Raw genomic sequence first — 565,903 nt, 5'->3', positions numbered from 1 at the left:
CGGTTCCTATTTGAAATGGTTTTCATTACCTCCCTAGGCAATGCAGGGGATCTGCACACATCGACCATCCTTCACATCATCTTCAGGTTGTGAGGGAGGGAATTAGGAAGACTTCTCCTGGCCCATTCGGTTCTTGCTGGGACATATTTGCCACCAGCCACCGCTTTGCAGCATTGAGAAAACCGGACCAGGGATGTTTTCCCAGTGGATTTTGTTCCCTTCAGTTTGCTGCTATGAAATGCAGCACTTTGTATCAGAGATTCAGAGATGTGGCTCCAAAGAGCACCAAAATTTCATCATTTTCTGCTCCCTAGTGGTATTTATGTTGGTGGGATCCCCATGGCAGCATCACAGGCAGGGGATCTGCCACAATACGTGAAGGACCTTCAAGACCATCACCAGATTTTGTCTGAAATTGTCCAAATTGTTTCCCAAATTAGGTGGGAAGCCAGCAGACAGACAGACATCCTGCACACCACCACAAGCAAGACTGAGGGGGAGAATCCTGCAAGATCCCTGATGGACCAGAGAAGGAAGCCACAGAGGTGACAAATTTTATTTAAATTATCCGTGTCTAGCGGGGCTCCGAGCATTGCCTGCGTCCTGAAGACACAATTAAAAATACAAGCCTGAGCAAAGGAGCAGATGGACAGCAGTTGTTTTGCTGTCTGCCTGCACCTGCCAAATGAGCTTTCCTCCCCGAGCCGCAGCGGTTTCCAAGTGCTCTTGAAAGCAGAAGGAGTTGGCAAGCTGGCTGCTGCCTCCTCGCACTGTAGACACAATGAAGCTGGATTTTGGGAGCAGCCTTGGGGAAGACCATTGGAGCTGCATTTGCTCATTGGTGGGGCTGGATGCTGGGGGGAAAAAGGATTTGAGATGTGGAAGAAGAGGTGCCTTGAAGACCTGAACCTACAAGCCCTCTCACATAACAGCATTGAGGCATGGAGGCCAATTCCCACTGTGGTATTCAAGCCTCCTTGCATTTGCACCGGGGAGAATTTGGCAGATCTGAGACTATTTATTCTCCTACGGGCTCAATTTGCTCATCCCCAGAGGCCTTGGCTTCCCCACCTGTAAAAAAACAAGGTCCCAAACCGTCAAGGTCTATTTCTGCAGACATTTCCATGCAAACCCTGGGCCTGCTGAAGCCGGTTTTGTTATCAGCTTAATAGGGCTAAGACTTCAATTCATCCTTGCAATAAACTAGAGAAATGTTGTTGGTCTTGCGTTTTCTAATCAAATAAGATTTTTTTTCCTCACAGAGGAGGCTGTTCGCTAGCCCTGAGATAGCCACCTGGCCTCAGCATGTGGAATTACAGATACTGCCAGCACCTATTAACTGTACAAATCTTTGCATTGATAACTAAGGGAGAGATTTGTGTCTTAAAATGAGAAATACTCTCCCCAACAGCAAAATTGAGCCCGTGGATCAACCCAAATCAGAGTCCGCCGAGGAAGTAAATAAGGCAATTGGCATTAATTGGTGTCTCTGGCATTTTAGCAGCCTGCCAGGAACACTTGGCCAGAGGGATGGAGCTTCTCCCTTGCCCTTGGGGGGCTCCTGGCCAAGGTCGAGCCATTTTGGCAAGTTATTGGGGAATATTTGCGGAGTTTCCTCTGTGGCACGTTCTGGCACCTTCAAGGAAATAAATCAAAAATCTACTCGCAGGGCTAAATGTGCTTTAAAAAACAGCCTCTTGCTTTTGCATACCAATTGGCTAATAAGCCACAAACTGGATTTTCTCAGATTAATTCCCATATACTTCATTTACTTGCTGCTTTTTATCCAGCAGCCTTCTATCCCCAGGCAGGTACTGGCAGCCATGGGCAGGATTTCTCTAAACGCGACTGCTCCTGGGGGCATCATTATGCCATATCCTTCCTAACACCCCAAAAAGTCAACACCTTGTGCATGATCTTTTGGGTTTGTACCCAACATAATACTCAACCTAGATGTCCACCATGTGTTTTTAAAGGAGTAGCTGCTTTGCTGCTTTTATTTGCATAGGTGTACTCCAGACCCCACTTCTTGGGGTGCCCCTGGGTAAGCCGCACAAGCTGGTAGGGAGCTGGGAATGTCTCATAGTCTGAGCTCTTGTGACCAAGCCATCAAATCCACCTAAACTATTCCTGACAGCTGCTTGTCTAAACTATTCTTAGATGGAGAGTCGACAGCCTCCCCAGGTAACTGTTTGCTCATCAAAGCTGAGCTGTGCTGGTACTCTCTTCCTAATGTGCCCTGGAGGAAATTATAAGACATCACTAAAACTTCATAGGTGTTTAATCTTCATTATGAAGGAGTCCCAAACTGCTGGATGGGTAACGGTTGGGTCTCAAGATATGGCTTTGCCGGTCCTGGGAGATTTAGGCTGTTCCACAATGGCCTGTCTCCCCCAGGCATGTGGCTAGGGCAAAATCTCATCCGCTCAGCTTTTGTTAAAAAGGCAATACATTTTTAGGTCTAATAGTTGCAGAAAAAAAGGCCTGGGGACACCTACCTCATTCCTAAAACCTTAGAAAGCAAATAAACCCAATCTTGCAATCCTCTGCTTAGTCTTAGGGTCACCCAGCACTGGGCACTTCCCAGAAAGAAATAAGGAGCCTGACCAAGCATCCCTTTGCCGTTCAGAAAGGGAACCCAAATGAATTTGAAAATTCTTGAATTTCCCTCGGTATTTCTGAGTGACCCAGCAGGATGTAAAGAAACCTCTGAGCTCTGGAGCAAATGAAGATTCGCCCTCTCATTTGCCTCTTGCTGGCTGGGTTTGTTCGGTTTTGCAAAACCAAAGCTTATTTGCCACGAAATGAAAAGAAAGTGTCTCTTGGGAGACTGGAAGGGCTCCAGAGAAGAGCTGCTGCCATGAGAAAAGCTTTGTAAGCTGACCCATGTGGGATGAGGTTAAGGGAAGTGAGCAGGGACAGCCCCGAGCAGGAGATTGCTCATTCCTGCTCCAGGCTGTGGCTATAAATAAAGACCAGGATCTAAGAAAAAAAAAAAGGAAGAATGACTTGGTTTATTCTCCTTCGTCAATGAGAGAGGACAGCTTTAAAGAGACACAAGAACAATATAGAAAATAACAAGCCTGGTTTCCTAGAAATTAAAGCTGAGCTAAAAGCAGACCTGCCAGCTCAGCCAGATTGGCTGATGGGGGGTACCACGATCTGCTGAAACTCGCTTTTATACCTGAGCCCTTCATGTCATTTGGGCCTGTGCAAAATAGAGCAAAAAAAAAATGCTTTCTGCCTAAATTTTCTCTCTTCTGCCCATTTCCAAGGAGAGCTGCTGGGCTTGACTACGAAATGCGAAGAAAGACGAGGCTGCAAAGAAAAAATGAGTCGGATCAGAAATGTTATGGCCTTTCTGGGTCCTTGCCAGTTTTTTTCCCCGCCGGCAGTATGTTTCTGGCTTGAGCATTGCCAGAGGGCAGAAGGGGTCGGATACAGCCCCGGCCACATCGGGCTCCAGCATCTGTAATGAGCCACCTCTGAAGCTGGGGGCAGAGCAGCCTGCTGCCGTCCCGGCATTAATCAGATGAAATGGGAAGGTATTAAGGCAAATGCTTTTTAGTGCCACATTTTGTTACATCTCACAAGCTGACTGCTGCCATGGCGCTTTGTACTCCCTCCCGAATCGGCATGAGAAAAGCCTAATGGCTTTCATGGTGAAGACATGTTATGAGACTCCACATGCTCACTCTGGTGCTTGGGTTTTAAAGGGATTTCTAAGGAAAGGTCTGAGGGTCTCTGTGTCATCTCAGAGATATGAGTGACTCACGGGACATTCATCCTTCCTATCATGCAAGGACTGTGCCCCCCTTGGCTCTCAGCTCTGCCCTTCTCCTGCCTTGCATTTCTTGATAGTCCCTATACCTTCCTCCTGCTGCAGCCCCGTGATGCTGCTGTACATTTGACAGCTGCCAAAGACCTTGTCCCGCTGCTGTTGAAGACATTACAGATCTTACCGAAGCCTGGCATGGATTGCTAACACCTTTCAGCAACCTGGAAACCCCTTTGGTGATCACAGCATCTGTCACTGCAGATGCCAGTAGGGATGTTCCCGGCGGGGTGCTGCGGACCCGCAGAGGTGGGATGAGCATCAAAGGATGCAGGTGTCCCCGTCTGCCCCCAGGTCCATCCTTGAAGGTCAGAGAGGAGCACACATGGAGAGGATCTGAGGGTGTCACCTGGCAAATGCTCTGGTCACTGAGGAGGGCACAGCAAACAGACAGCAACAAATCTCATCTCCCATCCTCGTTCCTACTTTATGAATGAGGAAAGCAAAAGAAGCAGCCAAAATTATCCTTTTCTTTATCCAAAGTGGCTGACATTTGAGTGTTTTGCTCAAAAAAAGCCCAGCAACTGCCCTCCTCATTCAGGGAGCTGCTGCTACGTTTTGTAGGCTCTTTGAGTGCGTTGCTTGTAAATTCTTGTACCTTTCTGGGAAAAGGTGCATTTTTCTTTTCTCATGACAAGTTGAAGGTTTTTCCTCCTTTAATAGAAGCTGAAGGTTTCTCGTGTTTTGTTGCATTAACTGGATTATAGGAAGAGGAGAAAGTATGTTTAAAGTTCCAGGTAGATGTCCAAGAAAAATCAAAAGAGTCCAGTGAATGGAAACTCAAACAGCTCAGCTTGCCTCTTTCCCCTGTAAAGCAATCAGGTTCAGCAAAGGTGAAGTAACTTTGTTCCTTTTTTTAAAAACAATTGTCTTGATCCAAGCAAAGCAGCCACAAGAATCCTTAATTGTCACGTGCTGTCAGTAATGAACCCAGCCCCATAGCATGGGTCATTGCCTGTGGGGAGAAAACAAATATTTCGGGGGTGCTTGCACCCTGTCCTCCTTTCCAGCATAAATCTGACTGAATTGGTTCATTTTTAGGGGCAATGGGTTCATTTAGAGCTGCTGATGAGCCAACACTGGCTTTGCAATCATTGTCAGTGAGCACGACCAGTTCACTAAGAGCCTGGGCATCTCTTGTTACCAGCCAAAAATAGGGATGCAAGTTGGGAATTAAAGAGCTGGAGCTTCAGTAATTGGGTCTTAAGCAGGAGGTGGGATGTGGAAGAGAGGTGTTAGGCCAGTCTGGAGACACATCAGTCCTCTGCAGACATCCAGTGTGAAACATATGGGTTACGTGCATCGCCCCGGGTGCTGGCTGGCACCTACTTACCACACCTTCTTCTCCTTAAAAAGGAGGCTGTGACACCTGCCTGCTGCCTGGATGTGACACTGCCTGTTTTTTTTCCAGCAGGGAATCCTCTCCTAGCTTCTTTCTCACCTCTCCATGTGTGTGGTTTTTTTTTTTTCCCCCACTCTCCCTGGGGTTTTTAGGAGATAAGCAAGCAGATGAGAGAAAGAAATCAGTATGTTGCCTTCTTGATGCATTTCCAAGTGTGGCATTTCAAGGCTCAGGCACTCTGGGGATCTGTCAGAGGCACCTTCACTCTCATCATTAAACAGTCACTTTGCCTATAGCTCTTTCTAAGTCAAGTGTCCCGTAACCTTTGAGGTCAAGTGCTACACAGTGGTTTGCATATGGCTCAAGTTTAAGGCTTTGTGCTAATGTGGGACTACGGGGCCAGAAGATTTCTGTCTTGCTGAATTTCCCACTTTAAAATTAAATAAAACATTCTGGATCTGATAAATGCCACGGCCTCTCCATCACTGGCAGATGGACAGACAGCATATTGCTGGCATGCAGGCTGCCAGTTGTGTTAGGGATGCCTCAGCAGGCATTTCTCCTCTTCTTCCAACAGCCACTCTCTTCCCATATGCATTTATAAAGTGAGATGAAAATAGTTTTGTGATGTATTAGACCCCATGAATAATGCACTCACAAAATGCCTCGGTGCAACCAAGCATGTTTCATCCCATCAATATGATAAATGCAGGTACAGTTGTTTTAATTGTTGAGATCATGTTATAGTGAAAACACATCTCTGCTTAGCCTGGGGGAACATTAACATTGCCCTGATCTTGACAAACCAGTTCATTCACACACCACCGTTCAGCTGCCTTTAGCCGAAGAGCTGGGAGCAGCGAGCGTGGGTTGGGTCCAGCAAAGGGTGAAGGCATCTGCAGCTTAGGTCCTTGCTGTTTCAGCCAAAAGTCTACAAAGCAGAAACTAAAATTGAGAGCTGGGCACTGCCCTGTGCCCCAACCCATCCATAAGCTTATGAGTGATCCCAAACCTCAGCGAGATGCTCAGAGCTGGTGTAATTTGTAACACTTGAGTATAGGGTTTGTCTAGAAATATGGTTTAAAGGATGTCTATCATATTCTTCATGCCACCTCCAAGATCACACGTACAGTTTGGCTCTCCCCATTCCTGCTGGAGCAACACAGGGGGGCTCACCCGCATCTCTGCCCCCCATCCTGGCTGATATGGTGGGCATCAGCCCTTCAGTTTGGACCCGCAAAATCCCTGCAGGGCAAAGGGCCACGCTGGGTGTATGGCAGGAGCCGTGGCAGCTCTGCTTCCCACGCCGCTTTATTTTGGCTTTTTGGCGGCCAAAACGGGGCGCAGGCCAGAGGCAGGAGTAAAATATCTCTGTAATAAACTGAAACATTTGGCTCTTTGAGCTGATGCCAGCTTTTATAACAATTTCCATCTTAAGCCGGCTCAATACATATTTAATGAAATCTTCTATAAAACCTTTAACAGCCCTCAATTCATTTCAAGTGCTAAATGAGTCAGCAGTTTGAAATGATGAGCAGGATTCAGACTCCTCTGTCGTTACTTAAGGAGAAGAAGTGATTCTTTTTTAATGCTTTTTCCTCTAAATAACATTTCTTTTTCTTTTTTTTTTTCCTTTTTTTCTTGTTGCTGGCATGATGCTGCTCAATAGAGGTGAGGGCAGGCACAGAGCCACAGATCCCCCAACACTGGTACCATCCTTCTGGTCCTTGCAGACAGACCTTGACAGCCCAGACTGATGTATCGGACTGTCCCTTATCCAATCTCTTGGTCGGGTCAGCTCCAGATAGGATTTGCCTCTCCCTGCCTCAGTTTCCCCATTTGCTTAGCACTACCGACCTGCTGCAAGGCATTTTTGAGAGTTCTGGAGGGAGATCCCAGCTCTCAGTGCAGCCTGAACACCTATGGTATGAGATGTGAAAGCATTCGGGAGGGGAACATCTCATCTACCAAGCGTAGCCCACTTGAGGAGCAATCACCTGCGCTGTTATTCCCATTTTCCCTTGGTATCAGACAGCAAAATCCCCTAAAGAGTTCAAGTCACAAAGAAAAGCAGATACCAGCTGTGTAATCACCGCTATATGGTACCTGCTCATTTGAATAATGAAATGGCATCTTTGTTAAAGGCAAGGAGACTTCCAAGTTGTCTTGTTCTGCAGCTCACCTATAAAAGCCAAGCAAGCTTTGCAAAACATTTCAATTCTCTTGATCACTGTAATTACTGGATGGGATCCAGCGCTGCTCTCTGGCTCACGCGTGCCAGCAGGTTAGACAGAAGGGGTGTGGGCAAAGGCTTTAAAATAAAGTGAATCATGCTAGCTTTTTTTTTTTTTGAAGGCCTTTATTTTGCATTATATTGATTTTTCTCTTATTCCAGCAGCTCACCGCAATGCAAAGAAACTACCTGCCGGCATGGGGATGTGTCAGGTCATTTTTGGTTGGGGTGAGCTGAGGTTGCAGATACATGTCACCGGCTGTGGAGCCAGGAATCTCCATAGGGAAAAAGTGCCCTTAAATATTGCTTTTAAGTTTCAGTGAGTGGGTGATGGTGGCACACAGCCTAATGTGGCCTAGACCGCCGTCAACTGCTGGCTCTGCCACAGGACCGCGTGGCTGGGGTCGACTCACCTAAAGCAATTTGATGGCAGATTTTCTAGCACCCCCATGGCTACAGTCATTCAGCATTTCCAATTAACTTTTGCATTTAAATGGTCTGCATTCTGCTGAATTTGTATCAGATGCACGACGGGCGGCCGTCCCTTCTAGTTTTATTCTGGTGCCGCTGGGAACTGTCAGGCCTGGTAGCAGCTTTCTGGGCAGGTTTGTGCAAGGTCTATGGTTGGGGGGGGTCTATAGGGAGGTAAAGTGGGCAAATTAAGCGTGGCTTGGGGAAGCTGAACTGAGGAGACAGCTTGGACCCTGGTATCTGTTCATCCTAAGTGCCAGGTGAGGTAGGAATCTGTCTGGTGGGCCAGCATCCCTTGGGTACAACTCAAGTTTTGAGTGGCCATGGTATGGTATAGCCAGAAAAAGACAGAAAATCCACTTGCCGCCCTCAAGTGCTTGAAGTATTTTCCTCCAGGTATACCCTGAGTGAGTGATATTTCTAGCTGAGATGAGGAGGTATTCCTGTTAACATGCTAGACCCAGGTGAGATTGTCTCTGAAACCTGCTGTACACCTTTAATAACCGCTATTGAAAAAGGCTGAAGTGGTCCTGGAACAGCTGCTAAAACGAGCAACTTCATTGACCTTGAAAAGGAAGAGCAATCTCAGAAGAGGGAAGGAGCAGAGCAAGGCTCCTTCAGCCTACCTAAGCAAAGACTGAGAGGGGACCTGGCCATTCTCTATAAATATGTCAGAGAAGAAAACACGAGGGGAGGGAATAATGGCTGAAGTTAAAGGCCATCATTGAACAACAGCTAAATTTAGACTGGGAGACAAAGGAAAGATTCTAACCGGCAAAGCAATTTGGTTCAGAACGAGCCAAACTCCTTCAAAGACTAAATTTGATTAGTTGGCAAATGGGATGACTTGAGGCCAGACCTAACCCGGCAGCTGGGCTGGTGGTGGCTGCAGATAGCTCTTGATCAAGGGCAAGCACTGGGAGATGACCAGGAGTCATAGGAGCCCACAACATGGGTTGCAAAGTACCCCAAAGAGAAAACAGGGGAACAACCCAAAATACAATGGGAAATCTCTCAATCCAGATTGCTTTGTTTTTAATAGCTAAATTTTTAGCAGATGTTTCACAAGTGCATGCTGCTAATGAGAGCCGAAGATGCTAAACGCAGGGGCTGTGCTTTAAATTGTTAATCCCGCTCCAAATCCATCAACGAGGAGCGCATCTGCCAAAACCAGTTGACTCCCAGCTGATCCCATCTATCTTTCATGCGACTCTAGTGAAGGCAGCCTCGGTGGCCACCGTGCCAGGATGGGACGTGTCACTTCTCAGCCTGCGGGAGAGCCGGTGAGGAGTTTGTTAAACAAAAGCCATCGCAAGCTGTTATCTTCTACACACATCACCCAGATTAAATGGCACTTAATGGAATAATGAACCACGGGGAGAAACATACAAGGAAACGTCATTAAATCTTGTTAAAAATGAATAAAATTCTGAATCAATTCCCATTAGTGAATGCACTGATATTTCACATATCTTTAGGAGTTTTATTATGCATTCATGCATAATCTGATATAATGATGGCTTTTTTCCCCCAAAGTCCTTTCTTCCTAATAAAAATGAGCAGGACGAAGGACCCAGTACTTTACTCTCTCAAGCTTTTTTTTTTTTTAAGCATTATATGAAATATTTAAGCAATGTCTTTTGCTTCTCATGGTCATGCCCTTATTGTGCCAAGTCAAATTAGTTAAGTATACAAATGAGAGTAAACAAAGGTGACAGATAAATGAAACACATGGTTACCAAAGTGTCAGAGACCCCCTCTGTGTATGGTCCACCCATAGGTTCCTGGATGGGCTCCTCATATGTAACCCTGTGAGAAGTTGAGAGGAAGAAGCTCCAAGCTTTGAACAAACAAGTTCTGCAAAGGACCAGATATGTTTGCCTCCCTCCCCCTTCTTTTCCTCTTTCCCTATCTTGTACACTTTCCGCTCTCATTTAAACACTGAGTGTACACTAAGTGTAGCCAAGCAAACAGTGGAGAACAAATTCCCTTGAATATTCATATTTAATAATATTTGGAAAACACCAGCATGTAGAAGTTTCTGCAAGATTTGGGCCTCATGCTAAGAGCTGGAAGAGCACAGCGCAGGCACTATATCAGCTTTGAGCGTGGTTAGTGTCTCCCAGGCAAGATGCAAAAGCTGGATGTGATAAGCCAACAGAAACCTAGAAGAACGTGGACTGCAAATTCATCGGTGTAAAGACCAGATATACAAGTTTGTGGAGCGCGCAGCATTTTTGCACTGTGAGCTTAACAAAGATCTTGAATTGCCTTAAATCCAAAGTCTACAAGAAATTTTAATGCATATTTTTCCCCCATTTGGAGCCCCAGTTGTGGGACATGGCCATCTTCTGCAAGATATTGGACAAGCTCGTAAGAAAAGGTGCCAGAGATAAAAAAAAAAACCAAAAACACAATAAGTAGATATACGCAGACAGATGGAAGAGCAAAAAGTAGCAAGGAGGCAATATTGGTCAGCATGTTAAACAGGAGTCAAGGCATGATAGACAGGGAGACACCAGCTGCTTAGCTGTTGTCAGGATTTTAATAATAATAACAGGCTTGTTTTGCATAAACTAGCTGTGTGCATAATTCATAGATGTAATAAGCTGATCATTAGGAGAAGTCTCAGCTCACCTCCTAGCTGCATGTGGTCAGATTGAGGTATTCGGTCTGGATCATGGCAGAGGAGAGCCATTAAGGAGGCATATGAAAGAGGATAATTTATTCTAATTCGAAAGACAGCTTCAGCTTGACCCTTTTGTGTTCACTCACCTTGAACAGAGCCAGTTGAGCTTCGCTAGCATAAAGTCTCCCCGAAAACAAACTTTTCCTTCAAATCTTACCCACTGGAAGCATTTCAAAACCTCTCCTTGATCGCAAAATTCCCAGTTTGCATTGGGCTGGTTAGGTTTTAGCAGACATGCCCCGTTGCTTTGAATCCAAGCTTGGCTTGGTTTATAACCAGCCGCAGCCCAAATTGCAAATGAAGGGTCCCAGCTTTGCAAAATCCAAGTGCTGCACTTGAAACGGTGGGCAAGGCAGCTGCAATAATTGTTGGTCTATCGGCAGCCGCGCTGGGAGAAGCTTCAGAGAGCCAGGGGATCTTTAGCAAAGGCGTGACAAGAGCTGAATGTAAATTAGAAATGTTCAGATACAAATTAAACAGCAAGGGTAATTAAGCCCTGGCTCAGCTAACTGAAGCCTTCACTACTTCAAGGTGCTGAATCAAGGCCCTGAGTTTTCCTAAAAGTTGGTTTTTGTGGGTAGTTTATTAGACTCAGAGCAGCACTCAACAGAGGAAAACCTTTTGGACGTCAAACTAGAGGATTTTCTTTCCTTCTGGCCTTAAAACTGTGACTTTCTGACCTCCTGGTTGCATATTTATGGTGCAGAAACATCAAAAGGCCACGGCTGGGTCAGCGGGAATTGTGCAACTGTGAATTGTAGATTCCATAATCACATTTTTTACTTGAATTGATCCGCAGACCATGAAGAAATTTGCAAACATTTTCAAACGAGGAATATGGCGGGGACTTCTTCAGTCTGCTTGCAGGCAATTTGCAAACAGAAAACCCTGGCAACATTGGTTGAATACGTAATTAATGCCGTGATTTATGTGCCCGGCTATAATTTCTCCCAGCCCCCTACTCCATGCTAAACAATTTGGGAAAAGAACGACTTGTTTGCCTCATGCTTCATTTTGCTGGTACAGCTCCCTCTAATCCTGTGGTCTGAGATACCCATGTGTGGAAAGGACATCTTTTTCCAGGGGAAATAAAAGGGGGAAATGGTTTGCATTCCTGGTGGATATGGGCAGAGAGAGCAGCTTGTCCTCCCAGTGAGACTTTTAGTGTATTCCCCTTTTTCCCTCCCACAGACAGTGGATAAACTTGATCAACAACTCTGAGTGGCAGAAGATGCAAATTGATGTGTATGTCGTATGGATGGAGCAGGTATTTCTAGCAGTGCATGAAAATAGCGGTATTTGCATCGCAGATGAGCTTCCAAGCTCCGTTCTCCTCCAACACTTCAACACCTCCCTGAAACCCTACAGAAACACCTACATTTAAACCACTAAATCCCCAAACCCCTTTTCTCCTTATCTTTTGGGTTCAGACAGGGAGTATAGGTGCTTGGTGATGCTCAGGATAGCAGGGAGGAGGCACATTGGGGAAATAAGGACAGATCTGCCTCTTTCCCAAAATGTTTGGAGGAACCCAATGCATGCCTGAAGATCTGAGCAGGACTATTGGTTTTCCATCAAGCCAAAGGTGCCTGCAATACCCCAAGATTATTCTCACAAAGTCTTTAGTAGAGGGTTTGGAGCTCGGTGTCTGCAGTTCTGGCCCATGTCTCCTTCCCTGGGTATGTCCCTGAGAAAATTGAGACCAATCTCATAATGTCTGGCTGGAGCTGCTTGAGGAAAAGTGAACTTTTCTCATTTTTCAGTGGAAAAAACACGTTTCTGAAGAAAGGGGAGGAGGGAGAAAGGAGAAGAGCCTGGTTTTTTCCCCAGCCACTTCTTTCTGCCAGTGCTGGAGTATGATTGATAGAAAGAGATCCAGTCTTGATACTAAAACATCAAGTAACGGAGAGCCTACCACAGCTCCTGATAAGACTGTACTTAGCCAGTCATTTAATGCAAGTGTATCCATTCTTCTTCTACCTTAAAATGGGGACAATTACAGTTCCTATTTCTTGCAGACTTGTTGTGAGCCTGAAGTTATTAAGGTCTGTAAAACATCTCAGAGCCATTATTTTGCTTTTCTACCACCAGAAAGCGTCCTGCTCTTTATAGCACAGCAAATGGCATTGTCTCCAAAGCATCCCTTGTATTTAGGTGAAAACAGAGAAGTCCAGCCACAAAGGGCCAGCACAGCCAAGCCAACGTATGTTGACTGGCGTGTCATGATTTTACATAATATTCCAGAAATCCTTTGTTCTGCACAGGCCTTTTCATAAGACAGTCCCAAATGGCTTAATTTCTGGGTTTTCAGAGGCAAAACGGGCTCTTTGCAGTTGCAGACATAGTCCTCTCCCGGAGGTCACCGATGCCATTGGTTTTCAGTGGACCATCTGAGGTGGAAAGTCATCTCCAGCTTCATTTTACAGCCTGGGAAACTGCACTGGTGAGACGTGCTTTCTCATCATGGCTCCATCCCCATCACGGCCCCATCTTTGTTGAACGTGTAACTAAAATAAGCCAATCCAGGGAATGTAAATCCCTGTGATGAATCTCAGCCAGTTAACAAAAAAACAGCAGGCACGCCCAAAATTCTGCAACCCCCCCCCCAAAATAAAACTGTTTGATAGTGAAATAAATCCCTGGGGGCATGTTAGCTGCTCAAAAGTTTGTGGGGGAAATCCTGGGATGATGCAATTTGTCTGTCAAATGAGAGTGAAAAGGAATAAATATCTCGAGAGCGAAAACTATTATCCTTTCAGAAGATGACACCAGAGCTGTGATTTACTCCATGCGTGGGTGCTGAGCCCCGACAGCTGGATGGAGGTGAGATAATCCTGAGAAATACCTTTAAAAGAAAAAAAAAATCCCAATAAAGCACTATCTCTGCTTTGGAGCTATCGCTCCGTAATCGTGGGATGCTGGTGATCTTTCATGAATAACTTTTGCTGCTCCCCAGCAAGAAATATTCATAAAGAGAGAGAAGAGAAGGCGAAACATCCCTAACACCCCCAGGCTGCATCCTCATGATGCTGAGGGATGATCTGCTTGGGTTTTCTTCATTGGGCCCAAAGTGGGTGTTTCAAAGCACAACACTCCTTGGCCAAGATTCCAAGGGCCTGATGGACATCAGTGACTCTGGAAGCATCGTTTCAGTCCTCTGTGCCTCAGTTTCCCTCTTTGAAAATGCAGGATTTTTTTTTTTTTTTAACTTTAAAAAAATTGCTCATTTTTTAGGATTGGCGAACATGGGGGAGTGGAAAGCAGCTGGCTGGGTGGCACGGGCAGGGTACGGCTTGGGGCTCGGCCGGTGGCAAACCTCCTCCCTCCCCTGCTTTAGCAGCTCACCATGTATTTGCTGTATGTTTAATTATGCATCATTTCCTGTTCTCATTAGAGACCTTCAAACAGCCTTGAAAATATCCTCATTCAGGGCTTATTTTGTCCTCGTTAAATTTTTATCTCAGCTAAAGGAGGAAGATAATGGCATTAAACCCTACGCAGAAGCACGTGAATGAGAGACGGGAAAGATCTCAGGAGCCATTATCTATCCACCCACCCTGGCCGTGCAAAGACCCCCCTTTGGCTTTGTGGCAAAATCACAATGGTTTTAACCCATTTGAAAAGCCAAGATGCTGCATGAAAACAGCATTTCCAAGCCATAGGCCAGCACCTCTGTTCATTAAAACTCTTGGGGAGGACTTTAAAGGAGAAAGGGAATTTTTTATTATTTACATTTTTTATTATCCTCATTGCCCTTTGAGCCTTCCCCCCCCCCCAGGCTGCTCTCTTTTGCTTGTAATCTCTGCACTTTTGGGGCTTGAGCAAACCAATTAGTGGCTGTGAGTTAGCCTGGGCCATTTGAAGGCTCTTTGCTCGTCTCCTGCAGCCGGTTGGGCTCTGCCATGGGCTGCCCTTCCCCTCTCTGCTCCTCCTCCCCAAATCCTCCCTCCAGAGAGAGGCAAGGAAAGGGGAACCACAATGACTTTGCCACTGATTGGCCTGGAAAACCAAAGGAAAACGTGGAAAACATGCTTTCGGGATGCATTTCAACCTTAGTTATATCAAGAAAGTTTCCCTGGTCCCCTCCATCCTTGCCCTGCTCTGTCCCTTCTCCTTGCACTCCTTATCACCTCTGCTCCTTAAAAAAAAGAAGATTGAGGCTCCCTATGGCTAAATTCATAACTGTTTGCCTGCAATTTCCCCCACGGGAAGATTATTAGCAGCAACTTAGTGTCTGATGGATGGCTGTGTTACTGAGGCTCTGTTTTGCATCGAGGCTTCTGAAGATACATCATTTAAATTCACGTGGGCAGGAGTGTATTAAATAAATGCCGAGAAAAATACTTATTACAGTGGGGAAATTGGACTGCAGCTTTGTATGTATGCATATTTATAGTGATTTAATAATCAATTATTGCATTGGCAGTCAATATGCGCCTTATTAAATCTTTGCAGGAAGTTGTCTTGAGAACTTTCATTTCAAAAGGTGATTTTAATTCTCTTCTGTAATTGTTCTTTTGTTTCTCTGTTGGCCACCCATGAGCCGTACCACCTAGGTACAATGTACCCTAGATGGACTGTGGTGAGGAGGCTTGTGGTTGCGTGTTAATGGAGTCGTGAATTGATTTTATTTTCTGGTCTTTATTCACTTCCCTCCCCCCTCCCCCAAACTTTTTTTTTTCCTCTCGTAAGGGATAATTCATTTCATGATTGCAAATAGATCACTGTAAACTCAGCGTAATGGAGCAGTAATTACCTAAGAAGTGATGGATTTGAGTGGATTTTGTAGGCTAAACGATCTGAGATGTACTGTACGAAGTAGGAGCAACTATTTTGAAGCTGATCAATGAAATGCTGCGAGTTTTCTGCTCATTCCTCTTATAACCAGCTGCCAGCTTAACCTTTAAGGGGGAGTCGAAGCTCCCCAGGTCTCCCTCACAGTGCATTTTATTAAACACCTTTGAAAAGAGAGCCATCTGAGAGAGTAACTCAGCAAACATTGCACTTTATATTGCTGGAGTATCTGCAAACCCATCATTTCCAGGACATCATTTAATCCGGTATTTATTGGTTAGGTCCCTCTTTCCCAGGCAGGTAAGGGGCATCTCGGCAAGGCAAGGGTCATATCTTGCCCTGGCGGATTTGGGCATGGCTTAGGTTGTAAACATGGCAGAAAAGTGCCTTTTTTGGGAGCAGTTTGCAAACTTTTGGTGTGATGGAATGGGATTCCTGTGTTATTGCAGGGATGCAGCGGTGTAGAGCATCCCTGTGCACCCCGGGGCAGAGGAAAGCAGGCCTGTGACCCCCAAAATTCAGGGATACAGTCAGGCCATCTGGCAAACGATTGCTTTTAGGAGAAGCCACTAGTGGGAGCCGTGGTCCCACACAACCCCCAGCAGACCGTGTCCAAGGCCAGAAATGGTCCTGTGTCCCCTGCCTGAGCTTTCACCTACCTTATGAGTTTGGCGATGCCTTTCCTGTTGCTCCTGGCAGCCCTCTGCTTGCGTTCAAATTTGGGCTTTCTGGGAGGAGAAATGGACGAGCGTGGGAATGCTGGGTGGATGGAGAGGTCCCCTCTGCCCTTCCCACCGCAATGGAGATGCCCATGGCACCAACGGGGAGCACTTTCATAGAATCATAGAATCATAGAATATCTTGAGTTGGAAGGCACCCATAAGGATCATCGAGTTCAACTGGGACTCAGCTGGGAAGTTCTTCCCGGCCCCTGGGAAGACTTAGAATCATTAAGTTTGGAAAAGACCTCTAAGATCATCAAGTCCAACCGCCAACCCAACACCACCATGCCCACATTCCTATCTGGCCCTGGAATAAGGACAAAGTTTTCTACTCCCGGGTAGTTGGTTGGGAAATGGAGGGAGATGCAAGACACAGCCAAGGCTAGGAATAGATCTTCATTCGCTTCTAGGATGGAAAGAGCTTTCAGGAGCATCCCTGAACGACTCTATCAAACCATCTCCTTAGCAGTCTTGGTTTAGCAACAACCATTCTCCTCCTCTCCTCTTCCAGCTAAAATGCATCTTTCCTATTGCTTCTCCTCCTGGGGAACTGTCTCGTTGCCTGAAATAACTGCTTTTTATGGGCACATTTTGGGGGTTCATGGCTCACTTACTGCCCAAACACAAGTAACCTGTCACAGCTTAGGGACACAGCACAAGAAACCTGCCGGGATGAGGAACCAGAAAGGGTGGCGACGCACAGCACTGTGTTCAGGATGCCTCTGCTTCCAGATCAGTGCATCCAAATCACAGCTGAACAAGCAGCTTCACGTTGTTTGTTCAGACCTTACTGACTGGCCTTGAGGAGAAAATGATATCTTATTAGGGACTCTAATAATGTTCCAGATCATCCTCCGTACAGAGCAGATCTGAAGGATTAGCAAAACAAATGAAGTAATGACTTTTCTGTGAAATTAAAATTTTGTAAGATAATCCAAAGAGGAAATAGAAATTTTATTTCAATTATGCATTAAACTTTCTCAGCTCATTTTAGGTCAGGGTTTTAACTGCAGGGGAAATTTATAACAGTGTTGGGCCAGAATAGACTCAAACCCTGCAGCCTGCTCCCGGATCATGCTGTCACACTGATGCACTCCTGTGCACCACCCGGCGTGCTCGCAAACATGCACGACAGCCCCTAAACCTGTCCTTTCCCAATTAAAATCCAGGCTGTAAAGCGTGAGCATGCTGCACGGGTGAGATATTTTGTCCTATGTAATAACTGCATGAATAATTGAAATTCCTTGCATTGCTCATAGCTGAGGACTCCTGGACAGATAAGCAGTTAACAGATGGACTATCCTTTTTCCTTACTGCATCAGAGACCAGAGCAGTATTGGGAAGGACTTGTGCTTAAATTGGGACAAGGGTTTATTTCTGATTTGATTTTGAAAGGTACCACTTTGTGCTTGAACTAGCTGAACTCGTGGCAGTGTTATCAGCCCAAAATGGGTTACTGGGGAGAAAACCATCCTGGCAGGTACATTTCGCGTTTTAAACAAGATTTATTTATTTCGTTAAAACAGAATTCAATCAACACCTTCGCTTTTTCCCATAAAGAGGAGAAGGATGCGTCACGCCACGACAGTCCTGAGGACCTGTAGGTATGAACAGGGCAAGTCTCTACCACCACGTCCACAAGCAATTGCTTTCCAGAGCTCCCTCATAAAGGCATTGGGATCCTGCTCTAAAATGGGGGTGAAGTGAGTTTCTGGAGCCGCCCTCAGGGGACAGTTGTTACAAAGCCACACTTGCTGTCACTGAAAGGTTAATCGCCGTGAAAGATTTGACCAGGGAGAAACCTTCGACAGAGATTTTATTCCACATCCTAGTAGCTCTTAGGATCTACTAATGTCCAGGAAGGAAAATAAATAAATAAATAAAAATCAGGTAATTCATTAGCAGCCATAATCTAGTGTGTGTCACATCTGGTTAGGCACCACAGTATGTATCATATGCCTCAAAAGCAAGGAAATGAGAGGTTAACACATTTCCTTGGTTTTGTGAGCTGTCTACAGACCGCGCTCTTATCTTAATTGATACAGCATCAGCCTTTCTCTGCACGCCTCCGACAACAAGCCCAGCTTTTTGTCCTCTCGAGTTATTAAAGGCTCCACTCTGGGTGATAGAAATAACAGACGGGCTTGCTGAGGATGTGGTTCTCTTGGTGCAAAGCCCAAAATCTCCTTTTTTCCTAGCTTCTCGGGGCACAGGAGACTTTTAATTCTTCTTCCAGTATTTGAACGCTTTGCTGTTGGGCTCTGCAGCAGAGGGTAGGATCCAACCCCATTCCCACCCTGTATGCTGAGAAAAAAACTGCAAAATCAGCCAGTTTCCCATACCAGATGGGAACATATCCTGGCCATCTGGAAGCAGGTGGCCGTGGGCAGGTAGCATATGAAGCTCACAAAATGTTTCTGTGAAATATCATGGTTTCAGCATTTTTTTTCCCACCCTGGAGAGAAAAAAAAAAAAACAACCCACACAATCAGTATCACTGGGACATACCCAAGGAGCTGAGGCTCACACCCAGCTGATCACACAGATATCTGGCTGTGGGAAGAGGAAGAAGAGGGGATGGTACCCTTCATTGGAAGCCTCCATCAGGATATGATGGCAAGGAACCAGCTTTTCCATTGGGGCTGGATATGGCTTTTTGCACCTGAATTTAACCACTAGCTCCTAAAATACCATGTATAGGCTATGTCCATCTCCTCCATGAGGTACAGCGAAGTCCCTCAGGACAAGTGTTGAGATCATTCCTCACCAAATAATTGAGTTTCCAGCACTTTAGCCGCCAATACCAGCTTTCTCCCAAAGCTCTTCATGCCTCCAAGAATAAAATCAGTTCCTCCTTTATTTGTGTTTATTCTTTAGATATTGCCAGTGGGGTGGCAAGGATTTGGGACCCAAATCTGCTGAAGTGAGGTGGTGTTTATTTTGTTTCTCTGCTCTTCCCCACCGAAGGGCACTTTCTAGCCTGTGGACTGACAGCTGTGTCACCTGCACGGCAGCGTAACTGGGTTTGCAGACAAAGGAGACCGACAGCTTGGTAACGATAGCAAAGTAAATAAATAAAAGTCTGGGTCTGTGTGCTGATAAATCTATTACCATCTGATTTAGAGATGGGGGCGAAAAGGGGGGGAAAAACAGAAAAAATATTCTTTTTCAGCAATAAAGCTTGAAAAGCACAGCTGCAAATCCTCGGGGCACAGCCATGTCCCCTCGCTGCCACGATAGAAAGAGGAGTCGGAGCCCCAGATTATTTGCAGCTTTAAGAGGACACTTCCTATCCCTCTACGTGGGAGGATGTAAAGGGAAATTCTCCCCAGGCTGACACAGATGAGCATTTGGTGACACCCAGGAGTTGACGTGTGGCAAACAGCACATGGTGAAGACGCTGAGTCAGGGAGGAGTATGGTGGTGCTTCGTTTGTTCAGCATCCAGGTCCCATAGGATCCCACACAAGCAGCTTTGGGTTTCATGTCCTAGGCCAATGAACTCAGGTAAATCAGAATATATATAGGAATAAAAAAAATACACATAGGATTTGAAAAAAAAAAAAAGAAAAAAGAAGGATTTCCATCAGCCATGATCTGAGCATAGGACATCCAGCATGGCAGCACCGGGGACAAGCCTGTCTCCGACGGGGAACAGCATTAGCAGCATTTACCAGAACTACATCCCAAAATAGTCTCATTACTCCTCAATATGCCATGTCAGCACCCGGCAGTGAAAATAGTCCACGCTGATGCCTTCAGACTTCAGCAGGGCCATAATGGGAAACAAATTGCGCGAGACTCCCGGGCGATGGAGTGATGGCAATCTGCATTTGTGCTCTCAAGCGAGCCAGGCTTCAGCTGGGAATTCAATAAATACTGGTAGAGTTAATTCTCCAAGAGCCTTTCTTTGGTGATGGACAAGATTGACAGCTGTCAATGGAGCTGACGGCTTGCCATGCTTCATCCCTGGCAGAAATGGAGATGAAGAAGGGGAGCTGATGGCTCTTGAAAGTCTAGGGGAGCAAAAATCAGTGTAAGGGATGGCCAGCCCTGGAGCAGCCCAGGGAAGGAAGCAATTCCCTATGGATTTTTACACATCAGGAGGCATGCAAGTCTTTTAAATTCTCCCAAAAGGGGGAAAAACCCCACAAAAACTAAAAAACCACTACAGATGGTGCACACTTGAGTTATTCCAACAGGCAGCCCTGTGTGCTGACCTGCTTTTCCCCACACATTTCTTTTTTGTCTGTGGCATAAACAGAAGTTCAAGCTGTCTGGGAGATGTCAGGAGTGATTCATAGGCTGGCTTCTTGAATCACGAAGCTGTTTTAAGAAGTCCTTACATATCTCTACCTACTTTGGTGGATGGTTTTTATTCACCTTGTTCTTCCCAACCGCTTTGTGGTCCTCGTTTCCAAGCTTATTCCTGACGAAGACACCAACCCTGCTTTTTAATAAAAGCTGGGACTCCGATATGACTCTGGGATCAAGGGGTTTAAGGCAAAACGCACCAATTTTCACATTACTTAGACCCCAAGAACCAGCAGTTCTTCAGCTCAGGGCTTTTCCCACCTGAAGTTGATTAAAGTGAAAACTGGAGAGCTGGAAATGAGCCGTAAGAAACGCTGGTCTGAACTTTTTGCAGGAGTAAAAGGGGAAAGTGGCAATGAATTGCTATTATGCACATCATGTAGTCCCTGAAAGTGCTGCTGAGTGTAGTCATACATTCATATAGAGTCAGCCAGGAGTCCATTTTTACATCGCTACGGACAGGGAGATGGATATATGGACTATTATATGTTCCCAGCTGGAGAAGAGTGGCTTTAGCTTTATGTCCAGAACACCCTGGCATTGCTGCAGGCTTTGGGGTGGCTCCTCCTCCTTTTTTTCTCTCTTATCACCTCTTGCTTTCATGGGTTGGTATCAGGCAGCGTAGCCACCATTAATTCCTGCCTCCTCGACCATCATCACCCTTCCAGGGATGCAGGGATTTGGGAAAAGAGCCCGAATCCTGCAGCGATGTTCTTAGCGGTCATACACCAGCCCCTGTATCTCCAAGCCACTCTGAAAAGTATCTATAGCACCAAATCCAGATTTCCTCCTCCCCTTAAGTGCTGTGGCTCTGGGCAAGTTTTGACCTCATGTTTTCTTCTGGGGAGTGGGATTTTTTTGGTTTTCAGGATGCTGTCAACAAGATCTTGCCTCATTTTAGCTTAAAAAACACCTTTTCTGGCCGTGGCAGCCCCTCGCCCTGCAGAGCAATGCTGTCGTTTGTGAATATTTGCACTGAACACAGTGTAACCATTTGCTTTTTACATAAAGGCAAAGCTTTTTCAGAGGAGAAGTATTTAATTTTAATTAGTGGCCAAGATTGCTCTTTCTCATCTTCTGCCTCTGTAATCCTTCCCTTAAATTAAAATGAAATTTTTGTAATTGGAAATTAGAAAAATTATTACAGATTCACATGAAATAGCAGCCTGTATTTGAAGCCCAAGTCACTGCGCATCCCTTTTAGAAGAAAACTGGGATACAGGTGGCTTCCCCTATCCCCTCTGCCTTTTGGTGCTGGGTCTGGACACCTCCCTGCACCTCTGGGTTAAAACACATGATGCTTAATTGAGTTATCTAAACTCTTCTCCCCTTTCCACCGGGGTGGACTTCTCCTGCGGTTTTGAACCGAAACAAATTGCCTCTTTTCCTAGTTAGACCTCCCCAGGGCAAAGCTCTGCAGCAAATTAGGTATTAACATCTGTACAGCTCTGTTATCCACCACGCCAATCACAGCTCCATAATTGCCCACAATGTCTTCCCTGAAGGATGCCTGCTTGTATGTTTAATAAAACAACCAAACCGGGTCTCAAATTTCCTTGCTTGTATGAAAAATTCATTGCTGCAGTTCCCAGCAAGTGTCGATCCGTCATATACCTGCCATCGGCTGCGAGGAGGAATTCTGAGCCTAAGGAGATGCCGGCAGTGCGACGGTGTTGAGTGGCTCCTCTCCCAGCGCATCCCTAGACACGCACGTCAGGGATGCAAGGGGGAAACTGAGGCAGGGAAATGAGAAGCAGACGGAGGATTTGGGGTGAAAAACCCAGGGAAAGGAGTTTCCTTCATTGCAGTATCGGATTGGTGCACATTGACTTCAGATATTCACCAAGTCCAGAAGTGAGTTTTAACTCACCCCTATGCAGAGGCTGCAGCACCGACTGGGGCTTTCCAAACTCCTCGGCAACTTGAGCACTGCCAGCAAGCGACTGGAAGCTCGTCTGCTAAAATATGCACCCAAAAATGTAGCGTAAATTGTATATTTGATTGTAAAAATTGCAGTTCATGCTGTGTTGCTTAGTGACATAAATCATCCGGTGGTAGGGCAGAATACTAATGCTCGACTTCTGTAAGGAGCTGACACGGAGCAGCCTAGGTAAGGATTTATCTACCAACCAAATGTTGTTCCCAGGAGAGCGGCACAAGCAATTCTGCATAACAAACACATTCCTCGGCTGCGGGATATACTAATGGACGCAAACCAGGGGAAAATATATCCGCCTGCTTCTTCATGACAAACTATCTGGAAGAGGCTGGTGCAGAGGAGAGGAGGAGGGCAAGTTTTCCACCTGAGTTTGCCATGCTGATAGAGAAATAAAAGTGCTTGAACGCACACAGGCAGAGCGGTGTTGATCTGTCATCATTACCGGCCAAAATCTGAAATGAAGGGGAAGATTCATAGGAAAGTTTTGCTTCTATTTGGTAACATTACGGAGCTTTCTTTCAGAAGTGGGTTTTGCAGGTTGAGCATCACGAGCGCCAGTTTTTGGGGGGAAACTGAGGCACGGGAAGGAAAGGTCCCATAGCAAGCACAGGGTGGCTTTGAATGTGGATGAGCATCCAGGAGATGATGCACAGAGCTGCATTCCTCCCATTTTCAGGGCTTGGCGATTGCCCATCTGGTTTTACCATCCCTTTCAGCTCTTCAAACTACTTACTGTCCCACATCAGCACCTGCCTTCAGATGGGATGAAGGCACCCTGAGTCCCATGCCGGGCTCTGGCAGCTCCCAAAGGATACAGAAATCCCTGGGGATGCATCCAGCGCTAGGTGCTCTACATAAAGGCATTGGGCTCTTTGAAATCACCCTCTCCCATCTCTGAAGCTGAGAAGACAGCTGGCAAGTTGGGAGGAGAGACATGTTTAATAGTAATTAGAGATGTTAATAATTGAACAGGAGATGAACCGGGGCGCAGGGAGATTAAAGCTGAGATTTGCCAAAGGGGTTTAGATGCATGAGCCCAATTAAAAAGAACAAGAGGAATTAGACTAAATTGAGGCCGAGTTCCCAAATCCCTTAAGCCTTGGCAATAGACGGAGGGAGAAACGAGCTCTGTCCGTTCTCTGCTATGTCCCAGCGCTGGATCGGGCCCTTTGCAGCTCCCACAATGGTCACGGCGGCATCGATCCACGGCACAAAAGCAATCAGCCGAGCTCAGCAGGACCATACCCACGATTGCCTATGGTGACCGATGGTCACCCGGGACTGGGGGGATGCTCCCGGCTCCCCAGGTGATGTTCGTCTCAGCACGTGCAGTCAGCAGAGTTACCTGCTCCTCCTGCCAAGCCGCATCCCTGCAAAGCCTCCCTGGGCACAGCATCTCCGCAGCCCCTTCTTCCCAACAAGCTCTTATCTTCCTGTAGCTGCTTCCTCGGGCGTTGCAAATACCACAATCCCTTTTTTCCCAAAATGCTCCGGAGGGGAAACTGGGCATTTAATTTCCAAATAAACCCCTTGGATTTATTTTTTTTTTTTCCCCTGCTGCTGCCAGAGCAGTTGTAATAATAATAATTAATCATAAGCAAAGCTTGCTCTTTTGAATGGGACAATATTAATACTAGTTGGCAAGCTATATCATGCTTTACAGACATTAACTAATTAATCCTCAGAATAACAGAAGGTGCTTTTTAACACCCAAATTGCGATGAGCGGGGCAACATCCCTGGGATAAAACCCTTCCTTCCTACCCAAAAAGAGATGGTTTGGGTTTGGGGGCTGCAGGCGATGCTCAGGAGCTTCCCGGGGGGGACCAACATCACCTTGTGTTGTGGGTTGGACATGCTTAAAATAAAATAAATAAAATCATATAACGCCCAGGTCAAAAAGCAGAGGGGAGCAGGAGGCTTGGAGCCCAACGCCCCTATTTTCGAGGGGGTACCTTTCCACCATGGATCTGCTCCTTTAATGATTAATAGTTTATTCCACTTTTCCCCTCTTCCTTCTAATTTACTGACTTGTTCGGGTTTTGGTTTTTTTCTCTCTCAGCTAGAACAATGGGAGGGTTTTGAAGCTGGAGATGTAATAACGCCAGAGTCTTCAGTTTTCCCGTTATGATTCCTCATTATAAAGTTATTTCCCCATGATTTGAAATATAAATGATGCCTTTGATGTCTGCATTTTTTAAATTGCTCTTTTTAATTTTCTCCTTTTAATTTTTTCCCAACAAGATGCTCTTCCCCCCCTCCCAACCACCAACACCGCTTAACTCAACCCCACTGCTCCGATGCGGCTTTGTAAACACGGCTTGGGCAGAATAAATAAAATGCCTCGAATTGCAAGATTTTGCTTTGAACAAATGGGATAATTGGGGCAGCTGGAAAAAAAAAAAGAAAAAAGAAACAGCCTTGAATGCGATTTCTTTTTTTTTTTTTTTTTTTTTAAAGGAGGGGGAAATAAAGCCCAAGCCTCCCTGCTTTTGAGCTTTTATCAATAAATAAGAGGCAGCAAGCCCATCTGAGCGAGGAGCACTGTCAGATGTCCCTCCGAGCTGTGTCCCCACTGTCATCTCCAGCTCCTTTTCCCCTCCAGTTTGCAGCAGTGGGGCGGGACGGGGGGCTGCAATGTGTTAGCAGCAGGGAAGTGCACGCTATAGATAAGCCCCTGCCAATTTCGCTCTAAACTTAATTAAAAGCCAGAGACTCCTGATGCTGGGGTGATGCCAGCTCCCGCTATTATTTCCTACGCCTGCAAATATTATAGCCTTTGCTTGCGCATTGCCCATAGGGCAGCAGGGACATATAGAAGAAGGTATGTGGGTATATAGGGAAAGCATTTTCCCACCAGCATCCCTGGGCAGATGAGAGCCCCATATCCGATAAAGCTTTTTCTTGGCAAAGCTGATATTTGCAGGCAGGAGGGAGCCCACGAGCGCCAGGCTCTGCTTGCCGGATGCTGGCGATAAAGACCCCGTTGCTATGAGTTTAATTAAAAATTATTGTTTCGTTTGCATGGCGGGGGCCCACCCCCTTGCAGCTGGATCCGTGGGAGCAGGTTCAGCGGGGTGTGCGTTATCCGTAACAGTGATTAATAAAGCATAGGAGAGAGGGCGGCACCTTTGGGAGCAAATTGGGAAGAGGGGAGAGGAAAATTGATGCCAGCCTAGGCTGGCAGCATCCCTCGGGATCGCTGGGGAGATGGAAAATGCTTCCTGAACAGCGGGATCGGACTTCTGCCAAGGCAGATAAGTCAAGGGGAAAGCGCCGCTCTATTATTTTTTTTATTTCTTTGGTTTAACATTTCCCTCACCTGATCCTTCAGCTGAATTTCCAGAGGTGATGTGTCTCATTGGCACTGAGCATGCCAGGAAAGCAGAGAGATTAATGCCATCCCAGCTACACAGCCCTGCACCGGGTTTGTCTGAGGCATGCTGGAAGGAAACATCTTCCTAAAAAATTAATATCAAGTCGGGGGATTCCTCTACCCTCTAGTATACTCAAAAACTGTGGCCAGTTGGGGATTAAAACTGGTATCTGGCCACCATGAGAAGCAGCTCCCAGGGCAGGGAGCAAGCCCAGTTCACCAGCTGGTTAAACAGGTTGGCAGAAGGCAGCTTGGGAACAGAGAATAACCCCTGAAACACTTAAAAACGCCTGGAAACTCCCAAATCCAGGGCAATTTGGTCCCATCTCATGCAAAGCCTGGCATCGTCCTCTCGGCAATAGGGACTGAGCATCCCTGCAAGACTGTAAATCCCCGGGACGTGACAAACATCCTGGATAACTCGCCTGGCATCGCGGCACACAAATACCTTGAAACAAGCTGCAAATTAAGATGAGAGTAGATGAGATTGGATTTAAAATCTATATTATACTTGTTTTTAACAGACCTCTAAGCTGGACATATTATTATTTTATAAAAATAGGATATTAAAAAGAGAATCAGGCTCAGATGAAAAATTTAACAGGGAGTGCGATTTAAGTTTTCATCTTCTAACGATGTCCAGAGAATGGATGTCTTCCTGAAAAGGACAAACCACGAATTAAAGTGATAGTCAGATGATAAAAGCCTTCACTTAAAATATATATTTCTTCCCCATGTTATTAATAACATGCAAGATTAATATTTTAAACTGGATGAATTTTAAAAAATGTCATTTCCAAGCCAGATTGAAGGCTTTTTGCTGAGATTACAGCGTCAGGGGGGGAGGACCCCTCCCTATATTCATTGCAAGACCTCTAATGTATATTTTATAGATGTTAAATATAAATATCACTTTCCTCGCCCTCCTCATCCTCACCACATTTTCTTGTGTCTATTTGCACTTTGGAGCCAACGCTAGCCTGGGTACTTCCAAAGGAGGCAGGGATTTGCTCTGGGAAAGCCGAAAAAAGCCCTTTTTGCCAGCAAAAATGCCAACCTTAATGGATGTTACACTTTTAAAGGGCATGGGAGCATCTCAGTGCTGGGTCCTCGTGCACCGGAGCAGGAGGGAGAAGTCCATAACTCACTGCCAGGCCCGGAATGCATAATTTATCCCTTGCAATTCTCCATCAATTGGTTATTAAAAGTGCCCTCCCTGTGATGGGCTGTATTAAGTATGTACAAGGGAAGAGATTAATCTAGTTCCCAAGGTAACTAACTCCCAGTTATGGTCCATAGGGAAAACTTTGCTTACTTTGCCACAAAAGATTGGTTATTTGGCCCATTTGGGGGTCAAAAATTAGTATTTTGGTGCAAAGCAGAGCAGCATCCCTGTGCATAACCTCCACAAAGGTCCCTGCGTCCTCGTGGGCTCTCCAACAACCGTGGGAGCGTAAATATAATCATATATTAAAAAATAAGGTTGAAGGCTGGATCTGCTGGCATCCAGGGCATCATTTTTGCAAAGCTCGAATAGGCAAAGAGTCATTTCCCTTGACGGCCTGTCAATGAGGCACAAAGAGCATCCCAGCATCACTGAGCTAAACAAAATGGAAATAATTAAGAAAAAAAATAATTTCCTGGAGCAAAGCACCCTCCAAGCAGCCATTCTCTCCCTACTAAATGCCGAGGATCGGAGCTCGGGGTCTCGTTGTGATAATGACCATGAGCTGATGGAGAAACTCCCCAGGGCAGAAGAAAAGATCTGGGAGAATAAAACTGCTTGTGCTGGAAAATATTCAGCTATAGGAGGCTGCAATGCTGGGGGTAGCTGGGGATGGTTTTATCGAGGTGAAGGTGCCCTGAGCCGTGTGGGAAGGAGATAGGGGAGTTAAATTGCCTCGTTCCAATCTCTGGGTGATTGTGTGCCAGCAGCTTGTGTGGTTTTTTTCTTCCTGATGCAGATATATGGACATAATCCACCCTCTCTTGCTCAGTAACACTCTTTATCCTGTGAGGTCCGAGTTTGCACAGCAGCTGGTGCTCTCAGCTGCATTTTTCGGAGGGTGAAGCTGAGGGAAGAGGTTGAAGCAGTTGCCCTTTATTTACAGCAATAAAAAAAAAGTATTTAAAAATCCATCATAAATAATGAAGACAATTAAAAAGCCCAGAGCAAATGGTCTTGCTATGTCCAAACTCCACTGTTTCCCTATGGAAAGCTATATCCAACAGCCCCAGGTCTAAAAGCTCTGGGTTTCCCCATCCTTGCCTCCCATGGGGTTTATTCCTTTGCAAAATTGTGGCATGTTCTTCTCATTTTCAGGCATTTTTGGCCTCCAGCAATTTTATTACCCCCATTTCCTCATGCTCAGCAACACACACCCAGGACCTGTGACTCCGCATCTCATTGCCCTACTTCTCCTTATTGGGCTTCATCTGCAAACTAGGAGAACCTTGTACCATAATAATGGTACCATAATAATGTACCAGTGCCATAATCCCTCTGAAAAAATAAAGAGGAAAAAAGCCAACAAAACTAATAAAATGGGAGTGTTGGTGCACATGGGCCCAAACAGTGAGAGATGATGCTCTTTGGAAATAAAGGAAGAGGAGTGGCTCTGGACACATAAACGTCTAAGTGGGGATGTTTAAATAATTCAGGCAGAGGAATGAATAAAAAGAAAAAGCTTGGCCAAAGATGGGAACGGCTCAGGAGGCAGCAGATCCAGGCACAGCCAAAGCAGAGGAAGGCTAGACTGGCCTGAACCCGGCGTCTGGGAGGGAACGGGTTGGATCCTGCACATCTCTGGATGCTTTCCTCCACCTTGTAGGGACGTTATCAATAGATGGCACTCCAGATCTGCTCCTTCCTCCTATTGCAAATCCTCTGTCGATGGTGGAGAGGTGATGGCTCGACTCGGGGGCACCTTTTGGAGCAAAGAGGTGCTCCAATGGCCTCGCAGCCCTCCTTGTGTAGCTTGGAAAAGCAAAGCCACGTGCTTGAACGTATTTTGGGTGTCCAGGCACGACGAGGACTCATTTAAAAATAGAATAAAAATTGCTAAAGACTTTACAAGCTCTATTCTGATGTTGGGATAGTCCGACATTCCCATCTCCAGTGCTCCCAGTGCCGGCGAAGGGATCAAAAACCCAGGGAGAGAAGGAGTGCAAAAACCCCCCTAACCACCTCCACCAAATTGCTTTTACTTAACAGTTTAGGTCAGCTTCAAGTAGGTCACAAGGATGTGTGTATCTTCAGAATAAAGTCTTTAATCGGCTGATGGATATGAAAAAATAAATTACAGTGGCAAAATGTAATAAACGTTAAAGGGAAAATGATGAGGGTAATATAACTACATTGATTTAACTAGGATGATATAGAGGAATTGTCTGGTTTATAGGTCTTTAGATGTCTATTAGTGGCTCTGTATTAAGGAATAGGGCTGTTCTCTTGATATACTTAAGAGCTGTCAGTAATTCCTATTTCACAGTCCACTGCTTCAATTCAGAAAGTGCGGTGCAGCCCCAGCGACCCCATCCCGGGCTTGCTGGAGGGTGACCGCCTGCCAAAGGTTTCCTTTTCAAGCCGGCGGCGAGCTAAGCAGCCAGATTATTCAAACCCACGCCACGGCGAAGAGGAGCTGGCGGTCCCCTCCCTGGGGACTGCAGTGGCATTTGTTTTAATAACTTCTTCGTTATGCCCCCGCTCTTCCTCCACTGTAGGAACACTTGGCTTGTGTTGGGGGAGAAGACCCCCAAGGCTTCAATCTGCAGGGTCCAAATGATCTTTTTCCCATGGTTAGGGTTATATCTGCATTTTCAGACCTTTAAATGCTTTTTGCATCTACCTCTGTGTGCCTAATTTCACCCGAGGGGTGGGAAATCAGTCCTGCTCTTGCTGCTCTCCCTTTCCTCCTGCTAACGAACATTTCAGCCCAACTCCCAGGGTGGCGGCAAGGCCACCCTTAATGAAAATATAGAAATATTTTTCCGAAGCAGAGATGGAGGCAGGGACTTGGGAGCAAATTCACCCCCCTGGCCCTGCCTGACCCACTGCCAGCAGGTGGGTTGGTCCTCAGCCAGCTCCAGCAAAGCCTCTGGCTATCCATTGACCTGCAAAGGATGTTTGTAATTTGGAAAGTATGTTTGTAATTGAGAAAAAGAAATCCTGCTTGAATTTCCTGGATAGAAGAGGTAATGCCTAACCACGGCAGCCCAGGACCAGAGAGATATTTGATGATTTCCCCTTTTCCACTTAATTCCTGACACCCACCAAAGTGAGGAACATCCCAGCCCCGCAGCCTCCACCATGGCTAAAACCAGAAAATCAAGCTAGCCCAAATAAAAACATTCAATACCATTCTTCAACGTGAAAAAGGACAGATCGGCACAGTTCTCTTCCCAACCTGCTCATCACAGAGAAATAATAACACTCCTTAATTAGACCTGCAGGGTCTATGTCCCTGTTCAGGTGAGGCTGGGATGCAGCTGGCGGCAGTGGCTTTTCCTGAGTTTTTCCTCCCGGGAGAGCTCATGCGGGAGCAGATGAGCACCGCGGTGCCACCGGCCACCTTCTTCTCCACTTGCTGCCCTGCCAAAAATGATGGTTTTATTGAAATTGAAATTTTCTAGTGGGAAAAAGCAATTTTCCACTGGGAAAAGGCAAAAGAGTGGGAGGACAGCAAGGTTGCAGACAGCCAACGTAGCCAGGGGAGGAAGAGCAGAGGAGTTTTTGGGAATGTTGCATCTTCATCCCACCTTAAAGAAGGCAATCAGCTCTGAGTTTTTTGCAAAATAATTGCAAAAAATTTGCAATAATTGTTTTTCCTCCGGGGTTGGTAGCTGTAGATGTCGTGTGGCTCCTACCAGCCCTGGGATGCTCCTACCATCCTCCTGTTGGGATACATTTCCATGATGTTTAGCATCCCCCTGGGGAGCAAATTGCATGTCATGATAGAGCACATTTCGGCTGGATACAATAGGATTCATCCCTCTGACAATGGAGCAGGAGGGATAGCACAGACCTCTACACCAAAACCCATATGAAACACTGAATAGAAAAGAGATAGGATGGTTTTGATCCCAAAACTGCCTTTTCCTGCTTCTTAGCAAGAAAGAAACATTTCAAAAAGTATCAGAAACATGACAGAAAGTTGTTTTTCTTGACATTTCATAACATTTTCACCTGCAGGATTTTGGTTGCTTTCTTTTTTTTTTTATGGCTTACAAGTAAAAGAGGTTTTTATCGAAAATCTGTTTTTCAGGAACAAGAAAATCGATACAAATATTTCAGTTCAAGCCTTTGTTAAAGAACTAGGAAAAGGTCCCCCTGTGCAAAAAAGAAAGCCTAAATGTCTTGTTTGGATTATCCACCGAACTTTTAAATGTCTCATTACGCGAGACAAATCCCGCACTTAACGCAGAATTTTTTTGCATAAAGGTTTGTAAAAATCCCGGTGCCATCATAAGCAATTCATAAACCAAATCAAAAAAGGCTAAAATCATCGAATAACTGGTTTGCAATGATTTATTTTGCCAATTCCAGCCATAACCGAATTCCTGAGGCTTCAATAATCTCTTTAGCACTGTCAGATTGGGGTCTGCATGTGACAGTTTTATCCATTGCCATTCCCCTCCCTTCTTTTTTAGCATTAAACAAAAAATAGGGATGTGATGCAATTGATCTGGCATTTTTCTGAGCATCTCCTGCCCTCCAAGTGTCAATGTTTCACCTTTGGGAAGGGTTCCAGAGAGCGAGTAGCAATCTGCATCCCAGCACATGTATCGGACTCCTTGGGAGCCGTTACAGTGATGCAGAGATGCACTTTGCTTCAGTAAATCCAGCAGTCATTTAAACCCCCTGAGCACATATATATCTAATTTTCACCATCCCTTAATCCAAGCCAGGGTGCTGAAGGACAAAGTTGATTTCTGTATTTTTAATATATTAATCTCAGCTGCTCTTTGCTTTCTCTTCCCAGGGATTTTCACCTCTACTTCCTTTTTTTCCCCCTTTTTTTCTGCACATATTCCAGCAGATCCAGGATTTGTTTGATATTGCTCCTACCATATCAAAGCATTCAACGCGTACAGATTTCAGTGAATTGTGAAGGAAAGCGAGAGATGTTTTTATCTCTCTGCCTCTTCTCTGAATCGCCTGGAGCCCGGACTTCTCTCTGTCTCAGCCACGTGATGTGGCTGCAGCCCCAAGCCAAGTCGAGGGAGGAGGCTGGTGTGATGGGTAAAGCATCAGTGCACACCTCATGAGATGGGGCCAAGCCTTTGCTCCAGCACAGCTTTTCTGTATAACCTTTAAAAGGGCAGACAGGCTTGGAGCTGTGCTTCTCCAAGGAGGTGGAAAGCTCCTGGTGCTTGCATCTCACCCATGGTGCTTGCATCTTACTCCTGACACTTGCATCTTGCTCCTGGTGCTTGCATCTTGACCCTGGCACTTGCATCTCACACCTGATACTTGTATCTCCCTCCTGTTGCTTGCATCTCCCCCCTGCTGCTTGCGTCTCCCTCTTGGTGCTTGCATCTCAACCCTGGTGCTTACATCTCACTATTGGCGTTTGCATCTCACTATTGGCGTTTGCATCTCATTCCTGACACTTGCATCTTGCTCCTGGTGCTTGTATCTTGCTCCTGGTGCTTGCATCTCATGCTTGATACTTGCATCTCCCCCCTGGTTCTTGCATCTCCCCCCTGCTGCTTGCATTTTGCCCCTATCATGGTGGGCACAGCCAGGTTCAGCAGGCAGAGAGCTGTCCCGAGCCCTTGATCCCAAACTCCACCACCCATGAGGTGGACAACACAAAGGGTTTGTAGCCTCCCCGTAGGAAGGGCCATGTAACACGAGATACATTGGGTTTTGTTCCTCCATCTGACCCTATGACACGCTAGGGCTTCCTCAGCGACCACGCAATGAATAGCTGGAAGGGCCTTAGATGGGCCAGGCACTGGGGGGGTCGGAACAGGCAGGATCTGTCCCAGCACCCCCAGGGTGAGGGAAGAGGCCAGGAGGGAAGAGAAGCAAAGTCACCCTGCTTCCAGGGGTGGCTTTTAGGTGAACACCTATAATTTAAAACATGGTTTTGCTTTACTAAAATGAGAAGTCTTTGCCTGTCAACCCATAATACGGATTAAAACCACAGACGGAGAATGATGCGGCTGAAGGTTTCCACTCCCCAAGTGCTCTGAATCTTAATGAGGGGGTGGCTTAAGTCACCCCAAAACCCCCCACTCAATGTCCCCCACGTGCAGCGGTCCCACCACCTGCACTATGGCTCTCACCTCACTTTGTATTTCCATCGTGGCTCTATCAAGTGGGACAATACAACACCCAATATATAATAACATTTATTGCTGCAGCTACAGGGAGAAAGAGCATTTCTTGAGCGCTATAGGAGCCATATGGGGGTAGCACATATATATCTCCATAAGGGTTTTTCCAAGATCTCTGCAGGAGAGCAAGCTGAGAAATTAGGAACAAAAAAAAATGGGGGAGAAAAAGAAACTCCCCCAAACCCTTTGGCACCAAAGACCTAGGTGGAACATAACATCTTGAGAACAAAATACATACAGTGTGGAGAGAAATAGCAATGTGTAATGGACAATATATATAGGCAGAAAGAAAATCGTCAGCATCAAGCTGTTCTTGTGAAATATTTGTCAACGCTAATGTCCCATTTCTCAACCTGAAAAAATAACCAATCCACCATCAAGTGATGCTTCATGTTCAAAAACTTCTGGTCCAGGCTCCCAGGATGCAAGTGCTGGGATTTCGGGTCGGACACATGCCAGGGAATCGCTCTCAGCCCCAAGCTGGAAATGGAGCCCGTTTTTCTCTGCTAGCTAGGACAAAAGTCCCCTGCCTCACTCTGCTTTCTGCCAGTTTACCCGTCACCCCAATTAAAGGGCATCCAGCGGATGAGAAAACCTCCCCGGCGTTAATCACGGCGGTAACAACCTGCAGCTGCCGGAGCAGCATAATAAGGTCACATCCAGGCAGCAGAGTAACCCACTCCTCCTGTCACCTCTTGTCAGCCCTTTCTCCCCAAATGCCCTTTAATTAAGGGTCGCTAAAGACTTTCACTGCTTGGAAATGATCCCGAGCCCGGGTTTATATCTGCAGCAGAAAGAATGGGCATGGATTCTTGCAGTGAGGAGAAGGAGCGAGGGGCTAAAGATGATGTTCCATTAATGGACATTAATGGACATTAAAATGAAAATAAACCCCCCTGGGCTCCCCCATCAGCTCTGTGTCCTTTTGGCACTGCTTGCCTTTGGATAAATAAAATATCAGTCTCAGCCCTGTATATGGAGCCGGGAGAGGCAGAGCCACTGCCAGGGTCATTTCCCAGCCCTCCCCTTCCCTGTGTGCTCAGTTGTTTCCCAGATGCTGACTAATCCATTTGTTATTAGTTAATAACGAGTGATGCCCATTAACGGCGGGGACCACGTCTTCCTCTGCTTTGTGCTGCGCCAAATACACTGCCGGCACGCGATGAATAAAGAAGGCTGTAAGGAGGCAGCTCACGGGTCTGCATGGGACAGGGATGCGTCTGCCCTCCTGTCCTGATTTTAGGGACCTGTCCAGGTCTCCTCCTCTCTACATGCACCTTCATGTGTCGCGTCATGGTCAAAGCCACTGCACAGCTGTCACGGAGGTGGCCAAAGCCTTTGGGAAATTGGGATTCCCGCTCTCCTTGGCTGAGAAATATATGGAGCTGTTGAGAGCAGCGTTGTATTGGAAGGGGATGAAATCGTGGTGGTGGCTTCCTACCTCAGTGAAGCATAGGGAAGCACCACTGACCTCATTAGTGGGTGATGGAGGTGAGGGAGGGCACGGGATGTCTCATTATGGGGCATTTTGGCCACTAAGCAGCTGCCTGTAATAAAACCTCTGCACATCACAATGCTCCTGCGTGGGAAAGGAGATGTGCCATCTCGTGGGACATACCTTTCCTTTCAGGGCTTTTAGACCTGGTGACCAATTCCAACCTGATTTCCAAAGACACATATCAGTCTCAAAAATATATTTCATTAAGAAGGAAATGGAGAAGATCCTACAGTGCCTGTGTGGAGAGGAAGGCTACATTGCAAGCCCAACCTTTACTAGACACTAGAGACTCTCCACCAGAAGGAGGTGCAAGCACCTTGGTCCCAGGGGAGCTCTTAGAGGGGCTCAAGCCTCCTTAAACAACCATAAACCCAAGTAAATCCAAAACGTAGGGACTCTGTGGGTATCAAAACCGGTGAGCGATGACCAGAGGCTCACAGCTGGTTGCTCCCAGGGGCCACATGCTGGGAGAGGCATTTTGGGGCTGACAGCATCTAAGGGGGGGAATACTCATGTCCAGGAGCTCCACGGGCTCATCAGGCATCAGCAGGAGCTGCCTGCCTTAAAGCGGCTGGAAAATTGAGTGAGCTCGACAGAGAGACACGTCTGCAGCTGAACATCTCAGGCCCCTTCTAACTGCCAAGCTGCTAGTGAAACAGATGGCTCCAGGTTAAATGTGAATTGCAAACCTAAAAAATAAAAATGGTGTTTGTGCCCTTCCCTGCACCTTTATGATATATAAAGATACAGAAAGCGGTTTTATTTCCTTCCGAGAAAAAGTGTTGGGTTGTTGGGTTTTTTTTATTGGGTTTGGGTTTTTTTTTCCTTGCATTAGGGAAAGCAAGGCAGGTTTTTGCCTGCTGTGAGCTGGGGGAGCTCAGCTGCTTTTTGGGGGTGTTTCAGCTCTGGGAAGGGGGAAAGCTTAGGAAAAAACCGAAGTTGCAATGCAATTAATTGCATGAAACATGGAAACAATACACACTGGGGACTCCAGGGTCCCTTGCCTATTTTACAGACACGCAAAGACTTTCAGAAGAGCAAGAGAAAGACAGGAGGAGCTAACAAGCCCAAACCGGGACCGGAGCAGGGAAGAGCCGTATGCATCTCGCAGAGAGCTCCACAAAGTCAGTTTGTAGATAGGCGGCCGTAAGGGCCCTTTCCTCCTTCAGCCGCAGATTATGGCGTAATTAAGGTGGCATGTCAGCATAATTACCTCTCCCAGCCATGGAGCTTGTCCCTGGCTCCACTTTATTCTCCTGGAGTGGAATTAGCCAGGATCTGTGCAGGGCTGTGTTTTTATTCAGGCTGGCTTCAAATATGCCAGCAGAGAGGTAAAAAACTTCCTTTCAGACCTGCTTTCCCCTTCTTTCTCAGCTTCAGGGGCAGATTTATTCCCTGTGACAGTCACTCACTCAACACCATATCCCAATAACAGCCCACTCAATGGCTTTAAATACAGGTGGGACAATTAAACAGAAAAATAAGATCATGGTTGCTACGTACAAGGGGGCATTTAAATATCTTTTGTTAATGTAACGATCGCTATTCAGACAGACAAAAGAGAGTATGCGTCTTTTTGGAAAATAAATCTTGCACTGCTTTTTTTTTTTTTTTCCCCCATGTAGCGAGAAAAATATATTATTCATATTGAGACAAGGACCAGCTGAAGGATTTGCAGCTGAGGCTGCGGCTGGAGCAGCAGGAGATGTGCCTGGCAGGTTCGGAGCGAGGTGCCGGCTGGGAATGCTGCAAGAGAAAATCAGCATCGTTGCAAGCAAAGAGGCAAAACCCATCCTGGCTTCACCCAAAGTGGCAATTTCCTCTTGCAACCGGTGAAAGCAAGCATTTTTGGTTTGGTTTTGTCAATTAATTAAACTTCTGGTTTGCCTTTTAAAGAAAAGGAAAAGGGAGAAAAAAAAGCTTCTTAGGAGCTTTTGAAAATATCGCAGCAAAATATTTTGGCACTTCTGAAACAAAGCCTTTTACTTCAGAGATACCAGGATGAAACATCTCAGCATTTTTCAAAGGTTTTCTGCTCTTTAATTCTTTTTTAACCTGCAATTATTCATCTCATTAACATAATCCTGAATTCACACTGCTCTGGTCCTCCTCAAACATCATTTCCAGCAGATGCACAAACTGATCAAAAAAACCACCTTTGCAGTGTATTGACTTAAGGCCATAATTTCACCCATATTCACACCTTATTTCTAACTCCTAATTCTCTGATCAGTAAATACATCTATCAACCGGTGGTGAGCAATGCAGCCCCATGAGAAACCCATCTTGGGTTCCCAAAATGCCCAGGAGAGGTTTCAGGTGCCTCCAGGCAGCTTCCAGCCCAGGGAAGGATGGGGCTGAGGTGGGAATGCACACTCCTCTACAATGCTATAAATATAAATATGGGTGCGTGGCGCTTCGTTTATTGAGATAAATTCGAGGATGTTCTGCTGGCTTTATATAACACAAAGGCAAAGTGTGTTTACTTCTATCTGTCGCTGATATAAATATATATAGATATGGTCCATCTTGCACATCCTCATCACTATATATGCATTCCTATAAACTGTGCATCCCTCAAATGTCTTTACGCCCCAGATGAATGTCTATACCCACAGCTGGGTGCATTCCTTCCAACATCATATTCATATCCCTTTGCACTTGGATGTGCCTGTGGAAAGATAAGCCTGTCTCAAGAAACTTGTGGGTCTCCATAAATCTCCATTTCTAGGTGCGTGGAAAGGCAGGTTTGTGCATGCACACACCCAAATCCAGGAGCTTAATAAAATGCTGCAGGCAGAAAGGGTCTGGGTGACATTTCTCTCCTCCTCAGTTGGTCAAAGCCACTTTGCTGTCAGTGTAATTCCCTGGATTTCATGAGAAATGCACTGAAGAAGCCCTCCCAGTGCGGGCAAGAGTCTTGCAGTGCAAAAAGAGTGATGCAAGCTGGGTGCCACTGGTATAGCGATGGGGCATTTGGAGATAGCACGGGGCGATGCTCAGCCCTGCCTGGCGGTGTGGGAGTTGCAGTGGGGTAGGCAGGTCACCGGGAGGGGCTTTTGTGGTGTGGGTTTGTGCTCACGCCTCTTCTTTCTTGACTGTTGTGGTGTTAAATAGCATAATGGGTCACCTTGCGCTATTTATGGGTCTCACCTGGGTCCTTTGGGATCGCCCTGCCCCAGGCCCTGGTACCCGAGGCGTTAGGGGAGAGAGGATGCGACAACTCAGTGCCCATTATGAAATAAGCTTAAGGCATCTCGTTAGCTGAAGGGCTGGATTCTCATTTACACACCAGCCTTTCCAGGCTACGCAGCGAGGGCTGCAAATGCAGCTCCCAGAGCCCTTTTATGTTCAGAGCAGCTCAAGTGTAAATGAGAATCAGGCCCTCCAGTGCCATTTCTTTTCTTCCAAAGAGAAAAAATCTCCTTGACTACAGGGAGTGAAGTGGGTCAAGATGGTTTGGGGTTGACTTAAATCTCCTTGACGCCGCGTTGGGCAATGGCTGTCCTTCACTTAAGAGTGGAAATGTTTAAATTCCTTTCCGAGGCAAGGGTCAGTTTGCAAACCAAGGCGCAGCATCCGTGGAAGAAAGAAGATACTTGCCCCATCACGCCGGTATTAGAGCAAAGGGGCTTTCCCCATTTCCCTCTGAGCAGAGGTCTCCGAGGAGGAGCAGATGAGCAGGCGATGGTCAAGGTCAAGGAACTCTTCTGGACTTCACTCAACGAGAAATGACATTGCAAAGACATGCCCAGCAGACAGCAGGTTTCGCTGCAATAATCTTCCCGAATTTTGTGCTCCATTGCTTCAAAAGAGGACACAGTGTTTTGAGCGCAGTGAAATAAATCTGGGTGCACTGGTAGCTGCACAGGCTCTGTCTCCTGCCGTCAGGGATGAAAAGGTTTCTAGGAACCACAGTGGTGAAAAGGGGATGGACCCATCCATAAATACCTGGGGATGGTATTAATTAGTGCAAAAAAGAGGGGGAGGAAAGAGTGATTTGGCTGTGATACACACAAAGATGTTCATCTTCTATGGAGTGGGTAATGAGGCTGTACCAAATTAATATCTGGGGCTGGAATGTGTTCAGACGAGGTGACAAGGATGTGTCGATGCCTGGGAATGAGGATTTCAGAGATGGGGCTGTCAAGACTCCCCAGGATCTTCAGAAACTATTGGCGAGGTCACTCTGACCCTACTGATGACAGTAATGAGGACACCTCCTCCTACGGAGGGTGCCCGTTCCCCTCCCAGCCATGTCCCCGCCGCAGCTCCTGGCACTGGCACGGCCCCTTGGTGACTCCAGACACCTGCTCTGGGACTGGGGACACCAAAGCAGCCTGTCCCCACCATCCCTGCTCCCGCCACTCCGTGCTGACGGAGCAATGGGATGAGACGACGGAGCAATGGGATGAGACGTGCTTGCTGATTCATTGCCTCTCCCGGCGACATCGAACAACCCTCTTAGGAGCTTCCCTTAGCACTTAATCAGAGAAGAGTTTGTCTGTGGCATCTTAAGGACTTCTCAGGTGAGACACATCCTTCCCTGAATAAAAAAGCAAGCTAAAGTACAGGTGGAGGAAGGACAAGATTTTTTTTTTTGACACGGCAACTCTTAACATCTGATTGCAGCCTATTCCTATGACGGATGCACAGAGAGGTGATGCCCGCTTTGGTGCACAGCCTATTTACTATCTTTTCACGGTTGTCATTTCACTGAAGCCTGAGCAGCCTCCAGCCTCATGGAATGATCCTTGCAAGGTGAGACAGGGTCCTCTTCACTACAGGGACTGCGTAGGGAGCAGTTAAGTGACTCAGCAGGGGTTGAAATGGATCTAACTCTGATTTCCCAACAGAAATCACCCTAATTACTAGCCTAAATCAGCACGGAAGAGCTCTGACCTCCATATTCTTCCTTTACAGCAAGGAGAAGATGCTGGAGGAATCTGAAATTCAGATTCCTCCCTTTTGAATCACGTCTGCTGCTATCGCTTGTGTTACAGCAACTTGCAGAGCCCGGTGGAACCGGCATTCCGTGTGCTGGATGCTACGCACATCCAGACCTTCAGTTATTATCATTGCTATTGTTATGGAATAAATAATTCCTTAAGCTTCTCCCCTTCATTGCAAATTGTCCATGAAACACTTGCAATCTCTGCAGAGAGACACCCCGGTTGACAGACTAAATCAGATCAGTAATCAATCCAGATCCCATCTCCCGCTACCTGGTATGAGTTATTTGTACCAGAAGGTGTTGAAGGAAAAGGCAAGAATCTCTGCAGGAGAAAAAACAAATGTGTAGGAAAGGTTTCTTCCGCTTAGATCTGAACTAGAAAGATCTGGAGCTTTCTCATATAGGTTATTTAGCCAATGATATTTATTCTTTTATTTCTAGATATTTGAGGTCAGTTATACCTGATGTCTGCAGCAACCAGACCTTGGGTCAAGGAGTTTCACTGGTTACCAACACAAAATTGATAAGGAGCACAGGGCAGGTAGAGCCAGCAAGGATGGAGCAGGAAGGCAGCTCCTTAGGTTACTCCTAAACTTGGTCAAAAACTATTTGGAGTCATAATTGTGCAAAACCCATATTTTAATGGCTTGCAAAATTTGTCCTGAATAAAGCTCTACACCTATCTGACAGGGTATGGCCCGTATGCCCCATTTGGCACGTTGGTTGGGGCATCGAGAAGTGAAAATTGGCCTTCAGTCAACAAAAGCCCCACATCTTTTAATTGCTTTGGGTTTTCCTTGAAATTTAGGTCCTCTTGCCCATATCTTCTAATAAAAGCCCTGGGTTTTCCCTGCCATGGATAAATGGCCCTGGGGAGCAGAGCAGCCCCAGGTCCCTGCACTGTTCCGTGCCAGGGTCGATACCGAGTCGCTGTCTCTAGTAATTGGACTCCTCGTAGAGACAGGCAAAGCTGTGGGCTCGAAACTGCACTTGCACCTTCTCCTAGGATTTTTTTTGTCTCAAAATCTACCCATTTGGAACAATCAGATGTTTTTGCAGAGGCTGATGATAGGGAGAGGGCAGTGCGTGTTGCACACTTGCAGCCCTCCTTTACTTATTCATTTGCACCAGAAAATGATGTTTTCTTCATTTGCAGGTGAAGATTCAAGGCTTTATTTTGTACAATGGTTTTTCCTAGTGTATTTTGTCCCATTCCCCTGATGCTTTGCTTGGCAGAGAAGCCAGTGCTGCCTGGGCTAGCAGCCCCCACCTTCTTGCTACTCCAAAAGGCAGTCAACTGTAGAGAGAGAAGATGGGAGGATGGATTTTATTTTATACCATTTTAATAAAGCAACAGGGAAGGAGTTGGATGCTTCATGACATATAGCAAAATCCAAACAAGCTTGAAGCTGTCCCTCCGCTCTGGCCTCGATTTCACATTTGTTTCTATACACGACTGAGCACGAAAGCATCAGCAAAGGCTTAGAAAAGCCCTTTCACCGCAAAAAAAAAAAAAGTGGTTCAAAAATGGTGGAGAGAGATCAAGCACCTACTGTCTTCTCGCTGGAGAACCAGAGGCACTCCTGGATGGGTTTGATCCCTGCTCAGAAGAGAGATTTCCACCCTCTGGATCCGTGCTCCCTCCCGCCGCCTTCCCCACTCCAGCACTTCCCCGAGGATTGTGTCTAAATGGGATTTAAACTCCCCCATCCTTATCGCAGACTAGTGACAGCTGACCGAAGCCTAAGGCTTATTCTTCCTCACTCTTGAAAAAACATGTATACATATATATATATATATCTCCTTTTTTCCACCTGCTGTAGCATCAACTTTATCCTCTCCCATTTGCACTTTCTCATTCTTCCAGGTTTTTTGCATTGCTTGGCGAGGGGCATACGTGTTTTATAATACTGCAGTGGTGTTGCAACCCGGTTAGCAGGAATAAACCTCGCAGGTATCACCTCTGGATTTAGCCCAGGGCTTTGCAGGGGGAGAATTTAGCAATCCCAGGGTCAGGGCGCAGCCACCGTGAAGTTGTATACGAGTACTTACAGGGGACACATATTTCTCGCTATGTAAGAGATTATATCCGAACAGTGGGATACAGCCTATAAAAGGAAAAACTCTTGACTTGCCCCATGCAGCACTTACCCAGCTGTAAAAGAAATCCCTCTCTTCTCTTCTCTCCGCTGGTAATTAAAATCACCAGCTTTGTGTTTCAAAGACCATCCTTGGGAAGGCTCAGGCTGTGCCCTGCGAGGGGTCGGGGTGACAGGGGATTTTGACATGCTCAAACATCAGAGCGATGCTTCGTACGCTTATCCTTGCACCCAGGCGAAAGCCCTGGCAGCTTCATCCCTTCTCCAGCCTCTTCCCTTTGCAAAACTCCCACCCACAGAGGGTGGGTGAGTGTGTTTAAATCCCCTTAATGTGATAAAACTGGGGTGCAGAACCTGAATTAGCGTTCCCAGTGTTGTTCAGTAGGAGCTTTGGGTTTATTTTGGCCGCATCATTTCCAGAACAAAACCTTCTCAGTCTACATGGGGGAAAAAGAAAAAGCCTTTTTGGAATGTCAGAGCCACCATTCGAGCAAGAAATGCAGAAACAGATACAGATCCCCATGAAGACCAGACCGGGGGCATCTCCTGCTGGGTGCCTCTGCCCTCACCTCCCCGGGCAGCAGCTTCTGAGCTGCCCAAAACAAGCAAGCGGAGGCAATCTGCTTTCCAGGGGAAAAGCAATTGCAAGGATTTTGCTCTGTTTCAGGGTGTATCTCCTCCAAAACACCAGGTTTAACAGCTTTGGCTCTTGCCATTCCCATCACAGCCGTGACCAGCTATTTCTCAGCAGTGTAATCTCATGGCCAGAGCGCTGGGCTCCTGGCTGGGTGCCTGGGTCCTTCCCTGCGTGGTGGCTTCCCCCCCCCACACCCCTGCAAATCACTTCCCTCCTCTGCCCCACAGCATCCCCCCAGCCCTTTCTCAGTTTAGGTAAATACAGATACAGATAGAGATGGTATGGATGTGGATGATATGGACATGGACATGGACATGCATGATAAGGATATAGATATAGATTTTATGGCTATGCATATATATAGAAGTATAGATAGAGATTATATGGATATAGATTATATGGCTATGAGTAAGGATATAGATATAGATTTTATGGATATGCATAGATATACAGGTATAGGTATAGGTAGAGATTATGTGGATATAGATAGAGATTATATGGCTGTGGATGTGAATGATATGGATGTAGCTACAGATGCAGATACAGATATAGATGATATGGGTGTGGATATGGATGATATGGATATGGACATAGATGATAAGAATATAGATATTGATATCAATCTAGATGAATATGAATATAGCTATTGATATAGATGTTATTGATGTGAATATGAATGTGGATGTGGATATGGATATAGATATAGACAGGATTAGGTGTAACTATAGGTATAGATAAAGATAAAGATGAAGATAAAGATGAAGATAAAAGATAGAGCATATATCTATATATAGATAAAGATAATGATACAGACACAGATATATAGGTATAGATATACATATAGATCCAGACACAATGCTATGAGAAAAGCAGGTTATTTGGGGGCATTAGCACAGAGTTTGGGCCACTTAGACCCTGCTCAGTACTACGCAGGGAAAAAACATCACCCGCAAGCTGAGAGGTAAAGAAGAGGGGAGAGAAGTTGAGCCGTCCCACTTGAAGCTCCTGCAAAAGCCCCTGCTGGGACAAAAAGCATTTGTTACATTAATCGGCACTGGAGATAGCGCCAAACAAATGAAAGTTATTAAAGGAAGGGAGACGGATGGAGCTCAAGGCGTCTGTTTGTTTTGCCAGCGCCAAATTCGTTTCCAGAAAAAGCCCTTATCAATTCCCAGGGAATAGTTTGCCCTGTCAGTGCTGAGCGGGTGTTAATGTTCTTTACGGCTCTGTTAGAGCTGGTGCAGTGACACCAATCTAAATAAGGGAGGAAGGAAGGCTTAATCAGCCTGTCACTGACCAGTTATTAACATTTTAGAACAAGGGCATTAAAGGAGAAAATTCTGAGAGGTCAATTTGTACTTCAGGAGAGAAGCCAAAAAGATAAGGAGGAAAAACTAGGAAGAGGAAAGCGACGTCCACCCCGATGCCGGCCATGAGACGGGGGTAGATTCACTTGCCATCGGGGTACCCCAAAAATGCGGAGGACCTGAGATTGTGATGGACGGGCATGGAACCCCAGAGGAAGGTGTTTCCCCCCGGTGAGGGTTTCCAGCTGAAGTCAAGCTTTCCACCCATGTCCTTGGCAGTGGTCCCCCCCCCACTCTCACTTGCGGTCTCTGCACCCCAGAGGCAGCTGCAATTCAGCAGGGCCGTGTGCGATTGCTCTGCAAAGCCCTGTGGGATGAAAGCTGTGTGTTTAGATATGGTTTATCCCTTCCAACCCCTGATGATAATCCGGGATTAGTCCTTCTAGTATATGATTACGTTTTGCCCACTCTCTTTGAAACGACACTGTTCTGGCCCTTTTCCCCGCAGCTTGTCCCACCAACCCTTAGGAAAACTGTTTGCCAGGCTCTGATTAAACCCTGCTTTCAGCAGAGTCCCACCAGGATCCCAAATGACTTGACGTGCATCTCCCTCACGGTCTGCACTGAACCTCCTTCTCTGCTCCTCGCTCCGCTGCAGAGCTCAGCACCCTCCAGCCTCAAAACACCCATCACCTCTAATGTCCCCATAGGGACCACACAGGGACCAGGCACAGAAGTGCATATATTCATCTCCCATAATAAATAAGCAGCTTTGCCTGTGCCGATGGCTTCTGGCCATCGCTCCCCCAGGCAGCTGGATCTATAGAGAAACATCAGCCAGGCTCCATTCAGGAGGACGATATCAGCCGGGAAGTCAGCACCGCTGTTCCCCATTAGGTTTATTCGCTCTGTGTGTTGCTGGGTCATTAAAGGAGCTGTGTGATAGCTGTCTGGCTGTTTGCAGGAGCAGCGGAGCAGCAGGAGAGACAGCAGCCGTCCCTCAAATCATTTCTCCAGGGGGAATGAAAAGAGAGAGAAATAAAAAATTAAAAAAATAAAATAAAATCTGCAGCGGAGGGGTCAGGAGGGCCAACTTTTCTAATGTTTTGTTTTGGTTTGGTTTTTTAAGAGAGAAGATTTGTTTGGGTTTGTTTTCAAGCTCATTATTCACAGGGAACCTGACTCCGAGGTGTCTGGACTCTGGAAGCGCTTGGGATGCTCTTTAGGATGGCAGTGCCTCTGGTGGTAAATGTAGGTCCTGCCAAAATAAACAGGGGAAGGGACTTTTGGCTGGGGTTGAGTGCTTTGAGATGTAGCACTTGCCTTCAGCCCCCAGTTCTGTTATATAGGCCAATTTCTTGCCCAGAACAGACCTTCACCGATGTGAATTGGGGGGGTCTAAAGGGCAAAAGGATGCACCCAGGGCCAGGCTGTGAATCACAAATACTCACCATATTCTGGCCCCTGGGATAGCAGCTTGTCCTCCTCATTTATCCTGCTTTTCTGCCTCCCAGATGGGGTACACACAGCTAGGAGCCCCCTCAAGTCCTGCCATGAGGTTTTAATCTGTGGCTCATGCCATTTTGCCAGCAGATATCCCTCTTTTCCCCCTCTCCTTATCCCAGATGCCCAGAAAAGAAAGATAAAAAGAAGGACCAAGTCCCAGGGTGGATTGAGCTACCTTTGCAGACCTGCTGCCAACACCCAGGTAGCTGACGATCCCCAGCCAGCATCCATTACCCCGCGCCGACACAGTAATTATTGCCCAGCCTGTAATAACTGACTCAGCACCACTAATAAATGAAAAAAAGCCCTTATGTCCCGGGGTGTGCAAAGGAGAGCAGTTAATTGTGATGGATTTTTCCACTGCGAAGGCGGCCGCAGCATCCATTCCCTCTGGTCCAAGGCTTGGCTTAGCCCTGATATCCCTAGTCGGGGTTTGGGGAGCAAATGAGGATGCTAAGTCCATAGTAATTCATTGGAGGGGGGAAAAAGTAACGCTGAGCCTCTAGTCCTGGTCCTCGCTTCTCTGATGGCCCCTCTTGCAAGATTTGAATCCATGAAAGATGGTTTTAATACCCGGTGTGCCACAGGGATATTTGTTTGGTGACAGCTTGCGTTAAAGTCAACCAGCCTGAATCCACCCCATAAATAAACTGATGCTGAAAGTTGGGCTTGCCACAATGCACATGGGAGGGGAGCAGGGGAGATGGATGGATTTTATTATTGCCATTATAGCTATTATTATTATTATTATTATTGTTATTGTTATTGTTATTTATTTGGCAAATGAAAGGAAAAGCAATTCTTTCTTCTGGTCCAAAGGCCCAATTGCCAGGGCTGGCTTGCAATGACAGAGCGCCGCGAAGCAGCACAATAATGGCAAATTATAAATCACTGCCTTTTGTATCTGATTGAACACTACAAGTCAGGGACTTACCCTCCAGCACCTTCCCATAAACGGGGTGACGTACAGAAGGAAAACAGACACCATAACTGACCCCCAAACCTATCAGAGGTGGTGGGGCCACGTGTTCCTGTGATGCCCTGACTGCCCCCCAACACGTGTGGGGCAGAGGAGCCGGGGTTGCCTGTGATGAGCCGACCCAACGAGCAATGCAAAGTGTTGAATTTGGCTTCCCTTTCCTCATTAGAGCTGATTATACTAATTGACATGTTTGTTTGGGGTTGGATATATTTTGTTGTCCTTTTTTTTTTCCCACTTTTTTATATTTTGGAGCTAGAACAACATGGTTGTTGCCAACCAGTTCTAAGAGCTGGTACTTTCCAGAGGAGATCCCAGACTTACAGGGACTGGCCACCTCCTCCTGCAAAGCAGGGCTGGAAGCAGCAGAGCCTTTTATACCAAAGGCACCACATCTTTGCACCTTTTCAGTATGCTACTTCTTTTGCAAAGTGCCCCGAGCCTGTTTTAAAAGGATTAGCTGCCTCCTAGAGATTCAGCCATGGCTTTCCATGAGAAAATTTGTTTGCATGCCGCAGTTTCCCCTAAGGAATTGCAGGTCTTGCTCTCACTCCGCTATTAGATTTAGTTAATCTCTATAAAGTAGAGATGTAGGGATGCTGGAAGGTGGGGAAATACGGGATATGGTACCCAGAGCAGCCAAGAGATGCTTCTCCCATCCCTTGGATGCAGGCTCCTCTGGGATGCAGCACCTTAGCCAATGCACAGCTGCCAAATAGCTCAGGTTTTTCAGCCACTGCAGCAGCGAGACACTGGCGTTCACACACTTTAGTCCCTTAAAACTAAAATAAATGATCCCCTTGGATTAAACAGGGCCACAGCTGTGAAGTTCATTTGAAAGCTATTGCCGTTGGGAGCGTTGAACTGCCCCCAGCCTGCCGGGGTGCGTCAGGGAGAGCCACATTACCTCCTCAATCAGCATTAAATTCCTGATCAGCCTGGCTGATTTTTGAAGATCTCCCATCTAAAGGTCGAGCAAATCATCCACTGTGGAGGCAGAGAGAAGGAACAGCAGGGAAGCGGGCGCCAGCACGGCGGGAGCAAGAGACGTTGCTGCTGGCTGTGGACCATACTGGGCTCTCTGTTTCGGGAGCTGGTTCCTGATGCTGCCTGAGCCCACGGACCGAAAGGAGCAAGCAAAACCCTGTGGCATCTCCAAACCCAACAAATCCAGAGTTTTCTCAAGAAAACAAAATCTCTCTGAAAAGGGGGTGATGCTGAGTCACAGGAACATTGCACTGTCCAGAGCAAAAAGCCTTTGTTAAGTGGAATCTCTTTTCTGTGTAACTTGTGTATGAAATTTTAGGGGAAATAGGGCTTATTTTCATCCAAAAGCCAAAACCTGAAACCATCCAGTAGAGAAGAAGTGGGAGCACAGCCCTGCATCAGCCAGACTCAGTTCTCCCTCTGCCTCCTCCTCCCCTGGGAGCATCCTACTTCCAGCCCCACATCCCCTCTCCCTGCATCGGGTACCTGAAAGGCAACCGGACCCCCAATAACCACAGCACATAACAAACCAGCCACCAACCTGTCGCCTTCTTCCCTCATCCTCTCGATCACCGTTAAAAAATCACAGCAATTCATTTCAGCATCCCTGTTTCTACCAGGCGGACGTGTGATAAGGCGCCTGGCCCGTTAGCAGATTAGTTATATTGTGCCGCAAGGCACCCGGTGAAACCATCAACGAGGCACTTAGAGAATTAGGACCTCGCATTTAATCGCTTTGGCTTGAGTGTTATTAAATTCCCCTGAGTTCAGCAACTTTGTAGCCTGGCTCAGGTTTTTTTTTTTTTTTCAAGGCTCAGAGCAAAGCTTTGAGCTGTATTTGGGGTGGTCAAACCCAGCATTTCTTCCTGTGCTTCATCCATACTCCATCCCTGTGCTCCAAAGGAAGGCCAAGACTGAGCAGCTTCATTTAAAAACCAGAGGAAAAAAACAGAGCAAGAGCACAGACTAGAAGAATATTAATATTTAATCACAGCAGGCCAGAGGTTGCCGAGGCAATCGCTGTTAAATGTTATTGAAACAAAGCATTCATATTCCCACCGTAGGGGTAGTTTAGAAGAGCTCCTTCCTCCAGTCTCCGCTCACAATTGGTGCCACGAGTAAATCTTCCCATTTTCACCATGGAGGGGAGGGAAGAGATCCCCAGATAAAAGGGCGGTTCAAAGCCCCTTTTTGCAGCAGCCCTTTCCCTCTGCATGAGCGAAGGCTTCGAGGACACCTGGATTTCCAGCAAGAAGCAACAAATATGCTGGGGAAAAAGCAACAGCCCCATACCTTGGGGATATACCTTTACATACCTGCCTGTCACAGTGGGTTAGTACGTACCGGAGATGTACAGCAGCGGAGTGTGCAGCCCTCTTGCTGTCATTGTCCACCTCTTGATGAACCAAGAAAGGCTTTCTCCATCCAGCTGTCCTGCCAAATACTCCCTCCACATTCTCTCTTCACTGTTTCTCTATTCAATAACAGATCATCTTAAAAAAAAATTAAATTATTGAAGTGGTCCATGGCTCTGCTGGTGTTTCACTCCTCCATTGGTTTTCGGTGGCAACCTGTCCATGCTTCCTGAACCTTGGGCCTTAGAAAGCCCTAAGGAGATGTTCTGGAAGGAGCTTCAAGCATTGGCACCGTATCTCAAACCCATGCTGCTCTAAATCTTGCAAGGGGTTAAGCCTTGGGCAGCAGCTCCTCGCCACCTGGTTTGACATGTCATTAGCAGATTTGATATCTCACTTTCGTCAAAGCGGGATTTCTTCCCTGAGAATTAATTCTAATTTTTTGCCTGCACACAAATCATTAGCCTGGCTCTCCAAATGAAGTGCTAACGTTTCCTGTCACCTTCTGCTCCTCACTCCCTGCAATTCCTTAAAGCTGCTGCAATCAAGACCATGAAAAGCTAATCAATTAGGCCCCAATGTATCAAGAGCTCATGAGCCACTGTGAAGAACCCAACACATCATTACCGAGCTTGTGAAATTTCTGCCTAAAGAGCAGATGTGTGGAAAGCAAAAGCATGCTGTGGCCCAAGGTCCTTTTTCTTCACCACTACCTTCATCTCAGTGCCCCGGCTGTGTCAAGTCATCTCTAACTTTTCAAGAGCTTCATGACTGGGAGAGGACACTTGTCTTCTCCCTGTTGGCAAAGGGAGATATTAGGTAGAGGCCGGATCTTCCATTATAGACATGTTGAGAGGCTAGTTAAGCCTCAGATGATTTCATCATCCCTATGTGGCTTTTTTTTTCCTTTGGAAAATCTCTTTGTAGGGGACTGAAGAAGGTTTTCTTCCCCCTTTTCGACTGAAACCCCCACAATCCTACAAAACACACCCCCACACCAAAAAAATCTCCCCTCCAAACAGCTCTGCTCCAAACTGCCAGCCTCAGCCAACCCTTCCCCTAAAGTTAGACCCAAGCATTTGCATCAAAACACAAAATACAGAGCTTGCCTGCCCTCAGATTTTAGAACAGAACAGTTGTCTCCATGGAAACCCACACTTTTGATTTTTTTCCTTTTTTTTTCCTTTTTTTTTTTTTTCAGTTTAGAAACCAGAGCATCAAGGCATGGAGCAATCCAAAGGGTGAGGTAAGAGTGTCCATTTTAGACACCAGCATTGCGGGAGGGATGCATCTCATTTTTCTGGAGAAGAGCTGTTTGCACAAGATATATCTCCGTGCTTTTTCGGAGCAGAAGACCTAAGTTTGGTTAAAGAAGAGGTTTTTTCCATAATATATTGGGTGTGGGCTCCCAGAACATGAATCATGGCTGGGCAGTCTGGTGCATGCCTGAAATCCAGCTCTGTGCCTCCAGACTGATTCCTTTTTGCTTGAATTGCCTTGAAGAGAGGCCAGCTTCACTCCTGAGGGTGGACATCATGAGCCTGCTGAAGAAGGTGTCTTCATGCCCTCAGAGACACTCTTAAGGCAAATCTCCCCATGGACTTGGGCAGAAGTGAAGCCATCATGCCTACAGGAACGAAGACAAGATTCCACCTTCCCAAATATTTTTAATTTCCAGAGCTAAATATCTTTCCAAAGGGCAAAATCCAAATTTCACATCCAAACCACCTCAGATGCTGGAGCAAGGTGCTGACAAATAAGCTGTGGCTGGCCTCACTCAGCACCCTCTGATACCAGCACCCTTTCTCAAGGTCGTTCATCTCATCCAGCATCTCATGTCTTCCTCAAAGCATTTGGCACTGGCCAACTCTTGGGAAAAGGCTACCATCTGGTGATGAAAAGTAGGGTTTTAGTAGTAAATACGCTCATGGTGATGCGCCTCTTTGGGTGAAAATAGGAGTTATCGCTTCTGTGCACCCTCTAGGTCATTATTAAGGATGCCCCAGTGTCTGGCAGCTTTTGAGGCTTTATCTGGTGCTCTCAGCCAGTAATTTCCTTCCATAGCACATACAAGATGCTTTCTCTACCCTCAGGACCCTGTTTTTCAGGGATGCCATCTCAGCTGCATACAACTTTAATATACATACACACATGTCTGGCTTCTAAAGCCCATGTTGTTTTGTAGGATAAAAGCTGCTGGATATTAATACCATTATCAATAGGTTTTGAATATTGCTGGGCTTCCTAATTACGCCTGATGACATGCTGAATGAAAGAAGTGAAGCTTAAGGTCAACCACAGAAAAAATTAGCAGCGGCTTCTGCCTCTTAAGGGGACAGATGGAAACCACAAAATGGGTCTACAATTTTTGCCAGGCAGCCCAACCTCTCTGCGCTGTGCTTGGACCAGAGCTTCACAGCTCTGCTCCACCTTGCACAAAATGTTCTGGAGCGAGACTCCTCATTTCTCTGATTTAAGAAGTTTGCCATGGCCCTTTCCTGGCAAGTAATATTTACAGGTGAAAATGCAGGGTGATATTTAGAGGTAAGTGGTATTTATAAGTACATACGCAGGAAAATGTTTACAGGCAAGATACTCATGGGTAATTATAGATCAATACTTCAAAGCAGAGTAAATAGAGAGGTAAAGGACCTTTGCTGGTGTGTTACAAATAAATATTTAGATATAACAGATGCACATAAGTACATGTACGCTATATAGAAGAGATAAAGATTAGAATTTAGATGGAGCCCTTTTATAGGGAGGCGAGGCTGTACCATTAGCAACACATCCATAACTCAGCAACGTAAGAGCATCCGAGCAACACTATCAGATCAGCCCCACGGTCCATCAAACCTGGCGTCGGGTTTCCAAAAGCAGCTCCTAGCAGAGATGTAAGTAAAGAATTGAGGGTCACAGAAGTCTTTTTTTCTAAGGAGCCCCGATGCCTCCCCATCCCACTGCCCCTGCACAAAACCTGGGACCAGAGCAGCGTTATGCCTTTCCAGCTCCCTCCGACTTGCCGCATCTAAATCTCCCTTGCTGATCACGCGGCGGCTCGTGTTTGACAAAGTTCAGCCAAGCAACGAGCAGCCTGGAAGGCCCTGAGATCCCGTAGAAATCCCCATCCAATTTATCAAGTCAAAAATTCAGCCGGGTGGGAGCTAACTGGGATGAAGCTCTGATCAAGGCAAGAGATTACGGCGGAGCCAGTTACACAAATCACAGCTCTGACTCAGGGCAGGGAGGGGAACGGCAGGGTGAAGGGGAGCTTTTCCAGAGCTGGGCATAGCTGGAGATAAGAGCCTGTTGTTGGTAAATAAAAATGCTGGGGAATCGCATGTCTGATCAGTGTCCGCTCCCATCAGACTTGCAGAAGCTGGCAGCATTATTTCCAGGCTTTTCACCGAGAATACTAAGGGCATTTGGAAAGGCAAGAACAAAGCTACAACTTTATTTGAGAGCAAAACAAAAGCAAACAAATGCATACCCAGAAGACCACCAAGAGTTGAAAGAGAGTGATAGACTATTCAGCCACCATCTGAAGCGGCTCTTGGGCAGCTCATGACTGTTAAAAAGTTTCCCAAGGAGCAAATGCTTTTGTTTGTTTGTTTGTTTGTTTGCAGTGAGGAAACAAAGTGAAAGGATTGCTGATGCCTTTAGTAGTAAATGAAGACAAATATCCCCCAGCCACAAAGATTGCTGGAATGGGAAAAACACTAGTCGCATCATTTTGGAAAGTGTCTGAGCTATGCTTTTGGGGTCCTCAGGCTTATTTTCCAAAGATGGGCTCTTGCACCCCAAATCCCAGGGGGACCTGACACAAGCTTCAGCTCTCGGCATTGCAGGTTGGGTACTGGCATGTGTCCCCTTGAGATACACCACTTCTTGCTCCAAAGATGTCAAGAGCCTCAGAGATCCCTGATGGTTTCACAACCTCTATATTTTGGAAAAAAACGCAGTTTCTCACTTAACTTTGGTCTGTCTCTGCCTTCAAACTATTTGTTCCCATTCTGCCTTTCTCTGAGGGCTTAAAGAGCCCTTTAGGATCTGGTATTTTCTCCCTGTGAAGCTACTTAGACATGGTAATCAAGTCACCTCTCTGTCTCCTTTTTAATAAATTAAGCAGATGGAGCACTTTAAAGCATTTTTTTGCCAGCCCTTGAATTATTTTTTGTGGCTCTTTCTCAGCCCTGGCTTTCCATCCATGGTGCTTTACTGGCAGAGCTCAACGAGGGCACGGCCACCACATCTCCCCATCCCCATCCCCTTGGTGTCCGCTCCCCAGGTATCAGGGTCGGAAAGCTGTGATCAGCCTCAGTGAGGTTTTATAGTTTCAAACCTCTTGCCAGTCAGATACGTTAGACAATCCAGCTCATTAAATGAAAAGAAAGACTTTAAATTTACTGCCTCCATCAATGTATAAAGGCCTCGGCTTCCTGACAGCCGCTGCCCAACCGGCATTATAACGTAATAGCTTTTTTCTTTTTTTCAAAAGCAAGAGATAATAATTAAAGATTGGATTATGAGCTAGCCCAGCATCACAAAAAAGACACAACTTTATCATATTACACAGCATCAGAATTAATTAGAAGCACATTAATCTATAATCTAGGAAAATATTGCAGGATCTCTGGCCTCAATATAACATCCCCCACATGCTGACTGACAGCCTGCCCCTTTGAAAGTCTCCCTGCATCATTCCTGCAAAGAAACCTTTGCAAAACTCTGTGTAATCAATGTTGCTTTCATTAGTAAGAGCTTCCAGACGCTCTGGCAGACAGCTCCCACGATGCCTGCTGCGGATTGCTTTTGTGTGCGCAACTTGGTGCTTTGAGAGAGTTGTTTTAACAGCATGAGTGAGTCAGGTCCTACTCCTGGTCCGCTGGCAAATCATCACTTAAAACGCTTAGGAGCATAGACGAAGGTGCCTAAACTCACATTCATCACTCAATGCCTTTGGGATTGGGGATGGAGAGAGCTGAGCAGGGTGGAAATGCGGGTGGGAGAGCCCAGGCTGGATGGATTGGTAGATGCAGCCGAGATTTTCCAATGGTTTGCTCCTTTCTGCTTTGCTTAACCAAGCCACAGCAGGGGTGAAGCGGCTTTGACGTGGCACTGATGATGCTACCCACTTCACTCCATGTTGGTCAGGATTTGGGGACTCTGCTGAAGCTCCAGCCCTTGCGTTTATTTGATTTTCTAGACCCATCTCTTGGTTGCTGCCATTCCCCCATGGACCACTGAGCAGCGGTCTCATCCATGAGTGAGACCTGCATCCCCCAAATCCCAGATGTGAGTCCATGTGCCTCCTCTCCAGGAGAGATGAAGATGAATACGCTGACTGGGAGGTGCCTGAGGACCACAGTGCTACCTGTATTTAATTTCAACAGGCGGTTATCGGAGCAGCATAGACATCCTGAAACAAGTCTTGAAGTGTTACACAGTGCAGCAAATCAAGAACAGCAGCATCACCATAATTATAGCAACACCCTCTCTCATTTTTAAAACAAGCCCTTCATTTGAGCAACCTGGAAAACTTTGCATTGGGCACAGGAGGGCTTGGGGTTGGGGGGATTTTGACCTTTAAGGAGGAACCTGGCCTCCAGTTGCTCTGAATGAAGCTGTCCAGCTTGCAATAGCAGCACCCCAAACTCCCCATGCCTTCAGGCAACATCATCTCTCCCTATTTCAGGCTTCACTTACAAAGCTGAATTCCCTTTGGGATCATGATCTATAGGGTCCTGTAGGGTCACCAGAATTCAGGACCCACTGACCAGTACTTACATTTCTCACAATAACCTGGAAAAAGCAAGGAAATGATGGTTGCTCAACATCTTTCATGGGATGCCTTGGGATAATTGGCTTTTCTGACCCGATCCAAATATTTACGTTATTCAAGTGAAAAGGGGCTCAAGAGAAAACCAAAGGAACCAGCCTGGGAAGGTACGATCCCTGGGTGATGAAATGGGAGATGTTATTCAGCAAAGAGAAGCGCAAGGTAATGCAATGTGGGAAGACTGCTTAAACTATTCATGCACTGCAGTGGTTTCTGAATTAATTGTAGCCTGGCAGGAAAACACCCAGGCATCCCGCTGGATAACCTGATGGAAGGATCTGCCGTTAGCCAAGCAGCAATTAGGAGGGGAAACAAGTCATTAAGCTGCATTAAGACAGGGATGGAAGGTTTTAATGCCATGATATTGGTCAGCTGGGCAAATCTGGGGGGAGTTGACTCTTTCCCTGTTCATCTTTGGGACAACCTGCCCCAGGACACCTGGGGGACTGTGGTCCCCATTGTGCTGAGGTGGGATTACCCATGGTCTGATGCAGACAGGCTCGGTGCCTGCCAAAAACCGAGGATAAATCGGAGGTCCTGCAGGCTCATTGCTGCCATCGAGACAGATGAGGCTGCTCGGAGCCAGGCTCCAACACAGCACATCAGCTCCTGTAACTTTATGGAGTCAGTGAGACTCCCTCCACCTCCCTGAGCTGAGGACAGGTACAGGAGATTGAAAAGACTTAAATTTGTGTCTGCAATTTGGGTATCGCATTTCTTAAACCACAGGGATCAATTCGTTATATCTCGGGGAGATCAGTGCGAATGTACACACATAAATACATATGAGAATCTATGCATGTATATGGTTCCCCCTCCCTGATTTAAAATATCCTGTCAGCCTCCTCTTGATCCTAATTGCTGCTACACATTGAGTTTATATCACAGACATAAATATATATTTATAATCTCCAGGACATTGTTCTTGCCAGCTGATAAATTCAAAGATACATAGATCACCCTTTGGGTGTCACCTACTGTCACTTGACCTTTACGAAAGAATAAACTGCAGCCGTTTCTTCGCTTCATTTTGCACGTGCTGATGTTATGCCCCTGCAGTATTTGAGCACATGGTAGGTCTTGCCCACAGTTCATATCCTTTGGGGTGCCAGTGAGCGGGTGGGGACCCCAAGTGTAGCAGGGCTTAGTGGCGAAGTGCTGCTGGAAAAGCATTTCAAAGGGTGGGAGAAACATGTGGAGAACGATGCTACTTCTGCACAGCATCCTTGACAGCTCTCTCAAAGAGGGTTTGCAGGACTCAAGGTGAGAAAATCCCTCTTGATTTCCTCCAGCATCCCTTGGGGCAGTTATCCATCCCATCCCATTCCAATTCATAGATTCCTTCCTTACTGTCCTTCTTTCTAGATCCCTGATGACCTTTTTATCGTGCAAATGCTGCCCTGGGTGGAGGGGACTCTGATTTTCAGGAGGAAGAGGACAGCAGATGCTCATCCATCCCCTTCATTTCCTTGGAGCAAAGAAGGCGAGGATAGAAAAACTGGTGCATGAAGCAATGTGGTGTTTGCTGCAGCAGAAGGGCAGAAGCTGCAGGTCAAGGTCTCACCCAGCACAAATCAGCCCAGTTCGTAGCAGGATCCATCCTCCACTTCTCAGCTGTGTCTTGGAGGAGATCAATAGCAGAGAAACAGGAGGCCAGTTTACCAATACAGTCTGGATGCAAAAGCCGAAGGCGACCTAAATATTGACCGTGATGCTCACGAAGCATTGAGAAACTGCAGCTTTACGGACCCCAGCGGCTGCTAAGTCCCAGCCCTCCCTGGCTGGAAAATGCAGTAATTAGGGAGCTGGTGAACTCCAGTTCTGAATTTTGTTCTGTTTAATGAGCCTGTGTATGTGTGTGCGACTGTGTTCACACACTTCTCCCTGTAATTGCTCTTCAATCGCCCCGAACACTGCACCAACGCAGCCTTCAAAGCATGCCATCGGTTCGGGATGAGCTGGATTCGGTCCAGGATGAGCTGATGGGCAGCGGTGGAGCAGCAGCAGCTGGATCCAATTTGGATGGAGACACATTTTGGGTTGCATCTAACTCTCCCGGGTCCCATAGCAACACCTCTCCCTGCATATTTGTCACTAAAACAATATATTGGCTCAAATGGCAAAGCTCAAAAGTCAGCTAGCTCCCATGCAAGCAGCTGTTTGAAGGGATCTACCTAATTCAAGGCTATTTTAAACTCATAGGTGTCCACCCAGCGAGGGAAGAGCTGCAGCCTTTCTCATGCTGTGTCCCTGCTCCATCTCTGCTGTATTTTCTTCCCAACAACGATGGCAAACCAGATCTGGTGTGAATGGGGGTTAGCTCCCTGCAGAGCTTTGCCAACTTCTGCCAGCTGGTGGTTTGGCCCGTGTTAGATTTAATAATCTCTTTTGTCCATCAGATTTTATGACTAATTATTATTACAAAAACCCCACACACAAGATATAAAATGCAGCTGAATGAGAGTGATTTGATTTGTGACTCTTTTCAATTCACTAAATATAGTGAATTTTTTTACGGCCCCTCCTTAAAAGACAAGCAAATCCCCAGAGGAAGGGGGAAAAGTGTTTAAAACACAAATAAATAGGCTGTCTATTGGAGATTATGGCTTCAAAGGGGAGCAAAGAGCCATGGGAGCCATCTGCCCAGTGGCCGCCTGCCTTGCTACTAGCCCCCACAACCCCTTTGCCAACAATAAGGGATCTCAGAGAAAAGCTGAGCTTAATCAAAGCCGTCCTACCAGCCCTAAATATTGTTTCCCCCCTTGCAGAGATGTTTTCTCCATCATTTACTCCTTGCTTCATCCCTGAGTCCATCAGAAGGCGATGTAAAGCTCCTCTCCTCCTTATGTGCATGCAACAGGTGCTGCAGCCTTTTGAGGCTACGCTGGGATAAAAGTGCCCAAGGCAAGAGATGATACCTTGGCTGCTCCAGCAATTTTCTTGCCACCCTCTTAAGGTCCATTTGGGGTTTTACAACCGCCAAACTGCATCTTTTGGAGTAAGGATCGAGTCTCCAAGGGCAGGGAGGGCAGGGGATGGGGGTGCCCAACACGCAGATGATGCAGGAGGGTGGGGATGAACAGGGATTTGCAGGGTTGCTCCCATGGAGGAAAAGCTCTTGTTGGGTTCTGGTGACTTCTCTGGAAAAAACAAAGAAAACAATGAAAAAAATCTGCAGCTTGCATCTGTTCAGGAGAGATGGGTTTGTCTTTATTGGGTGAGCTCGTTAAAGATCCTGGTGAGGGGAGAAATCCTGACATGAGTGATTGGAAACTCAGGTGATGGAAGAGCGAAAGGAAAACAGGTTTTTTTTTTCACTCTCCCCTGCTGAAGACAGCAGGAATTAGGGAAGGATTGACTTAGCACTATCCATCAGGAAAAGACTTTCCATCAAAAAGTGAGCAAGAAAAATAGCACCTGGGAAAAAGCAAGAAGCCTGCAAGGAGAGCAGTCCGGCTCAGCGCTGCAAACTCTCCTTGGAGGTCGGCAAAGTCTTTTTGGGGAAGGACTCGCTGGCGTGGGAGAGGGGGACGCTGTACTTGCACGGCTGGAGCAGTGCCCTGGGCAAGGCAAGGGGGGAAGGCAATAAGAAATTAAGCATTATAAAAAGAGTTGAAACAGGTGGGGGGTGTGTGAAAGAAATGGGGACCCCCTGGAGTGTTTTGGGAAGAGAAATGTTCTTCATGTGGGATTAAAGGCAGGGGATGTCAGAGCTGCGCCGGAGGGGGGGCCAGGCTGTGAACGGGGGGGATATGTCTCATTCAGTGGCTCTTTGAAGATTTGTCTGGTCACTAAGAGCTTGGAAAATGATGCTGTTGGCTCCGTGGGTCTGCTTTGGCCCCCGGAACAAGCATCTTGGGAGATTGCAATGGAAATATCCTCATTTTAGCTCAAGGCTGGGGTCCGGCTGCCCCGTGGCACAGTGGTGCAGAGAAAGCCTTAAACACGAGGGGGTTCCAACCACCTACTTTTGAAAAATCCTGTCTCAGGTGCTCCGCAAAGGATGGAACTGGAATGGTTTGGGGTGAGGAAAGCTGCAGCACGGTAGAATCTACTGCAAAGAGCTGACACGGCCCAGTGGGGACGGATTTTTCCCAGGGTCCCAGAGGAGACCTTGCAGAATTTGCTGCAAGCCAGGAAAGCATAGAAAAGTTGATGGAGTGAGGCTGAATTGGAAGGCAAGGATATGCCCTGCAAGGACAATGAGGTTTGTTACCAACCCTTTCCATCGCTCTCCTGGTTTGTTCCGTGCTTTCTCTGGTTTAATCAGTTCCTGGTACTAATTGGCTTTGCTACCACCCAGCTGCACAGCTGGGAAGACACTCAAAGGGTCCCCTGGAAGGACACAGCTCAACCGCATCCAGCTCCAACATTTCACCCAGTTTGGGTCCTGTCACAATTCTCACAAAACCAGCCATAGCATTTGCATTATGCAAATTTGGCATATGCAGATCAGCCCTTCTGAAAATAATATGCAATCAGGCAATTAACAACTGCCTTGTCTTTACCTTATAGGTAGTCTCAATTCCTGCAACTCTTAATTTTGGATTGCCTGGCTCTGCAAGCTTAATAATGACATTTTAACTCCCTGGTAGCCATTTTAAGATGGATTTTCTCTTTATTTTCCTGCCCCAAGCCCACCAGTTGCCTCTCCCTCTGCTCGCCAGTGGAGGGGAGGATGGCAGAGGGATGTTTTTCTCACAGCAGATACTACAGCCATAAATTTCACTTATATCCAGTAAAACACAGGCATCCAATTAAACCCATAATTCTATAAACCTGCCAGCAATCAACCACACTTTTAAAAATCAAGACCGACAGGTACTTCAAATCAATACATCCAGGTAACAACTTGCAGTTTGTAGGATCTTCTGACACTGCATCTTTTGCAGCTCCATCACTGAAAGAACAAATATTCCAGGCTGTGGGTTGTTTTTGTGGCTTTTTCCCTCTTTGAGCTTCACCAGAGAAGATTCCTGAATGGCGACTGGTGATCAGGGATTGGGATTGAGGGAAATCAGGAGGAGTTTGGGTCTGTTGTAAAAATTCACAGCCAAAGCCTGATACAGCATCACATCCCGTGTTATAAGACATCACCGTTCCCTGACTTATTTCCCTTGGAGATGTCGGGGGGACTGATGGCTTGGGATAGATTGTTATTATCCAGATTTTTTTCCAGAGGGAAAAAAAAAGAGGTTTTAATTTATGACCTGCTTTCCGATAACAGCTAAGGGCTCTGCCAAATTTGGAAACCTTTTCTATCTGGCGCAGTACAGAGCCATTGGCAACATGAAGGGACAGGGCAGGTGATTGATGCTAAGGAGCATCATTGCCACTCATCACCCCACCGGCAGCAGTGGGAAGAGAGGAGTCGCCGGTTTTGTGGCCATTCATCAGGTCACCATAGATAAATTGCTGGCTTTCTCCTCTGTTTTCTGGGAGATTTCACCCCGAAGAAGCCCAACTTGCAGCGTCTGGATGGTGGTGCCTCTTTGCGGCTCTGCAGGCCCACAGCTGCTTGTGAGGAGAACAGGAAAATGAAAAAGCAAAAGGTTTTTGTAATATCCAGGCATTTGGGCTACCACCACCAAATTAATATGGTTCAGAAAACCCAGAGGGTTGAGTAGTATGGCACCAGTGTTCATCTCCCACCCCATCCACAGGTCCCAGCTTTTAGGGAGGAAAATGTCTTGTGGATGAGACAATGCATTGAGTGCCTCTTTGGCTGTGTCTCTATACGATGCACCTTGAACTTGCTCGAAATAGCTTAGAAATGGTGTTTCATCTTCATTTCTGAGGTCGCCTCAGTGAGACTGGCAGGCAGTGTAATTCCCGTATTCCACCTGCCTATGGCTATGTTATATTATGTGTCGTTCAGTGTTAAAAATGGTTGGTTTTGCCAGATAGGAATCATGGAGGTCAGGAAAATGAGAGTCTGATGGACTTTTACATCTCACATGCTCCCAGGAGCTCCACCTGAGCCAGCTCAAAACCCTGCTGAAGCCACAAACAAGCTTTCCAGCAACACCAATATCCTTGCTGGGAGCTTAAAGGCCACGCGTGCAGCAGCAGGGAAGTATTTTAAGCATATTTAAGAGTGCTTTAAACAGTTTTACTGGGACTATTTTGTTTGTATCCCTTCATCTGTAAAACCAGGCACTTCCATCATCAGAGTCCAAATGCGATAAACATGGTGGTAGCCATAAAAAAACCTTTCAGGCTGACCTGGAATAGCTTTTCTAGACCTCAGAAAGTGGATGTTCAGACTTACAGCTTGCCAGGAGCAAGCTGCTTAACCATACAAGGAACCAGCACGTGCTCCAGCCCAATGGATGGCACACTCCTTTTTTTTTTTAGTTCTTTCCAGCAATAAACCATAAGCTTGAAATTAATGACCACTTCATGGAGAGAAAATGTAGCCATTGACCTGGGACTGAACTTCAGCCATTCGAGGCAAAGCATTTGCTACTGTTCAAATGTTCATTTTCAGGAGTCGTGGAACAAAACCTTGATCTTCTGAATACAAAATGTTTCTAACGCCATCACGCTGTTTCATCTCTCATCCTCGAAAGTTCATTTTGTGCGGAATGTCTGACATATTTTCACTAATTTAATACCTAAAAGCAGCCAAAGAAGTCTCTGGTGCAAATTTCCCATGTGGCTACAGCTCCAGACTATTATTAAGTCAGTGGAATAATGATCCAAATGACACCCAAGTCGAGGATCCCAGGATCTGCATCCCAAGACCCATGATCTCAGCATCTCTCTGGTTATAGAAAAAGCCATTTTCTCTTTTCACAGGTTAATGGTACCTGGTCAAAGCATCAGCCCAGTGCAGAGTGCACGGGAACTTACTCTCATATTCATCCCAGGTCCCAGGTGAGCGAGTGGCAGAAACCCACCTCCCATACACCCCTATAAAATACCACATTCATGATAGACATTGTGAAGAGGATCTGTCTCATCTGCTGTGTTTAATCAGCTGCAGACCTGGAATTAAGGGGAAAAATTATAAATCTGTCATCTAAGGAGTCCTGTTTCCTCTTCTGGCTAATAGGATTTTCAAAAATGTTTTAAATCAAAATCCCAGAGTTTGTTGTTGGTTTTTAAATGAGGCTGAGCCTTTCTAGTGCGGCTTTTTTTTCATCTTTCTGCCAACTGTTGACTCCAAGTCAGAGTCCCAAACCTCTTTAGGGGTCATAGGCAGCTCCGAGGCAGATTGCTCAGAAAAAGTAGGGTTTTGGCATCATAAAAATGATTCATTTTCAATCTCAGTGCCCAGGGCTGCGTGGAAAGAATCTCGTGGGCTGGAGAGGCAGTTTTAGAGCAGTGGGTTTTGGTGACACTACTGAGCCGCTCCCATCAGTCCCAGGGGATGCACCTGGTAAAAAGAAGGAATGCTGAAAAATTGGCAGGAGTGCAAAGAAAGGCCCAGAAATAACCCAAGGGCCAGGGAAAATGCCTTACAGTGGGAGACTTAAAGAGCTTCACCTCTTTATCTTATGAAGAAGAAGAATGAGAATGACTTGATTACAGCACACAAGCACCTTCTTAGGGAGGAAACACCAGAAACGGCAAAACCTCTTTAATCCATCAACCAAAGGCACGACAAGAAGCAAAATCTGGAAGCAGAAGTCAAATCCATTCAAATTAAAAATTAGGCACTGGCTTTATTTATTTATTTATTTATTGATTTATTTATTTTTTATTTTTTCCATCAGCATGAACAATTAACCATTAAAACAAACCACCAGCAAAAACAGTGCATGCTGCTCCAGTGTCACAGCAGTCGGTCCAGGCTTGGTGGAGATCAGCAAAGGCAGAATACTGGGGTTTATCGCACTGGATTTGGGGGTGTTGTGCTACGGCGGCTGGGACTCGCATCCTCTGCAAAGCAGAGGAGGACTGCAGATATTTCCAAGCCCTGCCCAACTCCTCCACCCTTGGAGCCCTCTGCTAGACAGTAAAGTTTGCCACTTCCCAGCCCCTTGCTCTCATCACAGCCCGCAGATGCATCTGATCCACACTGCAGATAATGATAGAAAATTACAGTGTAATAAGATAATGGGATTTATTTATAGAATTTGCTTTCCAATCACGCCCACATGATATATGTATCCACACACACACGCACGCACACACGCACACACACACACAGAGCACTTTCTATGTATATATATTAGCATAAGTGGTTGGCTTTGTGGAAGCAAAATGCCACCTGGGGGATGTCGAGATGTTCCCAAGTGGTTCAATACCAGTGAGAAGGGTGCTGGCACATCACAAATAGTCCTCTCATCATCATAACAATGACACCATATTTCCATGACACTTTTCTCTCAAAGCACTTGAAAAAAAAAAGAGGAAAAAAAATATAAAATAAATGTAAACTGCTACACGAACCCCAGTGTATGCGGAGATGAGAATTGAAATGCAATGGCAGACTTAACCGGAGACAAATCCCGTCTCCAATAGAAACAAGCCAAGGGATATTTAAGGAGGCAGCATGTAATTAGCTGGGGATGGTCAGCACAGCAGGACTCTTAACGAGTTTTCTCCCCTCAGGGCCCTGTTAAGTTTAAGAGTACTGAGGTGCAGCAGGTCAGTAGGTCTCCAAATCCCAAACTGGCATGAAGAAGCCCAGCAAGAGCAAACTGAGGGTGATGAAGAACCACAATAACTAAATTGAGGGTGCAGTGGGTGTTGGGTTTCCCAGCCCACACTTGACCATCACAGGACTGTTAAAGCTTCGGGATTCACAGCCTTGAAAAATTCATCCTCCTGCCATGAGGCCACTGAATTTTATTATTTCTTTCCTAATTCCTACAGCAATCTGCATCCCGAAATCCAGCTACAGGGTAGAGGACAGGAGCTGTTAATCAAAAGGTGAACGGGCCAATCACCCCCTGCAAAATAATCCTGTGCCCTAACGAAGCACCAGCCATGGACTTGGGGACATTTGCAGGCAAAATGACAGCAGAGTTGCTGAATCTCCTCATCTTCGGGTTGCTGCTGCTCTGAGCATCCCCATCACACTGCTCACCAAGAGCCCAGCCTGCTGCCAGGGGCCACCAACAGCCAGGGGCCACCTGGTACTACCTCTTGGGGTGAAACACCAACTTTTTTCAGAGAAAAGACATTTTCAGCACCTGCGGCCTTATCAGCAAATGAGTTTTTCCCGTACGCTTCACTAAGACATCTATGCACCACAACAGGATTATACCTGCCCATCCGTGGTGTCTGATTAACCAGGGGCAGGCACAGGGGTCAGGTGGCAGGCGAGCATCCTTCCTCAGCATCCCAGCCCACGTGTTAAACCCGGCCCCACCAGGCACGGGGAGGAGATGGCAGGCAGCTCTCCCCTTGTCTACAGAGAGGTGCAATTATTTTCCGAGGGCTGCTGAGCATCTCCACCAAGCCAAGTTCTCTGGGGAAGATCAAAGCCAACCTCTGATCAACAGAGCTGAGCAAGGTCCCTTCACGGTACGGGAGAACAGGGAGGAGAGAAAAAAATATAAAGAAAAAGGCGATGGCTGGGAGCAACGGGAAATTTTCCATTATTGGGACTGGATAAACCCTAAACAACCCCAACTGTAGTTAATGTCTCATGTTTAAAGACTCCATCACGGCATGACTGGGCTTTTGCAGCCCACCAAGGGGCAGCTTTATGCCGATGGCTTTGGGTGGGCAATGTAGGGTTGGCCGTACCCTGCCAAGCTTGGCCACCCCCTTGTCCTCCAGTAGCCGTAGCCCATCTCAGCTCAGCTCTGGCAGTGCGGCAACTGAGGCTCCGAGGGCTTTTTTGGGAAATGCAAAGGACCAAAAGGACCCAGATCACCTTTTATAGATGCTGTTGCCTCCAGCAGAAAAGCTGAAGCGAACTCCAGCGCTTTGCTCCTCCTTTGATTTTGGCACTTTTAACCAGAGAGGAGAGAAAGACCCCCACACCAGACCCCAACCCTGCAGACGCCAGAGCTGAGGTGGATCCTCGAGGATGTCCAGCCATCACATCCCTTCCTACCAACCACCCAGCAGCAAATAACTCATCAACGACACCGATTTTGGGGCTCTTTCCAGGCTACGGGGAAGGGAGGGGAGAAGATGCTGGACTGGCAGAGGTTCCCTCTTCCTTAAAATTTAGTTGTGCTCTATATTCAAATGGCAGTTTAATGAGCCTTTCCCTATTTCCAGCAACTTTATCACATCATTAAAGCATAGAAATGAATAATACATCTAGCGGTTGGAGTAAGCTGAACTCCAGACCCGATGCAGCTTCAAACAGAGGAGGGAAGAGAGGCGGCTGGAGGACGGGGTGCTGGGTGAGGGTGGTAGCCATGCTGGGGAGAGGATAGAGTTATTTCGGCTCTGATGTGCCAAACAGCACACAGGGGTATCTGTGGTCCTTCCCAGCAAGCCAAACTCCTGCCATTTTAACTCAGTGATGAACAGTAGCTGCTCTTACCCAAAGCATCCCTCCTCCCTTCCTCTTTGGCCTGCAGAAATAAAGGAATACATTTTTTTTATTATTATTTTAATATTATTTTTAATTATCGCTTCCAGCAAATTCATCCTCAGACATTCCGCAGTGGGCAAGGGGCTGAGCCAAAAGCAGATGCAGGCTCCATGTATGCCTCTATCCCCAGCCCGCCTCCATCTCTTCCCATCCTTAAAAATGAGGCAAATTGGGTAAAAAGACCTGATCCAGGTCGCATCACACCTTACCAAACACTGGGTCATGTCTTGGCCAAATCATCCCACTGCCAAAGAAGAACATTTGTTACATCTGCACGGATGGATGGGCAGATGGAGGTTTTGCTGTTCTTGGAGGCAGGATCTTACCCCCAGGCACCCAGGGGTGTCCTGCCCCCACGGTGGCCTCAACATGGGCTCAGCACCCCAGGCAAAGAAAATGATCATCTCATTTATTAAAATGAAAGCTCATTTAAAACAGGAGAAGGCAGCAAAAAAAAAGAAAGCAAGAGGCCAAAATAAACCATCTTTGGTTCAGGACGTGAGCATATTCCCCCCAAGGGAAAAATAATTAACTAATGCTGGAAAGACTCACAGATTTTGGTTTTTGGGGCTTTATTATGAATAAATTGTACTCATCAAAACTGGTCTTTATATGGTGTTTTTTTCCCCCATTGTTTGTGGGCATTGATTTATTTTTCTCTTATTCTTTCTGATTGTTATATTTTGGATGGTGCTTACTGATGTGAAAAAAGCCATCTTGTGTTGCTGATAAGTCTGGAGATAACTGCAGAGGTCAAGGAATGGATGGGGAAAGAGAAGAGAGGAGGGAAAAAAAGTTTCAGCATCTCCAGCTCCATCCTCACTCACCCCCAAACCTGCAGAAAAATAGCATTGAGTGGCCCAGAATGGTTAATTAGATGGATTTCCCCCAGGGCCAGACCAGAGGAAGAAAGGAAGGAAACGATTTAACTGTATTTCCTCGTTATCTGATCTCAGTCATTTTAATTTGTGCTCTCTTTGAGGCTTCTTCTTTTTTTTTTTTTTTTTTTCTGTGTTCATCTTCTCCTGTCGTGTGTGTGTTCAGCTGAGTAATGGATGACATTGCAAGAAAATGGGAGGTTTTTCTTGTCTGGCCCAATAACCACTTCCAAGGTCACACATGATGGAGGGAGACTGTGCTTTCAAGGTGAGGCAGAAAGGAGGAAAGAAACCCTTCTCTTATCAAATTTTAATAAAATAAATTCACCACCATATTCCCATCATGAGCCAAGAACAGCCTCATCCTTACCCATTTTTTTCCCCTTCAACAGTGGTAAAACTGGTCCTAAGCAACCACCCAAGGGAACTGAAAAAGTAATTGCTCAGTAAGAGAGATCAGTCTTTAAGGAGAGGTCGAAGAGAATTGCATCGGAGACCCAGGGATGCAAGGGGCATACAAGGTGGCCGAGAAATAGCTGAACCCAGAAGCAGTGACTCCCTAAAGCTGGAGGAAGGCTCCTTACTTGATTTGAGGGGATTTTCTCATAGCATTTCAAGGAAGCAATTTGCTAAAATAGTTATTAATTATGCCTGCCTTTGTTTGAGCAATTAAGGGGCCGTTTTGCTTATGGGAGAGCCCAGATGGAGCCTGAACGAGGTCAAAGCAAAGCCAAGCCACCTTAAACTTAATTGTAAAAGCAGTTTGATGCTCTGAATTTGTCCTCTGGAGCAGCATTTAGTTGCAAGACCAAGGGAAAGGTCTCTGCATCCTAAACTGTTCAGGGAAGCAGAAATAAGGATGCTAACAAACCTTTCGATCACGGAAACAGTGCAATGGCAGGAGCTCCCCAGGAGGAACTGCAGCCCGCAAAAGCCTTGCAGGCGTGAGGACAACATTACAGTGCCAATCCAGAGTGAAAGGGAGCCCTGCAGCTCTAATTAAAAGGGCCGCTGTAGCTAATGATCTGCCCAGTGTTAATTAACTTCAAAACATGGCGGCTCAATATGCTTTCTGCTCCGCTGCTGGGTTTGCTGTTGTTCGTGCATGCAAGTGCCTTCTCCAGGCTCCTCCTCGGGTCAGCATTTTTTCCGAGCCATCCCCAGGATGATCTCCCAAGCAGGGATAACTAAATCTTTACAAACCTCTGAGATCTCTCCTTCTCCTCTCTCTTTTTTTTTTTTCTTTCCTTTTTTAATTTGCCCAATTCTAGTTCCAAGTCTCAGAAATTGGTGACTTATAATAGAAGTGTCTTCTCAGCCATATTTATAGCATCACACCAGCGTGACGCTCACATAAAGTTCAGGTAGCACGGTAAATTAAATTTAGCTCAGGGAGGCAATGAAGACTCAGCCATGTCCTTCGGGAGCAGATTTTCCCCACTTTCCCCCCAAGCTGGCTACGAATCTGAGCACTGAACCTCCCACGTGCTGCTTTGATGGGGGTGATTTTGGATGCGGGATGGGATATAGTCTTTGCATCCCGGATTTGTATTGAAAATCAGGGTTCCACACTGGTGTCAGGTGGAGAAACCATCAGCTTTAAGTATCAGGTTTGGGTTTTTTTTTTTAAAATTTGATTGCCTGTCATAGGTGAAGGGCTATTGCACAAGGGAGAAAAAGGTTTCCCAACCCAAAAAACTGACCTGTGGGGTTTTCATCCTTTGCTATATTGGTCCAATCCCATCCCACCTCCTCCTCCTGAGAGAAATACAGTATTATGGAAGCGTGACTGGCAGCCCGCCTTTGCCATCTGCTCTGGCCCCTCATTACAGATTCACAACAAACATATGTGACAATTAGATCCGTAAAAACATCTCGTGTATCATATGCAACTGAAACACAGGCATATGCTCTCTGCCCAATAAATCCCACGTCTGAGCTGGGTTTGCTCCTGAAGAAGACACCGATGAAGAGGGATGAGATGTTCTCCTCACCTACTCTCGTGCATCAGAGGGAAGGTTTGGAAGAGAAGTCCTGTTCTGCTAGAGGAGAAGGGAAATAAATGATGGTGCGTGAGGATGCTTGGAGGTACCTTGGGCTTTACAAGGGGCTGAACCCTTTCGGTGGCTAATTGCCTAAGGCCAAAAAGCACAGACTGAGCTTCATAAGCCAAAAACTGCATGGAGGCTCGTCTCAGATGGGCGCCCTGAGGTTTGCACAAGGTCTCTGTGTCTCCTCTGTTGAAGAAGCACATCTGTGCAGGCGCCGCTGGTTGCATGAGTGACTGATTATGATGATAACCGCTCTCAGTAGCCGTAATTGAATTGCTGCTTGACAAGGAGCGGCTCAGAGGGAGGACAGCCAGAATAAGTTACTGACTCCTCAGAAGCCCCTGTAGACAGGCAGCGTTGACTCCAGGAGCACCGCTGCTTCATTGGTGGGACATGCCCAAGGAGCAGAACATCAGCCTGTGTGGCTGGAGACCTTTGTCATTTCAAACCCCTTGCAATCCACCAGAAAATGGTCATGGATGAGGCAAAAATCATCCTCGGAGCCTGGAAAGCCACCTATCAATTCTCCAAGTTCCATCTGCTCTTCAGCCTTTGGAAGAAGTCACTCCCTGTCGTCTCATGATGCTCAATAAATTCCTGAGACCTGGAGAAATCCACCTTTTTCCCACATTTCCTCTGCCAGACCTATTCCTGCTCTCTGCAAAATTAAAAGCTCTCCTTACCTTCTCGTTTGCTTTCCCTGTAATAAGTAGGAAGGGGAGAGACCCCCACAGCACAGGTAGCAGCATGCCTGTAAATAGCCCCTTGTGTTTCCCCAAACTGCCATTTCATTAGTATCACCTGGCTTTGTTGTAGCAATAAATTGAGTGTGCAGTGTCTGCACATCAGCTTCTTTCAAGCGCTTTGATAAAGGAGGCCTCCGATACCTTTTTTTTTTAGTTCCCTTCTGCCGCAGAAAAGGGATGTGCTGCGAGGTTGCAACGCCAGAGGAAAGCGATGCTGCGGTGCTGGAAGGCTTTGGGTAGTTAGTTTTCATTTAAAAGTTTAAATCATCACTTCCCTGGAAGATGTTCCTGGTGTGAATCCAAAACAGAGGCTTTGCTGGGAATCCTGGTTGTCAGCAGCTCACTGGAAGGAGAAACGGCTGCTCCAGCCAGGCTGGAGAAATGCTGGAAATCCCAAGCCAATGGGTAAGTACATAGGGACATCAGTATTTGAGGAAGAGATTTCCTTCTGTCCTGAAGATGAAAACATGGAAGACTGAATCCAATTGGTCATCCGCAATCTCAATCTCTATGGAAATAGAGACAAGCTGAGTTTTAATTTAATGAAGGCGCAAGGCTTAAGGATGAAAATAAAAGGGAAGCCTTGAGAAAAGCCCCTCAAGGGTTGGGAGACATCAACAGGGAGCTGGGACGGTTGGGACTGCTGCAAGGGAAGTGTTGGGCTCTTACGAGGTGTGAGGGGTGTACAGGGATTTGCAATTTCAGGCTTGCCACTAATGCTGGGGAGACCCTCTGTGGAGGAAAAAGAAGATGCCTTAATGCAAGAGCCCTCCGCTTGCCTCTGACCCAGCCCAGATTTATCCATGCACCAAATTAAGCACATTAGCAACCCTGCAAGTAGTTAGAAATATTTGGGAAATGCCAGAAGATGGGTGGAGGATGCATTTTGGGTTGAGGGAACAGGGAGTCTGTCAAGACATACCCAGAGGGCAGTTTTGAACAGCATTGCATAGAAAGCAAGAGATGTTGATGGGAAACAAGTGGCGTGAAGCATTATCCTTCCCCAGTGCACAAGACTTTTGGCAGGACATATGAAGTGCAGAGATGATTTTGTTTTCACCCTGTATCGCTTTCCCTCCCAGCCCTCTGTGTGCTTGCCAGGGAAGGGGAAAAAAGCACTTTTTTTGGAAATTGCACCATACCTCACATCACAGTGGCCAGGTAATGGCTGCGGGTAAGTGATGGGCTTGGCCTTGCTGGTTGGGCAACGGAGGGTGGGAAGCAGCAGGAATCATGACGATGCTGCTCCCCAGAGTCCCCAGATTAATAAAATAACCCAAATTGCTGGAAGCAAGTAACCCTGAGAAGCTTTTCCCACACACATGCTCTCCCCCAGGGCTTCATGCTCCTTCGTTGTCAGTTATTGAAACTTTCGATCACAACCCAAAGCTGATAGGTCTCCACTCAAAATCACCCGGGGCTATAGACGGAGGAGGAAAATTCATCTTTTCAACCAGAACTTGTTGATACTGCTTGTTTGATTTTTTTTCTCTTTTCACTATCCCAAACTAGAAAAGAACCCCCAAAATTTAAATCATTTACTATTTAGGTTTTCTTATGGAAAATCAAGGACTTTTTTTTTTAGAAAAGCCTCTCTTTTTTTTTTACTGTTGAATTAAAAGTCCTCTGCTGGAAAAAAGTTTCAATTCCCTGTGCAATGTGGGCATTAACACTATTATTTTTCCCTATGAAAGGGGAAACTGAAGCAAAGGGATGTTTCTCCCCCACCGTTTGCAGGGGTTGAAGAGCCCACGCTGTACCAAGAGCTGCACCTTCCCAGCACAGTGAGAAACAGACAGTGCTAAAGAGGTTTCAAAGCAACTCAAAACACTCCTTTTTCAGGGTATAATATCTCCATAGCACCAAGAGGAGCCATGGATATGTGAATTAAACACTGGACAATATTGTGCCCAACCAACTGCTTCTCCCTGGGCATCATGTGCCGAAATAAGGGCAAGGCTCCAAAAATTCTCTCCCCATCTATATCTCCCCACCACCCCTCTTCCACCCCTCCTTTCCTCTCCCTTTCACCATCCCTCAGACCTCAGCAAATGCCACTGCTAAATATTACCCAAGGAAAAGGCTGAAGAAGGAAAAACAAAGTCACTGGACTCCGAGACAGATCATGGAAACAGAGGAGATAAATCCTGAGAATATAGGCTGCACGGGGAGAAAAAGACAAATACTGAAATAAATATGAAAAGAAGACAAGTTTGGGCTACAGGGAGCGGGTGAGCCAGAGAGACAGAGGCAGTTGCACTAAAATAGACGAGGTTTCCTGGAGACAAAGGTAAAATTGGGAAAAGTGAGATCTAAACTGAAGCGGGGATAAATCACAAGGGCAGCAACATCTGAAAATTATTGGGAATGAAGCCTTCCCAGTAAGTGAGACATCCTCTGCAAGATGGAACTGCTGCGAGCAACAAATACAGCTACAGTGACAAAGCCAAAGCCAGGGTGGGGTAGGCAAATTTGTTGGGTGACCCTGACTCTTCTGCTTCTCCTAAAGGGGTTTCTGCAGCCATGTCCCCAGGTGCTTTGGGCTTTAGGAAGCTGCTCCTGCTCAGCTTTAGCAATGACTGCCCCAAAATGCAAGATTTGGGGGAGGAATACGATATGGGGAGCAGGTATTTTTGCACCAGGAGCTGTGTCTCCAAAAGATCAGAAGCTCTTAATTTCCAAAAAAAGCCCCATTTTTTTCAGGAAAATTTGCTTAGGCTGCAGCTGCCTTCTCTGGAGCAGGGTTCAACCCTGCAGATGGAGTCAACCCTTTTTGTCAAAGGTTTTTAGCAGAAATATTTCTTTCTACAGCTTCTTCCCAAGAAAAAACCCGGTTGCTAAATTGCCCCCAAAGCCACTAAATCCTCCACGGAGGGACCAGCGCTAGACCACAAGCGAGTGCTGCGGTGGGACCTCTTCAGCCCCGTGACTCCTGAAGACCAGCAGTAGTTTTACCCTCAGGCTCCTCTCTTGCTCCTTATCTAGATGACACCACGCAGATAAATAACAGTGGTAATCCTAAATTGAGATCACAACATGCTTTGCACTTCTGTGTTTCACTGCGAGCAAGGAAGCTCTCCCCAGGCTGTAGGAAGGCAGCATGGGATTATTTTTTTTCCTTCGTGCCAGGCAAAGCTGTGACATAAAGCCTACAGCTTGTTACATGCTTTTTTTCCCACATCTCCCCCACTTTGCTTTGGCAAGAAACTGAGTTTTCAGCTGGGAAGAGCATGTGCCATGCCAAACACACCCCCAAATTTCCACCAGGAAAGCAGAAATCTGCACACCAACACACGAAAACTTGGCAGCTCTCTTTTATTGGGGGAGAGGTATTAAAAAGCCAATGGTTTTTGTAGAGGAAGCATGGAAATTCATGGGATTTTGAAAGTGGATTTGAAGTTGATCTAGATGGGGACAGCAGGGTCCCCTGAGGTAGGGCTTGCTGTCCCCAGGGGCTTGGGGACAAACTCATGGTTGGTGTGTCCCCCCTAGGCAGCATCAAGGCTGCCCAATACTGCGGTTTCCCAGACCCCCAAAGATTTTCCCAGGGAATTTGCTCTGGAGCCAAGTGCAGAGAGGAAAATGCATGAGCCAAAAGACAGAGGAGGCACAAAAGCTGGTGTCAAAGCTCAGCTTAGCTCACGTATCCATCCAGCAGGTCCCACTGATGTGTCCTTGTGTTTGCACATCCAACACCTGCTTCCTTGTGCCAGGCTTTTTATATGCCCATGTTCCCCCTGCGCTCGCTGCTCTCCCGGCCTTTCCCCTCTCTTCCTTTCTCTGATTTATGTAATTTGAAGTCCTGGTTGGGAGCTGATATTATGACACGTCCAGACTTCAAAATAAACCTCCCTCTTGATACCAGGTTATTTTATTGGGTGCATCAAGGCTGAAAACAACCTCATTCATCTTAAGAAATGTATTTTCCCATTTGCTGTATAAATACATACATGTTTCCTTGCATTATTCACCTAGGCACGGCAGATAGATGAGCAGCAACAACGGCACCACATTTTTATTTCTCATTCTGTAACAGAAAAGGCACCAGGGAGGTTTGTGGCAGGAGCTCAGCGGTGCAGAAAAATCAGCTGGGGCAAAGGATGGGAGAAAATTGAACGGGGAGGAGATATCCCACTCCCAGTCAAAGTCATCTGGGGATGGGGACAAGGTCTGGTCTTCAGGCTCCTTGTCGAGGTCAGAGAGATGGCCTGGAAACACAGGAATTAGAGGTGGAGAAAAAGCCAAAGGACAGATGAAAAATAAGACAAGGAGGAAAAAAAAAATAGGCAAAGAAGAAGAGATGACAAGAAAGAGGAAAAAAATGAATAATTGAAAGTCTGTAATAAACACAGTGTAGACACACAGAAAAAATGCCTATGTGAAAATGTAATTACTGGCTGTATCAATAACATCAGTGCACAAGACCGGCTGCACTGGGGTTATGACCAAAACAAGCCATAAGTCTTGTGAACGCTCAATTCAGATGCGCCTTAGAAATCATCCGTGTTAAAGTCCAGGCATCTTAATTCCCCCACACCTCCATGGTGATTTAATGAAATAAGAAAAGGGAAACTCAGCCTTTCTTTACATCAGTTATGAGGCTCATAAAGGACTCTGAACCCTAATGGGTTTTAGCCACGGTTCCACTGGTCCTGTAGAGACTGGGTTAGGGCAAAGATGCCTATGGCCAACAGTCTACGCCAACGGCCCCCATGGTCATCAGCCCCAATGGTCAACAACCCCAAAAGCCAAAAGCACCGATGGCCAACAGCCCCAGTGGCCAATAGGCCAGGGTTTGCCAACATGGCCTGGGGACACTCTTTGTCAGTACTCATGAAAGCTGATTTCAAGTCATGCCTTGCCCTCATGAAGCAGAATGTGCACTAAAAGAGTTAAAACTCCACTTCCTTTTGAGCCCAAGATGACCTGAAACCTACATCTGTTATTCTTAAATCACTGCTGGGGATATGCAGTGGATTTCTCTTAATTGGACATCATTGTTGCCTGTAATGAGTCCAAAATAAGACTCTCTTTCTCTTCATTAACTTCCTGCATGAATGTGGACTTTCATTTCAATGCACCAACAATCCTCACTTACCAGCGGCTGCAGTGCTACAATGGGATACTGGTTTCTTAATCGCATCCTGAGTAACGGGATAGGAAAATCAAATTATTTATCCCTAGAAACTTTGACCTGCACTGCTTCAGCCTTGTGCAGCCTGGGGGCCTCGCGGGCCCTGCAAATTCATCACCTTCTGGTAACTCAACCCAGAGTGCAGGTGTCCTGTGGTGGTCCTGCTTCATTTAGTCTCACCCATACCTAGACTCAACTGGGAGAAACTCAGAGCCAGGAGGGCACCTGTGCTCGTCCACCCTGTCTCCTTGCACACCATAACCTGTTGCAATGCTGCTCCTTCCTCACGCACCAGCCCCGCTTGTCCCCAGAAGCGCTGATAAACCCAATAGAGATGCAGATTTAATGTTATCGGGAGATGCAGGGCATGTTTAGCAGGAACTTGAAGGATCATAGCAAGAGGCCTGGATGTAATCCAGGCTGCAGCGGATAAGGAACTGAAAAGCTGCTGCTGCTTCTTCTTCTTTTCCTTTTTCTTTTTTTTTCTTTTTTTTTTTTTTCATTGGTTCAAGATTGCAGAGAGGCTGAGAGAGAAGAAAGGGAAATACAGGGACCTAGTGATAACGGGTGATGGACGTGACGCCGTATCCTCACTGAGAATACCAGAGATTGTAAAGCATTGAGAAATCAAACTGACAAGTGGGAACACAGGCTCAGCATAAGAAACGCCGGCTTGTTCAGAGCTCCTGCAGGCCTGGAGAGCTTTTCGCTTCTCCTCACGATGGATTAAGTGGATGTTGGCGATAGATAATTTTGAACTCCTTCTGCAATGTGTTCTGGCTTGTCATATCCTCGTGAAGGCCTGGAGCCAGAGACACAAGCATCCAGCATGATGCTTGCAGACATGAAACTCCTCAAACAAGGTGGAGGGATTGGGAAAAGCCATATCCTGCAAGGCTGGTGACAACGGGGAGCCTTTTTATACCTGGCCAGCCTCAACTGTGGCTTCCCGGGACGGGTGAGCAACCAGGTCATGATTCCAGCTGGTTTGGTGGCAGGAAAGGATGTTGGCCTTGGCCAAAGAGTGGCTCAAAATTCAGTAGATTCCCCAAGAACCCATGGAGTTGTTAACCTCATCAGTCTTGGAGGGTTTTAGCAATTTTGGGCAGGTTTGAGAAGAGAAGTAACCCTGAACCTCAGGTTGCTCAACCCCGGGGGAGCAGCAGTAGGTTGCAATACAGCCAAAAAGTGCTCCCTCTCTGCTGCACTCACCGTGGCTCACCCTCTTTGCCTCAGTTTCCCTCCCATCCCAAGTAAAAATCATTCCTACATCCTGGGGTAACAGAGTGGGGGAAGCTGAACTTCAGGAGGAGAAAAGAGAGGTAAATCCCAACATCAGCACAAAAAAAGAGGAAAAAACCTCCCGGCATCAGGCAGGTGCAATGGGGCCCTGGGTGAAAAACATCCTAATAACAAAAAATATAAAAATGCAATCCTCCTTCCTAATTATTTTGCAGTCCCATGTGTGCAGCACCAGCTCGGCTCCAATCCTTGCTCCCCGGGAATTTTTTTTTTAAGCCTTTCATACCTCCCCCTTTCCCTGTATCGCTTTTCTCTGCACGGGCTGAGCCGCTTTCTGTTGTTGAGCGCAGCAGAAGGAGCTGCTCCGAAAGGGCAGGGATGCTCGGCGTGTAGATCAGAGCTGGAGGCTCCTTTGAAAATCCCCAGGGCAAAGGAGCAGGGCCAAAACAGGACGCACTGGCTGAGCCGCCATCCGCTTAAAATTGGCCGAGAAATCTAGCAGCTTTGATGAAAAATGCCTTCCTTTGCCTTTGACACTCCTGTCCAAACAGCGTTAGGTGTCGAGCTGATAGCACGGCTTTCACCTGAGGTAGCGGCAAGAAAAAACATGCCCAGATAGATATTCTGTCCTCTGCTGAACTGGGAGCAATGATAGGGTATGTGGAAGTTTTAATTTATAGGTTCAAAGGCAGTGGATGCTGGAAAGTGTCTATAACCCAAATGAGAAATAAAGATTGCGACATGAAAGCCCCGTCAGCATAAGTAGCAAGCGCTCGCCCAGGCACGAGCTAAATATTCCTGGGCCAGAAAACCAGGGTTGCAGTGAAAATAAAAAGATTTATAGAAATTCCTCACTGTGCACATCCATATACACATACATGACTTTATGTCAAAACCCTTGGGATTTCAGAGCACCAATGGCTTTTGGGGTGTTTGTGCATCAGTGATGAGCATGTTTTTTGGTTTTAGCTGTTTTCTGCCCATTTTCTCCACTGCTTGTAAGAAATTGGTTCAAACCCCATAAGCGTAGAGTTGAAATATCTTTGAATTTTGATTAATAATGAGATCTCCATATGGGATGCATAATAATCCAATCCCTGCGTGTGCCACCCAGTCAGATATAGGTCAGCCTGCGATACTGATCTCCAATAAACCCTTGAGCACTGGGAGAGATCCAGAAAGCCAAAAGAAAACAAATGTTGTGCCAATATGTAGGAAGGATAAACAAGATGACCTGTGTAATTACAGCCTTGTCGGCTTGACATTGATTTTGGGCAAAATAATGGGATGTCTGGTACGGGACTTGTTTAATAAGGAATTAAAGGGAATAACATAAAGGATGCCAATCAACAAGGATTTATGGAAAATAAATCTTGCCCAACTAAGTTGATATCTTTTTTTGATGAGGTTATAAATTTGGGCTGATAAAGGTGACGTTGTCAGCATAATGTACTTGGGCTCCTGCAAGGTTGGGTCCCGTGTGACATCTTGATTAAGAAACTGGGAAGGTAGGAAATCACCGTGGCAGAAATTAGATGAATTAAAAACTGGCTGGTTGACAAGTTTCAAAAGGCACCTCTTGAAGTGGGAAGCAACAGGGTCTTCTCAGCTCCCCGCTGCCTGCAAGGGCTGGCTTGCTGCTATTTGACATTTTTATCAATGACCTGGAAGAAAACATCACATCACCCCTGATAAAGTTTGCAGCTGACACAAAGATCAGGGCAATGGCACAGGAAGAAAAGGAAAGGGCATCGATACAAGATGCATCTTAATAAAGCCATTCGGCCAGTGCCGAAGAAGTAAGACTCTTCCCTTGGCAGCAGGGATGGGAGATGGGGCTGATAGGTGGATGGACAAGATTTGGAGGATGAAATGAAATGCTTTTCAGGCTGAAAAGCATCTTTTCAGGCTTTTTGATATGAAAAGCTAGAAACTCCAGGGTATTTTGGAGCAAATCTGTTTTGGTTCTCCCCTGGGTAAGCAATGCAACACCCATGCTCTGTGTGCACCAGGTGCATGCTGCTCTGCTCCCTCAACTTCAGCTCATTCCTCACCCATTTTGCAGGATTTCAAGGACTTGCAGCACTTAGACGTTATTGCAAATCCCACAAGGCACCTGGCTGAACCTTTTGGCTTCAAACTATATTAAAAACGTGGCCTGAAGTGACTTGCCTGAGCCCAGGCACTGCGGGACTGATGCTGCTCAGCAGATCTCCGCATTGGGTGGGCTTTAGGCAACGTGCAGCCAAGCTCAGCGCTCCCTCCCTGCTCTCCAGCTCCCATCCTTTTTCCCAGGATTGTGTCTTTCCCCCCAGAAAAAACCCTCTTGCAAGCCCCGCGTAGCTGCAGCTGCTGTGATTTTGAAGCTGCCTTCTGTGATTTCTCCCAACGCCAAACACACGCGACACTTCAGGGCTCTCTGTAGCGAGCACTTTATTCCTTCCAGAGTGGCTTTTTTCGGCTTCTGCAATCCAATGCCCAAGAATAATGGACAGGCTTCAGCCGAGGGAATTTAATTCTGCTCCCACTCCTTTTAGATCAGAGCCTGTGTCAGTGGGGTGCTCTTACAACAAGAGACTTTATTACAGCTTATCCAACACTTGGCAAATTCTCAATCTGGAGAACTGGTTTGTACTACAGAGATTGCTGCTCTGTGTTGCATGCTAATAGAGATCTATAGCTGCACCTTGTATCTATAGGAGAAGGGGCGGTTTTAAAGCCTTTGGTAGTGAAAAAGCACACTGGAAAACTTTGTGGAGGTTTGGGGTTGGTTTGAAATGGAAGACCTGCATCAGACACGGTGGTCTAGCTGGAATGATTGGGCTGAATAACTCCTTTTCATCCAGCTGTTGCCACCCATGAGAAAAAGAAAAAGGCAATTGCACCAGAGATGTATGAAATTCCTCAGGGTTGGCTTCTGGTCCCAGGTCCGTGGAGCATCATCAGACGCTGTGCTGGACCCACATTCAGGGATAAACCTCCCCCTCTTTTTATTTTCTCCTTTTCTTTTTCTGGTATGAGCATTGCATTCACCTGCAGAAAAGCCCTGGGAACAACCTGACCTGCAGAAAAATGACCCACCTAACAAAACAGCTGGCAGCAGCCCTCAAATCCAACCTCCCGCACTTCTTTTTCCTCTAATTTATAGTTTATATTTCCCTGCTGGGGCCAGGCAGAGGGAATGAAACCCAGGAATTCTGTTTCCTGGGCTCCTGCCTTGCTAAAATAGAGCATCTTCTCTTCCTCTGCCCTGAGCAAGCATCAGACTCCCTTTAACTTCAGCAAATGCTCCCCAGGCCCGGCTGGCGAGGTAACTTGAGGATGCATGGCTTGTCACTGCAGATGACACATGCCTCTCTCTCAGGATGTGGTATAATGAGCTTCTTCGTGGTGTCCCAAGGCAGAAATGTATTTATGGCACAAGGGGAGATTTATATAGTTTTTCTTTAAAATCTGTCAGCTAATAATAGCCGCGGCTGGGGCTGGGTTGAGCTGGGCTCGCACACAGGTATAAATCAGGGGTGCGCTCTCAAGCCATACCATCATTTTCTCCCATTTGGAGACCAAGGAGATAACGTCGCGTGCAAAGTTTTGCACCAAAGAGAGAAGGGTAAGAAAATATTCCAGCTGGGTTGCCAAGATGTGATATCTTATATATATCCCAGTGCTCCCCTTGTGCTTCCCTGCCAGGGCATCCAGCCCCAAACCACCTGGATCACCGGAACCTTCTTGTAGATGTGATATTGCTTCCCAAGGCAGGGATACCTCAGCAAGGAGAGTGATTCATTTTTACCCTACCAAGCGACCTATATATCTTCGGCCTCAACCAGCAAGAGAAGTTGCTAAAACGCCTTTCGTTGTCCCCTGGCATCGCACAGCCTTGAATAGTACAAATGCCCTAAAGACAATTTTTTTCCAAACAAAATAAATGCATATTATTTTTTTTTTTGTCCATGGGGGTCTGAATAAAATAGCTAACAGGTTCCAGAGGGATGTATCCTGTTAATTCCACTCATGATAAAGGTCTTTTAAAATGCCACTGTTGCCTGAAGAGCTGATGAGTTTCCAGGTTTGCTGATTTGCGGACCGTAGGCCAGGCTCCCACCGGAGCCCATTAGATGGCCTATAGATAGGCAGCTGGATGCACAGACACAATATGCATATATGCCAGTCAAAAGTTGAAAAGCATTACTAAGCGATCCCATGCATTGCCCATCTCCTACAACAAGGCCGAGGGGGGGGGACAGGTTTCTGAAAACCACAGCAGATTAGCTCCTGGTTTTTTTCTCTTCATGCCACATTAATTATTTTAGAGCGGAGCTCAAAGTATGATGCTGGGGAGGAGGAACAGGGGGATGAACAGGCTCTGCATGTTTCTTCATGTCATCACCTTGCCATGATGCATCTTGCCGCGTCTTGCCCTTCACTCATTGCACCCAAAACCTCACGCAACCCACACCGCAGGGGTCAATATTTTATTCCCTGCCTGGTTCACGCCACATATTTGTGCAAGTCCATCTTGAGGGGTTCCCATTTTAATGTCATCATGTCCACCTCATTTCTGCTCCAGGCTGCTTTATTTCTTCCTGCCAGGCCAGCCTGAGCTCGGTGGTGGACTGTGTAATTCAATAGGCTTGCAGATCTGTCTCGGGTCAATTTTAATTCTATTTAAAGGACAGTCGATAGAGCCATCTCTGGGGTTTTCTGAGACGGAATTTCATATTGTGTTTAATAAGCGCTGAATGCACCGGCCTGGGGAGAAAGCATTTCAGCGTCGATGAGACATAAAGGATGGGAAGGGAAGTGCTTTGCAACCTTTCTCCTTTGCTATTTTAGGCTTTGTGAGACCCCTGTGAGCTGGCTTAGAAAGGGGCCAGGGAGGAGATGGCTCCTGGTGTGATTTTTTAGAAGCACTCATGAGCCACAGTGCAATGCCCTGCCCTCCTGATGCTCATGGAGGCACAAATCGGCACCTTCTTGAGCATCGCCAGCCAAAAGCCCACCTTGATGCCAGACTTACACCACTGTGACCCTGTCCTTGGGGTCCAGGGGAGGTGACATGCGGCAAAAAGGAAATAACCCGAAAAGCGTGAGATCTGAGTACCACCGCATGACCATTACAACCTGCTCTACCTCCCCATTTGTCATAAAATAGAGGGTAATGTCCCAGAGAAGAGCTGGATATTAATAAAGAAAGAGGGCTTTCAACGCTGCTGCTTATCTAAAACGTTCCCTTAAGTGCAGGACAAGATGTTCGAGCACTAAGACACAGTTTTTATGCAACTTAATAAAAGGGAAAAATGATATCACCGCTGGAAAAAACAAAACGCATGCAGGGGAATTGGATTGCATCGCTTTACACTCAGATCAATCCCGAGATAGCATTGCACAAGCAAAGGGTCAGTTATCAGGGCTTTCTCCCACTGCTTATGCTCACACACTCAAGGAAAGCTTTGCTTGGGCATTTTTGGGGGGACAAACCCCATCACCCCAAATGGAAATATTTTCCCATTGGACAAAGCAGGAAAAAAATATGCCAGACCCACCCAATAAACCTGCTACTGTAAGATATTATCAGTGATGCATTTAATGAGCATCCAGATGATAAATGTGGGTCTATACCAAGGAACAAATCCACTCACCTCATATCAAGGCGATGGCAAACCAGGGGTTAAAATGGCCCTCTGGATTTTGCAGTGCGATGGTGGTGACCCTATGGCCGCTTTCACGTTTTTTCGGCACGTCGCGGGGTTCGCTCCCATTGCGGGGAGCATCCAGCCGACTGCCGCGGCTCCAAATGAAATCGTCCGTTCCCTGCTGGAGATAATTAACGTATATCAGAGAGGAATTTAGCTGGAGTGGCTATTTCAGTAACTTGCAGCGTTCTCCCCCAGTTTGGGTTTGTTTTTGAAATTGCACATAAAGTGCAACTGCGGCACATTTACTTTTCTATTATGCCTACGAAATTAAGTTAGATGGCCCTAATAATAGCATTGCCTTTAAAATAACGTTGTGTTTAAAGAACAAACTCTCCAATGTCGCCGGCACAGCATATTTGTCTTGTGCTTAATTTCCACTTGCTGTTGTATTATTAGACATTAACATGATAGTTTTGTTTAATCTCTGGCTCCGTCGCCCATGGCTGACTCCAAACCGATCGCTCGCCCCTGTTGATGAAAGTCCTAATTCATCCTTGTTAGTGCAATTAGGAGGAAATTGGATAACGGTGCCACTTCTCACAAAAGGTCTGGGAGAGAGTGAGTCTCTCCCTTGAGAGGTGAAGCCAGCAGCGAGCTCTTGGCTGCAGGAGGATTAGTCGGCTCCTGGGAAGATGAGGGGGACAAATGAATTGAGACTTTGTGAAGTTTTGAAGGGAGATTTGATGGATTTTGTTGCTCTTTTCCCAGCATGGAGGTGGTAGGAGTCCATCCCCGAAACCCAGCAAAGGTCACCATCATTTTGAGGTTGTTTTGAGTACACCTACACGAAGGACGAAAGAAATGTGAAAATAATGGGATTATTTTTTCCAAAAAATAAGTCCTCAAAAGCTTTCAGAAAAGTGGCTGTGGTTTTTTTGCAGCGTTTGCTCTCTGTGGGCATCTTTCTCCCAACCATGAACATGAGCACAGAAATGAGATGAAATGCTCTTCAGTCGCTGCACCGAAAATAATGTGTGTGTTTGTAGAGTGGTTCCCCCAGCCTCTGCACCTCCCGGCATGATTGCTTTAATTCTTATCTCCTTTCAGCCAAGCTTTTCTGAGTTCAGTTCACATCCCCACATCCAGAACCACGTGCAGACCCAGAGAGTGCTTTAGGTCTTGCTTCCCATCCCGGTCAACATGGGACCTGCAGCAAAGTCCACCCAAAAAACGTGTGGGATCATCAAATCTCGGGAATTTGTTGCTCCTCCACAAAAATTAGGCACACAGTCCCAGGTGCTTGGGATACCAACCCTATAAAACAGATTTTTTGTATAAAATGAGGGAATTCAGGGCAACTAAGGAGGAGTCATTGTGGCTCTCACCCCACCGGGGTACTTGCCTTCTTGTGTCTCAGAAAGCGAATTAAGCTAAACCAGACAAATGAGCTTTTATTGCTTAATGAAATCCATTCCTCATGGGTACAACTAGAAAAGGTACAAAGGTTTTCATACCAGAGGAGATTAAATAACTCAGGTTTCTTACCTTGGAAAAGAGGCTGCCAAAGGAGGATTTGATGGAGGTTTACAAAACGTGGATGGCGCAGAGAGGGCAAAATGGAAATCCTCATTTCTGCAAGTGACTTAAGATTGAAGTGGCACTGGATAAAAACAGCAAGGAGCAGGTTTAAAGAAAATAATTGGTTCAACTGTGGAACTCATTTCCAAAGGATTTTGTGGAAATCCAAATTATAGATGGGGTGAAAGCAAAAGATTAGACAAAACTGGGGGAAACGATCCATTCCAGTATTAAATGCATAGGTGCAGATGCAATCATGGCAGGAGGATTATTTATTTAGGAGTATTTATAGGAGTACTTTATTCAGAATAGTGTTGTATGTACATTCTCCAATTTTTCTGCCATTGCTTGTGATCCCTAAGGCCAGATCTGGTCCCTCTGACAGACCCACAGAGGAATACGTATCAAGAGCCCAAGGATCCAAAAAAAAATGTGGATGATTAAACCCAGAGATGCCAAAAGCAGGACCCAGATGATCCAAAATTGTTCAGGACTGTTAAGAGTGTCGTTATCCAAATATCCCTCTCCCCAAAAAATAGATAATTCCTGGTAGGATTGGGACATCTCCCAGGCTCCACACTGGCTATATCGCTTCTTTGCAATCTTTGGGGTTTTGGCACCACCCTTTCATTTTCATGGCTTGTCCCACACCCATCACGATGGCACTGGGCGCTGGGATACCCGCCTGGCCAGCCAAAAAAAGCAGCCCATCCCCCATGGGATTTACAGATGTGCCCAGCTGGAGGAGATAGCCGATACCATTGACTCTCAATTCAGTTCCCACCACAGCAAGCTGGGAAAAAAAAAGCAGTAGAAACAATAGACTGGAATTTGCGTAGACACTCCCCTCCACTCCACTTCCAACTATTCTCAGCTTTTGTATAAATCAGGGTTTATTCATACTTTCAGGTGGGCTCATTATTTGTGCAAACAACTGCAACAATAACTCCGCAAACCCTCAGCTGCTCTCGACCTCCAAGTACTCCTTGTTTTTTTGCTGGCGTTTCAGTCTTCTTCCAGGGAGAGGAAACAACACGTGCTTTCAGCAGCCACAAATGTGTCCGCTCGGCTGCCCCAGAGGTGGTTGAAGAGCATGGAGAAACCACTCGTGGAGGAGAGGTCCTCATGGCACAATCATGGTGGGGATGCAAAGCTTGCGAGAGCAATTCTGGCCATTGAATGGTCATCTCTAAGCAACCGTGTGGCAAAATCACTCAGAAATAAAACCCTCCGCTCGGCTTGCGGCAGGGGGTTAAAATTTGCAGCCCCGCTCATTCGAGGTGCAAGCGTGCTCCTGGTGCCATGCCATCCACCACTCAAAAATGGGGCAGCTGCTGCTCACCCTGAAGGGTTTGCCATGTGTGCTGGACCTCGAAATGATGATTTTTTTGGCTTCTTCTGAAACTTTTTCAGAGAGGAAGGGCAGAAGGCAATGCAAAATGAAGAGCAAAGAGCTGAAACTCATGTTTTCACAGGGCACAAACCCTTATTTCCCAGGGGGTTACCAACTAGCACATAGCAGGATGGGAGCAATTTTGTCACGAGGGATTGTTGGGTCCGGATACCCCTTTTGGGGGATGTTTTTTTAATTTTTCAGCAAGGCTTTCCTTGCACAGATCACAGCATGCTTGGTGAAACATTAGCATGCAGCTCGTTTTTGATGGGCCTGGGGAAAATAGGCTTGGACAGTGAAGGGTGGAAGGGAAAGACTTGTGAATAAATGTCTTGTTGTCACAGTCCTATTAACCTCCTCTCAGTCTAATCCTGTCCTTAATTGACTTTATTCTGATTATATTCTCGATACGCCTGTATCAGCCTGGGAAGGTGGGGTAGGAGGAGGCAATGAGTGATGTAAAGGATACAGAGAGAGCTAGAGGAGAGCAAAACAGAGAGGAGCAGCAAGACACATGCACACGTGTGCATGCACGTCTTCTTTTCATAACAGCAAATGGAAGGAAAAGGAAGTTCAAACTTCCCAGAAAGGGATAAAAAAAAGAAAACTCCACCAAAACAAATCACAAGCTACTGTTTAAATAATTAAGAGGCTTTAAATTGCCCGTTTAGTACAGACAAAATTACCATCTGCAGGTAAGGGGGAGATGAAGCTTGATACCTAATCAACCATCTTCTTGGTAAAGCAACATCACCCCATCTGTCTGCAATCAGCGGCGGAGCAGAGGCTGCGATTCCTTGAAGTGGCTCTCCGTGAGGGTTCGGTAATTGTCTTGGCGGAAAGTAAGAGTTCCCCCTAGTGCAGAGCGATAAATCAGGGATAATAATAACTCTTTCCAAAATAATCCTCAGGCAGAAACAAAATCCAGCGGAGAAGGTGGTATGGAGTCAAAACGTGGCACCTGGATCCGAGGGTTAGTTAGTTCTATAAATACACCGAGCCTTTCCTGTGCCTCTGCTGTTGCCACGATATATTGTTATTAGCAGTACTCAGCTATAAGGCTTTAGATTTTTGTAATCTATTTGTTTCCTGACTCCTCATGCCATGATGCTTCTTCCACCATCACCCCGAATCTCAGGTCTTGCACCGCTGGTGCTAAAACCCCATTACCTTGCTGCGTGTAAAGAGGATGGGGATACCCCAGGGTTGGTATTGGGGGGCTCCAAGCTCCTTTTGCGAAGAAGAGGCTGGACGCAGTCAACTTCAAAGGGTCCTTGAACTCCAGCATCTTTTCCAGCAAGGCTGGGTTTAAAGCCAAAGACCCCGGGATGGGTTTGAGGTTTTGTCTCACCACTGCAGCCCAGGGGCAACACGAGCTGAGCCGCGAGATGCCGTGAGATCTGAGATTTGCAAATATAAATGCGGATTTGCAAATGAGCATTTTACCCCAAAACTCTTGGGGAGCAAACCTTCCCTGATGGCACTGTGCAGATGCAATGGGTCCCACCGGACCTTTGGGTCGCATATTCCACCCGCTCGTATTTCCACCCACTCTTTCCATCCACTGGAAGCAAACGCTCAGCAAACCCTATCTGTGGGCCAGCAAAATGTGGGAAATCTGTTAAGCCACCCAACACCTGGATGAGGAGAAAGCCAGCAAGCATGAAAAAAAATCCCCAGACTACATAGTTTTTTTGTATTTACTTATTCATTCCCTTATTGGTTCTGATTTTATTTCTTTTTGGAAAAAAAAAAAGGTGCTTGTAGGGTTATTTGAATGTTTTGAAGCGATTCTATTTACTCAGGAGCTGATAGGATTGATTTACAGCAACGTGATGAATGCAGAGAGGAGAAAAAAGATAACGGAGCAGAGCAGCAGTGTTTGATTTCAGGGCTGGCTTTGCAGTGAATGTTAATGCCAGGAGCAACTTCAGGCCATGGTCATCTGAAAATGAAGGGCTGGGAATTGTTTCGGTGAAACTGGGATAAGAAGTGAGGAAAAAAAAAAGCATCGCGCTGTCCAAGAGACTTTTTGTGACAATGTCTTGGGGAAAAATAATCCAGTTTTAGTGCTTTACAGATTTTCTTCAAGGTGGTGGGGGGATCTTTTCTCTTATATTTTTATTTTTCATGCTTTTTCTTTAAGAAGCAATGGAGTAAGGGAAGAAAACATCAGAGAACTGAGTTTTTATTTGAAAAGAAATACAAACCAAAGGAAAACACAAACATTCAATTCGGAAGTTGTTCATTTTATATGGTGAAAAGTTGCAAACAAGCCTAAACTGCTATTTTGGGGGGCTAGTTTGCTTTCCAGAACACGTATAGAGCATTTTCTGGGAACCAGATCTACTTGAAAAACCTCTGTTGGGGTCTCTAGATTTCAAACTTCCCATCCTGAGCTCCCAGGTTAGACCGCCCAGTATATAAACCAAAATTCCCAACAGCAACCTCTCTGCAACAGCAAACCTCATCCCAGACCTACGCAGTGTCCTCAGATTGCTCTGATTTGGAAACTTTCCTGCAGCCTTAAATATTGTCTTCACGAAAATATATTATGACTTGCTATTCTGTGACCTTTAGGAAAGGAAAGAAAAAGGCAAAATCCTACTGTCATGAGCAACGCAAAACAATGCTCACGAACCAGCGCAGGGCACTGGCTTTGCTGCTCCTCTTACAGCGATGTTATTTCCTACAGAGGTTTATTTGGATCCCCAAGACCTCAAAACTCCCCAGATTTTCCCCAGTTTCTGTGTCATTACACAATTCAATCATTACTCATCTGCAATATTCCAAATGGAAACCTCAAACTTCATATTCGTGCCTTGATTCACCTATTTTTCATTCTTCTGCGGAAAAAGCAATGGTTTCTTATTGGAGATGGTGGATTAAAGGGGATATGGCAGGGATATCGCTCGGGCCATCGTGTCTTCTCCATCGTGGCCACGTGTTCCAGCTGCGTTACAGCTTCAGCATATGATTTTCCAAGCACGAAGCACACAATGTTTTGGGAGACCAAGCTGGGCACGCTGGAGCAAATGAGCAATTTGCAAACACCCGGGAGGCTGAAATTTGTTGGCTGCAAATGTACAAAACACCCGAGTTGCACAGACGGGGTGATTCATGAGGAGCTCCACATTACGTGAGTCATCTGGGCAATATTCGCCGCTGGTTGGAAATGAAGCCAATGGAGTTGGAATAGTTTATAAGGAAAAAATAAGTTGATGGCAGCACCAGGCACTTTCTGTCGGCCAAGGTAAATGTGCAAGAAGAGGGAATAGAAACGCAAGCGCTGCAATGTGAGTGGGGATGTTATGCAGCCACTGCCGTGGCCACAGCCATGCCGGGAGGACCGGGGAGTTTTGGGGTGCAAGGCAAGGGGAGCACAGCATAGCATGGGAAGGCAATGGATTTTAGCACAGAGCTGCGGAGCATCCTCCTACTCAAAAGCACAAGGGATTTATAAGGCACGTCTCTGCAGGTGCTCTTTCTCTGAGGTCTCCTCCAGCAGAGACATTAGGATGAGCCGTTTGGGGTGATTAACCCCAACCCCAGGCTGATGGAGGTGCCTAATCCCAGGTGGATGGATTCTCCCAAATTTGCCTTTGAACGCGTTGGTGTGTGCACACGTGTGTGCAAGTCCTAGCCACATCCCCCTGCTTAGCCTTTGGGTTTGGGTTTTTTTTTTTATGAGCCTTGGGTTTTGAAAGAGGCTGGCAGAGTCAAAGGAAGAAATGATCAAACCCAGAGGCTCCTGCCTCTTGTCTCCTCTGCTCTGCCCCTTTTGCAGCGCTGTGGAGGAGCCCTGCTTTTAAACAAAAGCTAAACACTGTCAGTGGGAGAGCAAAGCAGGATCTCTCTGAAATGCAAATGCCTTTTTGAGAGCAGCCAGCTTTGAAAACAGGGATCCTGCTGACTCATGTTTAGGAATTGGGGGAGAGAGCCTGCTCCTTCACCCTATCCATCTTCCTCTCCTCTTTAGCACTGTCTCATGCCAGGCATGCATATATAATCCCTATATAGGCCAAGTAGACTACATGGATGAAGTGGTGTCAGTGGGGCGAGGATCTACAGCCCAGATATAGTATTTTCCCTGCCAAGCCACCAGCTGCTCTTCCAAAAAAGCAGGGTCAGCGCAATGCCAGCGCGGCGGAGGATTTAGCAATGGGGCAGCATGGATTTAAGCCTCAATACACCAGGTGGATTTTGGGGGAGCAGCTCTTCAAATGCCTTTCTTCTCCTTTCTCACCTGCAACGTCTTCATTTTACCTTCCCGTTTGCTCCTCCTGGTCATTTCCCAGGTCTGCATCATTTCAGCTCGTTTTAGGTGCATTAGTGTCAAGTCTGCACCCAGTGCTGAGATCCAAGAAGGCAGAGAGCTTCAGGCTGTGGGGTCTCGTGCTATTTCCATTTAACAGCGGATCCCGCATGCTTATGGGATTGAAGGAGCAGGACGCTGGCCTGTGTTTTTACAGAAAGGTGAGGGACAAGGGCAGGAAGAAGGTGGGAGAAGCACAAAAAGGAGGAGGTGTAGACCCCTTCCCGTAGGGCAATAAGTTTCTCCATTGCACGGTGGCGAGGATGAGCATGCAAGGCTGACACCGGGATGCTGCAAAGCTGCCGAGCTTGCAAAGGGCAGAAGCCAAATCACTGGGTATTTCTGCATTTCTTTTTGCTTTTAAATCTCCCTTATTATTTTCAAAAGCAGACTGTCAACTTTGGCTGCTTAGACCTGATTTCCCACGACATTGCCAGCCCCGTGCCTGTCCTTTGAGGGGGCAGGAGGGTCCATATCGAGCTGCATCACCATGAGCCAACACATCTGCAGATGTTTGCAGATGATCTGCCTGTTTCTGGGTGTGCACTTGAGCCTGAGAGGCTAAAAACACAGGTCCCTATTCTCCCCCCAAAAAAACTTTGCAGCATCGCTCTATCTACTCCTTATTATTATAAACCCATAAACACCTGCAGGGTGTCTCTGATCTGATGCAAAAGTCTCTTTTCCTGAGTGATGGGGAGCTGACAGCAGAGTTGTACAAAGTCATAGGCTCCTGACACCTGCCCGCAGACACCGCTCAGACTCGTGTGGGGTGAGATGCCCCCGAGACCCGAATTAGTGTCATTGGGCAAGTGATCCACATCTCCGCCCGGCCCCCAGATTAGCACCCTGGGATCTGAGCTGCTCGTAGGTGGGGTATCTGAAATCAAAACATGTAATAATAAGCAGAGCAATAATGGAAATACCACGGCTTGCAGCAGTGTCGAGCTCCAGGGGCGTAACGGAAATTCAGACTTTTTTTTCTAATGCGCTTCTGCTCTAATAACTGCTTTTTTTTCCCCTCATCGCTTTTCATCTGAAAACACTGGTGTGCTGCACCAGCAGCAGCTGATCAAGACTTCACACGTCCTGCTCATTATCCCCTGTTGCACACAAGGGGAAACGAGAAGGATTTACAGCACCCAATTTTGTAGAAGTGTTGCCCAAAGTGAAATACCCAGCCGTGTCTACTCTAGGAAAGCCACAGCTGTGCTGGGTCTAAGGCTGGGAGAGGAAAGACTTTATAGGGACAGATAAAATCTTTTATTAGACCAACTGATCTAGCTGGAGGAAGCAGACAGGTTTTAGGTGCGCAGACCCGTCTTTGGGTCTCAGGTTGTCTGCAGGCAGCTCCAGAACTCGTGCAACACCTTCCCCAGCTTGCTTCCATTGTCCTAAACCCCAGAGGTGCAGGAGATGAACTAACACCAGCAGCACGGCCACCTTGAAAAGCCTCCAAGCTCCAACACCGACAAAGTCCAAAATCCTGCTTAAATCCTTCTTATTTTGGGTCTCTGGCACACCGAAAAATCTCCGTCATGTGTCTTTTGTCATTTTCCCCTGTATCCCAACCCATTTTCCCTTGCTATGGAAACCCACCTTGCAGAAAACGATGCTGAAGGGCAGGTAACAGGGGGAGAATTCAATTTGGGTACAGGAGCCACAGGCAATGAAAGCCATAGGAAAATGGTGAGGGTAGTAATTACAGCAGAGCACGGGAGAGTGCAAACTCATGGAATCAGATGCTGGCCAGGATCAGCATTGCTGGGGGTGATACCCATCATCTCGTGTCCTTGGGGGGCCGTGGATGATGAAGAGTGTGCACAAGGGAGATGCAGAAGGCTGAAATCACGTTCTTGAATCCTCAGTGCCGCTGCAGTGCTTTCATGCATTTTTGCACTTCCATCCCTTCCATCCCTGCCAATTGCCACCCCAAAACGCCCCAGCCCTGCCCCAGGTCTCCACTGGCCACTGCACCCAGCCACACGGCCACGGCATCAGAAATAAAGCACGGGCTGCCCGGCTTGATTTAATCTTTCCCTTCTCCTCTCCTTGTCTCATATATTAATTCCACTGAGGAACAGCCCCTTGCCCCCCAAATTATTTCTAACTGCATAAGGCATATTGATAAGATTTCTTTTTTTTTTTTTTTTTAAATAATAAAAAGGGTTGATCCTGCTGGTAATTTATAGTAATTGTAGTTACCTGATAATAATTTCTAGCAATTAAGGACAATACTAATTCACTCATTTACTGAGTAATGTCTTGTCTTTATTTATGGGGGCTGTGCGGGAGTATAAATATCTTACTTACTGTGTTGGCTAATGAAAATTTACTAAGTAGCTTTTTTTTAAAATGTTTATTCATTTTAAGCTATTCTTAGTAATCACGTGTGAATAAGGAGTAATTGCTTGACTTTGGGATGGTAATTAGAAAGTACTAAGTCATTGTTTTCTTCTTGCAAGCGGATGGTTTGTTTAAGTGTGCATCTGCTCTCCCAGCATTAATTCAACCTGCCAGCCCCTCATCCTTTGCCTAAGCACCCGTGGCCGCATCCTGCTCTCTCTGAACAGGACTTTTTCAGGACTGACGGGCTGGATCAGCCCCGGGGTCGTACAGAGCATGGGTCGAGGTGTCCAAGAGGGTGCTGAATTGCTCGACCGCTGTCGTCTCGGTGGCTTTGCTCTGGCAGTAGAGGGGATCCATCAGCATGCAGGGCAGGATTTGCGTCTGCTAATCAGAGCCGGATCCAGGGAAACAACTTTCAATAAAAGAATCCCATTACAAAGCAACCGGCTGTGAAATACTGTACCTGTGTTGCACCCTGCAAACGTTCAGCATCTTCTTTCCCTGCCAAGGAGGTGGGAGCTTCTCCTAAATGTGGAGATGGTGAAGTAAGAGGCAGGGAATGAAAAAAAAATGGGAAGTGCTATTGATATTCATGTGCAGGACTGCTGGTCTGGGGAGCCTGCACCACTCCATCCTCCCTGGATGGGAGGCATGCTTATGAAAATGAAACAAGAAATGGCCTCAAGTTGCACCAGGGGAGGTTTAGACTGGATATTTGAAAAAATTTCTTTACTGAAAGGGTTGTCAGGCATTGGAACAGGCTGCCCAGGGAAGTGGTGGAGTCACCATCCCTGGAGGTGTTCAAAAAACACGTACATGTGGCTCTTCAGGACGTGGTTTAGTGGGTTTAGTGGGCATGGTAGTGTTGGGTTGATGGTTGGACTCGATCTTAAAGGTCTTTTCCAACCTATACGATTCTATGAGTCTATGAAAACTTAGGGAGAAAGTCATTTTTTTCCCCGAAGACCCCCAAAGCGGCCAGAAAATACATGTCCCTTCACGTTAGCCACAGGACTGGCACATTACAGCCTTGCCAAGCCAAATCATGGCTCAACACCTGCAAATATCTGGAGACAGCCCACCATTTGGACTGCATCTCCAACCAAAGCCCAAGCCAGAGGGAAACAAGGCCAATTGATGTGAATTCAGGGCTAATGCACACTGTGCCTCGGTTTCCCCATTTGCAAACTGGAGTTAATTGTTCTGCTCTCCTTTGTGAAGAGCACTGGGACCTCCTGGGGAAGGACTGGGCTCCCACATCAGGTCGCTGTGTGGGATGTTGGGCAACGCAGCATCGTTTCAAGGTGGTTGCAGACATGCAGCAGTGGATATGATCTTTAAAAGCACCAAGCGATTTTTAAGTGCCTCTCTGAGAACATTTACAGGGCCCTGATTTACTGAGCGCTCAGAGCCACCTGTTCTTGCTGGAAAACAGACCTTGAGATGCAGTCAAACATCTACAAATACAAGCTTTGCACTGTCTTAATCTCTGCCTTTCTCAGTTTTCCCGTATTTAAAATGGAGCTAACCTGGCTCCCCTGGACACATTCCCAAACACCGCAGCTGCTGTGCTATCTGCACCAGCCTGCAAAAATGGCAAGAACCCATAAAAATGGACCATCCTTCCCCATTTCATCCCGATGCGATAGCAGAGAGAAGGAGAAGAACCCCAGTGCCTACAGGTGCTGGGAATACCAAAAAGCGGGAGAAAGCCCCAGGGGGGGCTCATCAAAAAGGCATCTCGTGTCCCAGGGCAGACGATAAGAAATTGGATGTTGCAGATGACCTGCAGGTTCATCCATCAGGTAAAGAGGGTTATGTATGGTATTGGTATATATACCATAACTATACCATACCTACATGTATCATATGTCCCTGGCATCCAGGGAGGCAAAGGAAGAGTCAAAACACCACTGAGAGCATTTAAGGGTCTTAATCATCTCCTTATCATCATACCAAGGTTCAGCAGCCTTGTGCAACATCTCCCAGGCCAACATCTCATAGGGACCATTTGCATTTTCACATCCCCATCCCTTTCCAAACATTCCTTTCCTTCTGCACCGCTCCCAGGGATTTTGCTTTGCTTTGAGCCGTGCTGCGGCTGCAAACAGCCCCGCAATCGTAGCGGCGTGAGCTGCAAAGGCCAGAGGGTTTCTGCGCCTTTCTGAAAAGGCAAAGCATCGCTGGGGATTTCCAAAGCAGCGACCAGGAGAGGACAAAGGAGACGACGTGGCTGGTGCTGTCTCCAAGATATTTCACTGCAAAATTGCCATGGGATTGCCCTTTGCAAAACAAAAATGCCCTCTACACCCCGCTTTTACACCCCTCTCGCTGGGTCTGATGCTCTGTGGGTGCAAAGGACCTGGTGCAAGAGGAAGAGGCAGATCCAGGGCACCCGGATAAATCCCTGCAGGGCTCACATCCAGCCCGCCTCTTTCCCAGAGATAAAAAGAAAGCGCCGTTCCTCCAAGGCACGGACACCGGGCTAATCTCTTCATACGCCGGGTCTGTCACCGTGTCATGGAAAGCGAAGATGGGTGAGGGAGGGAGGCAGAAGCGCTGGGGCTGTAAGCATCCCAAACCGTTGCTTGAGGAGGGAGCAGCGACTTGTGTTTATTTTGCGCGGGGAACTGGAAACCATTTTTCCACCTCGGAGTGGCAAAAGAATCCTGCAGAAGGGCCCTGGGGTTTGGGCATACCATTTAGGTGCTTTCAGATACATCCTAAGGTGTGATGTGGCTCTGACCGGTCTTGTGATGGGGATCTGGGAGGACAAGGAAGAGCCTTGTAAAATTGCAGATGCTGGAGGAAAATCACTCGAGGAGCCAGAAAAAAGGAAGCTGTAACAACATATAAGCAGCTTCAGAGGGAGAAAATACTGGGCAGGGAAAAGGAAGCAAACTGCTGCTGCAAGGTGTTAGTGCTAGACAAATTCCTATCAGATATTTCTAATGGGGAGGATGATTAACCCTGCAAATAAATTATCGAGTCAAATAGGAAATGCTCCACCTCTTGAAGTTTATGGATAAAAACTGGTTGCCTTTTGGGAGGCTTTAATCCAGCCCAAAGCACTAGGGTCCCAAAAGCAGCCCCTCGGGGATGGTCTCTGGCCAAGAGCCGGGAGAGCCAGGCTGGTGTTCCCATCGGATCTCATGAGCACTGCGAGTACTTATAAAACCTGCCAGTCCATATAAAATGATTGCTCACCTCTGCCCTGGGAAATGACTGACCCATCCTGCCCTCTTCAGAAGGAACAGCTATGAGACACTAAGTAATTGCCAGATGCCAAACGGGGTTTTTTTTCCCCAGTAATAAAAGAGGATTTAAATGTTCAGGCCAAATTAAAGACCTCGTCAAGTTTGCTGTTGGTCCAGCAGCACCATGTAACGATGGCTCTTATTTTAACAACCTCAGAAGATGGGGTCTGTCAGCTTTCTTCTGGCAAGGAAACTTGCATTTTTTTTTTTTTTTTAATTTTTCTTCTCTTCCAAGCCTGGAAGTGTTGTCTTTAATCTTATTCCCAATTCCTGGGCTCTATTATATTAATATCTCTTTATTTCTGCTGCATGTTTGATGGCAACCTTGGGATGATCAGAGCCCCCTTTTCGGGCAACTGGGGGGGGACAATGTCACGGGGCAGGGGTGGCAAGTGGGTTGCTATTTCTGCTTAATGACTTCCAGTTCAAATTACCTACAAAGCGTCCTAATTATCCAGGTGCCATTTTAATCATCAGGGTGGCGGGGGGAGGACGGGGCAGGCTGACAGCTGCAGGTTGCCTCTGCTGAAGTGCTGCGGGGTGGAAGAAGGGATGCAAACCAGCAAGTACCTGAAGGAAGGTGGAGAAAGGCGGGGGGGAAATCACTGTGCAGTGCTGGGTTATACCCTTACCTATACCCTTAGGTACCCAAATGGCAGCACAGCGGCCGGGGCAAGCAGTGAGAGCTGCCCAACATCCCACTCCCATTCTGCATCCACATGACTCAATGCATAAGAGATGCTCCCAAATAGCCATTATCCCTCCAAATTAGGGTCTTCGGTACCTGTTGCCTCACCAAAGAAAAGAATATAGGTTTTTTAACTGGCCAATATATGACTGCCATTTAGCAAATTTGGGATTTATCACTCCCCTTCCCACCCCCGTACTCACAACCCATTGGTAATAAATGAAGCAGGTAGGTCCTAACCCAGAAAATCAGTTCCCCCACCCTAGAAATGGGTTTGCTATTTAACCCCGACCAGCCAGGAAGGAAAAAAAACAACAAAACTGAGAAAAGAGGAGGCTTTGCTGCTCCAGACTCCATCTCAGGAGGAATTCGGAGCGTTTCCCATCAAACACAGCCCTGCAGGGACCGCTCCAGGTGTGCAACGGGAGCTGCTTCGCCTGGTGCAGCCGTGGGGAGGGCTCCCCGGGGACCCCAAGGTAGCACTTCGAGCAAAGCTTGCAGCCCCTTCCCTCACAAAAAAGCCTTCCAAATATGCGGTTTTGGTCTGTGGTGCGGCAAACGGGAGGGATATTTTGGGAGAGGTCTTGTTCTCCTGTCACCTTTCTTCTTCTTGCCTCCTGCCGCTGCTTCACTTTTTTGATCTCTCTTCTCTCCCTTCCCCTTCATGTCTCTCCTTCAGAGGCGAGATGCTGTTCCTTTCTCCCCCCACCACATGCACATCCCGGTGCCAAAATCCAGGAGGTGCGTGGCAGTGTGGACCGTCCTCCCTGGGGCTTTGAAAACCATAAAATCTCTGGGATGCCTGTAGCAAGAAGGCCAAATATGCAGTGCATCCAACCCTCCCCAGCACCCTCTGAATCCATTCACCCAGCCCCAAAATCTTTTGACATAATTATTGCCATGGTTGCTTCCAAGTGGTTTGCAAAGCGGTTGGAAAGCCAACTGGTCGCCCGATGCAAAGGCATGAATTATTCCAACATTCGCACCGCTTGCCGGCAGCCCAGCTCTTGCAGCCCACAAAAGCAATTGCAGAGTTGCAGTCACAGGGTATTGCTGGGTTGCAATAATAGTGCGATAAAAAATAATAGTTATTGGGTTGCCAAAATAACATTGATTGGGTTTGGTAATATTGCAGGGTTGCAATAATTGCTTATTATTGGGTTGCAATAATACTGGGTTGTGATAATGAACACTAAGAGAGAAATGCACACCGAAAAGGTGCATGGTTCCCATTCCCTTTGCACCCCCATCACAATTCAGGTGAAGACAGAGGCAGAAGGCGTGAGGCCCCATCCCGGTGCTGAGAGCATCCTCCAAGAGAAACAGCAACCAGGGTCTCGTCAAGCATCAGCAGAGCCCCAGTGCCCCCCAGGTGCGGGCGCACGCGCGGTGCCGTAGCAGGGTACGTCCTTCAAGGAGCTGAGCTGTTTACTGGAGAAGTAATGAGATAATCAAAGAGTCATTTAGACTCCTCTGGAGGTGGAAAAGTGCCTCCAGTAGATTTTCCTTGCTGCTGCCCTGCATGGACCAGGACCAGGGAGATGAGGTGCATCGCCCTGTGCAGGGATTGCAGTTTATTTTCCATCCTCAGAGTAAAAAGGCAAGCCGATGGTATTTTGGCCATACCCTTATGCCCCATATGCCCTTTTCCCTGCTGTATTTCCCTACATGAAATAACCCACCCAGGCTGCACAAGCAGAGCAATGCAAAGCACTGGGGAAACCAAGGCACAGAGAGGGGAGAGGTTTCACCCAGCAGCCGAGCTAGAATAAAACCCCACATCTCTCGGATCTTGTTTGCAGGCTGTAGCCTCCTCACCACCCTACCACTGACCTTCTTCCATCTCATGTTTTCCAAGAGTCAGCCAAGTCCCTGGTCCCTGGCTAACGCCCGCAGCCCCTGCCAGCCTGGTTTCCCTATTCAGGGGGCTGGCAACAAATATCTCCATGCACATATGGCATCCCGACTCCTTTGAGCACATTTTTAGGGCAAACTTCTCATCCCACTGCTCACTCGACTGAAAATAGAAAGCTGAATTTGGGATGAAATGCATAGCTGTTGGCTGGGGAAGCAGCAGGCAGTTAAAAAAGAGGGCCTGCCAGGAATATTTTATACCAAAAAAAAAAAAAGGCAAGAAAAAAAGGACTTTTTTTTTTAAGAGAAAGAGGAGGAAAAGTTGTTTATGGTTTGGACTTGCTAGGATCATTTTGGAAAAGCTGAAATGCTGCTGGCTGCCGCTGAATGGAAGAGGGGTGCAGCGTGCTTTTCCAGCTGCAGCTCCTCGCCGAGCCCAGGTGAGGAGCCCAAGCTGATGCTTGGTGGGGAAATGCAGGGGGATGTAGAGAAAAGGGGGGATTTGGGACAGCGGCGGGTGATGTAAAGAGATATTACATCCGTGTGGATTAAGCAGAGGCAGTGCCATGGTTTCACCTCGCCAGAACATTGAACGTTCAGCCCATCTCCTTTCCAAGACACATCTTCTACCTGGGCTTCCCCAGCTCGTCATGGCTTTGGTGGCCGGTGACTTCAGAAGACGGGATGTCCCCCTTTGGGGACATCTTTTCCCAACTGGGGACATGCTGGAGTGAGTTATACATGAGTCACTACATCAGCTGAGCACTTAGAGAGTATATTTAATACAAAATATGGAAATTCCCATTTGCATGGAGGATTTCGTGATATTTGTCAATGTTTCAATTGGATTCACAGCAAAAGCTGGGAATTTTCCGACGCTGCGAAAGGAACGTCTGCCAAAAAAAATTCATTTACGCTTGAGCAAAACTTTGCATTTCCTCCAAACTTGGCCCTTCTCATACATTTTAAATGTGGCAGTAAAGACTCTTCAGGATGAAAACAAAGACGACGGCAAACTAGACCTTGCCAAAGAGCATTGGGAAGCCGTCCACCCGGCTTTGGGGGCCGGGTGTCATCCAGACTTGAGCAGAGATGTCCCTGGAAGAGAAGGTCATCCAACCTGCAGGTCTGACATTGCGATGTTGTGATGTTGTCCCAAGTCTTGTAGCTCCTGGGACCCTTCAGGGTGATTTGTACAGCCCCGAGCACCCGGATGGGCACGATGGTGTTCTCCCAACGTGCACATTAATCTGTAATAACCCCAGCTTGGTACCCAGCCTCATCAAAGCCAGCGCTGCAAGCAGAGCTGGGCCGGTGCTTTCTTCAAGCAGCAAAGAAAAGAGCTAAGGAAGGGGAAAGAAATGCTCTGAAAAAAAAGCCATTTGTCCCCTCGGCTTTATTCCGGCAGCAGAGCCGGAGCAGCTTGTAGCTCCAGAGAACTTTTAATAGAAATCTTCAGAATGAAATGGGCTACAGCTGTTTGCCTTGATAAATATATTTTATGCTACATGCCTCAGCCGCCATCTGTTTGCTGATACGAGCATTTCTTCTCTGCAGCAGCTGAAGAGAAGTCATCAAAGGGAATAGCAGGAGATGGGTTTCGTTGCAGGTAGAGGGGAAGAGGTGAAGTGGCCCGTGCAATGGAGTTATTCTGGCGGCTTAATGTGGCGAAGCTGTTACAAGAACAAGAGGGAAGACGGCGGGTGGGCTGGGAGTTGGGGGGAGCTGGCGTTTTCAGGGGGAACCTGGTCATTCTGCTGGTGTTTTCCGAGGGGAAATGCTCTGTGTAATACCGTGGGCCAAGGGCCAGGCTTCTCAAAGGTATTTAGGTGTTTAGAGATGCGGGTAGCAGCCTAGGAGGAGTTGCAGAAGTTTTGGTGCTTAATAATCATTAAAAACTACCACGCTGCATCGGGAAGTCCCACGAGGTTGTTTTATGCTCCTAAATAAAAGAATTGGTCTGACTTGAGCTCCTTCCCTTGTCTCTCTCCATCCCCACCCAGGAAAAATCCCCTTCTACAAAAGTACTTGAAGAACCACCCTCACAAACCACCTGCACTGGTGTAAAAGCCCCGTGAGCATCATGTCTCCTGCTGTTTCGCTCTTGCCCTCTGAGCATCATTTTTCCGGCAGAGACATCCAACTCTGCCTGCTTTAGAGGGACAAACTGTGACCCAGTGGGGAAATCATTCCAGGTCGATGTACAACCTCGCCGCAACAGAAAACCCACCGCCACCCCTGATAACGTTGGTTTAACAGCTATTTGTGCTCGCAGTTAAAACCCCTGCCTTGCTGCTCTTGCAAAAACTTTGCCGGAGCAAATCGCACTGATCCCCCCTCGCTGTTACCCATTCTGCAATAAAACCTCGTGCGAGCAGCAGGACGTGGGAACATTTGCGCAAGCGTCCTGGAGATGTCCGCAGGCATCCTGCTTGAAAATACTCAATGATTCAGAGATATTCAGGCCCCTGGGACCATTCGGGGAGGTGGCCTGACCTCCAGACGGGACCGAAGTTGTCGGAGTCGGGTTTTGTTTTGCTATTTCCCCTGCTCTCCCATTAACATCCAGCCGTGGCACCACTACACTTAGCCTAGGTATGTAATAGCTGGTTGTCACTGGCACTCGCATGCCTAGGTGACAGGTGCCCTAGCCAGAACATGGGTTATCATTATGATTATTGCTATCATTGCTATGATTATCATATTATTTTATACTGCCTAGTTGGCTCAGCCAAGGTCAGGCCTGCAGGAGGTGCTATAGAAACGTATAGAAAAAGGGAGACCCGTGTCCAGGGGGACTTTAATTAGGGAGCCAGGTAGACAGGCAGGCGGGCAGAGGTGAGGTGCCCTGGCTGGGTAGGAGAAGGGGAGCAGTAGGTCAGGTTTAACTGGGTTGTGCCAAATTCTGTCAGAAGTCAACATCACCCGCAGTCAGACGGGTGATGTTGGCAAGAAAACGTGGGTGCGAGCGCTGTCTGCAAGTGGAGATGCTATGGGTGACTCGGGGACGTGGGCCTGGAGGACCCCAGGGTTCAGATTTAAGCGCAATTATGGTCTCTTTATTACATTTATTCCTGGAAAACAGTGTCCTTCCCCTTAGCCTGTGCTCTAGCTTGCCTCAGTGCTGCTCGCAAGCTGTGTGCGTGGCTCAGCACAGCCCGGCTGCGGGTTCAGGAGGAGCCGTGCTGCCTTGGGTGGGAAGATGCTGCCAGCCCAGACCACCAAAAAGGATCCCCCTGGTAGAAAATCCCCCTTTCCTAATGGACTCTGGGGAGTGGGATGCTATTCCTTCTCCCCGTGGATTTTGGGCCAAAAATCTCCACAACTTGCCTATAATGCCCCATCACTCACAGGCACAGAGCAAGCCCTGGGATGGAGGGGGGCTGAGCGGTGCTGGCTCAGGGGACCCACACTGGGACATGGTCCCGCCTCGATGTTCCCAGTGCTGGTGCACACCAGGGCATGGGGAGCAGAGCAGTAGATAGCTGGTGACCCATTAAGTCCATCTGTCCATGTTCATGCCCTCAGCAGCCCCCCAGCAGCTCCCCATCCTGCCCCTGCCCTCCCTGTCCTGCAGCCCCCCCTGTACCGAGTGATGCTGGCCCCAATTTTTGGGATGACCATGAACTGGTACAAGGAAAGAGGACCTCAGAGGCAGCCTTGGACTGGCTGTCCTCAGCAGGGCTCTGATCAAAGCCTGTGGGAAAAGTCCCTCGGCACCAACGGGGTCTGGATCAGGCCCTACCCAGGGCCCAAGCAATTTGTGCCTGTCCTTTGCCATGTCTGCAAAATGCTCCCTTTGTCCTGCATCTCTTTCTCCCTCTCCCCAGTCCTCCTATTCTTCCACCCAGAAAGCTTCGAGCTCGGAGCACTTCAAAATTCAAGGGGATTCAATACAACGCAGCAGGTTTGGGTTGTTTTTTTTTTTATTTTACTCCTCCTCCCTCATCTCTGGCATCTTTCATACAAAGTGTCTCCAAGCACTTTGCTGGGGGAAATAAAGGCTGAGTAAAGCCCTTTTGCAGAGCCAAGCATCCCGGCGGTTCAGAAAAATGCCGTGAAGCAGAAAGCAAGCAAGGAAGGCAGCTATTTCAGAGCACGGGCTCCCAAACCAGGGCTGGAAAAACCTGGGGGTACTGTGGGAAAGGAGCTCCCCTTCCCTTTAGCATCACCCAGCACTGTGTCCGCTCTCCCTGGATCTTAAGTCACCCATTTGCCTGGATCTCCTCGACCCCCTCCCTGCCTCCATCCCTCAGGTCACACTGAGAACTAGGGCTAAAAGGGATGATTTGATCTTCCAGCATCCCACGTATTGGTCCCCAACCGATGGACCACCCCAGCATCTCAGTGCTGCCCATCCACACGCTGCTGCCGCTGCATTTCGACCGACCCGGGAGCTTCTGCTGGCGGGAGGTTGTGGATTTAGGTGCTTTTATGTCAGCGCACGCTTATTCCTGTGAGTGATTCCTTTCAGCAACGCCAGGCACTGAATCACTGGTCTGTGATCCTGTAAAATTAACATGCCCCGCTATAAATAACCACTCTCTAATGGGCTGTCATTCGACGGCTTTTGGAAAGGCTCAGCTCGTGTGAGCAAAAGTTTTAATGACTGTAATTGAAATTAGACGAAACCCATCAATGTTGGGCTTTCTCTGACCCATGCTAGGACAAAATCTATCATGCACTAGGGAAAAATTACCCATCCTGGGACATGCCAGGCATGACGAAGCCTGTCTAACTCCGTGAACAGGCTCTGGAGGTGCAGCCAGCGGCTGTTTTGGGCATGGAGTGCACTCAGCATTTTCCCCTTCTCATTCAGTTCCCTGTGGGGTTGCAGTGGGGAGGGACATGGCAGAGGAGCCGGTGGGTCTGGGATGCACCGATGTCCAGGGACATGTTGCAGGATGCTCAGGGCCAGACCAAAAGCTTGATTTTTAAGAGGAAACACAAATTATTGTGGCTGCAGGTAAACCAAAGGGTTCATTTCGCACTTAGCCCCAGCAAACCCAGCAACAGCACCTTCCGCAGGGTGTCTGCATTCATCCAATTTCCAAGGGGTGCATTTCGGCAGGAGCTGCCGAGGCCACGCCATGCCGACCCACGCTGCCGCCGTTCAGCGATCACGGCTCAGATACGATTCATCTTGCACGGCAGCTCGGTGTTTTGTTGTCTTGTTTCTTCTCCTCCCATACAGACCCCAAAGGCATCCGGGCTCCCTGGGGCTGCAAACCCCACGCGTCCACCCCCAGCCCACATCGTACCCCCGGGAACAACCGCCAGCCCCCGGGGATGGGATAATAAGTCCCCCCATGCATCGCACGTGCTGCTCGCACGGAACAAAACATCTCCTCTCCCAGGATAAGGGGGTGGCATGGGGCAAATTAAGAGATGCCAAAGTGCCCCAGAAGCGCTGGTTTGCCCTCGCAGCTAGCGTGCCTTGGGATATGCAAGGATGCTGCTAATGAGATGGCCGGGAAGGGCTGGGGGGAGGGATTGCTCTGGGCTTTGGCTTTGCTCCTAAGGGCCAGAGAAGAGGAAAAGACAAGAAAATTGACTGGTTTGTTTGTTGGGGTGGTTTTTTTGTCCTAATAGGCCCCAGCAATTTACAGGCACGCAGAGATACACAGAGCGATGCTTACCTTTCATTACCGGGGGAAGGAGGCTGAAGGCATGGCAGGGAGGCAAAGGGGGAGATCCTCGGAGCACGATCGGAGTGATTGCTACGGGACTTTTGCAGCAAAAGAACCTGGAAAACATTAACTAAATCACCTGGCAAGGCGCCTGTCTGTTCTTGGGGAAACTGAGGCACGGGATGTTACGGCTTATAGCCCTACAGCCCAAAAGCACAGGTGGAGGTGACTTTCTGGGGAAGCAATGCTTTGTAGCCTGGCCCCAAAAGCTTGTTATTTAAGAAGAAATACAAGATATTGTGGCTCCAGGTAAAAGAAAGATTTCGTTTTGCACGTGGCCTCAGCAAACCGAGCAACAGCATCTTCTGCAAGGTGTTTGCATCAGCAAGCAGAGCATCGAAATGGCCATTTCATCCAGGCAAAGAGGGAGACGGGTGAGATGGAGATGAAATGGCTCAGCCATCAGCTTCAATCCAGGCGTTTGATGCTCTTCTCCACAGTCGCCTTCAATTTATTCACTGTTTATAAATCTTTCCAGCTCGCAGGAACGAAATTCAGGTTTTTGTGTATTTACTAATTGAGGAGATGGATGGTTGGGTTTGGTTTTTTTTTTCCTGTTAAACTTCTTCTGGCAAGCAATATACGTTTTATGACAAAGATTTTTACTCCAGTTGGGCAGTTTTAACTGTTTTTAAACTTGCTATTAATGTTTTTCACTGAAAAAATTAGATGTTAAAACGAGGGCAAACGTTTCCAAAAGTCACAAGGAAACACAAAACCTCAAATTAGAAAAAAAAGTAGCTCACAGCTATGGGAGTGAACTGTTGGGTTGGTCTGCAATAAAATATCATTTGAATTTAGCAGTTGCAGAGGAATTTTAAAAGGATTGGTTAACATTGCCCATCAGAGATAATGTTTTTATTTCAAAATTGCCAGCAAACCCAAAAAATTTCATTTTCCTCTCTCTCTATTTGTAAGTGAACATTCACTGGGATATTTGATAGCTGTAATTTACTCTTCAAGCTCTGTAATTAGCCACCTCAATCAAATGGCATCATTTCTATCTTTGCTGGAAGAATAAACTATTCCGCTGCAAAACAAACGCCTTTTCCTCGACTTGAGCGAATCCCAGGGACAGGCTGAAATTTTGCAGCCAACTTTTGCTTTCAGCCGATGCTCGCGCTCGTCACAGGTTTTGAAAGCTTTCCGGGGCGGGGGGGGAGGGAAGCAAAGATGGGGCTGAATATTGACTCACGGCTCTTGCTCATCCCTCTGTAACAGCAACCAGCTCAGAGAGGTGGGAGGAAGGATTTGACTATATGTTGGTGAATGTTTTTTTTCCTCTGTACTGCAGATTTTGGGGATTCATGGCATGGGAGAAGAAGGGGAAGGAGCTGCAGGGTTACCCAGAGGTTTTCCTTTTTACACCTGAAAGCACTAAAAGCAGTGCAGAACAATCTTTTTTTACAGTATTTTTTTTTTTTTCCTATTTTTCAGCAGATAAAATGACCCTTATTTCCAACAAAGAAATAATTTCCCAAGAAGGTCAGGAACTGGAAATCTCCAGCGTCCCATTTACCTCCCCTTCGCTGGGCCTGGAGTTGGCTTTTATATCTGGGCGTAAAACCCTGCTCAGCCCAATTTCTCTGCTCATCTCATTTTAAATTTTAGGATGTAGCTAGACTTAGGTATAGGCATTGTAATCTGGGCACATTATTTACCAGTAACGCTTATCTGAAGCCAGTCTCTCAGGAGATTCACTGGGTGGCTGGGAGCTGCAAGCTGGAGTTACAGCCTCCGCGCAGTAAAATAGAAGGAAAAGAGGGAAATTGCCTTATAAAAACCAGAAGGACTTTTGGCTTTCTTTTTTTTTTTTCTGGAGCTCTTAAATTCAAGGCTGGCTTTCGAGGCTGCTCAGTCCTTGTCTTGTTCCTGGCAGACTTGAGAGACAGAACTTTTCTTCCCTATTCTTCTTAGCTTAACAATCTCTTGTTAACATAATAAGATTAATTCTTGTGCTGCAGTCAGGAAGCCACACTTTCTCCAAGACCTAAATAATATTGTTCCCTTGCCACATTTATAAGGTAGTGTGGGTTTTTTTTCTTTTTTTTTTCCCTTTGCATTGAAAAAAAGAAAAGGAAATCTTGTAATCTTGAGATAAATATAATGGTGCGGAAGCTTCCCATTCTCCTCCAATCTGATTGCAGTGGCAGCAAAAGGACATGGGCCTAATTAAAGTGCCAATCAAGCAAAAATGGGATTCATTGTTTTTATACAAATGCTCCATTTAACCCTTTGCGGCCCATTCATCGTTTCATACATGCACCGTTCTTTTCCTCAGCAAAAAAGTCCAAGCCAAGGTTTCATAAAGAGCTTGTGGGATGAAAAATCCCCCAAAAGGATGTTCAAAGCCACGTAACTGGTGAAGAGGACAGGGTCTGTCTGTGTCCAGCAGTCTCATCACATACTTCCCTTCCCATTTTTCTACAGCCAGCTCCTCTCCTGCAGACCACGGGAGGAGCTGTAGAGCTCTCTCCTTTTCCTCCAAGGTCCCTGCTGAGCTGGAAAGTTTTATGGGACCTGGAAAAAGTCAGGATCAGATGGTAATTCTTAGCAAGCACTAATGCGCTCCAGCGTTTATCGTGTTCAGACATGTGAATAACACCCTAATCCAGAGGTTTCATAGTTTTTGAGACAATCTGCCCAGATCTGAGTATCGCCAAGCACCTAAGGGTGAGTGACGGAGGGTGAAATCTGGCCCCAATTCTCCTGTAACACACCCCAGCTCGACAGAGAGACGATTCCCAAACACATCTGGGCAGTGAAATAGGAACGGAGTTTTCTTAAAGGTTCGCTGGCGCTCCCTGTATCTGTCCTGATCAAAGAGGACTCACATGGGGGCAATTATCTCTTCACCCCAGTAAATACCTCGTGGGGCTTCACCCCAAGATTTGGAAGCCATCCCTCTTCACTATCAACTTCTCCCCAGTGTCCCATAAACCCCCTACCTCCAGAGATGGGCCGAGATGCATCCAGCCCATCCACGCACAAAATCGCAGCAGGTTCAACTCGGCTATTTTAACCTTGCATCGCAGGGACCGCTGACATAAAAGCAGACAACCAGCTGAATGCAAAGCACGACATTAAAATAACTTAGCATTAAAAGACCTGCATGAAAGGCTGCATCAAAGCATCCAGGGGCTGGTTGCAGGACTTGATCTTGATTAAGTTAGGAAGGCCTAACGAGAAACCAGTCGGCGATGGTGTTTGCCCATCTTTGCGACTTTAATCCACCTCCATCGCGGCGGTGCCCGGTGCAATGCAACCGGCTCTCGCTGCAACGGCACGTGGCTATGAGCACCGAGCAGGGTGGCTATGTGAAACCGCGGGAGGAATTGGGGAAGGGGTATTCGATGAGGACTTGCGTTATTAACTAGACACGCTCTTCCAGCCTCAGGGGCATTGCTTGGCAGCAGCGGTGCGTGGCGGAGAGGTCCCGATTGCTTCCCTGCTCCTGCCTGCTGCTTGACATCCAGCTTCAGCCTTCCTTTGGGGCTGGTCCCTTAGAAAAGGGGATGCCAGGTTGGCATACCTGAAACCAAAATGGCATCAAAGCGCTTTTATTTTTCATCTTTAACCCTCGAAGCCCCCGTGCCTTTCTCCCCACTGCCCGTGGCTGTTTCCAGGCCCTGCCTATCTCTGCCCGTATTGCTCCCAGACCTGCTGCACAAGAGCTTTATCAAGTGCCACAAGCTGAGATTTTTTGGCGGCTGTCCATACAGCCGGGAGAAAAAGGAGACGAGGAGAAAAAAAAGAGCTCAGGCACTCCCCCCCCCCCCAATCTGCTTCCCTGGCCTCTGCCTGGGTTGTTTTCAAAGAGGGTCTGGTGGGAGATGGGGAAAGGGACTGGCACTTTTTACTTGGGGTTGCATTGAAAACCGAGGCAGTGTTGAGAGCTGGAATGCTGCAAATCCCCCTCGTGTCCTGGGTGGAGGGGCAGGCATAGCTTTTTGAAGGCAGCTGCCTTCACTTTCGCATGGGAAAGCAGCGGCGGCCATGCCTACCTGTTGCCAAATGAAAAGGTCTCCTTGTGTTTTGCAAAAAGCATCCCAGGAAGGTGGTGACCACCTGGAAGAGATCAGCCTCCTGCCCCATGCCCCTGGCTTGCTGGTGGGAAAAAGAGAGTCCCCAAAGTCTCCCCAACATCTCCGAGGCACCTCAACCAGCTTCGTTGCATCCCACCATCTCCAAGGATGGCCCTTGGCATCTCCACGATACCTCTCGGCCCCAAACCTGCAGCGAGGTCCCTCAGTGTGCGACAAGGGCTGTGCGTCGCTCCTATTATTTGGAGGAACAACTGCTCCCTCCTCCATCCCACCATCTGAATAATTTTGCTTTCCAACTAGGAGACAGCTCATGCTTTGAAGCTTTTGTCTTGCAAACAGGCAAGAAAGACGAGCAGCGCTTCGCAAAGGGGGAAACTGAGGCACCGTGGGATGAATTTCCCTAAGGCCATGGGGAAAGCTCTGCAGCAAGAGCAGGGAAAGCCTCTGAGTCCCAGCTCCGTGTTTTTACAGCAGGACTCTGTACAGCTTTCACTTGTCATACATATTTTTAAATGACAAGGAAAAGATTTTATAAACCAGGGAAACGTGTGATTATTTTCCTCTCTCTCCCTCTCTCTCTTCCAGGTGCTTGCCTTAGCTTTGTAACACACAAGAATGAAATCCATCTGAGTTGCTGTTGTCCTGCTGTTTAAAACTCCATTTTCTGTCAATATTGCTTCATTTTTATCAAGTTGCTTACATGTTTTATATTATTCTCTTTTTTTTTCCCATTTTGCTGCAGCATTTCAGAACATTTTGTTTCTTGCACTTCTCGGTAAATAGCCTGGAAGTAAGAGAGTCAAAGGCACACGGAAAGTATTTGCTTTCATTGTTGTGATGTTTCATATCTATTGCACTTGTCAATGTGGAATACCAAAAAAAAAAAGGGAAAAAAAAGGGGGAAAAAAAAAGAGAAAGATGCCTGGTTTATCCCCCTTCACTTTCAGAAGCAAGGGAGAGGTTTATCATCTGGTCTTCCCAGCTTCTAGCATTGCTCTTTCCTATTAGATATTGCATAGGGCAGGCGTGCAAACCCCAGATTACATGGGGAGACGCAGTTGTGGTCCCACCAAAGTCAAGGGCTGGAAGCAGGGTGATGCAAAGGGACCCAACGTGGGGTGCCCACCTGCAAACACCAACCTCTCCCACAGACAAGGGTGGGTCTGCTTCACATCAGCTTAATATTCCTCCCCAAAGGCCATTTCACCCAGCACCGTGATTTTATCAGCTTTTTAATTGGAATGATTCATTTCCTTCCACAAAGCACGGCAGATTTAAATGAGATACCCGAGAAGAGCATTTAATAATCAGTTTGCACTTGATTTTGTCTCCTGTAATAACACGGTTGTGCAGGTAAAGGAAAAATAGTCTTGGAGGACCATGCTCAGAGCTGCAGCCCTCTTTCAGCACCAGCAAGCCAAAATTATGTCAGAAACCTGATTTTTTTTACATGCATAGTACAACTGCCTAGTCCTCTAAATCAAATTTGACTACCAATGTAGTCAAAACTGCAGAGGTAATCAGTTAATAAAACTTCGCACTTACATGCTACTTTCATTCAAGGATTTAAAGCCCTTTGCAAAGGTCAGTATTACAATGATGAGAATTTTCCAGCTGAAATGTTTTCACTGGGAAGGAGAAAAAAAATGAAGAATATTCTCTTTTCCTGGAAGTTCAAAAACTCTGCTGGTTTTAATGCAGGCGAGAAATAATATTCTTTGTGGGGAAAAAAAAAAAAACAAAGAAGAAACTGCCATGAAAATGTTAATGGTGTTTTGAAGCTTCACAGAGAAGTCTTACTTGTGTAGCAGCCTTAATACACATTAGTACCCCTAGTCTGCAAGCAAACAACATTTTGCAGAATAAACTAAAACACAACAGGGAAAGTCTCCGAATTATTTAGAAATCTAATTCCCACTGAAATCAGGCATTGAGCACTTTATTCAATATGCATTTAAATCAGTGCTGCTGCCAGACGAAATACACCACCTGTAACCTCTCCCCAGTCCTGCCTTGCAGGGCAGCCACAGAAATCTCTTTGTGGCCGTAGCCACTGCCAAAATCCCTCCAAGGGTCGGAGCTGAAGTGACTTGCCCGAGGCAAGCTGGTGGCAGAGGCAAAATACGGTCCAGGAGTGCCACCGTCCCTTTTAGCCCCGGCAGAAAAAGCAGGGATATGATAATTACAAGCAAATGTCCCCACTTTTGCACTTTTCTCACGCCAATCGGTTGACAGGTACGCAAGCAGGCAGGGATGGGAAAACCAGCATGCGTGGATAAAATCAAATAAGCTTTACTTCCTAAGGGATGCAAGCTAAAAATAAATAAAAAAAAAAACCCTCTTCATTTCCAGGGTGCCTACCCCTCCGCAGAGAGCAAAAGCATGCCCGCACCAGGCTGAGACGCTCGTGTTTCAAGCGATAAATCTCAGTCCACTGCCACTCCTAAGTTAGGTTTAACCCACCTAGCATCGGTTTAACTTGTTAGCACAAGTGCCCTGCAGAGAGTTATCCCCCCCCAGTTTAGCTAAACCAACGCAGGTAGCCACAAAGCCAAGCTCCCACCAAGGCAAGCGGGAGCTCGCAGAAGCTCCCAGCGCAGCACGGATTGCTGTGGCAGCCCCCTTTGAAGTTCACCTTTCAGCGCAGCAGTAAGTAATTAGAGTCCAGAGCCGTAATTACTTTCTAATGCTCGCTTTTCTAATTGCGCTCAGCTGCCCCCCTACCCGCCCCTTCGGACTCGGAGATGGAGGCGAGGGAGTCTCTGGCCTCAGTGGCTGCGCAAAGCGTGGCGGTAAGAAACGCTTTTTTTTTTTTTTTTGTCGTTATTTTGGGGCCCCTCTGCTCTGTCCCCCAAACTCTCGCTGGACAAAAAGGAAATTAAAAAAAAAAAAGCAACCCCAAAAGCTCAAAAAATGGTAAATAAAGGAAAGGCCTCTTCTCAAGCCCTCGTGCAGGGGCCGACTCCCTCATCGCCCCCCCCCCCCCCAAACTTTATTTCGGTTTTGGGTTTTTTTGGGGGGGGGGGGGAGGAGAATCTGTTTGTGGCTTTTCCCCCTCCCGGCTCCGGAGGGTATTTGGGGGGGGGGGGGGGGAGAAGGAGCCGCTGCCCCCCCCTCGGGGGGGGTGTCAGGCTGCAACTGGGGTGCACTGGACGACCCCCCCCAGGACCTGCGTGAGGCCGGCAGCTGTGAGGATATTAACTTATCCCCGGGGGGGGGGGGTGTGTTACATTTTGGACCCCCCCTCCCCAGACAGGACCTCGGGGTGAGGGTCCGGCTGCGGCTGCTTCCCCCCCCCCCCCCCCCCCCCCCGGTGCATCCTATCCCGGTGTGGGCAAGGCTGAGCCATCCCCCGGCTGCGCGTAAGTTACTCCCCCTTTAACCATCACTTTCCTCCCCCCCCCCCCCCTCCTCAAAAAGCCAGGCTGCGCCGGCGAGGCTCGCTCCGCCAGTCAAGGCAGCGCTGCCGGGGGAGGAGCTGGGGGGGGGGGGGGGGGGGAGGCGGCGGTGATGGAGCCGGGCGAGCGGAGCCGGCGGGCGGCGGCGGCCTGAAGCCCCCCGCCGGCAGTGGCAACGGAGCTCCCCCCCCCCCCCCCCCCAAACCCCCAGCGCCGAGCCCACCCTGAGGAATGAGCGCTTTCCAGGCAGACCTCCTCCTCCTCCTCCTCGGGTGCTTCCTCCTCAGCCACGGTAGGACCCCCGGCGCCCCGCACTTAGTTTCCGAGCGGGGCGGACGGGAGGAATTGGGGGGGGTGTCCCCGGGGTGGGTGTGCTTTTTGCTCCTTGCACAAGGGGGAAAGAAAAAAAAAAAAAAGGTGGGGGGGGAAGAGAGGGAGGATTGCAGAGTTTTTCATGCATCTCTGGCGAGGCAGCTTGCCTTTCTTTTAACAAAAAAAAAAGGGAAAATCTTTAGCATGTAAATGAGTTCTTTCTGCTCCAGCTCCGTTAATTAGACTGTGTTTGTGTGTAAACACGGCTTTGCTCAGCAACAGCCACCCCCCCCCCCCTCCGTCGCCGCCCGGTCCTTTCGCCGGTACCGGGGAGGCGATGGATGGTTAATTTCGGTGGGGAGGGAAGAAGCCTCTTCGGTTGGCGGCAGAGGCTGGCTCCAGCCCGGGGAGAGCCCCGCTGGCTGCGCGGAGGAGCCTGCGGTTGCAGAGCCCGGGTAGGGAGCGATTTGCTCCTGGGGGGGGGTGTGAAGAGTTGCTTTGAATGCAGCCAGCCGATGGGAGGTGGGGAGCCACTGCGGTGGTTGGGGGGGGGGGGGGGCACAACCGGATCCCATTTCCCCGGGAGCCGGGGCGGGAGCGTGCGAATCCGGAGGAATTTGCCCTGCAACTTTGCTACTTGCTTGCCCCCCCCCCCCCCCCCCCCCGGCCAATAAAAAAATAAAGAGGGATTTGGGGGGCGGGGGGGGCGTTTTGGGAAGCTGTATTTGATGTGCTGCCGTGTGCCTGGTCCCTGGACTATCTGTCACCTGTGGAGGACGCTGAGCTACAGCCAGACCCAAGCTTCGCCTATCTGCTGCTCATCCCCTTGCAACGCCGGTGTCAAATACCATCTGTGTCACGCCGCCGTGGTCCCGAAGCCAGCTTTTGTGAGGGTAGGGCTTGGGGTTGCTCTAAAAAAAAAAAAAAAAAAAAAAAAAGGGAAAAAAACCCCAACCCAAACCCACGCAGCTAGTCCATCTGTTGATTAAATGAAGGATAAAACTTTTGGAGAGAGTAGTGCTTCTCAACGGGCAGCTGGTTTTTTGCTCAGCCAGACATTTATTGCTGAACATCCCCCCCATACGCTGCGTTTCCCCCTATTCCCCAAGCAGGAGAGGTGGCTGCGCTTCTGGTTGTCCCTACCTCTTCTTTTCCTGGGCTCGGATGTGATGTCGGGCTCCCACGCTGCCCTCCGTTCCCCTTTTCTCTTTCCCTCTCTCTGCTTGTACTAATATTCCTTCAGGGAGAAAGCTGTGTTTGCATTCGCCTTTGCTTCTGCACAAAAGAAACCCACTGTGTCTTCTGTGTAGATTTCTGGCTGAACAAATTTGAACTCTCCCTGGTACAGCAGGGCAGCAGCGGGTCCGGGGATGTCGGCAATCTGGAAGCTCATCCTGGCCTTCTCGTATCTCTCCCAGCTCCCACGAATCTCTCAACTCCCTACGGGTCAAATGGCAGTTTGCTAGCAGAGCTGAGTAAGTTTGTGTCTGGGATCCAGTGGGCGTTTGTTTTGTTGGGGTTTCCCCCCCCCCCTTGCAGCCATTACTTTTAATAAGGGCTGATGCACTTTTTAATAGTGGTTGTGTTCGAAAGCTGCCGTGACTCCTCGGCTCTGCTTCATGTAGCCTGAGCTCAGTTGATTTGTCTCCCCTGTCTGTACAGTCAGGAGTGTCCATCTGGTACCTTGCTTATTCATGCCAGGTTACGAGGCAGAGAGATAGTGTCTTGCAGAGCGTTTTCGGCTGTTTTCTCCAGTCGCATGAACCGAATGCATTTCTATGGAGTTAATGCTCATGGTATACGAGAAAGGGGCTGTCGGCAGCATCGTGGCTTTCCCCTTTGGGGTGAAACCATGCAAAGGATCCCTAATGGGATTTCACGCAAAGGATTCCTTAAACTGCATGGTACTTTGGGGGAGGAATGGCCTTGGATGTAGGAACTGAAGCTTATTTTCTAGCATACGTTGTGTTTGCCTCTCCTCGGGCAGCTGCTGCGGTGGTTCTGGTGGGTCCAGATGCGGCGGCATTTGCTTTCCTTGGGCAAAGGTGCTCCTAAAGACTGGCGGGCCACGGGGGTGAGATGTTCAGCGTGCACCCAGAGGGCAGTCGTGCCTCACTGGAGGGAGTTGGTGGGCCAAAACTCACTTGGAGGAACAACTAAAATCACTCGACGCTGCCCGTCAGGAGTTTCAGTGACTCCTTTTGGTGGGCAAGGAGCAGGCAGAGCTGCGTTTGCTTGCCTGCGGCACCAAAGTGGCTTGAAAGGATTTGCCATAATAAGGCAGGCAGGACTTAAATTCCCCTGAGCCAAGGGCAGCAGGGATGGGAGGATCACCTCTGCTGAAAACCTTGCTTGTGATCTGTGGCTGGGATACTAGTTTAAAAAAAAAAAAAAAAAAAAAAGCTCCCTTTGTGTAAGCCTCACCGAAAAGGCATTTTTCATCACCGGATCTGTGCACCTATGCCCTTGGGTTTGTGCTTCGTGGGTCCTGTGCCTCCTTGTGGCATGCTGGCATCCTGCTGTTTCTGCAAACTGTGCAGGCTGAAACTTGGGCACCCAGCTGAGCTTGCAGGAGGAAGGTGCTTGTTGCTCCCTGTCTGGGGCCGCGCTGCACCTGGGTGCACGCAGGCATGGCTCAGCCTAAGAGGAGAATCTCTTTCGCAGCTGACTTCTGTGCTTCTCTTGAGGTGATCTAGGAAGAACAAATTGCCTTCCCTTGAGCATCCTCTGGCTTTCACCCTTGCAAATGGTCTGAAAAAGCCTGCGTTTTCTCTTTCTGAAAGTCGATGGGTCAGCGTTTCCTATACAGGGCTGTTTTCCCCCTGGAATTGCTCGCTGCCCACTCCCCCACCCCCTTCCCTGGACCACAGCTTTGGTGGAAAGGGAGATAAAGTCACAGTACAATTTGCCTCCTGTGGAGACTAGATATGTGGTGCCCCTTGGTGGGAAGAAATTGATGCCGCCATGAAACTAGCTGCCTTTGCTTCTGCCTGGTGAACAGCTTACCCCTCCCTCCTCTGCTCCAAACTGGGTGAGGCTGGAAGCAACTGGGGAAAGTCCCTCAGCTGCGCAAAGTGGGGGCTGTGGGAAGGAGTACCACTGAAGATGTACTTGCAACCGCCTCCTCCTCTTACTGGCCTGTACTGTAACAACCTAGCTGAATTTGGCAGGATCTGAAATTTACCTCGGATGGGAAGATTTCTGCCTGTCTGGGTCTCTCTTTCCAAAAGCATGTTTGCTTTCCCTCAGGGTGATGAATACCAAGTTCTCCGGGTGTTGCAGGGTATGTTTTTCTCCTTCACAGTTCACTTGGTTCCTCCCTGGAAGCAAATGCTTTGCAGTCTTCCATCAGAGGGGCCTGTTATTAGCAGCAATGGCTCAACTTCCCAGTGGCTTGTCATCAGCCCCCAGGTGGAGAAGGGAAGGAAATTATGCTTATGAGAGAAACCAGGCCAATTCTACCTACCACCACTGCTTAGGACCAGAGAATGAGGATTTTGGCATCTCGGGTGGGTGACAGGGAGCAAAAATGCAAGCTTACAGAGTGCTGGGAGGTGTGCGTACAAGGGCTGGTGACTTTGCTCCTCTCTGCAGCCCACTGGGTGCAAGGTGCGCTTGTGGGTTGCTGTGTGTGGCAACCATGAGCCTGCTAATGAGAAGCCTGGAAGTCTGTGGTTGTGATCCCTTTTAAAATTTAATTCCTCCTGCCGTGCAGAGAGCAGGGTAGCGTTGCGAGAGAAGTGTGTTGGGCTGTTTCCTAAACCCATCAGGTGAATATCAGCACTGGGGAGCTGTTTGGGAAGTGCAATGAGGGCATACGGTGCTGCAAAATGAGCAAGTGCTAATGGGCTTTAAAAATTAAGCCAAGGAAGAGTGCTAGTGGCACAAGAAGTTGCAACTGAAAATGGTGGAGTAGAAGACAGTAGTTTTTGGGGAAGGTGCTTTGTGAAGATGGGAGGTGCTGCTGGTGGGAAGGTGCGGGTTTGGCAGGGGCACAGGAGTTCTCGACGGGGCTGCATGGAAGGGAAACCGAAGTAAGCCTTGAGTTAGAGCTGGTGTTGTCCAGTCTGCGCTATCCTGGAGGAAGAGTGCAGCATTGCTGCCTCCGACATCTGTTTTAACACAACTTGGATTTTTGCATGCTTTCCCATCTTCAGGCTGTACCTCCTGCAGCGAGATTTGCGTGAGGACCACAGATGGCTTTGCTCAAATTGGCTTTCTTGCAAGGCTTCAGTTATTTGAAGAGAACGAGGGGGGGGTGGGCTGCGGTTTTGTTCAGGTGCCCCTTGCCAGAGGGAGGAAAGCGAGGAGAAACACCTGCCCTGATGCTAACGCTGCATCCCGACCGGCGTCCCCCCTTCCAAGGTTAGGCAGAGGTCCCTGGGCAGTTTATGCACAGCACATCTCGGGCAGATGTCGATTACTTCTGTGCTTTCCTGTTGTTTTAGGGGACACCAACTGGAGTAGAAACGTGCACAGAAATCCCTGACAGGTTACCAGCGCTGTGTGCTACCAGCTCCTAGTCTCTCTGTAGTTGGACTGTATATGTTGGAATAAAAAGGCTCGATGCTCTTCTTCCTTTTGTAGCCGTAAATAAAGGGGAGAGGCCGATGTGCCCCTTAGGTCGTGAATTGGCTGAGGATCAAGGTCTTTGAATAAACTGTTTTCCTACAAGCAGTCTGTGATGGAGAGTGTGCCTCCCTTCAAGCCTCCGATTTAATGATCGGTTTTGCAAGTTTGTGTGGTTGCTCCTAGCTTTCAGCTCCTCAGCGTGCCTGAGGTGCAGTGCTGGGTGGAGGGGACTTTCTGAAAATGCTGCTGGAGAATTGGCTTAACATTACTTCCTGGATCCTTCCAGTAGGATTAAACAGCTTTTTTTTTTTTTCTTTTATTTATTTTAAAGACCAGCAAATTTATAACAACAGTTGATGAAGGCCCTAATTTAGCTTCCTTTCAGGAGCAAGACAAGTCTTTCCTTTGACTTCATGGGGAGCTACCTCTGGCCAAAGAGAGCAAGCCATGGTGACCGTGTACAAGCTTATTTTATAAATCAATAGGTAGTGAAACAAATTGGTTGTAAATCAGTATCTTGTTTGCTGAGATTTAAGGCAGTTGGTGGAGCTGTGAGTTTTTAAGGCGGTCTGCCCTGCCTTCGGGGCTGGCAATTGTCCCAGCTCTTGCAGGGTGTGTGTGAATCCATCGCCTGCAGTATTAATTTCAAACGTGCCAGGAAACGTGCGGGATTTCTTTTCTCTTGGCTGGGAAGAAATGAAGTTTAAAACCCATGCTACTCTTTCCAGGCAAGGGTTGAATAGCGGGATCCTGATGCTACTCAAAACTTGGGGGTTTCTGTTCCTGTACTTCGCTGTACCTCAGGGCAGGTCTATACTCCAAACTACTCGAAGGGGGAAGAGGAAAATATTCATTTCCGAACTGCGCATTGTGGTAGGGCAGAGCAAATGCTGGGTTCTGGTCTTGCAAACTGTGGCCTAACAGATGTCCTGGTTCAATATCCCTTTTGAGTATAGTTGAGACTGTTTATTCATTGCCTCGCTTGGCAAGACCCATGCTCAAGTGTTTGCCTTTCCCTGGTGGCAGCGGCAGACTCGAAAGTGGAGCAGAAGGAGCTGTAGGTCACTTGGCTGTTACGTGGCTCTTCCTTTTACCGAGTTGCTTTAAACAGTTTAAAAATCTAAATGTGCTTTCCTGTGTGTGTAGCTCTTAGCGATGGGCTCTGGGCGTCCTGCCTCTTTCAATGTCACATGCTATGTAAGTAGGAGGTGGAACACTTGCATTGTTAAATTCAGATGCTAACTTCGGGATGAGATCTTGTCTTAATGTGTTCATTCAACGCCCCCGCTTGCAACGCAAGCTTTTGGTCTGTTGCATTTTGGGCTCTCATGGTGGAGCAGGATGTAATTGTTTTTTGAGGGCTTTGCCATAACTGCTGCTCATTAACCATTGATGCAAGCAGGTCAGACTTTCAGCTAGGATAATAGATGCTTTCTTTTGTTTCCACTTACTTTGTGTTTGGTGGAATTGCAGCGCTGGTTTGATATGTGTGTGGTCAGATGGTGGCTAATTCACCTCTTAAGTGCTAGTGAATTTATGTTCTTGGGTCTGTTGTTGCCATTTTCAATATGGCATGTGGCAAAGCCTTGTCGGGTACACCCTGCCCGGGTGTGCCAGGGTCTGGTTGGATGCTGCAGCACCTAAAGGCTGAAAATTTCAGGAGCCTTTTGGGTGAGCAACCCTGTCTTTGTGGGAGGGGAAATACAGAAAATATTCGATAATGGGGTTTTTTTTCAGAAGCCCGCTGCCCAGCAGGATGCGTGCCGCAGGCTAGAGGAGCCTTGCTAATTATGGATGAAATATGCACTGATAGTAGAAGGGATGAACTGTCTCAAACTTCCTCTTGGATGAAGGATCAAAGCTTTGTGCTGTGGGTCCAATATTACTTTATTTTCCTCCAAGCAGGGAGTGAGTCGGAGAAGCCATCGGCTTTGGAGTCCCACCTTGTGTTTTGGGCAGGTATTCACTCGTTAACTTAATATTGCCTAACTCATTGAAAGATCAGAAATTAAGGGCCTGAATCCTTCTCAGGTTTCCGCCCCGCCCCCTCCACTAGCACAAATGAGTATTCAAGCTGTATGCTGCCAGTCAGTAAATGTCAATATTGGATAAGTGTTTCCTTTATATCACTGCAATTTAGCATAAGCTGCTTGGAAACAAATGTCTTCCATAAGCATGAGGTGTCTCAGTAAGTACACAGTCAACATTACTATGAGGATTAAATAAATGTCAACCCCACTTGTATGCTCAGCATAGAGTTAAGACAGCTGAACTTGCATAATGGCCAGCATGGCAGTAACAACAGGAGGGATTTTGCAAGTCTCCATGGAGAGTGTGGGATGGAAGGAGCCGCTTTGGTTGGAGGTACCTGGATCCTAAGGGGATGTGGAGATGGGGTGCAGAAGCAACTTACAGCAGGGGGTAGCTGATGGTACAGGGTGCAAAGGGATACACGGATCTTCCTTCCAGACTAACAGGTCTGCTCTTTCTCTGGCACTGGCTGGCAACCCAAAGATGAAAACTTGATTCGACCAATGTTGGCTTGAGCAGCTGGAGTTGCTGGCTCAGGACGAGCACCCTTCTGCAGATCTGTCCAGGCCACCAGTGCTCGGATGGATCTGCCTCTGCCTTTTCCAGTGCAAACTGAGAGTTGCTTGGCTGCAATTGGTGAGGCCAAGGGGCGAGGCTTGGCCATCACCTCCTTTGTGGTGAGGATCATTTTGTGCTTTGAGAACTGTGTGAGCTTTGAGCTTGCCTACAGCTCGAGGCTTCCCAAAGCCATGGAGATGCAGGCCATCGTGAAAGAGTGACGCTGGTGCATCCTGGCAAGGCTTACGCATGTGAAGGTGGATGAAGGGAGATGGTCACCTTTGGCTGCTCTGCCTTCAGCTGTGTGAATGAGAGTTTCTTTCTGCCAAACAGACAAGGGTATCTGGCTTCTGTAAAGGGACTGAATCCAGCCAGCACATCGAGGTGTTGCTCAGTTGTCAGCAGAGGCTTGAATCCTTTCCTCAAGCTGTGTCTTCAGGAAAACCCTGTTCTTGACCATCCCTCGCTTGCATCTTCACCAGTCAACCTGAGATGTCACTGGATGCTGTCTTGGTCGGTCCCTGGCAAGGTCTGCCAGCAAGGAGAGAAAATCTGGGAGCGTGATGGGGGGCTGAGCTGGATGTGTTTCCACTCCCAGTGATGCAAAACTGCTTCTTTCTCCCCAGCTGGCAAGTAGCTGACTGTAGCCACTTGTTCCCAGCTGCACAAAAATAACTGTAGACAAAATCATTAGCAGTCAGATGAGCCTTATTAGCTCCTCTAATGCTTGTCTCTGCCTCTGGTCTGTGTGGACTTGTTACCCCGCAGAGTGCGTATTTTAATGACTGTCCATTGCTGTTCCAGGTGACTTGAGCAGAGCATCCCAGTCGTGTCCTAGCAGGCCCGGCGAGCAGTCAGAGGTTTTTGCAGCTCGTTCGCAGAGCGGAGCCTAACTGTGGCTCTCGCCTCGTTAGGCTGCGCATTTACGGTGCTGAAGAAACAGCTTGCGGACATGTGGGGTGTCTTAATAATTCAGACTAGAGGAAGGGAGCACCGGGGGTCCACGGGGGAAGGAATACCCGAGTATTTTGAATCTCGAACCAGGTCACCTGGCAGAGCTAATGCAGTTTTTAGCCTCGCTTTTTCGGTTCAGCCTGGCGGTGGCAGCAGCAGTGCTTGCATGGAGCCGAGCTGCCAGCGTCGGGCTCCGTCGGAGAGGCTCAAGGCGACCTGCTCGGTTCCAGATGCTGAGAGCACCAAGCCTGAGGTTTGGGGTTCAGCAGCCAAGATCGTTCCCCCTCCTGTGCTGCAGAGAGCTTGCTTGAGGGTTGGGGTGGGGAGAAGAATTGGGGGCCTTCTGAAGTTCCCACACCTTCTCCTGAGGAGCAGTGGTCATCACCCCGTTGCGTGGTTGGATGCATCTCCAGGCAACGGGGCAAATCTCGAGGTGACCCTGCCAGGGAGCACATAGCAGTGGTGCAAATGCCATGGGCTTGCTCAAAAAGCAGAAAGGGCGAGGGTGTAGGAGGGGAATGTGGGGCTGTGTCTGACCCACTGCTTCTTGTTCCCCCCCCCCCCGGTGATAAACGTACATAAGTTTGGCAGCGCTGTGCATGGAGGTGATGAACCCCTTGCGCATCCTTGCGGGGCATGGGGTAACCTGCAGCAGCAGGGAATGGATGCCATTGCTGGTCAGTGATGCCTTCCTGGGTTGTTTCTTGCTCTCTCCCACAAGCTGATCCCCGGAGTGTGATTTAACACTTCTCTCTTTTCCTTCTGGCTGTGTCTTTAAGAAGCTGGGAGTGACAGCCCCCCCCCCCCCCCCCCCCCCGCCCGCAAGTGCTGAAGAAACAGAACCAACAGATGCTAAAATTAGGCGCAGCTGTTTGCAGTGTTTTGTCCTCCCGATCACAGAGTCTGACACTGTCTATGCATATGCCTCATCTTGTCCAGAGAATGAAAAGGTTTAAGACATCAAAGCTTTGAGTGGCTGTAAATCAACACCTTCTGTCTAAGCTGAAGCTTGACTTACTAGTAGATTTCTTGTGATTTCCTTTATTTGCACTTATAATAATGGAAATTGCCAGGTAACCTCAAGACAGGCACCTTCTTTCTATACTTGGGAGACAATACTGCTGGTTTTCCCTTACTTACGAGCTTCCCCACCAGAGACCAAGGGGAGCATCTCCAGCCCTGCTGTCCCTCAGCCTTTATGTGCCTAAACCCAGTTCTTACATGCAGCTTAACCTCTGCAGTCCAGCTCAGTCTCTGCATGCCTGAAGTTGTCCTGATCCAGCACCACACCCTGGATATTGTGATCTGCTCTTGCTTTGGTGAGATGGAAGATTTACTGAGTGCTTTTACTTGGTTAGTATGCAGGCTTTGCATTCATAGTTTGGTCATTGGGGTGGGGGTTGTCCCCCGTGGCTGTTCTTCCCCCACTGTCTGGGCTGTGTTTGCTCCTGACAGTGAATATAGGAGGCTTTTTAAAAGATTATGACTGTCCCTGTTGCCTGCCACCCCTTGGAAAATGTTCATTCCCCTTCACTTGGGTTGCAGCGTAGGGGCTCGGTGTCAATGATGCGGAGATGTACAATTTGGAAAGGGCAGAGGGGGGAACTTCATGGGAGAGCAGAAGTGCCTTTTGCTGTCAAGCCCTAAACAGTGTAAACGCTGCCTCCTGACAGATCTACAATGATAGCAGCAGCAGTGCTGTTGGGCTGGATGTTAGCTGGGGTCTTGCATAGTGTTGTCTGAGGGATATTTTTTTTTTTTTATTTTGCCTCTTGCACGAGTGTCTATCTCCTGCGGCAGGAACAGTTTCTGAAGATTCCTCTTGCTCCGGTCATGCTTAAAATGATAATATTGGTTTAAGATAGACATTTGCGATAAACTAGGAAACACGTCACCCTTTGAAATCTTCAAAGCTCTATTCCATCATATGGGCTGGCTAGAAAGGCAACTGCCAGGGCATGCGGATTGCCACGCTTCAGATGCTAACCTCCTCCTAAGGTTGCGTTTTCTTTTCAAGAGCTCACACCTCTCGCCTTCCTCCCCTTCTTCTCTGGGAGGTGCTGACTGCATCAAGGTGGTATCTGCTACACTTGTTCAGCATCTCTATGCAGCTTCTTGTGTGCTACCTGTGATCTCCCAAATTTGCCTTTTTTTATCCTTTCTGTGATGGATGCAAACCAGAAGGGGGAAGTGCTGACCAGGCAAAGTAGGTTTTTCCTGGGAGTGAGTAGGGAGGGGCAGGAAGAGAGGGGGGAAGAGTGAAACATCTCTTCTCAAGAAAGAGAAAAGGACAATATGCAATTGCCAAATGGCTGATGTCCCTTGATGACATCTTTACAGTGATGGTTGTAGCAAACTTTTCATCCAGCACACTGATGTTTTTTTTTCTGCAGCAGGTGGGTGTCTCTCCATGGTTTGGCTTTCTCCCAAGCATACACAGAAATCTGTGTAGTGCTCTTAACCTGTGCAAGTTGCTGCTGACTGGAGCAGATCAGAGTTGCTGTCGAGTGGAGGCACCTTGTTCAAAATCAGGAAGAAAAGTTGAACTTTTGAAACTTGTTGTGGAGCAGGAAACATCCGAGAGTTATGGATTAGAAACTTTGAAGTGGACTTGCCAAAATACCATATTTTGATACTTGCAATTTTAACATTGAGTTCGGGAAGGGGTTTTTTGTGCACAAAGGATGGCGAGTACCACTGTCCTTGGTGGATGAAGGGATGCTGGGAAGCTGTTGTAGAAACTATTTGACTGTTGATTGCCAGTCACCCTTCTCTGGGGTTTGGAAATGAGGTGCAGGTCTCTTCTTGCCTTTGGCCTGGCCAATGAACTCACCATGATGGCTCTCGCAGCGTGCCGATTTGTCAGAGTATATTTAATTCTAAACCAGTGTTAACCTGATCTCTGTGTCCGTAAAGCATCTTGTGGTAGGTTCAATACAATTAACGTTTTATTGGCTAACACACAGTTTATTTCTCTTGGTCTGGTTGCATGCTTTTATTACCCATTCTGCTGTACGCCATGAGGACATTGTGTGCCAGCATATGTCTTACTTGCTCTTCTCTGAAAGCACCCTTAAAATCAGCTCATAATTACTGGAAAATATGGAAAGATTATAAAGGTGCCAATGATATTCATCTGGTCCTGGTGCATTGAGCAGGTAAAGAAAGGACCTAAGAGGCAATTGAAGAGATTGATAGGCAGTAATGGGTATGATAGTAATTTTTGTCCTGTGTTTTTAATAAAGTGATTGACGACAAACACAGCTGGAGCCCCCGTGCGGAGACCAAGAGATGCAGTTAAATTAGAGAGGCTTCTTAACTTAATGAGGCCATGTAATAAAAATGAGGCATAATGAACAAAGTATAATAGTACTATTATGCTTACGAGTGCTCTAGCTGAGGGCTGAGCAGGCAGTGCCTGGATGTGCTTGGGGGATGGTTTCATTTGTAAGGTTTTGGGCAAGTCTCAGCTCTGGGTTTTATTCACTTTCTGTAACCTTGGGGAATTCCATGCGAGCGTCCTTGCTACACAGATGAAATTGCGAGGGGGTCAGGTTTGTGTGACACGAAGGTAAAGCAATGGGATTTTTCAACAGCCTGGAGGCAGGTTGTGCAGGGAATTGATGGGCAGGCTGTGAGAGGTTGGCCAGGGCTGCAGCAGGTTTGCGCGCCAGCACCTTCATTTGGAGACTCAGTGCTGAGGCTTGCGTTAGCTGGATTGGGGCCATTTTGAGGGTGGAGGTGGGAAGTGGATTAGTGTCTGCAGAACAGTTATGTCTCTGCTGCTGTTAAATGTAGTTAAACTTGAGCGACTTCTAATCTAATAATGAAAGGAAGAGAAATAAGTGTTCTCAGTGATGCATGCCCCTCACGGTAAGTACTAATTGAAAAGAGATATTTGCTTTAAAATGAAAATGTAATATGATAAATGGTGGGTTGAGAATTTTGTGCACGTAGGAGGGAGAAGTGAACGCACGCAGCCTCCCGTCTGCTCTGCCCAAGCTTTGTGTCCAACTAGGAGCAGGATCTCCCGTGCCGTGGGACTGGTGGGCCAGGAAGCCTGGTGAAAGGATGTGGGGCTTGTGTTAGAGCCGAGCTCAGAGCCTTACTTTGCTAAAATCGGGTGCATTGGGATTCTCTTCATCTGACCTTGGTCTGCAAAGGACCTTCCAAGCTGGGCTTCCTCTTTTTTCTCCCATACCTTGCAGACCTTTCCCAGCCAAAGCTCCGTGGGAAGGAGAGGTTAAGCCTTTTAAGACTGGGGAAGCATCACCTCCCTTGTCACTAAGATGATGGGGCTGGACAGTGGTGGTGACCCTCTTCCCGATGGTCTCTGCTGCTAGAGACCCACCTTGCTGCCCTGAACTGGCTGTCCTGGCCTGTAGCCCTGGCTTGGTAGGTGAAGTGGCCGGTGCTGGAGAGATGCTGGCCAATGCTGCCCTTTGGGGGCTGCTGCAGGAGTGTCTGGTCCCCTCGGGCCAATCTGAATGGGTGCTGATCCCTTGGGGAGACCCTTGGCCAGGAGTGCTGAGGCTATAGCACCTCTTGCCTCTTGGCCTCGGTTTGTCCACCCTTCTCCTGTCCCCTGCAACCTGTCTCAAACGAGTCATTGCTCCAGCAGCTGAAGCCAGAGTCACAGTGCTTTTAAAAGTAGTTTGTAGGCAAAGCTCAGTGCTGCATGACTGGTGACCATTAAAGGATGGTCCATGACAAAAGCCCCCCCCAGCACTGTAATCTTCGGAGGGAAGCAGCCTGGCCCTAATCCCTTTGTGCAGAGTTCCTGCTTGTTTCTTCGTATGGGTGCATTTGTATAATTTGCATTCTGCACTCTGATCGTATGCATAGAATTCAAATTGAAATGGGGGCTTGAATAGATTTGCATGCTAATGAGGTGGTGGCTTTATTTATTTATTTGGAGCCCTCTCAAGCAGGCAGCAGTCTGCTGGAAAGCAACTCGTGCAGCTCTGTTGGTGACGGAGCTTTCTGGCAGCACGAGGATCCTTGCTTTTTCCCCCGAGACCCACTTGCCCTCTGTGCATAAGCGGTTGAAGCTGGTGATCTCTGCTCCGGCAGCTCTTGGCTCAGTCCTTCTGAACTCTTGTGGAGGCAACTATCTGTGGAGATCAAAGGATAGTTTCAGCCCACCTTAACTAACCAGAGATGCCTCTTTAAGGTTATACTGGTGCTAACTGGGTCTGGGTATGGACTTGCCACATGGTGAAGTGGAAATGCTACTGTGTTAGAGGTGGTTATAGCCAGCGTGAGCCGCTTGGTGCTGAACGCAGTGGTCTGTTAATAATCAGAGCATGCCCCTGTTCTCTCCTTGACTTTGCGGTAGTGCTCAGGGTGAGCGTGGGTACCTGCTGTCCACGGCTACCTGCGTTCCTCATCAGACCACGACCCTTCCCTTCGTGATGGGGGTGTTATTTCTGGCGTCTTCGAGCGGCTGACCTTGGATGTTGCATATGGGCTTTGGCTGTGATGCCCATCAATCCCGCTCTGCCGCAGTGTGTAGTGCTGCTGAGGCCAGCTTCCTTTGGTGCTGCTGTGGTCCACCCATGCTGTTTTCCCTCGATGGGAGCCTTTCAGCCTCTTTCAAAGTCAGCAATAGAGAAGAAAGTTTGGAAATGTTGAGAAACATCAGAGAAGGGGAAGCCGGTTCCCAAAACGCCACGCCATTACTGGGGAGGAAAAAAAGACACCAAAGCCCAGGTGCTTCATTGAATTGCAGTACCGTGTCCCTTTGCATTCTCACTCCCTGCCCCATGTCTACAGCAGATATACCCGGCGTATAGCTTAATGCTCAGTCTTTCCATGCCAGCTCTCCCTCCCCAGATGACTTCCGAGTTCATTGCTGGCATGCTGAAAAACGGCCAAGCAAGGGCTTCTGAAATGGCAGCAGGAATTGGGTCACATCACGCTGCCCCGGGAGAGCGAGTTTCTCTCAGAGCAGACTGGCTTCCAGTTATTATTTTACAGGGGATGTTAGAGGTTGATAAGGGAGCTGTTCTGACTGCCAGTGGGGCTTATTTGGGGCTTATTGTATGCTCCAGTTTATATTTTAATATAGTCAAAGGTGACTTACAACTTTAATATTAATTTTAAAACTGATTGCTTGGGGTTTTTTTTATCTATGCAAAACCAGATTAATCTCAGCCTTCCTTGATCCTGCTGGTAGCTTTTCTTTCCCTGGCTGGAGACACATGTGGTCTGTGTTGCACCAACAAAAGACGAGAAGGAAGATGTTTGCGTGGTGATAAGTAATTGTCACGGGGTCTGCTTTTCTTCCAGAGAAATCTCTGCTCTACGAGCTCGACAATGGCATCAGTGGGAGCTCTTGCTTTTGTACACAGTTCTCTGCCTCGGCTTGCGGAGTGGGGCGTTGCTGAACAATGTCTGGCTTTGTGCTTCCCATAGAAACCTCATTTTTTGTTGTGTTTCTCCCCCGTTTTGCAGGCTCTCCATAATACTTCTCCTTCCTCGCTGCTTTGTGCCACTGGCGTTATAATTTCTCGCGCGCTCGCCGTACTGCTTGCAAGATGTTTTGTGCCTGAGGCAACGATATTTCATGGGGTGAGGTGGTGGCCTTGTGGCAGGGGCAGTGGGGTGGGCCATGGGGAGCTGACGTTGAATCGTTGTCCTGCTTCTGGCTCCTTGAGCATCCTTGGGCAGTCGTGCTAGGCTGGAGGATCCAACAGCTGCCGGAGCTTGGCGATGCTTCTGCCTCTGGGCGCCTAATTCACGGTGTTTCAAGCCACCGTTAATGCCAGGCATTTGCCTGATGCTTTGAGTAAATGTTATGCCTTTTAAGACGGCCAAAGTTGGGTACCCAAAACTGAGTTGCTTTTGGCAAAATTCAGCATTAATGCTAGGCTGCTGGATTGCCGTTGGAAGGGGATGCTGGTGCTCTCTGACGCTTTTATAGGTAATAATCCCAAATCTTGTGGTTTACGTGAATCCCCTTGACTTAGCTCCAGGACACTTGGTGGCTGGTTGTGTTGCTGTAGATGCTTTGGGTCTAGAGCAGCCTTGCTGGTGCTGCCAGTCTGTGGAGCATCAGTGGGTGGTTGGTCTTTGTAAGCAGAAGAAAAGGATCAGAGTCGTGGCTCTGGAGACCTGTGGTTGTGAACGTTCATGTCTTGAGCATCGGTCAGCCTGTATACCAGTGGCACTTGTTAAATTTACCCTCAAATAATGAGTTTACAGTGTGCTGTACTGGGACTACTCTGTGTACCTCAGTGAATGATTGCTAGAATCAAATGTTCTGTAACCAGGCTTTAGTTTTTTTTCTAGTTTGTGTGTGGGATAGCATTTTACTGACAGTCCATGTTCTCCAAAATACCTCCCAAATGCTGCCCATAGCTTTTCTCATCCTAGCCTTATGACTAAGTGCTTATCAGAGCTTGTTATTCCATGTACAGTGCAACTTGCTGTATATGAATATGTTGGATTGATGGGCTGAGGGCTGGGAATTGAATAAGCTGAGTGAACCTGGCAGTGGCAGATGAGGGGAATTGAGGCACAGAAGTCTGCAGCAGAGATCAATGCTGCTTGGTGTCACAACTTGGGAGGGAAAATAGGAGGGTTTGAATGCTAGAGCTACCCCATGTCTGTCTCTTCCCCATGTTGTATTTCAGCCTGGGATGGGAAACCATCAGGTATTGTGTTGGCTCAGAAGCCAAACAAATGATCTTAAGACAGTGACGAGACCAAAGAGCTGTTAAAGGCAAGACTTAACACCGTGCAAGCGAATGCCAAACAGCAGCCACATAAATCCCATTTGTTTTACATTTCAGAGCTTAATGAGACAGAAATCGCATGGCAATTGTCATATGTGAAGGCAGAGATTGCTAGTTTGCATTTAACTAAAGCAACTGCCGTATGTGGCACCAGCGCCTGAAACTAAGCTGTGATACCCGCTTGCTGCATTGGTGCCGTGATGGGGAATGTACCTTGTGTAGCTGCAAGCTGCTGATTGCCCCGAAACTCAACTCCAGTTGTGTGTGTATACAAACCCCCTGGCAGCCACATCAGGTTGTCTTGTAGTCTTGGAGGTCACCAGCCTTACACCTTCTCCAAAGTAGTCAAGTATCTCATTCTTCATGTAAAGAATCAAGGCATGCAGTATTCAAGGCCAGGAGCCCATTTTTTGGCATGATTTCTCTAGGATATGGGTATTAAAAACCTGTGGGATGTCTTCTGGAGTAATTTGTAGGAGGTTGTAAGGAGCATCGCTCTGGGACAGCTGAATACTTGTGGGTCCAGGAGTAGGTTGAAGCCCTGATGTCTGAGCCATCCTGCACCAATACAAGCTATTCAAACTATTTCCAAAGCTCTGTGTGCCACCGACTTCTCTGAATATTGCTCTCGGTGGTTACAATGGTACCTTACGAGACCGCGGCAATACTTAGCAGCTACAGCTTCGCACCGTGGTTGGGAGGTAATATTATGCCTGCTTTTCCTAAAGCAGTTGTTATTTTTAGTAGGAGTGGTTTGGCTGCCTTAGACACCTACTCGTGGTAGCCCTGGTTTGAAAAATGTCATGTTAAAGTTACCTAGGTAGCACCTTTAGCACAAACGTGTGCCTTGCCCACCAAGGGGTGGAAACACTTCTGGGAATCATCTCAAACCTGTGTAAACCATCAAGCTTTCCTCCATTTTTTCAGTGTAAACCTATATCTATTTAAGATTAGTTGAACAATAGAAAGATACTAATGTCAAAATTATTATCTTGGGTAACTTGCTTCATCTCTGCCTTAGCTTTCCAGATAATGTTCATAAATTGCTGAAGCAGTTTTTTAATATTAACATAAGCTACAGTCTTTTTGACAACTGTTATAGAATGGGCTGTGTATGGAGCTCTGAAATTGATTTTTTTTTTTTTTTTCTTTTTCCCCTTGTCTGTCTGAACTGAAAAACTGCGGAAGAAATGCGATATTGGGTTAACCGAAAACAAGAGTGAAAATATTTGTTTCAGGTCAAATAAAACATTTCATCTGATATGATATGTTCTTTGTTCAGACTTAAAAAACCTTTTTTAAAGTAAATTAACTTCAGAGATGTCTTGGGGGAAAAAAAAGTCTAAACGTTTCATGTAGAGGGGAAAATGTCTAAATAAAACACTTTCACTTTTGACACCCGCTCCCCCCTCTTTCAGTCCGAACAATTGAATGGGTTTGATGGGAATTCATGAATAGCGTCAGTTGACCCACATCTGTATGTTGGAAGTATTATGCCAAAGATGCAGGGGGAAGAGCTAATGAGTCATTTATCTAATGGGTATCTCGGTAGGTGAGAGAAGTACTGAAATTATATATTTGAAGGAATAATGGGACCCTAGTTAGATGACTAAATCTTATTCTTAATCATCCTGGGGGCGATGAAGAGGGGAAATTGTGAGTTGGATCATCCTGATGCGATAAGTTGTGGGTGAATAGTATTTTGCAGCTAGCCTAGAGCTTTTGGCAGGGGGGGAGAGGGGGAACCAAAACTAAGCTGACAGTCCCTGCTGCATGCATCGCAACAAATCCAGCTGGGTCATCCCTGGCATTGGACCCGAGACTTGCGTGGTCTTTTCTCATCAAGAGAGGGCTCCTTGATGGTGCGATTCAGTGACACACTGGGTCACTGAATCCACTCCCTGCTGTTGATCATGTTTCATCATCAATTCCCTCAAAACGTTATTAAGTGCCTCCTAGTCCTAGAGGCACTCTAGCATTTGGCTTCCTGATGAATCTTTACTAGGAAATTTGAGACCTTCTCAATGTGATGAGAAACCCCCCAGGCCCTTTGTTGCTACTGTAAAGCACTTGGAGAAAATCCTCCTGAGACCTACAGCCTGCTGCTCTGGTGTCTTAAAGGTGAAGTGAGCAAAGGCTTGCTTGGAAAATAATGCAAGTAGGACCTCTGTACAGGTCCAACTCTTGTCCTGAACAAGCGATGTTTCTCTGGGCACGTAGGTTTGGCTGCATCGCTTCCAAGTTTGCGCCTGGGGCGCTGGGAGGGGTGCTATCTGTTTTAGTGGAGTAATTGAGCAATTGCATTGTCCTGGACATAGCAACTAATGATTTTTTCTGTATGATAATGTGTCTTCATTACTCTAGGGAAATCATTTGCTCCTGTGAAGACAGGCTTCTCATTCCTGGGTTAAGGGGGAAGAGACTAATGGCTTAATTAAAAGGTTGGAGAGAAAAATCTGTCTTAACCCTTTTTTTTCTTTTGTATTTAAAGAGTACTGCGGGTAGGAAGATTACACACGAAGGCATGCCATAGCCCAGCCGCATCTAGTGGAGCTATTTGGTACCATTGCATCAAATGAGGGACACAAACGTCAGGTCTTCAATCTGTCACCCATGTCTTCTGTAAGCCATCTGCCCACTGGAATAGGCTGGCGTAGGCATGCGCTGCGTTTCTTTGTGGCAAATGCTGAGATTTATTCTGTGTGAAAGGGGAACGTTATTTAAATCTGCGCATTTTGCAGGATGTGAAAGCAGCTCCATGTAATATACAGCCTTCCTTTCCACTGGGACTGCTCTATTAACATCTTTCATTTGTGTAGTCGGATGCTTTGCAGTGCCTTTTAGCGGTGATAATCCAGCAAAGACCTCTAGTGTTGTTCACACTGCAATATTTATGGAGCCAGCCTTCCCTTTAATTTCCGTGCTGGGTTTGGCCATATGCAGAGATATAATACAAACAGCAGCTTTAGTCACACAATAGTTCAGGCTTTTCCCTTGGTGGGATGTAGGGCTTTTCAGTGACTTATTTGGAGCTGATTGGGTATCCTTTTGGAAAAGGAATAGAAAGGTTTGAGTGTGTCTTGACAGCGATTGTGCTCTCCCAGGCTGCCTCCAAAGACACATAGCAGTGGAAAGCCCTTTATTGGGAACAGACGAATGACTTTAATCAGAGTCAACAGGACCAATGGGTCAACCGCTGGGATTTTTAGGGCGGAGGGGACCCACTTGTATGTATCCTTCCACCCAAGCCTTTGAACAAAGAGGTGTCGGTGCAAGGCACCTATCTCTTTGTGAATGAGAAAAGCCATCCTGCACATGAGCAGTGCTCTACCTTCTTTACAAGCCAAACTTTCTGGGTGATGCAGAGGAGAAAGGAGCCCTTCTCAGGTGGCTCACGCTTGTCGTGGTTTAACCCCAGCCAGCAACTAAACACCACGCAGCCGCCCACTCACTCCCCCCCACCCAGTGGGATGGGGGAGAAAATCGGGAAAAGAAGCAAAACCCGTGGGTTGAGATAAGAATGGTTTAATAGAACAGAAAAGAAGAAACTAATAATGATAATGATAACACTAATAAAATGACAACAGCAATAATGAAAGGATTGGAATGTACAAATGATGCGCAGTGCAATTGCTCACCACCCGCCGACCGACACCCAGCCAGTCCCCGAGCGGTGAATCCCTGCCCCCCCCCACTTCCCCGTTCCTATACTGGATGGGACGTCACATGGTATGGAATACACCGTTGGCCAGTTTGGGTCAGGTGCCCTGGCTGTGTCCTGTGCCAACTTCTTGTGCCCCTCCAGCTTTCTCACTGGCTGGGCATGAGAAGCTGAAAAATCCTTGACATTAGTCTAAACACTACTGAGCAACAACTGAAAACATCAGTGTTACCAATATTCTTCGCTCTGAACTCAAAACATAGCACTGTACCAGCTACTAGGAAGACAGTTAACTCTATCCCAGCTGAAACCAGGACAACGCTTATGAGTGTTTCTGTGCCGGGGCATGGATGCCAATAGTTTTCTTATACATGAGCCTATGGGATGCTTGAGGCAGCTCAGGTCCCATGGAACTGGCCTTATACCTGCTGGATTTCACATACGTGCCTTCATGACTGCTGTACGTGGTGCCTTTGCCTGCTCTGCCTGCAGTGCCTCCCTCCACGCTGTGCTCTCCCAAACCAGAGGGGAGAGCGCTTCTTCCTCTGCCAGGGAGGAGCAGAAGAGAACCCGGCAGCAGTCAACGTGATGGACGCATCCAAGCCGGTGCTCTTGAGGTTGGTGCTTTGGCTCATTTAGGTGCTCAGCTTGGCACGGAGGCGTCAGAGCACCCGCCATGCACGTGCATCTCTATCTGCAGCTCCGATTCCCCAGTTTCTTTCTCTTCATTTTGCACAATTAAATATTAAAGCCAGTAAACACTTTAGTTCGTCTGCACAGCACTGTCTGCCCAATTATCTTCCTGCAGGGCTGTCATATTGTGCCAGTTGCTTCCCTGGGTGCTGGCAGCCTTTAGCCTATATGCCAGTCATCGCTACGAGGGAAACCCCTGCTCCGCAAACCTCTCTTCCCACTTCTGTCTGCAGCTCTTCACTGCCTTGGGATTACCTTGGTGTAAGATATCCCAAGGCAGTACCGGACTGCCTGAGTCTTTTCAAACTGCCAGAAAGAGCTGTTTGTTCTTCTAAAGCTGTTTTGCGGGTATTGACAAGGGAATAAAGGGAGAGTTTAGGTGATGATTTCCTAGAAACCTGTAAACGTAGGTCAGACCTGTTGTACTGCAGGGTGCAGAAGAGGTTCTTTGCTCCCCGGAGCTACAGGATGGCACTTCTGCAGTTTGGTCCCAGCAGGCTTCGGTGCTTTGTGTGGGTCTGCAGCACCTTAGAAATCCTTGCTGCCTCCCAGAAGCAGAGAGTGTGGTTGAAGGTGGGATTTTGCTGCTTCCAAAATACTGGAGTTAAGGCACTGGCTTCTCAACTTTAGAAATGCGGTGTTGAATCTCTCCTCAGCCCCCATCCCAATATTGAGGATGCCCTCCTGGTAACTTAAACCCCTTTTTGTATTTTTATACAGCCAATGAGATTTTGCTGACAAATGAAGGGAAATTGCTGCAACCGGCGCTCCCAGCCTCAGTCAAGCAGAGCTGTCTTGGTTTTCATTTTTTGTCTTGCTTTTCAGGGCCTTGATATTCAGTGGAGTCCATTTCCAAGAGGGATGGGACGGCATGATTTTGCTGTGGTTTCAAAAGACATTTTAAGTGCTTGAACTCCTGCCATCACTGAGTTACATGCCTGAATCTGGCCTTCACTGTTCAGGTTGAATTTCTTGCTATGATTTTCAAGGTAGTCTGTATTAGCAGCTTGTCCTCTGCCAGACAGATCAGTGTTAACAGCCAGTAGGGTTTCTCTTTTCATTCACTCAGCTGTGATGTGCTGTCCCAGACCTTGCCATCTGAGATGGTCAGTGTGAATATCAGCATAATAGCGAGGAGTCCCTGGCTTGCTCCTGGGCTGTGATAATCAGCATGTGTAGAGTTTTGCCCCAGACCAAAATTCAGATAGGAATTTTTTCTTGTCTCCATTAAAACTTACTACCCATTGGGACTGCTATCGACTAGGCTCTCTCGTCAGTCAGTGTTTCCTTCCTGGATCGATAAATCTTGGTATTGATTTCAAAATAAGTTGGTATCTTAGAAGCACAGTGATGCTGGCTCCAGCAGGCAGCTCAGGGCTCTGCTGCTATTTGAGATCCGAGTCTCAGTTGCCCGCAGGTTATATCTGCGGGTTGCCGCTTCCATAGTCAGCTGTAGGATTTTCGTGTCTGTATCTCAACCAACCTCACCTTCCAGAGATGAGACTTGGAATTACTTTAGCTGAAGGCAACGGTCCTTTTGCGTGGCTGTATTTTGCCATCTCACAGGTCAAGGACTCTCATTTACCTATAGTGCCTGTCACCTATGGTGTGATCCCATCCCTGCATGGCACCAGTTTGCAGTGCTGGCTGCTGGAGGTAACCCCAGTGGCACAGTGCTGCAGATCTGCCTGCCAGGGGATGCCACGTGCCAGGGTGCAAACTGCAGGCTCCTCGGGGCGAGGAAGGAAAACTGCTCCTTCGGTCTTCTGTGAATCTTTCATGGCACGTTACAGCTGTACAAACAGCTTCAGGGCTCCCAAGGTAGGAGTCTTTTGGAAAACTGAGACCTTAGTGCTATGTTCTTTTTTGTCTTACTGTAATACTACTCTGACTGTAGCCGTCCTCAGTTATTTCTTTTTCCCCCGATGTCTTGCAGGGCAGAAGCTGTTCCTCTCTGAGCAGTGCATGGTGGTGTTCTCAGCTGCCTCTGTTTTTTTAGAGCTGTTGAGTTGACCAGCAGCTCTGGCCATCCTTGTCCCTTTTGCATCCTTTTCTCCCCAGCACCTTGCTTTCCAGCCCAAGGAGACCTCCTGGAAAGCCAGCTAATAATGCATGAATCTCTCTAGGCTTGATGAACTTGTCCTTGTGGTGGCTTTTGTCCTATATGAGATGTTTCATAAGAAGCTTTACTATTTTATACCAGCACCAGATCTTCCAGGCTTAGCTGGCTTAGAAGCAGCTGAGGCATCAGGCAGGATCCCTTATGAAATCTGTTGGGAGTAATGAACCACAGATGACTCTGTTTTCTGAATCGATATTGAGCTGCTGTTTCTACAAAGCTGCCAGCCACACGAATGTGAGGTTAGCAATGGAAGAGTGCTTTCACTGGGGAGTCGGGAAAGCTGTTGGTCCTATCAAATGTCTGTGCTTTCCACCCAAGAGGCTTCTGTAATTCTGTCTTGGGTGAAGTGTCTGTTCCTGTCTTCTCCCTTGTTCCTTCCAGATACTGTGAGGTTTAGGGCAGTTCGTGCTTGCAGAGCACTTGTGTAAAGCATGCTTTGAAAAGTGCAAAGTATTTATTATTATTTGTATAGCAGCCCCTGACCTGCCATGAAGAAGCAGCCCTTCGGCTCTGCTGAGTAAATATACCTTCATTAAAAAAACCCTCTGCCTGTACTGCATTGAACCACTTCTGTCTCACGTTCATCTGCTTTTTCATGTGTAAAAGTCTTAGGAGTATTTGACTTTAATGAATTTTGAGCATGCAAAGTGGCTGCTTGGACCAATGCAGTGCAGCATCTTGACCCTGACAGCGCTGGTGACAGATATGAATAGCATCCGGGTGGACTGCTGAGAAATGATTTGCTTAAGGAGTACCTCTGCACCCAGTTTAGAAGTTGCTTTATGGCTGGAAACCTGCAGGCTTCTGTCAAAGCCCAAGTATCAGTTCAGGGTGGCGTGGGGGTGATTTCCAGCTTGGTTTGCTGGAAAGGTGCGTGGGTTGGGGCAGTCGCAGAGCTCCTCGTTGAAAATGCTGCTAGCTCTAGCCCCACTTCTGGGGCATTACACCCACACTTAAAAGCTACTTTAGTCCTGCTAGTGCAAAGCTGTTTGGATTGCAAATGGGATGCCAAGGTTTTAGATGCTTTCAGTGGCCCATAAAATCTTCTTGAGCTTTACATGACGTTAAAGCTTGAAGAGTCACTATTTAAAGCCGAGTGTTTTCACAAGTGCTTGAGGTTGGCTTAGTGCTGCTCTTGTTGCTGTTGATTCAAGTCTAGTTCAAACAAACTTTGTTCAACACTGAGCACTCTGAAAATGTTCCCCCCTTCTCCCCCCCCACCTGCCCAGAGGAAGGCAGGCAGATAGCTGTATTAGAAGAGTATTTGGGAGGCTCTGGGTCTTGCTTTATAACATAGCAGGCTATGGCTATTTTCAGTCTGACTGCTAGAGATGTGGAGGACAGAAAGCATTGGCCATGATCCTTCAGCTTCCTGGCCTTGGCAGATATGGTAAATCAGATGGTAGGCAATACTGTGTGTTAAAGGGAGGGGTTACTTCTGCTTTATATTTCATTGATCAGCGTACAGGTTCAAGCGGGAAGCTGCTTTATCTTCAGCATCTTTCTTAAAAAAAAAAGTTGCACAGCTCAACAGATTTCCTTGATAAATTCCTGGAGCGAACCCTCATCCTTCCCTCTTGTCATCTGACAAATGAGGGTTTTGTCTAGCATTCCTTATTGACTTATTTGCTTTTAATATGACTGTGTCGCAGAGAACGACAGGCAGCATGAGCATCTTGCTTGTAACTTTGGGGTCTTATTTTTAATTTAGGAACTGGGGTGCTTTCTTGGGGTTCTTAATAGTGCTGGTTTCGTTCCAGGCTTTGGTGCAGATTAAAAACTCAATTTACAAGAGGTACTCACTTGTTTTCCTCATTAGTCAACTCTTGGTGCCTACTGTCACACTTCTGCACCCTGACTTGTGCACATGCTACTGCTTACCTTTCCTCCCCTCTGTTCAAGTGTTTTATAAATGTGAAAGCCAGATTAGGACCATGTGGATTGTGTTCATAGCTGTCATAGATGGAGGGTCTTGTGAAGCTTCCCAAAACCCCAAGAATATGCCAGGGATAGAGAATAAATGGATGCTGCAGTGTCACTGCTGAATAAAACTGCAAAAGCATCATGCATCCCATCTACATTTTCCTTCCCATGCAGCCTGTTGGTCAGCAGTAGTCTTGAGGGCTGTGCAGCTACACATGCCAGTTCTTGGTTCTTCTACCCAAAATGGGATGCCATGAAGGATTTGTGCTTCTGCTGGCTTTTTCATTAATCTGCCAAAGATGGGATTTGCCCAAACACTTAAGAGCTGAAGTTCGGCTGGCTTGCAATAGGATTAGAGCTCCGTAAGAGGCGAGGATTTTAAAAAGCTGGTGTTACTATCACCTCTGTCTTGGAGCCAGCAGTCTGGGTGTCTGTTGGAGTAATTTGGATGTAGATCCATTTTCCTTTTATTTTCCCTTTTGGTGTCCTAGTGTCTTTCATACTGAACCACCTTTAAGACAAGATCACTTCATTTGTTCATATGGAGCATGGCAGCTGTCATCCTAACATCCTGCCACATCTCTCACCAGTTTATGACGGGTGGAGAAGAAATAAAACCCAGGAGGATTATAAGCAGGCAAAATGCAATTACTTAGGGAGAAATCCACTAGGATTCTCCTGAATGCCATGTCTTAAAGGGACTTCTGGGGCTTCTTAGCTGTCTGGAAGCTTTGGGACCTGCTAAGACTGTGCTTTGAGAAAAGTAGTCTTAAGTCGTCCACAGCACAGGGGAGGGAGAAGCTTGCTGGGTTGGAGGTGATGTTGGGAGCGTTCTTTGTTTGGGCATGAAGTTCAGACCCTGATATTTGGGGCAGCACGTATTGCCACGATGCAGCCTTTGGTGGCTTTCTACACTGTGGGAACGCTGTTGAGCACATGCATGAGTGTGTAGCCTGCCTGACTCTTAACTCACTCTGTGTGGGGGGGGTTTGACCCACTAGAGAATTGCATACCTTCCAGGGTAAGGAAGGGATGGGCTGTGCCTTTGTTCCACCCTGTGCTAGCACTTCTGCACGTGGCATGCAACGGCTGGTGGCCACGCAGGGTCCGGTGACTGCAAAGTAGGGGGCTGGAATAGAGGTGTAAATCAGGATCAGCCTTTCTTGTTAGAGAAACCCTCAAAAGGTGCAATTTCCTCTGGGCAAACAACTAGCTACTGTGTGGGACAGTTGAAAGAAGAACTGAATGGAGTGGTGGACCAACTTTCTCCAAGAGCATCCTTTTCAGATGCCTGCTTCACCGTCCAGTCTCCTTCCAGGACTTTCCCTAGCATTTTGCCTGGTTGCTAACCGTATTGCTTTTCCGTCTTCCTCCTGTTTGAGCGACGCTCCCTCCCGCAAGTCCCAGCACCATATGTCATTAAAATGCTTAGACATGTGGAAAAGGCCTTGACAGAGATTCAAGGAGACAAGGGAGATGCGGACGAGCGGAGACTTTGTCAGATGGAATGATTCTGACATTAGCGACGCTAACCTGAAGAGAAAGATACGGCTATAGGAGGGGGATGAATGGGTAGGGGGACGTGAATTGACAGAGGCATGGAGATGGGCACCGTGGGTGAGGGAGACTGAGACAGAGAAGAGGTGGAGGAAAAACTGGAGCAATTTCCAGTAGCAAATGAAGTGAAAAGCAGTGGTGGAGATGGAGGACTTGAGCATTGTCTCAGTTTCACAGTGCAGGGCAGTCTGTGACCCTGCCTTCCCGTAAGTTTGGGAGTGTTTAGGTCTGACACCAGCAGAGCAGGCTTCCCCCTCCCCCCCCCCCCCCATCCTTTGGCATGCCAAGAGCTTGTTTGGGAGCCTTTCTTCCCTGACTGTCCTCCTACAACCCTGTGAGTAAAGCTGTTAGCTAGCTCTAGCCTCCACCCATAACAGGTGAAGGTGGAAAAATAACCCTGTGAGCGTCTTGGGGGTGGAGAAAGCTTTTTACCTTTGTTCTCTCTTGGGTGAGTCCGTCTCCTTCTGTCACCTGCTGCTGTTTGCCCACTGCAGTGGTAGGGTGCAGGATTCCCCCTGCTATCTGCTGTTTGCATGGACTGTCCTTAAAAAGACAAGACAGCGCTGTTTTGCTGGTTGTTTATAATGTTTTGAAGATATTTTTTCGCCTGCAGAGAACACCTCTGAATTGCTTTGTGATCCTGTAAAGAAAACAAATGAAACCAAGCCTACCCTGCTCCCATTGATAGGAGGAATTCAAGCATCCACGTAGGTGGCAAGCGTGGATGTACGGCCCTGTGTATTTGATATTCAGGGCAGGAAGCTGGTGGGGAAAACCCAGCAAAGAATTCTTTATATTGTTAATGCAAATATGCCTATGGTTCAGAAAAACCAAACAAATGAAACACTTGGAGCTGGGGAGGGGAGAAAAAAGCAATTCCCAAACTACGTGCAACCTGCAACAGAAACACGGCTTCTGTTGTTTAAACAGGCTTGGCTAGAAAGTGCCAGGAGGAATACCATCTGCAGTGTGGAAGGGAACAAAGGATCTGACTCCAGGTAATGCGAGTCATTACTGAGCCAGGGAAGGCAACTGTATTGTGGGGAACGCTCCTGCATATCCCTCCTCACTGTCCCCATGCTGCGTGCTTGGGAGAGGCTATTTTTATTTATTTACAAAGAGCCAGAGGCCAGGAGTCTCCACCCAGCATGGGTTAGCCCCAGCTGCGGCTCCCATGCCCTTTGTGGAAGGACTGGGAGGCTGCTCACCATGTCCCTCACTGGAAAACTTTCTTTTAAAATTACCTACTTGGAGAACGTTACGATGTCCTCTTGGGTGGCTGAATTACAGCGTGGCTGAAGATGGGGCATTTCCACTGGTTCCCAAATGGCATAGTAGTCTCGTGCCCTTATTTTCTTGAGGTTTTTACTGTGTTCCTTGAGGGATGTAGTGATCTGCCTTTAAATGTAAGGGCAGATATTTGCTTCTGGGCAGGCGATGCTTTTATAGAGAGGCAGGGCAAAGACAGCTTATATGGTTTTCTCTGGTACCTGGACATGATTAACTTCAGTTTACCAGAACTTTATAGGGTGTCCCTAATTTCTGGTCTGGTGGCTGGTTTTTTGGGTGTGTATCTCCTCCTCCTTGTCTTTCAGCACAGTGGTATTTCCTTAAATAAGTCACACGACAGACAGCCCGTTATTTTTCTGCAAGTAGCCTATATAGAACAAACTTTGTACTCTTAAGTACGAAGAGAAGCGTTCTTAGGGGAGACGAGCTCAATTTGTTTAACACTGTAATTCACTGTTAGAAATCTCTCTTTTGTCACAGACAGAGTCACTGGCTGCGTCAGCCTTTGATCTCAGCGGCTGATCTTCTGTGTGTAAGAAATTTCAGTAACACTTTAAATTATGTGTCTAAGATACCCATTACCAACATGTTGCGCTTAGATTTAGGAAGACTGTCGAGCAGTAGATAAATACTAGATGAGGCGCTTTTAAAAATAGTTTGGTTTATTATATCAGTATTTTTCTCCACGAGATGCTCTTAGGAACTCGGAAACTGCATTTCCTCTCCTGCCATTTTAAAAAATGCTCCACAAGCATGAGTTTATGGTACTCTACCTAATTTGATAGATGTTGATAAATAGCATGTCTTATAACTAGTGGCTTTGGGGCTAAGTATGCTTTGTGGTTGGATTCAGGTTTGCTTCTTGCTCTGTAATTAATTCCTTAGGTGACCTTGAGCATATTGCTTCAGATCTGTCTCATTTTACTGCATTATCTAGAAATGAAGTCCCTCCATTTATAGAGGAAAGTCTAAATGAAATCTCTGGCGGCAGCTGGGAGGTCACCTGGCTGTGTGCAATGGGTTGCAAAATGGGGTTGCATTTCACCCTCTGGTAATGCGTTGCAGTCTGTTGTGTTACATTGGAGTTAAATCTAGCCTTTTGCACTGGTCTGTCAGGCTTCTGCGCTAAGGAGATTCACCTTGTTGCTTTTACACAGTTTCAGGTCCCTGTGCTTCACTTAACAGGATTGTCTGTCCAGGAGACAGCTCGGGGAAAATTTAAAGATGTGCTTTCTGCCTCCTGTGTTCTGGCTGTTGCCTACGTAGGAAAATCTATGGGAGAAAATCTCACAGGGTGCAGCAGGGAGTGCTTAGGAAACACGCACCAAGACTTTTAAATCTCTTCTGGAAGCGTCCACCTGAGTGCCAGCCGTGTTTTAAAATCAAGCTTGAGACTGAGAGGTTTGAACTCCTCTTCAGTGCACCGCGAAAGCTGCAGAAGAGGTGGACCATCAAGATTATGAAGTAATATAGCTGTTTGAGGCAGTGAATGAGTACCCCTAGGGCTGGGAGAGGCTGTGGCCAGTTTGGCAAGGCACAGTGCCCCGACTCAGAGCTGTTTGGGGACTTGCTTTGGACTTGCTAGCAGCTCCCCTCTCCCCAGTGCCCCAGACCTCGAGCTTTTGGGTCTGGTTCCTGCCGATGAGTTGAGATAGCAAGTGGCAACAGGCAATGCTGCGGGAGCAGCTGCTGCTCCTGAAGCCTTTCCTTCTGCATCCGTGTCTCCAGCCATCCCACCCCTCTGTGCGTGGTGGTTGAACTGCAGCAGCAGAAGGGACTGGTCTCCGCTTCTTGACAAGAGAACGCCAATGTTTTCCAGGGCTAACAGCCTGTAGCTGTTCCTAATAGCATAATTCCCAAGCTGGTGTTCTCTTTTGAAATCCTATGAATGGGACGGGAAGGGTCAAATTTGGAGCTTTTAGCTACTTGACCTCCCACTTTTGTTTTAAACAGACTGTGCTTGTGTTTTGTTAGTGGTCAAGTGCAAGGGAGAGTGTTACGAGGCGGCATGCCGGAGTGTGTGCCTGCACCACTGATATCTCGCAAACAGATTTGTAGTCCCAGAGATGCTGGCTGCTGTTGTTTAACAGGTGACTAAGTCATCTCTGAATATATTGGCTTCAGTACAATGAAGTAAATTTATAAAAAGGTGGGTTGTTTTGTTAAAGATGAACTTGTGCTCTGAGCGTATTATATTTTTTTTTATCAGAGGTAGGTTGTACGCTCCTGTAGGCAGAGAGACATATGTAGAAGGGAAAAAAGATTTTCCGCAGGTAGGCGTTAAAAGCAAAGACACATTGATTGTTGGAAGCAGTGAGGTCTGGCTGGCCACCTACCTGCCAGGGGCCTGTGGTTTTCCACCAGTTTTTGCCTTCCGCATTGAACTTTCCCCTTTTGCAGCATGGGCGTAGCAAAGCTCGCTTCCCTTTGAAGTGCTCAGAGAGCTTCAGGGTTGGAGGGTGGGAGTGAAGTAGATGCAGGCATCTCTTCCTATGGATCATTACTTGGCTTGTCTGGAAACGCATCAAGGGGGGATGCAGACCAGACCTTAAGACCTGGGAGCTGGTTATGGGCTGCGATGTGCATACCGGTGGCCAGAATACCTGTAAGCATGGTTGCTCTTTAAAGTTCATTATGGACTTATTGCTATTCCTTGTAACTAACGTAGGGGAATAGCTGCTGGAGCTAGTAATATATCCGAGATAGTGAACTTTTTTTTTTAAGTGCAGCTGCTGTACTGTGTCAAGACAGTGCTGCACAGTGCAGGTTAGCAGAGGTCCCTGTGAGGCTTTGTAATGAAACACAGAACCTTTTACCCTTAGCCAAAGCTTCTGTAAATTGCAAACGGGGATTAAAATGGTAGCAAGAGCCCAGGGCCCTGCTCCTCATGGTGCAAGACACATGCTGAATTTTGCTGAAGCTGAAGTGAAAAAAACATGGCTAAGAAAACAAGTGTTATGGGGCAAGGGGGCAAGTCTAATGAAACTAACTGTGACCGCATTCCCTAAATTAAATCCAGAGCAGTTGGTTTGCAGAGAACTCCCTGGACCGGGTTACTTTTTTATTCTTATTTAATAAAGCAGTCATGTAGTATCCAAAAGAATTGCAGAAATGGAGAATCGTTGGGAGGGGGGAGTGCAGGAGGAGGAGATCAAAATGGGTTTGTCAGTGCAAAAATCGCATAGTGCACGACAGAGAGACAGGGAGAAGCAGATCGCGTGGGGGAAAATGAGACTGAGAAACAGCGAAGGTGTCAAAGCAGGTTTGTCGCTGATGGAGCCAACTGGAAGTGAAAGTGTCACGGAGAACTAGAGGCAGATCAAGACTGTCAGGGAGATTTAATTTGTCTGAGGACTGAAAACACTCACAGCCCCATTGTGATTGGAGTGGACAGCAGGGAGAAGCAGGTGCCTGTGGATGCTGGAGATGGTGGAGGTACCCAATGAAGTGCCCAGCTTGGGAAGATCTTGTGCAGCACCACCGCTATGGTGCCAGGCGTGATGTCCAAGGGGAGTGTGAATGGTTGTGCCCTCCGGATAGCTTGAGGGTCTTTCAGTATAGTTGCCACCTGAACGCGTGATTGAAGTCTCCAAAAAATAATCTCCTCTTGAACTGAGTAGGGTTTGGGGGTATTGGTGGCGTGTGAGGGACTGGTGGCCATCTCCATCTGGAGTTTGACTAGGTGGTGGAGGGGGAGCACTGTGCCCCACCACAGGGTTGCCCTCCTCCCTGCCTCCGCTTGCTGGCAAATTCCCTTTTAATATTCCTCCCAGATCCTTTTAATATGACAGTCAGGGGATGCTGCTGTGCTTTACTGCTGCCACGTTAATGAAAAGGCCATTGTAACTGAGCTTTTTGCGACTTGAAGATGGATTTCCTCTTAAGGCGAGTAAAATGAGCCATCCTCATCCCGTGCGTAGATAAGAAATGGTGAAAGATGGCTGGGGCTGGAGCATATTTTGCTGGGCGGCTGCCATTCTTCTGCCTGACGACTTGTTGTTTAAAATTCCAAAGACAGCCCCTTCTTGTCAAGCGGTGGTATGGATCGTGCAGGTAGGGCTTTTTGAGAGTCCAGGGCACCAAGGACCTCATTGAAGACGGGGAGGAGAAAACCCTCTCTGCTGCTGGGGATCCAAAGAAGGTCTCTTTCTGATGCCACGGATACTGAAATCTGTGGCCGTGATTGCGTTGTCTTCCCTGGTCTTCCTGCAGGCAGGGCTGCTACACCTGCTCCCAATGGCACCGAATTAGGAGATTAAGCCTTGCAGGCTGAGGAGGACTGCAAGCAGCGGCAGGGTGGACTTCTGCTTCCCTTCCCAATGCATTGCCAGGGATTGTAAATACTGCAGAGGAGACGCTGGTGCCAGAGCGTGTCTCGGCGTGGTGCTGGGGAGTGCTGGGTTGCTGCCATCCACATCAGCTATAAAGCCACAGCTGTAATCACACATGCTAATTACAGCTCTCATGCCTCTTTCCACCTGGATCTAGGTGCTGGGGCAGCTCTCTGACCAGATTTTATGGCAGTTTTTCCTCTCTGCCTTTTCCAATATGGTTTTCTTGTCTTCTGGCTTTTCCAGCATGTGTCTGAAGTGTCCCAGACCACTGGGCACATAATACTCGATGGGGATCTTTAGGTGGTATTTTGCAGCAGAAGCAAAAAAAGAAACAGCTAGCTACTGTGTGCAACAGTGCACTCCTTCCCTTTTAATACCATGGAGAGGAGCTTCAAAAAGATGCAGGGCAATGATGCTGAGGCAGCATTTAAGCAAATGAAGGGTCAGTCGAGGAAGACTCTGAATATTACGCATTTCCCAGGTTTCAGTGTAAGGTGGCAAGTTTGGGGTCACAGTGCAATCGAATACAGGGCAGAGACTCTCGAAGTAGTTAAAGCAGCGTTGAGTCCAACAGAGCTGTGCCTGCCAAGAGTTTGGCCCCTTACTACGGAATTTGATGCATCTTTTTCATTTTTGCACATTTCTACTGCAGAAAAGCTGTGCTAAAAAAATAGGGAGGGGAAAAGTTTCCTATCTGCTTTAAATGAAAATAAATCCAGAGCAGAGAAGGCCTTTTGTAAGGTCTGCTGAGTTAATGGATTCATAATGACTTTTAAAGCTTCACTTGGGTAAGAAATACTGTTCATTTCATAATTGCATATAAATATACTTTCTCATAATCCAGGACAGCATAGCAAAAGGAAATCTACTGGCTTAATTATAAATCTTTTTATTAGCTGGAACCCCGCTGGAATAAAAAAAAAAAGCCACATTGTTTTTATCTATGAGGAAAAGCGTGGGGAAAGGGGGGGGGGGTGTCTTGGAAATGAGTTATGAGGAATTAAACAGGAAAGAAAACAACTCTGAGTGCTGAGGACTGTAGAGTAGCAATGCCGCTACCGAGGGCTTTTGTGAGCACTTCTCTCTGTATCGATCTGCGGGCATTCAGCATGCCTACCCTGGGTTTCCCGGGTGTTTGGAGCTAGCACAGATCAATTCAATATCCAGTCAGTGGCTTCTCAAACATGTATTTTTTATCACTTTGACCTACTATGACCCGAGCTGAAGCAGATTTGTCTCCTTAGCTCCGGTCCACCTTGCTGGCCCAGGCAGATTTTTTTCTTTTAAAGCTGGGTCCTGAGGGCTGGAGGAGAAAGCTTGGGTGGAGGAGTATCTGGGACCCTGTGCAGCAGTTTGTGTAGCTGGGGAAGAAAACAGATGCCTGCAGTGATGTGCTTTGGTTGGAAGCAGGGTGCCGTATGTGTGCTGCGTATGGGGCTGACCGTGAGCCGGGGGATGCCGGGGCTGGCTGGGATCAGTTGCTTACTCTGGGAAGTAGTAAAGATGAAGTTCCAGTTGCTTGGGCATTTGCCACCAGTGCAGAGCTTTGGAATCAGAAACCATCTCCGCATGCCCGCCGTTCTTGCGTGCTGGCTGTTTGAGGCTGAAGGATTGGGCTGCTGTGCCCACGCACGCAGCCCATCCATCATGCCCTGCTACCCTGTTCCAGGGGAACACGGCACCCAAATGTTGCTTTTAAAAACAAAAAGGAAACTTAATTAGGCGCTTAAAGGTTGAGCAGCCCGTTTGCACCTGATGGAGACGAACGAGACTACCTCCGTGCCCGGGAAACCTGGCACTCTTCTCCTGCTCCTGGGTGGCTGCTTGCAATTATGGGCTGGCTGCAAACCCCTGGCAGTGCCAGCCACCCGCCTGCCGATTCCTCGGTTTGTTGGGCCGGCGTGGCCGTGCTGGGCCTGGCATCCACCCGCTTGACGAATGTGGTGGGAGCAGTCCCTGGGCATCTCTATAAATCCCCCTCACCGCGCTCGCGCAGCCCTGGCATCCCACTGCTCTCCTCCAAAGAGGCTTCTCGCGACCCGGGGGACTTGCAGCTACGATGGGGTTTCAGGCAGCCTTTTCGTGGACTGAGCAGGCGACTCTTTACTGCCTGCCCGTGGGCTGGTACACGGTGGGTTTTTCTCATGCACCTCATAGGCAGGCATTTCTCTGGTTTGAAGGACCACGAGCAAATCACACCGAGTCTTTGGCTGGAGGAAGGGCTGGAGCTGTATGAAAATCCACCCAAGTGCATTCAGCTTGGTGACTGGCTGTATTTCCCTCTAACAGCCCTAAGGTTTTTCTCCTCCCAGGCGTGTCCAGTCCTTCCTTGAACCTTCACAAACTTTGCAGCCGGTGTCCCATAAGTTCCTCAGTTCGGTCATGCCTTGGTACACGTTTCCTCTTGTATCAGCTGTATAAGGCTTGGTTTTCTCCTTGCAAAATATGAAATTCCCATCTAGACTGGCCAGCTTATGACTCCTGACTATTCTTTCCCTCCTTTGACTGCATTTGGGGAGAACATGTCTATGACAACTTTAATCTGCACAACCAAAGGGAAGCACGAGAGTCTCCTCTAGTCCTCCTCGTCTTGCTCCTCCCCTGATTTTGGGTGCTGGCATCCTCTGCGTTGTGTCTAAGGAGAAATACAACTGGAAAGTTTGAAATCTGAGGGGCTAGAAGTAATTTCAGCTGAAAGAATATGTAAAACTCTCCCTCTGTCTGGGTTAACCCAGTTCTTCAGGAGCATTTAAAATACCAGGATGGCTGGGCAAATAATTTCCATTTGTTTTGCCTTGTGTGTTGAGAGATCTGATGTTAATTTGTTCCTTCTGAGGGGAACCCAGGAATGTCTTACCCAAGCTAAGTCATCAACAGTTTTGGCTAGGTCTTCCCTGGGTCCTGTATGTATTGATGGAGGTGGGAGGGAAAGAGGAAGCTACAGCAAAACCACAGAATTAAAGCAAAGCAGACAGGACAGTAATTTGCTTTTGTTTTTTTCTTTTTTTTTTTTTTTTCATGTTTTGAAAAGGAAATGGGGGGCAGGGGAAATCTCCTCTCCCACCCTTTGCTCTAGACCATGGAATTAAATCTATAACTATTAGAGAAACACTTCGACCCAGACATCTCTCTTTCTCTCCGTTCTTTCTCTGTATTCAAAAGCCTCCGAAGTGTCAGCATGTTTCCATGCAGGCGAGATGTGCATAGCATCTAAACAACATAATGTCAGTGTGGTAGAGAAAATTCCTACTGAGGGCCCTGCAGGTCAAAGCAAGCTAATGTATGATGCCCTCCCTTGCACTATTGAGCGTGAGTTGTGCTGATAAGACTCTGTATGCTCTGTCTATTAAATCTTGTCTACTATATAAGCAGTGCAGGCGTGGAGTTATTCATTTATTTTTCCTGCTTTCCTCCTCCCCCCTCAAATTGTCATTCTCAAGCAGGGGGGACCTGCTCGGCCACAGGAACTGGTGGTAGCCATCCTATTTGCTTTTATTTTATTTTTATTCTTTTTTTTTTTTTTTCACTCTGGGTGACACTCGTAACTTGTGTCTGGTTGCTTTATGTGCTGCTGTGACTTAGCTCTAGGGCCTGTCCTCACGTAGCGCTGTGCTGTTCCTCTCTTCCCTGCTGTCGCGGGTGCGAGGCGAGTGCTGGATCCCCTTTGGCTCCTTTGGAAAGTGGCCACGGTAAGTGGCTGATATTTCACCACTGTCTGAAGCTTTTGATGTGGAAGATATTTTGGGAGAGGTCTGGTTGGCTGTGGAGCTGCTGCCCCTTTCCCCATTTTGCAAGGATCGTCCTGTGCCAACAGGGTACCCAGTGGCTGTTTTTCACGTTGTTGCTGCTCAGGACAGGCATTTTGGTGCCGTTTCCCCATCTTCTGAGTCTTTTTTTCTTATCCCAGCCTTGGGGCTACCTGGTCTAGTGACAAATGCACCCTCTCCTCTGGATTGCAACAGAAATGCTTTCAGCTCCAGTACAAGCCCGGTTGCAAAAGGCTGGCTCATTAACCACATTTGCACCAGCTTGCTCAGCAAGGAGGGAGAGAGGTCAAACTGTGAAAGCTGCTAAAGTGGGGCTTTTGTAGGAAACTGTTGGAGCCTCTTAGAAAAGAGGCCCCGGGGACTCATTATCTGTTGCTGATGTTGCAGGGAGCGAGTTGGCTGTGGGTCCGCTTTTAAATGTAAACAGGCGCGCAAGTGGAGCGTTGTGCAACTCGCCAAGAGCGTGGGGTGCTCTGGGAGCAGAAAGGTTGGTGGCCACAGGGAACTTGCAGGCTTTTGGGTGGGAAAGGTTAAGAGCAGGAGAAGAGGGACCTCTTTTTCATATTTCCATATTAAGGACCTGCTGTTCCCTGGGCAAAAGAGGAGGATGACTGTGCTGGTGAGAGACTTCCACTGCTTGCGCTGTGGGGATAAGGACGTGTCTTAGTGGAGTGATGGTCATGGAACAAGAGCAAAAGAAACAGGGGAAGGCAGCCAGATAGACATCTTTTAATCTTTCACATTAACTGAGTCTTTTTGCCCGTGGATTTGGGGAAAGCAGCTGGCTCCTGTAGAGCCAGGCTGGTGAATGAAAAAAGGGATGATGGGAGATCTCTGATGCTGAGAGTGGATAATGCGTGTCGGGGAGAGTGTTGGGGTGGGGATGAGCAGTGTGGGGGAAATTGCCGACATCTGCTGTCACACTCAGCCTTCACGCTGATCCCTCCTCGAATCTGACAATCTGCTCCCCCTAATCCTTAAATCCCACTGATCTGCTGCAGCTGCCTGCCCTAACACTTCATCTCAGCGCAGCCTGCCCGAGCGGTGCTGGCTGGTGGGTTGTCTCTCTGCAGTAGGGTGAGGGAGGCAGCTGCTTTGCATGATACAGCCTAAATGAGACACTGGCCTTGTTGTCAAACGCTGATGACTTTCCCCACCTGGCATAGACATGAATTAATCAAACGAGCATCAGATGCTGTGAGGAGTAATTCCCAATGGCTGCCTGAAAGACGGTGGGGTTCAGCTGGTTTTAGGGTGGGGAGTAGTCAGCCTGCAAATCCAGCCTTCTGAGTGTGTTTCTCTGGTCTCCCTCTAGTAACCACAAAATATAGTAGTCAAAATACAGGGAAGCCTTTTTGCTGTGGGGCTGGTGGTCCAGACACTGTGCTAGGGCTCGACCTGTGCTCTTCTGCAGGTCTTGACCCAGGTTTATGTCGCTGCACCTTTGCCTTCTCAATTACGATATGGCTATTGGTGATGTGCCTTTTTTAGTGGGCAGTGCTGCTTTCTCCTTTGGGAAATGGCAGTCTCTCGGAATCCAAACTTTGCACAGAGACAAAGAGTTTGCAGGCAGCATTTGTCCTTCTGCACAGGGGCATGCGGGGGGGATGCTGGAGGCTTGTCTTCATGTCCTGCATCAGGCTGAGCAGGAGAATAAGGCAGGTTTCTTGCTTGGTAGAAGAATGCCATTACCTGGAGGAAAGAGGCATATCTGTGGTTGCTGCAAGGCTGTTTCCATCCTAAGGAACACACACGTGTAACTTCTTGTAAGGTTATAAGCCTTTTTGTTTTCAAATGCACATGTGCCAGTCTGTGGCTTGCTTAGGTTCCTTGAGACAGTACTTGGAAGCCACCAAGCAAATTATAGGCTGATGCAGCAGTGCCCAGTGATGAGCTGATTATGCATGTATTTCCCAGTCCCCCTTCTTAAGGAAACGAGAGATCTTTTGGGAAGAGGGAAAAAAAACCTCAACTGTCTTTCCACTGAAACTTGTTGGCATGCAAAATGCGCCGAGATGCCACCCGTCATGTCTTTAGCACCTTGTCAGCGATCGAGACCGCATAGCCAACTGAACTGGCTATTACAAAATATCTTATCAGCCATTTTTTACATTAAATCCAGGTTTCTTGAGTGTGATTTTTTTTTTTCCTAAGATTTTCTCCCCCTCTGTCCTCCCAAAATTAGCTGACTTTGCAGTGCTTGACACACACACAAAAAAAGCGATTGGAAAAATGAAGTGCAGGGAGGCCTCTTTTAAACCTTTCATGACTGCTGGAAACATGTCCCTGTGCCAAAGAAAGATGGCTGCGCTGTCTCTGGGAGTGAAACTAATGTTCCTTCCCATTGCTTGTGGACATGTTTATGGTGTTTTAGGCTGGCAGCAATTCTGCTGTTGGGGAAGCATGAGGGTGTAGCCTGTCTCGTCCCCTATAAAGGTGTGATCTGGCATCAGTAGAAACCTTTGTGTGCTCCGGGAGTTATATTGATCCTGTCCAGTACAACAAGCAAAGTGCTCCTGAATTGCATTGGCTTGCCAGATGGAGCAAAGCAGGGTTTGCTTTTCTTGGGGCCACATCCTAGCTGTTTGCTGGCATTCTCGTGCATGTGCAGTATGATTTATTGCTGTGGCAAGAGCTGGGAAAAACTCACCCCGGAGCTGATGGTCATTAACTCAGGACATCCTGCACCACAGGTGTCCCGTAGATCCTTGGCTAGCAGGCTGACATCTAGGGATGTGTCACTAATTACTCTAATTACTGTTGCCCAGGACTGCCAAGGTCATCTCTCAGTTGTAGTTCCAGGCTTTGCTGTTCAGGCACAGCCCTGCCAGTTTAGTGGGAGTGATTTAAATGACACTCAAAGACTGCAGGCAGTCAGATGGGATGGGGAGGGAGAGGAAAAAATATGGTCCATGTGTTGCAGAACTGTGCTACTGTAATGCCAAAATTTGGCACTTGCATAATGATGCTCCTTTGGTCTCCAACAGCTTTCGTGGGAAGGAATAGAGGAACTAAAGAAACTTTAGAGCTGAGGCTGACCATCCTCCTGCTTGCTGTTGGGGTGGCTGTGCCATGCCCCCCAGCCCATGGATAGCCAGGCAGTCAGAGCCAGAAATAACTCAGAAATAACAAAAGCCCTGGCTGGCTTCCCAGCCTTGGAGCCAAAGGAAAGATGTCCCCGAGGTGGGCAGCAGGAGCTCAGCAACAAAAATCGCATTAAGCGCCGAAGATGGATGCTTACCTTTTGTAACCTTGTACCTCGCCTGCTCAAAACATTGGTCAAGACTGAGCCGGCAGCATTGGAGCCTGGGTTGCAGGGTTCAGCTTGCAGATGGGAAAGCGGCGAGCGACCGGCTCTGCCCAGCGTGAGCTTGCTGGCTGGGAGCGCTTGCACGGCACGCTGCCTTGTGCTCGCTGCTCGGAGGTGACTGAGGAATAGATGACTCTCGTAGTTTTTGAGGGCAGGGAAAAAACAGCGTTGACACCAGAATCTTTCCTGATTTTGGCTGTCTGGCTTAAATAAATCATGTTTACAGACATTACCTTGTCTGTACTTCTCTGCTCTGCTTTGGCTGTGTAGCAGCCAGGCCATAGGTTCTTGCCAAGTCTGGGGAGATCTGAGTCAGTCTTGGTTACGAGGAGTTGTGTGGAGTGGGATTATCTCATCCCTGCCAGTACTTCTCATACAGCTGAAAAGGGGAAAAGGCAAGAGGTACCTTTTCCTCTCTCCTTCTTGCCAACAAAAATTGAGGCTCCTTCTTGCTCTGTTGTAGCTGAATTGGCGTAAGCCTTTCTTTTTGTTTAGGTAACCTTCTCTTATTTTAAACATATACCCAGCAAGCCGGATTCATTACTTATTAATTTACAAAGTGGTAAATTTCAAAGCTGTCATAATGCTGAAGTCATGTTCGCTTTAGTTATTCTGCATAATTAATTACAAAGTAATAATTTGTACATCATGATATTTTCATTCCAACATGAAAGTGAACGACTCGGAGCCGTTACAGCCTCGGGCACAAAAGAGGGAAGAAGGAGGCTTACAGACGTGCTTGCGCTGAGGGGAATCTCAATTCAGCCTCGCCGGCTGCTGTGTTTTGGGGGAGGCTCTCCTTCCTTCTCATTGGGGTGACCTCCTTTTCCGTGCTCGCTTTTGTGCCTGGAGGTAGCTCTCTGGAAAAGGCCAGCATCGCTGTGGGCAGAAGGAGTGAGGGTTCGCATTTCCCAAACCTTCTCTTGCACCTTGCTGGCACAGCTGGTTTGTACAACCTTTGCTGTTTAACCTGGTGCTGATAAGGAGTAGCTGTGCCTTGTGGAGAGCTTTTCGGTCCTCTCTTCAGGGTGGTGCTGGGCTGAAGGGGCCGAACCTGCTCAGATGGTGGCCCAGCACCTTGTAGTAATTCTGCTGTGATATGAACCCCTGAGACCCTCTAGAGACAGTGCTACGTGCTGGCAAAGGAGAGCAGGGCAAGTGATGGAGGGGGGCGAGCATGTTGCAGAGCACCGTCATTTTATCCAGGATGCTGAAAAATAAATGTTGATTTGGGTGGGAAGAAATGCCAGTGTCAGAGGAGCTCCACAGGGAACAAACCCCATGATTTTATTGATTTGTTCTTTTGGTGCTCTTTTTGTTTATAAACAAAAGGAGAAATGGATTCTGTCTGAAACTGCCTAAGACCTCAGCCCTGAGATGCTGAATGCATGTATATAAACACGTCTCCAGGGACAGAGCGAGAGCTATTTCGCCTTTGTACAAAACTACACTGAAGCAGAGGTTTACGTGCAATACTTCTGTTAGCTGACTCTGAGGGTGCTCTTAGCCTTCCTTTCTCCCAATATTGCTTTGGAGGCGGTTGATCACATTTCCAAACTTTTCAGCTGTGAGAATTAAAAACTTTTAAATGACAGCTGAGAGGACTGGACTTGCCTGACCTATGGAGCTTGGGCTTTGGATAAAACTTCAAGAGATCCTAGCAAAACTCCCGGTAAGCTCAGTGGCATTGATTTCACTCCAGACATAATGAGCCTTAGCAGCTCTGTCAGTTGCACATCTTTGATCTCCATTTTACTACTAGTTTCCTTATCTCTCAGAAAAGCTCTGACTTTTGGTTCCCTGTCAGTGGATTCCTCTGATTTTTAGGTATTCCCAAGACAAGCACACCGGTTTCTGAATTGTATCTCTCCTACCCCTCAAGGAGACTTCTGTTGTTGGTCCCCGACCAGTTCCCCCTTTGCAGGCCTGGATATTTTCACACTTCCCCATGTTGGTGCTGTTGGTGGGTGAGGTCCCAGAGATGAAGTCACCTCAACAGCTTGGCCGCATGAGGCTCTGAAGCCCTTTCAGGCAACATTGAAGAGAGAACGTGCAAAAGAGGTCTTGTACAACGTGCGTAATAAAAAATCCCTTGACCCTGGGCGCACACCACTGGCAAAACTTGAACGTGCAACTATAGAAAACACCAATGCAGCTCAAGGGCAGTCTGTGCTTGCATTTAATTGCTCGGCAAGCAGCGATGCGTGGATTGCTTTGGACTTGAACCTTCACGTCGGAAGCAGGCTTCAGTCTGATGTCGCTGTCTCACCAGCCAGATCTTCAGTGGACGACAGGTCACTCATGTTTTATTGCATGTGTCTGCCATGTGCCTGGTGGAAGCCCTCCCCTGCAGAGGGGAGCCTCCGAAGGAAAGGGTAAGATTGTAAATCTCCCACAGCTGAATTCAGTCCTCTGGTGTTAGAACTGGCTCCGTCGGGAGTGTCACTTACCAATCCTATCGCAGAAAAAAATATTCCTTCTGACAAGTCTAATTCATTAATTGTGGCTGATGATGCCACGTGCAATTGCAACAGCAAGTGGTGAAGGGGATGTTAACAGCGAACGTTGCGAGGATTTCTCAACCACCGTGCACTTCATGTCCTTCAATGTAGCCAGTTTTGACATCCCATTAGCGGCAAATTGCATTCCTACCCATACAGTAAAGGCTTTTCAACCCTCTGGAAACAGGACTGCAATTTTTATGAAGTCTGCCTATGTTTATTTCGTGAGAAAACAAAAACAAGATATTGAAAGCAAACAGCTTTCAAAAATTGAGTGGTGTAATGGTAAACTTGTAATTTGGGAATGGCTGTTATATTTACCATTGCGAAGATCAATCTATAGCTTTTGTGAGCTGGTTATTTTGCCCAGTCTGGAGAACTTATTTTAATCACTGGAAGCTAATCTCATTTCCAGGCCTGAAAATGGTCCCAAACATTGAAATTATATGTTAATATACAGAGATTGACAAAAGGAAGCTGGTTGTATCGACTTGGAATTAATGAAGCAATTCAGCGATGAACAATAATGCTGGCAGGAGGTGTTAAGGAGAATTGTTGCAGTTGTTAAATTTTGGCACCGAGAGGCCTCATTGCTCTGAGGAGACGGTCAGATCACAGCAAAATGAAAATTACTTAGGAACTTCAGACTTCTTTAGCTAGCCTGAGTCATTTTACAAGGAGTACAGGAGGAAACAGGAGAATGCTGGTGGAGGGACTCCTATTTATCTACAAGTGCTTTACTGCATTGATGAGGGAAGAGTCCTGTCTGCATTTATACGGAACAGTAGCAATAACATGTTCCTTGTTTAGGTTGGGCTGTACCCTGCTGCGGGCTGCAATGGTTAGCTAAATCTTACTCTGCGTTACAGCAAAGACAACTCCTGGGCAGAACGGTGCTGGCAGTTATTCATTGTTTGCAGCTATGGATTTGCACATCCTGGGATAAGGCGCTTGCAAAGCAAAGGTGTCTGTTTATCAGCTGGTTGCAGGTCAGGTGTGTAACCATGCACAGACAGCATCAAGACCCCGCACAATTTTGCAGGGTGGCTGAAAACTTCCCTTTTGCTGTGGATTTTCCCTTGTTGTGGGATGCTTGTTAGCCCAAGTTGGTTTGGGGCTTCTTGCACACAATAGGCAGGCTGTTTTCTAGTTTTGGCTTGATGCAAAGTGGTGCATGTCTAGTTTCGGCTACCGACAGCATGAAAGTGTTTCTTCTTCCCCAGGATCAAATTTGTAAACAGCTGTGATGCTTGGTGGTCAGCAGTGCGAGGGCTTGGAAGTGCCTGAACCAGGCTTTGATTCTTTGACCGGCGATCAAGATCAGCCAAGAGACACAAAGTGTAAAGCTTCATGTCAGTAGAAAAGGAAAATTTGTTAAGAAATAGAGTTTCTGTTCTTTTGAATAAAATTCTCAAGTAAGGCTACAGAAAGATGCCAAGATGTGTTGCTGCTGTTAACATCTCAAGTCTTTGAACTCATACATGCAATACTTGAGAGACCAATTTGAAGAAACTGAATTCAAGGCACAGCAAAAATGCTTTAGAAGCTGCTTACTGACAGCGATAAACATGTGAAACAGTGAAGTAGTTGCCCAGCGGATTTTGAAGTAGCTGCTAGTGAAACTGTTCCTTCAAGGAAGCCATAGTTGAAAGTTGAAGCATGTTTACCAATTATTGACTTGTTGATTGATGGCTTAGTAAGACGAATGAGACTTCAAAACATCAACACCAGTTTCCTTACAGATGAGGGAGAGTCTGCACACTGCTGCAAAAGCAGAGCAGGACCATCAATGGGAGACGCGGTCCTCTCTCATTCTCAGCACCATGGCTGGAAAACACGTCTTGTTTGTGAACATGCATCTTCCTAAGCATCTCGGGAGCAGAGGAATTGATGTCCGTGTCCAGGCTTTTTGCTCATCAGTCTTCAACTTCAAATGGGATTTCCCGTTCCCTGGCATTAATGCATGCTTCAAGGCTTTTCTTGTCTGGTAGCAAACTGCATGTGCTACTTCTGTGCATGTTTAGGCTGTCTGAAGTTCCCCCTCCACCCCCCTTTTTTTTTTTTTTTTCCCCTCTTTTCTTTACAGGAGGAAGGCTAGGACTGTTTCTGTATCCCGCTGGTAGTTAGTTTTTCCTGGAGCACTAAGTGTTAGTGATAGACCTTTTTTAAGGTAAAATGCAGAGCTCTTTGAAGTTACAGCCTTTTCTGTTTTGGTAGCTGGTTGAGGGTCCCAGAGAGAAGGGGGATCTGTTTTGGTTGGGTAATAAATATAGGTGGTTTATTTTCACCAAAGCAAAGTGAAGTTTCATGTCTTGAGTATACCGCAAACAAAATGTTTTGGTTTGTTTTGTTTTTTCCAGTCTCAAAGTAACTAAAAAATGTGGACAACTTTTTTTTTTTTTTCCTTGCAATGAAAAGTAAAAATGCTGAATGCTGATGGTTGAACGTACTTCCATTTCATGAGCTGAAAATTATGTTCTCAAAATGTAGCTCAGATTTGCAAAATTAACTTCAAGCCCCTTCTCTGCCTTTTTTTATTTGCCAACCCCCCTCAAAAACCTGAGCTCTATGTAAATGTCAGTTTGGGGCAGCACTGCTTTGAATTTCAGGCTGGAGCAAATTCAAAACCTCCATGTGAAAGTCTCTATCAGGGTCTTGATACCCTCCTTTATCACCGTGCTACGCCTGTGGATCTCACAAATGTCTCTGCATTCCCTTGATACAAGGTAGGATTATCGTGTTTTTAATGATGGAAAATAATTTGTCTGAGGTCCTAGAATTAATCTGTGACTCAGGTAGGACTTCAGTTCAGGGCAGCTATGTTCGAGCCTTGGGTTTTAACCACAAGACCATCCTTATCTCCTAAGAATTAAGCTAACTTGGGATCAGAGATGTAATGTGGGTTTAAGGTCTTCTATAAGGTGTGATTTGTGGTCTAAGGTTCGAGATGGCACTGAAACCTTCAGCTAAGGCTTGTTCCTTAGTACTGGTGTGTTTTCTGGGTGTCACAGGGTCTGTGGCCAAGAGCAGCATGTCTGCTCCTTGAAAAATTGATGTTCTGTACTTTGTTCACTTTAATATCTGAAAACTCAGCAGCCAGGAGATTTGGATGTCACCAAGATAAAATGCTACATTGGGTGCAGATCCATGCTACTGTAGATGTTCTACAAAGTGCAGATATACTGCCTGTGAGATGGATGGCTTGCATTGTTTTATTACAATAATGAGTATTTCTGGTCCTAACAGGCTATCCATTCAGAGGATATGGCAATGCCCTGTGAAAGACAAGCTGGTAATGAGTTAAGGCTACGTCAGCACATTGGAGCCCGTGAAGAGGGGGGAAATACGCTCTTAAAGCCAGCCCCAATCTTGGGTGCATAAAACCAGCCCCACAGCTTGCTGGTATCAGGAGCAGTAGTCCAACAGTTTCTTACCCTGTGTGCCAGTGAAATACGGTGCCTCTTGGATCACTTCTAATAGATTTCTGTTAACTCAAAACCCTTTGCCAGATCAGAGGCAGAGGGCTCAGGTCTCACTGGCTGCCTGGAGTTTAATCCTGTCCCTATTAGTCCTCAGGTGGGTTCTGTCGTCTCTTAATTCAGACCCTCTTAGCTGGCAGGGCTGCTGGCATTGGGTTTCTGCTGAGATCTCTGCAATGGTGAAGACGAGCTTGTTGCATCTGTGCTGGCTCCATGGCCCATCTGCAGATTGCTGCAAAGGCAGGACCGCGTGTTCTGGCAGGGCTGCCCAAGTGCCGGCATCTCCGGGGAACCATCAGTTGGTCTGTGCTTAAATCCGTGAACGGCATTTCCATCTCTGATGGCACTTGATAGACTTAGCGTGGCCGTGCAAGTGCAAAGCAACGCGGTTCACGTTGGATCTGTTGTCGTACTCCTCGGGTTGGGTGCTAACAGACCTCCTTCTGGTGATGGTCGCGTTTGCTCGTTATCAGGGCTGGCTGTGCACGTGCATCAGCTTTTGGCTGGGGAGCTCTTGAGGATTACAAGGCTTCATTTATGAGGAAAGAGTTTGTATCTCATGTCTACCATCAAATTGGAAATGGCCTTTTATATATATATATATATATATTTATTTTTTTTTTAAACTAAAAAAAAATAAGTGCCATTAAGGAAAAGGAAGAAGAGTCTTGGAAAACTCCAGGGGCTGACAGGATTAGAAATGGGTACAGGTATACAATAAGAAGCAATAAGAGTCCAAGGTAAGGACAGAGACTGCTACAGCCAGGATGTTTTTATTTGCAGTGCCTGTTTGAAAGTGATGAAACAGGGAGGGAGGAAACACATTGTTTATTTTTTCTTCTCTACAGAAGTTTGCGTGTTTAATAACAGTGAGGCACTGAAATACTTTAGCCAAACCCCGAAGTGTTGATGTTCTCAGGGCATGTCCGTGTGGTTTTGGAGCTGCACGTCTTCTGTACATCTTGTATTGTACGTGGAGGGAGTGTCATGTGGTTTTGGAGTAGAGACCGTTTCCATAGCAGTCTCTATTTCAGGGTCAGATGTTGTGCTGGCCTCCAAAAATCTCCTTTGCTGTCCAATCTGCTAGCTCGTAAATCAGTCCTGAGAGAGGCTTTGTTCCCTGTGCCCCCACAGCCCCAGCAGAAGATAGCCAGTATCAGCCTTTTTTGCTCTTTTACTGTGATATTCAGTACCCCATTCTCTGAGCCTTTTCTTGCCTTTATTTTCAAGTACGTAGGCACGATATTGGGCAAGTGTCTTAGGTTGCCTAAAGGTAAGATGTAGTGGATGGGAGGTAAAGCTCCTAAAAAGGAGTCCTGGGGATAAAATAGAGCAGCTTATCAAAATATCTCGCTCCCTGGCTAAATAGTTCAGGATTTTGCTACCTCTTTGACAAAACAAAGTCCAGCTTGTCACTGTTTTCATTCTGACGATTCTTTTTTTGGTGAAAAAAGCCAATCCCTTTCTTTAGTGAAAAGCCGGCTTTTCAGTCAAAGCCCAGTTTTCAGCAGAAAATGGTAGGAAATTGATCATTCCTATCGAAAACCTGCCTCTGCAACTTTCTGTCACCGAGGCTCAAATGCATGCGAAGCAGCAGTTGCCCTTCTGTGCTCCCTCAGCTGCTCCAGTGAGATCTTGTGTGCTTCAGGCAGGCACATCAACAGCCGAGCGTAATTCATGTCTTTGCAGCGAAGGATGATAAATGCCCCCAGTGTCCAGCTGTAATAACTTTGGGTGTTGCTCGGAGTGGTCTTCTGCTGTCAGAAGGGGGAATAGGGTTTGGGCTGGGTGGGGGCGAGGAACTCTTAATTATTTGTCAGATAAGAATCCAATCTTCTCTACTCACTGCTTAATTAGGCTGTCCAGAAGCTGGGATTGAAGACTTTGTGTTATTGGCTGAAGAAAAATAAAGATGGTTTAACATGACTTCATCAAGCAACCTTCAACAGCATCTGTTATACTGCCCCAAATCCTGTGTGTGTTTTGAACCCCTGGCCCTGAAGCATGGCAGTGAGTTAGTATTTAGAGATTTCTCCCGGACATTTATTCTGAGCGCTCAAGTTGATGGCTGTGAACTTGACTGCTGGGGATGCTTTTTCTGTGTCTGGCTTAATCGGTTTGATAGACTGTCCATCACTTATTTTTATTTATTTGTATTTAGGAGAGGAGAAGTTTATTGCATGGACTCTGTTGGACAGCTGTATGTGGTGGCAGAAAACAGCATCTGGCTTGGACCTTGCAGGCTTGCAGCAGCCTAAAATAAACCAAGGGGTGTTTAGTATGCGGGGGGGGCATATGAAGCAAAGCAAAAAGGGCAAGGTGTTTTCCCGTCCCAGCCCAGGCACTGCTGTATGTTCAATATGGGTCATGCTAAGCAGGAAATTTCGTCTGTGTTTAGAGGGGTTTCTGGAGAAGACATTTTGCGGGCAAAGGCAAAGACCTAGTGACTTGTCCCCCAAGAGCTGAGGCTTGGAAAGCATTCTCTTGGCTTGAGGTTTAGCTGAAGTTTATACCATCTCAAGTGAAACCAAGCCTTCTGCTGCAGGCAAACAACCCTCAAGTGCAAAAATGCCTGATGGTCGTGCGGTGGGATGGCATCCTGGGGTGGGCACGTGATGGATTTATTCTGCTGTTTCCAAGTGGCTGTTGTTCACATAAAGCCTTTTATCGTGAATGCCAAGGGGTTGGGTTTTTTATATATTGGATTTTTGGAACAGGATATCCATAAATGGTTAAGTTAGAGTGGAGTGAACTGGTGGTTTTCTCTTTTGTGGTGATTTGCAGGCTACAGGCAGGGCAAGAGGAGAAAAGCCTCTTCTGTAGCATGGTAACAATAAATAGGAAGCAAGCGTCTAAAGATGTTCAGCATGTTATTGTGCTCCTTAAAATACATATGCCTTGAAGTCTGCCAGGCGTTTTGTTCTACAAAGCATATGGTTTAACAGATAAAATGATACCTGACCTGGAGACCTGAACTGACAACTTTGGAGACGAACAAAAACCAGGATGGCTCCATCTGTCAGGCCTGTTTCATCTCCATGCTGCTTACTGACATTTATGCGTTTGCATCAGGAAATTGCTTCAGTGCCCCTTTCTCTCCCTTCCCCAGAAGTCAGTCAGCATCCATCCTCATGTGTCTTGGCTCGGTGCATGTGTTCAACTCCAGGCTTCTGGCCACGACCTCTTCTTTGAAGGGCTTTGCCATCTCTGTGGCTTGCCGCTTTAGCAGTTGCTTGCTGAGGGAATGGGTTGGTTGCTGGATTCAGTCTGAAGCTTTGAGCAGGATCTCTTCTCGATCTTTCTTGGGGTCCGGAGCTTGCCACAAGTATTCGCAAGTCAAGTTAGCTTCATCTGCATTTTAATGCCAAAGAGTAATTCATAGATGTCATTCTAGTGGCATATTCCTTTGGATAACAGCTTTGGGTGCTAGCCTTCATGCTCCGCTTCCATTTCAGTTTGGTGTGTGTGTGTTTTTCAAAGCCAAGATCCCCTCTCAGCTTTCTGGCAGTGTTTTGTTTGATAGGACTACCTGGCCATATGCTCATAGAGTATATACCCTAGCAATTGCCTGTAATACCTCCCGCCTCACGCAAGAGTTGTATCCCTTGCAGAGGTGCTTGCTGGATTAACTACTTATATCACTGTTGAATTCAGAGGCTGAATGGTGGTTTAGAAAGCCCACCTGGCCTCTTCGTGCAAACAGTAGTCATTCATCAACCTCGGCATGGTCACTGCATTCAGGCCTTGATTGCAGTAGGAGTAGTAGTGTCCAAAATTGGGTAGTGCCCAAAATTGTTTATCTGCCCTCATTCCCTTGGGAGAGAGCAGTGCTCCATGGGACCAGGCTTCATGCATCCACAGAAGCTTGGGTAGTAAGAGCGGCTTTACCTCTGGAGAAGGAGACTGGAAGATAGGAGGATGGGATTGGAGGAGTCCCACATACAAGTGTATACACAGGCACGTGCTTTCTAGGTGGGGGTGTAGCTGGGGATGGGTAGCAAGGGGTGGGTGCTGCCAGCTCTGTGAGGCTTTGGGTGATGAACTTTTCCCGTGTTGCCTCCTAGAATAAACTTTGACTTCCTCCTCCTTGTCTAATTATTCTCTCAATATCCCTAATCTCCCCGTGTACGTTCAGTGGTAGAAGAGATGATGGCTTAGGAGAGGGGGATTATTTCTGTTCTTACCAGCAACTATATACCCGTGTAGTTATTTAAAGCTGAAACTAAAAAGCCAGTAGCATCTGAGAACAGAAGCTCTGCTAAGAAGTTTTAAGCAAACATTATTAGATATGACCTCTTATTTATGAAAGACTTTGCAAAGGAAAGTCTGTTACCCTCTTACTGCCTCAGTGAAAGACCTATTTTCCCAGTTGTAATATCCCTGCCAGCAATCAGTCTGATTAGAGTTTAGGAGGATGCAGTAAATACACGAAAGCTCAATTTAATCAACGGCACAGAAGCAAATAATAATAAGTTGGGGCCTTTGGCCATAAAAATGCAGACGTTTACCTTGAATGTTGACTTAAACCATTTCAATTTTGTGCTAAATGAGGCTTGAAATGTATCACCCAATGTACGCTGTCCAACCAATAAAAATTGCCTTAAATATCGTACTTTCCTGCTGGCAGCGTGCTATAGAAGTTAAACATTTCTTTCTTTGTTGGGACTTCCTGGAAGCAATACAATAACCATGGTTTTTTGTTTGTTTATTTTGGGATCTTGGAGCAAACTGTGAATATTCACTGATGCTGTGGAGGCTTTCTGCCTCCTGGACTCTTTCACCTGCTTTCACTTGGACTGTATGGCAGAGTAGAGCTTTGGTGTCTTTCTGCTCCAATGTATCTAAGCCTGCAATTTTAGGTTGAAGGAGCAAGAAACGATGAAGGAGTACAGATAGATAAAGCAAAGCCACAGAAATCTTCATCTCTTCACTTTGCTGAGCTTCCTGATTCATTAGCAGGCCTGATTATCCAGTTCCTCGGCTTTAATCTCTAATTAAACACCACTGCAGACGGTGTGTTTGTGCCAAGCTGAACATAAGTGGCCTCTTCTTAATAAAGTGTAACTATGATCTCTGTACTGTTAACCAGAAAAATGGGAGAGCCTGAAGTTCTCAGGGAATGATAATTGCCAAGGGCACTTGCTTCCTCCCCTGCCCACCCTTAAATGCACAGCAGATGACCATTAGGCTTTCAGTATCTTTTAAATGGTAAATCCTTAAATCAAAAGCATATTTGAAAAAAAAAAAAAAAAAAAAAAAAGCAGAGGCCTCTGTGTGTGACCATCAGGCAGCAAGGTGGTAATTAATCTGTCTGGAGAAAGAGTCCAGGAGCTGGAGGTGTTATCTTTTGTTTTCAGCTCTCGGTATTTCCTCTGCAGGCTTTCTGTGGGTCCGAAGGATGCTTGAGCAGGTGCTAATTCCTGGCTGCACTGAAATGTTTTGTGATCTTGATAGTGGGTTAAAGATGCTCAGTGCTGCTTGAATTTCTGTTCTGGTTTTGGGTCAAGCCTGGGTTCGGGTGGTCCGTGTGGGAAAATTGTTTGGGGGAAGAAATGAGGGTATGGGTTTAGGGTGGAGTAACTGCTGTATGTTACGTTATTCTACTGGTTTGGCAGCAAACAGCTTTGAAATGGGTTAGGCAGGATCACACCATCTCTGGAAGGGCAGTAACACCTCAACGGCTCAAACTGATTGCAAAAGCACAGCTGATTACACCTCACCCATATGGGCATACAGGCATTTTCTTTAACCTCTTCTAGCACACTGCCTAAAATAAGAACAACAACTTCTTTACAGAAAAAGCACGAAGGGGACAAAGGTTTGCAGCTGGTATGCTGATGCTTATGCGTGACACAGGACTAAAACAATGCTATTTTTTTGTTTAAAAAACCGTGGGATTAGCTAGAAAGATTTTTGACCAAAACTTTCAAGCCCGTGGTTTAGCGACGCTGAGGGACGTGGATAAGGATGCATGTGCAGGTCGAAGGCTGCATCCATATCGAGTAGCGTTTGGAAAGCTCTATGCTGTGTACAGCTATGCCTGCCTATCCCTGTTGGCTGTTTCACTTGTGCTTACTAGCTCTTCCCTCTTAAATACCCTTTTGAGAATCTGTAAAGTTGGGCTCGGGCAGGGGGACAGGAGCAGACTCCTGAATCCCTCAGGGCAAGGGCCAGGAGGTCTAGGTGGAGAAAGGGGGATTGCAACTGCAGAGCAAAGGGACAGAGGGTATTTTCTTCCTCTTGACTGGGAACCTGCTCCTTTAAAGTCACGGGGGACTTTTCTTTCTCCACACCCCTGGAGCAGTGGTTCAGCTGTGGAGGCTGCAGCAAATTCCCTGTGTCCACAGAGGTTGATGCCAAATCAGCGGACATCGTTCTGGTGCTCTGTGGCAGGGGGACGAGGCTCCAGGTCCAGCCTTTTGCTGCCTCTGTGGCAAAATGTGGCACTTGCTCTTCAGGGCTTGGATGGGGAAGGGTGATGCTCTCATTTTTTTTGCAGCCTAGTTCCCAGGTATGCTCTGTAGAAGTGCCAATACCTGCAGCCTAAGGGGCCACCTGAGCCTGTGCCCCCCAAATTTAGATGAGTCTGTGTGAGGTGAGATCACCCTGCCCCTTTGACCGCAGTATGGTACCTCTCAGGCGTTGAGTTTCATAAGGGGTGGGCTTTTTTTAAGTAGACACGTGAGCAAACTCAAGCTCCCCACTGAGCACCACCTTTTTTTTTTTTTTTTTTTTTTTTTTTCCCCAGAGCAGATGTGAAGATCGTGCTTTTGTCAGCTTTCCTTCTGCTCAAAAAAGGGAAGAAGAATTTGAAAAGAATATTAAATTCAGGAAGGGTGCACAGAAGGGATGGGAGCAAGTTTTTCTATCGTACATCAGAGCCGTGTGTCCCACATTCCCCTCCTCGAGGCGGATCCTTTGCCTTGGTTTCTCTTCTTTACCTTTTTCTTTTCTTCTGTCATGACTCCTGGAATAATTAGTTCCTAGCAACTGTGCGTGTATGGTTTTAAAGGCATCTTTTATATTAGCAGCATGGGTTCCCTTTGCCACAGCTCTCTGCAGTGGCTCATCCCCTTGAAGATATGCAATCAATACTTCTCCTGAACCCACTGATATACTTGGCCAACACTTAAATATCATTACAGGAAAGATTTCAACAAGATCACTGCACATTATACTTTAAAGTTTGACTTTAAAAGAATGTCTGGGCTTTGCTAAAAGGCATTAGTAATGGGATTCTCTATCTTTGAGCTTAATTTATTCTGAAGAGAAAAAGTCTGTTATCTTAAATCTTTTTCCCCTTTTCCTCCTCTTACAAAAAAGAAAAAAGGAAAAAGCAGGCCTCTGAAGTCCAGTACTTATGGCAAAATCATTGTTTAATTACTTACTCTTTTAACGCTTTGGAGGAAGGTGAGGTAAGGGGGAGGCGGCAGCCAGCTGCATTTTGGCGTCATGTCTCCTGTTTCTCCACAAAAAATGCTGGTGTTGATATATTTTTCCAACCCCTCCTTCTCTTGACCTGCTTTGCTTCAGGATTAGCAAGTTGTGGGCTCATCTTCAGTGAGAAAACTAGAGCCGTTCATGTTATGCAGTGCCATAGCTTTGCTGTGGGTGTGCCCTGACTAAGCCAGAAGAACGGATAGCAAAATCCTGGGTTTTCTCAGTTGTTAGCCAACAACTGCAGGACTGGGGAACCTCCGTCTGAAAGACTTCCTTGCGATAGACAAACCCTCTTTTGCAGAGTTCTCGTTAGCTATGCCAAAAATCAGACCAGAGGTGAGTACTTGTCCATGGATGTATCTTATGTGCAGAGACTGTTGGGAACAGCTGTTGGGGTTCTTGAGGACTTGATTTCCATCAGTACTACCAGAGCAGAGAGCCTCTGAACCTCCCGTTATTAACGCTCAGCCGGTGCATCCAAAGCCTACGTTGTGCTTGTGGTTCAAAATTGAGCAAAAAGCCTTGTCTTGGGTTTAATTCTGCCTGAGGATAGATCTTGCCTTGGATTAAAGCATACAGAACCCTTGGATTAGGCCAGAAACAGAACCCAAGCTCAGCTTTCAGCAGCAGCAGGTTTTTTGTGGGACTGAGGAGCACAAAACCCAGAAAAGCTTTTTTTTTTCAATTCGGAGCAAAATGTGGTTCCCCAGAGTGCTGGGATGCGAGCCTTCACTCATGTTAGTGTACTCAACTGCAAAATCTGTGGGGTGCTGGAGGAGACAAGAGCAGAGGCTTTGCCTGAGGGCTGTGGGAAGTGTATTAACTCCAGATGTCCTGCATCTTGGGCTGTGACTTTCCCATTTCACTTGAATTGGTTTCTGCTCTCTGGGGCCCTTCTCGGTGGAGGCAGGACTCTCTATCCCTTAGAGCTATAGCTGCTGGTGCCTGAGTTATCATATGAGCTAAGGATCAATTATACATTAGAGACCTGGTAATGATGAGAATTAAATGAGGTTTTGCTGAAGTGTGCCGTGCTTCTGTTCACCTTCAAATAGAAACTGCTCCGAAGAGCACCAACATCTGCACAAATAATCTGTCTTCTGGAAAACACATTGATCTCCTGTTTATATATGGGAGTGCTCCCCTGTTGTCTCTCTTAGGACAATGAGCTTTGCATGCAAGAATGCAGATATGATGGTTTTCCAAAGGACCCTGCCTGCTGTATGCATGTCACCTCTAGGTCCCAGTTACGGGGAGCATGGAAGCGGCAGGGTCCTGTGCCCAGGGCTCAGCCTCCTTCTAGGCTGTCAAGGCTTTGCCATGTAGCGGTGTGGAACATCTATCTGGATACGTATGGATGCTCCAGCAGCTCCTTCACAGATCTGTAGGGCGTTGCCACCTTTTGCCAAAGGTGCAATGGTTTGAGCACCTTTCATGTTGGTGTTCATCTGTTGTTCCTTCTTTCTCCAACACGTGGGTTACGTCAACCAAGCTGGCTTTGGCATTTTTCTTGTCCTAGGCCTGGATGGTTTTAAATGAGGCTATAACTTTGGCCATAACCCAAGGGTGTGTTGAGTCGTTCCAGGTTTCTCGCACTTTGGATGTTTTCTCGTGGTTTTGGTCTTAAGCATGACTTAGACCTAGGTCCCCTGACCTAAACAAGTGTCACTGGGCATCTGTAGCATAACCTTTAATTTGTGCAACTTGTATAGTTTGATGTAGAGTCCTCACGACAATCTAGTCCAGTGGTTAAAGCAGCGTCAGGTACTTTTCTTCTGCTATTTGAATCCCTTTGACTCAGTTTCTCCCTACAGTAAAGCTGTATTAATGATGCTTACCTATTTTAAAGCAGTTCTGAAGGTTAATTTATTTTTTCCAAAGCACTTAGCAAACATTAAGTGTTACATAAATCTCAAGTATTATTATCCACGAGATGCATTGATTTGCAGAGTGTGGTCATATTGTCTGGGTTTCTTTTTTCCTTTAAAAATTTCAATCCATTAGAAAGAGGAAAAAAAACCCCAACCCATAGCTCTTATACAAAACCAAATAGTTACATAAACAAAGAGCACAAAATGTCTAATCAATGATAAGGCAAATGGGGCCAATTGCATATCAGTTCCAGCTTCCAATTACGGTTCGCACGGACTGCACTGGAGAGTCAGGGCTTGCTAGGATTGCTGCTGCTGTGCACGAGTGTGGTGACAAGCTTGCAGTGCCAGTGCTGGGTGGCAGCTCACCAGCCGTGCATTGCGGTATGACATTTTCCCCGCTTTTTTTCCTTATTTCTATGCACCGTATGCTGCTCTGTGCTGCGTCCAGTTGCCCTTGGTTATTAAAAGGAGTGGCTCGTGTCATTAGGAAAAATCAAATTCTTCCAGGAGAAAGCAGTATTATTTACATACCTATGCCACTGTTATCTCTCTCGGGAGAGAGGGCAATACAGACCGGCATTTTTGGGGGTACTGAATGCAGCCACAGGGAATAAATCATGAGGGACCAGCGGTGAAGAGCAGGGTTGCTCCTACAGCTCCTTGATGATGCTGTAATTTATCCTATCAGGAACAGCAGGACAGGAGAGAGAACTGAATGCTTTCTGTTAGGGTGGGGGAACTGACAGAAACGGTGGGGTTTTATTTTTTTGGCTGAATGGCAACGTAATGGCAAGTGTCGTGGGTTTTTTCCATTTTTACTTGGAAAGCTAAGATGGAGTAAGCAGAGACTATCTGTTTTTTAGCGTCTTTAAAGCCATGAAAGGCGTACCCTCCCCAGCTCCAAATCAATCATAACTCTCTTAGACTCATTGATTTACAGACAGCATGAAACCACCTGCTCCCTACATCCCCAGGTTATTTTCTTTTTGTGAGAAATTCTGAATTTTGCATTAGTGTGAGGTAGTAAGAGGCAGGACAGTTGTAAGCAGGGGCTGAGCCGAGCAAGTTGCACCTACCTTGACCTGCTCCTGCGGCTTGCAGAGCCCCGCTCTGGTGTACCCAACTCCTCACTGCTCATGTCTGGGCTGAGACCAAGCAAACTTGTTTCATGCAAGCCTGTAAAATCATAAGCTTTTGAGTCAATAAGATGGGAGTTGCCGATACTGGGGGAACCAGCTCTTGCCGGTGGTCTCTAGTCTGGTGTTGATGGTTCGAGTGTTGGGTCTTCCTTGGGGCAGAGTCATGCCAGCTCCTCCGTAATCCTCTTGGCCTGCTTATTTTCACTGGAGAAAGGGGATGTGTGGTGGTTGCACCAGGTTCTTGGGCTTCTTCGTCCTGGCTTCTCTCGTGTGTGGTAAGCACTTGAGTTTTGCCATGGTGCACCGGTTTCTGAGACATGGAAAAGCAAAGAACCTATTGCTTTTCAGCAAGGCAAAAAGCAAGGGGATTTTTAATTTTGTTTGCTACTGGATGGGATTCATGTTTGCAGAAGTGCTTTGACATTCTAGGCAGATGGACCCAACAGAAGTGCAAAGCGCCGCTGTTCTCCAATGACAAGATGTGAAAACTGAAGATGCACTTGTAACAAACTTCCCCCAAATCTGAAGTGTGCTGCGGGTTTCAAAGCTGGTCCACTCGGCGCCTCTGCTCTTCAGAAGAGTGGTCCTTCTGAGGCAGTAGATTACAGCAGTAAATGTGTACCGCTGAATGGGATCTCTCTCCTGCAGTACACGCTTTCATTGTCCCAACCACATTTTGGTATTTGCCATAAGCCATGCGCTCTTATGAAAAACCATTTGCAAGATAAGTAAAGGAAAATGTAATCCCTGAGTGGAATGAAGGGTGCTTTGAAATGAATGGGGGATAATCCTTTTGTTGTCTGTTACAAATGCACTTTATTTCTGCATTATCTGAGCATGAGAATAGACTGTTCGCTCAGCCAACAAATCCACTGCAGCACCCTCTCCCCAATGCGTCAAACCCAAGTGGCAGGCGGCAGAGCAGGCTCTGAACTTCTTTAGGTTGGCGGCTTGCAAAAAGATTTCTTTCAAATTTCAAAATCCTGCTGGCGTGATTATTTTGGTGCTTGGAAATGCGGAGTCTTGGCTTAAGTCATGCTAAAAGACATAGGCTGAGATTTACAAAGCGGCCTGAGGGATTTAGCTGTCTACCTGCCCTTGATTTTCTATCAAGATGGGTAGGAAAATCTGCCTAAATTGCTTTTAATATCACAAAGCCCAATCTCTGCCCTGGGGAGCTTGTAGTTGGGGTAGAAGAATTTCTTCCTTCTGTTTTCGGTACGTTTTCCTTTGTCTTGTTGGCAAATTTCTCATAGCAAGTTCAAGCCCGTTGACTTACGCAAAGAGATGCTTCCAGCTTTTGCAGAGCATGGACATTTTGACCTGCGTGGCCAGCAGCCAGGCGTAATCTATCCGGCCACACCAGCAGAAAGTAAAGCTCAGAGCTTAAAGACTAAATGCTGCCTGGTCTTGAACGGTAGCAGCTATTTTCAGCTAATGTTAAAGTCCTTTAGTTACTGCAGGCATTGATTCTTGGGGCCTATAAAATGAGTCACAGCATGGCTTCTCCTTGGTTGGTTTTTTTTGTTTTTTGTTTTTTTTTTAAGTGAGTAACCTAAGTTCAGTAGATATGTCATGACATATATTTGTTCACTCTGATTTTACTGCCTGCCATACCCAGCCTCCAGCCAGCAATTCAAAACTTCCTTATACTCTCCCTCCTTCCTTGTTTGATGCATAGTTTCCCACTGTGTTTCCTTGGTGTGTCGAAGACAGGATGCAGGCTTGTTTTGGTTTTGCTCGAGCGAAGTCCTTGGAAGTGAGGACTGTCCTGGGTTGAATGGTGTTGCCCAGCTTGCAGCCTGGGCAGTGTCTTTTCCCAGGTAAATTGCCAGCAGCAATGCTCGATGCTCCGAAGCATGAGATATAATGGGGTCCCATCAGAGCCTGGCTGTGCAAGGACCATTGTGGTTTTCCCTAATCAACAGGTCCAAGCCTGGAGCTCCCAGCGGTCCCACAGCCTTTAACATGGGTGGTATCAGTCTTGGAATAATCCAGTTGCTTTTAGTAAAACAATTATAGCTGGTAGAATTCGTCTTTGCAGGCGTAGTAATTAGGGGAGAATAGGAAATTAATTAAAAAGCTAATTATAAAGCCCATGAATGTTGTTTTTGACTCTTTAAATGAATTTACTTTTGCTAAATGCCACCTTTTCTGATTTGTTCAGCTCTGGTGGTGGTAGTAGGTGGGGAAACTGAGAGAAACAAAACATCGGTTCCTGACGCAGCGTGGTGCTGTACCATCTTCTAAGGAGATTATGCCATATATGATCGAAAGACACAGGAACAGCAGTAAGCTGACTGTAAGCCTGTTGTCTTCCAGCTTTTTCCATTACGAAGCACAAAGGAAATTCAAGTTTTCTGCCTCCTGGAGTCTCATGCCATTCTAATCTAAAGCTAATCCCTTCAAACAAGCATGCCGTCTGCCCTTGGAGCAGGTTTGTCATGGGGTCTTGCTTTCTTGGGACCTACAAAGCACTGCAATTAATCTGGGTGTTTAGGTGGCTTCTTTTAGACCACGTTGCGCTCGGCAGCAATTTAAACCAAGTGTCCACTGGTAAATGGTAAAAACTACCCAGGGAAAACATGTGATGTTCCCATGCATAGCAAATGTATTCATTAGCATCAAAGCTATTACGCAGAATACCAAAATGACCTTGCAGTCATTAGAAGCTAGGTATGTTATGACTTAAGTTTAGAGGGACTTGCATTACAATGTAAAATCTAATTAGTGTTACCTCTACTAATTGCTACATATTGCTGAGGTATATAAAAATAAATGCATGATTGATACCAGGTACCATCAATGCTAAGGCTAGACCCCATCTTTAAACAGGAAGAGAAATTTACTGCGATAATGAGTAGCAGTAATTTAGTTACCTTCTTTGGCACCTTGTTAATGCATCTCTTGTTGTCTGCCTGAATGTAAAGAAGGTTTTTGTATGTGGGTTGTGACCATAGGGTTCGCCAGTGCCCTTCGTAAGGTTGAATCAGACTGCTGGAGTCTGTGGGTAGAAACAGCGGAGGGAGCCGGTGGGGAAGTATTAGCAGTAATTGGGGGTGGTGGATTTGCCAAAAAGCTGGTCCAAGTGCCTCACACGAGGCTGCGGCCATGGATTTGAGGTCAAAGCCTTCACCTGTGTCGTCAACATTAAGTAAAGGGAAACGCTGACGTTTTTATCCCCAAGTCCCTGTGTGTCCTCTCCCCGAAGCTAAAACTTTTGTTCTTGGGGATGAAGATCTTGGTATGAAGTCGTTATGAATAAGCTAAGAATAAGTGATGGGTTGACCAGGAAATAATTTCTGTGGGAGGCTGTGCTCCGTGTAGGCAATGGCTGTATTTTCATGTATACAGGTAATCAATTACTCTTTTAATAAAGAGCACAATTTTGTCTTCAACCTGCCTTGCTGGTGAATGGTACGTGTAAAGTAAGGCAAGCTTGGAGTTAGGCGAACAGACCCAACAGTAAAGGTGTGAGAAGTAGAGTTGGTGTGACCGGGATAGCGCCTTTATGCACCAGTAGTTTTGTTTCTGCCGTAACTGCAAGTAAAGGGGTGGATGGGGGTCTAACATCGAGGGGAGCAACTGTGAATATGTTGGAAACAAAACAGCAGCCAAGAACATCTGCAGATGCAAAAGCTTTCTGTTGGAAATGGCTGTGCACACCTGAATTGCTGACTTCTGAACACTTTTGCTTCTCAGCTTCACAACACTTTTGTTTCCCAGCTGCTTTGGTGGGTTTTTTTAGGTTTTTTGTTTGTGGTTTTTTTTTTTTTGCAATAACCGGGTTAAGAAAAATTGAACTGCTGATAATTAAAACGAAATCTTTGTTCCATGTGGTATCTAGTCCTAGGAAGTCGTCATCAGAGCCAGACAGGGATATTTTGATATTCTAGACTTTTTTTTTGATATCTGGAGGGAAGTTACAAAGCAGGGAAGGACGGCAGGCCTAGCAGTTTTATAATTGCTCTTTCTAATGTGCAGTATCATGGGATGCCTCTTAGATGTCTCCACGGTGGCTTCTGTGTGCTTCAAACACGTGTGCTGTTAAATGCAGAAACCAGCTACTGAATTAATGAATGTGGCTTCAAAGGACCCTCCCCCCCCTTTCCCAAGCTGGAGATCTGAAGGCGATCTCGAAGTGAGTGACATGCCTTTGAAAATTATGCAGCGCAAACAATAAACCTCATTAAATAAAGTCAGCAAAAGCAGCACAGAAACCCAGCGTGGAGAACGGACACGGGGGGACTGACGTGGGGCTTCCTAAGCAGGTCCAAGGCAGGCGGTAGCAAAAAAAGTGTGTGTGTGTGCGCGCTGCATGGGGAGCTGGGAGCAGAGCAGAGGGCATCTGAGTGCCCATCACCATCAGGTTGTAGCATTCCCTCCAAGGAGCTTTTGGATGCAGAAGTCAAGCAGAAGGAGCCTGGGTAGGATGCCAGCGAGTCCGACGTTGCAGGCTGACTCTGGCATGGGCAGCTCTGCCAGCGGAGGGGTTTGGGTGGGTTTCTCGTCTCCCGTCTATTGAGAAGAGTTGGGCAATGCAAGGTGGAGCTGCTTTTCCTGCTCCTCCTTCACATTGGTGGTGGTGTGGGGAGGGTTTTTCTACGCAGGATGAAATTAGTGCCTTGACAGGCTGCGGTGTCATTTATGCCTGAATGTCTGTTGAAGTCTGGTCCACCTCTAATGTGAAGAGCGCTTAGCTCCACCACCACCATCTCCAAAGAGGACCCGCCCTCCAGTTGGGCATGGGGCCAGCTTGGCCACCCTGATACTTTGCCCGTTCTGAAATTAAGATTAATGAGTTCTTCCATCTGATACTTGTTTGAGATTTGCCGTTTGGGTTCATTTGAAGCTAATTTTATTCTCCGTGTCGCTGGCAATTTATGCAGTAAATGCAATTATTGGAGATGAACGCCCGCCACAGCTGAAGGCTAGAAGTGCCACTTCCTTGGATGCACGAGGAGCGGAGAGCTAGGGAATTGAGGCGGGGGGGAGGGAAAAAGAATATTAGAAAAATAATCTTTCCCCACAATTCTCTGAGCTGATACGCACACCTTCATAAAAAAGTAATTTAATTTTCCCAGTGCAGCACGAAAAGGAGATCTAATTATCCACTTCTAAATTGCTTTCTTAATTTTTCAAAACATGTCTTTTTGTTTATGCCTTTCCCTGAGCCCTGCTTAGAGGCTGCTGTGGAGCTCACCTCCATATGGAGGTCAGCGATAAAGCCACCTGGAAACGTACTTTCTCATGATAGCAGGTGTCGGAACTTGTAATGCTCCACGTGGGTCTTTTGTCCACAGTAACGGTGCTTCTCCGCAGACGACGTCCTCCACGCAACGGTGCAAAAGGCAGGGCCACACTGGTAATTTGGGAAGCAGCCCCAGAGCTTGGCTGGGGATGTGCATCGAACTCACATGGATTATTTTCTTGAGGTTTGCGGGAGTTTTGCTGCCTCGAAGCTCTGCGCTTTTGCTGGTTTCTGCATTTCTGGGTCTCGCTCGGAAGTGTTTGTGCGTCCTCGTGGTCTGTTGTGCATCAGTATCAGAGACTGTAATCCTCTGTAATGAAATTTCTGGCGTCTCCTAGAGATTCCCGCAGGCGCTGCCTTTTAGGCTGTTTATTTACCTTGTACCTGGACAATACTTTCCACCGAGTCCCCAAAGGCCTGTGCTTCTGCAGGAAGCTGTTGTAAAAATCATCAGCTGGTGTTAGAGCAAAGAGAATTGTTTGGGGAAAAAAAAAAAAAACCACCTTGGTTTTGATCATATTGCATAGTGTCCCTCTCCTGTATTCTTCACATGGATTTCCCTAAAGTTCAGCTAATAGGCATGCCTTCTGAATTTAAAATGATGTACACACACCCCTTCTCTAATATTTATAGGATAAATGCTAAGCTGTACTTCAGTGATTATCATGAGTTTCTGAAAAACAGATTTCAGATGTTGGAGATGATGTGACACCTTCAATTATTTACCAGTAACTGTTTTCAAACTGCTGGCTACAATTTGTCAGTGTTAAGGTATTCAGAGGCTCACAAAACAGTTCAGACGTTTGTTGTCCATGTTTTGAACTTCTTTTGCATTGTATCCTGCTGTTAAACTCTCCCTCTATGTGTTCCCCTGTGTTGTTGGGACTAGGCAATAGGTTTTGCACAGGAAGCCACAGGAGTGCTTGGTGGGGTTTTTTTGGTTATTTTGGTTTGGTTTTGTTTTTTTTTTTATTCCCTGTTTGTCTCACTGGTCCTGGTGTGTTTTAATTTTTTTTTTTACGCCCCCCCCCCCCCTTTTTTTTTTCCCCCCAATTTTAGTGGCAGCAAACCAGAGCTTTTTAGGTTGGCTTGCATCTTACCAGTTTGGATGTGGCTGGTTGCAATAGGGGATGCACAGCTATAGGGTCAGAATTGGTCCCCACCATCTCCAGCTGGATGCATGCTGGTCAAGGACTACATGGGACTGAGCTGTCGGCTGCTCGTGAAGCTTGCCTGCAGAGCTTGCCTGTTCAATAATGCTCTAATTAACTACTGCAAACTTCAGAGGACCCAGCTAACTGTAATTGAGACATCAACAGAGGCTGCAATGAAGTTAGATGTGCATACTAATTACTGAATTATCTAACACCTGCTTTTGAGAGCAGCATCAAAATATAAATACATTTTGCATTGTAAGGCCCTTGCTATAAGGAATGCACGATCTTGTGCGAGCGAGAGATGAAGTGCCTTGTCAGACAGATCTTAGATTCTTTTTAGTGTCTGCAGCTTCCTAGAGGCGGCTGCAAGACCTCATTTGACAAATCTCTATCCTTTATTTTTAGTCAGGGTATTGAGGCTGTCATGTTGCAGGCTCAACCTGCAAGGAGCCAATTAAGCAGTATTCCAAACATTAAATCAGATCCTCCCAAGGTGGTGGTGAAGATGATGATGATGACGTACTTCCTAAGGCCCCGGTGAATTATTTTGGCACTGCAAGTTTCATGTCAGTGTCCAAATGACGCTCAATTTGCTGCCAGCTCTCAAAGCCTCTTGAAGGAGGGGGGGGGGGGGGAGTAAAAAACCCTAGGATTCATTTTTTAGCTGCTAAAGTGACAAATATAAAGGTTAAATATCCCAGACATTAGTGCAGTGGACTACTGAAGGTCCATTGCCGATCATTCTTGGCACGGGGAGGAGAAACAAGTGAGGGGAGAGAAAAAGCTGGGGGGTTTTGTGTTTTGTTTTTTTTTTTTTTCCTTATTCCATTCCACTTTTTTTAATACTGATCTAAGGTGCGATTTCCACATCATCAGCTCAATCAGCCATCACCATCAGGCCTCTGAAGGCAATAATTTTCTGCTAAGCAATTTTGTCACTGTGCTGGAAGGAAAATAAAACCAACGTTTCGGTGCTTTGTCCAGCCTGGAATCAGTATGTGGCACGGTTCACCATCTCCCCCTCAACAAGTGGGTATTCACTTTTTTCCCCTCTGCTGAGGATTAAGCCATTTATCACAGAAAAGACTTGAGTTTTGCTATTTCCTCCCCGGCTCCACCACCCCCCCCACCCCCACCGCCCTTTTTTTGAGTATCATATTTTCTCAAGTGTTATAAGACTCGTTGGCTGTTTTCATGGTTTCAGGTAGCGTTGATTAGGTTTGTTACAGAGCTGGTTGCATACTTTGCTGTTGACGACTAACTATTCCATCCCTCCCGAAAAGCAGGACCTCTCGTGAAGCCTCCTGCTCTTGAAACGATGCTTTTAGTCATCGTTGTGATGCCCAAAGCCTTGAAATCCAAAACTCTAGGATGTATTTGAGCCAAAGCCAGGTAGGTGAGCGGCTTGGCAGGGTGAATTTTTTTTCTTTCACAGCTGTGTGTTTGCAGAGAAAATAACCTCTTCTTTGGAGTCTCATCCTAAACAAGATGTTGCTGACCTCTCGGAAAGACAGAGATGACTTGCCTATGGCTGCCTTGTCCCAACGACTGACTGACTCTCGCTTCTGATCAAATGGCCTCACGTGGATCCACACGAGGCGTCTCTGGTATTTAGGAGAAGGGGGTTGTTAGAAATTCCTCTCTTGCTCCTCTTATCAGAAGCAAACCTGGGATTATTGACTGCTTGTGATGCTAAACTTCCCATACACTGGCCTCAGCCTACTGCTTACTTTGAAAATCTTTTTGTAACCGCAGTTGCCAAGCAACTGTCAGCTGTATTTCTAAGATGCTTACCGCCTTCAAGATGTTGGGACCCAAATGCTGCCGTGACGCTCTCCAAGATTACCGTTGTCCCCAGGCAGTGGGCTTTGTGAAGGCCAGGTAGTGTTCTTCCAATTTTGTCCTGCTCTCCGCTGGCTTTATTAGCTTGCTTTCACAAAGCTCTCTGTCCACTTACCCCATTGATTATCTTGCTGGTTAGGCTCCAAGGGGGTGCCTGGCTCTCCCCATTTGTCCTTCCAGCATGTGCTTTCGTACCTGGTGTGGTCCTGAGTGTGTGAAAGCTGGAGATCCAGGTGTTGCCCCTTGTAACTAGTAAAAAAAGCATTCTAGTTGTCATGGTTTTTTTTCTTCGTACGGAAGATAACCCCTGTATTTTTGGTAGAAGCTAAGAGCAGAATTTTTTAAAAAAAAAAGCAAAGCTTGGGTATATTGTGTCTTGGAGTTGGTGCCTGCAGTGCCTCACAGACGAGGTTGCTGTTGCCTCTTGATGTGCTGTAGGCTCTTCAGCCAGGCTCCAGCACTCGCACGGGAAAGGAGGTGCTCCAGGTTGTTTTTGCAGCAGCAGAAGCTCGGTAACATCTCTCATGGTCTGCGCAGAATGAGAGGGCCAAGGGGAAATTAGAAGCCCATCAAACTTTGCCTACAGAAGTGCTCATTAACGGACTCCCTCTGTACATGGATATGTATAGGTTATTTCATTTTAGTGCCAGCCTATTCCATTTGGGTTAATAAAAGAAATATCCGTTCTATTAGGTGCATTACAGTGACAAAGCACCAAGGGAGAGGGAAGCTGCGTGCTTGTCAGCCGCCTGAGTATCGGGCTGTCAGTTGTGCCATCAAGCTTTCCTGCTTATTTGCAATTTTATTTTCAGATGTGATTGACATCTGGAGGCTCTGACATTCTCGGCACAAACATACAGCCTGTTATTATGCTTGCATTAACATTTTGATAAACACACAGTGCAGCATTGAAAAAGTAATTACATGTCATCACATCTCTGCCTCATCAAAGAAAACTTTGCTGTGTAATTGCTCCAAGATTTACCCAGGTACAATGTGCTGCTTCCAGTAAAGGCTCCTTTCTATTGAAGAGTTTACATTTACCTTTTAAGATGCACAATATCTTTTCCCTATGGGGCTTTCTTGGGCTAAAATAAACTTGGTGATATAATTTAGCTTTCCATAAATATGCTTGGATATTAGAGTGCGGTATTCTTTGCATATAATATTTATTTAATGCTTGACGTAAATATGCTGCGTATTATATGGGCTAAGCTATCAAGGTAAGTTTTTGACGATTGGGAGAAATAGCGCATTGTTGCATTGGTTTCTGCATTAGCAGAAGAGCCCTTTTGTACTTATATTTATATCGGTACTTCTCACAATGACATCTAATCTTACAATAAAGTGAGCCTAGCTGAAGCGCCTCACTGCAGATTCTAAAATATTGGCTATTTCCTTGCTTGTAAAGGACTTTTCTGATATGTCTCTGAAAGAGGTATTATATGGAAGAATACAAATAATTTCAAGGGTTGTTTTTTTTTCCCCCTTTCCTTCAGAGCCAGGTAAGGAAGAGAAATCTCATTGATGTTCAGTCAATAAATCTGGCAAGATAGATACTGAAAGACCTGAATGAAAGGTAGAAGGAAAAAAAACACTACACAACGATAAAACAGGTGAAAGTGGTCAATCGGACAATTGCTAGCCATGGAGTGTTTTCAGGTTATTTTATTGAAGACGCTATGTGCTGGCCAAATCAGATTGCTCCTTGCTGGGTAGCCTGGATAATACGAGCCTCTTTCTACTGCTGGCTGATGGGATTTTATTCCCTTTGCTCAAGTAGTGCTTGTCTGGACTCCAGGATTACAAGTTTCAAGTTGTGTTCTTGGTTCTGGTGGGGTAATGTACTTAACCCTGATATTTCCTACCAGCAGGCCACGTGTTGAACATATTGTCTGTGCGTTTTAATTCTTACATTGCAAGCTTGCTTCGTTGTCTGTGGCTTGCTGGGGCGATGTGGAGGCTTGTGCGTCGCAAAGTGGTTGGTCTACTGCTTCTTCTGGAGTAGAGAATAATTCTCAGGGTTGTTCGTGAGAGGAGTTTATGAGCAAATCCTTTGAGATGCCATTTCCCTCTTACTGTGGCAGTAAAGAGAGTGAGTGAGGAATGGCCTTAACAGTCATTTCTTCCCATCTTCTCTTCTCTGCCTTTCATCAGGGCTTCTGTTTTCAAGGGAAAATGTCCCCCTTCCTGCTGCAGAAACAAATTTTCTCTGCTTTCTTCTGGAGGTGTAAGGGAAATGATGTCTAAAGCTTTTCCTCCTTGGCCTGCCTCCAAGGGGGTCTGAGCCCATCACTGCCATGTAGGACGGGAATTGTGCCAACCTCATAGCTGCTACCACCTGAGCACATTGGCTTTTCCCAAAAAACAATTCCCTTTTTTTTTTTTTTTTCCCTGGGACTGGTGCCGGCTCTGTCAGAGGTGCCTGACCATACTGAAGCAAACCAGCACCTCCTGGGGTTGGGATCCCCCAAAACCCCTGCCCTCCAGGAGGGATCCTTTCTCCAGGAGGTGCCAGCAAGTAGTGGATGGCAAGAGGTGCGTGGGCTGCTGCTTGGGAGCAGCTCGTGGCACGCTCCAGGCAGCACTGCTGCCACGCGTATTGGCCGGGGAGATCAGCATCGCTGACCTTGCTGGGAGGATGACTGTTATAATAAGAAGCATTAAAGATGGACAGAATGGCATGCGTTTCCAAGTGTGTTTAATGGTTTAATAATGCGATGTTAGTGTCTATTAATCCTCTAAGGAGATTGGTATTAGCTCAGCTTTAGCACTAGACTGAATAAATACGCTAACAGGATGCACCCAGGCTTGCGCCTGGAACATCTGTATCCAACATCTGTATTATTATGATTATAGGCTTGTGGCCTATATACAGTATCTATGAAATTAGATCTGGTATTATACGTTTAGAGCAGCCGGGATAGGTTAATTCCCTCGACTTGCTGCCAATGACAGCCGGCAAGGCTGGAGGAGCAACCCTGGGCGATGCTCAGGGACTCTGTCTTGCCGTGGGGAGGTGTGGGGCAGCCCTGGATTGGTCCTGTGGGTTTTGCGGCGGCTGGTGGGGAGAGAGCAGGCGCTGAGCTGTGTCTGTCGAAGGCCAAAAACTCTCTGGGCAAGTGAAGTTAAGCAATTCCGGCGCAGAGGGGTCTTTCTGGCGTTGCATTTAACCTTCTGCTTTCTTGCCTTTTGTGGGGAACCGCTCTCTGGATTTTAATCTTTGCCATCCCGATGGATGCTGCGAGCAAACAGCCAGGCTTCTTTGTCCAGAAGCTTCAAAGTGTCATCCCCCTAACGTGCAGCTTCGTAGCCGTGAAGAGCTAAGGGATTTGGGCGGTATCACACCCTGGCTGTGGTCTTCCAAGGGTCTTTCAGCAGGAAGGCATCTACACCTATGTATGAACACCGAAGCAGGGAAGTCCCATGTGCTGTCCTGCCCTATCATGGTTTATTGCGTTACTTATCTCAAGGACCCATTGCAAGTGGCTCACGATTCCTATTCATCTTCTCAGCCCTTACTTACCCATTTACTTTCAGAACATTTACATTTAAATGTGTGTTTCTGCAGAAGCTTTACAGGAAAGCAACATTGGACCAAAAAAAAAAAAAAGTTTAAAATACATTTTTCATGCTCTTTCATACTCTATTGATTTTGGTTTTCTCATTTTTTCTTATAAAGAGAAGGTTTTCTAATACATTTTTCAGAAATAAAGGAGTCAGCAGTTCTACCCTCCTAAAGCAATAGTTATTCACCTAGATTATAAACAGAATTTGTGAGGGAGGGCTATTTATATAAATTTCCTTTTTCAATAACATGAATATTGTAAAAAAGCAGGCAGCTCGCAGAGCACGGTTCCCAAGCGGAGAGTTCAGTTGCCGAGTTTCTCCCTTGCCTGGACCGCTGGTGATGGGCAATGCGCTTTGCTTTTCCCACATGTGAGAGCTGGCAAGGAGGGAGCTGGGAGACACTTGCCACTTCCTGTACAAGCACCTTGTAGGTAAAAATCAGTTTCCTCTTGTCACGAGGCAAGACGTTTTTGTCAGCGCTGGATTGCTGCAGTTTGACATCGTTGACGGCCAAAATTCCAGTTCTCAGTTTGAAATGGCTGTTTTCAAATGCTGTTTGTGCTGGCCTTTTTGAAGAACGGGGCAGGGGGGGGGGGATAAAAAGAAGACATGCAGCATGTCAAAATTATTGAGAAGAATTGCTGTTGCCGTCACCGACTTGTTTGTCTAATCTTCCAGATTTTTTTTTGGTTGGGGACTATTTCTGAAATGTTGACAGGATCAGGGTGGTGGGTTTTTTGGGTTTGGTGTTTTTTTTTTGCATTTGTGAGCACGATTATTTTTGATACCTCAAAAAAAAAAATCATAAAACCTCTCTCTAGCTGTATTTTGATGTAGGCGGCCATGTATCTTGGTTAAGCTCCTGGAGTTTGCAAGAAGCTGCCAATGATAGTCAATAATATGCCCTTTTATATAAAATCCACCTGCTCGGTTTGGTGGAAAAGAAATGGGACCACGTATACTAAATGACAAACTTTGGCTCAGAGGCTTAGCTCTTTTTTGTTGTTTGTTTGGCTCTGTGAAATTTGAGCCAAGTGGCTGTCAAGTCTCAGTCAGAGAAGGGAGGACTGTCTTGCTCTTATGCTCCCACCTCAGGCACTTGCAACTGCAGAGGTTTGGGCAAATAGCACAAATTTAGAAATTAACTCTCTTGTTCTGTGTTTTTTCTCATTTCCCCGCTGCTGCTGTTATTAATATTAATTACTATTAATAATAATATTGCTGCTATTGTTATTATTACTATTTTTGCTTGCTATGTGCCTCTGGAATGTCATCCCTCTTCCTTGCTCTGAATCTCTGCAGTCTCTCCCTATTTACTGCAGATGAGCTCTGGCTTCTTGCTTAGGGTTATTTCCTCCTCCCGCACTTTTGTGGACCAAAATGTCCTTGCTGGCTGCAGGAACCTCCCCCTTCTATTTATCCTTGTTCTTTGTAATCTCGTACAATGTAGCTTAATCAACCCACTGGTGCTCTGCTGAATCCTGTCTGGGAGACACAAAAGAATTAAAGCAATCGGGTGTTGAAAAGCTTTTGCCCTGCCACTGCAGTTGGCTCCGTGAGAGCAACCCTTGTTGTTCTGAGTGCTGCTGGGATGGAGCAAGCTGCCCTTGCTGGGTAAGAGCACTGACCTGGGCAGAGGGGCTCTGCCAGCCTGTGTTCCTGTATTTCAGATTTCTAGCCCCGAAAATGTGCCCGCCAAGCGGTGGCCCGCTGTCAACTGGAGCTCCTGCAGCCCACCAAACTCTCCTCGCCGCGCAGAGGAGCATCTCTCTGCCCCAGTGTGTGCGGAGGACTGGCAGAGAAGGCTGGTGCTGCTTCTGGGCTAGTGCACCTCAGGTGTTTTAGAGATAGCGTTGCTTAAGACAGCCCTCCAGAGATGCTGCTGCTGCATGCACCACTTTCCATCTGTCACTGGGGGAACTATTGGTTTAATTTAATTTCCATCTCCCCTTCCTTCCCTCTTGGTGCGTATCTCAAAGCCTACCATGCTTTATAATAACTTGTAGTGAAGGGCGTGGAGTTGCCCCGTGGGAATATCGCTTTCCTACGTCCCATTGGATTCATTAATAACAACATTATGTTATGATGTTTTCCCCGTGTATTATTCTATAGATCATTTTTATTATGTAGATACAAACCCTTTGATATTGTAATTGTGAAGTACACGTTATGAAGACAAATGTGTTTGGCTTAATGAGAATGGATTGCCAATAAAAGCTGAAATAGAGGAAAGCGTATTTTTTTTTTCTTTAGCGTTAACCCTCATAGAAAGTGCTGTCAGACTGAGCATTCAGCAGAAAAGACCCTCAGATGCAAAGAGTATTTTTAGTCTGTTGATAAAGCATTGTCTTCCAGAGTGTCGTAATTATCTGATAAAAAAGGAAAAAACAAAACAAAAACCACCTTGGATAGCTGTAAGGCTGAGAAAATTGGTAAAAGGATGAAGCGTAGCATGGTGTGCACAGCAGAGGTGGAGCTGAACTGCTCCTGGTAACCTGCAGGGTAGGAAGTCCTTTTGGAGAAACTCATGGGTACCCCACCAGAAGTGCAGGCAACTGCAAGCTGCATTTGCAGCTCTGTCTAGAGAAGGCAGACGATAACCCTAGTTAGGGTTAGAGGGATGTGCTGGAAACCAGCAAGCTCGGAGAGCCCGAAGCATGGTCCTGCCACCTCCTCGCGCCAGGGCTGCTGTCTCTCTGCTCTTGTTGCCAATGATTTTAGAGGTGGGTGCAGATAAGGGGAAAATATACTGCTGTCATGCTGCTTATTTGCTTTGTCCCCAGTGCTGGCTAGCTTTATGGGACTCCCCCTGTGGTGCCAGGAGGTATATTGCCTTCCCAAGCCCATAGAGAGGAGAAATGCAGTGCTGCTTATCCCATAGAAACATTTTTCAATGGTGCACGGACCTGTATTGAACCGCCACGCAGTGGGGAGGGGAGCATCCCTATTCCTCCTGTTTTGCAGATGGAAATGGAAACTCCCCCTGTGTTAAATAAAGTAAGGACCCAGGATTTCAGAACGTGAAAGGCCTTGCCTAGGTATGGCTTGCACAATGCAGGCGAGAAATCATCCTGCGGCCAGCTGGAGACAGAGGGATCCAGGGATCTCAGCATCCCGAGCTGGGATCAGCATGCTTTCCTCTCCCTCCATTCCTGAATTCGCTAGGTAAGGGCTGTTCGCTCAGAGAAAGAAGGTATGCACAAATGCACGTGTCCGGACACAGGCACGCCTCCCTGAACATGCATCTCCAAGACAGTCTCTGCTAACCTGTGGCTGCCAAAGTGAGATAACTCGGTGATACCAGCCAAGGGATTCGCTGGCGAGCTAACAGATGGAAGGAGCCCTCTCCCCATCTGACGCGAGCACAGATTTAATCAGCTCACGCTTTCCTTTTCCACCTGGCATAGATGCTGGGAAATGTATCTTGATTTGCGTCCTCCCAGCTCTCCCCATAGACTCTTGACATCTTTGTTTTTTTGCGACTTAACAGCAGTGGTTGCAACCGAGCACTTTGCCACCTGTCGCAGGGACGAGCCCGGTCCCTCCCTGGCTGTTGCGAGCTGTTTTGTGTTTCAAGCTCTGCCGGACGGTGGGGAGCAAGATGGGGATAAAAAAGGATGGTGAAGAGAGCTGGTCCCGTGTTGGGGCTGTTGGCTTTTTATGTTGGGTGCGTGGTCTTTTTTCCATGCTCCTGGTCTTTTTTCCCAGCTTTGGAGAAACATTTAGGCTCAACTTTGTTCCAGATACTGGTAAAAGCGGGGCTGTTTCATGCTTGTGGGTGTCGCTGTTGCTTGCAAGTTTTTTGATGTTTAGTCTTGCGTTCTTGAAACCCACCTCTTGGAATTGGTTACTGAATGTAAACCTCTTTTCAGTAAGAGAACAGAAGCAAAAAAAAAAAAAAAAAATCAACCCCAGGTGCCCTCCAGCACTACATTAAAGCTTAAAAACGTGGGTTTTTTTCCTTTTCTTTAAGATGGGAAAATGAATAAAAGCCCCAGCAAAGGAGTTTTGTTGTACAGGAAGAAAGACTCCTTCAAAGCTGTTGGCTACTTACTTGAATAGATCTCAGCAAGGGTCTGTGAGAAGTCTCTATTGTATGGATGGGGAAACTGAGGCATAAAAGCAAGTTGATTGAGGAGGAGAGAAGGCAAGTTTCATCTGCTGTATACAGTAGCCTTTACACACACTATCTTCCTGTTAGGAAGTAGATTAGACTAGTTCATGTTGCCTGTACTGAATAAAATGCTAAGGAAAAAAAAAAAAAACCACAACCAACATGAAAAGCGTGGAGGGGGAAAAGTCACTCCCTGACTGTGATATCTGAGGTATTTGTGCATCTCAGCAGAGCTGTCAGAGTTAAATCCCAAACACAACCATTGGAGGCAAGTAAATTGAGAAGTGAAAAGTATTTTATTAGTATTCTGGTATTGATTTCTTAATGGCTTTTCTTCCTGGAAACCAGGAAAATATTTACTCTGCTTGTAAGTTGCTTGGGGCAGGGGCTGTATGTGGAGCGGCAGAGGTCTGGTGTGCGATGACGTGAAGGTGTCTGAGCCTGAGCCCCAACCTGCCAATGGAAAGGACATGTCCAAAGAAGAAAGTATAGCAACTTTTGCAAGGTTGGGTTCAGTTTCCATCTTCTGTATGCTCATTCTCCCTTGCACTTTTCTATTATTTTAAGCTTTTGGTGCAGCAAGGGAAGAAAAAGAAAAAAAGAAAGTCACTTTTCACTTGCAAATGATTATATAAAACACATCACTGCTGTAATGTAAGGTGAGGTATCTGGGATAATAAGAAAAACCTGCGAGGAGGCTCATCAGTTTGCTTTGCCTACCCATAGTCAGTAGGAAGGTGATGCATTAGATATTGGTCTGTTTGGTCTTGGTTGATACACTGAGCAACCGAGTTGCCTGGAAAGCTAAATACCTTGTTTGGTCTGCTCTTGACTTCTTATTCTTTTCTTTCTCCACCTAATTTTTTTTTTTTTTTTCGGGACTCTGTTATATGAATATCCTTGGCTTAATTTGCATTGCATTAGAGTAAAACACTTTAAATTTCTCCACAGCAGAAGTAAATCTGACAGACTTTATGAAGCCATTATACCTGCAGGTATTTTATACTTTTAAAATACATTCTTGTCAAGCTATCTTAATTATATTATTATATGTACTTTTGAACTCGGATCCACTCTTGGGTGATATATTACGCTTCTGACAGTGCAGTCCTAAAAAGCTACAATTTATATCAAAGCTCCGTAGCTGAACAAAGATGTATCTATTATGGATTCAGGGGAATTTATTAATTTACTGTTTTGGAACACTTATTCATTGACAAAGCTTGCTGGCTTTAAATTTCTAGCGGGCGATTATTATGTGCAGCGTTTACGTGGCTTTTGGGGCTGTCAGGTTTGCAATTGAGAATACTGGAGAGCAGCTGTAGGTAGTGAGCGCTGTAGGCTTTGCTTGGCTTTTACCCGGGGTTAAAGTTTACAGCATTATCTCACTCCTGCGCACGTGTTCACATTACGATCCACTTAGGGTCCTTGCCAGCGCTCTTGAGAGGACCTGCTCTGGCAAAAACATCTTCAGCAAGTACTTAAGCAAAGCTGTTTGGTGCTCGAAATCGATGGGAGTTAAGAACGTGCAAGTTAAGTACTTTGCTGAATCACAAACCTTGTTTGCAAGAGTGATTTTGCTCACAGAAGTCTGTCCCGTTGGCTGGAGTTGTTTATTTGGGTGTCCCAAGGATTGGGCATCGGGAGGGAACACGGAGATGCCCGTGGAGTTACTTATCCCCGTGACCATGGGCAAAGACCTTGCTCTTCCCAGGTGTATTGGCTTTGTGTGGCAAGGTTTTGGTAGCGGGGGGGGTTACAGGGGTGGCTTCTGTAAGAAGCTGCTGGAAGCTTCCCCTGTGTTTGAGAGAGCCCATACCAGCCGGCTCTAAGATGGACCCGCCGCCGGCCGAGGCCGAGCCCATCAGCGACAGTGGTAATGCCTCTGTGATAACATTTTTAAGAAGGAAAAAAACGTTGGGACAGACGGTAATCGGCAGCCGGAGAGAGGAGTGAGAACATGTGAGAGAAACAACCCTGCGGACACCAAGGTCAGTGAAGAAGGAGGTGGAGGAGATGCTCCAGGCGCCGGAGCAGAGATTCCCCTGCAGCCCGTGGGGAAGACCATGGTGAGGCAGGCTGTCCCCCTGCAGTCCACGGAGGTCCACGGTGGAGCAGATATCCACCTGCAGCCCGGGGAGGACCCCACGCCGGAGCAGGTGGGTTCCCGAAGGAGGCTGTGACCCCGTGGGAACCCCGCGCTGGAGCAGGCTCCTGGCAGGACCTGCGGACCTGTGGAGAGAGGAGCCCACGGAGCAGGTTTTCTGGCAGGACTTGTGACCCCGTGGGGGACCCACGCTGGAGCAGTCTGTGCCTGAAGGACTGCACACCGTGGAAAGGACCCATGCTGGAGCAGTTCGTGAAGAACTGCAGCCCGTGGGAAGGACCCACATTGGAGAAGTTTGTGGAGGACTGTCTCCTGTGGGTGGGACCCCACGCTGGAGCAGGGGAAGAGTGTGATGAGTCCTCCCCCTGAGGAGGATGAAGCGGCAGAAAATAACGTGTGATGAACTGACCGTAAACCCCATCCCCGTCCCCCTGTGCCGCTGGGGAGTTGGTAGAGAATCCGGGAGTGAAGTTGTGCCCGGGAAGAAGGGAGGGGTGGAGGGAAGGTGTTCTGAGATTTGGTTTTATTTCTCATTACCCTACTCCGGTTGATTTGTAATAAATTGAGATAATTTTCCCCAAACTGAGTTTGTTTTGCCCGTGACGGTAATTGGTGAGTGATCTCTCCTGTCCTTATCTCGACCCACAAGCTCTTTGTTATATTTTTTCTCCCCTGTCCAGCTGAGGAGGAGGGGGAGTGATAGAATGGCTTTGGTGGGCACCTGGCGTCCAGCCAGGGTTAACCCATCACACCAGGCCTCGGTTTTATCACCCAAAAAAGAGGTTGGTAGTAACTGTTTATCAATTAGCGATTTCCCTGTGGAGGGAGTTGCACGTTACTCCAAACGCTTGATGAATGGTTTTGCTGCAAAGAGAAGCCACGCGCTCATCTTGAATACCGTTAGCTGGCAAAATAGTCCACGGACGTGCAAGAGCCCTTGTTGATGTCTGCAAAAAGCAGGGCCGGTGACCTGGAGAGGCGAAGGTCCTCTCCGTCCTTCCTCTTCAAACTCTTCGCCGACTCCATGCTGAAGCCAAGGTTTAGCGCTGGCAACAGAAGCATCTCTTTGGGCAACCCCCGGTCTTTTTCCCTCCTATGTAACAGCGAGAGACGTATGGATCGGTAACAGTTCATACGCTCATTAAATTGCCGTCAACTTTTGTGGTTGATCGGTGTCGATAGATGGGAGGTCGTTAGCTAAACTGGCAGCTAGGTGAGGGAAACATCTGCCTCCCTTGTCCGCATTGGCACGAAAGGGTCTCGGCAGCTCTAGAAGAGCTGGTGGTGGAGATGCAATGAGCTGGGAGTTTTTTTCCGTGAACCACCTCCTCCCACGACTGTTTTCTTCCTGCCTCTCCTCGGATTAAGAAGGCGAAGAGAATTGGAAGAGCAACACTAGACTTTCTATTCTGAGCTAGCAATCACCAAAATCCATTCAGAAAGTTTAATTACTGCAAGTAAAACTTGTAAATACTGCCATGGCATAAAGCACAGTCGAGCAGGCAGTTTTCTCCTCTGCCTTCTGAGAACTCAGATGATTTTTGGGTTTTTTGTTCCCTATTGTTGCTTTAAAGTTTGGAATAGCACTGATTTTTTTTTTTTTTTTTTTTTCTCTTCAAACCCTGCTCTTCCCTCCGAAAACGTGTTCCAGCCAGGCTCATTGAAAATGTCTTGCTATTGTCAGAAAAATCAGTTTGACTGCTTCATCTTGTAAAACTTTCAAAGCTAAAAATTAACTGACATTTCCAAGTGAAATGTCATTTTGCTCCAAATAAATAAATAAATAAATCAAATGTTTTGACATTTTTAAAGCACTTTTCCCTTGTAAAAGGGAAAGAAGTTCTCTAAATGAAAATTGTGTCAAAACTGACTTTTTTTTTCTCAGGGAAATTTTGACTTTTATGGATTTCTTTCTGTGAGAAGAAATTCAATGGCTCACCCATGAGGTCTGGCTGGCCCCAGGAGTGACTGGCGGTGGGATCCTGTGGGGATCCAACCAGCATGACAAGGAACTGCAGAAAGTCTTGGCTGGTCAACACCACCGAATGGTTATGCATCCCTGGCTGCATATGTATATTTCTTTTTTTATTTTTTAAAAATATCTAATTTGTGCTGGCTTGGCTGCTCCTTTGGAAGCCTTGAGACAAATTTGCAAAGCAGTTGAGCAACACCGTGTCCCAGGCCACAGCATCCCCGGGAAGCATCTCAGCTCTTCCACGGGACTGTAGAAAACTGAAGATGTCTGATGTTTGGGTCAGCTTTGGAAACAGCAGCTCTTTCCCCTCGTTTTGTTTGGTCTTGTTATGTGGCTGTTGAGGATAAAGAACAGCATCTGAGCTAAAAGCTGGTCTCAACACCGGCTTGCCTAGTTTTCACCCCAAGAGCAGTGCTGGGATGCATGCAAGTGTGGGTTTAGCTTGCATTCACCCAGTCTCGCTGGATTTAAGACAGCCCACTTAGAGCTGTACGGGTTTTGGTTTGTTTTTGGTTTTGTTTTTTTTTTACTATTTTTACATCGATTGATGTACTACCTGCCTTCAGTGAAAGTGGCATGCCTTGCTGAGTAAAGCAGATCTAAGTGTATTAATTCAGACACGTTGCATGACTCAAGGGGCTCTGGGAAGCGCAGGTTTAAGGAGGGTGGGCAGAGCTCTCCAAAAACACCAAAGTCTCCGTGGTGGGATCCTCAGCCGTGGGTTAGGAGGGCTGCGGCAGAGGAGCTGCTCCCTTTCGCCTGCGGCGGGGCAGGTCGGTCGTGGTAGCTCAGGGCAGGGAGATGCCTTTCAGAAATTGAGAATAAACACATCTCTAGCTGTTTCTCTTGCTTTTGTGTTAGGGAGTTAAACTGACATTGGTAAATCACTGCAGTATGTTGTGAATGATGTATGAAAGGGGAAGGGGAAAAAAAAAAATCCCTTTGCAATGCAGGGAAATGTTCTGTGTTGGGGGAAATTTCTTGCAGGCATTTCCTGTAATGACAGGGCAGGGAAAGCTCTGGGACCAGAAACCTTTGACTCTAAAGGGGCGAAAAAGAAATCCCCCTCTCATTTTATTTCCATCTTGATTTTTTTAAATATCTTATTTCCCTGCAAACTGTCCTCTCCAAATATTCATGGGCCCTCCCCAACCCATACTTGGGTCAGCCGGACCTTTCAGACACAACCAGTGGTTTCACTCCCTGGTTTTTTTGTTTGTTTGTTGGGGGGTTTTTTGGTTTTTTGGTTTTGTTTTTTTTTTTGCAAGGCCATGTAGTTCCCATGCCTGTAACGCCTTCCCTGCAGAGGGGAATTGTGAACAACCATGGTGGAGAAGAGTAGTAGTCATGTATTTAAATTACAGTGGGGGAGATTTAGCCTGAGCATCTGGAAAATCCTTTCTCAGTGAGGAGAGCGAAGCCCTGGGACAGATTATGTGGGGAGGATGTGAGCCCTCCATCCCTGGAGGGTTTTAGGGCAGTTTAGACACACATCAGCTGTTTTTATGGGAGGCACAGTTCCTCCTGCTCCTGGAGAAGTACGGAATAAGAAAAGTGGCTTGAGAGGACCCAGTGGGATCATGTAACCCATCTGTCTTGCTTTAAGTCCTGAGTTAGGCAACACCGGACTGGGCTTTATCAAGGATCAGAGACCATCAGAGGTCTCATCTGCAGAAGGAGGTTTCTGTGGCTGGCGGAGATGCTCGTGTGGGATGCTGGTGAAAGGGTGCCCAACCATTTTGCCAGGCAGGTGCTGTTATTTCTTGCGTGAGTCCCAACTAGTGCCTGTGAAAGTCCCTCCGCTGCTTTTTTAAGGACAACTGTTGAGGATGGACCCTTGTGCGACGCAGTAACAGCAGCGAGCTAATCCTGAGACTAGGCTGGCTGATGCTTGTGTCTTGTGTGAATTGCAGCTCGGTGTATAAAGTCTTCGTATCTCCATGCACTTTTAATTGACAGCAACAGTCTCTCTTGTTTCCTATCTTCTTGTGTTGTTGCCTTTCTACAAGCTTGGCGGTTCGTGCCTCGGACTGACTGCTTGCCAGCAGCAGGTGAACTGTTTTCCCCATGCAATCTATACCTGCCGCGGGTGTCAGCACTGGCAGTTGTCCTCCCTCTTGTAACTTCGTTATGCAAAAAGTGACCCTCTGGGCTGCTCTTGAGGTCCGTTTAAGATACAGGCTGCCCAGTAAATTGCAGACCAAAATCTAGGTGGGTGATGTTGCAAACTGCTAATTTTGGGTGCTGGCATCCTTGGTTTAGGAATAGACAACCGGTTTCTGCCTCTGGCTTTCATCTCCCATCCTCTCGTGTCTGTCTGTGTCCTCCTTCCAGCAGCGACCAGCTGTGGGCTGGCCGGTGCCTGTGTTTCAGGGCAGCCATCAGCAACCCTTTAGCAGTTGCTTCAGAAAAAAAGGAAAGGCCTTTGAATATTCCTTGGCCGGGATTCAGATTATCTGAGATTGGCCAAAGTGCTGAAGCCCAGACACAGCCTCAGGCCCGCGGTGAAAACCTGCTATTTTGGGAGGCGAATGAATGCAAGGGGCTATTGGTTATCTGTCAGTGCAGGCGAGCCGGTAAATGAGAGGTAGTCAATGACATAAGAGATGTCAGGTTTTATTTCCAGTAAGAGCCGGTGAAGCTGGGAAAATTGCTCATTAATGCTTTATTGATATTCATGTTACTATTGAAGAAGTCTGGGGTGGGAGGTGGAGGGGGGGGCCGTGCCCATGTTAATGGGGCCAGGCTGAAAATAGGTTCTTTTATGCCTGGGCAAAGGGTATGCACTGACCGCAGGAGGTTTGACTATGTCAGTCTCTCTAAATAGAGAATAGATCAGTTCTGTGGCTGAGCCGAAAGCTTTGGAGGAAAAAACTAATAACGCAGGTCAAACTGTGCCAGAAGCATTGGAGTACTCTTTTTTTTTTTTCTTTTTTTTTCCCCCACAAAGCAAAATTTAAAGCAGATTGTTGTAAAACTATGCAAAACGTTCATCTGTGGGTTTTGGGACTATTTAACCCTCATGTTTGCTTTAGCATTCTGTTTTTAGAGTAATTTGAATTTAAAATGTTCTATCAAAAGGAATTTATTTCTAAAATGTCAAATTACTTTATTTCAGAAGTGCTGATGCTAAAATGTTTGGATTTTAAAAAACAAAGCAAACTCCATTAGTCGTTTGGTGGTGTTGACATTCACAAATATTTTTCTGTCTCAAACTCCTTATACCATGCATACCTGTATATCCTGCCCAGTTTTGTAGCTAGGCTGAGCGCTGCAGCTCTGCAGGGAAAGACCCCAAACCAAGCGATGCCCAGCACGGTCGCAGCTCCTGGGGCTCGCTGGAAATCTGATTTGCTGTGCCTGGTTCTCATCCCCTGCACACCTTTCTTCCCAGTGTGCTTCTGTAGTGCCCTTTGTGTCAGGGATGAGAAATAAAGCAAGTTATGCGTGTTTGGGAGCGTAGCGTTTTCTTTACGATTGCACGGGATTAGGATAAAACCCTTCCTGCCTCAGTTTACTTGTGCACTAAAGCAGGAGCCATGGTGCCTTTCCCTGCTATAAATAATGTGAAGTCTTCAAGCTAGGCTGCCAAAATCATTTCCCAACCCCTTCCCAGTTTGCTCTGGTTTTGCAGAAAGCCATGTGCCTCACTTGAGCAGGGAATTCGTGCGGGAGCCTCACTGGAGGGAAAGCCAGCACCGCTCTGCATCTGCGCTGTGCTTGGCCAGAGCAAACCTGCAATAACTCAATAATTGAGATAGTTTAGAAGGTAAAATACCTCCCGGTATCATGTTTAATAAAGCTCTGCTTCTCATCTGTCATCACGCAGCCTAATTTCCTGGTCTGCAGATCAGCAGGGAGGCAGCCGATTGACGAAGCATACCCATCTCGGAGGTCCGCCGTGCATAATTCCCCTGTTTTCTGGAGGTCTCGCTTTTGTTGTTGTTGTTCTTTTTGCTATTCCCATGTGCGTTCATGTGCACAGGGAGTGTTTGATCGGGGTAGGATTTGTGGAAGGGCAGGACGTAACGTCCCAAAGGCTGGGCTTGACCCAAGACTCCTTGCTGAACCATGAACCGCTCCTTTTGGATGTTATTTTAAGCTCACTATGTTCCCTGGTTTTCTGCGTTCAGTCTGATCCTCCTGTCTGTTGGGACTTTGTCTTAACGGAGCATTGGGCATCCCACGGTTGTTAAGAAGCTTATCCTTGTTGTTCCTGGCATATGAAGGCAGAATCATTCTTCTTGCCTTATAGGTAGAGAAAATTTTCCCTGGTGACATCCCCTACCAGTCTGCTTTCCTGAGGCAGGAAGGTTTTCCATTAAAGCTGTGCTTCCAGGAGCATTTGCTGGTAAAGGGCTGGGTATTCCCTTTTCACAAGACATCTGGTGGGGCGCCCAGCAAGATGGAAAGCTGCTTGCAAATACATTTCCCCCCCCCCCCCAATATGAAGAGAGAGGACATATTACTGTTGAATAGGTGTTGGGATGAGGAAGGTGGCTCTAGTCGGTGTTCCAGCACTGCTGCTCCTAGACCTAAGCAGAGCTTAAGGCCATGGAAGCAATAACACACAGGGTATGGCTCTCCATCGTTTTATGGTCCTTTTCATCACCAGAAGGTTGGTTTGGTTGGAAGTTGATTAAACTTGCAGGGAAAGATAGTGATTTATGCCAAACCAGTCCTCCCAGCCACTTAGTAACCACAGTGTGAATTAAGGCTGATTAAAATCGAGGGGAGGCTCCCTTCTGCCTTGTGTAGGTTTTTTGGATCAGGCTGTTGGGAGCATCCCTCTCTGCTTCTGCTTCATCGGGTCCCTGGCTGCCAGACAGTGATGGGAGAGGAGGGCATGGGCCAAAACACAGGAGCGTGGCAGTTATTATTCTAAATGAAAAGCATCTCTTCTCATCAAAGCTGAAAATTATGGTCTGCAGACAACTCTGATGGTGGTTCATGGAATCAATAAAACCCCAGTTTGTTTTGAAAGCCAAGTTGCCGATATGCCAAAATACCTATTTTGCAAATTGCTTAATTTACATTTGAAAAGATCAAACCTTATTTCTTCTGAAAGCCAAGAGGTGGGGTGGGGGATGCAACATGTACACAGCAATTTAAATCTCCTTTTTGTTATCCTGCAAGATACATAATTTGATTGAAATTCATAGCAGTTGAGAAACTTTCTTTTTTTTTTTTTTTTTTTTTTTTTTAAAACAACAATGCAGGGAAGCGGATGATCTAAGTTATCGGGGAGTTTTTACTAATTCTGAAGCCATAGCTAATTTTTCGAAGCAACGTTTCTAGTTAAGCAGGGTGTCTTCATTTGCAGCGTCTGTCTTTTGGAGGCGTGATGGTCATCTGTACTCTTGGGGATGCTCATTACTTCTGTCTCAAGTTCTTTACTCTTTCCTAGAAACTTTGTTGACATTGGAAATGTAGGATATAAAAGCCTGTCTTATGAGCAGCAGAGATGCATGCTGACAGGAGCGCTGCGACATGAAATCATTAAGACCTGCTTGGTGGATATGAGGTGGAGCTGCAGGCTTGGATGGGGACCCGAAATGCTGAGCCTGTTGATTGTTGAGGAGTTTGCTCCCTAGCTGAGCGTGCAGACAGGCGTGAGCAATGCGGTTGGCATCTGGAGCCTATTTTAGCCCCACCGTGGGATATGTAGAGCTGAGCATCCTATCAGCCCCTGTAACATGTCAATAAAATTTACTTGAATTAGCTGCTAACTTGCTCAGAAAGGGGGAAGAAATGTAGTGGGTCAAAGAAATGGTCTGAAGAAAATAGCCCTGGAGTCCCCCTTTGGTAGTGTTTCCTTAAGCACTGAACTCCTTGCGCGGCTCTGGTAAATGCTTCGTTACCGCAGGATTGATTTTGGCAGCGCTTGCTGTACTGTTTCGATGGGTGGCTTGGTAAGGGTGAGGGCTGGTCCTGAAGATGTTTAGGAAGTCTGCTAAACAAAACCTGCTGCACCTCTGCTCCTCCACAGAAACCTGGAAATGTGCCTTCCCTCCTTAGGTTGCATGGGAATTTACCTACTAGTTGCGTGCTCCCTCCGGATAGATGCCAGTGGCATGCACGCACCCTTCTGCCCTGTGCCTCCCCACCCAGGGACTTTTCTTTTTTTTTTTATAACCAGCCTCCCTACGCGCTTGAAAAATAAAGATGTATGACTCCTACTTGAGGAGAATAGATTGTTGTTTTCGATTGCTATTCATCTATTATTTTAGAAAGTAAAATGAATAAAACTTATGCAGGTCACAGACATTAAAGAGCGTTTTTATATCAGTTTGGGAGCGCTTGTCAGCTTTGATTTATTAAGTCAAGTTCCCAGACTGGCTACTAGTGTGTGTTGTCAGTCTCTTGATAATGGATAGACCTCACAGCTGAGTGCTCTGTGATTAGACTTCTCAACTATATATTTTTAAATAAAGGCATAGCTTTCTTGGGTTTGCTCATTTCCCTCTCTTAGGCAATTTCATTCATCTTCTCTTGCCCTCCCTCCCTCTGCTGTAAATTTGTTTTTGTTGGAAGCTATGAAGAAGGTAAATGGGACACATCTTTAAGGGTTTTTTTTTTTTTTGTTCCCCCCCCCCCCCCCCAAGCTTGCTCCCAACTTAGCTTGATTGATTAAATGTCACGGGGGGACAAAACTGGATAAGCAGAAGCTATCTAAACAGTTTTCCAGAGAGACCCATTGCACACGCTGCTCTGCCACGCGCTGCTCTGTTACTACGGCTGCATCAGCATTTTTACTATCAAACTGCTCTTCCTTTGGGCTCAGGGATGGAAATTACCAGAGCTGCACGGCGAGGTGGCTGATAGAGCCCGCGACCTCTCCGAAGAGAGCATGGGCTGAACAAACCCACCGCTACCAGCCCTGGAACCTCCTCTGTAAGGTTGCTGAGAGTTAATGGGGTATCCGAAGCCTTGCATGCCTGATGAGGAATGACACGCAGGAAAGTTCAGAGGCATGGCTGTATCTCTGCTAACAATAACTATTTGTTTTCCCTTTGGAGGATGGACTTGCGCTGCCAGGCTGAGCTCAAATCCTACTGCTTGCTTGCAGGAGCCTCTCGTAGGGTATCTCAGCAGCTGCTCGGTCACAAAGGGCAGGGGATTTGCAGTTCTTGTTCTGAGCTGCTGTTACCAGGCACGTGCTGTGATCTTCTCATAGGGACGGCAGCAAATGAATACTGAAGAGGAGTATCCTGGGCTAAAATCCCCAGCTAGAACTTTAATTATGCTTTCATAAAGAACTGAGCTGGAACGAGGATGAGATTGTTTCCCCAGGGGCTGAAGGAGCACTGGGACTAATTCGTTAGCATGGAATTGAAATAGCGCAGGTGGGAGGCCACCAAGTACCTTTGGTAAATTAGTCTTGCAGGTCCTTCAGGAAGGGCAAAACTCAATGACTTCCCCAGGATGCAGGGCTGAGACAGCAGCCTCTGGTTTTGTTATCCAGCACCTTAGCCTCAGACCAAAACCGATCCATGTAACTCGTGAAAATGCAGAATGCACTGGAAAGAAAAAAAAATACATCCAATTGCACCAATTTCATAAGCCTTTTTGCTCTCGTATGACTCTGAAAATTGCTTTTGATTTAAAGGTTAAGATCTGACAAGCCAACAGACCTTAAAGAAAGATCTTTTCTTCTCCCTCCTCTTTTCCTCCCAGTTTCTTTCAAAACTTGAAAGATGAGAACATCTGTATGGGAACGTCTGTATGAGGAGGGCAGGAAGCATTTCATTCGGGAATCGCTTTCTGCTGCCCCTCCGCTGCTGTTTCAGGACACAGTGGTTGCACAAGAACTTGGTTTCCCCAGTCCGTATCGGTCTCTGCTCCGTCCCACAGCAAGATCCCTGCCGGTTGGTAAGGGGATGCATGACCCCATGGGTGAAGGGTAGGTGGGATGAGGAAGAGGAATGTGAAGAAAGGACAGTGCAGGGCTTGAAGTCATGGTTTTGGAAGGGCAAGCGATGTGCCTGTGGTTATTTGATGTGATGGTTTACTTGCAGGGTGCTGGTCCCATCTCTGGAGCTGGGGTATGCTTGTAGCAATGTCTTTTGCAGTTCATTAAGGCTTTGTGTTGCTGTCTCTCAGCCTGAAATGGCATTATTTGCTTTGCAGTTCCAGTGCTACTGCCATTATCTCCTAATAACACATGCGTTAATTATTAAGCCAGCTTGCTTATTCTACACCTTTAAACAATAACCCTGCTGTACGTGCTTGCTTAATGTATGCAACCCCAGTGTGTTTTCAAATGGCTCATTAGGGCCGTATTTAGCTTGTCCCTACTGACTGTTGTTTCTTAAACTGCCACAGTGACAGGCAGGTGGGAGTGTCATGGGCAAATAAATGCTGGAGGCTCACATGTTAGAGGGGTGCCTGCTGTTGGGAAAGGTGGGTTTGCCTTTTGGGAGGGGGATTGGCTACCAGACCCTCCACAGGTGCAAAGTGAAGGGTCTCCACTCATATGGGGTGGCAGGCTGGGGCCTTGATGTCAGTAGAACTAGTGGGGAAGCACCCACCAAGTCCCATTGGCATGCCTCAACCTTGGCATTGGTGGAAGAATCTCCTCTTTCAGCCCTTGGCATCAGCAGCTCGTTCCATTATGCCCACCTTTGGCTCAACGAGGAGGTCCCTGGCCAGGTGCATCAGCGATGGTGCTTGCTGGTGAGAGATGGTGAGGTGTTTTAGGTTGGAGATGGGCCGAAGTCTCCTAGAGCTATTTCACGCATGCCTGAGGGCCAACAGCTTCAGCCCTTAATTGCTGTAGACCCAACATGAATGCAGGTAAACCTCCATGTCCTACAGCAGAATCTGCCTAACCAGGTCCTTTATGCTTTTTTCTTTTTTCCCCCTCCCTTCCCAAATAAAATTGGCTACACTTTCTCCAAGGAACCAGGTAAAAACCTGGAGCATTTCTCCCTTTGTCATTTCCCGAGAATGTGTAAAATAATATTCTCCTCTTTCCCAGTGCCAGGTTCGTGGCTCAGTGGTGGTTCTCGAGCCAGCTGAAGGTTGCAAGTTGGTTTTTGTGCTCCGCGTGCCCATCTCCATCCTTTGAGCCCTATGGGGACTTCGTGGGCTATCGGGAGGAGTTAAGACTTCCAGGTTAAAGACAGCAAGGGAACACAGACACGTGCTAGAAGATGTTAGTAAATGAAAGCTGCTGTCTGGACCCCCAGCCCTCTTGTTTCCCACACAACTCCTGCTGGAGCACCAGATGGGGTTTAATCAGGACCGCCGCAGTGCCGAAGGGATATTATTAAGAGACGTCTAGTTCTGGATGAGAGAAGATTATCCGGGGTTTATTTCCAGCTGATAACACTCTGCCCTTCCATAACACCTTTTATCTGAGGATCTGGGAGCTCTTTACAGACTTCAGTTAATTAAGCCTCACATTGCCCCCTGGTGTCATGGGTGAGACCAGGGCTAAGCATCCGCAGAGGAGCAATTAGGAGGGATCCCGCTCTGACAGGGAGATAAGATAGATGATCTCCAGGCTTTTCTTTGCTATCTTATTTGCATGTTTATCTCCCCTGTGCAGTTGAGAAAAGTGAACCCAGAGGTTGCACCACCTGCCCAAAGTCCTCATTCAACACCACACCAGGCTAAAAACTCTTGGGAGCCCCTTTTCCAGCCCCACAACGTGCTGGATGCAGAAATACATCAGTGATGCACGATGCTGACTCTGCCCTCAAAGTCTCCCTCTTCTCCTTTCCCAACGTTGGTTTTCCACTGGGCTCTGTGCCCCGGCTCTGCTCCAGTTTCCTTCCAAACCCTATCTCAAAGTCTTCCTTTAGTAGAAAATGACAACAAAAAAACCCCGCGCAGGCCTCCAGAAAAAGAGCTTTTGCTGCCTCTCCCTGCAAGGCCAGATTTCTCAATAGTGATTTCCCCTGAGAGTAGCTGGGCCTGAGGTTTCCTTCCCCTCCTCTTTTCTTTTCTTTACTTTCCCCTAACTAAAAATCAGGAAGCTCTAAAATCCTCTTTGAAGTAACACTGTATGAAGAGGATTTATCCTTGTCCACTTAAATATTCATGACAGCTTGCATTTCTGTTCAAAAAGACACTTGTTTATTTAGATAAGATTTAATTTATTCATAATTTACCTAAATTTGCAGGAACGTGCATGTACATTTTAGCTTATAAGCAGCATAATACATAAAACATTATTGAGGCATGCAAATTACACAAATACAGCATTTGAAACTGCCTGCTTGTTTTAGGCAGATAACTAATTTCTTATCCTGAGTAGAGACACAAACACAATTGCATGGGCTTGTTGCCTGGGATTCAGCGACTCTGAATTATGCTTCCCTTAATGGAAGAGGCACAGCTTTTTAGCAGGGCCATGGCAAAGCCCGTTTTTCTTGGAGCGTGAACCGTAGTAATGCCGAAGCCCTTTGCCGGCAGTCTTTTTGCAGTCCTCTCCCTGGGGGCTCGATTCGGGTTTGCTGAAGTCTCTAAGTTACTGTTTGTTTCCCCGGGATGGAGTTAGGATTTGTAGCGGGGCATCGTCTCACCAGTGCCGGGGGTGGTGGGGGCTGACGGAGCGAGCAGACATCCCTGCTCCATACCATCGATCTGGCAGCGTGGGATCTGTTCTTGCTGTGCGTTGACCTCGTTCAGGTGAACGGTGGAGTTGCCCCTAATTAACCTCTGCATCCCTCAGGGCGATAACGGCCACTTGTTGCTTTCCTTAGGGCAGCCTCGTAGCCCCAAAATAGCCCATTTTCCACTTGCTTCCAGATAATAATTGCAAAAATTAGCATCTGCAGAATGTGCTAGGCCATGGAAACCGGGTTTGGCTTCCTCCCAAAGCTTGAACACCACGTGCCGTAAGGACAGCAGCACAAGGGCTGAGGGCTGGAGACGTAGCAGGGTTTTTTGGGCTATGCATTTGGCAGCTGGGCAACAAGCACTGACTTAGCACCATGAGGGCTCTGAGCACTGTTAAAAATTGTTTCTAACAGGCCCCAGTCAGGAGGTGGATGCTTGCAGTTGTATCTATGAAATCTAGGGTATGCGCATATGAAACTTGTAGAAGGAGACATCTGAAGGACTCGAATATTGTGCAAATCTCTCTGCATACGGCTGCATTACCCCACAACCTGTTACTAAGATTGCCTGCCACTTCCCATAAGATTCTGCTTTCCCTTGCCTGTAACCATGCCAAGCTGTGACTGTTTGGGCTGAAACTTCCATGACCAGATGTCCTCTCCGGGCTCACAGGCTTTGTTTGTTCTGCAGGGAGGGGTGGACGAGGAGGAGCAGAGCTGTTTGATGCTTCGGGTTTTTCGTAGCTGAAATCACAGCCGACTTTTTTGATCATTTCCAAGATTGAGGCTAATGGGGAAAACACATCTTCCCTGGTTTTGCCCGCTGCAGAAATGACCTATGAGTAGCTTCAGAGCCTGAGCACTTCAGGACAGGGACTGGTGCTTTTGGCGGGGTCATGAAAATGCTTTTTTAACCTTGGAAAACCCCTTCTACCTCGGAAAAAAATCTCTTCCCTGCATTAGGCGTGGTGTCGAGCGTGTGGTGCGCTGCAGGTTGATAGGTGGGATAGAAACTGGCTGGATCTGCCTGGGAAATCCTCCCACGAGGAGGAAGATCGTACTGGCCATGTCCCGTGTGTCCCTTGTCCTCGCAGCCTTAACGCTGCCAAGTCAACAGGAGCAGGGTCTCTTTTTTTCCATGGTATCTGCTGGGTCGTGCAGCAAGGAGGAGGAGGTGGCTATGTCTGAATGCAGTCTGCATTTGCATTATAAGAGACTTTAATTACAGAGGCTTAATTATGTGATCACAGCATATTTGTTTTTTCCGCAGGACCGTGCCCTCACAGCGTGCACAGGGTGGACAGTATTCACTTAATGAGTTGCTTGCGCTCAGGTGCTGCAGCAATGAGCACGATAGGAAAGCCCCGGAGAAAACTAATACCCTGTCTCAGAGTAACGTGCAGCAAAATAAGTCTTGGGGCCACCCATAGAGCAGCAAGGGGAAATCGCAATATTAAATGCTTCCTTATTAAAGGAGCTCTGCCTATTGTGTGCTCTAGATCCTGAAATGAAATGGTGTAACAAGTATGCATAGGGAGGGCTTTAGTAGTCTTAACTTTGGCAATGCTTAATATAGTACGAATGATCACGTTACCTGACCGCGATCTTTCAATTTATGCGTCTATGTCTGTATGGAGGTTTGTATAGGGGGATCAGAGGTATTCTTTACATAGGATTAATCACCATATTGTCCTTTTTTCACTTGGCCTTGGCTGGCATTCATGCACAGACAGTATTTTTTGGTGGGAATATTGTGATGGAGCTGGCAGACTCAAAAGAGTTTTGTTATCAGGTGGGGCCTGTTGGAGCTGCAGAAATGCAAAGAAATTATGTATGTGGTGCTAGGCTATTGGTAATGCCATACAGGTGAAGAAAAGCACACTTCAAAAATGAGCACTGGAGAAGAAGTTGGCTTTACCCGTGATTTTGGAGGGAGCGGAGATGAGGGAGTGTGTGCGTAGGAGCATGTGTATGGAGGAGAATCTCTGAATAAAAACTTCAGGTTTCAAATCGTTTCACTTAAATAGCTCATAATTGCGTGCGTTTGAATGACACGACGCTTGCACTGCGCAGAACGGGGGAAATGCAGTGTTTTGGTATGCGTGCACACACATTAATAGTGTGGAGAGCTGAATATTTACTAACTATCACCGAGCATGGTGTATCGGAAAAGAATAAGCTATTGATCGGAGTTTAAAATAAATAAATAAATTAAAATCTCCCCTCCCCGCCACCTGTAGATGTATTAGGGAGAAAATATTGAACGGGGCTCTCCTGGCTCCCATGCAATTGATGCAATTTATTTTCAATTTGTCAAACGTGGCATTGGAGCAGCAATTGTTTTTGGTGATTTATTAGGAATTTTCTAACCAGGGCACTCTGTCATTGGAGTTACTTCACTTGTGTCCTAGTAGATTTTTGTCTTTCTGCAAGCTCAAGCTGTGAACCCAAGAAGGTGAGTTTTTCTTTTTCTTTCTTTCTTTCTTTTTTTTTTTTTTTAAAGCAAAAGGGAAAACCAAAAGAAACTAAGCCAAAAAGGGAAATGGGGAAAAAGTAGCAGAATTGACATATTTTAAACACGATGACAGGATCAGCTGTTTAAATTGCCTCTGTGAATTGATTTAAAACATGTTGGTAGGCATCTCTATTTCATTAACTGTCTTTCTCCTTCATTTCAGTCACTGGAGTCATTGTCTCTTATTACCTTCTAGGCTCATGATATCTATCCACATGGTTATTTTAGTTATTACTATCTGTATACAGAAAATATAAGAGGCAATTTTGGGACAGAAGCAGCTTGGGAGGGATATGGGTATAGTGAAATAAATAATTTGAATTCTGTATGACACCCATGATATAAAGCCATCAGGATTACGATAGCATTAGTGCTAGGTGTGCATTTTGGTCAGAACCTGTGGGAAAAGTGTATGGGTTTGTGGTATCAAATCTGGACCCGGTAATGAAGCGTTTTCCCACCTTGAATAACCAATAATGACCCCAAAACAAATTTTCTCCTGTGAATTAGGTGGTCCAATGTGCGCATGGTATTTTTCAACCCTTCTGACTGCTGTGGCATCAGGAGTTCGGTGAGTGTGAAGTGTATTTTCACTTACCTCCCACTCTGAGATAGAGCTTGGGGAGCAGGAGCATCCTATCTGTGTCCTCAGGCACATTAATGATCTTGTCCCTCCAATACACGGGGAATATTGATGCTCCCCTTAAGTAACAGGTATGGTGTGAAAAGGTGTATGCGATGCACGTAGAGGCTGCTGAGTGTTATGGGGCGCACCCTGTGAAGGTTTGCCTGCTAGGACTAGCTGGGGAAAAAAAAAAAGAGGGAAGCTTTTTGGGATGTCTTTCCCAAAGCTCAATAGCCCAGAATTGAGACATTTCCATCACTTTTTTGCAGACCGAAAAAACCCAGAGAGTTCCAGATTATTTTCACAGTTTCAAAAATACTGTAGCTTACAATATTTTTTTCCAGCACTCTGCAGAGTCATTAGCTTGCTTACAGCACTTACAAGAAAAATGTGGTGCTTGGGAGACTTAGCTTCTGTTTGCTGTCTTTACCACCAACTAATTGGTTGCATAACGAGCAAATATTTTTCCTCTGTTCCTCAATTTCCCAGCTTTTTGGTTGGATAGCGAGCAAATATTTTTCCTCTGTTCCTCAATTTCCCAGCTTTTTGGTTGGATAGCGAGCAAATATTTTTCCTCTGTTCCTCAATTTCCCAGCTTTTTGACTTGCAAGTAGGAAGAGAAAAAGCTGCTAGTGGTTGGCAGATAGCAAAGGAAAGGGTGTTGCGGCGAGGCAACCAGAGTCACGCTCGAGATGCGATTGCAGCTCTTGCTTCCCGCAGTTGCTCGTGCTGCCCCCTCGTTTCGTGCCTCTTCTTTGCGTTTGCATCCTATAGGCCTGGTCTTACCCATCATATGGACCTTCAAAGCAGGTGCCCGGTGGGGAAGGGAAGGGGTGAAGCTCTGCAGGAGCGGCTTTGGAGCTGCGCGGTGTGACCGATGGTTACTGTTTGGAAACGGTCAGAACAAAGCATCCAGGAGACTTGATTAGAGCACTCGAATGATCCTATTATCAGAGTAACTGCGGTGGGAAGAGACAGCTCCTGGCTGCACCTACAAGCATTACCTTGATTTAAAGGCAGTGTTTGTGGCTTAAACTCTGAATTTCCTGGTTTGGCTTGGTTTAATTCAGACCCGAACAAAGCACGCTTGGTGTATTGCAAGAGGATGCTATTCACGCAGCTCCCTGTTAAAAAGTGATGTTGCTCCACACGCGCGGGCACAATGAAATACACCAGTGGTCTTAATAAAGCATGTTGTAAAAGCACCGGCTTATTGAAAGCGTGGACATCCTGAGCGCCAGGAGGAGAATAGAGAGCTGACCCAACAAGCGAGAGCCGACCTCTTCGAGGAATTGATCCGTTGCACGGGGATGCTTTTGCTGTAAACAGCAAAGCTTCCTGAAAGGGTGACTGTGGACACGAGTTGCAAAGCACTCCTCCAGACTGAAACCTTTACCCGAGCCGTGGGGCCTGGGAAAGGTGGCTTTTCGCTTGGCTCTTTGCTAATGACACAGCACCCAGACCCAGCGCCTAGGAGCATCTGGTGCCAGGGTTTTAACCTGTCCTCTCCGGCTGCTGAAGTGAACCCACCCCAAAGCAAAGCCCAGTCCTCCCGGCTGCCTGCGAGCATTGCTTTAGCTCCCTCCCGCCTTTTAGTACGTTAATTCACTACATGTGTCCAGGCCAGAAATACAAGGACAGCTTGGCAGGAGGTTCGGCGTGAGAGCAGCAGCTTGGTACCGTCTTACGTGCCCCTCACTTGTGGTTTTGGAAACGGCAGAGGGAGTGCGTTCTGTTGCTAGCTTTTTCCCCGCTATCTCGATACAGTTGCTTGATATATTTGGGATGGTCTTGTTTATCCTTTGGTAACTCCTCTTTGTCTCTGTATGAAGGGAATACCTAGCTTTTCGAGCCTGCAGGCCCGCTCTGAAGCTGCAGGACCGCAGAGGTCATTCTGCTTGGAGAGGCAGCTGCGGTTGCTCCTCACTCGCGTGCAGGATTCTCTCCGACTTCATTCCTTCATTCCTTCATTCCTAGGTAACACCTAGTTACCTCTGCCTCCGCCACTAATGGCAGCAGTCGTGAACCCATCGCCCCACCACCTGTTAAAGGGCTGCAGGAGAAGCCCCTCGCGTTAATTGTGAATGCATCCCTCTTGGGGTCGAATTTCTGAGGCCCGTCGCTTAGAAATGTTAATGCTATTTACTGTAGCATGTGCCGGAAAATGGCATTTCTCAACATCTGTTTTCATGAAAAATTACCAAAGCCTTTTTTTGCACGCAGCTTTCGGTAACGATGCCACCTTGTACTTACTGGGTGGCAGGATGGGAGGTGGCAATCTCCAGCCCAAACAAAGCGAACCCAAAAATTTTATTAATGAAGATTTGCAGCTGTTCCTGGGACTTGGCAACTGCCTGCAAAAGCTGGTGACAGGATTCATCTTGTGAAACGTACCTGTGATAAATATCAAGTGGGAGTGATTAGCGAGAGGTGGTTAATTCATGAGCGGGTTTTGCGTGTTGGCTGGGGAATAATTTGGTTTCCGGAGGCAGCAGAATGTATTATTTTTCTTCTCTCTCCCCTAACCTCCTAAAGATGCTGCAAGCCTGAGTTCGTAAAGCAGCAACTGTTGCAGCTACTCACCTTGTTTACGAGGCAAGGTTGATCAGCCTGGAAAGGAGAAGGACCTGGTGAAGCCTGAAAAGCTGGGATGTGCTTAGGGAGGAGAGGGAAGGGTTAAAACCAGGCAGGTCATTTTTGCAGGTGAAGGCAGCAGTGATAGTTGTGGCAGATAATCATCCTGCTCCATCTGGGCTGAAAAATTTGCTAATTGAGGCAGGACTGACTTCCTGTGGGAGAGGTAGCCTCCCTGTTTTCGGGGCATTAACTGCCCGTTATTGCAAGGGTCAGGGGCAGGTGTCCCTTTGGAGATGCTCCTTGCCTCATCCTAAGACTGGTTTAGCTGAAATAGTGTCAGCTGTTTTCCTCCTATTTTCATCCATCCCTGGCACTTTCCATCTCCACCTTGTTACAGGCTTGGCAGGGGAAAGAGGTGGGGGGAAGAGAATAGGAAAGAAATCTTTCATTTCCATTTCCAAAGCTGCGTTTCAGCTCCCGAAGAGCAGGCGCGCAGAATTGATGCTCACGGAGCCACCTCTGACAGCTCGACGCTGGGGGAAAACCTGTGCTTCCATTTCCAGCCCTGTCCCCTGCGGGCAGAGCGAGCCAAGCTGAAGAGTTCACGGGGATCAGCGGGGAGAAGGAAAACAATTTGATCAAGGGGCCCTGGAGTCAGGCACATGGAGAGATTGGTCTGGTGGGGTTTTTCAGCTTTAATCAGTGTCAAGTTGATTTTATTTTTAGAGAAGTAATGATATTAAAAATAAAAGGAGGGGGAGTGAGTAAAGCACCTACAGGTGTATGGGGCGGGGCAGAACCCCCATCAGCTATTCAGCTGGTCCTTCCTAAAAAGCTCCAAGCTTTTTAGAGCTAATCATATTAGATGTGCGTGATGTGTGGGGTTGCAGGTGCAATATTTTACCTCGCATAGCCACGTGTACCTAATGCATTAGCAGTATTCGTCTGTTTTGTAGCATGTGGGGTGGGGTATCGTTTTATGCCATGAGCAGTGTGGCTTTGGGGGGGAGGGGGGAAATCCCTGGGAAAGCTGCTTCGCTATGTCAAGACATTGGGACTGGACTCGCTGGCGGCAGCAGGGCGGACGGTGGTGATGGTCCCATCAGCCCTCAGCCCTCTCTGCTAAGCTGCCAGGGAGGACAGCAATTAGAGTCAGTTACGGTGCTCTCGAGGAGCTGCCTCTGTGTCCTGTCGCTGCCCGTGGCCAGTATTAGGTATTTATAAGAAAGATGGAAGAAAAATCCTGCAGCAGGCAGATATGAGGGTCATCTACCCTCCAGACAGGTCCTGTCCTAACTCTTAATTGCTAGAAACTGCTTTAAGACCCGAAGCCTGAAGTTTTTATTGTCTGTCCCAAACTGCTCCTCCCTTTTAGCATCAACTGCCCTCACTCACCCTCGTCACCCATATAAACCTTTGATTCTTTCCAAAACCGTCCAAAGTCATGTTCTTGCTGACACACACAGAGATAGAAGCGAGCTGGTGTTTTGGGGAGAGGCATCCCCTTTTTAGCGGCAGCAAATGGAGACTGTCTCCAAACATGTCCCTTGGGTTTTCAAGATGTTTTTCATCTGTGCAGAGAAAGTAAGGAAAACCTGTGGGTGGCAGACTGTTGCCTGGAGAAGTACTGCTCTCTTTATCTGCTTTCACTCAGCCCCAAATTATTCCCTGTTAATGATGGTCATATACATATATATATATGACCATCATATATTTAAAAAAAAAATTTTTTTTTTAAATATTTTTTTTTAGTGATCTGAATTGCCCCAGCAAAGCTAATCTAAAATCAGTGTTGAGGGAGGATGAAAGTTCACTTCTTTCTGTGCCAAAGAACATGAAAACGAGGGTTTTCAAACTTCTCTGGCGTTTTCTTTTTCTTCCAAGAGAAAGGTAGTAGGAAAACAACAAAATAAGGCTTCCAGCCTGGACTCCAGCTGCCAAGAGAATTATTAGGCTTTTTTTGAGCCTAGTCTCAGGAAGAGCTTTTTTACATCCCAAGCCAGGAAGGTGAGATGAAACACTGATGCTTGATGGTGCGTAGGCAGGCCTGTCTTTTAATGTGCAGCTGCAGCCAGCAGCGAAGAGGTCAAGTCATACGATGCCGTCTTCTTTCCCAGCCTCGCGTCAGGCAAAACAATGAATTTTCATAATTTTACTCCAAGTGCGAAAAGCGCCTTTGTTGCAGAGATCGCGCTGTTCTTGCAAAGACAATGAGTCTGTGCAGCATAATTGTGACCCTGTGCTGGCAGAAATGCCGGAGTGGTTTAATGAAGAATCCTAAGCAGGGGGAAAAAAAAAACCCCACACTCGTGTTTGCTCGCAAGCCTGCAGAGGTGAGCTGTTCCTCTTGATAGAAGAATGGGTAAAAATTGGCCCATACAGCTCTTATCCTACCTCAATTAATCAAGATAATGGTCCACTTGCAATGAGCCACTTTTACCTTGCTACCTCCTGTGACCTCTTTGAATTTCATGGCATCGGTGGTAATGCAATGATGCGAGTCCCATGCCCGGAAAGCCCAGGTCTTTGCTGAAAAACAGGAGAGAGCGACCACGGCCACGGCATCATGGTCCTCCTGGCCTGTTGATGGTGGTGGTGTGCAAGTAGAGGCTCCTGAGTGGAGCCGCAGGTGACTTAGCCTGATCTTAGCAATCAACAGCTTATTCATCCCAGCTTCGAGTGTCATGCTCTAGTAACCAGGCAGTTCTTGTTGCTCATCTAGAAATCCCAATCGAATGCCTTCATTATCACACAGCAGTGTTTCCTTTGTGGATAACAAGTCATACTGCGAGCATTAATGTAGCGTCGTATGGATCTGTGTTGTGGGATTTTTGTAAGCTCTGATTGAAGCTTTTCCTGTGATTAGGGTATTTATTCAGGTGTGAGAGGGGGAGTCTCTGTTGTCTAGTATGATCTGAGTTTGCAGTACATCTCCAAGGGGTGATTATAGGGGCATACCTTACAATGTCAAGTTAATAAGTTGCATGCATGAGACCTCTGTTTTCCTTTATCCCATCTTGTGTCTGACACTGGCGTTGCCATTGTCTTACTGCATGCGAAACGGTAATCTAGACATCGCCTGGGATTTTAGCAGCTGTCTAAAGGGGGTTGTGGTTGGAGCATCATCCTATTTGCAGGGTGTAGACATCTTCCTGCAGAGGTGGGCATGCAGATGCACCACAGGATGGCGAAAGGCATGAGTTCAGCTTCTTGTCTGCCCAGGAACGAGAAAGCAGTCTGGGGACATGAGAAACGGTCTTTTCTTGTTGTATGGAAGAAACAGGACATCAGCTGGGGCAAGGGCTTCACGTCCAGCAGCTGCAGGAGTTGAGAGGCAAAGTTGCTCCGTCCTATCTGAAAACCCTGATGCTTTCATTCCTTGAGGAGATCAGTTGTGCTTCCTTAATTGGGATGAATGTGTAATTGGGGGAGAGGCTGGCGGGACAATCTATCAATTCTACCAATGCAAAATGATAGGAAGTGGCATCCTCCCACTGTCTGGCAGGCTCCCAGCCTCCTCCACTGCACACCTCATTATCCCCTTTGCTTCATCTGGATAGCGTTCATCCTTATTGATGGCGGAGTGATATAAAGTTTCTGCAGTGTTATTTGATTATTACCTACCCACTCCTTGTTCCTTCTGGAATAGCAATGGGGCATATTTCCAAGACTTCATGGGTTGCTAGATCTGGGCTGACGGTTGCAAGATGAGGGAGAAGTATGTCCATACTTAGGGTCCTGCTGGGTATGCGTAGTATTTAAAATTCAGCTTTTCCATCAGTGTTTCTGGCCAGACTTCTGTTTTCCTGGCTCCAGGAGAAGTTTTAGCTGTGACACCAGCAGGAGGAGGGTGCTCGGTCCTGCCAGGGAGTCGCAGAGCTGAGTTGTGGGTTAGACGGAAAGCTGGGGGGTATAATAAAATGGGCAAAGCTTGGTGTTACAGTACAAATATGTGTGTCCAGGCCAGACAATAAAGTAGTTAAATTATCCTGCGGGTTGCGGGCAGTGTGGGCTATAAAACCTGCTCCTTCTCACCTACCTCTTAGTGAGCCTGGTGCAGCATCTGAGAGGCAGTCCCTGACCCTGTGAGATGTCCTTGTGGATCTTCTTTCTTGCACCTTGCACCTGACTTTCTCACTTTCTTCATCATCAGGCACTTCAGACGCTCGCCATTAGTATTAGCCACATGGGCTGCATTTTGTCAAATGCTCCCAGTCCGTTTGCGAGGTGCATGCCAATTGCAGCTCGCTTGTCCACCAAGTCAAGTAATCTCTTCAAAGACTTCTAACGAGTTAATAAGGATTGATCTGCTTTTCATGAGATCATGTTGACTGTTCTTAATGAACCTGGGCATTTTCAAGCCTTTCCTTCCCCTTAAAAATTAGCCTCCAAATAAATACTCTTCTTCCAGTCGATGGGCAGCTGATTCTTTTTACATATCCCCAGCATGCATTAAGATTTTGATTGAAGGAGGCACCCCTCCAGCTTTTGTGATGGTCACGTGTGTTGGTTTTGGAGGGGGGTTTAAGTTAAGCAAAAGCTTACACTTGGTCCTGAATAAAGATGGATTTAATTACAACTAACTGTCTCATTGAGTGATGGCTTGAGAAGGTAGGTTCAGGCCTGATTTTTCTGAAAGATATATAAGATTTAGTTGCTAGCCATCTGAAAACAGCCAGATCTTAATTTTCTTTTGAAGAGGCTAAGCCTGGAGTAATACAAATAAGGGCAGGAAGAGCATTTCAATAGGAGCCCTCAGAGCAATGAAATTAGTGATTTTCCCCACAAAAACCCCCCATTGCTGTTAGCAACTTAGATAATCCACCCTACTCACTGTAACAATGACAGGAAAGAGATGTCAGAGTGATGGGGTCTTCGGGAGTTTACTGGTGCTTCTCGTATAAATGTCCAACTACTTGCACTCTCCGTTCCCTGTCTTACCCGTTTTAAGGGAAATCCGTAAGACTGAAGTCCTGCTTTGTCATTGCTTCCCCTGTTTGTTAAATCCCTTGTGCGCATGTTACCATCTGGTCCCTAATGCTTTGTGTCAGTTTTAAGTTCCCCTAAGCCTTCACTGACCATTTCTTGTGTTATCTGCACACTCCCTAATTCCTCTTCTCCTCTCCCTGGGGATCTGATCCCTGACTTAGGCAAATCCTCTTCCTCTTCATTTGCGAACACAGATGCAAAAGTAAATATTGTAAGTGTCAGTGTCAGCTTCTTATTCTCTCCTGCCTCCAATTTCCCTGTGTCACTCTTATCTGCACTGTATCCACTTATCTCCTGTGTGTATATAATGGTCTTTTCCTTTACTGTTTTTGTAAAAGCCATGAGATTCTCCGTTGTTAACTGTCTTTGCTCCTTTAATTATATACTTGTGTGTTTACCTTCCTGAGTCCATGTCCCCTACTTCTAACACATCCCTACTTCTAAGCAGGTGAGTTTCTTTTGTACGCCACTTTGATTAAAGATAGGAACGTACCCAAATCCCGTGTTTTGAAAACTCAGAACCTTGGGCTGTTTGAAGCTGAACCTGAATTCTGCGTCGAGCCAACATTTTTGTCTCTGCTTTGAATGCTGCTGTGACTCTTCGGGCGGTGCACGTGCGAGCTATAGAATATAATGCCATCACAGCCCTCGTAGTGATGCGCTGTGTGAAATCAAGAGTGTTTTTTATGTCTGAGTGTCTTGATTTTCCTGTCTGTGAGACAGTATTTCCTACAAAGAGAAGAGGAAAGAGTTGCGCAGGTGGAAGCTGCTGCTGCAGAGGGCAGCCACTGGCCGAAGTGGGAGCTGAGCTGCCTTTTCTGTTGTGATTTTTTTTTTTTTTGTGGATGCAGGAGTATTTGGGGAGAGACCGTACCTATGGGGCACGTGTAGTTTAAGCCAGAACATGAACAGCAAACCCCCAAAATCTTTTGAAGCATCTTGCTCCTTGGAGAGCTGCAGCCCTGGTGGATGGTCCATGCTTTGTGGTAACATCTGATCCACCCCAAGGCTCGTGATTTGTGGTCTGATCATCGCTGATGTTATAACTTGGTTATGAATTGATTTTTTTACCTGCAAATGCCACACAATAGTGTTTATTACATAACCATTCCCATCAAGAAAATGTCTTGCTGTATGATGTACAGCAATACTAAATGTTGGCGTAGCATAAGGGCTCTGCTTTTTGCAAGATGCAGCAGTTTGTAATTCCAAGATCAATATGATGATGTGTTTTCTGAATTTTAATGGATAAACTACATTGGTGTTTGTTGTTTAACTGCTTTCTGATTTTTTAACAAGTGGCTCTAGTGATAATTACCAAAATTCTGTAGTCGCAGGAGGAGAGGAGAGGGCGGGGGGGAAACCTGGATCCCTCATAACTGTCCAACTGGGCAATTATCTCCATACTGTATGTGCTGCTTTTCTATAAATGTTGAAATTCAGTAATTACCACTAGAGCCAGCCGTGACATTTCGAAAGCAGATACATAACAAATAGGGATGCCATGGAGTCATTAAAATTCAGATATCAAAACAGCTCTCCCTATTCTTCTTTGCATGAATCCATCTCTTTGTTTCATGAGGAATTCAGTTGCCAATTAAATACCTTTTCTTTTCTTTTTCTTCTTTTTTTTTTCCCCCTTTTTTCCCTTTTACAAATGAATTCTAATCTCCATGAAAGGAGCTGAACTGACAGTCAGTGCATTAGGAAAAAACATGGGTGAGTTTAGTCCTTCCTAAGGAACCCAAGCAGCACCTCCCCTCCCCGGCTTTGGAAATTGTATTTGTATTGAAAATTTAGGGGGGAAGGATGTTTTTCCCAGCAATTCCCCTTTTCCCCTTCCGGCACCATTTTTCTTTCTCATCCTGTAAGGGAAAACATCTCTTAAGGTTGCTAATAACTTTGGGAAATCTTTTTTGCCTGTCCCACCAGGGCTTTGGTTTCATCGCCAACAGGAATAGCTCAATTATTTTCCAAACTGTTATTCACGCTGCAGTCTCATAGCAATCTCTGGCATCTGGCAGTTGTTTTGTGGGTTGATTTTTTTCGTTTGTTTGGGTTTTTTGTATGTGTGGGGGGGGGGGTGGTTTTTTTTTTTAACAATGTTGTCTTGTTTACGGGTTTGACTCTTGGAAGACAGGATTTGATGCCTCCCAATCAGTCTCTAATGAAACGGAGGGATTGACAGCGTAGAATTGATCCTTCCTTTGTAATCCTGCAACAGCGAGACATGTTTGTTTCTGAATCTGTCAGTGGGTTGTATGTAAACCAGGTGTAATGAGGAACCCGTGAGCTGAAAACAAGGAGAACAGTGGTTTCATAAACCTCGCAAGGAGAAAAACCTGTAGGGTTTCTACACCTCCTCTCTTCCCATACCCGAGTGCTGCTCGTATATTTTTCTGTGAATGTCTTTTAGAGACAGCGGGATGAATTTGTTCTGAGAGGGGCTGATGTACATGGAGGTAATCCTGATCCGTAAGCATGGGTAAGCACCATGAGCCTAAATACTGATAGTGAAGGGGCTTGGAGAGGTCCGTGCTCCTAAAAACCCACGGCTTTTGTTTTTTATGGCTTTAGTCCACACTCTTTCTGTAGCTTGCCAGTAGCAAAGGTCTCCTCACCTCTTGGACAACACCCTGACCTCTCTATTTCAGGCAGATTATTTATTGCATCCTTCCTCTAAAAATAATTCTGCTGAGACTGAAAGATTTCATTTTGCACTGCACTAAAGAAGGAGCTGCATTAGGGTGTACAATTTTAAGAGGCCTCGAGTCCATCCTTTGGTTATCCAGTAAAGGACAGCTTCGTTTACTCCTCCATCAGCTCCTCTCTGGGAGTAAAGCCTTCAATGAGGCCCACTCAAGGAGAGCTTGTCTAAGGTTTATTCTCGAGCCTGATGCATATGTGTTAAGGTGAATAGGAATTATATTCACTTCAAGGAGAGATGAGGCCCTTGTGTTGACTACATTATCATTTATACTAACAAAAAGAGCTTAAAATGTTAGCATATTCTTTTGAAAACAGAGCTTTGCATCCTATTAAGAGGAAGGAAACACAACCCGCGGCGCATTATATTTCCAAGTGCCTGTCAAGAAGCGCTTACGGCTGTCGCCTGCTTACTGAGCATCCAGCTATAGGAATAAATTGGGAATTGCTACCCGTGCGCTGATCCCCTAACCAAGAGGCAGGAGACGCCGTTCGGTTAAAATCCAGCCAAACACAAGTCTTGGATCTGCGTTGGACAGAAACTCAGGAAACTGGGGGTTTGAGAGCTGCAAAAGTTTGCCTGTGTGGAAGGCGTGAGTAGAAACGCATCTTCCAGCTTAGTTTCGGAGGGTGGGTGGGGGAATTTGGATGAGATTCCCCCAGCTTGCAGCACTGTGGGTTTTGGCATGGTGATTTCTAGCCCAGTTGGAATAGAGAAGAAAACCAAACTTAATTTAAGTACTCTGATTTGGGAAAAGCACTTAAACATCAAGATTGCATCCTGCTGGTATCAGAAGGTTGGTTTAGGTGCAAGGGAATAAGCGGAAAGTCTTCAGTTCCAGGTGGATAAAAGCTTGCAATATATAGCACGTGGCTGTCTTGCAGGTATGTTACGTGCTAACCTGGCCATGGGGGTGGTGCCTCCCGTTCCCTAAAGCTGCTCTTCCATCCCCTGAGGAAGGCAGTAAGTTCCACCTGCATCAGTGCAAACAGAGTCTTTGTTTTAAGGAAAGAAGAGAGAAAACCCTAGATCCCAGACAGAAAAACTCAAAAAGCCTTTCCCCAAGCAGGGCTTTCGGAGATAAGCTGCTGCTTGGCAGTTTGCTAAGTTGAACTTTTAGCACCACCGGTAAGTCTTTCTAGAACCAAAATCCACCTTGAGGGGAGGAAGCAAGATTGTCAAACGGGCTGCATACAGGAGGTGCAGTGTTGCTTCATCAGGCTGCTGAGTCTGATGCTTTGAGTCTTTTATGACTGCGTCCTCCGGTTTGGAAGGAAATCACTCGTGTACCCTTCACACTCGTTGCCGTCTCTGCTGAGTTGCACAAGGAGGACGCATGCAGCTCCCGTACCAAACCAAGCTTGGTTTTGGGGTGAGAGTGGATGTTTTCCTTTGGGCAGGGGCTCAGCCCAGCATCTTCAAAGAGCAGCTTTCCTGAGCTGGAAAACCAGAGGCAGTTGTTAAAAGACAACATTTTTATTTCTGTAAAGGCCCCACAGCTAAACGTGTGTACGTGACTGCCTGCTGGTGAGCGTGTCTGTAAGTTGAGAACTTCAGCTGCTGTAAAGCATTGCAGATTTGCTTCAGCCAACAGAGTAGGGCTTCTTTACTGGGCAAAGCAGTGGTCATGGACACACGCTTCCAGAGCTCCATCATGCATGAGCTGCGGGAGGTTAGGCAAGAAATGACATCAGGCGGGCTTTGCTAACAGGCTGGATGCGTCTTTGTTGGCATCTGTGTTATCTCAGTGCACGTCCGTACACGCTGACACGTGTTGCATCTGTCTCTGTGAGTGTGAGCAGGTGAAATGAAGATGTCTTGCCGTCCTTTCTCATCAACAGTGGTGCATTTAAGATCCCACTGATAGGCAGAGCACTGTTCCCTTCCCTGTCCACTTTGATTAATTTGGTGCCTCACTTCTGGAGTCTGTGAATTTGTCTTGGTTTTGCTCTTCCCCTTGACGCAGAAGTTTCTCCCCCTTCTTTTAAGCACCGTTCTGCTACAAAGCCCTACCCTATCTAGGCTGGCCTGACACGGTGAGACCAGCAGGAGATGATGTGCTAAGTCCCTGTGCATTACAGAGCACAAAATCCAGCCGCGAATCCTCTTTACAAGACTCCAGAAACCGCTGCTAACAGCAATGCATCGGCCAGAGAACTGGCAAAAGCGCTGCAGCTGTCAGGCACTTCAAACCCGGCGATATCAGGAGGGCTTTGGGCTTGCACAAAGTACTTTCAGCTTTAACACAGAGGAGGGAATAAAAGCTCAGCAACAGCGAAGTCCATTGGAAAGGTTTCTTGTGTGTGCAGTAAGATAATAGATGGTAATGAGGACAGCACCGAGGTGCTGTAAGTTACAAGAACTTATCACTGCTCTCTGCTGTTGCAGCATGTTCCCAGGATTCGGTCTCGCCAAAGCAGCGTGAATAGATTTATTTTGTATTGTTAGACTGTCAAGCCACTGCAGAGCACCAACTTCCAAATGATAACTTCTCCAGTGTGCAGAAGTTGTGAATTACATGCTTTCAGTCCCTGGCAATCAAACGGGGTGGGTTGACAGCTGCTCTGCAGAAACCTTCCTCCCACTCCCTTTCTGTGCTTGCCACGTATGGTCAGCGGCTTGGCATTAGCTCCCTCCTACCAAACCCGATGGGGCTGTTATTAAGAATTATATCAATTTATTTCCAGCAGCAGAGTGTGCCAGAGCAACCGAGCACGTAATCAAGGAGAAGAAGGAAACGCTTTCTTACCGATCCCAATGTGATGTTAGCTGGACAAGTTTGACTTGGTTGGGTTGGTCTGGAAGGAGTTGGGTTTGAAGAAGGGGAGGTGGCCCGGGCCAAGGGAATGTGTTGTGGTGAGACACCTCCTTTCCTTGCCTGGTGGATCAATGTCTCTCTTCTGGGACTTCGGTCGCTGTTGCTGTCCCTGCGATGGAGATTTGAGTTTATAGGTGTTGGGGGTGACTTCAGTGTGGAAACTGTCTAGCTCCGTCCGCCAGAGCCAGGCCATGCGGAGCTGGAAGAGGTATGGTTGCGGGTGGTGTTTAATAGTGTCGTTGTCCATAGCTGTAGGTGACACCATGAAAGCGTACCCATCGAAGGGGTAACCTGCAGCAGGCTGGGTAGTTCAGCCTTTACGCAAGCTATGTGGGCACGGGGATAACTCCTGCAAGAGCAGGAGCTCCTCTTGGATGTGGAATAAAAGGGAAGGATTGAGAATTGGAGCCACAGAGATGAAACACATAAGGAGACTGGGAGGAGAGCCCAGGCTTTTGTATAATTGTTCTTGAGCTTTCATTTAGTTCTGAAAAGGTAAAAATACTGGCTGGTCCTTGGTGTTCACGACTGAGTTGCCTTTTTTCCCCTTTCCTTTGGCTCTTCTGAATATCTACAGGAGTTTATTTCTTCTAGTGGTGGGTGTTGCACACATAGGTCTGGTCTGCGTGCCTTTTTCTGGATTAATACAATTATTGGGTAGGAGTATAACTTCACAGAAACCAGTACTGCACTGCCGCCTACCTCGTGGTACGGAGGTACAGGCATTGGCTCATGAATGCAGAGCACTGTGCAATAGCATTTGGGCTGGAAAGTATTGCTGTTGTTTTTTTAATATTCCAGTAGAGTTTGAGACTGTATCAAGAAACTTCTTTGAAAAGGAAATAAACCCATAAATTATAGCATAGTCTTTGCAGAAAGGCAAAAGGAATACAAGATTGTTTAAACATATTATTTGCTGACCTTGACAGTTTACTTGTAATGTTATTTAAGCATTTGGTTTTGCAGGGCGGTGTTCTTATTTATTTATTTAATAAGCTGCCAGCTTACAAATTGCAAAACTTTTGCAGTTCCTCTTATCTTCTGCAGAACCACTGAGATGGCAAAATATATTCTCTGTCTCAACAATTCAGTCTATATTTGCATGAGGAAATTGGAAAGCAAGTTGTTTTTCTTCGTTTGCATGACAATATCCAGAGCGCAATACAATTCACCATTTAATTTGTGATAGTTAGTGTGTGAGAAGAATGGGCCCAGCAGTTTGGCTCAGTTTTGTTGCTGATGTCGTCGTCGTTGTAATTAAAATTGATTTATAAGTAAAGGCAAAGAAATCTAAACTACCTGTTTATTCAGCATATTGTCGACCTGCGGAGCACAATGGTTGGGGATGCCGAGTTCAGATCTCCTACCGGAGAGAGACGCTGGAGGAGTTTTGCTGAATTAAGTTGTCAGGGTTGAGCTTCTAATCAGTCAAATATTTCCAAGTGGGCGATGGTGGAAAATATCAGAGTAGGCAGCAACAACAGCAGCAGCTGGACCTCCACCGGCTTTGCGGGACCAGATTGCAGGAGCATGAACAAGGAGTCCATTGGGACATCCTTCCCAGGATGCACGCACAGGTTTTATAGCATAAAACTTAGTACCAGGAGTGACTTAATCCTTGACTTGTTGCATAAATTGGGCTACAGCAGTACATCTCTCCTGATAACAGCTCAGGGCAGTTAATAAGCACTTGATTGGATTGGGGAATCCCTCACATGCAAGGAAAACATCTGAAATAAAGCTCTGAGGTAAGGCATCCCTTGCAGTGTGTTAGTATTTTCTGTCATGCTGGTATTACTGAAGATGGTTTAATGTTTCAGGTGGGGTCTAAAAGTGTGAGCTATGATGCTTGTACTCCCAGGTTTGGGTTTTTTTAGTCAATGGAGAGAAGCAGGCAACCTCAGCGGATGATTTGTCTCAGCTGAAAATAGGCATTTGAGGAGACTTGCCTGCTAAAAGTGCTCATTTCTCTCTTTTGACTGTAAGAAAAATCTCAGGTGACTGATTCATTCTTCAGTGTCTGACTTGAGATATCTGTCCTGCTTGCTTCAAACAACTTTGAAGCTTTCGGTGTTTTCTGAGTATTTTAAAAGGAATTGAATTTCCTGGCTTTCGCTGTACATCACTAGCTTAATCCTTGAGCTGGAAGCAATCTGTTTCAAGCGAGACAGCGCGATCGTAATTATGAAGCTGTTGAGACAACAAGAAGTGTTTTGGACAACTGGTTTGGTCACGAAGGAGTTTTGAAAGGCAGATTTAGGCTGATGCCAAATAGGCTTTGAAAATCCCACTATTTACTCTTCAGAATATGCAGGAGCAGAGATTTTATGAGTAATCCCTGTACTTCTTCAGCACAAAGAAATATTAACATTAGATAGCAATCATCTGACTTTGTAAAAGAATAAATAAGGCTAGAAAGATTGAATGGTTGGAGAAAACTGTGTAGCAAATGAAAATCCGTTTTGCCTGCCCTCTACAAGCATGGGCCAAGGTTGGAAAAAGGCTGAAGTATTGGTCTTTTTTAAATACGGGTCACTGGGGAGGAGCTAGAGGAAATATGTGTACACATCCTTAATGACTGTAGTTACCCTGAGTGTGGTTTTTTTCCTTGTGTTCAAGTGCTAGGGGTGTCATAGATGGAAAGTTATATTTTGGGGAGTGAAGCTTATGATGTGAAAGAGAGAACACAGAGCAACCTAAGAATAAAACGCTCTTTCAGTGCTGCTTCAGAGATGCTGTTGAGGCTCATAAAAAATACTAATAATCTGTGATAAGAGGTTCCCCTAAAAGAAGGGATTTCTCCAACCCTAGTGCAGCTACTACCAGCAGGATACAAAGCGACCCCAAGACATCTATTTTATGTTTCCATTAAAAAGCAGCCTGTAAAGATGTCAGAAGCATCAGGAGGTTGTGGCCACCTCCTCCCCTCCATCCTACAGAAAGGAGCTGGAGCTGGGGGATGCTGCCCATCAGACCCTGCTCAAAAAGGGGAGCTCCCAGTGGAGAAAAGGTAGCGAAAAAGCCAAAAGTTTTTTGCATATCTGTATGTAGCAAGCAATGTTTGCCATTTATGATATTTCAGGGGAGACCTGACTTTATAAAGCATTCATGAGCTTGGCCTCCCAGTATGCATTTTTTTTTTCCCCTGGTTATTAGGAAATATTCAAATATTGCAAACAAATGTCAGTCTGTAGAATATTCATGAAGTCTCCTGTTCAACTCAGTCCCCCAAGTCGCTGCTGGCTGGAATACATCAAGCTAATGCTGATTGCGTACATTTTAGGGTTGAATAAAGATATTCCACTAAATAAGTGCAGAACTCTTTTTCTAGTTTTGAGACTCTGGGAATTGAAACGGCTCAGACGAGTCCCAGTGTCAGAGAGCTACTAGCAGATGTTGCTTTTCTATGTTCTTGACCGTCTCTTGATATCAAGGGTGAAACTCATCTCTTCTAACTCTGGCCATCTTAAATTCCTGTCAAAATGTTTTATCTGGGCTCCTCTCTTCAGTCAAGAACAGCAATTAGATCCTGAAACACGACAAAGCGCCAACATTTTGCAACGTTGTGAAAACATCGTTTAAAAACCAAACCAAACAAAAAAAAAACCCTCGCCCAAACAAACTACTTTGGATTAGTTACATTCTTTCATTTCAACATATGCAAACCATGCTAAAATGATTCTTGCTTACTTTTGAAATAACAGCTCATTTCAAAAGAAAACAGGGAAAGTTTCTGGTACAAAATTGCCAGAAGAGGATGTGCCACCACTTTGAAAATTACTTTGTAAATGCTTTCTATTTTGGTCAAGCTGGAAACAGTTTTGCAAATAAAATAAGTGCTTCAGGCAAAATAACATTAGGTGGTGGGGAATCATTTGGACCAAAGAAGAAAAAGGTAAAGTTTAGCGCTTGGCCTACCCCCATTTTTCTTCCTGCTTCTGAGTTTGGATAATAGACAACAGAGGTGAGAGAAAGGGACAGCTTGATCCCAGGAGAGCAAAATTAGGAAGGTGGGTGTTTTAGTCTGGTCATCAAAGATGTAAGAAAACCCAGTAGATGGAAGGTGAAGCTTCCAAACAAATTCAGGCTAGAAAATAAGCAATACCTTTAATAGGGAGGCTAATTAGTACTCGGCACAATGCGCCAGGGGTTATCGTAGATTCTTTGTTATTGGCAAAGTTTCAGTGGAAACCAGATGTTTTGCTAACATCCCGGTATTGTAGTTCAAGCAGGCTTTAACATGGGGAAGCCCTCGTGTGCTGCTAAGGCCAGAGGTCAAAATAGCTGATCACAGGGGTCCTGCAAACCTCAAAAATCAGTGGATCCAGTCTCAGGTAGTTTGTGGACGCTGCTGCAACGCAGGTTTATAATAAGAGAGCGTTGCAATATCTTTCTGTAGCAGCCACTTGCTTTTTAGTAACCATCTTTAGCATGCAAGCCGCAGGGAGAAATAATTACATTTAATAGAAACGGTGGGTTCCCAATGAAGATGTACGGTGCCTGTACACAGCGTGCTCCTAATGAACAGAAATGTCAGGCCAAAATAATAGATGAGAAGGATTATATTCTCTGAGGTGTATTGTATTATTACCCTGCCTTTTTGTTAGGTTGTCTGGAGATACTGCGCTACAGCTAGAGGCAGGTGTTGGCCAGGAAAGACCAATGAGTTGATTGAAAAGAAGGGAATCCCACACTGCCTTTAATAGATGCTAATTAAAGGGTTTAATCTAGATTTGTTTGCTGAGCATCCCGAAGAGGCACCAGGAGTGGCTGGGAGGGGAAGATGCCTTTGTTTGGCCACCACGATTCCTGAGTGGAGATGGGGAGAGCAAGCTCTCCTGGGGCTGGTGTGAAACCTTCAGATGGTGGGAAGGCAGAGCCGGTCTACCTCGTCATACAGCCCAGCTCCCCTTTTTATTGCCTTGGTGTCCCTCAGCTGTGGGAGCTCGCTGGAGCCTGCAGTGGGACCGTGGGAGGCTCTGTGCTTTCTGCCAGGCAGCTCTTCGCGGTACCTGTGTTTCCTCCTGCTGCCCCAGCTCATGATACTCAAGTGCTTCACGTAATCTTCAGCTTGTGACCCTGTCTTGCTGAATTTTCATGAGATGCTTTGCAGGCTGCTGTTCTTCAGCCAGTGCAACTACTCAGAATAAAACGCAGGAGACCTTAAACCTTGCTCCTAATTTTTCACTCCTTGTTAAAATTGCTGCATAAGGGTATTTGAAGAAGTCATTGCCCCCTGTGGATATTATCACTTAATCTTTTTTCCTCTTAATAGAAGCTAGGCATGAAAGTCGCTAGCTGAAAACAACCGTGTCCTGTGCTGCTGGTGTCTCACAACAGTATTTTTTTAAGATCATAGCTCATAACCACAGGGAGAGGTCTCTGTGGAGGGAGTGAGAAGTAACTTTCTGTTTATAGCCATTTACCTTCGGCTGTAATGTATTTAAGAAGGAAAATTGCCACTTACACTTGCAAAGCAAATTGGCTTGTGTTCAGTAATAGCTTTCTAGCGTCTGTCTAGGAAAGGTCATCCTGGAGACTTCTGCATGCTGCAGAACTTACTCTGGATGGCCAGGAGGGAAATCAGGTGGCCCCAAGCTGTAATTTCTTCCATATAGGAAGACCTCAGCACAATTATACTCAGGTTTGCCGGGTTTCTCCATCATCATTGCGTCCTGGCTGGGATGCAGATTTGTCCTTGGTGTCTTCTTCTCGGAGCAGGAGCCCCCCAACATGAGAACCCCCGACTTGTGTCAGACGGAGACCCGGTGGACTGCCTTTTTCCCTTCCCTCCATCACCTCCCACTTTGCAGATGCATCAGCCTGCCGTGTCCTGCTGCAAAAACGGCCCATGTTCCATTTTAATGTTGTTAGCCATCGCCTTGGCAACAAATATAGATGTTGTGTTTGCAGTAGCACCGTTTCAGAGGTCCCTGAGGAGTCTTTACCCTTGAGTGCATTTAGTTGATAGCGAAACCAAAGCGAACGTAAAACAAGCAGGTTGGAAAAGAGGCAGTGGCCTTTTTTGCTCCAGTCAGGCTCCAGAGTGCAAATTATCAGGTCAGGTAATGTAGCTGACTGTCATCCTGTGTGTAAATCTCACCCACTTATCTGTCCTCGCAACTGTAAAGCAAGCAGCGTTACCAGCTAGTAAAAGCCACTGTCGTGGCAAAGCTGGCAAAACCATTATCTTAATAACTTAATCAAATAGCAGCAACAGTAATAATACAACTTTGTGTTTGTTTGTAAGTATTCTCACCTTTATCAAGGCATCAATTTTGGGGAGCAGCAGGAGATAGGAGAACAGGTTTTGTTTTCAGTGCATGAAGCAAAACCATCGCAGATAATTGTGGTTTGGACTGTGGGCACCCGGCCTCCAAATGCGATCCAGAAATTGCTGCTAGCTGCCAAGGCGCCTGGTGCAGTGATGTTGAGCACCTTGGAAAGGAGACTAAAACATCTCTGAGAGCCATAAGGCGAGGACAAGAGGGTGGTGAAGGGTGCTCAGAAAGAGACTCTGGCAGATATAATCTTGAGAATGGGGACCAAGTCACGATGGCAGTGGCAAGAGCTCAGATTTAAAAGGAGTGCTTGTGTTAACCACATTAACTGGGCAGAAGAAACTTGCTTCCAGTGGTCCAGCAATTCATCTCTACCTTGGGAGAGAGCAGTCTGCTTGTATTTCTCACTTGTCTTAATGATGCTTTGCATCTTCCCAGTCCCTTGCTGAGTTTTCCTCTTGTCCTGCGCCATCTACTTAAACCAGGTGAAGCAAATACTGGCACTACCTTTTATTTCCATAGTTTCCCTTGCAGCGATACCCTGATTTCATCTGTTCACCTCAGCCCAAACGACAGCCAAAGTGCATTTCCCAAGGCGTGTGCCAGCAGACCATGGGATGGCACTCTGCTTTAGATGTCTTCTTCCATCAATTCATCATTCGCAGCGCAATAAAAAGATCTCTCTGGTCCTCTGGAGCCCATTGCATTGTTAAACCTGAGCATGATCAGGCCTGTGCAGCCAAAGGCTGGAAAGGGGAGCTTCGTGGATGGTCCGTGCAAAGCATCGAGAAAATGCCCTTGTCGTCGGCCGGAGGAACGAGTTTCAAGCCAAAGGTTCGCTAATGGACCCTGCTAAAAAGATGCCTGGGGCTCATTATAGTGGAAGTAAAACTTGAAGGTCAAAGTGGCATGGAGTGATGTTTTCGGGCTTAAGAAAGAAAAGAAGAAATAAAATGTATTGGAATTGTCTTTTGTCCATTTTGAGATTCTGGGCACGGCAGGCTCAGAGGGCAAACTTCTCATAGGAGACATGTTTCTGATACTCCACCACAGCTGAATCTTAATCGAGGTGATGTTTGTTCCCCCTGGCAGATCTTCCCCATCTGTATTATATTTTTCAAACAAACATCCTAATGAAATTTTTCCATTTATTTCAGGTAAACTTTCTTTTTTGCTGTCTTGTGGTCTGTGCTGTGTTTTTGTTGTGAGAAGAGCGCTGCCTTACCCCTTCTAATGGGGCACAGGGATAAGAAACTTGTGCTGGGGTGGGAAGAGGTGGGGTATATTTTATTTTCTTTAGCTGCAGAGAGACTGGTCACTTTCCTTCACCCAGCCTCTTTTTATGTCTTCCATTGTTGTGGTGGTGGGTTTTTTTCTTATTTCTTTTTCCCCCCTTAACACTGAGTCTCATCATCCCTTGTCAAGTTTGCTTGAGATTCACCAGGGAATTCAAAAGTACTTACGAGACACTGATTGATGGACCAACAAGGCTGTCAAAACAGCTTAAGAAAATGAGGCTAAAACTAAAGATAATAATTAGTGAAATCGATAAGAAGGAAAGGGGCTGGAAAGCTTTCTAGCTGCAAGACCTAGTAGGAATCATAAAGGCAATCCGGCACCTGAAGTAGAGACTGTTAGAAAATGAGCTGAGAGGTATTCTGCTGAAAACTTTGAGGCAGACAAAGTTTGACATGGTTTTCATCATATGCCAAATACTTTGGGAGGCGGGGGGAAAAGGCAGAATATTCCCCGAGAAAACACTTTGATTGATGTACCTTGAGGGTTGTCATTCAAACGTACCATACCTTTGTTTTCCTCTGTAAACGGGTCTTCGCTGCTGGCTTCTCTCTTCTGCAATGCACAGGCTGTCAGTGCTATTAGGAAAGTAAAGCAGAGGGTAAGGGAGCCCCAGATCACCCAGGGATTTGTGAAGTGGCATGTGAGACTGACAGGTACGTTCCTGAGGACGGTTAAAAGGAAAGGTGGTTTTATGTCAGACATTTTTTCCACCAATTGGTTATGTTCTGATCAAGGGATGAAGGAATATAAGATAGCCAAAGGCAATACAGGTTGTTACATCCACTGCAAGCTGATGAATCTGAGGTTTGTAAAGACCTGGGGAGCCTGCAGCAGGTCCGAGTGGTGCCTCTTCCAGCGAATTTCTTTCTTGACCGGCTGAACGTCTCCTGCTACATGTGGATGGATAGCAAAAGGCTGCATCTGTCTCATAGATCTTTAAGGTTAAAAGAAACCTAGCATATGGTGCATGGCCCAAGGGGTGTGAAGTAAGGACTGTTTTAAGCAAAGACAGAGGTGAACTGGCAGAGCTAAGGTAAACACATGTAGGAGTAAGGAAGGAATAGCTGGGGACAGTGTAGGAAGACGCCAGAACGAGGAGAGCCCTGGTTTGGGGCTTGGATGCACAGGCAGGGGTCTGCACAGGTTGCTTTGGCATTGCTTTTCCCCTGCGGCACTGATTAATTATTTTGGTTTCTGTGAGCGCCAGATGCAAATACCAAATTCTTGGCAAAGTTTTGTAGGAGGAGCTCCTCCTGCCCTCGTGGTGCTGCATGACTCTCTCTGGTGATGGGCACATTAAAGTAGGTAATGAGCATGATGGAGTGCCTTTACACTTGACACCCGTGTTTATAAATATGCATCTACATGCAGAGGAATTGTCTCAAGCTGGTCAAAACACAATTATTTCATTTTCCTTCCCATTCAGGATTGTTGTTGTTTAGGAATAAATTGCTGCTGCTGCTGCTGATTTACAAGGGCAGGAACGACGGCATGAAATGGGCTCAGTGAAGTGATTTTGAATTTCCACTGCAATTACTCTTCTCTTCAACCATATGATTCCCTTTTTCTTGCATGCACCAGCCAGGTCCCGATTTTGTTTTGCTCGCTGCTGTGTGCTGCTGCCCTGGGAGGTTTGCCTGCCCTTACTGTGCAGCGAGCCCCGGGGCTAAGCATGCAGCAACAAACCCGAAGTGCTAAATTGCACTTTAATAAAGGAAGCTGGCAGAGAAGGTACGTCCCAAAATCCCACTGCACCGGTACCAAGTGATGTTGATGCTCTGGCTTCATTGGTGAAATCAAGAGTTAAGACCCTGGATTTGTGTATACCTGCATTGTATATACCTACTAACTACTGGGGAAATTCCTTCTCAATTTGTCTGCCATTACACTCTGGCTAAGGTCTTCTGGCTCCAGACTGAACTCCTCAACAAGTCCACGTGCTCCTCTTGGGTGATCCTCTGAGGAGGCTTGTTATGTTCAGGCAGATGGGTGAGACTGCGTGTGTTACTATTAAAGCTCTTCATGGCCCAAAGGGCAACCTAGTTATTCAAAAGGGGCTGTAGGCTTGGTAGAAGTTCATGTCCTGGGGTCTTTTGTGGTCTTCTCTAGCTCATTCAGCTTCCCCAGCGTCACAGCTGTAAATGGGCTAAAACTCATAGAATGTTTTGGGTTGGAAGAGACCTTAAAGATCATCTAGTTCCAACCCCCCTGCCATGGGCAGGGACACCTTCCACTAGACCAGGTTGCTCAAAGCCCTATCCAACCTGGCCTTGAACGCTTCCAGGGATGAGGCATCCACAACCCCTCTGGGCAACCCGTTCCAGTGCCTCACCACCCTCACGGTAAAGAATTTCTTCCTAATATTTACTGTAAGTTTACCCTCTTTCAATTTAAAACCGTTACCCCTTGTCCTATCACTACACTCCCCGATAAAGAGTTCCCTCCCCATCTTTCCTGTAGGCTCCCGTGTTCAGGCTAGCAGTGGGGGATACTCTCATGGGTACATACATTACTCAGAGTGAAGGGGCAATTTAAGTGAGCAGAGAAATAATTTGGAGGAATTCAGCTTTCTCTGCCGTTTCTTGGCTTAGTTTGGTGCTGGAGGAGAAGCGTGCAAGCATGACCTTTAAGCTGCGTGTGTCCCTTTACATCACTTAACCCTCCTTAAGTCTTTCCTTCTCCTTTATCGATGTCTGCAGGAGCTCTGTATCCCGAAGCCACCCTCCTGACCCTTCCAGGGCGCTGGGATTTTTGGATGGCGTTACTAATTCAGGGCTATTTTCCCCATCTTGCATTGTTTTATGAATGGTATGTGCCGGGGGCTCCAAAGTTATTAACAAAAATCTGAGCTCTGATAACGTAGTGCTAGTACAAAACCACGCCAGCTACGCTGAGCTCTAAATAGTGTAATAAATGTGAACATCTTGGGTAATGGGATTTATTATTGGCAGCATGAATAGGAAAATAATAAAACAATATAATGATTATGCAAGAAAAATGAGGGTTTTTATTATTATTCATACTTCGAAGCTTGTTTACAAGGCAGGAATGAGGTCAGACTCCTAAACAGAGCCACTGATGCCAGATCCTCAACTTTGTGCATATCAGGAGATGTAATCCCCTTTCCCCCAAGTTCATTTGCATGGGGAATTAGGCTCCCCAGTTTCATTATCACTAATAGACTTTGCTTGTTTCTAACTGGCGCAGTGTATTGGAGTGCCGAATTGATAACTGAAGCTGCACAGCTTGACGGGCAAGTCATTTTTCCATGCCTGGCAAAGGGAGCGATGGTGTTTGGAAGTGGAATTCGTTGGTTTAGCTCGGTAGGGCAGAAGCTTAGGCTCCGAGATGGGGTTTGGTGGGGCTGGGGAGGAGAGCGCCGCAGGTAGAAAACGAGGGGTATCCAAAATGCTTTAGCGCTTGAAATTATTTTGCTGAGAGGGAAACTGAGGCAGAAAGGGTTGATGCAGCCAATTCGGGATGGGGCTGTTGGCAGGACCTCGGGCTCCATTCAAGGATGGTCCATCAGGATGCACAGCCTGGCATGGGTGTTAGTAGGGCACCGCTGTTGACACTGGCACCCCCACCACCCCCTTTTTCTTTCCCCACCACTTAGCCAATTTCCTAAGATCCTCCTGTTTTCCCAGGGATAAACGAACCCATTGCCTTTCCTCTGTAGTGCATGGTGCATCCTGCAACTTCCCAAAAATGGCTTCATCTGTCTTTTTATTTTGCATTCCACTTCTTGCCCAACACGGCAACATTTAACGGAGGCAGGGCTAAGCAACACTTACTTTCCTCTTTATTTTGCATCAGCCCGGGTGCACTCAAGACCAATTGGATTTTCCATTACTGTGGCAGGTTACGATCCTTTGGTTACTTTTCCTGTAATTTTCATGTTTGCCTTTTAATATTTCTTATGAGATAGAAAGCTTCGGATAAGAGGTGGTAAGCTTTTGCTCAGCATGTTACAGAGGAACTACTTGAATTTGAATGAGGTGTGAGGAGGGTTGAGAGATACCGGGGCTGGCGTCTGCTCTAAGGATGTACAGATGAAGCGAGGTGATGGAGCTGAGCACAGGGAGGCTGTAGCACATGAAGCAGCATCTACAAAAGAATTTCTTAAGGCCCAGCAGTGCTAAATCTCTGCACCTTTATAATGACAACTTCTGTTACCATCAACATCTCCCATGTTTTTCGGTGAAGTAATTCTTTTAGATGCCTTGTATATAGACAGATTTTTATAGAGATGTATTTTTTATTTATATAAAAATAGATATCTATATCTATTGTCAGCTGGTATTAGAAAGAGCATAAAGCACATCTCTGGCTTCTGCATGTTCAGCTCAGTTAGGATCACACAGCAGGTATGAGAACAGAAATCAGCCATCCCCACCATTTCCCCTTCATGGGGAGGACTTTGAATGGCTGTGGGATACTGCTGGGTTCTATGGGATTTCAGGGAGTTCTAGTTCCTGGATGCTTTGGTAGAGAACACGTGTAACTGAGCATTTATCGCACTTTACTTTCCTGCATATGGCAAAAAAAAAAGCAAAAGCACTCTGGGCTTTTTTCTCAAATAACTTTTGCTGGAGACTGCCAGCTTCCTTGCCTGCATCCCTCTGGAAAACACGGGCTTGCGGAACTCCTTTTTGTCAGAAAGTTAGATAATGCCAATTATCTTACTTAGATGTCATTAAATGCTGCCAATGACACTCAGCTAAACTCACCTCCTGTGGTGTTTCACAGGTGGTGGCAGAGAGCATCATTTCACTTGGCTGGAGAGACCAAGCCACAGAGGGATACGAAGTTGGTCTGCAGGAAATCTCTGCCGTGGGACCCAGATATTGCATTTAGATGTAGTTGCTTTCATTAGCTCCCTACTTTATAGCACTCATCTTTTTCCCCTGCCAGAAAGTCTCAAATGTGCTGAGGAATATTCAGGCCTCTTTTGGCAAGCATCAGAGATAAGTGGATAATAAAACACACCTTGAAAATATTCTCCATCCTATTATTAGCCACTTTCTTATTATACTTGCAAAGAAAAAAAAATTCAGTTATAAAGCAGTACGCTTTTCTACATTGTCAGTCCATCGTGTCCAGACGCTTGCAAAGAAAGTCTTTCAATAATATTCTCACTATTGTTTGTTGATTGGCTCCATTAATCAGTTGTTCATAGCCTCAGCTACGTATTTCCATAAGCGTGAGCCTTTTAAATCCCCCTCCCTCCCCACAGCCTCCTTTTATGCTCCCATGAAACTTTGAAAACGCCTAAACCACTGCTTCAGCAGGAATGAGAGGAGACAGATCTGCAAAGATACCTGCTCTCCTTTTAGAGAGAACAAAAGCTCCCTGGAATAGCAGCTGTTATTTACTCATCTCTCATCAGCAGATTTGACCTAATTTTGGTCTCCTCTAGCCTTTGTTTCAAACACCTGGTTGCGGCATCGCCAGCAGATCCGACTCCTTTACAGTGGCTGGTTTTATTTGATGGGGGAGGCAGGGGGGAGACAGGCAGCTCCCGTAAAAGCTGAGCTGCTGTGATTGCCGCGCGGCTGCCTGTTGGACCGAGTGAGCGTTGCAGAACAGACCCCACCACCCGACCGATTTAGCTTTTGGGACCCCCCCCACGAGGCTTTCTTTAGTATGTCGGTATGCATGTTACGACAGGTTATATTATAACAAGTTATAATGTTATAACAGGTATGTTATAACTTGTTATATGTGGCATGCGGCTGACCATCTGGTTAATGGTGACTGCGTCAGCTTTTGCTGTCTCATCAAGCTCAGTTTGTTTCAGGTGACAGCACCTTGCTGGCCACCTGCTCCTAAAAATACACCCAGACTGCTTTCTCTAGTGAGCCCGGCTAACGTAAGAGCCGAGTGCCTGCTGATGGGCACCCGAGTTGCTTTTGCATCAGCTCACGTGGTAGGAGCTACTACTACTTTACCTCGGAAGCTGCCCAGCTCTCTCCAGCACTGCCCGAATGAATGCAGCTACAGATTTGTTATGGCTTTCCATTTAAAATAGCCTACAGCCCTCCTGTGCTGGCGAGGAGGCAGCCAGGAAGGGAGATGCACTGATGAGAAATGCAGGGCCCCTAAATTCATTTTTCAAAGATGGCAAGCAAAGCCGGTGATTTATCTGCTGTCGCTCCAGTCCGAGCAAACCTTCCCCACCAGGTGAGCGACGTAGGAAGGGTAGCTCACCAAACACGAAATGCAACGGAGCCCTGTCAAGCTTCCTCACCTAGAGATGACTTTTATTTTGAGCCCCGAAAGTAATTAACAGCACTGACTTGAAAAAACAGTAATGAACCTCTCTCCCACACAGTCTCTCGGGTCTGTTAGCCAACTTTCCTACCTGTTTGCCTCACGCGTTCCCCGTGAGTTTTCATGCTGGTAGGTCCCTCTGTCATCTCTGATTTATTGCCTTCAGAGTGGGACCTTCATCCCCAGGGCTCAGCAGCTATGAACTGACTTTTGAGAGACCTTTGGTGTCATTGGGAAAGACCCACTATCTGGTGCAGCGTTACAATTTTTGGAAGTATTGGGTCCCGTTGGACTCCCTTGAGGCTTCCATCCAGCCTTAAGGCAGTCTTCTCTGGGGGTGGCTGGTCACAAATGTTTCTGGCAGACGTTTCAGCTATTTTAGCAGAGTTGCGTGCCATGGAAGCCACCTCTCCCTTCATCTGTTTGGGAACTATGCGATATTATAGCCAGTACCGCCAGGCAATAAATGCGCTTCACCTCTCATTTATGTGGGTCAGCGAGCAGCCCTACATGCCCTCAACCATGATATGGGATCAACCTGGGAAAGCAGGAAAGCTGGGGTGAGATCTGCAGTCTGTGCAGAGAGGAGGCACTTTCCTCTCAAATCAGAGGTTTTGGGCGGTTACGAAGCCTGGTAAGCATCACACCGCTTGTGAGGCTTAAAAAAGGAGGTTTACAGAAAGGAAGGGGAATGTAGCAGAAACAAAACAATGTCTTGTTACGATGCACATATAGAACGGAGAGGGACTAAAAGGTCCACAGCATGCGCACGCACTTAAATCCTGTGGTGCAGAGAAGTCCAGCCTTCTTAGAGGCTTAATTCTGCTTTAATCTTGTTAGATCTGCAGAGGTTGTGCTAATGGCACACACAGCACGTTGTATGTCCTTCTCTCCCCATAGTCCCTCCAGCAGCACTGAAGCTTTTTGCAAGCCATCCTCAGGCACGATGTGTAAGGGAGGTGAGCCACATCTGGGTGGAGGTTAGCACGTTTATTGCACAGCATTTCTGTCCAGCGGTGGCAAGAAGGGAAGGTTTAAGGTGTGATTATGCTCTTGGCTAGTTGTAATGTTGAATTATGGGGGGATACAGGGTGTCTGGAGGTCGTAGGCAACGTACTGGACTTTTAATATTAAAGGTCTTCTTCAGTTGGTCACCTGTGCTGGAATTAAGGTCTGACACCCAGTGCCTGGGTTCTCCAGGTTGGTGTCTCCTGATGGCTTCATTTTCTTAAAGCAATGCAGATAGACCAGCTGAGTATGTAGCTGGACAATAAATGAATAGCTAGCGCACACCCAAATAAAACTAGGGGTCTTTGCTCCCACACCGTTACCGTTTTCTACTACGGATGCAAAGAGCCTGTGCCACCTCCCAGGTCACTCTTTGTGTACGTGTGCAGAGATTGCTCTTCCTCAGATCGGATGGGAGCAGCACGAGCCAGGACTGCAGTCTTCGCTGGGTCATCCCTGGTCAACAGCTTAGCTGGGAAATCAATCAGAGAACTCAAGATGCTGTCAAATAGGGCTGGTAATTGTCTATCTCTGTTATACCTGACAAATAATGGGAATTTTTATACATACGTGGTTGGGTTTTTTCAACCAAAAATGGGAAAGTAATCATCTGCCTGCGTATGGTTTGAAGGAGCCTCTTCCAGAAGATTGGAGGTGGTGGCCATGGGCTCTGGTCAAATTTTAGATTATTTTAACTGCATTGCTTTTCCCTAAATCCCTTTTTTTTTGGCAGTTTCAGATGGCTGAGTTGTTCTTGACCTCCTGCCTTGAATTCTCATGGTTTGTTACTGTTCATCGCTAAAGAGCCGCTGTGCTCTATACCAGAATCAATGCAGTTCAGGACTAGGTAAATGAATCCTGTAGACAGTCGATTACAAGCACTTCAGGACCCTTCTGAGTGTAAAGAAGTTATATAAATGCAAGCAGTTATCTTGTCATTTAGATAGTGAGATGAACAGGCTATTTAGAAGTACCCAATAGGTATGGATAGTTATTGCTATTGAAAACCTTCCACCTGATGCTTGGTTTAATTATCAAAATTATTTCAGAAACAAGTTCCCAAAGACCTCCTTTCTTCCTTCTCAATGGCAGCACAACCTGGAATTGGGCTGTGCCGTTACAGCTGAATGCCAGAAATCTTACTATTCAGTATCGTTACAACATCTGCTGAGAGGGCAACCTGGTGGCACCTATGGGAGGAACAGCCACGTGTACACCATATTTGCCCAGGTTTAAGGAAATTATAGTTATGAGACCTGATTCTCTCTGCTTTCCCCTTTTCTTGTTGCATTGAGTGCAAAGCCTGCACTGCAACTTGGGTTTCCAAAGCTGATTTGGGGTCTTTATTACCCCACTCAGTCAAACACCTTGGACAACCCTGCAATTTCTCATTACCTTTAACATAATGAAGCATGTGAGGTAGCTGCTAATTTATTAACATTCAGATCACTTTTATTAATGCTCTTAATACACCGGTGATAGGGCTAGGACTCTGGGAGAGGGGATTGTTTGTAGATAAAAGAAAGGCGATATTTTACTCTGAAAAGAAACACAAAACACTGCGAGACTCGTGATAAATCATGTGCTCAACATCACCGCGGCTGTGATTGAAATTAATGGGAGTTGCAAGGCAAAATTCCCCATCATCTCTTGCAAATCTCAACTGGAGTTTGCGTTCTCAACTGCCAGCTTCATGCATTTGCTGTGTTGAGCCCATGATCGTGTGCTCATTCTTCATGTAAAAAGGGCCCTCCAGCAGGCTGTAAACTTTATGACGTGATGGAACAAACTGGAGCTAAAACGTAAGCTTTTTGTCATCACCAAACACAGCCACTTCGGGGGCTTGGCAGGGACGATCGGCTGCAAAAGGGAAGGAAAGAAAAAGCAGCGAGGTCTTCAATCACTTACAAAATATGCAGAGCAGCAGAGTCGGTTTGGAGCGAGGCAATAACCTCAGAGTTGCTCTCCTGACTCTAATAACCCAAATGTTCAAGGCACTGGGTTGTATCTCATCAGAAACGGAGCTCCTCCAGCAGCACAGCATGTTCACTGCTGTGCTGGTGCGCTGGAGTCAGTAAAGGTCCTTAACGAAGCATTATTTCATGCAGCACTGCTTGCAGAATCTCCTGGTTGCATATGAGACAACACAGCATATATCTAGTCGGAGGATTTTTTTTTTTCTCCTCTTTTTCCTCTTTTTCTGTTGGGTGGTTGTTTTTGGTTTTTTTTTTTCTTTTAGGAAGGTACCTTCTTTGCAGGTAACAAATTGATCACAGGTGGCAAACCGCTAGATCCTGCCATGTCTATGGCTGCTGTAAAAAATTTAAGACGTCAAGTTGTGTGAAACCGTCTGTAATGAAACATCCTCACCGTTACCTGCAAGGAAGGCGATGCAGGAAGCTTTTTCTGTCTTGCACACATGCACACTCCCTTTTTTTGGATTATCCCACAGCATCATTGGGGGTTTTAAGACCTCTTTGATTGCACCTTTCAGAACATAGCTTCTGCTCAGATTCTTAAAACCTGAAGCTGGCATCAGTGCTCTTACCTGAAGAAGCACCAGCCCTCAAAAGCCATGGAGATGTGTGAAGCAGCATCATATTTTTCCATGGGCTTTTGAAGCCCTTCTAAGCCAGGTGGTACCGACAGACAAGGGCACGGCCAAGCAAAAAGGGCTACAAATAGAGCAAGGAGAAGTCATCAGTGGAGAGGGACGTAGGGTCTCAGCATGCATCTGGTCTGCTCAGTTTCTGTTATCGAAAGCAGTTTGGAGGGGAACTGGTTTTCTCTTTTCTGAGATTTCTTTTCACAGCTCTCTCTTCCGTAAGCGCACCCCGTCTGTATATGCAGTATAGATGGTTGAATAAACTGTGGCATATAGGATTAGGATTTTTTCCCCCCATAATAATGGTTGAGCTCATAGCAGATTTTGTTCTTTTTTGGTTTTTTTTTCCCCTCTCCCACAGAAAATAAGTTGGTTTTTTTAGCATGGGCTTTTCAGCAGACACTGTCTATTTTCAATCAACCATTTAGGCGTATCAAAGAAAAAACATATTGCTAATTTTGGCCAAAATTTGATGGCTTGTATTTGAACCAAGCATTCCTTGCTCTTGAGACCTACCAGCTTGCAGTGAAACATTTGCAGAAAAAAAATGTCGATGTAGTGAAATCCTCGGCACCTCCATCGCTTTTTGCTGAGCTTTCTTGTGGAAGCAGATTTCCCAACTAACTGTAAACATTTGTTCCTGTTGCCCGTTCATGAATTATCCAGTGCTATTCCAGTGCCTCGTGGCAGAGCTCAGTCAGTGAATAGGCACTGTCATGAAACACTCCAGAACTGTAATTAATAGCTCAACCTGCAGAAAGAGCTTAAATTTAGAGCTGCAAACTCTTGTGTGCTCCTCCGATGCTCTGCCTGGAGCACGGACTTTGCCTCCTCCACCGTGTCTGCTGGGGGACCTGTGCCATGCAGCTTTGCTTTTCTTCCCAGGCGGGATACAGATGAACATTTGCGTCAGCTCACAGCCAGAAGATAGCAAGGATTTCTATTCAAATTCAAGGAATACAAGGAATTTGTGAGAGGAGCAGCCAGGGAATGTGATTGAAGTGCTTCCAGGGCAGAAGTTTAGGAGGGTCAGGGAATATGATACAGCCTTTTGCCTTGGTCTTTTGGGAAAACAAACTGTTTTTCCTAAAAGCTGGAAAGGGGACACACTGGGAAGTGCCTGTTGGCTCATCAAACGCAGCTTTGTTTAGTCGGAGTCGTGGCATAACTCCCGCTGCCTGGTGCAGGTTGCTCGCTGAGCATCTTGACCTCTGCCAGCCAGCCACCTCCTTCCAGCCCTAGCACAGCCCCTCCTGCGCCTTCGCTCCTGCCAGAATCTTTACAGAGTGACGAGCTGCACAGGGACCTTGCGAAATGCCCCTCACAGACCCCAGTTTGAGGATGAGACCAGTTGGTCAAGCGCACGGGGCTGCACCTTTGGAGGTCAGGGCCGTGCCTCGGCGTGGGAGAGCGTGCGCTTAATTCAACCAGAGCTGTCATTGCCGGAGCAGCGTCGGCAGGTCAGCGTGATGGCACCAGAGCTGCTAACACATTGTCTGCTGTGGTTTCCCACTGTTTGCGGCTATCCCACGAGCAGGCGGGATGGAAAAGAGCCTAGGAGAGGGGCAGGGGATGTTGAGGAGGGACAGGCAGAGGAAGATTTTGGCATTTCTCTGAGCTGGCAGCGTCCCATTCCATGCAATGTAGAGGCAGGACATCCCTCTCCTTCCCTCTCGCAGAGGATTTTCCTGCATCTCTTAACCGATGGTTCTCGTAATACCCCGTCTGCAGTGTCTCAGCAGCACTGTACCTCCTTCTGGCTCTGTCTTTTGCATTGTGATGGCTTGGCTGCTAGCAGCCAAGGAGGTAAAAATGCACATTGTTTTTTCTTGGGGGGGTGGCACCTAGACACCAGAGACCCATTACACAGAAGAGTATAATAAATCCCAGCTCTGGGGAGCTTTCTGTAGCACACCTGGTTTGCTGTCCCCTCCTCATCCTTTGCACTGGCCCCGTCCCCATTATCTGCTCATCATAAATTGCCCAGAAAACATATGGGTGGGGAAATAATTCTTCCACCAGGCCAGTTGAGAAAAACAGCTATAATGAAAAACAATGATGCATTGGGTTTCTAGCGTTTGTCTTTATTCCCTGTCAGGCTGCTGAAGAACAGGCCAATTAATCTGTTACAGGCGGGAGTTAGTTTTAATATTGTGTAGAAAGTCAACCGGGCTGTTCGGCTGCTTTTTCCACCATCTGGCTTGGTCCTCCTGCCCTCTTGCCTTCGTTAGTGTGAGACAGTAAAGAAAATTAGAGTATAGCCCACTGAAGGCAGCTGTATGGGAAGGTTTTTTTAAAAAGACAAGAAAGTAAATAACAGTGACCTGGCAATTACTGGAGCATTGTTTATGCCAGTGCTAAGTGCAGAAGCCAGAAACCTGTTAAACTGTAGGAACGTGGAAACCTATTGTAAAGAAGATTAAAATCAGCTAGCCTTTGAAATAGGAGTTTGGCTTTATTTAAAGGTGATGCACACAGGATTGTTTCTTCCTTACTGTTGCTTTTAACTCTCCCTTCTATAGCATCACATGTAGTTTACATGGAGGGAAAGGGATGCTTGATCTGTGGAGGGACATACCCAGATAATTAGCTTAAAATAACCTTCTCTTCCTGCAACCTCAGGTTGGAATACACTGAACTGAATAATATTACTCAGTTTTACAAAGCAATTCATTAATGGGCGAACACAGGGTGGTGGTAGCTTCTGGTGGCCGGGAGAGGTGGACCGAGGAGCAGGCATATAGGTTGTGTCTGCTTGTTAAATTTCCTTCAACTGTGGGAGCGGGAGGTGAATCTTGGAAAATAATGAAGCGGAATTTATTCTGATTTAAGTACCTTTTTAATGCTTAAATGCATGAATTATCTTCCCGTTAATTGGAGGATTTGAAATATCAGTGAGCATACGCACAGCCTTACCTCGTTTTTTCCCTGGGAAAGATTAGAGGCAGAAAGTCCCTTGCAGGGAGATGGAGGGATGCGGGGATGGATGCGGCCAGTGATGCCACGGAGGTCAGCTGGAAATGGCGAGGGCTGCGGCATAGTGCCTGGTCCGGGAGGTGCAGACATCGTGATGGGCAGCAGTGCTCATGCTCTCAGCCTCCCCGGCATCTCTCCACCAGCCCTGGCTGACCTCTGCGGCTGGGGACATGCCTTGGAAAAGTCAACCTTTCCTCCAGGGGCTGCAGATATGGTGAGGTGGGTGAGCAGGAGACCTGGCTGTCTTCTGCAAGCTCTGCGGCTTGAAATGACAGCTTCAGCAACGTAAATACAACCAAAGCTCATCTGCAGATTTAAGGGGGCTCATTTCCAAGAGGGAAACCAAGGTTTGTCTAACCCTTATGTTACCTTTGTGTAGAAACCCTTTTATTCAGGCTCCTGCTAAGGTTTTATTGCTTTGTCTGCTGGGGAGGAAAGGAAGACCTCGGTTCCTCCCTTTGCATCCTCCTTGCAAATCTCTGCTCCTCCTGCTTGCTGGAAGGAGACGATTCCCATGGCCAGAGCTGATGATTTTCCTCTGTTCCCTGTCCTGTGGATGTGTGGCACTACTGGCTCCCCCTGATCTGGGGACAATCCAGGAACATTTCCCCATCCGCTCTGCTTTCATCACTTGATGATTCTGTTCAGTGGCTGCAGCAAAAATCAGAGCCCTAATCTTTAGTAGCTCATTTGATTTTACTGGAGTCAGGGCCAGATTTTAATCTTTGTTGTAAGGGTGTAAATCCTTAGCTGGCTTCAGCAGAGTCGATCCAGGCTTTATAATAGCATGAGCGAGATAAGAGTCCTCTGCCATCCCTTCCTCCACCTGTGCACCCAAGCCCTTAGAGAGCCTGAGTCGATATATACTCCCACCCTCATAAATCTGTATATGAACTTGACCAGTATTCCCCTAGGGTAATGCAAATCAATATGCCTCCCCCCCCTTTCCTTTTAACAGGACTGTTTCAGGAAAATATAAATCTAAGTATTAACTTGAGCTGCCAGCCCAGAGGGTGTCATAAAATCAGGGAGAACAGTCCTGGCATGCCCTGTTAGCCGGGAGCGCTCCCCAAAAGACATGGGGAGGCTGAGGTCCGAGTGGGGGAAACAGCTGGCAGTGGTGTTAAGGCTCTGCCGGAGCTGGGTGTTTGCATATGTACCTACTGCTGCTGAAGCTGGCAGGAGCCTTAGTTAAAATGCTGATTTAACCAGCGCGAGGGATGCTCTAGACCAGCTCTTTCCTGCGCAGCTCCAAAGCCTGCAGGAGACAGATGCCTCTGGGATATGGATGTGTCAGGGGAGAGGTGTGGGGTAGGATAACACCCCTACGCGTGGTGGCCTTGGAAGGGGAGATGCACCCAACGTGTTGGTGCTGGTGTGCTGGAGCCCGGAGGAGGCACAGCATGATGCTCATGGGAGCACCTGGTACCTCCTGGGAGAGAGGCATCCACCAGCCAGGCAGATCTTTGGCTTTGCATCGAGATGGTCAATATTAATTTACCATCCTGGCTCCGCTGGAGGTCCCAGCGCAAAAAGCCTTAAGGTAAGAGCTGATGCCTGCTATAGGCAGCTCATGACCTGCAAGGAGCAGAGAGAGGGGAAGAGACCGTTGACACCAAAGGTTTCCATCGGTGGTCCTTCCAGTGAACAGTTGCTGTCATAAAAACCATAATAGCTCCTATCAGCTCAATTAGCGAGTGCTGCCATCCGTATTTGGAGTTAATAGTACAGCGGGAATTAGCACAGCCGAGGAGGGCACTGAAAAGTACATTTGTTTGTTTATTAAAGAAGCCATTTCTCCCTGCTTTCACGTGGATTAGTAGCTGAGCAAAGACCTTGAAAGGTTAAGTGCTTGCATCCCGGTTCATATTTTCTTGCTGTTTAAAAAAAATACCCAATTCATTCAAGTCGCAGCTTTTTCTGCAGCTAAAGCAGTTTCCCGGAAGAAGTTGTCACACGGGCTCACAGTTATGTAAATGTGATAGTTATTTCTGACACCAGTAAATAATAGTTCTGTATGCACTGACACTGTTTTCTTACCTTATCATGCTAGGTCTCGAGCCGTGATTTAGATGTTTGCAACTTATTAGCATTTTTTGGACTGTGGCAAGCAATTTGTACGGTGCGTTTCAATCTTATTTTATGCACACGAAAGGGGAAAAAAGTGATTAGCGCTCTTTGGAAAGAAATGTCTGCTAAATTGCTGTTCTGATCAAGGTAAATCAAGCCATCCGGTATAATGATCTGGTGTCATCTGCAAGCCAATCATGCCCAAAGCTACTCCACATTCACAGGAAAATTAAGACCTTGTGGTTTTTGTTTGTTGGGTGTGTTTTTTCGTTCCCCTTCTGCTATGGAAAGATCTGTTTCCTGTGAAATACGTTACCCTGAACCAGGGAAAATAGGATCTATCCTCTTTCATCAGGAGATTTCAACGCATGTTAGGGTGCTGTTACAAGGCTTGGGAGAAAAGTATCGTGTCTGTGCCATGTTCAGATTAAATATAATCCTGGACAGATAAGCTTTGCTCGGTAACACCTGGCATAGGAGGGGTACAGGTGTGAAGAACCATGAAGCCTCTGCCATTTATTTGCTCTCTTTGCCATGCTGTCTTGCCAGTGGATGCTCTTTTATGCCAAGTTTTCCACGGTTGCACATGGTGGTGGTTTGACTGAGCAGCAAGCTCATCACCGAGTCCATCTGCCTGCTCCGAGGCCAGGACTTTTACACTTTTGTCACCCCTGACATAGGTTTGTCTGAGCTGTATTTAACGGCCTGCAGTAATGGAGACTCTGCAAAACTGCCTTTTTTTTTTTTTTTCCCCAGGAAGTTTTTTTCTAATGTCTTTCCTAACTTTTTCTTGCTGCAATTTAAGCTCATTATTTTTTCTCCTATCTGCTGCGGACACGGACAGTAGCTTTCCTCCCTCCTGCCACTGGCTTTTTATGTGCTGGAAGATTATTCCTGTGGCTCTCCCCAGCCATCTCTTCTGCAGACAAAACAGCCCCCATTTGCTCGCTTAGTCCTTTTGGTGGTGTTTCCTCCTCCTCCAGGCGTTGTCACTGCTGTCACCTGGACACTCATCCCCGTCTCCTTTCATGTGCAGTGTTGCAAACCAGGCTGCTGCTTTATCAGAGCTGAGCAGAGTGCAAGGATTGCTTTGAGTCTCTTACAGGTTACTTGGCTGTGTGCAAAGAAAAAGCAAAGTCTTCATGGCAGGGGAAGATACACTTAATCTATTTCCAGCTTGCGCTGGAATGCATCACGTGCACAGGAGATGGTCGTGAGATTATGCAGGCGTTGCACTGGGAAAGACCTCTTGGGGCACATCCAGTCCTCTTCTCTCACAAGCAACCACATCTCACGGTTGAGTTTGCATACTTACCAATGTTTGGACTACAGCTAATTAAATTCTAGCATCACCAGGCAGTACTCTCGAGATGCTCTTCCACCACTTCACCCTTCTCACAGTTCAAACACTCTTACAGTTTCCAGCCAAAATTCATGCATGTGGCAGGATAAATCCAGCCGGGGCTAGCTCACAAGCCCCGTTTCTTTGCTGAAATTAAAGGACAGTGTGATGGTCATCAAGCATGAGGACTTCTGTGTCCTGTGTCTATACGATCATGCCGATAGACGGGAATGTAAAATTGACTTGCAGCTCTGACCTGGGCTCCTCTCCAGCTGGAAAGGAGGAGCTTGGTGGCGATTGTTTGAGATGAGAGTTATTCGTGTAACCTGGCTGTCCTGTGAAGTTCAGCTCCCGTTCTCTGTCTCCCTTCAAAGCACCCCCCACCAGCTTTTTTGTTCATGTTTAGAGCCGCCTTGCTCTGACCTCGCGGCAGTTCGCTTAGCCGGCAGCCGAGCTGCCTATTGAAATCGCTACCCTCCGTGCCTCGGGTGCTTGCATGCCCAGCACCCTTTTTGTAATTATCTCCAATCTGACTGCTCATTTCCACCAGAACTTTAAACATTGTTCCTTTTTATGTAGCACGGCTTTTTAATTTCCCTCCCTAACAGAAGCGATTGTTTATGTTGTAAATGCCACATTAGTCCCTGTGAAATGGAGATGGAATTGATTTTCATTTCAGAGATTTCACAGCTTGCCCCAGAACTTTTCTGCTTGATTGCCGGTGCTCAGAGAGGCATGGGGCTCGGAGAGAGTCAGAAACGGCGTGTGCAATGTGGTATACACAAATACGAGAGTCTTACTTGAAACGTAGATCCCCCTGCTTTGCTTGCCTGTAATTTGACAGCCATCTCAAAGAGTTTGCATCTTCAAGTCTGCCATCCTGCTCGCCTTTGCAAGAGGTGGTTCAATCCGGGGCTCTCGCTGAGCTTTCGGGACTTGTTATCCCACCAGCGGCCAAGTCAAGAGGTCAAGGAGTTGCCTGGTGATTTCTTTGTTCTTGAGGTTGGATCAACCTCTCCCTTCCCAGCTGTGTCTTGCTGCAACCTGTGAAAATTAGGGTGAGGTGAGCCCAAGTCAGCCCATCCACATGACAACTAGTTCTGGGTGATGCTCAGACTGCGGTTTTGCTTGGCCTGTACCAAGCCCTCGGTCCTGGTTGTTCTATCTTCTAAGTGGGTAAATCTGAAGGAGGGTAAGTCTTTTTTCGTGGTGGTGTGATGGAAACTCATGTTTCCTTCCAGCCTAGCTCACCTGTGCTTGCAGGGTAAGGACCAGCTTTGAGGAAAAAGAAGCTGTCTTGTGGTCTCCTTCCTGCTAGGCATCGTACGAACATACCGTCCTAGGCATCGTACACATGGGATCATCAGTCCCCGTCATTTAGCTCGTGTCACCAAGGCTTGTGAAGACAGCTTGGAAGATCCTTGGGGAGGTGGAAGTCATCCATGTAGGGAGCAGAAGGAGAGCTACCTGATTTATGGGGCTGCAAAGACACGTTTCCCTCTTGTGTATCAGCCGGAGCAGCGGGAGTTGTGCGAGGTCGTGGGTGTTTTCTGGTGAGCTGGTCCCCATGCTGCATGGAAGCTCCTCTCTGCTGCCGTAGCTCTTTCTCCTAATGAAGCACTCATGTTTAATCACTCTGAGCCCATGTATCAAAGGCAGACTCGTTCTGTGAAGGGAACGCATGTGCCCTCAGCGATATCACAGTGAATCATTTGCGAGCAACCCAAAGGCTGAAATATGTTTGCATCAACATTTCTCAAAGAATGCTACATAAAGAATCAGTTCATAAATAACTAGGCTTGAGCGTGGAAAGTTCATAAACATCAGAGCCTGTTGAACTATTTGCTGCCAATAATTCACTATTGTAGGGTTTTATAGAGGGCAAGGGGGGGGGGGAAATGCAGAATTCTCCTCCCTATTACCTTATAAATGAATTAAAAGAGGTTGGAGAATAATCCGTTCTTTTCCCAAAATGTATTTTTGGAGCAGACTTCCTCAATTCCTGTGCAAATACGAGCTCCCCTCTAGGCGATGGAGCAGGATACAGCTATGTGGATGCAGAAGGGAGACAGAGGAGAATTGCGAGTAAGTGGCACGAAGACAATTTGCTTGGACCGGGGAGGAAGATGCGCTCTGACAAGGATAGATGGAATGAGGTTGTTGCCAGAGAAAATCTCGAGGAATTGCGAGCCAAGTTGGGGGGGAGCCTTGGATGCAGCGAGCATGCAAATCTCCTTGTGTTTTTTGGTTTTGAAGCAGTAGAAGAGTGCAGGGGGGGACCACAAAAATCCAAAGAAGCTTTGTCAAGTCTGACATTCCTTTTGCATCCAAAAGTGGGTATTGATTTTCCACCCGTGACTGCTATAAATGAGAATTTCTGTGTCGCGGCTAAGGCCTGCGCTAGTTGTGTTTCTTATTTCTTTAAATATGATTACCTGCACTTCATGGTTTCATGGTTAAAATCGTAATGAACTTTGCCAGCAGAGTCAGTCCATCGTCCCGGGCGCGTTTGTGTGCGTGATCAAATGAATTCTCTCGCCGGTTACTCACAGCTCTATCTCCAGGCTACAGGTTTATTGACTTACCGCTAATTTTCTTGTCAGGATAATTCTTCCAATCAAGATTTAAAACAAACTGGGAGGTTACTAAAGTGCTGGAGATTCCAGTCCTAATGCTTTTTGATTTGATTAAGATACCTCTAAGCATGGGTATTTATTTTAGGGGGGCAGGAGAGGGAAGTGGACAGGGGTGTGTGTACTTGATTTTGGTTTGGTGCAAAGCTTTTCTTGGAGGGACTGGGTTGTTTGTTTAGAGCAAATCCCTTCTTCCATGCCAACATCTGCTGCTCTGTATTTGCTCACAGGGGAAACTAAAAAAAAAAAAAAAAAAAGAAGAAAAAGAAAGAAATAGATTATTCCCACTGCATCAACCTACAGGCGTCTGCTGGCTGCAATTTTCTTCAATTTCTTGCCGTGAAAAGCAAGACCGTTCATTTTCTAAGTGCTGCTTTTGTGTGTGACCTATATTTTGAAAACTGATGGGGTCACCACCTCCCTCCTCCCAACCTGTTGAACCAAAGAGTGTTTGAGATCTGTCCTAGATTGTATTTATCTCTAAGATTATTTAAAAAGCAAGGTAGATATTACTAATAAGACAGTGTTCTTCTGGTGGTTTTTGATTCCCCACCCCCTCCCCTTTACTCTCCTTTGGAAATGAAAATCCTAGCCTGGCTCCACCTGACCAAGAAAGTGCTTTCCTTCATGTCTCTGTCCTTCAAAGCTGATTTAGAAAGCACGTAATCTTTCTCCATTCATCATCTTCTGACCCTTTTTTTATTTTTTTCCCCTGTTGGTTGCTATTAGGCTGGCTGGCAAGTTTAAGAAGATGTCATAGCTTGTCAGGTAGTTTTGAAGACATCATATTTTTGCATATGGATACACACAATTTCAGCACTCGAGTTGTTTAATGACACATCTCATTCCCGTTTGATTGGAGGTTGAAACCAGTGCAGACAGAGCCAGATGAGATACGGCAGTCCAGATTCATCCATGTTCAGCACTTCTTTTGGTCTTTATCGAGTTTGGGGTCTTTTTTCCCCATTGGAAGTTCCGGCCCCTCCGCCCCCCTTTTTTTTTTCTTCCCCTTTAATCTCACTTTCTATTAAAAGTCTTCCCAGAGCTAATGTAATAAATTTAGATCCAAAGCCAGATGCATAGCAAAACTTTTGGCAGAGAATACTCTATCAGAAGACATTGCAAATGAAATATGCTTTCCCTTGGGGATTATTCTACAGTTTAATTTAATTTGATATTTCAAATTAAATTAATTCAAATGGTTATGCAGTTTCCAGGGAAAACAGACTTCATTTATGATGTTCTGCCACCAAATTGTTTTGCTCCTATCATATATCTTATATTGTTAACCAGGAATGATAAGTAGTGACAATGTAGGATTTTTTTGTGCCCTTTGTTTCACAATACCCATCCTAAAGGGAATGGAAACATTTCCTTGTGCAGGGGCTTCTCTGTGTGGTTAGTCCAACATTTCCACTGAAACCTTTTTTTTTGGCTGAAAATTAGATTTTCATCAAAATGTGATTTTAAAAAAAAGTGTTTGTTTTGTGAAGGTTTTGTTTTTATGGAACTCCTACTTCTTGCTGTTTTTCAATTTGCAGATGAGAAAATAGTGATGCTTTGTTTGGGACTGAGATTTTGATACACCAGGCTTTATAGCACAGAGAGGGCAGACATCAGGAAATAAAACAGTCTGAGCTGGTTTGCTGGCTTATTCTTTTGGTTTGGGATTCTCAGTTTTTCAGCAAGAAGTAATTTTTTTTTTTTTTTTCAAGGGCACAGTTGGGAAAATTTCTGCATTTTCCAACTAGATACAGCTTCAGCCATGTGCAGAATTTAGGTGGTTGCATTGCATTTGGAGGGGTCCATTGCCTTTCATCCTTAATCTGCAGGAGGGAACTTGCCAAAAAAAACCACAAACCCAAAACCTGAATAGTTCTGCTTCTGGTGTGCCCCCCATTGCATGGGATTACTGATGTTGTAACAGCCCTAAAACAACTGCTTCCCAAGACCTGTGTGGACTCCCATGGGATTTCTTTATCATCATCTTATACCGCTTTTGAAGTGACTGATTTATTTAACATGGCTTTTCTCCACAGGCTCTTATTATCCAGAGTCATCAAGGAACTTGCACCAAACTCTGAAGTACATTAAGACAAGGTAATTCAGGGAAGTGTTTGCATCTAGAAATATATGTAAGCACTTTCCTATCTGCTGGCCTGTAGAAAAGCCATTATTCTCGACAGGGGGAAAAAATATTGGTAATATCACAAGAGGCTTTGGAAGAGAACATAAAGCTAGTTTCATTTTCCAGTCAACTGAGATCTAATATTTCCTATACAAGATGTTTCGATGTTTTAGAAAAAGGAGCGATGTTTATTTGTCTAAAGCGACACACACGCAAAAGTTCTATATTGTGCTTGTGGCTTTTTTCCATTATAAATGGTTTTGCAGGGAGAGATCTCTTTCTCATCCATCATGGCCAGTAGATTAGAGAAATATAAATATCATCTAAAGAGAATGGACCCGAGTCTACTAACGAATGCATGGGAGAAAAATAAGAAATGTAGCATCCCTCCTGATGGGGAAGGCTGAGTGCTGAGTCAGAGATAGCCTTGTTGTCTCCCCGACTTCTGGGGATTTATTTGCTTAGACTATCCTGGGATAAAGGTCCCAGTGTGATATTCTCAGACGTGTGTTTTGGGCCAGTCCAAAACCATTTCATTGAAGCAGTCTGTCATCAGCAAAGGAAGATTGGTCAAAACAATTCCACCCCCACCCCTGGAAGTGGATTGGGTCTTTTCAGAATATTTTTCAAGTCCAGCAAGGATTTGTTCCAGAATAACATGTAGCCCTAAAGCACTCTGGGGGGAGCGTGAGATTTAGATGCCCCCATAGTCTTATTCACAGCCAGGAGCCTGGCAGCCAGGCTGATGCTGCAAGCTTTTGCCTTTTGAGCCATGGCTGTTCCCCAACCAGTTTTAGGTGTGATGGGAGGCAAGTCTTTGCCCCGGAGAGCTCATAGGTGGACAGACCATATGCGTGATGGGGACAGAACAAGCAGTTACAGGGCCAGGGCTTGGAGTAAGGGTTGAACCTCCCCCATCCATTTTGCAGGCTCATCCCCATCGCTGGGAGCGTTGGCACGTCTGGTTGCGCTTTAAAGGTTTTAAGTGTCGGGATTTTCTTTTTTTTTTTTTTTTGACTCCTCTTTTCTTTTTTTTTATTATTATTTGAGAGCAATTTCCTCCTCGGCGCTTCCCCGGCAGCGAGGAAGGCAGCCAGGAATTCTTAACCTTGAAGCTTCAGTGCTTCGGTTTGATCGTGTGCTGCCAGTGGTTTTAGTGCGGAAACCCCGCTAGAGCTAAAGTGGCTCTTTGGAGGCAATCAGGGAAGCAAACCCCAGTTGAATTAGCGCAAGGTTTAATGGGGTACGGAGCATGCCTCAGCGCCTGATACTCCATCGCGTCTCGCCGCTGCTGCTCCTCACACGGAGACCAAACCCGCCTCCCAGCACAGATTTTGCTCTTCTCATCTCAGTGATTGACCTTGCAATCCATCTCCCCTCCCTCTAAAAACTCTCCGTCCCCCAAAATGCACCCGGGAGGCTGAGCACATCGTCACCGGCACGACAGCCTGAGCATGTGCGGGGGGAGAGGACTGGGCAGCCACGGAAAGCCTTGGTGATGGGCAATGGTTGCCGTCTTTTGGCTTGGTTTCTTCTCCTTGCGAGCCTTTTCTCTGGCAACGAGGTGCTGTGTGGACCTGTGGTCTCACGGGCCGTGTTTGCAGGGTCAAGCCTTAGGAAAGTAATTGCTGTAAGAGGTCCCCGTTACCCGGCGCTCCTGCTGTGAGCAGATGTGCCCATCACCTGTTCTGCTGCTGCGCGTCAGAAAAAACAGGTGCTGGAAATTAAAAAGTGCAAGTGACTGCAGGAAGATGCCCTTCTTCAGCCAGCCTTTATCCTGCAACCCCTTCGTTCTCTTTTACCCCTCTTCAGAAAGTTTCTCAGGACGCGGTATGCTCTCCGACACCCCTACTTCTATTTTTTAATTTTTTTTCTGCAGTGGCGTTCTGTCTCTCAGCAAAGTCATCGTGTCAAAAAAGAGATTGCTTGAGCCCGATTCTGCTTTTGGCTGGTTTGTTTTTCCCGTGTGCCTGAGTAGCATCTGCAAGAAGCCTGTGGCGAGGGGCTGGGGCCCTCCCCGGGTCACCGTGCCGGCGCGGCGGTGAGCAGCAATCTTGGAAGAGCTGATGCTTGTGAGCAGAGAGGAACAGATGAGGGGGTTGTGTTTGGGGGTTTATAGATGGGAAATTGAGTCACAGGCTGCCGGAGGTTTCCTCAAGGTCATACAGACTTGCTGGCTGGACTCAAGGCAAGGGGAGATAGCAGTTGTCTGTAAATACCTGCAGAAAAACTGTGTTATGGGCTGGGTTTCCTAGGGATGCGCATCTCTGTTCCAGGGGGTGGACTGGAGTAGGTGTCCCTGGGGAACAGCCATTTGGGTAAGGATATTGCTGCCTGATCCCGTGGTCCAAGCAGCCCACGGTGCCTTTCTTGTGTCTCAGTTGTGGTACAGACTTTCCCTCCTCCCTCTTGGGGTGAATTTTGTCACGTGTTGTTGGGGGTGCCTGCTTTGCTTCAGAACAAGCTCTTTGCCACCGAGGTTAATGACCGCTGAAGGAAAATCCTTCAGCTGAGGGTGATGAAGACTATTTGTCCTGAGCATCTTTGGGTGAGGTGAAGCCAAGAGGAGAGGCACTTGTGCACACCCAAGTCCTCAGAGACAGTTGAGCTGCTGCGTGGGTGGCTGTGGGGACTGGTGTCTCACATGTGGCATGAAACCCTGCCCCAAGTGGAGCGTGGTCCCGCCACCCTGACCTCAGGAGCATCGTCTCTTTTTGCTTAAAATACGTCAGTGCAGCTAAAACCTGTGATCTAGGAGGCCGTTTCAGCGTGGCTTCAAAAGCCCTTTTGGCGTGAGGCTGCTCACCTTAAGATAGTTTAGGGCTTTATTGATGGAATAACCTTTGGGGACCAAGTCTCGGCTTTCACAGAAACGAGGGAGAAGTTGTTGCTTAAATAACCCCCTGGGGACTGGAACTGGTGGTGACCCAGAAACAGTTTTTTTTTTTAATTGCTTCCCATAACTTCCCCAGGCTAAAGCTGTCTCCAGTAAAGGAAAACCAGGTTGTTACTGGGGGACTAAGCAAATTAGCAGACGAGGGCAAAAGCTTAATAGAGTCGAGCATCCAGGAGGCAGGAGCTGTGACAGCTGAACAGCACTTGTGCCCATCTCTTTTCTTTTGCTTTTAATGTCCCACTGATCTGAAGCCCCTTTCCCAAATAATGCATTTATTGTTTAATTTTTCATACCATTGTTTCGGTAACTCAGGGTAGAAACAGATGTTGGCTCTTCCCTGGATGGCAATTCCAGTTTCAGCTGATGTGATGCTCAGTTGAAGCCAAACTGATTTCCCCATCCACTGAAGGATGTTGTCAGGAGGTTTATTATTCTCTATCATTTTAGCCACCATGTGGTTGCTCGCTGGCCAGGCAGGTATCTCCCAGCCCAGGTACCTGCTAATGCTGGGAAGTGTTGGAGGTAGGAGTGAGAGGGGATAAATAGGCTCTTATTTACTTGTCACTTGACCTAAGTAGAGACCGCCACCATCTCTAATTATTGCAGGGTTGAATTTGGGGTTGCATTGAATTTTGGGGCATCCATCTGTCCATTAGCCTCTGTGCCAAGACCTTCATTCTTGTTTTGTGGGAGCTGCTCATCGTCCGTGGGAGGTACCAACTCCCAGTCTGACCCTTCCAGTAGCTTGGCCAGCAGAAAGGGGTTTGTTCACTTGTTTTGCTAATTGAATTTTGCACCGAAGGGCGCTGTTTCGGCTCCACATAACTGCCCCCGTGGCCAAAACCGGGAGCGTGGAGTCGACCCCGGGCCATCAGTACTAAAAGCACAAGCCGTAGCTTGGTGGGCTCCAGGAGAAACCTTGTCATATCCTATCAGTATGAGCCCTCACACTCTCCTGAGCACCAGCCATGAGCAGAAAACGTGACAAATGCAGTAGTAGCACAGATGTAGAGAATAAACAAGCCTTTGCCCACATTATTGGATTGCTAATGAGGAGAGACTTCGTCAACTGCCCAGCCATCTAATTTCTCTTGGCTAGTATTACAGACGGTCAGGAACCGCATGAGGCACGACATTTTCCGGCACAGAATGGTTCAGGGCGAGAGGCAATTCCAATGGGAAAACGGCCAATTCTCCCTTTCCCTCCCGACTTTGGTATTGGAAATTTCCGTTGAACCACACGTTTTCTGGTGAAAGACAAAAGTACAATCCTGACTGCTTGTCTCGATCGAGCTCCCGAATTTCCCAGCATCTCCCATGGCTGCAGCGCTGTGTTCCTCCAGCAGCGTGCCAAGCCTCCGTGGGATGGGAAGTGGGAGAGACTAAATCCTCACCCTGCAGTCCTCATTTCAAGCACCTCACGATCAAGACCAGAGCATTTGGTTTGGTTTTTTTTTTCCAGTGACCTCACCTCCGTCTAAGCGGAGTTGTCTTGGAGTTCAGCCACAGAGCTGAATTCGCAGCTGCCCCTTCCAAAACTCGGAACAACAGCTCCATCCCCCTGCCAGGAGTTTTCCTTCTCCCTCCACCACCTTGCAAAATCAGAGGTGTCCCATTCTACAAACTGGCCGCAGCCCCCGCGGCTTTGCACGTGCTCCTGGCACCGGTTGTGTTGCACGGATATCTATTGCTTGCCCAGCGGTGTCTCGACTCACAAACTAATTAAAGTTCGTGTCACACCGGGAAGATGTAAAATGCTCTCTGAGTGCTAGATGTTATTATTTTAAGCTTCTCTTCTTTTTCCTGAGGCACAGCAACTCCCCGAATCCCAGCTGGCACACCACATCCAGCCACAAAACACCACTAATTGGGTGTTTCTCCTGTTGACCTCATTTCTCAAGCAGACTTTGGCTGGGTTTATTTCCGTGGGTTTTTTATTTTTTTTGCCAAGAGGGCTCAGAAACTAGATAAACAGAAACCAGCCACGTGATGAGTGTTACGGCCAATCCTTGGTCATACCTGTCCTCAAGACCCTGCCCAGTTTCAAGGTATGATTATGCTGCTCTTGCCCCGTTGTCATCCATTTGACACATCCCAAGGAAATAAGGGGTAGAGGGAGATCGGAAGGAAGGGATCAAGGGTGGAGTGATGTTTTTGGAAGAGGTTTCATTTAGAAGAGGTCTCAGACGGGCAGAACCTAGACTTGTGCTCCTTCCCATCAGCAAGGCATTATCAGGTCTGCTATCCTTAAGATGTTTTACTGCAGCAAGATTTGGATACTGAAGGGCATCTTTCCTTGCTGATTCCCCTTCAAAAGATAAGGTGACTTGTGCTATTAACGGTATAAAGCTCAGCCAGTCTCTCCTGGTACAACTCCCGCTGCCTGATGAACACGCCAAGTTCATTAGAGCCAGCTTTGTTCAAGTCTCCCCGACCTGGTTTGCCTCCCAAAGAATCCAGTAGCATCCCATTAATTCCTTAATTGCCTGACGTTATTGGGAAGGTGCCTCCTCCAGGAAAGGCTCGGTGTCACCTTGCAGAGGTGGCAGGTGGAAACCTCTCCCTGGTGTTCTTGAGGTGGCTCCTTTTCTTCCTTTGCACTGGTATTTGTGAAAACATATTTTATTCTGTACCTCAGATTCTGCCCCATCTGCCTTTCCTGGCATTAATCCATTGTGCTGTTTCCCCTGTACCGTTCATTACCTCCTTAAAATTGAATGCAGAGCGAAAACACAGTTAGATGCTGCTTTGGTTAAATAATACTTTGAAAAAAACAGAACAATGGCTTTAAAAATAAGGAGAGAGTGAAGATCGCACGGTTTGAACTAATGATGGAAATTACCTCAGGTTAAGTTGGATTTTAAATGAGAGGTTTGGGGGGATTTTATTTTTTTCTTTTCTTTCTAGTGAATTATGACAAATATAGAGGCCTGCTGGATGGATGATTAGATTTTTTTTCTCTCCCATCCGCACTGAAAAATGAAATATTTCTGTAATATTAAATCTGTCAAATTGATCAAAGTGCGGTGTCAAAAAATGTTGTAAGCGCTTCTTCTCATCCAATCCCCTCAGCGACTGCAAACCAGAGACCTTTTCATATCCCTTTCTGGAGGCGGCTGGAGGTTACCTCTACCAAAAGAGCCTGTGCAAGAAATGAGTCTGCATTTCTCCATCTAATTCCCGTGGTAGGGACTTACAAAGGGCTGCAGATTTGGCACATGAAACTAAAACATGCGGTCCTCAGCTTTGTGGTTTTGTCTCTACGTATGTCCGTAATCTGTCCTAATACCGTCTTTTCCCTCCTGCCTAACGGTGGGGTTAGGACTAGGCTGTTTACGGTCAGAAAAGGGGGTCATAAGGGGAAGTTTTTACTTCTCTGCTTCAGCTTTGTGAGTAAATGCTGGGAGATTTATTGGCATTTCCCCTCCTCTTATGTTTTTCTTTCCCTTGCTTGCTTTCACTGGAGAACAAGAAAGCCAAACAAACCAGAAACCCCAAATATTTGGTAATTGTTTGAGGAAGCTAACACAGAGTGTATCCAAACATTTGGAGAGGTGGTGATCTGGGGCATTGCACGGCAGGATAAATGCAAAGCGTGTCCAGAAAAGAAAGATTTTTTGCAAAAGCTGTCAATGAGGAGAAGCTGAGGGAGTTGGGGGTTACTAAGTCTGGAGAATAAGGCATGGTCTTCATCAAGGAAAGAGGTTGTTATAGATAAGATGCTGAACAGTTGTCTTCCATTCAGAGCAGTGAACAGATGAGAACAAATCAGCTTGGTTTCAGCAAGAAAGCTGAAAGAGGAATCAAAAAAACCCACCTGCTGCCGGGGTGCTGGATGGAGCGTGGGAACAGGTAATTTGGGGTGTTATGGACTCTCCTTCGTCGGCAGCTTTGTGAGGCACAGGTTAAACAACTATCTGTCGAGGTTGCTTACGTGTACTTGACGGTGTCTCTGGGGAGGTGTGGGATAGAGAGTGACCCGACGTCCCTTTTATTTCTATAAAGCTGCATTCGCAAGCACGCGCCACCTACTTCTATCGCTATTAGTTCTGCTGCGCCGTTCGACATGAAACTCCGGTTGTCTTCAAAGAAAAACACTGGGAAATAAAAGGACACAGCTTTTGCATATGCTTGCGTATCAGGGAAACGTGCTTGCTCGCTCTAGGAGGATATATTTATTTCTGTGGCTGCATGGAGATGTGCTCTGAACTTGCACAAAATGTGGAAAAAGCAGCAAGTTTTGCTTCCATCTCTCGATGAATAGGCAGTGCTTTCTATGTGCAAAGCAAGGAGTGAAAGGCTCCTGTTCTCTTACTGAGTACTTTTAGTGCTTTGTGCCTCAGTGTCCCCCAGCTTCTTCTGTACGCGCATTTGAGATCAAAAGATGAAAACCTCCGTTCTCCCAGACATTGATTACTTTGCTTTAGGAGCTCTTTGTGCTATCGACTAACCCTCGCAAGGGAAAATAAGCATTTTCCTTAGTTACACAAATGGAGAAACAGGTGTAAAAGAGATGAAGTCATTTTTCAGAAAGTCACCAACAGAAATGAGAGAAAGTTAGAGCCCTCCTTCCCTGGCACAGCCTCTGGTGAGTCTCTATATGCTCTGGTTAACCCAGAGGAGGGTCTCAAACAACCCTACAGAAATGCGGCAAAGAGATGGATTGCTGCAACTCTGCTGCTTACCAAATTAGAAACAATTTAAGGATTTAAGGATTAAGTACCATTAATTACTGCCCAACAAATGCTGAACTACAATGGAGCGCTTGTGGAAATGGAGAGAGAAGTTCTGCGTGAATACTAAATGGCTTCATTAATGCTCGGTGCAATTTCATTGAGTGATAAATTAATTTGCTTGATGCTCCAAGAATTACTGAGTGGGACTGTGGGCACACGTGATGAAGGGAGAGCGGGAGCCCAGCTTCCCCCTGCCTGTGCAGAGCCAGTCATGCAGGTGTGAGACACTCCCGGGCAAGGTAAGGGCAACCCTTGAGAAAAGAAAAAATGAGGAAATTAGTTTACTGAGTGAGGAAAAACCCAAAAAGCTGCTCTGCCCTCATCTGGAAAACACTAGAAAGTTTGGAGGTCAGGATGAGCGTGGGGGAGGGTCAAGGCCATTATCCTCCTCTTGCATCTGGAGATGATGCTACGCCCTCCTGCTGTTCTGCTGCCGATGGTGGGCCAGTTGGACATCAGCCCTGATTTGCTGTAATGTTCCTTGTATTTCTGTTCCCTCCTTCCTTTCCCCTGCAGCCGTAACCATGGGGCTGAATAGACCTTTCCAGCCCATTAATCTCCTTTGGCTCCGTGGCTCTTGCTAGGTGGTCCTCCCATCAAGTACCAGGATGAGCAAGCTTGGACTTTGCATCCTCTTTATCTAATGCTTATGGTGAGCTCTCGCAAGGCTTGGAGCACCCCAGGTGCGTTGGCTTTGCTCCGAGGGCACGTTTACCTGGGCCTGGAGAAAGACTTCGTGCTTCCAAAGTCTGGGGAAGCCACGTCTGGCGTGGCAGCCCAGCAAAGCAGTGACAGCTTGAAACTGGAGCCTGCTTCCCCGGCGGCGATTTCCCCCAGAAGCAGTGGAGAAGGAGGAGGGAGAAGCATCCAGCCAGGATGTCTTATGGTGAGTAATTTCAGTTTCTCCTCTGGCTGTCGTGGCATGACAGCTGCCTGGGCAGAGCCTCGCCGCCTCCCTTTAGTACATGTTACTTGGAGTTCAGCATCGGTTTTCTGTCCCTCAAGACTTTTTAGCCTTCCGTTGCGTTGCAGTGTTATTGATTGCTCACCCGGCCGTGGCCTGGAGGCTGTATTAGGTGTGAACAAAGCGCTGGCCCCAACAGGCTCACAATCCAGGGCAGGACGCTCGGAGGTTCGTTTCGCCATTGGTCTTTTTTTAGCCCTTTTCTGTGTTGCCCTTTGGCTGTCTCCTGTGCCTTGCGCTGTGCCTCGCTGTTCCCGAGCAAATTTGCGGTGACTGTAGAGGTCGGGTGGTTTCATGGCTCAGCACGGGTCCCTTTTTTGCCCCATGGTTTAGGGTCCCTCAGCTTGTTTGGTTTGCAGTCTCGCTGCTGAAGGCAAAGAGTGGGAAAAGGCAGAGCGAGACTTTGTTCCCTTCACGCCAAGGGGAGGTTTAACAGTGAGGGCCTGTGTTTCTGCCCCAAGGACAACACCATGGCTCTCCACCTCCCCCTGCATCTTTCCTCTCCCAACCCCTGCCAGATAGCGCATCTTGAGGGCACCAGGGCTTATCTCTTGCTATCATGAGACATCACGACCCTTGCCTTGATGCAGCCAAATGAGCCTTCAAGATATAATCCCAATATGCCAGATCTGCTTTGGCTGAGAGTGATGGGCATCCAGCATGCCTACGTGGAGGAATGCAGGTGGATGTGGAGACTTCTGTCTGCTCTCCAGGACAAGCAGGTTTCCTCTGCTACGTTAGCGTGGTGCTCTGCCTGAGCACACTTAATGGTCCTACGTGGCCTCTGGTCCAGCCCTGGCTCGTAGCTGGGCGGCTCAAAAATGAGACGAATGGAGATACTCGCATCCCCCCGCACCTGCCTGTGAAGACGTGTCCTAGATTGGCCATTAAAGAACAGAGAAAGAATATCTAATTAACAACCCTAATGCTAGCAACATGCAGAACCCAGACCAAAGTTTTCCTAGCGTAATGAGCTGATAAAAAAGCAGCCAGAGGGAGACATCGTCAGCTTTATTGGGCTGGCAAACCCAGGCAATATAGCTGCACATTCTTGAGTGCCATCTTCTGGCACCTTGTATGTGAACTAGTTGCATGTCTGTGTGGCTGGAGCAATCTGGTAACGCAGAGCTGCTGCCAGGCACAAGGAGCAAAGCAGATTTCCTGCGTTTTCCAATGCATCCTTGAAAGATGCATGGGGAGCAGAGGCTTTTTTTTTTTTTTTTTTTTTTTTGCATCCTACCTACCACCCCTTTGGCTGTTGAGTACCTGCCTTTGCCAGCACGAGGAGCCACATGTTTGCCAGTCAGCCTCTGCATGTAGTTGGTATCGGCTCCCCGTGCCAGCTTGGGAAGCATCTGTTTATTGGTTTATTCATCCCCTCTGCAATCACCATGGGAGGGTAAACGCAGCGACATGCCACATCTCGTTTACAGCCGGCCCCTGAAAAGTTAGAAGTGCAAGTTGTGGGGTGGGGAGGAGGCGGGGGAAGATGTGGAGTCATGCACACTGGGGACAGAAAGGGGAGTTGGGGAAATGTATAAAATATTAAACGACATCGTGGCAAGACACAGACGGGGTAGAACAATAATTAAAGTAAACAGCACATCAAAAGCCTGGCTAAAACTCGCATTTAAATTGCAAGTCAATGCAGAAACAGCTCATGTAGCCATGTATAAATGTGTTTCCAGGAACCTTTTAAGAATATTAATGATGATGGAAGCAGAACAGCAATGATTCAGGCTTTATGGTATGTGACAATCCAAGAGGCCACCAGACTTGTGCTTGGCTGTCGGCATAAGGAAGCTGATGAGAGCTTGGATCTTGCCAGAAGAGCAGGTTTCTTTCCAGGGAGACTTCAGGAGAGAGAAATCCTGAAGTGAGCAAGGAAGGAGCCTCTTCTCTTGCCAGGGATGTGCAGGGTTTTCCTTCAGCCCTGCGGCGGGACTGCACCCCTATAAATTAGGTGGCAGGAGCTTCCATGATTTTATTCCCTACAGCCAATCCCGGGTTGTATCCTGCTGTCTGCTTCCCTAGGCTTTGCCTTAATTAGTTTTAAATGACCCAGGTCAGGTTCTCATGCGTTCTTGCTTGGGACCCGCCAGCACATGTCACCATCAGCGCCGCTTTCTCGATCTTCCCTTTGCTTGCAGCTGCCCGTTGCTCCTGGTGATGCCGGCTGCTCCATTTCTAGTCCGGAGCACGCTCGCTCCCCACGTGTAATCACCATGCCTAGCGCCCGAATATAGCAGAAGACCCATCGCATAATTGGAAAACTCAGGTCAGGACTGAGGCCGTGCAAAACAAGCTGAGCAGCAGCATCGTGGGTGCCTCGCTTCTTCCCCGAGACGGGAGATGACACAGCACCTTCCCTCCCTGGCTCTGCTCGCTGTCAGCAGAACAGCGCAGCACGGTTTGAATTAAGGGCCAGAAATCAGTGTCAGATTTGTCTTGACTCCAGCGCTGAACACCTTTGGGCTACAGAGCAAATCTCTTAATTATTCCCCGTGCCCTTTGCCCTCGCCTCTGCAAGGACTACAACAGCTCTGTCCTTGGGGAGGACGAATTCTCCTTAGTCCTAATAATACCATGATTTACAGAGGATTTCCCCGACTAGCCTCGAGGGCACGGTGTTACCTAATAGAAGCAATTAAAAAGCATTGGGAAGTGACCCCCTCAAAGTTCAGGCAGCTACAGATGAAATAGGGGAATTAGGAGGCAGACTGCACAGGAGTGTGCCGTTGCCTTCACCCCGCGCCGCAGCGGGTACCTGTGGTCGGAGCAGGGCGTCCTGACGGGCGCCGGGAAGGGGATGCAGCATGAGGGCCTGAACAGGAAAATTGCAGAAAAAAATTTTTTCACTTGACTGTGTATTTTCATAAGAGGCTTTTTGGATATTTCAAGCTTGGGACATCCTTCCTGGGAGACTGCATGAAGGTTTAACCTCCCACAAGGTTCAATTTTCCAGAAGTTTAAGTTTCTCCAGACTTTCCAGTTGTCTCCTAGCAGTAGCAGACTCTTGCATCTTTCTGCGCTGCAGCTCCTAAGCTGCTGTTTAAAGCAAAGCATTAACCCCTGCTTTGTATACGGGGAAACTGAGGCACGGCATGGGGGGAACAAGTCTAAAGGGGACAGCGCCCAAGCCCGGGGTCTCCCAGGCTAGGCAGGGAGTCCTGCTGCTTTCTAAGCAGGCAAGAAACACCCTGGGCAGCAGCACTGGCAGCAGGGGTGAGCCTCACCATGGCTTTACCAGTGAAATATCTGTATTGCTGCTCCTTCCCAGGGCAGTCGAGAGCAACCAGGAAACAGAGACCTCCATCTCCAGCGCCGGGTGGACGGCCCTAACGATTTCCAAGCGCAATTGCCTTCAAAATATTCCAGTCGTTCCCGGGCAATTTGCAGCCTTGGCAGCCTGATGATATTTTGTCCCTGTTGAAGTGATGACGGCCGCACTGGAGTCGAGGGCCGCCAAGGCAAGGTCTGACCTTCTTCTCGGGAGGGTCTGGGGACACCAGCCACGACCAGCCACGTAGAGCAACCCAACTTCAAGGGAGGTTGGTCCCATCTCCCAAGGACAAGTGTTACCTGGACCAAAGACCTCTCCCCATTGCCGCACATTTACTCCCAGCAAGAGCAGCGTTTTCAGATGTAACTGGGATCTTCAGCAATGGGCTGGACCCACTCACAAGCTATCCCGAAATATCACTGGTGCAGATGTTTGGGAGGGGGGCTGCAGACCTGCTCCCTCTCCCACTTCAGCTGGAGGGGCAGAGGCTTGAGCCTGATTGCTCGGGGCTTTTTGGGGTGACCCACGCTTTGTAGCAGTCAGGAAATTGGGAGAGCAAATTCTTACTTTCTTAGGCAAACTCCTTGCCCCTCAATAGAGAAAAGCTTAATTTTATGTTGGAAAAGACTAGCTCTAAACATATTCAATTTTTTTTGGTGCCTAGGTGAAAATTCAAATACCGCATGAAGCCCTTTCTCAAAGTGATTGTAGGCTTAGCAAGGACAGGATTTCCCTTTTTTCCTCCTTACAAATAGTGGCTGAAAGCCTCCTATCAGGATTTTCCCAGCATGCAGATGTTGTTTTGACCTAGATGCTTAAGTATTAGTTTACTGCTGAAGTTTTGCATTTAGAGGTCTTAAGAGTTTGTATCGTGGGCTGTCTGGAAAGCTCCGAAAGGGAAAAAAATACTGAGGGCAGCTCACGAGTTACGAAGGAAAACCGATTTGACGTTATTATGCCTCCGTTTATTGGCAGCCCACAATGAGATGTAAAGAAATGTCAAAAAATCCCATGTGCACGTTGGTTTGGTTCAGGAAAAAATTGCTGTTTGCCTCTGCCTGGAGGCTACGAGTCACTCTGCTAAGGCAGAAGGCACTAAAATGACCCCTTTGTTTTTCTTATGATCACTTCTGATAGCGCGCTCTGCCAGAGATATCATATCTTTGATCTCTCAGTGCTGATGTTAAGTCTCTCTTGAGTTCAGTAGCATCTCCTTGAGATTAATACTTCATGGCATTCTCAGCACCAAGCTGTCCTAACCCATACATCACAAGATGTCACGCTTCGCACTCGCCTCCTGCTTCAATGACTTCACGCTGGCACAATAAATAACCCTTGGCCAGCTCCGCTCTCCCCTGTTCATTGTGTACAGAGAGTTTAACGAGGAACGCGGAAACTCTCTGGAAGTGAGGAGGGAAGGGATGCTCCCGCGGCCGGAGCGGGCACGACGATGTCCCTGCTTCCCTCTCCGGAGGGAGGATGCTGCTGAGATTTTGCGAGGGTTATTCCTCTTCCTTCTCCCGGGCAGAGGGAGGGAAGATGCGCAGCGGTTTCTCTGCAACGCCTTATAGGGAGTGACAAACCGGTGTACCCCTAGGGTACCCATCTGCCAGCTACCTCGTTTCACATCTCGTCCGTTAGGCGAACGAGTTCGGAAAATCACTTTGTGCTTTGGCTTTTACTTTGGCGCCTGCTTCTTCGCTTGCTTCCTTCTTTTGCAAGGGCTGGGCGAGCAGACCGGGCTCCTTTTGCAGGACGGGCTAGGTGTAAAAACACCTTCCCTCTTCTTTTGTGGGATGAGTGAAGCAGGCTGTCAAGCCACGGTGCTGCAATCCTGCAAGAGGACCGCAAAATTCGGATGGGGCTTACTTTCAGAGCCCTCTGAAACCCTCGGCATCACCCTGACCCAGTGGGCTGCTACTGGGTGCAAAGCCCCCACCTTGCCTAGGAGAAAAAGGGAATTTTAAGGGAGCTTAAAACATTACGTCCATCAGAGGTTGGGTTTCTGCAGGCCAACATCCATGCTCATCGATCACTGTTTAATCTTGAAATGTCCGATGTTGAGCAGGTACCAGCAACGCAGAGCAGCGTTCAGGCTACTGTGGCCTTGATGCTCTCGCGATTGAAACAAGGTCACGTCCGTGCTGCAGCCAGGGAGCAATGGAAGTCCTAGTCTTGGAGATGCCTGAATATGAGGTTTGGGAGATGTACCCAGGGGATGCAATCTGCTGTTGTCTGTGCGGTTTGGAGCGAAGAGGGCTTTGCAAGGTTTTTTTTTTTTCATTAGTCTGGGGTCCATCGCTTATATCTTGAGCGTGTATGTGTTTTTGCTGGTGCTGCTGAAGTGTAGCGTGCCATTCAGGGACAGGAGAGGCGAGCCTTGTACAGCATTGCAAAACACCTTGGGCTTCACATCTTCTACCTCAGTGGCACTCTGCAAACTCCAAGGGAAGAAAGGTCCCCCATTAACTCGCACCCACCCGGCCTCCCTCCTTTCCCTCGGTGCATTCGGCGAGGGGGAAATGAACCTGAAGGACTTAACCAAGCGTTGCATTAACGCTCTTGCCTGGGAGCGCTGCGGGCGCGCTGTGGCATTGCACCGCGTCTGATGTGCTGCCCCGTGCGACGCAATGCGCCGACCGTCCTTGAGTCCCCAGCCCGAGAAAGGGTTTGGTGTCTGTCCTGGTTTCAGCTGGGATAGAGTTAACTGTCTTCCTAGTAGCTGGTACAGTGCTATGTTTTGAGTTCAGTATGTGAAGAATGTTGATAACACTGATGTTTTCAGTTGTTGCTCAGTAGTGTTTAGACTAATGTCAAGGATTTTTCAGCTTCTCATGCCCAGCCAGTGAGAAAGCTGGAGGGGCACAAGAAGTTGGCACAGGACACAGCCAGGGCACCTGACCCAAACTGGCCAACGGTGTATTCCATACCATGTGACGTCCCATCCAGTTTAGGAACGGGGAAGTGGGGGGGGGGGCAGGGATTCACCGCTCGGGGACTGGCTGGGTGTCGGTCGGCGGGTGGTGAGCAATTGCACTGTGCATCATTTGTACATTCCAATCCTTTCATTATTGCTGTTGTCATTTTATTAGTGTTATCATTATCATTATTAGTTTCTTCTTTTCTGTTCTATTAAACCGTTCTTATCTCAACCCACGGGTTTTGCTTCTTTTCCCGATTTTCTCCCCCATCCCACTGAGTGGGGGGGAGTGAGTGAGCGGCTGCGTGGTGTTTAGTTGCTGGCTGGGGTTAAACCACGACAGTGTCATTTTTGCACGGCATGGGATTATGGAGGAAAAAAATCCTACCTCTCCCTCGCTGCTGATTTTACGGAGATAATTGAAAGGAAGAAGTTAAACTCTCAGGGGAAGAAGTGAAAACCCCAGCGCTAGACAGTGCTAAAATGAGGTGTGCTGCGGTCTTGTGACCCTCCTGTTTGCAGGCAGATGGGCTGTGCGTCCCCTCCCGCTGTTCAGGGTCCCTCCAAGGTGCCAGTCGCAGCTTCCCTATTGACAAAGGGTTTGTTTCCTCTCGTTTCTGCTGTAATGTCATCTTTTAAAGCACATTTAAGGCTCGGAGAACCACCTGCTCGGAGCCAAAAGGTACCTGACCCAAAGAGCACCCACTAAATAGATTCAAGAAGGGATGCTTTCCCAAAAGAAGAGGTGAGGAGGGCACGCTGCAAGGCTTTTTCTCCAAAAAAAGGGCTCTGTGGGGTGAGTTCAATTTAATACCGGCTGGATTTGGGCATTTCTGCATCGAAGTCCGGGTGCAAAGCGGACTGTGCTGAATCTCTGCTGCTCTGCCTAATACTAACCCACAAATACCCTTGTGCTGATAAACCTGCCTCTAATGAGAGCGTGATGCTAATGGGGTCCAGCAGGCTTGGGAGTGCAGGTACAGCGTGTGCCTCACGGGCTGGGTGGCTGGTAACGAGAAGGGACGATGCAATTAGAGAAATCCCCTTCTTTTCTTTTTTTCCACCGGCCTCTGGGAAAAAGGGTTTCAATTTTTTAAGTTCTGTCACAACAGGTTAGAGTATTAGCAATCATGGTTCACTGCCATCCGTATTTGTTCCATTTATGGCATTTATGATGGTTATCCACATTAATTATTTCGCTGCTAAAGTCCTTTCTAATTTCAGAACACTGTTATTTCTAAGAAAGATGGATATTAAATATGCCACACATCAGCACGGGGTGGCATTACACCATGCTATTAAGTTCTGATGCGAAGGCTCGGCAAAAAATAACTTCGCTATTTGTAATCACCGTGAAGTGTTTTAGTGTTGCAGCTTGGAATTAGAAATAAAGATGATGACAGGAACTGATTTCTTATTAGGATGTGGTGCAGGAGTTTACATAAATCAGGAAGGAAATAACAAGGTAACCCTTGGCTGGCCAAATCCACGTGGGTACCTGTTGGCCGGAGTCTGGTGGGGAATGGGCTGGGTAGAAAGTCTTTGAGGGCATCTCCACCCAGCACCGAGGTCCTTTATCTGCCCGGGTAGGAGGTGAGACCCTGGTTGGGTGGAGTGAACCATCACTCCAGGAAGGATGGAAAGACCCATCAACCCCAAGGAAGGAGCTGAAGCCCCCGGGTGTTTTGGGGCTGGCGTGTGATGATGCCAGAGAAAGACGTGGCAGTGCTTTTCCTTGGGCAGAAGCAGCCTTTCACATGCACATGGGGCTGTAGTTTGCGTGCACAACCCTTTTGCCCTCCCTATCGTTGCTTTTAGGTAGGTTAGGCTTTCGGGCACTACCCCCCTTTCTAATGCAAGGGTGAAGCCCCGGGGCTTGCTGTAGACCATCCTGCAAGGGTCATACGCTCCTGGGAAAGCAAAGGAGAGGGGATTTTCACCCATGAGAAGGAAACGGATTCCCCCATCACCCCTGTGTCAGATGCAACCTGTAGCTAGCATTAAACATCCAAGTTCTGCAGCAGCAGGCTGCGTTGCATGATCTTGCCGGAGCAGCCCTTTAAATATGGCTCGATCCACAAAGTGACCCTCTGTTATCCTGCCAGGGAGGGAGCAAGGAGGCAGTGCACCCACAATTTTGGCAGTGGTGTTGAAGCCTGGGCGAATTTGGCTTCAGCCAAACAAGGTATAGAGTTAAAAGTGATTGTCAAAGCACCTGGGAAGAGGGAAAAGGAACTGCACGAGTAACAGCTTTGCAGGTTACTAGAGGTTGTAGCAACAGCTGAGGATGGGGTTAGGGAGCAATTTGCCCTGCGTTGAGCCTAAGGAAAATTGTTTGTGAGTTTCAGCAAATCAGTCAAAAGAAAAAAAGGAAGAGTTTGAGATCAAATGCGACGTTTGCTCAACTCCTGGATGAAATGTTCCCTCTTAGCAACAAGTGTTTGTGTACAGGTTTTGCTAAGACTGAGGGATAATTTGAAATGAAAAGTAAACTAAAGGGGCAAAAAGCCCCCCTGTTATTTTTTCTTCAAGTGTCAAAAGAAATCTCTCTTAATTCATTAGGGGGTTGGTTTGTTTGTTTTTGGCTGCTGTGGTTTTAGTTCCTCAAGCCCTGGAAAATTTGGCAAGGCTACAATGAGGCATTCTAGCATCTCCAGAGCTGTCTGTGCCTCGGAGAGGTGCTGCAGAGTGCAAAAATTTCAGCTGCATCCACTCAGGCATCTTGGCTCCCAAGGGGTGCTTCAAACCATCCTTCTGCCCTGAGTTTAGCAGCAGTAGTGGGTGCTCAGTGGCTCGTGGACCAAGATGTTGAATGCAAGTCTTTCCACTGCAGAGAGGTCCTCGAGTCCCGCTCTGCTTCGTGTCTCAGCTCCCAAGCAGCTTGTGCTCAATACAGAAGGATACACCAACCTTTCTCAACTCTTATTGTCTATTAATTAAATGCTGATTAATTATTAAAAGGGTATTTATTGAGATTTAACAAGTCTGCAGCTAAAAAAGAAGAAAAAAACCTGGTGGTGACAGGTGTTACACTCCAGTAATGAGGTTCTTAATAATCAATTGGCATTTGTTTGACTTAGAATAACATTCTTATTAAATCTAAATCAACTCTTTACTTGAGACACTTAATTACATGTGGGTTATTTTTTCTTCCCGCCGCCTTTCCTCGGCGTGGTGGGAGTTCCCAGCCCGCGTCTCCAGGCATAGACGGGGGAGGCTGTGCCTTAATAAATATGAAAGGTGATGGTTATTCACCGAGAGCGCCACTTAAGGAACGATTTCCCCGAGCTCCTATCCACGCTCATGCTAACGGGAGCTTTAAGGGCTCATTCGCTTTTCATTAGGAAAGCTGGCACACTGGGGAGAGCTATTTGGCTGGTACCAGCCCCTTGTCCATCCCAGGGTAGCCGCCGCCACCGAGCAGCCTCCTCCCCTGAGTTAGGGAGGGAATTACCCACCTCACCTTTCACTTGATTATCTATTAGAAATCACATTTAGCATCGGGAAAAGTTGCTAGCGCGGTGCTGGAAACCCACAGGAGGGAAAAAATAAAAATCCCTCCAAGCATCTGCGTGACCATGGTACCCTGTGGACAAGAAAGAGCTTTGCAAAAAGCTGCGGCAATTGCTCTGGCTGAAGTTTTGTGTTGCTGATGCGAAGGCAAAAGGCTCCCTCCTCCATTATCCAGACAGTTCGGTTCCTCCAGGGTCAGCGTCGTCTTTTAAAACGTCATCGTTGGGTGCATTTTCGCCTTGCAAGGAAATGGGAGGCCGGGCAGGGGAGCAACTGCTGGCTTTAATCGAAATTTAATTACTTTGCCTTTTAATGCGGCTTTTAAAAAGGAAACAAGGATCCCAACCGGGTGCTCTTTTAGCACAAACAACAACAGGGAAAAAAAAGAAAAAGTAACTGACAGCCACAAACAATCTATGCTATTAGAGGATCATTATTCTGATATTATTTATTTCAGACTTTTTGATACTCTCCAATGCTTGACTTCACAGACTCATTTAGTTCCTTTCAAAAGCAAGGCAGTACTGCAATTTGCCAGGAGAAAATGTGATAAACATTATCAAGGGGGGAAGGAAAATACCCAGCGACTGTAGGGATAAAATATATAAATTTACAGGCTGGGTAGACACGTGGGCGTGTGGAGAGTGTCGTTCACGGCTTCAGAGCCACAGGACAGGGCACATCACCCCGGGGCAGAGGATCCAGAGGTTCAAGTGATGGTCATTTCAGCTGCCTCTCAAACTTCAGAGCACTTCCCTGCGTCTTGCCTGGGAAGACGGTGGCGGGCATGAATATTTTCCTCCATCTCCTGTGGTGTATTTGCAATTGTGAAACCCTAGTATCGGCGGGAGGTGGTCTGAGGCTCCCTTCGAGAAGTGCTGGCCGCAGAGCGAGTGAGGCAGGGTTGCTCTCAGGTGCTGCCAAGGGGGAAGAAATGCTGCGATCCCAATATCTCCATCCCAAGGGAAAATATTACCTTTACCCTGGTGTGAAATACGCTTTATTTCCCCCATGCCCAACTCTGTGTACTAAGGTGATGTGTTATTACTGTTTACACAAGGACCACTCCAGGAGGCTGAAAACATACACGTGTAATTTATATCTCAGAGGCTGTTTTGCTTTGCACAAGCAACATCGCAGAGCTGCGCAGTGCGATGCTCAAGTGCATCAAGGCAGCGATAGGTTAATGGGCCCCCTCCGACCCTGGCGAGAAAGTCGAGAGGTAGATGATGCTTTGTGAGGTTATCCAAAAATAAGAGCTGGGGTCTGTCCCAGCTTCACGGGAGCGCAAATCCTGGGGAGGAATAAGCTGTTGTCTCTAAAAAGAGTCTTGAGCATCCCTGAAACTTTGGGAGCTCCTGGGCGTTGCTGCCAGAAAGAGTTAGATCACAGTATCATTAGATCACTAGGCTCTGCCTGGGTTATTATTGATAGTCAGTGAGAGGCTGTTGCATCCAATTAGTTGCATGGATTAAGAGAATCCCTTCTGAAGTTTGCTATCCCGGGAAAAAAAAAAAAAGAAAAAAGCTTGAATAAACTGGTTTGGATGAAAAGAAAGCCCTCAAAAAGCCCAGTCACAGGGGACACTGTCAAGTCATTGTGTCAATGCAGGCTTGATGAGAGTGCAGTCACCTTCGAGGGTAAAATGAGCGTATTCTGGAAAGTTTCAGTCGAAGCAAAGTTGGTAAAAATGGCATTTTCTTCTAGTCCTGTTCTTTTTCTGGACATTTTCAAACCGATTTATTGCCATTCTTTCTTCGCCACTGGCAACGCAGCAGCCAGAATATTATTGCATTGATTTAGCTAAGTCAGTTTGGGGAAAAAAAAAAAGAAACCAGATTTTGGCGCACACCTATCGATTGCGGAGCCCCAGAGGTAGATGCTCCTGCCCCATGGGAAGATGTGCTGCTTCGGTACCACTGCTCAGTTTCTGCTTGCCAAAACCTCGGCACGGATTTGAAGCAATCTACCCCTCTTCATCACCCCACTGTTGGCAGGTTTGCCCTGACGGCTCAGGCTAATAGCGGGTTTTGGGCACAGCCTCATTTCTAGGGAAATTTGCCTTTCCTAAGCTCATTTTTCCTTCTTTTTTCCCCGAGATGCTGGCATATTGCAACATGACATCTTGGTGTTTGGGGTGGATAGGCGGACGGATAGCTTTTGAAATGCCTCATCCAGAAATTCCTCTTGAAAGGGAGTCTAAAAAAAAAAACCCCACCACAAATCATGCAATTCCTTTATCGTCAAAAGGACCATGATATTGAAAAATGAGCCTTGATGTTGCAAAATGATTGAAATGCGTGGTGATAATTTAACTATAGCTACCTTGTTCAAACAGCCCTTTTATGCTCGGTGCAGTGTGGGTTTATATATACGTATGTATTTTTCTTTTTTTTTTTTTTTTTTGCAAAAAAGACACCCTGACACAGGCTGCCACTTTCAAAGGCTCTTTCGGGATGAATGTGGCCTTTGTTGGGTTATCTCTAACCATGGTAGACCTGAACCCTCTCTGCTGGGATTCGTCTGAAGTTTGTGGGTTGCAAAGCTGCGTCGAGCCCCGCGATTTCCCACCTCGCCTGGGTTTCCCACGAGAAGGGGGCTGGAGGCAACCCCATGATGCGAAACCTCCCCAGTTAGAGCATCCTCACCTGCTTGTCATTGGAAGGGGGCAGAAGAAGGGGGGGAAAATAAACCAAACCATGCCGTACCTGCAAAATAACCCTCCTGGACTCTCTGCCTTACACCTATAAAGCGCCAGCACTCCCATGTGTGTTTTTATCTCGGCTCACCCAACAGCCAGTGGCGCGTAGCTGTTGTAGAGCAGCCAAATTTACTGGGAACAAATTAAAAAAGGAGGATTTCCTAAAGAAAAAAAAACCCAACCCTAAAACAACAGCAAACCGCTAAAAACAAACCAGCCCCTCCACCCCTCCTGCCTCGGCACCGTAACGGAGCTCATAGCCATTATATGACTTTTTTTTAATAGAGTCTTACCCGGCCTGGGAGAGGGATTTGCTCTCCCCAGAGCCTTGTCTTCGGGATGTGTGTCAGAAGCATCCTTAAATCTTCAAAAAAACCCCACCCCTTGTCTGGCTGCGAGGATGAGAGCCCGGCTGCCATAAGGAGCTGTAAAAAACCTGCTGATAGACAGATGGAGCGGTGTAATTATACGCGGGGAGGGGTGGGGGGGGGAAGCACTCGCTGAAATTATTAGTGTGGGCAGACAATTAGAGGCTTTTCCAGAAGATTACCCTCTCCCTCCCATCTGCGCTCCATGGAGGAGTTTTTACGCTGGCGATGCTGTTTCCATCCTCAGCCATTTGCTGGTTTGCCCAAATTACGGCTTCGCGTTTGTTCGGACTTTACCAGCATCACTAAAACATCCCCGTGTTTTTAGGAGGAGGGCAAGATGGGGCTTTTGCAGGGGTTTTGCTGGGGATGCAGAGCTCTCCCCCCATGGGTGGGGGTACCCAGGGGTGCATCAGGGGGGGTTCCTGGGAAATCAGCCCTCGGGAGGTTGATTTGGGGTGAGGTTTGGTGATTTCTGGGTTTCTGCAGCTTGCCAGGGACGTTTTCAAGCGTGTTTGCCGGCAGCGGGGAGGGCAGGCGGCTCCCAAGGCCAGCAGCAAATGGAATGGCTAATTGCAACCCAATTTCAACCAAAATCATTATTTTCATGTTGATAGGGTTTTTATTTTCAATATTTGATGCGCTGAGGAGTTAAACAGGAATTATTTTGGATGGTTCACACCTCCTCCCCCCCCCTTTTTTTTTTTAAACCAAGTTAGCACATTTCCTTTTGGTGTTGAGGGGTTATTTCTCAACAGTTTATTTTTCACGTTACAGTCGCTTCATTTTGAAAACATTGCCACTGGCCATTCGTTGAGTTTTCTGAATTAGGAAAAAAAAAAAAAATCCAAAAACAGAGTACTCTGATGATTCATGAAGTCCTGCGTCAGCTTTTCTTTCCCTTGGAAAGAAGATGATAAATTGGGTGAAAGCTTTCACCCAGCTCCTGTGCTAACGCTGGAGATGGTGGTTGTGGTGAGCACGAGCCAGTCTGAACCCATAACCAAATATTTCCTAAGGTACCGCATTCTCCTTTCTCTCTCCCTGGCTCCTTACCAAACTCACGGCAAGGTGGGGTGGCAGCACCTTTAGAACGAAAACCACTTTTGACACACGCCTGGGTTTGGGGTTGTATGTATATACGTTCATTTTCCCTCTTGCTGTATCTTAAAAGCCCTGTCAAAATCCTTTGCTTCAAACCCAGCCAGACTTTAAGAGGCGACCTGAAGACTGAGGACTCCTTTCTGGCCCATAAATACGTATACATGGGGAGATACAGAAATAAAATAAGAGTTCAGTAAACCTCGTGGTCTAAGTTGACATCAAAATACATGGGCTGCAAACAAGATATGGAAAATGAGAGCAATAAGTAAGACGTGGGAAGGGAATTAATCATTTACGAACATCACTTGATGATGTTGGCTGTGGGTGGAGGCTGTTTGCAAGGTAGGGGCAACCTTTTACCCTTCACAGTGAGCTGCTGCTGCTGCAAGGGACCCTTGTGTCTCTTTTGCTCCTTCCTTTATGGAACAGAGGAACCAAAATGCCACTTTTCAGGGTAGCTTTTGCTGTACGGAGGTGCTCGGGCTCCCGGAGGTCAGAGTGTCTCTGCCCGGTTGCGTAGCGGCACCAAAAATTGACGTCTCTCCGTCGCATCCTCCGTTTTGTTCTCCGCCTTCTTGGTCGGGAAATTCCTGTGCGAGTTGCTGCCTGCAAAACCCCGTCGCTCTGCCCCTCGCCGTGGGGGATGCCCTAGGCATCACGGGGCTGGCGGTGGAAGGAGCACCGGGGCTTTAACCAACCCCGTCTCCCAAGGTGGTTTTCTAAAGTGCTGCCGCTGTTTGCAGTTAACGGCCATTTTTCTGCATTTGCTCACCTTACCTACCAAAGGGACGGGAGGGATGTGTGGGAAAACATGGCAGACGGAGCCCTCGGCGCTTTGCTGTCAGGCCCCGGGTTGCAAAGGCAAGGTGGGTGGCCATGCTGATGCCTAGCAGCGAGGGGCACCTCCAGCAGCGGCTCAGCCTCCCAAAACCTCTCCCATCCTCCCCTGGCCTGATTCAACAGGGCAATTACATGCGTTGGCATCATTTTGAGGCCGCGACGCGCACGCGCTGGTACAGCTGACATTCCGGGGCCAGCAGCACGGACGCAGGCAGCTCTCCGGCATTGCAAAGCGGTTCGTATCTCCTCTTCTCGCAACAGCCATCCTCCAAGCGAGCGGAGAAACGGCCATCCAGATCTTATTTTAGATGAGGCTTGTTTTGGCGTGATGCGCTCTGGCACCGTTCAGGGAACGTGGGAGGGTGCATTTGTTTATTTGCTGTACGCGGTAGACCGCGGCGCCCGCTGCCGTGCGCCGGGAAGGAGATGCTCGCGCACCAACCCCGATGCTCTTTAAGCGGTCCTCGATGGAAGCACGATGGAAGCACGCTTCGGAGGCTGCAACGGGGGATTTAGCGGCGCTTCCCGGCTCTCCCGCCCCTCTTCTCGCCGTCGGGAGCCCTGGCAGGAATTCTCCCGGCAGCGATCTCCTCTCACCTCCCTGCTTCAGCCTCCTGGTGCCAACGCTGCCGGCAGCTCTGGGAGCGTCGTGGCGCTCGTCCCCCCATCCCTCGTTCCCCCCCCTGGCCGCTTACGTTTTCACGTCTTTCTTTCGGGGCTGGATTACAACCTCTCTCTGCAATTTAATTGCAATTAGATGCATGAATGGTGCTGCCAGATAAGGCTAGAGAGGCAATCAAAGATGCGTTCACCCCGCTGATCGTTTCAACCACAGTTTATTTATATTTTTTTCTCCAGTTTATTTTTTTTCTTCTCCTTTCCATTTTTTTTCCCACCCTGGTTGGCTCGCTTGTTCTCATTTCCCCCAATTCCACCTTAAGTGAGCTGTTGACAGCAGGAGAAAGATCCCCACAGTGTTGCTACTTCCAGTCAGATAAACCCACGAGGCTCTTTGTTTTTCTGAATATATTTCCCCACCCTTGCCCCTGGTTCCATTCCATCCTCTTTTTTCCCCATTTTCCTCATTCCACCTGAGCGTTGCCAACCTTCAGCAGTCGATACCCTTTATGTCATGTCACATTAGAAGTGGGAAAAGGAGAATTTATTGAAAGTCTTTAAATGGGGAGAGGAGTTTTCTCTGAGAAAGAAAAAGTGCCACTCGCAGCCCGAGTTTGGAAGACGTTTGACAAGGCATCTCAGAAGGCGGAGAGAGGGGTATGAAACGATCTCTCCCCGCTCCCCTAATTTACAGCTGTGACAATACAATGCCATTAGTGCGCATCCATCTTTGTGTATAAGGGGGAAAAAAAATCAAAATAATAATAAAAAAAATCGTTGCGTGCCTTTCAGCATTGACCAGCCTGAGGAGACAGGAGTTATTCTTAAGAAAGTCATGTATCTTCTTTACTTTGGCATCAACATAAATAAAATTATTTATCTCTCAAATTTAAATGCTCTGCACCTTTAGCAGGCAATAAATTCTTCTCTCCTGTCCCTTTATGTATTTATTTCTCACTCCATCCTTCACTGCTGAATATGAAACCGCAGCTTCCCTCCCCGCTCAGGGCAGGGGGAGGACCCCGAAGTTTTCTCCATCCTTCCCATGTGCATTAGCCTCGGGGAAGGATGAGCGATGCCAGAGCGATGCGCCGTCCTTCCCCACATCCAACCTTGCTTTTCCCTACCACCGTGAGCCCCGCCGGGGCTGACAGGGCTGTTCGCTTCCCCGTGCGATGGGTCAGCCCTGGTATTTCATCACTTGGGTATTAATTGCTGCTCGGGATGGCAGCTGATGGTGCGTGATGCCCAGGCTGGGGTGAGGAGGAGGAACCCTACTGATGCTGTGGATGCTCCTGGTCTGCCGTCAGCACTTTTCTCTTGCCTGATGTCTTTAATCAAAAGGGTTGTTGGCATGCCAGGGTTGACAGCGGAGAGGCATGGGAAGCCAGGAACACACACAAAAAGAGACAGACCTTGTAAACATTGCATCCCGTCGTGCTTTCTGCTTCTCTCTCAACTTGGTGCTTTATCTGACGCAATCAACTTCTGCTTCACTTTGCTTTCCCTCCTGGATTTAAAATGGAAATAAAATAGTGATAATAATCATCATCTTGCAAATCAACGTGTATTCTTGCAATGGCGAAATCATAAAGATTTTAATAGCAACCTTGGTATTACTGTCTGTCTTGCGTAGCGCTGTGAATTACGATGGCTATTACGTGCCTGGTGCCCGAGAGGCGTCGTGGTCAGTGCTGCAGCTGGGAGGTGAGATGGCAGGACGGGCTCCCTGCTTGGATCTGCAAGACCTTGGGCAATGTCAAGCGACTCTAGGGGGGACGTACAACCTGGGGTCTTCTGGACATCATGAAGGGGCAGCACAGGGATAGCTGAGATAACCCCTAACCCAAGCTTACTGCGTGCAACGTGGCTAGTTACTCTTTGGACCTGACTTTGCGCCGCAGGCTGATGCCAACTGTTGTGCAGGAGCTCTTTGTAGACTTGGCCATCAAGCCCTTGGCTGGGTCTACAGTGCTGCCGGCAAAAGAGGTGGTGGAGGGCTCAGAAAGCTGGATGGGGAGCTGTGCAGGCACTGCAGGGAGGCGTTGGAGGAGTGCCAAGGGTGCCCAGTCGTATTTTGGGGGCAGAAGGTCCAAGATGCTGCTTCAAGGTGCGACAAGGTGAAGTGGTTTCCACGGGAACTGCCCAGGAACAGCTCAGGTCTGCACCAAGAGCGGGCAAGCAGGGTCCCCATATGGGGCATCCCATCAGCATCCCCCTGGTTTTTAGCGAGCAAAATAAATCCAGCTGGCAACCCCACATATTCCCCAGAAGAAACTTTAAGCAGAAAAATCTTAGTCGCAGGACGTCTTTTGGTGGGAAGATTTTTGCTATTACCATGGGAAATCTAAAGGGGTTTAGGATGAGCGGTTTTGTCTCAGGACCACATGTAGAAATGCAATAGGAAACAGTCCCCTCACCTCGACTTACTGTTTTTAATTTAGAGTCCATGTTTTTCAAAGCCTTCTCTCTCTTCCCCCAACCAAAAATAACCTAGCAGCAATGACATTTTAACAGGAAATTAAATGAAAATATTTGTTTTGAATTGACATTTTGACTTGAAATGTTGATTTGTTCTGGATTTTTAAGCCAGAGAGAAGCAATGCGCTGTTGTTGCAAATGAGAAAAAATGATATTGTCTTGAAAAATAGCCATAGACTCTTGGGACATGGCGGGGACAAAGAGGGGACGCTTTGCTCCTGGGGAGACCCAAGGTCTCTGCATCAGCTCTATGGGGAGGGACACAGGAGCCCGCCACTCAGCTTCTGCAAATGAGGAGTTACCTTTGCACCTTATTAAAAGCAAGCAAAAAAAGGGCAATTTTCTGTTTTCATGAGAAAGCCAGAAATTTTCACAAGACGGGGAGAGGGGGAGTCAATTTTTCCCGTCAGCCGTTCTTTGCCGTCGTTAGGAGGATGATACTGTAGATGCGTTGAGGTTTCACCTTCTTTAAATATCACTGATATTTATTTTCATTACTCGCTCTTAATTGTAATGAAGCTGAAGTCTCCTCTGTGCCCTGGTGGGGAATTTATCCCAAAAAGCATCTAGAAACGTTCAGTTTCTTGGTCTGCAAACATCCTTTCATCTCTCCAGCATCCCATCTGTCTGTCTAGCTGCTCCTCCACCGCTTCCTTCCTCTTCCTTGTGATCACAGCCACCGAGACCTGTTAAATGAACATTTTCACAAAATCTTCGTTTGCATTTCAAACAAGACAAAGGCACAGAAACCCACAGGAACGGAGAAAAAAAAATAAAATGCCAACCTTGCTTTCCCAGTTCCTCCCCATTTCTCACATCTGAAGAGATTATTAAACTTCTCTAAGGGTAAAAATCTCAACCCTTCCCCACGTGCTTCCAATGGAAATAATTTCCCTTGGATGGTCTCTTCCCCCCAGCCTCTTTTGGTATGGCTTGGGTGGGTTTTTTTGATGTTACGATGAATTTGTGCGATGTTGCCCTCTAATGGCTGATCAACAGGAAAGCTATGAGACCTGCCCAGGAAATTTTTCTTTATTATTCTCTGGGAGAAATGGGGGGGGGGGGGGTTGAGATAAGGGGTCAGGGGGGTTTGCTCAGTACCCAACAGGGGTGAATGAGAAATGCATGCTAAGCTCTTGTAATGTTGCCTCTCCGAACCCCTTGTCGTTCATCCTTCTATGCCCTAAATAGCAATAACCAAAATTACGTCTTTGGGAAGGCATTTTTCCCCCCGCAAAAGCCCTTTCTCGGCTGCCTCCACCCTGCAGGATATGCCTTGAGGACCTCAGCAGATGGCTTCCCAGCATCTCAGCCCCGCAGACGGGAGCTCCTCCAGTCATTTACTTTTTGAACGAGTGAAAACATTTTGACTTGAACTTTCATACATAATGATGAGGGTTAGTTACCAAAATCCACACATTTTCTTTAGTCGTTTTCATTTACTACTGTTTTAAATTATTTCACAGCCTTGCAAATCTCCTTCTGACAGCCGGAGCCCAGGCAGGGAAAGCAAGAGAGAAAAAAAAAAAACAAACCCTACTGAGTGTTCATTTTTCACATAATATATTCCAATCCTGTTAGGTCGTGCTGGTGAAGGTAATATTTCTGGCATTCATTTAATGAAATTGACAGTGATGAATGGTTAATTATACAAATTACATTCTTATTAAATCCCCTGGAATCACTGCCTTAGAAAGTCTTAGCTATGGACTTCTCGCGCTATATACATGGTTTTTTTAGGAGCATCTTTACTGCTGGCTGCTGCAAAACCGTCTTCCAAAAAACCTTGAAAAGCATTAAAAATCCCCTAGTTAAGTCAATTACTGCAGATAAGTTAATCTTAATGGGATGCTTAAACCCCTGTCCTCGCGTAAGTTTACTTTTCATTCCTCTCTCTCAGCTCTGGAGGCGCTGGAGAGAAAAGTTTTTCGGCGATTGTTGTGACAAATGGGTTAAGAGTGGATAAGTAGGGCTGGATGCAAAATTTCCATCAAAACTGGTTTTCGGCAGAATTTTCTCCCTGAGCTTGCGCAAATAATTCCCTTTTTGGGGTGGGGGGCAGCAGGATGCCTGTGTCGTCCCCCCCATCCCCGGATCAGTTGCTCGGTGGGGATGTAATGCCCGGGGGAAGCATGGTCTGGTTTTAGCGTGGTGACGAACTCCCCGCCGTGGCTTGACTCCTCTGTAATGGGGGGTCAGAAAAAACCCAGCAATGGACAAACCTCATTTTCTAAGCAGGGCTGTCGGGAAGGGAAAGCGCTGCACGGCGCCTTGTAGCACCAGCCTTTAACCTCTGCTTATTCCCGAGGCATTAAACCCTTCTCCCAACCATGCCAGGTCCTCCTGGTGCAACCACATTGCAGTAGTTTTAATTGCACAGCGTGGGATGAACTGGCAGACATTAGCCAGGCCGTGTACGCTCAGGGAATAAATGTAATAAATAGACTATTAAGTTAAGCAAGTTTTCAGCTTCAGCAGTGAAAGTGCCCATCTATCTTGCGTGGCTTTCTGCATGCTTCATTACCGCATGTAACCACACTGAAAAAATATGCTTTACCCTTTATAATTAGATGATAAGTTCCCTAAGATATACGTTAGTGCTGCCAACCACCTGACACTCTGCAGCAGCGCAGAGTTGCCCGCTTCCAGCAGCTTCTAATGAAATTTATTACCGAGCCTCATATTAGACTAAGTTAACATCACTTAATCTTCTTACTTGACAGAGTTATGTACGAGGCGCTCCAGGATATATTGGCCGGGATTTAGGGACTGTGAAGGGAATGAGCTGTGCCAAGGGGGTAGAGCTGGGTGCAAGGAGGGTTGAGGGCTCCGGGAGGTGATGCTGCAGGATCGGGCTGCCCTTATTTCCCCATCCCCTGATTTCTGCTGATACCCCAAAGGGACAGAGCATCTTCTGCAGCTTCCCTTCATTTTCTTTAACTGAACAGCAGGACGGTTTTGCCTTGCTTAATACAGATAACAGCAGCAGTTAATAATTAAGAAATGAGCCGTGACCTCTTCGAGGAGGGAGGAGAGCGTGCAGCATTACTTGACACAGGCAGAGTGTCACCAAAAATCAAAAATACTTTCCTCTAATGATGTAGGCTGCAGAAAAGTGTCCGCTGGGTCCAAAAATTGTCACCACATCACCATCCGGTCGTAGCATCTCTGTGCCATGGTCCTGGTGTGGTCCTAAGCACTCCAACTCTTTCAGCCATGGAAAAAGTGGGTTTGTTTCCTTCCAAATTTTTCTTCTAGTTTTCGAGGGAGACTGGAGATGCACAGAGGTTGCAGGGCGTTTTCACAAATGAACAACTTGTTTGGCTTTGGATTGGGGGCTTCATCCATCTCCCCCCGCCTTCTCCCCAGCTTCTTTGTCTCAATAGCAAAATGTTGAACCCCCTGGTACCTGCTGGAGCCTTGAATAAGCCAAAGGCAGGAGAAATGATAGAGCTGCTGTCGCGTCTCCCTCTTTTTACTCAATAAGCTTCATAATCTCTGTATAACTACCTATATCACAAAAAGACAGGAGGAGCAGGGGGAACTTTATGAGCTGGTTAGACCAGGCAACTCCATCACCAGCTGTGACTATTATTATAAAATATTCTGGAAGTTAACTCAATAAAAAAACTAATAATGAGAGGAACCATCTCTGCCTTTGTTTATAGCTTCTTTAAGTGTATAAATGAGCATGAGGTGATTAATGAGGGTGATCTGAGAGAGGAAGATTTGCATGCGCAGTGCTTGAATTATTTCCTTATTGCATGTGCTTCCTGGTCCCTCTGTTTATTGTGCTGCTCGACGCTATTTAATACAGAATGACTAAAGTTATGAGATCCTATTTATTCCACCTGACATTGTCCCCTCTGCCAGCTCAGCCCCTGGGACAGATAGCACATGCACAATGAATTCAGAAAATATATTAAAAAGCAATTATAAACTCCCTGCCTTCAGTGTCCTGGCCTTATTCTTCACAGCACTCCCTGAGAATTAGCATAATGTCTACAGGCTCTCATGGAGTTATCAAAACACAATGAGTCTCTATCTTATTTTCAAGGGCTGATGGATTTAGGAGTTAAAGGTTGCCAAAGGTGCGTTTGTATACGCCTGCTCGGCGCCCTGGTAAATGGTGCTGGTGCCAGTAGCACGTTTCCCCTGCCACCAGCCACCCCAGGAGATGGTGGCAGCCTAAATTTTGCCAGCTCAGCACATGTTTCTTGCATTAAGCAATGTCCTTTGCTCTTCCCACCATGGTGGCTCTGATATTAGAATTTCATTATGTTCCTGGGCTGCTTTCCCCACCGTTTTCTGGTTTATAGACTTCTAAAAGCCTCTCTGAGGGACAGGAAAGACGTCGGAGCGAGCCATTCTTATATGATGGGTAATTTTTCTTGCCCCTCAGGCATTGCAGGGTAAGATCCCATTGACTGCGAGCTGGGTTTCATCATTTCTCCTCTCTCACTCTTTCTCCAAAGCTCTTAAACCAGATATTGGATGTGTTCTCAGCCAGGAGGGTGATGGTGTGGCAGTGGGAGCATCCTGCATACCCGGGACCGGTGGGCTGCCACGCCGAGGCACGAACCCACCCAGTCAAACGCCATTTATGCTGGTCAGCCCTGCAAGGGTGACAGCCATCAAATGGCCAGGCAGGGGAAAAAAGCACAATTTAGGAGCTTTTTGAAATTGCAACAGTGCCTCGCGTAGTTTAAGTGTAATTTGGGGTTAAAAGGATGGTGAAACTGGGGTATTTCACCACTTTGTAACCGGAGAAAACTGGCAAAGCCACAACAAAATCAAATGCAATTTTGCCAGGTTGCACTGGAAAAAACTTCTCACCTGGATATCACACTGTTTTATTATTTATGTCTTCTCTTATGCATAATAATACATATATATGTTGCAAATCCGAGGTAGCGTTGAACTAGCTGGCACTGTGCGTCTCCATCTAATTATATACAGTCTTTTGGGTTTCATTCCAGCTCCGCCATAATTCTCTCCCGCAAACCTCGCACAGGATTTTAACTCACTCCCGGCACAAAACGCTTCATCTCTGTTAAAAGTGAGGGTACGCGCAAATATATTAGCATTTCAGAAAGTACTTGAAGGCTTTCATAGCCTGTCTTTACCCAGAAACTGTTTATCAAGCATCTTAATACAGACCAATTTGTATACCTCAAAAATACATTTATTCTGTAAATTGTTTATAGAAAAGCAACAGAAGGAAATGGGCTTTGCTGCCATTGAATTCATTAGTAGCAGACTGCCTGATTGCTTTTATTCCTTTTAACCTCCTGTTGTATATTTTATTCAGTTGGGATATTTTATATGCCTCGGCGCTGTGCTGTGCTGGACGGATTCTGCACTGGGGGTTTCAGGGGCATCCGGGGGAGTTAAATCAGCCCCAAATGGAGAGGAATCAGATGGCGTTGCTGCTTTTTACCCCACATGCTGGTTTTGTTCGAATAGGTAAGAGAAGATAGCGACAAATTAAATTATCTTGTTTATCTCATCTCGGGCTGCTCTGAGCGGTCGCAGAAGAAACTACGGTCCCCCCAAGGCTTTCCACGTAAGGTGCTGATTGCCTTAAAACGTAGGGCTCGAGGGCTGTCAATCGCCTCTCTTGGTGATGGAATTAGGGTTTCTAGGAGTGACTTTTCTGCTTTTTGCTATGGGGAAACACATCTCAGGAAACATTAGAGCCCCATGCAAGCGCCAGCTGACGAGCACCACTGTTTTATTGCAGTCTTTCCCTTCTGCAAAGCACCGCTGCATCCCCGACCTGCCCTGGGTTGTTTGCCGGTGTGGTTCGCTGCACGAACGCTTGTGGCCGACGCTGCGGTGGGGATGAGCCGGGGAGGGGTGGCAGGACCCTTTCTTGGTGATGGAGGTTTTGTATCGCCGTAGGTTTGCCTCGTGGAGCACTCCTAAAATCCCTTAATCCTGCCTAGCTGCTCCGGCTTTCGTTGCTGCTTCAGAAGAGGGGGGGAAAAGCCCTGAGAAAAAACTTCCAGAAGAATTAATTAGACCAAACTCGTGTCTCCTTGCATCAGCCAGATAGGGCCATTGCCGGAGCAGACGTCGGTGCTGAAGTTGCAGGCGCTTGTGAAGGAGCAGAGCTGCGAGGCGCAGCTTTCCAAGGCTGCGACGTGCTCATCTAAATTGCCCTAAACAACCGGGTCATTAATGGAAAACTTATGGAAGAAATGAAGCCGCTGTTTGATTTCACTGCAGGCTGGCTGTGGGGTTTGCTGAGTATCCTCAGCCCTCTTAATCCCCACCCCATCACCTTGTCTTGCACGCACACATACCCAAAGTGGCACTTGCGGAATATCTTTGAGCAGAAATCCTGTCTTTTTACCTACTTATGTTGGACATGGCTGGATGCCTTGCCCATCTCTGCCCAAAGTCACCCAATCCTGGTCTTAAATTTTGTGGTCACCTTCTCTCCAGAGCAGTCGCCTTGCAAGCGCAAGCAGCCTTTCCTGGCGAGTGGTTCGAGACCTAAATGCTGCTCTTGGCTACCAGTGCTCAGTGTTTATAGGATGCATACTATTTATACGTGCTTATATGTCGCATACTGTTAAACTGCACTGAGTAGTTTGTAATAGGGTTTGCCTGCTGGTTAGGATGCCCTTACCTCCAGGGCATAAGAAGTCAAGGCTCCCCATAACTTTGTTGGTCTAAGTCCCTGGAGTCTTATTCTGCTGTCTTCTATTGGGGAGTCTAAGGAAGAGATGAGAGTAACTGAGTTTCTGGGCCAGAAATAAGCCTGAAACCCCCTTTTTTGTGATTCTGTAGGAATCCTGGTCCCACAAAAGACTAAGTACAGGGTCCGCTTTGACTCGGGAGGTCCATCCCTGCTGTGTGCTGGAGCATCTCTGTTCTCGCTTCATGCCTCCTCCGTGCCACGCCAGATGGCTTCCCCTGTGTGAAACCTGCATCGCTTACCCCACGCCGCTGGGCTCGTGGTTTTTTCTGTCGTAGACAGGCGTGCTCATTTTGATCACGCCAATGTGCGTCTTTCATCACAGGCAGCAACGCCTACCTATGCCGTGCGTGCAAAGGAAGAGTTTTAAGAGGAGATCGATGGCTTTGAGTCTGGGAGTCAAAGGGAGGCTTTCACCTCCGGGGGCTCCCAAGCGAAGCACCTGGAAAGTTGATCAATCAATTACTTGCATTTCCCCCCCCGCCCTTCACTGTACACTTCTCTTTCATTTTCTCCTCCTCCGAGGCATTTGGCTTGGGCTTTAGAGCGTGAATAAATAAAATACGTACATTCAGCTCCAAAGCATTTTGTGCATAGTGTTGAAGGGATGCAATGCATCCCTCAGTACCTGACAATTTCCCAATGCAAAGGAGCAGAGAGAGCGCTGGGATGAGATCACTCCCTCCCAAAGGTCAGCAATGCTGTGAAAGTAATCTTTCTCTCCAAAACATCCAAGGGACCCTCAGCAGAGGAGATCGGGGTCACGACAGCAGTGCGACTCTCCCGAGCTGCTTCCCTCGGCTGCAGAAACGCAGTCCTTCCTTGAAACAGGAGCTGTTTCCCCATGCTCTCGGTGGCCCTTTTAGCCTCTTTCTGCAACGCGCTCGTCTTTTGCTGCCGTGGCTTCAGGTTTGATGGAGGAGAAATGGCACGGGGAGAGGATGCATTCTCACCAGGTAGGAAGCAGCCGGGAGCCACATTCACGGGGAGGATATTGGCTCCAGGTGGACGTCACTGATGCAAATTTAATTTAACAGAGCTCGTGTGTTTTCCCGATCACACAGACTTCCATATGCACTTTCATATAGAGCCCCAAATACCAAGTCCTCTGCACGCACACAGCTGTGCGCATCCGCCGCTATCCCTGCCCACATCCTTCGTGAGGGGGGTCCATAGCTCCAGGCTTGGGTATGATCTTTTGCAACATCTTTACGTCCTTCCAAAAAACACAAGTGGAGAAGGCAGCAGGGAAAGGCGGGAGGAAGCGGCTAGGACCGGCTGGCTTCAAAAAGAAGAGGAGGGGTAGAAGGGGAGCAGGATGACTGGGGTGAGGTGGAGGGGTGGCATTTCTCAGCGCTCAAAGTTTGCATGAAAATAAACAAAACGTTTGCCAGACCGTGAGTCTCCAGTGAACCGAGGCATTTAGCACTTTGGCAGGACTCATTTGGAAGCCTCCGTGTGACCCACTTTGGAGAGCAGTAGCCAGCAGGAGTTTTTTTCCCCCCTTTGAATAGAAGTAAATGGGAGAAGGAAAATAAAAAGAGAGAAAAGAGGGAACCTTGCTTGGGAGGGAGTTTTGACACAGGGAAAGAATATCTCCCTGAAAGGGACTAATCCTCTTTTTTTCCCTCCCTTCTATCAAAAAGCCTCCTCATCCCTGCCAAAACTGCACCACTCCGAAGGGGGATACGGGCAGGGTGTTTGCACCTGCCTGTTGGTTTGTTGTTCTGCCTCCATCCATCCATCCTGCACTTTGGCTAGCAAAAATGCAGATTTTCTTCTCCTCCTTCCTCTTTCAAATCCTGAAATGTTCCGGGGGGGGTGGCTGGGGCATTTGCTGGGGGCGAGCAGGGGAGTCTGGGTGCAAATAAACACCTTATTTCATGCATCCCTGTGTGTAGGGCAAGGCATCCTATGATTTCACAATCCTACCCAGCAGTGGAAGAGCTGAAAGATGTAGGCATGGTGGGTTTTTTTCTTCTATACCCCCTTTTCTTTGCTCTTTGTATGCTGGGGGCGGAGGGGAGACTCGGCAAAGAAAAAGGGTGGATCCACCCTAAAGCTGCGGCCTTGTTTTCCATCGGGGAGAGACAAAACTTTCTGCTGAGCTCGACTTCAAAGACAAGCATCGAGGCTTAAGATATTCATTTTAGTAATTCATGTACAGCTGCATTTGTTAGGGGCTTCACAATGTTTTATCCACTTGTCACGATTAGACATTATTATTATTACTGAAAACAGAGATGGCTGAGAGATAATAATTCTTTATGAACCTCCCGTCACAATTAATGTAGGCTCCATACTTGCCCATTTACTGAGTTTTAAGCTAATCATTCCTTATATGTGTTTCAAGCCTTTAGTGAAGTACAAATAATTTGAACTAATTAGCTTATTAAAAGAAGGGAATGAAAACAAATGGCACATGAATGAATTGTGGGATTTCATATGGAATTAATATCTCACTAATACATGTTGATTTGGTAAATTCATTATGCATTCATAATCAGACCTGATGAATCACCTAGCTAATTCAGGAGTAATTAGGCATGAACTACTGACACTTACTTTAAAGTGTGACCAAACTAGTTGGCTTTATCCTAAGGATTCAGTTATGGTCTCTGAGGCACGGGGAAGCACTATTGTATGCCTTGTAAAGTCGGCCAGTGTTAAACAGGGCTGCGGCGAGACCCGCTATGATTTATGACTGTGCTTAAGGAGATCAGAAGTGAGGGCGTCCACGCTTCCAGCCCGGCAGGATGCTGACGGGCCATCACGCCCTGGCCTTGGGAATAGCAGCCTTGCGAGGCGGCTCACACCGGGAGATCCCTCATAGGAGATATCTGTGGACCCCCTCCCAGAATTAACGAGTGTCATTGCTACCCTTGTGACTGGCTAATTTTTCACCGCTTGGCAGCTCAAGTGCGTTAGTAATTCTCGTAATTATTTATTTTTGTATTACCATAATGGCTCGCGCAGCACAGCATCCTCCTTGTCCAGCATCCTGCTGAATGAGGCACTGATGCAGAAGTAAAGCAGCCGACTGGCCCAAATAGCCTCTAAGAGAAGATGCAGGGGGATGCAGGCACACAGGGAAACACGAGGATTGAAAGAAGCAACGTGGGGGGGGGAATAGTCCCAGCCAGCCAGCAGGTTTTGGAGGTGTTGAGGCATAAGGGAGAGCAGGGGGTGGGAGGGATGGACGAAAGCGCCAAGGTGTGTGTTCAAGGGTGTAAGAGGAGGATGGTGGGAAGCGCGGTACTGGCTGGCGTAAGGGACGGGAGGAACTGGGCGCGCGTCGCAAGGGGGGCAGAGAGCGGTGAGACGGTGATCTTTGCAGTAGGATTCAGGCCGGAGGCGAGCAAGGTGAGTTTGCATTTGCAAAGGTCAGAGGGAAGGACGTTGCGGTAACAAGGGACGGAAGGCTCAGAGCCTGGATGAGTGCTTGAGCTGGGTGGGTGGAGGAGAAGGAAGGGGAGGATGATGCAGAACGGCTTTGGGGGAAGAGGACCAGGATGAAGCTGACGCCTGGGTTGCAGCGCGGTGCCGTTGTGCATGTGGGTAGAGAAATGGCCCAAACAAGCTGTGCAGCAGCCAGGTTGGACTTGACCTGATGGCGAGGCATCTCCGAGCCCCCAGCAGCTGGGGCTTCTCCTCGCCCAGATGGGAAGGTACCCACTGCTCCCTCCGCGCACCAGATATCTTCCCATCTCTAAACTGAACCTCTGCTGCAGATCTGTGACTCATCTGCCTCCAGGTACTGAATTTGTGTTTGCAGATAAGATTATCCAGGGATTAATTGTAGAGGGAGAAGAGAAATGTAGATTAGTCATCCCTAGAGAATAGACATAGATCAACAGCATTTAGAATTACCTTTGGGTGTTTAACAGCCACGGATCACCAGAGTACCTGAACACCTACCATGTAAAATCAACAGTCTCGTTAATTATGAAAAATAATTCATGTCACACCAGTCTAAACCCACTAAAATCTCTGCATTCGTTCCAGACGTGGCTATATTGCTCCTGCGCTTGCCCCGGGGCCAGGGGCCAGCAGACTGTCTTTTTTTTCCATTTCTTCCCACGCCTTCTCCAAAAAGCCGGGGTGGGGAGGTCTGGGTGGCAGCCAATGCCTCTCCAGCGTATTTCTGTGGTGCAATCCTCCCTTTGCAGTAACCGCTGCTGCTGAGAGCACCAGTGGCTTTCAGAGCCAGCAATACTCCCCGGGGAGCCGTCTTTGATACCTTCACCGATGCATTTACCTGCAGCCACCTTCCTTCTGTGCACAGAGCTGCCTCCGGTCCTGCTGCCGTGAGAGAGGCTGGATTTGCCCCCGCAAATGGGTGTATGTCGGCGGGTGCTGGCTGATACTCAGCGCCTAGAGATGGACCAGAGCTCCGCACCTCCAACAATTCATCCCTGTGTTAATGCATAACAAAATTCAGGGACCAGGCTACATAAATTGAGAGCTTTGGTTACGCTTTCCAGAGCACGTGCGTGACAATGCAATCTTTCCTTACCATGTGCTGACCGGCCTCAGAGAAGGAAAACAAAGTGAGAAATCGTATTCTGTGCATGCCGAGAGCTCGAGCTTGCTGCTTGGATCCACCAAGCAGTAGGGCTGGGACCGGCTCCGCTCTTCCCTAGGTACTTGCGATGCTGTGTGCAGATCCAAAGTGCAGTGCAATCACAAAGAATAAACAGTAGCAATTACTTAATACTTCATGGTGATGGAGTATTGAAAATTAGCACCGGAGTTAAGCACTAATAAGACGCATAACATTCCGTAAGCCTGCAAAATTTTATATAGTAGAATCAAGAGTAAATAAAATTACAATTTAAACAAAGGCAGATAATTTAATTATCTTGTAGGCACAGTACTAAAATTTGGAGTGATTGGCTAATCAATACGCTATTACAAAATGCAACAATGCAACCCGCCTGCGAGGTTGTAGGAAATGGGTACTTGGGGCTGACAGAGTGAGTTGCTGGGTTTGGGTAGTTGGAGCTGACAGCGCCGGTCCCTGGGCAGGTCGCTCTGGCAGGGCTGTCTGGAGGAGCATCATTAGCATCTAAATGGTATTTGTTGCAGCAGAGATGAACCAAACTCCATAAGGTCGGAGTTGCAGAAGGAAGTAACGTTAGGTGCTTTCACTGTTCCCTTCGTGCGGTTTTTTTGACTCTCAGCTTTTCACTGCTTTGTCATTTAAATTGGACTTGCTGGAAATGAGTAAGATGAGGGAAACGGGCACTGCTATAAAAGCAGTGAAGGAACTGCCACCTACAAATACATGTATAAAACCCTTCCCCAGCGCAGCAACTGGGACTCAATGCAGAAGCCCATGCAGCCCTTGTCTATCCATGCAAAACTGCCCAGAAAGGTCTAAAGCCGACCTTCACGATCAAAACTTTTGCAAGATATTTGCAGCTCTCAAGTCTGTCCCCTGCCTTGGGTGGCCTTCCAGATTAGGGGACAAGCCATGTTTTTTCTAGCTGTTTCTTTGTCTCAGGCCTTGAGGTCTGTTCTCCATCTGTGTCATCTTCCAGGGATGACAAGGAAGCGCCACTTTTCAAGGCTATCTGAGCTCACAACCCTTTTACCTTTTGCACCCAGAGATTTCAACCCCTGAAGCTCCCAAATACCCCTCTCTATATGAGATAAACAGATACGCAGGACAGCGTTGTTCCCTCCCAGGGACGCATCTCCCCCGTTAGCAATTTGCACGAGCGCTTTGCTGGCCGGATCTTCAGCTGGCAGGAGCTGGCATCGCCGTGCCGGTGGTGGGGAGCCCACGCCAAATTACACCACCTGAGGATTTGGCCGCTGCACGCAGCTGACTGAGATTTGTGGCGAGGAATATTCTGCTGCATCCAGCGTGAAATGCCCTCCTTTGGTTCCACACCGATGCCAATCTTCTAAGGGAAAGCAGATCTTCTTTCCAGCCCATTGTATTTCGCTAATTTAATTCCATTCTGTATGTCAAATCACATTATATATTCACACCGATGGAAGATCTATTTTTTTCTTTATTAATATTAAGTCATTTATTTGTCATTTTTTAACGAAATTGAAAAGGAATCAAAACCTCATTTTCTGGAAAAGCGGCGTTCTTGGCGTGCGTGCGCGACTGCAGCTGTCTCTCTGTGTGCCGCCTTGGATTTTTCTGCAATTTTTTTCTCCCATTTCCAAAAGCCGGCTTTTGCACGTAACTCCCCTAGCCCCTGCCAGGCCCCCGCGGGACTTCACGTAGCAAAACCCCCTCCTCCATGGGGCATGAGCCCCGATTCGGAGGGACCAGCCAGGAGTGCGCTGGGCAGCTGGGGTGCACGTGTTGCTTTCTGATGCCAGCCCCGGCGCGGGTGGCAGGGCATCCTCTCCTCCCGTGCCATGGAGGTCTTTAGCAATGAGGGCTGATGCTAGGATGCCAAGCAGAGTGGTTAGCAGAGGGCGTTTGTGTTGTCCCATGAAAATCGGGTTGCTCCCTCCTGCAGCTCTGCCGCAGGCGACTATGGCACTTGGTGCTGGTGCAGCAGCAAGATGCAAGTCCCACCTCTCACAAGGATGTGAGATCCTACCATTTATTTTGTAACTTGTCCCCCTAGGCATTACACTCCAGGCTGCAGGGAGAGGGTTCGGAGCAAGCGATGGGAGCCCGGGGATCCTTCCAGCCTCTGCAGCGCTGAGCTCTTCTTGCACGTGGTCAGGATTGTCCCTGGGATTCAGTTAACGGGAGCAGGAGATGGCCTGGGTATGCAACGAGGTGGTGGGCTCTGCATTTGGAAATAACACTGTTTGAAATGTGTTGTGGTCCAGCAAGGCTTGAGTTACGGGGAGTATAGTGCACTCCTCATACTTGTTATACTGAGAGGAGCCCAAGACGCTCAGTACGGAAAATATCCTCCAGTGACCTTGGTGGGAAGCAGATGACTTCTCTAGCTGCTGTAAAACAATTTTAATGGTGCTTTGCGGAGAAGATTATGATTTGAGCCACCGAACAACTGAGAAACTCTCGGATTTTGTGGAAGACTATTTTCCTGTAAAAGCCCTTTGATCGGCAGCTGGGGAAATGGAGTGAGAAGTGGTAGGGGCCATCTGAAGTGCATGGGAGCTAGAGCTGGGAGCGTTATCCCTCTGGCTGCCTGCCCGCTGCTTTGTCGCCCTTTGCCCAAGCAGCATTGTTCCCAACATCTCTGGTTTTCTCCTACCTTTGCAACTGAACTTAAACAGGTCATCAGTTTGGGGGGTTTTTTTGAAGCGTGATTATTCCACACCGTGGCCGGGGGAGCTCATCATGTTGTACAAGGCGCTGAGCTCCTCTTTCTACTCTGGCATCTGAGAGCTGCATGATTTGGGGTTTTTTTCCTTTATGTTTTGAAGCTCTTTGAGGACAGGTTCTTTGGAGAATCAAATCGCTTGAAAAAACTTTGTTCAGCTCAGGCTGCCGTGGACCCGAACTGTGGATTTGTCACTTATCCTCCACAGTGAGCTTTGATGGAGTTAAGCACATAAACCAGAATTAAGGCGGGTGTGGAAGGGACATGACTGCCCTGTCCGTGCAGGTTCATATAGCACGGTGGCCAGCCATAAAGAGGTTGGATGAGTTTATGGCATCTGTGGCTAATGAAGCATATATCTGCATTGCAGTAATTGCAGTGAGGGGTGGAGATATCAGAGGTGGCTTTGCAGGGAGCGGTAGCAGAGCTGAAGCAGAAGGAGGGACCATCATGGGGACACTTGCTGTGCTGCGTAGGTTGAGTCTCTTGGACCCGAGCTGGTCGAATGCCAGCACCGATAGTTCTGTAGCCCTGCAGCAATTGGCTTCACAGCGAGTGCAGGTTTGGTCAAGGCTGTCACTCACGAGTCCCCGTGTGGCTTCATGGCAGCAGACATGGTCAGTTGTGCGCTTCTCCATCTCACGTTGACTCAAAGATGCTCAGCTTGTGCACGATCCCAGAGGCCTTGCGCTCAGCTCCCCTGAAAGCTCGATAGACCTTTGTGATCCCCAAGGCTCGCTTCCCTCTTGCAAGACTGATAGCGCCAGCAAGGTGCAGCCGTTCCCCATGTCCTTCCCTCTCCACTGGTTTTTCTCCAGCTTTCCTGCTTGCTTGTGGACCAGCCCAGCAGCTGTGCCTGCCGGTAAGGCACCACGACTTGTTGTCTTGTTCCTGGAGCTCAGTTGACCAGCCAGAGCAAGGATGCTCCAAAACAGTGCAGTTTACCTGAGCTGCAAGAAAAGCCGGGATTTCTTGCAAAAACAAATGTTTTTTAGAAGACAGAGGAAAAAAACCAATCCCACAGTTGTTTTCCTGCTGTATCAACATAACCTGATAGAAACCCATTGCTTTGATGAGGTCTGCGTGTTTCCTTGCTGGTTTATGGTATCATATGATTATAAAGTTGAAACAATAAAAGCAAATCAAAGCCCTTTGATATCATGAAAATGAAATGTTTGGGGTTTGGCTAAAATGAAATATATTGCTGAAGCTGCATTGAAGTGCTTGGATTTTAAGGATTGTCTTGTGGTGCTTTCTGAAAAAAAGCTTTACATTAAATTTAGGTAAATTTTAATACAAACCATCATTTCAAACAAGAAAAAAAATCCTAATGTGTTGCTTTGAGAAAGCAGAGACAAAACCTTCCTAATTTTCCCATAGAAAAAGAGTGAGTATTTCCAATTAGAAGTGTTTCAAGCTGGTTGTCAACAATTTGGGGGCATTATCTGACTCTTCAGTTTTCAGCAAATGAGGTTTCTGATTGGAAGGAACTTGCCCATCTGTAGGAGAGTGTCCTATATAAGGGACTAATAATGTTGGCATGAATAATTCATTGATCTTTATTACATAGAAAGGTATGTGTGGAGTGTGATGCACACGGTTTCATCAAAGAAAAGCCTATTCAGTTAAAAAATAATCAGTTTTACTACAGATTTTTAGAGTGCTTGCATTAGACTCTGTCTTTGTGGATTAACTCCTGTCCAGCAAATCAGCCTCCAAACTCGATTTTTGTTTGTCTCTACCCGATCTGTAGGGAGATTATTAATATCATGTAACATTCAGTTAATAGGTCAGATGTGAGACCTTATTACAGATCTAGGATAAATTGCCTCTCCGGTAGCATATAGCTTGACCTTCACGGACTTCAGAGTTCAATATTCAGCCTTCATACATTCAGCCTTAATTACTGTGTGCATGGGCATTAGCGCCGCCACAAAAGGTCCAAGTTCATTTAGCCAGGACCCTGCTTCGCATCATCGTTTTGCACGCTGCCGCGCTGGGGAAGGACACGGCAAAGTCCTTTTCAGGGAGCAAGTTTAGACTCGGGGTCTTGTTCATGTCTAGTTCCTCTTTTAATTGTTTTTCACCCAGAAGCCGGACCTGGGGTCTGTGGGATTGCGGGGGTACGGTACCTTGCTGCCTTGTTGACCTGGGTTTGGGGGATGCATTTGCAGGGTCTTGGCGCAGGAGCAGGTCCTCACCTCTGCAGAGCGGCAGTTGCACAAGAAAACTGCAAAGGCAGAGCTGGTTTCCCCGAAAAGCCCGGCGACGCTGGGGGAACGTGGGGGATTTGCACAGGAGGGCTCTCGGGCTTCTCCTTCTCTTAGGAGCAGCCGGCATTCGTTGTGGTGGTGGCTCTAATTGAGGATGGATGAGAATGGGGGTGGTTGTTGGGCAAGAAGCATGGGTATGGAGACAGATTTGATGATCCAACCTGTCCCTTCCCTGGTCCAGCAGGGCGAATGGAGGGCGGTTGGCGGGTGGCCCCCAAGGAAAAGCTGCAGAGGGTCCTCGGAGAGACCTTCCCTGGAAATACACCTTTTAGTTTTACTAAATTCTACTCGTTTTGCCAGGGGAAAGTCAATGGCCTTCATTATGAGTCAGAGCAGGTGACATAATTCTCCTTCTGCGCCTTCGAATCTATGAACACACGAACTTAATATTAGCAACACAGATACAAATAGCATTTTAACGCAGTATTTATCACTGTGCTTTCTCAGAAGAAAATCTATCAAAGCTTTAAATCTAAAACTCTCCCATTCTTCTCGAGCAACAAGATCAATTCATTAATATTTGGAAAGCTCGCACTGTTATTAATCATCTGTTATTATTTTATTTATGTACCTCTTAGTAAGAAAAAGCGGACGAACCAAGGCTGGTCTCACTGACTGCATTTTTTAACTTGGGAGAAGGGGGGGGAGAGGGATGGAAACAATTTTATTGCTTGAAAAAACGTCCTTTGTGCTTGCGTTCTGCATGGCAGAGGTAATAAAAGATGCTGCAAGTCATCTAAAGGCTGAGAAAGGTAGCAGGTTAATTGTCTTATCATTATGAATTCACTTCGTATTTGTGGTCACAGTACAGATCATAATGAATTTATTTAGTATTCATGCGGACGTCGCAGCTCCTTCCTTCCATAGGTGGTGTGTTGCAATATAATAAACACCTGTATCACCAGAGCGGCATTTCGGAAGGTGGTCTTAGTCCGGGCTGGAGTGGACAGACCAGAGAAGTTATTAAACTGTCTTGCCAAACAGCTAGGCAGAGAGGTCAACCCCCTAAATGAGTTTAGCTCCTTCCCTGGGTCTGTCTCATAAGAGTACCCACGGCTCGAAAATAAGTTTGTAATTGACTGATCCAGACAGATGAGTTTGGGAAGAGGTGATTGATGTCAGCAATATATTTGAACGCAATCAGCCTGGCCGAGAATACTAATTCTACAGCCTTTAGCAGCACAGACCTGCTGCTGCTCAAACACACTTTGGGTAAGTAGATCAGGTTGCTGGTGTCCAACCCCAACTATCACTCTGGACTTCTACTTTTTTATCTCTCGTGAAGCGGTGCCGGATCAGGAGTTGCAAAGTCTGCTGTGTTTTATTGGCACTAAGCCGCGGTTTGCTCTTAAGGTCTAGATGCCCCTGAGCTTTTCAGCAGGCACCTTTAAGCTCACGAGTAGTTGAGCTGATCTTGGGAGGCGTAATCCACCCCAAAATGTCAGGAACGTGCGAGGACTGTGCTAAATCAGGCCAGATGCAGGACCGGGAAGTTAAGCACATGCTGGGAAGCTGGAGGCAGTGGGGCCTGCAAGCTTAAGGGAATTAGACAGACTTGTGCAGAATAACAGCCTTCTGCACGCTTCGGTCATGGGAAGCCTTTTGCTAAGCTGCACGCTTAAATGGCAGAGAGACAAACTTCAGGATTATCACCGAGGTCGTTACCGGTAGCAGGACATGGACTGTCGATGCCTTCCATGACATGGGGTTGCGAGCAGTGACCTCTTGGTCACCAGGGCTGCCACCCTTGCTGGGTCACAGCATCTTCACCAGGCTGGGGAAAGGTCTGGGAAATCGAGGTGGGCCAACTAAAGCAAAGCCTCCTGCTCCCTGGGGGCTGGAAAGGGGTGAATGGCAATGGTAGGATGGATAAACGGGAAAATCCATGTTTTGCCACTCTTGTGCTTTTCATAACCACAGCAATAACTCAGACAAAATCACGGTTTAGTTACTGGGCTGCAAGACCAAAATTAAGTGCTGGTGATTCTTCACCTTGAGGAGCAGTGTAAAGGAGCCTTTTCCCTTTATATTTTCTGGATAATTAGATTAATGGTGCACTCTGTGTGAGTTTTAATGTATGAAGGCTATGTTAGATCGCTGTAATTCGTTGCTTTACCAGCTAAAGTGCTCAGAGCCTGGGATGTCTGTGGGTAAGTTCAGGGCTATAGCCTGTCTCCCTTGAATAAAGTGGCAAAGGTCTCTATATAGTGATTGCTAGAAGATGCATAGTTGCCACAGGCAACGCCTACATGAGCTCCCTCAGCAGAACAAAGCCCACACAGCTAAAAAATCTTGGCCGAGAGGGTTTATTGCCCCATGATGCAGCGCGGTGGCACGGTGACAAAACACACTCAGGTGGCACCTTTTGGGGTTCAGTGTGGACCCTGAGATGGGGGCATTGCTTAAGGGCTTAATCTTGCTTTTCTTCTTTTAAAAAACTAAGCGGTAAAGCCTCTGGCATGGAGTGGGGATTTTCAGAGTTAACCCCTCACTTCCCATTCAAACTGATGCTAAACCCTTTGCCCTGTTTGGGAAATGTCTGCCTCTGACTGCGTCCAGTCCTAATGCCAACCAGTGCCTGCAGAGGCACTTACTGGATGTCGGAGTTACTAGAAAGCTGGTATGTAGAGAAGGCACATCTGAAGATTTACAAAGCACCACTTTTATTTTTCTTTTTCCCTTCCCTATAAATAGAGGCAGCTGATAATTGGCATCCACTCAAGCCAGGAGTCAGCACAGATTTGTTCTGCGTAGCAGGATGCCAACGGCCGGGGATCTTCACCAGTTGCCATCTGCAGGGGCAAACTCCTCAGTGCTGTTCGGGTCTCTGTGGTAGCTCAAAGCAGAGTTAATTTTTGGATAGTTTCCCACTTACGGCCGATGGAAACAATGAAGGCGTTTCCCCCGGACCTTATGTTGCTTGGAAACAACTTATTTCTCTGCATCGTCTTGCAAGACGCACAGGAGCAGCAGAAAACAGGGGCGGCTCCGCAGGGATGATTGCAGGGGGTCGAGGTACAGGGGGGTAGGGTTCCCCTTCCCTTCCCCAGCCTGTTGCGTTTGCAAAGTTGCATCTCGCCTCTCCCTCACCAAGCGCCCCGGCTGACATGCCCGAGTGATGAGCGGTGTCGCGCTGAGCTGCCTTCATCTGTCCACAGCCTGAAAACGCCGGTTTTATGGCTCCGTTGCCCATGGTAATGGCCTCGCTGAGCAGCATCAATCGGTGCAACGGCTGTCAGGGGAGATGAGCATTTTTATTTCTTTATCAACTACTTCATTGCTAACCTTCGGCTGACACGGGATCTTTGAATCGTGCGTGTGGGTAATGCCTGTATCGCTGTTGTCTTGTTTCTTCTCCCATCTGTGAGTCCTACCTTCGGGCTTGGGGTTGGGATCTCCCTGGGACAACAGGCGCAAGCTGTCGGGCATTATTAGCGACGTGACCGGCTGTCCCAGGCACGCACTTTTCCATCAGCGATGTGTTTCATCGGTGACCTGACCTTTCCAGGGGATAATTACCGATCCAGATGCCGGTGGCATTTTTCTTCCCCTACTCTCTTGGTCCTCCCCAGCTCGGCAGCCAGGACAGGTCCCTTCTGCCTGTCCTGCCCGCTCCGAGTTCTCAAATGCTCTGCAATGTTTGCAGTCCCTCCAAGCCTGTCTCCACCTAAAGGGGCTGGTGCTACCTTCATCTCTGCACCTCTTTAACTCTTCACTCTTTACGCCTTGTCTTCGTCGCTGGCAGGATATGAAAAAGCCACAGAAATCGAATCCCATTTAAAGGCATCCACCAAGAGAGGATTATTTTTTTTTTTTAATCCTCCTTCCCCTTCTCTCCTCCTTGAAATGAAGTTTCTTACACTGCTCATTAGATGATAAGTGAATAGAGAAAAACCTTTGAGCGAAGGTAATTCCTGGCGTGCGGAAGAGGGCTGTGGTGCTGGCTGCACATTTATGAATGCAAACGAGTCCAGGCGTCCTGTGGGGATGCTTTGTCAGTCCTTTTATCTCCAAAACCAAAGTTCAAACCGACTTCCTGAGTCAAGAACCATAAAATTATTCTGCTGAAAGAATTCTCAAATGCCATCTGTGGAGGGGGGGGAGACCTTCATTTATCAGCCTCTCAACTGGTCTGTGCATGCGCAGGGGAAATGAAAGAGCCCCTCATTATCAGGGTCCTATTCAGCTTCGTGCTGCTCTCCTATAATTGATGGAATATATTATGCTCCAACAGGGAAGGTCCTGGTGACTCAAATGGAAATCCGTAATAATAATAATAACCCAGTGTACTTCTGTAGCCCATTTCATCTCCAGATCTCAAAGTACTTTTGAGACAATTAACCAAGACCCACAGAAATCCTTGCGAAACCGGGAAGCCTTTAACACAAAATTTGCCTTTACTGCAAATCAAATGTGAGTTGTAACTTGAGGGTTGTCCCTTCATCTGGGCACCGTCGACACCCCAAGTCCATGTAGCGTGGGAGCACGTGTTACTCTGATAGATTGGTGTGTTTGTGCATATAGGCTGAAATTGAAGTGGTATGTATTAGGTGCCAACACAACCATTGACATGGGCTAAAGCTGGCCAAGTGCCTGTCCACGCTTGTCTGGGGTATTCTGAGGAGTGTTTCCAGGATCTGCCATTAAAGAATTGCAGAAGTGTAGGATTGGGGCACTTGCGTGTGATTTTGGAGCAGTTAATCTCTGGGCTCACCCTGGAGCACCATCCCTGTGCACAGGGCTGAGTTTCCTTTAGGGTACAGGCAACCCCAAAAGCAGTCGAACATGCTGCATTGGAGATAGACCCTTTATACGGGTTGCAGATTTCGGCTGGGATGGGTAAAGCAGTGTAAAAACACACGCACAGAAATGCTAAAACCCAGATAAATAAAACAGAGGACCACGCAGCGGGGAAGCGACACCAGAGAAGGAAAAATACAACTAGTGCGACTGCCAACACATCTGTCCCAGTTACTTCCCACCAAGGAGAAACAACACCACCACATTGCCGACGCCTTCCTCGTTACAAGCTACTCTGCCAACTATTGTGAACGTCCAGGAGGTTTGGATTTAATTGCGGCACCAATTAATAGTCCGATTTACAGGCAGTTTGCTAGCTTTTTTTTTTTTTTTTTTAGGTTTTAAATTTCATCACTTTTTTAGTAGCTCTTCCTGCAGAGATAAATTGCTGCAGTGGTGTTGGGGACCACAATAGCTGTTTGTGCTGTATTTCTGATGCCTATTTAGCTGAGTACCAGAGTGGCAAAGACATCTTTGCCCACACGGTTCAGTTGTGATCTAAATCCCACTGGTATCGATGCAATGCTCAAGCCCAGCTCCTCAATACGGCTCACCTGGAGCAGATGGAAACCTTCTGGGGGCTGAAAGGAGAGCTCGGGCTCTGTTCCCTTTTAATCTTTGGTTATTTGTATTGCCAAGCAGGATGCGGCCGGGGTAGGGGATTGGGCAATCCAAGACGAAGCTGAGAGGTCCACGTTGCTTCGATAGCTACGTGCCAACGTGGAGCAAGAACTGGAGCATGCTCCTCTTCCCGTCCAACCCTCCCTCCAGCCAGTCCCTTCCACCATCTCCCAGCACTGCCTAAAGGTGGAGGGCCCTATTTAATTAAGTAATGAGAATCGAATATGATTGCTACAAGCATCGGCTAATTAAAAGGAGGGAAACTGCAAATGAGAAGTGCCGTGAATTCAGTAAAAATCAATCAAATTAGAGTGTCTCATCATCCCTTCAAATGGGCCTGATCTTCTCCCTCCTTTTCACTGCTTAACCCTTTGTACCACCAGATTTTGCTTGTGTTAGGGGAGGATGCTGAAGAGACACGCAAAGGGGGAGAAAGTGGCATTTGGCACTCCAGAGGCACGTGGCCAACCTGGTGCTTTAATCTTCTTATGAGCGTGGCTGGCCCCGTGTTTTCCTTTCCTCTCTGCAGGTACTTGCCTGACTACTGGCAGGGCCCTTCTTCCTTTAAATCTTCACCAAAGAGTACAATGGCAGCACCCACCAGAAGAGGAGGAAGAAAAATCCCACTTAATAAAAGAGAATATTAAAGCTGAGCTTTTTGTACAGCAATGGGCCTCAGATTGAGAAATCCCCTCGGTTGGCAGGGGGAAGAGCAAAGGAGAGGGAAGGAGATAAAAAGGCATCAGAGTTTTAATTAAAAAGCCGCATCCCGCTTTCGGTTGCGGCTTGTTTCCGGATCCCCTCATTAGGCTTCACCCTTTAAACGCTTGTTATCGAAGATGTACAAATTCCATTGGCTCGATGCATGCGTTTGCTTGAAAAAGCCCTGTTTGTCTGCGGGTTGGGGTCCCTGTGCAGGAGGGACAGCGGCTGCTCGCTGGGCCGGCAGCAGAAGGAAGAAGCAGAAATCGTCTCAGGGGAGCATCCCAAACCCAGTGATTTTCTTCCATTGGTTTTGCTGCCAAGCTGGCTAATGGCCTTTGAAACTGCCACAATGCACGCTCCGGCGAGGCAATCTCCATGTGGGGTTGCTTGTGAGCTTGCGTGAGGCAGAAAGGTAAAACAAGGTGCGCGATCATTAAATGCTTGTTTGTTGGAGAAAGCTAATTTGGCTACCCGATTCTTGCTAGGGCATGTCAGGGACTGCAGCTCCCATCACACGTTGCTCTGACCCGGTGGAAGGGAGTATTTACAGCAGAGCTTTAGGGCTGCTTAGTTTTGGCTGAGCCCGTGAGCATTTTGCAGTGAATATCCTTGTCCGTGCTCCCGGCATTGCGAGGAGATCCGTGCCCGATCCCTGCAAACTGCGGCAGAGCGGGGTTTGCCCAGTGCCACGGTCCCAAAACCCTCTTCTTAGGAGAAGTGCCATGGGACCTTTCACAGCCACCGGTCTGTGCCTTAGTTTCAATTAAAGTGCTAATGATCCCTTCCAAATTGGGCTGCACAGAAACGTGCTGTTTTCACACCAAGGATACCAGATGCACGTTAGGATCCAGAATAAAAAGATGGTCTATAATGTGTGTAAAAAAGCCCTCATTCCCTGCATTTCCCCCTTTTTGGCTGCTTTTTGCAGGGGTCTGGCTGTGATGCTGGGCTGGGGAGGGGTACGTGACAGCTCGAGCCCGGCTGCGTACAACTGCGGTCTCCAGCAGCGTTAAATGTTTAATCCTGAGAAGAGCCGAGAGGCCAGGACACCTGGGTTTGATGCTCGCGCTTGCCAAGCTGTCTTGCCTAATAATTAGCAGAGCGGCAGGAGTCAGGGTGCACAAGTTCGGTTCCTGAATGCGTCAAGCCTGTTTCTTTTCGTGCCTGATGGTGGGGACCGAAAACTCATAGCCTCCGAGGCAGCAGGTGACCTTGAGCCAGATTCCTCCTCCCATCTTGGAGAAGCTTTCTCCATCCCTTGTGCAGGACTGCTGGGGGACCTAAACTCGTTTCTGTTTGCCAAGTGCTCGACCGCCTCTACTCTGAGAGCGCGTTGCCCTGAAGCCCAGCTGCCGAAGGAGCGCAGGATGCGGTTTTCATCTCGTTGCAAGATGAGGATGAGATGGCAAAACTTGCTTTCCTCTTTCCACCCAGCCCTCGTGCTAGGAGCCCAGGTGGCCGCCGGCATCAAAGCCACCATCACCTTACCATCCGGAATTTAGGACCATGCTCTGTCCTTTTTTCTCCTTAAATAAAATCTTCAATATAGCGACTTGCCACCTAACCAGGCGGCCCCGGTCCCTCTGCTGGGTCCCAGTGGCAGCTGCTGGAAGCGTGTTACTGCAGCCAACTGCCGGACCTGACAAGATGCGTTAATTAGGATGTGATGTACCACAATATGACACATCTAAAGCACAGCAGAATTGGCAGCGTCAGTCACAGCAGAGAGAGGGGGGCATGCACGCCGCTTTTAATTAAAGGGAAGCGTGCGCTGACAGCAAGGTGTCAGTGCCAGAGCCGGGGCCCCGCTTGCTCCGGCGAGGGTCTGGCTTGTTCAAAGTCTGAGGCTGTTGTCCCCAGGCTGGTCCAGAGGGACCTTCCCTGCCTGGGAGCAAACTCAGACATCAGGTTTGTGCCTTCCATCTTTCCTGAAGGAAGGACAAAGCCAGGACACCGGCTTATAGGGCGACTCTGCCATCACCCAGTCATGGGTATCTCATTTAGGTCCAGTGTCTCTTGAGGTGGGAGGGTTTGGCTTATAGCAGTGCCACTCACATTCCTCTGCCTTCACCCAGGCAGTGCTTTCGGCTGTCCTTGGATCCACTGCCTTCATAGGAACCTGTGCTGAGGTGGAGGCTTGGGTGACCTGGACGTGCCCCAGGGAGAAAACATGGGTTGCAGACCCAACCGTGCATCTACTCGCAGCTCTTGCCACCTGCCTGGTACCTCTCTGGCCATGCAGGGCGACCCCAATGTCACCCCTGGACCTTAGGGGTCAGGTCCCGCTTGGCAGGGTGGATGCCATCTACCCAAGCTGTGAGCGTCTTACAGGGAGTGAAGAGCTGAGGCGGGAGAGCTGCAAGGACCGCTCACTGCTCCATGCTACGTGGTTTTGGGTAGGTCATCTTGTTACTCACAACCTCATCAAAATTAATGGGGCTAGTAAAGCTTTTGGGGTGACTTAAGTAACATCTTCAGTAGTTTATTTTTGCAGAAGACTACTGCCTTAGCCTTGGACATGGGGCCCCTTTGCCTGTTCAAGCCAGGTTGTTTCTGGCTTTACACCAGAAACATCATCTTTGGTGTAACTGTACCCAAGTAAACTAGGGAAGAATCTGGCTCTTTTTTGTTGCAGCTATGAAACCCTGGGTCTGGTCCTGACACAATATTTGTCTCCTTGACTCCTGGTAGCAATGTGCTTCTGAATCGATGGAAGTTATTTCCCAGTATGCCCCGGACTGTACACACGGGCCCAGTTAGACAGGTGAATGGTATAGCTTGTATGTTGTTGTTGTACTATAATTGTCATTGCTGTACAAGGAGCTTCAGATGCATCTCAAGTGGAAATAATAACCCTAGTTTTATAGGAATGTAGAAATATATACCCTGGCCTAATTCCATACAAGAGCAGAGCCGCCTCCCCCACCTACCACGTATGTGATTGCTTTTTCCAGCTCCAGGGGAGCTTTTCTTGAACAAATGATACATATTCCCATTTCCGTGCAACAGGCTTCAGGGAAAAGGCAAAAGAAAGAGCTGGGTTTTCATGAGTCATCAGTGGAGCCTCTCCAGGAGAAATCTCTCCAAGGTGTAGCGCTTGGCATGTCACCACGTGCCTAGTGTTGGCTCTGCAGAGCCATGAGACCCCTAGAAGGTGTAGTCAAGAAAGGGACCTAGTTCTCAGTGTCATCCATGTTTATATGGAAGTAAAGACCCCCAAAGTGACCAGCGCCATTCCTTGGGTCAGAAACTGTGCACGTGCACGTGAAAACACAGACTCAGCCTTACAGAGTTAATGATCCTTATAGAAAACACTGTCTCAGGCAGTTTGGAGATGCTTCCCCGGTGAGATTCCTGGTTAAAAGCATGTGTTGGATCCACGTTTGGAAGAGCCAAGGGGGAGGTTTCTCCTGGAGAGCCTGTCCCATGCTTTACCGCAAGCCCTGTTCATCTTGACTCAATGCCCCCACCCTGCTCGGTGGCGTGTGGATCTCTGGGATCTACTTCCTGTGCATTGCCCTTGGATTTCCCCAATCCCTTGGATTTCTTCCCAAAATGCAAGGTGGTGTCCGGGGCTTTGAACCTGGTGTGTCCTTGCCGCATCCCTTGCTGGACCTCAATGGATTGATTACACCTTCTGGTCTTCATGCAGGCTTGTGTCCGTCACCGACTGGAATACTTAACCTGGCTTCGGTGTCAGCTCTCTCCTCCATCCCACTTCTCACCTTGTCCTTTGCCCAACCATGGTCTCTTCCACGTCCTCCCTACGTCTCCGCCGCAGGATTCATGGACCATCTTCCATCAAACAAAAGCAGAGGATGGTGGTAGCTTGGGCTTCCTTCTTTCATTGCCAATAGATTTTAAAATAAAAAATAAAGGACCCTTGTGATTTGGGCTAGGAAATAAAATGTTGGGGGGAGAGAGAAAAAGTATTTCTCAACATAATGAAAACACAAATGGACAAGATAATTATCTTCATAAGGGCTTGGATCCATGACAATACATCTCATTTTATAAAGCCCATTAGAGTTGGAATTTTATGCAAAACGCTAAAAGAAATCTAAAAATATAAGGCAATAGAGTCAAAGCAATGGGGATTATTAAAGGGGGGGAGTGTTATATTGGAGGCAATAAACCCTGGAAGAACCAGGAAAACAATGTTCTAGTAAAACCATAACAAATGACTGTGGTTTAATCACTTGGTAAATAACTAAGATATTTCTGCAGGTTTTATAGTGTCACTAAAAAAAAAACCCAAACCCTTGTACATTAAAGATTCAGCCAAGATGATTTTTCTGGAGACAGAATCGCAGAATAGTGTCATTTTAGCAATTTACTTTTTTAAATAATAGTATATTATTTTCTGCATGGATCCACTTTTTCAACCTCTCTCGTGCTTTTAAGATATCATTTACTATTAGTTGGTTTTTTTCCCTATCCCCACTCAGCATACTCTTGAGTCTTTGAACACACAAAATTATATTATTCCGAGCAATCTTCCCCACCACAGCAAAAAGCAAACACTTAGGGAAACTCCTGGAGGGTCTCAATTTTAATAATGATCTTTCATGTGCTTGGACCCTAATTGCAAGATATTATATGGGTGGTTTATGAAATATAAGCACATTTTGTATGACTTTCTCTTTACCTATTAAGTAGCTGGAATCAAAAGAGTGGCTGTTCTTCCTCCTCCTCCCCCCCACTCCCCCCCCAAGTTATGGTGCATTATATTAAAATGAAGTGCTTTAATTTAATATCCTTTCCTTTCTTCTGAATCGCTCCCATGCAGCTGAATGAAACCCAGCTCTCAATTTAATTTTTAAGAAGGTGGGTTAAGTGCGGGGAGGAGATGCCCAAGTCACGTGCCTGCCCCTATCATCATCAGCGTGCCGATACCAGTCCTGGGCAAAAACTACCTGTCCACAGCAGCAAACGCCTCGCTCATGATCTCACGAGCTTTATCCAGTCCTTGTTGCCGCAGTGCCGAAGGTGGGGACCTGATGTGAGCCCTCCCCGGCAGAGGGGGACATCCACCCCCTGCGGTGACGGGTGCTGCCCGACGCTGGGGTGCATGAGCTGATGTGGGGCTTTTGCCTTTGAACATCTCCTTTCCCTTCCCGTGGCACTGACGTCTTTAGGAGCTAACCTTCATGCTGGAGTCTCTTTAATTCCTCTGTAATATTTCCTCAGCCTTCAGCACTCAAGCCTTTGCAAGGAGAGCTGTGATCAAAAGCCCCCCGCCGCATTTTCTAAACAGCCTATTAATGCAGTAAAACTGTGATGGGGCATCGCTGTAAGAAACTCAAAGCTCTGTTCATCAGGAAAACCAGCCACGCGTTTTACTCCCTCTTACTCATTCAACGTCCCGCAGTGAGCAGACCCCTGTGCCGTGCGTGGTTTTAATCCTCCAGGCGACGTCGGTGCTCTCGGGACATGCACGCCACCTCCGTCAGCGTGAATGGGAGTTGCGATAGCGGAGCTTCTGCAATGGAGATTGATAAATCAGCCAGCAGGTCACTCTGAGTCCTCTTGCAAAGCAAACAGGGTGGTTATTTGGTGTAGACCAAGCAGCTTTTTGCTGCAAACACCTCTTCCTGTTTATTATTAAGCGTGGAGCTAAACGTACCAACATACAGTGCTGCTTTGCTCCACCAACTACCACCGTGACAGGGCTTTGCCAAGATCGGTGCTGGGGGAGGCTGAATTTAAGACCCAACATATGTGTGCATCAGACCCAAGTCTGATGTGGCTCGTATGTGGCCCCAGGGAAATTTGCATCAGGCTAGAGGTGTAATTGCAAAAGCTTTGAGTGTTTCCACACCTAAATTCCTCCCGTGCGTTCAGTTTAGCTAGAGGAGCCCTTGCTGCGTTGCCTTTTTTGGGGGAGAGCATTGCTCTGAGCCGCGAAACATCTCTCTGTCCTGCTCCAGAGCTGGCTGCACTTCCATGGTGCTCAAGCAACGCAATGTCAACTCTGCAAAGAAAGCTGTAGCCCATTTGCTGCCGAGATTCAGCTTGTGAGTATCTGTGCTATTAAAAAGAGCTTGTTTGCCTAGAAGTGGCATGATAGAGGGAGATTTATGAATACTCCAGGCCTTGTGGTTTTGGCATCCTCCTTAAATATTAATTCCGCTGCGGGCAGCTGTTAATATTGTCGGGTGCTGGGACCCAGGGTGACCTTGTAGATGGGAGCAGGCACAGAGGTGGCATTAGAGCAGGGACTTGCTGGGCTTCTCCGTGTGAACCCACTTCTGTCACATCCCATCAGTAAAATGAGGCATTTGGGCCAATGTTTTGGTCTGTTCCCAAGGGTCACACCTCCAGGAGATGGGGTCAACCTGCATCTTCCCATCGGTGGACCCACCTTTCCCCATCGGGAAAAGCCCCATCACCCCATAGCTGCCATCATCTGAAAATCCCCAGAACTGTGTAAATAAAAGGGATAAGCATCGTCTTGAAAAGTTTCGGTCTCCTGCAGTTGCAGAGAGAAGGCTTTAAAATATGATCCCTTAAAAGCTCAAGGCTCAGAAGGGAAATAGAAAGAAAACACTAAAATTTACTTGTTTCAAAAGTGCCCATGTTGTTGTTTTGGGGTTTTTTTTTAAACTGGTCCCATGAGGTGGAGGCATAAATCATGGTTTTATTTGAACGCCTGGGTTGGGAAATGCATCTCTCTCTTTCTCCTTGGAGCCAGAGAGCAATGGATACTTAAAGCTTGTAAAGTCCCTTAAATGTACTTGTCCAGCTAACATAGTGCTGCTCATAGAGTCCACATCCAAGCAGCCCTTGCAGGAGTCCAGCCGTTGCCTAAATTCCCATCGTTTTCTCTTTTCTCGGAGCAGCTTGACACCCTCGGTGCCAGCCCCTCCATTTCCAGCAGCAGGACACGCTCTGTTTCCTGCATGGATCTTATTCTGGAAAAAGAACTCTGCCGTAAATCAAAAGCCGAAAGCAATTCATAAAAACAAATTTAAAGTCCTGAACACAGGGCTTTTAAAAAAAATTTAAAAATCAAACCTACTAGGTTTACTCCCTAGCCGGCAGGGAAGGGAAATAAATATATAAAGGCTTGAATTAAAATTCCAGGGAAGTCATCCAAAATAAATATGCAATATTTTCCTGCAAAAGACCATAATATTATTTTTATTTTTCACTCCCAATATGATCAGACTACTTTACATTTTAATAAATGCATAGTTTTGAAGGGGAAAATAGTATTGCTTTGATATGGCAAAGATTATTTGATCAAATAACGTATTAGAACTTTTCAGGACTGCATTACAGTGGGAAAATGTTTGTTTCTTTGCAGTATTCGTCTGTCTAATAGGCAATGATTGCAAACAAATAATTATACACTGGAACAAATGGGGAAAAAATAAGGTTATCTGGCATGGAACAGCACAAAAAAAATCCAGTAAGATAACAATAAGGGAGTAATGTATAGCTAAGTGTTTTGGAGATAATTGCATATCAATTGGCTGATTGCAGAGCGGGTTGAAAAATTAAGACAGCTGATTGTGTGGCAGAGGAGGTCTCCATCCTCTCGCTCGCATGACAAAAACATCACCTGCCACGTCCTGCTGGGTGGCTTTTCCTCTGAAGCAGCTTGAAATCCGCAGGAGGAGTTCCTGATTGCAGCAGTGGCCTCTGTGCCAAATTGTCCCCCGTGGTCCCACTCTCTACTTAGGAGCCAGGGTGCAGTGATGCGGAGAGGATGGGTATTTTGTGTGTTTTGGGTATTTCATGTCATCCTCTAGCCGTCGAGTTCCCGGGGATGCTCAGCTGGGGAGCGCCTTGATTTATCTCGTCAAACATATGAAGCAAGAAGATAGCCAAAATGGTGGCGAGCATCCCTTGGAGATGCCTTGGCTGAACTCTTTGGCCACCGCTGAGGGTCATGGGCAGGTAAAGGCTGCAGGTTCTTAATGAATATCACGTGTAATGAATCTCTGCTGCTTTAGTGAAGAGTGAAAAAACAAAAATAATTATTGTAATTGCTCTTTGCCTGCTTTTCCGAAGCGTGCCCAGCTAGTTACGAGCGCCGGGCTCGGTGTGAACCCAGCTCTTGTAAATAGCTGATGAAACTGCCAGGTTTACAGCTCCTCGAGGGCAGCCAGGGAAGGGGAAACGGCTGGGATGGAGTCCCAAAATCGTTAAAATCACATGCACTGAAATATATAGAGGCAAGATCTAGATAATAACTGGCATTCAGCTGGGCAGCCCAGTGGGTGAGGAGGTCACCCCAGGTGGGCTGCAGGGCTGTCCCTCCCGATGGAAACTGTCGGGGATCACCGAGAGCAGATTATTTTTCATTGCTTCCTCTCCCCGATTGCATCGCTGAAGGCCTGAGGGCAGGGGATGGGTCCTCTTCCCTTTGTGCCATCTTTGTGCGTGCAGCTGGCTCGGAGGAAGCGTCACGAGCACCAGGGACGACTCGACGCTGCTGTTTTTTGCTGCCGATGGTCGTGTGTGTGCATGCGGGGCTGTGCGCGAGATCAAGGCTCCTTCTGGCTGGGAACGGGAGGAAAAGCAACCCAGCAAGCGCTACAGCAGATGCCTGGGCTCCTTCTCATCACCAGGCAGAGGTGCAAAGAGCTGGACGAAGATGAAAGTGGGAACAGCGTTGCTGATTTTAATGAGCTCACCCACGGGTTGATAGCCACGAGCCAGTAGGAAGACGTGCCTATACTTTGGGGGGAAGGAGAGAAAAAACCCATGTGCTTTTAAAGGTCCGATTCCCCCACTTCTTGCTGGTCCTGCATGGAAATACATCAGGTCTCCTCACAGGGTAGCGTGGAAATGGCATTGGTGGGTTTGACTACACTGATTTTAGACTCTCCCCAGCAAACCTGGTGCGTCCTCATGGACTTTACTACTAGGCTGAGATTTATCCCACCTAAATTTTGCTGCCCATCTATCATAGGTAGGATGTGTCACCTGGCAGAGGTACTGGTGTGTCTGTGTTGAGGAGAAAGAGCCTGGACAAGCCCATCAGATGTAGGCAGCCACCTATTCAGCAGCTAAATTATATGGAGTGAAACGGATCCACAGCGTACTTATTCTGCCACCCGATGCTCGTCTTTCCCACCGTATATCCCCCTTTTCACACGCCGTGTGTGAACAGCCCTTTCCTGCACGGCACAGAGCAATTCTCGCTTTCCCTTTGCAGCCTGCCTTCCATAATCCACTTAAAATTTGCAGCTTTTTTCTTTTTTGTAAGCCTCCCTTTAAACTCTTGATGTAGCTCTTTTTCCATCTGTTTCTGCCTATGCATCTTTTCTGTGCTCTGCCTAATGACTTACTCTTGCTAGGAAGAGACTGTATATTAATATTATCATTATAATTCTTCTTTCCACCACTTCAGATCTTGTGAGGAATGTAATTGCTAAAGCAGATTTTAAGTTACATCATGATAACCGAGCAAGTTACAGGGGAGGTTAGACTATCACTTTGCTCAGTAGTTTAAATTTCTCTTCAGTGTTGCTTTCTGAAGGACCCCAATTGCACAGTGAAGGCAAATCCCACACTAGCGAATTCATTATTAACATTGTTGTTACTGACATTATTAAGTTAGTGCCTGGCAGTCCCAATTATGGGCTGAGAGCCTGTTGTGCTAAGGGCTTGTCTCCCATATAACTCCTCTTCCATCAGTTGCAGGTCCTTTATCTTTGGCTAATTCTGCACCCCAGAATTTCTCTCTTCCTTCAGTCCACGTGTTCCCAGGGAGAGTATTTTCCTCTGCCTATTGCTCTTTCCTCAGAGGATGAAGTTCCCGTGCAGATAATGCATCCCGAGATCTTTATTCCATTGCGATGGAGTTAATAGTCTCCGTGGGTTTAATACCTGCCTAAAATTAATCTTCATTTTGCGCTAGGGTGAGGAAACCAAGGGAAGCGCCTTCCCTTTCACCCTCGGAGGGGGTTCCCACAGGTTCACAGTTAATGGGACATGAACGAGGCAGAACACACAGTGCAGGGCTTTGCACCATCCCAGCCTTCAGCGTGAGCTTCTCTGATGCCTACTCTCTCTGTACCTGCCATAGCAGGGCTCCCATCTTCCCAGGGGCCACGGTCACAGTGGGAGCACGTGTAAATAATAGGTGTAATCATACTGTCAGTGGACTTGGTGATTACTCTGTAGAGGCTGGGGTTAATTTGGAAACAGCCAGGAAGGAAGGATGCTCTCCTCTGCCCATCTCATGGTTTACCTCCAGGCTGCTAATGTATCTGCCCCCTCAGCTGCCTTTACACTAACAAGCTTCCCCGAAGCTGACAGGGTCAGCTCTGTCGGAGAGCTAAGCCTGCCCAGCGCTGCCTGCCGAAAAACCCCACGTTAGGTAGATTGATGGCCCAGGAGCGCGCTGTACTTATTAAGTGGAACAGACTATTTTCGTTAAGAGACACTGACATTATTAAGGCCAGTTAAATGTCTCCCAGAGATGGTGTGCGTGCCCAGTGTGCGCTCGGTACAGCGTGTTCTCCAGCTTGGCTGGGACACCCGAAATTCATCCATCAGCCCTCGACTAGTTCCTGCCCGTTATCCCTCAGCTGCTGAGTTTCATTTGGACAGTCCTCCTCTCTTCCTCCTCTAATGCAGTTCCAGGGACTCAGGTGGATTGAGAGCCGGGGACTGAGAGACTTTCATTATTCACATTGCGTGCACCTGAAAATTGCATTGCCTGCTGGCTTCCAAATTGAGTACATTAAATACAATGCATTAAACCTCCGAAATATGGAAATATCCAGGGAGGGCCTCAGATTTAAGACATTACCCAGCGGAGTCCCAATTTTAGAGACTAGCGAGTTCAGTTAATAGATGGGCGCATTGTTGGTGCGGAGCCAGGGAGGAGAGGGGGGAAGCTGGCTGCAGTGGGGTGGAAGGAGGCGAGCCAGATGGGGTCCCGGTCAAAGAGGAGATGCTGCGTGGGATCCTGGCAAAGAGGAAGAGTCGGGCTGGATTAAAATGCGGCAAAAACCAGGCTTTATCCCCTGCCTGGCCGTACGTTCTGTCGGCTTTTGTGTCGGGCATCACCTGTGATGTTAGATGTTGCTGAGAGCGGGCTGAGGGGGTCCGAGCTGTGCAGAGTCCTCGGCTAACCCTGTGCATCAGAGCTGGTGGTGAGATGCTGGGCTGGGCGTGCAAAAGACCCACTTTTTCCCCCCTGTTCTGCTTGGGCACCGCATTAAGTTCATACGTGGCTTATTCACTCCTCGTGAAAAGTGGAGCTTGTTACTCTGCACGCAGCAAGGTTTCTCTGGCTGTGGGGTGCTCAGGGAGTGCTAAACACTGTCCCTTTGGCCCTTCTCGGTGCCTATGAAAGGGCTTCACCATCACTGAGCAATTAAATTTTGACAATGCGAAGTGGTTGCTGATTTGTAGGTGGGGAAACTGAGGCAGAGCAAGGAAAATAACTCCTCGTACAAGGTCAGGAGCCTCTGTAGCAGAGCACAGAGCAAAACCCAGGCGTCTTGCGTTCCGCATATGGAAATCAGGTTGGGCTTTATAGCCACCACTCATCTGACCCAGTTATCTCAGCATTATTCACTCTGTTACTTTTAATGACATGCCGGTATCTCCCTGAAACACATATTTTTTCATTAAAGACAGCAAAAACGAAGTAGGAGCGCTGCCATTCAGATAAGATGTTCAAACTGCCTTTGGATTTATGTAGCCCATTTCACCGCTCACTTGTGATGGATCTCTCCATGCCTCACAAGCTTCACGAATGGATTTCACAACCGCCATGCACGCAGACCCACGTGCAGACCCTTGGAAAGGTTTCCCACACTGCAGCTTTCTCCAGACCACATTGTACAACAGCGCAGCCGTGCAGGTCAGGAAATGAATAAGGTGAAAATACCGAGTTTCAACTGGGAATTTAATTAACCGGGATTTGATTTAGATAGTGGATTTCCACTTCTGTGATTAGAAAAGCCCTGCGGGGTCTTCAGTGACCAATAGTGATCGAGACTTTGATTTAAGATTTCATCTTGAGAGAGGAGCCCTTGATAATTTAGCAACCCTTAGCAAGAGGCACGTGCGGCTCTGAAGAGGACAGCAGTTTCCAGCAGCAGAGAGGGGCTCCCCATAAAAAAATAATGGCTAACCTCTGTCTTGTTGGCAAAACCTGGCTGCCTCTTGCTTGACCTCCACCACAGGGCCCCTCAGCGCCACCTCCCACTCCCCCACGCCGCCCTGGGCTCCCACATTAATTGAATAGTATATTTTAACGCCAGGCCTGGCAGCTTGCTCTAAGTGATTGTAAACAGGGAGCCTTACATAAAAGGATACACTGCAAACATAAAATTTTATGGCTTAATACTAGCAATTAGAGGGGGACACGGGTACGTTTTGGAGCAAAGGTTCCTGCTCCCTCTTTAGAGGGTCTTCTTTATTTGCCCGGCATTTCAGGATGCCTTCCCCTCCCTCGGCAGAGTTATCCCTGCCTCTTTGCATGCCTGGATCCGGCCCCGGGGATGCCCGGGGCAGCGCAGGTGGCGGCGGCCGGACGCACCTGGCTGCAAGGGAAGGCGAGCCCGGCGCTCGGCGGCTGCTGGGAGCTTGGCAGGAGGAGGCGAGCGGCAGCAGATGCAGACTGTCAAACGGAGCAGATGCCTCATTAGCCACAGCACCGTGCGGCAAGAGCCCAGCAACAGCCCAGCTGTGCGGAGGGGGCGGCCGGCAGTCCTTGTTCGTGAAATGAAGTTGTTGAGCCGCTGGCTCTTGCTCGCCCCTCTCTGCTTCTCCCCGTAGCCTTCTCCTCCCTTCCCCACACCACTTTCCTCGGCTTGTGCGACAGCTCCTTCCGCCCTTCCTCCCCATTCCCATCGCATCCCTGTTGCAACTGTCCCGATATACCCCCCGAGCACCATCCCTTGTTGCATAGATGGGGAGACGCGAGAAGAAGAGAGGTGGGACCTAAATAGTGATAAATTCCTGCCAGCACCCAACAAAGTGGGTCCCCACGGGAAGGGAAGCAGCTTTTCGGGAGCGGTGTTGGGCGGCCAGTGGGGTTTGGCACTGAGCATGTCGTCTCTGACCTTATTTCACCGCGAGCTGGATACTCGAGTGAAAGCCATCGCTCGTCGGCTTAAACAAAGTGTAGTACAAGACAATTCAATTAACTGCGAGCGGAAGTCAATAGCGCGGCGCGGTTTGTGTGGTGCTTCCTGAGCCAGGGGAAATCAAACCGCTGCGCTGGCGCCTGTCGGCCAAGGGCTGCGGTCCTGGTGTGGGAGAAAGGGATGCTGGAGAGAAAACCGTCTCCTGGAGCATGCCCGGCAGTGAAGAGCCAGGCTTGCCTGCGAAGGGATGCTGGAGCCTGGGTTTCTCCGTAGCCGCCTGCACCCCAGGTCATCTCCTGGGATAAAACAGAGGAAAGGGGAAGATCTAGATGATGCTACTAATGAAGGGAGAACCAGGTGGAGGGTCAAAACCGTATTTGTGATGAAGATAGGTAGGAGGGACAGTGGCAGTGGGATTTTCTGGAGAAACAGCTCCTTATTTCCAGACGGCAGGCCTGGGACAGATCCTATACTGATACTATCCATCGGGACCTCGCAGTCTTGGCAGCTGGCATTGCTCTCCGTTTCTGCTCATTAGTTCCCGCCAGCCAGCCAGCAGGCTGGGACTGTCCACACTTTGTCCACCTTGCTTTTGAGCACTATCTGCCTTCTCTTTTTACAGACCTACTTCTCTTATCAAACCACTGGAAATAGGCAAAGATCCTCTGATTTCACATCGCCGTCCTCTGCCCATCGTTGTATTCTGCATCTCCCCTGAGCTTCGCTAACGATTCCCCCTCCAATGTACTTGTAATGCTATTCCCGTGTTTCGTGGGCTTTGCTTGTGTTTGACGAAAAGACCTCATCATTCCAGATTTGTCTTGCGTGAGCTATCGCAGGATTAGCGAACTGGAAATCTTTCAGAGTTTTCTTTCAGAAGCTAGTCCCTCGGGAGCATCGCTTTAGTAAGTGATTTTTCTGTTCTAGCCCAAGGAATTGGATCCGCATCCGGTAGCCAAACTGAATTCATTCGGGCAAGGTTAAGAGCTATTTGATACAGTTTTAGATTAGGTGAAGGCAGCCATATATATTTCATATTCTGCACTAACTGCTGCACAGTTACCAGGGATTGGCCGGCATAGTGCTTATTGACTGCTCCCCAGTGATCCCGCTGTTACAAATGGATGTTGCTAAACAAGGGAATGGATCCTAAATCTTCCCCTGCTGAAAGGTAATGGAAATACGACAGAGCGATAGGCAAAAGGAATGGCTTGACACTTAATAAAAGGTTGGTGTGGCTGTCGGGGTGGTTGCGGGCAGCCAGCGAGAGCTTTCCCCTCGGGTGAGGGGGGTCTGTTTGCTTTTCTCCTGTTGGCTTGAGCTCTTTTCAAGAGCTATGCAGGACTGTGAGGGACCCTTATAGAAAAGTATTGCTGTAGTCAACAGCGTGGTACCAAGCATCGCTGCTGTGTTACCCTAGTAACACGGTGGTGTTTGGGATCCTTCACATGGTACACTCACCTTCCTGGGCTTGCAGATAGCTGAAGTAATCCGACGTAGGTTTGTGTATGCCGATGAGGGAAGGCTGATTTGTGTCAGCCGAGAATATAGACATGGGTTTGAATAGTAGGACAAATGAGTTTCTCTGTTTTCTTAAGGTGAGCCTATCCATAATCGTAGTGATGCCTGAAATGCTCATGTGCAATCGCCATCTGCTCCCGGCTGGAACGATCTCAAGAGCGGTATGCCCTGGGGCTGGAGCCCTTCTTCTGTGCACTTGGCCCGTTGCAGGAAAAAAGGGAAAAGAAATTGCTCTGAGGTCTCCAGAGAGCTACTGCTCAGGCTGTGAGCCATGTACGAAGGCACATGTGTCTGTCTGTCCTGGTTTCAGCTGGGATAGAGTTAATTGTCTTCCTAGTAGCTGGTACAGTGCTATGTTTTCAGTTCAGTATGCGAAGAATGTTGATAACACTGATGTTTTCAGTTGGTGCTCGGTAGTGTTTAGTCTAAAGTCAAGGATTTTTCAGCTTCTCATGCCCAGCCAGCGAGAAAGCTGGAGGGGCACAAGAAGTTGGCACAGGACACAGCCAGGGCACCTGACTCAAGTGGCCAACGGGGTATTCCATACCATGTGACATCATACCCAGTATATAAACTGGGGGGAGTGGGGGTGGGGGAATCACCGCTCGGGGACTAACTGGGCGTCAGTCGGCGGGTGGTGAGCAATTGCGCTGCGCATCATTTGTACATTCCAATCCTTTCATTATTGCTGTTGTCATTTTATTAGTGTTATCATTATCATTATTAGTTTCTTCTTTTCTGTTCTATTAAACCGTTCTTACCTCAACCCATGAGTTTTACTTCTTTTCCCGATTTTTTCCCCCATCCCACTGGGTGGGGGGGGAGTGAGTTAGTAGCTGCGTGGTGCTTAGTTGTTGGCTGGGGTTAAACCACGACACTGTCTCTGGGGTAGCACCCCATTCTTCCATTTACAACCGCAGAAACCGGGAGGAGAAATCTCTCTCATCAGTGCAGGAGAGCTTGTATACACCAGTGCCCCGTGCACAGGTTTTAGCACAAGCCACAGTGAGCCTGGCTGATGAAAAAGGACTTTGAAAAAGAAGCAAGATATATTTAGGATAACCGAAAGTCCCTTTTGAAGGATCCTAAGGCAAACAACAGTCAAGGCCCATAAAATTCTGTACTTATTCACAAATCTTGCCGATACTCAAGAGCATCAGCCCCATGATGTTTATTGCTTTTCTAAAGGCCCCAGCTCACGGAGTCATGACATGAAATGAGGAACTCAGGTTTTCTTGCCTTTTGACTGTTTGGTCTTTACTGTAGCAGGGAAAATTTGGAAAACATAACCTTTACATTCTGCAGAGCCAGGGAGCAAATAAAAAGGACATAGAAGTAGTTTGCTATTTATTTCTATTTCTGAAAAATCTCATAGTTTCTGTTTTTGAAAGCACCTCAGTCTTTCACGCCTTTTTTAACTGCCTGGAGTGGAGATGTGTAAATAATGACAGGGTTTAGGCCTTTTTGTGCATCTTCAGAGCTGCTCCTTAAACTGCTAGAAATGAGGCAAACAAGAACCAGGGAAAGAAAAAGATGCCTAGAGATCTGGCGGAGCACAAGATGAGCACAGGTCCTCTACTAGGAGAGAAGGGAACCGGTGTGAAGTGAGAATGCTTGAACCGAACCCTTGTGTCATACGAAGAGAGCTCTTCAAAGCAGGAGATAGAGGAGGAGTGCTCTTTGGCTTTGTGGCAGCAGAAATGGCTCTGGAAATGGCGTTCGGTGTCAATTCCCACTCCATGTTGTCCATAAGACATTTGTCAAGGCTGTGCCGGGTGGTTTTGTTAGCCAGAGTCCCGGGAGTTGTAGACCTGTGACTGCGTGAAGTCGGCATCAAGAGACGTCTCAGACAAAGCAGGGGACGAGACGAGCAGGTCGCCACAGTGGGAGGACACAGGGCACTGCCACAAGCGGCTGCAGATTGCTACAGAAGACGATGTGACATTTAAGCACCCCTTTATCTGTCTTTTGTCAGTAGCAGCCTTCGTCCTCCTCCTCCACCTGTGTTCATCACCCAGACTGCCACTGTGAAATTTAGGCGTTCTTTGATGCTTCCTCTGTGACTAGCATCACCTTACAGGCTTTTCTGTGCCTCCCCTTCCCCGTGCTAAGTCCATGATGCCTCCTCCGATGGGGCTTTCACATCTCGTTTTCCTAGCCATAAATCTGTTTCTCCCCACTTTCCCCATGTATTTACCCTCGTGTTAAAATGGCCATAGGACGGGTGGGGAAAATGGGCAGGTTTGTTCTCGTTTGAACCAGGGAAAAAGCGTTCTCCCTATGCACAATCCCTCCTTAAAAAATTCCTCTGTTGTCATTGTTTGGTTTGGTTTTTTAATAAAACAGTTCAAAACTACAAGTTGGTTTTGTTTTTTTTTTTATTTTGGTTAGAAATGAGTGCAATCCAGGTAGACATGTTTTAGCTTGGGGGATTTTCTAACCTAAAAAGAAAAAGCAGAGAAGGAAGCGTGGAGAAAACAAAAGCTCAAATAACACAGCGCTGTGAATCCCACTGAACTGGGAATTAAACACTGTTCCTTTTCAATCGTTTCCTCAGAGAAGACCAGCCACTGTGAACAGTTTTGACAAATGTGTTTATATTGTTTGATGGAAATCTTCCAGTCAGTACTAAAATATAATATTGTGGGGCAGGATGGGGAGGGGAAGCTGTACATTTATCTGTCCTGAAAGCAAATAGCACACGTTAAGATTTACATGGATACAGGCATATCAGGACTTATTGGACAGTAGCCGTAGGTCTTTAATTTAGGATATTTGATGGCTGTGTATCCAGTAGTGTAAATGCAAGGGAGAGCATTTCCCTGTTGGCATCTGCATAGACCACAGTGATAAATCCAGGGTGAAACATCGCACTCATCACTGTGATACCCTAAAGGGACGGCCGGGCATGGAGATGGAGAATGATGTCTCATCGGGCAGGGCTGTGCGCTCCTCACCCCTGCCTTCAGCAGCAGAGGCATGGGCGGGAGCTGAGCCTGACAGGAGCCTTGCTTCCTCCCAGAGCCAACCTGGACTCAGAAAAAAACCATTTTTGCTCTTCTTCAGAATTCATCCTTTTTTCCAGGGTCCCAATTTCATATCATTTTGAGGAGGAGGCAGGCTTTGGTGCTGACTCTGGATGTCTCCCTAGGCCAGCTTCAGAGGAGGCTGTGTCATCTCCAACCTTTCAAGGAACCCACAAGGGCTTAATTAAAAACTAAACTCGAGCACCGTTATTCAGATGAGACTGTCGGCTCCTCTGCTGACGGCAGCTCAAACTTGTCACTTTGCTCGTGCTGCAGATCTGTGCTGTAAGGTAGGAAATTTCAGCTGGGAGACAGGCCCCGGGCTGGCGTGGGCTGAACCCTTCTGCCATAATCCTCAGGCTGGCAAGAGCGGGTTGGGGTGACAGCAGCATCCCTGTAAGGGCAAGGAGCAATCAATCAATGAGACTTCATTAAAAGAAGCATTGAAAGCAGTTGCTTGACGGAGCCAGTCTGCAGAGGTGACACAGACCTGACTCCAATCACTAGTACTTCAGGGAGAAGAAAAATCTGCATTTCCTAATCACGTTGCTTTGGTGGGAAGTCGCTTGTTTTCAGGTCCGTTCTGGGCATTTGCATGCTTGGAAGGAAAAATGTAATATTAACCATTGCCTCCCATCTCTGAGGAGTCAGCGGTGACATAAAAAGGGGCAACTACAGAGAGAGATGGTTTGGGAAGGATGTGAGAGACCCAGAGGAACGTGAAGTCTGAGAGTGGCTTAAAAGCAGTATGGAAGATACAGCACAGTAATGCAATAATAGTTTGTGATTCCCAGCAAAAACAGAAACCAGGTACTGAAAAAGGGGCATCTTTGTGAAATATGCTTATTCCTGTGTGTATGGCTATAGCGTACATGCTTCGTGTCTGCGTGTAGAGGGTGGTAGGTGTGTTCATGGAGGTGCCATGCCTGTATGATACAGGCAATGTCATGTGTGCACACCAGGAACATGTGTAGGATGTATATCTGCACGCGTGTTCACATCCAGATAGATGTCAGCCTGCATCTGAGCATGTTCGCGTCTGTGTCTGTTACGTGCTACGGCGGTGATGCAGTGCGTGTTGTCCTCCTGCAGGTACGTGCTGTGCGGGCACGGGGACGGGCGTGTGGCATACATCCGTGCTCTTGCTGGCATGGCTATTGGCACAGCAGGGGAAGTTATCCTGCGGAAGAGGTGGTTGTTGCCTGTTGCCTGTAAAAAGGGGCAGCAGTTTAGGGACCGTGATCCCAGCGATAGCCACCGTCCTAGACACCACGGTGAGGTTGTAGAGACCATGGTGAGGGTGGTCCCTCTCTTGGCCCCATAAACCCCCTGGATCTCTGCTTTGCAGAAGGGTCCTTGTTCCCAGAAATGTGTAAGCAACGCTGTCCACACCGGCAAGGCTTTTATTTGCAAACTCTGGAACCAGTAGAGCAATGGGCAAAAGACACTGAGCTAAGTGTAAAGTGACAGCTAAATTTAGACTGACTGGGGGAGGAAATAAGAAAAAAAACACACAAAAAAATGAGGCAGAAACCTTTGTGAAAAAATTGCCATCCTTAAAAAATGAGACTGAGTGAGAGAAGAAAGGCCAAGAAAGAGATGAAACAGCTAAGGCAGGGAAAATAAAGTGAGAGTTTTATTTACTCCCTCAAAGAGCTGAGACCTGCCAGAGGAGCTTTTGGGTAACTGATCACAACTTCTCCATTTTGTGGCTGCCTGAACCCATGCTCGTAGCCAGAGCTCAGTGCCACACTGACATGGGGCACCCATGGGTGATGCTGGCATAGGCCTGCAGTGCTGGCACCGACACTGGTGTTGGCAAGGGACGAAGGGCTTTGCGAGACTGTGCTCAGACACGGAGAAACCCACAAGGGCAAACTCATCGCAGATTGAATGAGGGCCAGGAAGGTGGATGCCGTGGCAGGTTGCAGAGTTGCCAACAGGAATCCCCCATAAATGCAGGACAGAGGCATGGCGATGGTGTACAGCTTCTGCCTGGGGTCCTCAGGAGATGCTGTAGGAGCTGGTCCCATCAAGAGACCACCAGCAGTTCCCACATCCCTCAGATTTCCAATACACAGTGCCCCTGTGCCAAGCAAATCCCACAACCACTTGCACAGGGGAGTAGCTGTAGGAAAGTATTTTCTTCATTATTTGTTGCTCAAACGGTGGAAACCAGGTCGGACCTTGCTCAGGTGCTTTATGAACAAACATGAGAAAGGACATCCAGTAGCACATCCTGGTGAACGTGATGGGCAAGATGGACACCCAGAGGAGGAAAATCAGCAATCCTCCCTTGGTGGGTCCTGTCCAGAGTGAATGTGTGTGTGCACACACATCTTTGCCCCTCCAGCCTGCTGTTACTGCATCTCTCTCCAAGGAGATCGCAGCTGCTCCCCGCACTCCATCTGCAGCCTTCAAACAGTCACTGCAAGAGGGAAAAATAAAAATAAAAAATTGAGTTCGAGGGGGGAGGGAAAAATAATAAAATAAAATAATCAGCTCTTCTGGCATCCCATAAATCTCAATTTATTTGTCCCTTTCTTCTTATACAAGCATAAAGGGAAGCAAAGCTGACACATCTCCACTGAGGGTGGGGGTGTGTGGAGAGCCTCCCTGGGGACCCTTTCAACATGGCAGGGGACATTCAAGGCAAGATGCCTTCAGCCCCCAACCACCTGCAGCAAGGGGAAGGGGATTTATTGGTTTTAATTTCCTTTTTTTCCTCAGGTGTTTTTGTGGTGCTGTTATTCAGAGGTGATTCTTGCCCCGACGGCGGAAGGTGCTGGAACGTGCCCAGTGGGTGTGGGGTGCTCCTTAGTCCCAGGTGCCAGCACTCAGCTAATTAAAGCCCTGAGGTAGCTCCTCCAGCCTGCTCTTTCTGCCATTCCCCTCTGTTTTGCTGAGGGAGAAGTTGTTCAGGGTGGCAGGGGCCATGCTGGGGGTGATATTTCGGTGAGGCGAGGAGATAAGATGGGTGCCGTGGTGGGGAAACAAGATGGCTGCTGCGGCGGGAAGCCCGAAGTCTGTGCGACGGAGGACAGGTACTGCTCTCCCACCCTGCTGCAAAATACTGTGTGGAAATAGTGGGTGTCCTCCCTTTAAAAGCCTTTGAGGGAGGGTATTAATGTGTATTTTGCTGCAACAGCGGTGTGGTCTCTCTGGTTTCCCCAGCCTTGAGGTGTGGTGGTTGGGGTGATGCTGCCTGATGGCTGCCTTTCTTTCCTCAGGGGGGGTTGCTGGATGCAGGGGGTTATTTCAGCACACCCCCACCCCAGGGCTTGCTTACAGGCTGCCAGAGTGGAAATACCTCTTGCAACTAAGCATTTCTTTTTGCAGCTTGTTGCTGAAGCTGCAGTGGAGGGCTTTTAGGGTTGTTTGGGGTAAGTTTTGGAGGGGGTTTTTTTGCTCCTCGGAGGAGATGGTTCTGGTTTTCCTGAGCCTTTGGCAGGATTTGCTTGGGAGTTCGCCCTCCACCGCACCTGGATTTGATATGCCATGTAGCAGCAGAGAGGTGGGTTTCGGGTGGCTTCCAACACCGTGTTGCCTCGCAGGACTGCAAGGGTTTGCTGCAGTCGTCTCTGTAATCTCTCAAAAGCACAGGCTCTTGTCAAGCGTTGGTGGAGCTGCTTTGGTTGCACAGAGAAGGTTTAAGAAGGGCATTGCAGGTTCATGTGAGCACAGGTGAGAGCAGGCAATGGGTGCTGCTTCCCATAACCACAAGGACACCAGCGCTTCAGCTGTTGTGCGACGTCTCCCATGCTCAGGGTGATGATGATAGCCTGGTAACTTTTCCCTACACATAGTGGGAGCTGGCAAGGACTGTTTGACACCCCTCTTTCCTTCTCTTCGCACAGCACTTTGTATCCGAGTCTTCATTTTTCCTGGGCTAGGAAGGACATTTGCAACTTGTGAGCGGTAGTACAGCAGTAATTACACTCTCCATCACTTTCCCATCAAGAAATAAATGGAGGAAAATCACATCCCAAAGTACTGGCTCTGACCTTCATTTCAGAAGGTTAGTCACAGTTAGCTGGGCTATAATCTAGCCCTAAATTTACCCAAGACCTTGCTGTTCCCTCGGGCTTATCATGTGCTGTAACGCGGGGCAGCTGCCACTACTTGCAATGCTGAGGGGGGAAGCACAAGTGCTATGGGAGCTGTTTTCTCTAGAAGGTGTCTGTGTGAGGGGAGGCTCAGGGTGGCTTTTGGGGCACATCGGGGCAAAGCACGCCATCTGCAACAGATGGTACCTGCCTGCGTGCTTTACTCTGTTAGTGGCTTAGAGAGCAGGAAGGTATTGGGGTCTCCCTGAGGTCAGACATTTAAAGTTCATTAAACCTGTTCTCTTCTGTGGCTCGGCAGAACTGTAATGCTGCCTGTATCTCCCTGAAATGTCATCTTCCCCCTATGTGGATTGATAAATTTCTTTCCTAAGACTTTCCCTAAGGTGTGATGCTTGACGTTGCTTTAAAAGAATATATGCTTCCTTCCCTCAGTCCCGTGTAGCTCTGAATGATGAAAATCCTCTGCTGGGGTTGGCAGTATCAAGGTAAACCTCAGGAAAGGCCAGCACGTCTGTCTGGTCCCCTCCAAGCTCTTTGCTGTTGCATGCAGATGTGTGCTGCTGCATCATGCCCTGCCAAGTCTCACCAGCCTGCTGCTGGCTGCAATGATGGGCATATTCTAGTTCCCCTGTCTGTAGCATGCCAGGGCAAGGTCTGGGAATGTGGTCACCAGTTTGTTTCCTACCCTGTCACCTGGAGCATTTAAAGCTAACTAGGGGAATATCTGTTTTAAGGTTATAGACTTCAGGATGCCACAGTGTAGTGTCCTGTAGCCCAGGGCAAGCCTTCTCCTTCTCTGCTATCATGCTGTGATGGAGGGTGGTCCAGCATTTCTGAATGTTCCTTAGGGAAACTACCAGCCCTCCTGTTGGGAAGCATCTGCCTCCTCCCTTCCAAAGCTGTTCTTAGGGTGGTTGTGGGGTCTGTGTGGGGTGGACAGCTGTCCTCTGTACCCCTGTCTTTGGTAAGCTGTCCTGCACGTGAGGGGATATCTCCTCTTGCTGCAGAAGAGGGGCTTCTCTGGGAGGATGTTTAAGGAACATTGAGGTGAAAGACACTGTCTTTATGCCTTGTATCTACAGTTGCGTTCCTGGGCCTCAGCTGCCCTAACACGAGATGCAGGGCAAGAACTGGGTGGTATCTTTATTATTCCTCTAGACTTCCTCTACGCCTCCCACTTGGTGTCTTGTGTTTGAAAGGGGGGTGGGAGGAATAGATGGCAATAAGAATTGTGTTCAGCTATTTTATTTGTCATAATCATTTCTAAACTAAATGTGCAGGAACTGTATTACATAGCCTAATCAGTCACATATATTGTTCTGCATTTTCAGTTTAGTGAAAAGTAAAAGCCATCTAGAAGGCAGAAATATGTTAAATGGCCATCTCTGAGGCTGTGCACCTTTTTTAATGGATAGAACAGCCCTGGTGTCTTAGCTTCAGTGGCTTATGCAAACCAATCCTGCAGGGTAGGGATGCATCCCTGGGACACATATGGTGGAAGGAACAACTGGTCTATGGAGTAGCAACTTGCTCCAAGTCTAGGTGGAGGAGCTGGGCAGCCTTCTGTCCTTGCTGCAGGCAGGGTGTGACAGTACGGTCCCCTATGGGGCACCACACAGCCGGAGGAGTTTCCTCAGGCAGCAAGTGTGTCTCAGACAAGGGTATTTTATCTGGGCAGATTGCAATGTGCGTGTGTGGTCTGGAAAGCTGCTTTTCTCTTCCCGTGTGAGCCCCACAGCAGCTCAAGGTGCAGCAGCATCGCTGGGATCCGTTCCCCTGCATTTAGAGCAGGGCTAAGGAAACTGGGGCAGCAGGTTTTCCACTTGTGCCCTTGAGTGTCTGCGTGCTTGTCATACTTCAGTACAGATTGTTGTCTCTCTTCCCATGCCAGGAGGGCTGAGTCTCCTTAGTGAGGGGATTTGCATGCCCAGAGTGTGCTCTGGGGGACAAGGCAAGTGGCCTGATGTTCTGCAGGACTCCACTGTGGGAGAGTCCCTGAGCTGGCAAAAGGGAGGGACGCTATTAGGGAAGCTGGAATCCCTCCAGCTTCTCTGATCGTATCATGCTTGTTCCCTCCGTGTTTGCCAAAAGCACCCTTATTTATTTTATCAGCTAAATGCTGAAAACCAGATGCCTGGCTTCCATCAAGGCATTTAATGATGATAATCATTGCTTCCTCTAATGCAGTGTCTTTTAGTGAGGGACGATGCCAAAGCAGCGCACAGCTGTTGACCAATGGGTGCCTGTCTGTTTCCTTTAGTGTTTTAGGGTACTTATCTATTTTTGTGCTAGGGCTCCTTTTTTTTGTTGTTTTTTTGCTGAGTTGCAGGAAGTTCCGAGGTGGAACGTGGCAGCTGTTTAATAGTGTGCAGGAGCCTGGTGAGGGAGATGAGCTCGGGGAGCGAATTGAACCTCCTGCTCCTCTGTAGTGCCTCAGGATGCCTCATGTGTGCTAAAAACGTGGTCCCTGCATCCTCTTGGAAGCAGGAGAAGGATGCTGCTGCTCTTTCCCAGCTAAGCTGTGAGTAAATAACGCAGATGAGGCTGCACAAGGAGTTTTTGGCAGAGCCAGGAGGAAAGATGTTCGCCTGTTACAGTCAGAGGCATGCTCCTCCTTTTCTTGAAATGGAAGTACCAAGTTGAGCTTGAGAGGATACTGGGTAGGGCACACACATCTGGAAAGGCACAGGCGCTGGGTGTGCTGGGATAACCTGGCACAGGAAAACTGCTCAGACCTCATATTTACACAGTCATCTACCTGAATATTTTGAACTGTTCCATTGATTAAGAATATGGATCAAGAACTTGGCTTGAACAAGCCAAGTTGCTTCACTTTGTCTGGTGGCTTCACCTGGAACATGGGAGCAGGGTCCCGTCCTCGCATCCTGAGGTGTTTCAGGCTGAATGTGCTACAGGCTGCTGTCGAGACAGGCAAAAGCACTTTAGTAGTGCTGTCCTGAAAGGTGTCAGGAGACCTTTAGGCTTTCACCATCCTATAGAAAATATATGTGGTTGTTAGGTTTAGCTGTGGTGTTGCTTTCCTTCTGGAAAGTGCTGTGTAACTTCTGGAGGTATGTTAAGATCTTTTAAGAGACAATTAAGAATTTCAGTATTGCTTTGATATTTGTTGAACGAAATGTTGACACAACGCACCAGGCAACTCATATTTGTTTTAACTTGCAGTTTAGACTTCAAAAAAAGAGTATGAAATGAATTAGCAAATTATTTTGATTGCTTTGTTCATTTTTCCAGCAAGAAAGCTACCCGCCTGGAAAATACTGACTGGCTGCAGGCAGGAGCAGAATTTATTACCTGAGATAAATGGATCTGGGATAAAAGTTCTCTTTATTTTTTCATTTTAGCTGCAAAGGATGATATGCTTCTGTTCTGCTCTTTGTGCTGAAGATCAAATAAGAAGGAACTTTGCATAGGTGTGCCAACGCCTTTCAAGGAAAAGTTTCTTCCCCCCCCCAACCTCTTCCTCCTAGAAGCAGCACCTCGGACTTGAGATAACAGCAATATTTAACATTCCTTTCACAATAATGCCGGTGTGACTCTGAATCCCAGCACTGGCGCTCTTACTCTGTTTTCTGTTCCATGTACACGCTCTCAGATCTCTCTATATTGGCCTTGTTTTATTCTTTTTTTTTTCTTTCTTTCTTTCCCCATTTCTCTCACGAAGATGGCTTTGTGGAAGAAGCATAGTTTCATTTTCCCGAAGGTCTCGAGAGGGCAGCTGGCAGATCTCATATGCAGGGTGTCGGCTACATTAAATGAACACACTCAGATCACTGTAAATCCCTATTTACACATAATAAACATGAGGGTATAAAACATACAGGAAATAATACATTATTGATTACAGCAATGGCGTGTAATGTCCTTTGAAAGGCAGGTGGTGCACACCCATCCATCAGCACTCCTAATGTGGATCTTCTTGCTCCTTGGAAACGCAAGGCAAGTCAGTTGTGTTCTGCCACACTCCCCTGGCCTGTGGGGGGAGGAGGGGCAGACCCCCATGAATGGTGAAAGGTGGATTACAGCCTGATGTTATTAGAAGATGTTTGGAGATAGAATAGCAAAGTGGGATATTTCTCTGGGTGACCTGAAGCCCTGCCTATTGGGTGTGTCTGGATTTTTGTTAAGCAAATGCTCAAGAGAAATATTCCTACAAGTGGAGCCAGAGCATTCAAATCTTGTTGGCTTTCCTTCTAAGAGCAGGTGGATCTTTCACATTGTGTATAGGCTGCACCAAAAGGAGCATTTTGTATGCAGGATCCCCATGTCACATCTATATGTGAGTAAACGTGGCACAACATTTGAGGGGTGCAAAGTCAGTGAGCTCTTTTTTGTGTGTGTGGGCAGAGAAGAGGATCTATAGTGATTGAGAAGGATGGCTTACAAGCCCTAACAATACTCTTCTGGCTATAAGCAGTGTGTACTCCAAAACAAAGTGTGTGATGGTTTTTTCTCTGTGTGGGTTTTTTATTTTTTGTTTGGGGGGGGTGGGGTGTGATTTGTTTGGGGTTTTGTTTTGTGTTTTTTTTTTTTTTAAATGGTGATCTAAAATGCTTGCCACCTGAGGTGCCTTATCGGCAACACTGGCCTTGTACTTGAGTTGCAGTGTTGAAGAACAGTGTTTTGATGGTTGCTGAACTTGTAGCTGATGATTTCTTCTCTTTCTCAACAGCAGGCACCATCGCTAATCTCTCGTGCAATACGTGAAATTCATTCCCTTGTTTTATCTCTGGCTGAGGTTACAGGAAAGTGAGGTCCCTGAGGCTTGACGGGCAACTGCAATAGGTTTTGTTTGGTCTAAGTGAGTCGAGAGTTCAAGCCCAGACAGGTAATGGAGTGGTTCTCCTCCCCTTGTTCCCTTTCAGGGGATTGCAGACCTTGCTGCTCCTCATAGTGTTGGCTTGAAGGCCAGCTGCCTGGGTCATAAGAATTTCAAGATACAGCTGTGCTAACAGGAAGAGCATCTTTGTGAAAACTGGGTAACTTGAATCGGCACATGGGGAAAGCTTCCCTCCCCACGAGCCGCCCCTGACCTCAGATCTGAGCTGTTTGCTCACTCGTGTGAACTCTGCAGTGAAAACATATTAAAGTTCCCTTTTCCTGCGGCTTTTTTCCTCCAGGTATTTAATCTTAGTTTACAGATGAAATGTGCAGTGGAGAAAAAGATGCTAATCACACAGTTGCTGCACTCTGCTCCAGCCACTGAAAAATTTATTACCATCTGTCCTGGATTGGACAGGGCTGTGAGCATCAAGATGTTAACATCTTTGAAGCAGCAGCAGATAGACTCGGCATTGCAACAGGGCACAGCATCGAGTCCGCAGAGGCCATGCAAAGAGCTTGTGGGGGTTTGGTACAGGAGAGGTACACTTTGTAGTCTTCTCTTTGCTAATCTCGGAGGCAAGAAAAGTCCGTGTTGTGCTCAAAACTTCCATCACTTGGCTGTGAGTGTCATCTCAGTAACTTTCTGGTGTTTTATAGTGGAGGGAATTTTCTCTTTTTGTCAACTATTTAACTAGTCAGCTCTTCCCACTTTTTTTATGCCAGGTATTGAGATGGCTGTTGTTATTTCAGTGTCCTGGATATGTCATTACATACAGCCCTAATGGGTGCCTTCCCTAGCTGTAAGGGGGGGCACATGGGTTTTATATGGTCAACTTCTACCAGGCTTTTATGAAACCAGAGCAGAAGGTGAGGTCAGAAATCAGACCAGAAATGGGATTTCTCAAGCTCCCAAAGAAAGGTGTTTGGCTGCGCAGCTTTCTGAGCGCGTTGTAATATCAAATGGTCTTGGAAGCTAAGTGTTATGATTTTTGGCCTGTCTCTGCCTTCAGTGTATTATTGGACTTACAGTTCAGACGTACTCAAACTACAGCTCCTGTGATGCATCTTAAATATATGATTTGCGCTTGGCTTTTTGCAAGAGCTGTGCTTCTCCCTGGCTAGCTGTTCCTGCAACTGTACTTTCGCTCCAGCAAGAGCAGCTGAATCTTGGAGCACACAACAGTTTCATAAAGTACCTCTCCTGTGGCTGTGTTTGTGTATGTTTCTTCTTTTTTAAAAGAACTTAGACAATTTTTGTAAAACCTCACACCTTGAAAAACCAAAAATTGCTGAGCAAGGAAATGATTGTCAGTGGTGCAAGGAGTACTTGTGTCTCTCCTGCAGCAATTAGCAAACCTAAATGCAGGCTTGGCTGTCTTTCCAATTAAACTCTGGCAAGCTGGAATACATGATGTGATAACGAAGCAGAGAATTTTGGAGCTACTCTGCTTGCTGTTTTGAGGATATGGGAGCTTTAGGCTGTCTGGCTGAAGGTAGGCTATTGAAAGTAATGGGCTGGACAATCTCACCCCATTACTTTTAATGGGATTGAGAGAGTGCACGCTAGGGAGCAGCGTGCTGACACTGGGAGAAGCTGGGGAGCTGTTTTCACACATCATTCCAAGTTATGGCCAACACTGGGAAAATGGCCCCCTGGCAGTGGAAGCCAAGCTGCTTGCAATAAGTTATAGGGTTTTGCAGCAGATATGAGGAGTAGTGGCAGGAAAGGTGCATAAAGGCACGTATGGGCATTAGCTGTGAGCTGGGGCTTAATTTGGTCAAGGCATGTCATGAGGAGGGGAACTGCAGTATACAAGATCCCTGCTGCTTGTGCCTGCTTTGGGCTGCATAAGGGCACGAGCAGGGTGCCAAGTCCTTCCCTTATACCGATCTTCCCTGGTTTACCTTCCCACCTCTTACCTGTGGTAATTGCATCTGTAGAGGAGGAGGAAGTATTTAATGTTGTGTAAACTACTAGCCTTTTTTGCTGGAGCTGGTGAGCAGCGCTAGCAAAGCATTTGCAGGGGGAAGATCCAGCCAGCAGAACCAGTTGCAGAAATTGTGAGTTTTCAGGTCAATCAGGAAACTGATAATGCTCTAAAAGGGTAGTGGGGATGGTCATGAGACAGAGTAAATATTGCAGGATTAAAGACTTAGGCTGAATGCTGCAACCTGCGGCTGGTGCTGTGGATGTTCAGTGTCTTCTCTGGACCCAGGCAAGGCGACTGGTGCTGACTCAAAGTAGCACAGCCTGCAGCTGGTGTTGCAGAGGGATGTCTGCATGGCCTAGCAGTCTGGGTGATGGATTCGTTTCTCATGGTGTGACTGAATCTGCTACTACTGGGATGTGGTCAGGACAGGGCAGCAATCAGCCTCCCACAGCCTGAAATTTGCCTGCTCACTTTCCTTTCTCCTACTGCTGAGCATGGCCAAAGCCCTCCCTGCCAGCACACTAAAGCTTCAATACCTCAATCAGAGCAGCCTTCCTGCAGAAAGAGATGAAAATATAATGATTAGGTAGTCCCTTAAATCTTGTGGCTTTCTTCCCTTTACTGTAATTGGTGCCTTGTTCGTTGGTGGAGGGTAGGAACCCGTTTTTCTGCTGCCCATTCCATCTTAGCACCACGCGCTCTTTGAGCAAGTTTTAATGGAAGGGGAAGAGCAGGCACTGCAGCAAATGCACCTCCAACTGCGATTAATCTTGAATTGCTGCTCCCTTGGCCAAGTTACTCATCAGTGATGGTTTGGTAATACCACCATAAGTGAGATTCCCCAAGCTATTTAGGTGCCTCAGCTCCCATTCAGATTGCTAGGAGGTTTATAAATAGCTAAGGAGGAAACAGAGATTAACCTGTGTATGTAGGTCTGACCCAAGATGACTTGTTCACATCACTGGTTTCCTTCAGCTTGGGACTAGTGGGTGGCCCAAGAGGAGTTGGCATAGTATGGACTGGTGCTGCACAGCAGGTCTCCTACCCCCTTCTCACCTCACAAGTGGGAAGGCGGTTTAAAGAGCTTTCTGAAATTGCTGAGAGTTGGTAAGGAAGGCAAAAATAAAATAGAAGCTGAAGATCAGAAATTTAAAAAAAAAAAAGCCTCAGATGCGCAAGAATTGCAGCCGTGCTGTGAGGTAACCGGCAAATACAATTTAATTATAAGATACAAAGAAGTAATGGCATTTGCGAGGCTGGAGCATGATTTCGCGGTAATAGGAGGACCGCAGGGTTCCCTGCCTCTGACTGTCATGTCATCTTCAAATGAGAGCGCGACTGTGCTTCAGTGCTTTCCCTGCCTTCAGAGGGGATTAAAGGGCCACAGCTACTCGGTCTTTGGAGGAGCCAGGGCAGTTGTCAAGGGTGTCCAGCATGTGAAGGATTTGGAGCAGCTGGGCAATGGGCTTTGCAGGATTTGAGGCGGGAGGAGCTGATGGATCTGGGGCAGATGGGCTTGAAGGCAGTGACCGTGATTTCCTAAGTCAGGCAGAGGATAGCTGTGTTTGCTGGATGTTTCCAAGGGTAGCAGTAGTTTGCGCTTTCCTGTACTGTCCTCTGTCTTTCTAGACTTGTAAATGGATGGCTTAACCACAAACACTTTCAAGGCAGGAGCTGTGAGAAACCATTGTTGAGCCAGAGCACTACAATAGATGTGACCTTTTCAGTGGTGTGGCTTTATTTTTATTATTTTTTTCTCCAGTGTGTCCACAATCTGTCAGAGCAGCATGGGGACGTTGGAAAGTGTTTCCATTGCTATGTTCTTCTCCTAGCTGAGCAGAGGTGTTACGGGGTAGTCTGGGTGGGGTATGAGGCTGGTATGCCTCCTGCTTTACACAGATCTCTAGACCTACATGTAAATGTGGCTCTCCGTGTGTCAGTGGAGCACCGAATGTGTTATTTATTCCACCATGAGATGCTCCCACCAGGCTTCAGGATAATGTCATGCTGTGTGTTGCTTGGATTGCGATGTGTTGCTCATGTGTAATGTTGCTTGGATTGCAATGGGACGTGCAGGGGTCCTACAGCAGGAGCAAGGAACAGTGCAGTGGCTTTTGATGAAATGAGAAACCAGGGTGTTTGGTGATAAAATCAGGTCTTTAGAGAAAACACTGTGTTCTTAAGGAATCAAAATGTGTGGATCTTGTATCTTTCTCCCTGCCAGTTTCATTCTGAGACTTTTCATTCAGACTTTAGACCATCTTAGACAATCCCTCCTGTTGAAAGCCCTCCTGGTAGTTAGGAGCACACCCTGATGCCAATGCAATCACTGGAGATGGAGCAGGAAGGCTTGCCCCAGCTTAGACTGGCCCAATCCATCTTCCAAATGCCCTCCCCTTGCAGCCCCCCCACCCATTTCCCACGGACCCCGTGTGCTGCGGTGTCTGGGGCTTTTCCTGTTTCTGGGGCATGTCCTCATAAAGGCGCTTTGATTCCCTGGAGAGCTTGTTTCATCAAGTACAATGGAAGAGGTGCTGCAGAAAGGTGTGATGGGATTCATACGTGTCCTCCACCCTTTCCTCTCTGGTGGGACAGTGTTATTTTTTTTGCTATATGGAGTTGAATACGCAGCTCCTGGTTTTGGGAGGGGTGGAAGGGAAGATGGCTGGACAGGGAGGAACAAGTAATGCTGCGTCAGTGCCACTGCAGACTTTGTCAGCAGCTCCCCAAGCGACTGCAAGTTCAGGTCTGAGCTGCCAAGTGGAGCGTGGGGGTAAGTGACAGACAGCCCAGGGCCATCCGAGCTCTTGGCTGGTGAGAGGAAATGCCTGGGGGAGGCAGAGGGGACAGGCAGGGTGAGGCACAAGGCTCAAACTGCCTGTTAGCCTCTCCTGCCCTCGCTGTTCGTGCCCCGGCAGACACGAGAAGCTCTGTAGAGTACATGTAGGCTGTGCCGGCTGGTGCAACGCAACCGCTGGAGTGTGACCAAGACGGATGTGCCCATCACCTGGTTGTCCTCTGATGTCTGTGGCTGCCCCTGCCGACTCCTCGGAGTCGGCGCGTGTGGTCTCATCAGCACACGTCTCCTCCTGGTGGGATGATGTGGATGGTGATGTGTCATGGTTTCAGGGGCTGACCTGGGGAAGCATCAGGGAGAGACTGGGGATGCGTGGGGAGGTACTCGCATGTTGCTTAAATTTCTCTTGAAACCTTGTTCCTGACCTTCCTGCAGCAGCTTGCTGCCTTGAAACAGGAGATGTGTTTTGTGGCTTGAATGGAGCAGCATGTACAATGGGCTGTAGTCAAAAGCGGATGAAATCCCCTGGAAGTCCTTGAAGCGCAGGTCAAATCCACCAGCGGGTGAATTGGCCATAGACCCACTGAACAATACAGATGTCTTCCCAGGGAGGGTCCAAGCTCCAGGGCTGCAGCAAGCCGAGGAGCTTCAGAGGGTCTGAGGTAAGCGAGATCAAAGTGGCAAGGGGATAGCAGCTCTTGCAAAATACTGTAGAAATCATGTAAATTGGGGAGAAATGCTAGAGCTGCGCCTGCATGCTGTGAGATTGTAAAATGAAATGTTGACCCCGCAGGGCTGGAGAGGGCCTGGAGGCATTGTTGTGGACAGTTGGCTGCATGTATCTTCTTGGTGAAGCCTTCAGAAGTAGGCTGTGGAGGGAGCAAGTGGTAACCCAAAGTTGCAGGTGACTGTTCTTGCCAGTACTGCCCAAGGATTTGTGATTTGTGGGCAGCCCCGCCAGCCTTTTCTGATGCCTGTCTGTGGTTTTTTTGGCAAGATCATGTGGAAGTCTGTTGCCGTGTCGGTTATCTGACCAGCAGAGCTCTCATCAGCACGAACAGGAGTTGATTTGTTATTGTTAGTGGTGAAGAAAACACTCTTGTTTCTACATGACCCTTTATTTGTTTTTCTTTCAAATAAACACTGTGTGAAAGTTACTACTTTTACAACAGGAAATACAGGAAAAATACTTTTTCCTGAATGTGAGGTGTGGTTAAGCTGTGGAACTTGCTGCCATGAGACCTTAGCAAAGCATTTCAGATGATTTGAGTAGCGTAAATGTGTACCTGTGCATACGAAGGTATTAAAGCTGTTTATGGAAGAATGTTCAAGTACTGAAGGCCACCCTACCCTGGGGTAAATTTTTTTCCTACAGCAGCTACTTCAGGCTTCTTTACTTCAGGGGAAATAAAAAAAAAAAAATAATCCTAAGAATGACTGGATTTAGGTTTGTGAGGATTCTTCTTCGCTTGCTGGATGCTCCCCAAATAGGACATGTTTGTAAGAGGTTCAGAAAAAGTGCGCCAGTGGTGGAGGGCTGGGGAGGAGAGTGGGGAATACAGGCAGATTCAGTGTACTGAACTTTAGGGACCAAAGGCTCTGTGTTGCCACTAGAGGAAAAAAGCTCTTCAAAACACTTCAGTGCTGAGTTACAACTTGGAGGTGCCTCTTTTCCCTTCGTTAGTGAGGGAACACAGGGAAATAATTCTCTTTGCTCATCAGCATGAATCCCTCTTCTTTCTTTCCCCTTCTGCCAGTTGTGTTTCCTGCTAAGAAGCAACTTTTAATTGTCTCATACCAGGGCAGAGTTCGTTCTTGGGGAGAGCTGCTTACCGTGTGGTTTCTTTAGTCTTCCCCTTGAAGCTTTTGGTGCTGATGTCTTTCAAGGCATCTTGAAGAGCTGGATGCCGGTGTATTATGGTATTTTGAGGCATGTGCCTGTCCAAAGCTGTTTGTCCCAGACAATGTCTTCCTGGGTCATGGGCGGTTCTGTGTTTTCACTGGGTTGAAACAGGTTCAGTGAAAATAAGCACATCTGAATTTTCGTGTCACTTTCCATTATGGTTTTTAACCTAAAAGAATGTTTGGTAGGAGTTTTAAGGACCCTCCAGACCCTCACCCTTCAGCACCAGAAATTCCCCTTAGAGAAAACAGCACTGGGGCTGGCTTGTTTTGGTGATGCTGTCGTTTCCGAGCTGCAGATACATGCCTCTACAGCACTGTTTAAGGCAAATTTAGGTCTTAACAGAGGTACCTCACAGGGTTTCAATTTGGGGGAATTTTCCTTTGCCATGCAAAGTTGAGCCGTCCTCCCCAAGGTGGTCTTCATCCCCTGTGCAGTGGCAAAAGAGAAGACTTTGCCACTCCAAAGTCTTCAACCAGAACTGGCTCCTGGGCAGGGGCCTGGTTTCTGCAAGCTCTGTTGTATGTGCCTTCTCTCTTTAATAAGAACAGGACTTCCAGATCTGTGGACTGTCAGAGAATAGCCCTTCTGCACAGTTGTGTTTTACATCTCGGAGCAATGAGCTGGCAAACACCTCTGCTCCATCTGTTTTTCTTCACTGATGGATTCTTTAAAGTCAGATTGTGGTCCCACAGGGACACACTCAACTAATCCTCTGCTTTTAAGATTTTATTTGTGCAATAAATGGATGACAAGGTGGTTTGCAAGTACATAACACAATAAATGGGTTTATAAATGCAACTTTTCTGCAGAGCACTATAGAATAAAATACAATATCACTACAGCATTTAACACTGATCTCTGGTTCATTCATATTTCAAACAGTAATGTGCCCATTTTCCCAACTGGGAAGCCTCTTAGGTTTTTAATACATTTTTATAAATTAACCGGGCACAGATTTAATAATAACTTGCATTTGTATAGCTTTTTTCATCTCCGAGGATCTTCGATTGCTCTGCAGACTTAACGGTGTAATACAGAAATTACGTGCCGAAGGATCCATTTGCTCTCTGCCGAAATGCGGCAGTAGTTTGGATTGCTCGGCAATGCTCCTGGATGCAAATGACATCAAGGGAGGAAGCTTGAATCCAGCGCTCACGGCAGAAGGAGAACTTGGGAAGAATGCTGCTTGCTTTATGGGTGCCCAGAGCAAAGTCCTCTGAAGAAGAGGTCACAGGGATGTTTAGGAAATCTGTGTGAGAAGCAAGATGATTACTGAGCCTGGAAACTGGGATGCTGAAAAACAAAGAAGGAAATGCTCCTTCCCACATTTCTTCTAACTTTTGGGGATGCATTGTCACTAGACACGGTGAAGCCAAGGACATGGAAAGACTTGGGAGATTGGGCTTTTCTGTCCATAATGTGCTGCTTTAGCAATATATCCAACAGCAGACAACTTTATCCATCAGGACAGGAAATTTCTAAGCAGGAGCATAAGGTTTCTCAAAGTGTTCAAGTGATCAAAACCTCTTGGATTTGGTGATGTAGGATCTTCTCATACCACCCTTGCTGGCCAACTTGGAAACAAAGCGGCAGGTGTTGAGCTTCTTTCCTTGGAGACTTTCATACTCTTTCAAGAGCTCCCACCCCAGTTCTTTGCTTCCGAGATCCCCAGGTGAGATGGGACTTTTCCAGCCCTCTGTCTTTCCCAGTCACCATGGTTTGGTGTTGCTGATGCTAGGATATCTGGCATGGAGGTTGCCCATTCCCCATCCTGGAAAGAAAAAGTTTAGAATGAAGCTCATATGTATAACATGCAATTGGAAAACATATTTACAGATAACAAATTGCCATCTCTGTAGAAGGAAAACTGAGAAAATGGGAACGTGATATTTATGTTAATACAAAGTTTTTAAAATTTAATTTAAGAGACCAGCTGTTTCTGCTTCTCTTACAAGAGTTTAATTGGTATATAATAGCATAGTTGATTAAATACAAATCAATAGTTTAAAACAGCTAATTGATATTTAATATGTATGGGAAAATATAACTTAGTTGTAATATAATTAACTCAATATTAAATAAGCAATGGAATTGCAATTATGCCTTTACAACAATTATAAAGTTTATTGTTCTTTAATAAACTTGCAGTTAGACAGGATGAGCTGAAAAATTATTAAACAGGTATTACTGGGTTATTAAACATTTATTTTCATTCCTGGTGGAATACAGCTACACAATAGTACACATTATGATTGTGTTAATAAACCTTTATTACTGCTTTGCCGCTTTAGCCTTTACTGCACTGGTTGATCAGAAACTTGGTTCCCTCCCTGAGCTGTGAGTGGAGGAATTGCCTTGAAATGGAGTAAGGAAAACCCAAATGATGGCAGAAATTAGGAGAAAGCAGGAGGATTCCATAGTTTGGGCCAGCAAAGAGAAATCTTTCTTTCAAAGCAAACTTGCCCAGACTGTGCATAAAGATCCCTTTCTAGAAGACCCTGAACTCTTGTTTCTTTTAATTGGCTTTTGCTTTGTTGTCACTGGCTGCCATTAATGCTGGCAGCGTGTGGTTTGAACTTGCTTATGCTTTGTCTGATGAGAGGTTCTTCTGCAAGTTTTGAGGTGAATTAATGCAGATACTTTTAAGTGAGTCAAAACATGCTTCTGCCATGTATTTTCCAAACAAGACACTTAAGTTCACACTTCTCCAAAGCACCTGGGATGATAAACTTCAACTGTAGCTAGTTTTGCTCTGCTGGGAAAAATCAATTGCCATTGCAAGGAAGTGGATGGGATTTGTTTTGGGGGTAGGGGAGGGGATACCCATGGGTTAAAAAGTTCTGTTTTCGTTGGTGTCTCAGCAGCCCCCCTAAAGCCAAAACATTTAAAATGCTGGGTGTCTGCTTAACTATTTTAGCTTTAGGTAGCCACTAAAAGCCATGAAGTGGTGAGACATCCTTAGGCATCAGAGTCATCTTGAAGTATTTTACCTTTTAAAGGCACTCTCAAGTATTTAAAGGTGCCTTTAGCTATAAAGATTTTTGCATGTTCTCACAAATTTATGGTATGAATTACTATAATGCAGTGCTCTTGTATAGCTCTTTTCATCATGGGATATCAAAGTGTTTTATAAGCATTAATTATAGCACCCCTCAGGGAGGCAAATGGAAGATAGACACTCTTACTGGCGCGTGCCGATCCAGGCTCCAGACAGGTAGTAACCCAGATTTCATCTGGATCCAGCCTATGTGGCTCAGCACAAGCCCTGACAATCCCTCCCTCCTCTAAGAGCTAAGTTGTGACTGGGACCTCTTGGGTAGCACAGCCATTGCCTTGGTTTGTAGCCCCTTGCCACAGTCTCTAAAGCACGACCTCCTTCTTGGGAGCATTTTGCTCCCTGCAACTGGAAGATGAGAGCTGGATGTCTCGGTTGTGGGATATGCATCCCCCAAGTAGGCTGCAGCTATTTCTGCCTCCATCGCTGCTTTGATCCAGGATGCTTTTGATGATGTTCGTGGTTGTGGTCTGTGGAGAGCACAGCAGCCCCTGTCATGCAAGGTCTGTGTGTTTGGGGGAAAAACCCAGCCAGCATCCACAAACAGGCCCATGTGTGCATGCCGGGATGTACGATGCGTGTCTGAATTTGTAAGATAGGAACACTGGCTTGCTCAACCCTGCTGTGGGCTGCGCTGCCTTGTGTGATGCTAATCTAATTGTGTTGTTTTAATTACGCTTTGATACCTTGGTGCTCATTGAAGGCTCAATAGGAATCGATGCAGTTTTGCTTTCCTATCAATAAAGACATAAATGCCTCTTGCTTGCTTTGCAGCCTCTGTTGTAAATGGCCCCAGAGGCTTGGGAGGCTATCGGCAGGCTCACAGCCATCCAGCCACATGCCGTGTGTCTGTTTTCACAGGCGTCATGGAAACCCCACTCAAAGTTCAGCAAGGTCTTATTGATTCTAGTTATCAGACAGTTACCTAAGGGAGGCAAGCTGTGCGGAACGTCCTTCAGCTAAAACCAGCAGACCCTAACAGCAGTCAGGAGTGTTAGAGGCATCTAATGCTCTGCAAGTTGACACCTTTCTTAGTGTATTTGCAGTTGTTGTATAGGCTGTGCAGAGATGGTAGATCATGTCGCTTCTGTGCTGCAAAGCAAGAGGGCTGGTTTCCACCTTTGCATCCGAGATGGGAGTTGGTTGCTGTTTACCTCTTCCTGTTAATTAGGACTCTGATTCAAGAAACAGCCAAGGATGTGGGTAGTTGATTCATCTGCCCTGATTTGTCTAATCTTCAGACGACTACATCCGAGTTAGTCACCACCTTTTATGGCCAATGCGAGAGTTACAAAGACCCCCAAAGTCATCCCGGGTAGGTGAAGTGAATCGCTTTCTGGAGATGCCTCTTTCTCTCCAGGGCAATACCTTAGGTGGCAATGTGGATTTAGGGGGGGGCAATTAAATTTCAGCTTACTCATCTCAAGGGACTTAGTTTTGTCAGAGCATTGACATCAGTGGGATTACACATGTGATTTATTTTGATTAGATGTTTATGTCCTCCCTGATGGGAGCCTTAGGATCAGGAGCTGTTGGTCCTTAGTCTCTTGCAGGGTGGAACCCTGTTTAATGTTAGAGAAAGTGCTTTAACTAGTCTTGCTTGTACCCTGAGTGTCCCAGGGTCAAAAGAAGTCTCTTTTTTCTGGGTTTAGGCTCTGTTTCTACCTCCTACTGTGCCCAAGAGGGGGATGCTAACCACTCTGCTGGGATGCCATGGCAGCTAGCAGTATTAGGGAGGGATACTGTATATTTGGGTATACACCCATATAAATCTGGGTGTCTTCACTCAACATCACACTGCAGTGAGCAACTTTCTTCTTCCTCTGGACACAGTCCAGATCTGCACTTCAAACCCAAGTTTGCATCATGGTGTTAAAAGCCAAGGCTGCCAGGCAGTGCTCGCTCTGCTCTAAAGCTGTCGCTGTGCTCTCAGCCCTCCTGTTTCACTGCCTTCTCCTCCTGCATGCGGCACAACTTCATGACAATCCTGAGTGCCCCTTCCTCAGCAGAGGGGAGGCTCTAAAGAGTCCACAGCCACATTAAGTAAACATCAAAGGGGCTTTGATCAGCAGGGCTCTGCAGAGCACAGAAGCCCCCGAGGAGCTCTGCAGGTCCGCAGGCAGCATCGGGGACTTGGTACCTTAATTTTCTCCGTGACACAGGAGAATTTGTTTGAAGAACTAGAGCTTTTTGCCGTTCTGAGATGCGCATGGAGAGAGCAGGCATGCACGCAGCCTACTTCTGCAAAAACCCTTGCTCAGATCTCTCTCTCTCTGTTACCAGTAGCCAGAGAGCCCAATTAAGAAATCAAGGCATCAAAGGCATGCGCCTCCTCAGAATCTGGCACTTTGCTGCTTGTAGGGTCACTTGCTTGCTTCTAAAGAGCAAGGTGCCTCAAGCCAGGCTTATCTTCCCTTCTGAGGACTGTTTCCCATTTTACTTTGCTGCCCACTAAGGGAGAAAGGGATTAAAGAGTCCACATTGCTGCAGTGTGCTGATGTGGAGGAAGATGCAGCTTTTTCCCTCTGCTTGGTACAGAGGATCGCTTAAGAAACGGGCAAGGGAGGGGATGGTGACCCTCCTGTCTCTAGATATATGTGGCTAAGTGGAGCAGCGAAGCAGCAGCTGGAAGCAGTTGGTTTGGGACCCTCAGCAAAGTTCAGCTCTGAGGCTGACCAAAGACTTCAGTTACGTGCCTGCCTCACTGGTGCTTTACCTGAATGGTGTAACCGGCAGGATTTGGTCCCTGCAGCATCCCTGTGTGCTTGCTCTTGTCCCCAGCCTCGTCTTCTAATGTCGCTCTCTCTTCTCTTGCAGAACTGGGGCTCCCAGGAAGAGGATGCTGCCTAGTACTGGGGTTCATGTACAAGGAGAAGTACCGCAGGATGACTGAAGGTGAGCAGTTCCCTCACCTTCTATTCTTCCTTCCTCTTTAGCAATCTTATTGCAAGGGATGTGGATGCGCTGCTGCTAGGAATGTGCTAGGTTCTTGTTCACACCAAGGAGAAAATCCTGCTTCCCCTTTGATCTCTGAAACATCTTAGTGGGCATGGATGTGGGAAGCCCCCTGCATGAAGCTGCAAGAGAAGAGCAGGAGCTTTTTAGTTCCATACATCCAAAATCCACTGTCTTTTCCTATGGAAAGGATTTGTCACATGGGAAGTTCTTCCAGCAATTGCTGCATCTAGTCTTTTTATTCCAGTTGGGTGGTAGTGCCTCATCGTGAGTACCAGTTTTCAGTGCCTTTGCACCTCTCAGAGGCACCGTTCCGTTGCTTGTCAAACCCCTGCACTCTGGCAGAGATCTTGCTAAAATTTCCCTATTTTATATTCTAGTCATCCCCCGAGTACTTTATGAGCATTGATTAATCCATAGAAATATCATAAATAATTATGAAGCATAATAACTAAAAAAAAAAACCTATTTACGCTTGGAAGAATTGTCATCCTTGCTTCTAGTAGCTTCGTTGCTTGGCATCTTTTTCTGGAGCAAGCCCTGGTGCAGCACCATCTCTGATTAATGCTGGATCAGAGAAGGATTAAAGGTCCCAGAGCTCTGCGAGGTGGGAGGGTCTTGAGGGTGTGTCAAGGAGAGTTTGGCTGCTGTGAGGTTACCCTGGGGACTGCAAGCTTGATCCAAACGTGGATTTAATCCTTTCTTGGGGCTTTGATTGGAAATTATTTGGACAAAGGGTGTGATCGCTTGCCCTGCTGCACTTCCTTTTGTTTGCATGGGATGGTGTCTTGCCAGCAGTTAGTTACGGGGGTGTCTACTCTTGCAGGAAGCCTTGTCTTCACAAGAGTAAAAGGTGCATTAGCTTTCATGGGGTAAAACTCTTGTGGAGGCAAGTTTATGGCTCAAAAAATAGAAGATCAAAGGTTCCTTCAGTTTCCCAAGAGCCCTGATACTGAGCTGATAACATGGGGAAAATAATTCACAAGACTTCACCTTGTGCTTGTTAATTGCCACATACTTTTTAAACACTGATGAGAGTATGTTTTTAATGGGAAAGGGGCTGCCCCTTGGGAGAATGGATGGCAGAGTGTCATCCGAGTGCTGTAAGAAGGTGCAATCTCTCTCTCAATACCTTCCTGTCCCTCAAGCCTTTTGGAGAGGCTGCCTGTGGCTGTGCTCAGATGGGCAGGAGCACCCTTGGGATGCTCACAGGGTGTCTGAGAGCTGCCAGGACTGTGGGCGCACCTGGGCATCCTGCCGATCCTTTGGGATGGTTCACAGAAGCTCTGGTCCCCCAGTGGATTCAAAGCCTGCATCCGCCTACGAAGTGAGCCCCCTTCTCAGGCTGAACATGGCTTTGTGTGGCGAGAACAAAGAAACATGAAAGGCCAAAAGTAAAGCCTTTGTGTGGGAAAGGGAACAAAGTGTGCCTGCCTGATGCTGTGCAGCGAGTTTCTGGCCCCCGCAGGCTGCAGGACCATTATGTTTAAAGGTACGATCTGCCAAAAACAAAGTCGGGGGATTTCCATGGCTACAAAGACCGCCGACTTGTGTTTTCACTAGAGGCAGTTCTGGATGACAGTTGCAGGCCTCCAACCTCCTGGGTTTTTGGTGGATTTCAGTGCAGATCCATGCTGTATGGTGTGTGAGCCAAGGGGGGGTTCAGATGTCTGGTCATCTACAGAGGTACAGCAAAGGTATTTCCTGCCCAGAGTACCTGAGCCAGACTTTTTGGGCCAGTCACCTTGCAGGGAGAAGGAGAGACACAGCTTCCCTTTTATATTTTTGCCAAGTGAGAGCTTTTCCTCTTTTTATTGCATGATGGTGCTAATGAATAGCCCTATTAATAATTACAGGGTAGCTGAAGGAACTGAAAGCAGAGGTAGGCAGTGGGGCAATGGGATAATTATGAGGTGTGGGGTCTCCATCGTAGTGGAAATGGGTAATTACAGGGATCATTAGAACCTCGCTGTCACTTAATGGAGACATCTACAAAATGCGCTTGTAGGTAGAAAAGCACAAGACTTAGATAGAGGCCTTGCCAGTGTGGAGGAATCGCTTCTTGGTGGGAAAGCGTTTCTCTTGGCTATCCCCGTGGAGAAGATCCAGGCTGGGCACTTGCAGACCAATGTGGCAACCTCTCCCAGCAGGGTAAAATAAATGTTGTGGCTTACAGATGCTCTGTGGCTGTGCCCAGCAAGGGTCTTTGGTAACATCATGTTGTTTGTTTACCAGCTGGCAGGTGATGGATGTCCATTAACACAACTGATTGCAGATGCAGGCTCTTCTCACTGAGCAGTCCTCCAGCGTGAGAAGCCAAAATAAGTGTCCGAGAACTTGCCTCTGTCAGTGTTAGTTAACACATACCAGTTCCTCATATCAATGTATATCAACCTGTGTCACGAAAAAACAGGTCTGGGTGAGGTGTTGGTGTCTCTCCCAGCTGTAAGGCAACAGAGTAGCCTGAGCTGCTGCTGGCACTGCTGGTGATGTGCAAGGCAAAAATGATTTGGGCACTCTCCTTGCAGCTGGCATTGCTGTGCTGCATCGGGAACGCTTGCCTCTTGCTTTATTGCCACTGGGAAGCCCGCACCAGGAAAGGTGCTGGATTTGGGCACAATTTGGGGGGTGGGGGGATGGGCTGGGGAGTGAGAAGGCACTGCTCCAGCGTAGCTGCTATATGCTTATCCCTTTGCTGTGATTGACGATTGCCTTGTCTGCGTGCTGGGTTTGCTGTTTGGTGTGTGGCTGTGAGTTGTAGGGTGAAATTAAGCTGGTGACAGTTGTAGACAGAGGGAGAGAGAGGTAGAGCTGTCTGTAATGACGGCCTTGCAATAAAGATGCTTTAGAGTTAATCCCCCACCATCTGTCTTCATTCTGCTAATAACCCACTCAATCAGATGCTGCTGACTGTTTGTTAACATTCAGAAACAGATACATAATCAGGGGGAGCATGCTGTTTGCTCATAAGGGGCTGGATTCCTCTTCAGGAACAACTCTCCCCTGGCCACAGTGGTCGTTCAGTGGGAGCCACGGCTCGTGGACTGGACGTCCCAAGGCACATGCCGTGCAACAGAGGTGATGCTTAGGCTGGTGGCGAGCTGAGTTACCCTGCTTTCCCCAGGGCTCGTGCTGTCCCGATTTGAGGTGATTTTTGGAGTAGAAAGATGGTATCAATGAGGTGGTCACCTTAGTCCCCCAAGAACAAGGATCTTGAACTAACCTGAAAAGTGGGGCTTGTTTTTCTGTTCACTCTTCCTGTTCAAGTTCAGTTCCCTTCCCAAGGGAAGGCAAGAGGTGTGCTGTAAAATCTCACCCTGCTCACCTATCGTACTTGGTCCCTGCCTCTCCATAGCTGCAGGTCCCGAGCTGGACTTCCTCTGCTCTCCTCTGCAGTGGTCAAAGGCAGGTATACAGCTGTCAATCCTGCTATTTTTCTTCTCTCCTGCCTTTGACTTCTTGCCAGATCTAACTCGAGTCATTAGCAAGCGTCACTGCAGCAATTATGGCACTTTTTGGCTGCCATTCATAAAGTTACTAACGGGAACAATTAAGCACTGAGAGGTGTCAGCCTTCTTCTTCACCACCTGTTCCCACCAGCCGTCGACTGCTGGAAGGTGCCTAGAACCATCTCCCCGCATGCAGGGTAGCGGGGCAGGGCAGCTCCCTTCCTTCTTCTCGCCTCCCTTTCCAGGCACTTCGCTGGCTCTCGTGTCCTCACATGCAGCGGGCAGGTGGCATCTCTGCAGGGTGGACCCAGAGCTTGGCTTTGTCACTGCGTGGAGGGGAAGGGTGGGCTTCATCCTTGTGTCCAGGGTGGTGAAAGCAGGTATGGATGGGAGAAGGGACAGAAGAAGGACTCGTTGCAGCATCCTCCTCCTGGACCAGCTAAGGGTTATAAGCTTGGCTTATAGCCCTGCTTTCTGCTTTGCTTGCATCCACATCACCAGTTAGGGACAGGCATGAGGCTAAAATCTGTACCTTAATCTGCAGGCAGTCTCCTTGGTATCGGCTGCTCTAGATGCAGACACTGACTGGTGTGTCAGGAGAGGGGCTTGTGCCAGAGTTATCTCTGGCAGCAGCCGCCCTCTGTTTGGGCTGGAAGCAGAACCGAGTCTCTGTAGTTTTCTGCATTCAAGGTGTCTCCGTTCACTATACAAAACACAGCAATACCAGCAGCCATTACCGCAGAGCTGCAGCTCCACATAGCAACGAGTGCTGCTCTGTGTTTAATTGGAAGAGGGTGGTGCTTAGCAAATCATATTTGCTGGGTAATGACTGTAGAAATCTGTTCAGATAAGGGCTGTCTGAATCCAAGGTGGAAGATTTTTCTCTAAAGGCTGTGTGGGGCTGTTGGTCAGCATAAGACAACCCTTGAGTTTTGGGAGTGTAGATGATAACGTGAAAGTTTTGCAGTCTGAGCTGCAAATCTCACCTTGACTCTTTTGTTCAGAAGGTTTGGGATCTTATTTGAAGGCACTGGGACTAATGCAAAGCTCTGATGTCTCTTGTTGGAGGAAGATGAAGGTCCCAAAAGGGTGAGATTCATCCACATACCTCCAACGTGGGACACAGGTCAGGGTTGGTCCAGAGAGGCAGTGACGATGGTGGCCTGAACTGAAGGAGAGCCACCAGCCTGCTCTCCTTGTGATGGCTCGTGCATCCATGCAGCCCTCACAGGCTGCAACTAGTAGGGATGATTTGGATCGGCCCCTGCCTGCCTGGCAGAACTGGGCAGCTGCCTGTTTCTGGCTTGTGTTACCAGCTGTGGCTTTGTGCTTGTGAACTGCAAGCAGTGTAGCTCCGGATGGGGTTTTTTTGTCTTCAACTTGAGCGTATCTCTAGTCTGCAGATAGGTTTTGGTTCTGCTAGATGTGGGGAAGAGAATTGTGTATGCATATGAAAGCTGTTTTTATGGCTTATAATTATCTCGTACCCATCCTTAGAATAATTATAGCTCCTCCATTATTAATAATTGGAATTCCAGTCCTTGTCATAGATCACAAAATGGAGAGGAAGCTCAACCCAGGGTTTGCATAATGTACCTTGGTCTAAATTGAATAATTGGTAAAATGGTGAAAATCGTTAGTTTTTCCCCCATTCCTTGGTACTAGAATTAGTGAGATATTAGTGCAATTAGCCAGTACTTCCATTTGAGGCTGCAATCATTTGGTTTGTAATTTAGAATAAATGTAAAAGCCCACTTGTGCTTCTGAACGGATTATTTGTCCTGTTTAAAAGTATCTAATGGGGTGGCTGTCATCTAAGCAAGATACATTTGACCCATTTCAATTTGTTTCCCTTTTAATCTGCTATCTGTTTTCCTGGATCTTTTTTTAATAAAAACATAAAGAAGAAGGGGGTGAGAGAGACCAAAGAGGGAGAGAATAGAAGCGTTATAGATCTGGAGTTTATCATAAGCCAAAGTAACTTGAAATCAAGGCTGTTAAACTGCAGAAAGCAATAAAAAGAAACCACTGTTTGGAGAACATTTAAAGGGCCGAGTGACTTGTCAATGAAAGGTTGCTCTATTCGACTGCTGCTTAATAGCTTCTCAAAGGGAACCTGCAGCTCTTGCAAGAACGAAGGCTGCGGCTGCTTTTGCAGCTGCTTTCTGCTGCAGGAGGGAGCATTTAGGTTAGCATGGTGCTGGGGTGCTGTGGCAGCAATGCCAAGATGGGTAAAATGCAATACCAAGAAGGACAGAGAGCAGAGCAGGAAAGGAAATGGAAGCTTTAAAACATGTCCTAAATATCGAAGCCCTGGATATTCTGGTAGGCGCGGAAGCTGGATGCATTGCTCTTCTTTGGGCTGTAGGCAGATGTGTGCCCAGTTCAGTCCCACCCTGCTTCAGCCATCCCACCGTGCCCTCCCGCCCCTTCAGTGGAGACCAGAGGGACTCTGTGCCTTTCCCTCCGAAGGCTGAGCATCCTTTCTACAACACCCCAATTCAAGGCTCCTCTCTCTGTCAGGCCCTGTCTTACCGCCTGGAGAGAAACCAGCTGGGACTCTGGGATGGTGTCCCTGCTGTTTTGGGAAAAATGGCTTGTTCAGAGAAGCTGGCTGTGTCTCTTCTCCAAATGTCTCTCTGCTTGAACGCCCCTTCTGCTGCCTGCTGTAGTTCAAAGCGGGTTCAGTGAATGCTTCCTGCCAGGAAAACATCCTATTAGAGTGTGGCACTGAGACGCAGTGACGTATTCATGCCACCCGTTAGCAGCCCAGCAAGGCAGTTGCTGCTTCAGAATTGCTTGGATTTATGGGGACGCTTAATCTGGATCTTGCAAGTGACTTTTACATCCGCAGCAGCACAGGCAGAGTGTGAATCTTCCTTAGACTCAAGGATAAATCGGAGCCAGCCCCTCTTTTCCCTGTAAAAAGTGATCTTTTTCCTCTACCAGATGCCCACAGCCTCTGTGCTGCTGGATGGAGCCTGTGCTGCTGGAGAAGCTCAAACTCCACTCAGTTCTCTGGCCCAGTAGTGGAAAGTGTCTGTTCTTTGGGACCAGACCTGTAACATGTTACTTGCTTTAGCTCAAGCAGCATTGGCTCTGCTCAGCTTGCTTTAGCAGTGGCTCTCAACAGCCCATAAGCAACTTGAGCATCTTCTTGAGCATCCCAGCATCTTCTTACAGTTTGCCCTCTGAGGCTTTGCATCAGTCTGCAACCTGGGCATGGGATTTCTGCAAAGCTTTACTCAAAGCTACAGGATCCCTGGCACAAAATCAGCTGGGATCCAGTGTAGCGGTGGGTCCGTTATTAGCCGATCACCAAAGCTCCCCACGGGATGCTGTGCGAACTTTGCATTGCTAACTCTGCTGTCATTGCCAATAAAGGTGCTGTCTCCTCCAGGGCTTGGCAGCTCTGTGATAGGGAAGCTCGCCTTACCCCAAGCATTGTCATTCATGTCGCCCCGTGAAGACACAATCACAATTGATTAGGGAAGGCATCTCCTATATAAGCTGCATTGAGCCTTTTGTTCTTTATCTGACAAAGGCATTTGAGAAGGAAGACGCGAGTGGATGGAGCAAGCTCCGGAGAAGTTGTTAAAGATGCATTATCAGCAGTGCCCTCATTGATATTTCTGTGATGCTTTGTGCATGTCTGTTAGCTAAACAAGGCAGGGATGTAAGTGAAACCTGAGGAAAAACCAGCAAACAAGCTGTCTTTTTGTCTAGTGTCAAGAGGAGACTTTGCCAGGGTTGGGTCAGCTAGAAAACTGGGTAAAATGCAGAACTTCACTGGAGAGGCGTATGCTGCTGTGAGCCAGGTCCTCACTGGCGAGTCACGCACACTTACAAGGATGCTGCTGAGGGAAGGATCCTGTGTGCTCTGCCATTCAGGCAGGATAGGAAACTCGTCCCCAGCTTACTGCCGCTCTCTGCTCCTTCGGAGATGGGGAACAGGGTTTCATCCTCAACGCTCCAGTTGTCTACAGCGGTGGCAGTGAGGCTGAGCAACTCTGCCTGTCATAAATCTGATACAAAGCTTGCAAGTTTTATGGTAACGGTGGTGTTGTAGCAGCTAATGGTCTAAGGGTGTAATTTTATGTATTGATTTGAGTAGCAGTCCCCTGTGGAAAGCTATTGTTGTGTGGTCTTAAACAAATGAATACAATACTTTCTCGCTCCCCAAATACTGGCATGAGATAATTCAGGAGCTGCTTCTCTTGCTGTTCAGCCTGCAGGTGTGTATGGCAGAACCTGGGATCACATGGAATTTGTGTACCATCCTTTTGCAGGGACCGGAGGGCCTGCTAAAGACACTTCAGGAATCTTAGGCATTAATAAACATGGATCAGTATTGAGGGTGGGATTTAGAATATCCTGGCTACTTGAATTCTGTTGCCCTTGCACGCCCCTTGAAGTCCATAATGGCATTTGAAATGGGATGCGCACCTAAGGAACACAGCAAGCTCTTGGGAAAAACTTGTCCTGTAAAATGCACCTGAAAAAGGGCAGAGATAAGGTTATGTAGTTCACCTTATGCTGGCTGGACATCTTTTGGTGTTGCTGTCTCTGCTGGGTTTGGCCTCGTTTATTTTTCAAGTGTATCAGGAGGCAGGGGGAGCATGAATTAAAGGAGATGCAAGGCTTCTCTCTGAAGATGGTGACTCTGGTTTTCTCATCTCTGCGCTGCCTCCAGGCTACCCTCAGAGTTTACCTTCGAGCTTGTGTATCTGTTGATAATTTTCCCCTCTCTGCAGAGCTGTTGCTGCAGCCCGGGGGTCTGTCATTTAGCTTTCCTCCCTCTGTGTCCATGGGGACCCTGCCAGAGAGGTTGCTGGCAGGCAGTATTTCATTAGTAATACAGGTCACACTGTTGACACGGTGTCCACCAGACCCGAACCTGGACATGCAGGTCTGGCTCTGCCATTAAGTCAGGTTCTGATGATGCCATAAATCCTCCTGGCATGGACAGGATGGCATGATTGTGTGGAAGCTTCTAGCTTCTCAAAGTATCTGGAAGTCATTGCTTCCCAGAAAATGATCCAGACCTTGATTCAGGAAGGGGGCAGGAGGGTGACGGTATATCCCTACCCAAGGCTGGAGAAAGGAGGAGCATCTCTTCTGCCTTTTTTGGGGGGAGTCGTGGGACATAGGCATTGCAATGCAGTGCTGTTTTCTATGAAGCACTGCAGGCTTACCCACTGCTGCAAGGAAACATAAGGTTCATTTATGCCTGGTCTGGATCGCTAACCTCACTTTCCTGGAGGCAGACACGCATGCATGCTTTCTGCAGGCACGGCCAGGGTTGAAGCTTCACAGACTTGGACCAGTGAAGCAGTAGTACTAAGTTACTGTCGCTTAGAACATCAATTAAAGCTGCTGCAGCCTTTTAAGTCCCACCCTGAGACACACGTTCTATATTGATAAACAGCCAGGCTTGCTGTTAAAATGGCTCTCAAGCCAGCAGAAGTGAATCTACTGTGCAATTGTGAGCAGAAACTTGCTGTGGCCATGGCTAGAGTACTTCCATCTAAAGCCAAGCTGTGGGGTGGGAGCCGAGTAAGGTGGTTGTGAAGAAGCCCTTCTGGTGTTACATGCACAAGAAAGCCCGTGGCTTTAGTATGCCATGAAAAGGCTTAAATAAAGTTTTGTAGCTCGGTTCCCCACTAGTTTCCCTGTGTGTCATTAGGTCCCATAATGTCATCTCTGCTCTGCAGTCCCAACCTATAAGGTGAAGCTCCTTTCTTACAGGAGCAGTGCAAGACAGCTGGATTTCACAGCTATAATGACAAATCAAAAGAAATTGTGTGTTTCAGGCCAACAAAATGAACATATTCCCATTTCTCAGTGAAGTGGGACTTTGTTGGATTTGACTGAAAGATGCTGCAAAACACCCAGCAAAGTATTTTGCTTTGTTTGGGCTGGGTTGTTTTTTTTTTTTAACCCTTCTAAAAAATCCATTCTTTCCCTAAAGAAATAGTGAAATATTGTTTTAAAGTATCAAGCTGAATGCTGCAAGTCCCGTTCTTTTTCTTCCCGAGCTATTTGGTGTATCTTGCCAAACCCGGCCATCTGTATTCACTAAATAAAAATGAAGTCCATTAGCAGCCTTCAGGTTGAGGTTGATGAAGACAGAAGGAACAGGTGTGGTCAAAAACCTGAAAGATAGGTAGGAAGCGTGTGTGAGGGGGAGTGCGAGTGAAAATCCCCTTGGCCAGGCTGCCAATGCAATGGTTATTTAGTACTCCAGGGCTGCTACTGTGATCCTTCCCAAAGCAATGAACTTAAACCACAAACCTTAACAGTTACCTCCAGTGCAGCAGCAATCTTGGGGCCTGTATATACATATCCTTTTATGCCCAGTATTTGCTCCCATAGGTATTTACTTAATCTATAATTGTATTAATGGGGCTAATCTTAAAACACATCCAGAGATATAACTTCAGATGGATTTTTTTTTTTCCCTTTAAAAAGATGAAGGTTTTATATAGACGGGGGAGAGAAAAGGGAAGTGAAATGTTCGGTGACTAATGATCCTCATCAATATTCATGAGAGACGGTATGCATTTTGAGATTTAAAATAAAGGAAGGGGGAGAGAGAGAGAGAGAGAGAAAGGAATTGACTTCTTTAGAAGCTAAATGAAATATTTAGGTTGACCTGGAGATAAGTATGCCAGGTCTTTGTTGCCATCAGCTTAGACCAGCATTCAATCGAGGAGCTTTCAAAGAGAAGCAGAGGGAGCTGAGTTGCTGGTGGAGGTTTCTGGAGATGACGTGGCAGGGAAGTATGGGGGTGTTGACTCATGTGGCAGCAGAAGCCTTCAGCTGAGGGTGAAGTCCATGTTGTGCTAGGTGCTGTGCAAATGGGGAGGGAAGCAATCCCCACCCCGGGAACCTGCACCCTAAACCAGCCAAAGTGGGGGTATGGAATAGTAGCAAGGGGGTTGTCCGCAGCCAGCCAGCGGTGAGGCTGGGATCAGACTTGGGCTGCCCCAGGTGAGTCCTAGTTTGCACTGCCCTCAGAAGAGCTCCTGTCTTCGCTATTCCCTGCTGCAAGGTTGCTCTGTTTGGAAGCGGTGGCTCGGAGGACGCAGTGGACGTTGATGGAAGCAAGGGTGCTGTAGGACAAGAACTGGCCCTTGCACAAATGGCTCTATCTACAAATGTATGTTGATAGTGGGGAAGCTGATTTATTTTTGTGGAAGATATCTCTTTATCCGTTGTACTGTTCCTACCTGAGTGTTCTAGATATCTCTTTATCCATTGTACTGTTCCTACCTGTTTTCCTTCTTTCCTTCCTTTCCTGCCTCTATTTCCCTCCCTGCCCCTGTCTGCTGCAGCAGAAAATCTCCCCAAGTGTACCTAACTTGAAGGTGAAATTTTAACCCCCCCCCAAATACTTTAAAATAGATGGGGGAACCTCGATCCTTCCCCATTTCAGTCTTTTGTTAGCTCGGGTGGGGAGGAGAAGGAAAGCCTCTGCAGAGGAAACACCTGAAATATGTTTTTTGTCAGAATGATGTTGCTCTGGAAGCGCTGCAGTGATAGTGGAGGATGGAAAGAATACCAGGATCTTAATAACCAGATTTAATTGCTGAAAGAGTATAGCAGGCCTGGAAGAAAGGCTTCCCCCCAGTCTTCTGCTTTACTCTTGTAAATCTTTTTCCTTTCTTCTTCTGCAAGTTGCCCTTGTCTCCCTCTGTTTCCAAGGCTGCTCCTCTTCATTTCCGTGCCATCCCTTCCCTCCTCCGAGTGACAGCTGTCCCACCCCCACCAAGGTCGTTTGCCCTTGAGACCATCTTTGATCTGTGCCCTGATAGAAGGGCTGAGTATCGACTTTGGCTTCGGCTTCATTAAGAGGCAGCCTCATTTGTCAACTTGTTTGTTTCGATAGCTACTTGGGAGACGGTGGGGCCCGCAACCCCTCTGAGCCGAGCCGAGGCATTATTCCAGAATTAACTCCCTTTTCAAGGGTTTGCAGGCAAGGTCGTTGCAGGTGGCCCTGCACAGTCCTCTCCTTCTCATTAATCGATGTCACAGAGGTTTTAAGCAAGGTTAGATCCAGTCGGTTCGTGGTTGGGAGACTTCTGCTGAGGCTCTGGGTGCTGCGAGAAGCTGTGTGTGGGTGCATTAATCCGCAGTGCTTCTAGCTGGAAACGCAGGCTGTCTCACAGAGGTCCTGTCCACGCTAAGGAGCTTGGAGATGGGGTCTTGGATGAGCTCTACTGGTGAGGTCGTTGCAGGAGGTTCTCTGGGGCTGGTTGCATAAGGATTGCAAGTAATGAATATTAATTTCTCTTGTCAGTTGTCATCAGGTAACATGTCTGCCAATAATAGCTTCTGGTTTTAATCCAGATGGTCAGATGAGGTTAATCAAATAAGTTACCCAGGCTTTTTATCCCTTCCTGTTGGTGGGTGAATAATGCATTGAGAGGTGTTTGCTTGTAGTGTTTGACCTCTCCAGGAATCCCCTCCTTGTGCTGCATGTCCCCAGGGCGACTGTCTGGGAGAGCCTCTTGTGGCAGGGCCTGGGACCTTAGCTGGTGGTAGGATACAGGGATGGCCAAGTGGCAGATGCACTCCATCTGCTGCTCCTCGGAGTGTTTTGGTAGAAGCAATCTTTTCCTAAAATCATGTGAAACGGCTGAAACTCTAGACATTGGCGTTCCCAGGGTTGTTTAGGGATTTGGAATTGGTTGGCACAACAGCCTTGGGAGGCAGACAGGTTCATGGCAACGCGGGAGGACTATCTCTCCCTTTGCTTAGATTCGGACCAAAAGGAAGAAGCTGTGCTGCTGAGGACAGATGGCTGCAGCACAGGGCGTTTCCACACCTATCTGACCGTGTGCAGGAGAAGCAGGTGAAGACAAAAAGCCAAACTTCACTGGACTGGTAGCTGGGGTCCAGTTTCCTGCAGACCTTAAAGTCTCACTGCCCTGGTGGGGAAGGGGCTAGTGACGCTATTTCTTTACTCCTGAGAAATGCAGTAGTGCGTACTGAGCCTTTGACGGCCGGGAGGTGTGGAAGCATCAGCCCGGCCATACAGTACCCACGTTAAGGGAAGCAGCTCAAAAACCAGAGGCGCTGAAGCTGGGTTGTGCTGCAGGGGTTAAAGCTGCTTTTGTTGCTGACTGTCCTGGGTACCTCCGTGCTCCTGACAGCAAGGAGGGAGCTTAGGGAAAGATGTTCCTAGCTGTTGCTACGGGCATTTTGCTTCAGCAGATCCCAAGGTAATAAGGCATCAGTAATTGCGCAGCTCCACGCAAGCTGTGATGTGACTGGCACCGGAGTATTGTCTGTGGCACTGGTCCCTGCAGCCTGGGGAGCGTGGAGCAAAGCCAGGGAGAATACTAACTGTGGTGGCAGGAGCGGCCCGGGGATTAGAAAGCAGGTTGTAAGAGGAGAGACTGGAGGAGGTAAATTTATATAGTCTGGAGGAGGCTCAAGGGGAGACACGACCAGAGTCTATAAATACACGCAGCAATAGAAACCAAGGGAAGAAATTATTCAGAAGAAGGGAGAGGACAAGGAGCAGTGCCTGAAGCAAAGGCAAGAAAAGTTTATTCTGGGCTTTGCATGGGAGGAGAATGGCCTTCAGCATCAGACATCTGGCTGAGGTGGGGTACCACTGCTGGCAAGCCACCCTGCTGCCACTCTGTACTCCCCATCCCCTTTTGAAGCCTCACAAAGCCAGTCTCTCTCTCTCCTACCCAGCTCTGCTTTGTTTTACAGCAGCCCCACCTCATTTCTTCCCTGCCGGCCGTTTCACACGAGCATCTTGCACCAAGCCGCCCCAGCATGCCTTCGAAGGTTTAATAAAACAGATTGAGATGCATTTGGGCTTATGGCTTGACAACTAGTTCCCCTTGGACAGGAACATTTGCCTTCGCTAGGTGACAATGCTTTGAGTCCGTAGCCTTAGGCACTGTGGCTCATTGCTAGTCATCTCTCCAATGAATAATACACAGGCCTGAATATCTGTCTGCATACATCTTCCTTTCCTATAGGGTAATTTAATGTTATCTTTGGGCCTCCTGCTCCTGAGATGAAGAGATTACTTCAAACCTGCAGCCCACAACCACAGCCATTGGTTTCAAACGTCATTAAGTTTCATTATAACAAATAAACACTGCAATGACATTTATAAGTTACCAGAGAGCACAGAAACACAAATATGAAGCAGATAAACTGCATTTGATCCAAATAATTACTGCAGGCAATATCGAGCTTAGGCTGAGCTGGCAGCCGGGTGCCAAGTAATTTATAGGAGTCCGTAAGGCGCTGTGTTGCACATTGCTTCTTAAAAATTATGATGATGGTTATGTGTCTCTCTATAAAGCCTTAAACAGGTTATGTTCCTGCCTCACTGAAGGCAGGAAGCTTTTCCTCAAGTCAGAAATGTAGGTGGCACAGGCTAAATATGTGGCTGTTACTAGTTTGGGGACTTTTCTATCCCCATTCCTCAGGATTTTAGCCTGAAAAGGGACCTGCATTTGAGGTTTGCTGTGCTTGAAGCTGCAAAAGAGGTTTTAGGTTTTTATTTTTATTTTTTTCCCCTCCCCTGGGGGTTTCTGTCCCCGGCTGTGGACTCATAAGGTTTCAAGAGGGAGGAATCCTTGGAGAGATATTTCCGCTGTAAGAAAGTATAATACTATAATAATTAGGTTCCTTTCATTTTGACTCCCAGCTTTACACTACCTGCCCTTAACGCTGGGCAAGGAATCATCTACCAGCAAACCAGACGGAAAAGCATCTCCCCCAGCTCTCCCCCAAAAACCTGAATGAAGAGGGGTTTTGTTGCTGTGCTGGTTGTGTGAACTCTCACAAAGCTTTGCCTCCCTGTGTAGGGTCGAGGCTTTGTCTGCTCTGGGGTGAGAGCACATCAGCTCTTAAGTGAGCCACGTGGAGCTTGTCACTGGACTGAAAGCTTCCTATGTCCTGCAGGCATGGAGGCTCAACCCAGGAGGGGGTTCAGAAACAGCTGGGTTTATTGATGAGCACCTCTCATTACCTGCTAATTAACTCAGCAGGCTGGAATGTGCTAATCTTCTCTTGGACTGGGGTTTTGCACAAGCCATTGACTCTGCAGTGGAGACCATTGGGAAGGAGCTGGTAACAAAATAAAGAGCAAAGCCTTGTGTTTAAATACATTTGAGTCCCCTTCTGATGTGGTCCCTTCTCCAGCAATAAAGCAGAGAAGTCACTGGGTTTGTTAGCAGCAGTAAGGCACAGCCACTTCCCCGTGGCTTCTCCCCAGGGTGCATGTGGGCTGATAAAGCAGTTGCAGGGCTATAAATGTTGACTGAATTCATGATTCTTCTCATTTTCCATGGCTCTTGGCTGTGTTGAGTAAAACCCAGTCAAAAAGCAGGAGCCAGTTGTCATAGGCAATGGTGCAGGTGTCTGGCCTCCTCTGTGATGGCTGAGCAATGGATAAATGCACTTTCTAGGCATTTCCCTGGGTCTGCGGATCCCATGGAAGCAATGATTTTCAGGGGAGGGGAGCTTTTATTAGGCCTTCATGTATAGATAGAAAAGTACGTGAGTTTTTAAGCACCTTCCTCAGGTAATGAGGATGAGCACGTGTGTGAAACGTTTCCTGCTCAACTGATGATCTGCTCCCTGCCTGTTCATCTCAGCATCTGTTAGGTCCTCCTGTCTTTTCCCTGCCACTTTTTTTTTTGTGTGTGTGTGTATTGTATATGCTTAACTTTAGGCTGTTCTTCAGAATAATTTGTTTAAATACGAATCTTGCATGTAAAAAAAAAAGTGTGCATATTTGCAATCATTTCCGCTTGGAAAAATCCAAACAAACAATAATTACAGCAGAAACCTGGTAATTCTCATTCCACTTCATCTTCAGACTTGCTAATTCATGCAACACAACCTGAAGCAATCTTGCCCGGCTGCTCAGCTCAGCTAAACAGCAGGGAGCTGGAGCGAGTCCTCAGCATCAGTGAGGTCTTGGTGTATCTGTAATATCACGTAGCTAAGCTGGCTGGGAGCTCCCCCAGAAGCAACACGCTCGATGTTTCATGCAGACAGCGGCCTCTCAGGGTATGTTTCAGGGCAATAGTAAGATTTGTTCTTGTGTTTTCCTACCTCGATACATGCAGTTTGGTACCCCACCAAGGCGTTTCTCATTTGGGGAAGGTATCTGTTGGAGGGCATCTTGCATGGTAGTAATTCAAGCACCTGCAAAGTTGGAAACAAAGTCCTGTAGAGAGACTTGTTTAACCACTCTTTGCATGAATTCTCCAATCTATACAGTGGGCGAAATGTCTCACCAACCTGTAGTGAGACTACTTAAACTCAAAATTATTTTGAGAAGGAAGAGAATCTTTCAGTAGTTTTAGTATTAAATATGCATTTTCTGTTCTGAAATGAATCTTCATTTTGATTTCTCTGTGACTCAAAGCATGCTATAACAGATTTTTTAAAATGAGGATGGAAGTGAAACATGGTGTGACCCAAGGCGAGCTCTTTGGTCTAATTTTCCACCCTGTAGACTGCACAACTTCCAGTTGCCGCTCTTCCTGGGAGCAGAGCCAGACTTTGAAATCTCCAAATCGTTTGTGAAATGGATTATTCATCCTTCACGTTTTCCTACGGACGAGTGTCCTGTGTGCCCTCTAACTCAAAGATGAGCTGAGATTTATAGGACTATATTTCAAAAGAGCAGCCCTGATCTGGGAATGAAGGGTGGGCTAAGGGGACGCACCTGCGTTGAATGTAATCCAGGGCTGTGGGGCATCACCTGAGAGATTTCAGAAGGTCACAAGGGATAAAATCCTTAGGGATTTTATCTGGGAGACTTTGCAGGGGGCAGACTGCTGCCCACTAGTTTGAGCATCAGCTGTTATTTTAGAAGGAAATGTTCCTTTTCCTCCTTTGTGGACTAAAGTGGGTGGGTTTAGGTCCCAGGAGTGTCTGTGCAAGCTCCTACAGCTGAGGACACGCCGACCCCTTTGCGAGCGCTGTTTGTCAGCTACCAATAGTTAGCATTGGAAAAGTATTTGTAGTTGCCACAGAGAAAGCTGGCTCAGCTGGAGTTACCGAAGCATCCCCTCTTCTTCTCTCGGCTCCCTCGCGAGCCCATCAGTCTGGCCGCTGTGGAGCTGTGCCAGGTCAGCTACACCTTGACAGAAGAGCAAATGGTAATTTATTATTCTGCGACAGGTTCCTCGGGAGCGCTGATAACAAAATATTTCTTAGAGTCATTGGCAATTTTCAGTGGGACCTGGAGCCTTCAGGTGGATCAATGGGAGGAAATCTCTTCCCCTCTGCTCACCAGAGCGAAGCGTCTCCTGTCTGAAGCGAGGGATGCTGATCAGCACCATGCCCAGGGTTTCCAGTGCCTTTGAAAGAGCTTGTGGTGCTGTTGCCCCTGTTTCTAGCGAAGCAGGTATCACCCCTGTACCCCAAGCTGCCTTGGCAGGAGGCTCAGAACTTACAGCTCACCTTGGCCCTGATCGTTGGGTAACTGCAGCAGCCCAGGCTTTGGGACAAAGCTGTGGCCCTTGCCCAGGGTGCGGGGAAATACGCGCACGTCTTCTGTCTGCCATTAGCTTTAGTAACGCAACGAGCTTTGCCTGCTGCTGACCCTTCAGTTCTGCTGCTGCCCCCCTGCGAAGCCTCACCCGCTTCTCTGCTGCAAGAGCAAACCCCCATGTGCTGGCCCCTGTGGCAAAACACCACCTAATTCAGTTTGCTGCTTCTATTTCCAGCCCAGGAAAAGTCCTGTGTGCCCCAAAGTTCATCTGGTTGGGGTTTTTTTTTGGTTTGGGGTTGGGTTGGTTTTTTTCTGGCTCTGTCAGCTTGTCTAATAGAAGATAACACTGCTTCCTACAAGCCCAGCTTTATCTGGGCAGCAGGTACACAGGAGGTTGTTAAAGCAGAACGGCCAGGAGCCATCCATTCAGCGTCTGAATATTCAGTGCAAACCAGTCCGTAAGGTCACTTGAACGCTGCTTTTTGGGGACAGCTTATTTTTGATTCCATGGTGCAGTACATTAGTTTGTTTTCTATCAGTGGAGCTACCGAGAACAGGCATTTAATCTCACAAGAGGTAATTCTCAAAGCTGGTGCTGGGAGGAGGTTGCTAATAAATATCCCATGGTAAGTATACTCTTACACCTTTCCCAATTGGTAGCTAATAACAGAGCAGACGATGACATTTAAGCCCTTTCTGCATGGCTGATCAAACTACTCACAGTGACTTTGAAAGCAGTGCTGGGATTTCATGTGGGTATCAAAGCAAGTGGAATACTCGATAGTTCAGATCTCTTGCCTGTGTGACTAATAGACAAAAAGATTTCTAAAAGGTCTAATATCTTATTCAAAATTTCCCTGTCTCCTGTTTGAAGCTACTTAGTGGACACAGTGGGATGCTGATGTTTCTTCTCTAAGCAGCATTAGGAAAACATATGACATCACTGCAGGACGAGCTCAGGTGTGCGCACAGGCTACGCAGGCTTGCTCAGAGCTGGTGTGTGGCTGGGAGGCAAAGGGTTATGCAGAGGCCAAGCTTAAACTCGGCTCTGGCTGTTGATGCTGCGTTTCTTGGGGTGGTCCCTGCACCCAGGATCATTTTGGCTTTAGTTTCACCTAAATGCAGCCCGCTTATTCCCCTCTGTAGCTGCACAGCTGGCTGGAGTTGATAGGGACTGCCAGGCTTTGCTTGTTGGGATGCTTCAAGGGAAAAAGGGAGTCCCATCTCCCTCGATGTTTGTGGGTGAGTAAGATACGAGCTCAGCTCCCTGCTTCGCACTAGGAGAGGGGATGCATCCGATGCCGGGTCACAGAGCTAGCTGGTCAGTGAGAAGTATGCTGCCACTTGCCTTTCCATACAGCTGATTCATTCCTTGACTGAAGGGTGTTGTGCTTTTTTTTTCTTTCAAATTGAATAATTCAGCAACATCAAGCATACAGAAGCCACATGAGCTGGACTTACGTAGTCAAACTAAAAAAGGCCAAACTGACATTTTTGTTCAAATGGATTTTTTTTTTTTCTCCCCCCCAAGGAAACAAAATAAAATACAAGAAAGCTTATGCAAGGGACGAACTCAAGCTACTTTTCTTTTTCCTTCCATGAAGCTGAAAAGAAGTACTTGACATGGCTCTGGCCATCACCAACAAGTGACCCTCCCCTGGGGACGCTGCTCTATGTCTCCTCACTACTGTGGACAGCATCACTGGTGCAATTCATCTGCTTCTGTCTGGGAAGCCACAGGGTTTTTTCTCCTCTGAAGGTGCAAGAAAAGCTTGCCTTTGCCCTTTCTGGGGAAATCCTTGCTGTGCCCCTGGGGACACTTGGCTGTCTCTTTCCTTTCTGCTCCACGGGTGCTGTGCTCAGCCAGAGCTTGCACGTGACCTCAAGGCTGGTCTGGGTGGCATCTCTCACCAGGGAGGTAATTGGGAGGCAGGCAGGTAGGTAATGAGCGGCTGTGCTGCCTGCACGGCTCTTCCCTGCTCTCCCTGTTTGCGCTGTGCTTCCCCGTGACTGACAGTTCCAGAGAGCTTTGTAAATAATGTAACGCTTTTGTCTGCTTGCTTTTCCTAGTCATCTAAAAATCAATGAGGGTGTGTGTTTTCAAGTGCCGTGGGCCTTATGCAGGGAGCCCGTTGTCCTTGGCTCGGAGAAGAGGACCCATTTGAATGAGCGCTGAGAACCAGCCAATTTGTCACGGGATCGATAGCAGAAGCTGCAACGGGTGGTGTGGAGATAAGCATCTCATCTGTCGGGAAAGTGTGGGCATGCAGCCATCTCTACCCTCCCTCCCCAGTCCTTTCTGTGGTCAAGAGATGGCTCCATCTCCAGGCATCACATAATGAGAACACAACCCTGAGCTGGGCTGAAATGCCGTGACTTTACATTGGGGCACTTGGTGGTGCAATCTACTTGGTCTGAAGAGGGACCCTTCTAGGGTGGTGTGTAGGCTGAGGTTATCATGCAGCAGCCCCTTGATCATCCTCCCACCACGCGTCACGCTGGCTCCAAGTAGAGGGAAGGATTAGCTCTCTGCATTGAGGCACAAGGAGAACGTCCCACCGCTCTTAATCACTGGGCCTTTCATTTCTGAACAGTAATATTTTCACGAGGAGCTTCACAGTCCTCCTTCGCCACTTCTATCCTCTCCTCAACGAAAAGGTCTAATTCTTTTCAGAACACAATGGAAATTCAAAGCTCCACTTACATAAAAGGAGCCACTGTGTCTCCATTTCTAATGAGTCATTGTTCCCTCTGTAAGTCCCTTGCTTCTTACTACAATACTCACTTCTCTTGGGTAATGAAAATTTAACTATCTGCTGTTCCCGGTTGCCTCTTCTCTTCTTGCAGCAAGTTGTCTGCAGGCAGGCTGGTTTTTACACAGGAGGCTGCAAGCTGAAATAATTCAGGCAAAAACTTGTGCAAACAGATTTCAGTCTTCAGAGAGCTAAGAAAGCCGGTCGCCGATTCAGGCTTTGGCGATGGAAGGAGCTTCGTGGTCCTGCTGCGTCGCAGACGCCCTGCATGACCTTGGCAACGTCATCATGTAGGTGCCTCCCTCTGTTTTCTGGGTTGCAAAATGGGATTTTTGGTCCTCCTCACCGTGCGTGGGTGTTGGGACTTCTCTGAAAAGGAATGCTATGGCGCTGGCGGCGTGATTTCCCTTGGCAGTCAGAAACGTAGCAGAGTCTCAGCCTTTGTTTGAAAGAACAAGGCAACATTACAGAGAAACACTGAAAAACGGGAGCCACAGGTGCAAAATCCATTAATGAAATATAAAGACTTCTAAAGTGGTTCTCTCTTTTTTCTTCTTTTTTTCTTAAGCTTTTATGACATGCTTGTAACTTCATAAGGATCCTTCCTGTGATTTTTGAAAGCAGGGTTAGCGTTATTGCCTGCTCAGCGTTCACGGTGGGTCCTTTATTCTCCCATTTTTGTTCCTGCCGTTTAGGATTTCAATAGCCGCAAGAAGTGCCCCCTGCTTTTGTTTTAGAGAGACTTTCTTCAGGAAGACAGGAGATCGCAGGGCCAGAAAACAGGTCACGCAGTCGTCTGGCAGTGTAAATAGCTCCTCAGGGAGCAAAGCAAAGCCAGCAACTAGGAGAAGATGAGGCTCCGAGATCAAGAGCCTCTTGCGCCTTCTCTGACACCTAAGCCCCCATCTACAATAGCAGGTCGACCTGCAGCTGACAACCTGCATTCAGCAGAAGGGCAGCTTGAGAGTGCAGATAGGACTTTGCCATCACATTGGAACGTGGCCAAGAGGCATGGTTAGCATCTCATTTACATATCCACTTGCTTTTTTAAAAAAAAAAAAATCAACAATGAATTCAGAGTCCTAATATTTGCTTCTGCTTGCTGCGTCTACTCTCTGCTGGATGAATAGCAGAAGATGCTTGCATGGATGCTCTTGGGGGGGCAGAGTCGGTGCCGAGTGGCTCCCAGCGACGCTTGCAGGAAGCCAAGCATCAACTGGGTTATTTCTTTCTTTGAAAGTATGCCAAGTCTTTACACTTGAAAAGAGGAAAAACAGGGTGTGGAAGTAACAGAGGACTACACTTGGGTCCGCAGGAGGGACTTGTACGTGTTCCTGCATGGCCTTGCTGTTTGTGACTGCTGCCACGGGAGAGGAGCGCTTCCCAAAACCCAAACCTGGGTTCCCTTTGTGCGGCAGGAAGGTGCTGTAGGAGGTGAGAGGGAGATGGTGGACGGCTGATAGCTGGTGTGGGCACCTTGCCTGGACTCTTGGTTGAGCTCATGTGGTCTGAACTCCAGTCTCTGCAAGGATTTGGGAAGCTAGGCTATAGTTAAAACTGGATTTTTTTTTTTTTTTTTTGGCTAATACCCTATTTAGTGGAAGGGGAGAGAATGGGAAACTTCTGGTTCACTGACAGCATCTTGTGTGATCATTGAAGTGCTTGTTTTGTTTTGTTCTTGGAGTCAAACCACCCTGCTTTGAAACCAAAGCACCATTTTGTAATAATGTTGTAAACGTTCAGGGAAAAAGTACCCAACTGACGTGTTTCAGCCCATTTTCTTGTAGCTGAAACTGCTCACCTGCATTTGTAAATCACCCTCTCCCAATCTCCCCATTTTCAGTTATTTTCTGTCAAGTATCTTATCTCCCTTAAAACTTTCCTGCAAATTACTTGTTCCTTTGACATTAAGACATAAGGCAGTTGAAAGCTGTAACGTGGACGGGCTTCTGATCTTCCAAACCCAGTTAAACCCAGTAATCAGACTTTAAGCTGATTTGAAAGCTAGTTGAGCTCTACCTTCAGTACTTTTTTATTTTTTTGCTTCTTTTTTATCTGTGATTTAGGGAGAGATGATCCTGCTGTGGAGCAGGGACTGGGCCAGGTAATGCTCTTAAGGTCCTTACCCCCGTCTCTCCTGTGACTGAGTCTGAGCTGTTTGTAGCTGAGATGGAGCCTTGGACAGAAAAAATGGTTTCAAGTGACAATTTTTCACACTGAACAAACAGAGGGAAGGAAAAGACAGGAGACATATGCCATGTTTCTGCTCTGATTTTCCATGGCTATCAGCTGCTCTCAGAAACAAATCAAGAAACAGCAACAACAAAAAAAACCCCCAACCCTAAAAAGGGCTTCATTTCCGACAGCAATTACCAAATGAAGCCTCTGCTTAATGGACATTTTCAGAGGGCATGGACACCACTTTGTGCTTCTGCTTTCTCATTATGACTTTCGCAGCTCCCAGCTGACAACCTGATAATTCTCGCCGATAAAACAATCTTTTGGGGTTATTGCTGCGTTCCAGTGCTGTCCCTGCTTGCCTGGCTTGCCTTGAGAATTGTCAAGATTACGGAGTGAGCCGTGAAAACATAGTTAGCAAGTGGAAAATATGTATTAAAAAAACCCCACCAAACAAAATAACAAAGCAAAATGCTCACTTTTTTTCCTACTTCCTTTCCTAATTTTCTCTCTCATCCCCACTTCTCCCTGGTATCCAAGTAGCACTTGTCCTTTATGGGTCTGAATAAAATACAGAGCTGATTAATATTCCCTTTGAAACCAAATTTCAAAATCTTAATTCAGCATAGCAAGGGTTTCTGCTGGTATCGGAGGCCACCATGACTTCCAGCGAGTCTCTCCCAGCAGAAAGAGCTGGAATCTCCTCTGGAATAAACCTGTCCTGTTGTGCATGCAGGACTGCACCAAGAGCCACCACCGTGGCCTTTTGGAGCACCTGTGATGAAAATCAGATTTCCTTGCAAATACGTGGGTGCTTGGGAGAGCCAGGACCTCTGAAATACGCGGGAATACGGTGCTCAAGGTGCGCCTCGGCGCTGCAGGGAGATTTGCAAATATTTCGGCAGGGCTTTTTAACCTGACATATGTAAACTAGTAGAAATCTAGAAAGGATAGCTCTGCTCTTCCCCGTGCATCTTTACCTGGCTAGGAGCAAGTTTAAGTTAAGCTACAATAAATTAAATTGAAATAAAAGCGCTCACATGGGGGCATGCATTAGTTTAACTGCACGAGTTAGAAAACGATTGGGCTTTTGTAGCTTTGCCTTGTAGGCAAGGCCAAACAACTCATTTGGAAACAAGTTTAGTTGCGAGAACTTGTGTCACACTTAACCTTGGTTTAGGATTAATCATCAGTCAATGATTAAATTGAGTTAATGTAAATTAGGATTGAATTGATTTAGGGTGGCTCACATAGAGACTGTCCTGGTTTAACAAATTGATTTTAAAGAGAAACTTCTTCTTCAGCCTCGTACGATTCTGTGCATTGAACTGACATTCAGCTAAGGGGTGTCAGCTTTTAATTCTGTGCCTTTTGTAGGGTGATAATTCCCACACAGCAAGGTTCCTGATCTTTAAAACCCCTTAGGTAGTAGAGCGAGTCGTAATCCAGTCGGTCTGCCTTTCTCCCAACTTCTCTCTTTTTCACATCTCTCCTATATCCAGAGTCAAAGCAAGACTTTAAGTGCTGGCAAAGCGATAGCACTATTCAGATGCTCTACAAATAACTAACGCAAAGAACCATGCTCACAAGATGTCCAGATATCAGCAGATCAGCCTGAAATGGCTTTACTTTTAGGACCTTCCAGCATTAGACTGTGGCACCGTGTACATGTGCTAGCTTGTAGCACAACAAGCCATCTCTCTAAGATATCCCAGAGAGGTATATTTGGTTTAGGGGTGTTTTGTCAGCATTTGTTCTTGCTTTTACTGTTTTCTTTACAAGAAAAAAGGGAGTGGGCTGGCACTGTGCTGCCATCTGCCCCAATCTCTGTTGAACCACGGGGATGTTCTGTATGGGCACCCCAGATTCCCACCTTGCCTGATTGAAGACTAGAGCGCTCATTTTAGAAAGAAAAAAATGGAAGGAATTAACACTTTGAATGTTTTTAGGTGATGGTAAAGCCAAAGAATGATGATGTATTTCAAAGAGTGAAAATAAAATATAATACCAGTGCTTAGCAAACCCTGATGTGAAAGAGGTTATACTGCATCAGAGTACTTTCTGTTAAAAATGAGAAGCTTCACCTCACACCTGAGGTGTGAGACATCTCACCATGGCAGGAGATGACCCAAGAGCTTTGAATTGTTATTGCAGCATTCAGAGTGGGGAAGGGTGAGGAGGGAGGTGATAAACCACCACGCTTAGTCTACCTGTGTCAACCAAGGCAGTAGGTGTCACGCTTAAGAGCTTGGCTCATTAGGGTTGGATGGCTTGCGAGTTTCATGATAAAACTTTGGCAAAAGGCAGCGCTGAGCCAGGGCTGTTGCTTCTCAGCAAATACCAGTAGGTTACACTCTGGGAGAAGAGAGGACAGCAGCAGTCAGTTGTTCTCCTGTGTGTTTTCTAGCAGTTTCTTAACTGTGCATCCTGATTTCAGAGAGAACACAAGGTGGGAGCGAGACTCAGAAGGTGAGGACCAACGTCCTCTTATATTAGGCATAATACAAAATATTATTGCTTCCTGAAGTCCTGCTGCTTTTCTATCTGTTGATCGTGATGGCTAAAACACTAGCACTGCAATTTGGAATAAAACAGTTAGAGGAAATGCCTGGCACCTCTTTGCTGTATCATTTTTTACCCCAGGGAGGAAGAATGTTGCAAAATTTTGTCTGAGTGTATGAGGGTGTAATAAGTAATCACATAATGAAGAGCTGCAGAATTCAGCCCCAGGTTTGCGCTGTGGCAGGAGCATCTTGGGCTGTTGCCTCCCAGGGCACTGCATCATGTGGAAAACCGCCTGAGAACTGACAGCCTCCTCTTTCTCTCTTGTTCCCCTCTCCAGGTCAAGCATCCTCCTTCACGCAGCAGCCCCAGGACCAGATAGTGATTGCTGGGCAGCCCGTGACGCTGCTGTGCGCCATCCCCGAGTATAATGGCATTGTGCTGTGGATTAAAGACGGGCTCGCCCTCGGAGTCGGACGGGATCTCTCAAGTAAGTCATGATGCTACCCTACCTAAACAAGGAAAATGGGAGCTCTCCCTGCCCAACAGTGAGATGTAGCCTCAATACTTATTTTGAGAATAACGAGTGTTTTCATTTCAACTACAAAACCTTCCAGCTGGCTCAAACATAAGCACTGAAACTTGGAATAAACAAAAACCTTTTTCGCTCTGACTTGAAACAAAACAGTTGGTTTCCCACAGGTACGACCTGACCCTTTGGAAAGCCTTGCTTTGGTTTCAGTTGACTTTTAGAAACAAGTGCCACGTTTCCAAAATGTAGGCTGAAATGTTTGGTAAATGTTGAAAGTACCTGTTTTGACGTTCTCAAAAAAAAAAAAAAAAAAAAAAGTAAGTCTCTGTTTGCTTTGGATAAATATGGTTTTGGCAATCCAGCGGAGCCCACAAGTACTTGTAGCTTCCTTAAGCTGTACTTTTGGCAAATTATAGTTTGGTAATAAAATTCCCCAGACTTCGCATTACTTAATCCCACACATGCATTGTGATTGAGGGTTTATTGCAACTGGCGAAGGCTCTGGAACAATAGTGGAGAAGTTATGCAGTTTATTCTATGTATTTTGCTGGAAAATACTAAATTTTTAGTGAAATGTTTCACATGACTAAAGGAGAGTGTTTGCCTGAAAGCCAGAAACCTGGGAGGGCACTGAGCCCTTCCAGGAGCTGCAGCCTTGTCCCCGAGTACAGCAGAGGTTGTACACGTGTGACGTTGCCACTGCTCAACTTCTGCAGAGCACAGGAGACCTGAGAGGGTTTTTTCCAAGTCAAGCAGCAGCAGCATTCAGAAACCAGGGGAGGATTCGTGTTTCTTGGTCTCTGTGGACCCCGCTCTTCTCTAAAGTATGATGCCTGCCCTTTCTTTTCCTTTTTTTTTTTTTTATACGTATAATTACTCATTTCTCAGACTTGCCTGAGTGAGCAGTCCCCTCTTCAACTGTTTTTGAAAGCTCTGTGCCACAACTTTTACATACATTAGAGAGCTGAGCTTTCCATACAAGACCTTGCAACACGAATGGGTAACAACAGCTCCACTGAAGTATGTAGCTTGTGTGAATGACTTCCACAATTAACGGAGCTGGGGCTGCTTTAAGCAAGAGGAACTGCCAGCTCGCATGATACCAGCTCAGCCAGTCATCTAATTAGCTAAATACAAACAAACCCATCATTTGTATTTCTTGTGGTTCAGGAGGGCAAATCCTGCTGTTGATAGCTTGCGAAACAACAAAAACAAAAGAGTGTGCCAGGCTGTCTGCGTTACACAGTGCATTAATCACCAGCACAGGGAAGGATGGGGTGATGGCAGCCTTCCTTCTGTGGTGCTTCAGATGTCTCAAAACTGAGGGCAGGCTGATCAGGGCTGTCAGTACCCCCGCAGACCCCTGCCCAACCTTTACGCAGACCTAATAGTGGAAGTATTCCAGTGTTTCACCACAAGCACATGCACAGCTGACTGAAGGAGTTCAGGAAATCCTGTGACAGGTCTCAGAGGAGCCGGAGGTGGCGGGTTTCCTGGTGGAAGGGCTAATCCCTTTTCCTAGGGATTGCAGCTACTGCACCTTCATCAGCACCTCCTTTTTGAACTCTTAGGGCAAAACCTGCAGTCTCTTTCCCAAACTTGGGAGGCCTCTCGCTCTCTTTTTGGGCTGGCTGCCCAGGAGGGGAAGAAGCTGCCTGGCTCCTGGGTATTTGCTCTGGGACAGCTGGGGCTCTGGACTTGCACTATATACTCCCCGTCCTTGGGCTCGTCGGTCCAGCTGCCTCCTGACTCATGTTTTGCATTCTGCAGGTTATCCGCGCTATCTGGTCGTAGGAGACCATCTGTCTGGAGAGCATCACTTGAAAATCCTGAGAGCTGATCTGCAAGATGACGCCGTCTACGAATGTCAGGCCATTCAAGCGGCCATCCGATCCAGACCTGCCCGGCTGACTGTTCTCGGTAAGTGCCATCTCCCCATCATATTGGCACTTATTTGCTTTTTTTTTTTGTCCTCGCGGTTGCACTGAGTGGCTTTTTGACAAAATATTTTGTTGCTAAATCAAGAGGACTGGAAACTAATCCATCGCAAGAGCGACAGGGGTGCATCTTGATCCTGCGAACAGTAGCGAAGGAAGCTCTTTAGGGAGTACAGCAATTCTGGGATGAGTAACACGCACAAAATGTTTGGTGCCTCAGTTCTACAAATATAAGTGTCAATTCAAGAGTGTACGTGCATAAATTTAAGGACGTGAAAAGTGTCAGTGCTGTCAGTGCCATCAGTGCCTTACCCTTGCTGCAATGCTGCGGCATGACCAGGAAGACGCTACCACTTGAGGAAGGGCTGGTGTTTGTACTATCTTCATACTATCTATTTTCATACATATGTGTTATCATCATGCATTTCTCAGTAATTAATCTTTCCCATGAGCAACATAGGAAGATGTTGCATGGGATTGCAAATAGGAGATGGCTCCCAACATCTTGTAGAGACCTTTTCTGGGTGGGAAATGGGAGAGTAGCACTGGCAAAGGTAAAGGGCTTTGTTGGCAGGCTGGCAAAGTGGTTGTGAGTGCTTATCACGAGTGCTGGGAAAAGGCAGGCTGCATCAGTGAGACTTCCCAGAATGTATGTGGCTTCAGAGAAGTTAATGAAAATGGTGTTTTTCTTGAAAAGCATGGACAAAACCCAGTCTGTATTGGTCTCAGATACATCCTGATTATTCAACCCCCAAAGTGAAACTATTTCCATATTTGTTTAAATCGACGTTTGGATTTGTTCTTTCCTTGTTGGTTTTTTCCTGGTTAATTTTTAGGGAAAAAAAATCTTTTTTAAAAGTTCCAAACAAAGAGTTTTAGTGCTTTTAGTCAGAGCAACGCTAATTAGTCTTAAGCAGCCAAAAAAAAGTGAATTAAGGTACTAGTTCTGGTTGAAGGTGCGCCTGATTGAAGCCTGCGCACCACTGCGAAAATGAGTTCTGATTTCTGGTTTGTAATTTCCCCTGCATTTGTTTTTCTCTCTCCGCCACCCTACAAAGTACCCTACCCCCCAAACTTACGCAACTGCCATCTCTTCCTTCCCTGACCCCGAAGATAATGATGATTTTCTTTTGATCCATCCTTGTGCTCAATCAACCCTTTGCAGCAGCTCAGAGCTCTGACATGTGCCCATACATGAAAGAAGCCTGCAAATGAATCGGAAAGCAGAGCACGGCTGTCAGGGGGGCTTTCTCGCTTACCAACAACTTCTGCAAGCTGTGTCGCCTTCCCCTCCTTCGCCTGGGCTCCCTCCTTCTGTTGTGAAGGCAGAATATGTTGCTGGAGCCAGACAAAAGAAATAATGTTATTTAATTAGAGCTAAAGATTTCAAAACTAATTTAGTCCCAGGGCGCACAGGCGTACGTCAGAGCTCAGAGCTGCTGCAAAGCGTTGATTGAGCAGAGTGATGTTTTTTATGGATCAAAAGGAAATCGTTATTATCTTTGGGGTTATGGAATGTGTCAAATAGATGGTAGTTAATGTTTATGTGAATATACATGGTAGTTGCTAATTGGTACATTTACCTAAGATGTTCAGTGACTTATATTTGCAGACTGTTTTCCTTTTAAGAAAATTTAAGTTATTGCGCATTCAACATAAACCTAATCGATAAGAAAATGAGGCTTTGCAACCTGTCAGTAGCACATCTTTCACTTTAGATGTATTTATGCAGATGTTCTGGGGAAATTTTAAGGCCGGTTGGGGAGGCATGAGTGATAATCTATGCCCTGGGAAAGGGGCTGGAAGGTTGTTAGCGGTCAGCAGCTCGCACTTTGATACCTTTGCGGTAGGATGGTGTGTCCTGCCGCACTGGAGCAAAGGCGGACATTGCCACAGGTGGTCTGTGATCTGTGTTTTAGCCAGCCCAATGGAGGGGAATAGAAATGGCACATTAAGAGTAGATACTTCCAACACCCCGTGTGCTAAGAGCTAGCACTGGCTCCTGACAGGCGGTTACAGCATGCAGTGCGTCAAGCTAAACTTAGTGTACATTAGGGAGAGGTAAAGCGCGTGTTTGTACAGGAAAATGGAGAGACATTTTCGGTGGTTACAGATATGTAATGCCACCAGCTGTGCAGACATTTCTCCTCTTTGGATCCGGTGCGTGCCAACTCAACGAGCCTGGTTAATTGCAAGCTAAGCAGCCATCTCTGGAGGGACATGGGTCTCCCAGATTTCATCTCGCTGGGTTAGGAAGGGACGTAACAGGCTACCTGAGCTGCCTCGTTTGAAGAAGATGCTTGTGGGGCATTTCTTCATCCCAGTCTGCCCAGCTTCACCTGAGGCTGCAGGCATCACCTAGGCAGGAGAGGATCCCTAAGCCGTCCCCGGATCTGCGTGCAACCCTCGCAGCTCTTGAGGAAACGATTTGTCACAACTAGAGCAGAGCTGGGAGGCTCTCGTGGCTGGGAGCCCATCTTCTGCTGCTGCTGCAACCACTCGAGGGACTCGTCATCCAGCCAGAGATGTTGGAGGCTGTTCTGGGGAACCCCATCTCCCATTCTATCACACCCCAGCCTTGTCTCTGGAAAATACCTCGCCTGGGTTTTTTTGCGTGGGTCGGTGCTGCCTTGTCCGTTCTTGCCAGCTTTTCCACTTCCTTGGTATCAAGAAATCCCCTAACACCTCCCAATTCAGTTTCCAACTGCTGTCATTCATGTCTGACAACAGCTTTATGGGGCTGATGCCTCCTACTTCCCTGCTCAGATGCAGAGCTACACCATATTTTAATTAAATATTTAAGGTTTTGTCACATTGTTTTCAAATCTACGTGGTTAAATGTAGTGGAACAGATCATTCCATAGCCTTAGAAGTCCAAACATTCAAACACAGGAGCCTATTAGTGTCGTCAGCATTGGGGAAAATCTTTTATTTGTAGGGTTGTAAGGACAAATAATGCTCGGGAGCTCAGCTAACCCATCCCAAAGCTGAAGGAGCCCCTTCTCCAGGTCTCCCTCGCTTTCCCTCTTACCATTGCCCAAATTGTCCAGGGAATGAGCTGCTACTCTCTCTCCTAGGGACATCTGCCCCAGCAGGGAAGGCAGCGGCTGCTAAAGCTGATGAGATGGGGTTTGGGAGATACAGAGACATCCACGTTTTCTGCAAGCAAAGGATGTCAGGGCAGCATTTTGGCAGGGGAGCCCGAGCCAGGCAGGCTTTGGGAAGCCACTGGAGGGCTATTTGCTACCTGGTACATCTTTAATGGCAGGGCTTCGTAATTTATGATCTATTTAACTAAGCTGGGGTATTAATTAAATAAAGTAAGAGCCTGATTAGGACTTGGAGAAATTTAAAAATAAAATCAGACAGCAATCGAGCGAAATTGCAAAGCAAACACTTTGGCTGTAACCACTGGAGAGTTCCCTCTGGTCTTCCATCAAAGCTCAGAGCAGGGAGGGCAAATACAAGAGATTATATAGCCAACAGATGTGTGTTGTTAAAATATGCATCTGCCAGCCGTGTAGTTTAAGGAGCCGGAGGGCTAGCTTGTGGATCCTTCTGCACTCGGGGGACTGTGAATGAATTCGAGGCCCCGCCAGCCGAGCTGGGATTTGCAGACACGTTAATTAGTGTTGAGTTCCCAGATCTCGAAGGCAGCCAAGCAAGGAGAAACTTTGAAGAGCGCATTGGCTTCCCCGGGAGGAAGGAGAGGGGAGGGGAAGAGGGGAGCCCCGGCTCGCCGTGCCGATCTGGCAGCGGCGTTGCGAAGCCTCAGCCCACGATGACCAGGGCTAGGCAGGACCCGCGGTGCCAGGAGGGTGGAGGAGTCCAGGTCAAGCAAAGCAGATGGACGGCGAGGTGTTGGGGAAGCTGGATGGTAGCGGGGTTGCTGTCCTTCACTGGCATCTTGGCAGGAGCATCCCAAGCCTATCCTGGTCTGTGGTCCTCCCCAGCACGAGATGCCCTGCCTTGTACCACGGGCTGTCCCGTACAAGCTCCAGTATACCACTAGCTCTGCAGCTCGGCGCAGGGAAAGGGTTGGTCCCAGAGAGATGCTGGTGGGAACCAGGACAAGGGGACCATGGGGGTGTGAGGGGGGAGGCAGAGGAGCTACTTCCAGAGACTTCGGGTGAATAATTGATAGGCAATTAACTTGTACATTCACCTTTTATAGTCTTAATTCCCTGTCTCCTCCCCCTCCACGGCCTCTTCTAATATTAACTCTGCCTTCGTGTGTGTCCCATTAGAAATAAAGCTTTCTTAAATCAACATGAATTATTTAATGCTACAGATTAAGTTAATTTGAAGTGAGAGCTCCTGTCTTTTAAGACAGCACAGGCCAGGGTCAGGAAAAGAGGAGGGTCACCTAGGTGTCAAGTGCATTTACATTCAATCACAACCCTTTTCCTCTTTTTATCTTATGGTTTTTATTTTATTCTAATCCTCTTCCTAGCCGAGTCTTTCCAGTCCTCCCCTGCAGAGCAGAGTAAGCTATTTCCATTAACCAAAATGATCTCTGGCAGCTTGAGACATCTGTGTTTCCCAGCTTTCCTGCTCTTTAGCGGAGTTTGAACAGAAAATAAAGAGGCTATGGCCTGGGAAAGGCCATTTTTCAATATTTGTTTGTAATGCCGCGCTGCAATGAGAAAATGTGGACTAGGTGAAGTTTCAAATCCAGAAACAGTTCAGCCTGGAACCATCTCAAGTATTTTTCCATACTTTTTAACAGAATTCAATTCTCTGAATGTAAAATTCAGCCTAAACCAGCATATAGAGTCAGGATGTCAATTCAGAACAAAAAAAAGAAGTGTTGAAAATGTGATCATTTTCTTCCAGACAGTCTCTTCTCCTTGAAAAAGTTTGGGTCTTCACGAAGCTGCATTTTCTGCTGGGAATATTTTCAGTGGCAAAATAGCAACCGGGTCTACTGGGAATGAAACAGAAACATCAAACAATCAAGCACAAATCCCAAATAACCTAAATATTTGATGTCATGTCTGAGCAGCTTAAGTTTACAGCGCTCTGAGCCGGCTCCTTTTGATAGCGGAGGGTGGATGGGTTTCCTTGCCGGCAGCCCTCCGTGGCTCCTGGGGTGGGAAGGTATCTCCACAGGCTTGACAGTACCCAGCCGGGCAAACCCAGGGTCTCAGAGGTACTTGGTGCTGTACAAATTCAGGGTGAAAGGCAACATCTGCCTCGTGCGGTCTATAGCTGGAAAAACAGATCAAAAAGAGGTACCGTATGCTAAAAACTCAGCTATAGAGATGGGTCTTCCCAAGATGGGTTTCACCTGGGCATTGGTAAGTGTTCTTCTTCCCCCATTTTGGAGGGGTTTGCACCCTGCCTGTCTGGATGAGGATGGCAGGGCAGCATCCGCATGAGCTCTGCTCTCCTTACTTTGAAGGAGACAAGCAAAATTGATTCACTTGCATCCCCATTAAGCACATCTTTGCTGGCTGTGCGTACTAGGATGAAATGCTGTATAGGACATGTCCTCTGGCCTCAGGCTCTGCCAGCCTTATTGCTGTAGCATAATGACTTTCCAATTACACAAATATGGGGAGTGGGAAGCTAAGAAAGGGGTTTGTTTCCCATTAAATATATACCCGCCACTCTGCTGCTTTTGCCTTGTGGTTGTAGAGCTGCTAAGACAGGGAGTAGCTTGGTGTGCCTAATCACCGTGAAAATGTGAAAAGCTCCTTCCATAAGGACCCTGGAGGGAGTTTCCCAGTAGTCACTGGGAAACCCGGAGCTTTTGCAAAGACGGCCCAGTTTGCACGCTGCTTGTGACAGCACCCTGATGGGCATAAAGCCTATCCCAGTCCAATAGGCACGGTTAATACGCCACTGCATGACCAGAAAATTAAAAAAAAAAAAAAAAAAAAATATTCATAAAATGTATTAAAAATGACAAACCTATTCCTTCCCAACAGGATAGGGCTGTATCTGAGCAGTGGCTGGTGTGTAATCGCACGGAGGGAAGTTCATCTGGGCCAGGCCAGCACTAGGCAGATGCTGCCTCTGCTCCCTCAAACCCAGGTCCAGTGTTATTGGCTCACGCCATTTCATGAGTAGTCTTGCAAAATTCATGTTTTCTTAAAGCCCTGGGCCCTGGGGTTAGGTGATACCACGAGAGTTTTCTTGGTTCTGTACGTAAATTAATGGCTAGCCTTCAGCACCACAGAGCCAGGCTCGAATCCTGAAGGAAGATTTGTGTGCCTGGAAGCCCGTCTGTTTTCTTTGAACTGTAGCACTTGGCCTACCAGCAGATACCACCTCTCCCATCAAACTTCACCTTGCTTATATCCTCAAAGCCGCAACAGCATTCCTACCTGACTGCTGAAGACTCAAGGACCACAGAGTAAATAGGAAGAGACACAGTTAGAAATGATTAATGTTAGGGTTCTTGCACCAATCTGTGATTTCTTGTCTCGATGCAGGGAGGGCCTGACCCGTGGTTTTATCGAACACGAAGCATTTGGCTTCTCTATGCAGAGTCTGCTGGTCCGTACCATACTGATGGATGCAAAGCACACAGAGCTGATAAAAAGCCTTCCCGATTCTCTGTCATCCCTTCAGATGCAGTGGTGCCTGCATCCCTTTACCTCTTCCCAGCCCCTCTCGCTGGCTCTGCCCACCTCCCTGCCCCTCGCACAGGAGCCGTGAGCAATTACTCCCGTCTATGATGGCCGTGAAGTTGCCATGAAATGGTGTGGGGGGTGCTTGCCATGTGTCAAAATCCTTCCATCCTGCTCTGCTCATCACTTGTACTGTTACATCTGCATCACCTCCTGCTCTGGGCACGAACTTCTCTGCATCTCACCCCCCCAGTCCTCCCCAGTTTGCATAAGGCATCCAGGAGCCAGCGCATCACACGAGCCTTTCCCCTTTGCATCATACATTGCATCCGATGGCTCCTGCTCCATGCAGTGCCTGTCGACAGGGGAGATTATTCTCCTTTATGCCCTTTTGGATCGCTGACACCTTGCATTCTGCATCGCACAAACAAACCCAGCGCACGTGCAAACCTCTCTTTGCTTTGCACACCTACGTGCATTTCTCCCTCTTGCCAATCAAGACAAAACTCCCCATCTGTATCCTACCCGCGCTCCTCTGTATCTGCATTATACGTACACGCAGCAGCTCCTTTTGTGCTTCTCACGCATGCACATACGGATGCGATATATTGCAGCACTGTGCGTTCGGGCTGCGCTTGGTGGCTCAGCCGGGGGATCTGTCACCGCTGGGAACTTGGTGGGTTGTTAGTGACCTGACAAAAGTATTGACTCCCTCTCCCCTTGTCAGCTGGCAGAGAAGAATGAGGCCCTCGAAGCGTGACATCACCTGAGCGACAGCCCCCGCTTTCTTATCGATCCCCCCTAATGAAAAATGAACCCGAGGCTCGGCAGGGGCAGGGCCAGCCGCAAAAGCAGAGAAAATGCTTCAGGAGAGGATGCACAAAGCAGCTGTTGAGATGTTCCTGCTGGAGCCTGCCCGCCCACCCCAGCTCTCTGCTTGTGGCCAGCCTGGAGGGATGTTTGCTTGGGTCCGAGAACTTTGCCAACCCTGTCTGGGGTTGCTTTTTGCACGTCTTGCATTTTTCCCCCCTCCTTTAAGTGTTTCCCAGCCTTTCACCTGCTGGGCCTGTTTCTGAGCTCCTCTGCCAGCTGTGATACAGTTCAGGCTTCCTAGCACAGTTCCCAGCTGCAACCAGCATCCTCCCCAGGTCATGGTGGAGAAAGGGTTGGTGAAACTGGTGATGAATCTCTTTTCTTGTTACCAATCCATCGCAGTGCTACCTGTTCCTGGCATTTCCAAGCAGCATTTGCTTTTGATGCACCTGTCAGTGTGTCTGATGGATATCAGCTTCCCATCTGATGGTAGAACTGGGATGGCCTTGGGGCTGCGGCATTCCTTTTAGCTCAGCTTGGGCTTCAAAACCGGATAGCTGCGTCTTAATGATTGACCTGTGGGTGTCCTTTGTAATTGATGGCAAATAACCTCCCCTGCCCCAGGATATTCACCTCATGCCAAGGTAGAGGTTGGACAAATGGCCCCCTGCAAGGGGCTATTACTCTTTTTTGATGTTAAAAGGTGCCTGGCATGCTCAAATCAGGAGTTGACCGTGCAGACATCTTTAGTTTGTTTGGGATGACAGCAGCCACCCTGCTGCTTCCCAAGAGCCTGCCTTGGGCTGGTGCTTCCTTACTGGGGTGTGCAAAGAATTTTGGCTGCAGGTTCCATGCAGCCCTTGCCAAGGCTGGTGTTAGAAGCTGCTGTGAGATGAGTAGTTTCATAATTCACGAGTAGGTGGCTTGGTTTTGCAGTACTGGGCAATGATGTGGGTGCTGAGCTATGGTGAGGTGTAGAAGGCAGTACCCCAGACACAGCTGTAAATGCACAGTACCTAAAGGGATCACTTTAGGTGATAAATCACAAATGAGGGACCATTTCAGGTGGCAAGCATGGATATGGCATTGGATGACCCGTTCAGGACTCCTCTCTCCAGCCTCCTCCCTGCTCCTGGGAATTGCTGAGGCTTTCTCCCCAGGGGCCAGGCATGAAGCTGTGCTATCGGGTTCCTCTAACATGCTCAACTCTGACCTCTGCGGACAGAGAGACAAGGGATTCATGGCAAATTATGGATTTAACACCTATGATGAATCTCCATTACAGCATGAAATGAGAAAGGAAAATGTAGCTAAATGGAAGATCTCCCCTGGGCAGCAAGAGACTGCAACTTATGAGAGGCTGGGGAAAATGAAAAAAAAAAAAGGGGGGGGGGGCAGAACTCAGGAACTAGGAAAAACCTTATTCCTTTAAATATTGCAAAACCTTTATAAGTCACTGCTTGCAGGTTAGTAGGGACATGGATTAAAGGTCAGGAGTCAGACCTATGACACATCAGAGGTTTCTAACTCCATCCCTTCCGCTTGTCATGACCAGTGGAAATGAAATATCGTTGGGTACCGGTCCTTCAGGTGCTCGGGACTGCTGGTCCCCAGCACCTGGGGCCAAGACCTGCCCTTCGTCACATCACTGAGAGTAGCCTGGCTCTGCATCAGTCATCTCCCTTTAGGAAACGCCAATGGAGCGTCCTTCCCTGGGAAGTGCACTGATGCCTTTCAGCTTAAACTCAGCTCCTGACTCCCAAACATGTGGCTCCTGGGGTCCCCACCACCGTAGCAGCATCGGCTCCTTGCTGCCCACTGCTTCCATAGGGTTAATCCCTCTCCTGAGGCATCAGTGCAGCCAGCTCTCCGGCAGTGGCAGTGACCCAAGAAGCGATTGATATTTCCAAGGCTTCTGTTGAGCTGGGTGTGGGAAGCAGAAACTGGAGTGGAAGCATCGCACTGGGTGCAATGCAGCTGGAGATGAGTTCCCATGGGGAGGAGCTGTCAGTAGCTGGCGGCCAGGTGGCTTTGCTGGAGATGCAGAAAGGAAGACGGGCTTTAGCGACAAAATATGGGCTCAGCACTGGTGGGAAAACCAGGGAAGGGGCACCCAGTGTGCTGCCTGCTTGGCTTGTCCTCCTGGCTGTGTGGGCAGAAAGGGAATCTGGTGATTTACGGCCCGGATGGAAACACATGAGTCTCGGGTTCATTTCTGTGCTGCCAAAGCCTCCGTGCGTGACCTTGAGTGAGTCCTTCAGGCTCAGATCCCTCCCTTAAAGAAAGGAAAAAAGGGCCGGGGTGAAGCAGAAACAGGAAACTTTGGGTTATAAACATGATCTGCCTCGTACCCTGTATTCATTGCGGTTACGGCTGCGATGTGGATGACATCCAAGAGGTTTTGTGCAGTCAGTTATTTCTGGGGTTGGGCAGCGGCCAAGTAGAAATGCTGCAGAGTCATAGTTTTGGAGACAAGTGTCTATATTCTCCTTTGAGTCATAAATCATGTAGAAACTGAACTCTCCTCCCTGTGACCCAGCAGCACACAAGGGATCCTCTTACTGTCCTTAACTCACGGTAATGCAGCGGGGATGTATGCCGGACAGCTTGCGATGGGTTCGGATAGTCCGTGGAGCATCCGCGTACCCAAGGTGGCTGTTTCTTATTCAGGCTGTTGCTAGGGAAGTCTGCAGAGATTTCTCATGGTGGGTGAGAAGTGACTTTTAAATCGGAGGCAGCATGAAAAATTGCAATGGGAAAATAAAGTCTTTCTGGATATCACATTTAATTGCTAACAAAGACAAAAATCACACCTCTTGCATTTGGTTCACCAGCAAAAGCCCAGATACCAGCTGCCCTGTATGTATTTGATTCCAACTGGTAGGTTTAAAAGATACAGAGGGTATTTAATGATAATGATAATGATTTACATTTATATAGTGCCTTGTATCCACTGGGATCACAAAGTGCTTTATATATCTATGGATAAAAATATACTGGATAACAAGCACTCCATCCATCACCAAATCGCAGCCACTTCCCCGGCGAGGCAGCAAGCTGTTTAGGAAGGAGTTGCTGCATTTCCAGAACCGCTCTCCCTCCTCACTGCTGTGGCACTTGGGGTACTGTACGGTAATTTTGTAATAAAACCAGGTGATAAAAACACTTTAAAAGCAACAATGTCATAAAAAGGAGAACCCTCACTGTCATAAAACTGCACGCAGCAGAACAGGAGGGGAAACTTGAAAGGGAGAAGGTTATAAATAGGGACTGTCGCTGTCATGGAAATCAACTCTGGAGGAGAGATGTCTTACAGCTGCTCTGGGTTAGAAGGTGAAGAGTTTGGCCAGCAGCAGTATCTCTAAAGGGCAGGTACCATCAGAGCTGGATAGAGAAGGACCTCCCAAGCTTAGTTTGGAGGTGGCAATGTAGGAACAATCCTAACACCTGAAGCTCGAAAGATGCTTCTGCCTCCATGCCCTGCTTCATCCTGCCATGGAGCAGGTCTCCCATGGGTTGGGTGCAATCCAGCCGCCTTCCTCCTCCAGCTCCCCGAGCGAGCGAGCTCTGCCGGTGGCACCGGGCTTCACCAGATGAATGCCAGCGTCTCTCCTAGGAGGCATCGAGCCTCACTAGCCCAACATCCACCCCCGGAAAGGAGCCACTCGGTCGAGCCCCTTTGGTGACAGCATCTCGCTCAGCTGGGTCTAGGAGGCAGGCGAGGGGAGGGGAGGAAGGAAGGGAGAGAGAAATTGAGGCTCTTAGAGATATTCATTCAAAATTCATAGGCGCAAAATTGCAGTCTGCATGGATTTGTTTCCTTTTGGAAATTACAGGAAACTACAGGCACCAACAACTGTTATTCAAATAGCCACTTTAGATGATTAGGATGGCAAGAGGCTGTACTTACACATGCAGACCCAATATAATCAGACGCGAGGCAGGGTGGGAAGGTAAGGCCAGGCAAAGGGAAGCTGAAGGAGCTTGTAAGCGTAAGCAGGCAGCAGCGCGGCTCTGCGGGAAGAGGCACAGGGCCGAATCTAGCCCCGCTGTTGTGGTCTGAAGCGGGAGCATCCTATTAGCTTCCCCTGGATTGGAGAGCTGGCAGGTTTGGGATGATAAGGGAGAGCATGAAGCTGGGTGGCAATTTCTGGAGGAAGTTTCTCATCCTTCATGAGCCAGCAGGTAGTACACAGGTACAAGCACCCTTCCCTCCTGCCTGCAAGCAGGGGCTCTCCTCTCCCCTGCACATGCATCATGGCCCAGAAATGCACGCTCCTCATTCTCTACTCTCTTGACTTCTTGCACAAACATGCATGATCACTCCTCAGCCTGTTGTAAATCAAGAAAGAGGGAAAGTTTTTACCCACCCTGAATTTCTTTAAAAAAAAAAAAAAGAAAAAAAGCCACACGCGCACAAAATCCTGAGCAAATATTGTTCTGAGGATTGGCCTGGGGATCAGCAACGAAATGCAGGCAAAACATCTGAGCCATTGAAGGGTGGAAATTGTATAATAAAAATAGGCTCTGCAGTACAAGTGGAGAAACAGAGAGACTCCCAGCTTTTTATCTAGAGAGCTGTTTCTTTTACTTTTAAAGTGCTCCTCTGGGGTACCATTGGTGTCGTGCGGTGCAGAGCGGCCAAGAGCATCCCATTGTCTCCCTCGCCGTTCACGGCAGCATCTCCCGCTGAACCAAACCCTCTCTCCGTGATGCCGCGCCTCCTTCCTGCGGATGGACAGCTTCCAGCAACCTGCCGTGTCTTCGCGAGTCGCTCAAGGTGTTTGTAAATGTTTGCACACGGGCGAGCATCCCATCTGTGGGTGTGTTGGGCACGCGTTGGCAGCCGCGAACACGTGACTTGGCAAGATTTTAGCTGGAAGCGCCTGCAGCGAGTGGCAGGCGCATGGCATCCAGCGCTTCGCTGCAGGGCTGGACCCGAATACGAACCCTCTGGGGCCCTTAGCTTGCCAGACCCACATCCTTAGCGATGCAAGAGCCCTTCTCTATACCTAGTTCCTTTCCCTGGCCGCAAGGTCACAGAGGACTTTATGTACTATCAAGCTCTTCTCCTGGCTCATCCTGGCAAGCGAGCCTTGTTCTGAAGCACCTGCGTGATGGACAAAGGTGGATGTGCATGTCTTGGAAGGGAGAGACACCTAAAAGGACAGAGCAGGAGGTCTTGAAGGGGCTAACTTTCAAGTGCAGCCAACTTAGAAGCTTTGACACCTTGCATGGGTAAGGAGACCTTCCCAAAATCTCTAGGCTCTCCTTAAACACAGGCAGTAATCAACTAGACCCCTGCTTCTCCCTCCCTGGTGCTTTTTGGGGTGACCTTGAGTGCGTGTTGGCCAGACATGGATGCTGATGAACTGCTTTGCACGCTTCAGCTTCCTTGTCTTTACAAGTGCTTTTCTCTTATCCAGTAGTATTTTGCAAAACTTCACAAGCTTTTAGCGGCAAGACTTTTGCTAAGAGGCTGTTGATAAACCTGGAGTAGACAGCAGGAAGGCTTTAGTGCCATATTCTCTTTCTTTCTGTTGGAAAAAGCGGCTTATCTGCTTCGGAGAGTACAGGTTCTTCTTCCTTATCTGCACCAAAATCTTATCTAAACTGGTTCAGGTGGCGGAGCTGAGAGAAGGAAATAATTAAGCAAGAGACAGGTGAAATGCTGACATTATTATTACTTAAATAGCCCAAACCTTTTACCTTGTGGGGGTTTTTTGGTTTTTTGTTTTTTGTTGTTTTTTTTTTACTGCTGGTGACACATAACAAGGGAGAAATTGGTTTTTCCAGGTTATCTTACCCATACACACACATGCAACTTGGCCCCCCTCCTCCCCACCTAAATATAAATCTCATTTTACTGGTTCTGTTGGCAAGACAGAGAAATAATTAAGGCGAAGGTGGCCGAAATGTTGATGTTATTACTGTAATGCAGCAGCCTGTTTAGTTTCTTTGCCGATGAAATGCAACCAGGGGAAAATCAGTTTTAAAGATTACCTCCCAGAGATGCAAATTGAGGAGCGGAAACCATGTAGTCAGGAAGAAATGGTCTCAAACTAGGAAACATTTCAAAGTCTGTGACAGTCTCTTAGGGGCTTTTAAGACCACAATTTACCTTTTGACTGCATTCTATTTTCTCTGAAATCCTTTATTTCCCTCTTATTTATTGACTGGAGAGACAGCACAAGAACGAGAAAGTGATTCTCCAGCCGCTGGTCTTAAAAATCCATAGAAGAAAATTATTCTCGCGAGGGTGGTTTTTTTATTGGTGTTGGGCTCTTTTTTTTTTCCCTCCCCCCCTTCTTTTCTAGCACTCTCTGTGAACCAGGGCTTAATTGAATCACTTTGCCATAGAGGGGCCTCGAACTGGAAGGTATCAAGGTCAGCGCCGTCTCAGAGCAAGCAGCCCTGATTAGAGAGGTGGGAACCATGGCAATAAGGCGGCGGGATGCAGAGCGTGTCGAAGGTGGCGGGTCTCTTCTCCATGCACACACAACGAACGTGTCGGGAGTCGGCAGCTGAATCACGGTGATGTGCCCCAGACGGGCTTGCTCTCTTTGGGGACAGCACTCTGGATTAAGAAAATGTGCCTCTACGCTGCTTGCATTAGCGTCGCACTCTTGGATTAGCATCGTGCTCTTGGATTAGCATCGCGCTCTTGGATTAGCATCGCGCTCTTGGATTGGCATCACGCTCTTGGATTAGCGTCTCTCTCGCGCAGCGGCAGTAGGGGATTGATGAGCCTCCGTGCCTTGCTTTGTGATTTGCACTGTTAACATGCACTCCCCTTCCTCCCGTATGCGTCTCAGGGTAGTGATTGAGTCGCTCGCTTGCTGTTGGAGTGAGAAAGCCCTCTGCTTGCAGCAGAAACGCAGGGACTGCTCCCAGTTGCACGCTTCGCCATGGGACAGGGAGCCAGGCTGGCCGGCGTGTGGTCCCTCCTAGCAGGTCAGCTCAGGGATCTGCAAAGCACCATTTCAGTGAGGGATGCTTTTCAGCAACATAGAGGTTACCAACTGTCCTTCACCCACCCCTTCCCAGGTCTCTCCAGGGCTTCCACCTTCTTCCTAGGAGCACATGTGTCTCCATCCTTGTCTCCCTTCCAGCTGGCTTTATCTGCAAGCCCAGAGCCTGGTCCCAGTCTGGTCCCAGCATCGCATGCATCCCCTTGGCCTTGCCCCTGCCCTGGTGACATCCTGCTCCCTCTTGCTCCTCACGTGGTGGTTTCCCCCCCACCATGCACGCATGTGTGTCATGCACACATTTCTGTCTGCGGGTGTTCCCTGCCGGGAATGATACTGAAACTCGCAGGAAAAAAAAATCATAAGGAAGTCCCGCAGTGCTGGCCTAGTTAGACCGTACCCAGCTGTGAGCTAACTCTGCTGCCCAAGCGAGCCCCCCGGAGATGGCTCTGCTTGGGAGGAAATAACTAGATTAAAAAATAGTGAATCAGCTTAGGCTAATATGGCTCAAAATCGGTGCAGCCCAGCAATTAGAGCCTAGATTTCAGAGATGAAATTCTTTTAGGCTATCCAGTCCATCTTTCAGCTAGCTGTGTTTAATTACTCCTAGCTTCTCTCGGCCCTGCTTTTGCAGAAGAGACCACGTTAGGACATTTCCCCCTCCTCCATCACTAAGGTTGGCCGCTTGTTGATACTTTTTTTGCTTAGTTTCTGAGGTTGTACCAAAAAAGATCTAGGGAGATCTGCAGCAAAGTCATGCCTGACCATGCTGCAGAGGTCGAGCCGCGCATATCCTCCTTCCTTCCTCCGAAGCACGTTGGGTGGTACCAGGGCTTCAGCCCCCAACAGGCAGCACAAGGATGTCCACAGCGGGATGGTGCTCGGGTGGGGAGGACAGGGAGCACCCACTGCTCTGGGTGATGCCTCTGGGAGAGCTGGATAGAGGGTTTACAAGCTCAGGAAACCTCCCATTAGATCCGGAGCAAGGATTTCTGTGCACAGGCTCCTCAGATAGGGCTGCTCCATTTTCTGGCTCTGTGGCTTTCTGTCTCAGCTCCCGAGGCAGGACTCGGAGGTACTTTGCTTCCTAGTGTTGTTGAAAGGTACCTTTGAACGGGTGCAAAGAAGTATGGAAGATTAAAATTCCAGAGGTTTGAAAAGTTTCTCTTTTAGAATGAAGGATTTTGCTACAACTGAACTGAAAAAAGACTGATTTGAGCAAGACCTCCACCGGAAAGAAACCGTTTCTTTCAAGCCCACCTGCCTTGAAAATTGCCACCCTGGGTGTGCATATCCCCATTTGCCTCCCTGGACTTGGATATCTCTCGTGCTGCCATGTGGCGTCTCCTGTGATGTGCTATGGTATGTCTCAGTGGCCAGGAGCCCCAGGCTCTCTCCTGCAGACAGGAGCTGTATCACAGGAGAGGTTCGGGGGGTTTGTGACCATTAACACGACTGAGAAATGAAATTGGAGCCATCGCCACCCATCTCCCAGCTTTCTGTATAGCCTGTCTCCTATTCTTCCTGTCTCCTCTACACGTTATCTGATTTCTGCTGCCATTGCAAACTCTGGGAGGAAAAGCATCCCTGGGTATATGGGGGGAGGCAGCAGGACTCCTCACCCTGCAAGTCCCCCCCAGCACCAGGACACTGCGTTTCCCTCCTTGCCTCCATTCCTGCGGTGAGAGCACCCTCTCCTGTCTCAGCTCTGCCTCACTGCATTTTTTCCCTGCTCCCTTCCCTCGCGTAGAAACCAGCGCTGAGGCTCTCCGTCATGTACTGGGGTGAGGACGTGGGTCCAGGGACCCAGCAGCCTGGGTGCCAGGCTTGGCACCCGTTCCTTGTCCCAGCACGGCGGTGGTGTGCGACCCAGTGTGCTCCTGGCAGCAGCACTGAAGTCTGTTAGGAGAACTGGGGGAATATTTAAGTAAAAAACAATTTCTAGGAGAGGTCTGTTATAATTACTAATTAGATCTGGTTATAATTATCTCTCTTTGCAGTCCCATACCTACCACAGAATAGCTCCAGTTCCTGCTAACAATTAGCAGAGAAAGTCTTTTATGATACACCGGGTGATTACATAGCAATTGCAGCCTCCGTGGCGAATGCTGAGTTATTAAAGAAGGGCCGATATTTACAGAAGAACATTGTGATCAAATTAGGCTAAAATTAACTGGAGTAAATTAAGAATACCAGTTTTTTTCATGTGCTTCACTTTCTTTTCTGCCACAGAGTCGCCTCTGGGTTCGTTCGTAATGCTCTGTGTTGATTGCGGTACTTGACTGGGCAAAAAGATACGGAAAGCGGCAACAACCCATTTCTCTGGTTTGCCTCTGCGTGAAATCTGCATTCACATCTCCCTCTCGCTCATCCGCCTCCTCCAGCTCTTATAATGCCAAGCCACAAAACTACAGGGCAAGACCCAAACCTCGGGCGTTTGCAGCCTCCCCCAGCTTTAATAAGCTTGCTAAAGGCTCTGCCTGCGAGTCTCTGCTGTGCGGAGAGCCAGCTCAAAGTGCTCATCGCACGCTTCCTGTTCAGGGCATGGGTTTTCTCAGAGCGATGTTAAGAGGGGTGGATTTCCCCCAGCGATGCTAAACCCAACACTCACTTGCACTTAAGGCACGCTTTAATAAGTCCAAAGTGAAAGCTGGTGCTTAGCATTAGGAAGAATCATGCAACAAGGAATTTGGAGATTTTTTTTTAATAGCAATGGGCCAAACAAAATAATCATTGGATGGTTTGAAGGTTTTTTTCTTTTTTTTCTCTGCACAAACTGAATTATTGGTGAGCAGAGTGTGATTTCTGGGAGGGTTGACTCTATCTGTAGGTATCCAGAAAGCAGATGATACAAACTTTTGGCTGTGGCAGTGTGGGGTGGGTTACGTGTACTGTTGCTTTGCTTCTCCTGAGTAGGAGGCTGAATCATCCTAAATAATAGTGTAGCAGAGGATGGTGGAGGTATTGAATAATATAGTCTCTGGCCCAAGTCTTTGGATAAATTATCCTTCCAGTTAAAATTCATGAATTTGACAGGCTTTGCAAATTGCATCTTATTACGGATTCACCAGCTTCTCCACCTTTACTTGATTGCCTCATCCCTAATCCTCCAGATCAAAGTCGTGCTGAACGTGGGGTCCCTTACTGCATCTTTAGCAACTCCTGGTTTTTCTCCTAATCCAGGAGCTCCACCCTAGTTCTGGTTTAATGCTACCTAAGCAGTGTCTGCAGGCTGAACCTCCATCCTGGCAGCTCCGCTTTTAACTTTCGTTCCCAGTTGGCCCCTAGATGTGCCAAAACAGAGCAAGTACAGTGACTGGTAGTGCTTCTGCAGTGGCTAAGGATGCTGTTAATATAGATGATGCTGTCAGTGTTTGAGGGAGATGGACACCAGCCATACTTCAGATGGACTTTGGGAAGATGCTTTTAAAATATGCAGTGCTTGGGATGAAAGCTTTTGCAGTGAACAGGTCAAGGCGCACTCTTTTCCCTCCTTTGTTTCAGTGGAAGAAGCTCGCATAAAGTCTTTGATAAGGTTTTAGGTTTTGTCCTTTCTTCCACTTCTTTCTTCCAGAGAGGAAGAGAAATAAGTGAGTCAAAATGAGGGTGAAAGCCTTCTTTTTTCAGGTTTCTTGTCATCGGAAAACTGAAAAAATCCATATTGTCTGCCCAAAATGAAATGTCGGAGTTTATTGTCCTTTCTGTGAAAGCATAGTGATCTCCGTTGAGCTCTTTTGCCTGCTTTTTTCAGTGACTGCAGAGCTCGCAGCCAGCAGGGATTCTTGCCCACTGCTCATGGGGTCACAGGACAGCAGGGCTGGAAGGGCTGGTGCCGGCCGTTCAGGTCGCTTTGCCCCATGGTGGCACTTGTGATCCCTCAGTAGGTGCCAGGGTGGAGGGACAGGTACCGAGACAGAGAGGTGGAAAGGGTAGAACCACCCTCAAAGAGTGTTTGTGCTGCTCCCATTCCTGCACCCCAAGCATTTCCCTTCCCATGACTCCAGCTCTTTGGAGATGGGGCTGGTGATGGTTGTGTTAGAGGATTTTCCTCCTGCAGGTCCTACCCTGTGGATTCAGAGAAGGAAAGCTAGTGTTCGCTATTCACATCACACCTGAATATTCACGAGAGCTGCAAATTAGCCAGCTACATTACCTGGGCTGGGCTGGGCTGGGATGTCTTTCTGGAGTCCTACCTCATTCCTCCAGCAGCCTTGTTGCAATGAAGGGGAAAATTAACAATGCTTTTTGCTTTGGGGATGATTCTTTCATGCAAATCACTTTTGGAAACTGGCAAGTGTTGGGGGGGGTTTATTTGCAAAAAGCATGCAGGGGCTTGTTGGGAAGAGGACGCCATTTCAAGCCAGGTTTCTAAACTGATTCATACTATCCCAGGCACCATGGAAGGTCTAAAAGAGGAGAAATTAAACCCTTTTCAGGCATGGCAGAGGTGAACCCCTGCATGAGGTTTTCTCCCTGCCTTTGCATTAGTGCAGCACAACAAAGAGTTAATTGAATTGGTAAAAAAATAAGCCCAGGGCAGAAGCAGCAGCATCCTTTTCTCCATTGTAATAAGTCATATGTTTTCTTAACATATTCCCGCTCCTTTTGGTGCTCGCCTGACCTCTCCATGTTGCTGCACACCCCATTCCTGGTTAGGATCTCCAGCCGGTCTTTGTAGTACATTGTCAGCCCTAATTGCTTTCTGCTTGGGCCCGTAACACGTATGGTTCAGCGAGGCTGCAAGAAGAGAACTGTGGGTTCTAATCAGCTCATGCAAGCCCCCCAGAGAGGGGCTGGCAGGACCCTGCGTGGCCAGGGTGAGCCACAGCCTGGGAAACCACAGGGCGATGCTGGGGGTTGGCATGGCACAGGGGAGGGGGCCTGCAGGGGCAACTTGTGTGTGTGGAGGAGACCCAGAAGCTTAGAAGGATGCTTTTGTGTTTTCTGCGCTGTAAGCTGGCACAGTGCTTGTTTTAGCCCTGGAGGGCTGGAGTGTAGTGATCAACATCAGGGCTAAGATGGCAGCTGGCACTTGCTAATATCTCTCCAGCAGGTAAAAGTGGCACCCGTTGCTTTAGCATGGTCCGAATACATTAGTGACTTGAGACTGGGACTGTGAGTTCATCATTTCCCTGTGGGACAGCCCTCCTCATCTGAACTTGCAGTGTAGTCCTGCCCGTGGCTTCTCCCAGAGCTGTGCTCCCCAAAAACCAGTGGCAGTCCAAGATTTCCCATGCAGATTGGGCTTTTTCTTACTTGCACGGCTGCAAATGGTGTGAATTTGCCAGCAGTACTGCAGCTGGGGCTCCGGCACAGGCCGAGGGACGCTTGTCTGCGGTAGGACGCAGTGGAGACAGCAGGTTCAGCAGATGCAGGGACCATGCAGGCAGCCCCACATCGATGATTGCAGTGGGGATATGTCCTTGGTAGGCAAAGAGAAGGAGTGTGCCCAAGCCTAGAGCTGCACAGCCCAAAAGGAAAAGCTCCTCGGTGGTTTTTTTTCTTCACAAACATTCCCCAAAACAAGTTCCGATGCAAGTATGGCTATTTGCAGATGTGTGTAACCCTTTTTATTTGAGGCTAGGGTTTGTTTGTGAACCTGCTGCTTCAAGGCACCAGGATGAATGCCGTCGCAGGGAGGCTTAGAAACAGCTGTGATGCACGAGAGGCACTCCAGAATCAGATGTCAGGTCCCCAAAGCCTGGAGACTGCATGAAGAAGTGAGGGAATTTCTAGTGAAAATAAAAATGCTTTGCTTCTGTTATTGGTGGAGCATCCCAGGGTCATGTTCTGAAGCTTTGCAGTACTAAGGACTAGAAATGTGTTGGTTTTTCTGTGATGAAAGGCTCTGCTCCTCCTCTCTTCGAATGGATTTAGGATCTGGGCTGTAACTATAGTGAGAAATGATGCGACAAGCACGGTACGGCTGCTATGGATTTGGTGAGGCTGAGTTAGCTGGCAGATGTTCGCTGCCCATCCCTTCCACCCTGCAGAAGCCAAGCAAGGCGTTTCCTCTGTCAAAAACAATCCAAGATCCCGGGAGCTCTCCTGGCAATGCCATAGACCCCATTTCTGGGAAGGGGATGACTTGCCAGATGGGCAGCTGTACCCTGTGCTCACTGACCCCTCTCTGGGGTGGGAAGCAGAGCTCAAGGTGGAGGGACCTCCTTGTTTGAGGTCATTTTGCCCAAACTGCAATGCCCAGCACCTGCCAAGTTCCGCCAGCCTGGGACCAGCATGGGGCTCCTGCCCACAGGTAATTCAAGAGCTTGTGGTGAGTCAAGCCACCTTCCCCCCCCAGCAGCCCCTTCCTCTCCATCTGTCCTTCCATGGTCCTCCTCCTCCTCTGGTGTCAATACGAGCTTAATGAAAAAGCAGCAGATGTTCCTTTGATTTCAATTTACTCAAGATTTTAACCTAATGCAAATGGTATTTTGCATCCAGCTGTGACGAGGCAGTCTGGGCTGAGTCCTGGCATCCCTGCTTGCAGATTTCCTACCTGTCTCATCAGCTTGATGGCAGCGACTGACTTCCAAAAATCTTCTCCAGGAGGTTGTCTCTGCCAGGTCTTGGGAGCAGCTCTGCCCTGATTCAGGCTGTGCAAAAGGACTCGCAGCACCTCCTGCGTGCTGGCGAGGCAGCAGTGGGTTCTGCGAGAGCGCATCATTTTGGCCTGGCTGGAAATTTTTCTGTGTGTTTTGGAGGTGTCTTGTGAAATGGAGTAATAATTGAGAAGAAGAACAGTCAATAGCAAGTAATTCATCAGCCAGATTTAGCTTCGCTTTCCCCTGTAGGATTGCAACAAGCCAACTGCGATTTCCTGACCTTATCTCCTCTCTGAGTGTGTAAACAACAAACTAACTCTTTTGTTGCTGCTTGGAGTGGCTTAAAGATATTCACAAGCAGAGCTGGTTCGTTTGTCACCAGATGGGAAAGATGGGGCTTTCTCCTCTCCCTTGCATTTTTGCCACCCGAATTCCTCCATATGTGGACAGAGCTCCCGCAGACTCTCACATGCCCGGGTGTTGCTGTTGCACCGTCGGGTCTGTGACCACCATCCTCCTCCTAGATCATGCAATGCCGTAGTCCCAGCCCCCGTTGCAAATTCAGTAGGTTCTCTGTGCATGGAAAACACCCGCAGCTTGCTCCCACCACCAGCTCAGGCGAAGCCTCCATCACCAGCGTTGTTCGCTCAACAGCCCTCCATCTCCTGAAGGACTTTGTACCATTCCCAGCTGTCAGGACCAAAGATCTTCAGCGTGGGAGGTATGAGCCCAGGGAAAGCACAAACACATCTCCCGGTCTTCACTGCTTTCCGCTTCCCTAGACAAGGCAGGAAGGGGAGACAACCATTCTTTTTCCTGCATAACATGAATATGTGCTCTGCAGAGCCAAAACTATCATTTGCCTCCGCCTGGGCTACTTTTCAGACTGTTATGGTGGTCTGCAGACCAAAAAAGAAACAGAACTCCAGCCTGCAAATTGTGCTAGTCCATACATCTCCTGTTCTTGGAGACCCCTGCCTCCCTCCCACAGGAGTCCTGCAAGCCAGTAATGGCTTGAGGATGGGCAGGAGGGGAAGGAAAATCCTCACTCACTGGAAAAACACCCCCAAGTCCCCCTCAGAGCAAAGCATGGGAGGAAGAAGCGTGGACGGCATAGAGCCCATCAGAAACCTCAGCCTCTCCGACACTCAGCCGCATTACAAACAATGATCCCCTGACACGGAGTGGCAATTTACAAGCTCCATTAGCCTACGCCTACAGAGAGATGCCGAGAATGTCCTATTTTCCACACCTCCCATATGCCACACGATTCACGAAGGATAAAAATAATTAGCCGGTGTGCCTCAGGGACGATTGGCAAGTACCCGGGAGCTGGGAGTTCCCCTGATGTGTTGTCCTCGAAAGTGAAGGAGAAAACTTTGCCGAGAAGCCAGCTCTGAGTGGCAAGAGGCTGCCGGGTCCAAGGGAGCAAGCTGGGCAGAAGGGAGCTCTGCCCATCACTCCTGCCGAGGAGCTCGCTGGGCATTTATGCGGGGCCCCTGCCTGCATCTACGGGGCTGTTGTGAGATGCTGCCCCTAAATCTGCTGATGCTGGGGTGGGTTGGTCCCGTGGGGACAAGCCAGGCTTTGGGGTCTCTCCTCCTGCAGCACGTAGGACTTGGCTCCCACCGTCTCTTCCCTCCGCAGCTCTCTCTCACCCACCTCTGAGCAGCCTCTCTGCTTTTGAACCTCATGAATGTTTCAGTTAATTATTAGGCTTGCTAAATTGTACCATTGGGCTGTCATTAATAATGGAGGGGGTTCGGGGATGGGGCTGGGAGCCGCCTGCTCAGCAGCAGTGTAGTGGTGCAGGGATGAGTGGGGAGCGAAGGAAGAAGCTTTGCATCACTCCCCTGCCTCCCGAGCCCACGCACCCAGCGAGGACCCCATCGTTCCCAGCCAGTGTCCCTACCAGCCACCATTTGGGTCCCTCTTTTCCCAGTTTTCAGCCTTGCTTTCCACCGTTTAACCCGCTGCCTCTGGGCCAACACACTCTGCCTGTCTTTCTGCTCATTAAGGCACAGCTAGTCTCAAAATGAGAGGTCATAAACTGATGGAGCCAGTGGCTTTCCAGCACAGCCTTCTTTGGGTCCAAAGCTGGGTGACTTTTTTCCATAGCCAGTAAGTTCACCGGGAGTTATTTGTTGTGCGAGTCAAAGCTGGCAAAATGTTTCAGCTAGGAAAGGGCAGCAGGGGGATTTGTGTTCCCGAAGGCGTCCACACATTTCACGTGAGCCTTTCTGAAATGAAAGGTTAGGTGTGGGAAAACCCAAAACATCTCTTTTGACATCTTCCAAACATCCCCTTTTCTGCTAACTCTTGTTTAACAAAACTGGCCTGAATTCCTAAGAAACATTCCCTTCCCATTCAGCATAGCCTGAGCTTCTCTCCTGCCTTCTCCCTTCAGCCGTGGAGCAGCCATCGCAACAAAACCCTGCACGGCCTCCCTGCCATATCCCCCCCGGCTGCTGCCCCTCAGACAAACTGCCTTTGTGCTTTCTCATCTCGCTCTTCCCTTTCTCTTTCCTTTCTCCCCATCATCCAACGGCAGCCGGGACCTGAGTGATTAAAACCTCAGAAGGCAAGGAGGGGGACTTTGATGGATGCTTTTGGTAATGCCGGTAGCATCTCTATCTGTACGCCCTGCCGGGGAAATCCATCTTCCACCGCACAAGAGCCATTGCAGTGTAACGCAGGGGCTCCCAGCAGCCCTCGGCACGTGTCCGGCCATAAGAGTGTTGGTGCCTGTGGGACATGCCGAGCATTTTAAGTGGCCTCCCTGCTGCAGTGGGAGGCAGGTCCAGCCCTCCTCACGGCGATGCTGTAACGGGACAGCTTGTGTCCCGTCCCACGGAAGCAGCGTGCACCAGCGATGTCCAGCTGCCAGGCATCCAGGAATGCATCCCGACCCCTCCGGCTCTGTGCTGGGCAGCCTCTGCCACCAGAAAAAATAGCTGTGGCCAAAGATGGCCAGGCAGCACCTACAGCAGTTCATGCTGTCTTTGCCTGTATCGGGAAGAGATCCAAACCAGCTCGGAGTTCAGGGGCTGTAGCATCCCAAAAGCATTGCCTTGGGGCTCCGGGCTAGGGATCCAGTGCTTGTGTTTATTTTTCTGTTAGCATTAATTGTTTTATTATATACTTTTATTAATGCCTTTGGCATTCGTTTGTGGGTCAAACTGAATGAGAGCCTCTCACACTCAAGTGTTTTTGGACAGTGGGAATAATGATGTGAAAGGTCTGATGGAGTCCCTCAAAACAGGAATGAAAAGCTGATATGCCATGAACAAAAATAGCATCACCTCCCAGCTTGTTCTGTGTCCTCTGAGACTTCTTTGCTGTGGCTGACCGGGGTCATTTCTGCTCAGACCTGTGATAAAACCAAGCACAGGCTTGGTGAGAAGATACTTGGTACGGTGGGAGTTGAGATGTAGTTAGCGCTGTCCTGGCTGCGTTGCTTTGTGCAGGTGGTATTGGGATAAATAGTCACGTCTCCGGTCTTAAGGAGGAGAGTGGACTTAGGGGAGTTGCTGCTTTTCAGCCCATAATGTTTCAGGATGTTAGGTGGAGGAAGAATAGAACTGCAAGAAAAGAGTGGGGAGCTGGGGTCAAAATCTACCAAAAAAATCAGAAGGAAATGCAACTGTTTCTGCCGCAGTAACTCCTGGGAGTTGTCACTCAGACACCTTGCACTTGCTCCCCTTCTCTTTCCTCGCCTCATTTCCCAGGTCAGACCAAACCTGCTCAGATGCACCATCACCCTCACTCTCCAAGAGGAAGGAGAGTCCCTTACTGAAATATTTCCCCTGTTGACATGTTGTTGCCTTTTTTGCTATTGATTCCTTAATTAAAAAAGAGTAAAATTCCACCGAAGCAGACATTTCTCTGAAACACTCCATCAGTCAAAAAAAAAAAAAAAAAGGAAAAAAAATCAATATCCTATTTAGAAAAAAAAAATTTGGGAGCAGATTTTGGAGCAGCCCTAGGTAGTACCTCCCCAAGAGTAACAGCAAAGAAAGGAAAGGCCATGTCCTGCAGTGAGCGGAGGGCTCCAGTACCTAATGAATTTATACATCGTCACCCCAGCAAGCCTACGAGCACCTCACGCATCTTGCTATTTTACTATTAACAGTTGCCAAGCTGTAAACTGCTCATAAAGCAAAGCATCTTTCAAAATCAATGTATCGGGGGGTGGTAGGAAACTGTAACGCACCATTTTCTTCCGTGAGTGTCAGGGTCTGGCTGGCAGGATGGGCTGGGAGGAGACCGCGTGCTGCAGGGAAGATGTAATTAGCTCAACTCTACTCCCTTCTGCAGTTGCTTTAGCTCAACTTGTTTTGTTAGCTCGCTCTTCCCATGCTCTCCAGTCCCTTTTCTCTTTGCTGTCTTCCTTTCATCTGGTCTTCTCCCACAAACCCAACCATTTTTATTAAGGTTGTCACTGTTTTTAGAGGGCTGAAGCCTGGGGAACCTACCCATTGCCTTGCAAGGTGCTGTACACAGGCACCCCCATCCCTAAGGGTGGGGTGACACCAGTATCTTTGTGCTCTGCTCAGAGAAAAACCCTTGCAAAAACACCAAGACGTAGCAAAACCAAAGCCATTATTCTCAGGATCCTTCTGTCGTGGCTTTAAGCAGGCACCAGGAAGGATTCCTGCCATTGCAACCCAATTTTTCCACTACTATGCAATTTGCAGGCTATCGGGGCACAGTCTATTAGTGGGTCTGGCTCTGTGGGTGTCCTGGTTTCAGCTGGGATAGAGTTAACTGTCTTCCTAGTAGCTGGTACAGTGCTGTGTTTTGAGTTCAGTATGTGAAGAATGTTGATAACACTGATGTTTTCAGTTGTTGCTCAGTAGTGTTTAGACTAATGTCAAGGATTTTTCAGCTTCTCATGCCCAGCCAGTGAGAAAGCTGGAGGGGCACAAGAAGTTGGCACAGGACACAGCCAGGGCACCTGACCCAAACTGGCCAACGGTGTATTCCATACCATGTGACGTCCCATCTAGTATAGGAACGGGGAAGTGGGGGCAGGGATTCGCCGCTCGGGGACTGGCGGGGTGTCGGTCAGCGGGTGGTGAGCAATTGCACTGCGCATCATTTGTACATTCCAATCCTTTCATTATTTCTGTTGTCATTTTATTAGTGTTATCATTATCATTATTAGTTTCTTCTTTTTCTGTTCTATTAAACCATTCTTATCTCAACCCACGGGTTTTGCTTCTTTTCCTGATTTTCTCCCCCATCCCACTGGGTGGGGGGGAGTGAGTGAGCGGCTGCGTGGTGTTTAGTTGCTGGCTGGGGTTAAACCACGACAGTGGGGATGCCTTCAAAGAGGGGACCTGAGAGTGAACAGCAGCCCAGGGGAATTCCCTCCAAACAGAGGTTTAAAGGCTTGGGTAATTTATCTTAAAAAGTGTATCTGCTAGCAATTTATGAAAGGATGAATGACCTCAGGCAAGGCTGTGGAACGGGATGGCAGACAAGGGCATTCAAAGTTTGTGCCTGCGAGGCTGAACCTTTCCCATGCGATGAAGCTGTGCCACTGCCCGATAACCAGATTCAGACTGAATCCAGACATGTGTCAAGGCTGGGAACATCATGATTGATCGCGCTCCCTCCTGGAAGGACTGGTTTTGGTTTCCTTCGCAACATCTAGCTCTGGCCAGTATCAGAGAGGTAAGGCATCGCAGTGCATTGATCAAACCCCATCTGATGGTTGCCAGATTCATCCGTAATGATTTGCTTGGCCCTTATTGCTGCCACAGCTGTAGGAAGGTCTGCAGAGCCCATGACCTCTGCAACTTAGGGACACACATCCCTGGCATTCGGCAAGCCCTGCATGGAACCTGTTGTCTAGATAACATCATCCATGGGTCAGTTTGCTTTATTTTTAAATGCTGCGCACAGCACTTACTTAAAATATAGCTGGGGGTGTGTGTTTCTTGTTTGATGGAGCAGGATGGCTGGCTGCAATTACACTTTTGCACAAGGAAAGCCACAACAGGGCTGACTTAGCAGCCAGTTAGCATGGCATGCCGCAGGATTCCTACTGTCCTGCAGGTGGGAGTGGGGTTAGGACCTTCTCCGGCACAGCTGTGGGAAAATTCAGGCTGTGAGAGGCTGCATAAGAGGCTCAGGCCAGTCATGTCAGGCAAGAAGTGTTTTCTAACCTGCTAGAGCCCCAGTGCTGCATGCCACAGCGGTTTTGTGTCCAGCTACTTTGCACGGCTGCAGTACTGGGGAGATGGGAATGAAGAATAGCACTGACAGATCTGGGACGTGCCAGGGGATTAGTCTCTTTTTAAGGCCTTCATTTAATATTTCTGATGGCGTCTTACACCCAGGAGGGTTTGGCTGGTACCCAGATCAAAGCTCTCCGCTCCCAGCTTACCCCTGAGTGCACCATCCTTGTCTCGGTGCTACCACACGGCAACCGCTAAGCACCGTATTTCCATCTCCCCGGTGGGTCTCCCTGGCATGAGCTGCCCTGGATTCCTCCACAGCAGCATGGCCAGGAATCTGAGCAGGAATCTCCCCTGACAAAGGCTGGAAAGAGCATCGCTCAACACATTGCGCAGCCCGTTCCCACCTAGGAAGGAGGGAGGGATCTCCAAGGACTTCCAATTGCTGACCTGCAAACAGGAGTGTTGCTCTGGCCTGTGCTGATAGGTGCTGGAAAGGGACAGATCAACATGGCTGTACTTCATTTCCAACAGCCACAGTGTAGAGATGAGCTGTAGGCAACAACCCACATCCTCATCCGATCCCACATTAGCCCATCTCCATCAGACAATCACGCTTTAAGGTCCTGGAAGTCTCTCCATCCCTCCAAACTCAAATCTGTGCTGAAATCAGGTGCTCAGCGCTTGGGGGCAATTGTCTGTGCACAAATACAGATGGTTGAGTCAACCAAGCTTCTCTCGATCTTCTTGTCATTGCTGCCAAGCTGCAAAGGTGAGATAGGAGCTTTCCTGGCAGCTGTTGGGTCTAACCCAACATGTCCATGGAGAGCAGCATGGGCAGCGCTGCCTTCTCAGTGCAGGCAACAGCCTAAAATCCTGCATGCCACCCTTCCTAGTCACCTGAAGTTAACAGGGCTGAAATATCTTCATCCTTTCACTCAGTTTGATTAGCTTGCTATGCAAACAGCTGGGGACAGAGAAACCACAGGAACAAACAAACAGGCATCCTGCATCCATGAAACAGCAGTAACAGCTCACATCCTAGGCACGGGCAGTGCTGGGGGGATTTTACCCAGCCTGGCCTAAGGTCTTGTCTTTTCTCACCCCATTCCTGTTCCCAGCTCCCTCAGTGACAAATCCCAACATCCAGATCCAGGCTTTCTGCCTCCTTCTCCAGCCCTGGGCTGGAGTTGAGAAAAGCAGTAACAGCCAACTGCTTTGCAGGGTGGGCATGGTTTAAAGGGGAGCATGTGATAAAGCTGCGGCCTTTAAGGAGAAGAAAAAAAGCAAAATCATCCTTTCACCTTTAAAAAAAAAATAAATAAAATCAATCCTCCCAAAACCAAAGTAGAAAAAAACCTCTTCGAACTGCAGTCTAGGCATGACAAGGCATACCTGTGATTTCTCAATCAAGTGACAGAGTGCCCCTGTGTTTGTAGGAGCAGGCAGGGCTCCTCTCTGTCATCCAAGGCCAGCTCAGCCAGCTGAAACCAGGTACTTGCAAATCACAGCTGGGCAAGGCTGAGAAATGCCACCCTGAGAGGGGAATGCAGAGAGCCCCTGGGACTCAGCAGTTGCATCAGCACCAGGGCCACAACAGTGAAAATTAGGTACTGAGCTGGAAACACAAGCGCCTTTTTATTTTTTTTGCCCCTGAAAACCAGGCAGGAGCCTGGAGGATTGAGGCTGGAGATGCAGCAAGGCTCAAAAAACAAACCTCCCCTTGCTCTCCTCACCCTGCAGGGAGTGGGGAAGGGCTGTGCCCATCCCTGGGGAATCTCCCACCCACCATCTTTCCTGGACACAGACTGAGATGGGGAGTTTTTCCTGGTGCTGAGCAGTGGGAGGTGATGCCCTCCCTGCTCTCGATACCAGGGCAGAGGGATGAGTCCTTCCCCTTTTAGCTCATTACCTTACACATTTATTGCTTTGCTGGGGCACCAGGCTCCCAGCAAAACCCACCTAAAGGAAAATGCAGGATTCAGCTGTGCTGGGTCTCCTGTCCCTGTAAGGGCTCAGCACTTGCTGTTAGGATAGTACATACCTGTGGCTAATTAACAGAAGAGGTGTTGGCTAACAAAGGTCAAAGCATTTGCAGCCTCAGGATGGATCCAGATAATGAAGCCCCTAATTTTAACAACTGAGTCCCAGTCTCCCATTTCTTCCAGCTGTGCTCTGCATCACAGAGTTTTTGTGGTACCTCCTGGTTTCTACAGGACCAACAGCACCCAGGCACTGGGGACACATGCCCAGCAAGCACACCAGGATGAGCGCACAGCGGGCATTTATTTCCAATTTGCTTGAGTGCCATAAGTTTGCACAGAGCACAGCAGGGACCCAGCGCTCTGCAGATGAGACCTGCTCTCAGTAATAGGCAAGCACCCCGCATGCAGGTGAGAAGCGGGCAACACAACTCAGGCCTTTGAACCTCACCAGAGCAGGCAGGATTTCTCCCATCCCATCCTGCAGAAGATGAGATCTAAGAGCAGCTCCCACCAGCAGCAGCTGGCTGAAGGAGGGGGCCACCTGATGGGGTTTGCTCCAGAGCATACTTTCTTTTTTTTAAATGAACAGTAATAATCTTTTTTTTTTTTAACAATTTGAAAATATCTGACATATGGAAAAAATAATGAATTCCATTTTTGCCTGCATTCTCTGATCTTTCAGTCTGCACCCAGGAGCCACGCACGCAGGGGGAGGAGGAGGAGGAGGCAGGGGGTGCTGGCCTACATTGGCTAGATAATGATTTTTCCTGCCTATCCCCCCTTCCAGGAGAAGGTTCAGGCATGTCCTACAGTTGAGGGGAGACAGGCCCTGCCACAGCCTTTTGCTTTAGCCCTTTGTATTTCTATTTGTGGGAGGGTGTTGGAGGTGGTTTGTGGCTCCAGTAAAGAGAGATGTGCTTGGAGGACCTTTCTGCAGTATGGCTCTTTTCTGGTGTTCACAGGCTTGGGGACTTGACCCGCCAGGTCCCTGCTCCTTCTCTGTGCCTGCTGACAAGCCAAGCAGTGCTTATTGGCTCCAAGAGAGATTAACACAAGGCTATGCTGTTTAGTTTTAGCATCATCCCCAAAAGCATCTTAAATCATAGCCCAGCATAGGATTGCTGAAGATGCTGCAGCTTCTGCGGAGTCCCACGTGCCCGTGTGGGATGCCAAAACCGCAGCCCCCTGCCCTCCCTCCGAAGAGGATGGGGTCCTGCCCTGCTCCCAGCACAGGAGTGCCATAGGTCTCAGTGCAGGGTAGCTGGGGTCACACAGGAGCAGGGACAAGGGGCTGATCCATCTGGGAAAGCCTGGGATTCAGCATGACTTCACTTCCAGTTAAGCAGACCACATAGCCCATTTGTGCCTCAGTTTCCCCTCTTCGATACATGCACAGTTCCCTGCACCAATGTGATTACAGTGGTAGCAAGGCCAGTTGGGCAGTTAATTTTTTCTCCCATCCCTCCCAACACACATCTAGGAAGCTTTACCCTGACCTTCCCTCCATCCCCTGACAGGCAGAAGTGGAATTACTCACGATTGCCACAGGTCATGCATCCACCTCTCTTCTTAGTCGTCAGCAATGCCCTTCGGTTTAAGGAGAGCGAGGGCAACTTATCGTAGACAGAAACAAAGCAAAACAGCTCCCTCCAAAGACTTCAGGACCCAAATTAGGGCTTGGCAGTAGCTGTAGACATGATCCATCCAAACACCGACTTGATTGGGAGAATTAAATGAGGAACTGGCAGATGCAGTATATTTGCTGGGGTTGTATTTCCCTTTCAACTAGAAGAGGAAATTTTAAGTTTCTTACTCTTTGTGGAGAGAATATTTCAAGTAAACAATCAATACCTGGCCAGCTACCTGTCTGCCTGCATGCACAGCATCTGGCTGTTTATTAAAGCTTGGACTTGTTTGCCAAAACTTTTTTTCCCCTCATATGAAAGGCTTTTCAGTAGAATACAAATGCTCACTTATCCTGTGTCAGGTCTGCTTGTGTTTTCTCCAAAAACAGATGCTGCCCAGAGCACTGTCTCACAAAGGAGTTCAGAACTTTGAAATCTGGTTTAATTTCAATCCAACATGAAAATCAGATATTGAAAACACTCTCTAGAAAAGAAACTGGGACCAACTCCCCCCCAGCTTGAAAAAGCAGAGTATTACAGTGATAGTCCTCCACATGACCTGGAGGATTTGGTGGGGGAAGATCAGCCCCTCCTGAGCAGAGAGTAGGAAAGTGGAGCCAAGCTGGCAAGTTCAGGCAGAGTTTTGCTGCAATTAACTGAAGCCACCTCTGCAAACCTTTTCTGGGTTTGAGGAATCCTCATTCTCCAGCAGGACACCATTCCACTGGAAAAATCCAACCTGCTGACCCAAAGAAATCTAGAGCATGTGGGACTTTTACTGGCTGGATGAAAACAGAGATAAATCATTAGAGGGGAGGGGTGGGGGGGGAGTTTTAGGAAATATTAGCAGTTTGTTTCCCATGATCTTCCTAATGTGAGGGGGGTCCATGCCTCACCTCAGCTGCGGAGACAGACAGACAGGAGGGATGCAGGTTGCTTTGGGTGCTGAGCTGTCACCCTCCCCTGGCTGCCAGGGCAGCATCGCTGTGTCCACCTGGGATGGAGAGGAGACATCATTGCTGGCAACCCACCCACTCACTCTCCCACTCAGACACGCACGCACTGAAGTGCCACAAGACAAATAGGACTAAGAAAGAGATGCACTATTTAAACTTTCATCACTATTTTTCTCCCTGCTCCCCTTGTTTCTTTTGATTTATTTTTTAGCGTGTTTTCCCCAGGCTGTGCTGTTCACCTGCATCTGTTTCCTCTCCTTCTTCACTCAGCAGCAGCCAGGCACCTTTCCAGGGGCACCCGCAGCTGCCTTGCATTTTTCAGGCTGTCCAGGCTCAGCTCCCTTGGGTCAGCAAGAAGAACGAGGCAGCAGAGCTGCATCGGGCTGGGGTAGATGTGGGCTGGACACAGAGGAACAACAGAGGACCTCTAGCCATGACACCCTCCTTTTGCTATCCATCGCTGGCCAAGCAAGGACTCTGGGGCAGTTTGTTAAGACTTGTCCGTATTGCACGGACCATGCAATTGCGATACGAGAGCCCCATCACATCGCCACCCTTCCCAGGGTGGATGACCCTGCCAGGGCTTGGCACAGGAGAGATGCAGAAAGGGTGCCAGTCATGCAGGCATCCTCCAAACGACCAGCCTTCCATCCCACAACAATCTCAGCAGGGCCAGAGGCTGGCAGCACACGGGTGGGGGGCTGTATGCTTTGAAGCAATGCCAGAGTTGGCACCGTAGCCAGTGCGGCCTCTGTAAATTGACAGTGCACAACGCGGACTGAATTTTTTTCAGCCTGCCTTATGTAGGGAAGGAGGACACAGGCAGCTCCGCTGATTGTTTCCCTTGCAGAAGAGCTGAGCCTCATCCTGCTGAGCAGCCTGCAGACAGAAACGGTCTCCAGGTTTCAGATGTAAAGGAAAATCTGGTCAGTCATGCTTGCAGAGGGGAATATTACGAGTTGGAGCCAGGACTCTCAGCCCTGCGACTGACCCCATTTGCAAACTCAGACCACTTGCTCAGTATCATCCCCTTTTCCTTACCTGCCAAAGCTCCTCATCTGCAAAGGGACTGCAATCCTAATTGCATCGGGAAGGGGAGAGGTAGAATGGATGCGTGTCAAGATGACTGAGGGGAAGGTACAATTGCAATCCAGGATTAGGTTTCCTCCAGAGCACAGGTCACCGAGCCCCACAGGCTTGCCATAAGTCTCCAGTTAGCGCTGTCCTGCAAAACATAACCCGTGACAGCATTCAGACATAGCAAAATCTCAGCCTTCAAAGTGTTGGACAAAACCTAAGAGCCTGTTTATATCCTTCCTAGCTCTGAAGAGCTGCTGGAAATCTGAATCCTAAATGTGTAAAGTCCTGATAAATGAAAAGCTAAACATTCATGTAGCTGTAAGCTGCTCTGCAGTGGTGTAGGCCCTCACAATTTGTAGCCTTCAGGCCTGATAATACAGGGAGACCCTAGGCAGTCTGCTGGAAAACTACTGCCAGAAACACAATCCCTGTAAGGGGATTCTCTTATCCAGTGTAGCAAACTCCATCCTAAAAGCAGTTTTGTTTTCTGGCCCCTTTTCCTCCTCCTGGGAAGCTATCCTAGATACTTGATGAAACAGAGAACCTTCTTTCTTCCCCAGTGTCTAAATTTTCCTGCTTTTCCCCTTGTCTTCTTCTGACCTTCCCCCGGTCCTTTCACTGCAACCAGCCATAGTCTTCCCAGCCTTCATTTTGCCATATTAGACAAGCCAATCTCTTCTGATCTCACCTGGTAGGAAAGCTGCTCTTTTCCTTTGATCAGCTCCACAGCCTTTCTCCATGCCTATACCAGAGTTCAACATCCAGGGGTGTGGCCAAACCCCTCCCAGGATCTCAAGAGCATCTTACAGAGCAACACCACTGGCCTCTGCAAAACAGAGGCTGGCAGGGAAAGCAGACATCGGCTGCAAAGAGGAGGCAGTTCCCTGCAGTTATCAAACAGAGCAGAGGACATGCCAATCCCAAGTGCAACACAGGAATGATAGAGCAGCTAATTAACTTGTCATTTTGCTGAACATCATTAACACCAAGCTTATTGTCAAAGTCACACCCCGCCAGTCTTGCTGCGTTAACCACTTGCAGAGGGCAAGTACCTGCTTCTTTCTGGAGCAGGGCAGGATCTTCCTGGGAAAGTAAGGAGACCACAGAGGCTGCAGGTTGAATCCTGCTTCTTTCACAAGCACCACACCAGGAGCAGAGATCAGATTTGCAAAGGAAAACCCTCTTTGCAGGGTTTGTATTGCAAAAACTTCCACACAGCAAGCAGCTGTATGCAGATCAGGGCAGCGCCTGGTTACAGTCACCCAGAGCAAGTGTACTATGATGCCCTCATAAGCTTGACTTGTCTACAAGAGGCAAACATGGCTCTTTGACAAGCCTGTGATGCAACATCTGAATACACAAACAATTTGCTGTACCAGAGCAAAGCTTCCAGATCCATCCTCACTGCATGAGAGGGTGAGCTGAGCCAGCTGAATCCCTCCAGGCTGTCTCCCTGGGGCTCCCTGTGCTTTCCTTACTGTGGAGACAAAATACAGGAGCAAACATACCTTTGTTTGGCTTAGCTTCATCATCTCCATGGGGCCTTGTGTTTGCAGAGCGCTGTCTTGCTGGAAGGTGGCTGGCCCACCAAGTTCTCTTAGCAATCCACTGCAGAGTGCTGGGGATGCTCTTGGTCTATGCTTAGATTCAGCTTTTGGAGCTAGGAAACACGTCGCAACAGTTCATGACCACCAAAAGCATCTTCTGGTCACTGTTATTTGCTTAACACGCATCTAAGATGAGCCCAGAGCCTTGAGTGCCACAGACCCTGTAGGGAAGATGATGAGCAATGCACCAGCGATGCCTTACCCAAGGGATCTCATTCCTCAGGGGACACTTGTGCTGAGTCTCACGTCAGCTGAACATTACTTGTGGATACATGGCTCAGAGCAATCCTCAGGGGCTGCTCAGTATCTGTCTTTCCAGCCCAGCAGCTGGGTGGCCCTTCCCCACCAGTGAGCATTTGAGGTTGAATCTGTTAATACTGTCCCAAGAAGAGGAGGCTTGTTACACAAACCCAACAGCAAGGAGGTACCAGCCACATCAACAGGGAAAAAAAAAAAAGTCAGCATTAATTAGGAACAAGTGCTGGTGGCTGGCAGGTTTTTTTTGCTTTCTCCACTTCCACAAGCTGACTCCTGCCTGGAGGATCCTGTTATCTCAATAAATATTGCTAATAATTGAGGTTCTGTCTGCTTGCCACAACACTGTCCAGCTGCTGGGAGCATTTAGAGACATCTATGTTATTCCTTAGCCAAAGCTGCAGTGTTAGCCTGGGGTAGTAGTTCAATGCTGAATAATTCTGCATGGTCTCATTGATTAATCATACAGTTAAGTCTTGCAGGGCAGGACTGTATGCAGGAAAGCCTCTAACTAGCCAACTAATTTAAGAAGTTGCTGAATGCACAGCCCAAGAGCAACACTCATTTATTTGTATTTCTTTATGCTGATGTGTTATAAAACATGCTTTTCCCAAAGCGCTCCAAAGGGCAAGGAGCAGAGACCCCAAGCCGTCCTTACTCATCCAGGCAGCCCACAGCTATGGAGAAGATTAATGCCTGTCCAAGGCTGGTTTAAAAATATTCAGCAAGCCCTGCATTTTGACAGAAAAATCAGGGTTTTGATGGGGAGAAGCTTGTCATTGTTTCTTTGGAAAGTTCTGTCTGCAGTGAAGAAAAGAACAGTTCTCCAGCTGAGGTCCCGAGTGCACTGTGAGGAACAGGAGACCTTCTGCTGGGGCATTTCACCTCCCACCCCAGAAGGTCTCAGGGCAACGTCCATTTGGGGATAATCTGTCTGGACTCCCACCCCATAAGCAGCTGCATGTCATCCATCTCTCTGGCTTGTTCCTACTCTTGTGGGCTTGAGCCATCATGGATCCCTTCTCTTTCATTCTCTTTTTAAACTTTCCAGGCATGTAAAGGTTAATTCCATTTTCTTTGCTGTCAGGAATACCCCCCCAACCCCAAACAACTCTTCCTATTTATATCCCTGTATTAATCAGAAAGGCTGGCATTTCTACATCTACGTGATTAAAAATTAGGAGACCGGATTCTGTAGTGGTGCCTTATAATAATAACTAATCCTGGGAGCACAGTGGATGAATAATGGATCATGGCTCTGTGCTACCAGCTTCTTGCTTTCCCTTCTTTCTTCTTCTCCCCTTTTTATCTTTCATTCTTCTCTTCCTCCTCCTCCTTTCCCAGGCTCAAGTTTGAGTGGGGAAACAATACATCCTTCATTTTGCAGAAGTTAGAGCTGTTGAGAGACATCACTAATTCCTATTCATCAGACCCTCTCCTCCCCAACCAGATCCACTGGTTAGTGAGCCTGGAGACCATCAATAATTCATGGCTACATGAATAACTGGGGGATGATAACCGCTTACTCGGGAAGACGTAATCAGGACCCATTCTCTCTCCTTCTCTTATCTCCTTAAACAGCTCCCCAAGTCTTGCTGCTAATCCAATAGAGAGAAACAGGAGCAAAACATGGGTTAGAAAACAAGGTTTTCTGGCCCAGGGAAGACAAGTGGTGCCATGTTTGTCTGCATTAGGTTGTCCCTAGGTTCCATGGGCAGCTAAGGCACAGGCTGGACTGCTTTGAGGGGGTGATGTTAAGCCAGTGGCTGGAAAAAAAAAAAAAGTCTTCAGATGTCAGCCAATGGGACCAGCCATTTACAGGACATCAGTCAGGATTATTGAACATCCCACCATAAAAGTCCCTTCATTTAATTCCAAGATGCTCTTCAGAGAAAGGCTTGTGGGTTGTTTTTTTCCCTGCTTCACAAGATAGATTTCCAGTATTTTACAAGCTGAGGTCAAATTCAATTAATAGCTTCAGTGAGGGGGAAAAAAAACTATTGAAAAATAGCAGTTTGGGGTTTTTTAAAGCAGTATAAACTCATCCAATGAAAGGTGGTGGTTTGGTTTTTTTTTTTTAAGTGAAAAGAAATACTTCCTTAATAGTTAAATAGCATCAGAATGAAGCTGAATTTTCCACATTTTCTTATTTCAGGAGCTGACACATTTCAACTAAACCAAACCACAGATTTTCACATTTTTTTCACTCTTGTAGCCTGAAACAAAATGTACATTTTGGATCCGTATAGAAAAGCTTTTTTTCCCCAGTCCCTGGGTTCCACCCACTGAGCTGAAAAATCCCATTACTCACAGCATTTGGCAGATGTGTGTGTGACCAGCGTTGTGTGCAACCAGCACATCTGCCTTGCCTACAAATCCTGCGCTGATGCAGGCAGCCACCTTTGAATTGTCAGAGAACATAATCCCTTTCCATCTCCTGAATTCTGCCCAGCACTGGAGGAGCCAGCGAGGAGTTTTTAAATGTTTCTCGGCCAGTTAAAATGCTGGGACAGCTCAGGAGCAGAAGCAGAGACATACTTGGGGATTTCAGAGAGGTCTTTGGCCAACTTTGACATTCGCTTTGCATGGCTGAGCCTGGTGCCAGCCAGCTCAGGGAGGGGGAAACAGCACTGACTTGTAACAAAAGCAGCTCCACTTTGGTGGAAAATTGGCAGGTTTCCCCCAGCTGCATCCCCTCAGTAAGGATGCTGAAGGGTAGGAGGCTTTTGCCACCTGCTTCTGAGCTGGGTGTGAAGCAGCAATTTCTTCCTATCTCCTTTGCTAGCATGAGCTCTTCTGCTTGGGCAAGAGGGGCTTCAACAGGGATGCCTTTCCACTGCATCCTCTACATTTCTGCTGGCTTCCCAATGCTGCATGGGCCCCAAGAGCTCCTGAAAGAGGCCATGAGAGGGGTGGGCAACACATCTATCTAACAAGACCAGCATTTGGTTTCCCAAAGGATCTGGCTGGGAACAGCTAAACTGACAGCTGTACAGACCTCTCCATCTTCAGAGCAGCCCTTGGCTAGAGCAAACCCAATCAGGATAGTAGAGATGAAAGGTCCTCTCCGCAGGATGAAAGGACAGCCCCTCTCTCCAGCTGAATTTCCCATCTCTTACCATGCTGGGGGTGTTTAGAGATGCCAGGCTTCAAGAGCTAGTAACAGAAGAGGAGACCATGCTCAGGTGCCCCTCATCTCCTGCTTCCCTGTTTCCATCCCTCCTTGTCTCTGGCATGAAGTACTTCCCAACGCAAGAAACAGAGAGACCACGGGTCTGTGTGATACCAGCAAAGCCACATCCTGTAATGAGGATGCAGCCTCACACAGGCTGTCAGGCTGAGGTGGTCTCAAAGGAAGGTTGAGATCTTAAACATCTCCTTGACACCCCCGGCAAAAATCTGCTTTCACAGAGGGAGATGGTTAAAAGACTTACCATAGCAAGAAGGAGTCTGACCAAATGAGAGGAGTTTCACAACCTTTTGTGCAGCAAGACAACAACACAGATGAGTGAAAGCGACAGGGAAATCAAAGCAGAGTAAGGGAGTGCTCAGGGGTTCCTGCATCCCTCCGTGACAGAGGGCTGGCAAGGGAGCCCTCTTCAAAGGCAGGCATCTGAAAACAATGCACATGAAACCCATAGTAAGCTGTTCCCCCCCTGAGTGCAATAGGTAACAGTCCAAATCCAGCTCCCCTGCCCTTCTCCTCCAAATCACCCTCACCTACATTCTCATTTGCAGTCAGAGGAACAGGGGTCAGACCAAAGCCCCTCTGAGCCCCATATCCCGAGTCCAGCAGCAGCCAGTTATAGTTGCCTGGGGAAGAATAGAAGAGTAGGGCCAGCAAGCCAGGATATTTCTTTCAGATACTTACCGTCCTCCCACAGTTTGCAGCTCAGGGACATCCTGGGCCAGAGGTGTTTCTGAATATTTAGTAGCCCTTGGTGGATTTCTCTACCACAGGCTTAATCCTTCATATTACTGCAAAGCTCAGGCAGCCACCTGGCCCGTGTCCCCTCTAAAACAGTTTCTGCTGTTGCAGTTCAAATCTGGGCCACAGCTTTCATGCAAGCTGCAGAAACGCAAGCCAGCTACAATGTGGTGAGATGGGGTTGCATGCTGCCACAGCCACATCAAAGCCAGCTGCAGAGGTTTGCGAGGTGACAGTCCAGTCCTGGCAGCCCAGACCCCACAGGTAACTCCAGAAAGGTTGGTTTAATGCTAGCAAATGACATTGTCTCCTCTGTGCTATTTCCTTCCAGTTCCTCCAGATGATCCTGTCATTATGGGGGGGCCCATCATCAGCCTGAGAGCAGGAGACCCCCTCAACTTGACCTGCCACGCAGACAATGCCAAGCCAGCAGCCTCCATCATCTGGATGCGGAAAGGAGAAGTCATCAACGGAGCCACGTACTCCAAGGTGAGGCAGGATGGGGCTGGGGACAAAGGCTGTGCTCTTCCCTTGCTTCAGAAAGGTGTACCAGGCCTGACACTGCTCTTCACACAGCCCCAAAACATCTAGGGCAGCACCTTCAGCTCTGCAGAGCTGAGACTCTCACCCTACATCACCCCATACAGCCTTCCCCGTGGAGAGGCTGGGAGGAAAACAGTCAGGAGGATGCAAGTGAGCAACCACAGACTGCCACCAAAAAGGGCTCTGGTCTGACTTTGTCTGGCTTTTTGCACCCTCTCACAGTTTATAATTGCCTGGCATGCCCGCTTCTCCCCCCAAAATCCCACCTGGGTGTGATGTTAATATTGTGTACAGCACCACACAGCCAACACTGACCTGGCCTTGGCTGTAGCAGAACCTCTGAATCAAAAAGGTGGTTGCAGTGACATATGTCCCCTCCTCCAACTGCAGTTTTCCATGAAAAATTGTCGGGGTTGTTGGCATTTTTTAATTTAAACAGAAAGCCTTTATTGGGTCATAAAGGAAAACATCAAAGAGCAATCAACAGTGTACTCAGAATGGGTACCCACATGTTCTCCTGTTTATAGATGCCTGATGTCTGGTAAGTGCTAAAGATTCAGCAACACTTGACATTTCTGATGAAAATTTCTAAAGAACAAAATTCAAGACATAAAATGGGTCAGTTTGCAGCCATTTGTAATGCAAGCAAACTTCAAAGTCAGGAGTCAAAGGCACTCCTCTCAAGCTCCTGAAGATCTTTTAATAAACATTTCACCCTCTGCTACCACTGTGAAGCCTCCATCCAGCCTCATTCCAGCAACATCCTGATCTGCTTGGAAAAGCAGAGGAGCCAAAACACCCTCCTCTCCTTCTCCCTGTCAGTCTGCAGAGCACGCTGATACCGCAGTTAAAGCTGAGCTGCTTCCTTGTAGCCAATGGGTGTGAACAGAGGGGGAAATTGCCCATCTCCCTGCATGCAATGCAAGAGGCAGCACTAATTAAAGCCAGAGAGAACTGACCTCTCCCTCTCTCAAATCAAGTGGAATTAATTAAAATTCAGGCCATTGACATGCAGTTGTTTATAACTTATCCCATTCACCCCAAGCCTTCCTCTCCACTGCAGACTGCTCAGACTTGGCCCTGGGGAGCCAACATTTAAGCCCTTTCCCTTTCAGGCCCACAAGTAGTAGGTAGCAGAGAAGGAAGAATGCCCTTTATTTTCTTTAAAATATTTCCAACAAAAAAAGCTTTTCAGGCTGCAGCTCCATCTCACATGCGGTACAGAGTTTCCATGGCATTTTAAGCTGCTGTCAGGTATGATCTAGGAGGGGAGTCCTGTTCTGCATGGGGGAAACATCGTCCCCTCCTCCTGGGGTCAGGAGAACCTCAGTTTGAGGCTGAACCTCAGTTTCTCCTGACTTACTGGAGGTTTCCATGAGGCCCTTCCACAAACACATCCCTGCCACAAAAAGGGAAAAGCAATGCTCCGGGGCCAGGCATGCACAGGGGTGGTCAGCCAGCACCAGCTGCATCAGCGCTTGTCACCTTAACCACCACAGTCCCCACACATACACAGGAAATCCAAACTTGATCATTTTTGTGGCTGTCTTAACCTTGTCATATTAAAAAAGAAAAACAGCCTTCAGAAAACCTAATGGCCAGTTTTAGACATTTTTGGAATGGGAGTTTTTGATTTTTGGCATCTGAGAAACCTTTCTCTTTTGAAGCTCCCTTTAATATCATTCCTCAATTCTCTTCTCTGCTTTTTCAAGAAAACTAAAACCCAACCCAGATTTCATTTGATCCAGATATTCCAGTCAACCAAGAAGAAACCCTGTTCAGGTTACTGATTGCCTGAAACCATTTATACAGAGTCAGAATTTGTTTGCTTCTCTGAATTTCCAAGTCACCAATTGATTAATATGCAGCCCCCCTGCGATCACAGCCAGGCAGTACAGAATAGCCACAGCTGACTGAAAATCCCTATGCTTTCCCTGATCCTTGTTGAAGGGGACAGGGAATGGTCCCTATAGCCATAGGGGATATTACAGGATCCTGCAGGGTTTGGAGGCTAACCCAAAGCTCAGGGGCACTGCGGGGGGAGGTCCTGCCCAGGCTTAGGGCTCACCACATCCTCAGCACCAAAAGCAGGGCTGTTCCACAAAGGAAGGGCACAAAAGGTGACAACAAAGCAAACACAGGGCAGCATCCTTACCACCAAGGGCACAGCACAAGAGGAGCAGAGCAGGTTTGGTGGTCATGGAAGGGTCAACCACAGTGCAGCAATCTCCAGAAAGTCCATGGTGCTGAGGCAGCTCTGAAGTCAAGCCAGGAAATCTAGTCTACATCACCACACCTAAAGCAGGGTTTAAGCTAGAGCCAGAGTTTAAATACAGCTCCTGGGCCTATGGGTGAAGAGCTCTTGGGTAGAGTCCCCAGATGAGGTTCGTCAGGGAAATTAAGTACTGTTGGTGCACTCAGGCCCTGATGACCACATACTAATAGGTCTTGGTCCTACTTCTCTCCAGCTTCTGGGCTGATAGTGGTGACAATTTCTCAGCGCCGTTCCTTGTCTAGCATACCTGAGAGGCGCAAACCTGTATGCATGAACACTGTGTCACGGTGAACCCAGGTGGTGAAAGCATTAGCCTTGCTGCCATATGTTTATAATTCGATAAAGCACTTGTCTTACATTGGGAAGAGGAAACTTGAAGGATACAGCCTGGGAGAGAAAAACTGCCTGGCAGGGTCCAAAATACATAGTTAAGGGATGGGTGCATCCGTGGGCATTTACCACTATTATCAACAGCTGGGAAAAGCTCTGTTTCTGGCATTTCTGGTCCCTGGATGATGTTGATAAACCGGAGAGAGGTCAGAGGAAAGCCCAGAGAATGATTAAAAGATTGAAAACCATGCAACACCTTAACAGTCTCCAAGGGCTCAATCGGTTTAGTTTACCAAAGACAGGGCTGCAAGGTGATGTGACCACGGTCTGTAAGAACGTGCAGGAGGATTAGGAGTCTGATAAGGCAGGGCTCGCCGATAAAGGCATGGCAGGGCACCACAGCTGGAAAAGTCAGATAAGTCCGGGGAAGAAACAAGGTGCCAAGGCTGAGCAGATAGAGCTGGTTAACCACTGCTGTACCAGGCTCAAGGTTTTGGATCTCCGGCATCCTCTGATCCCCATCACAGTGATCACCAGCATGAGGCAAGCCAGAGTGGTGATGATTTACCATGGGCTGGGCTGGACCACTGCACAGCAGCCAGGGACCCACGGCCAGGATCAGTCCCGTGCTGCTGGCAGCCGGCATCAGCACTCATTGCTATGTAAAGTGGCCCAGGCAGCTTTTTGCACTCACCTGGCATAGGTGCAGAAGGTGACAGCAGGTTCAGGAAGCTGGTTGCCCTATCTGTGCCCCGGCTCACTCTTTCCTGGGACATTGGGTGACATGTATCTTGCTGGAGTCCCAGGCACAGCAAGGCTGGAGGGAAGCAGATGGGAGTTAAGTGCCCAATTCCCAGGGAAGTGCAGTGAAATTTGTCTATGCTATTCCCCTAAGGCTTCTTGGCAGATTCCAGCCAGAGGAACTGTTATTGCAGAGAGCGCTGCTTGGCTGCAAAACTCGTATGAGCGAGGGCTAGCTATGCGTGTGCAGAGCCTGCCACGACCCTCGGCCAGGGGAAGCAGCCCCTCTCCTGTAGGAAACTGCCTTTTCTCATCTCTGTTTCTCCTCCCACAGACACTTCTCCGGGATGGCAAGAGGGAGAGTATCATGAGCACCCTTTTCATCGCCCCCTCTGACATTGAGAACGGGGAGAGCATCGTCTGCCGCGCCACCAACAAAGCCATTCCCAGTGGGAAGGAGACCTCCGTCACCATTGATATCCAGCGTGAGTACACGGCCGGCTGAGCTACCTCTAGGTACTATGTGATCTCAGCCTCCCTGCTCTCTCTATCGCCTCCCCAGGGCTGCCCACATGGGTCTAACTCCAGTCAGAAGCGGGATGCTGGGATTTGAGGGTTTCCCTTTACTGGGATTTACTGGTACATTGATACAGTGAAGTCAGAGACAGGAGATCGCATCTCCCCTGAGCTCCCTGGGGCACCAGATGGACATGAGCACCCACAGGGACAGGCTGCTTCCCAGCTTTTGTGCCTTGTGTCCGTGGTTTTGAGGAAAAGCAGCACCAGCTGCCGTGCTCTGGGTGGCCGGTGGCCATTGCACGTGGCCTGACTGTGTGCCCTGATCTAGGCCCTCTGGGGTCTTTGGAGCAGGGATGGATCCCAAATGGTTTTGGCTGAGCAAGCAGCATCTCTGGACACAGCCAGTAGCAGAGATAAGGCCCATTAAGATTTCTGGTACAAAAGCACATGTTTCCAGTCTTACAGGCTGTACAACAGTAAGTTTTTTGTATTGTTCTCCACTGAGATAGCATGTTAGACACCTAATCGGTGGGAAGTCTCCCTCCCGTGAAATACAGCTAGCGTCAATCACCATCTGCTGGGGACAGGTGTGTGTCGAGAGCCATATCATTTACCCTTTACTGTAAATCCATGAAGCAAAATCTTCTTTCCTTAAAAATTCACGTTTCACAGATCTCTTCCCTCCTCCTCTGCAATAGCTGTTGCTCTCGGGCTCATCCTGACCTCCCTCCAGCCGGGCTTCATTTGCACGCACAATTCCTGCAGCTGTATTTACCAACAATTTGCAAATGCAGGGTGTTCAATATTAGCATGCCAGCTGCTTTCCAGAGTCCAATTAAAACTGGCTGAACAAACTCAAGCACAGCAGAAAATTCACCATTTAAGACTTCCAGCTTTTGCTGCTGGAAGATTAACAGGCTCTTGGGTCTCTGGATAGCATGTCCTGACAGAACCGGCCAGATAAAATGAGATAATAGCATGGGTTATTTCACAGCCGGCAAACAGTTACAATAGCTGGAGACGCACACGCATTCTCACAAACAACGCAAAGCCGGAGACATCATTACACTGTGCTGTACAGTGTGGGGCAGGAGACGTGAGCTGAATCCCTGAGCCTGATGGAATCCGCTTTGAAAAGAGAAAGACCCAATAAAGAACACCAATTTCCACTCCGAGCCATTAAATACTCCATGCTGTGAAAGTAATAATAATAATATCCTATCCAGCTATTAAAAGTATGTTGTTCTTAATGGGGTCTAATGAGGATATCAATTTTGCAGTGCTGGATGGGTGATGGAGGGATAGAAAAATACCAAGATGCATTAACCAGCCTGTGGTGGGGTGGATTTCGTCCCCTCTTGGATGCAAGAGCCTGCTCTAGCTGCTGCCCAGTCCATGAGGTTTCCCTCCCAACCTGTAACTGGCTGTTGGAAATTGGCTGTTTTCACTTTGCGAAGAGCTAAAAGTACTTTTCTTGAGCAAAAATTATCTGGGCCATTCCTGGGGAATTGTCCCGGGCAAGAGTGGCTGCAAAGGCAGGGTAGGCTGCATACCCCTCTGCACCACCCCAGCGATGAAAGGAGGTCCTTCCCCTGGGTCTTCATCCAACATCTAGCAGAGAAGCAGCACTTTGGGAGGAAAAAAAGAAGTGGTTTCTGCAAGAATAAGGAAGGAGGCAGCAGTTGTTGGCTGGTTAGCTTTCCCCAGCCTGGCACAACCTGCCGCATTTCACTCTGGAGCCTGCACATCTCCACCTCCACTGTTCATACCATAGCAAGCATTGCCCAGCTGCACGGTTTGAAAGAGATGGCCTTGCAAAATAATCCCAGGAAACCAAAAATAATCCCTCCCAGGAAGCCACAGCCTGGTAAATCACTCCTACTGCTTTCATTTTCTTTTGCAACTCAAAAGAACATCAAAAATGCTCACACGCAGCAAAGAAACACCAGAGTGGGGGTTATTTCCTATGCAGGGTGTATGCGCATGGTGAGAGAGAATATCTTCTTTCAGCTGATGCACAGTTGAAGTTTGGCTCCCATCAATCTCATGCAGGCACTGCCGGACCATCTTAGCAGCAATGAAATAGCTGAGTCATAAAACCCTCCTCTCCACCCAAAAAAGGGGGGGCGGAAAGAGGAACTGAAAAAAAAAACCCAGAGCAGGGTCTGTAATGGAAACGCTAAGCAACTCCAGCTGGAACATCTGTTCAATGTGATTTCCGTTCCACCAGCCACATCAAAGTCAGCCTCCTGTGAGTTATGTGCAGAACATCACAAGTGGGATTAAAATCATGTTTAATAGTTTGATATGCCATAAACTATTTATACTGCCAGAGCCCAGTGGCTCTATGGAAATGCACATCCAGCGTGCCGGGATGGGGAGGAGCAGGGTTATTGCTTATCCAAAGCCATTTGCTCCAAGCCTCTGCACAGACATGTGCAGTTGCTCATTTTTACACCTTTTTTTTTTTCATGGCAAGAAGGGATTTGACCGCATCTGTGTTTCTTGCAGGAGGTGGGAGTAGGAGAAGAAAAACGGAGGGTCTGTGGACCAGGGTGATGAGCAAAATGAGAGCCACATCACTGTTGGAGGGTCTCCTACTGTGTTTATCCTTGTAGCACTGGAGTGTTTGACTCCCCTTTGTGCTTCCCACCGGGGTGTGTGAAAGTCCAGAGCTGAAGAGGCATCTTAGTCTCCTTCCAGCTCCTCGATCCTCCTCATTTGGCCCACAGGCTGCTTTTGGATTCAGGGTAGAGGTTTGGAAGGGCTTGTCTGGGGGTCCAGAGGGGAGAGGAGCATGGCGAGGGATCTGCACCTGGCAGTGCAAGAGCCAGCACGGTGCCTGCAGCCTGGGGAGCTCAGCCGGTGACCCCAGCGATCATTTCCCAGGTGCTAATTTAAACTAGTGGTAGCTGAGGCATTTGCTCAGGTGCCTCACTGACTGCACGGCTGGCGAGGAGCGACGCTGGTCCCCTGGTGCGAGCGTGCTTGCGGGGATATGCGGTACCTGGGCACACGAGCATTTGCATGCACGCTCTCCTCCCGGCCGCCTGTAGGCTGGCTCTATCTGATTCCATCATTCAAATTAATTACAAGAAGCCAGGCAGGAATTATAGTTGTAACCGAGTGGAATTACATTCTGATGAGTTACAATTTGTGTCTTCTTTTTTTTTTTTTTCTTTAAAATACCCCAAAACACGCTCGCACACACAAACCCACGCTATCCGCGGCACCCGCCGCCTCGCGGGGAAGCTACTGCAATATTAGAAAGCCCAATCCCATTTGTGAAAGGCAAGATCAAAGACTTTAATTCGTTTCCTTTGCTCTTTTTTTTTTTCTTTTTAATCTCCATTTTTTTTTTTATTTTGAGTGCAGGAGGGAGCCGGGCTCATTTTAATACAAAGAGGCTCCTCTGTAGATCGTAGGCACAGCTACTAAACCATCAAACAATGGGGAAGCTACTAAAGAGAAGTGTGATTCATACTTAACAAAGGAAGGTGATTAGCTGTTGTTGTATAACAATAGGGAAGTGTCAGGATGCCTGCAAATGAATTAGGAGCCCACTATATATCTCTGGGCTGTTATGTTAGGGAAGCTCATTTATATTCCCAACTGTGCCCATCTTTATTGTCATTTGAATTGCACATTTTAAAATGAAATTAGGGTAAATTGAAAATACCTATAATTTCCCCGTCATAATTTCCTATCAAGAAGGCAGGTGGCTTTGCTTGCAACAAAGCGGGGCTCTGGCTGGGTAAATATCACAGGGCCTAATGAGGTGGGGACGCGGCGGAGGAGGAGGCACTGCAGCACGCCAGGGTACTGCAGCACGCCGCCGGCCAGCTGCCTTTCCCCCTCCTGTCTCGCCCAGCCAAAGTCACTGCCGAGGCCACCTGGGAGACTCCTCTTTCATCCCCAGCTGGTGGCCTTGCGGCAAGGATGATCCCAACCCACCCTGCACCTCGCAGGCTGGAATACCACAGGGCTGCCTTGGATGCTGTCCTGCTCTCTCGGCACACGGACAGACTTTCTGCTTTCCTCTCCTCCCCTGCAGTTCTGCCAGTGCCAACCCATCCCGTGCCTTTGCAGACAGCATTGCTTTTTCCTCCTCAGCTCCTCATACGTGTGAGGTTTCACCCGTTGCCATTACCTTTGCAGAGTGGTACCCAGAAGAGGGGTGGCACTCAAGCTGTTCTCTCATCAGTATGCCCAGTTAGAGCCCGTACCCTCCAGCAAAGGCATTGAGCAGTTGCCACAGGGGCATGTCTCTCTAGCGGGACCCTGACTTGTGTATGGTAGATGAAGCTGGTGGAGGGAGAAGCCGTCAGGGAAGCTTTCATCCCTAATTAAACACAATGACACTCCTTGGGCTTGCGTTAGAGCCGTGGCTTCACAGCATCTGAGCAGTACATCAAGCATCGTACCTCCTCCAAGCCCTGTGAGCCTGACCCCATTCTCAGGATGTGATGCTAAGGGAGGTCCCCTGGGCCAGTGAGTACCAGCTTCACTTCCCTCAGGTCAGCAGAGATGCTGGGGCGCTGGGCGGGAGGGTGGCTGCTCAACTGCAGCCTTTCCCCATTCTCAAGCTGGGAAGGACGTTGCCGAGATATTTAGGAAGGGGAGGGGGGCAGCAGGTGGAGGTGAGAGCATAACATGTCCTATTTTAGGATGTATTTTTGCATACGCTGCATCAGACTCCCACCTCAAGGGCAGGAGAGCCCCTCAGCTGGATCATTGAGCTGGCCTCAGCTCCTCTCCGCAGCCCCAACACAGTCTGCAACAGGACAGCTAGTTCTTCAGACACCTAGAAAACCTCTCCACAAAGCCATTTCTTTCTGCTTTTTCCTTCAAATGAGGTCCCATCCTTAAAACCTAAAGCTGGACGTCTAACAACCCCTCTCAGACATCATGAAAAATTAAAACAACTCTGGGTATTCTTATTCCCCATCCAAACATTGCACCCTTTTCTCTTCTCCTTTGCTTTCGTCGGTTCTCTCCTAAATTTTGTTTGCTGCTAAAGTGTTTAGATGCTTATCATGTAAAAAGAAGAAAAGAAACCGAGCACCAGCTGGAAGAACCGAAAGGCCTGTGACACCAATAAGGACTTGGCAGAGATGATTAGGCTGATGAAAGAGCAGAAATGCCACTTTTAAGTTAGCGGATAGACAAAAGATCATCATTACACAGCAAGATATTAAATGGGAGCTTTTCAAAGCAGGCAAGTTTATTTTCTTAAACGGGAATCAGAGCCTGCATTAACATTTTTGAAGTGAAATGCTACATCAAATGGTGTTCATGGCTCCCTTTTCTGTCTTATTTACTGAAGCCCTCCAAGACAAGTGCAGCGTGCATGACATGAGCCTGTCTTACAAAGCCCTAAACGTTATATCACAGCATCAAGGAGTCTCAGGGCTTTTGCCATGTTTTCTCATGACCAAATTTTGCTTTCCGGACTCAGAAGCCTGGCAGGCAGCGGGCAAGGGGATGCTGCGCCATGTCTTCGGGTCGCTCATGGGCTTGTCTCTATCTCTTTGCAGACCCGCCCTTGGTGAACTTGTCTGTGGAGCCGCAGCCAGTCCTAGAGGATAACACTGTGAAGTTCCACTGCTCTGCCAAGGCCAACCCTGCCGTCACCCAGTACAGGTAAGGCGGCCGCCTCGCTCGCCAGCACCCCACATCTCACTCCAGCCCTCTGTTGGGAGCTTCTCATGTTCCCCTCTGTGCAAAGTTATTTCCTCCAGGTGACCCAAGAGCGCTCAGCAGCTCTGGCTGCGGTTTCTGGTGGCTATTTCACTTGCTCCCATGTTTATCGCTGCTTGGCGGTTGTGCTAGCTCATCTCCACGGCCTCTGCTGTCCTCCAGGCGGGGGATGCAGTGGCTGGAGCCAGACACAGCCCCTGATCCCTGCAGAGCAGCAGTGACCTGCTGTGGCATGGTCCTTTTCCCAGCATCCCCGCTCCAATGGCTCCCCGATGCTGCTCCTGCCTTGATGATGTTGTTACATGTTGAGAGGCTCCAATTGCCTCCGCGTTAGGCCGTCTGCTACGTTTTGCTGCATGCAGCAAGTCCTTGGTCAGAGATTCACTGGCGCTTTGGAGTGGATTAAGAGGCCTGGCAGCGAGCTGGCGGAGCCATCTGTTTGGGGACATAACGAGCAAAGCACGCCAAGTGAAAAGTCTATTATGGGAAAATTCCTTTTTTTTTTGCATACTCTTTTATGATTTGAACAATACAACTCTATTGCCATCTCTGTGTAACCCTTAAGCAACTGCCAGAAGCCTCTCTAACCCTAGCAGCGTGGAGCAGAGCTCAGAAGGGGCCAGAGCAGAGATGCCTGGGCTGGAGATGTGGGGGGGACATAGGGGATGGGCTCTCCTTGAGTGGGACGTTCTCCTTGAGTGGGTAGGGTCATCGTTACCACCTGGGATCTTCAGTCAGTGCTCCAGTGAGCTCAGGGCAGGGCACGAGCAGTTGAGGGGCTCAGTTTGGCACTGATGAGGCCATCGCAGGAGGAGAAATTGCGTCACTTGCAACTGCAGCAGGTGGGCAGAAGGCAGTGCTTGGGGCTCCTCGCCTGCACCCCTGTACTGAGGCAGTCCCAACCCACCCTTGATCACTAGTCATCAAGATACTGCAGGGTTGGACGAGGCCGTACCCTGCAGCAGCGAGGCTCATTGCTCACTGTGTTGCATTTAGTCAGTATCGTTCGCTGCAGAAGATCAGCAGATGGCTCTGCACCGAGCAGAGTCGCTGCCATGGGCTTTTGGGTATGGGTCTGAGGGCTGCTAGCATTAGGAACACCCCTTCTCTCAAAGGTTTCTCAGTCTAAGCAGACAAAAATATGGGTATGGAAAGCGGGGTGGGTTATGATCACATTTTGGGAGAAGAGAGAGCATCGTGCTCAGCCTCCTGGCTCCAGCTCTTGGCCAGGAGGGCCCGTGTCTGAGCCAGCGCTGAGACATTTCACAGCAACCAGGTACGCCCCCGTTCCACCGCTGCAATCAGCCGCTCATCACTCCTGCCTTGAAGTTATGAGCGTGCACGCACAGGCGTGCAATCAGTTCTGTTTTTGCAACAGCGTCAGTTGATAATAACAGAGGAGGCACCTCCGGGGACAGGTTACCATGACCCGCCTCCTGTTAGGCTCGTACAGCTTAATTAGTACAATCGAGTTTGCTGGTAGGAACGATTCCTTCCGGCTGGATATCTGCTATCAGCACAACAAAGCAATAATTGCGTTTCTAGTTACACAGAACTGTTATTAATTTGAGAAGTCAATTAATGTCAAAGATACAAATAGCCCTGTTTTCATATTTACAGTTAGGAGGAAAACGAAGTGTGTGACAATCTGGGGAAGGACCTGGGCAAACATCCCACGTGGGTCTTACTGGTACAGTCAAAGGCAAAACAACCACCTTTGGCCAAGGAACCAGACGGTGGCAAGAGCCTGGCAAAATTTCTGCTCCAAAGACAGGGCATCTAGCCTGACCCTCAGCAATAGGGACTTTCACATCATCCCTGAACCCACCCTGGGCTGATCCCCTCTACAGTGGAGCAGTCCTGAAGGCTCCCATCTAGGTTTTCTCCTTCCTCTCGGATGCTTCCACCTTCTGGGTATGTGGCTCTCCCTGGCCAAAGCAATGCCGGATTGCTTTTCTCCACCAAATAGCTGCCATGCTTCTCTCATCTTTGGAGCCGTCTCGTTAGCGCAGGGTTTTTGCTGGCCCCTGTAGTGGCAAATGTGCCCGCAGCCCTCTTCTTTCCTTCTCGCCCATCCCAAGGCCACGCGTCTTGTCACCCTTCCTGTTGCCTGACCATTGGGATTTCTCCTTTTCTGCAAAGTGTTTTGTGACTCGTTTCATGATGGACTTTACTATCAAAACTAATGGCACGGTTTTTTCAGGTTATGCTTTCACATAAAAGGGACTTTTGGGGGGAAGAAGAAAAAAGGCATGAAAAATTCAAGCACTTTGGGTTTCTCATTTCTTAAGTTCCCTTGACATGTTAACATCACACAAGGCTTTTTCCCTACCACTGTGACAAGCAAACAGGATTCAGCAGTGCTCAGTGGGGCTTCCTTCCACTTAATGGCTGTGATTGATTGGCAGGGGGGATTTATTTCCCTTCCAAAAGATCCCAAAGCTCTTCACTAACTATGAAAAGGCAGCAGATATTTTGGCACCGAAGCTTGGAGTCCTCCGGAGTGGGACATCCGAGCAAGGAGCCCCTTGCACCTCGCTTCTGCCTGGGGGGGGAAGGTGGGTAAAGGAATGGGATGTGTAAAGCCCCAGGACTGAGATACTTGGAGGCGTGAAAAGGCAGAACATGAGCTCAATGTCATCCTCAGGGCCACTTGGGACCCCATCACTGGTGAAAATGAACTTATTCTGTCTTAAAAACAAACAATAGAGAGAAAGTGTGATTTTTTTTTTTTTCTCCCTGGGGAGAGAACTGCTCTAGTATATCTCCTATGGCTTCCTTCATCCTCAGATAGAGATACTAGATCTTGGTCTTCAGCCGACATTTATTTTTAATACCTCCCAATGTTTGTCAGTAAACAGCTCTGAACACAAAGGAAAAATGTCTAAACAACATAAATCCCCTTTTCTGGGCATAAATCCACAGCCAGCTCTGCAGGACCATCCCTGCCTTGAATACACGAGCAAGCTGTCACCTTGTTTGAATTTGCAAGGAGTGATAAGTTTTGCACCGCACTCGCACCCTGGATTTTTCTGGCTGGGAAAAGCAAGTGAGGTCAAGCATCTCACCCAAAGGCTTCACCCAAAGATGCTCAGCTGGGAAGCATCCGTGAACTGTGCTGCTCGTTAGCAAGAAGCCACTAAGTCAGCCTTGTGGTCCTGCCGACCTGGGGTTTTAAGCACAGACCCCTCACTCTCTTTGTTAGGGTGGTAAGGGAAAAGAAACAAAATTCAACACCATTTCCCAAGAGGCAAAAATCCCCCTCTGCCTCTATGCAACCCCCCATAGAGAATATAGTTTTGATGAAATCAAGGCAGCTGCTTTTTCCTTAAGAGGTTTTCTTCGTGCTCTCTTATATAATACATTACATACGTGTGGTTTTTTAATGCAAGGAAAACCTGGTTAGAAGGGAGGCCTCGGAACAATCTGCTCCCAGAGCCCAAGTGGAAAGTTACAGCCTGCACCACATCTCTTTTCGGGGCTGGGGGGTGGGGGTGGGGGGGCTGGTTAATGACATTTTGTCAAAATTGACAGGTTTCCGCGAAATGTTTGGCCTCAGTGGCATTTTCTAATGGGGGAAAAAGCCAGAACCCCTCTGCCTTAAAATTCGCTGGCATCTCATGATGTTGGGGGGCAGACAGGGCTGGGGCAGGGTGTCCTTTGCTGGAGACATGGTTCCTCTGCTCCTTTTCTTAGCTAAGGACACCCTGCAGCTGAAGCTGGAGCTGAAATCCCAATCTTCCTCCCTTACTGGCAGCAACGATTCCTTGACAAGGAGCATCTTTTTCCCCAGGGGCATTTGTTCACCCACGATATCACCTGGGCTGTCACTTGCTTTTGGACACGGGAGAGGCCAGTGTCACCAAAAGCAAGCGGAGGGAGTCAGGCAGAGGGCTGGTGAGGCATCGCAGCGATGCGTGAGCAGGGTTTTTTTGGCATAGGGATGAATTAACCCTGGCAGCAGGGTTTTTGGTCATTTGCCTGTTTTCCCTCTCACCATATAGAGCAATCTTTGCACAGACATATCCTATGGCCCCTATAGGGTCTTATACCCCACCTGGCCCAGGTTTATCCCACCTCCGCTTGGGAGCATGTTCCCTTTGCAGCTAAAGAGCAGGTCAGCCCACCGAAATGCTGCTCCACAGCTCCTTGCTGCTGCCGGTGCAGCATCTTCTGCTCGAGAAAGGCTCAAGGGGACCTTGGGCTGCTTGGCAGCACCTCCGTGGACGTGTCCCCATCTGCTTTAGCACCGTGGACGTGAGGCTGAAAGCCCAGAGAGGCTCCCTGGTGTCCCAACAGTGGTGGGGGAAAGCTGCCCCTTCCTCTCCCCTTGCCTCAAGCCGCTGCCTGCTTCTGCCAGTTCGTTTGCAGGCAGAGCATCACGTAGCCACGGTGCCAGGCTGGAGGAGCAGCGGCAGCAAACGGCTCCACCAGGCAGCGAGCATATGTGTGGGCAAATTGCACCGCCTCGTCTTCCTCTAATGACGCGCTTCCCACGCGCCTCTGCCTCTCGGTGGACAATTCTGGGATGGGGAGGGGGGAATTTGGGAATTTACTGACTTACTTTTGCTGCAAGCAAAGAGGCAAGAAAGGGAAAGGGAGAGAGAGTAATTAGCTGTCGCTGTTGTTCTGCCACCTGTGATGGCGGGTAAAATTAATGGAAAGGAACAGAAGTCAGGGCTACGTGAACCGACTCACAACCAGGGCTCCTCTTTGCTCACTTCAGATCTCTCTATTTGCCAATCTTCTCTTGGCTTTTGATGTCTGTTGTGTGTCTGTGGGGTGTTTTTTTGCTGTTATTATTCATCACTCGCAGTAAGAAAGAGAATCTTTAAAGTGGCAGAAGAAAATGGGAAAGTTTAATATTGCAGGAGGCAGAGTCCCTCAGCCTTTTGGGCTCCTCCGATGATGGTTATTTTTGCAGAGCGATGGGGAGTTGGTACAGGCAGGGCAAAAATGCATATCTCACTCTTGCGCATTGATACAGTGCTCTCACCCCCAAGGCTAGCAGAGACCTTTGCAAATAATGTTATCTTTGTAGTCACAGGGAGGGGGGACATTTCGAGCCACCCTCCAGCATCAGCTGCAGTTCTGGGGACCATTGCACTTCCAAAACAATGCGTGGGCCTGACGGACAAACAGACATAGATGGAAAGAGAGAGCTATCCCTCCCCAGCTGCTCTAAGGTGTCTGGCTCTGGCGTTGCATATGGCAGCTGTGAACAACACGCACAGCTCTCCATAAATGTGTGGGACATGGCAGAAGATCCAGCTGATGCTGCAGCAGAAGCAGAGGTCAGGAGGAGCTGGGAAGCATTGATTTAACAGCCACCCAGGGATGGTGCTACCCCACTTCTTCCTCATCCTCTAGCAGAAGGGGGATTGCACTTTGTGCGATCCAAGCAAGCTCCACTTGCCCCTGTTGGGCTGAAGCCGAACGTGCCACCTGCCCAAATATTGATGAAGATCTTCCTGCGTCAACCAGCTTGCTGAACTGCAGCTGCAGGTCAGGGCTTGAGCCACACCATCTTCCCAGATCACAGGGTGCCTGGTCAGGCTGTGCCGGAGCTCGGAGCCAGCCCACAGCATCCCTCTGTCCTCAGCCCCACCGTCATCGCCGACACACCGCGTGGCTCGGCTTGCGGCAGGAGCATTGTTTGTTTGCTCACTCAGTGGGCTCCGGTCTGTAGAAAAGACCTTGGTTGGTAAACAAGGTTTTATCTTTGAACCAACAGCATGCTGTCACTCATCAAATATTAATCTAAACTCAACTGCTTCTTAAAGAGGTTTTCTTTAAAGGTGGTGGGGCTCAAACACACCTGATGGGAAGCAGTGTCCTAGCCTCCCTCTGCCTTTGCGCCAGGGAAAACAAAAAGATATGACTTGTTGCTGTTGCAAAGGGGCAACAACAGGCAAGAGATCCAGTGCCGGGCCCGTTCCTCCAGCCTGCTCCACAGGGTCCTGGCTCTGGTGGGGATGCAGGGTGGCATTTCCCACCCAGCCTTAGGGAGACGTGTGGGTGAAGAGCCCCAGAGCCTTCAGTAGATCTGCTGTCTCCAAGGATCGTACAGCATGCCCAAGTACAGGTGTGTGAGCATTTTGGCTGCTGGTCTTGGGAGGGAAAAGTGACAGGTTTGTTGGGGTTCAGGTAGATATGGAAAAATTGCACCTGATATTGAGGAGCTCTGAGAAGAGAAGGAGAAAATAATAATATGCATCAGCTGTGCTTTGGCCTGCTTGTCTTACACTGTGCCATCTCAGAGGCATTCGTTCCATGGGGACGCATTCCCACATTTTGTTTTAAAAAACCCAGAGGAGAAGTTCAAACTCCACAGGGCGTTGCTGCTCTTTTTACTGTGGGTCTTGTCTGCACAGTTCTGGGACCTGTTGGCATCTTACTGGATTTATTCATGAGACACTTCAGGCTGCCACGGAGAAGTCAAGTTCTCCAAGAGCACGTGCCCCATGTCCTGCTGGAAGCAGCACCGCTGCAGCTTGGAAGTTTGCTCAGATACTTGAACCAGCTCCCTCGTGGCTTGGCATTGCTTTGCTACATGGCAAAGAGCCAGTGAATAAGGCTGTGTGCTGATGGGTGACATGGGGTGGAAGAGAAGCAAAGCCAGGAGCAGTACAAAACTGGGAGACCCGTATCAAAGGGATGGGGAAGGGAGGAGGGAATGAGCAGATGGCCAGCCCTTGCTTGGCTGGAGTGAATCGTTGCACCTTCACTACCCCAGTAAATGTGGCTGGCTGGACCAACTGATTGCTAGAAGCACATCCATCATCAGTCGATTGGTCGTGGGCTAAACACATAGACCCCACTTGTCCAAAACAGAGGCCCAAGGCAAGAGAGAAGATACAGCCCCTGCCCTAAGCGTGTGGTGATAGGACAGGAGGAAGCCCAGAATGAAGGTTAGTAAGTCACTGATTCATGTGCAGTACCCAGGGATTCCCATCCCTAATTCCTTACACTCACTTCTCAGGGATCAGACCCGCTCGGATGGGGTTCTCTATGCCAGAGGTCTGCTCCCAGGGATGCGTCCAAAGCAGGATTCAAGTGAAGGGAGTCAACCCCCATGTCCAGGCAGTGGGGAGAGCTGGGCTGCTAGATGGATGCACCCTGTTTCATTTGACGATGATGAAGCCACGTGCTTCACCTATAGAGCTGAGGAATTCAGGTTTTAGGGAGGGAAATGTCTTGGGAATTGTTTCCTGCTGCCAGAACCATTGAACAGAAGGAGAAATCGCCCCAGGCACTTGGAGCAGATGTCTCTCTTCCAGCTAGCTCTCCATCGCTCCTTCACTTGGTCAGCTGGGCTTCCAGATGTGCACAACATCTCTGTTCCTGGGTGAAAGGCCAGGGGAAGGCGTATTTGAAGTTTAATGCTCTTCCATGACACCAAAGTTGTCCCTGCCTCATCCATTTAGCTGCCATAGAATATGTTCACAGATCCGTAGGCTGTAAAGGCCAGAAGGGATTATTGGATCGTGGGAAGCTGATGCAGAGATTCAGGGCGATGCATTTCATTGGCAACTTTTGATGGAGAAATGGCAAATGATCCATTTAATGGGCACGCCTGGTGCTGCCTGCAGCCAAGCCACAGCAGTGGCCATTTTCCCTATTCTGGCACTATAAGACCTGAATATATTTTTGTATGGAATTCAGATGGCTTTGAAAAATGTCTCCTGGGAGTTGGTGTGTTTGGTATGTTGCTTGCTTTCTTCTGCCCATTCACGAAAGGCCCAGAATAAAAGTGAACATCCCCCCTGTACCCTGCATTCCCCAGAGCTTCTGATCACTGAGACCACTACCTAACTGGCACATATTTTGCCTCCCCAGCAGTCTCTGCCAAGGAAGGGGGATCTGCAATATTAAGCTCTTATTAAATTACAATCACATCTCTATTAATATTTAAAAGGGACTGTCAAGGGCTTGAAACACACTACAGAGCAGCCTGCAACTGCAGATAAGGTGTGAAGCTCATGGGCACACTCCGCGATGTCCATCAGGCTCAGTGTCATGCTCACAGGGGAAGAATACCCGCACATCTCCGCTGGGGACGGCAAGGGGACCTGGGGCAGCCCCACACGGTCCTGCAGAGCCTTGGGGGTCCCTGCTGACCAGGATACTGCAGAGAGATGATGTGGGGAGCAGCTCACCAGACCTCTAGTCCAGGCAAGATGCATCTCAGCATCTTCAGGTGGAACGGTCACTCTGGTTTTGCAGCCATTTCTTGGCATGCTTAGGACCTTCTTCCCCCTAACCAGCTCCCTCCTTCAGTCCAGCTTGGGGAAAGTGTGCAGGCTCTCCTTGGTTTTGCTGCCTTCCTCCCCCCTGCTCCCATCTGCTCCCTCCTCCTCTGACGGCCGAGGCTGCCGTCTGTCCAGCGGCAGGACGCTGCGAGTCCATATGCCATCCCTCAGCAGGTCTGTCACCTCTCCCGCTGCCTCCCGCAGCCAAACTCGGCAAGGGAGGCAAGAGAAGCTGGAGCAGGGAAGGGGCCCGCAGGCATTTCACAGCAGCAACGGAATAAATCTAATTTATAGACATAGCAAAATGCAGCTAAAGCGGGAGTTGAAATGAATGCAAAGCTCACCAAGGTCTCAAGTTATCGGCACTGTAACATTTTTCCTGACTATCTCTGTTTTCCTGCCCGGGTTTGTCTTTGTAGCTTCCTCCCAGACAACTGGACCTTTGCTCTGAAGTGAAAATGAAAGCTGAGGAAAGAAAAAAATAACGGGAAATGAATTCTTCAGATCTCCTTCGTGATGCATCAGCCCCATCTGCCAGCTCCCTCTGACAGGGAGCGAAGCGTGGCTGGGTGGCAGGTGGAGAGGGAAAGACATGCTTTAAAAAAAAAGTAATGAAGTAAAATAAAAGGCACCAATATCCCTGCAGCTGGGAAGCAAGGCTGGGCTGCCTGGGGGGCTCCGCCAAGTCATGCGGCTTCAGGTGAGACCAGGAAGATGAGGTTGGAAGAGCCTCCCTTTGCTCACGGAGGTGTGAGGACAGGGAGATTTGTCTTCCCGTCCCCTGCCTTGTCAGGGTAATGGGAACAAGTGGGTGGGAGATGTTTGGAGGCAGCTCGAACTAATTGGGAGAGAGCGTAGAGGAGAGAGAGTCTGATGGCTGGAAAGGGGAAACAAAAAGGGGGCGGAAGGAAAGCGCTTCGTACTCTCGAGCACCGCTCCCTGTTGTAGAAATGATTAAAGGTACCCAGTTAAATGAGTGATGAAGCAGCCAGCCCAAGCTGCTGTGTTGGATGGAACTTCTCCAATGGAGGGGGATGGCGGATGGTTTGCTGGCGTGTTCCAGAAGGGCTTACTGAAACAATTGTGGCCGTCCCCATCCCGGCCAGGACCACCGGCATCCCGTTGGGCAGGAGTTGGCAGCCTCACAAGTCTTCCAGACTTTGCTCATGTCCTGCAGTTTACCAATGTTGGAGTGAATCTGTCTCCAAAGCCGCTCATTTCCAGCAAACTTTGCACCCAAATCTCTGGGTGCTAGCAAAGACCTTATGGTTTGCTACCAAGCAAAGCTGCTAACACTTCTTTTAAGCATCCGTAGGGTTTGGAGAGATCTGAGGGTTGTGTTTTCCCAGCCTCATTGGTCACCTCTCCGTTGAGACAGGCTTGTGGTGACTGGGAAGGTGACTGGGAAGGGAGCATCATTGGCTCCTCTGGCCAGATCTCCTCTCCCTTTGCAAGGAGAGGTGGCAGCTTCTCAAGCCTAATTTAGCAGTCTTTAATCTGAGTTATTCCAAACCACACTTGCCACTTCCTTCATGCATTCCCGCAGGATGATGGGCTGATTTCACAGAACGAAAAGCCTTAAGCAAATCTTGTCACACAAGAAAATTGATTTTTCAAAACTGACTTTTACAAGATTACTGGCGTTTTTTTCCCCTCATCTTTCTTCTATATCGTTCCCTTCCAGTCTCACGAGGTGGCTTCAGATCTGAGGAAATTAGAGATGCTGTGACTAAATTGAAAATGTAAAAAGGGGGAGAAGGAGAAAAAAAGAGACACCCAGCACTCAGCACCTCCTCTCCTGCTGCCTCTGAAGGATATGGCTGTGTGTGCTTGTACTTGTGAAGTAGCGGAGATGCCTCCTTCACCTCTCCTACTGCCATAAGCTCCGTGAGACATCAGGAAAGAGTCTGTCAGAGGGTTATGCAAGCATCTCACAGGGAACATCCCCTGATGGGCATTCCTTGGTGAACCCAAACCGGATCACAGGGTTTTTTTCTTTCTCTCCCTCAATCCCCCCATTTTATTTTCTCTTTCCAAAGAAAAGCAAGAGTTTCCTCCTGCCGCTCGATTCGGAGACATCTCAATGTGTTTTGTTAAAAAAAAGAAGAGAGAGGAAGAGTTGCCTTGAAGTCGTTTCAGACAGCTTAAAATATGCTAAGCTTTTGTGTTTCTGCGATATAAATAATGAATCCTCTTACAGCTTCTGAGTCGGGAAGGATGTTGATTTAAGAGGCCTTCAGCTCTGAGGTTTTTCTGCTTTTATGCCAGAGGGTGGGGAACGTGACCAGGGACAACCAAGGTGTGATTGATGAGGCAGTGTGTGCAGGAAGATCCCGGGATGGAGACAGGGGTTGCACCCACCGCAGCCCTGCAGGTGCTTTGCTAAAGGATTTCACTTCTTGATTCCCCTCTTTGCTCCTTTATTGCTGTTTTCAAGGGTTAGAGGGGGGGTTAGGTAGAGGACAAAGCTGTTAGCATCTACTTCTCTCTCTGTCACCGTCTCTGCTCCAGTAAGCCAGTGGTGATTTGGTGATTGCAGTGGGCAGCAGTTATTGTTCATTTGACTAATTCCCCAAGCAGCATCCTTGGAAATGTCTCTGCTTAAAAGAGCTGTCAGGATAGCTGCAAAATGTAGGCCAACATGCATGACGTGAGTATGAGAAAAACCAGTGGACGCTGGCATCCCAAAATAAACCCGTTGGGTCCCACTCACCCCCCAGGAACAAATGTCCCAGTAATTTCCCCAGTACACATGACTGGTCTTGGACAGTGGCAATCAGAGGGCTCATCCTGCCATACGTAGGCCATTGGCATGTGGATCCGCTGCTGAGCTCGGGCAAATGTCGCACAGGCTTGCTCAGCTGGGAAGTCAGGCTGGGTTCACTGGGAAAGAGCAAATCTAGGAGAAAGCAAGGGAAAAGTTGGCACAAGCTGAGCTGGGGCAGTTTCTAGCAGGAGAGGCTTTCCTCTGCAAACCTGGATGACTTTGGTAGCTGTGATGAGGACGTACTGTGCATCCTGAGCCTCCTTTTTGCCTTGCATGAAGTTGTCTTGGCATGCTTGTTTGGTGTAGACAGCATCTAGCCTTGCAAAGCCCATCCCAGAAAGACCCAGAAGGGATACTGGTCTCATCCAGTGTCAGATCACGGACTAATAACTCTGTTAACATCAGGTCTTGAAGTTATCCTTGGGTTTCTGTTCCTATGCAAACTCTCTGGAAACTGTTGGCAAATATTAAAGCAAAGGAAGAACACAAGCTGTTGGCCCTGGATTAGAAGACCATTTGCCTGTAAAGCATCAAGCAATGCTTATTGCTCAGCTCTGCTTTGCTATTGAAGTGTGTAATTAAGGACTTAATGGTTTTTACTTCTGGAGATGACTTTTTTTTGAAATGCTGTTTCTTGCTGTTTTATACAGAAGTCGATAGGTAATCACAAAGCTCTTATGGGTCAGTCTGTTGTACCAGGGTGCAGCCACATTTGATTATTTTCTCATAGCATGGCCAAGAAGAGCAGTGTTGTTACCAGGGTGGTCTAAGGGCATTCAAGAGACTTGGCCAAGAACAGTGACTTCAGCATAAGTCTGGGGAGGGAGGGAGGGAGGGATGGTTGGATTGATGGGTGGATTGATGGGTGGTCGATGGATTAATTTCATAGTGAAAAGAAGAACAGATCTTTTGGTGAACTTGCAACTTTATTCTACTTCTCCACCCGTATTTGCCTGTGTATTTGCATTAGCACAACGGGAATGTGTTTCTGGATATGTCATTTATTATTCCTCCTTATGAATTGCCAGATCCCCAAGTTACTCACAGTTCAGCCAGCAGGAGCCCATGTTGCATTACACAGAAATCGCTGCCCTTGGCATCTTCCACAAGAAGATTCCCACATAATTAGGACTCAACCCGTCTTCACCTGGGGTGCATGCCTCCTAGCACAGTTGCCTCTGTTGATAATCCTAACTTGAATCATTTGCTCTAGACGCAGTTCAGCTCTGAATTATTAACTGTTCTGGCAGGACTGGCCAAGGAACCTGCCAGAGAAGGAGCTGTGCCTCACACCAACCTGAGGACACGCCAAAATTCAGACACAGCCTAAAAAGGGATTCTGAATGGTGGGATGGCAACAGCAGCTGTCATGGGGAAGGAAGGGCTTTAGGGGGGGGCACTCGGTGAGTTTGCTCTGAGCTGGGGCTGGAGAGTCAGAGGGAAATGGCTCAGGCTGGTGGGCACCATGTCCAAATCAGGGACCATCACCTGGCTGTTGGTCACCCACCTTGAAGAATTAATATAAACCTGTCCCGAGGTCTGTCTCCTCTCTCCATGCCAGCAAGAGGTCAGCCTGGTGCATGCTGAAGCCCTCTCACACTACAGAGATCAAACCACAAAGCCCTTGAAAACTTCCCAAAATCAAGCCCAGGTCAAATACTCAGAGGAGCTTTAGGAATCAGCCAAGAAAGAGAAAACCCTTTGAAAAGCCCCAGCCACTCGACAGTTCTCTGGCCATGCATGAATCCTGCGCACAGGAAGGCAGGAGCCATTCCTGTCTGCTGTGTCCATCGTTTCTGCCCTGAAGCATGCAGATTAGGTAGCTTCAGTGATCCAAAACATGCGGCCCCAGCCCAGCGCCGGCTTCGAGATCCCCCTGGCAGCAGATTTCTTATGCTTATGAAGAGCTGGGGCTCCTGTCTCCATTTACCACCCTTTTTTTTTCCTGCAAACCCCAAAGGAATTGCACAGCAAGATGTAAAGTTGCAAAGGCCACAAGCACAGGTGGTGTATTTTAGGTGAAAAATAAGAGCTGTAGTAGAGGGAAAGGCAAGTTTGAACAGCTTCATGGCACAGCTTCACTTTGTGCTAAGCAGGAGGATAAACACGGCACTGGAGAAATAGCGCTTCGACATGCCAGCATCCATAAATCTGGCTAAAGAAATTCTGCTACGGGGGTGGAGTGGGGTAGGAAGACCCCAGAAAGGACTAATCCCGTTAAATGATTTGAGGAAACACAAACCGCGTGATGAAATTGGATTACCCGATCCACGCAAGAAATAATAGTTAAGCTATTAGTCATGTCTATTGTGTGGCGGGATAAGTCAAGACGATGTAGGCAGGAGAAATGAAATGCAGCATGGCTGCCGAAGGGGTAAAATCCCCCTGGGAGAGGTGACACCTATAAGCTCTTCCAGAACTAAGGGGTGACTCACATCCCCAGCATTTCCCCAGGATAAGCAGTTTTGGCAGCTGGCTGTCATAGCCTGCTTCTTCAGACCCATCTGAATGGTTTTAAACTTTCTCTGCACCTAGAAAAAACAGGAATTTAACATTAGTAATTTAACTTAGAAAAAAAAAAAGTACAGTTTTTATATGATCCCTGTTGTGGTTTCAGCCCAGCTGGTAACAAAGGACCACGCAGCCGCTCGCTCACTCCTCCCGCCCCCCTCCGGTGGGATAGGGAGGAGACGGAGGAGAGAAAAGAAAAAAAACTGGAACCTCGAGGGTTGAGACAAGGGCAGTTTACTGGGACAACACAAAAAAAAAGTTACAACAACAACAACGGTACTAATGAAAGAATATACAAAAAGAGTGATGCACAGTGCAACTGCTCACCACCCGGAACCCGACGCTCCGCCACCGAAAGTCCTGAGCCCTCCCCCCGGCCCGCTCCCCATTTATATACTGAGCATGATGTCACATGGTATGGAATAGCTCCTTGGCTAGTTCAGGTCGGCTGCCCCGGCTATGCCCCCCCCCCCACCTCCCAGGTTCCTGTAAAAATTAACTCTATCCCAGCTGAACCCAGGACAATCCCATGACTCTGGGGCAAAGGATTTAAGGAGGGGAGAGGAGTTATTGCAAAAGATGGTGGACTTGTGAAAGGGGAGGGGCAGAAAAGCATCCATCGTGGCAAGAGAAGCGCCGAAAGAGGGATTAATGGGGACAGGATTGGTGCACAGCCCTCTTGTGTGAGGGGGTGGAGGAGGAGGGGGGATTTTAAACAGCAGGATTAAAAGAGCGCCAGATCTAAAGCATCTGCATTTTGTTTTGATCTGCCAAGGAAACAGCTCGATTTGCAGAAGGAATCACCCAGCCGGTGAAGTTTTGTGCTTTTCCTTTGAAATAGTAACAGCTTTTCCATCAGCACGTCTCTGGTTTCCTTCCGGGGGGATGAGCATCCTTACCAGCCCCTTGCGCAGAGAAGGAGCCGGGGGGCACAGTGGGCTGTACTTTGGCCAACACGTCCCTGCTGCAAACACCGGTGTCCATAATCCTCAACGGTCTGCCCCGCAGCGCTGCGAATATCAGCGACGCAGGCACGCGGTCCAGCATGGGGTGCACGTGCACCAAGCAGGTATTAATTCTCACCATCCCCCGGCCAAGCCACCCATGGGGTCCATGGCCACCTTGCATCTCTAGCATGCACAGAGGTACATGCAGCACCAGCTGCAAACCCCAGTCGTGCCCAGTCCTGGGGCTCCAGTGCGTAGCATTATGCCATTGATGATCTGCACGGCTCATCAGCTGGCTTTAACTATTTACAACGGTTGATCAGTCAAGTCATCGACCAAGGTAACAGCTTTTTTTACTTCTTCCCCTCTGCTTCAATTTGTTCTGATCACTGTGCTAAGCGAAAGGCTATTTTGATGGTTTTTTCACCAAAATGAACCGCAGCTTGTACAGGCTGTGCTAGTGACACAGCTTTAATCGTGCCATCTGGGAGAGAGAAACCTTCTCGCCCTGGTATCTCCAGAATCCCACGCTGTGGGCAGCACAGACTTGGCCCCAAGGTGTTCCTGCCCATCTCTGCTCCGGTAGCCTGATGCTCTCTGGAGAGCTGGACTCCTGTTGCACATTTTCAGGAGTGATTTGGGGAGCTCTAAGTAGCCCCTTCCTGATTCTTCCCACCCATGGGACCTGCTGATGGCAAGGAAGAGATGCAAAACCAGTGCACCAAAGACAGGCACCTGCCTTAAAGACTGCAGTTTGATGAGCAATCAGGCTCGTCGCCGGCCTCCTGGCTTGAGATTAGAGAGGAAATCAAGCCAGAGTTTTCTTCTGCACAGTGAGGTGTTATTATTATCATCAAACCCCAGAGTGTTTAAAAACAATCAAACCCCAGTAGCGGCAACTGGTGTATCGCAGCAAGCGCAATCAGACACCAAACATGTCCTTGTCTGGGATTCAAGTCTGAACTCTTGAAATTTGGGAGAAGGTTGCAATCTTTCTCGCTGTTTATTTGTTTCTGAAGAAAAGCCACATAGGAAAAAAAATAGGCGGGGGGAGATTAGCAAAGTTGGCATCTCCACTCCGAGGTGCAGCATCTCCACCCTTAGGACCTGGGGTTCACTTTGCGGTGGAGCCAAGATGCCTGCGTCGGGGATGGAGAGGTTTGGAAAGAGGCCATTGCTGCAGCAGCCACGCATGGATGGAGGTTTGTCAGGATGGGAGCTGGAGGCTTGGAAGCCTTTCCTTGAGTATGGTGGGTACCATCGTCTTTGCTCCCCCAGCCTGCATGCTCAAGGACCGGCCATCCGTCAGCAAGGATGCTCAGTGCTTTGCTCAGGGCTCTGCCCTACCCAGCTTGATCAAACCCCAAGCTGGAAGGCCCAGTCTTGTAATTTAGATGGCAGAAAGATTGCTTATCGCCTGCGCCGGCTGATAAATTAACCCGCTGCACCGGCACGGAGGGAGGACGGCAGACATGCGGCTGAGGAACCACACAGGGCCCACACGTCTTCATTAGGGAGGGAGCAGGCAGGAGAAGAGGAATAAACCCATAGATCACCATTATGGAAATTTACTCTTAATAAAGAAATAATTTGCGTGATGCATCACGCCAGAGCCATGCAGGGGGGGTAGTGTGACACTGCTCGGGCTGTGTTGCTCAGTCCATCATTTCTCACAAGAAATGTCACTCGTGGGAGATGCTCTGCAAACATGGAGCTGCCAGCACAAGTCACCTGCTGTCCTTGCCCATCTCGGACCTCCAAGGGATGCCAGCACATCATCCATGAAACACCATCCTTCTCCATCAGCTCCTCCCCATGGAGGATGCCAGGGTTACGGGGGCAGTGGAGGGATGCAGGGTGGTGCTCACAGCATCCCACTGGCAGCCATCACACATGGAGACAGCTCCTGTCTGAGGATGAGAGGGGACTGCCACGTTATGGCACTAGAATTGAAGGTACTGCTGGCAATAAAGCAACAAAACCCATTCTCTGAGCAATTTGTAGCAATTAATAGCCATTCCCAGGAATGAAATGTTAATTAATTCATTCCGTGAGCCATGCATTTATTTAAGGTATTTGTGGGTGTTCTTGGTACTTTTATTAAGCAATTAAAATGCGTCCAAGAAAATATTTATCTATTTTAAGTCATTCTTAGTAAACACAATTTATATGGCAAGCAACTGCTTTATTTTGCATTGTTAATTAAAAATAATGATACACTCCACTTCCCTGGGTTACACGCCATCAGAGCAGCCGATCTGCTGGGAGGTCTGGTTTGAGGAGTGCGTGTGCTGCTGGCAACTGCAAAAAAACCTCCTTAGCAACGATCCACGTGGCCTGCAATATGGATTTAAGTAGTGCTTGATGGGGCATTATAGAGTTCAGAAAGCCCCAGCATCCCTGTGCTGCAGGGTGGGTGCTAGTGATGCCCTCCGGTTGTTCCTGTGCTGCTGGGAGATGCTGGAGAGAGCCCTGGCCTGATGAGGAGCTTTATAAAGAAGAGTGTGTACGAGTCCTACAGCCTTCACAGGGCTGTAAAGTAAATAGCTTGTTCACACATGCTGTTTGTTGAAGAATTACAAGACCTTGTACCGCAGACAGAGGAATTTATTTGTTACAGCGAGCTTGGGCAGCGCTCAGGCAGATGAAGTGCTCGCTAGCAATGCTCCTCTACATCCCGATGCTCTACAGCGCACGTCACGCTCTTGTTGCAAACACGGTTAGCTCTTCATGGGCTCCACGAGCCTGGAAGCCCAGCCAGAAGCAGGGTCCTTGGGGGGAAGTGATGGAGCTGCTGGGTAAAAACCCCTTGTGCAGAAGACTCAGCTGAGCATCTTCCACTGAGATCCTGGGAGGAAGCACAGGAGCTTCATCCCAGCTTTCGGCAGGTTTCGTTCAGAAACCTGAGCAGGTCGCTGAAGAATCACAGATGTATGAAAACTGAAACAAAGCCACGGCATTGTTTGTGAGCTAACATATCCCAAACGGTCCTTTCTTATTTGCTTGTGTGCACTCTTAGCTGGGAAGCAATCAATGGAGTCAGAAAAATAATATTTCCCTGGAGCATGTTGCTTTAGAAAAGTGCCCCCCGCCCTCTTATCTTTAAGTGTTAAAAGGACCCAGTACAGGTTTTTTTCTTATTATTCTTTAATGACTGTTTTTTCATTGCTGTCTGTAATAACCCCTTTGAAGCTTGGATCGAAATATCTGTTTCCTGGTTGAAATTTGTTTTCCTCCATCAGCCTGGCCGATTCAATTTCCAGAAGACATTGAATTGGGAGGCACTGGGCACTCCATCCAGAGAGGCCAGAGGAAAACAAACGCAGGTTAGAAATACGGGGAAGGAAGTAACAAAGTGAAACTCAGACCAGAGGGGAAGAAATGCCTGTCTGGGGAAACAGGCTGAGATGGTGCTTGGTGAAGAGAAAGGAAGATGAGAAAATGTGCAAAGCCTGAGGGAATGAGGAACAGCAGCAGATAGGATACTAGGTCTGCATTGGCCATACGACATGGGATAGTGGGAAGAAGTGGTGAATTTGGAGCTAGGTCCTCAAAAGGTGCCTGTTGGGCATAGAGAGCAGACAGTGAAGGCATCTCACAGTGATGCTGCCACTGTCACCCCATGGGGACCACCCGAGAAGCGCAGGGAGGGAGGATGGGTCCCGTGGCATCCCCTCTGCTGTGCTAACCTTCAGCGTGGAGAGCCCAAGGGAATCATAGGAACAGGTCCTTTGGGCAGGATCCCCAAGGGCAGAGCCTCACCCCTCTCCTGGGGCAGGCTCAGAGCGGGGGGGGGACACAACGATGCTGTGCTCCCCCTGCACAGACCTGTCCCTGCAGCCCCTGCAATATGATTTGGCTTAGGAAGAAAACCAGCAGCAAAAAATGACAGGTGAGTTAGCGGCTAAGTCATATGAGAGACTAAAGGAGGTAAATTTATATAGTCTGGAAAAGACCCTGGGCAACAGGTTTGCAATCTATAAATAGCTTCAAGGTAACAATATAAATGAAAGAAGCCCCTGCTCTCAAGGGTGGTAGGACAAGGAGTGCTGGCTGGGAGCCAGGCTCGATGTAATAAGGCTGGTGAGACATTAGGAAGAAATCATGAAGAGCCAAAGCAGTGGAGGTGGTGGACAGGACTGCTGGAGCATCCTCCGCATCTTCTCGCCTCCATTTTATTCAGATTCTGTTTATAAATAATTACTGAAAGGTTTATAGGTGAGTAAGACATGTTATGGGCTTGTTAAAAACATGAGTAACTTGCCTTCTGGCTGTCCACAAGCACATCGCGGGAAGCTTTACAAGAGGGTTATCAGCTGTCGTTATTAAAAAACAATTTGACATTATAAAAGATCTATACTGCTTGTTCAGCCACATTGATTTAGCAGTGTTAAGCCTTGGAAAACTGGAGCGAGAACCTTGATCTCTGCTGAAGCACGAAAAATTGCTGTTTGTGACACATCTCTGCGCACGGGAAATCCAGTTTTGCGGAAGCGATCAGTTTTGAACAAATACATGAAGCACCGTGCCACAGTTGTTGGTGTGTGTTTTCCCAAGCCACTGCAAAGTCGAACAACTCTTGGAAACCTTGCCCTCTGTTTTGTTTTCTTTTGCAACATCCAGGAGGATCTCAGCTGAAGTCTGCCCAGCTCAAACCCACCTCCAGACACTTCTCCACCTGATTTCCAAACCCTGGTGCCCTCCACGCCTCTGCTGGGAGGAGGAGCTGCAGGCAGGCTGCAAGGACATGACCCAGGGAGCTCACAAGTCACTTTTATCCTCATCTTGAAACCTCTTTCCTGTCCTTTGCAGAGCAGGGAAGGTGGTTTTGTGCAAAATAACCAGGAAAGTGCCAGGCGCAAGAGAAGCGCTGGATTCCCCCACAGGTTTGGTGCCGCACTCACCCCGTCCCATTGACTGCTGCAAGGAAATGGCATCTGGTGCCTCCCTTGAGCACCAGAGTAGCAGAACAAGACCCTTCAGAGGCTGGAAATCTGCTTGTGGCTGACAGCCTCTATGGGGACAAAGTTGTAAAAGGAGCTTAACAGAGCAGAAATACTCCTGGCAAAAAGCACAGGGTATTTCCACGTTCACCAGTTGAAGTTTCCCTGTCCCTCTAGCTTTCTACCTTCCTTCCTTCCTTGCTTTCTTTCATCAAGTGTTCAGACTTTAAGCCTTTTTGACCAGCAAACCAAACAGGAGGCAATAAGGACGTGTCTCTTCTTCACCCCACAACCTGTGCAAAGCTTCAGGGATGAGATACCGGGGCTCTGGCAGATCCCCCCGGCTCTCTTCTGCCGCAGCCCGGGGAGAAGGAGCATCCCAAGGGACAAGCTGCTGCTGCAGCACTGGTAGATGCTCTCCATGATGGGCAGCATCCTTCCTGCAGCAGGGAGGCAGCAGGGCAAGGCACATCCCAGCAGGAGGCAGGGAAGCATGATGCTGAGCTCAGCCTTGCTGGCTGACTTCTCGCAAGCCCCTTGGCTTGGGTCGCAGTTCCCTCTGGAAGGAGAAAGGCATCACCAAAGCATCATTGACCATTCAAACCTTTGGAGCAGCACCTGGCAGGTGTTGCTTGTGCTGGTTTTTCCATACAAGGAAACTCCCTCATTAACACACGAAGCGCAGCCCTAGAAATAAAAGTGGCGTCTCTTGATTAATTATTGAAGGGGGAGTCCAGGGAGGAAGGGAGGGTAGGGAAGCTGAAGTGGCCAGTCAGCATCTGTTAGAGTTGCAAAGATAAATGAAATGAGAGAGCAGATAAGTGCATACAAATCAGCTTACATCTGTACCGCTAATACATCTCTTTCAAAATGCTTGTGTCATCAGATGGTGGGTGAAGCCTTGCAGGTCAGCTGTCCTGATTCAATTAGGTTCACATTAGCAGGCGCCAGGGGAATTTGCTCTAGCTGCACGGTCAGAGCGTTTTCCAGCCTGCCACGGACCAGCGTTTCACTCTCGCTCCAGCCCCACGGAGGCACTTGGAGAAGCCGTCCGTGCCTACAGACCCTCTGTATGAGTTCACTGTAGCTCCAGTTGTCTTTGGTTGCCTTTGGGGCAGCACGAGTCTGGCATTAAAGCAAGGGGAACCCATAGCAGAGCAGTGGGGATGAGCAGAGGAGAGCAGTAAAGGCAGGAGCAGGAGACCCGTGGGAGGACCACGAGCAGCTGCTCTTTGCCTTGAAGGGGACAGCTTCCCCAAAACCACCCCACCGACCCCCCATGGGAAGCAGCATCCATGGCTCGTTTCTCCAGCGCCGGATGGGGCAAGTCCAGCTCACAGTGCCTGCATCTTTCCCCAACCCAAACATCCCAACCCATCCAACGCAACCAGAGGAGAGCAGCCCTGAGACAACAGAGGCAGAGATTCCTCAGGGAAATCCTCTTCCCTCTAATTTACCTGTCAGTTGTTTTGGGAGGATTACTGTATTTTTTTTCCCAGGCTGCTGCCTATGATTTCTTTCCCTTCCCCCAAAGAGCGGCTGGAGTTTCACACCAGCTTGACAGCATCTCCTGTCTTTCCCACCCGCTCCAGAGTGGCAGGTTGCCAGATGGTGCCCCATTAGGTCACATTTGCTCATTGTTTGGCAAACAGCGGCTTAATTCAAGTGCTGAGTTGACAGCTTGTTCTCCAAGACAATTTGCAAGTTGCAGTGTTGCAAATGCCAGCTTGGCTTTTCAGGGTAATGTTATTTCAGCTGCCTTAAAGGGATAAAGTTCTCTTTGATTGGAGAAAAAAAGAAGAAAAGGGTGAAAGTGGGGGGAAGCTGAAAAGGTTTTTAGTGGTTTTGATGTGGAAGGACCAGCAGTGTTGGTTGGCAAGCATTCGGAAAGGGACTGCTCTACTGGCACCATGGTTCTCCATCAGCAGAGACCCTCCATGTCCCATCACTCCTATCATTGAGGTCTTCCACTCATGCCCCACAATCCTAAGGAATGAGGTGTATTTCCAGTGAAACAGCCTTTCACAGGGAAATAGCAATTTTGGTTTATTTTGGAAAGGTTTCAGTAGGGATGTACGTATACATCGCTTTGGTGTCACCTCCAAAACCCATGGTTATAACCCTACATCCTGGGCAATGACGTAGGGATGATGCGGATGATGCCGAGGACAAGTGCACGTCCCTCCTAAATTCAAGGGCAGCAGCAGAGATCCTATGGGCTGCTACCCCCCAGCACTACAACCTGTGTGCTGGGTGAGCAAGTCTCCACCATCACACACATGTAAAAGGCAAGGGACGCGTAACAGCACCATGATGATGCTCTTTCTTCTTCAACAGGTGGGCAAAAAAAGGCCAGGTTATAAAGGAAGCATCCGGTGACTTCTACGAAACCATCGTGGACCACACCTTCTTCTTCGAGCCCGTCTCCTGCGAGGTCACCAACGCGCTGGGCAGCACAAACATCAGCAGGACCGTGGACGTCTACTGTAAGTAATCTGTCAGCTTGAGACTGGCTTAGCAGGGCTAGCAGAGCTGCTGAAAATTAACGGGAAGGGGTCATGGCTAGATCTGACTTGCCCGGGGTGACCAGGACTTGCTGGGCTCTCTTGCAGCTCAGACTTTGTAAATGCTCTGGTGGGGGGAGCCATGATTTCCTCCGGTCTGACAAGTGCACCGCTCATGATGGTGGTCCTCAGGGAGCTGGTCATTCTGGGGTTGCAGCAGGCACCTATCTCAGGCTCTTCTTTATTTGGGGGTCTTACGTGGCTGTGACCTGTAGGTCCATCAAGACCTACCACTGCTTCCTCTGACACAGTGACCTCTTTGGTTTGAGAGTTTCTGGCTGACACAGCCCATCACTGGGAATAACTCTGGTCTCCTCTGTGCAGTTGGGCCCAGGATGGCAACAGAACCGCAGTCCCTCCTCGTTGACCTGGGCTCGGATGCAGTCTTCAACTGCGCTTGGACTGGGAACCCGTCTCTCACCATCGTCTGGATGAAGCGAGGCTCAGGCGTGGTAAGAATTGCTGCCGGGGCGGTGGAGAATGGCACATTCAGGGCTTGAGGTGCTGCGTGATGTTCCCCATGGAGCAAAGCCCATACCTATAGGCTGGGAGCTCCTGGCTGGCCAAATGCTGGACCTGCAAGGCTCCTCCAAATGCAGGGGACAACGTGACATTGCAGAGCAGTGGCCCCAGGCTGCAGGTCTGCAAGGCTGCGGCGAGTGTCCCCGGTTAGTCCAGAGAAGTGCATTAAGCAGTAAAGGCTTTATTGCCTTTGTAATATATTGGATGAAAGCGTGTGTGAATCCACGAGGCATTTAGATGGCAGGCTGGAAAGTCAGGCCTGGAGTCCCGTTTGGGAGAGGCAAAGGGAAAACCAGACTGCTGAAAATCACCGCCATCACTGCCGCAGAGGAATCGAGGCAGCGGGTTGTCTGACCCTGCCCCATTGAGTCCTAGCAGAGCCACCTTCCAGAGCGCACGCAGCTCTCGCCCGCAGATGTTTGCGAAGGAGTCCTAATAGAAGGAGAATCGGTTCCCGTGATGATGGGCGTAAGGGTTGAATAGAGGCCAGAGCATCACTTAACCTCTCGCTGACAGGTAGCGCTTCTGCAAATCACCTGCATGTGGTCCTTTCTGGCATGGTCCTTTCTGGCCTCCAGACCTGTGAGTTCACAACCTGATGCGTTCACGTCAGCTCGCCTCCACTGTGGGCTGGAGCCTGCTCAAGTGGGGGGAGTCTAGACCTGGCCCGGCAGACTTCTCCACGTCTCTTTTGTCCTGAAAAGTGAAAGGAGCTTTGCAAATATTAATCGCGGCTCAGTCAGCCCAGGGAGGCGTGAGATACTCTCATCCCCTCTTTACAGACAGGAGGGCTGAGCAAAGCCACGTTAAGAAGCTAAAGGAGGGCTGAGATGTGAAACTCATCCAGAAGGCACACGCAGGTTTGGGTTTGAAAAGCATCTTTCAGCTTCGTCTGGGCAGATGCGTCCTGAAGTTGATGAGGCAACGCTGACTTACGCAGCTCAAGCCTAGGTATTATCAGAGAGCTGGACTCACACGGGAGTGAGATGAACGGGCCGAGTCGCTCTCCTGAACTCCGCTCACCAGGCACAGACGGAGGAGGGGAGCAGACATTGAGGCATTAACTGCTGGGGTATTTTTTCCAAACCATAATGACCTCGGCGAAGGCCATCTCCTGGGAGGTAATTATAGACTTGGGAGAGCTGATGGCTCGAATCAGCTAAGGAATCCCAGTGGGTCAATAATCCCTGGGTGGTTTCCCATCCCACAGCTGCAGTCATTGTTTCTCTGGATTATTATCATTATAGGCAATGCTCTCGCACCATAGACTCCCATTTCATTTTCTCAAAGCCGCTGGAGTGTGCAGGATGGTTGAAAGAAGCCACGCACAGCGAGGATGAGGGCTTCCTGACCCTCACCCTCCAGCCGCAGCCACACATCAGGGCTTGCCTGCGCTAACTGGCAGCACGCAGGCAGCACGCAGGCAGAGCAGCCTTCTCCCTTTTTATTTGGCTCCCTCTAGCTGACTTGTGCTGGCTTGGAGCATCTCAGGGCATCAGGACAGACCCACCGGCTCTTTTAACCCAGCAGAGATGCTTGCACTGGTCAGCAGAGCCGCCTCCATCTCCCCCGAGGGGATGCTGCTTTGTAAAGCCCATCAGTGGCCAGCCGTCGCAGTGGGATGTGGGATCAGGGCTGCTTTTTTTCCCAGCCCCTCTGCTTTCAGAGCCAGGTCGAGGTCCCACAGGATTGCCTTCTATCCTTCTACTTTCCCAGAAGGAAACAAATCAGAGACCGAAGTGAGGGTGAGGCCAAGTAAGCACAGGCATTTGCATGGATATCTTTGTAACTGATGCTAAAACAGTGGGTTTAAAAGGGATCTGAAACTCTGTGCCTCTTCCTCATGCCACATTAGGGGTGAGACCCCCATCTTCTTGCTACAGGGAGACCCAGATCCATGTCCAACCATCACTCAGGGCTTTGCATGAGCACTAATTTCTGCAGGCATCAGCTGTGGGAGCAGCAACCAGCAGAGCCGGGGGCTCACCAAGCAAGCAGGTGCTGGAAGGAGGAGAGGTGATGGGCTGGCCCCAGCCTGCAAAAAGTCCTGGGGGAGAGAGGCAAGGGCAACTGGGAGGAATTAGCTCCCACACACACGTTTCCAGCACGGAAACGCATTGCTCCGAAAGCCGCTATTTGTTGTAGAACTGCCATGTTTTTTTAAATACCACCAGTGCCGGGATACTGCTGACAGCCTCAGCCAGATCGCTCTGCTTCAGCAATTTTCAAGGTTTAATAAAGCTGCTAATTGTACTGCTGGGGCAGGAGGGCAATGTGGCTGATAGCCACGTTGCAGCCGGTCTGTAGGGAGGGCTTGCTAAAAGCAGCTGAGATTTCCCTGGCTATCCAGACCCGGTTTCTAGGGGGCTGCCAGCTCTCCAGGTTGGTTTCCCACCACTTCTGGGTTTGAAATGCCCGAGTCAATCCTGGCAGCCTCCCCTGCACCTGCAAAGGTGGAAATGCAAGTGTGGAGCCTGGTTCTCTCGACGGCTTTTCTGCTCCGGGTTACAAGGCAGCTATGTCACTGCAGCTACCAAAATTTTTCTTGTGTTTTGAACTTCTTGCAAAACTGGTGTTTGTAAAAATTCAAATGAATAGGAAAAGGACTTATATTTCCCCCCCCAAAACTGGATCATTTCTTTATTCCTTGGTCAACAGCAATAAGTGATATTTCCATGCCACGTAAGACTTTGGGCTCATCCGCTTCATTTTCTCTAGGCTGCCCTGGAGTTTGTAACACGTCTCTTGTTCTACTTCGCATCGGCCCTCCCAAAAGCAACCCTCTCCTCTCTTCCAGGTCTTGAGCAATGAGAACAAGCTGACCCTGAAGTCCGTCCGCCAGGAAGATGCTGGAAAATATGTGTGCCGAGCTGTGGTCCCGCGGGTCGGCGCGGGGGAACGGGAGGTGATGCTCACCGTCAACGGTACCTCTTGCTTTCCTATTGCTATTCCGTCCTGCCGTCTCATTGCTTTGTTCCTGTTGCTCACATTGCTGAATTATCCCCTCGGATATTCACTTCCAGAGCGAATCCTACCCACGGTTGGATCAGGGAGGGTCCTGCCCTGCAGGCAACATGAGTAAATTGGATTTTGCATTCATTTGCCTGGAGACGCATGGGTTAAAGCAAAAAAACCCCAACATTATCTAAGACCTGCATGGTTCCTTATTATCAACAGGGGTTTATTGAGTAGTTGGGAGCTGGCGTCTTTAAATCTTTAATAGATTTATCTTGCAAAACCCTTGCAAGGTCGGAGAGCACTGTTGTCTCTGTTGTACATCCAGAGAGCTGGGAATCGAGCCTGTATCCGAGACCAGCAGCCTAATCACTCTCTCAGAGCCCACGTGAGGACACCTGTGCGAAGCAACAGTGCTATATAGCTCCTCCACGGCTTCTTAGGGCTCACCCAGCACGGTGTCAGGATGTGGCCCAGACCCGCACCCAGAGCTCTGGAGTTTAATGATGACCTGGCCAGGACCCCGCAGCAGCCGGTAACAAATTTCAGCCTAAATATGGAAGGGAAAGAGCCAGGCAGGCTGCAAATAGGAGAAATAGAGTATGAATTTTGCATTGTCTCTCACCTGCATGACAAACTGGCAGGCTTCAGTCCCCGCTCACTGTCACAAAGAGAAGAAAATAAGTGGGGAAGCAGCAGAGGCAGTGGCAAGCATTGATTTTAAATGCAGATAATGCAGTTGGGTAGGTGCCCCATCCCTGGAAACATTCAAGGTCAGGTTGGACAGGGCTCTGAGCAACCTGATATAGTTGAAGATGTCCCTGCTCATTGCAGGGGGGGTTGGACTAGATGACCTTTAAAGGTCCCTTCCAACCCAAACTATTCTATGATTCTATAATGCTAGAAGTGGAAGCCAAGGGCAACGCAGCAGGGAACTGAAAATCAACCACTCCCTTGACTTCAACTCAGCTCCTCGGTGCTTGCATGCTCCTTCCCTGGCGGCTGCTGGGTTTTAATTACAATTAAACTAGCTCATGGAAAACAAAGCAACAAATTAGCACAAACAAAGAACCTGCTCCTTTTCTGACACCTACCAGGCACGTGGCCGCCTTGAACACAGAGCAAAGCACTTGGCAGGCTCCGGGCCGTTTGCAGCATGCAGCATAGAAAAGCCTCTCTCAAGAGCTTTGCAGCGTAAGCTTTTCGCCTTGCAGAGCTGACAGGGGAGCAAATGAAATCCGTGCCGTGAGGTTCACCGCTCAGCTTTGAGCATCTCCCGGGAGCCGACTGCCTGCAGCATCCCATCCCACCAGGACGTGCTGCTGGGGGATCCACTGCTGGGGTTCGGTGCAACCCCAAGGTGACAACATTGGGACACGCCATCACAGGCGTTGAACCCTACACCAAGGGAGAATCCCACGCCTCCAAGTCGATATGGTCTCCTGGGTCTCCAAGCTAGGAGAACCAAGGTGGGCAAGCACCAGAGCAGCGTCCCCAGGTCCAACATCCACCAAGCCCCAGGGCTTGGCTGCCCGTCCTGCAGCTGGAGCAGCCCTCCAGCTCCGGTAGCACGGCATGGTGTGTCTAATCCAGCTAATGAATTCTGCTGAAAGTCTTTTCTGCTGTAATTTGAGAGGGAAGTTGAACGCCTCATATTTTCAAGTGATTTTAAATCCAGAGGGTGATACAATTGTCTTGGTATTACCAGGTGCCTTTCTCCATGGGCTGGGATTCGTCACAGTAAAATTAGGCATTTAGAAGTGTCTATTCTGGGCTAGCTGCATAGACTCTGATCGGTGCACGCGGGCTTCGAAGGGGCTGATCCATCCCACCGAAAGCACAGGGACCCCAACTGAGGAATCTTCATCTGCCCCAGCCTGAGCCTGCAATCCTGCCTGTAGCAGCCCATCCACTCTCAAAACAGTCACAAATTGTGGCAGCACGATGCTGGGGTGGGAGAGCATCCTCCTGCCCTCCCTGCAATCGGGTCTCACTGCCCTCCCCACCGGCAGCCTCGCCGGCCAGGTCTGCAGTTGCAGAGAGAGGCTGGCAGCCCATCCCTGTGCCAAAGCGTGAGGCCACCAGCCTGAAAGGAAGCAGATATGATTCAAAGTCTGGTTAAGGGGAAGGAGGATTATGCAGACAAGCAGCATTTGGCAGGGCCAGAGCAGCAGAGGCAAAAAGGAAGCGAGGAACTGTTGGTGCCATCATAAATCAGCAGCAGTCGGATTTATGGCCCCTGCATGAGCCAAAGCTTCTTGATGCTCCTGACTGCACACAAGCCTGGTTGAAGCTCCCACCCCAGTAGGAGAAGCACCCCAAGATCAACTTCACAGCAGGATTGCCTGCGGTACAGTCCGTCAATGCATCGTCCCGGCTTGGCAGGGGCTGCTGAGCAGGGACCACCACCCCTGCCCGTCTTGCTCTGCAAGAAGACGTTTGTTAGAAGGGCTGGACAACCCTGGGTGGCTAATTCAGGATTTAATTTGCCTGGGATTCACCACAACAAGCAAGCCAAGCCTGCCAGAGAGCTGAGAGCACAGCAGGGGCTGACCTGCTGCACTGCTTGGTCAGAAGAACATCATGGTGTCCCCTCAGCTCATGCCTGCAGCAGCCCGTTGAGAGCTTCACCAAGCATGTCTCCACCACTGCTTGTGGATGGAGACCTTGGGATGGTCCCTTGCAATTCCAGGCAGCACGAGCCAGCCCAGGGCTTCTGCAGGAAACAAGGAGTTAAACCGGCCTCTCCTGCCAACCCATTTCCAACTTTGCGAGGGCTTGGGAGGAAAAGTTCAGGTGGACTCAAGCAGGCTGGAGAAGTCAAGGCCATCTTTTCATTCCTCCAAGGCTCCCGAGTCAGCAAGCTGCCTTCTCTTTTGTGCAAGCCGCCAGGACCGCACAAATAAATTGGCACCGGCATGCTAAAAATAACTGCAACCAATAGCTCCGTCATTTATATCCATAGCAACATTGTTTAAAGCCTTTTTCCTGCCTGTGGGCTGTCTCACACTTAGCGCTGAATGCCAAGCCGGAGATTGGCAGTTTTTTCATAAGGAGCCAGAGCCTGGTGGAGAATCAAACGCTGGCCCCAAATGTGAAGAGGCTGCAACTTCATGCCATTATTTCTGGGCATGTTCATCTCACAAATGGTCTTTAGTCATACGCTATTATCATGATGATAAGCCTCCGACTCTGAACTCCTAAAGCAATAATAAAACCCAAAGCCGTTGGCATTTGTGCCATTTAAAATCCAGTCGCCTTGGGGAAAATGATCCTTTTAATGATTATTAAGCTATTTTTCTCTAGCGTCACCCAGTCTTGGAGCTCTTCCAGAATTTATAAGTAACATACAACCATTGAAATAGAAAGAAGACGGCTTCTTTTTATTATTATTTAGGCCTGGCCTGCAGATCCCATCGCTGCTCTTGCCTCTGTTGGCTTGGGATTCAGCAGTGACCAGGGCAGGCGAGCAGGAGGATCACCTAGCACATGTTTAGCTAGCCAAGAAGCTCATCCTGCATGCCTTGTGCCACCCTTGGAGGATGTTGGGACCAAATGGGTCCCCATCGCATGTCCCGTCCAGGGGGAAAAAGCCCCAGCACACATTTAGGGCCATCTGCCCATCACACTTGGCTGTCGGCACAGTTCTGCTCTTGCACCAGACGTGGGGAGTGAAGGCCAAGGCTAGCTGGCGTTGCCACCTCGGGCATGCTTGCAAAGAGCTATTTCACAAAGGCAAGGTGCCGTCTGCATCCTCCTGAAGGGAGGCAAAGCAAGGAATCAACCGAACTCTCCCGAGACCCCAGCCAGCACTTCTGAAAGATGGGCTTTCAGTGATGGATAAATGAGAATGCACGCCTTGGGAGCGTGCCTGGAAGAACATCTTGAAGAAGAGCATTTGGGCAGAAAACCACGACAAAAATGCCTTTTTTTGTCTTTTCCACTAACATACAGCTATGACCACTACATCAAAACAAGTCCTGACCTTCTCCTTCACGCACAGCTCCTGCTATTACCAATTTTGATGGCAGCTCACTTTCAGCAGTAATTTTCTGAGCTGCCAGAACTGTGTGTCTGGTCGCTGGTCAGTGAAATGCACTTCACGGAGCTAGTTTTCCATGCATCTCACCTTGGAACATCATAGGGGAGGTAGGATAGGGCTGTATCTCAGCGGGAAGTGTTTGGGGAGTGTGAAGGTTTGGTGCAGGAAGGTGTTACTGGGATAATTTCAGTAGGCAACTGTATGTATGAATGCACCAGAGTGAAGAATTTAGCATTTTGGTACATCTTTGTGCATTCTGCAAATTCATAAATGGGCGATTTGGATGAGAATCAGTCTGGGCAAATCTGTTTCTCCCCACTTTACCCCAAATCCCTGAGACTTTATTCTTAAAGGAACACAACAGCGGCAAGGCGGGCTGAAAAAATGGGAAAAGTTTCTCAAATCCACAAAGGATGGGAGAGAGGATGAGCACAGCAAGCTCTCCCACTCCAACCATCCCAGAGACCTGGGCTCAAGACCCAGCTGAGGTTGTCCCCAGCAGTATGTTGGCCTCTTGTAGCAACTCCTGTTGCATCTCTTCCACTTTGCATGGCCGGTATGGAGCCCGATGGTGGTGCACATCGCTCCACACGTGTGCATGGATGGGCATGACGCCAAGACTGTGTTTTCTGACAAACTCAAACCCAGGAGTGACAACCCAGACTGTACATCTGAAATAGCCGAGCTGGGGCAGGGGGGGATCTGCCAGCCCCTGCCTCTTCCCTCTCCCTGCCCTGTGCTGCCTGCCTGCAGCCCAGCTTATTGCTGTTTTCTTTTCGTCCAGCAGTAAGCCACTCATAGAAATGCAAATCTGCTTTAATTAAGGAGGCTAATAAACAGCAATTAGGATCCCAGCTCTTGTGCTGGATCCCTTGAGTTGATCCGTTCCTCAGGGGGAGGTCCCCTCCTCAGGGCTGTTGGAAGTGTGGGGGACATGCTGATCCCACCAAGCCGTGCTCTCCTCTCCAACCCCTTTTCTCCCAACCATGTCTTCAGGATGTCCACCAAGGGAAGACAAGGACATTGCCCTTCACAAGCTGCCTCAGCCAGTGCGTTCGGCCTCATATTGCTCAGGGAGAGCCTTTCCCAGCCAGGCTGGGCTCCTTTCAGCATCCGAATGGCACAGGAGAGCCCAGCTGATGGGGTCCCAAGGCTTTTCCAGCGGAAATTTCTCCACCGCATCGGGCAGGCTGATTGCAGGGTCACTGATGGTGGCTGCCGGTCAGTGCCTCCTGCCCTCCTACTGCTTCCTTAAGCACCTGGGGAGCAATTAGTGTAATGGTTGCTTAACAAATCTGGGAGAGCACAGAAGAGGAACACCAGGTAGGCTGGGGTCTTGCTTTGCTTCTGGAGCAGAGAGCCCTTCTCAGAGGCCGGGTTCACCCAGGAGATTCCTGCAGGGTGATTTAGTCACGGTCCAATGCCAGGGATGTGGGAGCAGAGATGGGGAGGCACTGGTGCTTTGTGGGAGCTTTGCAGAAAACCAGCAAAAAGCAAAGCCCCACTCTCTGTCCCTCTGCATCACAGGAGGCAAGGGAGCTGTTGCTCCATCCCTCCCCGTCACAGAGGGACCCCAGTGTCCCTCCGTGCCTCTGCTAACACCCCCCCAGTACCACCAGTACCTTGTATTGCAGCCACCCATGTGAGACACCAGCATCCCTCTCCTCTCTCTTGCAGGGCCACCCATCATCTCCAGCACCCAGACGCAGCACGCCCTGCACGGCCAGAAAGGGCAGATCAAGTGCTTCATCCGCAGCACCCCGCCGCCAGACCGAATTGTGAGTACCATCCCGTGGGGCAGCACCTCGTGGGGCATAGTGGGTATCCTGCACACCTTAGGGTGCCCTACGGTGGGCACACCTGCCCCGGGCTGACCCCTTTCTTGCTTGGCAGGCTTGGTCCTGGAAGGAGAACGTCCTGGAGTCTGGGACCTCCGGGCGCTACACGGTGGAGACGGTCAGCACAGATGAGGGCGTTATCTCCACGCTGACCATCAGCAACATCGTCCGAGCCGATTTCCAAACCATTTACAACTGCACTGCCTGGAACAGCTTCGGCTCAGACACGGAGATCATCCGGCTCAAAGAGCAAGGTGGGCATCGCTGAGGAGCTGGGCAGCGGGAATTAGCACCTGGCCGGGCTGTAAGAGTGGGGAGATGCTGTGAGAGGCAGGAGGTGCTCAGAAAAGCTCTTGGGTTGTCAAAGAGGAAATTCGGAAGGATGGTGAAAATGCTCTGGCCGTGCTAGCTGTAGGATCGCATCCTTAAGGTACCTGGTCCTGGCAGAGGGTCAGGAGGTGGGACAAGCCCTGCAGAGTCTCTGCTTGATACGGTATTGCCCCATTTTGCCTGTCCTGCTGAAGGTGGAGGGCACAGGTGAATCCTGCACCCCTCACTCCCTGCCCTACGGCACAAGGTGATGCCGCTGCCACAGGCTGGAAGATCATTTATAGCCTTGGAGAAACAGGAATGGCTGCTCCTACCAGACCCCACTGCTCCGCGGTGATGGGAGTGAGCGGGGGGAAGGCGTTTGGGCTGGTGGCAACCCTCCGTCCTGGCCACCAGCCACGATGCCAGCACGTGTTTTGCAGGGCTGGGCTTACCCACCCAGCCTCAAAGGCACCTCGAGCAATTCTCAGGGGATGGCCAGGGGATTTCCTCTCTCAGGGCTCTCCATAGCAAGGGAAGGAGATGGCTTTTGTGAGGAACCCTTAGCTCCTGGAGGGACTCCAGTTCTCTTCTATTTTATTAAATGCCAGGGCAGGCAGGTGGATTGTCCTCATTAAGCCGTGATTTATAGGCAAGGCTGCCGTCCAGATTAAATCAGAGCTAAATGAACCCCTTAAAATTAGCCTTGGGCTTCTTCCAATGCAAACAGAGCCAGTGGTTTTTCCAGGTCGTCTGCCAGTCAGCGGGAGCGCTCAGCGGCAAGCCTGGGTCCCGGCGGAGGGTGGCCGGGAAGCCGAGCCGGGTCGGAGCCGGCGCCACAGCATCCGAGTCCGCAGCCGAGTCCGCATCTGAGATCCGAGCATCCCTGCTAGGTGATGCAAGGGGACACCCCTGCCCTGGGCAGGGGGACACCGTAGGGTGGCTGAGGATGCCATAGGGTGGCAGAGGACATCCCCTTCATGGGGACATCCCTGTGCTCAGAGCAGAAAGCGGAACAGAGGGCTGAGCGCTCAGGAAGACTGACGTGTGCGCTTGGGCTGTGCAAGGCTGTGGACACTTGCTTTATTTTCAAACAGGTACGGAAATGAAATCAGGAGCTGGTATTCAAGCAGGTATGGAAATCATGAGCTGACGGTGAATGTGAATTGTCCCCAGCCATTACCACACCTGAGGACCCGGCGTCCTCCTGGCCCGGCAGCTTTCGGCAGGGCAGGCAGGGCCGGGCAGGGCAGGGCAGGGTAGGAAGGGGTGTAGAAAAGCTGCAGGGCAGTGAGTGGGGCACGGACTGAGAAGCTGGAGTGGTCCGGTCTCTGCTTTGCCACTGACCCGCTCTGCAAACCAACGCTGCCTTTCTGTGCCCCAGCTCCCCAGCCACTGAGAGGGGGATAATATTATGCAGCCGCATTTTAAAGTGCTGCGAAAGGGACCACTTAAGCGCTATTATGGGGCAAAAAAGAGGGAGAAGTACAAGTTTCCGGGGTTATTTGCAGACATCAGCTTGTCTCAGCATCTTGGGAGAGTGCTAGCCAGCAGCCAGAGCAGGGCTGAATGGATGTTTGGGCAGATGCTGTGGGATGTGCTGCCATTGTGCCTTCCTCATCCTCTGCACCAGAGCAGGGTTCATGGGGGAGCACGTAGCCACCAAACTGCTCCTCATCAGCTCACCCTTGTCTTCGGGACACAGTTTACCGTCCCAGCTGCTGGTTCCTGCCACTGCCCTTTTGCATTTACCTTTGTTTTCAGCCCAGGAGAGCCCAGGGCACTTTCCCCACCCCATTCCCTGCATGATTCTCCATCACCTTCATCACCATCACTACCTGCTTCTTGCTTAGCTCTGCATTACAGATCCCACTCCACCAAAGCTGAGAGCCAGCAAGCACTCCCAGGGACCCCAGGCTCCTGTCTCCTCACCCTTTTGCTCCATATTCCCCTGGGAGAGCCAAAGAAATCCCACGACGAGTTACCTCCATTGGTAGGAGCACTGCCTAACAAGTGGCCTCAGGCCACCCGGAGAAGAAAATCCCAGTTTCTTCTTGCTGTGGCTCAGCTGGTGTGTTGGAGGATGCTGGTTTTAGGATGAGCTCCTTGGTGCAGCTGGAACCAGCTCCAGCATCTGCTACGTGAGCTCCAGCTCCAGCCTTGCAGAGCACTCAAGGGGACTTGCCTTTTCACCGGAGGCCCCGGGGGAATTCTCGCACCACAGTGGTGAGCACTCTCAGCAGGTTTGGCGATTGACTCAGTGGTGACTCGTGTCACCAGTGACCCCTCTCGAGTGACAAGTGACACATCAAGGGACCAGCAGGCCCAGGCAGAAAATTCATGAGCAAGCCAGAAACTGAAAAGCATCAGCATAAACCACCAACTGAATCACTTGAAACAACAAGCTAAGCGGGGAAAATTAAAGGCTCTTTTTACATCAAGTGTGAGCAGAAGAGGCTAAACTCAACCGGCACCATTTTTTTACCACCCTGCAGTTCTCAAAGTAGGGCTCAGGACCCATGAGGCTCCACGGCCACTGCTAAAGGGTAACGTGAAGTGACTTTGTAACTCCCCTGTCCCAGCTGGGTTTAGAAAACAATGAAGAAACCCTTCGCTGACTACACGGGAAAGATGCTGGTGGAATTACAACTCCCCCCAGTCCCACCAGTAAGGATGCATGCCCCTTAGGAAGGCTGAAAGGCACAAGCAGGATCTGTGATCTCAGGTCCGGGATGAAATTCATGGTCAACCCCAGTGGACAATGAGAAATGGTTTCCTTATCACCCAGTCGAGTGTCAGCCATCAGGCTGCAGGGCTTTGCTTCTCAGCTAGATCACCCATGTGTTCCCATGGTCCAGCAGCATTCACATTCTCCACCTGCACAGACGAGGAGGAAAGAGGACCACCTCTCTGCATCCATTTTTCCCTAAATTCATCCCATCCATTTGCAAGGCAGGAGCTGCAAGGAGAAAACACGCATCGGAGGTGTCCAGGAAAGCAGTGAGGACACACTCACCCGGCTTAGCCAGCCATCCTGGAAAGGGTTACCCCTCTCTTGGCCTGCTGTGGGGTCACAAGAGCCTATGAGGATGCTTAGGGAGAACAGGAATGGGGACCTATAGGTATCTGCTGCTTTTGGGGAGAGGGTCTGCAGGATGCAGTTTATCATCCCAGCCAAGGAAGGCAATTTGTGGTACCCACAGCTTTGGTGTCCTGCGAGTGGGAGTGCTGCCTGTCACTGCCTGGCAATAATCCAGAGAGCAGGCACCAACCCAACACTCGCTGTTAAGTAGGAGCTGTGCTTTGAGGGACTGGAGGAACTGAGCAGGGAGATAACAAGGCTCTCGGGCTGCAAATCTGACCCTCTCACCATAAATGTGATTGCATATTCCACCCTCCCCGCACCTCACAAGCTGCCGCCTGGATCTGCGCAAATAAATCAGCTTTGCTGGCGGAGCTGCGGTCTGAAATCCCCGCCGGGAACCCAGCTACAAAGTTATTGTAGGCAGAAGGACGCGAGCATGTAACCCCCGCGCTGCGGCAGGCTCTGCTCCTCCGGGCTGCCTCCGCAGAGCCCAGTGTGCTCATCCCCGTCCCACAGCCCTCGTCCACCACAGCCGCTTGGCCTCTGCTCATCCCTGGCACGGGCCAGCCCTCCTGTCCCGGTCCTTGTAGCACCCTCAGGGGTTGACGGAAGGAACACGTAGTTGATAAGCCAAGGGAGAAGGCAGATTAGGATATAAAACAGGCAGAGGCTGTGAATGATGGCTCTTGGGTTAATTCATCCATATATACTTAATAGCGCCTGCTAAGACAGCTGAGCTACCGCCTCTGGCAGGCAAGCTCAGTGCCTGACTCCATCCTTCCATCCCAGTTCTAACCTCTCTCCCAGCCTGCTCTGATGCCATTTCTCTTTCTTAATAATATTAACACGCTGTCTTCTTTTGCACTTTTCATCCTTTAGAGATACTTATTCATTAACCTGCAGGGTGCTATTGAGAGCAGTTGTTAACCTGCTCTTCTGGCTCCCTCCTCTTCTCCCAGGGGAAACTGAGGCACAGAGAGATCAGGGCTTGCACAAATTGCAGCACACACCGGTGTCCCATGGGCAGCCCGTGCCGGCGTCACCCACGCAGGGACGAGGGAGCGGGGAAGGAGGTCCATTTGGCCCCAAAACCCTCCCCAGGCTCATCACCGAGCCACTTTCCAGTAGCCGGGGGTGGGTCCCTTGGGGAAAAGCCACCTCTCCGACCTTCATCCCAGCTTCATGCTCCCTCTCCTTCCTCTTGCAGAGTCGGTGCCGATGGCGGTGATCATCGGAGTGGCCGTGGGGGCCGGCGTGGCGTTCCTGGTGTTGATGGCCACCATCGTCGCCTTCTGCTGCGCGCGCTCCCAGAGGAGTAAGTGTCTCCCCCAGCTCCGCTGCATCCCTTCGGGCAGGGCTGGGGCTAAAACCTTGGTGGGGGGGGTGAATAGAGTGGGTCACAAAGAAATTAGCGGCTGAATTTACTGACACGGCACCAGCACAATCTGCTCCTCATGTTGGTCTACCAAATGTTCAGCGCCACTCAGCTGCGAACGGCAGCCCTGCGGGAAAAGGAAAGGGTTTTGGAGCATGTGGAATAAACATGCCAGGGTAAATGCTAATCCCCATTAGCAGCACAGGCAGCTCGGGAGGTGTGCAGGGGTTTCCTGGGGGCAAAGGGATTGCAAAGGGACCTGCTCTCAATCCCTCCTTTGGAGAAATCCTGATGTCCAAGAGGGAGAAGCATCCTCACCATGCCGCATCGGTGCTTAAAAACCCTCCTAAGTTTGTGCTCTCTGTTCTGCTTCTGTTTTAATTCTGTTTTCTTGACGTAAAATGCATATTTCCTAGTGGGAAATTACAGCCAGCTGAGGGGTTTTACATGGGACATGTGGGTTTTGAAGCCTGGCTGTAGTGGGAATACAAGTTAAAGCAACATGCGAGATGCAGGTAGCGGAGGAGGAGGAGTAAACAGCGTGGCATCATGTTGCCTCATTGAAAAGACACCGGGAAATTAAAGGAGGACTGTTGGCTAAATGAAAAGTCATCAAACCAGAAGGGAGAGGAGTGTGATTATTTGGAGCATCTCAGGCCACGGGGGAGAAGAGGACATACTCAACGTTGCTTCTGGCTCGGGAGACACGTAGTACGGATGCCGGGATGCCAAGCTCTGTGTGTGTGTGCCAGAAAACCCAGTTGTTTTTCTTTTCTTTTTATTTTTCCCCCTCTTGATCATTTGCAAAGCAATCAAAGACACCAGCCTCCTCCTGGATTTGGGTATGAACGTACGGCCTCCCGCGGCAGAAATGTGTTTAATTTTAAGAGCAATAATGATGCCTCTCCCTGTTTTATCCCATTTTTTTGAACTCTTGCAGCCTCCATGAGCAAGTATGAACAAATTAAATGGGGAGCAGTCACTAATCTTGCTTTTTGCGGACAGAGTGCTGATGGACAGGACCCAAGAGCAGGCCAATTCAATGTCACGGAGATCATTCAGCAGTGATGGGCGATTCGAGCACCTGAAGAAAGCAGGGGCCAAGCCGTGTTACCATGTCAATGATCAGATGTAATCGGCCATGCTTTCCCCACACCGCATCATTCGGAGCAGGGGCGAGCATGTGGTTCATTATCTTCCTCTTATTTGATGTAACCAGATGGCACAGGGTTCTTTACAGGACGTACGATTTAACACTAATGCCGTGACAACAGATCAAAGACGTGGTGCTGGTGCCAGCTTTCAGAGTCCCTCACAAGCTGGAAGCGTGCAGAGGATGGGCAGGTCTTTGGGGGAAAAAGCAGAGCTTGTTCTTCCAGGAGGGGACGACCCCATCCCACTCAAATGCCTTGTGTGATTCGTCCCTTGGATTCCCAGGGGTAAATCAGGAATAAGAGGCATTTTCCTTCCTAGGGATGGGAGGATACATACTGGGAAGAGGGTACTGGGGACACGGTGGCGTGGCAGTGTTTGAAGTCCCTTTTCTCCGCCGTGTTTCCAGTGCTGTCCCACTTGGGACTTTTTGGTCTCCTATATGCAATGAGCTGCTGGGTCTGGGCATCTTCCCTGCATGCTCCCTGCATCGCCGCTGTTCGGCACGTCCCACAGTGTAGGATGCTGTGGAGACCCTGGTTGCCATGTCCTGGGGAAAGGTCTGCAGCATCCCCGGACCAGAGCACGGGTCCCTGTGCTTCCCACAAGGTTTCTGTGCTGCTTCGCTTTGGGATCGGCGCAAGCGAGCAGCAAGAGATCATCCAAGAGATCGGCAAAGATCCTTGCCCTGATCTCCCTTCCCTCCCCAAAGTGAAATAGGAGGAGGAACAGCTTAACCTTTTCCAGAGAGCCGGACCCAACCGGGAACACCAGCTCGGTAACAGAGGCTTTGCCGGGTGCTCGCCAGGGCTGCCGCTCAAGAGGAGTGGGATGACATGGTGCTAACGAAGCAAATCCTGGGTGCAGGTGGGGTTCCCCAGCCTGAGATTCGTGCAGGGAGCAAGGGGTGCTGGTGGCAGTGGGGCTGCTTGGTCCCCCATCATGTGGCTCCAAAAGCCACTTGGAGCTGCCAAAACAGGGTCCCTCCTTGGTTTTGGGGGGAGCTAGGAGCATCAGCAGCTAAACCAGCCCCTGAGTAACACCCATGGCGCAAAACCCTGCAGGGGAGGACTTAGCTGTCCCAGGGCGAAGGGCTTTTATCCCAGTTTTGCAGGTGCTAATGCAAACTGGATGCTGCGGCAGCTATCTCCAGCGGCAGGTGAGCATTAGGAAGGTAGAAGCACCAGGCTGAGAAGGTGAGGAAAGGACTTTCATCATGGTTAGTGGTGTGAAATCAGCTGAGGTACTACAGAGAGCAGCTCAGGAGTGATGGGACCAGCAGAGCACTTGGATATCAGGAGAGGGACTCATTTCCTACCAGGGTGACTGCAGATTCCTCTCCCAGGACAAATACCGGAGCATTGTTGCTTCATTTAAAACAACAGCCTGCAAACAAAACCCATCAGCAAGCTGCAGGGACGGCTCCGCACAGCTCCTGGCAGAGGGGACAAGGCGACCCAGCAGTAACTCTGGAGAAGGCATCTCCTGATGGCTGCAACAGGCCGTCGACCGCAACTAATGGCACTGGAGGAGGCAATTCCTGGCCTTGCTTTGGGGAGATGCAGCAAAAAAATGCAGCAGGTGCAGACACACTGAGCCTGGAGGCTCTGGAAAAGAAAAAAAATAAGACTTTAATGCACGCCTGTTGTTGTATCTTTGGTGACTTAACGGCCCAGAGTTATTTAAGGGGGAACACTCCTGGGAGAGGATGTGCAAGACAGTAATTAGTTTCTCCTTGTGATTAAAGATGGAGGCTCTGGCACCAGGACTGTGGTCCCAGCAAGAAAAAAAAAAGAAAAAGCAGTAGTAACTTCCCAGCCAAACCCTTTGCCTTGCACCCTGAGACTCAGAGACGTCTGGGGGTGACAGCAGGGCTGCAGATACCGAGGGCACAGGACGCTGAGATGGATTTATTCAAGGCTGGAGCTTCAAGCCGGTCTTGGTTGCGTCATTCAGTTTGGCTTACAGATAAACTCACTGTCTCTTCCTGCATGGTCCAGCCTTTGCTGGACTAAGTCGGTGCAGTCCTGGCTTGGCAGGGCGCTGCCAGTTCCTTCAGCTGGAGGTAGATCTAACGAGCCCAGCGCTTCAAGGCAGTTTTGGGTCCAGGAGGGTTGGCGCAGCCATCCTGGTAGGTAAGAGCCAGATCGTAGGCTGAAGCCCGGCTTCAAAGCTGGGAGCTGTTTAGATCTCACTGTTCAGATTTGCATCCATCTCTGCTTTTCATCTTGGATTCGCGCGGCCGTTTCTGCTCCTGCTGCTCCGTGTCTTTGGTTTAATTTTGCTAAAGTGACTTCTTCAAAGCACGCCTGACACCTTCAGGGAAGGCAGAGAGTCTCTCCAGAAATGTTTCTCTCTGCCCTGCATGAAAAAGAGGCTGCTTGGAGCAGCAGCCAGGGATGATTTTGTTGTTCCCAAAGCCCTGGCTACATCTTCGTTCATTGCTTGGCCTTTTCCATATGCATCTGCACCCCAAACCTGGGGAAGGCTTTTCTCAGGGGCTTCCTGGCATCAGAGAAGAGCTGATACATCCCCCAGGAGCAATATTTCACGTGCTCGCCGAGCAGATACTGTATATCAGCAGTCTGGACAAACAGCCTGCCATCTGTTTGAGCAGTCCTGATGCAGCCCAGCCCCTGTTAATAGCACCATGAGTATGGCAGAAACTGAGCAAGCTCCCAAAAGAATTAAAATAGAAATCTGAGCTCCCCGGAGGTGAAGGTTTCACATGCCCATAGCTTACGGCAATGCAAATATTGCTCCCCCAGTTCTTGGGTGGGCTTGCTGAGCCAGCGTTAATTTTCCCTGGTGCTGCTGGACGTTCTCAGCAATCAGTTGGGTCCTTGAGGATGCTCCACGATTGCCTTCAACTAACGCCTTCTCCATCTCGCTCTTTGCCCAGATCTCAAAGGTGTGGTTTCTGCCAAGAACGATATCCGCGTGGAGATCGTACACAAGGAGCCAGCCTCTGGCAGGGAGACGGAGGAGCACCCAACCATCAAGCAGCTGATGGTAAGGATTCACTTCTTTTCCCCATAAGCAATTACTCTGGGTGTTTGATGGTAACGAGCCCAGGCACGTGTAGTTCAGTGCCGTAATCCCCACTCAAGGCAAAGATGCTCTTCCAAAAATGTTGCTTTTGAGATGATACACATTCTCCTGCCATAAAAGCTCCTCTAGTGAAACTTTGCTAATGAGGAGGGAAAGCTGGGAGAGGTTTATTGCAGTAGCCCAGCTGCCCGCTGGGCTGATTGCAAAGCAAATTTACCACCTAGCGTGGGGAAAGAGCTGCAGACTGCAAGTAGACACGCAATAGGTGAGCACAATATAATAATAAGCTAATTAGCCAGCGAGAACTGCACTCTCCTGGATACACTTTAGAGAATTATATGTGCAAAAACAACGTATGTGCACACAGTTGGTTGCAGATTGCTAACTCCGGGAGTGTGGGGCCAGCCTGGACCTGGGTCTGTAATAACCTGGGGGGTGTCACCCTCCTGGGGCCGCTGCCTTTGCCCGAGGGAACCGAACCACACAGGCAGGGCAAGATGCCGATGATTGAGATCCCAGAAAATTCAGCCTCAGCGCAGGGACTGGCGCATCCTTGCAGCCTGGCCACGGGCTGCTCCTCTCGCTGGTGTCACCGCCATTCTCCATGTCTCAGCCCCAATTTGCCTTTGCTTTTTGCTTGCTGGTGTTATGTCGTAGGTGACAAATAGAAGCTGAACAAATGGCAAAGCAAGGTGAGCGGCTGTAAAAGGTGAGAGAAAAGAGCAGACAGGAAAGGGAGAAGGGATTGAAGAGGCTGCTTTCTAGGCTGCTGAGTGGTTTTTTCCTGCTCTAACCCTCCGGTTTTTTGGGCAGCACGTGTAAGAATCAGTATGCCCTGTCTGCAAAAGCTGTTCGATGAATTACTGGCAGAAAGGCAAGGCTGAGCATCGCAGGGTGGGCAGAATCAATGTCTGCTGGTGCACGTATATAGCAAAGGAGCCTCAAAATGAGAAGGCGGGAGGAGATGGCGATCTGGCATGTTATCCTAGCACCGCTAAGGTTTCTGTGCAAGACCCTTTGTTCCCAGTAGGGCTTTGCCCTGAGGAGTCTGCAAATCCACGGTGGGATTTGCAAGGCTTCACTCGGTGGAAGGACAGTGGAGGCTGGGACTCGGGTTTGGAGCAATCTGCTGAGATGAAGGGCAATGAGGAGGTTCCTCTCCATAGGACCCCGTACCACCATCTGTATAGACAGTGATCAACAGCGCCAAGCCCCAATCTGGCTTCCAAAGGAGGGGCTGAGATCAGCCCAAATGCCACTCAAGACCTTAACCACCAAGCTGGAAGCACACACGAAGCCTCAGCGGAGGAGACATATGAGGAACATTTACCGCTGATGAGTAAATGAGGAAGAAGATGGTCATGGGAGGCCAGGCACAGGATCTTGCAAGACATCGTGGGGACTTTCTTAGGTTGTTTGTCAGAGCCAGAAGCTGATTTCACATCAACGTGTGCCCTTGATGAGGCTGGTACCGGAGCAGTGCAGAGCTGTGCTGTGCACATTTCAATAAGGATGCTGGCAGGATGGAAATGGTGCAGAAAAAAATGACAACATTTATTTGATAGCTGGGAAAACAATGCCTTACGGGGAGAGGTTTACAGAGCTTTAGCTTATTAGCAAGACTTTGGAGAGGTGGTTTGGTTACAGCATGGTATTAAGGGGCTATTTAAGTGCGAACGGGGCAGGCAAAGTTGAGTACTTTTGGATATAACATGAGAGAGCGTAACAGCCTGGCTGCTGGACCAGGAGAAGGTGATTCTCCCCCTCTCTTCACCAAATCCAGGTGCTTTTGCTGAAGATACATCAGTTGGAAATAACATTGTTGGAGCAATGCTGTTCAAGAGGTTGGAGGAGATGGGCCATAGTGTCTGACCCTGACTCTGGGCAGATTTGGCACCAGCTGGAAGAAGACATCAAAGCTCCCTCCCCTGCCTGGACTGGAGCCCCCCCATCCTCATCTGCCCTCGGCAAGAGCATCCCCATTAAATACTTCCCAATTTCTTCTCTCCTCAGTCCCCGGGCAGCCCTGCTCTCCCTCATCCTGCTCCTTGCTGTTTCCAACAGCCAGCGTGACCGTCCTTCTCTGGCCATTAAAGACCCAGGCTTTAGAGGCTAAACACGTTCCTAATAAGATGCTCTGAGTTTGTCAATGAAATGATGGATCAAGTTAAAAAAATTCATCCTTGCTAATGAGCAGTGATGAGACCTCTCCTGCAGGAGCACAGCACCCCTTGCTTGCTCCCTACCCTCACCCTGAGACCTCCCTGCTCTCCCTCTTCCCCATACCAGCATTATTTCCCCCACTGCTTCTTCCTTTGCCTTCCCTAAGCTTCTTGTGATATTTCCAGCCTCGGTTCAACCTTGATGGCGTCCTTTGAAACGATCTGCTTGCCCTCAACAATGTTCATAACACCTTGCAGTTTAACATCAACTGCGAATTTCATTAACATGCTGGGTGCTCTCACGGAGAGATCATTAATGCAGATGTTAACGAAAAGCAGGCCACGCTTGCTAACAGCTCCCCTCTGCTCAACACCTTGCTGCCTCGCATCAGCCTTTTCATTCCCCATCCCGGACCCTTGCCCAAGCCCCTGAGGTCCAGCATGGCCCGACCTGCTCCTGCCAAGCTTCAGGAGCAGAGATCCACCCTCTGCGCCACGGATGGTGCCTTTGCTCCTCCATTTCCCATGGTGTCTCTGCCTTGCCGGAGCGTTTCTGGCTGCAGAGTGCCAGCGTGACTCTTCTTTCCCCCCCTAAATGCTATTGCATTTGTTATTCTCCAGCCATCTGTGACCTCCACAGCTCTCCGTGCTTTTCACAAATAATTATTCATGCATCTATAAATTCATTAACACCTTAGGATACATGTCATGCTGTCTGATTTGCATATGTTCACATTGTCTCAGTGCCGTTTCCCCCGCCTCCGTTTTAGCTGTTCTGCCAGGTGCTGCCTACGGGCAGGGGAAAGGCTGCCAGCCCGCAGGGGCCAGAGAGCAAACAGCAGCCAGTGGCTGGAGGCAAAAGAGCCCGTTAAAGGGTCTGATCCTGGAAAAAAATAAATCACAACAGCAGCTTTCTCTGTCCTGCCGGGGTGCTTTGCATCAGCACGCCACTTCAGCTGAGCCTCGTCTGTGATTAGGGGGTTGAAGAGCATCATTGGCTCGGACGTGGCATAACCTCCTCTGTTATCATGGCTGGATGACTGCGTTTTATTCCTGGCTGATTGAACTCCATGCCTCAGTTTCCTCGTCTGTGAAATGGGGCGGGTGATCCTAAAGGAACCATCCCCACTGCCAGGAGCAATCGTGATAGACATGATCCCAAAGCGACCGGCAGGCAAGAGCATACCAAGTCAAAGGGGGTCCAGTGCGGCCAGGTAGACCCAGGCATTGCCTTTGGTTCATATTTGGGGTGGAACAGTCAAAATAACCCATCCAGTAGCCAGGTTGATGATCTTTCCCTTGCTCACCTCTTTCCTGTGCCCATCTTGAAACTCATCCCTGTGCTCCCAGGGATGTTCCCAGTTTGTTCACAGCCCGCAGATCGACACCAGCCACATTTTCCACTCAGGAGCTCAGCTCAGATCCCCACGGAAGAGGAAAAATCAAAAAAGCAGAGGTGAAATTCAGGGCGAGGCTCATTACCTGCAGCCCAGCTGTCACAGCATCATTTTCTCTGCCTTTCTTCTCGAGAAATGCTCCAAGTGCCCAGCAGCCCATGCCACTGCAGCCTTGGGAAGCACATCCCTCCCACACAGCCAACACCTTCCAGAGGCACCAGCACCCAAGGCGGATGCTGCTGGCAGGGTACCAGCTTGGGCACAGCACCGTGCTTCCTCCAGCCAGGGAGAAGATGCACCATGTAAAAAAAAAAAAAAAAAAATCACTATTAAAGTTTTGGTGACCTTTGCAGCTCATGGCTCAGGTTTTGTGGAGCCACAGTGGAGCTGGACCACCACGAGGTTTGGGCATCGCCCAGGACTGAGTTATCTCAAGGCAGGTAACACCTTTAGGGGTAATTGGTGCTGAGGTGCATCAAGCCAGGCACTGTACGAGCACAGAGAAGCTGGCTTCTGCCACAGCAAGCTCCCAAGAAAGGAAGAAGGATGCGAGAAGTATGGCAGGACATACCGCAGGCTGGCTGGCATCGCTCCACCACCCCCTTTGCCCATCTGAAAAAAATAACATTTTGGGGGAGAGGTGGGACAAGGTGATGCAGCTTCACCTGGGGGCGGTGGGATGGGCAGCACAGGCGCTCAGTGGGAACTCACGTCAGCGGGCGGTGGAGACAGGAGCCGGCATTCGAAGGTGATAAACCTTCAGCCGGCTGGGAAATCCCAGCAGGGTTGGTTTGTTTTGTTTTTTTTTTTTATTTGTGTGCTTGTTTCCTCACCGGCAGCCGGTCCCCGGTGGGAGCAGAGGAAGCCACCGTCTCAGGAATCTGTTAAACAACAGCCCTCGCCCCTGGTAGGGTTTGACCCACAAGAGTTTCAAAGTGCTCCTGAGCGGCATCCAATTACCCAACAAGCAGGAAGCATTGTAATTAAACACAGCGTGAGGGAAGGGGGAGGCACCTTGCCCAGAGCGAGGGGCTCACCCTTGAGCCTGCCAGGTCTGGATAGATGCTTAGGCACGCAGCCGGGGACTCCGGAGGCAGCAGCATTTTAAAAAACATATTGTCTTTGCTAATGAAAGCAAAGAATTTAATATCCGGTTTGTTGGATTTGACATCCCAGCTGAAAAAGGCTTTTCATTTGGCAGCTTTAAGTGAGAGGGTGCTCCAGCGGGCAGAGGATTAGGAGGCACGGTGCTGGAGCTGGCCACTATTTTCATAATTTAAGCACTGTTTCCCTGCCTTAAATGACCTTGAGCCATCACTTCGCTTCGCAGGGATGCGCTCCCTTGACGGTAGGAGCCAGCATAGCGAAGCTGATGTGATTCTTCGTCATATCAAGGGGGTCACTGCCTTTTGCAGCAGGGGAAACTGAGGCAAGAAGCAGTAGTGATCAGGGATGCAGTTCATCGCGTCCCTTAGCCACGTTGATCCAGGAGGGACCGGCAAGGTTTGGGCATGGGGAACGGTGGGGACAGCTTTACGCCATGCCCAACTGCAACATGCACCGGTCTTGGGATGGCGAAGGCTGCTGGTGACCAGCACTGCCAAGCAGGATTAAGTCCTGGCACGATGTTCCTGGGATCGGGCTGTGCCCTTGGATTCGGCAGCGCTGGCAGGAGGGGGAATGGTGGGCACGCAGCTCTCACGGGCGGCTTTATCACCAGCCATCTGCATGGCAGCAGTGCGGCTGAAGGACCAAAGCATATTGGTGGCGTAGCCCAGCTGGAGAAAACCATGACTCCAGAAAAAAGTCTGGGCATGATGCTGGAGCATCCCGTGCCCGTGCCAGCATCCGCAAGCACGTTGCCAGCTCGTGGCTGCGCACTCGGACAGTTCTGATCTCTTTTTTCATGTGTTTCCCTCTCCCCCCCCGCCCTTTTTTTGTCTCTGCATCCGTAATCGCTATTAATATTGGTGATGGAGTTAACTTGTGTTAACTTGCGTTAGCTCGCTCATGTTTACCCAGCGATGGCAAAGAGAGGAAGGCAAGCTAACGAGTGTCCCACCGCCTGCTAATTAACAGCGCAAGATGGCATCGGGGCTAAGCTGCCACGCAACCTGTAATAAAGGTCACATTAATGACTGGCTGTAATGCAGGGACTGGAAATGAAGTGATACAATGGTGCTTTATGGGCCGCACTTTTCGCTTGCGCGAGGGCTCGATGCCCTCTGATGGCACGGGGGCTCACTGCAGCCCCCAAATCCACGGGGTACAGCCAAATCCACGGCATCCTGCCAGCTTTGGGGAGAGGCAGGGTCTCCACGGGGCCTGAGGTGCATCCTGGTGCCTGGACCGCTCCAATCATCATTGCAAGAAACACCCCAAAATGGCTTCAAATACCCCGTCAAACCCGATTTACTAATTCTAGGGAGGTTTTGCCACCGGCAGGACTGTCCCCTTGGTTCTCACCCGCTCTTGTCCCCTCTCCATCTCCAGATCCGGCCCTGACCGCCTGGGTCACCCACGCCAAAAACCAGCCAAGTCCAAGAAGTGGCTTCTTTTCTTTCCGACCCAGGACCCGTGAAACCCTTTCGATGGCTTTAATACGGCTGCGTGTATCCCCATCCCATGCCTTTGCAGCGATGCTTTAAGGGATTTAGTGTGGCACTGGGGCTGGTGTGCAGCTGGCAGAGAAAAAGAAAACAAAAAACAAAAAACCATCCACGTACCATTTTAGCTGCCCTGAATTTAATCCTCGGTGACACTTTTATTTACCCTGGTAAATCAATGGCTGTTACAGGCTTTTTTTTCCTAGGAAAACTCAGGTACTTTAATTTATTGCATTTAATAGCCCTATCAAAGGCTTTCAGGAGATGAACAGAAAGTGTTGCAGGGTGTATTTCCACAACCACTTACCATTTTAAAAAGGAGGAGAGAAGTTGGGCACTAAAAGGGGATTTTTGGGGGCTGATTTGGGGCTGCAATCCCAGCGCCGGGGCAGAGAAACTGGGCCAGAGGCACCTGATCAATATGGGAGAAGATGAAAAAGGCAGCTGAGAAATTGGTTGATAATTATTCTGCTTCTGCACAACCCCAACTTGCTGAAGGAAGGGTAATTAAAGCCATGGTCTAATTAACGTGTACCTTGCCCCCCCCCAATCATGGTCAGCCTTCAAAGGAAAGCTAATGAGGTGGAGAGAGATGGGTGAAGGCAGCACATCAGGGCAGCAGCATCCATCGCGGGGGGGGGGGGGGGGGGGGGGGGTGTCTGCAAAGGAGCAGCGTGAGCAAAAATTGGCTCAAATCGAATCAAAAGGAGCTTCTCCAGCCCCTCCTGAGCCGCTGGGCCAGCCCAAGTCCCAGCCACACTGGCTGGGGTGGGTCTTCAGGACCCCAATCTTTTGAGAAGAGCCAACATCAAGGTGGGGGGAGAAATAAAATTAAGGCTTTCACATTAATTACAGCATCGTGGCAATGCCAGAACCTAGCTGGGATTTTGAGATGTTAGTGACCAAGTTCACCTTAGGAGGAAAGGATGAAAAGAAAGAAGGGAAAAAAAAACCCACAATAAAAGAAAGAAGGTTTGGGATTTTTTTTTAGGGGATTGCTTTGGACAGGTGGGGCGCAGCCCCAACACTCACCATGGTAGATGTAAATAATTCACTTGCCGCATCAGCCCAGCCTTTTTAGTCCTAAACAGAGGCGAGGAAAAAACAACTCACAACCCAGGGAATTGTGTGGCTTTTGGGTGGCCGCCCAGCTCCACTGCCCTCCGACACCGTCCCGCTGGGGTGCCCCTGGGCAAATCCTCTAATCCGGCTCATGGCTGACAGCATCCCTATGCCATGGGGATCACCCCACGCGGCATGGGGCCACGCAGCCCCGGGGGGGGGGGGGGGGGACAGCAGGTGCTTGGGGATGCTGACACCCACCTCCATCCTTTCCTAGATGGACCGGGGGGAGTTTCAGCAGGACTCGGTGCTGAAGCAGCTCGAGGTGCTCAAGGAGGAGGAAAAGGAGTTTCAAAACCTGAAGGTGAGCCAGACCCTGGGGACATGGCCCCCTCTGTCCCCAGCCCCATGGGCAGATGTGGCCCAAAGCCCCCCCGGGTCACTCCTGTAAGAGGGGCTGCGGCATATGGCCACGGTGGTTGCACCCCAGGGTGCTGGGCACCCATCCCCGTGCCTGCTGCAGGGCAGGACCAGCTCATCCCTCGCCCAGCATTGCTTCTTCCAGGCTTTCTGTCCTCGTGCCATGTCCCCAGCAGTGGCCCGTACCAGAGGGCTGTCCTTGCGCAGGGAGGGATGCTCTGGTACCCTCGGTGCTCTTTTGTGGTCCCAGCAGCCTTTTGGGGGATTAAAAAAAAAAAAAAAAAAAATGTGTGCCAGGACAGTGGGGTGCAAGGAGCACCCATCCCTCCCTCTGATTTGGAGGGGGCTGAGCGAGACGCATTGGTGGCACGAGAAGATGCTCCGCCGCTGCGGGCAGGAGGGCTGGGGGGTTGAGGGTGTCCTCTTGCATGTCACGGGTGGCACAGGCGGGTGCCCCGAATGCCAGAGCACACAGGGAGGGTGGGCACCACCAACCTACCCCCCACCTCCACCCTCTCACCCCCTTCCCCCAGGACCCCACCAACGGCTACTACAGCGTGAACACCTTTAAGGAGCACCACTCCACCCCCACCATCTCGCTGTCAGGCTGCCCTGCGGACCTGCGCCCGGCCAGCAAGCAACGGGTGCCCACCGGCATGTCCTTCACCAACATCTACAGCACCTTGAGCGGGCAGAGCCGCCTCTACGACTACAGCCAGCGCTTCGTGCTGGGCATGGGCAGCAGCTCCATTGAGCTGTGCGAGCGCGAGTTCCAGCGTGGCTCCATGAGCGACAGCAGCTCCTTCCTCGACACCCAGTGCGACAGCAGCATCAGCAGCAGTGGCAAGCAGGACGGCTACGTGCAGTTCGACAAGGCCAGCAAGGCCTCCGCCTCCTCCTCCCATCATTCCCAATCTTCTTCCCAAAACTCAGACCCCAGCCGGCCCCTGCAGAGGCGGATGCAGACGCACGTTTGAGCCCCTCCGGGGACGCTCAGGACCCTCCACGCGGGCGCCGTGGCTTCGTGCTAGGACAATCGCACCCTCCGGGAGCGGCGGTGGGAAGAGGCCGGATCCAGCTCCCCCACCCAAAGCGGGGCTGCGGGCTGGGGGACCAGCCAAGCATCATTCCGCCCCCCCCCCCCCCCCCCGTACATGCTAAGCACAACCCCGCCGAGGACGCGCTGAGCCCCAGGGAGCCGTCCCCTCCGCAGGGCTGGGGACGCCCCCGGCCCGACCATGCACCCCCCCGCACCTCCCCAGCCACTCGCCTCTGCTTCCCGCTGCTCTCTCCCATCTGGCTCCTTCCCTTCCTTCTTGGTGTTCGGTGTCCATACTTATAGAGTCCGTTGCAGGGGGGTTGGGGGGGGGGGGGTGGGTTGGGGTCCCGCCACATGGGACAGGGTTCGGGGAGGGGGGGGGGACACACACATTGGTGGGACAGGGACCCCCCCCCACCCCAGGAAGGGCCTCTCCGCGCTGTATTGCGGGAGCGCAGGGCTGCGGTCAATACAAGAGGTGTTTCTCATGGCACGCCTGGGCTGATGGCTGCCCCCGCAAGGACGCCGGCTCTTTTGGTGACGCTTCGCCCCGGCACGGAGCCAGCCCGGAGCTTCAGGGGTGCCGCCGCCTCACGGTGGGGTCCCCAGGGTGGGGGGGGGGGTGGGGGAAGGGTCCCCCCCAGCTTGGGGACACGGGCCCAGTGTGTGCCCGGTGGAAGAGGGAAACTGAGGCACAGGCAACCGGGGGCCCCGCAGCCCTCACCGCGGGAGCCAGGAGATGGGGCATCACGCCAGGGACACAGCAGGTAAGGGGTAGCTGGGGGGGGGCACATTGGGGGGGGGGGGGGGAGTGTTGTGCACAACAGGGCTGGCCCCACTCCCCTGCCCCAGGCTCAGCCCCCTCCAGGAGCACCCAGCCCAGCCTCACCAAAACCTTTATTGGGTGGCAGCAGGAGCCCCCCCACACCCCCATCCACAGGTCCCAGGGACCCCCCCCAGCACCCTCAGCCCCGCAGGGGGCAGAGGGGACCCAGCCCAATGGGGGGGGGGGGGGGGGGAGAAGGCACCAGTCAACCCCTCCTTTGGGGGGGGGTACCCCAAACCCCCATCCGCCTGGAGCCGAGCACTCCGCCAGCCCCCCACCCAAAGCCACTCATCCCCAACACTAACAGCACCCAGACCCCAGGGGAGGCTCTACGATAAATAAGCATTTAAATTAATTAAATTAAACTGCCCCCCCCCCAAAGGGCCCCAGTGGACCCCGAGGCAGGGCACCCCAGGGTGCCCCCTACCCAGGGGGGCTGTGGGGATAAGCCCCCACGCCAGCGCTAAGGCACAGGAGGGGGCCACTGAGTGAAAAGAAAATTAAAAGAAAAGGGGGGGGGGGGGGTAGCAGGAATTAAATACCTAGGGGGAACCAGGGCAGGGAGGAGGCGACATGGGCCCCCAAATGCTCCCGCTCCCTGGGGGGTGTCCCAGGCCCCCCAAGATCAGCCCCTCGGCGGGGCCCTCGTCCAAATATGAGGGAATTAAGGGAAAGCCCAGGGCAAGGGCTCCTGCCCCCCCTTTGCCCCCCCCCGCAGGCCTGCTGGGAGGGAGGACCCCCCCCACCCCAAAAATCCCCTTCCGTGTCCTCGGTAGCTTCAGTGCGTCGGTAGGAAAAGGCACCGGCCGCGATGCCGCGGCACGGCCCCCGCGGGGCTCCCTGCGCCCCTCCCAAAAAGCTGCCCCCCACCCTGGGGGACCCGCGGTCCAGCGCGGGCCCCCCCCCAGCCCCATCCCTGCTCGCTCCAAGAGTCCCAGGGTGAGGTGGCGGCGACGAGGATGCTCTGCCCTCAGCCAGCTCTGGCCGTGCCGGCATGGTGTTCCCCCCTCTCTTGGGGGGGGGGGGACGACGCTGTCCCTGCGCGGCCCCCACGTCCTCAGAAGTAGGTGAGGTTCTTGACGAGACCCAGCTCCAGCATCCGCTTGATGGCCACCGCCTCGTGCGAGACGTTGTGCTCCGACGCCTGCGGGATGGGGACGAGGGGGTGTGCCACGCATTTTCCTTCTGCCCCCCTCCCAGACCTCCGCCCCGTCCACCCCACCGGTGTTGAGTTGACCCTACGTTGTCACCTGAAGCGAGGAGCCCCCCCAAAAGGAGGGCCGTGACCCTGCCCAAGCCCCCCAGCCATGAGCCCTTCTGCTCACACGTAAAGCAGATCCAACTCTCCGCCGTGACGACAAAGACACGGGGCTACGGGGAGAAGTTGGACGATGACCATCCCAAGGTGGACCTCAACACCCATCGTGGAAGGAAAGCAAGGGCTGCCTGTAGGGACAGCCTCCTGGGTTGCGATCCCCCCATCCTAGAGGAAAAATGGGGGTGAAATGGACAAAAAGTGGGGGTGGATACTTACCGCCATGGACTTGAGCGTGATCTGTTCGTAGTAGTGAATGGTCTGCTTCTTGTTGGCCGAATCGGGGTAGCCAAAGCCTGCGATGTGGACCAGGTCACAGAAGTGCAGCGCCAAGGTGATGGCCAACAACCCCGTGGTGGGCTTCTGGAGGGAGAGGGTGGAGGAGAAGACATACAGAGAGCCATGGCCTTCAGTGAGCCGCACAGGGACAGCCAGGGGGACTGGTGGGTAGGATGTCACCCCTCAGGGGGGTGCAGGGTGACCGGCCATCCCCACCCCTTACCTGTTTGACCTTCCGTGGTTGCTTCATGGGGAGGTTGAGCAGTTTAGCAGCAGTTACTTCCATGTAATAAGGGTTGAGGATGCGCACTTGCTCCGGGTTTGCATCCCAGATCAACGGGGGCTGTCTCCAAAACCCTTTCCGAACCTGCAAGAGCATGACAGTCATGTCCAGCGGTGTCCCAATAAGAGAGGTAGGTCCCCAAGGGTGGGGTGGGATGAGGGTTAGACCCTGTTCCCCGCCACGCTTACCCTCTTCTTGTCATTGAGGATCGCCTCCATCCACTGGAAGTCCATGGGTTTGAAGGGCACCAGCACCAGCAACGTGTCGGGGTTGTTCTCCTTCCTGGGGTTGAAGTGGGCCGACTCCGGGTAGAAGAGGCGCATGGTGGTCTTGGAGCCCACGTCCTGCTCGTAACCGTGGACCGGGGCGTTGTTCAACCTTGGCAGGGGAGGGGGGACGGGACATGGGGACACGGTAGGCGTCAACTCCATCTGCAGGCGGCAGTGGGGAGAGGTCAACGGGACAGACCCCGGGGCCGTACCTGATCACAACGTCGTACGTGTTGATGGTCTCTCCCATGGAGCTGTTGCGGAGCCGGTGGCCGTTGCCCACCACCGCGCACCTGCGGCACTTCAGGCTGAGGGAGAAAAGCGCCGTCTCAACCAGATCTGCTCTAAACCAAGGTGGTTTTAACCCCCGAGGGGGGGGGGGGGTTAACCCTGCATTGTCCACTCCGCAACGCTTCCCAGGCTCTGTCCACCATTCCTGGGTTGCAGAGGTTCATTTTGCCAAACCTTGGGCCCACAATGTGCACATTTCCCCCTCCCAAGAGGGAGCAACAGAGAAGACAATGAAGAGAAAGACAGAAAAGCCCCCAAACCCACCGCGGCGTTACCTCTGGATGCTCTCAGGCAGCGAGTAGTGGGTGATCGACAGCAAGCGCAGGAGGACGTCTTCTGCAAAGCAAGAGTGAGGAGGTAAGCAAGGCAGCTCCTGCCTGCTACAACGTCCTGGGTGCCTCCCCATCCCTGCCAGATCTCCTCCTGCTGTTAATCCCAGCTCTGCCCAGATCTGTGCAGATAATCCTTGGCTGGGGTTTAGTAAAGCCTGGTCCACCCTAAACCCTTTTATAGGGACCACACACACCCAGGGCAAGTAGATACGTGCTGCAACGTCTAAAAATCAAGCGAATAACTTGCTAGGGAGGAGAAAAAAAAAAAAAAAAATAGTCCCCCAAAAAAGTCAACCTGCAGATGTGTTTAATAAGAGGGAAGCTGAAAGCCCTGGGGAGCGGCAGCAGGACGGACAGACGGACGGACAGAAACCCACGGCGAGCGCTGCCGAGGCTTACCGCTTCCTTTCGTGCCGTAGGGCAGCTCGTAGAGCGACGGCGTCTTCACCCAAAAATAGTCCTTCAGCTGCAAGAAGAGCGGGTGGTCCCTCGTGTAGCTGCCAAGGAGCAAAGGGCCGGTGAGACTGGGAGGGGGGGACAGCACAGCGAGAGGGGGGGGCTGGTCCTGGCTCTGCATCCCCCCCTTCTTCCTCCCAACCCCGATACTCACTTCCCAATGAGCTGCGCCGCTTTCTTTTCCACCTCCCCGAGGGGACACATCATCTTGTTTTCTTGCACGGGGAAATAAAAGCTGTAAGGGAAGAGGTTAAGGAAAAAAAAAAAAAAAAATAACGCCTGGTCCTCTGCATTCCCCTCCCGGCAAAGGGGGCTCTGGCACCGCCACAGTGGGATTCAAGCAGCGCTGGGGATACTGCTGGCCAGATTTAAGGTCAGCTCTGCTTTGGGTATTTATTTGCTGGGCTTGCAGCCTTGCATCGGAAGAGGTCTCTCTTGCCCTGCTCATAGACCCCACGCTCTCCGCTTTCCTCGTCTCCATCAGCATCACCGGGACTGGAAAGAGAGCGGGGTTTTCCCTTCCTCCCAGGCTCAGAAAAACACCGGCCTTTGCCAAAACCCCCCCCAGAGCCCGACCGCCACCACACGCCTAAGGGGAACCTCGTACCGCGTCCCCCCACTCCTCCGGCAGCAGCCGAGGATGCTGCCACCTCCCCGGTCCCCCAGGATCCAGCGAGGCGATGCTCCGGCATCTCTGAGCGGGACGGGTGGGAGGATGCCGCCTCCCGAGAGCGAGGGAAAGGGCAGGAGGCCCTTTAAACCTTAATAAAAGCCACTCACAGCTGTATGTACCTGTCTTCCCGGTAGATCGAGTACCAAACCATCACCAGAAACAGCACCAGCACCCCGAGTATCTTCCCTCCTGCGTGCCCAGAGGTGGGGAGGGGGGGGCAAGAGAAAAACACCGTGTCAAGCCGGTACCCTGGGGTCTGGATGGTCGGATGTTGGGACCTGCGGCCCCCCGGGGATGTCCTGGTAGATCCAGGATTGCAGAGCAGTCCCCAGCAAAGCCTTCTACCCAGGGAGTGGCAGGGGCCTGGCTGACACAGTCATGTCCCCCCACCTCCCCCCGAGAGAAGCGGCTCCATGATGGAGCCAGGTTGGTTTTGTCCCGTGTCCAAAAGCCGCCGTGCCATTTCTTCCTGTCCACCTCACGTCAAAGGCCGCAAGAACACATCCCTCTTTCCGGGTGCCTCCACCCCATTTTAACATCGCAAAGCCCAAAGGGCTACCAGGTGCCTGAGCCCAAAGGATCAAGGACCCCAAAATCACCCTCCCCACCATGACTTCGCCCATGATGCCCCAATACTCCATCATCACCCAATTGGAGCCACAGCAAAGCAGCATGCTACCCCAAAGCCAAATTTCCAAATGCAAATCCCCCAGGACCCTCGTCCCAGCTGGGAAAGAGGGAGACGGGACCCACACCCCCCCACCCACCCCCGCCGTGGGACTCACGAGACTTGTTGATCATTTTTATCAGCAGGAGAGGCATCAGGCGAGGGCCGTAGCTCTCATCGCGGCTGCCGCTGGTCACCTGCAGCGGGAAAAGAGGGAAAGGCATCAGATGAGGTTAAAAGGCATCAGATGAGGTTAAAATCCATCAGAGCCACCCCCCAAAAACCCCATCCAAGAAGCATCCCCTCCTGCTTGCCCCATTCGCACCTCTGGATGAGCAAGGGGTCCCCAAGGGAGTTACTTCGATTTAAATTTGCATTTCTCTGCCCCGCAGCCACCAAAGGTTTGATTTATACAGAGTTTATAAAGCCAGGCAAGCAGCCATAGCTCCTGAGAAGCCTCGGCTATACAGGTTAAATGCCAAAATTCAAAAGGAAAAAAAAATAAACAAAAGAGAAAAAATGAGCCCCTGGTGGGGTTTCAACTGCAAAAACTCCGAAGCACCCAAATCGATGCCCATGGCGACGACTTGAGGGAGATTTTAAGCCCAGCCCCGGCTCAAGCAACCGACCGGCACCAGCCGCCACAAATATGAAGCCAAACGTGCCGCCACCCGCGCAAGGCAGAAAGGACAGGAGCAGCCAAGTGGAATCAAAGCAAAGAGCATCACGTACTTGGGGAACCTCCAACGCCTTTGATTCAACCATCCTGGCCCGGGGAAAGGGGGATGCCGCAAGCTTAATGCGCGCGCAAACGCCGGCCGGGGAAGCGGGGTGACTTTTTTCTTCCTCCGAAACCTCTCGCTCCTGGAATAAGGCAGCAAAGAGCCGTGGTCGGAGCCACCCCGGGACCAGCTCAGCCCCATCCCATTGTGACAGGGCAAGGATGGAAAATTAACTTACCAGGTGGGAGAAGTTTTGGGGTACGCGGGAGACTTTGCTCCCTGATAAACTGCTCCCGAGGGATGTATCCTACTCTAAGCCCGGCTCAGAGCTGGGTTTGGCTTCGCCACCCTGTAACCAAGCTGCTCCCCGCTCCGGACCGGCCACGTCTCGGAAGAGGAGAGGATGACGTGTTAAATGCCCAGTCAAGAGAAAAGGTGCATGCCTGGGCTGGGCAATGGAAATCCTGGTCTCAAAGGATTAGTCACCTTGTTGGGGGGGTGGGGGCATCCATCTCAGCACTCCACCCTGCCTAATGAAGCACCGTTAATGAACCTGGCACCTGCCACCCAACGGGGCCATGTCCTCGCCCAGTCAAGAATGAGTCAAGAGCAGTGGCTTTTGGGGCAATACGTAGCAAGAAAGAGGAGAAACGGGACCAAAGATGGTCCCACGAGAGCCAGGCTCTTCCCCTCCTCATCACTGGCTCCTGAAATTAAAAGGGCAGGCAGGGCAATTAAACCATGCTACAAGAAACGGGGTGGGATATGAAGCAAAGAAAACTGTCTGTTTTACAGCAAAGCAGAGGGATGGGGACAGGGAGAGGTGAGGCGGTACCCTGAGAAAGCGTCTGTCTCCCCCGAACCAGTTCTCCTCCGTAAAACACGGATATCAAATCCCTTCCCAGTGAATCATGCCAAGGCTCAGCCCCCGCCATCACCTGGGGACACCAAGAACGGGAAGCAAAACCGTCCCCCCCTTCCCAATTTACACCCTGGCTCTCATCCTGCATCGGTATTTCTGGCTCTATGAGTCCCTTCCGGCTTGGGAAGGAAAGGGAAGATTAAACCCATGATTGCATCTTCAAGGGTCGGAGCAAGCAGGGACAAGGAGCTGGGGAGTCTCACCCCTTTATACATTACATTTGCTTGAAAAAAATAAAATTAAGGGGAAGTAAAAAACAGCTTGTGCTTTCTTGGGGTTTTTTTTTTGTTGGTTTTTTTTTTTCCTAACAAAACTGGCCACAGAAGTCCCCTAGAGGAAATCAGCCGCTGCAGCTGGAGGCTGGCAATGCTCCCTGAGGGTCTGAGCATCCCCATTTGCCCAGGGCTGGGGTGCTGCTGGGCATCGAGCCCCAAATTTAGCACCAAATTCACCCCCCAGCTCTCTCCTTTGGTGCCAAATCACCCAGCTGAGCTTCCCACCAGCGCTCTTCACCCCTCCCGCCAGCTTAAGACACTGGGAAAATCAAAATCCACTCTTACCCCCTGGTGTTTGCTTTTACATACTGGCTTTTTTTAAATTTTTTTTTTTTTTTTTTTTTAAGGCTTTATGATCTTTTCCCAGGCTTGTACGCACAAGCTGGGCCTGATGCAAAACTTATCTAAGACAAACATAGTTAATAAACCCCAAAGAAAAGGAACGCTGTTTAGTGAAGCGTTTGGGGAATGTGGAGGAAAACAGAGCACACCCAGGCTACTCCCCGCAGAAGTGCTTTTGGAATCCATTCAAGCTCCCCCCAGCCTTGTGCTACCAGATCTGTAACCCAAACCAGAGCGACTACTTAAAGCAGAAAGATCCGAGCACCCTGAGCCAGCTCCTTCCATCCCGGGGACGCAGAGCTGGTGGATGGAGCAATGCCAAAGGGTCCTGCCAGTCCCCGCAGCATCCCTGCTCCCGCAGCATCCTCAGATCGTGCAGCATCCCTGGTCCCTTGCAGCATCCCTCAGTACCCCAATGCAGCATCACCGGCCAGTGGGGTGAGATTCGGCGCTCGCCTCTCTCACGAAAGGGATCGCAGAATCATAGGATGGTTTGGGTTGGAAGGGACCTTTCAAGGTCACCCAGTCCAACCCCCCTGCAATGAGCAGGGACATCTTCAACTACATCAGGTTGCTCAGAGCCCCATCCAACCCGACCTTGAATGTTTCCAGGGATGGGGCATCGATCACTCTCTGGGCAACCTGTGTCAGTGTCTCACCACCCGCGTCGTAAACGATTTCTTCCTTCTATCTAGTCTAAATCTACTCTCTCACCCTTCCCTCACAGGAGGGGTGTTCCAGCCCTCTGTTCGTGTTCGTGTCCCTCCTCCGGACCCACTCCAGCAGGTCCATGCCTTCCCTGTGCTGAGGACCCCAGAGCTGGACGCAGGACTGCGGCTTGGGTCTCACCAGAGCGGAGTAGAGGGGCAGAAGAGACGCAGAAACACCTCGACCACCGCTCCCACGGGTTCGGTCCAGGGCATCACCTCCCCCGCCAAGCCTCAGAGCTGGGGGGCAAAGTCCCAGGTGGATTCAGCTCCCCACGCTTGGAAGAAGCAAACAAAAAAGGCCCCTCTCTTTTGATGTCTGACCAACGCACCTCCAAAGCACCCCGGGGCTGAATATTATCGCTGCATAAATGACTTAAAAGCCCCACCACCACCCCGTCTCCACAGCCAGACCTCCCCTTCCCCAGCCCGCTGTTACGGGAAAGCCCCATCCCCAGGATGCTGCAGAGGCATCTCACGGCGAAGCCCCTCACGGAGTTTCCCCATCTCCCTCAGACCTGGAGCGGGGTTTTGACTCCCAGTTTTGCCATGTCCCAGGAAAGCCCCCAGGAGATCCCAGCAACAACCATGGGGACTGACCCTCCTGCTGCGCGGGTGACCTGGGAGGAGCTCGTCCCTACATCTCCATCCGTCCCCGTCTCCCTCCATGGCCTCGACGGCTCCAGCAGCTCTGGATTTAAGTCACATCGATCCACAAAGCAGCAGCAGGCACCAGCCAAGCTGCTCCCAGCCCACGTTCAGGGTCAGGGGGAATTTTAAAAAAATGCATTTAAAGCCATGGAGCAAGTGCAGGAGTGGGGGGTGATTACAAATCCCCCCACCCCATCCCAGCACGGGTGGACGGTGATCCCAGCCACCCGCTGCCATCCCGGCAAAGCATCCGTGGACCAGGAGGCCACACAGCCAAAGGTCTTTGTACTTTTATGTTTCCACGGTAACCCATGGATTGGGAAAATAAAGCGTGACACAAGGCGAGGACACCTCTCCCATGCTCCTGCCACCCCATCCCATCCCGCACATCCATGGGCCACAGAGCCGCCCACTGCCCGGTCCAGCTTCCCCAGGTGAGAAGGATGCCCGTTGAAGAATGAGCATCTCCAACGGTTCACCCCCCAAAAAACATGCATTTATTTTTAACTGGAGCAGAACTGGATTTGAAGGGATCGCACCCAAGGAAGGGTCGCACCGGCAATCCCTAGGGATTGACTCCCGGCAGCGGGAACCGAAGGGAGGCAGACAGATAGACAGGACAGCACAGACCCCTTCGACCCCAGCCGGACCACCTCTCCTGAGCCTTCAAGGCACACGGAGCGTTGTGGGGACCAGCAGGACAGATCCTGCACTCCATTTTGAGGACAACAACCAGGATCGACCCCCAGGGAAGCAGTTTGCAGCCCCGGGATCTTCCAAGCCCCCACCCCCCGGGTTTTCTCCACGCGGTAGGGCTGGGATTGCCGGAGGAGCCTGGCAGATGCCGGCTTACCCCCTGCACCGGCTCGCCCACGTCCTGCCTTGGCAAAAACAGCACGTGCCGGAGCCTGAACGCAACCTGGGAGGCGGCCGGGGGCGATCCTCCAGGGATAGGATCCGACCAACTCAAGGTGCTGCCTGGGCTTGGCTGAGCATCAAAGGTACCCAAATCTTCAGCCTGGCATCCCAAAGCTTCCTCGCCCCGGCTGCTGCGAGCTCCAGGTGCTTGAGGATTTTTTTTTTTTTTTTCCAAGCTGGGAAGGAAACCGAGACACACAGCAGGGAGAAAAACCTTGTGGGATTGCAAACCATTGCTGTCGCAAGCCCAAAAAGCAGCAGGGTCTGGATCTGACCCCTCCAAGGGATGCTGCAGTGGGATGGGGATGCTGGCGGGGGGACCAGGGATGCTGCAGTGGGATGGGGATGCTGGCAGAAAACAGCAGGGCAGAGCGATTACAAGAGCACAACCTGCAAGCACAGCAGCCCGGGGGCTGCAGGAAGCGATTGGGACACAGCACCACAAAAATCAATCCCATTCGACACCAGCCATCGCCCCACTGAGGGCACAGAGAGCCAGCGCGTGCTGCCAATACCCACATTTATCCTATCCTATTTCCCCAGCACCGAGGTCAGGCTGACAGGTCCGTAGTTCCCCAAATCCTCCTTCCAGCCCTTCTTGTAGAAGGGCGTCGCATTTGCTAACCTCGAGTCAACTGGGACCTCCCTGGATAGCTGGGACTGCTGATAAATGATGGGAAGTGGCTCGGTGAGCACTTCCACCAGCTCCCTCAGTACCTTCGGGTGGATCCCATCCAGCCCCACAGACTTGTGTGTGTCTCAGTGGTGTAGCAGGTCACTGACCGTTTCCCCCTGGGATTATGGGGGCTTCATTCTGCTCCCCATCCCTGTCTTCCAGCTCAGGGGGCTGGGTACCCCAAGAACAACGGGTCTTACTATTAAAGACTGAGGCAAAGAAGGCATTAAGTCCCTCAGCCTTTTCCCTCATCCTTCACCACCATGTTTCCCCCCACGTCCAATAAAGGATGGAGATTCTCCTTAACCCTTCTTTTGTTGCTAATGTATTTACAGAAACATTTTTTTATTGTCTTTTACAGCAGTAGCCAGATTAAGATCTAGTTGGGCCTTGGCCCTTCTTATTTTCTCCCTGCATAACCTCACGACATCCCTGTAGTCCTCCTGAGTGGCCTGCCCCTTCTTCCAAAGGTCAGAAACTCTCCTTTTTCCCCCCTGAGTTCCAGCCAAAGCTCTCTGTTCAGCCCGTCCGGTCTTCTTCCCCGCTGGCTCATCTTTCAGCACATGGGACGGCCGGCTCCGGTGCCTTTGAGATTTCCTTCTTGAAGGACGTCCAGCCTTCCTGGAGCCCTTTGCCTTTCAGGACTGCCTCCCAAGGGACTCTGTCAAATGGGCTCCTAAACAGGCCAAAGTCTGCCCTCGGGAAGGCAGCAGTTCTGCTGACCCCGCTCCTTCCTTCTCCAAGAATCAAAAACTATCATTTCGTGATCGCTGTGCCCAAGACCGCCTCCGACCATCCCATCACCCACAAGTCCATCTCTGCTCACAAACAAGTCCAGCAGGATGCCTTCCCTTGTTGGCTCACTCTCCAAGTCAGGAAGCCTTCCACACACTCCAGGAACCTCCTAGACTGCTTCCTCTCTGCTATATTGTATTTCCAGCAGACATCTGCCAAGTTGAAGTCCCCCACGAGAAGAAGGGCTAGCACTTGCGAGACTTCTCCCAGCTGCTTATGGAATATTTCATCTGCCTCTTCATCCTGGTCGGGTGGTCTATAACAGACTCCCACCATGGTATCTGCCTTGTTGGCCTTCCCCCGATTCTTGCCCATAAACACTCAACTCTATCATCACCATCATTAAACTCTAGACAATCAAAACACTCCCTAACATACAGGGAGTTTGGAGAGGCAGCGCTGGTTCCTTAGGCCACGGTACCCTAGGCATACATACAACACCCCGGCCAAAGATTTAGGATAAGGAAAAAAAAAACCACCCAACACCTTGTTGGCATCTAAGCCTTAACAAAACATTTACCTGTGATGAGGGTACAATTTCAGAGGTGGCAACAGCAAACAAGCTCAGGTAGGAAGAGTATTTCCACGGCAGCAGCAGGTCCCCAAAATAAATCCGGGCTGCTCCTGCCTTTCCACAGCACTGTTAGTTTTAAGGTGCTCAGGAGCTGAAACCTGATTCAGGCCAGCACTGCTGCCATCCTCTCCTCTCCCCCTGTTTTTTTTTTAATCCTTGCAGCAGGAAAAACAAAGGGATAGGACCCAAATCCCTTCCTACAGCTCCAGAATGCTGGCTGCATGGGTATACCTGAGCATTCCATGCCTCCGGGGTAACGCCATGCCATCAAAGGAGCTACAGGGCTCCTCCTCGGTGCATTAGCCTACATTATTATGGGTTATATATTATTATTTATATTATACAGGTTTAATCACTCTTTTCCTGTTTAAAAAAAAAAACCAAAACTCTTTCTTGCCAGATGTGGCTTGCTACAACATGGAGGTTATAGCCAAGCTGCCTGAGGAGAGCCGAGCCACCCATGGGAGGAAAACACCACGCTAACGAGATGAGGGTGGGCATCCACCAGTGTCGATTTCATACCTGTGGGATTTCATCGCCAAGTCCCCGGCATCGATCCGGCCACCCCCTCCTTCTACCGGCCCCGGCCAGTCCCCGGTTGCCACCATCGTCACCTTGTTGCCGTGTTTGCTCACCAGCATCTCCATCCTCTCGGGGACTGCCCGGGGATGCAGGCGGCAACAGCGAAAACGGCTTTGGCAACGCAGCTTTGCGCCTGCGCTTCGGTCTAAACCCCCCCCCCCCCCCCCCCCCCCCAAAAGGCAGCAGAAAGAGGAAGGCAGCAAGCTGGGGGTGCAGGCAGGGGGAAGGCAGCCTCTCCCCGCTGCCTCCTCCCCCAGGAGCAGCAGGCAAAGCATCCGCAGGCAGCGCCCACTCCCTCACAGTGGGGACGTGAACGGTCCAGGGAGGTGAAAAACTAAACCATCGAGATGCTCCAGCCCATCTCCAACCCCAACCCAAGCAACGCCCGGCTTCAAGCCCAGCTCTCCGGGGAAAGGGGGTGGGAAATGAAGGGATCACAAGCCCCAGCACCGAGTTATCCCACAGGCAGCTACCATCCCCAGTGGCTTTCGACTACAGTGGTCCCCTTTTAGGGACTCAAAAGCCTTCTGCCCAGTCGCCATCCCCTTTGCAAGGCTCCAAGCACCACCTTAAACCCCCCGCCATGGCAGCCCTGTGGTTTCCCTGCCATTTCCTCCACACCTCCTCTTTTGTGCTGGCAAACAGGCCAGTTTTGGGGTAGCGTAACCTCTAAAGTAACCCCACCCTTGAGCTTTGGTCCTCCGGCCCCAAAACCTCTGGGGTAAACCAGACGGATTTACTCCCCCGCCCCTACGCCGGCACGCTTGTGCGACTCCCCTGCTCTTTTCTCCCATGTTATCGGCCACGGCGGAAAATATCCGTAAAATAACCCGCTCCATCACTTTGCGCCCCCAGCATCGCCTCGATGCTCCATTAATCCCATCAGCCGTGCCAGGAGGAGGATGCTTGTGTTGGGGAGATCTTTTCCAGCATCCCCGACAGTGGGAGAAGCTGAAGCCGGTCCCCGTCAGGACGATGATAAGCTGGCAGGGGGGGGTCACGTCTACTTACGGTCCGTCCTCTCAGTCCAAGCAGAGCAGGCAGGAGCTCGGCGGGATCTACGAGGCCATCCTCTCTTCCCCTAGCAAAGGGAAAAGGGAGAACATCCTTAGGGCTACGGCAACCCACACCAGCAGCGCACGAGGGACCCTTCGCTCAGCAGCCATCCGCCCGCGGAGGATCCAGCGGATCCATACTGATCCCTACCCGGGGCAGCGCCAAGCACCAGTGGCGAACCAGCCCCAGGGGACCAGCAGAAGGGCCCCAACAAGCCATCACGTGTGGCAGAGGATATCTGTGCTCCCCGCAAAGCCACCCACCTCCTCCGGCACCGGCAGCACCTAGGGCTGGGCTTCCAGCTGCTTTTAAGGAGGAGGCACGGCAGTTCAGAGCCCAGACCTCACCGCAGGTTTCCCCAACACCTCTTGGCCTTTCCCACTGAAATCCCCTTCCGTGACTCACTCGGATTTTTAGGAAGCGGGTGATGCATCTTCCCAGGGAAAGGCGGATGCTCACCCTGGGATGCTGCGTGGCTCTGCTGCCTTCCCCCATGGAGGATGCTCCTTAATCCCACATCTTCAGCATCTCTTCCCCCCAAACTTCCCAGATTACCCATCCTCGCCCCGTGCTATAATATCCTTACAATTTGGGGAAGGAAAAACCCTGCCAACAAGCTGCCACACACAGAAACCCTTCTGCTATGCTGCCTCTCAAAAAAGAGCCTCTGCAGGGACAGCTGCTCTGCATCCAGCTTAATTACCCCAGCTAACGAGCAGCAAGGTGGGGTGAAGGGGGAAAATGAGCCAGCCAGGTGAAGTGAGTTCATTGCCATCTCGATTAGCAGTTAGGAGTCAGCTTTGGTTTTCCCTCCTGCACCAGTGGAATGGATGGAGGATGGCGGGAGTCACGGCTCTCCCCAAAAAACCACGCGAGGAACAATCTCAGCCCAGTTCGGTGCAAGGAAGGGTGAAGCAGATGGGGAAGGGTGGCCTGGACAGGACCAGCAAGGTTCTCTCCACAGCTGGTGCTCCAGCCCTGGCAGGGAAGATGCTTCTGAGGGGAAACTCTGAAGAGCAGGAGGTTTCCTTACCTCTCTCCATCTCCTCCAGCCAGGAAAAGCAAAGACAAGAGATGCTGGGGGCCGCCAAGTTGGTGCAAGCCTTCCCCAAGGCATGCTTCCCTCTCAATGCCCCGTTAATTTTAACGAAGAGGGTACGTCCCTGTGCAAGGGCTGGGGAAGGAAACCGCGGAGCATCTCCGAGATGGTTTCTCCTACCATCGAGGCCGAGTAGTTCTCCCCAGGGACTAGGCTTTCCGCAGATGCCCTGGGATGACAAGGGATGGCTCCATCCCAGCACCACACCTTCCCTCTCCAGCCAAAGCAGCTCTGCTTTCTCCTACCTCCACCATTTGCTGAGGGGAGCAATTAAACCAGAGGGCTTGGCGCAATCAACAGCCAAACCAGATGCACTTGGGGCTGCTTTGCAAGTGCCCCAAAAAATTCACCTTCCTGCACCAGGGTCTCTCCAGCAGCCCTGAATCCACCGGAGCATCCAACATTGCTGCCAACAAGGAGCCTTTTTATTTAGAGCCATGAATTATAGGATCTGCTAACAAGGTTAAAGTCTCCTTGGGGAGCTCCTGCTAAAGCACTTCATGGCACAGCATCAGCCCCTGCCCATACAGAGGATGAGGAGGATGCTCAGAGATGCCTGGGGGTGGGCAAGGGGATGCCTCCTTCCCTGCAGCATCCTCCTGGGAGGATGCTGCAGCCCTGGATGGGGATCCAAGGTCTTGCCTGAAGCTGGTCTTTCCAGCTCGACTGGAAGAGCCAGGAGCCGGATCTCTGCCGATCTCCCCAGGATTGTTTTCCAGCTTCTTCCCCCACCATCGGCCGATGCAATCAGCTGTTCCCAGCCCAAGGTCCAGAAAAAAAAACATCGCGGTTCAGGCATCCGCCAGGTCGGGAGCTGCCATCTCCACCACTCGCCGCAGGCAGCTCAACCCATCTGGCAGCTGATCCCGGCAGGAAATGAATGTCCCGTATCCCAGAGCCCTCAAAAAACCCTAAACAAGCTGAATTTTGCTCCTTTTCTTCCCCAGGCTCCCAGCTATGCTGCCTGCCTCAGTTTCCCCTCCTGCCTATCAGGCTGCGTTTAAAGAACTATTTCCAAATTTCAGGGGGGGCAAAAGGCACCTCATGCTCACTCCCCAACGTCTCCCTTCCGTGATGCTTGTGGCTTTGGGCGGAAGAAAACAAAAACCCAACAGCCGCATCCCTTCCCTTATTAAAGAGTAAAGCCAGCCAGGATCAGTCCTTTGAGGGGCTCAGCCCCGGTGCAGGAGCATCCCCAGGGGGTACAGGCATTTTCAGGACTTGCACAGGCAAGAGGGGACACGCGTGGGACAGGGACGAGCCACCGAATCCCTCCCCCGTCCATCATCCTCTCCATTAAGGAGCAGACCCCCCCCGGGGGCTGTTAAAAAAAAGAGGAGGGGGAGATGGAGACGGCGTTTCTCCTCCTTCCACCAGCCAGACCTGAAGCAAGGCAGCCGTCCGTCCGTCCGTCCATCGGCGCTCCATCGTCGGCGCCAGTCTCCCTCGGTTAAAATTACCTCCCGAGGGGGGAGAGAGCAAAAACCAGGCTGGGAGGGGAATGAAATCCAGGTGAGCTCATCCTCCTCCTCCTCTGGAGAAAACATCTCTACTTGGCATGAGCGAGGTGTTTCCAAGCCTGGCACATCCCTCACGTCACCCCAATCGCTATTGCCCCGGGACCAGGAGCTTATTTATTCGGCAGGTATTTAGCGGGAGATAATCCGGCCACTTCCCAACCATCCTTTGGCCAAGCCACAGGTGTAATTCTGGCGTGGGATGCGATTTTTCAGCAGAGGTTTCCCGGCTGATCCTCACCCCAGCATCCCAATGGATGCTCCCTGGCCAGGAGAGCATGGAAGAGCCACCACCAGCAGGACCCCCATCCTCCACCCCAACTTTTTTTTTATTAAATTAATAATTTATTGAATTTATTAAATTATTAAAAATAAAATTTTATTTAAAAAACATAATTTAATAAACCTATTGCTATTAAATCCCCGAGAACGGGAAGGAAAGCAAAGCTACCCAGCCAAGCTGGATTATCTGAAGCAGTGACCGACCTAAAAATAAACGACCGCTATTTAAGGACGAGCCTCCTGCGATAACTCCCCCCCCCCCCCAAAAAAAAACTAAAAGGAAAAAACAGACATGAGAAATCACCACTGTTTCCAAGCTGGGGTGGTTAGCATCACCCATCAGACAAAAAAAAAAAATCCTTTTGGGGTTTATTTCTTAGCAAAACTCTGTGCTTCCAAGAGAAGAGCATTCCCAGGCTTAAAGCTGCTGATTTACAGACACCCCATACATTGAGCCAGGCAAATAAATAATTAGGATTTAAGTATGCGTTTGCATAATACAGATAATCTGTCAATTTAACTTGTAAATGCAGTCAGAATTAAGCAGCGACTTTGTTAATTAGGTAGCAAAGGGGCCTGGGAAGCCCCAGCTCCCCAGCAGACGCTGAAGAACCCTAAGGATGCTAAAGCCGAATTTGCTGGGGGATGCAGGGGCTCGGCAGTGTGACCAGGCATTGGGGCAGGTTTTATCCCCCCCCCCCCCCAACGCAGTGCTGGGGCACCAAACCCTTGCATTCACCTATATTTTTATTGCAAAAGCCCCTGTAACAACTCCAGCCCTTCATCAGGAGCTGCCTGTACCTTCCCGCCCTGCCTGCACCGAAAGCTGCAAGGGCTACCATCGCCCCACGATAAAAAAAAGGCAGCGGAAAAAGAGCCTGGGGTAATATTTTTGAGGACAAATAGCATATTTTTTTGTTGCGTAAACAGCAACAAAAGCCGGGCTCTTGGCCACCCTCGGCTCCCCCCACCCCAAAAACGAGAGCTCGCTACCCAGACCCTGCCTGGGAGGGAAACCTGTTGAGCCCGTATGTGCGTGAACAGACGGTTCTTTGTGATTTTTTTTTTTCCCCTTCTTCTTCTATTTTTTTGTTTTGAAGCGGCACTGGTTATTGTACAGGGAGGGACCAGAGGACTTCCCAGCCCTTGGCGCGGTTCCTGACGCCTTGTTCTCCGCTTTAACCCAGCACTGGGAAGGCAGCATCGCATTTAACCCCTAAAAGCCCTTCACTCCCCTTAGTTTTTGACACCCTCCCCCCCATCCCACACTCCAGTCCTCCTTCAGTCCTTCTTCCCCTTATTTCTCACTTTCCACCCCATTTTTCCCCATGATGCCCCGGCACTCTCCTCCATTCCCAACCCAGGCGGGTCCGGATCCATCCTCGTGCCGTAAAATCCCACCCCACGAACACCACACCGGGGGGGGTTGGATAAGCCCGACGGCCACGGAGCTGCCGGGATGGGGTTTTGATACCCGGACAGGGGTGGTTTATTATCCACCATGGGGGTGCTCGGCTGGCAGAGTGCATACAGCATCAGCAAAGGCCCAGAGCAGCAGGTTTGCAGCGTTAAAGCATCCTCAGTGCTTTTCTGCCTCAGTTTCCCCCCATTTTGGGGCTCAGGGAAGCTCTACCCAGTCAACAGCAGAGGGAGGGGATGCGGCAGGGACCGTGAGCCCCAAACTCCAGCCCAAGTCATATATATATTTTTTTTTTTTTTTTTTAAAAAGGAAATTAAAAAACCACCCGACAGAAATGTCGCAAGCGGCTCAAAACCTGACACAGGATCTGACCCGGAGCTCCGGCTTGTGCAAGGCCACAGAGTGAGTTGTAACCTCTCGCCAGCAGCATTACTCTCTGGTTAAAAAAATTGAGGCTTGGCTGAGTCAGCCCGGCCGGATATCAGGATCTCGAATCCGGCCGGGAAAACTTCGGCAAGGCTGCCGGCGAGCTGGGGGAGACATTTTGCGAGGGGAAGAGTCGAAACAGGAACAGCATCGGGAAGCGATTGGAGGCGAGAAGCCTCTCCCAGGCACAGCGGGGAATTCCAGCAGCGTGAGCTCAGGTTAAAGCCTCCTTCGCAGACCCAGGATTAGAAAAAAAAAAAACCCCAAGCTTCAGCATATATATTTTTAAACCTGCAAATAATGAAGTAAAGGAATCCAGCTCCCCGCTCAGTCCTACCTGGACACGGCTTTGCGATTTAGGTTGTTTCTGATTTGCAATAACAAAAAAAAAACACCCAAAAAAGAAGATAAATGTCTCTGTAGATTTGTTGATATAATTTTGCAGGCATGGCATAGGGAGGAGAGTCCTCCTCTGGCGCTGCATTGTTTAAAATAGCCTTGCTTTGCATTACGATGCACCCCTGCACCATCCTTCCCCTGGGACCGCTGTATCGCACCTCCGAGCATCCCTCGCCGGCACGGGCTGCATCCCACAGTGGTCCTTGAACGGCAGCAGCTCAGCAAACCCAGGAGCATCCCAGCATCCTCGGGATGGCATCGTAGAGCCGATGGAGGATGCCATCCTAGCCTAGACGGAGTGGTCCTCCACGAGGGACCGATGCGGCGGGGAGCCGCTGGTCCCCTCCAGCCATCCCCGAGCCCACGGAACAGGGACTGGCAGCACCCATGGGTGGTCAAACCCAACCCCACTGGACACCCCAGTAGAGCACGTGCCATGCTGGGATGGTGACCCCGGCCACTCCATGCCACCCAGAGTGGTGGCACAGGCAGGCTGCCTGCCAATGCCCCCCTCTGCAGTTCCACTGTGCCCTTTTGCACAGCCGGCACGTAAATATGCGCCTTAAAACCAAAAAATACCCAACCACACGTTAACACCCACATCAAGATATAAATAACTTGCCCGTAATTAATATAAACTACCTGCATGGCAGCTTGTGCGCTCAAGAAGTCCCAAGCATCCCACTGAAGTGATGCCGGCAAACCTGCACCCCGTCTCTCTTTGAGCCAGAGCAATTTATTGCAGGGCAGGATCCACGGGGGATGTGCAGAATCCGGCCCCGTCTGCCAACGCCTACCAAATCCCGCTCCCCCAAAATTGCCGCTTCAGCCCCATCACACACCGAACACCCGGAACCAAGCGCTCGCCTGAATCCTTCCCACCTCCATCACTCCCACCCACCTTCCCAGCAGCTCGGTGGTCCCCATCCTGCGCCGATCCACAGCACGGCGGAGCCAGACCAGCCGGGAGCAGTGTCCGCCGGCAATGCCGGTACTGCAGCTTGGCAGCCTCTGGCAGACGGTGAAACACATCCTGGAGAGGAGCCGCAGCCCGCGCCAGCCCGAAACCACTCTGAGCATCCGCCAGTCCGAAGCAAAACCAGGATGGAGGGTGGCTCCTTCTCCAGTTCCGCCGTTCCCCGCTGGCCAAATCCCCTTCCCCTTCCTTCAAGGAAACTTTCCAGCCCAACCCAGTCACATGCAAGAGGTCAGCAAGTGGAAATGCAAAAGATTAGCAAGACCGGTGCTTTTTTTTTTTTTTCCCCCCCTCCCAAGAAGACACAGGCTTTTCCTAGAAAAAGCTCAATAAACATGAGGATCGTGGCCGGAGGAGGGAGAAGCCACCGGTGTCCAAGTGCAAGAGGAAGGCGAGGGGAGGTTAAAAAGAAACGCCAAAAAAAAGAGAACCAGAAGTTACAAACAGCAGCGTGAAAGTGTCATATCATTTCCTTTTCTCGCTGCAAAACCAAAACTGCTCATGCAAGTGTCCTCGATGGCTTCGTACGATGGTCACCGGCCCCAGCCTGGGATGGGGAAAACGGGATGGGGTGTCCACAGGGATGCGGGCAAAGACAGGATGCCAACTCTGCAGAAGGACCACCACATCCCTACTCCTTATACAGCTATCATGCTATGCCCAGAGAAAACAACCAAAAGGGGAAAAAATTAAATAAAATAAATTATATTTTAAAAAAGCATGATAGGAAAAGCTCTTGGGAACAAGACTCCCAGCCCGAACCAGCTCTGAAATATTCAGGACTAAAGCAACGGGACCACGGCCTTATACAAGAGAATAAGCAACAGAGTATGTGGGATTTAGAGATATCACCAAATAATTAGTTTTAATTAGTGGGATTCAACCCGAGAATCACTGCCAGCCGAACCTGCCCCCCCACCGAAAACAGGCATGTGGAGGGCCCCGGTCTCAGTTGGCATTCCTGCATCCTGCAGCCTGGCATCCACCTTTAATGTTGGTTGCAAGCATGGGGGTGACCCAAGCTATAAAAATACAGGCTTGAAGATGTAAGTATGGTTGACCAGAGTTTAAAATGGACTTAAATAGAAGTTTTCACTCCACGGGTGGGTTTTCACTCCACAGGTGGGTTAGGGACCAGGAGGATGCTCTGGTCACCGTTATGGTCGCAGCTCTGGAAGACACCCTACTCACAGATCCCCACGGTGGACATTCCTTAAAATTAGTGTCGACAGACAGTTCTTTCTCTTATATTTACATTTGCAGAGCCCTTAGCCCCTATCCTCGTGGGATTCGGTGCCTTGCTGTAGCAGTTGCTATTAAATCACTGCCTGGAGCTGGAGGAGCAAGCAGCTCCCTAATGATACAGATAATTAAGCACAGGGGTTAGGGAGAGTCCAGCAAAGCACGTTGATCCCATCCCACAGCTTATAATGATGTTAGGAGTTCATTATAGGTTGGACGTGTCTTTAGGAGCCAGGATAGGAAGAGGAGACCTCACGCCGGCAGGACAGCCAGCACCAGAGCTGGAGGCAGCATCTCCTGGGATGAGTCCACCTCCGAGTCCTCTGCTCAAGATCCTGGCTCTTCCCAGGCTGGGATCCGGCACGTGCTACGGAAAGCTACGGAAAGCGATGCAATGCAACGGGAATGGCAGCGCACTTTGCAGAGTTGAAATGCAAGTCATCTGCAGCCAGCAGCGCCAGTGCGTCGCCCCGCATGGCTGATCCCTGACCCCAAAGCTCCAGACCAAGACCAGTGACCAGCATGGACCCCCCACCTGCTCCAGCCCCTTAAGCAAAGGGAGAAGGTTCTCTGTGCACACTTAAAATCATCGGCTCCATCACCAATCCGGGGTTCTGCCCTGCCCGGAGTGTCCGTCCCATGTCACTCTGCCCTGCCACTCACCACGGAAAGCCTCAGCAGAGGCAGCTGGCAAAGCCAGGGTAATCCCTCTTCTCCGCCACCAGCCCCTTCATCTCCGAGAGCGGTCGGAGGGAGAGCCCGGCAGAGAAGACCGGCAAATTCAGCAGGGCTTTCCCAAAAGCTCCACCGCGAGACTTTAATTAGCTCATCTCGCTAAGAGATGGGGACCGGAGTCGCCAAGCAGCCTGGCACCAGCCCACCAACCCACCGGGCATCGCTCTATTAACTCGATGGGGAGAGACACATCCCATGCCCGGTGTCAAAGCCGAGGAGCACAAAAAAAAAGCCCCCGGAGGAAGATTTTCCTTTGTTCTCAGCTCCCCAGAACAATAAAACCCCGTCGGTTCACCCCACGAAAGACCTGACATTGAAAGTCCTTTTTCTGCTGCCGTGGGGCAAGCATCCTCATCTCCCCCCAGGAACAAGCTGGTCCCGTGGGAGAAGAGGACTCCGGGAGCACGCGATGGGGTGGGATGGGGTTTATCAGCATCCTGCACCAGGACACCCGGATCCTGCTCCCGGCACCTCCGTCCACACTGGGATCGTCCCCTCCTACCCCTTTGGGATCACCGGGCTACTGGAACACATCCGTCAACCGGTCAGAGAATGCTCGGGGACAGAAAAGAAAAAAAAAAAAACAGCTCAGACCGCTTAAATAAATCATCCTCAACCCGCGCCGCTGCGAGAGCGATACCATCCAGAGCCACACACGGGGCACGTCCTCCCCTCCCCAGGGCCTCCGGGAGGATTTTCCCTTCCTTACGCCAGCGCCCGGGCATTAATATCGCACATACCCATCGAAACGAGCCCCCCGCACGCTATCGGGAGATGCCAGAAACTCTCTTGCCGGGGGTCTTGGCGTGGGTTCGCCTTCCTTAGGGGTGGCCGTGGGCAGGAGCGATGCCGACGGCCGGTTTTTCCCCGCGAGACGCAGGGGTTTTGTTTTGCCGGGAATCGGGCGGTAGCAGCTGGAAGGGCATCGCAAGAGCGGGGGCTTTCCTCTCGCCGCTGCCCGCGCATGCTTTGCCACCTGGAAGCTCAACCGTGCTCTAATTAATTACACTAATTAGAAAAAAAAATAATTAAAAAGAACAAAACAAAACACAGAAATAAAGCCGCTTTCTCGCTTTCCGGCGTGGCGCGCTCACCGGGGCATCGAAGCCGATGGTGCGGGATGCATCGGTGGGGGTCCAAGCTTGGGTTAACGGGGGGGTGGGGGGGGGGGGGGTCCCCCTCTATCCCCAATTTGCACCACCCCCCCCATGCAAACCCTGCCTGGGAGCTGCAAAGCAGGCAGCCCTGCCTGTTCTGCCGCCCTCCCAGCATGGACCACCCCACCAACCCCTCCAGCCCCCCCCCAAATAAAAGCTACGGGGCTTTTGCTCGCACCCCCCCCCCTATTTTGCTCAACCCCACCGGCTCGCAAACTCGCTTGCAGCGGAGACACGGAGGTGGGGGGGGGGGGTGGACGTGGACACACGGACACGGAGGGGACGACGACCCTACAGACTCACCATGGGGCGGGCGTGGGGGGGTCCGGTGCGGGATGCCGGAGCCAGCCCGGGGATGCATGGATGGATGGATGGACGGACGGGGGAGGGGGCACGCTTGCGCACAGAGCCGGGATGGGAGGGAGGAAGGGAGGGAAGGGAAGGGAAGAGCATCCCGGGAGCTGGAAGCACTCTGTTCCCCCCCCCCTCCAGGCAGTGGAGAGGTGGGGGAGGACAACTACCCCCCCCACCCCATACCCAGTGGACCCCCAAAAATCACAGCGCTGGGGGCCCCAGGCAAACTTGGGGTGCGCTCAGCCCCCCCACCCCCTTGGCACAAATCTCCCCAACATCCCCCCCACCCCGATGAAGAGCGGCTCACAGCAAATTTTAGGGGGGGGGCAAAGCTTTCCAGTCCCCCATCGAATCCGCCAGCCGAAGCACCGTGAGATGACACGCAGAGGATCTGGGGATGGCTTGGCTTCAAATCGTCGACTTAATATTGTTTGGGAGGGGTTTTTATTTTTTTCCCCACAGAGAAATTTAATTCCCACGGCAGGAATGCCCCATGCCCAGCCATCTCGATCTCCCATGGGATTTCATTTCCATCCCATCATCACGATACACAAAATGCAGCAGCCGACCCCCCCAAGGCTTTTATTTCTATGGTCCAAAATCCATCCCTCCTGCACCGGGGTGGGGTTTTGCCAATCCCCGAGATAATTAGCAAGATTAACGCTGATTTTTACATGGGAAATAGTGTGAAATATTGCCTCCAGTAGCAGGCAGCTTGTAGCTGAAGGCAGCAAGGTTTAGTCCCCTTTACCAGGCTGGAAAGCAAGAGCTAGTGGGAACTTGGAGGGCATCAGCCCCATTTGAAGACCAACGTGTCCAGTGCCAACAATATTAATTGGTAAAATACCTGTTGAGCTGATGGCTCCGGTATTGCCAAGGCTAATTGAGCAACCGCATCAATATTTTAAGAGCATCCTCGCTTCGTCCCTCAACCTATGTAGGATGAGGTTTTCTTGCTGGCAAGATGCGAGGTAACGGGGCAGAGAGTTTTACCCGTGGTGACAGGCGAGCCTGCCATAATTAGGCTTTAATTGCCACCAGCTTGTAGACAATCCCGGGGTAATTATTGGGGCTGCAGCTCAGCAGGGGGGGAGCTGGGATTTGCTTGAAGGATATTTAGACCCTTCGGTCTCTTGTGTTCCCCTGCTATGTTTATTGCATCTGAAAACAATAAACAGCGTTCAATAAAACTCCAGCAATAATAATGCATCCCAAATGTCTATTTTTACCATGCCCCCAAGACAGAATATTAAAAGAGGCTGCAAAAGCTTTGCTTCTCAGCATCTTCTCAGTCCCCAGCTCCCTCCTGCTAGTGATGGTGGGATGGGCTCGTTTTGGGGTGACGGCCTCCATCCCTGAGCATCCCCCCATGGCCATGGCCTGTGGTAGCATCAACAGGGCCAAAAGCAGAAGAAAAGCCCTTGCAGAGATGCAAACCCAGCATCGGGGAGCTACTCCGGCTCCACGTCTCCCACGTGAGCTGCCTTGCCCAGATCTCCACGCCGAGAGGTCTTGGTGCTGTGGCTTGAGCTTCACCAAGGTTTGGGGAAACGATGGTGATCCTGAACACCAGTTGCGTCCACCCCGTAGGAATCTCAGGACATCTAAGCGCACCGGTCGTGCATCCACAGGGCAGGTACGGGGTGCCTGCCTTGCCTACTCCCATCTCCTCGGGTAACCCATCTCTCAAGGGACCCCTTGGGTGGACCCGAAGACCAGCAAAGAACTTCCACTGGCCATCACAACTCCAGTAGACAACACGGTTTTAAAACCCACCAGAAAATACCATGCTTTGGAAACACATTTGCTGCCTTAGCAGAATGCCACAAGCTTTCGCTGGGTAGTTAGTCATTGCTAATGACTACGCCCTGCCCTAATATTTAATTTACAAAGGATAAATTGCCAGTTAGATTAATTCAGCATGATGAGCGCCGAGTAATTTGGAGAAGAAAAGGAGGGGGGGAAATCCTGGCTGTTTGAGAATTGAATTTGTAACGAGCTCTGCCATCACCCAGTCCAAAGCTATTCGAAAATCACATCAATAAAATCGTTTAGAAAATGCCCCGTCCACAGCAGCGAGGAACAGGACCATGTTCTTGCCCCACAAGTGCACGGGCAGAGGTTTTGCCGTCCCAGGGTGGCCTTGCGCCATCACGCCGCAGCCAAAACGCTCCCGAAAGGGTGATGAGGACAAAGCAGGAACCAGGCGAGCACAATCTTTTAATAAAGGAGGAGCAGGGATGCCCTCGGCCAGGCTCGCAGCATCTGCTCGAGAGGGACAAGAATGGGGCGATTCATGCCCAGCACAAGCCGGCTTTGTCCTGCCGACCACCTCGGGCTCACCCTTCCTCAACCCATAGCCTAGAAATGCTGTCTGGCTTTGCAAAGCCAGCCCCAGGACCTCAATAAATCCTTTGAAGGCTCCAGCCATAGATCCATCAAAATGCATCCCCCTGCCCTTTTCTCTTGGGGCAGGCAGGGACAGCCCTCGTCCTGGGCTCCACATATCTCCCCTGCTCCCAGAGGAGATGGGTGATGGCCAGGCAGCACGCTTTCTAGTCTCCCAGGAGAAACAATTCCTCCAGCCGGAGCAGACAGATGGTCTGCAGAAGATGTGCTGCTTGGTCCTCTGCCACAGCCCTCAAAAAGCCTGTTTTCAAGACAGGTTTGGTTTTGGGTTTGTTTTTTTTTTTTTTTTAAATACCTGAAGAACAGGGAAGCTTCCTGGGTGACAGGATGGTCCCGGCTGTTGTTTAACCATCTCCATTCTTGGACTGGCCTGGGTGGGTACATAAAACTGTGATGTTCCCTTACCCAGGGAGACCAAGCTTCTTGGCACAGAAAATGCTCTGGTACTGAAAAAAATTCATCCCTTTCCCTTAGCAACTTAAAACCTAGGGATGCAGAGAGCCATGGGACAGCCGACCATGCTGATCATCTCCAGATCCACTCCTACAGCAGCTCCTAAATCAACTCTGGCCCCAGATGTGCTCTGCTCAGGAGATGGATAGATCTGAAACAAGAGGGAAGGACTCCTCTAGCAGATTATCCCAGCTTTCTTATCACGTATTGCATTTTTGCAGAGAAATAAGAAGAAGTGGCTGCATCCAGATGCTCTGCCTCTCCTTGCTGCTAAAAGGTGCCTGACCTGAATATTTATTAAATTGGATGAGCTGAACAAAGGCCCAGGCACCTCTTGATGATGCTACTTGCAATCCAGCCGGCTCTGGACTGCTCCATCACAGAGCGGTGCTGTGGCACACCGAGCAGCCCTGCAAACAACAAATCACTTCTGTCCCCCCCCCCCCCGCCCATCAGCAAAAAACCCCTCTTGGAGCCCAGTGTGTTGAAAGAAGTAAATAACTGGGGTTGCCAGCAAGATGATTCCTGCAATTACATCCCTGGTTACCGGCTGGCCAGAAACCAGAGCCCTTTTTGGCAGCAAGAACTCATGAAATTTTCAAAGGTTGGTGTCCAGCGAAGAAGATACAGGGGAACTGATGGCTGGGTCGGCAGACCAAGCCTCTCTCTATACGTAGAAATCTATTTTTCCCACTGCAACGGGCAAGCTGTCGCCAGGTCACGGTGTGATGACCATTTAAACAGAGTCAAGCAGTGAGGAAGAAGTTGGTATCTCACTGAAAGAGGAAGAAAAACCTCACCAGAGCTGGAAAGTGGCAGCAAAGTCAGCCAGGGTCTCACGAGGCTCCTCTGCAGGACCCTCCAGCTGCAGGAAGGCATTTACTGACCTGCCACCACCTTGGCAGAAGGAAGAGCAGTATTATTTATGGGTTTTTTAATGAGCACACTGAGGAATCCTTGCAAAACCTTGAGAAGCCTGTGTCAGGGAGGGGCTGCCCTTTTAAATGAGCTCATTTAAGCCGGATATATGACTAATTAGCAGGGTAGAGGTGACAGCTCTCAGGCTGGGGAATCAGGCAGCATGCACAGTCGTGTTTACCTCCACAGAGCCCACAGCGGCTGGCTGGCCGGGAGGGGCAAGGACTCAGGTTAGTCATTTGAGTTATTTGGAGCAAGAAACCCCTCCCTGCCCCAGGAAAGCTGCAATCCCGCTCCCAGGGGTAAATCTGTAGAAATAAGTGAAGCTTTCTGAGGGCAGCAGATTTCCTTGGAACACTCCGGCTGCCTACTCCCCCATTTGGGCTGACATTTGGTGGCAGGGGTTATCTTTTGGGTGGAGAAGATGGATCCACACAGATCCTCCTGCCCAAACCCCTCTGCTCGCTGCATCCCAGAGGCGCCCAGTCCGGTGCTATGACCCTGGTAAAAAACAGCACACTAAAATGGGTTACTCAATCTTAATGTTTTAATTGACTTGAGCAGAAGACATGGTTTCCATAGCAATGGGCCGCCAGCCCCAATTCGTACAAAATCAGAGTTAAAAAAAATAAAAGCACCAAAACCTTTAAAAAACCCCCAAAACGGGCATTTATGAAAAATAAAAAAAATACAAAAGCGCCTCTGCCAGTTCACACTCTTCCTGCCTCCTGGAATTTCTTAAACAGAAGTTCATCAGCCCGAAGGGTGAAGGTCAAAGCCCGTTTCTGGTAGTACATGGAGTCCATCGCCAGGTTGTCAATCACGTCTGCCAGGAGATGGGCTCTCTCAACGGAGCTGCCTGGGGCATCATAGCTCAGGGCAGTGAAATGCACGTGCAGGTGGTAGTAGGAGGGTTGGTAATGCAGGTAGATACGCAACTGGGATCCAGGCACGCCGAAGTGCTTCACTACAGCCTCCTAAGGAAAAAAAAGAAATTAAAACACAGGTCAGGACTAGCAACACGCCGCGAGGGCAGGGGGCAGCTGGGGGCAGGTGGCGCGTGGACAGACAGACCTTGCAATAGATGGAAAGGAGCATCCCCGGATGGCACGAAAGGCAGAGAGAAAGGCAGAAGCGATTTCTGCTTCCTCCATCCTCACAGCAAGGGAGAGGGGAACATTGGGAAGGACAGAACTCTTCCCTATCCTCCGTTTCAGCCTCCGCAGGGATGGAGCGATGCCTCCGGCTGCCCCACTTTTCTCCCTCCATGATGGGACGTGCTCTCTGCTCATATCATTTTCCCTTCCACCCTTATCGCTTCGGCTCGCTCGGCAAGTTACGGGGATCCTGTTACCAGCCAGTGTAATTAAAACTATAAACAGCAACGGCGAACTCCGGCATGCTGGCTTGGTCCACTGCTCAGCGCACTGCAATCCCCTGACTAATCTCTTAATTAATCTCCGCTTTCCCCCGTGCAATTAACTTTCCAAATTTCTAGCACAGTGAAGGAAAGAGAAGCTATCACGCATCCATCTACCAAGCACGCCCCATCACAGGGCTGGAAAAAACTCATCAGCCGGTGAAAACGGTCAAGGAGTTGGGAAGGAAGTTACCAATATGGGGAGGACGGGGCTCAACTCCTGCCACTCACTACTAACGGAGAAATATCGAGCATCTCTGAAGCACCGTGAACACAGCATGTCCTTCCAACGCCCCAGGGGAAGGTGCGGACAGAGCAGCAGGGACCAGGGTCTCCGGGCAGAGATGCTAGAATGGGCAGCGCAGCCCCAGTTCGTGACGTATTGTCATCTCTCGGTTACTGGTCCCCACGCAGATGCTGGAGAATGCAGGCAGCGACCCTGCGGCAGGCAGGACGTGCTCTCCCTGGACAGGACAGCAGCGTCGGACCAGCCTTGCGCTTACCTTGCCTTCTTGCAAGATGTTCCTCAGCAGCGGGATGTCCTCAGCGGTGAGGTCCCGAAGTGACTTGACCTCCCGGCGGTGAATGAGGGCTATCAGGTAGAGGTCATCCAGCTGAACAGAGAGAGACGGTAGACGGTGACGAAGGTGACCGCAGAAAGAGCGGATGGAGGCACGAGCACTTTGGACCTGACACACCAACCACAGCTTTCCAGGCTGTGTTATAAGGGGCCACCTGCCATCGTGTTTAACACACGCCCAAGCTGGGTTGAATCCAGTATGAATCTCCCAGTACGAGATGCGCTCATCCACAAACCCACTGCACCTCAAAGCAACATTTCTGGACAAATTGGGTTTTGTCCAGGAATAAGCAGAAGAGGACAGCTTCACCCCAACTGATAAACAGTGGGATCACAAATATCTTGTCAGCCTTAAAGGCAGATCGATTGATCAACTCTTTTCTACCATAAACACAGCACTTGCTGTTGCCCTTACATGTTCACAACGTCTCCCTGAGCACCTCCAAAACGTTGTCCCAGTGCAGATTGAGGCTGGCAGAAAAGGTGCGGGCACCCACCCTGCTACGCGGGGGAAACTGAGGCCCGAGCCCAAGAGGCTGCAGGGTCTGCCAGCAACCCCCACGCGCAGATGCCACACTGAGCACGGCCTTTTCTGCAGAGCAAGCAAAAGGTTTATCTCCACGCTCAGATGAGGATTTACAGTGAATCACAGTGGCCAAAACTGCAACTGTAGATTTTTCCCGAGTGAAAAGCTTCCTATATTTCCACTGTGCAAATAGCCGGCCACTTTCCAGTTGTGCCAGTTCTATAAATAACTATTTTCAAGACCTAATCGGTCACTGGACAACCCCAGTGCAGTAAAATACAGCCATTCAGCAGCTCTCAGCCAGACCTTTGGCATCTCCCGAAGCACTTACCGAATTCAATGTTTAACAAGATGTACAGTCGTGGATCATTACACTTAAAAAAAAAAACCAAACCCAAAACCCAAAAAAACCCCCGTCTCCTTCAGCTCAGTTAGTGGCTTTCTAATATAAACACTGCAAAGCAAAGGGTTTAGATATGCGAGACCCAGCAGATCTTTTCAAGGCTGTGAGAAACCCATCTGGCTATTTGGAAACAGATGCTTGTGCCAAAAGATGCTCTCAGAACCCTGTCTCGGGGCTCTCGAAACATGAAGCTGCTATTTGCACCCAGCCAGCACAGCGATGCTCGTGGTTCAGTTTGATTCCCAAAGCAGCCTGTGCACAGCTCCGGAAAAAGACAGCGTATCAGCTTGTTCTCTTTGGATCAGGGCTGGCTGGCGGGAGGAAAAGCAAACATCTCTTCTCCTTAGAACAACATCTGCATGTTGCTGTTTGAAACAAATAAGCCTGTTGCTAAAAAGGCCTTGAATGATGTCATGCCGGGCATCATTTCAGGCAACGCCTCAGGGCTCCTGCGGGTTTGAAACCAACTCAAAAGAAGTGGAGGGAAAAAAAAAAAACCCAACAAAAAAAAAAACAACCAACCCCCCCCCAATTTTTAAAAAATTAAAAAAAAAACAAAAAAAAAACAACCCAACCCCAAAAAACACCAAAACCAAGAAACCAACTCAAACCACTATCAAGGTTGGGCAGCAGGAGCTGATGTGGCACCCAGAAAAAGTTGAGGCCAGCAGCAAGTGTGCCGACTTCACGATGCAAATGAGAAATCTTTCTCCCGTCCATCAGCCTGAAATAATTACAGGTGAATTCGCAGCATTTGTGGGCAAGGTGCTAAGCTAGTGCAAGGCAATGCCGTTGAAGGGACTTCTAAGGGGAGGCTCGGAGAGTCCTGCTGGGACCTCTGTCTCACTTCCCTAATTTAATTTAGTAGCCTTGCCTGTTTGGTGGGATGCGGCAGAAGGAACCGGTGCTTATGGGCAGCCCCGGGGCTGCTACGATCAGCTCTGGCTCAGCGTCACCCACAGCCAAGAAGAAATTCCTTGGCTCAAAGGCAGAAGTCGACAGCCCTTGCTGGGATGCTGGCTGGCCTGCCTGGGAAAGAGACAGGCAAAGCAAGGCAAAGGTCCCAGATAACCCTGGGGATGACGGCTCTCTTGTTGCAGCCGTTGGGAAGAAATCAAGAAGATCCTGTTCAGCACACCAAGAGGCAACAGCAGCATGGGGAAACCTCCCCTAAAGACAAATCCTACCATTTAAGCACTCCCTGCCCATGCTAGCTGCAAGATGTGAATACAACAGGTCTCTAGAGAAAGCTAAAGCACATTTTTTAGCCTGCCTCCAATCCTGATGCGAGTTGCAAAGCTTGGTTGCAGCGAGCGAGGATTTACACCGAGGCTTTGCTCGAAGCGAGGAAAGGGGCAGCGTGCTGCACTTTTTAGGATCCCTAAATATTGCCACCCTGAAAGTAAAGGGCACTGAACGAGGCATGGTGGCATAAGCATGACTGCAAGCTTGCCGTGTATCACCTGCTTTGCAAAGTCTCTCCAGGAAGAAAGCCGTGCCTCCTGGAGAACAAGTGGAAATTCAAGCTTGGTTACCCCATCAAAGCTTGACAAGGGATTTCTGGAATAGCTGATGTGCAAGGAATTCACAGTGACCGCAGACTACCCTGCAGCAGTTTACTCACCTGTCCTCCCCAAGTCATTCCCACAGGCGACTCAGCACCAGACCAGGAATAGGTGTTCCCAGCACAGAAATACAGAATTGTGTTGCCCACAAGCAGGCTTGTGTTCCCCTTTTTTTTAGTTCCCATTTCTAAGTTTTAATCATACTGTAACTTTCCCCGCCATGACCTGTGGAAGCATTTTGAGGATCAGAAACACAAAGGGGACTTTTTTTTGACTCCACCAACTTCAAGGGGTGCACGTGTGGAGTTTCAACTCCCCAGGCACATCCCCAGAAGTACAGCACAAAAGGGAACCAGAGCCCAAGGAAATAATGAGCCACTCAATTTAAGATTACAGCCTGGGCTTAAAAACCTCTGCATTTCAATGAGTGGCCATTCCCACGCAGGGTTAAGCAGCTGCTCATAAGCTAACAACCATCTGTTTAATATTGCGTGGAGGAGAGTTAATGGCAGCAACGAAAGGACAACACATCTGCCCAGTCTGTGCCTGAAGTTGAGGCTTGCAAAAAAAAAAACCCAAACAAGTTCAGCAGGAACAAATACACAGCTGGATTTAGGTTCAAATACATCACCACAACATTTGGGCTAATACAGGAAAGAGAAAGCGAAGCTAATAAATAAATCACCCTGCAGCAGTGAGAACAGCCTGTGTTCTGCAGCATCCACAATTAGCACGTGATAAAAGGCCTGGCAATATCATCACTTAATGACAGTGTGAACAGGAAGGACACATTCCCCTACTAAAACTTTCATTAGCGTGCTATTAGTAGCACGAAAGTGGACATTTCCTCTGGATTACCTTCAGATAGGCAGCATCCCTTCAAAGGTAAGAGGAGCAAACGAACCTGGTTTTGATTCCACTTAAAATCTGGAACTAGAACAAAGCCATTGCAAGGATCTGGGTTTTCATGGATGATTCGATCAGCCTCAGCTTTCTTCTCCAGGATATTATACACCCACTGAAAGAGAAATATGCGATTTATAAACCAGCAGAGAAAAAAACCCCACACCTCAGACACATTCAGCCCAAGCTCATGGATTAGTGCACATTCCCCTCCAACTAGAATATAAAAAAAACCCCAACGACTTGATTTTAAGATGATCAAATAATTTCACAGCTGGTAACATTTGTAGTTAATTTTCCATAAAACACTCCAACAACAAACTCCAGGCTATTAGGAGCACTTCAGTGAAAAGATACGCCCCCCACCCCACTGCGTGGCACTGCACCGCCAGCTAGCTAAATTATTCAGGGATTTTTGTTTTTCCTCTCAAGCATTAAGAACTGGCCACAGCTGGAGATGAGGTATTGAACAGAGATGGTTTAGCCTAGTGTAGAAATAGCTGCATTTACCCCTAAGAGGATTTGGAGATAATTCTACCCGACGGGGTCTAGCAATACTCCAACCAGACCTGGCTGCTTTACATGGCCAGAGATGGAGCTGCTGCAAGCACTAAATACCCAGAGGGGCAGCAGCATCCCTCCTCCATGCTCCCACCGGCTGGCAATGGACAGGTACAGGCACTCAGACAGATCAGCCACCAGCACAAGCAACTCTGCGCACACCAGACCCCGGCGAGGAGGGCAGTGGTAGAAGCCAGCTCTTGTGGGGCTCAGCAGATGCCTCTTGCAGCACCGCGGGGCTGTTTGCACCTTTCTAACTCCCAGGCTGCACCGAAACATTTACAACTAGGTCTGGGAAGGGAACTTGGCTGATTTTTTTTTTCCCCTTTCAAAAAGGAAGGAGCAGATTGCTTGCAAGCCTGAGGTTGGATGCGGCTCCAGCTGCTGGCAGCCAGTGCTTGCGGGCAAATACAAAAGGCCCATGTTTTCTTGGGTAATGCTCATCTCTTGGTTTCCTGGCTGATTAGAAAACAGCTCGCCGCTCTCCTTCTTCTTCTATACTTAAAGCTTCAGCCTCCAGACTGCCTGTAATGTCTGCTCTGGTTATCCCCCCGCATTGCTCCTTCAAAGTGAAGCACCATCCAGAGAAGAGTTTTGGCTACAAAATGGAAGATACCAGGGATAAGTGACAGAGTAAGACCAACAGAAAGCATCTTTGCTTTTCCTGGCTCCCAACCTGATCTCGAGCATCCTTCTTTACACCTCAAAAGTGTACTCCACGCTCTAGCTTAAGTACTGGACTGCCAAGGGAGTCCCCAGCCAGGTCCCTAGAAGGTAAGACAAGGCAGCAGAAAATGGCTAGGGCTTAGGAGCTGAAAACGTCCTGAAACATCATTTTCCCCATCAAGTTAAGATATGAAACATTTTGATCGCACCAGGTGGGTAGTGAAGATGCAGCCAGTCTCACAGACACACTGAGCGAGCTGGGCCAGTGGATGCTGTGCACACCAGACACTCAAGATAAAAAGACAGCCCTTTGGGGGAACTCTGACAAGTTTAATTAATCTAATCAAAACTTAGGATCATTGTGAATGGACCTGAATATATCCCTTAGGGAGAAACCAACCTCTCCTCCCTTGATCTAGTTTTTGCTTAAATTTCTTCCTAGCAACAAGGTCTTAGAGAAGATTAGATTCTCAAAGCAGTTTTGGAAAGCACGGCACAAGATTGCTGTGCTCTGTGACCCTGGAAGAAAAGCAGAGCAGGAAGCTCAGCAGGAAATGAAAGTTTGCCCTTTTGGTTTTTTTTTTTTAATGCCTGCTCTTTTCACAAGTGCCAAGCTATCAGTGCCCTAAGTAAGTTCACCGATCAGATGAGCTGAATTTTAAACCCAACACTGCCTCATGTGATAGGCAGGTCATCAGCTGACTGCTCTTGCTGTTTCCAGCACAAGCCCAGCGAGGACAAAACATGTCCAGAGACTGGCACCACAATAAAACTATTATACTGAAAGCACCCACGCTTTGCATCCTCCAGCAGAAAACAGAAACGCCTCTGTAGTCCCCCAATATTTCTGTTACACTTCCCATTTCCCCTTCCGCTCATCAAAATCAGTTAAAGACAAGAAACGGCATTATCAAATCACAGAGGTCAAGGACTGACTGTGCTGACCATGATTTATCAGCAGATGCTCTTGATGGTCACCAGGAATATGTTTCCATGTACAGAAATCAGCTTGCAAGCAATTTGGTGGAAGAGGCAGAGAGCGAGAGCTCAAGCAACTTCTGGAGACAGCTGCTACACCAGGAAACTTAACAGCTTCTGGAGCAAAAGCACGGAGAAAACATTCGTGCAGGTTGCTGTCTGGTGGAAACACGCTCTTGTCTTTTTCTTCAGCTAATAAATGCCTTCTGTATGTTATTGGTGTTGCAGCCTGGCTGCCGGCGAGAAAGCTGAACAATGGAGCAAAGAAAAGCAGGCGGGCAAGGAGTAATGGAGCGTGCACTGCAGCTTGCAAGGTGCCTTCTGGTACAAGTCGCAGAAAGCAGGATTCACCTTCATCTGCAAGCAATTAGAAAACGGACATTGCAACAGTGAGCCCTGTTAACTGTTCTGCTGCTGTTTACAGCCGCAGGAAAGAGGTGTGGGGGACACCCAAGGCCTGTGGTTGGTTGGTTTTTGTGGTTTATTTTTAACGGAAAGCCTCAGCAGACCCAGAATCTATTTTATTCCCCCATTCTGCACAGGCTGGCATAAACTGGTCCCTACAGACTTGCATTCCTTTGGTCTCTAAAGGAGAAAGATAGGGAGAAGAATGGTCAAAAGGGATGTAAAACAGGAAAAAAGTCCACTGCTGCTGCCTGGGGCAAAAAGGACACTAAAAGTACAGCTTCGCTATGTGGAATACGGACCAAAGGGCCTAACGGCAGAGGAGCTGTAGGCAAAGCCCGAGGAGTGAATTGCAATGCAGGAATCCAAGAGCAATCTGAGCCTTCCCATTTCCACAACACCCAAGAGACTCCTAAAAAGCCTAGTAAACGGCACCAACGCCCAGGGACCCACCCTCAGAAAGGAGGAAGAACACCCCAGCACAGAAAGTCTCCATAAACCTTGGGAAAGGCAACTTTGGGTACATCTCCAAGGCAAGTGTTTTTCTGCAAAGATAGAGAAGGATGCCCCAGAGGAAAGAAAGACGGGGACGCCGGGGAAGTTTAGGGGAAAGAAAGCCCTGTTTAGCATCACTGAGCTTACCCCAAAGATCAAACAGCCTCAAGAAAGCACAATAGATAAGGGGATGCGTTCAGCAAAGCAGGCAGCATCACAACCCAGGACCAGCAAAAATAATCTGCAGCCCGTCGTGTTTGAGAAACGGGCTGCCCAGCCAGATGAGAGGGTGCAGTACCGCGGAGCTGACAACATGCTGATGGAACAACCAACAGGGACACGGGGGCAAAGTGCTCCCGACTCTTCTGCCTCCAACCTGGGCTTCAGAGGAGACATTTGACAGCCCAGCATGTTGATGAAGGAGACCAAAGACATCTGTCTCTGCAGAGGGTAAGCAGTGGTACCCATACCTGGATGCTGAAGCTCTGGGACTGGATGAAGGGCAGCGTTATGTTCTTGTAATCCTCCCAGGTTTCACGGATGAGGTGCACTTCTTGACGAAGGTATTTCTGAAGGTGTTTCTCCGTGGCGGGGTACACTACTGTGGTTTTTATCTCTAGAAATAAACACATTTACTGAGTTATCACAGATGAAACCCACGTTACTTCCTTCAGTCCCCGATAAATCTGTTTTCCCTTCCAATAAATGCCACACTAACACGTTTTGAAAAGATACCGCTAAAATAGCGGGGTAGGGGAGAATGGACATGGAAAGCAAACAAGTGCTTTAACCTCCCAGGTTGCTGCTGCTGCTTTTCTCGAAGAAGGATAACCCAACAACACAGCCAGGGCCTGTCCTTCCAGTTCAGGTGGAGGAGTTTGCTGTCTGAAGGGTTTTTTTTCCCCACGCTCACTCTTTCAGGCATATCAGCAACATCGGGGCAGAGCTGGGGCTCCCAGGGAAGAGTTCATGTGCAGTCAACAACCAGGAGAGAAACACAACCCCAGGGGCAGACACGCATCTTACTCATACTCAAATCTGAAGCTCATGGGACGTTACCGAGCGAGCACCCAGCAACTTTCTCCAGCCATGAAACCAGACATCGCGTGAGCCGCAAGCAGCAGGGCCAGCATGAGCAGCAGCTCCTTCCAGCTCCTCTCAGCCGTCAGGATGCTGGGCCAAGTGCAGGAGACAAAGAGGTCAAGGGCACAGGGATGGATCCAGAGCAAACAATGCCGGCTGATGGGTTAACATGGCACAGGACAAGCTGAAGGAAGAGGGCTGGGCGATCCCCCTGCACCAGCCAACAAAGAAAGAGCATTTAGCTGCTTGCTCTAGCAAAAGGAAAATAATTTCTGTTTACCTTGAGATTAAAACCTTGCTGCGTAATTTCTGTGGCATTAAACAGGATGCAAACGTGCATTTCGCCAACCTGGCAGCTTTGACCTTGGCAGCAGTAAATCTTACCCACAGCAGTAAAACAGTCGGAAAATAACCGTTTTCGGCTGAGATTAGATGCGCGATACGGAGCCTGCCACAACTCTGAGGGCACCAGCGGTGCCTCCGCCTTCCCAGCTGACAGAGAGCTGCTATAAAACTTAACACAGCAAGGAGAAAAAACCCCGTGAGCCTGGACAAACCCTGAGCAGATCACACCGAAGCAAGTGGCTGGGGCACTGCAAACACTGCAGCTTGTGCCCAAGGTCTGCCACGGTCACAAAAGCCATGGGCTGTACACTCACCAGGGTACCAAACAGTCATGCTTCACACTTTATATACGTATATATGCTAGCCAGACACCGAATATAAATAACTATTTGTTCCTAAAGCCAGGATTTAGGGTGTGGGGTTGGGTTTTTTTTCTGGTTTCTTTCTTTTTTGTTGTTGGTTTTTGGTTGGTTTTTTTGGTTTGCTTTTTTCTGGGTGGTTTTGGGGGGTTTTTTTGGTTTTTTTTGGTTTTTTTTTTTTTTAAGATCAGCGCTGCACAAGCTGGGAGACTCTGCCTTTTCATTTCATGCCAAACTCAGCTTAATGAAATCCACAGGAAAATGCTGGTAACATGAAATATGAAAATGCAAACCACAAGGGCAGTCTGGTCTGATTCCCACCATACACATGTTCAAACAAGGTTGTTTTCCAGGACTCGATTAGCACTTCTAGTGGGATGATGTAATAGCAAAAAAAGAAAACAAGAAAAAGACAAGGCTGTAGCTCCTTCACTCCTCACTTAAAAAGAGCAGCAAAGCACTGGGGAGAAAACAAAAAAGCAAAAGATAAGGAAATACTATGTCCAGCCTCAGGCTGACACTTCCACATTTTAACTTTATACCCCAAAACAAGAGCAGGGACCGCAGCAGAAACCCCTCCATGCTGGGGGTGGTGATCACCACAATCCATGCACTGGCTGGGATGGGGTTGCAGAGGACCCTTCATGGCTTCCCCAGCACCTCTCCAGTTTGGGAAGTGGCTGCTGATGGTGGAGAGAGCCACTTAAGATACTTTAAAGCCTAGCATAAGATCAGAGAAATCCTTAATATGCAGCTGCGGTTGAGCAGCAGATGTTTGGAAGAGGAGGGGGGAGAGGTGGTGGTTCACTAATGATTATTTCCCTTCTAGAGATCTCATCAACCCTGAAACGCCCCAGCAATGCTAATTAGCATAAATCAATACAACCAGAGAAGCTGTTTGATAAATGTTCAGAGCCTGACTATCTTCAGGAGCCCGTGCATGGGATGCAAAGTCACAGCTAATGCTGGGCTCGGCCGCAGGAAACATCCACGGCAAGACCGGGCTCGCCACAAAGTCTTTCCATTGCTGGCGACTGGCCGCGTTCATGCTCCATTTTAAAAGCCGCCCTGCTCCTGGCAGGTTCCACGTGCATTAAAGCATCACGTATGCCGTGAGGCAGCCGAAACCTACCCTGGCCTGGAACTGGGGCTAAAGAACCGCTGGACACGTGATGTGGGTTTTTGAACTCACTGAAGGGTCAGGGATTGTCTCCGCTCACGTCTGAGTCACATCAGCCGGCATGTTCCTGAACACCAGCCCAGGGATGCCAAGAAACGCCTGTGGTTTATTCTGGAAGTCAGGACTGACCATCAATTAACTGGAGGTTATAAAAAAGGAGGTTTAATTGAAGGAACCCAGATAAGCAGGAGGCAGAGGTACTGCGATGGCAGAGAACAACCGATCAGGCAGTTCACCCTACGAAGGGTGTTTGAGGGGATACACCGCACCGTTGCTTCCCTGCCCAGGAGAAAAGGAAGCTTGGATCGACCAGAAACAGAACGACTTCTCCCCTCTCCTGCTAAAAACGAGAGCAAAGAAACAACCCAAGACACAAAAAACAAAACCAAAACAGCACCTCAGTTTGGGGAACTTATAGAGAAAAGGGCTGAAAGCAGCTGTCGCCAAGAGGAGAGGATGAAACACGTTACCCCATGCTCCCTGCAGCGCAAGACAGCTACCCGTCGCAGATGGGAAGGAGGAAGAGAGCGCTCATGCCCGTAGGAAAGTACACTACAGGCTCACTAGCGATGCCTCGTCCCCTTTCGCACTGCGCTGTCCCCAGGCTCTGCCAAAATCCCCCTCCAGCTTGGCACATCAAATTTCAAACTGATGCAAATGGCGTTGCCACTCATCCCACTCAGCAACATTAAAATGGACCACTGTAGTTTTGTTTTAAATAGATTTAAACATGCCGGGGAGCCGAAAGAAGCACGCAGGGCAGGAACAACCCGTTTCTACTTTTGGGCAGGAGTGCTTTTTCCTCCCTTTGCTAGTAGGAAGCTGAGCTTTGGCTTGTAATCTGCCTAGTCAACTCAACTGTCAGGTGCAGGAAGATGCCAAGCCCAGGAAATGGCAGACAAAGCCACATTTGCACTCTTTCAAGTTTTCTTTTCCTCTGCAAGCCTCTCTCCTGCTGCATACAGCTCTGCACTGTCTTCCCATTTTCAGGTATCTCCTTCGATGCAGCCCTAACTAAATATAATGATGCACAACCCCCCTTCTCCTGCTGTATTAACATAGTTTATTTAGTTTTATGATCACAACTGCACAGCAGTCACAAGGGAACACCTAATTTTAACCCACCCCCAACCAGATACAATCACGGCTTTGCCTCAGACATCTCGGGCTCTCGTTACTGAACAAAATAAAAGCACAAAAGAAAAGGATAAAGCTTGCAAGAGCTCACAGTCTCCAAGGCCAGCACATGCCAGGGCAAGCCAAGCGTGCTGCTGGAGACTTCTGCCATGGCTGTCTGGCCCCTGGTTCTCACCCAAGGAGGACTTGGTGGGCTCTAGCTGCAACAGCCACGGCAAAGAGGAAATTTGCAGCTTTCCAACCCCCAAAAACCAGAGCAAAGCATGGCAATACCTCCCACTGTCCCACAAACCACCCCATGCACTCCTACTGCTTCAGGCTCCAGCTTTTTCTTTAAAGTGTAAATGCAAAGAGTTTTCTTCGCTGGGCAAGCCCCACACGAGGGCAGAGCGTGGAAATGCCGGGAGACGAACCAGCCTTCCCAGAGCAGCTCATGCAAGTTTCTCCAGCTCCTCACTGCCTGAAACCAGATGCTTTTTGGGCTCGGGAAGGCAGGGATATGTATCACTTCCTGCATGACTGAATACTTTCCTTCCACGCTCTCCCATTTCTCCCACAATTTCTCCACCCTGTGTTGGAGAGATGGAGCCGGAGCATCTCCCGATGTGCTCGTTTTCAGACGTTTTTAATAAGCTTCAACATGCAGCACAGGGATGAGCCATGCCCAGTGAGTAAAGACTCCTTAAAGGACTGATAAGAGCCCTTAAATTACACCAGCACAGCTTTGGTACTGTGAAACATGACATCCCTCAGCAGCCAGGCAAGAGGAGGCTGCTTTTTGCTGGAAACAGCAAGCTCTCCTTGCTAAATGGATGTGAGCATCACCAGGAGCTGGATGTTATCGGGGAACGTGTTGATTGAACCATCTGGCTTTTGCAATTAAGCCTTTGGCAGCAGGAAAATCTTTCCCCTGCTATGAAAGCAGCCCTTCCTCTCCCTGCAAGGGAGAGTCCCAGAGCTGGGGTTTCCTCCACCAGTATCTCACACCTCTAGGCATAAGCTGCCTCTCAAATCTAGGTAACATCCAACAACTGGCCTTAAAATAAGTTACACACACCTGCCTTCGCCAGTAGCAGAGCAGCTACTATCGGAGGGCATGCTCTCTGACACTGCTCCTCCTAGCAAACTCATTCACAAACTTCCTTCTCCTTACTCGGATGGTTTGGGTTGCCCTTTAGGCAAACTCTGACTGTTATTAAACTGGTTTGCAAATGTTATTTCCCATTTTAGCCTTGACATGTCTCTCCTAGTGGCCAGTAAAACTGACAAGCCAAGCAAGACACGGATGAGGTCCTCTTTCTGACCAGCACCATCTTCACACGTCCCCACAGCAGTATGCTCCCAGCCCTAAAAAATCTCATCTTTAAGCAGCAGCAGAGTGAAATTCCTCTTCCCAGGAGAGAGGGGAGTCATTTGCTCAGGTAATGTGCTTCTTTTGGCCTCCCTTTCTCTGCCTTCACCACACAAACAAAGTGTGACTGGCCCAGCCTTGCAGGCTCTTTTACCACCAAGACAAAACAAGCTTTCATCGCATAGGGCCTGTGTTAGCTTGACTCCACAGCGGGAACAGCATCCGACTCACTTAAACGAGGAGGCGGGGAGAGGGTGAAGAAAATACCCACTTTCAGCTATCAAGAAACTCCACCTGAATGAAGAGCCCCCCCGGGGACTTCAGACCACAAAGGTGGCATTGCAAAATACACTTCAAAAAAGCAGAGGGAGCTGGAGGCAGCTCCTCACGCCATCAACGCGAGTCACTTGCAGTTATGATTTCCTCGGTCTGGAGGTTTATCCTACCTTCAGCCTACCTTCAGAAAGTGAGAAGCTGAGTGTTGGGGGGCTTAGCCACCTGGGATGCTGTGAAATCCCCAGGGTGAATTCCTCTTCTGCATAACACTGTGACCCAGGGCTTTTTGGAGGAACTGCTTAATGCCAAAGTCTGACCTTTTCTGCAAAATACTTTTACTGCATCATGTTAACCAGGTGTAAACCTGCAAGTGCCAGGAGATAAAACCCTGTATCTCTCTAACCCTGCAACCAAGAGGCTGAGATAGACCTGGTGTGAGGGCTTGCTGGGTCTCCACATGATCACTTGACATCCTGGCATTTCTCACAGGCCCTGACATTGTCTGCAGCCTTACAGGAAATTTCTCCTTTGTGTTAGGTTTATGAGCTGCATTCCTCGTATTGACTCCCTCCTTGGGCCATGACTGAGCTCAAAAGGACAATTTCCTTCCCCTCCTGACATACGTGACATTTCCTGTAGTGCCAGCCCAGCTGCCTGCCAGCAGCTCACACAACATGCCCACAAAACCAGCTATTCGGTGACAAATTGCTTCGAAGAAAGAAGCCTCCTTGCTCACCGCTCAGAGCTGGGGAGCCTGAAGAGCAGCGCCGGGGTCCACAGCCCCCTCCTGATCTCCTGCTTGGGGCTGCCCAACATCCAGAGCAAGCACAGCAGTGCCAAGGAGAGGGGTGGGAAGCAAAGATGCACCACTGGGTAATGTTTCTGCAAAAACCTACCTTTTCAAGGCAATTTTAAAAGTAATTAAAAAGATAAACTTCAGCAGAAGGAAGCCAGAGGCTTTTTTCCCATTCAAACCTGCAAGAGAAACTGCACACTCATCCAAAAGCACAGCAGGTTTGGTCCAGCCATACATGAACAAACAGCATGGCTCTGTGGGGCAGAGTCACAGCACAGAGGACACACCAAACAGAAACAACCCGAGCGAGGATTTAGTTTAATGAAGCTCCAGAAACAGGACATGAGAAGACCCAGATTCACCTGGTTTTGCTCCAGTCTCTCAGAAAAAGCAGGACCTGGCACAGCACTGACAGAGACCGGCGACCCTTTAACAGCCTTTTCACCCCAGTGTGGGGTTTCGCACCTGGCATAAATCTTAAATAAAATAAAAAATTTTGCTATCAGAGTAATGCTGGAGTTACACATCGCTGCAGCAAAGCTCTACAAGGAAGTCAAATGCCAGCACCGCTGGCAGGGCTGCAGCTGGAGAGAGGCCCAGGGGATTTTAGTCTTGCAATGCCACCTCGTGGGAATCACTGCCAGTCGCTGCAGGCATTGAATGCAGCAGGCACCCAAGCAGGAGTCTTTCTGGTCGCTGAAGCATAGCCTTAACGTCTTCCCACGCAAGGCATCCGCAACAACCATGGTGTCGCGGTGTTTTCCCGCCATTGAAATGTGGCATTGCAACCCTGAAACCTCCGATTTCGAGTCCTCGACAGGACAAGAGGAGCTTTGCACAAATCGCAAGCTCCCAAAGCCAAACAGTGCTTCTTCCTACACCACGGAAACAGCACTAAAATAGGAGCATTTTCGGGAAGGCACATCAAACATTCTGAAAATTTAATTCGGGACTGCAACAACTTCTTACTTAAGGCTATCACTCCAATTAATTTTGACTCTGTTAAGCCTGTTTGGCTATCGTTGTGTTTGTGGAAGCGTCAACACATAATTAATCACCGCACTTCCAGAATTTAAACACATACCAGCATTAAATCGAAGTGCCCGGCCTGCCAAAAGAGCAGCCCTGCTTTCCAGCAGCAGCTGCACAGTGCCACAATCACAGGACACCTTTCCACCGTGACAAGAATCTGTCTTGCAGGATGACAGCCTTCCACTGAAGCTCTCCAACCTGCTCATCTGACCTCATCATACTCAGTTATTAATAGGGTTTCGTAACACACGGATGCGTGAAATCAGCGGGGAGAGGTTTGAAAGGCAGAGGCTGGGTGCCCATTTGCCCCAGGGACTCAAGGTTACCAGAATTTAAATCCGCCCTGCAAACATGCTAGCTGTTTGTCCTTACCAGGTGACATCAGGCAACAAAAATAAAGAGATGATACCCTGGAATGAGAAGAAGCTGACATGTGCTCTGCAGAGATTGTTTTCAAGGTAGACCTTATAGGGAGAGACAATATCTGAACTGACATCACTGAAAAAAGCCACACGGAAAGCTTTCAGACCCCCAAGCCCTTCTTCACCTTTAAATCAAGGCACAGGCAGATGATTGCAAGTAATCACGCAATGGCCATTTAATGGCCAGCCACTTATCAGCTGAGCTAGGTGCCCGACAGTGCAGGGAAAAGGGGGTGAAACAAGGCAGCGTGCAAAGCCTCAGGAGTAAGACGTTGCCTTCAGAGCAGCAACAATCCACCGTTCTCCCCACCTCAGCCAGGTCTGCTGCTGTCAGCCAAACCACGACCGGGTTGGCATGGTCAGATCCAGCAGCAGCACTTGCCTGTCTTGCTGCAACCTCCCCTCCAGAGCTGGCAGAAGCATACTGACTGGCATTCCAGCTATGACCACTGGTCCGCAGCTCAGCCACGGAGCAAGCCACCCTCCCGGGACACCCCCACATGAGGCTGAGAGTGCTCACCACTCAGCTCCGCGGGAGGATAGAGATGGTACGTGCTGTAAATGTCATTGCGCATCTGCAGGTCCAGCTTCGTGTGCTTCTTCAGCAGGTCTGATACCTTCTCCTCCTGGAAAGGAGTCTTTTCCAGGATGACTACGGCATCTGTTCCCTCTCCGGAGGCACTGGTCACCTGGAATAAGAACAGATAGAGCTGTCAGCAAACACAGACCCAGTGCTGGCTGGAGATTTTGAGGCCAGGACCTGAACGCCTCCACCCAGGGACCATGGCAGACACCTTGCAGCCCCTCAATCCTTGTGCACAAACTCCCTCCTAGTCCAGCCACCCACAGGGCAGCACCCATCCAAAAATAAAAGGCACATTTGCCCTGAAGCATGGCAGGAAGCTGCTCCCCATCAGGGAACACGAGTGGTTTTTTGGAGGAGCACAGGATGCGGACAACATCTCAGCCCATCTGCACGTCCCCAGATGCTCCCAGCACCTGCAGCTGTATTCCCGCTGACCCACATCACCGATTTCATCTCAGATACTCGCAAGTCGACACGGGGCCACTGACCGGGCAGTCGTAGGGTCAGGAAGAGGGCAGAGGCAGGCGCAGGGGTTTGCGTCATGGTTCAGGGAGCAAACCTAGTCTGTTTTGGGGCAGGGAGCACCACTGCTCTGGTCCAAGGAACCACAACCCAGATCCGGATGTGGCCTGGGCATGCTGGTTTTGGGAGACACCGGGTGCGGAGCACACCCCTAAATCGCTCCCGTCTGTACAGGACCCAGGCGAGGCCTCACTGAACACTGCCTGGGGAGAGAGCAAAGGGATTCACCCGGGGCTCCCAACCCAGCCACGCTCACAGGGCAGAGCGGGCAGGTCTGCGCCCGCTTCAGTGACCCACTGACCATCACCCCACTTCCCTGAGAGCAAAGCGGCGGCCTGAAACCTCCCCGTCCTCGCCGCCTGCTCGGACGCACGTCTCCAGGAGACAGAAGCCAAGGCGGCTGCGCTGCTCCCACGCCACGCTCAGCCCCTCCGGCCATAAAGGCTTCCAGCCTCCTGCCCCCCACACACTTTACCGGATTTGGGCAGCACCGGGCTGGAAAAGCGGATCTGGGGCTACACTTTGTTGAATAAGGAAGGGCTGAGGCCGGGCCGTAGCCCTGCGGAGAGGAGGGACCGGGGGGGGGGGGGGGGGGGGGGGACGGACACGGGACCGCGGGAGCCCCCGGCCACACCGAACCCGGCCGCGCCATACGGCGTCGGTGGGGGCGTGGCCCTTGTGGAGGGGGCGTGGCTTGCTGGCGGGGGCGTGGCCTGTCAGGAGCTTGCCGCCGCAGGGGCGTGGCTAACCCCTCAGCGGGGAAAATGGCGGCTGGCCTGACCGGGCCTGCCTGCCCCCCCCCCCGGCCCCGGTCCGGTACCTCCCCGTGCAGGAACACGGCCTTGTCCCTCGCCGACTCCCGCAGCACACGCCGCAGGCGCAGCTCCGCCAGGGGGAAGGGGGCGGTGACGGTCCCGCCGTGGGGCGCGGCCCCGGCCTCCTCCTCCTCCCGCTTCCTCTTCGGCCGCGGGCCCTCCGCCATCGCGCCCCTTCCCCTCACTGCGCCTGCGCGGCGGCGGCGCCGCAAAGAGAGGCGCGCACCCGGGCGCCGCGCGGGGATAGCTCCCCCTGGCGGCCTGGCGGTGCAGCGGGGCTCCATGCCCCCCCACCCCCAAGCCCCGGTCCCCTTGGGGCACAAGGAGAGTCAGGGGATCGACCCCAGCCCCACCTAAAAAGCTGCCTCTCCCCCACCTCACAGGAGCCCACATAGGGGGCAGGGATCAACACCCCCCCAGTTTGGGGTCTCACTGCCCACAGCTCCTTCCCGACATAAACCCACAAGCCCAGGGAGTATTAAAAAAAAAAAAAAAAGAAAAGAAAAACACAACCCAAAATTTAAACCTTCTGCATTTTCATAGTCCCAACAAACCCGTGCAAAGACACCGCTGGCACCTGCCCCTCCTCTTCCCACCCGCAGCCCAGCACTGTGGGGCAGGCACCATGTCAGCTTACTGGGGATCCAGAGCCCCTCCAGGACCAGTTCTCGCCCCGAGGGGACACCAGCACAAGAGGCTCTGAAGACCCCCCTGGACCGCCTCCCCAAACAGCAGAGCTTAGTGTTTGTGTGCCGAGCAGCAGGGACCTGCCAGAGGATGTCCCCGTACCCACCAAGGGGGTTTTGGCCGCCGTAGCATCAGCAGGACACAGCAGGCTCCACACCACTGTCCCCCCCCTCCACGCGTGTGGGGACATCCCCGTCTTCGGCTCCCAAGTCTGGTCTGAGCAGCTCGGCTTCACCCTCCTGCCCGAGGTCCGTCAGGATGTGGCCGCATCCAGATCCGGCAGGAGCAGCTCCGAAACGCCCACGGGGACGCCTCTGCCTGCTCCCGGCACTACTCCGTCCTGCTTGCGGAGCTCCGGCACAGCTCCTGGAGGTCTGTGGAGGCAGCGGATGAGCCCCGTTAGCAACCCATTCATCTAAAAAAATGAACTAATTTAAATAAATTTACAGAATCTGGTCCCTTCCCATGGTCTCTACCCCACCGGAGCAATGTTTCACCACCAACCCACAGCGTACTCACAGCGCATGATGGTGTCTCTGATCTGCCTGAAGCTGTTCTCCTTCAACGCCATGTAGATGTAGTAGAGGTTTCGCAGCTCCTTGGGATAATCCTTCCGATCCACGTCCTTCAACACCGGGATGGTGCGCCCGTTGGCCATCGGAGCTTCGGCCAACGCCTGGTGCATCTGGTACTTGCACCAAGGGTCCCGGAGGAAGCCAGGGGTGATGAGCATGACCCAGCAGTGGCTGTTTTGCACGGCGTCGCACAGCTCCGTCACCACCGCGCTTCCCGGTGCCGCGTCCCGCAGCTGGAGGAAACAACGGAAGCTTTCGGGTTGACCCTCCAGGTAGGACACCAGCTCCTCCACCAGCTCCAGGTCCACCTCGCTGTGGCAGATGCAGACATCATAGCTCTTGGCCCACCGGGCGCTGCCCGAGGCGTTGATGTCCAACACGGGTGACGAGCGGACAGACCTGGCCAGGCTTGTGCCGGGAGAAGAGCCGGAGCTCTCAGCAGAGGATGAGGAGGAGGAAGGTGAAGATGAAGCAGAGCGGCTGGTGTTGAGACTGCTCTCCACTGACCTGGGCTTGGGCTTGTGTACAAGCCGCTTAAACCAGTCTGTAGAGTCAGAGAGACTGTGGTGAGGTTTGGGGGGGGCTCAGCACTCCCCCCAGGCTTCCCAAGGGGCTCGCATGGCATTGCCAGCTCAGCAGGACACCTCCAGATGGAAACTGCCAGGCAGGATCTCACCCTGACCCCCCAAAAACCAGCCCAGCCTCTAAAACCTCAGCTATTGCCAAAATCCAGATGCTATTGCATCATGGCGAGCAGCCCACGGGCACCCTTGTGTTTCAGTGGGGAGGGGATAGAGCCAGAGGGTTTATCACCCCTGGCATGAACCCAGCCCAGACTCACTGGCCATAGTGGGCAGCACGCTGCTCAGCCGCCGATCACTGGCATGAAACCTCTCCTGCCAGCAGAAAAAAAAGGGGGGAAAAAAAAGAAATTAGGAGAGCAGCAACTGCCCTGCGGTAGGTCTCAGCCCCAGGAGCTCAGCAGGGTTTATTCCAGGGACACGCAGCTCTGGGGTGCTCGCCTGCCACCCCAAAAATCACCCCCAGCAGGGTTTTCCACATCCACTACCCCAAAATTTACCAGGAAGGAGCATTGCGACCTCAAGCAGGGCTGGAAGCAGTGGCTCCGGCAGCCCTCCTGCCTGCCTGCACGTCTACTGCTCATTATCAGCTCTCTCCAACAGAGATACACACCTGCAGCAAGTGAGGCTGAGAGCTGACAGGCAGGAGACACCCTCATTCCTGGCAGCAGGGAAAGGATCCTGCAGAGGGGAGAAGCGAGGATTAGTGGGGATCAACCAGCTGCTGACAAACCAAAGACAGCTGGGATGATGCCTGCCCATCCCTTGCCAGCTCACGCCAGGCCTACACCTCAGCATCATGCTCCTGGCACGGTCTGGAGTGCCCAGGAGAAGCGATGGGGCAGGGACAAGCCCCAGGAGCAAACATCACTGCCATTTTCCACTGCTTACATCACCCCTTCCGAAATAAAACATCTCAAGTCACACTGAAGCCTTTCCCCCACCCCAAAAATGGAGCAGGACCGCAGCAAATGCTGGCAAGGATCCGGCATACCCACGGAAACCACACTCCCCAAGCAAGCCACCAGTTAGTAACAGCGAAAAAGCTCGAGCATGGCTGGAATGACAAGCATGCATGGTGAATGGTAGGGGGGAAATTTGGGGGATGCCTACCTGGGACGCAGCAGTTGGACACCGGAGCAGGGAAGGGGGATGCATCAGACCCTGCGTTCAGTGAGGAGGAAGATCTTCCGGGATTGCCTAGGTGGGAAAGGAGAGGTAGGATGCAGCACGTTCACTCTGGAACCTAATGGGATCCACAGCAAATGGTGAGACTCATCCATCCTTATAGCTTCCCCATCCGGGACCGGTTCCCAACAGAGCAGCCCCAGTGTGGAGGGGAGGACGGGGGCACCCACCAGCTTTCCCAGGGACAGAGTGGAGGAGCTGCCCCGTCCCTCCACTGCCTGCTCCCCTGGCCCCCCCAAGACCCCCCTACTTGCTGGCAGGTCCGGGCTCTGCCCGGGCATGCGGAAGTGCCGGCAGGGGAAGTCTGCCGTGATCTTGTGGGGCTGGGAAGCCTGCCCTCCCCGGGGCCTCCCTCCCACATCCGCCACCAGCCAGATGCCATCGCCAGGCAGGCGTCACCGCACCCAGCCCTCGCCGGTGCACACCAGCAAGCCCAGACCCATTTCCCTCCCTGGTTTTATAACCAGACACCAGATGGGTCCATCTCTGCCACTCCCTCTTATTTTATGAGTTACATTTACCAAACGAGGCATTTTTTCCCCCCTAAAATCCACCCCCATCTCTCCTTTCCTAGGTTGCATCCCCCCTGGACCCCCCCAGCCATGCAGCACAGCCCTATCCACTGGTTTCGGAAAGGTCTCCGGCTGCACGACAACCCGGCGCTGCTGGCAGTGGCCACCGATTGCTGCCGCCTTCATCCCCTCTTCATCCTCGACCCATCCAGCAGCCAGGCAGGCACCAATGCCTGGCGGTTCCTCCTCAATGCCCTGCGGGACTTGGATGGGAGCCTGCGGGAAATGGGCTCCAGGTGAGTCCCGGTGCCATCCCCGAGGGATTTGGTGGGGTCTCAAGGGGATTCATGCCCACCCGGTTCCCCGGCAGGCTGTTCGTGGTGCAGGGCTGCCCAGAGGAGGTGTTCCCCCATCTCTTCCATGCCTGGGGGACAACACGGTTGACCTTCGAGGTGGACACCGAACCCTCCGCCCACCAGCGTGATGCCACCGTGGCCAAGCTGGCAGAACGGCACGGTGTGGAGGTGATCCAGGAGGTGTCCCACACCCTCTACGACACCGAGAGGTGGGTGCCTGGTGCTGTCCCTCGGGGTACGGGGGATCCAGACCCGGTGCCAAGCGTGTCCCTCCCTCTCCCGCCTCAGAGTCCTTGCCTTGAACGATGGCAAAGCCCCCCTGACCTACAAGGGCCTGCAGAGCCTCCTGGCATCCCTTGGACCCCCGGAGAAGCCGGCCCCGACACTCACATTGGAGCACCTCCAGGGTGAGCATGGGGTGCACCTGGGGTGGTAGAGCACAAAGCTGGGTCAGCATCTCCCTCACTGTTCACCCTGGAGTGGAGCGATGACTGTCACAGCCCCACCATACATGGCACCCCAGGCTGCCACACCCCATGCCAGGTCAGCCATGACACTGAGTACGGGGTCCCCACCTTGGAGGACCTGGGCCAGGACCCCACCGAGGCAGGTCCTCACCTCTACACCAGCGGGGAGACAGCAGCGCTCGCCCGGCTCAACGCACTCACGGACAGGACAGTCAGTGCTCAGCACCCATCACCATAATTTCGGGGCTGCTTCGCCTCCCCCCATCCCAAAACATGACCCTTGTGTGTCCCCCCCATTCAGGCCTGGCTGTGCGGCTTCAAGAAGCCCGAGACAGAGCCCACCTCGCTGAGCCCCAGCACCACAGTCCTCAGCCCCTACCTCAAATTCGGCTGCCTATCGGTCCACACCTTCTGATGGTGGCTGGACAAGGTCTACCAGGGGGTGAGGCAGCATTTTTGGGGTGCTGGGCAGAGGTTGAGCCAGAGGGACCCTGCAGAAGGGGTGGGGGGCTGGAGAAGACAGGGGCCAGCCCAGCCAGAGGGGCTGATCCTGCCTTTGCCAGCAGCGCAAGCACTCCCAGCCCCCTGTCTCCTTGCACGGGCAGCTCCTCTGGAGGGAATTTTTCTACACTGCTGGCGCTGGCATCCCCAATTTTGACAGGATGGTCGGCAACCCCATCTGCCTGCAGGTCGACTGGGACAACAACCCCCAGCACCTCCGTGCCTGGAGGGAGGTATTTCCCTCAGTGATAGGTCCTGAGTCCTTTGACCCCCAAAAAACACACCCCTGACCCCAGCACCCCACACCAGGGCCAGACAGGCTACCCCTTCATCGACACCATCATGACCCAGCTGCGCACTGAGGGCTGGATCCACCACCTTGCTCGGCATGCCATTGCCTGCTTCCTCACCCACGGGGACCTTTGGATCTCCTGGGAAGAAGGGCTGAAGGTCAGAAGATCTCCCCCAACACCCACCAGTGCCCACCGGGCTCTTGGGGACCCCGTCCCCATGCCATCACAGTGTCCCACAGGTCTTTGAGGAGCTCCTGCTGGACACTGACTGGTCCCTCAATGCCGGCAACTGGCTGTGGCTGTCAGGCAGTGCCTTCTTCCACCGATATTTCCACATCTACTCACCCGTCACCTTTGGCAAGATGACAGACCGGGACGGGGCATACATTCGGTAGGCGCGAAACCCAAAACCATGTGAAATGGGAGGTGGCCTCACTGGTGGCTTTGACCCCTCGCCGTAGAAAATACCTCCCTGTCCTCAAGGATTTCCCTGCCAAGTACATCTACGAACCGTGGAAGGCACCACGGGCTGTGCAGGAACAGGCAGGCTGCTTGGTGGGCACCCACTATCCCCAGCCCATCGTGGAGCATGGGGCAGTGAGCAAGAGGAATCTGGGGCGGATGAAGGCGGCCCGCGCCCAGAAAGGTAACGAATCCCCCAAGAGGCATCAAGCTCCCCTTGCACCCTGCTGCCACTCCAGCTGCCTTCCTCTCCTCCAGGCACCAAGCGGGAACAACCAGCTGGCCCCTCAGTGGCTGAATCACAAAGGAAAAAGCCCAAGGCCGAGCAGCACTGACCCCCACAGGGACCCCCAGCCGTGGGTCAGGCACCACTTGTCCGTTTTTGACCCATTTCGCTCAACTGCCTCGCATTAATCCCTTCCCCTCTCCTACCCCAAGACTGATGACTTTGATGCTGCCGCCACCCCAAAAACCAACTCCCCACCCAAGGACGTGCCCCAGAGGGCAAATGCCGCCCCGCAAACCCGAGTCCCCAAGGGACAACACCCCATTGGATCGACCTCCACCCCTACCTTAGTGGTAATATAATCATTATTAAAGGGAGCAGAGTAATTAAGAAATCACAGTTTGATTCACCACATGCCTTGACCCACCACCAGCAGCACCACATGGAAGTCTCCCAGCAGCACAACTGCATTTTGGGTACAGTGTCACTGGGCTGGTCACCACAGGGAAGCCTGCTGCTTACTCATTGCCTGCAGAGAATATGAGGACATGGGTTGAGGCTAAGGTGAGTGCAAGGCAGGGGCAAAGCCAGCTCCCACAAAGGTGTTCACATGAGAAAATAAGCCTGCTTTTGTCGCTAAACACACCCACCATCAACACGCTTCAATTATGGTGCCAATACAAAGCGATACACAGCCACCCTGAAAGCCAGAGAACAGCTGATCTTCCCGAAAAGCTCGAAATACACCCAAACTCCTTCACACAGATGCTTGAAAGCATTATGGCTGCCAGCTAGGGCCAAGCACTGCTTTACTACCTCACAAGGCTGGAGACGCTGCCGCACAGACACGAACCCAAGCAGCTTGTGGAAGGAAGTCGCGGAAGGAAGGCCGCTGAGGGGAAACGGGGCACAGTCGCACCCACGAGCCCCCCCCGGCCTCTCACACCGCGACCTGACAGAGGACCACCACACCAGCCTCCTCTACCGCCCACAGGCGACAACTGCCAGGCGCATGCACCCGCCGCCTTTTATAGCGTCGCGAAACATCGCGAGAACAGAGGTGAACTCTCGCGCAAGCGCCTCTTCTCCCTCCTCCCTCCCCCCCCCCGCCGCCGCCAGCGGAAAAGCGATAATCCCGCCTCTTCCGCTACGATCCAATGAGAGGAAGGCGCAGAAGTGGGCGGGCCAATCCCTTCCCGTCGCCCCGCCCGCCGCCGCGCCGAGGAGGGTGGGGCGGGGCGGCCGGCCGTCTCCTCATGGGGCCGGGCGCGCGGCGCCAGGTGCGTGCGGGGCGGGGGGGGTGGGGGAGCGCGCGTCGCCATGGTGACGGCGGGCGGGGGTCGCGCGCGCGTCTGCGGGGAGGGCGGCCGCCGCCATGAGGGGAGCCCCCAGGTCCGCCGCGGCGGGGAGCGGCGGGAGCTCCGTCCCCCTGTGTCCATCCCCCCCCCCCACCGAGGGGGCTGCGGGGCTGCCCGGGGAGTGTAGGGGGCCGGGGGTGAGCCCGAGGGGCGGCCGCTTTATGGCGGGGATGGGGGGGGACCCAGCTTCACCTCAGCTCTGTGAGACACCCCCCCACCCTGCGCCGTCGCCCTCTTGAAAATCCATTTTCTTGGACGTTTATCCCCCCGAGAAGGAGCCCCGGCCTCCTCCCTGCCTGCTGAAGTACCGTGTTCTTGCTTTTCCCTCAGGTTTAGCGTGAGAGGGGGCGAGGAGGGGGCACAGCGGAGAGGAAAGGTAAGGCTTCAAGGCGCCGGGCATCCCTGAAGGTGCAAACACCCCCCCCGCCGCCACCCTCGGCAGCATGTCCGGCCCGGTTTGCTTCCCAGAAATGCTCTTGGAAAGCCAGCTCTGTGTGCAGAATGGCCTGCTTGAGAGCCGCCCCGCTGCCTCATCTGCTGGGGCTTAAATCGGGCAGACCGAAGGCAGCCTACATCTGAACGCCTTGGCCTGGCGCCTGTCAGACAATGCGGGCTCCTGTGTGTGTTTCTGGGGATGCAGGCCTCTTCCAGGCTTCGCTCTGTGGCTCCCTCTCGTTTTTCATGAAGCCGGTGGGAGCTCGAAGCACGTGGAGAATCGCAGCATTAAATAAAAACCTCTGGTGTATTTTAACTCGCATCCGAGGAGGCTGAATCTTGTGTTTGTAACGTCGGCGCAAATAGAAACAGGGCTTGTTTTCCCTACGCTGCCAGTCCCCGTTATCCCTGAAGCCTTTCTGGGGCAGTTTTGACGAGCCGTGCGGGCCTGCTCCAATTGCAACTCCCACGTGGAGGGACAGAGCTTGGGAATCAGCCAGGGACAACTCATAAACATCCTTTCAGATTCTTCTAGCTGACACATAGCGGGTTTTAAACTGTAACGTAACATTTGTCTTATCCCAACATCTTAAAGCCCCTTAATTTAAAAAGGAGATCTGAATTATGCCCTCAGTGGTGGTAGTTCTTCTCAGCACTCAAAGAAGCTAAAAATAATTGATGAGCAATGAATTTGTACTTGCTTCTTTATATAATTTGAGACGGCTGTTCCAGAGAAGCCCTTCTTCCAGCACTGAGCTGGAAGCGCACAGTTTTTACTTTGCTTAAGCTTTAAACGTTCAGGTGCAGGTGTAGCTTTACTTGTGTGTTAGCTGCTGAGCATGGAGACAGTCAAAGGGCGTCCACAGTGACTTCCCCATCTCCTTTGGTGGTGAGTCAGCGGAGAAAATGTCTCATTAATTTCCTGGGGTGGTTCTGAAGGCTGGGGTCTGACGTTGACTGAGCGGGATAGTCCTGTTTTGTAGAGTTATGGCAAGGGTTTTGTAAATACACACTCTGTGTGAGCGTCAGCGTTAATTTGACATAGGCTTTCTTTAGGCGCTTGGGTTTGGCTGGGATACATCTTTGTGTTTTGGGCAGCTGGATGTGTCTTCTTTATATTACCTATGAAATTGTTGTGGTTAGGTTTATTCAGTGTTGGTGACTTGGGCATCGTTTAAAGATAATGCTGAAATCTGTACCTCAAAGGCTTTAGGGTAAATTAATTTATTTCTTCGGTGTGGAGGGCGAAGGAGAACACTGCAAACCTATCCAGGGACTCTATAAGCATGGTATCATTAGTAAAAGCAATGATAGACAGCGCTGTGACAGGATAACGGGGCAGCCGAGCCAAGAACCCACAGAGTTTGATGTTTACACTCTCTCCGACTCCCTGTAGTCTAAATAGCTGGAAAGTTCCCGACATCTTGAGGAGGAAGACTGGAGAGAGGCTTCTTATCTTGTAAGTGCCCGTCGCTCCCTCTCCTTCATGGCACCTGCGTACACAGCATGGCCAGGTACTGCAGGGTCCCCTTGGCACTTTCTTTCCCTGCGGCAGTGGTGCCACGCTCTGAGGTAACACTGTTTAATTTCAGTTACCTCGACCGTGCCGGCGTGATCTGTCCCCCTGGAGAGCAGAGCTTCTCCCCAGGCCTAAAATCTGGAGGTTTATGTTTCTTGGCTGAATCTCCAAGACTTGTTCTGAACAGAAATAAGAACATTTTTGGAGACAGGAGAAGACTAGACATTATTTCTGATGGTTTTTTTTTTTTCTCCTTTTTGGCTATCTGCATTAAATAGAAGTGAAGGTTGAAGTTCATGATGTTAGACAACCATTTCTTGGTAGCTATAATTACAAAAGGTGGTTTTTCCTAAGTTCAAAATGACTTTTTAAATGTCCTTAGTGCTTTAGAGGCACTTAAAAATTGAATTGATGACTCCATTTCTGCTGTTTAAAGTAATGCGAATGTGTAGGATGAGCGAAATGGGAGCAGCGCTCAGGCAGGTGAACAAGCAAAATAGGGGAAGGCCTCAGCAGGAGTTTATAAACAGACTTGATGTTTGAGACTTGGCAGGTAAACCTAAAGCTAATATAAACTTAAATTAAATCTCTAAACTAAGCCAGTGGAGAAAGTGGGGAAGGTTTTACCTTAGGCTGCTAGGTGTGCTGCCTCGGAGGGGATTGAGGGCAGACCTGGACAGCAGTGGGAGTTCAGCATGTTGCTTTACACAAACTTCCTTCTTAAATATGCCAGTTAATGAAGGTTACGTGCTTTAGTCCCGAGCTCGTCTAAAGTGTCTTTGCACCATGAATTAAAATTTGGCTGGCTTTGTGGAAGCAGCCTGTTCTTCCACAAGAATGAGCTAATCCAAAATGAGAGATCTTACTCTACTGGAAAGAAAAAAAGGGGGGGCGGGGTTTCCCCCTTGATATTTTCCATCCTGACCGTGCTTGGCTGTATTCACTGGGGGTGAGTTTGATGTTACCGCCTGACTGATCATGTGTCCAACGGATTCTCCTGCCTCCCCGAGAGACACCGCTCCTGAGCAGATGTTTTTCTGATGGTTTAACTCCCTGAAATGGTTCACCCCATGGCCTGATGCTTGCAGGCATTTGCGGGGCAGGAGGCTGCAGAGTTTTGTTGTCAGAACTTCGTCAAAGTGCTCTCGGGCTCGATGGCAGGTTGGAAAAACACAGGGTACAATGTTCAAAAGGGTGCGCAATGGAGGAGGCTCAGCCTTGCAAGCACAGAGGGTGTAAAACTGGGAGGTACAAGCAGTCGGCTGGAGCCTGGTTCCTCGCCTGCCAAATGCGTTTGAAACTTTTATCCGAAATCGGGGCTCTACAGTAAAATAAAAATCTGATTATTTGAGGTGACAGGTAGCATATGCTAAGTGGTGTTTCGGGAGGCAGGTTGTGAAGACCAGCTCTCTGAGGTGTTATAATATTATTATACTATTGTTATAATAATGATATATTATTATTGTAATGATAAAGTTTTCAGAAGTGGTCAGAACTGAAAGGCTGGCAGGCATACTGTATCTGAGCATCTGTGAGAGTCGGTGTGCCCTGTTTTCATCATCCAGCATTGAAAGATGACGGATATCTAGATTTCTTAAATGATTCCTGCCAACATTTGCAGCCCAGCTGAGATTTCATACCTGCAAAGAGTTGCCCTGTGTATCCCCTGTCAGTGCTGCTGCTTTGCTGCAGTGAAGCAATTGCAGGCATCTCATTTGTGGAACAAACACTCAGATCTCACCAAAGCTGCAAAACCTGTAAAAAACTGTGATTTGGGGCCAGCAGCTCCTGTGCAGCATTTCCTTTTGGCAAAAGTCTGCCTACCAGAATTTTTGCTGGACTCTTCATTACAATTGGCAAGAAAAAATGGGTAAGGGTAAACAGTTCTGTCTGCTTTCCTTCCCTTTTAATAGTCTTATTTTGGAGAGGCAGAGTGGGAGAGGACCGTGTGCTGGCAGACCTTTTGTATTTTATGTCATGGGCTGTTGAAAGAGTTCTCAGACATAGAACTTCCTTTCCGTGGGCTTTAAGGTCACATCCCACTGCCTGTAGACGTATGGTGGGACGGATAATCCTTCTTTCATCACCAGAGAATGAAATGCTCTCGGTGGCTTTTTGTAGCCAACAAAAATCTTCTTGTCTTTCTTCCCTCCCGCTGTTTTCCCAAGCAGCAAGTTTGCTAACAGGCATCGCCTTGGAAGGGGGGGGAGCGCGTGCTCCGAGATGTAGGCTCTCAGGCAAAGATGAATGGCCAAGGTGAAATGAAGGGTCTGGCAAACAGTGGTCTGCCGGTGGCGACTGCAACCCAATTTTGTACAAAACAGCCCTACGATTTTATCGAGCTTCGTTGTAAAGTAAGTTAAGGAGGTGGATGAGAGCTGCGGGGCAAAGTTCAGAAACAAAAAGGTGCAATTCTTGGTCCGAAGGTGATCTCGTAAAGATAACAAAACCCAGTATTTATCTGCCCCTGAAAAGCTGGCTCGAGAAAAAAACTGTGGTCTGTTCCACATCCTGTTGCATGTATGTAGTGACTTTGCTTGTGGTGATTTGTCTACTATAGAAACTGGATGGCTTCTACCGTGAGCCTGGGTAAAGAAACGTTGTTGGAAGATGGAATGCCACCTGCAAAAAAGCCCAGGTAAATTTAATTATACTCCAGTGAATGTCTTCTAATAATAAGAGCTTTTTCTGTAATCTTGCATTGTTCTTTAAAGAGCATGACACTTGGCACCAAGCTCCAGCAGTCATTTTGGTTGCTGATCCAAGAAAAGCACGCTGTCTCTAGCCATGCCCTGTGTTTTCCTGCGGTGCATGGAACAAAGACCTTAATGCCCAGAACGTACTTTGCTGCTGGGTTTTTTTTTAACCCCTAAGCCAGGATGCGTGGTTGCACAGAAGGCTGTTTTTTACTGTACCGTCTCCGTGGTTTTGATCGGTGTTAACCCTAGCTCAGGTCCTGTCCACACGTAGGGTCATGTCAGATGCGGTGGTCGTGCTTATTCACTTGAGTTGGATGGCGGTTCCCGGGAGGACGGCAAATTACTCAAATTAGTACGATTTTGCTGCAGGTGAAGCCTAAATAATTCCACTCTGGAGGCTCCTCATACTAATAAGTAAGTCATCTTACAGTTCTCCAAGCGGGGACCTGAGCATGACACTAACTTGGGGCATACCGACACTTCTTTCCCTCCAAGGTTGGTACTGTGGCTGCTGCGATAGCACCGGCTCAGAAATGAAGGCATTGCCATCTGCGAACGAGCAGCTAATTCATCTAGGGAGTTGTCTTCCACTAACCTGATTTATTTACGAGTTATGGAGGGCTGGAGAATAGTTTCTGTGAGGGAACCCTGGTCTCAACGTTGATCCAGTGACTGTGGAATGAGCAGAAAAGAGGCCAGGAGATTATTTTTTCCTTGCTGAGGATATCAGGATAGAAACAAAGGTATTTATCAGCATGGGAACAGAATGCCTCTTTCAGAGGTGTTGCGTAGGATGTTAAGACTTGGGTATTTGTTATTATTTTGGACTTCAGTGCCTAGGTTTCTGGTTGTGTTTTTATACTAGCTCATTAGCATGAATACTAATTTATTCTTTGCGTGAGGCTTGCAGTCCCAAAATTAAAACCCATTTATCGCCACTAACAGTGAAGACCTCCTAAAGAGAAGGGTTAACTTGTCTGTTTTCGTAGGCAGTAGTGGAGGGAAGGCAAAACTCCATCTGTGTGGTGTCGGTTTCCTTTCCTCTTCTCACTAAATATCACGTGTTTGCAGATAAAAAACATTCCTTCCAAATGAGCTGCCTCTCTGGGCTGCTGCTTCCATCCTCCAGGAAGCTGCAGCTGGTCCTCTGCTTCAGAAAAGCAGCTTGACACTAGGCAAGGCATGATGAGGAGAAGCACACCTGCTTAATAAATAATAAACGTCAAATTTAAAAGCACTGTGCAAGTATAAAGCTAGGAAAATAAGGAAAAGGAGAGGAGGAGGAAGGAGAATATAGCCACACAGCACTTTTGTGAGACTCTTTCCATCATCTGGGTTTCCAAAAGATTGGCCTCAAGCATCCCGCTTATGTTGCAAGCGTGACAGGGAAGGGATTTCTGGTACAGCAACACCCTGCTGAGGGGTCTTCTCAGCAAAGAGGGGCCAGGAGGTGGGAAGGTCCTCTCCAGGGCAGAGCTGGGAGGAAGCCTCCGCTTCCTTCCTTTTGTGCTGGGATGAATGGGGCTGCTGTCTTCAGGCCCCTCTTTAGCACCTTATTTAAAGCAGGCGCAGTCACGGTTGTTTTGACTCCCGGCGTGGGGGTCCTATGCATGCTTTGTCTCGGTGCGTAAAGAGTATGTATGTGTCTCTACAGCCATTGACAATATATTCCATGTTGCTCACCACACCTTTTTCACTGCCTCCAGCCTTTCTGCTAGCTTCCAGGTAACTATTACTAACAAGACCTCCCTTATTGCAAATTTTCATGGGATTAGCTTTGCTTCAGAAGTCTTCCTGGGCAGTATTGACTTCCCTAGTAGCTGTCTCAGTAACAGACTCAATTGCCAAATATGTTGTAATTACATACCTTGTAATTGTGGGCATTTGTGATGTTGATCCATGGAGCAGCGCACTGTCTTTGAAGGATACCGAGCTGTTCCTTTCAGCCTCTGTTTACCAGAGGACCGTAATGGACATGTTGACTCAAAATTTAGGCAGAGGGTACCTCCTTTGTCCGTGGTCTGCATGTTCCACGACCCGAGACATCCTTCCATCTACCATGGTACCAGCTATGCTACTTTCTCCTCTCGCAGGAAGCTGTTGCCAAGCCTCAAAACCAAGAAGCCTCGGGAACTTGTATTGGTGATCGGGACAGGAATCAGTGCAGCGGTTGCTCCCCAGGTCCCAGCACTGAAGTCTTGGAAGGGGTTAATCCAGGCCCTCCTGGATGCTGCTATTGACTTTGATCTGCTGGAAGATGAAGAGAGCAAACGGTTTCAGAAGTGTCTCCATGAAGACAAGAACTTGGTTCATGTTGCCCATGACCTTATCCAGAAGCTGTCTCCGGTGAGTGTGCTTCTAGCACTGTATGTAAATATTTGGTACCCCGCCCCAAGCATGGGATTTGGCTTTTGGAAATAGCCAAATTTGACTCTCCAGCATGCCCCCATCTCCCGTGATTCCTCTATCTACAAGGAACCACAAGTGCACAAGTGCAGTTACTGTGCCAGGTTCCTGAGACATAACTCTGCTGTGGACACCAGCTTTTGGGTATTTCACTCGGAGTGTGCTGGGCGGGGGGAGTACCTGCCTCAGTGCAATATGTGCTCTGTGTTAACCTTGCAAGGACCTATAGCTTTGCGGAGGTCTTCGAGAAATATGCGGGTAGTTTTTCATTAAGTCATTTGGCACGAAGTGTTAGAAGAAGCCTGATTCTGATCTTAATCTGTCTCCTCTTCTCAGCGCACAAGCAATGTTCGCTCAACCTTTTTCAAAGACTGCTTATACGAGGTGTTTGATGACCTGGAATCTAAAATGGAGGATTCTGGGAAGCAGCTGCTTCAGTCTGTGCTTCACTTAATGGAAAACGGGGCACTTGTGTTAACCACAAACTTTGATAACCTGCTGGAACTGTACGCAGCACACCAGGGGAAGCATCTGGAATCTCTTGACCTGACTGATGAAAAGAAGGTAAACGATGATGATTCTATTTTTTTTTTTCTGTCAGGGCTGAGCTGGGACAGCACAGGACAGTGGCAGCTGCGGGATGTGCCCTCATGCCTGCGTAACGGGATTGTAACGTTCATAGTAATTTAAATGATGCTAGACAAACGTTTGGGGCAGTGAGCAGAGGAATGAAGACGAATGCTCATTTCTGAAACGCTGTGCCTGCTGGCTGACATCCGTTGCTCAGGAGGAGCCCTTAAGCCTGGTGTTTCTTTGATCTCTGTCCTTGAAACTTCTGGCTTGGCCTCGCTGAAGTACTGCAAGCCTCGCTTCCACACAAGGCTTGGGTGGACGTTTCTAACCGACACAGGAAACTCCATGTGAGACGCAAAGCTGACCTTTCTATTTTTATAATGTGCTGCAGAGTGCTTTTTGTGACAGAGCGTTTTTGGGGCTGTAGCCTTCGAGGCTTCCCTCTTGCTCTGTGTCCTCTTTCTGAAACGGTCGGATGGCTCCTGCTGGGTCACTCCATGTGTTCCAGCTTCTTCTGCCATGCTCTTGTATTTGTAGCCACTCGCTTCACACAAGCCTCCCTCCTTTTGCCCCAGGTCTTCAGTCAGGCAGAAAATCAGACTGTGAAACCCTCAGCTCTTCGCCACCTGCCCACCTCATCTTTCCATCGTGGGTTTTACTGGTGGAGAGCATCTTGTCCTTCTGTTTGCTTGTTAAACATGCCACACGTAGGTGCTGTGCGGTACTTGGTCTCTTTCCATTCTGACTCATTTCTGTGCTTCACGTTTCCTGTGTGACCTCTTAATCTACATGGCTGGAAGTACTTAGAGTGTTACAAATAAGCATTCTAATTATTGCAAGCTTAAACAAGCTAAGGTCTGCAGGAGTAAACCGAGAGCCTCGGCAGTGGCTTTCTGAAATGAAGGTCAGCTGTTGAGCTCCCTCAGAGCTTCTCAGAGCCTGGAGGGGCCAAGAAATAAAACTTTGTAGGCTTGAGAAACATGCTGGCATAGTATTTATAGAGTTTTTCCCTTTTTTCTGCTGAGTCCAGTGTATTGATTCAGTCTCTTCCCATTGCATTCGCCGTTCAACTGAAGTGTTGACCCAAACAAGTGCCATAGGCTGTAGTTGTAGGCCGTGATGTAGAGGCTCACGGACTCATAACCTCTTGAGGAGATAAGATGGGGAAGAAGCTGCCTCTTTGAAACACTTCCCCAAAATGGCATTTTTAACAGCACCGTGGAAGTTGACACGATGCACTTGCTAACATTTCTGGAGGGGTTTGTTTTGCGCAGGTGCTGGAGTGGGCACAAGAGAAGAGGAAGCTTAGCGTCCTGCATATCCACGGCGTTTACACCAACCCCAGTGGCATAGTGCTCCACCCGGCCGGGTACCAGAACGTGCTGCGCAACACGGAGGTCATGGTGAGGCAGCCTTCCCTTCCCTCCCCTCTGCGGGGCATGCTGTGGGGTCCCATACGTTGTGTGTATACATCTCCCGCTTCCCTGGCATGCCCATACATTAACCAGGCATAGACTCAGCTGAGTTTAAAGACTGAGCTTCACACAGGGTGGTGGGAGAGTCCTTAATTTTGTGAAGTAGAAGAGGAGGGATGGATTCTCTAGCCTGCTAAGCTGCAAAAACACCTCACCACGCTTGTGTTGAGGACGATTGAGTGATGGCAGTCCTGCAGAGCCTCATCAGTGATCAGGCAGATGCTGTCTCTTGTGTCGTGTGAAGATAAAGCTTGCCTTGACTGAGAACATCTTTCCCTTTTTTAAAGCGAGAGATTCAGAAGCTGTATGAAAATAAGTCATTCCTGTTCTTGGGCTGTGGTTGGACTGTTGATGACACCACGTTTCAGGCCCTGTTTTTAGAGGCTGTCAAGCACAAGTCAGACCTGGAGCACTTCATGCTCGTACGGAGGGGAGATGTGGATGAGTTCAAGAAGCTCCGTGAGAACATGCTGGACAAAGGGATTAAAGTGATTTCCTATGGAGAGGAATACACAGACTTGCCCGAGTACTTTGAGAGGCTGACGAGCGAGATTGCCATGCGGGGTCAAACAGGTACAGGGGTTACGGGCTGTGCGGGATGACTGTCTGCGTACGTCCACCATCTCCACACTTACCTCGGGGATCCTGTCATATGACAGCGCAGATCTTGACTGTCACCACGGACTTTGGAGTGTAGGCACTGTTAATAGGCCCTCTTCTCTATGCTATATTATTCCATAAGATTTTCTTTTTTCCCCAAAAAATTGTCTGCAAGTGTAACTGAATTTGGGGCTTACTTTTACAAAATCACTGTATGTTCTTGTAGTTTAAACAGCTCTGTTGCTTCCCACGCATCCAAACGTTATTTTTCATGTGCAACTGCAGTTGTTTATTCCCTTTCTTAGTGAATGGTAAGAGCATTTCAGTCTTGCTGACCTTTGTGCTGCTCGGCCTGAGCTAATGCTTTAACATACACAAGATCTCGCTAATAAATCATAAAAATGGGGAAAAGTGAGTTTGCTAGCCAGAGCCTTGCCAGCATGTGTTCTGAGGGGTAAAACCCAGCCAGGAAAGCCTGTCGTGTGAAACTACTGCATGTGGGCGGCAGGCCGCCCGCATCGCTTGGGAGTGCTCGCTGTTTGCGCAGGGGCTCCCCGTATCTGCGCAGTCACCTCGGGGTTGCCTTTCCACCCGGTCGTTGCTCTCTGCTCTCTCCTAGGTGTGCCTAAGGAGGGACAACAGCTGAATGGCTCTGCCGCTGCCCACGCCGAGATAAAAGGTGAGACTCTCCCGAGCTGCGAGAGGCTTTCTAGCCCCTTTGCAACTCCCTGGGAGTCCAGCGGCCTCTCTGGCAGGTTCAGAAGAGCCTTTACTTTCCCGCAGGATGCAGCACTTGAGCATCAGCCTCGCCCCAGGACCTGTGCCGCGGCAGGGTCCTGCCAGAGCCAGCAGCTCCCAGAGAGGCCGGTGCGATTTAAGGCCAGTCTAGGGGAAGAGTAAAGCCCACTGCTGTCAAGCCGCTGCCCACACGCACCGAGCTGAGCTGGGACACTTCAGGCGTGAAACAGGGGCCTCCTCGGTCGGACACGCGCCTGGTTTAACGTAGTAGTTGTCTTTTTATCGAGGTTGCGTGCGCCTGGGGAGCATGTTCTCCCCAAGGGAGCTGCAGCCGCCTCTAATTTCATACCTAGTGCTTTTGTATTCTGTACTTTCAATTAAAAAAAATGAAACTTGAGCTTTTTTTTTTTTTTTTACTTGAAGCTCTAGTTTTCTAGTCCTGTCTTTATACTGTACAGTATTTTGTATGTTGAAGCTTGTATTAAAGGCCTGTTCACGTAACGTTTGGTTGGTGTGTGATTTACACGCCCTCTCAAATACCTCACGCAGGCAGGAGTTTGTCTTCCCACCCCACCCTGCCCCCAGAAGGAAATAGGGCCTGGCTGGAGGCAAGTTATTTATACACAGAGAACAAATTATGAAGTTTATTTTATATAAATTATGTCTCTTAGCAGACAGCATTCAATTTATTGCACTATAGCACATCTGCGATACAGAGCTACAAGACATCATAAGAGTTTTGTATTATTCAGTGTAGCACTTCAGACTGGGATCAAGAGGCACTCGAAGGGGTGGGGGGGAGAAAGGATGCAGGAAAGCAGCAAGCAGCCACTGTTATCTACCAGTATTAATTTTTTTTTTTTTCCTTTTTACCAGCAAATAACGCTAAGGCCAGCAGGCAGGAGCCATGCAGGAGCACACTGCCTTCCTTCTCCAGCCGCAGTTAGCGTTATCGGACCAAGCTACCACAGCTCTCCAGCTCCTGCCCAAATACACGGTGTCCAGGTACCCTGCTCTGGTGTCCCGGTGACGACAGAAACGGGGACCTTAAGGCAATTTAGCATCTCCCCTCCAGCCCAGCGCAGGCCGTCGCCATTTTTGGTTTATCAGCTTCGGTAGAGCTTCCGCTAGCAGCGACAGTAACAGCCAGCTCATCTAACGCTGCCGCTCAGCAGCGGCTATCCTGCTTGCCCCTGACAAAAGTCACTCCTGCATCTTCCCTAAGCTGGTCTAAAAGTCAAAAGCAGCTCAAAAAAATGCCTTCAAACCCCCCAAAAAGCACCACAGGTCCTTGCGCTACCCGCCCCTCCCCATGCGGCACGAACAATACAAAGCTCTGGATTCAGCCTCCTCGCGCGGGAGCCTGTGTCACTTAAAACAGAATGAAGGAACCCAGGGGAAGGGCTTTTGCTGGATAAAAGGAGTTTTATCCAAAAAAACTACCCCTCACGCTGGTATCCCTTCATTCTGTTCTGTGCTACACGGGAAAGACTAGTCGGTAACGGGGTAAAGCATGTTCTTCTCGGACATCTGCAAACAGCAATTTGGTGGGTTTCAGGCCTTCATGAGCGCTGCGACCACGGCCTTGGCATTAAGGCTTCGCAGATCACAGTAAGTTTGTCCGGTACCAACGAAAACGATGGGCTTGCTCGTGATGTAGGTCATGGAGATGGCGGCACCGACCTGCCGAGGACAACAAGCACCATTAGCCTGCAAATCCAGTGCTACCCCCTCGGGAACACATCAAAAACCTCGTCAAACGTTCAGCCTCCTCCTGCTTTCCGGATCTGTACAGTCCCTATACGTCCTGCTGGGGTAACGCATATAAACCAAGAGCCCTCACAGCCCCGTTTTCCACATGCGCTGAAATCAGACTGCTGTTTAGTTTAAATGGCTTAAATGCAGGAGGAAAGCAGGGGACAGTGTCCGGAACAGCGCAGAAGTACCCCGTGTTTTGACAGTTCCCTTCTCTCCCCCTCTGGTCACCAGCAGGAAGCTCTGTGCAGAGTCGTCTTGACGGCCTCCTTACCTTGTCATCGATGGTATCGAACTTGGTGAGGACAATTCCATCAATGAGCCGCGGTGTCTGGGCCATGGAGTGATCAGCCAGGGCCTTGTTGAACTTGACCTGAGGGAGAGAATGGATCTAAGAAACGCATTTGTGGCGCTGCCTCTGTCCAAATCTCCTGGTGAAACCTACAGAAGCGGGTTTTTTCCCACCCCTCAGTCTTTCAGGAAACAAATCCTCGGCACTCACCAGCTGATCCACAGCCTCATTTCCCACCAGGGCTTCCCCAACAAACAGGACCAGGTCGGGAGCGTTGACAGCAATGAGTTTGGCCAGTGCCGTCATCAAGGGAGCATTGTCCTGCATGCGGCCCGCCGTGTCCACCAGGACCACGTCAAAGCCCTGGTTCCGAGCTGGGGAGATGTGGAGGCAACTTTAAGCAGGACGCTCCCCCGAAACAGCATCTCCCGCCACCGGTTTTCCACTTACCGTAAGAGATGGCCTCCATGGCAATCCCCGCGGCATCCTTGCCGTAGCCCTTCTCGTAGAGCTGCACCATGGTCCGCCCGCCGTGGCTCTCCGGAGGATGCAGGGCGTTGAGGCGACGGGTGTGGGTGCGGAGCTGCTCCACCGCTCCCGCACGGAAGGTGTCGCAGGCGGCGATGAGGACGCTGAAACCGTTCTCGATGAGCCAGAACGAGATCTGCGGGTGGCAAGAGATGGAAAAAAAAGCCCATTACCAGCCACAGCCTGACCTCATCACCCCGGTCCCAGAGGGCCAGGAGGATTGTGTCCTACCTTGGCCAGGTTGGTGGACTTCCCAACACCGTTGACGCCACAGAAAGTGACCACGTAGGGTCGGCGATGACGCTGGGCGTCCATGACGTCACGGAGTACATCCACACGGCGCTGGGGCTGCAGGATCTGCACGAGAGCCTCCTGCAGGGCCTGCTTCACCGTCGAGGTCACCGCTGGGAAGAAGGAGATGGAAAGAGAACCGGTCATGCCTGGGGAACACTCCTGAGCCCCAAACCATAAGCAGGAGGCCACGCGGCCACTTACTGGTGAACGTTCCCATCACCTTCCCTTCCAGTTTCTTAGCCACCGATTCACAGAGCTGCACCGCAATCTCAGCTGCCACGTTTTTTGCTTCAAGAAAGAGATAGAGAGAGGGGAGTGAGCGCTGCTGAGGAGGTTACACACGCCGGACGCTGGCGTCAAGGGAAGGATGGAGTCAGCGTGCAGGATCCCCACCAGGCTAGACCACTGCCCCCCCTTTTGATGCACTGTCGCGGGCTCCCCAGAGGCGAGAGAGGAACCTGCCACGGTTCCTGTGGGCAAGAATGGCTCGAACGGCGGGTGCTACCCCACACCGGGGCCCACCCGATGGAGCACAGGAAACCACCTCAAACTAACCCCCTCACAGCAGATCCAGACATACCGATCAAGTGATCCTTCATCTTCTCCAGTACGGGGTCCATGTCCTCTCTTGTCAAGCTCTTGGAGCCCACCAGGCCTTTCAGCATGCCAAACATGCCCCCCAGGCCACCCTTCTTCGTGCTGCGGAGAAGCAAAGGAGTTAACCTTTAGGTTTGAGGAGCAAGTCGTGTAGGGCACGCAACAGCCAGGTGCAAGAAGAGCCCACCACGCAGCTGACAAACACACCAGTTTGTCCCCAGCTGTGTTACTGGTTAGACGGGAAGATGAGTTACAGGGGGGAAATTAAGGAGCACACAGGGGCTGCAGGAGCCGCTACCTGGGTTTCGAAGGGCTCTGAATAATCTTCTCCTCTTCCGCTTCATCATCGCTTTCGTACTCAAGGTCGTAGAGGCGGCCAGGTTCCCTATTTCGATCCCCCAGGGCCTGCGAGAGGGGAAAAGACGCACCCTGAAAAAATCAGCAACCGCTTACCGTCATCTCCCCCTGCCCGCTTTTGCCGTCACAGGCAGGTGACAACAGTTATCGTTAGCAGCAGAGGCAGCTCTGCAGAGAGCTTTGCCACAAGGGCTCAGCAGGTTGATCCCACCTAGTGCCGCTTGCAGCTGGAGAAAAATACTCTCTGGGCAGCAGCTTCACAGGCTGGGCACCGTGATCCCCGTTTCTCATACCTTCTCAGCCAGCCATGGAGACCAGGCTGGGTTTGCAACGCCCAGCTGATCCCAGAACAATGCACTAAAGCAGACACAGCGATCTGAGTTTTCCTTACTATATCAGGGTCAAATTCCTCCACAGGACAAGCCTCCGTGCTTCCGTTGGTAGCAGAGTTACTGTAATCGAGTACTTTGGCATTAGAGTTCCCAAGATCCCACACTCGGGGCTTCTTCCCCTTCTCCTTCTGTGCCTCAGGCTTTGGAGATTTGCTGAAATAAAGACCAGAAACACATTTTGTTCAGTGCAGGAAAGCAGCAGCTATCACCTCCTTAGAAGGTGTGAAAATTAAAAGCCCAGATTACCCAAAAAGGCAAAAATTAAGGCTAAACCTGGCTGATTCAGTCTCTGGAGTTTATTTATCTGAACTTTAACCCTGTATCAGACTACCTCGAGCCAGACATCAATGCGCTGCTGCCCTTTGCTCACAGCGGGAAAGCCTCACCAAAAAGAGGTCTGGACCTCTCCCAGGCACACGCTGGGTTTTTGGGTCTCCTCAGGCTCTATTACCCCTCCAGGACCCCCCAGCATGCCCTCTCCCAGTCTTTCCAGCAAGCAGAGAAATAAGGAAAAGGGAAATAAGATCCGGGAAAGCAAGACCTGACTTCCAGGAGTCACTGAAGGAAGGAGACATTCGGCTATGGCCGAGGGACACCAGGAAGAGCTGGTTTGCAGCACGGGTAGACTGACCACGTCGTCGTTACCCACCTGGACTTCTCCCCTGCTTTCATGTGTCTCTTGAAAAATTCCTCCCGGTTCTTTTGCAGGATTTCATCCTTGGTCAGTTCCTCCCTGTCCCCAGCTGTGGAGGGCTGCTTGTCACCCACAGATGCTTTACCGGGTGCTGCAACAGCTTCAGTTCCTGACGGAAAGAGCCCCGACACGAGCTCAGACCAGCGTCTGGGTGCTACGAGAGGACTGGGAAAGCGCAGGCTGGGACACAGAGCTCTGGAATATTTATTTCCCCCCCCACCATATATCCTTCCTATCAACTCACCCTCTTTCTTGGAACCTTTGCTCTTCTTGTTCTTGACTTTCTCCTTTGGTTTCTCCCCTCGGGTTTCTATCATACACTTGACAGTCTTCTGGGACTTGAGAGACTGCTCAAACGTCTTCATTACCGTGGGAGCTCGGACTTTACTGCTCTCCTCTGCATCCCTGCGGGGAGGTGGCCCATTAGCCTGATTTTCAGCTCTGCCCCTCCCCTCCACATCCCCCCCCCGGCCCCCAATCTATCTCTGCTCTAAATGGAAATGAGAGAAAAATCAGGTTCTGCTACCGGAGAAGGCGCATGAAGTCGTCTTTAAAATCAAAGGTGCCATTTAGGAGGCCCAGGGTGCCTTTCTGCTGGAACTCATTGCGATACTTGTCTCTGAACTCCTTATGAACGTCGTCTATCAACTTGTCAACGTAGGTTAGAGTCAGGATCTTCTGAAACCCCACCTGCAAAGAAGCACAGCAAAAAGATGTTGCTCTTTCAGCTAATTTAACTGCAGCATCTAGCTGGCAAGGAAGCAAAAACTTCTCCATTTAATACAGAGTTCTTTAATTTCAGCCAGCTTCAGTTTTCCAGTCTGACTTCCCAAGCTTTTAATATGCTCTCAAAAAGGAAAAAAAAGGGCAGAGCCCAGAGCTTCGCTTTACAAGGCGACACCAATAAAAATGGGTTAACTGTTTCATGGCAACAAAGACATGTAGCGAAAGACCAGAAAGCCTTTTGCTTATCTTTAAGTACACAACGAAGGCTGTGTGGATTTATAAAGATAAGGTACTGAAAGGAAGAGTATTAAAACAGATCCTAAAGAAAAGCTGATGAAAGGTTCCTGGCTTTTTTTAAATAGATCTGGTCAAAGTAAAAAGTTTTATTAGCATGTAGCAGCCTGTACAGTTTCTATGTGAGCTTTAATGAGTTTTAATCCTATCGCAGATGATTAGAATAAACTGCTACCACAGCGGTGTATGACCCAGAGACACCCACATCCACCCACCAAGTCCACTGAGCTCCCCGGGGAGGAAGCACACAGGAGCGGGCTGCCCTGGGATCGCCGCTCCATTCCCCCCCTGAGGCTCTTCCAGAGCCAGGAACGACGAGACCCGCGTCATACCTCCTCATCCCCCAAAATCCCAGAGCCAGAAGGAGGTAACCTGGTTCTGGGAGTCGAGGTACAGCCCTACGCAATTAAAACATCCGTTTGCTTAGACCACCACAAGCTGACAATGGTTCTCTCTGTTTTCAGACCGGATTAACGCTAACTCGGGGGTGATTTTTCCTAACGTGCGACTCCCGTCGTGCCGTTTCCCTGCCGCCACTGGCTCTTCGGCGAGGCTGACGGGCCCCCGGTGTTCCCCAGGGTCGACGCGGGCAGCTGCCGGCACGGGGAGGAGGAAGAAGGGGAAGGTGCCGGGAAAAACCTTCGCGTTATCGCCCCTTTTCCCAGGCAGCGCCGACGAAGCCTCCTCACCACGTCCGCCCCCGAGATTTTAGGGAGGCCGCGGGAAACCTCACCCCTTCAGGAAGGCATTAAACGGCTTTTTTTTTTTTTTTCTCCAACCGAGCCACAGGCGAACACCCCTTTTCTGGGACAATCTCCCTCCTTCGGGGTTTTGGGGTACCCTGGGGGGGGGGGCCAACCTGCCGTCCTAGGGGTGCCTGGGGGGGGTCACTTACCACAAACACCAGCTCAAACTGGTTGTCCAGTTTGTACTTGAGCGTGAGGGCTTCATGGGTGAAGGAGTTGTTGCCGCCTCGCTCCTAGGGGAGAGGAACCGTCGGAAGGGGGGTGCCAGCAGCGAGGAGACCCCTCCATCATCCCTGTCACCCCCCCCACACCCCCAAAAAAGTGGTCCAGCACCCCTCATAGGTGGCCCAGCCCACCCCCCTGGGCAGATGGTCCCATCCTTCCTTCCCCAAATGGGTCGGTCATCCCCCCCCCCCCCCGCCACGAGTAAGTGGACCCACCCGTGTCTCCCCCCTCCCCAAGCAAGTGATCCCATCCACTCCCGATAAATAGTTGTGCCCATGCCCCCCCCCCCCCCGCCAGTTAGGTAGTCCCGCCTGTGTGTCAACCCCCCCCCATACCCAGGCAGATGGTCCCAACCGCCCTCCCCCATCCCCAGGTACGTGGGCCCGCCCATTCCACCCCCATCCCCAGGTAGGTGGCCCCTACCCGCCCATCCCGTCCCCCCTCCCCCCCCCAGCAGGTGGTCCCGGCCGCGTCTCCCCCCATCCCCTCCAGACAGATGGTCCCGCCCGCCCCGGCAGGTGATCCCGGCCGCCGCGCCCCGCCCCGCCCAGACCTGCAGGAGGACGGAGCGGATGAGGGCGTTAACGGGAGCGGTGGCGGCGGCAGCGGGCCCGCGGACGCCCTGGAAGCACCAGAGGACGAGGCCGCCCTTGCTGAAGATGGTGAAGAAATCGAGCATGGCGGCGGCGGCGCCGGGCCCGGCTCCGCGCACACGTCGCACTGCCCCCCGCGCTTCCGCCGGAAGCCGCCAACCCACCGCACGCCCATTGGCGGAAGGGAGGGAAAGGGGCGGGAGGGCGGCGGGCGAATGACGGACGAGGAGGCGTGGTCGAACGGGGGGCGTGGTTACGCGGAGGGAGGCGTGGCGAAGGGAGGGGGCGTGGCCAGGCGGCATGCTGCGCTGGGGGCGCGCTCTGCGCCCGTCGAAGCGGGGGGGGACCCCGGGGGGGTCCCCGGCACCGGGGGGGTCTCCGGACCGCCCCCTCCGCACCGTGGGCCCGCTCAGCTCCGACGTCTTCCGCGGTGAGACCCGGGAGGGCCGAGGGGGGGTTGTCCCGTGGAGATTTGGGGGGGAGGTGGTGGGGGGGGTGTCAAGGGGATGGGGAGGGTCGCGGGGAATGGGGGGGGTCGCTGGGGGCGGTTATGGGGGGGGTCCCAGCGGGGCTTGGGTGGGCCCCGGGGGACTGTGGGAGGTCCCAGAGGAGACTGGGGGGAGTCCCGGGGGGTTGGGGGTCCCAGAGGGTACTCGGAGGTTTTCAGGGGACCCAGGGGCAACTGGGGGGGGCATGGAGGGGCCCGGAGGGGACTGGGGGCTCCTAGGGGGGGACTAGAGGGTCCCAGAGGACTTGGGGGGGGTGTCCCAGGGGACTGGGGAAGGTCTTGGGGGGTCCCACAGCAGAGTGGGGGGACCCAGGAGGGAGTGGTGGGGGTCCCAGGGGACTGGGGGGGGTCACAGAGAGTCTGGGGGGGTTCCAGGGGGTCCTGGGGGGGTTGTCCCAGAGGGGCCTATGGGGCACCCAGGTAACTGGGGGGGCCTGGGAGGTCCCAGAGGGGCCTAGGGGGATCCCAGGGGATGCAGGGGCTACTGGGGAAGGGTCCCAGAGGGGACTGCGGGGGGTCCTGAGGGGTGCCGGGTGGCTGCCAGCTGTACCCCCCCCCCGGCCTGGCAGCCCACCCCCCAATATACCGGCAGAACTGAGGCCAGGTCTGGGTCGCCTGGGTCAGATTCTGAAGGATCAGCTGCCAGTTTTGAGGGGCGGATGGGGGGGCTGGACCCCCCCGGGGACCCCCCCGGGCCCACGACCCCCCGAAGAAGCCGACGTGGTGGTGGTGGGGGGCGGCGTGGTGGGCTGGTCGGTGGCGTACTGGCTGAAGGTGCTGGAGGGCCAGCGGCACGGCATGAGGGTGCTGGTGGTGGAGCGGGACCCCACGGTGAGACACCCCCCTCCCAGGGTGGGTTACGGCCTCGGGGACCCCCCCTGAACCCCACCTTCTTTTTCTTTTGGTTTTTTTTTTTTGGGGGGGGGTCCTCTCCTTCAGTATTCCCAAGCCTCCACGGTGCTGTCGGTGGGGGGGATCCGGCAGCAGTTTTCCCTCCCAGAAAATATCCGGATGTCCCGCTTCTCCGCCAGCTTCCTCCGCAACATCAATGTATGTGGGGTTATTTTTTGGGGGGGGGGGGTAAGTTGGAGAGGGGAGGTCCAGCCCCGCTCACCAGGGTGGCCTCCCCCCCCCCCCCTTACAGGAGCACCTTGGGGTGCCGAACGAGCCCCCCATCGACATCCAGTTCCAACCCTCGGGGTACCTCTTCCTCGCCCCCCCGCAGAGCGCTGCCAGGCTGGAGGCCACCGTCCAGCTCCAGAGGTGGGGGGAACAGACACAAACCCCCCCCCGGGGGTGGGAAGGGTTTGGGGGAGGGGGTGTCTCATTCTGACACCCCCCCCGGCATGCTGGCCGTCCCCAGGGAGGAAGGGGTGCAGGTGGCCCTGCTGTCCCCCACCCAGCTGAAGGCGAAATTCCCCTGGATAGACACGGAGGACGTGGCCGTGGCATCCTACGGTATGGGGGGGGGGGCATGGGGGGAGGACAGATGGACGTGGGGACCCCCCCTCAACACCCACCCCCATCCTTCTCCTCATCCCCATCCTCATCTCCATCGCCATCCCAGCCAGGTGCATCCTTCATCCTCAGTTTATTTGGGGAAGGGGGGGTCCAGCCCCGCTAAAATTGGGGATTTTTGCGGGGGGGGGGGGTGTCACACTGAGGTGCCTCCCCCCCCCCCCCCAGGTCTGGAGGATGAAGGCTGGTTCGACCCCTGGACCCTCCTCAACGCTTTTCGGTGCAAAGCCGCATCCCTGGGGGTCCACAGCTGCAACGGGGAGGTGCGAGGTGAGGAGGGGGGGGGGGGTGGGAAACAGCAGGGTACCCCCACCACCCCCAGAACACCCCCAATCTCTCCCCCCCCAAAAAAAAACCCCTCCAGGTTTTGTTACCTCGGCTGAGGACACGATGCCGCCGCAGGGACCGGCACTGGCGACAGCCCGCATCAAATACGTCCACGTGAGTGTGTCCCCCATCCCACGCGGGAGGGTCCCCACAAGTGTCCGTGACCCCCCCCTCACCATCCCAAATCCCCATCCCGTGTGTCCTGTGTGTGTGTCCCCCCCCCAGATCCACATGCCGGACAGCCTGGAATACCAGCCGGTCGCCTGCGCCATCGTGGTTAATGCCGCCGGTGCCTGGGCTGGGGAGCTGCTGGAGGCGGCCGGGCTGCCGGGGGGGCTGGTGCAGCCCCCCCTGCCCATCCAGCCCAGGAAGAGGTGAGGGGGGGGCTTATTTTGGGGGGTTCACATCTTGGCATCGCCCCTCTGTTGTGGGTGAAGCCCTCGGTGCTTTATTTGGGGGGGGGGGGGGGTGTCATAGATGGGGGGGCTCATCCCAGCACCCACCGCCCCTCTGTCGTGGGTGAACCCCCTTGGTGCTTTTTTTGGGGGGGGGTCACATCCTGGCACCCATCACCTCTTTGTCGTGGGTGAAGCCCTTAGTGGGGTTTTTTTGGGGGGGGGGGGTCATGGTGGGGGGATGCATCCCAGCACGCAAGAGCAGGAGGGTGAACCCCTCGGTGCTTTTGGGGGGGGTCACATCCCAGCACCCAACACCCCTCCCGTCTTCGGGGGGGGGGGTTGAACCCCTTGGTGTTTGGGGTTTTTTGGGGGGGGGGGGAACACGCCGGTACCCACCACCCCGCAATGTGGAGGGAGCAATACAAACCCCTCCATGCTATTTTTTTGGGTGGGGGGCACACACACATCCCAGCCCCTTCCTCCCACCCCCATCTTAGAGGCGGGGGGGGCCAGCCTGAACCCCTCATCCCTATTTTTTTGGGGGGGTGCCCCCCCATCCCTATAGGTACGTGTACTCCTGGCACTGCCCAGACGGCCCCGGCTTCTCCTGCCCCCTCCTCGTCGACACCACCGGAGCTTATTTTCGCCGCGACGGCATCGCCGGCAACTACCTGGGCGGCATGAGCCCCCCCGAGGTGAGCCCGCAGTGTGGTCCCCGATATTATTTCCCCCCCTTATTTTTTTTTTTAACACAGCCTCCCCCCCGATTAATTTTGTTTTGGTTTTTTTTTCCAGGAGGAAGAGCCGGATCCGGGCGATCTCTCGGTGGATCACGATTTTTTCCAGGAGCGGATCTGGCCCCGGCTGGCTCATCGCGTCCCAGCCTTCGCGTCCCTCCGTCCCCGGGGGGCTTGGGCGGGCTACTACGACTATAATGCCTTCGATCGGAACGGGGTGCTGGGTCCTCACCCCAAATTAGAAAATCTGTTTTTTGCCGCTGGTTTTAGCGGACACGGGTTGCAACACGCCCCCGCCGCCGGCAGAGCGGTGGCCGAGCTGGTGGTGAAGGGCCGGTACGAGAGCCTGGACCTGCGCCGGTTGGGATGGAGGAGGTTGGTCGAGGGGGAACCGCTGGAGGAGGACGGCGTGGTGTGACGGAGGCGAGGGTCCGGATGGGGGGAAACTGAGGCATGGCGGTGGGGAACCCCCCCCCCAGCCTGGAGGTTGGTGGGGGATCGGCGGCAGAAATAAAAGGGATGGATGGCGAGTGCGCTGGGGGATTCAATTTGGGGGGGGGTGGCCCCCCAACTCGCGCCAGCCCACCCATTACCCCGGTACGGCCCGTTCACGGCTGCCACGCTCCCGCCACCTCTGCCCCCAGTATGCCCCCCTGGTGCCCTCAGGCCCAGTGCTTCCATTACCGCCCCCCCCCCGTGTAGCCCCGGTGCCCCCAGTACCCCCCCCCCCCAGCCCCAGTAGCTCCATTATGTTCCCATACCCCCAGTCCCACTGTCCCCAGTACCCCTCGGTGTCCCCTGTTGCCCCCCTAGTGCCCCTCAGCCCCGCTCTCCCCAGTCCCAGTGTCCCCACTACCCCCCATTCCCCCCTAGTGCCCCCAGTCCCAGTGTCCACCCAGTGCTCCCATTATCCCTCCAGTGCCCCCAGCCCCAGTATCCCCATTATACCTCCAGTGCACCCCCAGTATCCCCATTATCCCCCCCAGTGTCCCCATTATCCCCCTCATTGCCCCCCCAATGTCCCCATTATCCCCTCATTACCCCCCACATTACCCCCATATTACCCCCCATTACCTTGCAGTGTCCCCATTATTCCCCCATTGCCCCCCAAGTGTCCCCATTACCCCCCCCCCACTATCCCCCCCAGTGTCCCCATTATCCCCCCATTGCCACCCCCAGTGTCCCATTATCCCCCCCATTACCCCTCCAGTGTCCCCATTATCCCCCCATTGCCACCCCCAGTGTCCCCATTATCCTCCCCATTACCCCTCCAGTGTCCCCATTATCCCCCCCACTATCTCCCCAGTGTCCCATTATCCCCCCATTACCCCTCCAGTGTCCCCATTATTCCCCCATTGCCCCCCCAGTGTCCCCATTACCCCCCAGTGTCCCCCCAGTGTCCCCATTATCCCCCCATTGCCACCCCCAGTGTCCCCATTATCCTCCCCATTAGCCCTCCAGTGTCCCCGTTATCCCCCCATTACCCCCCCAGCGTCCCCATTATCCCCCCATTACCCCCATTATCCTTTCCATTGGCCCCCCAGTGTCCCCATTATCCCCCCCATTACCCCCCAGTGTCCCCGTTATCCCCCATTATCCTCCTCATTGCCCCCCCAGTGTCCCCATTATCCCCCACATTACCCCCTGTTGCCCCTCCCAGTATCCCCATTCCCCCCAGTATCCCCATTACCCCCCCCCCGCCCCGTCCCCCAATTCCCCCCCGGCCCATTTTGGCGCCCCCTGGCGGCGCAGCGCTGCCCTGCCGGCGGGTGGCACCAGTCCGCATGCGCGGGGGGGGGGGGGGGGGAAGCGGGGGCGGAGCTAGCGGCAGCGAGCCTGCGCGCGGGAGGGGGGGAGCGGGGGCGGAGCCAGCGGGGGCGGAGCTAGCGGCAGCGAGCCTGCGCGCGGGGAGGGGGCGGGGCGCGCCTGCGCAGCGGCGGGAGTTTCGGCGCATGCGTGTTGCGTGGCGGTCGGGCCGGCGGGAGCTGGGCCCCCTGCCGCGCCGTGCGGCCCCCGGCCCGCAGCCGCCGGTGAGTGAGCGGGGAGGGGGGGGGGGGGGTTGGACAGCGGCGGGGGGGAGCCCTGAGGTAACTGTGAACCCCCCGGGAGAGATCGTGGGGGTCACCCCCGGGAACCGTGGGGGCAGTCCTGAGGTAACTGTGGGCCTCGGGGGATCCGTGGGGCAGCCCTGAGGTAATTTTGGATCCGGAGGGGTCCGTGGGGCAACTCTGAGGTAATTTCGGGTCCCGAGGGATCCGTGGGGCAACCCTGAGGTGATTTGGGGCTTCGGGGCCACCGTGGAGGCAGTCCTGAGGTATCTGGGGGCCTCTGGGGGACCGTGGGGCAGCCCTGAGGTAACTACGCCCCACACATACACACACACAGTTTCCAGGGGGACTGTGGGAACAGCCCTGAGGTAAATTAGTGCCCCCCCCCCAGCGTAAACTATAGGAGTCACCCGCCCCCCCCCCCCCAGTAACCACAGCAACAGCTCTGAGATAAGTTTGCCCCCCATCCCCCCCAGGAAACCATGGGGGTCACCCCCATTAACAGTGCAGGGAGACGATGCCCCTGCCCCCGGTGTAAGTGTGGGGCAGGCCTGAGTTCCCCATCCTGGGCACCTCTGGGGTGCTATGAGGATCCCCCCCCTTCCACAGTGACCGCCACTCTGGGGTGCCCCCCAGTTACCCAGGAATACCCCTGGGTAAAAATAAATTGGGCAGGGCTCTCTGTAAAAGCTGGAACTGTACAGCGGTCAGGTCTCGCCATACGTTTTTGAGCCTGAAGGGTGGCGAGGCGCGGCCACCTGGAACAAAGAAAAAGCTCGTTTCTGCCTTTTGTTTCTGCCGCGGCTCTGCCAGCACAACCCGGACCTTGGACACCTGGCTAAAGCAAAAAGACCCCGATGCCGCATGTGGGGCTGAGCGCCTCTGCCTCCAAAGGATTGATTTTAGAGTGAAGGCACCTGTGATTAACTTCATGTTAATAAAGCTGGAGGCCAGTTCTGATTCCACAGTTTCAACTGAAGTGGCATTCGCCGCTTCATGGGAGCGCAGTTCAAACCCTGGCAGGTTTTGTCTCAGAATAACCTTTTTTTTTTTTTTTAATTATTTTTAATTGTTTCTGTCTTGCGCTGTGCATTATAGAGCAACAGCAACGCTGACATGTCGGGGCTTGCGACACCAGCCTGCCCCAGACCTGCCGGTAGCTCCCGCCTAGGAGAAGCGAGCGGTTTGAATCCTGGTGGAAAAGCTCCATGACTTTTATTAGCTGGTGATTTTTTTTTTTCATAATTCAGACGCTGTCTGTATTTCTGTGGCGCTTTACAAGAAGCAGAAGACTCACTGCAACATTTTTGGCAAAGGGCTGTTTGGAGTAATTACTGCTTTGGGCAAAGAGCTCAAGAGCAGCCCTTCTTCCGTCAGGCTCCTAATTGTAGACCTCGAGTTTCTTACCTGGCATGTGAGGAAGAGGAGGTGCGGAGCTGTAAAGTGTTAAATTAACATTGGATTTAGCAAAGATGTTTTCGCACCTCTCTGGGCTGGCTCTGCTGGCTTTTCTCTTCCAAAAATGAGCGGCACAGCGTGGTGTTGGGAGGGATGTTCTGCTGCGTTAGAAACACAGGCTCTGCTGTTCTTCAAACCTTGAGTTCGTTAATACAAGATACTGTGGAATTAACAGGACGGGTTCTTTCTCTGGCCCTGTGTTCGAGGATGGTTGCCCGACGGGAAGCCAGTGAGGGCAGGAAAAGGTGTTGAAAATCGCGGGCATATGATTTAGCTTGTAATTACCCCGCTCAGACCAATGCTGTTAATGCCTGCCCACAGTCCTGTGTTTTCTCTCTCCGCAGGCTCCATCCGTTTCCCATCTCTCCAGGATGAGAGAGGTTTGGGTTCGGCTTTTCCCCTCTCCCTGTAGTTGATAGTTGCGGAACCAGAGGTGATGCTGGAGTCAAGATGGCAGACAGTGTGAAAACCTTCCTTCATGACCTCGTCAGGGTAAGTCTCCGCGTTTCGGGTCCTCCATCACGAGGACTGGTCTCGTTTGCTTTGGTAACGACGGGTCTTCCACGGGGAGCACCCTCCTTCCTGCGTCATCAAGGGCGGATTAAAAAATTTGACAGAAAAGGGGCTCGGGGTGCATTTTAATCGAAGACGTCAGTTTTGTAAAGCAGAGATACCTGCAGGCAAGCTTTCCACTCGCTGATGACAGTTAGATTTGACAAGGCTGTGTGGGATGCGTTGCTCCCCAAGTGTTTCCTAGAATAATTTCCTCCCAAGCTGGCCGTTGTGTGGTGCGTCTGTTGCAAAGGGCTCAGCGTTCGTCTGGGGCACTGCTGAACCTGTGGCAGATTTCCTCTGAGCAAAAGTTAATTTATAGCTCGTACAAACGTTGCAGCTGTGGTGTGGTGATGAGGCTTCGTGTGAACTCAGTGCTCCCACGTTGTCTTGTATCATCCAGGTGTAAATACAGCCTTAAAAACATTCGTGACATGACGCTAAGAAATAACTCGTGTTCAGAAATAACTTGGTTTGAAAAACTTGCCGGGTTTGATCTTACAGATCTGCAGTGCACTGGCCACGATCTAGAGCGGGAGAACTTGTGTCCTTTTCACAATGCTCTCACGCCATCTGTAAAGCAGTGGGTAGAGCTGCCCGTGTAATTAATTTCCACCTCGTCAGGTACCAGCGGCAGCATGCTCTGCTGTTTCAGACGCGCGTTTGGCATCAAAATTTAGCCTGTTTGGTCAAGAACTCCATATACTAAACTGTCGCGTGGGTCACCTGGGTAGTGATGCTGTCCTGGCTCATGCGAGCGTCCATATGGTCTTTATTGTGAAGCGAGATTTTGGTAACGATGGTTACGATATCGCCTGGAGCTGGAAACAGCTGCTTGTGGAGTACTAGGAGGTGGCACTAGAAGTCTTTTAAACAAGGAGTAAGGCAAAGATTTCTGGGCACTTTCCTATTTGACAGGTTTGCACGGATGTGGCTGATGCGAGGATGTTTCTGGGACAAGGGCAGACGCTTTTATTTGTAAAGGAATAAGCATCACACTCATACATACAGCCAGGACACAAGGACTTTGCACGTCCTAAATGTTTTGTATAATTCTATTTTATTAGCCTTAGAAATGCTGGCAGGGGATGAAAGGCTTTCTGCCAGACAGAAGAAACGGGCTGCGAGAGATCTGACTCTTTGGCTTTTGCCAGGGTTATAAATAGTGGAGATTGGATGAGAAATCGCACCTTTTTAAAAAAAAAAAACAGTACTGCTGCTCCTAAAGATGCTGGAACGGTGCGGTGATTTAGGTCACCGGGCCATGGAAAGTAGGCGATGTTGCTGCTCCAAAGCTTGGCTCCGGCTCAGACCAGTGCTGGCTTCCCCTGCTAGCCAGGGAGTGAGGCTGGCCACATTTAAGTCCCTTTCTGTAACAGGGAGGTTTTCGATGTCCTGGGTTGGCCACATCCCGTTCCTCCTGTCGCTGCGGGGTGGAGCGTGACGGCCTCTCCTCATGTCTGCAGGGAATTAAGGACTCCATCTGGGGCATCTGCACCATCTCTAAGCTGGATGCCCGGATCCAGCAGAAAAGGGAAGAGCAGAGGCGAAGGAGAGCAAACAGCGCGCTTGCCCAGCGGAGGTTTCACATGGAAGAGAAGAAGCAAGAGAAGTGAGTATGGGGCCTGACGAGCCATAAATCAGGTAAATCGCCTCTCTCCTTTTAGTCTGTGGAGGGCAGGGAGAGAGAGCGTGACTCCACCCGGAGCTTTGAAGAGCCCAATGAATTGCAAAACCCCTGCAAGTCATAGTGGTTTGGCAGTGCTTGTGCTTTTTTTCCTCTCGTAATACCCGTCATATCGCAGTAGTCTGGCTAAAAGGGAAGTTGAGGTAAGCAGGGTTTAAGAAATAAAGGCATTGTTGCCCACACTTGCAAAGATCTCCATAAAAATACCTGTTGGGACCGTCCGAGACCTGCGACCTGGCTGTCAGCGAAAGCAGAACTTGTGGTGCGCCTTTGAAAATGGTTCGTAAACTCAATCGCGCTGAAGCGCAGAGACAACAAATATGAAAAACATGATGTGGAATGCCCTTTTCGCCCTCTGTGTAATGAAACTGGAGCTGTTACTGTGAGATAACGAGTCAGATTGTTTATGTTGTTTGACAATTAAGAGTATGCAATTAGTTTGAAATAATAATAGAAAGTATACAAGCTGAAAGAATGTGAATTTCTGGGTTTATTCCTGAATACTTGTGCTGCCTTTCAAAGATTCGTCGTCGTTGTCATTGGTAGCCATGGGATTGGGGAAGAAACGGCAGCTCAGATCTGATTTACATGTCTGGGGCAGATCAAGTATCTTTTTTTCCCCCGGCCTTGCTGTGTTCCGCAGCTGTCTGTAGCAGTTGCATCCACTAAGGCTGGGAACACCACAATTACATCCACGTGGGAGCAAAACAGCATCTGTTCTTGTGTCTGACTCCCAAACAGCACCGAGATCTTTCTCTGCTGCCCTAATTACAGTCGGGCTGCTACCTAACGCAGTGACGTTTGGTCAGTGATGCGCCTTTCAAGGCGTGTTTACAAATACTTCCAACTAGCTTGGTGGTTGTCCAACTTTACCTCAAGATGACAGAAAAGTCATCCATGTCCCGTGATCCTGATCCTCCCCAGACATCCCTGCAGCTTTGCACGTGGGCTGCCCTTGAGGAATAATGGATATTTGGGGGGGACTAAACAGTCATATTTTGCTGGTTTTCTTTGTAACCAAGTCCCTTCGGTAGCAGAAGCTGACTGGAAGAGCGCTACAGAGTTCCACAGAGCTGCTCTCTTGCACGTCTTGTAGGTACGCTACAAAGACGGAGAAGCCAAAACCACCCTGAGCTGAAACAGCCTCTTCTGAGAACAAAAAGCGCCCGAAAAGCCCTAATTCTATCGCAGCAAGAGCTTGAGGAGAACAAAGCCCGAGATCTCTCTAATAAGGGCTTTAAAATCTGGAAGAAAGCTTTGTGTTTCTTCCGTTTCAGTGCAGATACGGGGAATTAATAAAGGTTGAAAGAATCTCCCTGATTTCTAGAGACCGCGCAATGGCTGAAACCTGGCGCCAGTCCGTGCAGGGATTTCTTCTGGGGTTCCCCCATGCAGATAAAACCGGGTGTGTCGCTGGCGTCGAGCTGGTTATCTGTGACATTTGGAAGGTGTCCAAAACGCAGGGCAGGAGCAGTTGTCGCTTGTTAGGGGACATTTGTCCGGGCGCTGGGACCTCAACGCATTTCACCCATCTCTCTCCTCTTGCTCTGCAGCGAACCCCGGATCGTGAGCCGGATATTTCAGTGCTGTGCCTGGAACGGAGGTGTGTTCTGGGTAAGTGGACGTTTTTGGTATTTTCTGTTAAAAACCCCGTAAAACTAGGGCCCTGCTCCAGCCCTTGTACCCGTTCAGTGACGAGCCGTCACCTTGGCTGCGGGAATCCATCGGAGCCACTAAGTTCCCAGTCCTGACACTGTATTTCAAGGGACGCAATATGGGACCCTAGACTCGCTTGGGAATCCTGCGCCTTAAACCCAAGGTGCTGCTTTTCCAAGTCTTTCAGACTGCTCTTCGCCTGAATATTCGGCTCCTGCTCCCCTGTGGTCTGGGATATTGCTTTACTGAATGGAATCTTGATACCCTAAAGACATTTTCCTCAGCTCTGACCTTACCATGGCTGTTCCGTGAGGCTAATCCTTAACAGAGCAGATGCTTCACAGCCTGATCAATCACCGGCTTTGTTTTTCTGTTAGACTGCGGCCAGGTACGAGGAATTGGCACGGAGATGTTAAAAGTGCTTGGTTGTAGATTTTGGGCTGTATTTAAATGGAGATCCTTGGTCCCCTGTGTTGATGGAGCATTGCCTTTAGAGCGGCGCGCGTGGAGGAGCAGGCAGAGGGTCTGCCTTCGCATCGGTAATTACAGGGGCTCCAGAAACGACCGTGCAACGCCTCACCCAGAACCCTTCTTGTCGCTTTTTCCCTGTAGCTTAGTCTCTTCTTGTTCTACCGAGTATTCATACCTGTCCTTCAGTCCGTCACGGCCCAGATCATCGGTAAGTGCCTTTCCCGTCGGCATGTTACGGGGCGCTGAACGATCCGTGGGACGGGGTGGGGGGTCCCGGCACCCACCACAACCTGCCGAGGCCTTGTCCCATTGAGCTGTTCCTCGCACCGCTGTCTCCTTGCGCTGTTCTTCTCCTGTACTAATCGAGGCCATCGTTAATTTAGTAGAAAAGCAGAGAGAGGGGTAACCCCGCTCGCAGCAGGGAGGTGGCTCGTGGGTTTCGCCCCTCGTGATGCACAGGTGTCGGGTGTATTTTTGTGAGTAAATAAAAAGCGAGTGGCTGGAAACGTTGTTTGGAAGAGCAAAGGTTGGGGTCGGAGATTTCTCCTGCCCTCGAGCACTGCCAGGAAGGATTCGTGATGTGAAACACGGAGGTTCCTACAGCGGTTCCTCACACGTTTCTCCCTGTCCCATCTTCCGAAGGTGACCCTTCCTTACACGGCGATGTCTGGTCTTGGCTGGAGTTTATCCTCACCTCCATTTTCGGTGCCCTCTGGGTCCTTCCCCTCTTTGTGCTCAGTAAGGTTGTCAACGCCATCTGGTTTCAGGTGGGTGACGGGGATGCGGACCGTTCGTCAAGCAAACGAGGCGGGGGGCAAATATTGTCCCGGCTGCTTTTGAACACCTGAAGCCCCCCGCCCATCTTTTGAATTTCATTTCCCTCAAGCCCCTTTTCCTTCTTTTTTTTTCTTTTTTTTCAGGACATCGCAGATCTCGCGTTCGAAGTTTCGGGCAGAAAACCTCACCCCTTTCCCAGCGTCAGTAAAATCATCGCCGACATGTTGTTTAACCTCTTGTTGCAGGCGCTGTTCCTTATCCAGGTGAGATCCCAGTCGCATGCCGAAAAAACAACCCGCCACCAGCCCGAGTCACCCCACCTCTCGCTCTGGGGTGACACTCTCCCACCGATCCGCAACTTGCCTGCTCTTTAATTTTTATTTTTATTTTATTTTTAATCCCCAGGGGATGATAGTGAGCCTCTTCCCCATCGATATCGTCGGCCAGCTGGTCAGCCTCCTCCACATGTCGCTGCTTTACTCGCTCTACTGCTTCGAGTACCGCTGGTTTAACAAAGGTGAGGGCCGCCTCCACTCTCCCTGTGACGCTGAAATGTTTCCCGATTGAGGTTTTTGGGTTTTTTTTTTTCCTCCTTGGGGCATCCGAGGCAGATTTTTCCTTCCCATTTTTATACGGGATGATGAAGCGTAACAGAGGTCTCTCCTCCCCGCGGGTTCGTTTCTGCGGGATTTTCTTTCCGGCCAGGAATCGAAATGCACCAACGCTTGTCCAACATTGAGAGAAACTGGCCCTATTACTTCGGCTTCGGCTTACCGCTGGCTTTTCTCACGGCGATGCAATCCTCTTACATCATCAGGTGGGCAGCCATTTTGTGCCCTCTCCCTGTGTGTCCCCCCACGACACGCGCCAAGCCCAACCTGCATCCCTCTTATTTTTTTCTTTTTTTTCCCCTTTTCCAGCGGTTGCCTCTTTTCCATCCTTTTCCCTCTCTTCATCATCAGCGCCAATGAAGCGAGGACCCCTGGCAAAACCTAGTGAGTATCCCACCACCACCCCCAACCCTTCCAATCCCCGTTTGTCGTCGTGTCGTGTCCCCCCCCAAATCCCTCTGGGGGCAGTTTCCCAGCATCAGGAGCTGACCAGCTCTCTTCCCTTTCAGCCACTTCCAGCTCCGTCTCTTCTCCTTGGTGGTTTTCCTCAGCAACAGGCTCTTTCACAAGACGGTTTACCTTCAGTCTGCCCTGAGCGGTGCTTCCTCTTCCGCTTCCTCTTCCACTTCCTCTTCCTCCGACCGCCTCCTCTCCCCCCAGCCCTCTCCCGCCAAACACATGGTGCAGCCGGGGCACTGAGCCACCACTGAACCCTGAGGGGGGACAAAGTGGGGGGGGGGGGCCCCCGCCTGGAAGCATCCCTGGACCCCCCGGGGGGGGCCTTGATGTCGATTCTTGCCCCCCCACCTCCCCCCCCGCCACCACCGCGACAGAAATTTGGGGGGAAAATCTGGATTTTTAACACCTTTGTGAGTTCGAAAGAGCCGGCTCCTGCCCTGCACGTGTTTTACAGCGGACTCTTTTGTACGCTCCCCCCGTCGCCCCGTGCCATCTCCCCCTGACCCCGAACGATTTGTGACACCCCCCCTCCCCGTTTTAACGGGAGCGCCCCCCACCGCACCCCCCCCTTGTCTGCCCAAACTCAGGTCGCGGTGGGGGGGTGTGGGGGGTGTATTTTTGGGGAGTTCCTGCTGCAGCCAAGCCCCCGGCTCCCCCTGTGCATGTACCGTTTCTGTAGGGTCGGGGAAGGAACCGGTGACGTTGAAAACCAAAAACCCTTCCGGGGTGGGGTTTGGGGTGGTTTTTTTTTGGGGTGGGGGGGTTACGACGGGACGGGACACGCGGTTTATCAACTTTAGTATTTTCACACTGAAAACATTAAACGGAGAAATCACGATTTGCAGCCCTCCTGCGCCTGCCCCTGTCTCTGAGCTGGGCAGGGGGCGGGGGGGGTGTCCCCTCGGCGGGTTCATGCCGGCGGAGCGCGGTCGGTGACCCCTCCACGCCCCCGGGACCGGGACCCCCCCCCACCATCCCCAACCCCATCCCGAACCCTCCGCCGCTGCCGCCTTCCCCTGGGCGGCGCCCACGTGGCGCGCCACCCACGTGGCGGGGACAGCCCGCTCCGCATCCGTCCCACGTGATCCTCTTCGCCCCGCCCCGCCGGCTCCCCAAGCCCTGGGGGACACGTCACGGCTCTTTCGCCGCCAACTCCGCCCGCCCCGCCTTCCGCCAATCGGGAGGGGTCGTACGCAGCGCGTCCCGCCCCGCCCTCGGTGAGGGCGAGGCGTCGCGGCCAATGAGCGCCGCCTCCTCTAGAGTGGCGTCGGTGAGGACCAATGGTGAGCGGGAGGGGCGAAGCGGGAGAGGGCGGCTGCGCGGGGCGGATGGCCGGGGCGGCGGGGGCCGAGCGCGGCGCCCGGGTGAGGGCTGCGGTCCCGGGCTGGTGGGCGGCTGCCCGTGTGCCGAGGGGTGCCCGGGCCCGTGGGGCGGGGGACTGCGGGGTCCTCGGGCCCGTGGGGTGGCGGCCGGTGGGGTTACGGGGTGTCCGCGCCTTGTGGGGTGCCCAGGCCTGGGGGGTGAGGGGGCTGTGGGGTGTGAGGGCCTGTGGGTGAGGGCCTTGTAGGCTGCCCAGGCCTGTGGGTGAGGGCCTGTGGGGTGCTCAGGCCTGTGGGTGAGGACCTGTAGGGTGCCCAGGCCTGGGGGGCGAGGGGACTGTGGGGTTATGGGGTGCCTGGGCCTTGTGGGGTGCCCAGGCCTGGGGGGGGTGAGGGGGCTGTGGGGTTGCCCATGTCTGTAGGACGATGGGGTTCGGGGTGGGCGATGCTGTGGGGTGCCCAGGCGTGTGGGGAGAGGCACTGCTGGTTGTCAGGGGCTGGAGCCTGTGGGATGTGGCCCTGTGGGGTGCCTAGGGGTTGGGGGGGGCAGGGGTGGTGGAGGGATGGGGTGCGCAGGGAGGTGGGGTGCAGCACAGGGTGTGGGGTGCACGGTGTCTTGCAGGACACAGAGAAGCTCGGAGGGGCTGGTGGCAAGAGTGGGGCCGTAGTCCGTAGCTCAGGGACAGCTTTTCCTCCTTCCCACCCCGGTATCCGGGGACTGGCCGGGGGCTGCTGGTTCCCGCAGTAGCTGTGGCGTTACTGGGTGGCGAAGGGTCCCCCCACACCTCGTGAGTCATCTACCGGAGCTGTGGAAATCGGGATACAGGTGGTACCCCACTGGCAGAGCCACTCGTGCCCAGGAGGCATTTGCGTTCTATCGCTATTAGCTGTTTCTTATTATCCCCAGGGCAACCAGGAAATAATTACAACACGGGGTTGTTTCTGTATTAATTAGTGATGAATGTGTGCAAGTCGGAATCGCTTCTAGGTCACAGAAAGATTTTTCTCAGGCCTGGTTTGTACTTTATTTTTAAATCTCAGCCTGTCCAAATCTGCTCTCCCCAGTGTTGTAGCTCAGAGACGTGCATGAACTGAGGATTTATCCAACAGTTCTGGGACTTAACCTGCAGTGAGTGGTGGGAGATTTTTTTCAGGATTGATTGGGTAAAGAAGTATTTTAAAGAAATCGGAGCGTTTTCAAGAGCAGAAAGGCATTACTCTCTGGCCACAGTTTCACTTCATTGGTGTCTAGTACCAGGATTTCGCTGGCTCTTCCTCCACCCAGGGAGGTTGAATTAAACAACCAAGTTGTCCAGTGTAAGCAAACCTGATTTACTGTGCTGGTCTGCATTAGTAAAGCACTGGGATGTATATGTTTAATGTAAATAATTCAAAGTGGGAGCGGCCAGGAGCTGTTCGGACCTCCTGTATGGGAGAAAACAGCACCAATTTCTTGCATTCTCCGCGGATTATTTTTACATGCATCGCTTACAGGTGGTGGTTAAACTCCAGAGACCAGCCAGGGAAAACTTGGTGGTTTTGCTGAAAGCTTACACTTGGGTTTTGGTCTGTACACAGAGAAACAGAGGCGTCCCCTGCCTTGAAGAAGTTCTGGTCTCTGTAAAAGAAGGAAAAACCTCAGCCGAGACTTGGGGCAACTGATCAGGTGTGGGTGGGAGGCAAGGGGATTTGGGGAAGGGAGACGTGGATCAGCGAAAGCATCTGGCCGGCGTAAAGGGTGGACACAGCCTCCTTGGGCAGGAGTGGGGTATTTAAGGTCCTACGTCATGAAACATTTAGAGATGTTCTGGGGCTGCGAGCTGGCTCACTCTTTGATCGTCTTCCCTGTTTGTTTTCAGGTGTTCAAGTGTCCTCAGTCTCTGCCTTTGATGTGAAAATGACCAAGTTAGGGTTTCTCCGGCTGTCCTACGAGAAGCAAGATACTCTGCTCAAGCTCCTCATCTTGTCGATGGCAGCTGTGCTGTGTAAGTCTGCATCCTGCTGCGCTGGCCTTGCGGATAGCTGCTAGTGCCCTCAAAGGGGGACCCCGGGATGGAGCCACCTCTGTTCCTTCTTCCCTAGGTTGTGAAGCTCTCATCTCTCTTAAGTGAATGCTGTTATTCCTTCCATATCTGTTCCTTTGAAAAACACATCTTTTTCTATCTTCCCAGTGGCCAGTTTGAGACAGAAACAATTTTAATCAGTCAAAGTAGATGATAAACCTAATAAAACTCTGGCTCGGTGAGTGCTGTAGATTCACTCTGGCCTTTTCCTGTGTTTGCAGCTTTCTCCACAAGGCTTTTTTCTGTCTTAAGATTTGAAAGTGTCATCCATGAATTTGACCCGTAAGTGTTGTTTTCTCATTTTATGGGGGCCTCCTGGGTTTCTCCTCTTCTGGAGAATGCGGAATGTGGTGGTGTATGCGGGGATCAAATTAATCCCCCACTGAGGATGAGGGATTTGGAGGGCAGGTTTCAGTACAGCTGTTTTTTCCTCTCCTAGGCCCAAAATTCACTTCTTGGTTCCCAGGACTCTTCCTGCAGCCTGGATATAAGCAATTGTCTGCCACTGCTTTTCTGCTGGGATGTGGTTATTCTCTGGCTGAGCAGGGCACAGCAGGAGAGAGGGCTCCTAGTACACCTTGTGTCCGCATCCCAGGCTTGTTGTTGATTAAATCAGGTGCAAGGGAGAATGTTACCTTTGCAAACCCGCTTTTAAACCCTGTCAGAGGAGGGCTGAACCTTTGCAGCTGAGGTTTGCAGCGCTCCAGGGAAATTGGACTAATTCGCTCTGCGTGGAAAATGTGCGGTCAGCCCTTACAGCAGTCTCTTACCCCTAGATGTCAGAGAAGGGTATCCAAACGGGCATGTGATTTGGTGCTTAACTGCCTGTCAAAAGCTGCCTCATTTCCTGAACACTTGTTAAGGACTACGCTTGTGACCCGAGGAGCAGTGAGCCGTCAATATCTCTATATCCAGATGCAGAGATGCTTAGTGCTTGTCGCTGTTACAGGTATTTTAACTACCGCACAACCCGCTTTCTGGCGGAGGAGGGCTTCTATAAGTTCCACAACTGGTTTGACGACCGAGCCTGGTACCCCTTGGGCAGGATTATCGGTGGGACCATTTATCCAGGTATGCTGTCGGTCTTCTGCTGAGCCGAAACACACCTCACTCAAGGGAAGATCGGGAGAGGGGCGGGTAGCGTGCATGGAGCAGAGCCATGAGTGCCAGCTGGGAGAGGTGGGGAGCTCAGGGGATGCCCTTTGTCAAGACATCTTGGGCAGCAGCTCCTTCCTGGCGAGGCTTTCGGCTGCCCTGCTGTTAATTGCAAGCTAACGACCCCCAGTGCTGCGAGCAGACCAAGAGTGGCCTGGTAACAGTGTCGTTCCTGTCCCTCAGGCCTGATGATCACGTCGGCAGCAATTTACCACGTGCTGCACTTCTTCCACATCACCATCGACATCCGAAATGTCTGTGTGTTCCTGGCTCCCCTCTTCTCCTCTTTCACCACCATAGTGACTTACCACCTCACCAAAGAGCTCAAGGTAGGGGGACAATCGGGGCGTACCTTGGAGGCTTTTGCTTTACGGAGGAGCACGGGCTGCGTGCCTTTTGGAAAGGCAGCTCGCAGCTGTATTGGAGGTTTGGAGGTGACCGCCACGCTGGCCAAAACCCAGAACCTCTGGGAAATGGGAGAGCTGTTTTAAAATTTCATTTCAACACTCAATTTTTATTCCTTCGACCATATCTGTGCACAGTATGGCATGGTAACAAAAGCCCTAAAAACTGATGGCTTTTTCCACCCTTGGGCTGTGGGGTTTTTTTCCCAGGATGCAGGGGCAGGACTTCTTGCTGCTGCCATGATTGCAGTTGTGCCCGGGTACATCTCTCGATCTGTTGCCGGCTCCTACGATAACGAAGGTGAGTTTGTGACTCTTGGAGCAGGGGAACCTTTAACAACTGTTGGGTTCTGGAAAATAATGGTAAAGATGCTGCAGGGCATGATAGAGGCACTGTCCTTTCCCAGCGAGCCCCGCCAGGTCCCTGTGGTTTACTGACCCAACCGCTCAGAGATCCGTGGTTGTTCTCGCCTACGCAGTTGGGAAGAGGGAGTGTTTCCCAACTCCAGCAGCGAGCACACCCCATTCCCCAAGCGTCCTTGTTTGCAAATAAAAAAGGGTTTTGCCACTTCCACAAACTCTGCTCGGGATCGGAGCTGCTGCACAGCTCCCCTGTGCTTTTATCTCCGTTCCAGCAGTGACTTTGGAACTGGCAAAGGCAGCAGTCTCGTTTTCGATGCCTAGGGCAGAAGAGGATCTAGGTTCCTCTCCCGTAGCTGGGCTTTTGGGGGCCATGTAAGGAGTCGCTGTGTCCAGAAAGGCTAGCTGATGTGGCTAGAAGAAGCCACGTGAGCTGTTATCTACAGTAAGACACAAACATCACAGTGTTTCAATCTAGAAGTCAGATATGAGAAACCCTTTTCCCAGGCCTGGCTCTTTGTATGAGGTGCTGTTCCATCTTCTGACGGAGCAGCAAAAGCATTTATGTATATATTTTTAATGCAATTGAGTGCTCTGATGCACCCCAGAGATTATATTAACGTTTCAGGGCTGATGTGAGCTTGCTTTGACCTTTCCGTGTCTTCCCACCTAGGTATCGCCATATTCTGCATGCTGTTAACTTATTACATGTGGATCAAAGCTGTCAAAACCGGCTCCATCTATTGGGCGGCAATGTGTGCTCTTGCCTATTTCTACATGGTAAGTGTTCCTTCTCCCAGCACCGAGGTGTTTCTGACTCCAAGGACCGCTCTGGATACGGTGACCAAAAATACTTGGCGTGAAAATGGAATGGATACTCTCTTCATTTATTTCCGCTTGCCAAAACTAGCGGGGTTTTTGTGCGAGGTTTTATTAATAGCATGGAAAAATCTGGGCCTCTGGCAGCTGTGACTCTTGAGGATGCCCTTAGAGAGAGCAGATCTCAGCTGGCGTTGCTGCCGGGTGAAGATCCTGCGCATGCTCGCAGGAAAATCAAACCTGCTGCATTTTGACCTCTGCTGTGCAACCTGTTCAGTCCTGGAACTTGGGGGGTTTTTGTTTTTTTTTCCTCTCTTGGCAGGTCTCCTCGTGGGGTGGCTACGTCTTTCTGATTAACCTCATCCCCTTGCACGTTCTTGTGCTGATGCTGACCGGACGCTTCTCCCACAGGATCTATGTAGCCTATTGCACCGTCTACTGCTTGGGAACCATCCTCTCGATGCAGATCTCCTTTGTTGGCTTCCAGGTGGGGACCAGGATGATTTGCAGACTTGAGGATGGTCATTTCGTGGGTTGTAGCGGAACAACAGCGAGTTGGCACCTGGTTTCTCTTCTTGCCTTCGCCATTGACATTATAAGTGGGTGCTGGCTTCTAGGTCTAGCTCCCATTACGCTGATCCATTGTGACCTTTGGCAAGATGAGCTTTTGGAGGTGCTGGATGACTTTCAAAGCTGCTAACAACCTTCATGGCACCAGTTGCCTTTCACGAAAAATATTTCTGGTTTTGGTGAAGGAAAAGCTCATGCCAGCGTGCGTCTTGGTATAGCAGGAAAAACGCTCGCTTAGCTCACGTTGTCGAGAGAATCGCTATAATTTTCCATGTGGACTGCTATCTGGGAACCGAAGCCGATGTAAGAAAGTGACCCATGGCACCTGTGCCGTCCACGGGGAGGGGACAGTTTCCTGTGACTTTGGCAGCGATTTTGCTGAGAAGCTATTTGTAAAAAAAAGCCAATACCAGGTGCAACATGGCTCTTGTTCTCCTCCGTATCTGATCGCGCTCTCCCCTGCTTGCAGCCTGTCCTTTCCTCGGAGCACATGGCTGCCCTTGGAGTCTTCGGGTTGTGTCAGATCCACGCCTTTGTAGACTACCTTCGGAGCAAGCTGAACCCGCAGCAATTTGAAATCCTCTTCAGGAGTGTCATTTCCCTGGTTGGCTTCGTCCTTCTCACCATCGGGGCCGTGCTGATGCTGACAGGTAGCCCAAGCTGGTGGCGGTGATGAGCGCATTTCACCGTCAGCTTTGCCTCCTTTCATTGCTTTGAAGAGCACATAATTTGTCAATCCTAATTCTGCATTGTTGCCCGCACTGCAGTTTCAGTGCTTGCGAGCCCCACTCTAAGGGCGGGGGGGGCTAATTTGTGCGTTAGCAGGAAACTATTTAAGAAGCATCTCTAAGATCTGGGCTCCAGGTGATGCGAGGCGCAGAGAGAAACCCGCTTTGACTCAGCGCATGCTGGGGACACTGAGCTGGTGCTTCAGAAACTGCATGTTGATCTGTAGTACCAAAGAGATGCTAAAAATGTAGATCGGGCGGGGGAGAAGTCTTTTTAGGGTAAAATTGCACTGCATTTCCTTTCTAAAACAACAGTTTTGAGTAATAGAGATGTTAAGTGAGGTCCAGGATTGCTCATTCAGCCTTGCACGTGCTTCCCTTGTGAGAGAACCTGTTGGTATTGCTGGTTACTCTCTGCTGGAACGGAATATGATTTTTTTTCTCCTCTTTCCTAGGGAAAATCTCCCCGTGGACGGGACGTTTCTACTCCCTGCTGGATCCTTCCTATGCAAAGAACAACATCCCCATCATTGCCTCCGTCTCTGAGCACCAGCCCACCACTTGGTCCTCCTACTACTTTGACCTGCAGCTTCTCGTTTTCATGTTCCCAGGTGAACCCAGCACAAGTGTTGTCAGAGCCCGGTTTATTAAATCACCATACAACACCGGAAGGGTTTTATTCTGCCGGCCGTGACCGCAGCCTCCCCTCTCCTCGTGGTGCCAAGTCTGCCATGGAGTGCTACGTGCCTCTGCTGGCTGTTTTTTATTTCGGGCAACAGATTGCTAAGGTGAACCTGACCCGTTTCTCTTTCCTCTCGGCAGTCGGTCTGTATTACTGCTTCAGTAACCTCTCGGACGCCCGCATTTTTATCATCATGTACGGCGTGACCAGCATGTACTTCTCTGCTGTGATGGTGAGGGCTGCTGCCTGCCGGGCGCAAGCAGGATGACAAAATGGTCTTAACAGAGCTGATTGAATTTATTTTTCTGAACTTGTTGATGATGGCTCTTCCACCCTGAGCCGGCTGCAATGGTCATGAGGCTTTTCTCCCTTCCTTAAAACTCGTTTATTCGCCCCTCCATGCAGTGAGGGAATGTGACGTTGCAAAACTTACCGGCTTTGGTGTTACTCGCTTCCTTACGGCCACCGCTATCCACCGCTGGGTCTCTGTTCCTGGTCTCCCATAGCTGGGTTGCAAACCCAAACAAATTCTCCAGGTATCCAAGCAGGGACTGACGACAAACGGCTGCTTATGAACCTGTTTCCACTCTCGCTCCAGCATGCCGAGCCCTAAATGCGGGTCGATCTCTGGTGCAGATGCATCTACTAATTCTTGGCTCCACCTAAGATTGCCCAAGGGTGTTAAATTGAGGTCACTTCTGCGCCTTGGCCAATTTTGAGGTCTTCAGAGAACTTCCCTCAGGGGCATCTGAGATGGTGGCAGCTCCCGGTCTGCACCCACTAAAAAAAAGTATCAGCTATGGGTTTATCTCGAGGCTGATGTTTCTGCTGAATTAGGGATGGCATTTAATTTCCCTCTTCTCTCAGATTTCTGCCTGGACTTCTTCTCCGACAGGCGCTGACCGTTCTGCTGTTGCCCATAGGTGCGTCTTATGCTGGTGCTGGCCCCGGTGATGTGCATCCTGTCCGGCATCGGCGTTTCTCAGGTGTTGTCCACCTACATGAAGAACTTGGATATCAGCCGGCCAGACAAGAAGAGCAAAAAGCAGCAAGACTCCACCTACCCCATCAAAAATGAAGTGAGTGTTGGGCTGGCTGGGGAAGGGCGAGAAGGCACCTCGTCCTGGTGGGGATGAGTGCGGGAGGCTGACGGCCTCTTCCCTCCAGCGTTAACCCCGATCTGTTCCCCCAGGTTGCTAGTGGCATGATCCTGGTCATGGCTTTCTTCCTGATCACCTACACCTTCCATTCCACCTGGGTGACCAGCGAGGCGTACTCCTCCCCCTCCATCGTGCTCTCTGCCCGGGGTGGGGACGGCAGCAGGATCATCTTTGATGACTTCAGAGAAGCTTATTACTGGCTACGTCACAACACGCCAGAGGTAAACGGGGGTAATTTGGGCAGTGGGAACCCAACGTCCACCAAGGCGCTGACGGCACGTCGTGTTTGGGTGCAGGACGCGAAGGTGATGTCCTGGTGGGACTACGGGTATCAGATAACCGCCATGGCCAACCGGACCATCCTGGTGGACAACAACACCTGGAACAACACGCACATCTCCCGCGTTGGTCAGGTAGGTCCTTCCCTTGCCCGCTGCCTTGCCCTGCCTTTCTGAGGCAGCCACGTGGCGTGACTGACGCTGTGTCTGCTCCAGGCGATGGCATCGACGGAGGAGAAAGCCTACGAGATCATGAGGGAGCTGGACGTCAGCTACGTGCTGGTAATCTTCGGAGGCCTCACTGGGTATTCATCTGATGGTAAGATCTCGCTCTGAGCTGGGTCAAACCCATCCGTGGGGCACTGGTGGCACGGGCTTCTCCAAAACAGCTCTTCAGAGGAGCAAAGTCCCGCTTTCAGTTGAACCCGCAAAGTGGAAACTGTACCAAAATGCTCCTCTCTGGAAGCTGCACGTACCTTTTTTTGCCCTCCCCCACCTCAGCTCAACCCCTTGCTCTTGGCCCCCCAACTCAACTCAGGTCCTTGTTCTTTTGCCCCAAATCAACTCAAGTCTTTGTTCTTTTGCCTCAACTCGTCATTCTTTTGCCACTCAACTCCTTGCTCTTGGCCCCTCAACTCAGCTCAACTCCTCGTTCTTTCACAACTCAACTCGACTCCTCGCTCTTTGCCCCCCAACTCTCTGCTCTCCACCTTTCAGATATCAACAAGTTCCTGTGGATGGTGCGGATCGGGGGTAGCACAGACACGGGGCGCCACATCAAGGAGCACGACTACTACACTCCCACGGGGGAGTTTCGGGTCGACCGCGAGGGCTCCCCGGTGCTGCTCAACTGCCTCATGTACAAGATGTGCTACTACCGCTTTGGCCAGGTCTACACCGAGGCCAGTAAGTCCCCAAAACCACCCCCCCCGGGGAATGACACCACTTTCGGGGTGCCCCACCGTGCCCCCACCATCTTCGGGGCACGATGCGGCAATGCTGCCTGTACTTTGCCCTCTCCCAGAGCGACCACCAGGCTACGATCGGGTGAGGAACGCCGAAATTGGCAACAAGGACTTTGAGCTGGACGTGCTGGAGGAGGCGTACACCACAGAGCACTGGCTGGTCCGAATATACAAGGTATGGCCCCAAACCGAGCCCAAAGCCCCCAGATCTGGGAAAAAAAACGTTACATTTCGCCTAACTGAGCCTTTTTTTACTGCCCAGGTGAAAGATTTGGATAACCGTGGCTTGTCGAGAACGTAGAGGAGCTGCTGCTGGCCGCGCCGCACACTGCACTGACCCAGCCTTTGCCTGTGAAGCAGAAATATTTGGGGTTTTTTTGGTTGTTTGGGGTTGGGGTTTTTTTGGGGGGGCTATTTTTTGTTTTATACTGTTTGTAAGTGCAGGCAGCAGTGGGACGTCCCTGCCCGTCCCTGCCTGTCCCTGCCTGCCGGGGAGTGATTTTTATATACACATGGAGCAGTCGCCAAATCAGAAATAACGGCTTTAACAGGGGGGGGTTGATTAACGGGGAATTACAAATAATAATAATTAAAAAACAACAACAAAAAGTGATTTTGGTGGGGTTTGGTGGTTCTTTTTCCCCCAATTCTGCTGGGTTTTGGGTTGGTTTGTTGTTTTGGTTTGTTTTTTTTTTTCTTTATCCCCTGCCAGAGCCCGGGGGGGGTGGGGGGGTGCATTTTAGGGGCGGTTTTGCTGCTTTTAATCAATTGGGGTAAAAATCTAGCCTGGGGGTGGGGACGGGGCGGGGGGGGGGGAGGGACCCAGGCGTCCGGGGGCGGGGCTGGGTGGGAGGGGGAGGGACGCAGGCGCCCTGCGTGCGCAGGGGCGGGGCGGGGCGCGGTGGCGCCGGCGGGAAAGGGCGGTGTGGCGGGAGCGGGGCCGGGCCCAGGGATGGCGGTTCCCTTCGTGGAGGACTGGGACCTGGTGCAGACGCTGGGAGAAGGCGCCTACGGGGAGTGAGTGCCGGGGGGGCCGGGGGAGGGGAGGGGGGGGGTCCTTTGCACGCTCCTTGCACACACACACCACCCCCCCCCCCCCCCCAAGCCCGTTGTCTGCCCACTGCTTGCCCTGCGTGTGCCTGCTGCTTGCCCGCTGCTTGGCCATCACTTGCCCACTGCTTGGCTGTTGCGTGCCCCTTGCGTGCCCGCTGCTCGGCCATTGCATGCCCCTTACGTGGCCACTGCGTGCCCCCTGTTTGCTCACTGCTTGGCCATTACTTGCCCACTGTATGCCCTGTGTGCGCCCGCTGTTTGCTCACTGCTTGGCCATGGCATGCCCCTTGTGTGCCCACTGCTTGCCTGCTGCTTGGCCATTGAATGCCCCTTACGTGGCCACTGCTTGCCCCCTGCTTGCTCACTGCTTGGCTATTGTGTGCCTGCTGCTTGCCTGCTGCTTGGCCATTGAGTGCCCCTTACATGGCGACTGCTTGCTTATTGCTTGGCCATTGCGTGCACCCTACGTGGCTACTGCTTGGCCATTGCATGCCCCTTACATGGCTACTGTTTGGCCATTGACTGCCCCTTACGTGGCCACTGCTTGCTCATTGCTTGGCCATTGCATGCCCCTTACGTGGCCACTGCTTGCTCATTGCTTGGCCATTGCATGCCCCTTACGTGGCCACTGCTTGCTCACTGCTTGGCCATCACTTGCCCACTGCATGGCTACTGCATGCCCTGCGTATGCCCGCTGCTTGGCTGTTGCCTGCCCCTTGTGTGCCCGCTGCGTGCCCATTGCACACCCAGTGTGCACCCGCTGCACACCCGCTGCGTGCCCATCGCACGACCGTTCCACACCGCCCGTGCCTGCGTTGCCTGCCTGCCCTCTGCCTGCTGCCTGTCTCCCGTGGCAGCATTTCGTGCCCATTTTGTGCCCGCTGGGCACCCCGCTGACCCCCCGCCCGCCCCAGGGTGCAGCTGGCCGTCAACCGCCGCACCGAGGAAGCCGTGGCCGTGAAAATCGTGGACATGAAGCGAGCGGCCGACTGCCCGGAGAACATCAAGAAGGAAATCTGCATCAACAAGATGCTCAACCATGAGAACGTCGTCAAATTTTACGGGCACAGGCGGGAAGGTGCCACGCAATACCTCTTCCTGGAGTACTGCAGCGGCGGCGAGCTCTTCGACCGCATCGGTACGCCCGCTTAAAAATACCTTTTGTTTTATATAAAACGGTGCTTTAAAAAATTAATCCCTAAACGGTTGAGAATTACTCTTCCCCTTCTTCCCCTCATGCAGAGCCGGATATCGGGATGCCGGAGCCGGAGGCGCAGCGTTTCTTCCAGCAGCTGATTGCCGGCGTGGTGAGCGCGGCAGCGGTGATGCCAGCGGCGATCCCCACGATGCCGGCGACGATCCCCGCGTGGCACTGAGCCTTCTCTCCATCCCCAGGTCTATCTGCACAGCATCGGCATCACCCACCGTGACCTGAAGCCGGAGAACCTGCTGCTGGATGAGCGAGGTGGGGGGAGGCGGCGCATTCCCTCTCTGGCCCCCATTTAATTTGAATTTTGAATTTCGAGTTTGAATTTTGCATTTGAATTTGGACCTAGATAACCTGAAAATCTCCGATTTTGGCTTGGCCACCGTCTTTAAGCACAACGGCCGGGAGCGGCTGCTCAACAAGATGTGCGGCACCCTGCCCTACGTGGCCCCCGAGCTGCTGCGGCGCCCCGAATTCAGGGCTGAGCCCGTCGACGTCTGGGCTTGCGGCGTGGTGCTGACCGCCATGCTGGCTGGAGGTGGGCCGCCTGCAATGTAGAGGGGGACCTATGGAATGCATAAGGTGGGGGGGATGTACAAGACGCTCAAGGGATATACGTGAAATGGGGGGGGGGTGCGTGAAGGGCGTTTAGGCGGGTAGGGGGTGCAGAGGGGGTGTATACGAAATGCACGGGGGGTGTACGTATGGAATGCATAGGGGGAGGCGCCTGGAGTGCGCAGAGGGATGTAGGAGATGAGGAAGGGGCCCACGCGAGGTGCGTGGAGGGATGCGCGAGATGCGCGTATGAGATGCGGAAGGGGGATGTATGGAATGCATGGGGGAGGGATGTGTGAAATACATAGGGGGGATGTATGAGGTGCATATAAGGGGGATGTAGAGGGACATATGATGTGCATAGCAGGGGTGTATGAAATACTTAAGGGGGATGTATGGAAGGCATAGGGGGACGTAAAATGCAGAACGGGAATGTATGAGATGTCGGGGGGGGGATGTGAAATGCTTAGGGAGGTATGGAATGCATGGGGGCAATACATGAGATGCAGCGCCTGGTTCAGAGCAGAGGCGCCTGGCACAGAAAATCACCGTGGCGGCGTAGTCGGTGCTGCTGTGTGCTGGGGCACGCCACAGGGTTGTCTGCACGTTGCAGGGTTTTGCATGCCACGGGGCTTTTGCACATTGCGATGCTTTTGCGCGCCGTGGGGCATTTGCAAACTGCAGAGTGTTTGCATGCCACGGGGCTTTGCGGGCTGCAGGGTGTTTGCACGCTGCAAGGCTTTGCACGCCATGGGGATTTACACATCGCGACGCCTTCGCACGCTGTGCACCTTTGCACGTTGCCCCCTTTTAAAAACCACCCAGGACTGGTCTTTATTACCACCCCCCCTTGCAAAAACTCTCTGTGCAAATCTTGCTGTGCTGCCTCCTTGGCTGCATTTTCCCCTTTCCGTTCTCCCTCTGCCCCGGTGCAATAACGCAGCGGGTTTTCCCTTCCGGCAGAACTGCCCTGGGACCAGCCCAGCGATAGCTGCCAGGAATACAGCGACTGGAAGGAGAGAAAAACCTACCTCCCACCTTGGAAGAAGATTGATTCGGCACCCTTAGGTAAGCAACCGGCACCCGGCGGCACCCGATGCCACGCCGGCAGTCGCCATTTCCCGCCCCCCCATCTCCCCCAGCTTTGCTGCACAAGATCCTGACGGAGAGCCCGACGGCGAGGATCACCATCCCTGACATCAAGAAGGACCGGTGGTACAGCAAACCCCTCAAAAAGGGTAAGGGGCCGCCGGGGAACGTGCTCGTCCCCCCAGATTTGGGGGGGGGGGGTTACTGGGTGTCTTGTCCCTTTGCAGGCGTCAAGCGGGCTCGCGTGTCCTCGGGGGGGGTCGCCGACTCCCCCGGTGGCTTCTCCAAGCACGTCCGATCCGATATGGACTTCTCGCCGGTGAAGAGCATGCTCGGGTGAGCCTCCGGTTCTTTTTGCATGCCCCTCCGCGTGCTCCCGCTTGCAAGCGCACGCTTGGGTGATGCAAGTCGCCTCGCTGCTGTTTGTGCTGCTGGGGTTCGTTGCGCCCGTGCAAGCAGGAGCTTTCCCGCGTGTTTCCACGCTGCAGGGCTTTGCAGGTTGCAGGGCTTTGCACCCTACAAGGTTTTGTGCTTTGCAATTCTTTGCACGTTGCAGGGCCTTCCCTGTGTTTTCGCCGGGAGGTGGTTTGGGGGAAACCACGCGCAAGCCTGCGTTTACCCTGCTTGCGTACGCACGATCATACAAAATCCTGCAAAATCTCAAAGCGGTGCAATTCCCATGCTCGAATATCTCCCCGTTCCCCATCCTCACAATCTCTCCTTTGCGCCGGCATCCCTAACGTCCCATCTCCCCTTGCACTGCAGCGAGGAGAAAGCGAGCTACTCCACGTCACAACCGGAGCCCGGCACCGGCGGGACGCTCTGGGAGAGCGGGGCGGCCAGCATCGACAAACTCGTGCAGGGCATCAGCTTCTCCCAGCCCGCCTGCCCCGACCACATGCTGGTCAACAGCCAGCTCCTCGGCACCCCGGGCTCCTCCCAGGTGCTGCGCGGTATTGGGGGTGCAGCTCCGCAGGTTTTCTCGTATCGGGGTGCAGCTTTGTGGTATTTGGGGTGCAAGTCTGCAGTGTTTATAATATCGGGATGCGACTTTGCGATGCTGGGGGGGTGCGGCTTTGCAATGGTTTATCGTCTCGGGATGCAGCTTTGCAAGGTTTATCGTCTCGTTTGCAAGGTTTATCGTCTCGGGATGCAGCCTTGCAACGTGTGAGGTGCAACTTTGCAGTATTTGGGATGCAACTTTGCGATATTGGGGATGCGGCTTTGCAATATTTATCACCTCAGGGTGCAAGTTTGCAGCATTTGCGGTGCAACTTTGCAATAACTTTAGTATCAGGGTGCAACTTAGTAATGTTTATGGTGCAGCTTTGCAGTGTTTATAATAGCAGGATGCAACTTTGCAATATCGGGGATGTGGCTTTGCAATGTTTATCAGCTCAGGGTGCAACTTCGTGGTGCAACTTTGCAGTATTTTTACTACCAGGATGCAACTTTGCAATGTTTGGGGTGCAACTTTGCAGCATTTACAATATCGGGGTGCAACTCTGCAGTATTTGGGATGCAGATTTGCATCTGGTTTACAATATCAGGGTCCAACTTGTCACTATTTATAATATTTGGGGTGCAACTTTGCATTACGTGTAAGATTAAGAAGCAACTTTGCAATATGTATAATATTAGGGAGAAACTTTGCAGTCTTGGGGATGCTGCTTTGCAGTATTTATAATATTTGGGGTGCAACTTTACAATATTTCGATGCAACTTTGCTGTCTGGGGGCTGCAACTCACAGCATTTACCATCAGGGGGTGCAGCTTTGCAACGTTTATCCTCTTAAGGCGGGGGGGGGGGGGAGTTGCAGAGCTGCGGCTGCAACTTTGCGGGATTTGTAACCTTTGCAACCGGTTTTGGGGGCCGGCAGAGCCCGTGGCAGCGGCTGGTGAAGCGGATGACGCGCTTCTTCACCAAACTGGATGCCGATGGCTCGTACCGCGCCCTGAAAGAGGTCTGTGAGAAGATGGGGTACGGCTGGAAGAAAAGCTGCACGAACCAGGTAGGGATTGGGGTGCAAAATCGGGGGGTGGGACCCCACCATGCTGTTGTAGCTGCAAATAATTTGGGGGATCCCCCCTTTGCTGCCCTTTTGCAGGTCACCATCTCGACCACGGACAGGAGGAACAACAAACTCATCTTCAAGGTGAACCTGGTGGAGATGGAGAGCAAGATTTTGGTGGACTTTCGTCTCTCCAAGGTGAGCGGGGGGTCAGGGTGGGTGCACGATCTCACGAGACCACGCAAGGTGGGTGCGAGGCTGTGCCAGGTTGGGTGCAAGGTGCTGCAAGACCATGGAAGGTGATGCAGGAGCATGCAAGGATGGGTGCAAGGTGATGCAAGATGGGTGCAGGGCAGTGCCCGGTGGGTGCAAGGTCGGTGCAAGGTGAGGCAAGGCAGCATCGGGTGGGTGCAAGGCAGAACCTGATGGGTGTGCAATGGGTGCAAGGAGATGCAAAATGGGTGCAAGGCAGTGCACAGGGAGTGCAAGGCAGTACATGGTGGTGCAAGGCAATGCTAGGTGGGTGCAAGACTGCAAGGCAGTGCACGGTGGGTGCAAGGTGGTGGAAAGCGGTGGAAGGTGATGCAAGGTGGGTGCAAGGTGGTGGAAAGCAGTGCAAGGTGATGGAGGGTGATGCAAGGTGGGTGCAAGGTGGTGGAAAGCGATGCAAGGTGGGTGCAAGGTGGTGGAAAGCAATGCAAGGTGGGTGCAAGGTGGTGGAAAGCGATGCAAGGTGGGTGCAAGGTGGTGGAAAGCGATGCAGGGTGGGTGCAAGGTGGTGGGAAGCGATGCAAGGTGGGTGCAAGGTGGTGGAAGGCGATGCAAGGTGGGTGCAAGGTGGTGGAAAGCGATGCAAGGTGGGTGCAAGGTGGTGGAAGGCGATGCAAGGTGGGTGCAAGGTGGTGGAAAGCGATGCAAGGTGGGTGCAAGGTGATACAGGGTGGGTGCAAGGTGGTGGAAAGCGGTGCAAGGTGGTAGAAGGTGATACAAGGTGGGTGCAAGGTGGTGGAAAGCGATGCAAGGTGGATGCAAGGTGAAGCAAGGTGGGTGCAAGGTGGTGGAAGGTGATGCAAGGTGGGTGCAAGGTGGTGGAAAGCGATGCAAGGTCGGTGCAAGGTGGTGGAAAGCGATGCAAGGTGGGTGCAAGGTGGTGGAAAGCGATGCAAGGTGGGTGCAAGGTGGTGGAAAGCGATGCAAGGTGGGTGCAAGGTGGTGGGAAGCGATGCAAGGTGGGTGCAAGGTGGTGGGAAGCGATGCAAGGTGGGTGCAAGGTGGTGGGAAGCGATGCAAGGTGGGTGCAAGGTGGTGGGAAGCGATGCAAGGTGGGTGCAAGGTGGTGGAAGGCGATGCAAGGTGGGTGCAAGGTGGTGGAAGGCGATGCAAGGTGGGTGCAAGGTGGTGGAAAGCGATGCAAGGTGGGTGCAAGGTGGTGGAAGGCGATGCAAGGTGGGTGCAAAGTGGTGGAAGGCGATGCAAGGTGGGTGCAAGGTGGTGGAAGGCGATGCAAGGTGGTGGAAGGCGATGCAAGGTGGATGCAAGGTGGGTGCAAGGTGGTGGAAGGCGATGCAAGGTGGGTGCAAGGTGGTGGAAGGCGATGCAAGGTGGGTGCAAGGTGGTGGAAAGCGGTGCAAGGTGATGGAAGGCGATGCAAGGTGGATGCAAGGTGGTGGAAAGCGATGCAAGGTGGGTGCAAGGTGGTGGAAAGCGGTCCAAGGTGGTGGAAGGTGATGCAAGGTGGGTGCAAGGTGGTGGAAAGTGATACAAGGTGGTGGAAGGTGATGCAAGGTGTGTGCAAGGTGGTGGAAAGTGATGCAAGGTGGGCGCAAGGTGGTAGGAAGTGATGCAAGGTGGGTGCAAGGTGGCGGAAAATGGTGCAAGGTGGTGGAAAGTGGTGCAGGGTGGGTGCAAGGTGCTGCAAAGGGATGCAAGGTGGGTGCAAGGTGCTGCAAAGCGATGCAAGGTGGGTGCAAGGTGGTGGAAAGTGATGCAAGGAAAGCGGTGCAAGGTGGTGGAAAGTGATGCAAGGTGCTGCAAAGCAGTGCAAGGTGGTGGGAAAGCAATGCAAGGTGGGTGCGAGGTGGTGGAAAGCGATGCAAGGTGGGTGCAAGGTGGTGGAAAGCGATGCAAGGTGGGTGCAAGCTGGTGGAAAGCGATACAAGGTGCTGCAAAGCAGTGCAAGGTGGTGGAAAGCAATGCAAGGTGGGTGCGAGGTGGTGGAAAGCAATGCAAGGTGGGTGCGAGGTGGTGGAAAGCGATGCAAGGTGGGTGCAAGGTGGTGGAAAGCGATGCAAGGTGGGTGCAAGGTGGCGGAAAGCCATGCAAGGTGGCGGAAAGCGGTGCACGGTGGTGGAAAGCGGTGCAGGGTGGGTTTGAGGTGCTGCAACGTGATGCAAGGTGGGTGCAAATCAATGCAACCGCCCGCCTCTCCCCGCACAGGGCGACGGCCTGGAGTTCAAGAGACATTTCCTGAAAATCAAGGGCAAGCTCAGCGACATCGTCAGCACCCAGAAAGTCTGGCTGCCCGCCACCTGAGCCCCCTGCACCCCACCTGCCTCCTCCTCCTCTTCCTCCTCCTTCTCCTCTTCCTCCTCTTCCTCCTGGCAGGGCTCCCACGGCAGCACCCGAAAGCCGTGAAGGCGACCAGCCGTGCACTTCAGATTTTAAAGGTTCAATAAAGTGCTGGGGGGGGACGAAGCGATGCCGCTTGCTGCAAGGGGGAGGTTGCAACGTGTCCCATCCTGCTGCTGCCAACGGAGGGTGCTGGGCTGGCCTGATGGGTGCAGCCAGGGTGCTGGGGGCAGGGGGGCCCGATGCAAACTGGGGGCCCTGGGGTGCTCCACAACCCAGCAATTAAAAAATAGCAATTAGGAATCAATTTCCCCCCCTCCCCCAGCTTATTTTCACCCCAAAAAGGGGTGCTGGCACCATTTTGCCTCGTTACACCAAATAACCCCATTCAGCCCAGCCCAGCCCCCCAACCTGCAGCAGCGTTTTGCCCCAAACCCTGAGATTTGCGGCCAAAAATCCTCCCCGGGGATGCGGGAGCTGCTGTGCATCGGTGCGATACAACCCATTTTGTTCCATATTTTGGGGGGTGTTTTGAATGCAATACAGCTTATTTTGGGGGGTGGGGGGAGGATCTCAACAAGTGAGGGGCTTGTTCACTCTGCAATCTACTGACGTCGTTCACACTGAAACCTACTGATGGCACAGCATTGCTCAGCCAGCGTAAATCCCACCTCAGGATCTCTGCCAAGCCGCGCAGCCCTAAACCAGCCTGTTACACCCTGGCAAGGTTTAGGGGCTGGCCCTGCCGCCACCCCCCCTGCCTTCCTGCCCTGTCTTAGGGTAGCAGCTGCCCTCATTTTCCAACCTCTCTAATTGCTTTTTGGAAGGGCTAACGAGCCAAGAGCTGCCAGGGGTTGTTAGCACTGGAGCGAGAGGAGAGATGGGGATTAACCCCTTCCCCCCCCAAAAAAGAGCATCCCCCCCCAAAAGCCCACCCCAGGGTGCAAACCCTGAGACATCTCTGCAATTTCTCCCCAAAGCTGCATCAGCCTTTTTAATTATTGGGGTAGAAAACGCTCTTTTTACTTGTTTTTCCCTGTTTTGGTTTTTTTTTTTTGAGTTTTTTAATATCCCTTTCCCTGGCTTTTTTTTTTTTTTTTTTTTTCCGGTGGAAACCCCCCTTCAGCGAAGCAATTAGCGGCGATTTTTTAATTGCATATTTATATTGCAGCCGGGGAGCGAGACCCCGGCAGCGGGTGAGGGGGAAGCAGGAAGACGCCGCCTCCGACCTTGTTTGCTTTTCAACCAGGATTAAGCACTTTTAATTGTCCTGGAGATCACAGATTGCGGCTGGGGAGGATAATTAGGCTGAATACAGGGTTTTCTGGTTCACTCCCCCCAGGAATTTATATTTCTAAAGGAAAAAAAAAAAAAGCTTTGGGAATGCCTTGGGAATTAAGGTTTTTGCGGGGGGCGGTGCAAGGCTGGACACAACTTGTTGCATGAGTGGGTCTCACCTTTGCAGGCTGTGAGGGGAAAGCCTCCCCTTTAGCAACAAATTCTTTTTTCACCTATTACCTGCTGTAAATAGATTATTGGGGGGGGGGGGGTGTCACAGGGCACATTTCCCTTCTGGGATGCTTCAGCAAAGGCTGTGCACCGCTCGCACTCCGCCTTGGTCTCACGTTAACCAGGCTTGATTATCGCACAGGAATTATTTTCAACCCCAATTTTTAGGGTTTGGTTGTTGGGGGGGTTGGTTTGGTTTGGTTTTTTTTCTCTGGAGGGGGAATTCTTTTCCTCTTTTGGGGTTTGAGGGGGGAAATTCTAGGGGGATAAAAGGTTTATTTTAAAATCTCTCTGGGTAAAAAAGGGGGCTGCAAGGAGCTGGGTCCCTGAAAGCGCCCATTGTACGGCCCCGCTGGGGACAAGGCGCTCTCAGAGAGGCACCGGAGCATGGAAAATGCCTTAAACCAACATTATCGCTGGCGCGGGCGGGCGAGCCGGGTGGGGGACAGCTTCTCCCCCCTGCCCCCCCCAGACTCATCACAAATTCATGGTGCTCTGGCGGGCGCGGGTTATTTTGCCGTCCCTCGGCCTCCTCACAGCATCCTGGGCGTGGGATGCGGGATGCGACGATGGGGGATTTGGGATGTAGATGGAGGATGTGGGATGGAGGACTTGGGATGCAGATATGGGACAGGATTTAGGATTCAGGATGCAGATGTGGGACAGGATTTAGGATGTAGAATTTGGGATTTAGGATGTAGATGCAGGATTCAGGATGCAGATGGGGGACAGGATTTCGGATGTAGATGCAGGATGTGGGATGGAGCGTTTAGGGTGCAGATGCAGGGGACAGGAGAGGGGCTGCAGAAGCAGGATTTAGGCTGCAGCTGCATTCGGGACACAGGATGCAGGATTCTGGATGAAGATACAGGATTTAGGAAAAAACCACAGGATTTAGGAAGCGGATGCAGGATTTAGGATGCAGACACAGGGTGTGGGAGGGAGGATTTAGGCTGCTGACACGGTCCTAGATAAAGGATGTGGGACACGGATGCAGAACAGAGGGTAGGGGATGCAGAAGTGGGATTTGGGATGCGGAAGCAGTATGGAGGATTCAGGATGCGGATGTGGGATAGAGGATTTAGGATGTGGATGCAGTGTCCCAGAGGACACGGATGCAGGACACAGGCGAGGAGCTGCAGAAGCAGGATTTTGGGTGCAGGACACAGCACGAGATGAAAGAACAGAGGCAGGATTTAGGATGCAGAAGCGGGATTTAGGGTGCAGGTATGGGATGGAGGTGCAGGATAAGGGATGGTCCAGCCCCGGAGCATCACGGCGCAGGCCTGGCCGTGCACAGGGATCTTGCGACACCCCTAGAGATGGGGAGTGTGTGCCACAAGCCGGGAAATGCAGATTTCCAAGGAAAAATTACAGCTTTTGAATCCCATACAAGGATTTCGCTGCTCGTCCCCCATCTGGGAGGCAGAGCCCGGCCGCGTGGCCACATCTGCCCGCCAGATGTGCTGGGGCGGCAATTCAGGGAGGGGAACGGAGCCCCCGCGGATGGGGAAACCTCCCCGCTCCCCCCTGCGCAGGCTGGTTTGGGAACTCCGCTCTCCCGTATCACACCTGCTCTGGAGAAACACCTGGATGGGACCGGGAGGGAGCTGGAAGGGGCCAATCCGGCCTCGCAAGTTAATTTAATTGCAATTAAGCTTTTGTCCTGTGGTTGGGGGGGATGATGGGGATGAGGCGCGGCCAGGATGCGTCTATAGGGTTCACAGCCCAGTGTGTCCCAGCAAGGACCCTGGGCTGAGCTTATATAGGGTCCCTGGGTGGGGTGGGGGTCCCGTGGATCGTGGGGGCTTGTTAGTGCTCTTGGGGTCCCGGCAGCGGGATGGGGGTGCGGATGCGGGATGCAGGAGGTGGGATGGAGATGCAGGACGCAGATGCAGGGCTTGGGGTGCAGGTGCAGGATGCAGATGGAGGATGAAAAAGCAGGGTGCAGCTCCACGATGCAAGAAGTGTGGCGCAGGGTGCAAGACACAGATGCAGGCTGCGGGGTGCAGCTGTGGAATGCAGATGCAGCTCCAGGATGGCGATGCACCACTTTGAGTAGAGAAAAATGGCAGAAACATTTCCCCATCTGGTTTTTAGGGGCAAATCTGGAATTTTCCCGCTAGCATCAGCCTTTTGGGGACTGGCAATCCAACAAGTTGGCTTCTTGCAGAAGCGTTTCTATTTTCTGAACCGCCCCCCATCAGCTTGGTGTCTCCAGGACAGCAAATATTCATTTAAGAAAAAAAAACTAAAGCTGGAGCAATTCCATCTGAAAACACCCAAATCCAGCATTTCCCTTTCTAAATCGGCATCTCCCTCCTTTCTCCTCAGCGTTTCACACTGTGGAGGTGCTGGAGGGGCTGGATTTTTGACTCGGGAGATGTTTTAGCTCTCACAAAACGATCGCAGCAGCCTCGGGAAGGCTGCCACGTTCATAAAAGCAAAAATGCAGAGGAGTCTATTAAGGAAACTCCTGCAAAAACCCCTTCCAGAAAACATCGCAGGCAATGTTGGCTTTTTGTTTGGGCTTTTTCCCCTCTTATTTCATTGGGGACATGAGTTTTGCAGGTCGTTGAGTGCCAGGAGGGTGGTGCAAGGTGGGGTTTTGCCCCTGGATCCTCCTGCCAGTGGCAGGGAGGGGTTTTACAGGGGAAAATCTGGAATTTGCAGGTTAAAAACAGAATTTGCAGGTTAAAATCTGCAAATATGCCCCAAAATTGGGGAATTGGCACCACGGATGCAGCCCGGTGGTGATGCCAGGGCCACAGGTGAGAGGCCCCATGGTGCCTCTCACCCAGTAGGCAGGAGAGGGAGAAAAATGTTTTAAAAAGGTAAAAAAAAGCTCCAAACTAGGCAGGCTGAGGTCATTTTTTTGGCGAGGAAGTCGGCTCCTTCGAAATGCCTCCGGGTCGGGTTTAATATCAGCAGAAACATTCTTGGGCAGGGTGGGGAGAAAGCGCTGCTCTCACCGTGGAGAGCAGACCCTGAAAAACCCACAACGCCCTAAAAAAACCCAAAACACCCTAAAAATACCCAAAGCACACCACCACCCCCCCCCAAAAAAAAACCCTTCTGCTGCTTTGCAATCCCCAGGCATGGAGGAAGCTGAGCATCGGGGCAGGGGAGGAGAGTGAAACGGGCCCATGAAAGGGAAAAAATACCCCCCGGGAACGGGGAACTGAACCTTTAAGTGGCTTTTGAGGATCAATTTGGCCCCTGTCGGGATTTTGGGGGATGCAGAGAGGAGGAAAGCGAGGGCTTCTGGCAGGGAAAATGCAATTTTTCCCATCGTCCTGGAGAGTTTTCTCTCTTTGCTTTATTCCCTCCTTGATTTAGCATCATCTTGCCAGGCTCAGCACCCACCAACACCCCTCCCTGGGCAAAGGGACCTGGGTGCAAGGACCATACCCTGCTGGAAACCATATCAAAAAGGAGGGGAAAAATTAAATTGATTGCATCTGCCGTGCTTTGCTTGGAGGGCTGAGCAGCTCAGGGGCCTTTCGGTGCCTCGCCGCGAGCCCTCGGCTGCCCTGCGAAGCTGTTCTGGCTTTTCCAGTGATTTAGCACATTAGGAGGGTTATGGTTTGGCCGTGTTTATTTTGCTAAACCTCACAAACCCATAATAGAGCTTTGGGGGGGGGGGGAAGAGGAGGCGGAGAGATGCACTGAAAGGTTATTAAAAATAAAAAGGGGGAAAAAAAAACCCAAACCCAGCAGCTGAAGAGGGAAAATTAGTTTGGGTTTGCAGCGGGGCTCTGTCTGTGCAGAGCAGCCACAGGCAGGGATGCGGCGGGTGGCAAGGATGCTGCACCTTGCTACGGGTGCGCACCCCACCAAAATAAAGGTGGGGCAAAAATTGTACAGGAGGATCAGAGCGGAAAAAAAGCACCTGGAGGGGTTCTGATGCCCGCTGTGAGGGAGGAGCGAGGCAATGCTCCGGCTGGGGAAGGGGATTTTTCCTCCTGATGGCACCAGGAGAAATCCCAGGTCGGCCGGACCATCTCCGGCCAGTTATCGCCCCGCTCCCACGGCCCCCCAGCACCTTGCTGCTTAATCCTAGGTTTTTTTTCTCCCTGATCCCCTCGGTTTGGTCCTATCTGCACCCTAGAGTTGCAGTCCTTCCTATGCAAAAGTCCTGCTCGTGACCCTCCAGAGCGCTCCCTAAAAAATTTCCCTAGCCCAGCACCCATAGGTGCCCCGACCCAGCCTTTTATAGGGGCAGGGCTGCTGGGAGGGTGGTACCTGTCCCTCTCAGGTGCGAGGTTTGGGGTGGACTCTGCGCCATGGTGTTGCTCCATCTCTGGAAAGACCAGCAGTGATGTCTCCTCCTGGCAATAGGCATTAGGAGGTGTTGCAGAGTGCAGGGATGCTTGCAGGATGCGAGGATGTTTGCAGCATGCATGGCTGCTTGCAGCACACAGGGATGTTTGCAACGCGTGAGGATGCTTGCAGCATGCTGGGATGCTTGCAGGATGCAGCGATGCCCAGAACACACAGGGAAGTTTGCAATGTGCAGGGATGTTTGCAGCACGCAAGGCTGTTCGCAGCAGCGTCCAGGGATGCTTGCAGCACGCAGGAACGTTTGCAGCATGCAGAGATATTTGCAGCACATGGAGATAGATGTGGCACACAGGGGTGCTTGCAGCCCACAAGGATGTTGCAGCCCACGGGGATATTTGTGGCGCACAGGGATGCTTGCAGCGCGAGGATGTTTGCAGCCTGCAGGGATGCTCGCACCACGCAGGGATGCACGAAGCCACTTTGCAGGAGCCAGGGACACCCGCAGCAGCTTTTCAGGCTTTCCGTGCCTCAGTTTCCCCTTCCCTGAGAGCAAGCGCAGGACGAGGGCCCGTCGGTTTGCTCGGGGCTCGGCCTTGCAGGACACCACGGCGCTGGGAAACCTGGCCGTGCTGCAGCAGCTTGGCTGGCAGCTTTGCATTCAGCACTTGGAGGGCGGCCAGGGGGAGCGCTGGGGGCCCGCTGCTTGCCAGATGTGATAAGGAAAGGTTCGGCCGAGGCTGGAAAAGGAAAGAAAAAGAAGACCAAAAAAAAAAAAAAGCAAAAGCAAAGCAAATTCCTTGGCAAATCAAAGCGAAATGCTTGCGGAGCGAGCACGCGGCCTTGCATCCAGCCATCCGTCTTGATAAGGGGCTCCGGGGAGGAGGAGGTGGTGGCGAGACGATGCCGGGGAACCGCTGGTAATTGTGTTTCATTGCAAGAAACCCATCAGATTTCCCACTGCTGGGTGACAAGGGGACGGGGAGCCGGCGTGCCTCAGTTTCCCCACCCTGTGCATGCACCGAGACAGGGGAAAGGGGTTAAAACCGTGTGGGTAAAACGCCTTGGAGGGGTTAATCCGGGCGATTTTCTGCCAGGTTTTATCCAAAACATATGTTTTTGCCACTATTCGAGTTATCTGGGATATTTCCTGCGTGTTTGCTCCTATGGCAACCGGCCCAGCATGAAAGACCTATTTACTGGGCCCGGGGATAAGGAACAGCCATATGGTGTCAATTTTGAAGGCGTTCCATCCCCTCCGCCTGTCTCCGGTTCTCCCTCCACCACGGTCTTGGCCACTTGAGGGGCGTCCACCCCGAGCCGGGTCCAGCCAGGGTCCGCAAGGTGACATGGTGGGTTGGTTTTGGGGAGCTCGGAGAAGGTGGAGATGGGCTGCAGCAGGTCTGAGGTCCTTCAAGAGGATAGGGATGGAGAGAAGGTATCTGCAGCATCAGTCTGAGGTCCTTCAGGTAGAGAAGGATGGAGACAAAATACCTTCAACATTGATCTGGGATCCGTCAGGAAGATAGGGATGGAGACAAGGTACCTGCAGCACTGGTCTGAGGTCCTTCAGGGAGATAAGGATGGAGACAAGGAACCTATGACATTGGTTTGAGGTCTAGCCAAGACACCGGGCTGGAGATGGGGTTGGGGACAAGCTAAACACAGCCTAGGTCTGAGGTCCAACCAGGAGATAAGGCTGGAAGCAGGGCTGGAGACAAGCTACCTGCAACATAGGTTCAGGGTCCATCCGGGAGATGGGGCTAGAGACAGGGCTGGAGATGAGCTACCTGGAATGTTGATCCGAGGTCCATACAGGAGATGGGGCTGGAACCAGGAGGGAGAAGCTACCGACGTCAGTCTGAGGTCCACCCAGGAGATAAGGCTTGGAATAGGACTGGAGACAAGCTACGTGCAACACCAGTCAGAGGTTCATCCAGACTATGGGGCTGGAGACATGACCAGGGAGAAGCTATCTACAACATCATCCGGAGGTCCATCCCGGACACAAGGCTGGGGACAAGCTACCTGCACCACGGGCCCAAGGTCCATCCAGAAGACAGGGTTGGAGACGAGCTACCTGCAATGTCATCCTGAGGTCCATCCAGAAGACAGGGTTGGAGACGAGCTACAGCAAGGCTCAGCCCAGCTCTGGCCTGGGGCAGAAGGGTGCTGGGGAGGTCCCAGGGGCCATGAAGACTTCTTATCACCCCCAGAACCTGCCAAGGGGGTGCTGTGAGGTCTGTCCCACCCCTGGCAGGTCCAGGCTTCTCTTGGAGGTAACCCCCATGCCCTGAGAAACCCAACAGATACTGCACAGGGCTGTTCTTTGCTCCTTCCTAAAGACTGGGGCAATTTTTGGACCCAGCGCCAGAGCGGCTCCGCAGGGTTAAATGACCAAAATACAGGAAAATGGGGCAAAACCATCCTCTAGTCTACCATGAAAAAAAAAAAGAAAAAGAGTATTTTCTAATAATTCTAATTTTTTTTGTGTTGCTGGGCGTTTGCTGCAGGGAGAGATGATAAAGCCGGACAGGACCAGGCACGGCACGGGACAGGGGATTTTGGGAATGATTCACTCCCAAGGCCTCCCGCAGAGGTATTTCTGATGAAAAAAAGCCAAAATAGATTTTTTTTTTTTTAAGGAAAAAAAAAAGTTTTACAGAAGTGACCCTTCCCACCAGCCTTGCCATTTTTCTTTTTAATAAGAACAAAAAAAAGGCTTTCAGCCAAAATAAACCTTCGCTATGAAAACCTGTGTTTAGGTCAAAAAGCCCCTTTTCACTGGGGGAAAAATAAACCAACAAAACCCCTGTCCAACCCCTGAAGCGATGGGCTGACAAAGCTCACGGGGCGATGTGTCTTCTCTGGAGCCAACGGCTCTTCTTGTCCTCCTCTTCTCCTGCTTGTCCTCTCCTCCTCCTTCTTCTCCTCCCTCTCCTTCTCTTCTCCTCCTCATCCCCTCCTTCTTCTCCATCTCCTCCTTGTCCTTCTGCTTGTCCTTCTTTGTGTCCTTGTCCTTCTGCTTGTCCTCCTCCTTCTTCTCCTCTTCCTCACCTTGTCCTTGTCCTCCTCCTCCTCCTCCTTTCCTCTCCTTCTGTTGTCTCGTCTTGTCTCTGTCTTCTCTCTTCGCATCATCTCCATCTTCTTATCTTGCCTCTTCTCATCTCTTCATCTTCTCTTCACCTTCATCTTCCCTTCACCTTCATCTTCCCTTCCCAGGTGACGTGCGTGCCCACGGGTGCTCCAGCCCAACACCCCTCCAGCCTCTGCACCCCCATGACTTGCCACCGGCTCCCCACCCCTTCCCGCTCCATGCCTCAGTTTCCCCGCTCAGACGAGTGCCTGCTGCACTGCAGAGCACATTCAGCAGCTGATGCCACCCAACGCCACCTCCACCGTCAAGGGTAGGGGGGCACCAGGCAGCCGGCTGGCATCTGTGGACCCCTTCCCAAAAGGGGTCCCCCCAAAAAAATCTTTCCCTCCCTGGAGATCCTCAAGCGTCAATGGGCAATGGGGGCAGCCTGGGGAGCTGGGCTGGTCCCATGGGGGGAGCGGGATGGAGAGATGAGGTGTCTACTGGGGACGGGACGAGGTGATGGGGACCAGGACGAAGTACCCAGTAGGGACTAGGACAAGGTACCTGCTGGGAAAGGGGAAAAGGTGATGGGGACTGGGATGGGGTGATGGGGACTGGGATGGGGTGATGGGAACTGGGACGAGGTGATGGGGACTGGGATGAGGGACCTAATGGGGACAGGGATGGAGTGATGGGGACTAGGATGGGGTGATGGGGACTGGGACAAGGTGATGGGGACTGGCATGGAGTGATGGGAACTGGGAGAAGGTGATGGGGACTGGGATGAGGGACCTGATGGGGATTGGGAGAAGGTGATGGGGACTGGGATGGGGTGATGGGAACTGGGACAAGGTGGTGGGCACTGGGATGAGGGACCTGATGGGTACAGGGATGAGGTGATGGGAACTGGGACAAGGTGATGGGCACTGGCATGGAGTGATGGGAACTGGGACAAGGTAGTGGGGACTGGGATGAGGGACCTGATGGGGACAGGGATGGGGTGATGGGAACTGGGACAAGGTGATGGGGACTGGGACAAGGTGATGGGCGCTGGGATGAGGGACCTGCTGGGGACAGGGCTATGGGGACCAGGACAAGGGACATGCTAGGGACAGGACAATGGTAACTGGGATGAGGTACCTGCTGGGGATGGGGTGATAGGGACCATGATGAGGAACCCTCTCGGGATGGGGTGATGGGGACTAGGAGGAGGTACTGGCTGGGGCCGGGGAGATGGGAACTGGGACGAGGTACATGCTGGGGCCAGGATGATGGTGACCAGGATGAGGTACCTGCTGGGGACAGAGCAACGGGGACCAGGACGAGGAACCCGCTGGAGCCCAGCAGGGTGTGACGGCGACCAGTCCCCGGCGATGGGGAGCATCTCCCACCCTCAGCCACCCCACCCCAACCCTGAGCTATGCACCCACAGCCTTCCCCCTCCCCAAACCCGCAGCGGAGGAGGAGAGGACCGTGGTCCCCATCTTGCTCACCCCCAAAAACGCTACGGACTGCTCCCGTGGGGTTGGGAGCGCCGAGGGCTGGAGCGCGGGGAGCTGCCGGCTCAATGCCGGGGCCTCGCTCCCACGAGCGGATGAAAGGCTCCCTGTCCAAACGGCATTAGACGCACTGCGAAGGCTCATTCCCGATCGGTCACGCTCCGAGGCGCAGCTGCAAAACCCCCTCTGGGAGCCCGGGATGCTCCAGGGGCTTTGTTCGGAGCAGCCCCACTTCCCGGGGAACCGTGACAAGATGATGGGATTACGGGGCTGGAGAAATTAAAAAAAAAAAAAATAAATAAATAAAATAAAATTCACTCTTGCTACGACCACGCTGGCACGGAGAAACAAAGGAGCTCCTCGAATCCCCGTGCTCCTGCCCCGTGAACGACGGACTCGTTTGCTCCACAGCCGTATTTGACGGTCCCCGGGGATGCACCGGCCCCATGGCGTTTCAGGAATGGGCACGGGGAGGGTCTGAGGGTCCCCAAGGAGGGAGGGTGGCTTTTTGGGGGTGTCGTCCCCGTCCCCCCCCTTTCTGCTCCCAAATGCCAGCAGCGAGCGAGAAAGGAAAAGGAGGAAAACCTTGCAAGGAAGGAAACGGTGCGAGGAGGAAAAACCTCGCATGGAGGAAAAACCTTGCAAGGAAGAAAAACTTTGGAAGGAGGAGAACCTCGCATGGAGG

At 49.3% G+C, this 565,903-nt stretch overlaps 11 protein-coding genes and 1 long non-coding RNA gene across 44 annotated transcripts; 7 read left to right on the top strand and 5 right to left on the bottom strand.

The window, feature by feature from the left end:
- Positions 1-109,152: 109,152 nt before the first annotated feature.
- Positions 109,153-452,441, top strand: KIRREL3 (kirre like nephrin family adhesion molecule 3). Of its 7 annotated transcripts, none has more exons than XM_052786334.1 (17): positions 109,153-109,278; positions 327,499-327,576; positions 352,348-352,497; positions 354,310-354,459; positions 393,333-393,490; positions 397,225-397,375; positions 402,947-403,052; positions 424,867-425,015; positions 425,418-425,545; positions 428,413-428,539; positions 434,290-434,390; positions 434,506-434,704; positions 435,857-435,892; positions 439,052-439,159; positions 443,274-443,383; positions 450,927-451,013; positions 451,603-452,441. In XM_052786334.1, the coding sequence occupies exons 1-17, from the start codon at positions 109,218-109,220 to the stop codon at positions 452,044-452,046; spliced, it is 2,343 nt and encodes a 780-aa protein (XP_052642294.1). In that variant the 5' UTR covers positions 109,153-109,217; the 3' UTR covers positions 452,047-452,441. The 7 variants fall into 7 exon arrangements, with proteins under 7 accessions (XP_052642294.1, XP_052642296.1, XP_052642297.1 ...); XM_052786338.1 differs by lacking the exon at positions 109,153-109,278 and adding an exon at positions 239,625-239,644; XM_052786336.1 differs by lacking the exon at positions 435,857-435,892.
- A 1,363-nt stretch (positions 452,442-453,804) lies between these two features.
- On the bottom strand, positions 453,805-475,349 carry ST3GAL4 (ST3 beta-galactoside alpha-2,3-sialyltransferase 4). Of its 13 annotated transcripts, none has more exons than XM_052786318.1 (14): positions 475,276-475,342; positions 474,556-474,791; positions 465,675-465,744; positions 458,232-458,363; positions 457,618-457,696; positions 456,940-457,021; positions 456,314-456,394; positions 456,103-456,200; positions 455,647-455,707; positions 455,293-455,388; positions 455,000-455,189; positions 454,752-454,895; positions 454,469-454,612; positions 453,805-454,078 (listed from the first exon to the last, which is right to left on the bottom strand). In XM_052786318.1, the coding sequence occupies exons 1-14, from the start codon at positions 475,276-475,278 to the stop codon at positions 453,992-453,994; spliced, it is 1,503 nt and encodes a 500-aa protein (XP_052642278.1). In that variant the 5' UTR covers positions 475,279-475,342; the 3' UTR covers positions 453,805-453,991. The 13 variants fall into 13 exon arrangements, with proteins under 13 accessions (XP_052642278.1, XP_052642279.1, XP_052642283.1 ...); XM_052786319.1 differs by having other exon boundaries at positions 453,807-454,078; positions 456,952-457,021; XM_052786327.1 differs by lacking the exons at positions 474,556-474,791; positions 475,276-475,342 and adding exons at positions 458,460-458,608; positions 466,179-468,155 and having other exon boundaries at positions 453,811-454,078.
- On the bottom strand, positions 470,097-471,754 carry LOC128141523 (uncharacterized). Its single transcript, XR_008235082.1, has 2 exons — positions 470,801-471,754; positions 470,097-470,692 (listed from the first exon to the last, which is right to left on the bottom strand). It is a non-coding gene; the product is annotated as an uncharacterized LOC128141523 (long non-coding RNA).
- Positions 475,350-479,635: 4,286 nt separating the features above from the next.
- Positions 479,636-497,905, bottom strand: DCPS (decapping enzyme, scavenger). The gene is given in 8 exon segments (XM_052786306.1): positions 479,636-480,083; positions 481,030-481,140; positions 484,505-484,618; positions 488,079-488,224; positions 496,110-496,278; positions 497,518-497,756; positions 497,759-497,818; positions 497,821-497,905. Coding segments are annotated over 8 exon segments (1,191 nt in total). The 3' UTR covers positions 479,636-479,816.
- A 121-nt stretch (positions 497,906-498,026) lies between these two features.
- TIRAP (TIR domain containing adaptor protein) lies at positions 498,027-504,319 on the bottom strand. Of its 11 annotated transcripts, none has more exons than XM_052786310.1 (6): positions 503,788-504,319; positions 500,469-500,601; positions 499,965-500,036; positions 499,616-499,670; positions 498,719-499,318; positions 498,027-498,573 (listed from the first exon to the last, which is right to left on the bottom strand). In XM_052786310.1, the coding sequence occupies exons 2-6, from the start codon at positions 500,511-500,513 to the stop codon at positions 498,530-498,532; spliced, it is 816 nt and encodes a 271-aa protein (XP_052642270.1). In that variant the 5' UTR covers positions 500,514-500,601; positions 503,788-504,319; the 3' UTR covers positions 498,027-498,529. The 11 variants fall into 11 exon arrangements, with proteins under 11 accessions (XP_052642270.1, XP_052642269.1, XP_052642272.1 ...); XM_052786309.1 differs by having other exon boundaries at positions 500,469-500,555; XM_052786312.1 differs by lacking the exon at positions 503,788-504,319 and adding an exon at positions 502,704-502,773 and having other exon boundaries at positions 500,469-500,555.
- LOC128141518 (cryptochrome-2-like) lies at positions 501,050-503,738 on the top strand. The gene is given in 10 exon segments (XM_052786304.1): positions 501,050-501,351; positions 501,426-501,620; positions 501,700-501,818; positions 501,935-502,089; positions 502,180-502,320; positions 502,445-502,612; positions 502,689-502,829; positions 502,912-503,063; positions 503,134-503,318; positions 503,393-503,738. Coding segments are annotated over 10 exon segments (1,635 nt in total). The 3' UTR covers positions 503,470-503,738.
- A 219-nt stretch (positions 504,320-504,538) lies between the features above and the next one.
- FAM118B (family with sequence similarity 118 member B) lies at positions 504,539-515,664 on the top strand. Of its 3 annotated transcripts, XM_052786301.1 has the most exons (9): positions 504,539-504,640; positions 505,049-505,094; positions 509,233-509,310; positions 511,465-511,717; positions 512,114-512,341; positions 513,625-513,753; positions 514,113-514,398; positions 515,045-515,104; positions 515,209-515,664. In XM_052786301.1, the coding sequence occupies exons 3-9, from the start codon at positions 509,240-509,242 to the stop codon at positions 515,220-515,222; spliced, it is 1,041 nt and encodes a 346-aa protein (XP_052642261.1). In that variant the 5' UTR covers positions 504,539-504,640; positions 505,049-505,094; positions 509,233-509,239; the 3' UTR covers positions 515,223-515,664. The 3 variants fall into 3 exon arrangements, with proteins under 3 accessions (XP_052642261.1, XP_052642262.1, XP_052642260.1); XM_052786302.1 differs by lacking the exons at positions 504,539-504,640; positions 505,049-505,094; positions 509,233-509,310 and adding an exon at positions 510,867-511,096 and having other exon boundaries at positions 514,194-514,398; XM_052786300.1 differs by lacking the exons at positions 504,539-504,640; positions 505,049-505,094; positions 509,233-509,310 and adding an exon at positions 510,868-511,096.
- Positions 515,665-515,776: 112 nt separating this feature from the next.
- On the bottom strand, positions 515,777-522,812 carry SRPRA (SRP receptor subunit alpha). Its single transcript, XM_052786297.1, has 14 exons — positions 522,617-522,812; positions 521,988-522,071; positions 520,599-520,762; positions 520,317-520,477; positions 520,028-520,181; positions 519,378-519,531; positions 518,928-519,034; positions 518,613-518,731; positions 518,234-518,320; positions 517,970-518,142; positions 517,661-517,874; positions 517,421-517,584; positions 517,193-517,291; positions 515,777-516,846 (listed from the first exon to the last, which is right to left on the bottom strand). The coding sequence occupies exons 1-14, from the start codon at positions 522,740-522,742 to the stop codon at positions 516,718-516,720; spliced, it is 1,935 nt and encodes a 644-aa protein (XP_052642257.1). The 5' UTR covers positions 522,743-522,812; the 3' UTR covers positions 515,777-516,717.
- Positions 522,813-522,922: 110 nt separating this feature from the next.
- Positions 522,923-526,602, top strand: FOXRED1 (FAD dependent oxidoreductase domain containing 1). Of its 2 annotated transcripts, XM_052786298.1 has the most exons (10): positions 522,923-523,086; positions 523,757-523,995; positions 524,104-524,214; positions 524,309-524,427; positions 524,528-524,622; positions 524,851-524,952; positions 525,047-525,123; positions 525,235-525,383; positions 525,973-526,102; positions 526,203-526,601. In XM_052786298.1, exons 1-10 carry the CDS (start codon positions 522,957-522,959, stop codon positions 526,560-526,562), a joined length of 1,512 nt encoding a protein of 503 aa, XP_052642258.1. In that variant the 5' UTR covers positions 522,923-522,956; the 3' UTR covers positions 526,563-526,601. The 2 variants fall into 2 exon arrangements, with proteins under 2 accessions (XP_052642258.1, XP_052642259.1); XM_052786299.1 differs by lacking the exon at positions 524,851-524,952 and having other exon boundaries at positions 526,203-526,602.
- Positions 526,603-528,063: 1,461 nt separating this feature from the next.
- Positions 528,064-536,305, top strand: EI24 (EI24 autophagy associated transmembrane protein). Its single transcript, XM_052786303.1, has 11 exons — positions 528,064-528,174; positions 529,995-530,142; positions 531,669-531,814; positions 533,443-533,503; positions 534,158-534,224; positions 534,659-534,783; positions 534,937-535,056; positions 535,199-535,310; positions 535,499-535,610; positions 535,714-535,788; positions 535,914-536,305. Exons 2-11 carry the CDS (start codon positions 530,101-530,103, stop codon positions 536,101-536,103), a joined length of 1,050 nt encoding a protein of 349 aa, XP_052642263.1. The 5' UTR covers positions 528,064-528,174; positions 529,995-530,100; the 3' UTR covers positions 536,104-536,305.
- An 811-nt stretch (positions 536,306-537,116) lies between these two features.
- STT3A (STT3 oligosaccharyltransferase complex catalytic subunit A) lies at positions 537,117-546,941 on the top strand. 2 transcript variants are annotated; one of them, XM_052786295.1, is made up of 19 exons: positions 537,117-537,227; positions 538,761-538,848; positions 539,042-539,167; positions 539,467-539,527; positions 540,195-540,316; positions 540,584-540,729; positions 541,015-541,105; positions 541,838-541,944; positions 542,306-542,470; positions 543,023-543,203; positions 543,737-543,892; positions 544,104-544,195; positions 544,887-545,042; positions 545,156-545,344; positions 545,420-545,536; positions 545,618-545,720; positions 546,119-546,307; positions 546,426-546,541; positions 546,629-546,941. In XM_052786295.1, the coding sequence occupies exons 3-19, from the start codon at positions 539,080-539,082 to the stop codon at positions 546,665-546,667; spliced, it is 2,118 nt and encodes a 705-aa protein (XP_052642255.1). In that variant the 5' UTR covers positions 537,117-537,227; positions 538,761-538,848; positions 539,042-539,079; the 3' UTR covers positions 546,668-546,941. The 2 variants fall into 2 exon arrangements, with proteins under 2 accessions (XP_052642255.1, XP_052642256.1); XM_052786296.1 differs by lacking the exon at positions 538,761-538,848 and having other exon boundaries at positions 537,165-537,227.
- Positions 546,942-547,261: 320 nt separating this feature from the next.
- CHEK1 (checkpoint kinase 1) lies at positions 547,262-554,980 on the top strand. The gene is made up of 12 exons (XM_052786294.1): positions 547,262-547,383; positions 548,334-548,557; positions 548,662-548,726; positions 548,815-548,884; positions 548,976-549,164; positions 550,145-550,249; positions 550,324-550,419; positions 550,498-550,606; positions 551,036-551,213; positions 552,151-552,282; positions 552,379-552,480; positions 554,719-554,980. Exons 1-12 carry the CDS (start codon positions 547,319-547,321, stop codon positions 554,812-554,814), a joined length of 1,431 nt encoding a protein of 476 aa, XP_052642254.1. The 5' UTR covers positions 547,262-547,318; the 3' UTR covers positions 554,815-554,980.
- The last annotated feature ends 10,923 nt before the right edge of the window (positions 554,981-565,903 follow it).

Source organism: Harpia harpyja, chromosome 4, assembly GCF_026419915.1.
Source record: "Harpia harpyja isolate bHarHar1 chromosome 4, bHarHar1 primary haplotype, whole genome shotgun sequence".
Taxonomy (NCBI): domain Eukaryota; kingdom Metazoa; phylum Chordata; class Aves; order Accipitriformes; family Accipitridae; genus Harpia; species Harpia harpyja.
Note: the sequence above shows the minus strand (reverse complement) of the source record. Positions and strands in the feature narration are given on the sequence as shown.

Excerpts from the sequence above, each read along its gene's own strand:
- KIRREL3 (XM_052786333.1), top strand. The coding sequence starts at position 348,179 with ATGAGGCTCCGAGATCAAGAGCCTCTTGCGCCTTCTCTGACACCTAAG. Across the intron at positions 348,342-352,347 it reads GAACGTGGCCAAGAGGCATG|GTCAAGCATCCTCCTTCACG; the intron begins GTTAGCATCTCA and ends TCCCCTCTCCAG. Across the intron at positions 439,160-443,273 it reads CTGCGCGCGCTCCCAGAGGA|ATCTCAAAGGTGTGGTTTCT; the intron begins GTAAGTGTCTCC and ends CTCTTTGCCCAG.
- ST3GAL4 (XM_052786318.1), bottom strand. Across the intron at positions 455,190-455,292 it reads ACGTACGACGTTGTGATCAG|GTTGAACAACGCCCCGGTCC; the intron begins GTACGGCCCCGG and ends TCCCCTGCCAAG. Across the intron at positions 454,896-454,999 it reads TCCTCAATGACAAGAAGAGG|GTTCGGAAAGGGTTTTGGAG; the intron begins GTAAGCGTGGCG and ends ATGCTCTTGCAG.
- TIRAP (XM_052786310.1), bottom strand. The coding sequence starts at position 500,513 with ATGCATCCCCCTTCCCTGCTCCGGTGTCCAACTGCTGCGTCCCAG. Across the intron at positions 499,671-499,964 it reads GCCTCACTTGCTGCAGGTGT|GAGAGGTTTCATGCCAGTGA; the intron begins GTATCTCTGTTG and ends TTCTGCTGGCAG. Across the intron at positions 498,574-498,718 it reads CAGAGACACCATCATGCGCT|ACCTCCAGGAGCTGTGCCGG; the intron begins GTGAGTACGCTG and ends CTGCCTCCACAG.
- FAM118B (XM_052786300.1), top strand. The coding sequence starts at position 510,978 with ATGCATGCTTTGTCTCGGTGCGTAAAGAGTATGTATGTGTCTCTACAG. Across the intron at positions 512,342-513,624 it reads ACCTGACTGATGAAAAGAAG|GTGCTGGAGTGGGCACAAGA; the intron begins GTAAACGATGAT and ends TGTTTTGCGCAG. Across the intron at positions 514,399-515,044 it reads TGCCATGCGGGGTCAAACAG|GTGTGCCTAAGGAGGGACAA; the intron begins GTACAGGGGTTA and ends GCTCTCTCCTAG.
- SRPRA (XM_052786297.1), bottom strand. The coding sequence starts at position 522,742 with ATGCTCGATTTCTTCACCATCTTCAGCAAGGGCGGCCTCGTCCTCTGG. Across the intron at positions 519,532-520,027 it reads AAAGCAGGGGAGAAGTCCAG|CAAATCTCCAAAGCCTGAGG; the intron begins GTGGGTAACGAC and ends TCTTTATTTCAG. Across the intron at positions 517,585-517,660 it reads CATGGAGGCCATCTCTTACG|CTCGGAACCAGGGCTTTGAC; the intron begins GTAAGTGGAAAA and ends ACATCTCCCCAG.
- FOXRED1 (XM_052786298.1), top strand. The coding sequence starts at position 522,957 with ATGCTGCGCTGGGGGCGCGCTCTGCGCCCGTCGAAGCGGGGGGGGACC. Across the intron at positions 524,623-524,850 it reads CGTGGCCGTGGCATCCTACG|GTCTGGAGGATGAAGGCTGG; the intron begins GTATGGGGGGGG and ends CCCCCCCCCCAG. Across the intron at positions 526,103-526,202 it reads GCGGCATGAGCCCCCCCGAG|GAGGAAGAGCCGGATCCGGG; the intron begins GTGAGCCCGCAG and ends TTTTTTTTCCAG.
- EI24 (XM_052786303.1), top strand. The coding sequence starts at position 530,101 with ATGGCAGACAGTGTGAAAACCTTCCTTCATGACCTCGTCAGG. Across the intron at positions 530,143-531,668 it reads TCCTTCATGACCTCGTCAGG|GGAATTAAGGACTCCATCTG; the intron begins GTAAGTCTCCGC and ends TCATGTCTGCAG. Across the intron at positions 531,815-533,442 it reads GAAGAGAAGAAGCAAGAGAA|CGAACCCCGGATCGTGAGCC; the intron begins GTGAGTATGGGG and ends CTTGCTCTGCAG.
- STT3A (XM_052786295.1), top strand. The coding sequence starts at position 539,080 with ATGACCAAGTTAGGGTTTCTCCGGCTGTCCTACGAGAAGCAAGATACT. Across the intron at positions 542,471-543,022 it reads TCTCCTTTGTTGGCTTCCAG|CCTGTCCTTTCCTCGGAGCA; the intron begins GTGGGGACCAGG and ends CCCTGCTTGCAG. Across the intron at positions 543,893-544,103 it reads TCTCGTTTTCATGTTCCCAG|TCGGTCTGTATTACTGCTTC; the intron begins GTGAACCCAGCA and ends TCCTCTCGGCAG.
- CHEK1 (XM_052786294.1), top strand. The coding sequence starts at position 547,319 with ATGGCGGTTCCCTTCGTGGAGGACTGGGACCTGGTGCAGACGCTGGGA. Across the intron at positions 548,885-548,975 it reads CCTGCTGCTGGATGAGCGAG|ATAACCTGAAAATCTCCGAT; the intron begins GTGGGGGGAGGC and ends ATTTGGACCTAG. Across the intron at positions 549,165-550,144 it reads GACCGCCATGCTGGCTGGAG|AACTGCCCTGGGACCAGCCC; the intron begins GTGGGCCGCCTG and ends CCCTTCCGGCAG.